Here is a 576,716-nt window from a genome sequence, read left to right on the forward strand (position 1 = left end):
GTTTCGGATTTAAATTGTTTTTATAAAACTGTGAAATTAATAAACGGCTGCTGTGGCCATTTCACATCCAACCTCGGTGTCATGTGTCGTTACTAAATGGGGGTGGGGGATAGTATGGTTTAAGGTTAACACACGACTCTACCTAGGCAGGTCAAGGAGAAGTATTCAAAGTTTGCATATATTTCTGAAATAGAAAGGGGGGGGGGGAGAGGTCATTACAGGTGGAATACAAATTATATATCTGCATGATTTGGCCTGCTTGATAATTCACAGTGTAATTTAATACAGAGAATATAAGCAAATTGACCATCCATCACAGCATTGTTTCTTGAAAAGTAGTGCTAACCTGTTTTTTCCCCCAGGTGCTGAGAAGGCATGTTCCTGTTTTTTCTATATGCCACATGCTGATGTTATGATTTATATTGACATTTGTTGTGATACTATGTTTGCTGCACTGTATTTTATGGTGCAGGACTTGTGGTCATGTGATCATAGTATGTGATCATACTGTTATCATATCATTTTCTGCAAATAAAAAAAATATACAGTTTTCCTATATACTTTCTGTATTAAATCTTCATGCTTCAAGATTTTCGCTTGCTGTCTGAGAACTTTTATTGTTTACTTCGAGAGGCTGAAAATATGCACAGGTCATGTTATAATCACAGAGGTGCATGGCTCATTATAGGTACAGTTATCAGAGTTCTGCCTTGTAATAAAGATGCAAATTGAATTACAGTTAGAAAAAAATGCATGCAGAACTAATACAGAAAGTATATTGGAAAGTTGCAGAGCTTGTCATTATACAATGAGCAGGCTTTACAGATTCTCAATTTACTAAAACTGCAATTTAACCCATTTAACTATAGTATTGGTGAAGCCAAATTGTGCTTATGTCAGCAATATTTTAAGAATTACTTATATCTAAAACATTCATTAGAACATCTCAGCATTTTTATATACACTATATGGACAAATGTATTTGGACACACCTCTTAATCATTGAATTCAGGTGTTTCATTTAGTCCCATTGCAACAGGTGTATAAAATGAAACACCTAGCCATGCAACCTGCCTTTACAAACATTTGTGAAAGAATGAGTCATTATAAAGAGTTTACTGAATTAGAGCCTGGTACTGTAATAGGATGCCACCATTGTAACAAGTCAGTTCGTGAAATTTCTTTGCTCCTAGATACTCCATGATCAACTGCAAGTGGTATTATTGCAAAGTGGAAGCATTTAGGAGCCACAGAAACTCAGCCATGAAGTGGAAGACCACGTAAAGTTACAGAGTTGAGTCGCGAAATGCTGAGGCACATAGTGTATAAAAATCACCAACGCTCTGCTGACTCAATAACTGCAACGTTCCAAACTTCCTCTGAAATTATCATTCGCACAAGAACTGTGCGCCAGGAGCTTCATGGCATGGGTTTCCATGTATGAACAGTTGAATGCAATCCTTACATCAAGTACAATGTCAAGCATCGGATGCTGTGGTGTAAAGCACGCTGCCACTGGACTTTGAAGCAGTGGAAACAACTTCTGTGGGGTGACTAATCACCCTGCTGGCAATCTGATGAACGAGTCTGGGTTTGACTAATGCAGAAGAACGTAACTTATCTGACTGCATTGGGTCAACTGTAAAATTTGGTGGCGGATGGATAATGTAACGGCGTTGTTTTTCATGGGTTTGGCCTAGGCTCCTTAGTTCCAGTGAAGGAAAATCTTAAAGGGCTATTCCCATCTTGACAAGTAAACCTAAAAAGCTCATCAACTAAAAGTTATGCACTATTGTAAATACCTTTCTTTTTTGAAAAGCTGTTGTTTTGGAGATATCAAGGCTCCATGATGTCACGATCTGTGGGTATGTGGACCCACTGGGCCGTACCACCTCAGCGGGATAGCAGCTGGCCAAACAGGGTACCAGGTGAAGTCTATAGTCCGAGCAAGGGTACCTGTGAAAGTTCTGACAGTAGCGATTGTTAGGCTCGGATGGGACCTTGGCAGCAGGTGGAAACCAGGCGTGGTACAACACAGCAGGCGTAGTATACGGCACAACACAACTCCAACTCTCTATGGCACAGGAACAAGGTAGCACGGGATACAGGATACAGGTAGCAGGTATGGGAACACTGGGAACTGGAAAAAACTATGGGACCATTTACAAAAACTAACACAGGTAAACACAGGGAATGAAAGAAGGGGCAGGGCCCTTCTTATAGTCCAAGGTGATCATGGGCTAATTCAACATACTTTTCAGGTGCACCCTACGGGACACAGTGGAGTGAAGCGGAAGTGAGCGTTGGCGTCTCCGGAGGAGATATGGGCCAGCGCTCACTGATCCATGGCTTCGGCCATCCGGGGGTGAGTAATCCCGACGGTCCCGACGGTCACACATGACATCCGCTCTTTGTATATTGCTCGTTGCCTAGGTATCCGGCCACCGCTGATTTTCCTTAGCAGTGGCCGCGCTGGCGCAATGATTTCTTCACCATTCCTTGTGGAGGTTGGACGGCCATGTCGCATGCGCATTAGGTCCCGGCAGTCTTATCGTGTGCGCGTGCACATGCGCAATAAGTACTAGGTGAGGGCGGCGCATTGAGAGTGAGATAGATTTTGTCCATTTTCTTTTGTAACGATGTATGTAAACTGGTTATTGCGGGAATACGATGTGGAATAGTCTCAACCACCCTTAGGCCTCATGCACACGACCGTAAAAACTCCCGTTATTACGGGTCGTAATTACGACCCGTAATAACGGGCTCATAGACTTCTATTGGCAACGGGTACCTTCCCGTTTTCTTACGGGAAGGTGCCCGTGCTGTTGAAAAAGATAGAACATGTTCTATTTTTTTCTTTTACGGGCCGTGCTACTATACTTTATAATGGGAGCACGGCCCGGAAAAACGGCCGGCTGCCCGTGGCCGGCCGTGCCCGGCCATGCCCGTAATTACGAGTCGTAATTACGGGCACGGTCATGTGCATGGGGCCTTAGTCTGGTTGAGACGATCGTTTAGCCACCTTTACTCCTGATGCTGCTAGTACTACAGTATCTAGCAGCATTGGGAGTGCTTGACATCAAGCGTCTCATGCCCACATTTAGAAAATAGAACAGGCAATAGATGTATTGATTGGCTTATAAAAAAGAATGTTAGAAAATGAATACAAACAAAGTATTTACATCATGAAACTATTAGGGTATGTTCACACGGCCAAATTTCAGACGTATACAAGGCGTATTTTGCCTCGTTTTACGTCTGGAAATACGTCTCAAATACGTCGGCAAACATCTGCCCATTCATTTGAATGGGTTTGCCGACGTACTGTGCAGACGACCTGTTATTTACGCATCGTCGTTTGACAGCTGTCAAACGACGACGCGTAAAAATACAGCCTCGGCAAAAGAAGTGCAGGACACTTCTTTGGACGTTTTTGGAGCTGGTTTCTCATAGACTCCAATGAAAACAGCTCCAAAAACGGACGTAAAAAACGCCACGAAAACGGCGTGAAAACGCTGCGAAAAATGCGAGTTGGTAAAAGTCTGAAAAGCAGGGTCTGTTTTCCCTTGAAAACAGCTCTGGATTTTCAGACGTTTTTGTTGACTACGTGTGAACATACCCTTAATTGCCAGTAAATTTCATATTCATGCAAAAAAGGCTTCATTTGGGAATAACCCTTTAATGCTTTATCATACCAAGACATTTTGGACAATTGTATGCTTCCAATTTTGTGAAAACAGTTTGAAGAGGGTCCTTTTCTGTTTCAGCATGACTGTGCCCCAGTACACAAAGCAAGGTCTATAAAGACATGGTTAGGTGAGTTTGGTCTGGAAGAACTTGACTGGTCTGCACAGAGCTCAACCCCATCGAACACCTTTGGAATGAACTAGAACGGAGATTGCGAGCCGGGCCCTCTGGTCCAACATCAGTGTCTGACCTCACAAATGCTCTTCTGCATGAATGGGCAAAAATTCCCACAGACACACTCCAAAACCTTTTTAAAAACGCTTGCGTAAAAAACTAACGGCTCACTTTCCCATTGACCCAACAGTTTTTTTAAAACACGTGTGTAAAAAGCGCGTTGTATGTACTAGCAGCGCACTTTACCAATTATGTAGATAAAAAGCGTAAGCAAGCGGTTTTTTATGTGGTTTTTGGCACGTAAAATGCGCAAAAAAAAGTGTCAAATACACGCCGTTTGAACCTGTCAACTGAATAGTCATTCACTTCACTTTCATCATTCTAAGGATATGTTCACACGCAAGGTTTTCAGCCATTTTTCGGGCTGTAAACATTCCGAAAAACGGCTGAAAAATCGGAAGCAGAATGCCTACAAACATCTGCCCTCTGGTTTCAATGGGAAATACGGCGTTCTGTTTCGACGGGGCGTTTTTTACGCGGCCGTTTTCCAAAAACGGCACGTAAAAAGACACCCGCCAAAAAGAAGTGCATATCACTTCTTGGGATGTTTTTGGAGCCGTTTTTCATTGACTATACAAAAACAACTCCAAAAACGGCCGTAAAAAACTACGCCAAAGATCCGAGTTTGATTAAAAAGTGGGTGAAAATCAGGAGCTGTTTTCCCTTTGTTTAGTAAGCGTGTGAACATACCCTTAGCCTTTTGGTGTGTCCTATAGCTTCTGCAAGCTGCAGAATCCCACCCAAAATGGCAGCTGGACACTGCTTAGCAATTTGAAGAGACCTTTTCCAGGCTTGTAGGAGGGGGGGGGGGTGAGATTCCATCCCACATTTACAGCAGCTGTGAGTCAGGTTGCTTTGCCTTATTCACCTTGCTGTAATTCTGGGAGGTGCTCCCTCTGGTGGCCAACATAGGAAAACATGTCAAAATTTATTTAATTTTTAATACTTTCCACCATGTGGAAGAAAAAAAAATACAGCAAAAAACTTAATAGAATATAATAGAAATAAGTAACTTACTTTAAAAAAAAGGTTTCATTCTCTGCACATTCCCTTTAACCCCTTAACGACATGCTGGTGACGGCTGTGTATTGCAGCCAACACCTTACTGAAGCGAGCAGAATCAAAGACAACTTTGATTCCACCCGTTTAACCCCTTAGATGCCGTGAACAATCATGGTTGTCCGATGTGGCAACCATTCCGAACTTTGTGAACTATAAAAATTATTTGAATTTGAAATTTACTTTTTCTTTTCACCCTAAACAGATCCCATTTCTGGACCTGTACCTCGAGGGGAACATTGTTACCTCTATGATTTTGTTAACTCAATCATGGGCCAAAATATATTAGACTGAAATTTGTAATGGGTATGTCAATCGATACCCGCCCTCCAGTGATTTATCCAGTTTCCAAATCATAGGTGATCGATATATATATCTCTGAGAGAAAAGATGACACAAGAGACCATGTTTGTATGCTCAAAATTCTTCTCTGCGGTTTATTGCCAAACTCAATTACGATAATATCATTCAGAAGGAGCGTAGGCTTGAAGTTAACCAATCAGAGGCAATGCGATAATATTTCAAATTCAGCCAATTATAGACACACGATACATTCCAGATAAATCATTATAATTCTTCACACATCAGGTTTGCAGGTGGCCTTATCTCTTGGCAAGAAGATTCCTGTGAGATGGGGGAGAAACCCTCACATGCATTTTTGCCCTCCTCCCATCTCACTCCCTGCTCCTTCCTTCCATGCCTCGTATGGGAACCAAGGTCAAAGATAGCACAGCTTAGAAAGATGAAAACCTGTCTTAAAGGAGTAATGACTTTCTTATTCATTACAAAAGAAACAAGATGAAGACTCTAGACAAGATGGCCGCTGCACAAAATTAAATCATTTAAACATTATTTTAATCACTTTCACAGATTTCAACTAGGATTTCAAGTCCTATATGAATGACTTTTCTGGGAATACGGACTTCAACGCTTAGGCTGGGTTCACACGAGCATGTTACGTCCGTATTTACAGACGTAATGTGCTCGTGTGAATCCAGCCTAACTCCTGTCACCCACGACATACCATCAATTTATTCCTGTTGGGGAGCTGACTAGAGAGAGGAATTGTTTAATTGAAAGTGCTTTCCATTTCCAATCTGCCACTCTCTGTGACCACCTGGAATGGAACTTAAAGAGAGGTATGGATATAGTGACACAAGAGCAACACCCTGCATTATTGTCCCCTAAGACGGCTAAAATAGAAAAAGAACCTAAAATATCGTTGTAGGGGACACAGTTTAGCTGTGAATTCAATTAGATCAATAAAATTATTTTCAGATATTTACCGGTCTTATGTCAAGATGTTACATTATTTTAACAAATGGTTGTAGTGTCTAAAATAGCCCCATTGTCATTCATATAGTGATAGGAAACCTATCCCCTGCATATGTACCAAACTGTGGACCACCTGTTCGGAATCACATGTTCTGTTGATTTTATCCTGATTTTCTTGTTTTTACTATTTAAATGTGCTATGTTTGATGTTACATCATATGCTATGAGTAGGGGTTAGTGTAATCTGAAACGCATAAGCTATATACTTAATCCGTCTGTCTGTCTGTCTGTCTGTCTGTAAGCATGTTCTCATCCTGTACGTTTTGGGAATAAAGAAGAGATAGTTAATCCCATAGAGTTTCATTACCTTCCTCTTTTTTACTAGGATATCTTACATGGAATCCCACCCTCCTAGTATGGTTCACCTGTGTGATCTCACTACTCATGGTGCAGGCTGGCAATTGCCTTTTCTTTGTTAAAGCTCCTGCGCCCAATGCAAAATCTGTGACATGGGCCTCCAACTATCAATAGTTAGCATAGAGACTTTTTGAGCCCACACTGGCCTGGGAGCCCACACAGGCCTGGTTTTTGAGCCCACACAGGCCTGAGTGCAATCCTGCTATTTCTGTACACCCTACAGTATCACCCCTGGCCGTCCCTGGACACTTGGATGCTTTTACCCCTCTCCACACACTGATCTGCCGTGTACAACCTCCTTCCCCTCCCTGCTGTCATCTTTAACACTAAGAGAAAGTAGGAGTAGAGCAGACGAACAACCCCGACAGGAGCAGTTTGCAGTCAGATTTATGTCAGAATTTGCAGGACACCAGCTCGGTGAAGGAGTTACACAGACTAGCAGCCAAATGGTAGGAAGTTTTAAATGAAGACTATTTAAAAAGTTGCACATTTTTGCATTTAGTAAGCAAATAAACAATAGAAAAAGATTTAGTGCAAAGGTATACATATTCTTTATTACAAGCACATGAGTACCAAAATGGAATAGTTTTGATATATATTTGAACATAGTATACTTTGCCACACACCTTTAAAAAAATCTACGTCAAAAATACAGTTTGTCTAATACAATAACATTTACTACACATGGAAATGGAGGGTTATGATCAACAGTAAATTTATCTGTAGCAAACAGTGTCAGATTGTTGCTGACAAGGCAAATAAGATCATGGAGTTTAACAAAATGGCAAAAGTACACATGATGAGAGCATAGTTCTTCTCCTAGTTTACAAATCACCAGCCAGACTTTATATAGAATATTGTGTACAATTTTGATCACCAGTGTACAAGAAAGACCTAGTAGAGGTTGAGAAAGTTGAAAGGCGGGCAACTAAAATAATAAATGGTGGATGGCAGTACCCAGAAAAATTATCAAAATTGGGGTTATTTCGTTTAGAGAAAAGACGGAGAGGTGACTGTGTACAAATATGTCAAAGGTAAATACAGAGATCTGCCTTATGGTCTATTTATACCCAGGACTGTAACTATAACGAAGATATTCACTATGAAATGCCGTGGCCAGGCTTTCCTTCACCCAGGGCAAGGGTTCAGTTTGCTGCCCCCAAGGCATAGTGGCTTGTTGGCACCCCCCTTGCACCCAGCACCTGGGACACAGGCCCTGGTAGACCCCCTAGCTACACTCTGCACGAAGTCTAGTGGAGAGAAAGTTTCTACACTAACATAGAAGGGTTTCTTTATTGTAAGAGCTGCGAAACTATGGAATGCTCTGCCAGAGGAAGTTGTCATGGTTGATTCATTGAAAGAGTTCAAAAGGGGCCTAGATGACTTTCTTGAAAGTAACAATTTTACCAGTAAGGGTACGAACACACAAAGCATGTTCAGGGCGGGTCAAGCTGCGCAGTGTATCTGCCCTGAACTCTGCAGGGAATGACGTCCGAAAAATCGCACCGCATTGTGGTGCGTTTTTCCGGATGAATTTCCGCTGCGTAAAGCAGAGCCGCAAAAATAAAAAAAACTGTTCATACTTACCCCCCCCCTTCTCTGCTCGCAGTCCGGCCTCCTGGGATGACGTTGCAGGCCATGTGACCGCTGCAGCCTGTGATTGGCTGTAGCGGTCACATGGGATGAAATGTCATCACAGGAGGCTGGACTGCATAAGAATCAAGGAACTTTGGGTAAGTATAACTTTATTATTATTTTTCTTACTTGCGATTTTTGCGGTGGAATCGCTGTGATTCTGCTGCAAATGTCGCAACACACACCACTTTGTTGAGTGTTTAAGCATCCCATTGAATTCAATGGGAAAACCCGCAACAGAAGAGCTGCGATTACGCAGCATTGATTGAAATGCTGCGGTTGAAGAAACCGCACTACAGGTAAATTTATGTGCGTTTTTTCCGGTAGTATTTTTCCGCTGTGTGGGGACGAGATTAGTTGAACTCTCACCCACACTTCTGCTACTGTAATACACTGCATATTTTCCGCAATTAAACCATTGCGGAAAATCTGCAGTGTTTACACTGTGTGCGTTCGTACCCTAATGGGTAGTAGATTACTGGAGATGGGTCATTGATCCTGGAATTCTGACTTGGATCAACATTGCAGGACAATAGGCTGAACTAAATGTCTTTTTTTTTTAACCTATGTTACTCATACCAGCTAGGGCTCCACATGTTTGTGGTAAGAATACTTCTTTTACTGGTTAATATGGAAATTATATCCGTATTATCTTCCAGCTCATTGCTTTCTGCTGCCTCCTGTAAGCTTTTTAATTTGATGGACTCCTTTATAGTCTGATAATTCTTGTAATCATGAAATGTAAATGTGGCCACATCTGGCTGTGATACTTCCAAAATGAGATCTTTTAGCTTACTTTTACTAAAGCCAATTTTAAATAAAAGTTGTATTTTTTCACTTGCAAGTATCATCTGTGATATTGTCTTTTGCATATGCTTAATTTCTTCAATCATTTGGCTAGCATTATGTACCTCAGCAAATATAGCTTCATGCTTTTGGACAAACTTCTCCAACTCATGCTGCCATTGATTAACTATTCTTGTTTCCTCTTTGGGAAAAGAACATTTGCTGCTGTGGTAAATGGAAGAACCTCTGCCTGGACTATATCTGCCTATACAGTACAATGAATGGGTTTTCATTTCACTCATTAGATGAGCGTACAGTGTTTTTCCTGTTCTAATTCCATGGCAAATATTGCAAAGTCCAACAAACAAATTATCTTCCGAACAATCAATTTGTACAAAAACAGTCGATTTCATAAAGCATGCACTGTTAAATATGTGACCACATATTAGAGTAATAGGCACATCCGCAGTACACTCTGTAGGGCAGGAAGCTCCACATAAACTGCTACAGGAATGGCCACATGAAAAGATTTTGGTGCAAGGCTCTTTGCAATCTGATTTCACTGGAGTCTTAAAACATGGTAAATCTTGAATGTGTCTACAAATAGGAATCTGTTTTGGCACCAACTCCTCACAGTCTCCACAAGGCTCACTACATATTTTCTTACACTTATGACCTTCTCTGCAGGAAATCATGAGACAAGGCTTTTTACATTTAATGATCATATGTTTAGGATCATAAGGGTGGCACCGAAGGGCACAGACATGCCCACAATCTAGTCTATATTCACAAGGTATCATGCAACCACCCTCTGGGACATTATCAAAGTCTTCAGAAGTTGACAAGCAAGTTGTGGTGTTTGGATGATTGACACATTGCACCTGAAGCTCTTTCCCAATTTGTCCATTTTCTTTTAACACTTCATTGATTTTTTTCCAGAGTGGAACTTTTGATAGTATTTGCATGTTTCCTATACAAAATAATCCTTTCTTTGCTCTTGATAATGCAACACAAACCCGGTTTGGTATTTTAAGGAAACCAACATTGCCCGCTAAATTGCTTCTTACTAGTGACAAGATAATAATTTCATTTTCCTCTCCTTGATATTTATCAACCACACAAACCCTGACTCCCTCAAATTGAGCTTTGGGCATCATTTCCTGTAAACAATGAAGCTGTCCAGAATAAGTAGTGAGTATTGTTATCTGTGATGGAGAGTAGCCCTGATGTATGAAATAGAGGCAAAGCGACTTCACAAAAGTGGCCTCATGGACATTCTGATGACTCTTGCCTTCACTGATATGGTCTTCAAGATGGTTATGGTCCACAAAAAACAGATTGTGGCAAACACCCTATGTAAGATAAAAAAAAAAAAAATAGGTAGGAGATAGTTCATTAGCATTTTGGAAAGTTAATTATGCATTTGGAAATTAATTAAACATTATTAAAATGTTCTATGTAGCCATGATGACCTATGTATATTATTGTCTATTTAGCGTGTGTGTAATAAATGTGAATATAATGCAATGCAGTAGTCACACAGGGTGTACAAGGGTGGGGGGTATAATAGAGTTAGAACAAATACCCTCGATAGTACTGGACATCTGGATGCCAGACTGTACAACCCCCAAACCATGACAGTTGTCAAAGAACACACCGTTATACTTGCTGTCTGCAAAGCAGTACATGATTACCCAACGGGTGGTCACCCAATCTTGTCACACTTATCATGAAACATCTACATACCTCCAAACTTTCAAGTATCGCAAAGAGGGACAACTGCGGCGTGGCAAATGTTTTATTTTAAGCCACACCTCTAATCCCGCTCAATCCCCGCCCTTACACCAAGTTTAGCCCACACAGTATCATGCTCCCATATAGTGCCTCCCACACAGTATAATGCCAAATAGCTGCCCCACACAGTATAATGCCCTCTAGCTGCCACCATACAGTATAATTACTCCATAGCTGCCACCATAGAGTATAATGCCCCCATAGCTGCCACATTCAGTATAATGCCTCCATAGCTGCCACCATACAGTATAATGCCCCCATAACTGCCACCATACAGTATAATGCCCCCATAGATGCACCCATACAGTATAAAGCCAACACAAATGCCCCAATACAGTATAATGCCACATAGCTGCCCCCATACAGTCTAATGCCCCCATAGCTGCCCCCATCGGACTGCGATGGTGGGACGCGTCGCTATAACAACGACCTACGCAAGTAAGAGCGGTTTTTACCGCTGCTTTCCTTTGCGGAATTTCATCCGTAAAAACGGTGTGGTTTTCGGACGCAATGAACTGCAGGTTCTAGGTCGGATACACTGCGTGGTTTTTACGCAGCATATCCGTCCCGTGAGATATCATACAGTATATGCATGTTAGGATCAGTACTGTCAGTATTAGTGGCCATTCTAAGGGTATGTTCACACGGCTTATTTTCAGGCATATTTCGGAGCATAAAATGCTTGTATAACGCTCCAAAATACACTTAAAATATGCCTGCAAACAATTAACCATTGATTTCAATGGAAAATATACTGTGTAGAGAGGCGTATTTATATGCTGCGGTTTTAGAAAAACACCTTGTAAAAATATGCCTTGTAAAAAAAAGTGGCATGTCACTTATTTAGGGTATGTGCACACGGTAGCAGGCTTTTACGTCTGAAATGACACTGTTTTCAGGAGAAAACAGCTGCCTCGTTTCAGAAGTAATTGCTCCTCCTCGCATTTTGCTAGGCTTCTCTGACAGCCGTAAATTTTGAGCTGTGCTTCATTGAGTTCAATGAAGAACGGTTCAAATTACGTCTGAAAGAAGTGTCCTGAACTTATTTTGACGAGGCTGTATTTTTTACGCGTCGTCGTTTGACAGCTGTCAAACAACGACGCGTAAATGACAGGTTGTCTGCACAGTACGTCGGCAAACCCATTCAAATGAATGGGCAGATGTTTGCCGACGTATTGTAGCCCTATTTTCAGACGTAAAACGAGGCATAATACGTCTCGTTTACGTCAGAAAATAGGTCGTGTGAACCCAGCCTAAGGCTGGATTCACACGACCATGTAACGTCCGTAATGGACTTAACGTATTTCGGCCGCAAGTCCCGGACCGAACACACTGCAGGGAGCCGGGCTCCTAGCATCATAGTTATGTACGATGCTAGGAGTCCCTGCCTCGCTGCAGGACAACTGTCCCGTACTGTAATCATGTCTTCAGTACGGGACAGTAGTTCCACGGAGAGGCAGGAACTCCTAGCATCGTACATATCTATGATGCTAGGAGCCCGGCTCCCTGCAGTGTGTTCAGTCCGGGACTTGTGGCCGAAATACGTTCCGTCCATTACGGACGTAACATGGTCGTGTGAACCCATCCTTAGGGTTTTTTGGAGCTGATGTTCCATTGACTCTACAAAACACACTTAGAAAAATACGCCTCAAAATACTCTTGCAAACACCAAAAACGCTTTGAAAATCAGCTCCAAAAATGCCTGGATTCAGAGGCTGTTTTCTCTTGAAATCAGCCTGGTATTTTTCTGCCCCAAACATATGCCATGTGAACATACCCTAAGCAATGATGATGCCGTGGCTGATTTGTGGTGGGTGAGGGGGGTTTAGGCGAGCACCACTTCTTAAATGCACTACCATTTTTGCATTTAAATCGCCGTTTTCTATTATATCTGATTTGTATTAGTGATACAAATGAAATCCAATACATATTGCTCAGCATCACCTCACGGTATGCAGTGGCACTAGGATTTGAAAAGGACCTGGGAGCGACGAAGCAGGAAGGAAGCAGGAAGGGGGCAGTAAATAATTGGAGGTGTCGCGGGTCTGAATTTTTGTTTTTCCACTGGTTTGGTGTCTGGATTTCAAGGTCTTGTGTATTAATTCATTTTAGGGTCTGGCCTGAGGTCTTGATTCATTTTGGGTTAATTTTGGTGTTTGGTCTAGGGTCTGTCTAAATTTTTGGGGTCTAGTCTGATGTCTGAATTCATTTTGGGATATGGTCTTTTGGGGTATGATTTGGGGTCTGAATTGAGGTCCCTCCTTGCCACTGTCCTGCATTTTCTACTTAGGTCGCTGATAGTGGTTGGGGCACCATTGTTTGTGGAACTACAGCTTTCAGCATGCTTTGACAATTTGTCAGATCTGCCAGGCACAACTTCTGTGTATACGCCCATAGGTAATCAGTCTGCACCTGAGTCTATGTCTGTGAGACTGACTCCATCTTCCACCACTCAGGATGGCAGGCTTAGGAGCGGGAGAGCCTATCGCAGCCTGGCCAGACGGAGCTAGCTCCCGCCCTCTGTCTATTTATACCTGCCTTTCCTGTTCCTCCTTTGCTTGTGATTCTTCTCGTGTGGTTTCCTGGCCCAGCTACAGCTTCTAACTATTTGATCCTGCTCCATACAGACCCTGGCTTACTGACTACTCTCCTGCTCTGCGTTTGGTACCTCGTTCACTCCTGGTTTGACTCGGCTCGTTCACCACTCTTGTTGCTCACGGTGTTGCCGTGGGCAACTGCCCCATTTCCCTTAGCTTTGTGTACCCTTGTCTGTTTGTCTCGTGCACTTACTGAGCGTAGGGACCGCTGCCCAGTTGTACCCCGTCGCCTAAGGCGGGTCGTTGCAAGTAGGCAGGGACAGAGTGGCGGGTAGATTAGGGCTCAATTGTCCGTTTCCCTACCCCCATCATTACAATGGCAGTGTAATAAGTCTAAAAGTTGCAATTTGCAGTACAAATGGCAACTTTTGGGTGAGAAAACTGGTGTACCATGGTTGATTAACTTGGGGTACCAGCAGGCACAATATCTAAAGCAGGCATAGTATTGTTGGTAGCAGCAGGAAGAAGGGTTTTAAATGCTGTGGACACCATTGGATTAATTGTTTTCTTATTTCACGTATTATGGGGAAGAAAACCTTTATTTAATTAGTTTTAATTAAGATGTTTGAACGGTTTGGCTTCTGAGGCTTGCATGTATTCTAATACAAAACAAACTGCTCAATGCCGTTCACTATCAATTTAGTCAGACCAGCTCCCTCTTGGCTCATCTCTAGCCTCTCTCCATCCTCTCCTGAAAGCTTGAATACACTTTTAAGCTTAGTTCTGATAAAATCTAATTCTATTCCCTGACAGGGAGCTGACGGAATCGATTGTGAACGGCATTGAGCAGCATTCAATGTTATATTGTTGTTTGTATAGTAGTACAGTAATGTGTACACTTGTCCATAACTGAAATAGCAACTGTACGCCTGCCCCTAACAGTGCTATTAGGTGTTTCCGTATTCCACCTTTATTTTCTTTCTATTGTTAGAAGTGTGACTTACATATCTAAGAGAATGGGGAGGGGTATGAGCAAATATAGAAAAATTTGCACAAATTGCAAGCTGTTTTTTTCCAGCACTTCCTAGATTTCAATCCTGGATCACTCCGTGGGTCTGAGCGACACAGAGTTAAACAGGATCTTATAAACTGTAGCTTCCGCTTATTGTTCCCAATAAAAGTAGAGGTAAAGCAGTACCTTTACATTGTCATATTCATGAACAGATTCATGATTCTCCAGTTTTTCATAAATGTGTGGTGTTAGTAGCTTCGCTATCTCTGGCCTCATTCGATGCTAAAAAGAAAAAAAAAGAAAGAGAAACTGTTAAGAGGAACTATTAATAAATATAAAATAGATCCACCTCCAAAAGTAGGATTAAACGGACATAATAACCTTAAAGAACAGCAGAACATATAGATGGAATGGGACTTGAAGGGGCCACGCTGAGAAGCAAATTTGTAAAAGGCAACAAAAGTTTCACTTGTGAGGGCACTATCAGTATTTTTATGAAGTTTCTCAGGGGAAAGCAACTACTAAAAATATAGGCTTACCTAGATAAATTATATTTGGTGGTTCCCACTATGGTTTGAGGGTGCAAAATTACTAGAGGAAATAATTTGAATGTTGAGAGGGATAGTTTGTTGCCCCTATTTTATCTGGCTGTATCTCCTTTTATTCCCTCTGGGACAATTAGGCCAGATTTAGGCAATGCAGTTTTTGATGCATTTACTTTCCGTCAAAACAAGGAGTAAATCTAAAAAAGAAAAAATACCAGTCTTTCCTTCATACTGGTTTTTCCTTTATGATTTTCTCCTGGCTTTGTCTAAAGATAACACATCCAAAAACTGCACTAAACTTCTCTGTGAGAACCTGGTCTAAATCCCATATGAAACAGTCAAGCAGTGGAGAGTGTTTATCTGAGTGAATGAAGGAAGGTTTTTGTATATAGGCTTTATTTACTTTTTTATTTGAGGTTTTTATAAGAATAATTTAACCCCTTAAGAACGTAGCCTATTCTGGGCCTTCAGTAAGCAGCAAGTTTTTTTTATCATTGCATTTCGAGAGCCATAACCTTTTTTTCTCCATCAACATAGCTGTATGAGGGCTTGTTCTTTTGGTGGAACAAGTTGTTTTTTTGCACATGCCCCCTACATGCCACTGGGCTCCACTGGGCTCTGCCTTTGTTCTGTCCTCTGCTCCTAGTTATACACACGGATTAAACAAAAGCAGAGGAGGAAGCTCCGCCCACAGCCCATCCTGCAAGAAGCCTGTGATCCTGTCAGCAAGGAGAGATGGTAAGTGTCTATGTGTCTCTGTGTCTGTGTGTGTATATGTTCCAGTATGTGTGTATATGTGTATATATGTCTTTATGTTAGTGTGTGTGTGTGTGTGTGTGTGTGTGTGTGTGTGTGTATATATGTATGTCTCTGTGTGTGTGTTTATATATGTGTGGGTATAGTTATCAGAGTGTGATATCTGGGGTGTTACATAGGGCTGCAGGTAACATCTACTACATTATCTTTACTCAGATTTATCACTGTGTGTTATCTGTGGTGTAACATAGGACTGTAGGTGATATCTACTACATTATCTGTACTCAGAGAGTTATCACTGTGTTATATGTGATGTTACATAGGACTGCAGGTAACGTCAACTACAGCATCTGTACTCAGAAAGTTATCACTGAGTGTTATCTGTGGTGTTACAGAGGACTGCAGGTAAAAATGACTACATTATCTGTCCTCAGAAACCGAGGTCTGTAGCAAAATTTAAAATGTCCTCAAGTTATATTTTTTTTTTTTATAAATTCTCTTTTATTAAGGATAATAACATAGAAAACAACCATATAAAACAGTCCTTACATCCATCGTAGTAACAATCTTACAATGTAGCAGGTTACAAAAATTTCGAATATCTTTAGAAAGAATTGTCTCTAAGCAAAAGGGATACTTCCCGACATATCTTCATGAAATATAATGTGAAAGAAAAACAGAGACATGCATTACACGTCAAATATCAGTAACCTACTGTGTGCTCACAAAAAACACAAAATTAAAGGAGAGGAAATAATATTACATAAAAGGATAGATACAGTACAAAAACATACAGTCTCCCTGGTGGTGGGAAAGTTATGGAATGTCAGCATCTTGCTGCGTCCCTGGCCTCGTCCGTCAAAATAAATCCAGTATCATGGTATAGAAATTATTCATCCCGTAATCCCCATATATTAATTTACCTAAGCAAAACAGGGCCTCTTGGATTGTTTCTAGGTAAATTTTCTAGATATTGCTTCCATGGTTGCCATGTCTTAAGAAAACTTTCCCTTGTAAAAGTATTCCAGCCTACCAACTCCTCTAGTCTATATAGTTGATGCATTTTAGACCACCAGACCTCTATCGTAGGGGGATCTGTTTTCCTCCAGTATAAGGGAATTAGAAGTTTTGCAGTGGCCACCAGAAAAGTTATCAAATTCTTTTTTGAAGGCGTAAAATCTTTCACTGGTAACCACAACAAAACCAACTCCGGGGTTAACCGGATATTATTTCCTGTTATCTTGCCTATAACTATTTCCACCTCTTTCCAGAAATTCTTAATTTTAGGACAAGACCACCATATGTGTGCAAGCGTCCCTTTCTCCAGGCCACATCTCCAACAAACGTCTGTGCTAACTAGATGTATTCTATAAAGATAAGCAGGTGTCCTATACCATCTTGTCACCAATTTGTACGAATTTTCCTGGTACCTCACACATCTAGAGAACCCGTGAGAGTGAGAGAGTATCAGATCAATCTCCATTTGCGAGAAAATAGAGCCCAGCTCGACTTCCCACTCTCTAATGAAATGTGGTTTAGATGGAGCTCGTTGTAGGAGGAGACCAGAATGTATCTTAGACAGAGGCTTAGTCGGGGTATTGGGTAAGAGAGAATAATTTTCAAGCCACGTAGGGTCTGGATATAAGCTTAGATTAGCTGACAAAAATTTACGACATACTGATTTAAAATTAAGTTGATGTAGAAAGGGGACCTTAACCTTATGAAGAGAAGGATTCGGATCATTTCCCCTAAGTCTTGTCCTAAGAACGTCCAATTCAGGTAGGACTGCTGCATCCAATATCTCCGCTACTTTGTAATTTTTAAGTGTCTGCCACATTGAAGAACTCATACTTTGCGTTTTATTTACATAATGTGGTAGAACCGCCAATGGGGCCAATGAAGAAAGATTTCCACTAGACATAGCCAAAGCACCCGATTTCTGACAAACTTTAAGCATTCCCCTAGTCAGTACACTAACCAATACCTTTGGTGGAGGTAATGGTAATTTCACCCACAACAAATGAGCTAAGTCCTCCGAGAGGAGCGCTCTTTCCATATCCAAATGAAGAGCCCCTACAGACAAATTAGCTAATTGTGACCATCGAGACAACTGGACCGCTTCATAGTGTTTTTAAGTCAGGCAATGCCATCCCTCCCTGCGTTTTTTTAAGAGTAAGTAGCCGATAAGCCAACCTGGGATGCTTCTCCTTCCACAAGAACTTAACAAAAAGACTCCTGAAACTGTTGAAAAAGCTATTTGGCAGCTCAATAGGCAGACTTTGCAGCATATACAGGATCTGTGGGAGCACATAAGTCGCCAATAAATTTTTCCGTCCTATCCAAGAGACATAAGGTATGTTCAATTGGGATATATATCTATGAATCCTGGAGAGAAGGGGTTTAAAATTAAGTATGAAAAGCTGGGATACATCAGCTGAAATCATTATCCCCAAGTATTTAATAGCCTGCGAAGGCCATTTAAAGGGCGACATAGATTTCAGAACCAAGAGCTGACCAATCGGTACATTAATGCCCAAGGCCTCCGACTTATCATAATTAATCTTAAAGTTAGATATCTCTCCAAATTCATTAAAGACGTCTATTATTTTTGGAAAGGCCTCGAGTGGATTTGTAATCATCAATAGCAAATCATCTGCAAAGGCTGCCAGTTTATGAGTATAACTCCCTATCTTCAATCCTTCAATCCCAACGGTCTGTCGTAATTTCGCAAGTAATGTCTCCATCACCATACAGAACAGAGACGGGGACAAGGGGCAACCTTGACGTGTTCCATTCGTAATAGAAAAATAATCTGACAAAGAACCGTTCACTTGAATTCTAGCAGATGGGGAGGTATATAGAGAAAATATGGCATCAATAAACACAGGAGGAAAATTAAATTTAAATAAAGCAGCTCTCATGTACTCCCAACAGACCCTATCAAACGCCTTCTCTGCGTCAGTACCAAGAAGAACCATAGAGTGCCCCCGGAGCCTTATTTGACATATAGCATGCAATACCCTGCTCACATTGTGCCTACCTTCCCGACCCTTCACAAATCCCACCTGTTCTTCATTTATTAGTTTCGGCAATAATGGTTGAATGCGAAGAGACAGAATTTTAGCCCACCACTTCACATCACAATTCAAGAGCGAGATAGGCCTATAGCTCCCACAGCATTCTAGATCCTTCCCCTCTTTAGGAAGAATAGTTATAAAAGCTTCCAATGCTTGCTTAGGTAGTGAAGCACCCTTCATCAGAGAATTACATACTTCCACAAACTTTGGTATTAATTGCTGACTAAATTTTTTATAGTACGACATAGGTAGACCGTCCGGCCCCGGGCTTTTCCCAGACGGTATTGAATGCAACACTTTCTCAACCTCCTCTTTAGTGATAGGCGCCAGGAGCTCTCCACAGTCCAACTCAGAGAGGCCAGGTACCGAGATAGAATCTAAAAAACTCCTTATTTTGCTAGTCTTCTCCTGTGGTGTCAACCCCAAGTTCCCCACCGGGTTTCCCAAATTATACAGTGAAGAATAAAAGGATTGAAAGGTCTTTGCTATAAGCGGAGTAGTAGTCACCCTTGCCCCTTTGTCATCTTTTATGGTCTCAATAAATGTTTTGGACTGTTTTTGTCGGATCAGACGGGTCATCAATTTGGAGCCTTTGTCTCCATGAAGATACATGTGACTTTGAGCGGCCAAAAAAGCCTTAGCCGCTTTTACATTCATATGGTCCTTCAGTTCCTGACGTAACTGACTTAATTCCCTATAATCCTCAGACGAGTTAGAATTTTTATGTGATAATTCTATTTGAGTTATCTTATGGAGTAAGTCTAGAATTTGAGCATTCCTTTGTTTTTTAACACGCGAGGACAGGGCAATAAGTTCTCCCCTCATAAAGGCTTTTTGCGTCTCCCAGAGAATTGGTCTGGAGATTTGCGGAGTGTCATTAAAGCCATAGAATTCCTCTATTTTTAGGGCAAGTGCTTGACTATGCTCTTTGTTTGCAATAATGGTATCGTTCAATCTCCAGGTCCATTCCCTACGAGGTAAATTAAGCAACTCTAAGGAAAGCGATATTGGAGCATGGTCCGAGACCGTAATACTTCCTATATCCGCTTGAAGTAGCGAGGGAACAAGGACCATAGGAATGAATATATAGTCAATTCTATGATAAGTCTCGTGTGGTGTAGAGTAAAAAGTAAAGTCTTTTAAGGACGGATTCTTAACACGCCAGGCATCTACTAACCCTAGTTGTGACAGGATAAGTTTAAGGCGACGCATAGCAGGTATGGAAAACCTCGTACTAGATGAGGTGGAATCCAGAGCAGAGTCCAAAGATACATTAAGATCTCCCCCAAAAACAAGATATCCCTCGCTAAACGTTTTAAGAGAACAAAGAGTTTTGCGCAACCACGTTAATTGTCCAACATTAGGTGCATATACAGCTGCTATCGTAAACTTTGTGTTAGAGATGTGTCCCTTCAAGAAAACAAACCTTCCCATAGGATCCAGCAAAGAAGCTTCTACTTTAAAAGGAGTGTCCTTGTGTATAGCAATAGAAACCCCCCTCGATTTGGAAGAGTAAGTGCTATGAAACCATTGTGTATATGATTGTGTAGATAAGTTTGGAATATGTGTAGGCCGGAAATTAGTTTCTTGCAGCATTAAGACATCCGGAGTATTAAACTTTAAGGAATTAAAAATACGAGATCTCTTTTGAGGAGAGTTCAACCCCTTCACATTGAAGGAGCCAATACGTAGTCTACCCATGATATTTTACGTTTAGAACCATCTTGACTGCAGGTACGTTTGTTAAGTGCCACCACCAGGGAGATAAGACCAAATCAACAATAAAACGAATAACAACCAAATAATAAGGAATGGTATCAAAAGGAAACCTCCGTATCATCCCGGAAATAGGAGATGCTATCATGATGCAACTAAGCATCCAACAGATCCCCTGCCAGAGGGGTGGGGGGGGGAGAAGAAAGTTGCCATTTTGTACAAAACATCGCACCAATTCTTCATAACTCGTAAGACATAAACCGAATACTGATTCACATATTAATACTAAATTGAAACACCGTATGATTATATTGGAGAGTTGAGAGAAATACAGATACATATAGGGAGTATAAGTCATGGCCAACTTTACCCATAATATAACAATCGCTTCCAACCTCCAATAGAACCATGATACACCATCCTCCCCCTTATCACGGTGAATATGCCACAGTGTATTGGGTTTACCTGAGTAAAATATAATGCCCAACATATACAAACAATCCCAACATTTCTGTGATGAAATTTAAACTAATTCACTTTAAGACATCATTCAAGTGTCCTCTGCCATACGCGTCTTCTTGCCTCTCGGAGACTTGGGCTTGGGAGTAGGTTGCCACGGTTCTTGCACTGAAGGCATTCCCAAATCCAGCGACACCGGCATCCAGGACGGAATCTCCATAGGCTCTATCCCCAGCTTTTTCCATGCAATATCCAGATCTCCAGGTGTGCGGATGGTGATCTGCCGGCCATCTTTCATCGTAGCAAGGCCGAATGGATACAGCCAACGAACAGGTAGTTTCTTAGCACGTAGCGCCTCTGTAACCGGCTTCAGAATGCGGCGTTTGGCCAATGTGCTCGCAGCCAGGTCTTGGAAGACTAAGATCTTAGTCCCTTCATACACTACTTCCGGAGCATCTCTTGCAGCTCTTAAAATGGCCGCCGTGTGAACATAGCTCAAAATCCCACAGATGACGTCACGTGGAGGTTCACCAGCCCCAGGCCTGGGACGAAGGGCTCGATGTACCCTTTCTACTGTGATATCCAAAGCCAGCTCGGGACCTACTAATGAGCGAAAAATAGAGTCCACCACAGCAGGTAAGGCATCATGGTCAATTGACTCGGAAATACCCCGGAGGCGAACATTCCTCCGTCTACTACGGTGTTCCTGATCTTCCATGTGAAGATAGAGATTATTCAAGTGCATGTGATGAGCAGAAAGCTCCTGGTGAACTGAAGCACCAAATTTAGCAGTAGAAATGTGAGCTTCCTCCAGCGCCATTACTCTATGGCCAATGTGATGCATATCGGTTTTGATGTCTGATAAGTCTTTCATAACAGGCATAAGCGCCTGGAGCAGTGTTTTCTTTAGATAAGCCCTAGATATCGGTACAGAGTCTGCATCCCCCGCCGAGTCTGAAGGCGCACATGAGCTATCTGAATCCTCTCCCTGTTCACAGCGGGAAGATGACGGCGCCATCTTGGATCTGCTCTCTGCAGGCGGCATCTTTTTGCCGAAGTATTTGTCCATGTCGGACGACTGTTTATGGGATCTGGGGGTACCTGCATGTTCCTTAGACTTGTCCCGACCTGTCTTCACCATTTTAGCCGAAAAAAGTGGGCAATATCCTGAGGAATCGATGGATGTAGTGTGGAGCGCCGGGATTACACGTCCATCACCTTGCTCGGCAAGCTCCGCCCCCCCTCAAGTTATATTTAAAAGCCCCCTTCTCTTTTAAAACTATGGGGAACAGCATTTTCTTGTTTTGCCATAGGCAGTCACTATTTATATGGGTAGTGTATACACTTCTGAGACTCTCATCTCTCTTAGGAAAACGTGGATCCCCTGATGGCTGCTTGGCTTGCCTATCTCCATATCTCCCATTTACTTCAGTGGAGAGGGCCATGCGCATGTGTAACCACCTCTCTTACAGTCAGGCAGGACAGGGGCCCCCTCTCCTACAGTTTGATAAGACAGGGGCTCCCACCAATTTTATTGCCATGGGGTCTCCACAAACCTTAATCTGGCCCTGGTTACACTTTAAAGACTATAAATTAGGTATCATACACCACACCATATTTTCACTCAGGACTTACTTGATAGTTAAGGCGAACGTATGGGATGCCCATTCTGATCAGTCTCTCAAACATTGACACTTCCAAATTAAAATTTTTTGCCAGTTCATACACAGTTGTTGCTGGACGGAGCTGCATAGAAAAAAAAAATACTAATAGAAAGATAATATACATTATATATTCAAACATATCCATATTAGTATGAAAAATATAATAGCTTTCTTAAGCACTTTCCCTATTTGCATATTAAAGTGCACTTCTGCTTTTTAAAAACTTCTGATACGTCATAGAAGTACCGTATATAAGAAGTTTTCTTTCAAGACAGTCTGTGAGCTCAGACCTCCAACAAGTTTCCCAACAAGTGACTCTCCCAGTTTTACTCCTTCTAGGACATATGATGCATGCAGATTAGTAACCAGATGATAAACTTTACATTTATCCACATTAAATCTTATTTGCCAAGTGGATCCCAAACACTCATTGTGTCCAAGTCTGCTTATAATTTATGAACGTAGACTAAACTATACTATATCGCTTGGTGTCATGTGCAAAAACAGAATCTGTGCTATTAATCCCTTCCTCTAGAGCACTAATAAATAAGTTGAATAATAGTGGTCCCAGCACTGAACCCTGGGGTACACCACCTATAACTTGTGGCCATTCAGAGTAGGAATCATTGACCACAACTCTCTGGATACGGTCATTGAGCCAATTTTCAATCCAATAACAAACTATACTTTCTAAACCTATAGAACTTAATTTGCCCTTTAGATGTCTATGAGGGACAGTGTCAAATGCAAAGTCCAAAAACGCTACATCCATGGCTACCCCTCTGTACAAGCTTTTACTCACCACTTAAAAACACCAAATCAAGTTGGTTTGACAACTTCTGTTTTTAGAAAAACCAAGCTGGCTATAACTTATAATACAATTTTTCTGTTACATACTCCTGTGTATAGTCCCATAAGAGCCCCCTATAACGTTGTTCTCCACAAAAGATGTTAAACTTACTAATCTATAATTACTTAGGGAAGACCAAGAGCCCTTTTTGAAAATGGGCACCACATTTGCCCTCCAACAGTCCTTTGGCACTATACCAGTCACTAGAGAATTTCGACATATTGGTGTACAGAAATTACTTTTAGCGACGAACGACGGATTTATCTGTCTCGAGCAGGTGCTAGTTCCCGCGTTGTGACGTATATATTCATCATTCGAATCTCGTGGGTACTGCCTCTGTACCCATGAGATTCAATGGCAGGGGAATAGCTGCTATACACAGCCAGACCCTTGCCACAACTGCCGAAATTGAATAGAACTCTTATTCTGGCAGTTTAACCCCTTAGATGCTGCGGTCAATAGTGACTTCAGCATCTAAGGTGTTTGACAGAGAGAGATCGCTCTCTCGGTCACCCCATCAGAACACCCTCAATGTGATCAAGGGGCACCGATGGTTACCATGGCAACCGGGGGCCTAATAAAGGTGACTGCCTGATTTGAACGATTAAAATAATTATTTTAATCGTTCAAATCAGGCAGTCATTTTTACAATTTAACGGAACGAAAACCTTGGTTATCAGTGAGATAGTAATATATCAATGGGCCTAATAAAGGCTCCAAGGTCTGCCATCAGTAACAGAGCCATGGCCTAATAGGTTACCTGTCAGTTTTACATTGACAGACAGTAGTGCTTTCCAAAGTATTATACAAGCGATTTGTCCCTAGTGGGAGAAATAAAAAGTAAAATGAAGTTTAATAAAGTTTAATAAAAATTAAAAAGTACCCCCAATAAATTAATTAATTAAACCCTTTTTCATTAAAATTATTAGATTTCACTAAAAATTGGTCACTGTAATAAAAACAAAAACATATGTGGTACCACGGCTATCGTAACGGACCATAAACGGACCATAAAACAGATATAACTAATTAGTTGGACCGTGGCATAAAAAAACGGGCAAAAGTCATTGGCGTAGTTGCTGCTTTTTGATTTCCCCCCACCAAAAAAATTATAAAACTTACTCACTAACTTATATGTACACCAAAATGGCATAATTAAAAACTAGAACCCATCCTGCAAAAAACAAACCCTCATACGGCTAAATTGATGGAAACATAAAAAAAGTTATAGATCTTTGAGTGTGGCGAGACAAAAATGACTTTTTTTTCCATAAAACATGTTTTATGGTGCAAAAATACTAAAATGTAAAAAAAACTAAACATATTTAGTATTGCCGCATTCAAACCGACCTGTAGAATAAAGTTAAAATGTTATTTTTACCACATGGGAAACAGAGAAAAAAAGAATGGCAGAATTCCTGTATTTTTATGCGTTCCTTTCCAAAAGAGCAAAATCATTAATTTATATGAACCCCAAAATGGTGCCATTGAAAAATTCAACTTGTCCCGCTAAAGAGATACAGCTACATCGAAGAAAAAAAAAAAAAGTTATGGCTCTTGGAATGTGAGGATGAAAAAATAAAAAAAAATGGTTTGGTCATTAAGGCCCAAATAGGACTAGTTGTTAAGGCGTTAAAGAAGCACTTCCAGTAAAAAATGTTTTAGGCCACCCTGTTTGTAATTGAGGGGACATAAATGATACTGTGGTTAGAACCTTGAGCCTCGATGTGAGTCTTATAGAGAGACCGACCGCTTGCAAACACAAAAGACGTATAAGATTTAGTTATTCAGAGCAGAGGTCATGTGACCTTACGACAGTCCGGACGGAGGTTGAAACTACAAGATAAACCAATAGGTGAGTTTTCTAACCACAATACCATTTATGCGACCTCAATTACAAACCAGAGGCCCACAACATTTTTGCTGGGAGTTCTTTAATTAATTCAGCTATTCTTTTTCTTTTATATATATATATATACAGAGCTAAAGAACCCATTTAGTAGCTTTGCCTACTCTTGACCTCCAGTTAACAACTTCCTATTAACATTATTTAGGGGTCATATATATATTCATATATATATATTTATATTTATTTGTTGGGAATTTTTGTTTTTAGCTTATCTCGTTCTGATTCTTCAGTTAGTTAAATAAAAAATATCTTTATTTGCTATGAGAGAATGAAAAGTGATGTCAATAATTTGTTACAGCATATCGAGAAGAATGATGGCAGATGGTACCAAACTGTAAAGTTAGGGTATGTTCATACATGTTAGCAAAAAACGTCTGAAAATACGGACCTGTTTTCAAGGGAAAACAGCTCCTGATTTTCAGACGTTTTTTTGAGCAACTCGCGTTTTTCACGGTGTCAGGCAGTTGCTGCCAAGGCTTATAGGATCAGGGGGTGCATGAAAACAGCCATAGATACACATGACGAGAAAATTCTTTATAAATCACTAGTCAGACAACACATCGAACATTGTGCATTATTTCTGGTGCACAAGAAATAAATTTTAGAGCTTGAGCGGGTTCAAAGGTGTCCAAACCAATGTAATGAATGTAATGGGTACTGCTGGTAGCCGGGACAATTTTCACACTTCTGACATGTACAAAAGCAACCTTAATTATAAAAAAAAATAATCATATTATACCCCCATCACCATGGATTTTCTGAAAATCGACATCTGTCAAATTGCCAAAATGCCTCCCAGCACTTTCCAGCCACAGATGCCTTCATGCAAATTAGCATCAAAGAAAAATACAAAAAAATTCACATTTCGGTAATTTTGGACGAATCTGCGACAGAGGCCCCTAACGGAGCCTACAAAGCAGATGTGAACAAGGCCTTAGATGCACAACTCCTTACTTCATACTGCCTACATGTGTCCCCCCTCCCACCTTGTGGGAGCGAACGGGAGCCTCCTTGTCAATGGATCATCCTCCTGTTTTAAAGCCAAGATTCTTGATTTGAAAACAAGACCAAAATTGTGGCGACAGCTGCAAGCTTAATCTATTTAGAGGCTTTGACAATCAGGACATATCTCATATGCCCGTGGCTACAGAACCCCACCCCGGCCTGAATATATGGAGTAAATACATGACAGGTAAATGGTTAAACATTAACGTTTTCACTACCCTAGACCACAAGGGATGTCACCATTAATCCCTTTACTGCTTTAGGCCTGCAGTGGTATTTAGGCTTGCAGTGATATTACCATTAACCCTTTTACCATCCTAGATTAAAGTTAACCCTACAATCACCCTGTATTATGTATTGGTTTATGGCAGAATTACTTGGGCAATGAATTGCAATGCTATGCTTTATGGGAGTATTATATGGATATTGCGTATTATTTGGGCACTGTAGGGCAATATTATTTTTGTACTATATGGCAATATTCTGTGAGTGCTGTATGGTGGTATTATATAGGCTGCACATAGCAGTATTATATGGATAATGTATTGGAGAATTATTTATGCATTATTTAGTCGTATTTGGACCATAATTCTCGCACCAATAAGCACTTTCCATTAGTCTAGGGACAGGAGGCTGTACAAAGCAAGTTGAATATAAAGAATTTTTTTAAAATCCTAAATTGCACCCCTCCCCTATTTAAAGTCCTCAATAGCGCTTTAGATGCTTGCCTACCCCACCAATCCATCCTCTTAGCAGAAAGGCACTAAATGTAGACTACATCTGCCATTTTTATGTAGGAGGCTACAATTTTCCTGGAGCCCATGGTTCTGTGGGAACAAAAGGCTCAGTGTGTATATACAGTATATATGAATGAATATATGAACATATTTGGAATCGTACTTGCAGCTCAAATATAAGTCCAAAATGCTCGTAAACTTGATAACATTAACTAAGAAGGGACATTTGTATGGACCTTGCATGTGCTGCAGACCTTCGCTAGGGCGTGATGTAGGAGACTGATGGGAAAAGCGGAGCGGGGAGATGAGTACAACTTTTTTTTTTTATGTCCAATCACAGTTTTATGCCTCTTAATAAAGTGGCGCCTGTTAATAGATATAAAAATAGAAACGATTGCCCAAAAGAGCACAGAAGGACCCCTCACTACCACATTAAATTATAAATGTAATAACATTTATTTATTTAATATATAGTAGATGTGCACTTAGTTGAAAATTAGATCACACTGTGGGCTCTCATCGATATGGGAGCTGCGCTTTATGTAAACATTATTACAATACAGGACAGTATTCCCACGAAGAGGCAGGGACTCCTAGCATTATAGATAACTGACGTTAGGAGCCCGGCTTCCTGAACTGTGTTCGGTCCAGGAAATGCGTGCCACATACGGTACGTATATTACGGACCAAACACAGCCATTTGAATAAGGCCTAATATTAATTAACCCTACCAATTCCCTCGCAAATTAACCCAATGTTGCCCATTATAATTATAGTAAGTGATCCCATCAAGTACCTCGCTCAGTCATAATGGGCAACATTGGGTTAATGTGTGAGGTACATGATGGGGTTAATTGCAATTAATATGAGGCACATGGAGGTTCAAAATTGATAACACCATGTGCCTCATATCAGAAAATGGAAGGACATTTTTGTAGGATTATTATTGTTGGCAAAGTATCGTTTTGGTATCGAGTATCGCAATACTACTCTAAGTAACGCTATCGAAGTCTGAATTCTGGTACCGTGTCAATCCTATTGGGACACAGTGTATGATGCTATTACAATCAGCGACACAGTGTATGGTGCTATTACAATCAGCGACACAGTGTATGGTGCTATTATAAACAGGAACACAGTGTATTGTGCTATTATAATCAGGGACACAGTGTATTGTGCTATTATAATTAGAGGTGCAGTGTATGCACTATTATATTTAGTGGCGTAGTGTGTGGCACCCATTTTATCTTCGTTTATAGGTGCAGAAATGTTTGAAAAGTGAGAAGCTGAAGACATCTAAGCGGCACACTGCAGAAATGGGCTGTGGCCGGGAGTAGTCATCATAGATGTCTGGACCAGATGGAGAAGAAAAGAGAAAAATAACAACTAGAATCTGAAAAGACGTCACCGGTGAGTCACTTCGTGTAAATGTTTATTCTGCCTCTAATCAGTACTGCAGTCACTGTATGATCTGCAGCGAGATGATGGGTGGTATGATGTGTTTTTTTTAAACAGCAACTCCCAGCATATCCTTACCATTGTTCGGGTTATGCTGGGAGCTGTAGTTTTACACCATACAAACCTGTATGGCAGGGGTTGTACTAAATTGAGCTGTATTTGTGCTAGTGTTGTATTTATGTACTAAGCTTGGTTCTGGAGCTGTATATATGTTTTGAGTTTGGTTCTGGTGTTGGATATATGTATGAGCTTGGTTCTGGAGCTGTATATATGTTATGAGCTTGGCTCTGATGCTGTATATATGTATGAGCTTGGTTCTGGGGTTGTATTTATGTACTGAGCTTGGTTCTGGTGCTGTATTTATGCACTGAGCTTGGTTCTGGAGCTGTATATATGTAATGAGCTTAGTTCTGGTGCTGTATTTAAGTACTGAGTTTAGTTCTGGTGTTGTATAAATGTACTAAGCTTTGTTCTAGAGCTGTATATATGTTATGAGCTTGGTTCTGATGCTGTACATGTATATGAGCTTGGTTCTGGTGTTGTATATATTGTAGCAGTGCAGCTACTGGACGGTGCAGAAACTCAGGTTTTAAGCAACCAGGGAGCATGTACAGCAGAGAGGGTTTGCTCTGCTGGTGCTTGGGCTGTCTGATGAGCCTAGTTAGGCTCCACCTGAGACGGCTCTTTATATCAGGTGTGTGCTGTTCACACAGGGCTCTCAGTCTGGGGAAGACAGGCATGCTAGCCTGTGAGAGTCACCACCGTGTGAGGTAAAACTGAAGGTTTTGAGGTGCTGGGCACAAGGCTCAGTGTCACGTAGTGAGGGACACTGAATGTGTTAGTTAGAGGCTGGACGGCCTAGGGTTTATTTTGTATGTTTATTGTTGTACCACTGACTGCTGTTGTGAAGACAATAAAGCTAGCTGCGGCTGGTTTAAACCTTTTTGGAGTGAACTTTCTATGTGTGCCAACCATCTCACCCGGGAGATGGCGATCTCATGAGCTAAGTGGTCCCCAAGTTGTCACAATATGTACTGAGCTTGGTTCTGGGGCTGTATATATGTACTGAGGTTTGCTCTGGTGCTGTATATATGTATTGGGCTTGGTTCTTGAGCCGTATATGTCAGAACTTGGTTCTGATGCTGTAATTATGTAGGATATTTTTATAAATATTGAGGGCAGATGGAATTGTTTTCAATTCATTTTATATTTAATGGGAACTTGTCAGGTAGTTTTAACCCCTTGAACCTTGACCATATTTCTAAAACATTCCCTTGTATGTTTTTTCAGATGCAGCAAAATCTATAAAATCTAATTTTAAAACGGCGCACACTATATGCAAATTACTCATTAAAGGGTCATGGTTCACTATCCTGAAGAGTCACATAGTCCTGCCTCCAAACCCACCTTTCCATGCTTGATTGACATCCCCCCGGCTGTTATATATCACTACCAGTCTGCTCCAACTTTCTCGGATTTGCCATTGCCTTGTACTACTTGGGCACACACCCTGGGCATGCCAGAGGGGTGTCAATCAAAATCTGTGGGGCGCCATTTCAGTTTTCACCTCAGGCAGCAGAAAAGCTAGAATCAGCTCTGTGTAAATGTATGCCAACTATCAAAGAATTTGTTAATCTGGTTGACTAGGCCAAATATACTATATGGGAGTTCATTACCTGTAGGTAGACAGTAGTAGTCTAGATCGCTAGATTCCCCTGTCCTAGGCTATATGTGGGTAAATCCCTCGAAAAGCTTAGAAGACGTATCTTTCGGTATATCAGTAAGATTAAGACAGAATTAAACACCACCATTTTGAGACACGAGATCCCATCATGCCGACAAGCCATATAATATTCCGTTTTGGGAAGTCCCTCAGCTATCTTTAGGACGTGGGAAAGGCAATCTAGAAACTTTTACAAATGGAATTTACAACGGCTTTAATTGCTGAGTGCATCTGGCCTAAATTAACACTTCACCTATACTGTTTTTCTATAAACATAGATTATTTCTCCGTGATATTTATAATATTATATTTTACTGCTACAAAATATCTGTAACTACGTGTCACTTTATGTATTGATAATGACATTATATTCCATGACCACATCTCCTTCCCTGTCAGAAGTCAAGAATGTGGTCTGACCTTAGTTCATATATGAAATTTTTTTGCTTGGTACAGTTATATCTGTCTTAAATACCATTCGGATATATACACATCCAAATATTGACGTTATTTGTCTATATGCATCTTTAAGCAATTATGGCTAATTATGGCTTTAAAGTGGTTTACCCATGAAAGACATTTATGACATACATACAGGATATGTCATAAATGTCAGATAGATGCGGGTCCCTCTGGGACCCGCACCTATCTCTAGAACGGAGCCCCCTAAACCCTGTTCTGCCACTCTGTGTTGCGGCAGGAGCAGGTTAATTCCGTCTATGACTTAGGAAACAGCATAACTCGCTGAGCTATACTGTTTCCGTAAGTCCCATAGAACTGAATGGGAGTTATGCAAACAGTGTAGCTCGCATGCTACGCTGCTTCTGTAACTGCCATTCACTACTATGGGAGTTACGGAAACAGCGTAGCTCAGCGAGTTACAATGTTTTCGTAACTCTCGACCATATAGTCAGGAAGTGACCGGGGAGGCGGAGGGAGCAGAAAAAGGTAGAACGGGGTTTAGGGGGCCCCGTTCTAGAGATAGGTGTGGGTCCCAGAGGTAGGACCCGCATCTATCTGACATTTATGACATATCCTTTGGATATGTCATAAATGTCACTGATGGGAAAACCCCTTTAATATAAGAGCATACAACTTTTCAAATATTAGGCAAATTCATTTAAATTTAGGAACATGCGCAGTCCAACGTTATGGGCTGAATTTATTTAACCCCTTAAGGACACGGCCAATCTTCATTTTTTTTCGTTTTCGTCCTTTACTCCTCTCCTTCCAAAAGCCATACTTTTTATTTTTTCGGCGACATAACCGTATTGTTTTTTCCTGGACATGTTGTAATTTTTCATGCCATTTATTGTACTAGGAGACTGAAATTTTTTTTTTGTGTGCGGTGAAATGGGCAAAAAAACAACGATTACGCCATATTTTGGGGGGTTTTGTTTTTACGGCGTCCATCAGGTGGTAAAAACTCCATGTTTACCTTATTCTACGGGTTGATACGATTACGGCGATACTAAGTTAATGCTTTTTTTATTGTTTTACCACTTTACCACTATTTGCTAAAAAATAATATTTTTGTCGCCATATTCTGAGAGCCATAACTTTTTTAATTTTCTGTCAATTGAGCGATGTGAGGGCTTATTTTTGCGGGGCAAGCTGTAGTTTACATTGATACCATTTTGGCGTACATGCGACTGTTTGATTACTTGTTATTCCATTTTTTTGGAGAGTAAGGCTATGTGCACACGCTCAGCTAAAAACATCTGAAAGTACGGAGCTGTTTTCAAGGCAAAACAGCTCCTGATTTTCAGAAGTTTTTTAAGCAAACTCGCGTTTTTTGCTGCGTTTTTAACGGACGTTTTTGGAGCTGTTTTTCTATAGAGTCAATGAAAAACGTCTCCAAAAACGTCTCAAGAAGTGGCATGCACTTATTGTATGCTGTGTACTAGCATCATAGCAGCTAGTCCCATGCTTCTGCTTCCTTCTCCCCCTCTCCATAGATTTCTATGGGCAGTTGTAACCTGTTCACTCAGTGAAGCAGTGAATCCGTCTACTTTATGCTGGGATTCTATTAGTGAATTCTGATTGCGTAAGGAGTTAAGGAGGCGGGGGAAGGGGGGTCCGATATGTGGGCAAAGAGGCATTTTTCTGTAATAAGATATACTACAAAGTTTCTTATCTTTGCTTGTACTATTGATTTATGGAAGGTTATTTATAGTCAGAGGTACACTTTAGTAATACTGTTGATAAGAGTATGCAGAGGCAAGTGTATATTTTAAAGTTACACTGCTTCTATTTTTTTAATTCTGTGTTTTTTAATTCTATTAATAGAATTATAAAATCTGATAAAATAGAACAACATCATGGCCAGACGTAATCAGGTTCTTGTCAGGCAGCACATGTCAAAAACAGAGAGGAGTAAGCATGACTGAAGAGACTGATTCTACTTTAATAGCATTGCCTTATATAAGGTAGTGTAGTGCTTTAGATGATCAAACAAGAAATTACAGGTAAAACATTCACAGCAGCATATATATAGAATTACATACCTGCTGATGGTCTCCAATTAGGATAAGGTGTTGGCAACAGTGACTTAGCGTTGTTAGAATGTGTGCTTCCAAAACCTCAGCAGCCTCTTCAACAACGACAATTCTTGGCTGAACAACCTGTAGAAGTTTCCTGTATTTTGCTGCACCTATAATAATAATAATAATAATTTAAAAAAAAGAAACAGAAATGACCTTATTGTATTGGTCTAGTCCTCGATCTTTAAAAATTTTGGTGAGGTTATTTGAATTTTAAATTTGGAAACAAAGAATTGGCAGAGATTTGCAAAAATGTCTCAAAAATATATGAGGAGTATGTCCCCTTATGGATCTCATGCTATTTTCTGTTAGCTACAAACTGTTCTCCCTGATATTGCGTACATATAAGGGTATAAACAAGAGGTGGTCAAAACTCTTTTGATACCAAAAAAACCTGGCAAAATACACCCCACACACAGCATGACCCGTAGTGTCAGCCGTAGTTACCACAAAAAGTGTCACAGCTTTAGTACCTCCATGCAGTGTACGAGAATGATAGCAAGTGTCCCCTAACCACAGTGTCCCCAAGAAGAGTTATGCCACAGTGCCCCTATAACAATGGCATGCTAAAAAGTACCACCCATAATGCTCGCCCCATGAGTACGAGCAATAGTAATTCATTCATGAGTGCCAAACACAGTGCCCACAAGGAATATTAGCCACGGTGTCCCATAGCAGTGTCCGTAGCAGGGCTTTGATAGCAATGCTATGCAGAGTTGCAAATCGTCCAAAATTCCTGGACAATCCGTCAACTATGGGACTTTTTACTAGTGTACGTAAAAAATATTTTTTTATGTGTTTGTCATTTTTTTTAAGCTGCATAAACTTGTGCAGGTTATTGTAATTATCATAATTTTATAGTTTACAGTGAATACTACTAATCTATTCATATTAACATCTGAGCAATAGACATATATCCTCTTTTATCTTTATCATTCATTGTGGTTTTCCAATTTGTCCATAAAAATGTTGGCTGCCTGTGATTTTTGGATAAGTTGTGCAGAGAAAAGGAGGAAATCAGGATGTCAACCGTGGTGCTCTTTAACACTGTCCCCATACCAATACCATGCCAAGACTAACCTTCCCCATGAGTGCACCCCCAAAGAGTGTCAGTGACAGTGCTTCATAAGTGCCAGGCACAGTGCCCCATCAGTGCCTGTCACAGTGCACCATCCGTTTCAGCCCCAATCCTTCTATCAATGCCACTCACAGTGGCCCATGAGTAGCAGCCCTAATTACGCTATCAGTGCCAGTCAAAGTGCCTCTATAAGTACCAGTCAGAGTGTCCCTAACAGTACTAGCCACATTACCCCCAAAGAATACCCACAGTAGTCACAGTAATCACTGAACTGCTCCCTGCTTCTGCCCTGCTGATATGCGGAAAGTTACATTTGAGCAGCCAGATAGTGCTCACACTTGTGCCTTTATACTCCTTCACTTATCGCTATAAACAGGGCTGCCATCAGTTGCTGGAACTTTATTCTCTGCTTCTGCTGCACCTTTCTGTAAAAGTGCTGCATGAGTGCTAGTGTCAATTAATTTTGGGGAGCCATTGTAATGCACCCTTCTCCCAGGCAAGGAAGGTAGCTTCGCCCCTGGTGTCTGCCTATCCTGCTTATTCCTTGTCCCAACCAGTGTGTAAACACTTTGCCCTTGAAGTGGCCAGTTTGGATGTTTTGTCATAATGATTTTTTTGTTTGGTTGCCAGCAACAATCTTATAAATTGTGCAGCAAATTATCATCTAAGCACCACTGAATATAAATGCAAAGAACAGTCTACAGTATTTCTACAGGGAGTTGTTGTGTAGCACTAAGTACAAGGGAGAGGGGTTGTGTGGCACTAAGTACAAGAGGGAGGAGGGTTGTGTGGCACTAAGTACAAGGAGAGGGGGTTGTGGGGCACTATGTACAAGGGGGGCAGTGTGGCACTAAGTACAAGGGGGCAGTGTGGCTCGAAGTACAAGCAGGGGTGTGGCACTAAGTACAATGGAAGCACAATATCTACAAAGGGAGGCAGTGTGTGGCACTATCTACAAGAGGGGGCTGTGAGTGGCGCTATCTACAAGAGGGGGCTGTGTGTGGAGCTATTTACAAGGGGGCTGTGTGTGGTGCTATCTACAGGGGGCTGCGTGTAACGCTATCTACAGGGGGCTGTGTGTGGCGCTATCTACACGGGGGGCTGTATGTGGCGCAACCTACAGGGGGGCTGTGTGGCACTATCTACAGGGGAGGCTATGTGTGACGCTATCTACAAGGGGTGTGTTTGGCGTTATATACAAGAGAGGGGCTGTGTGTGGCGCTGTCTACAAGGGGGCTGTGTGTGGCGCTATCTACAAGGGAGGCTGTGTGTGGCACTATCTACAGGGGGTGCTGTGTGTGGTGCTATCTACAAGGTGGCTGTGTGTGGCGCTATCTACAAGGGGGGGCTGTGTGTGACACTATCTACAGGTTGGCTGTGTGTGGCGCTATCTACAAGGGGGCTGTGTGTGGCAGAATCTACAGGGGACTGTGTATGGTGCTATCTACAGGGGGCTGTGTGTGGCGTTATCTACAAGGCGGGAGTGTATGGCACTATCTACAGGCTGGCTGTGTGTGGCGCTATCTACAAGGGGGCTGTGTGTGGCGCTATCTAAAAGGGGGCTGTGTGTGGCAGAATCTACAGGGGGCTGTATGTGGCGCTATCTACAGGGGGCTGTGTGTGGCGCTATCTACAAGGGGGCTGTGTGTGGCGCTACCTACAAGGAGGCTGTATGTGGCGCTATCTACAAGGGGGTTGTGTGGTGTCTCTTTAAATAATTTATTTTCTTTTAACTTATTGTTATGTTAAAATAAATTATAGAACTATACTGCTTGTAAAAGAAAATGTACAAATGGTTTTATGCTCGAGTTACATTAAAAAAAAATTGTGAAAAAAAAATACATCTCATTGCTTGGTAGAGAAAGCAAACATGTGGAGGGGGAAGGAGATGTCGGGAAAGAAGTTGGGGGGGGGGGGCGCAAATCTGAATGTTTGCCCCAGGTGCTGGAGAACCTAGCTACACCTCTGATTATATATATATCAGTGTGTGTGGTGCAACTTTCTAAATACTTTTTATTATAAATAATTGTAACTTTTTGAGATACAGCTGCTTTATATCCTGTATACAGAGCAGCTGTATCGTGCGCTAAGACCTGAATCCGTCAGGTCAGCTACACTGACGGGTTTAGTGATAGCGGGTCATGCATGTTTTTGACCCGCAGGATCCACCAGATGTGATCAGTAACAGCTCGATCCGGCATGCCCGCTGTCACTAAACCTGCAAGTCTTGCTGACCTGACGGATACAGTGTTCAGCACTAGATACAGTTGCTCTGTATACAGGATGCAAAGCAGCTGAATCTCAAAAAGTAAAAATTATTTTTAATAATAAGATATACAGTACATAACCTTTAAAGGGTTTTTCCCATGAGAGACGTTTATGACATATCCAGTGGCGTAACTACCGCCGTAGCAGCAGTAGCGGCTGCTACGGGGCCCGTGGCATGAGGGGGCCCGTGTCACCCGCCGGCACGGGCCCCCACCATGGCCGCAGGCTCCGCTAGCAGCCGCTATGGCTGCTACAGCGGGACGCCACTGAACAGTACGGCAGAGCAGGGAGGTATCTCCCCGCTCTGCCATTAAACAAAAGACATGTATCCCCTATCCACAGGATAGGGGATACATGTGTGATCGCTGGCAGCGATAGGGAGAACGGGGGACTGAAAGTCCCCTGAAGTTCTCCATCACAAACCTCGGACTTCCGGGGTCTGTGTCGGCAGCTCCGGAGAAATGAATGGAGCGCCGGTCACGCTTGTGCGCATGCGTGACCAGCGCTCCTTTCACTTTTATTGAGCTGCCAACACAGACGCCGGAAGTCAGAGGTTAGTCATGGAGAACTTCAGGGGACTTTCAGTCCCCCGTTCTCCCTATCAATGCCAGCGATCACACATGTATCCCCTATCCTGTGGATAGGGGATACATGTCTTTTATTAGGTCTGTAAAGTCTTTATCACACTGTAGGTCGCATTTTTTGGGGAGGGGGGACGCTGTATGGCGTTCCCTACAGGGGGGGGCTGTATAGCGTTCCCTACAGGGGGGGCTGTATGGCGTTCCCTACAGGGGGGGCTGTATGGCGTTCCCTACAGGGGGGGGACGCTGTATGGCGTTCCCTACAGGGGGGGGGGACGCTGTATGGCGTTCCCTACAGGGGGGGGGACACCTATGGCGTTCCCTACAGGGGGGGACGCTGTATGGCGTTCCCTACAGGGGGGGGGCTGTATGGCGTTCCCTACAGGGGGGGCTGTATGGCATTCCCTTCAGACCCCCCCTGTAGGGAACACCATACAGACTCCCTGTAGGTAACGCCATACAGTCCCCCCTGTAGATAACGCCAGACAGCCCCCCTCTAGATAACGCCATACAGCCCCCTCTGTAGATAGCGCCATAAAGTCCCCACTGTAGATAGCGCCATACAGTCCCCCCTGTAGATAGCGCCATACAGTCCCCCCTGTAGATAGCGCCATACAGTCCCCCCTGTAGATAGCGCCATACAGCCCCCCCTGTAGGGAACACCATACAGTCCCCCCTGTAGGGAACGCCATACAGTCCCCCCTGTAGGGAACGCCATACACTCCCCCCTGTAGGGAACGCCATACAGTCCCCCCATAGATAACGCCATATTGCCCCCCGTAGATAACGCCATACAGCCCCCTCTGTAGATAGCGCCATACAGCCCCCTCTGTAGATATCTACAAAGGGGGCTGTATGGCGTTATCTACAGGGGGGCTGTATGGCGTTATCAAAAGGGGGGGTTTGTAAAAAAGGCACTATCTACAAGGGGGGGGGGTTGTGTGACACCCGGGGGAGGGGGGCCCCCAGTCAAAAGTTTGCTATGGGGCCCAGTCTTTCCTAGTTACGCCCCTGGACATATCCACAGTATATGTCATAAATGTCAGACAGATGCGGGTCCCACCTCTGGGGCCCACACCTTTCTCTAGAACTGGGCCCAATAAAGACCGTTCTACCCATGTCTGCTCTCGCCCCCTCCCGGCCACTTCCTGGATATGTGGTTGGGAGTTACGAAAACATTGTTTCCGTAACTCCCATAGTAGTCTTGTTACTCTGTCTCCGGTCTCACAAAGTCTATCTGGTTTACCACCTCAATATTCTTCTTATGCCGATGTCTTCAGTAAGAAAAAAGAAAAAAACAAGACCCTGCCACCCCACCGACCATACGACTGGCCGGTTGAAGTGATTCCTGCGTCTTCTCCTCATGGACGGGTATATCCATTGTCTCTGCCTGAAACTCAAGCCATGTCAGAGTACGTTAAGGAGAACCTCGAGAGAGGTTTTATCCGAAAGTCTACTTCGCCTGCCAGAGCTGGCTTCTTCTTTGTGCAACAGAAAGACGGCTCCCCCGTGCTTGTACTGATTATCGTGGACTTAATAAGATCACCATAAAGTACAAGTATTCCCTGCCTTTAATTTCTTAACTTTTTGATAGAATCCATGGAGCCAAGGTCTTCTCCAAACTAGACCTGCATGGAGCCTAAAATTTGTCCGCATCTGAAAAGGCGATGAGAGTAAGACGGCTTTTAACACTCGAAACGGGCACTATGAGTACCTTGTTCGGTCTCTGTAATACTCTTGCAGTCTTTTAAGAATTTGTGAACTACATCTTCCGTGATCTGCTGTATATTTGCGTGGGGGTTTACTTAGATGACATCTTGGTTTATTCACCTGATCTGACATCACATAGAAAGCATGTTCGTCAATTTCTGTTGCGGCTGAAAGAGAATAGTCTTTATGCCAAGCTGGAAAAATGTGTCTTTGAGAGATCCTCCTTGCCATTCCTTGGGCATATTCGCTCCGATCAAAGTCTACAGATGGATCCTAAAAAGTTGACTGCCATTCTCGACTGGCCTCGTCCTCAGGGCCTGCGTCCTATTCAAAGGTTCCTGGGGTTCACTAATTGTTACAGGCAATTCATTCCTGGTTTCTCCACTGCCCCAATATCTGCTCTGACCAAAAAAGCGGTGAACGCGGCATGCTGAATTTGCCTTCACAGCTCTGAAAAAAGCCTTTGCCTCAGCTCCGGTGCTGCATCATACTGACTTCTCCAAACAATTCCTTCTGGAGGTCAATGCCTCTTCCATTGGTGGAGGAGCTGTCCAGTTCCAGAGGAGCAACAGTGGAAAGCCTGTAAATTGTGGCTACTACTCCAAGCTGTTCTCTTCCGCTGAGAAAAACTACACTATAGAATACCAAGAGTTACTGGCTACTAGGTTAGCCCTGGAGGAGTTGAGATATCTTCTTGAGGGGGCCAAACATCCTGTCATAATCTTCACAGACCACAAGAATCTGACTTATTTGCAATCTGCCCAACGTCTGAATCCTTGTCAAGCCAGATGGACACTCTTCTTTGAATGTTTAAATTTTCTGTTCCACTACCGGTCGGCGGACAAGAACATCAAGGCTGATGCCTTATCCTGCTCTTTTGATTCCTCAGACCTAGTGGAAGAAACATAACACATCATAGATCCATCCCGTATAATCTCTGTGGCACCAGTTGTTGTGAAGGATGTCCCTCCTGGAAGAACCTTTGTTCCACAGGCCAAAAGAAAGCGGATCTTTTCTTGGGGCCATAACTCAAAACTTGCAGGTCATCCCCCAGGTTCCGAAAGATACTAGAGCTGGTATCCCGGCAATTCTGGGGGCCTTCTCTCTCTAAAGATGTTCGAGAGTATGTGTCTATCTGTACCACCTGTGTCCGGAACAAATCCTCTAGATCCAAATCTGCAGGTCTCTTGTTCCCTTTACCTGTTCCTGATGCTCCCTGGCAACATATAGCTATGGACCTTGTCACTGATCTGCCACCCTCCGCCGGCTGTACCACTATCTGGGTGGTGGTGGATAGTTTCTCTAAAATGGCCCACTTCGTCCCTTTGCCCGGACATCCCTCTGCTACCTACCTGGCCAGCTTCTTTGTGGAGCATGGACTTCCGCAGCATCTTGTCTCTGACTGTGGTGTGCAGTTTACTTCAAAATTCTGGTCTATTAGACGTCAAGTTGGACTTTTCCTCTGCATATCACCCACAGTCCAATGATCAAGTGGAACGAGTTAACCAGATTCTCGAGAATAATTTTTGCCATTTTATTTCTTCACTGCAGAACGAATGTGTACATCTTCTTTCCTACAATAACCATTCGTGCTAATCTACCGCTCCTATTCATTTTTTATTGTTTTCGGTCAACACCCTCAGGTGCCTCTCCCAGTACCTGTTGCCAATGCCACATTTGAGAATTTTCTTCAGATCTTGCAACAAACCAAAACAGCAATTGTTCAAGCTTCTGCTCGCATGAAGATATATGCTGGCAGAAGACGGAGTGTTCCTCTTCAGTTTTCTCCTGGAGATAAGGTCTGGTTGTCTTCCAGAAATATTCGTTCTTATAAATTTGCTCCTCGGTTCCTTGGTCCGTATGGTGTTTTGAAGCAAATCAATCCAGTGTCCTACAAGCTTTGTCTGCCTCCTTCCCTGCGGATCCCCAATTCTTTTCATGTGTCGCTGCTCAAGCCTATGATTCTCAACAGATTTTCCAGGTCCCCCTTGACTTCCTCTCTCCCTGCTTCTGTTGGTCCTGAAGATCAATATGAAGTTAAACATATTCTTGATTGCAAGAAGGAGGATCTTCTAGCCTGTGCACAGTAAGGGCTTTGGCCCAGAAGAAAGATTTTGGGAACCTGCTGAAAATATTTGTGCACCTGCACTTCTTAAGAAATGTTTGCTTTGCTCTGGACTCAAGAAGAGGGGGCGTAAGGAGAGGGTACTGTAATGCCGCCTGGCCAACGGCACCCTCTCTCTGCCCGTTCCACTGTTCTCTCAAGCCGTCGGCACTGTGCCCAAATGGTGCGTGCGCTGGCCCTATAAGAAACTAAAACTCTGCTGTTTACAGCAACTCCCATGCATCTGAGGGCTATCTAAGGCAGCTTCCCCCACAGGAAGTTGCCTGAGCAAAGGTTCCTAGCTCTGTCTGGTCCTGCTGTATGTTGTCCTGTCTGCTGCTGACTCCTCTTGTATTTGACCCCAACTTGTACCCTCAACTTCGTCTCTGCCTGCTGACCCTATCCGATTACCCATTGCTCAACCTGGATTAGCTCTGACCACCTGCCTGACCTTGGACTCTGCATGGACTCTGCATGAACTCTGCCTGCCTAATAACCTTGGCCTGTACTCCCACCCTCCGTTAGCCTGAACCCTTGGTGACTTGCATTATTAACTCTGTTCCTGTCTGACAAGCTATCTCACAGCTGCAGTTCCGCTACACTTGCATCATTGACTCTGTCCTGCCTGGCCAGACGTCTCCTACTCCTGTTTGGAGATACAGTGAGTTCACATCTGCAGTTACGTTACAGCAAGCCAGACCTTTTTGTCCATTATAAGTGCTTGATCTCTCAAACGCTCTTTTAGCTGAATGAGCTTTTCCCACAGACACACTCCAAAATCTTGTAGAAAGCCTTACGAAAAAAGTGGTGGCTTTTACAGCCACAAAAGCGTCGCCAAATTCATATTAATGTCCATGGTTTTGGAAAGGAATGTCCAACAAGCTCATATAGGTGGGATGTTCAGGTGTCCACGTACTTTTGGCCATATAGTGAATAATCTTTATTAGAATAAACTTCTGGAAACAGAGAAGTCCCAAAACAGAGGAGCAAACATACACACACTAAATTATTTTGATTGACAAATATATCATATAAGAGGAAGGAAAATAAAGGATGATATAAGTGGGAGACATAATTAACAATATAGCTTTAGATCACCTGTTGTAGTCATTCCTATGATGTCAGCCTGTCGCAGTATAAAACAATCCTGCTGATTTCTTTGTTCATCTAATCTGTTTACCAGTATTTGGTAGTCATTTTCCAGTCCAAAGATCTCTAAGCGAACTGCTTCGATAACTTTGTGTCTCCACATTCTAAGGGAAGCATGAAATATATGTGATGGAACTGAACTTAAATAGGATGGATATATGACAAGGGTATCTACAAATAGCCTAGAAAGAAAAATGATTGCCAGAACCGTATGGGGTATGGAGGGACTGTTACGGTCTGTAGCAGATTCAAAGTCCAGTGGCCGAAATGATCTAACAGGAGGGTGGTAATAGCAAGAGTAGTCAAGCAACAGTCCAGGTTTGGCAAACAGATAAGCGGCAAAAGGTTGTAGCATGAGGCAGAGACATGGTCAGTAAACAGTCCAAGTTCGGTACACAAATGAGTAGCAGCAATTTGTAAAGAGGCAACAAGGAACTAGTCTACAGGCAGGTAGCTCAATAGTCTAGCAAGGAGGAAGTGCAAGGGCCAGGCTTATATAGTAAGCCAAAAGAAAGCTGTAGCTGTCCAGTATTTTAGAAGGCTCAATGAGAAGAGCTACGCCATGGGAGAGAGCAACAAAGGAGTGGCGGACAGCTGACCTCACAGCAGCTGGCAGTGACAGAAGTGAGAAAATCTCACAGGAGGTAGAATGAAGACCATAGCTGAATCACTTACATTTCCTAACCTTGTTAGTGGTTATTGTGGAACAGAGCCCCATACAAGTTTTTGGGGGATTTTTTTTGTTAAGCTCTGTTCACAATTGTATTTGGGTTTACTGTTGTTCTGTTCCATCATAAGAGCAGATCAACGACAAAACTGAGCCATCGGATCTGTCACATGATGAAAATCAACTGCACCCAAAAGAACCCATTGACTTCAATGGGTTCCGTCGGGTTTCCATCATGGTATTCGTCGTTTTGATGGACACAATTTTGTCTGGCAAGAACTATGGAATCTGTGAGATCCTTAACAGAGAATCCAACACAGGTGTGAACAGAGCTACTTGGTTTCTGGTGAGCAATATACACTGCAGATATTTACATTTGTAAGACTGTCCCAAGCAAAGTTTAATAACTTATTAGGATGTAATACTAAAAAAGAACTTAATTAGTGGTGGTGTGACCAATACCCTTTATACCTTTAACAGTTAGAGATATTTGTAAATCGAGCTTGGATATGTAATCTGCATTAGGCATATGCAGATCTGTGAATAATGTATTTTGTACGCTTTATGCCAATATACTTTCATGCAACTCCTTTTAGAACTAAACGGACCAAACCTGTAAATTTCCCAACGCTTCTGAATTGGAACATCCCAAATATCTAAGATCTGTGTATATTCCTTTTCATTTATGTATTGTTTTTTTAGCAACTCATATTTCATCCGTTGTATCAGTCTCTTTCTTTGTTGTTCACTTATCTGAAAGAGAAAGGTAAATTTATTTCAGTGAAATATTATAAATTAGAACATGTTACAAAAAGTTCACAGCGGTAAAAAAAAGAACAAGTAAACAAACAAAAGTAAGGGCCCATTCACACGAACGTGAATAACGTCCGTGTGCTGCGCATGGAAATCACGCGCAGCACGTGGAACCATTGATTTTAATGGGACGGTTCACACATTCGTGAGTTTTCAAAAAAGACAAAAGTATAATAGGTATGATACCTTTATTGGCTAACCATAAAAGTTCTATATGCAAGCTTTCAGAGCACAGAGGCTCCTTCTTCAGGCAGTTTACAAATGAATGACTTAGAAAAAAGCACAACATTTAGATGTTACACAGAGACAATTAGTACATGAAGTGATATATCATTAAGATAAGCCCGGGCAATAAAACTGAGGTTATAGGGGTGATGACTTAGGAGTTAAGGGATCTGGAGTCAGTCTGATGGGGGATGTGACGTGTGTCCATGTAGTGGCTCATAAATCCTGGTGTTAGATTGAGGCCTTGTTTCAATGACTGGAATTTTATCATCATCTTGAATACCCAAATTTTTCTTTCTCTGTTGTTTTTAAAATGACCCTTCAGAATGAGTACCTTTAAATCTGCCAAACTGTGATCAGGTCCAGAGAAGTGTTTTCCCACGGGTGTATCCACCTCCTGTTTTATTGTATATCTGTGAAGATTCATCCTGGTTTGTAGTTTTTGTATTGTTTCTCCAATGTAGATTCCTTTATTGATGCACCTTGTACACAGGATCATGTACACTACATTGGAGGATTTTTTTCTATATTTTCTATATTTTCTGTCTGACAATACTACACCCTGCTTAATGAAGGCCCCACCAAACAATACACAGTAGAACTTGTCCATATCATCAATAATTTCAACGCTGTATCAGACAGTTTAATGGACCTTATACCGGACAATCCCAGAATGGGAACATTCTACATGTTACCTAAAATACATAAAGAAGGCAATCCAGGGAGACCAATCATTTCAGGTGTTGGGACTTTAACTGAGAATATTTCTGGCTGGGTGTAAAATCTTCTAAAGCCCTTGGTGAGGTGCACACCCAGTTATGTCCAGGACACCACAGACGTACTCTGCAAATTCTCAGCCCTAGGTCCACTACCAAAGGGAACATTATTGGCAACTATGGATGTGGAATCTTTATATTCTAACATCCCCCATGAGGATGGCATAGCCGCATGCCAACACTTTCTTCAAAAGAACAATCTAGCGACAGAGCCAGCCCTACAACTCATCAGATTCGTACTCCATCACAATTATTTTTTATTTGACAAAGACATATATCTGCAATGTAAGGGAAGCGCTATGGGTAGCAAAATGTCACCACAATATGCTAACCTGTTCATGGCCGAACTAGAGGAAGAGTTTTTATCAACCTGCGCAACTAAACCTCTAGCATATTTCCGGTACATTGATGACCTGCTGATAATCTGGACAGGCTCTGAACATGAACTGCTTTCTTTCCATAAAAACTTCAACAAGTTCCATCCTACCATCAAACTCACTCTCAACTACTCTACATCTCAAATACATTTTCTGGACATGACCATATACATGAGAGACAATACCATACAAACAACAATCTACCATAAACCTACAGGCCGTCCAGCATATCTGAGATGGAACAGCTTCCATCCGAGACACATAAAGAAATCCATCATCTACAGCCAGGCTCTGCGATACATACGGATCTGTTCAGACTGTGAAGACACAAAACAACACCTGATATCACTGAGGAATACATTCTTACAACAGGGATACCATCCAAGGATTATAGATGATCAGATCTACAGAGCAACAAGAATTCCAAGGAGCAATCTTCTGGAGTACAAAAAGAAGGAAGACAACAGCAGGGTTCCCCTAGTGGTCATATACAACCCCAAATGAACATCTTGAGGAAAATTGCTGCTGATCTCCAACCTGTATTTAACAAAGACAATAAACTGAAGGAAATATTCCCAGATTTACCACTCCTTGCCTACAAACAGCCACCAAACCTAAGGAATCTCCTGGTCAGAAGTGCCCTCTCACCACCATCAGAGACTGGCACTTTTCCTTGCAACAGTAGAAAATGCAAGACCTGTACCAACATCTGTTCATCAAACACCATCCAGATACCAAACACGCAGCAGGGCTATAAAATCACTGGCATGTTCTCCTGTACATCCTCCAATGTAGTGTACATGATCCTGTGTACAAGGTGCATCAATAAAGGAATCTACATTGGAGAAACAATACAAAAACTACAAACCAGGATGAATCTTCACAGACATACAATAAAACAGGAGGTGGATACACCCATGGGAAAACATTTCTCTGGACCTGATCACAGTTTGGCAGATTTAAAGGTACTCATTCTGAAGGGTCATTTTAAAAACAACAGAGAAAGAAAAATTTGGGAATTCAAGATGATGATAAAATTCCAGTCATTGACACAAGGCCTCAATCTAACACCTGGATTTATGAGCCACTACATGGACACATGTCACATCCCCCATCAGACTGACTCCAGATGCCTTAACTCCTAAGTCATCACCCCTATAACCTCAGTTTTATTGCCCCGGCTTATCTTAATGATATATCACCTCATGTACTAATTGTCTTTGTGTAACATCTAAGGGTATGTTCACACGGCCTATTTACGGACGTAAATCGGGCGTTTTTGCCCCGAATTACGCCCGAAAATAGCGCCTCAATAGCGCTGACAAACATCTGCCCATTGAAAGCAATGGGCAGACGTTTGTCTGTTCACACGAGGCGTATATTTACGCGCCGCTGTCAAATGACGGCGCGTAAATAGACGCCCGCGTAGAAGAAGTGACCTGTCACTTCTTTGGCCGTAATTGGAGCCGCTATTCATTGACTCCAATGAATAGCAGCGCTAATTACGGCCGTAATTGACGCGGCGTTCAAGCGCCTGCACATGCCGGTACGGCTGAAATTACGGGGATGTTTTCAGGGTGAAACATCCCCGTAATTTCAGCCGTTACGGACCCCCGCCGTGTGAACATACCCTAAATGTTGTGCTTTTTTCGAAGTCATTCATTTGTAAACTGCCTGAAGAAGGGGCCTCTGTGCTCTGAAAGCCGCATATAGAACTTTTATGGTTAGCCAATAAAGGTATCATACCTACTATACTTTTGTCTTTTTTGACACAAAAGTATTTAACATTTCATATTGTCTCTGGCTAACACGGCACTACACTATTTTTTACTGTACTTCGTGAGTTTTCAAAAAATAGATGTGCTTTGCAAGTGTGTGAATAACGCATGCCACTCACAAAGCACACTAATGCATAACGCAACACACACGGACCAGATTCATGCGCCTTTTTCACGCGCGTTAATCTGATACGCTTGTGTGAATGTAGACTAACTGCAAAAAAACTACATTTACATGTTAAACTTAGATAGTTTTTCCTACATGCTATTACTATACAGTTATAAATCTACAAATATAGCCTCCATCCAACAATATATTGTTCTATAAGATACTGTCTTGCAAGATACACAAAACAGTGCTATATTAAAGGTATTATGTCATTAAGACCTCACCTGTCCAAAGGCTCTATTTGGGCATATGGATGTCCCCCCTCTAAGAGCCAGAACAAAGCTATTCCCACGTAGAGTAAATGCTGCAGAATTTCCGGAATGCAATTTTGCGCAGAAATTCTGCAGCATTTACAGTATCAGCAAAGTGAATGAGATTTAGCAGATCTCAGCCACACGCTCCGGGAAAAAAAACACAGAAAAGGAATGCGGAAAGTTTTTTGTGGTGCGACTTTAAATTCCGCAGTATGTCAATTTGCTGACACATCGCTTACATCAAAGCAAAAGTCTATGTCTACACTGGGGCCAGACCTAGACTTTTGTCTTGTAGTGAGTGATAAATTGCTGCCCATGCATTAGGCTAGGGCTATTTATCTCACTACAAACATCGTTGTGATATTGCTGCGAACGATTTATCGCTCACTATAAAACAAAAGTCTAGGTCTAGCTCCGTATTGTTGAGCTGATTGGCGGGCTGGCTTCCTTTAGAAAGTGGTCTTCATGAGTCAACAGAGTCAACCTCTTAACCTAAGTAACCTAAGTGTAAATTTATATACTTTTTTTTTATACAAATATAACAAACTATCTTTATTAATGCACATCAACAATCAAATTGCTGATAAGATATTTCAACATCCTAAATAGACCCACCACTAAAAACATGTGAAAGCGACACGAGGCATTTGTTTTCCACACCCCAATATTATTTCCATCAATCAATTCGAACACAAGAATATAAAAGTCTTATTTAGCCAACAGATAATGGTGAAATCACGATCACTATTTAGGGCATGACCACACATGGCGGAATTCCTCCGCAACTGTCCGCATCAATGCCGCACAGAATCTGCGTTGCAGATTCTGCAGCGGATCTGCACAAAATGTGCAGAAAATTGATGCGGACTGGCCGCTGCGGACTGCAGGAAAAGTGCTTCTCTTCTCCCTATTCAGTGCAGGATAGAGAGAAGGGACAGCACTTTCCCTAGTGAAAGTCAAAGAAATTCATACTTACCGCCCGTTGTCTTGGTGACGCGTCCCTCTTTCGGCATCCGGCCCGACCTCCCTGGATGACGCTCCAGTCCATGTGACCGCTGCAGCCTGTGCTTGGCCTGTGATTGGCTGCAGCCGTCACTTACACTGAAACGTCATCCTGGGAGGCCGGACTGTAGACAGACGCAGGGAGTTCTCGGTAAGTATGAACTTATATTTTTTTTTACAGATACATGTATATTGAGATCGGTAGTCACTGTCCCGGGTGCAGAAACAGTTACTGCCGATCGCGTAACTCTTTCAGCACCCTGGACAGTGACTATTTACAGACGTCTCCTAGCAACGCTCCCGTCATTACGGGAGCCCCATTGACTTCCTCAGTCTGGCTGTAGACCTAGAAATACATAGGTCCAGCCAGAATGAAGAAATGTCATGGTAGTAAAAACAATACGCTCCGCAGCACACATAAGATCTGCGGACTTCATTGCGGAATTTTGACTCTCCATTGAAGTCAATGGAGAAATTCCGCCATGAGTCCGCAACCAGTCCGCCACTGCTCCGCAACAGACAGAGCATGCTGCGGACACCAAATTCCGCTCCGCAGCCTATGCTCCGCAGCGGAATTGTACGCATCGTGTAAACGAACAGTGCTAAATTAAAGTGAAAGTCAATGGAGAAACGGCTCCGCTGCGGATTAACGCTGCGGAGTGTCCGCAGCGGAATTTAAGTGAAATTCCGCTATGTGTGAACCCGCCCTTATAAGTACATCAATCAAGAGAGTATCATCAAAAGAGTAAGCATCATGTCTAGATAAAGGGTTGACCAGTGTTTAAAAAAAAAAACAAAAAAAAAAAACACATTCGGGAGATGACAGAATACAAAACATTGAAAAAGATTCATACGGTAAAAATCATGTGTCTGCTTAAAGGCTATGTAAACCTTTTGAATGGCTTTTTTTTATTTTTATAAAAAGGTCAGTCGGTCATTGGTGCAACTTTATAAATAGTTTTTATAAAAAAAAAACATTTTACTTTTTGAGATACAGCTTCTTTGTATTCTGTATATAGAGCAGCTGAATCTGCCAGGTTATAAACTTAGATGTGATGGATAACAGGAGGGTCCTGCGGGTGAGAGACACACAGGACCGGCTTTCACTGAACCCGTCAGTCCCGTAGACCTGACGGGAGCAGGAATTAGCAAACAATAGAGCTGTTCTGTATAAAGAATACAAAGCAGCTGTATCACAAAAAGTAAAAATAATTTTTTTCGATAGTAAATATTTATAAAATTTCACCAATCACACTGAAAGACCTTTTTATTAAAAAAAAAAAATGCCATTCAAAGGTTTACATAGCCGCGGACTGTGCAGAACTTACCTCCCAGTCACTATCATTATCATGGTACTCAGGAGTATAGTTGGCTGTAGTAGATTCAGAAGTCAGGTCTTTATTTTTGCTTGCTCTTATTTGTGCTAATTCATCACGTATATCATCACCATCAATTTGGCGCTCAAGTAATGCAGTTTCAGGTTCTTTAATAATATCAATGTTTTCTTCTTTTTTTTCGGAAACAGCCTTGTTGTCTGTAGATTTCACCAATTGTTCTAAATTTTAATGGGGTGAAAAAATGTTTTCTGTTTTTTTGCATTTTTTTTAATAGTTAAATAGACCATAAAAATAAAAATATAAGGAAGACTATGTCAGAAATGTTAAACTTTTTATAATAACCAAGTGTGTCTTTCGCTGCGGATAAATTCAAGCACTGATAATATCTGCACTTCGCAAGAGTAAACAACCAATCAGAAATTATATTTGGCAGGAGGTTTTTTTTAAATCTGCACCGTGTTGTATCGATCATGGAATTGTTCTGGATTTTCCTCCGGATTTCATCCATTCCGATGAACTGGGGGAAATCCACAGCAAAATGTAGCTCATGTATTTTATTATGGAGTTCAGGCATTTTCTGCCACATTTAGGCTATTCACACGGCATATGTCCAGGCTGAAAAATACGAGGCTGATTTCAAGAGAAAACAATTTCTGTATTACTACCATTTCTGGAGCTGAATGTCAAAGCGTTTTTGGATTTTTGCAAGTGTTTTTTAAGCGTATTTTGATGTGTGTTTTTTAATCGTTTTTTGAAATGTCAATGGGAAATGGAAAAAATAAGTTTGTAAAATGCTTCAACAAGTGACGTTACTACTTTTTTACAAAGCGTATTGTAACGAGTTATTTAATTCAGCAGTGTAAACATACACCTTGTACACAGCATATTTCCCATTAAAAGCAATGAAAAGCTGTTTACAGGTGTATTTCAAATGTATTTCGGAGCGTAATACAAGCATTTTATGCTCCAAAACAGACAGGGAAAATAAGCTGTGTGAACATGCCATAGTGTTCAATGATCAAATGAAGGTTTAATTAAAAAGTTAATAATTTATTAAATTCAAAACTAAATCAAATATGGAATTTTATGCAATATTATGCCCATTTTTTTTAAATGTTTCTATGTTTTAATATGTTTCTATGTTAAGTTTTGTAGAATCCCATCTCAAGGAGTGATGTTCAACCAGATGCTTCAACCAAGTAAAGGCTTTATTGCAGCCGAGAACAACAGGAAATTATAGACAAATACAAGCAACAAAGCTATACAAAGGACTGCAGCATTCCCAGGACTTCTTAGGCTATTTTTACACTCAGCGTTTCAAAGTGTTTTTGGTGTCGTTTTGTCAAAAGTGCTGGGTCCAGATATTAGTGTAAAGTGTATAGTGAAAGATGAAAATGCCTACATACACAGTGTTTAAGTTTTTGTTGTTTTTGTAGCATTCTGGTAAAGAAAAACTTCAGTATGCTTTAAAAAAAACCAACATGGCGTTTTTCCTGGCAGTTTTCTCCATGGGCTTCTTTAGGCTGAATTTACATACAGCGTTTTGTTACGTTTTTGTGCGTTTTCCTGGCATTTTTAATGGCGTTTTTTATGCGTTTTTTCATGCAGTTTTAAGTGCGGCCAGATGTTACATTAAAGTCTATAGTAAAAGATGAAATGTTCTACAAACAACTGCATTTTGGTTTGTGGTGTTTTTGAGGCAATTTTGTGGTCAGTGGCGTCTTTTTCCAAATGCAGTATGCTCTGGGTTTGACTTTTTTTTCAGGCGTATTTGCCATAGGCTTCACTATAGGACTTCAAAAAGGCCCATAAAAGAAAATGTATAAAATGATACCATTTAAAAAAACACCACCCAAAACGCTATTATAAACACCTTAAAAAACGCATGTTACATTTGAAAACTGATAGCGTTTGTAGAAGCATTTTTTGATGCAGTTTAAACCACCAGAAATTTTCTGTGTGTGAAGGAGGCCTAACACAACTTCAAAAATGCCAGGGAAAACAGATGTACAAAAGGACACAACTTAAAAAAAAAGAATGACATAAAAAAACAAACATGTTACATTTATTAAAAACGATGCAGTTTTTACATGCTTTTTTTCATGCAGTTTAAAGTGCAAACTGTGTGATAGAGTCCTAAGGTTTTTTTTCTGCGTTGTAACCCCATAAGGATGCGGTCTATTTTTGGCTTCGGGGCGGGGCAATATTTTTAGTTTTTTCTTTCCCATTTTTTGAGAGGCATAACTTTTTTATTTTTCTGTTGACGTATCCGTATAAGGGCTTGATTTTGTAGGACAACTTTGGGGTACATATAATGTATTGAAAAAACATTTTGGGGTACACACAACTTTTGATGCACTTTTTAAAAAAACTGAGCCAAAAACTGCCACAAAAATGGCATCAAAATTATCTGTGTGATCCTGGCCTTATGGGGTTAAAATACAAAAAATAGTGTGTATAAGGCCAGTTTTTGGTTTTGCTTTTGAGCCAAACACACGAGTGGACAAAAGGAAAAAAAAAGTATCAGTCTTTTCTTTATACCCTTCCCTTAGATCCATTTCTGACATTGGTTCGGAGTGTCAAAAACTGCGTCAAAACCCTATGTAGGATCCTGGTCTAAATAAGGCCCTTAGGCTGCCATCACAGTTTGCATTTTAAACTACATGAAAAAACGCATGCAAAAACTACAGTGGATTTTAAATGTAACATGCTTTTTTTTCTGCCATTTTTTATCTAGTGTCCTTTTGAACATGCGTTTTTCCTGGCATTTTTGAAGTTCTATAGAGAACCCTATGGAGAAAACTGCTGCATTTTGTAAAAACCCCACTACCACCAAACTGCTACAAAATGTAAGCAATAAATTATATATACCCCAAAATGGTGGAATAAAATAAATCTTCACATTGCTAAATCAACTAGAAAACAAAAAAGTCATGGCTCTTGGGATGCAAGATAAAAAACTAAAATAAATCGTTGCGTCCTGAAGGCCTAAAGTAGGTTTCGTCCTTAAAGGGAAACTGTCACCAGCATTTCACCTATTGAACTTTACTTATCCCTCACTGGCCGCTGTTATCAAAAGTTCATTGCCGTTATCCCCTCTCCTAAACTCCTTCTCCGAATGTAAATAACGGCCTGCAAACATTTTGCGCCTTTTATCGTAATAATCCGGTGTCCCTTTGTGCGCACACACCAGAAGAGGACATCAATGCACAAGCGCAGGATTTTGTGTGCTGGGGTAAGGCAAAGAGCTGTCAATCAAAAGTAAGGAGGCGGGGTAAACTCGGAAAGACTTGAGGAATGAAGATATGACTCTTTTCAAATGAAGATCTGACTCTTTTCAAATGAAGATCTGACTCTTTTCTGCTCATTAGCATACGGTGTGGGAACACTAAAAAACTGAATACTAAAGCTACAGAGCTGACTTAGGCCTCATTCACACGGCAGGGTTTCCCGGCCGGGTGCCGGCCGTTCATAAATCGGCCGGCACCCGGCTGCATTAGGAATGATAGACCCCTAATGGGGCTATTCACACGACCGATTTTTTGACGGCCGGGAAATCCGGCCGTCAAAAAATAGGACATGCTCTATCTTTGCCCGGGCACCCGGCCGCCCGGCTCCCATAGAAGTCTATGGGGCCGGGTATTACACGGCCATCACCGGAATGTGTCCCGAGTGATGGCCGGGTTTCCCGGCGCTTGCGCTCTATCTCCTCCTCCTCACAGCGCAGAGTGCATGTGAGGAGGAGGAGTTGATGCCATTCTGACGAATGGCATCGCTGTACACTGTGTGGCAGGGTCGGGGTGTACAGCAGGTGGAGGGAGCGCTGCGCTGGCTCCCTTCCCCTGCTTGTTAAAAGCACCCTGGCTCGGCGACACCTTCGATGGCGCCGCTAGTAGCAGCAGCTGCTGCGGCTGCTACTACTGTAGCGACGCCACTATAGCAGAGCAGGGAGGTATCTCCCCGCTCTGCTATGTGCTAGCCGCACTTTAGCTCCTTGAAGGAGCGGAATCCCCGTGTTTTCGGGGATTCCGCTCCTGGACAGAGCGCTTGATGTCTCTGTCCATATCTGGGCAGTGACATCAGGGGAAACTCCTGAAGCGGAATCCCCGAACACATGGGGATTCCCCTTCAGGAGCTGCCGCTGATGTCACTGTCCGGATCTGTCCGGCCCGGCACGGATGCATAACTTTATGCAAACCGGCCGGGCAAAATGGCCGATTTTACCGGCCGACACTCGGGCTCGGGAACGACCCGGTCGTGTGAATCCCGCCTAAGAAGACAGTTATAGTTTATATAGGAATGATTTTTCACCCACTACCACCAGGTAGTGCTGGTTTAATAGGTGAAATGCTGGTGACAGGTTCCCTTTAAAGTGTAGCTGAACGTTCAACAAACTTCTGATATGTCATAGTGACATGTCAGAAGTTTTGATTGGTGGGGGTACGAGCACTGAGACCCCCATCAATCGCTAAAATGAAGGGGCAGGAGCGCTCGTGTGAGCGCTTAGACCCTTTGTTTCTGTTCGGCCTTTTCCGGAAATCAATGTAGCGGAGTACAGGCACAATAGAAAGTCTATGAGCCCGAACTCCACTACATCGGCTTTCCGGAAAAAGCCGAACAGAAACGAAGCAGCTAAGCACTCACATGAGCGCTTCTGCCGCTTTGTTTTAGCGTTTGGTGGGGGTCTCAGTGAAAAAGGGATTCTTAGCACCATAGTTGCCTGTGATGCCAGGAGTCCCTGCCTCCCCACGGGAATACTGTCTCGTACTGTAATCATGTTTTCCGTACGGGACAGTTTTCCCGCAGCGAGGCAGGGGCTCCTAGCAACATTGATAACCATGATGCTAGAAGCTCGGTTCCCTGAACTGTGTTCGGTCCGTAAAATAAGGCTGACATACGGTCCGTATATCACGGACTGAACACGCTCGTGTGAGTCCAACCTAAGGCCACTTTCACACAACAGTATTTTGGTCAGTATTTTATATCAGTATTTGGAAGCAAAAACCAGGAGTGGAACATACCAGAGAATACTTATAATGGAAAGATTTGCACCTCTGCCGTGTTTTGCACTCACTCCTGGTTTTGACCTATTAATACTGATGCAAAATACTGTTATGTGAAAGAGACATAAACCATTTTCATACAGTACAGATTTGGTGATGATTTTGCTTCTGTTTTGTAAAGTCAAAACCAGGAGTGGCACCTAAAAGCTACGTAAACTTTTGAAAGTAATTTTTTCTAAATCAATGTTTTTTTTTTAATTTGAACAAAAATAATAATGACAATTTTTATTAATAAAAACAATTAAAAAGTTGTTCAAAATAAAACATTGTATTATTTAAAAAAAATAATCAAAAGTGATACAGAAAAAGTATCATAAGAACATTTTTTGATGCGCTCCAGGTTTTGGCTTAAAAATACGGATGGAAAATACTGACAATAACTGTACTGTGTGGACATTTAAATAAAGACACATTATTTGGAATGTTTTTTAGTCTATTGCAAACAATTTATTCAACAAAATATAAATGTTACTACTACAACTTTAGATACACAGCATAAGAACATTACCTTTTTCTTTGCAATGCTTTTCTTTTTTTCCACGGTTTGTGTGGCGCAGTGGTGCTAAACCTAGCCAGTCATAGAGGACATGGTTTATACACGTAATTCCATTTTTCACCTCAGACTGCTCCTATACAGTGTACATTTATTAAAGATTGATTAATAATTACAGCATTATTACGAGGTGCTTATGTTTTTAAACATATTTAGAAACATTTAAAAGAAGATGCATATATTTATAGGCTGTAAGTTGTGTTTTATGGTTGGAAAGCCTAAGGGTAAGGACACACAGGGCGGATACACTGCGTATAAGTACACAGCGTATCTGTTTTGGAATCCGAAGAGAATCCTGCCCGAAAAATTATACCAAACTGTGGTGCAGTTTTTTGGTTGGAATCTATGCTGTGGAAATACTACAGGAAAAAATAAATTTATACTTACCACCTGGGCATCGTCATTGCAACACATCTCTCTGCTTGGTCTCATGGGATGACGCTGTAGTCTATGTGACCGCTATAGCCTTTGAGTGGCTGCACGTTTTACCTGGAATGAAACGTCATCCCAGGAGGCCGGGCTGCACTCACAGCAGAGGATCGCGTCGCTATGACAGTGGCCGGGGGTAAGTATGAATCTTTTTATAATTTTTTAACCCAAAAAATTCTTTATTTTTCTTTTGATATGTGATTTTTGCAGCGGAATCGCAGTTTTTCCGCCACAAAGATCGCAACATTTGCTTATTTGTTGTGGGTTTACATCCCCATTAAATTCAATGGGGGAAAACCCGCAACAGAAGAGCAGCGATTACGCAGAATGAATTGACATGCTGTGGATTAAAAAAACGCACCGCAGGTCAATTTATGAACGCTTTATCAGCTGATTTTTTTTCTGCGTCTACTGTACTACGCTGATGATTTTCTATCTATCTATCTATCTATCTATCTATCTATCTATCTATCTATCTATCTATCTCATATCTATCTATCTATCTATCTATCTATCTATCTATCTATCTATCTATCTATCTATCTATCTATCTATCTATCTATCTATCTCATATCTATCTATCTATCTATCTATCTATCTATCTATCTATCTATCTATCTATCTATCTATCTATCTATCTATCTATCTATCTATCTATCTATCTAAGGCCTCATTTACACGAGCGTAATATACGCGCGTGCGACGCGCGTGCTTTTCACGCGTGTCGTACGCACCTATATTACTCTATGGGGCAGTGCAGACAATGCGTGAATTTTGCGCAGCGCGAGTGCGTTGCGTAAAACTCACGACATGTTCTATAATCGTGCGTTTTTCACGCATCACGCACCCATTGAAGTCAATGGGTGTGTGAAAACCACGAAGGTCGCACGGAAGCACTTCCGTGCGAACTGCGTGATTCGCGCAAGAGCTGTCAAAAGGATGAATGTAAACAGAAAAGCACCATGTGCTTTTCTGTTTACAAACATCCAAACGGAGTGTCTTTGAGATGAGCGAAACCGGACATCCGAACCGAAATTTCCGGTACGCGATGTCAGGAGATAGTCACTGTCCAGGGTGCTGAAAAAGTTAAACTGTTTCTGCACCCTGGACAGTGACTTCCGATCCCAATATACACGAACCTGTAAAAAAAAAAGAAGTTTGACTTACCGATAACTCCCGGCTTCTTCCTCCAGTCTGACCTCCCGGGATGACAATTCAGTCCAAGTGACAGCTGCAGCCAATCACAGGCCAAGCACAGGCTGCAGCGGTCACATGGACTGCCACGTCATCCAGGGAGGTGGGGCCAGATGTCAAGAGAGGCGCGTCACCAAGGACGCGTCACCAAGGACGCGTCACCAAGGCAACGGCCGGGAAGTTCTCGGTAAGTACGAACTTCTTTTTTTTTTTAACAGGTTGCTCGATATGGTGATCGGAATTCACTGTCGAGGGTGCTGAAAGAGTTACTGCCGATCAGTTAACTCTTTCAGCACCCTGGACAGTGACTGACGTCGACTAGCCTCATCTCTATGATGGCGGCTGCGTGAAAATCACGCAGCCGCGCATCATACACGGATGACACACGGAGCTGTCAAGTGACTTTTGCGCACGCAAAACGCTGCGTTTTTTTGCGTGCGCAAAACGCACACGCTCGTGTAAATGAGGCCGAAGGCAGGGGCTAGTTAACAATACTGGCTGGGGCATCAGCATTGCACCATTTTAAGAGCCCGGGAATATATGATCTTATCTCTATATACATGAGACTGGGATGGGACAGTCTGACATTATTTTGCAATGATTCTATTCTGAACTATGAGATGACAATGCTGCGTCTTTCTCTGGCAGCCTTGGTTATTATGCAGAAATTCATACCAATTAAAGCTAAGATGTAGGAACTTAATTTTCTTATCTACTGTATATGCAGCTAATGCAGTTAATATACCAGTGGTACAATGTAATACCAGATAATCACATATTATTAGAGGACATTGCGATAAATTAGGAGCTCAGCTCTGCTACATACTACTAAAGGCCCTTTTACATGGGCCAATTATCGGGCAAATGATCGTTCATTTGCTGATCGTATAGTTTTAAAAAACTAAAATATTATCATTGTCGGCAGCACATCTCCCTGTGTAAACGTATGGGGACGAACAGTGATCGGAGTAATGATCGCTCGTTCCCATACATAGCTCCTTGTGATTTGAGCAAACGAGCGACGATCAACGAGCTGTGTCGTTGATCAGCGCTCGTTACACTGGCCAAAATTGGCCGATGTAAAAGGACCTTCACTCGGTTTCACTTGTACTGCTACATTCCACTAACTGAACTCTGTTACGCTTGTATTTTAAAGGTAACTGATCAAATATAAAGAAAACTCATTCCAGTTTGAGTTTAATGCATTATGATGCTATTTGCAAATTAATAACTCTGTTATTATTTGCATTAAGCTCATACACAAGTATCATGTACTTAGCTATAGAAAGCATTTCTACGGCCCGGACAAACCACCATAAATATACGGGAAGGTGTCTGGTGGCCGATAGAAATTAATGGGTCAGTAATTTATCCGCAATTACGGATTCGTAATTGCGGATAAAAATTACTTTCGTGTGCATGAGGCCTTAGGCCACGACTACCTTGTGTTTAAATGCGAAGTCACATACAATTTTAGTTTATAGGAATACAGGACATTGCATGTGTACATACAATGTCATGCGTCTGCGATTTTGCAATCACAAGAAAATCCAGTGTTATTAATGGCCCTCAATCCGACTTCCTGTAGGTATTATATCGCATGGAAAGCCAGCCTTAAACATAAAACACAACTTGAATGGTTGAGTGATTCACTTTCAGACGTGGAGGAATTGCTGTTAAATTCCGCTGCAGACAGCCCGCAGTAGAAATAAGCAGCAGTCTTTTTTTCCATTACTTTCTATGCCTTTTTAGGTAACTAAAAAGTAGTTGCGGAAAATAGGCTGCGGTGCAGAATTTTCATTCCGCAGCATGCAACGGAGAAGCAGCGGATTTTCACTATGGATATAAGCCTGTGTAAAGGCTGAAATCTGTGGCAAGTCCGCAACGTATTACCTGTCAAATATGCAACTGTTGCTGCAGATGCGTTGCGTAATTGCCACGAATTTTCAGCAAAATCTGCAGTGGAAAATTTCTGCCACATCTGAACATGCCCGCAAAGGGGAAGCATAATGAAGTTGAGTACCAAAAGTGTCTAGAATGGTCATTAACCCCTTCCCGCTGCAGTCACTTTTGACCTTCCTGACAGAGCCTCATTTGTCCAAACTGACATTTTTGTGTCGACAAAGCTGTGTCAGGGCTTTTTTTATTTGCGGGATGGGCTGTCGTTTTTATTGGTACTATTTTGGGGTGACTTTTTGATCACTTTTTATTCCTTTTTTTGGTGCAAGATGTAACCTAAAAATAGCGATTCCGGTGTAGTTTTTCATATTTTTTCTTACAGTGTTCATCGTGCGGGATACATTACATAATAGTTTTATAGTTTGGGTCACAACGGATGTGGCGATACCAATTATGTATATATATATATATTTTTTTTTTCCTCATTTTTTCCAATAATAAAAGATTATGGAAAAAAAAGCACTGTGCTGCTTTCTTTCTGATCGACTTTCTTTGGAAAGCTGAGCGAGCAGTGTACGGACTCATAGACTTTCTATTGAGCACATAGACTGCTCCGAGTGCAGCCAATCAAAAACAAAGTGGCACATCACTTCTGCCACTTCGTTTTAGCAATCGGTGGGGGTCTCAGTGCTGGAACTCCTACCGATCAAAACTTCTCACATGTCACTATGATAAGTCAAAAGTTTTTTAAATGTTTACTTACACTTTAATTCTAATGTCCACCTAATTTATAACCATGTCATTGAAGGTCTAATATTCTGTGATCATTAATCCTTTTATATATCTTTATAGTGGTTGGATCTTTATCAGAGCTCCAAATCCACCGTAATTGAGTTAAATGATAACATTCTGGCAGCCTAGAGTACCCACTAGAGGGAGCTTATGAGTTTACTACATACTGTGTTATTATTGATTTCAATGTATATGCTGTAAGCTCTTTAGCTTCCCCTCATTTAAATGTATGTCTATGCGTGAGATTTGCAGCAGAAAAATTGTGCTACACCAACAGATGTAGCCAACTTTATATTGACTATGATAACTTTCTGCAGCGTGATATCACACAACAAAGGCCATTGAAAAAGTAAACTTAAAGTTTCTTGACACTGTGTATTTAATGCGTTAAAAGTCAAGGTAAAGATGGCTACATCTGTATAATGATAAACAATAAAATTAATCAGCACAGAATTATGGACCTTTTAAAAAAATAAAAATGTGAACAAGGGTGGATATTCACTTCAAAGGGGTATTCCTATCACAGACAATTGTGGCATATCCACAGACAAGGAGAATACACTAGTTCTGAGGTGGGAGCTGCATCTATCAGAGCCACATCTTGTGGATGTGCCATAACAATATTCTTTATTTATATAGCGCCAACATATTGTGCAGTGACTAAACAAATTAATAATTCAAACAGAAGTGAGGACCTTGCTAGCAAGAGCTTACAATCAATGCCATAATTGTCTGTGATGAGAATACCACTTTAAGACCATCATTTAAAAAAATCAGATGTCTAGAAACAAAATGAATTAATGAACACAACAGTACCTTGCTAAAGATGAGATTTTGCCACATAACATCATCAATATACTGCTTCATGAGGTATTCTGATAGAACCTCACTATCGGCACTGTCAAGGATCTCTCTTCTGGACAAAATTTTACGCTTTATTGTCTCTGCTTCTTCTTTTAACTATGAAATGTCAAGACAAAGTTAAATAGCTGGTACGACACAATCAGTATTCTTAGTTGTTAAAATTTAAAAATGTTTCCTTAAAGGGCAGGGATAACCATGTTCACAAACTTTGTGCCATTTAGTCCTGCCTATTAACAATGTATTTTCAATAACTATGTTCTGGTATAAGGGTATATTTACAGATGGCAGAGCTGCAGAAACAACATTTCAAACATCTAAATGGGGTTGTTCTGTAAGCCCCATTAAGATGTATTGGACAGTGAAAACCACATGTAAATTTACTCTAAAGGACAGACAAAACTTGGAAAAGACAATCCTCTGATTTCTTTTATGGCTGAATGAGCAAAGGAGAGGTTAATGAAACCTGTTTTGTCCTGTCTTTGAATAGAAAAAGAGATCAGGTTTGTATAAGCAACTTTGCCAACATTGCCGTTAAAAAAGTAATTACCTGCACCGGCCTCCTAAGGGGAAAACCGGCTGGGCCTGTGGTATACTGGCCAGGTGGCAATCATTAATGGAATTGAAGATAATGTTTTTGTGTCAAGTGTTTCTTAAACAATTTTTTAGTTCACTGATACTTGTTACCCATAGTACTGAGAGTACTGAGTACCCATCGATCACTAAAAGAAAGCAGCAGGAGCGCTTGGGTGAGCACTGTGCTTCGTTTCTGATCGGCTTTCCTTGGAAAGCTGAGCGAGCGGTGTATGGACTCATAGAATTTCTATTTACCCCGAACACTGATTTGAGGAAAGCCGATCAGAAACTAAGCGACACAGCGCTCACCTGAGAGCTTCTGCTGCTTCATTTTTGCAATCGATGGGGGTCTTAGTGCTCAGACCCCCACCGATCAAAACTTCTGACATGTCACTGTGACATACACTACCGATAGAAGAGACTTGAGTCTATAAGTCTTTTTGTAAATAAAATATTGAATTTTATTAGATCAAATTCTAAAAAATACCATTCAATATATAAAAAATGTATCTACACAGATGGAAAGGAATACCAAATATGAGAATCACATCAATGGTAATTATTATAATATAATATGCATGACAGCAAAGGCATGGTACCAAAGTGCATAATGCAAGTACATTCAGTAGGTGGTGTACTCTGAAGATAAAGTATTGTGACAGAGCATATAAGTAAAGCCCGCAGTATCTATCACAAGCCCACAGTATATCTTACACAGTATTGAGTATCGGTATTTCAGCTCTATATAACAGACCCACAGAGTAAAGTGCTTAGGGCAAAATAAATCCAATATGTGAGAACAAACCACTGACCTGTCATGCTGGATCATTAAAGTGTAGCTAAACGTTCAACAAACTTCTGACATGTCATAGTGACATGTAAGAAGTTTGTATTGGTGGGGGTCTGAGCACGGAGACCCCCACCAATAGCTAGAAGGAAGTAGCTGAAGCGTTCGTGTGAGCGCTCAGCCGCTTCGTGTCTGTTCGGCTATTTCCGGAAATAAATGTATCGCTGTATGGACTCAATAGACAGTCTATGAGCCTGTACTCCGATACATTTATTTCCGGAAAAAGCCGAACAGAAACGAAGCAGCTGAGTGCTCACACGAACGCTTCAGCTGCTTCGTTCTAGCAATTGGTTTGGGTCTCTGTGCTCAGACCCCCACCAATCCAAACTTCTGACATGTCACTATGACATGTCAGAAGTTTGTCGAACATTTAGCTACACTTTAAGTTAGCGTCCTGCCTTGACACGCGTTTCGGCTTCCGCCTTCATTTGGGGGTGGCGCTTAAAGTTTCGAACTCTCTATTTATATGGTGACCATTTGGAAAGTGACCTACTCCATGTGGAAGAATAAATTAAAACAAATACCTTGGTTCATTGGCGGCGCCGTGTTTCGTTTAACCATGGCATCACAACAAATGTGAGGCGTACACACGCTTATCTCATCACGTCGTGTCGCCTCACATGATACATGACGCCAACAACATGTGTTGTGATGCCATGGATAAATAGATAAAAAGGGAGTTTGGAACTTTAAGCGCCACCCCAGATGAAGGCGGAAGCCGAAATGCACGTCGGGGCAGGAAGCTAACTTAGGGATCCAGCATGACAGGTCAGTGGTTTGCTCTCACATATTGGATTTATTTTACACTAAGCACTTTACTCTGTGGGTCTGTTATATAGAGCTGAAATACCGATACTCAATACTGTGTAAGATATACTGTGGGCTTGTGATAGATACTGCGGGCTTTACTTATATGCTCTGTCACAATACTTTATCTTCAGAGTACACCTCCTACTAAATGTACTTGCATTATGCACTTTTGTACCATGCCTTTGCTGTCATGCATATTATATTATAATAATTACCATTGATGTGATTACCATATGTTGGTACTCCTTTCCATCTGTGTAGATACATTTTTTATATATTGAATGGTATTTTTAGAATTTGATCTAATAAAACTTTATATTTTATTTACTAAAAGACTTATAGACTCAAGTCTCTTCTATCGGTAGAATATATTTAAAGAGTACAGTCATGTTACTTTAGGGGACCTATAATGTAAAATGGTGTGTATGTATGACTTGTGGATAGGTTGTGTCACTATGACATGTCAAAAGTTTTTTAAAGTTAAGTTACACATTAAAGAGACGATACGCTGCACATGAACTGGACTAGAAAGGATAAAGGTATAGGAATAGGTAGATTTAATGTTAATTCCCTTTCTTTAATTTGTGAGCATATTTTCCCATTTTTAGTGAGATTGCAATAGTATAACTATTATAATAAGTGCTATGACTGTGCTTCTTTATTGTGTGATACCATTTTCATTTCTCTTGAGAATTGTGTGATATACCATGCAAATGATTAAACATCATCTTCAGCTCCTCACATACACTTTGTCCTATGTCACCGGGGTCCTTCTACCCAAGCATCACATATTATATAGTCCATGGATCGGGACTACTTGCAAGGCACCTACCCATCTTGTAAACTGTGAGTGCTGCTGCTTTCTGCTTGTCTATATATATATATATATATATATATATATATATATATATATATATATGAACTTGGATGTATCTTATCATCAGGTGTGTCCTATATTCCAATAAATATGGTATATATTGAGATCAATTCAACATACAAGCTAAATCCCAAAGGAGCACTATCTCTCATATGCCATATTTTATACTGTTTATCTAATGTTGGTTTTTGCAAAGGTTCAAAGCAATTCAATACATAAATGATTGTGTGTGCCAGAAAGTGTCTTTATGTAATACAATGAATGAGTATATTTCTTGTATAAGCATGCAGATATATAATGTAACATTAAAGAAAATATCAAGATTCAACATACTGTTTCATATATGTCTATTAAATCTTCATCCCAGTCTTCAATCCAGTGATCCCAGGCGGGGCCCCTACCATCTCTTTCAAATTGTTTCCTCAGTGCAGTCAAGTTACATCTCTGCATAAGAAAACTGTTGCTCCTTGATCCCACTCTAACAATATTGCAGTGTTTGAATTTATATATCCCTGAAAACAAACATCATGTGATAGTGGAAATCTAAATACAGCACATATACATAAACTTTTTTTTTTGGAAACCCCAATTTTTCTCCTGTGAAATCATTATCTGACGTCTTTGTACAACTCTTTTGAAATTTTAATAGTAGTGAACCACTAAACAAGGTCGTTTTTACTTTGTAGAGCCCTGCTTTTCTTGTTCTTCGTATTGGTGCATAGTATATATTTTGTATACTCTTAAAATAGCAGTAAGAATAAGAAAAATAGGAAAAAATATTAACACTTAAAATGAATCCAAAACATACAACATAAACGTGTTCTAGGAGGCATACATATTTACTCATACTTTGGGCTCCTCCTATGCTAGTGAATGTGAAATAGTACAGTAGGGAAAAGGGGTTAAAAGGGTTGTCCAGGCATGGACAACTGATGACCTATCCACAGGATCAGCTGTCTCAGGCCGCTGGATGTTATGCAGGGTACGCAGTGTTCGGAGCCGGAAGAAGATGGCTCCATACACTGCATAGCGGCCACACTACAGAACAGAAACTCTGCTCCTATTCACTTGAATGAGAACAGACCTGCAGTACTGCAGGTCGGCCGCTATTCAGTGATCAGAACCATCTGCTTCCGGCATGGACATCCAGTACCCGGAGCAGCTTATATGATAGGTGGATGTCGGACCCCCACCCATCATATACTGATGACCTATCCTGTGTATAGGTCATCAGTTGTCCGTGTCTGGACAACCCCTTTAAGCTGGCCATACTGTACATCAGTGATTTCAGATGCTTGTTTTTTTCTAAACGACTTGTCATACACCGTTGATCTTTAAAGGTTGTCGTTTTGTACATCAACTCCATAAGTTAAAATAACAAAACACTGATCGATCCCTGCCTTGATCTGTGGCCTGGTCTAGGCTTTTATTAATGGGATGCAGATCTGTCATTTGGCATGAACAATTTTGCACCCAACAACAATCCAACACATCCAGAAATATCTGTCTTCGGTTGTTGTCTATCACGTGCGTATCACAAAAAGGCTACGACAGATGGCAAAAAATTGTCCAAATCAGCCTTTTCGACTGTTGAAAATCTTTAGTGTATGGCCAGGTTTAAGCTAAGGCTGATCTGTCTCTGGCTGCGAGAAACCTATGCTCACTCTACTGTCTGGATACCAGACAAGCTAATCTCACCCCTTTTCTTTAAGCCCCTTCTCCATATGTTTTCCACAAGAGATGCAGGAGACCAGGAGGAGATTGGACTACATGTGCAAAATTTGTTTAAGACTGTTTTATTTAAAAGCAGAAAGTCTTGTAGACGAACAGATAGGTGTTTTACTTCTCATTACATTTTAGGTCTAGTGTCCAGGGTACGAAAAAATTTTTGGGGTACAAATGTTATATTTATAGCGGTTGGTTCAATCACTATATGTTAACTAATCATACCTGCTAGTGTTGTCATAAATAGCAGATGTAAAATGATAAGCTTGTAACTGCTCGTAAAAGGAACAAAGGCTCAATTCTAGAATGATTAGACATTTACATGATCAATCATCCCCAACCACTAGAACTAAACTAAAACAATAAAGGGTGAGTTAGCTATTTATTTTAAGAAAGCAAGATCTCTTGTAAGTAAAGGGATTTATCATTACTATGCTCCACCTATATACTTGATAAAAAATCAAAACCTCAGATTAATTTCAGAAATGCGCTCAAAGATTGTAGCCTCATTTCCATTTCAGCCACTTTTAGAATATAGAAGATTATTTACTCTTTTTACTGTTTCCTTTTTCATTATTTTATGTAGACAGTTCACTGACAAATCTGAACTGTTGAGCTACAAAATTTGGAGTTAATTCTGACCTAGCCCATTCCTGGTGATGTAGTCATTGATGTCATAAGAATATATAAACATAAATCATTATACCTTCCAGAAATTGGTCAAGGGCATGGTTGGTGTAGCAAACAATTAGTATTGGCCTGTGTCCTTGCCTCCAAATGTGTCCATTATTCAGAAGAGTATGAACAATTTTCAGTCCAACATAAGTCTTTCCTGTAGGCAAATACATTGTTTTGTTATACATTAAATAAATACTAGATTAAAATACAAGAGAATATAAACAAATCAGAGACTTAATGATTAAGATTGCAAATATATACTAGAGCAGAGCATGTGAAAACTTAGTCATAGTCATTAGCCCCACTGGAAGAAAAGATATTCAGCCACACTGACAGGATCTAGACCGAGAATACACAACCTGATGATCCAGCTGTCGTGGTCCATGTCGGTACCAACGACAGAATAAATGGTAGGTGGAGGAGCCTTAAGAATAATTTTAAAGAACTAGGATACAAGCTGAAGGGAAGGACCTCCAAAGTAGTATTCTCAGGAATACTGCCTGTGCCATGCGCATCACAGGAAAGACAGCGAGAGCTCAGGGAGTTAAATGCATGGCTGAAGTCTTGGTGTAGAGGAGAAGGATTTGGGTTCCTAGAGCACTGGGCTGACTTTTCATTGGGGTACAAACTGTATTCTGCAGATGATTTGCACCTAAATGGAAGGGGGTCTGCTGTGCTGGGGGAGAGAATTCTAGCTGGGGTGGCGGAGTATTTAAACTAGGGCTGAGGAGGGAGGTCAATGTAGAAAAAAAAGGGGTAGCCAGGTTAGAGAGGGGTCAGACTATATTGGTGGGGGGAGAAACAGAATGTGGGGAGAGGACTAGACAACAAGATAAGGAGATCCTTTTGTTACAAAACATCAGTGTAAATAAAAAGGCCCGATTAATGTCAAATCACATTTCTGATAATAAAAGTGAAAAACTGACAGGATTCACTGGTGTGATATATGAGTAAAATATAACATTTATTTATAACTCTCTAAAAACAGGGGTACAATCACCACTGTGAAAAAGCCCCACCGCTGACATCTATGCGAGCATGCTTCCGTGGAGTACAGCAGAATACCTGCTGCTGAACTAAATATCGCTGGCATCCCTGGCCAGAGTGACCAAGCTACAGACCCCTGATGATGAGTATTGAAACGCGTTGGGTCGGTTGTGAATAGGAATTTTTTAGCATTGGGAACACTAGCATTGTTTGTATACCTCAACACTAGGAGCTTCCGGTGCGGTTATCACGGACTCTAGTGTGAATTAGGGTCAAGACTATTGTTATGCCCATTTTTCAAATGCTGATTCCGTATTGATATTCTTGTTGAACACTGAGCTATAGTAGGTTCACAATTGAATTAGAACTCAGAGTTTATTATTTAATACGTTTTTATACACACGGTGGGGCTTTTTCACAGTGGTGATTGTACTCCTGTTTTTAGAGAGTTATAAATAAATGTTATATTTTACTCATATATCACACCAGTGAATCCTTTAAAATTGTTATGTTGTGGGAGCACAATTGAATGTATCTTTGAAATACAGTGAATTCATGAAAAACTGACAGGCAAGTTAAAGTGTATGTTCACAAATGCCAGAAGTCTAGCAAGCAAAATGGGGGAGCTGGAGGCCTTGATACTGGAAGAAAATATAGATATAGTTGGTGTTGCTGAAACATGGCCAGACTCTTCACATGACTGGGCTGTAAATCTACAGGGTTTTACACTTTTTCGGAAAGACAGGACAAATAGGAAAGATGGTGGTGTATGTCTGTATGTGAGAAATGATATGAAGGCGAGTGTGAAAGAGACAATAGTGGGTGAATACTGTGAGGAGGTTGAAACCTTGTGGGTGGAACTAGAAAGGGAGGTAAACACTGAAAAAATTACTTTTGGTGTAATCTATAGACCCCCCAATATAACTGAGGAGATGGATGTTCAGCTATATAAACAGATGGAGCGGGCTGCACAGGCGGGTACTGTAGTGATAATGGGAGATTTTAATTTCCGGGATATTAATTGGTGTCATGGTTCGGCTTCAACTGCAAAGGGGAGACATTTCCTCAACCTGTTGCAGGAAAATTTTATGGGCCAGTTTGTGGAAGACCCGACTAGAGGTGAAGCTCTGTTGGATCTGGTCATTTCTAATAATGCAGATCTTGTTGGGAATGTCAATGTTCGTGAAAACCTCGGTAACAGTGATCATAATATAGTTACATTTTACCTATACTGTAAAAAACAAACGCAGGCTGGGAGGGCAAAAACATTTAATTTTAAGAAAGCCAATTTCCCCAGGATGAGGGCTGCAATTCAGGATATGGACTGGGAAAAACTAATGTCAAATAATGGGACAAATGATAAATGGGAGATTTTCAAATCTACTTTGAGTTATTATAGTGCAAAATTTATTCCTATAGGTAACAAGTATAAACGACTCAAATTAAACCCCACATGGCTTACACCTTCTGTGAAAGGGGCAATACATGACAAAAAAAGGGCATTTAAAAAATACAAATCTGAGGGTACAGCTGTAGCCTTTGTAAAATATAAAGAGCTTAATAAAATCTGTAAAAAGGTAATAAAATCAGCAAAAATACAAAATGAAAGGCAAGTGGCCAAGGATAGTAAAACAAATCCCCAAAAATTCTTCAAGTATATAAATGCTAAAAAGCCAAGGTCTGAACATGTAGGACCCCTAGATAATGGTAATGGGGAGTTGATCACAGGGGATCAAGAGAAGGCAGAGTTACTAAATGGGTTCTTTAGCTCTGTATATACAACTGAAGAAAGAGCAGCTGATGTAGCCGGTGCCAGTGCTGTTAATATATCAGTTGATATACTGAATTGGATGAATGTAGAGATGGTCCAAGCTAAATTAAATAAAATAAATGTGCACAAGGCCCCGGGACCAGATGGGTTACACCCTAGAGTTCTTAAAGAGCGTAGTTCAGTTATTTCTGTCCCCCTTTTCATAATATTCAGAGAATCTCTAGTGACTGGTATAGTGCCAAGGGACTGGCGCAGCGCAAATGTGGTGCCTATTTTCAAAAAGGGCTCTAGGTCTTCCCCAGGTAATTATAGACCAGTAAGCTTAACATCCATCGTGGGGAAAATGTTTGAGGGGCTATTGAGGGACTATATACAGGATTATGTGACAATAAATAGCATTATAAGTGACAGCCAGCACGGTTTTACTAAGGACAGAAGTTGTCAAACTAACCTAATCTGTTTTTATGAAGAGGTGAGCAGAAGTCTAGACAGAGGGGCCGCTGTGGATTTAGTGTTTTTGGACTTTGCAAAGGCATTTGACACTGTCCCCCATAGACGCCTAATGGGTAAATTAAGGACTATAGGTTTAGAAAATATAGTTTGTAATTGGATTGAGAATTGGCTCAAGGACCGTATCCAGAGAGTTGTGGTCAATGATTACTTCTCTGAATGGTCACCGGTTATAAGTGGTGTACCCCAGGGTTCAGTGCTGGGACCACTATTATTCAACTTATTTATTAATGATATAGAGGATGGGATTAATAGCACTATTTCTATTTTTGCAGATGACACCAAGCTATGTAATATAGTTCAGTCTATGGAAGATGTTCATGAATTGCAGGAAGATTTAAACAAACTAAGTATTTGGGCGTCCACTTGGCAGATGAAGTTTAATGTAGATAAATGTAAAGTTATGCATCTGGGTACCAACAACCTGCATGCATCATATGTCCTAGGGGGAGCTACACTGGCGGATTCACTTGTTGAGAAGGATCTGGGTGTACTTGTAAATCATAAACTCAATAACAGCATTCAGTGTCAATCAGCTGCTTCAAAGGCCAGCAGGATATTGTCGTGTATTAAAAGAGGCATGGACTCGCGGGACAGGGATGTAATATTACCACTTTACAAAGCATTAGTGAGGCCTCATCTAGAATATGCAGTTCAGTTCTGGGCTCCAGTTCATAGAAAGGATGCCCTGGAGTTGGAAAAAATACAAAGAAGAGCAACGAAGCTAATTAGGGGCATGGAGAATTTAAGTTATGAGGAAAGATTGAAAGAATTAAACCTATTTAGCCTTGAAAAAAGACGACTAAGGGGGGACATGATTAACTTATATAAATATATTAATGGCACATACAAAAAATATGGTGAAATCCTGTTCCTTGTAAAACCCCCTCAAAAAACAAGGGGGCACTCCCTCCGTCTGGAGAAAAAAAGGTTCAAGCTTCAGGGGCGACAAGCCTTCTTTACAGTGAGAACTGTGAATCTATGGAATAGCCTACCGCAGGAGCTGGTCACAGCAGGGACAGTAGATGGCTTTAAAAAAGGGTTAGATAATTTCCTAGAACAAAAAAATATTAGCTCCTATGTGTAGAAATTTTTCCTTCCCTTTTCCCTTCCCTTGGTTGAACTTGATGGACATGTGTCTTTTTTCAGCCGTACTAACTATGTAACTATGTAACCTTGTGTTGGTCTAAGGACCAACGTGTCAGAATTTTTCTATTTCTAGGGGATTCAATAAATCCAGGCACAGCTGATCATACAGACTAACAATGAAGGGGACTGGAGGTCAAACCCACCACAGATCAATTATTAATAACCTGTCCCAAGGATATGCAAACAATATTAAAGTCTTAAAATCCCCTTTAAGCTTAAAAGACTCGCTATAGTGGCCCAAGAATGGCAGAAGGAGCATAATGTGTATGTCGCCTATTATCTCTTAATGCTTAACTTTCATAGGGTTTCCAATAAACGACACTCACCTGTTTTTAAGCAGATAGTTATGTAATTTATTAGTAACATATCTGTTTAAATATATGCGCATATACAGTTAGGTCCAGAATTATTTGGACAGTGAAACAAGTTTTGGCATATTAGCTGTTTACCAAAACATATTAAATATACAGTTATATAATCAATATGGGCTTAAAGTGCAGACTCTCAGCTTTAATTTGAGGGTATTCACATCCTACTTTGAGGAAGGGTTTAGGAATTACAGCTCTTTAATATATAGCTGCCACTTTTTCAAGGGACCAAAGGTTATTGGACAGTTATTTCAAAAGCTATTTCATGGGCTGCATGGGCTATGGGCTTAAAGTGCAGACTCTCTGTAATGACGGGGGTAAGGAAAAAGACAAGTGAGCCCTAATCTACCCGCCACTCAGTCCCTGCCTACTTGCAACGACCCGCCCTACGCGACGGGGTACAACTGGGCGACAGTCCCTACGCTCAATAAGTGCACGACAGACAAACAGACAAGGGTATACAGAAGCAAGGGAAAAGGGGCAGTTGCCCACGGCAACACCGAGAGCAACAAGAGTGGTGAACGAGCCGAGTCAAACCAGGAGTGTACGAGGTACCAAATGCAGAGCAGGAGAGTAGTGAACAAGCCGAGTCAAACCAGGAGTGTACGAGGTACCAAACGCAGAGCAGGAGAGTAGTCAGTAAGCCAGGGTCAATATGAAGCAGGGTCAAATAGATCAAGAAGCTGCAGCAGGGCCAGGAAACCAAATGAGAAGAATCACAAGCAAGGAGGAACAGGAAAGGCAGGTATAAATAGACAGAGGGCGGGAGCTAGCTCCGTCTGGCCAGGCTATGATAGGCTCTCCCACTCCTAAGCCTGCCATCCTGAGTGGTGGAAGATGGAGTCAGTCTCCCAGACATAGAAGCAGGTGCAGACTGATTACCTATGGGCGTGGATACAGAAGCTGTGCCTGGCAGATCCTTAACAGTACCTCCCCTTTTATGAGGGGCCATCGGACCCTTTCTAGATGGACCTGGTTTATTGGGGAAACGAATGTGGAACCTCCTGACCAATACCCCAGCGTGAACATCCCGGGCGGGTACCCAAGTCCTCTCCTCAGGCCCGTATCCTCTCCAATGGACCAGGTACTGGAGGGAGCCTTGGACCATCTTACTGTCCACAATCTTGGCCACCTCGAATTCTACCCCCTCAGGGGTGAGAACGGGGACAGGAGGTTTCCTCGAGGGAGCCAAGGACGGAGAGCAGCATTTAAGGAGGGAGGCATGAAACACGTCGTGTACTCGAAAAGATGGGGGCAACTCTAGTCGGAAGGAGACAGGATTGAGGACTTCAATGACCTTGTACGGCCCTATAAACCGGGGAGCAAACTTCTTGGACGGGACTTTAAGGCGCAAGTTCTTTGACGATAGCCACACCAGATCCCCGACCATAAACAAGGGGTTAGAAGAACATCTTCTATCTGCCTGAGTTTTTTGTATGCTCTGGGACGCCTCTAGGTTCTTCTGAACCTGGGCCCAGACTGTGCACAGTTCCCGATGAACGACCTCTACCTCGGGATTGTTGGAACTACCAGGTGAAATGGAGGAGATCCGTGGATTAAACCCAAAATTACAGAAAAAGGGGGAGACCCCTGACGAGTTACTGACACGGTTATTAAAGGAAAATTTGGCGAGGGGGATGAATGAGACCCAATCATATTGACAGTCAGAGATAAAACACCTTAAATATTGTTCTAGAGACTGATTAGTCCTCTCAGTTTGGCCATTAGTTTCAGGATGGAAGGCAGAGGAGAAGGACAGATCAATCTCCAACTTTTTACAGTAGGCTCTCCAAAACAAAGAAACAAATTGTACCCCTCTGTCAGAAACAATATTGACAGTGACCCCATGGAGACGCAGGATATGTTTGACAAACAAGGTGGCTAACGTCTTAGCATTGGGTCGTTTTTTGAGGGGCACAACATCTTACTGAAGCGGTCTACTACAACCCACACCACCGACTTGCCTTGAGATGGAGGCAAATCGGTGATAAAATCCATGGAGATATGGGTCCAAGGTCTCTGGGGAATGGGCAAAGAACGTAGTAAGCCCGCTGGTCGGGACCTGGGAGTCTTGGACCTAGCACAAACCTCACAAGCGGCGACGTAGGCCTTAACGTCCTTAGGCAACCCAGGCCACCAATAGTTTCTGGCAATGAGGTGCTTGGTACCCAGGATGCCTGGATGACCAGATAGAGCGGAGTCATGATTTTCCCTAAGTACCCTTAGCCGGAATTGCAGGGGAACAAACAGCTTGTTCTCAGGAAAGTTCCCGGGAGCTGAACCTTGATCAGCAGCAATTTCAGAAACTAAATCAGAATCAATAGAGGAAATGATTATACCTGGAGGCAAAATACAAGCAGGATCTTCCTCCAAAGGAGGGCTGGCCATGAAGCTACGCGACAGTGCATCAGCCTTAATATTTTTAGACCCAGCCCTATAGGTAACCAAAAAGTTGACTCTGGTAAAAAATAACGCCCATCGAGCTTGTCTCGGGTTTAGCCTCCGGGCAGATTCTAGGAAAACCAGATTCTTGTGGTCGGTAAGGACCGTTACCTGGTGCCTAGCCCCCTCCAGGAAGTGGTGCCACTCTTCAAATGCCCATTTAATGGCTAAGAGTTCGCGGTTGCCAATATCATAGTTACTCTCAGTGGGCGAAAACTTCCTGGAGAAGTAGGCACAGGGACGGAGATGGGTGAGGGACCTGGTACCCTGGGACAAGACAGCCCCCACTCCCACCTCGGACGCGTCAACCTCCACGATAAATGGCTCTATTTGGTTGGGCTGAAACAACACCGGGGCCGAGATAAAGCACTTCTTAAGGACCTCAAAAGCCTGGACAGCCTCAGGAGGCCAGCGGAGGAGATCAGCACCCTTGCGAGTGAGATCCGTAAGAGGCTTAGCGATGACCGAGAAGTTAGCAATAAATCTCCTGTAATAATTAGTGAACCCCAAGAAGCACTGTAACGCCTTCAGGGAGGCAGGTTGGACCCATTCCGCTACAGCCTGGACCTTGGCGGGGTCCATGCGGAATTCATGAGGAGTGAGGATTTGACCCAAAAATGGTATCTCCTGCACCCCAAACACACATTTTTCGGTCTTCGCAAACAGTTTGTTTTCCCGAAGGACCTGGAGCACCTTCCTGACATGCTCAATGTGGGAGGACCAGTCCTTGGAAAACCCAAGTATGTCATCAAGGTACACTACAAGAAATACCCCCAGGTAATCTCTTAAAATCTCATTTATGAAATTCTGGAAGACCGCGGGTGCATTACACAACCCAAAGGGCATGACGAGGTATTCGAAATGACCTTCGGGTGTGTTAAACGCAGTCTTCCACTCATCCCCCTCTTTGATGCGGATAAGGTTATACGCCCCCCGTAGATCAAACTTAGAGAACCATTGGGCCCCCTGAACCTGATTAAAGAGATCAGGAATCAAAGGAAGGGGATACTGGTTCCTTATTCAAGTTACGGTAGTCAATGCATGGCCTAAGACCACCATCTTTCTTCCCTACGAAGAAGAAGCCAGCACCTACCGGAGAAGTAGAGGGGCGAATGTAACCCTTGGCCAGGCATTCCTGGATATACTCTCTCATGGCTTCACGTTCGGGACAAGAGAGATTAAATATCCTACCCTTAGGGAGCTTAGCTCCTGGTACCAATTCGATAGCGCAATCGTATTGTCTATGAGGAGGTAACACTTCGGAGGCCTCCTTAGAGAAAACATCAGCGAAGTCCTGAACAAACTCAGGTAGCGTGTTCACCTCCTCAGGGGGAGAAATAGAATTAACAGAAAAACACGACGTCAAGCATTCATTACCCCATTTGGTAAGATCCCCAGTATTCCAGTCAAACGTGGGATTATGCAACTGCAACCAGGGAAGGCCTAAAACCAAATCGGACGATAATCCCTGCATCAACAGTACAGAGCACTGCTCCAAATGCATGGAGCCAACAAGGAGTTCAAAAACAGAGGTATGCTGTGTAAAATAACCATTAGCAAGAGGAGTGGAGTCGATACCCACTACCGGGACAGGTTTAGGCAAATCAATCAAAGGCATAGCTAGAGACATAGCAAATTCCATAGACATGATATTAGCAGATGACCCTGAATCCACGAAGGCACTGCCGGTAGCAGACCTACCACCAAAAGAGACCTGAAAGGGAAGCAAGATTTTATTACGTTTCATACTTACGGGAAATACCTGTGCCTCCCCGATGATCACTTAGGCGCGTAAGTTTTCCGGCTGCTTATTCTTACGCCTAGGACAGGTGTTCACTTGATGCTTGTCATCCCCACAATAGAAGCAGAGACCATTCTTCCTGCGGAACTCTCTACGTTGTTGGGGGGACACGGAGGCTCCGAGTTGCATAGGTACCTCCGAGTCTTCCGTGGAAGAACGAAGCAACGGAACCTCGGGAGGCATCATGGGGGAGTCAAAGGAGAAAACACAAAAACGTTCACGTTGTCGTTCCCTGAGACGTCGGTCAAGTCGTACCGCTAAAGCCATAACCTGGTCTAGGGAGTCAGAAGAGGGATAGCTAACTAGCAGGTCTTTCAGGGCGTTCGACAGACCCAACCTAAACTGGCACCTTAAGGCAGGGTCATTCCACCGAGAAGCTACGCACCACTTCCTAAAGTCAGAGCAATACTCCTCAACAGGTCTCTTACCCTGACGTAAGGTCACCAGCTGACTCTCGGCAAAGGCAGTCCTGTCAGTCTCGTCATAAATGAGTCCGAGAGCGGAAAAGAAAAGATCAACGGAGGAATGTTCAGGGGCGTCAGGAGCCAAGGAGAAGGCCCATTCTTGGGGCCCTTCCTGGAGCCGGGACATAATTATACCCACCCGCTGGCTCTCAGAACCTGAGGAGTGGGGCTTTAAGCGAAAATAGAGCTTAGAACTCTCCCGAAAGGAGAGAAAAGTCTTCCGGTCCCCTGAGAACCGGTCAGGCAACTTGAGGTGGGGTTCAAGAGGTGAGGTGAGTGGCACTACCATGGTAGCATCAGGCTGGTTGACCCTCTGAGCCAAGGCCCGGACCTGTAAGGAGAGACCCTGCATTTGCTGAGCCAGGGTCTCAAGGGGGTCCATAGTAGTGTGAGGGACCAGGGTAGACTAGGTATATGGCTTGTGATTACGTAATGACGGGGGTAATGAAACAGACAAGTGAGCCCTAATCTACCCGCCACTCAGTCCCTGCCTACTTGCAAAGACCCGCCCTAGGCGACGGGGTACAACTGGGCGACAGTCCCTACGCTCAATAAGTGCACGACAGACAAACAGACAAGGGTACACAGAAGCAAGGGAAAAGGGGTAGTTGCCCACGGCAACACCTAGAGCAACAAGAGTTGTGAACGAGATGAGTCAAACCAGGAGTGTACGAGGTACCAAACGCAGAGCAGAAGAGTAGTGAACAAGTCAAGTCAAACCAGGAGAGTACGAGGTACCAAATGCAGAGCAGGAGAGTAGTCAGTAAGCCAGGGTCAATATGAAGCAGGGTCAAATAGATCAAGAAGCTGCAGCAGGGCCAGGAAACCAAACGAGAAGAATCACAAGCAAGGAGGAACAGGAAAGGCAGGTATAAATAGACAGAGGGCGGGAGCTAGCTCCGTCTGGCCAGGCTATGATAGGCTCTCCCACTCCTAAGCCTGCCATCCTGAGTGGTGGAAGATGGAGTCAGTCTCCCAGACATAGAAGCAGGTGCAGACTGATTACCTATGGGCGTGTATACAGAAGCTGTGCCTGGCAGATCCTTAACACTCTCAGCTTTAATTTGAGGGTATTCACATCCTACTTTGAGGAAGGGTTTAGGAATTACAGCTCTTTAATATATAGCTGCCACTTTTTCAAGGGACCAAAGGTTATTGGACAGTTATCTCAAAAGCTATTTAATGGGCTGCATGGGCTATTCCCTCGTTAATCCATCATCAATTAAGCAGGTAAAAGGTCTGGAGTTGATTCCAGGTGTGGCATTTGCATTTGGAAGCTGCTGCTGTGAACCCACAACATGAGGTCAAAGGAGCTCTCAATGCAAGCGAAACAGACCATGGTTAGTCTGAAAAAAATGAAGAAATACATCAGAGAGGGAGCACAAATGTTAGGAGTGGCCAAATCAACAGTTTGGTATATTCCTGAAAAAAACTCCAAAAGGCCTGGACATCCACAGAAGACAACAGTGGTGGATGAATGCAGAATCCTTTCCATGGTGAAAAAAAACCCCTTCACAACATCTACCCAAGTGAAGAACACTCCTGCAAGGAGGTGTATCAGTATCTACGTCTGCCATAAAAACAGAAAGGCCAGATTAGACTTTGCCAAACAACATCTAAAGAAGCAAGCCCGGTTATGGAACAGCATTTTTTGGACAGATGAAACTAAGATCAACCAGTACCAGAATGATGAGACGAATAAAGTATAGAGAAGGCTTGGAACGGCTCATGATCCAAAGCACACCACATCCTCTGTAAAACATGGTGGAGACAGTGTGATGGCATGGGCATGCATGGCTGCCAAAGGCACTGGGTCACTAGTGTTTATTGATGATGTGACTGAAGACAGAAGCAGCCGGATTAATTCTGAAGTGTTCAGGGATATACTTTCTGCTCAGATTCAACCAAATGCAGCAAGGTCGATTGGACGTCGCTTTACAGTAAGATGGAAAATGACCCAAATCATACTGCGAAAGCAACCCTGGAGTTTTTTAAGACAAAAAAGTGGAATATTCTGCAATGGCCACGTCAATCACCAGATCTCCACCTGATCGAGCATGCATTTCACTTCCTTTAGACAAAACTTAAGGCAGAAAGACCCACAAACAAGCAACAACTGAAGACAGCCGCAGTAAAGGCCTGGCAAAGCATCACAAAGGAGGAAGCCCAGCGTTTGGTGATGTCCATGGGTTCCAGACTTCAGGCAGTCATTGCCTGCAAAGGATTCTCTACAAAGTATTAATAAAAAACATTTTATTTATGGTAATGTTAAATTGTCCAATTACTTTTGAGCCCCTGAAATGAGGAGACTGTGCAGAAAAATGGTTGCAATTCCTAAACGTTTCACAGGATATTTTTGTACAACCCCTTGAATTAAGCCTGAAAGCCTACACTCAATTGCATCTCAGTTGTTTCATTTCAAATCCAATGTGGTGGCATGCAGTGCCCAAATTATGAAGACTGTGCCACTGTCCAATTATGGACCTAACGGTACATCCTTTTCTGTGTGAGCATACATACCGATAGCTGTCAATGACTGAATAGTAACGGTCACTGGACTCATAAGCCTAAAATGAGTAGGCATTCCCCCGTTATACTGAATCTTTTCCCACAGAACGACACCTCAATCTGCTCAGCTCCTCCTGCTCTATAATATGCTGCTCGTAGATACAACAGAATATGCAACATTACAGTCTTGCCTTAGGGCTGAGGCTACACCTGAAACAGCTCTGATACCAACTGTGCAGGTGAAGTCCATAGGAAAACATTGTATAAAAGTTGTGCACAAGTCATGTGCAAGGCGTACAAAAGTCCCTTAACAGTTGCCCTGGCAAAACTCTGTGTGTGGTACCAGTCAGTATGTTAACATTTATTTATGCTTTTACACAAAATATAATAATAACAGCAAATTGTTAGATGATTATACTTTTGTATAGTGACAATAAAATAAATTACCTGTGCCTGGAGGACCTTGTATAATGGACAGCTCACTTGTTAGGCTTTTCTGGAATGCTTCAAATTGAGAATCATCAAATTCAAGCTCATCTTTCGAGGGCCAAGTGTTAAAGTCAAGTATATTAAACTCCTGAGACATTGGTTTCTTTTGGGCAATGTTGCAGTAAGTTTCTTCATCTGAAGAATCTGTTTCTGAAAATGTATGGTTTTTGATCTCTTTTAAGGTGAATGAAAAGTTATTATCTAACAAATAAGCAGGAGGAGACATAGTTGTTTCACAATGTACAATGTAATTCTGTAATGGAACATCATATTCTTGCATCTCTTTGAGCCCGTCCAGGGTATGGCGATAGGCTTCAAAATATGCAGTTGTTTCAGCCATCACAAACAGACGATTAGCATCTGCATTCAATGCTAGCGCTTCACGGCTTTCTTCAATGAACTTCAAAGTTATAATTCCGTGCTTGACTTTATCAACATTTCTGTCTGCCACAGTAGCAAATAACATATTATTAAAATTGTCATTTGATAGACAGACAAGGGAACCATAGAGCAGACGTTGTGACTGATCCCAGATAATATGACCCAGATGACGGGTTGAGAATTTAACATTATGAACTATCCCAGATTGGACGCACACAGAGTCCAAAATTAATACGTTAAAGTATAATCTTATATCATCAACATCCTCTTTGCTCTGTGCTCTTAAATATTGAGAAATTCCATCTCTTAGTGGACGAATAAAGTCTTCTCTCAATAAAGAAAAGTGAGTGTTGAGGTAAGATGTAACATCAGGATAAGATCCATCTATGATGTTTGAGGGCAACTGTGGATTATTTTGCACATAAATATCATCATGTGTTGGAAACACTGAGACTCCACGAAAGTCGTCGCCTAGAACAAGGCCCTTTTTTCCAACTATATAGATATAATTATCAGATTTGAGCGTCCCCCCTTGCTTTTTGTCTTGTAGATGCTGCAGAAAAAGATTTAATGTTGCCACATTTTGTTTTGTTTTCTCCGGAATGGTTATACCATTTGTTTCCACCTGTCCCAGAACATTTTCAAGGACAGTTTTGATTATTATTACATCTGCAAAAGAACTAGATGGAAATATACTTATAATCTCAGTCAGCACGATAAGGGAGTGATCCACAATAGAACATATTTCTTCATTCTGTAGACTAATGCTGCACTGCAATATATGGGTTGAGAGGGTTTGCTTTAAAAAAAGTGAATTAGTGACATGTCTTAGGATATGTATTAAATTTTGGCGACTTGACATACACCCAGTAGTTTTGCTTAAAACTTGAAGAAGTTTTATCACCAACACAGAATCCATGCTTGGTTCATTTAGTAGTTCCTTGAGACCACTTCCAGGAGCAGCAAGTTTCATTATGATCTCAGAAGGTTCAAGCGTTTCCATTTTTCTGAGTTCCAGAATATCCAACTTTTTTGTCTTGTATTCCTTGATAAGATATTCCTTTTGTTCATCCCAGTTTACAGTAGTATGACTTTTAGTAACCAAATATTTTTTAGATTGATTGTTATAATTTCCTATAGAATAAAGAAGACAAGATAAAATATCTGCTTTACTAAACAATGCATGTTAGTATAGTACATGTATACATTTAGAAGCGTTCTGCTACAGAATTAATAATGTATTATTTTGTGATTTTGGCATCTTTAGTATATATGTAGAAAATGACTACGTTGTTTCATGTTGCTCATTTTATTAAAATATTAAGATGAAAATAACAATTTAAAATAGATCTGTGAGGTTTCCTATGCTAACCATATTCAGGCCAACATAGAATGGAGTGGGAGACATTGAGCGTGGCGATATGTAGTTTTCACTGAATGATGCACCCTTTAAACCCCTTCTTTGGTTGACACCTCTGCCAAATTACGTGCCAATGCAAGACACCATAAAAATAAATGCATATGGTCTATATTTTTACATAAAATATCGGAGTCCCAGCATGTCATAAAAATCTGCAGTCTATGGTCATGATAAGATGGAATTTTTTAATTTCACAGCCGGAGGGCCACGAGTTGCAAACCACTGATTCAAATACAGTATACAAATTTAACGAATAGACACTTAAATACATACTATGTTTAAGAAAAATGTATGTGAGCATTAAAAAAAACATTTGAATAATATATAGACATACATTTATAGCTCCCCATTATTATTGCAGAGCAGGGGGAGGGAGATGAATGTGATGAGCACATCGTATTCAGCTTCCTGTCAGAGGCTGCATAGTCATTGCTGGAGTCTTAAAGAGGTGAGTATCCTACTACACATCAGGTGTTAATTAATAATTTACCATTTTACTTCTGTAAGACACCAGGGATGCTAGTATTAACCCCTTCACTACTTCAGACACCTGAGATGTTAACATTCCCTCTCATAGACCACCCAGGATCTCTAAGCCACCCCATACCAGCAGGGATATTGCTATTAATCAATAAACCATTTCATACTACAAACACTGTTCTGTATTAGTCCTTAAATCACCATCAGCTGCCAGTTATTAAACCCTAAGATTAGTTGTTTGAGAGGGTGTCTAAGTACTTAGGTGACATGGTGATGTTGAAGAAATTACTGCAGCTCGCATGTTTACTCTCCTCTCCTAGATATATGCACTGAGGAAAGGACATTCATGAATGCACTCCAAATTGCATAAGCGAGCCCAAAATCTTTTCTTCAAAAAAGTTGCCTGCCGGCAAAAGGAAGCCCTGTTTTCCAACTATCATTCAAAAATAACAAAGTCTTTATTATATTTGCAACAAGGACAGACTACATAAAGTTTAAAAGTTAAAGTCCATTTCTGACAGCAGTCAGCGTAGTGCTAGTTATGAGAGTTCTGTCTTGGAAGGGTTAAGAACCACGACTACAGAACACTACACTCAATTAGTTCATAGTTAAATTCTAGAGAGTCAGTAGGACAAATATTAAAATAAAGGTAGAAGCCCCCCGACATGTTTCGCTACGATGTAGCGTCTTCAGGGGTATCGGGGCTAATGACAGCGAGCGGCGGAGTTAGCCTGATTATATATGCACTGCAAGTGGCTACGCATGTCTCTACAATCAGTCAATAGCCAATCCACAGAGGAATCGAGGGCCGAGCCCCTTCTCCTGTTGATAGACGGACGGTGCCACAAATCACAAGCTTAGCAGATGCCACCAATGAATATACGGTTCGGCGCGCAAGCGCAGTGGGGTAATTGAGGGTAATGTAGATAATCACTGTGCACAGCACAGCAATGTTGCTATGACCCAAGAAGAACTACCAATAAGCTTGTAGATAGGCGCGCAAGCGCACTGGGGCAAACCAGGGTAATGGAAAAAATCATAGCAGATGCCAACAATGAGTATCCGATTCAGCGCTCAGGCGCAGTAAAGAATCATAGAGCGTCAATGTGCTCAATACATTAGCGCATGCTTGCGGCAAAAGAATTAGGCGTACATAAAGATTACTGTATACGCCGGGCACCGATATCCGTCATATAGAAGGTAATAGAGAGATATGTATAGATAAATAGAGGGGCATAAGATACTCTACTAATCAGGCTCGATAGGGACCAAATAGACAGAGTCGGTCCCCATAGAGATGGCACTCTTAGAAACAGAAAGTAAAGGTACAGTGACTTTAAATTGGTCAGAGTGATAGCAAAGCCGCTGCGTCGCTTACCAAACGGTAGCCTGGGGGACACTACTTCAGACACCTGAGATGTTAACATTCCCTCTCATAGACCACCCAGGATCTCTAAGCCACCCCATACAACCAGGGATATTGCTATTAATCAATAAACCATTTCATACTACAAACACTGTTCTGTATTAGTCCTTAAAGAGGCTCTGTCACCAGTTTTTGCAGCCCCTATCTGCTATTGCAGCAGATAGGCGCTGCAATGTAGATTACAGTAACGTTTTTATTTTTAAAAAACGAGCATTTTTGGCCAAGTTATGACCATTTTCGTATTTATGCAAATGAGGCTTGCAAAAGTACAACTGGGCGTGTTGAAAAGTAAAAGTACAACTGGGCGTGTATTATGTGCGTACATCGGGGCGTGTTTACTACTATTACTAGCTGGGCGTTGTGTATAGAAGTGTCATCCACTTCTCTTCACAACGCCCAGCTTCTGGCAGTGCAGCACTGTGACGTCACTCACAGGTCCTGCATCGTGTCGGCACCAGAGGCTACAGTTGATTCTGCAGCAGCATCAGCGTTTGCAGGTAAGTAGCTACATCGACTTACCTGCAAACGCCGATGCTGCTGCAGAATCATCTGTAGCCTCTGGTGCCGACACGATGCAGGACCTGTGAGTGACGTCACAGTGCTGCACTGCCAGAAGCTGGGCGTTGTGAAGAGAAGTGGATGACACTTCTATACACAACGCACAGCTAGTAAAAGTAGTAAACACGCCCCGATGTACGCACATAATACACGCCCAGTTGTACTTTTACTTTAAACACGCCCAGTTGTACTTTAGAAAGCCTCATTTGCATAAATATAAAAATGGTCATAACTTGGCCAAAAATGCTCGTTTTTTAAAAAAAAAACGTTACTGTAATCTACATTGCAGCGCCTATCTGCTGCAATAGCAGATAGGGGTTGCAAAATCTGGTGACAGAGCCTCTTTAAATCACCATCAGCTGCCAGTTATTAAACCCTAAGATTAGTTGTTTGAGAGGGTGTCTAAGTACTTAGGTGACATGGTGATGTTGAAGAAATTACTGCAGCTCGCATGTTTACTCTCCTCTCCTAGATATATGCACTGAGGAAAGGACATTCATGAATGCACTCCAAATTGCATAAGCGAGCCCAAAATCTTTTCTTGACAGAAGACCCAAAAATTATTTGGAGAAGTACTGCCCATGGACTACCCTTCAGTTAGTGCTAAGATGACAACACTGACATCACGGAAATTAATGGAATGTGCCACATCCTGTGGCGTAGCTATAGGGGTCGCAGCGGTCGCATTTGCGACCGGGCCCCTAAGCCTGGGGGGCCCACGGGCCCCCGTTGCCATACATCAGGCTTGTTAAATTAATTTTCTGTGCCGTGAAGCCGGCCATTCCTGGTTACGGTCACATGGTACACTTAGTGTACCATGTGACCGTGTTGTCACGTGACACTTCTTCCAGTCAGTGCAGTGGAAGAGCCGATGCCGAGGACTCCATGTAAGCTGTACTGTATTGTTTTTTTTTTTCAAATATATTTTTATTCAAAACCAGAACAGTTACAAGTATGCAATGTGTATCACACATACAATAATATATACACCAAATAACAATGTGTTCCAGCTTCAAAATTATTTTTCATTTTACTTGTCATCATTAAGTTGCAAGGTATGCAGTAAAACAAAACACAACCAACAATTCCCTTCCCTCCCCCCAACTCTCCCCCATCTCGGTGAACATTTTCTTAACTGGCCACCAGCATGCCTAGCGTGCCCTGGATACTCTGTGAACTATACCATGATGTGTGTCGAAATGTGCGCATGAATATCCCTATCTCTGCTATGGGATAATGTTGCTCTATGAATTTACGCCAAGTTTTAAAAAATTGTTCTGTAGACCTTTCTTTGTGTTTTTCTAGGTCCGTCTTATCATACCCCAATAAAGTCTTGAGAGTAATCACGACCTCCGCAATTTCCGGGACCGATGCCTGTAACCAGTGACGCAAGATGCACTTTTTGATAGCCAATAAAGCCATATGCACTCCTTTCCGGGCCACTAGAGGTGGTCCCTCACCCCCTGGATTCAGAGGAATATAGTGAAATAACACTGCCTGTGGGCTTGCGTGCACCTCCTCCCCCCAGGTATCTTTAATAAATTGTAAAGCCCGATCCCAAAACGTGCAAATTTGTGGGCACAACCACATCCCATGAAGTAAATTGGCTTTATGTAAGTCGCATTTTGGACAATTACGCAGATAGTGTGCTGGAGCGTCCCTGTAGGATAAATTAAAGGCGTATGTCGCTCTGTGCATTAGCCTGAAGTGCATCTCATGCCACTGTTCATTCACCATGACCTTCCTCACCCTCTCCCATCCATCTCGTATCTTGCTGGAGATGTCTGGATCCTCCAGCTCCAACTCCCACGTTCTAAAGCAGGAAGTACTAAAGGAATCAAGATGAGCATTCCGAAGTTTACCATATAAACTTGCAAGACTTCTCCCCGCACCACCCTGCGGCACCATCCCATCAAATGCTCCCCGTATCTCTACTCCATCAATATTGCGGACTTTGTTTTTACATAACCCTGTTATTTGAGCATATTGCAAATATTGATTTTCCCTCAAATTGTATTTGCTAGAGACCTCCTGCCACGTAAGCCATCTCCCCTCCTCAACATTCATGAGTTGGCCCAGGACCTTGATCCCTTCATCTTTCCACTGCGAAAACAATTTATTCTGACTCCCCTGTGGAAACATAGGGTTATCCCACAACGGCCAGAATTTAGAAAGACCATACGGAAGACCAAAAAGCTTCCGCACCGCCTTCCAGGCGCCGATTGTATCTTTCAGCAACAGACTTGCCTTAACGTTATTAGGCAGTTGAGCATATGACATGTGTAGCAGGGCCTGCAGCGGATACTGTATTGTAATGTGTTGTGTTGTAATGTAATGTGTTGTATTGTGTTTTCTTGTAATGTATTGTGTTGTATTGTGCTGTTTGCGGTGGAGAGGGTGAGGGGGCCGTTAAATGACAGCCCCCACTCCTCTCTCCACCGCAAACTGCACAATACATTACACACTGTGTAAACTCATGTATTCCTTATTATTAGGGCTTGCCCTTCCTTAATTCCCTGATCCCATTCACTTTTTCCCTCCCTTCTGAGATATACTCATATTAACTAAACATTTGTCCGTCTACCTTAAAAGCTAATATTTTTCCTGGAACACATTGAATCAGCAGCCCGAGCTGGGCACTTTATTACTGCTGCTGCAACGAGTTTCGCCTGTCTAACGCTATTAACTACAGGGTACGCTTCCCCGCGGTTACGGCCTCGGTCATGCGCAGTTCGTAGCGGCATGCTGAAGTAGCCATTATCAGTTAGGAGATGCTGTTGAAAATTGCGCCATAAACAGGAACGCGGCATAAAACACGTAAGTCCTTCACAACTTTCTATTGGCCCCTTACCTCTTTAAAAAGCAGCCCATCCCCACTTTAACCACGCGTCTTGATAAAGCACACGTGAAAGACGGAGATAACCTCCAAACTGTCAAATGTAAGTAAGTGCATTCTAACTGATTCAGTTGGCTTATTCTATCGTTCGTCTGGATGCTTTACTACTGTTACTGGCGTGGCTACTACTTGTGATTTTTATTTGAATGTTATAGTAGCAGTTTATATACAGCCAAATGGAAATATATCCTATTATATGTAATTTGTGACGCTCTTTTTCCAGGTTTTCCATCAATTGTTATTGTGTATATGGTATTTTTAATCCATGTGAAATAACATTTATATTTTGAATGGGAAATTACTCCTACTCATTCTTCATAGGTGATATAAAATCTAGTAATTGTATCATTGTAAAACTATTTGTACAGAAACATTCCAAAAACAAGGGTTTGATGTCAAGTGCGCTTTAGACTTTTCCCAAATGTGAATGTATATGTAAGTACTCAAGATCACATCAGTGTTTTACCCTTTCAGCAGTGGCGTTGCTATAGGGGTCGCAGCAGTCGCAGTTGCGACCGGGCCCCTTAGCCTGGGGGGCCCACGGGCCACCCTTGCCATACAGCAGGCTTGTTACATACATTTTCTGTGCCGTGAAGCCGGCACTTCCTGGTTATGGTCACATGGTACACTTAGTGTACCATGTGACCGTGTTGTCATGTGACACGTCTTCCAGCCAGTGCAGTGGAAGAGCCGGTGCGGAGGACTCCAGGTGAGCTGCACAGTCTGTAATGTAATGTATTGTAATGTATTGTGTTGCCTTGTAATGTATTGTGCTGTTTGTGGAGGAGAGGGGGGCCCCGTTAAATTACAGCCCCCCCTCTCTCTCCACTGCAAACTGCACAATACATTGTACAGATGACGTCTCCTTGATCCAGCATTCACTGTGCCCTGAGCGTCTCGACACAGGCTGGTGGGATGTAGTGACATCATCGCGCCTGTCTGCGCCAAGTCACTCATAGCACACACCGGAGGAGGCGAAGGAACGGGGATAGGTAAGTAATTATGCTATTTTCCTATTATACACATATGGGGGCATTATACTGCATGGGGTCTGATATGGGGGAATTATACTATATGGAGGGGCATTATACTGCATGGGGGCTGATAAGATGGGGGGGCATTATACTGCATGGGGCTGATATGGGGGACTCATATGGGGGACGTTATACTGTATGGGGAGCTCATATGGGGGGCATTGTACTGTATGGGGAGCTGATATGGGGGGCATTTTACTGTATGGGCAGCTGATATGGGGGGCATTTTACTGTATGGGGAGCTGATATGGGGGGCATTATACTGTATGAGGAGCTGATATGGGGGCATTATACTGTATGGGGAGCTGATATGGGGGGCATTTTACTGTATGGGGAGCTGATATGGGGGGCATTATACTGTATGGGGAGCTGATATGGGGGGCATACTGTATGGGGGACTGATATGGGTGTCATTTTACTGTATGGGCAGCTGATATGGGGGGCATTATACTGTATGGGGGCTGATATGTGGGGCACTATACTGTATGGGGGCAGCTATGTGGAGCATTATACTGTGGGTTCTGATATGGGGAACATTATATGGTATGGGGCTGTTATGGGGGCATTATACTTTATGGAGCAGTATACTGTGTGGGGGCATTATACTATGGAGGCTGTTGGGCAAGGTGTCTGGGCATAGGCGCGCGCAGGGGTCTGATGATGGTGGTGTTGGGGAGGGGTAGGAGGGCCCAAGCTGAATTCTTGCACCCGGGCCCATGAGCCTTTAGCTACACCCCTGGCCACATCCATGTGTAACCTGCAGTCACGACAAGAAGAAACTACAGGAGAAGGCACTGTAATTAGAGATGAAGTTTCCGGGGGAAGGAGATTCAGCCTGAACAGGAAGTGAGTATGAGAAGTGTTTCCAGTTAGTACATGTGTCAGGGGAACTGTTCTGGAGGTGGCCAGTGTGAGCTGTGTGCAGAGAAGCAGGCCAGTGACTACACTGGGTGAAAATAGAGCCGGAGCTGAGGAGACAAGGTGGCCATACACCACAAATCTGAGCAGAGATCAGCGCCTGAGTGACGTTTCCAGCAAAACAGCGGCTGCATCGCAGAACGGCAGAAAGTGATCATCTGTACAGAAAATGGCACCTGTTATCTGGAAAGAATAACACAAAAGCAGCAACCACCCAGCCTATGTTGTGATACCTGACTTGTCAAGTTGGAGTCATTTGATATTATCTTCAGTTTAATTAAAAGAGACTGTTCTGATACAAAGAGAGACTTCCTAAAGTATTGCAGAATCCAGGTTGCCACTGTTGCTATAAGTAACGGACTGACTATATATTTATTTATTTAAGCTGTTGATTCTGCACTGTTAGCGTTTGTTTGATGAATTCACATGGCAACAACTGTCTAGTCATTTGTCGCCTGTCTGCCTGCACTTTATAACTTGGTGCTAGTCAGCATGATGGATGTAAATACGTCAACTGAAGTAGCAACATCATCCTCCAGCCCAGCACATCCGTGTGAAAGCTCTGTTGAATCGTCTAATGAAGTTCAATGGATCCAATTTGTTGTTAGAGGACCTCCCCTTGATAATGAGATAACTATTCTGACCCCATCTACACAGCACAGCCAACAAGTAGAATGTAGAAAACAGAACATGTCAGTTTATTGTGTGTGCTCTAGTAGTTAGTGTGAAAACTAGAATAACTCAGGATTTTTTGGGATAGCCACATAAAAAAAAAAAAAAAAACACCAGTAAAATATAAAAAAATGTTTATAATAAATACGTGATTTAAATAATATCTAATTTTCTGATTATACCATTTTTACCTAATTGAAATACATTTTGCAAGACTTATCTAGAGAACATTCACCAAACTGCAACTGGTGGTAAGAAAATATTAAACAGTAATATGATTCATAATAATACAAAGTGACTATCAATAATAAACAGTATTAAAGTACCTCTAAAAAATCTGCTATTGAAACCAGCTTGTGATGAAAATCGTGCTCCTTTGCGTTGTCTTGTGAAATCATACCTTGGTTTTTCAGTTTGTTCAGACTCTTCATTGTGTTGATCTTCTGGAAAAAAAGTTTTACTGGTTTACAAGGTTTACACTTTCTAAGAACCCTATCAACCATACCTCTACAACTCAGAAAAATTGGGGTGGAAAATTACAAATGGTCCATAATAATATTCACAGACATCTATTAGGGCATACCTAAGAAGCATTATAATAGGACAGGCCTGGAGGCCTTGTATAAAAAGTTTTCTCCATGCCAGCCATTACAGCAGGAATGCAGGATGTTGTATGCGCACTATATGTGTAAGACAATGAGCCGTTAGGCCCACCCAGCCATGCTGTAGATGTGCAGCAAATCGTGGGAAGGTGTCAGCATAAGTTAGCGGGGAAGACACTGAGCTTGAGGATATATAGTTTTGGTTCAGTATTCTTGTGTAAAAAGCTGTACACATGTTGCCAGGAGAAAGCCTGTGAGTCCTGCTTCTCCTGCCCACACAGAGTGTATGACAGCTCTCCCTATATAAAAACACATATCCTGGGATATTAAATATTAACCCGTATCCATCATAGACCACCACAGATGTTACCTGTAACTCTTTCTTAAACCTAGATAACCAGCGATATTAGGTATTAACCCCTCTAAACCACTGTGGACTTATATAGACAAGATGGTAAATAATGCATGTGAGACTTAAAAACACACATGAAATTAATTTTTTTTTTATAACCTTTACTACTGCTGAGCAAGAAGAGGAAGCTGAATGACTTAAGCAGGAGCAGATTAAAGGGGTTGTCCACGCACGGACAACTGATGACCTATCGACCCTGTAGTCATTGGAACTCCCTTATATAGACAGTGACGTCAGTGAATCCCCAGCCACAGCATTGGCCACACTCTGGCAGGGGATTCCGCTCCAGGAGGAGCCCGTGACTTCACTGTCCATATATGGACAGTGACTTCAAGGATTCCCACTATGAGCGGAATCCCCGGCTACAGCGTCGGAAACTCTCTGGCAGGGGATTCCGCTCCAGGAGGAGCTACTGACGTCTGATGACTACTGATGTCAAGAGCTTCCCCTAGCTCAGCGCTTAAAGTAGCGACGTTCTCTGCTTCAGCATTGGGTTCAACTGTATCTGCGTCCTCAGGATGCAAATACAGTTGACACCGGGAGTCTGGGACATACCACCGGCTGCCTGGGACAGTGAAACACTGCCCGAAATCCAGGACTGTCCCTCTGAATCCGGGATGGTTGGGAGATATGCTGATGTGATGAACCCACTTTGCTTTACTACCACTGGGCCATCTTCTCTACCCTATTCAGCACACGCACTTCATTCTCTAATTGTTATTTTAGATTGGTATCGTCTCTTCACCATACAAGCATCATTGTAACGACGGGGGTAGGGAAACGAACAAGTGAGCCCTAATCTACCCGCCACTCTGTCCCTGCCTACTTGCAACGACCCGCCCTAGGCGACGGGGTACAACTGGGCAGCGGTCCCTACGCTCAGTAAGTGCACGAGACAAACATACAAGGGAATACAAAGCAAAGGGAAAGGGGCAGTTGCCCACGGCAACACTGTGAGCAACCAGAGTGGTGAACGAGCCAAGTCAAACCAGGAGAGCACGAGGTACCAAACGCAGAGCAGGAGAGTAGTCAGTAAGCCAGGGTCAGTATGGAGCAGGATCAAATAGTTAGGAGCTGTAGCTGGGCCAGGAAACCACACGAGAAGAATCACAAGCAAAGGAGGAACAGGAAAGGCAGGTATAAATAGACAGAGGGCGGGAGCTAGCTCCGTCTGGCCAGGCTGCGATAGGCTCTCCCACTCCTAAGCCCGCCATCCTTAGTGGTGGAAGATGGAGTCAGTCTCAGAGACGTAGATTCAGGTGCAGACTGATTACCTATGGGAGTTAACCCCGAAGCTGTGCCTGGCAGATCCTTTACAGTACCCCCCCTTTTATGAGGGGCCACCGGACCCTTTCTAAGTGGACCTGGTTTACTGGGGAAACGAAGGTGGAACTTCCTGACCAATACCCCAGCGTGAACATCCCGGGCGGGTACCCAAGTCCTCTCCTCAGGCCCGTATCCTCTCCAATGGACCAGGTACTGGAGGGAGCCTTGGACCATCTTGCTGTCCACAATCTTGGCCACCTCGAATTCCACCCCCACAGGGGTGAGAACGGGAACAGGAGGTTTCCTCGAGGGAGCCAAGGACGGGGAGCAGCGTTTAAGGAGGGAGGCATGAAACACGTCGTGTATTCGAAAAGATGGGGGCAACTCCAGTCGGAAGGAGACAGGATTGAGGACTTCAATGACCTTATATGGCCCAATAAACCGGGGAGCAAACTTCTTGGACGGGACCTTAAGACGTAAGTTCCTAGACGATAACCACACCAGATCCCCGACCATAAACAAGGGGTTAGCAGAATGTTTTCTATCAGCCTGAGTTTTTTGTACGCTCTGGGACGCCTCTAGGTTCTTCTGAACCTGGGCCCAGACTGTGCACAGTTCCCGATGAACGACCTCTACCTCGGGGTTGTTGGAACTACCAGGTGAAACGGAGGAGAACCGTGGATTAAACCCAAAATTACAGAAAAAGGGGGAGACCCCTGACGAGTTACTGACCCGGTTATTAAGGGAAAATTCGGCGAGGGGAATGAATGAGACCCAATCATATTGACAGAGATAAAACACCTTAAATATTGTTCTAGAGATTGATTAGTCCTCTCAGTTTGGCCATTGGTTTCAGGATGGAAGGCAGAGGAGAAGGACAGATCAATCTCCAACTTTTTACAGAAGGCTCTCCAAAACAAAGAAACAAATTGTACCCCTCTGTCCGAAACAATATTGACAGGGACCCCATGGAGACGCAGGATGTGTTTGACAAACAAGGTAGCTAACGTCTTGGCGTTGGGTAGTTTCTTGAGGGGCACAAAGTGGCACATCTTACTGAATCGGTCTACTACCACCCACACCACCGACTTGCCTTGGGATGGAGGCAAATCGGTGATAAAATCCATGGAGATATGTGTCCAAGGTCTCTGGGGAATGGGCAACGAACGTAGTAAGCCCGCTGGCCGGGACCTGGGAGTCTTGGACCTAGCACAAACCTCACAAGCGGCGACGTAGGCCTTAACGTCTTTAGGCAACCCAGGCCACCAATAGTTTCTGGCAATGAGGTGTTTGGTACCCAGGATGCCTGGATGACCAGATAGTGCGGAGTCATGATTTTCCCTAAGTACCCTTAGCCGGTATTGCAGGGGCACAAACAGCTTGTCCTCAGGAAGGTTTCCGGGAGCTGAACCTTGATCAGCCGCAATTTCAGAGACTAAATCAGAATCAATAGAAGAAATTATTATACCGGGAGGCAAAATACGAGCAGGATCTTCCTCCGAAGGAGGGCTGGCCATGAAGCCACACGAGAAGTATCACAAGCAAAGGAGGAACAGGAAAGGCAGGTATAAATAGACAGAGGGCGGGAGCTAGCTCCGTCTGGCCAGGCTGCGATAGGCTCTCCCACTCCTAAGCCCGCCATCCTGAGTGGTGGAAGATGGAGTCAGTCTCAGAGACGTAGATTCAGGTGCAGACTGATTACCTATGGGAGTTAACTCCGAAGCTGTGCCTGGCAGATGCTTTACAATCATACTATAGAGGACCCTCTCACCCCTCCCCCTCCCCACACAAAACATGGGACCCTTTCACCTCTTTTTCATATACAACAGACCGGACCGTTTCACAAGTCAAACATAAGATACTTTCACCCCTTTTCCACACGCAAGAACCTATAGCCCCTCCCCCACTCACAAGACACAGGAACCTCTCATGCTTTCCCTTTTCCCCACACTAATATAATGACTCTCTCGCTCCTCCCACCACACAATACAAAGGACTCTGTCCTACCCTTCTCTACAGTTCATAGGTCCTTCTCTAATCAGAATAAACGGCTTCCCCTTATCCCTCCTGCACAGCGCACACAGACGCTCCTTCTCCTTAATGGTGTGGCACAGGGCACATCAGCTGCCCCTGCTGAGGGGGATTAGCGCGCCATGGATGGTTTGGCACTTGAGGCTAGCATTAACCAAGAATCTTGATAATTGCCTAGCAGTTTTATTTAGACACTTTAAAGTACTGTTATTATATTACTTTAAATATGGAGCTTTTATTTGGTCACTGTATGTTGGTATTATTGGAGAACTGTATGATATGATTTACTTATCATAGAGTGGCATTACTAATAAGGCACTGTACCATAAATTATTGTTGCAGTGTACAGTGGTGGTGGCACTGTATATCATTGGTATTTAGACAAGACTATTGAAGTGTTATTTCATCAATGTATGACACTGTTATTTGGGCATCATCCTGTAAGACACTTATAATTAGGCACTGTACGTTATGGTAATTTGTATACTATATGACCATACACTATATGGTTGGCATCAAAAAAAGGTACTACATAGGGCACCATCCACTGTAAGTATGGTTCTGTTCAGAGGCAGAAAATACAGTAGCAACAACCACTCAGTGAGCAACCCACTATCCACTGAGGATTCTCTGCTGCTTCTTCAGATTACATGTAAGGAAAAAAGAAGGTTGGGTGCTTATGTAAACCCTGCCACCTCTTCTTCATTTTCTCCCGATCCCTCATTCAGTATCCAGCGAGAACTGACTTCTATAAGGATGCCTGCAGCCTGCCATATGAATGTTAGGTATCTGTACTGTGGAGGTGTGGCCCTTTCTAGAGCAAGGTGGGGTCAATAGGACATCTGTCATTAAATCCCCAACTCTCTAATGATATTGAGATTAGTCTACTGACCCCTTCTAAAAGGATGCTTTCAATAAATGTCTGATTTAAATAATCTACTTTTTTATGAAACAATCCCTTTAATAAATCCCACCTAATAGGGAAAGATTTTGCAAGTCTAGTAAACATGTATCTTACAGACTGATTGGTGACAAGAAAATACCAGTATTAAAGTACCTCTAGTTCTCCAGCTGCTATTGAAACCAGATTGTGATGAAAATCTTGCTCCTTTGCGGTGCATTGTAAAATCATACCTTGGTCTTTCAGTTTGTTCAGAATCTTCATTATGTTGATCCTCTGGAAATAATGTTAAAGTTTTACATATTTGCTCTATGCGTCTTACATGTGTAATAGATATTTTAAGAACTTTTTCAACCAAATTTCTATAACTAAAAATGGGGATTGTGCATAATATTATTCACAGATATCTGTTAAAGAGGATCTGTCACTAGTTTAGTAATGCCCTATCTCCTAGCTAATCTAATAGGTGCTGTCACACAGAAAATGCTAGTTAAAATTGCATCCCAAACATTTATTTTAAAAGTTATGAGCTTTTTCTAAATATGCAAATGAGGCTATACTAGCCAAGTGGGCGTCAACACCAGCGATTCTCCTGAGGTGGAGCCACCTCACAGCCTCTGAAGCTGTCCTATCAGCACGAAGCTGCTTCATACACAGTATGAGAGACTGAGGCTGGAGGGGAGGGGAATCACTTAAAATAGCCTTATCTCGAGCTGTCGACAACCTAGAACAGCGGTTCTGGAGACATATGAAAGATGAGATTCTAATCTTTCATATGCCACCAGCATCGCAACCAGAATGGTATGAAACAACCAGAGATATTACCAGTTGAAAACGCAGTCAGGAATGGAAGCTGTATACTATATACATGTACAGTTCCCATTCTCGACTGTCTTTAACTGGTGATACCTCTGGTTGTTTCACAGCTAGATCTGGTGGCATATGAAAGATTAGAGTCATACCGAGATATGGCTATTTAAAGTGATCCCCCTTCCCTCCAGCTTCAGTCTCTCACACTGTGTGCAGCAGCTTCATGCTGATAGGACAGCATCAGTAGCTGTGAGATAGCTACACCTCAGGAGAATCGCTGGTGTTGACACTCACTTGGCAAGTATAGCCTCATATGCATATCTCGAAAAAAGCGCATAACATTCAAATTAATAAACGTTTTGGGACAGAATTTTCACTAGCATTATCAGTGTGACAGCGCCTATTAGATTAGCTAGGAGATTGGACATTACTTAACTAGTGACAGATCCTCTTTAAGGCAAAGCTAAGAGGCAGGCCTGGTGCCCTTAGTTAAAGAGTTTTCTCTATGCCAGACATTGCAGCGGGAGTGTGGATGTGCACTACATGTGCAAGACACTGAGTTTTAAGCCCTCCACGCTATTGATATAATAAAGGGTTAACAGATGAAAATATTTTATTTACCTTTTGCTCTCCAGTTGTTACTAAGATCTCCTCTTGTAGCTTGATGTATTGTTTCTGTTTCTGCATTGCAGTCATCCCCTGCAATATATATACTATAAAGTAGAGCAATGGATGCGGCTTGACTGGGGTACAAGTAGGGAGGCTGAGAAAGGCACTTCAGGGGTTACGTTTACATACAGTTCCAACAATGCACAGCAGATGGCGTGTGCATGTACTGCCGTTTAGGCATTATTTACACGAACGTGTTAAACGTCCGTGGGACGGCCGTTGAAACAGCAGCCGTCCCACGGACCTATGTAATTCAATGTGGCCATTCACACAGCCGTTGTTTCAACGGACCGTGTTAAGGGTCCGTGCGAAAATAGGACATGTCCGTTCTTTTTGCGCATCACGCATTCCTCCATAGACTCTCAACTATGGGGGATGCGTGACATCGCGTCCCACAGCGCTGAGCACGGATGCACTTCGGACGTGAAAAACTGCAGTTTTTCACGTCCGAGATGCGCAACGTTTGTGTAAATAAGGCCTTAAGGTTATAGTGAGTTCAGCAGGGGGAGGGTTTTAAGTTTGGCGCCCAGAAGTAGAGCAGTTCCCATGCACCCGCCCTAATTTATAATGTAAGGGTTATGATGTTGTTTGTCATGTTGGCTTTTGTGATGGATTGCGTGGTGAAGGGGTCCTTGGAGGCATAACATTTATGATGCACGAAAATGGGTCGTGCATCGGAATTTATTGCAAATATACAACAAGTATAGTTCCTGGGGGGAGATGGACTCCCCAGGAGCAGTTGGAGATGTTGTATTCGGTGCCCTTAGGTCAGGTTTGGACGGTTAGGCCCTTTTCACATAGAGTTTTTTGCAGGCGGAAAAATCTGCCTCAAAATTCATAATGGAATTGTGAGGCAGATTTTGACCTGCCTGCACTCTGTTTGCCACGTTTTTTGCTGGCGTTTTTCGCAGTGTTTTTCACCTAAGGCCATTAAGCGCCACGGGCACAAAATGCAGCGAATACCGCTTTCTCTCACTCTCATTGATGTCAATGGGAAGTCAGAGACAGAAGCGTTTTCGACAGTTTTTTTGGCGCAAATTTTGACGCGGTTTCCGCATCCCAAAACATGCCAAAAGACTACATGTGAACAGGGCCTTAAGGGTAAGGAGATTTACACCACTTGAAAAGTGGGGGTGAGAATGGAGACTGCCTTCAAGGATCGTTTTTCTCCATAACTTACTAGGTTAAAATGTTAAAGAATGTTTGCGAGGATTTTCATTCTGTTATTTATGTTATTTATACTTCATATTATTCAAATTGTATATTAAAATATTTGTACTGTTTAATAAATGTGGCTGCTATAGCCTTTCACCACAACAATAGATTGAGTCTTTATTCTGGGAGGCGATGGTGTAGGTCATATATAAGCCGACTGTTAATCTTCTATCCTTTAAAGTATCCATGTAATATAATATGAAGGGACAGAGATTATGCAGGGTAGGGAAAGAGGAAGGCTGGGATGAAAGGGAAGTTAGTAAAGACAATTGTGCGTATAATTGTTTTAATACAATGGCCATTTCTGCTGCGCAACACAACATTGGTGTTTTTGGGTATATTTGTGGGTTCTCTAGTAACATGTTATTGCATTTGGATATTGGATGTTTATTTGTTGTGAAAATCCAATAGTAACACCATTGCCACATAGCTGTTGCCTAGGGCCTAGGCTCTCAAATTGTGGTATATGTACTCCATGGGGTTTACACCATGGGGAAGATTAAAACCTCACAACTTTCAGGTATTGAGTTGCAGCAAATGTTTTTTGTCAAGCCACGTCTCTAACCCCGCCCAATCCCTGCTCATACACACCCGGTTCAGGCCACACAGTATCATGCCCCCATAGTGCCTCCCCACAGTATAATGCGCCTATAGTACCCCCTACACAGTATAATGCCCCTATAGCTGCCCCCACACAGTATAATGCCTAATAGCTGATCCCACACAGTATAATGCCCCCATAGCTGCCCCCATACAGTATAATGCCCCCATAGGTGCACCCATACAGTATAATGACCACACAAATTACCCTATACAGTATAATTCCCTGTAGCTGCCTCATACAGCATAATGCCACCATAGCTGCCCTTATACAGTATAATGCCTCCATAGCTGTAACAGTATAATGCCCACAAAGATGCCCCCATACAGTATAATGCCATATAGCTGCCCTGATACAGTATAATGCCCACACAGATGCCCCTATGGGGTATAATGCCCCCATAGCTGCCCCCATAAAGTATAATGCCCAATAGCTGCCCCCATACAGTATAATGCCCCCACAGCTGCCCCATATAGTATAATGTCCCTTATCTGCCTCCATACAGTATAATGTTCCCTTAGCTGCCCCCATACAGTATAAATGCCCCTTAGCTGCCCCATATAGTATAATGTCCCTTAGCTGCCTCCATACAGTATAATGTTCCCTTAGCTGCCCCCATATAGTATAAATCCCCCTTAGCTGCTACCATACAGTATAATGCCCCATAGTGCATAATAAAAAAATACTTACCTAGCCCCATTCCCACAATGAGTGGGTACTGACAATTTATATGTGGGCACTATCTACAGTGAGCACTGTTGTACTATTTTGGCACTGTGGTACTGTTTATGTGGGCACTGTGGTACTATTTGGGCACTAGCTACATTTGGCACTGTGGCACTATCTAAAGTTGGCACTGTGGCACTATCTACAGTGGGCACTATCTACAGTGGGCTCTGTGGCACTATGTGGCCACTGTTGCTCTATCTATGTGTACTCGTGACACTTTGTGTGCACTAGTTAAAGTGGGAAATGTTGCACTATTTACAGTGGGCACTGTGGCACCTTTTATATGGGCAATGGCACTATCTATGTGGGCACTATCTACAGTGGGTGATGTGACACTATGTGGGCACAATCCACAGTGGGAACTGTGGCACTATGTGGGCACTATGGCACTATCTATGTGGGCACTATCAACTGTGGGCATTGTGGCACTATCTATATGGGCACTGTGGTGTTTTCAGGGGGTCAGGACCAAAAAAACATTGACAAATAAAATGAATTCTCTTTTTTTTTTTTTTTAACGGCCCGGAAATGGATGAAATTTTAGAGACCCACTGATGCAAAACAGCCATGAAAAACTGACAGTTGATCCGTTATTAACGATTTGTGTGAATGTAGCCTACAACTAACAAATGTTATCCTAATAATCATAAATGTGCTCTGTTAAGAATTAAAAATGATAGCACACAAAAACAATACACAGAGTCTCATCTCCATATATTTTTTATGAGGAGAATCAGATTCATTAATCATGCATTTGAAACATGGTGGATAGATACAAACATCTTTAATGATAACATACCTTTACTTCTCCAGTTACTACTTCTGTCGGCCACATTATCTTTCAAATTATCCACATCCGTTTTGCCTCGCGTTTCCTGGTATCTCTCATTTTCTGATGTTCCTAAAGATATATTGCTGGGAAGCTCTGGAAGAGTATAATATTTTTTTGAGTAAAGGATTTCAAACATTATATAAATTTGAGATCAATTGACTGTTTCAATTCACCAGGACATGTTGAGGTAAAGAATACTAAAATGTTTTTATTTAAGGGGTTATCCCGTTTAGAGAACCCATTTTCATATACTCTATTAAGGAATTCTGAGATAATAAGCGGGGTCCACTATTGCGGAACCTCATCTCTTGGCCAGAATGGAACACATTTACAAAGAGTGTTTCTTGCTCTGGAGCAGTGATCCCTAACTACCGGGCCGCAGACCAATACCGGGCCACGGATCATTTGGTACTGGGCCGCGGTATCTGGTATCCGCCCCGGTGGCCTCAGAGAATTTTGGGCGAAAAACCGCACCAAGCTGTGGTGCAGTTTTCCGCCCGGAATATCCGCTGTAGAAAACTGCTGAGCAGGCCTCCTGGGTGATGTTTCATCCCGGACCCCGCTGCCTGTGATTGGCTATAGCGGCGGTCACATAGGATGAAACGTCATCCCAGTAGGCCAGCACTATAGCACCATCCAGGCCGGCCTCCTGGGAAGATGTTTCATCCCATGTGACCGCCGCTGGTTCCAGTTCCAACTGTTTCTGCATCCTTAGGATGCAGATACAGTTGAATTGAATGCTGAAGCAAGGAGTGACGTCTCCTTGCCCGAGCATTCACTCTGCCATGAGCGGCTCGGCGCAGGCAGGTGCGACGTTGTGACGTCATCGCGCCTGTCTGTGCCGAGTCGCTCATAGCACAGACCGGAAAAGGATCCTCCACCCATATAGGTAAGTAATTATGTTATTATTTTTTATGAGGCACATATGGGGGCATTATACTGGGTATGGGAAGGAGGGGGGCTGATATCGTGGCAGCTATGGGAGCATTTTACTGTATCGGGCAGCTAAGGGGGGCCTTATACTGTATGGGGGGCATTATACTGTGAGGGGGCAGCTATGGGGGCATTATACTGTGAGGGGGAAGTTATGGGGGCATTATACTTTTGGGGCATTATACTGTGTGGGGGAAGCTATGGGGAGCATTATGTTGTATGGGGCAGCTATGGGGACCATTATACTATGGGGGCATTATACTGTATGCAGGGCATTATACTTAGTGGGGGAAGCTATGGAGAACATTATACTGTGTGGGGGCATAATACTGTGGAGGCAGCTATGGGGGGATTATACTGTGAGGGGGCAGCTATGGGGAGCATTATACTATGGGGGCATTATACTGTATGGGGGAAGCTATGGGGAGCATTATACTATGGGAAGCATTATACTGTGTGGGGGCAGCTATGGGGAGCATTATACTATGGGGCATTATACTGTGAAGGAGGCAGCTATGGGGAGCATTAACCTATGGGGGAATTATACTGTGTGGGACTACTGTCCCGTACTGAAAACATGATTACAGTACAGGACAGTTGTCCCGCAGCGAGGTAGGGACTCCTAGCATCGTACATAACTATGATGCTAGGAGCCCGGCTCCCTGCAGTGTGTTTGGTCCGGGACTTGCGGCCGAAATACGTTCCGTTCTTTACGGACCGAACATTCTCGTGTGAATCCAGCCGGACAGTGATTTCAAGAACAAATTGGCTGCAACTCTCTATAGAGTGCGGAACTCGTAGTGCCCTGAGAATTCAGTTACTGGATGTTTTCTGACACAACATTCTTTTCTTTTCAAATATCTTTTTATTTATTTTAGAAGAAACATACAAAGATAAACAAAGATCTCCTTGATCAGAGAAATAATGTAACGTTTTGCAAACAGCTTGAAAACACCTTGCAGGGTGTATAATGAGGAATTAGGGTGTATTCACACTGTGCGTTTTTACCACGCCACGGTATCTGTGCTAACTTGAAAACCCCGGCAAATCGCTGTAAAAACACATGCATTTTTTCAGTGCAGTTTTCGGCCACGCAGCAAAAAAGCAGCAAAACCGCATTGTGTGACTACACCCTTACGGTATATTCACACGCTGCCATTGAAGTGCGATTTTTACTTTGATTTTATATGTTATTCGATGCAATTTCAGTAAAGAAAAACAACCACTTTGGCTTAGCGGATAAATAATAGAATTTTCACGTATATAAATCAAGCTAATGTTCATCATAAAATCGGCAAAAGTTAACTTAGAAATCAGTAACAGAGAATACGGGGGTTGGAGGTGATTGTGGGGACTGGGAGGGGAGAGCCATGTACCAGATTTAAAGGGGAGATAACAATTTAAGTAAGAATATGTGATGTCAGATGTATTGTGTAATTCTTTTACTTAGGACTCCTACATATTGACTGAATGATTCAGAATATTGTTTCCCCTTTGTTAGGCCCCATGCACACGAACGTAAAAACGCCCATAATTACGGGCCCGTAGACTTCTATTGGCCATGGGTACCTCCCCGTATGCTTACGGGAAGGTGCCCGTGTCGTTGAAAAATATAGAACATGTCCTATTTCAGGACATAATTACGGCATGGGCAGGCCCATAGAAGTCTATGGGGCTCCCGTAATTACGGGTGACTACGTGTGTGCACCCGTAATTACGGGAGCGTTGCTAGGCGACGTCAGGGGATAGTCACTGTCCAGGGTGCTGAAAGAGTTAAACGATCGACAGTAACTCTTTCAGCACCCTGGACAGTGACTTCCGATCACAATATAGATCAACGTAAAAAAAATAGAAGTTCATACTTACCCAGAACTCCCTGCTTCTTCCTCCAGTCCAACCTCCCGGGATGACGTTTCAGCCCATGTGACTACTGCAGCCAATCACAGGCCAATCACAGGCTGCAGCGGTCACATGGACTGCTGCGTCATCCAGGGAGGTCGGGCTGGATGTCGAAAGAGGGACGCATCACCAAGACAACGTTCCGGGTAAGTATGAATTTCTTTTACTTTTACTACGGAAAGGGCTGCCCCTTCTCTTTATCCTGCACTGATAGAGAGAATGGGCTGCCGATTAGTGCAGTTCAATTTTGCAGTGAAAACGTGCCCGTAAATACAGGTGGAATACTGGTGACACCGGACCCGTATTTATGGGCACGGGTCCGTAAATACTGGTGCAATACGGGTCGAATACGTGTGACCAAGGACCCGTATTTACGCCAGTATTTACCGGAGGACAAAAACAAGTTTGTGTGCATGGGGCCTTAGGCCTGCTATTCCTCGGAGACGAGATTTATTGATAGACAAGGAGTCCCATATTTGTGAATATTTGTGATGAGTTCCGAGTTCCCAATGAGATGTTGTTCAAGTCTAGAAATTTTTTCTACTTTAATTATGCAGTGTTAGATACAAGGTAATTTCGTTGATTTCCAAAGCCCCATTTATTTGAATGACTGTGCGTTTTCAATGTTGCGTCAGAGATTTCTAGTCAGGATTGGGTTTATCGCACTATAAGATGCCAGAAAATCACTTTTAGGAGAATTTCCCCTTTAACAAATTATATGGTTATAAGGTTATGTTGAAATGGTAATGTGTCCTTCCTAGTCTAACCAAAACTTTCCCTTGGGTGTCTCTTTAGAGTGTTAGCGACTGTTGAGTGAGATATAATGAGGGTATAATGTGTCATATCCGTGGCTGCGGGCTGTCAGCTCCAATATCCCCCTGACAGCCAGAGCCACGAGTCGGCAAGCGCTGGCCCCAGCCGCCTCCTCAGGAGGCGCCAGCGCTCGCTTCCACTCACCTCACCGGACTTTGATGACCTTTGAACCCGTGAGTCCCTGAACTATAAGAAGGGTTCAGGCCCTTGCTTATATGCCTGAGTGTTGTTGTTGTTTTCTAAGTTTGTCTATGTGACAGCCTCCTAGTGTGTTCCTATTCCATGCATTCCGTACTATCCTGGTCGAGTACTATGCTGAGCCAAAGTCATGCCGTGCTGTACACCATGCCTGACCTTCTTCACCACGCCTGACGTCTGCCTGCTGCCTAGTTCCAGCCGAGCCTGCCTTGCTACTGTCCGAGCTGCCACAGGTACCCTATACGAACTATAGACTTAGACCTGCTCCCTGTTGGCCAGCTGCCATACTGCCAAGGTGGTACGGCCCAGTGGGTCCACAAACCCAACGTGACATAATGATTCCTATGATGTTGAATTTTCATATTTCTATTCATGTTAGTCCTTCATTAAAGGGGTTTTCCACCTTCTGACAACTGATGACCTATCCATCGGATAGGTCATCAGTACATGATCTGTAGGGGTCCGACACCCGGACCCTGCACAGATGAGCTAGTCTGGTGCCTCCGTGCACTGGATATACATGCCGGAAGCAGTTGACGCCGGCCACGTAATAGCAGCCGAGCTGCAGTACTGCAGCTCTGCTCCTATCCAAGTAAATAGCAGCAGAGCTGCAGCACGGCCGCTATGATGTGTACGGAGCCAACTGCTTCTGGTTCCGTACATCGCATAATGGGCTATAACATCCGGTGCCCACAGGACACCGAAGCGGCTTAACGGTGTGTCAGACCCGCACTGATGATATAATGGTGACCTATCCAGTGGATAGGTCATCAGTTGTCAGAAGGTGGACAACTCCTTTAACACAGTAAGGGCTCTTGCACATGACAGTATTACAGCTCTGTACAACTTCCAAAGAGATGTATGGGGCCCTACTGTACCCCTGTACGCCTCTGATTTTGTTGATAAGAAATATGTGTGTGTGGTGTTACTTTCCTGTTTCTCTTCCTTTTCTCTTCATTGCTTTGTCTCATACACATAAATTCGCAGAATGGGCTCTGGGTGATGTGCCATTTCTGATACTTATTGAGAAACTGCTACAGAAAATAATTTTGTTTCTTGTGTTTCATTGATGTACCCAAACATACTAGAAATCAGAAACCATATCATGTATGTACAATGATATTTTTCACGTATTTTAAGCTGCCCACAAAAACTGTGTTCTCATAACAATTATAAAAACTATTGAAATCGCGAATATGTAATTTTCACTTAAATTAAACTTTACCACACTGATTATCTTCTTCCTCTTCCATGATTCTTCTGTTGACGTTCAAAGCTACAAAGGACACACAATAGATGGATGTTAGATTTTAGATTTAATACAATTGCATATTTTAAAGTGTGTTAGTTGTTTGCAAGTCTCACATATTTTTGCTTCTTTCTCCATTTGTATGATAAATGGTAAAGATTCATGGTCAATGAAAATAATATCCACTACATTGCATATTGTGATTGAAGGAGATAGATTCTTTTATTTTTGCTGAAAATTAGTTAAGTTTGTTTGAAAAGACAAAATGGATTATATGAGGGTGGATTGTGTTCAGAAAGGGGCTATTATATATAGAACCAGGGGCGTAGCTTAATGTTCATGGACCCTTGTGGAAGAATACAGCTTGGGCCCCCCTACCCCTCCCCAACACCACTAGACCCCTGCGCACCACTATGCCCAGCCGCCTTGCCCGACAGACACCATGAATGTCTCCACAGTATAATGCCCCATAGCTGCCCACACACAGTATAATGCCCCCAAAGCTTCCCACACACAGTATAATGCCCCCATAACTGCCCCCACAGTATAATACCCCCATCGCAGCCCAACACACTATAATGCCCCCCATAACTACCCCCCACAGTATATTGTCACCCATAGCTGCCCCATACAGTATAATGCCCCCCATACAGTATAATTCCCCCATACAATATAATGCCTACGAAAGCTGCTACATACAGTATAATGCCCCCCATAGCTGCCACATACAGTATAATGCCCTCCACAGCTGCTCCATATAGTATAATGCCCCCATACAGTATAATGCCCCCCATAGCTGTCCCATACAGTATAATGTCCCCATAGCTGCCATATACAGTATAATGCACCCCATACAATATAATGCCCCCATACAATATAATGCCCCCATACAATATAATGCACCTCATACAGTATAATCCCCCCATAGCTGTCACATACAGTATAATGCCCCCCATAGCTGCCTCATACAGTATAATTCCTCCCACTTACAGTATAATGGCCCCATAGCTGTCTGATACAGTTTAATGCCCCCCATACAGTATAATTCCCTCCATAGATGCCACATACAGTATAATGCCCCCCATAGCTGCCTCATACAGTATAATTCCTCCCACTTACAGTATAATGGCCCCATAGCTGTCTGATACAGTATAATGCCACCTAGCTGTCCCATACAGTATAATGCCCCCCATACAGTATAATGCCCCCCATAGCTGCCCCATACAGTATAATGCCCCCCATACAGTATAATTCCCTCCATAGATGCCACATACAGTATAATGCCCCCGATAGCTGCCTCATACAGTATAATTCCTCCCACTTACAGTATAATGGCCCCATAGCTATCTGATACAGTATAATGCCACCTAGCTGTCCCATACAGTATAATGCCCCCCATACAGTATAATTCCCTCCATAGATGCCACATACAGTATAATGCCCCACACAGTATAATGCCCCCCATAGCTGCCCCATACAGTATAATGCCCCCATACAGTATAATGCCCCCTATAGCTGTCCCATACAGTATAATGCCCCCTTAGCTGTACTATACAGTATAATGCCCTCCATATTGTATAATGCTCCCTCAGCAGATATGAGCCCCCCTCCCATACCTGGTATAATGCCCCCATATGCACATACCTAATAGAGAAAAAATAACATATTCGCTTACCTATGCCCGTTCCCACGATGGGTGGAGGGGATTCTTCTCCTCCTGTGCACCGTGCTGTGTGACAGACAGGAGCGATATCGTCACTACATCGCACTTGCTTGCGTCGAGCCGCTCGCGGCACAGTGAATGCTGGAGCAAGGCTCCAGTATTGAACTGAACTGTATCTGCGTCCTAAGGACGCAAATACAGTTGGAAGTGCAACTAGCGGGCCCCCCAGGAAGTGCGACCGTTGCGACCCCTGTAGCTACGCCACTGTATAGAATAGAAAATAATTTAAAATGTGGTCTAGATCAGAGGTGGTCTTCTCAAGGAGGTGGTCTCTTCGAGAGGTTTCACTGTATTAATAATTAATTGTATTTTAATCTCTACTTCTCAAATTGGGATGTGTGTGTTCATCTTTGAATGATAAGCTTTATATTTTAGACAATGAAATCATAACTTTGTACACATAGAAATAATCTGTACTGCTAGTGTTAGATGTTTTCAAAAAACGTATAAATGCACCAACAGCGATGTTTCCTTACTGATTATTCAAAACTTCTAGTGGCACGTTTCCAAGTTTACTAAAAATTCACGTTGATCACTGACACAATATGCAGTACCATTATAAAAAGGTACATATTTTAAATGACAGTACCAAATAGCTGTCTTCATAACATGCATTGTAAAAATTTCGAGGGGTAAGGAATTATTTTATTAATAACAAAGGCAGATATCTTGCATTGTGTGGGTCGGGCGAAGTCAAAGATTTCCCAAAACAAACTGAATACATTATTAAATAGATCTCTTAGACCTGATGAAGCTAATGTACTTTCTTGTCCTGGACTTACAAAATGCTAATTTTAATATCAGGTAGGAAAGCTTTGAAAAAGCCATTCTTACACAGATTTTCAAAGTAAGTACATCAGTTTTAATAGGTCCAAGCTATCTATTTAATAATGTATGCAGTTTTTATTGTGGAATCCGGGCACAGATTCCTCTTTAAAGAGGACCTGTCACTAGGTCATATAAGTTGAAGAGCTCTGGAATCAGAGGAGCAGCACTATTTAGGTCACTAAGCCAGTTTAACTTATATGACCTAGTGTCAGGTTCTCTTTAAATCACAATCTCTTCTCATATTTCTGACAATAATATTTGCTTAACCCCCTCCTGACATTTGACATATGGCTATGTCATAGCCGGCTTGGGAAGCTCCATACAATGCGGGTGTTGGCTGTATGTTACAGCCAACACTTTACAGTAACGATCGGGATCGTGCTCGAGTGCCATCCCACTCGTTTAACCCATTAAATGCCCCGCTCAATAGCAGCCGCAGCATTTAAATCATTATAAAGAGGGGGCTACCCCCTCCAACAGCTCATCATACCCCCCCCTCGCGATGCAATCGTGGGGTGTGGATTGTTGCTATGACAGCCTGGGGGCCTAATGAAGACCCCCAGGTCTGCCATCTTCGTGCTCCCATTAAGTCCTACCTCTGGCAGCGCTTAATAGAAGCCTGTCAGAAAGACGATATACTGCAATACATTAGTATTGCAGTATATAGTGAAAGCGATTCAACGATCGCTGGATCAAGTCCCCTAGGGGGACTAATAAAGAAAATGTAAAAATCAGTTAAATAACGTTTTTTTTATGTACAAAAAAAATGTCAATATTAAAAGTTAAAAAAACGCTTTTCCCATTTTTCTCCTGAAGCATTGTAAACAAATAAATAAATAAATAAACATAATTGGTATTGCCGCATCTGTAAAAATCTGAACTATTACAATATATCATTATTTAACCCACTCGGTGTGTGCCGTTAAAAAAATAAATATAAATTTAAACGCCAGAATCTCTATTTTTTGGTCACCTCATCTCCCACAAAAAAATGGAATAAAAAGTGATAAAAACCTCGCATGTACCCCAAAATTGTAGCATTAAAAACTACAGCTTATCCCGCAAAAAAATAAGCCCTCATACTGCTTAATCGAAGGAAAAATAAAAAAGTTATGGCTCAGAAATTGGCGACACAAAATAAATTTTATTTTTCACAGTTCATTTTTTCCTTGTAAAAGTAGTAAAATATAGAAGAAACCATATGAATTTGGTATCGCCGTAATCATATTGACCTACAGAATAAAGTTATCATGTCGTTTTAATTGCAAGGTGAATTCCGTAAAAATGACATGCACAAAACTATGGAGGAATCGCTCAAATCAAGCCCTCATAGGACTATATAGACGGAAAAAATAAAAAGTTATGACTTTTGGAAGGTGGGGAGTAAAATCTTTTATTGAAAATCTAAAAAATGGCTGCGGCGGGAAGAGGTTAAACCAATTAATTTAATGTGATTTATTCATGCAAGTGAGTTTGCTCTTTAAAATGTAACTGTATGTGCCTCTACTGGCATTAGTTATATACAATGTCAGTAATTATGTGGCCAGTTTGGATGGCAGTATACAAATACTTATGCTGGCACTGCAGGGCTACAAGGGGACCAGGTATTGGTGACGTATACGGATGCCAGATTACATATCTTTGCTTTAGAGAGACTGTGAATAAGTGAATACAATATATATCTGGACATTAAGTGACTGCAAAACAAACATTAAAGTGTTATTATGATTATTTTGTTATTTGGATTATTCATATATATATTTGTAAAATGTTTGCTGATAGTAGATATGAAGGCTTTGGGATTAAATAAGAAAAATAGAAATTCAACTATATGCAGAATTATGTTTTGTTTATTTTGATTATTTTGACTAATACAAAGAGGGAAGTGAGCAGATTAGAATAATAGCCTAAAATCATATGCTATTCCAGATCCTATCCCAGTATTTTAACAATAAAATGGGTTATGTGACACATACCTTAGTGATAGTCAGCCTTTCGTTGCAGAATACTAAGTGCTCAGTGCTGACTTCAGCCTCTACAATACACTGGGTGGTTCCCTTGTGCTTTTGTTTCGTTTCCTAATGTCTAATACAGTTTCGGTTTGTGTGCAGTAGATTATGTTTTTGACAGATGACTTGCTGTTTCAAAAAATAAACATGAAGCCTTTTTACCATCTGTATTGTTCTAAAAAGGTCTTGAAATTATTTTGCACTTTTAATCACCATGATAATTTATAATATAGTACATGAGCATGCTAGTACAGTGCTGCTTTAAGGGCACGTTCAGACGTGGCAGAATTTTTCCGCTGCAAATGTTGGTGCAGATTTGGGGCAATTACGCAACAAATCTGCACCAACATTTGCATTTTTGACAGGTAATTCAGACGTTGCAGAAAACACAGCGGACTTGCCACAGATTTCAGTTTTTGCATTGCAAAGGCTGAAATCTGCAGTGAAATTCCGTTTCTTCTCCGCAATGGAAAGTGCATGCTGCGGAGGGAAAAATCTGCACCGCAGCCTAATTTCCGCAAAGTAATTTTCTGCAACGTCTGAACTAACTTTCCTAAAAATGGACTGTCCGCAGCGGAATTCCACAACAATTGCGCCACGTCTGAATGTGCCCTAAAAGAGGTTGTTAGAAGCATCCCTTAAAAATAAGGTCACAGGGTATCCCGCTACTGGAAAACCCAGCGATCACCTGCCAATTCTAGGGACCGGTCAGAAAGTGTTGAATTTCCTGCACTGCCACCTCAGGGAAATAAAGAATTGCAGTTTCCTTTCTCTCTGGGCGGTGTAATGTTTTCTGTATGACGCTGTCCAATCAGTGTCATGCAGTTCTCCTCTTTCCGGTCCAGCAACACAGCGTGATCATATAGTATACAGCTTCCATTCCCGACTGTGTTTTTAACTGTTGATACCTCCCTTTGTTTCATATGCCACCAGAACCACTGTTCTAGATGGTCCACAGCTCGAGATATGGCTATTTGAAGTGATCCCCGGCCCCAATCAGCACCTTTCAACGTTGTTGCCTTGCCCTGTCATTCAACGACGCAAACGGTGCGATTACGTCATCACGTCGCTTGCATCGTTAAAAGGTGCTGTTTGTCAGGGAAAGTCATTCTGCCCAGCACCTTTCAACGTTGCGTTGTTGAAAGGCGCTGATTGGCATCCTGCCTTGCCCTGTCAATGAACGACGCAAGTGGCGCGATGAAGACATCGCGATGCTTACGTCATTGAATGGCGCTGAATAACGGGGCACGTTCTGTGCCCCTCCATTCAGAGCTTATACATGCAATTGTATCTGTGTCCTCTAGACGCTGGTACAATTAAAGTGCAGGAGGGGGTGGCGGCAGCTGGTTTCAGTGGCGTCGCCGCCCCCTCAGAGAGGCAGCAGGCCGCTGCCTGAGGCGAGATGCCCATCTTGCCTCATGGGCGGTGCAGCCCTGGTTAGGCAGGACTCAAATGCTCCCCACGTATACGTTAAATATAGGCTGTGACAGATGCCTAACAGTGGCATCCGTCACGACTATTATGGTATCCATTTAATGGATACGTCATGAACTCTCATGACCTTTTAAGACACCATAATAGTCTATGGGTGATGGATGCCAACCATCCCAGAAATCCGTGACTCATAGGTTATTATGGCATCTTGATACGTCATTAAAAGCTATTGAAAAGCTCATGACGTATTCATTTAAAGGATGCCTTTGATATATGCCATGCAGTGGCATACGTCATCCATAGACTGCCATATCCAAAAAAGTATACAGTATACTTTTTTTGAGGTATCCCATTGGACAGAATAGAGTAGTATACTACACTATTCCAAACCTTAAAAAAAAGTATGCCAACATATGCCAGCCCAATGGAGGTCAAAAGGGCCCCCTTTGGCCTCCGTTGGGCTAATGGAGCCCTATGGATGCATCTAGCGTATACACCGATAGCGTCACTAGAATATACTAAGCAATAAGCATACAACGCACATGTGATGTGAACAGGAGCTGACATTGCCATAAGGTGCCAAAATAACACTGTCAAATGCCACAGCAGTTTTGTATTGTGTAATGCATACTTTTTTTTTATATATTATTAAAGGTTTTATCCCATAATGTAATGGTATGGCATCTTGCTAGAATATGACACAAGATTATGATTTAAGGGCCTTTCCACCCCTGGGACTCCCACTGGCCAGAAGCATCACTGTGCATCGAAAATCAGTGAAGAACCTGATGTGCTACGTTTTACGGATCAGTGGGGTCCCAGCAGTCAGAACCCCATCGAACAGTAAGGCCTCATGCACACGGCCGTGCCCATAATCACGGCCCAAGATTGCGGGCACGGCCAGCTGCTGACGCCCGCGGGCCACATTTTTGTACCGTGCTCTTGTACAAAGTATGGGAGCACGAACTGTAAAAAACTAAAAGTAGGACATGCTCCATAATTCCCGGCACGGTTCTACAGCACGGACACCCTTCCTTAGCGATACAGAAAGGTATCCGTGTCCAGTAGAACAGGGCAGGTCCGTAATTGCGGACCATATTGCGGTCCGCAATTACGGAGATTTTTCACGGTCGTGTGCATGGGGCCTAATTGATCTGATGTGTGTTTTGTATTATGATGACATATTTCCATTTATTTTATCAGTGTAAACAACTTGATTTTTGAGTTTTTCTTTTTGGTTTCATTTCCAGTGACATGAAACTTGGTAAGCTGCATGGTAAACCGATACAGAGTTGAGAGCAATACAAAGAACATGAAAACAAATACCATGACAAAGGGAAATGGGCAGGAAGTTGAAACTAGGTTGAAACTAGGATCTTTAAAACATTGACATGAGAGCAGGTCCTATTATAGGAAATAATTTACAAAAAATACAAAAAATTAAATAAAAGACATACTGCGCAAATTAAATTGAGCAAAAATAAGTAATAACTCTCTCAAAAAAAAAAAGCATTTGGGATGATTCTAACTCTAATTTCCCAGATAACACTGCTTATTATGTTTTAAGAGAAAATTCTGAGAAAAAGTAAGTTTCATGTTACATGTTACATGTTAGGGTATGTTCACACGACCTCTTTTCAGACGTAATGGAGGCGTTTTACGCCTCGAATTACGCCTGAAAAGACAGCTCCAATACGTCGGCAAACATCTGCCCATTGCTTGCAATGGTTCTTACGATGTTCTGTGCAGACGAGCTGTCATTTTACGTGTCGCTGTCAAAATACGGCGCGTAAAATGAAGGTGTCGTCAAAAGAAGTGCAGGACACTTCTTGGGACGTTTTTGGAGCCGTTTTCTCATAGACTCTATTGAAAACAGCTCCAAAAACGGCCGTAAAAAACGCTGCGAAGAACACAAGTTGCTCAAAAAACGTCTGAAAATCAGGAGCTGTTTCCTCTTGAAAACAGCTCTGTATTTTCAGACGGATTTTGTTAATCGTGTGAACATACCCTTACAAGTTACATGTGCAAAATGTAAGACACTGCATGCGTCTGGGTTTACGTCTTTTATTCTGCGTGACATTGATTTAAAGAGTAATCATTTGTAAAATAATAATTTACTTATTTGGGAGTGTTGTGTGACCACTGAGTGCTGGTGAGTACGCCATTTGACATGATGTGTTGTGATATCATCAGAGCCAGACTTAGGATACATGGCGCCCTGTGCGAAATTTTCATTCGGCGCCTCACCCCATCATTAAAAAAAGTGCCCCATAAAATAGTATAATGTCCCCACACAGTATAATGCCTCTTTAATGCCCCCATACAGCATAATGCCCCCCATAGCTGCCCCCACAGTATAATGCCCCCTTTAGTGCCCCACACACAGTATAATGCCACCTTTACTGCTTCCGCAGTATAATACCCCCTTATGCCCTCACATACAGTATAATGCCCCCTTTAGTGCCCCCCACACAGTATATTGCCCTCTTTAGTCCCCACCATGCAGTATAATGCCCCCTTTAATGTCCTCACACAGTATAATGCCCCTTTATTTCCCCCCCACAGTTTAATGCCCCCATAGCTGCCCCATACAGTATAATGTCCCCATAGCTGCCCCCCAGTAACAGGCCCCCTTTAATGCCTTCAAACACTATATAATGCCCCTTATTGCCCTCCTCCACAGTATAATGTCCCCTTTAGTGCCCCCCACACAGTACAATGTCCCCTAAGTGTCACCACAAAGTATAAATAATGCCTTCTCTGCTTCGGCCCGGCGCTGCAGAGTCTGACGTTCATTGCATTGTAAAGAAGAACGACCCGGGCTGGAGGGCAGCTGCAGAGTCGCCAAGCCTGGACGCCAGGGCCGGTTTTAGACATAGTGTGGACCTGGGCAAAGTTAAATGTGGGGCCCCAAATGCTGAATTATTGTATCAATAATGCAATCAATTCAGGAGGCGGTGTACAGAGGACTGCATCCCTTATGTCTACCACGTTTAGGAGTAATGCAAGCCCCAAAGCATATGTCCCCCCGCTCACAAAAAAATTATCTATATACGTATACAGTTATTAATCATACCACTATACCAGATTATATTACCTGCATACTGTTAATAACACAACTCACTATTACTATAATACCACCACACCATAACCACATATTACCACCACATAGTGACTGAATAATACCCCCATACAGTTACTGAATAATACCTCCACACCATAACCACATAGTAACTGAAAAATACCCCCATACTTTTACTGAATAATACCGCCACACCTTAACCACATAGTGACTGAATAATACCTCCATACTGCTACTAAATAATACTGCCACACCATAACCACGTAGTGACTGAACAATACCTCCATATTGATACTGAATAATACCGCCACACCATAACCACATAGTGACTGAATAATACCCCCATACTGTTACTGAATAATACCGCCACACCATAACCACATAGTGACTGAATAATACCCCAATACTGTTACTGAATAATACCGCCACACCATAACCCAATAGTGAATGAATATAACCCCCATACTGTTACTAAATAATACCGCCACACCATAACCACATAAGCTGAATAATACCCCCATATTGTTACTGAATAATACCGCCACTCCATAACCACATAGTTACTGAATAATACCCCAATAATGATACTGAATAAAAACCTCTATACAAAGACCAATATTACCACCCTATAGTGACCATATAGCGGTAAATGCCAGTTATACACATGATCTCTGCAGACCATCTAAGTGATTACAGCACATTTATATCCAGTGACTCACAGGTGATGTTTTCTCTGATTAGAGTTGTTCACTTTCCCTCTTTTCTTCATCCGGCCCAGACCACTGTGTGATGACTTATTCCAGCCACGACTCGTCTCTGACACACAGTCATGTTGGTTTCTCGCTGTAACGTCTATGGCCCCGGTCCGTCGTTCTGACTTACCCCTCGACGGCCGCGGCCATGGGTATATGAGTTCCCTGCAGCGTCGTCCTCCTGTGAGGCGCCGACACTCACTTCCTGGAACCGAGACTGTCTCCGGAGGGCCCGCGCACACGCGTGTGCACGGTCCTAAAGGGCCAGTGCTCGCATAATTGCAGGAAGCCTGCATCAAGCCCAGAATGCTACTGGACTATAAAAAGGGCTTCTGTGCCCGAGCATTGTTCATTACCCAAAGTTTGTCTTGCAAATGGTCTCCTAGTGTCTTCCAGTTCCCAAGTGTATTCTGTATCCTGTATCCCGTATCCTGTATCCTGTATCCTGTGCTGTCCTGGTCAAGTGCCGTGCTGAAGCTGTTGTCGTGTTCTGCTACTCCACGCCTGACGTCTACCTGCTGCCTGGTCCCAGCCGAGCCTGCCTTGCTACTGTTCGAGTTGCCACAAGTACCCTTTCTGGACTATAGACTCTGTACTATACCTGTTTGGCCAGCTGCCATCCCGCTACACGGTATGGCCCAGTGGGTCCACACCCATTGTGGCAGTACTCTCAGGCCATGGATCCCGCTGGTCAATTCAAGGGCATGTGACCCTTCCAAGCCATGCAGGCGGACCTGCAGAATCTCCAAGCAAGACAGGATCAACTTCTTGTGGCAGTGGACTCCATTGCACAGCAGCTAGGGACGCTGGCTGCATCCCTTCCGGCTCCTATGCAAGCTCCTTCGTTCGACCCTCCTGCTACACCTCCTGACAGTTCCGGTTCGGATCCTTGGAGCTGCAATTACCTTCTCGCTTCCATGGAGACGCAAGTATGTGCAGAGGGTTTCTGAACCAATGCCATATCCATTTTAACCTGCACGCCCAAGCATTTCCATTGGACGAAGCCAAGATCGCCTTCATCGTGTCTCTACTTGCCGGCAAGGCGCTAGCATGGGCGAACCCAATCTGGGAACATCAGGGACCCGAGACTTCCAGGGGTTCGTTCGGTTGTTCCGTACTGTTTTCGAGGAGCCAGGACGAGTCTCGTCGGCAGCCACTGCTATCTTTAACCTTCGCCAGGGGGACACCTCCGTGGGCGAATACACCATCCAATTCCGGACCCTGACAGGAGAGCTGTCCTGGAACAATGAGGCCTTGGTAGCATCCTTCTGGCATGGCCTATCACCCGAGATCAAGGACGAACTTGCTGCTCGAGATCTACCACCTGCCTTGGACGACCTGATTCTACTTGCCACTCGAATGGACATAAGGCTCAAAGAAAGATCTCAAGAGGTTCGACAAGAGAGACGGCTTCCTAGACTGGCGCCCAACTTCCAGCAACCCCTCTTGCCGCCTCCTACTGCTTTGCCCGAGTTTCCGATGCAGGTGGATCGGCTAAAATTGTCCGTTCTGGACTCTGTTTATATTGCGGCCTCGCTGGCCATGTCGTGCGGCTGTGTCCTCAGAAGACAAAAAACCTCAACGCCTAGGTTTGGTTGGAGAGACAACCCTGGACGGCGCTACTGCATTTAATAGAGAACTCTCCTCCAAACTGTTCATTCCCGTGGCCATCATTGCTGGCGAGAGGCTCCATCCAGTCTCTGCCTACCTGGACTCTGGTTCTGCAGCCAATTTCATCTGCCAAGACCATGTGGATCTTCTTCAGTTGCCCACTGTCGTGCTGGAAAAGGCCACTGATCGTTGGCTCGGTAGATGGACTGCCTTTGCCTGACCCAGTTTTGTCTGTGACCAAGCCATTGAGACTTCAAATGGGAGCTCTTCACTCTGAGCTCATCTCGCTGTTTGTCCCGCCCAAGGCCGTCAACCCCGTGCTGCTGGGTTTGCCTTGGCTCAGTTTGCGTGCCCCAGTCCTGGATTGGAACTCTGGAGAAGTGCTCCAGTGGGGTCCCAAGTGTCTCGACCGCTGTCTGGGTGTAACGTCCGTGGTCGCTGACCACGAACACCTTCCATCCAGTCGACGCCCTTCTCTCAAGAGATGTCTGCACATACGGCCGTCCTGCTCCACAGTGACCAGCAAGGTGCGCTCACATGCTCAGTCCAGACTTAAGAAGCCAGAGCGCACGCATGTTGGTGATTTAGCTAATTGCTCCAGAGCACCCTGGGCTATAAGAAGGTCCCAGCCCCATCCTCCCATGCCTGAGCTTTGTTGTTGTATTCCAAGTCTGTCTTGCAAATGGTCCCCTAGTGTTTCCTGCTCCCAGTGTTCCCTGTTCCTGTATCCTGTAACCTGTATCCTGATCTAGTGCCGTGCTTAGCTGTAGCCGTGCTATGCTGTATACCACGCCTGTCCTGCTTCTCCACGCCTGACAGTCCTGAAATGGCCATGCCCCCAAGGCTTAAGGGCCATACAACGCTTAATGGGATTCGCCAACTTCTACCGGCTGTTCATTCCCAACTTCTCGTCTTTGACAGCTCCCATCTCTACCCTCACTAAAAAGGGCATGAATGCCAAGGTGTGGACTCCGGAGGCAGAAGCCACATGTAATGGCAGGAAGGAGGTGAAGGGAAAGTGAGCCCTAATCTACCCACCGCCCTGTCCCTGCCTACTTGCAACGACCCGCCCTAGGCGACGAGGTACAACTGGGCGGCGGTCCCTACGCTGTCTAAGTGCACAGGAAAACAAACAGGGAACACGCAAGGGAAGGGGCAGTAGCCACGGAACGCCACGAGGAAACGGAGCGGCGAACGAACAGTCAGGACCAGGACGAAGTGAGTACACCCGAGCGGGCACGGAGACAGAAGCAAGCCAGGGGCAAAGCAAAGCAGGTCAAGCAGAACTGCAGCAAGGCAGAAGCACGGCAGAAGCAGGCTGGAGCAAGCAGCAGTGGGGCCAGGAATCCAAAAGAATTACAAGCACTGAGGGAGAGAACAGGGCAGGTAATAAAGGACAGGGGGCGGAGCTAACTCCGACAGACCAGGCCGCGATAGGCTCTCCCACTCCTGAGCCTGCCACCCTGGTTGGTGGGAGATGGTGTCAGTCGAACAGGTCTGGCCTCAGGTGTGGATTGATTAATCCCAGGAGTATACCTAGATGAAGTACCTGGCAGATCCCTAACAGTACTCCCCCTTTTATGAGGGGCCACCGGACCCTTACTAAGGGGACCCGGTTTAGTGGGGAAGAGAAGGTGGAACCTCCTGATCAATACCCCAGTGTGAACATCACGGGCAGGTACCCAAGTCCTCTCCTCCGGCCCGTATCCTCTCCAATGGACCAGGTACTGGAGGGAGCCCTGGACCATCCTACTGTCCATAATCTTGGCCACCTCGAATTCCACCCCCTCAGGGGTGAGAACGGGAACAGGAGGTATCCTCGAGGGGGACCAGGACGGGGAGCAGCGTTTAAGGAGGGAGGCATGGAAGACGTCATGTATGCGAAAGGATGGGGGGAGCTCCAGACGGAAGGATACAGGGTTGAGGACTTCAATGATCTTATAAGGTCCAATAAATCGGGGAGCAAACTTCCTGGACGGGACCTTAAGGCGCAAGTTCCTGGACGACAACCAGACCAAATCCCCGACGACAAACCGGGGGTTAGCAGAACGTCTACTATCCGCCTGAATCTTTTGTGCGCTCTGGGACGCCTCTAGGTTCTTCTGAACCTGGGCCCAGACAGTGCACAGTTCCCGATGAACATCCTCTACCTCAGGATTATTGGAACAACCAGGGGAGACGGAGGAGAACCTTGGGTTAAACCCGAAATTACAGAAAAACGGGGAGACCCCTGACGAGTTACTGACCCGGTTATTCAGGGAAAATTCAGCAAGGGGAAGGAATGAGACCCAATCGAATTGACAGTCAGAGATGAAACACCTTAAATATTGTTCCAGGGATTGGTTGGTCCTTTCCGTTTGGCCATTAGTTTCGGGATGGAAGGCGGAGGAGAAGGACAGATCAATCTCCAACTTTTTACAAAAAACTCTCCAAAATAAGGAAACAAATTGTACCCCTCTGTCAGAAACTATATTGACTGGGGCCCCATGGAGACGCAGGATGTGTTTCACAAACAAAGAAGCTAACGTCTTGGCGTTAGGTAGCTTCTTAAGGGGCACAAAGTGGCACATCTTGCTGAAGCGGTCGACTACCACCCACACCACCGACTTGCCCTGAGATGGAGGCAAATCGGTGACAAAATCCATGGAGATATGGGTCCAAGGTCTCTGGGGAATGGGCAAGGAACGTAGTAGGCCCGCAGGTCGGGACCTAGGGGTTTTGGACCTAGCGCAAACCTCACAAGCGGCGACGTAAGCCCTAACGTCTTTAGGCAACCCAGGCCACCAATAGTTTCTGGTAATGAGGTGTTTGGTGCCCAAGATGCCAGGATGACCAGATAGAGCGGAGTCATGGTTTTCCCTGAGTACCCTCAGCCGGTATTGCAGGGGAACAAACAGTTTGTCTCCAGGGACGTTACCGGGAGCTGCACCCTGATCAGCCGCGATATCAGAAGCTAAATCAGAATCCGTGGCAGAGACGATTATACCAGGGGGTAAAATACAAGCAGGATCCTTCTCGGAAGGAGGATTGGCCATGAAACTACGTGACAGAGCATCAGCCTTAATATTCTTGGACCCAGCCCTATAGGTAACCAAGAAATTAAATCTGGTAAAGAATAGTGCCCACCGAGCTTGTCTAGGATTAAGCCTCCGGGCCGATTCTAGGAAAACCAGATTCTTGTGATCCGTAAGGACCGTTACCTGGTGTCTGGCCCCCTCCAGGAAGTGCCGCCACTCCTCAAAAGCCCATTTAATGGCTAGAAGTTCGCGGTTGCCAATATCATAGTTACTCTCCGTGGGCGAAAACTTCCTAGAGAAGTAAGCACAGGGGCGGAGATGGGTGAGGGAGCTGGTACCCTGGGACAAGACGGCCCCCACTCCCACCTCGGAAGCGTCAACCTCCACAATAAATGGCTCCTCTTGGTTGGGCTGAATCAGCACGGGGGCCGAGATAAAGCACTTCTTGAGAGTCTCAAAGGCCTGGACGGCCTCAGGGGGCCAATGGAGGACATCAGCACCCTTGCGGGTAAGGTCCGTAAGAGGCTTAGCGACGACCGAGAAGTTGGTAATAAATCTCCTGTAATAGTTGGCGAACCCTAAAAAACACTGTAACGCCTTAAGGGAGGCAGGTTGGACCCATTCCGCCACAGCCTGAACCTTGGCAGGGTCCATGCGGAATTCATGAGGAGTGAGGATTTGCCCTAAAAATGGTATCTCCTGTACCCCAAAGACACATTTTTCAGTCTTAGCAAACAGATTATTCTCCCGAAGGACCTGGAGCACCTTCCTGACATGCTCCACGTGGGAGGACCAGTCCTTGGAAAACACCAGTATGTCATCAAGGTACACAACAAGAAAATTACCCAGGTACTCTCTCAGGATTTCATTAATAAAATTCTGGAAGACAGCAGGGGCATTACACAACCCAAAGGGCATGACCAGGTATTCGAAATGACCCTCGGGTGTGTTGAACGCAGTTTTCCACTCATCCCCCTCTTTGATGCGGATAAGGTTATATGCCCCCCGTAGATCGAACTTAGAAAACCATTGGGCTCCCTGAACCTGATTAAAAAGATCCGGAATCAAAGGAAGTGGGTACTGGTTCCTTACGGTGACCTTATTCAGGTTACGATAATCAATGCACGGCCTAAGACCACCATCCTTCTTCCCCACGAACAAGAAGCCAGCACCTACAGGAGAAGTCGAGGGGCGAATTAAACCCTTGGCCAGGCATTCTTGGATATACACCCTCATAGCTTCACGTTCAGGACATGAAAGATTAAATATCCTACCCTTAGGAAGCTTGGCACCAGGCACCAAATCGATAGCGCAATCGTAATCTCTATGGGGGGGCAACACCTCGGAGGCCTCCTTAGAAAACACATCGGCGAAGTCCTGAACAAACTCAGGAAGCGTGTTTACCTCCTCCCGGGGAGAAATAGAGTTAACAGAAAGACATGACATAAGACATTCATTACCCCATTTGGTGAGATCCCCAGTATTCCAATCAAACGTGGGATTATGCAACTGCAACCAGGGAAGGCCTAAAACCAGATCAGACGATAATCCCTGCATCACCAGTACAGAGCACTGCTCCAAATGCATGGAGCCAACCAGGAGTTCAAAAACAGGAGTATGCTGAGTAAAATAACCATTAGCAAGGGGAGTTGAGTCGATTCCTACTACAGGGATAGGATAAGGTAAATCAATACAAGGCATCTTTAGAGACATAGCAAATTCCACAGACATGATATTAGCAGATGAGCCAGAATCCACGAAGGCACTGCCCGTGGCAGACCGGCCAGCAAACGAGACCTGAAAGGGAAGCAAAATTTTATTGCGTTTCACATTAACGGGAAATACCTGTGCGCCCAAGTGACCTCCCCGATGATCACTTAGGCGCGGAAGTTTTCTGGCTTCTTATTATTGCGCCTGGGACAGGTGTTCAGTAGATGCTTGTCGTCCCCACAGTAGAAGCAGAGACCATTCATTCTGCGAAACTCCCTACGTTGTCGAGGGGACATGGAGGCCCCGAGTTGCATAGGTACCTCCGAGTCCTCCGTGGAGGGGCGAGGAGACGGGACCTCGGGGGGGATCGCAGAAACGTCAGAGGGGAGCACACTGAAGCGTTCTAGCTGACGTTCCCTGAGACGTCGGTCAAGTCGTACTGCTAGGGCCATAACCTGGTCAAGGGAGTCAGACGAGGGGTAGCTAACCAGCAGATCCTTCAGGGCGTCAGATAATCCTAACCTAAACTGGCACCTTAGGGCCGGATCGTTCCACTGAGAAGCTACGCACCACTTCCTAAAATCAGAACAGTATTCCTCAACCGGTCTCCTACCCTGACGTAAGGTCACCAGCTGATTCTCGGCTAAAGCAGTCCTGTCAGTCTCGTCGTAAATGAGTCCGAGGGCAGAGAAAAAACGATCAACAGAGGAAAGTTCAGGGGCGTCAGGAGCCAAGGAGAAGGCCCACTCTTGGGGCCCTTCCTGGAGTCGGGATATGATGATACCCACCCGCTGGTTCTCGGAACCTGAGGAGTGGGGCTTTAGGCGGAAATACAGTCTGCAACTCTCCCGGAAGGAGAGAAACGTCCTACGGTCCCCTGAGAACCGGTCAGGTAACTTGAGGTCGGGTTCTAGAGGTGAGGTGAGGGGTACTACTAAAGCAGCGTCACCCTGATTGACCCTTTGGGCCAGGGCCTGGACCTGTAGGGAGAGGCCCTGCATCTGCTGGGTCAGGGTCTCAAGGGGGTCCATGATAGCGTCAGCGTAGGAGAAATGGTAGACTAGGTAAGGGCTTGTAATTATGTAATGGCAGGAAGGAGGTGAAGGGAAAGTGAGCCCTAATCTACCCACCGCCCTGTCCCTGCCTACTTGCAACGACCCGCCCTAGGCGACGAGGTACAACTGGGCGGCGGTCCCTACGCTGTCTAAGTGCACAGGAAAACAAACAGGGAACACGCAAGGGAAGGGGCAGTAGCCACGGAACGCCACGAGGAAACGGAGCGGCGAACGAACAGTCAGGACCAGGACGAAGTGAGTACACCCGAGCGGGCACGGAGACAGAAGCAAGCCAGGGGCAAAGCAAAGCAGGTCAAGCAGATCTGCAGCAAGGCAGAAGCACGGCAGAAGCAGGCTGGAGCAAGCAGCAGTGGGGCCAGGAATCCAAAAGAATTACAAGCACTGAGGGAGAGAACAGGGCAGGTAATAAAGGACAGGGGGCGGAGCTAACTCCGACAGACCAGGCCGCGATAGGCTCTCCCACTCCTGAGCCTGCCACCCTGGTTGGTGGGAGATGGTGTCAGTCGAACAGGTCTGGCCTCAGGTGTGGATTGATTAATCCCAGGAGTATACCTAGATGAAGTACCTGGCAGATCCCTAACACCACATTTGAATCCTTAAAAAAATCCTTCACGTCAGCCTCTATTCTTCACCACCTTGATGTGTCCCTACAGTTTTCATTAGAGGTGGACGCTTCCTCCGTTGGTGCGGGTGCACTGTTGTTCCAGAGAGGTTCTAAAGGCATGACTGTGGTATGTGGCTACTGTTCCAATCTGTTTTCTTCCGCAGAGCGCAACTACTCGATTGGGGATCAGGAGTTACTGGCAATCAAGCTGGCCCTGCAGGAGTGGAGACACATACTGGAAGGCACAGTCAATCCTATCCTGGTCTTCACGGATCAAAAGAATATGACCTATCTACAGACGGCTCAATGGTTGAATCCTCGTCAAGCCAGGTAGTCGTTGTTCTTTGCTCGGATCCGGTTCAAACTCCACTACCAACCTGCCGACAAGAATGTGAGGTCCGATGCCTTGTCTAGGTCATTTGAGACAGAGGACACTGTGGAGTCTCCACAGAATATTATTGATCCTTCATGCATCTTCTCTGTGATCCCTCTGCAGGTTAGAGACATTTCTCCAGGAAGAACTTTTGTACGTCTGTCAGACAGAGGAAGAATCCTTCGCTGGGGTCACAGTTCCAAGCTGGCAGGTCACGCGGGTACTCGTAAGACCCAAGACCTAATCACCCGTCAGTTCTGGTGGCCCACGCTGCCCAAAGACGTCATGAACTTTGTCTCCTCATGCACGGTATGCGCAGCAAATAAAGTTGCCCACTCCACACCAGCTGGTCTGCTCCAACCACTGCCTGCTCCCTGGCAGCATGTTGCAATGGACTTTGTCACGGATCTCCCTCTCTCTGTGGGTTGCAGTGTGATCTGGGTGGTGGTGGATCGATTCTCTAAAATGGCTCATTTTGTTCCTCTGACTGGCCTGCCTTCTGCTGCTCGACTGGCTGACCTCTTCATACAACACATCTTCCGTCTGCACGGCTTGCCTCTGCATATTGTCTCGGATCGAGGGGTCTAGTTTACCTTGAAGTTTTGGAGAGCACTCTGCGGCCTCCTCGGTGTAAAGTTGGACTTCTCTTCGGCCTATCATCCCCAGTCCAATGGGCAAGTCGAGAGGATTAACCAAATTATGGAGAACTATCTACGTCACTTTGTTTCCAGACAACATAATGACTGGGTGCAGCTGCTCCCGTGGGCAGAATTCTCCTATAATAACCATACTAGTGAGTCCACCACCTCCAGCCCGTTCTTCATAGTCTACGGCCAACATCCTCGAATACCTCTTCCTGTCTCTACTATGTCCCAGGTGCCTGCAGCTGAATCGACCTTCAGGGACTTTCTGCAAATATGGCAATAGACCCAATCTTCTATTCTGCTGGCAGTTGACCGCATAAAGAAAAAAGCAGATACTAGAAGACGGGATCCTCCTCAGTTTCTTCCAGGTACGAAGGTCTGGTTGTCCTCAAAGAACATCCGGCTGAGGGTGCCGTCCTGCAAATTTGCTCCCAGGTTCCTCGGACCCTTCGAGATCCTGCTACAAATTAACTCGGTGTCTTACAAACTGCGGCTGCCTCCTACCCTCAAGATCCCTAACTCCCTCCATGTCTCCTTGCTGAAACCCGTGGTCCTGAACTGCTACTCTAGGACTCCAAGTTCCACAGTGGCTCCTGGCGGCTCGTGAGGGACTTTCAAGGTAAGGGAGATTCTAGCCACCAAGAAGGTGGAAGGAAGGATGTTTTATTTGGTGGATTGGAGGGGATTCGGTCCAGAAGAGAGGTCCTGGGATCCAGAGGAGAATATCGATGCCCCTGTCCTCATGAGGAAGTTTCTCTCCCGCTCTGGCCCCAAGAAGAGGGGGCGTAAGAGGGGGGATACTGTAAACGTCCATGGCCGCTGTCCATCGTTCTAGCTTACCCCTTGATGACCGCGACCACGGATATCCTGCTGCTGTGCTGCGTCGTCCCCCTGTGAGGCGCCGCCACTCACTTCGGAAATATCAAAACTGTCTCCCAGAGGGTGCGCGCGTGCTCGTGCTCGCTCTTAAAGGGCCAGCGCGCTCACATGAAATCATCATCATTAACTCACATGATTTCCTGGAATATAAGAAGGCTACCGCCCTTCTGATCCTCGCCTGTGCGTTGTTGTTGTTTCCCAAAGTTTGTCTTGCAAATGATCTCCTAAATGTCTTCCAGTTCCCAGTGTTCCCCGTACCTGTATCCTGTATACCGTGCTATGCAGTACTATCCTGGTCTACTGCCGTGCTGAGCTGTTGTCGTGTTGTGCTGCATTCCACACCTGTTCTGCTACTCCACGCCTGATGTCTACCTACCGCCTGGTCCCAGCTGAGCCTGCCTTGCTACTGTCTACATTGCCTCAGGTACCCTTTCTGGACTATAGACTCTGTACCATACCTGTTTGGCCAGCTGTAACCCCGCTATGCGGTATGGCCCAGTGGGTCCACACTCCGCATCGTGACAGTTGCCTCCTACCCTCAAGATCCCTAAATCCTTCCATGTCTCCTTGCTGAAGCCCGTGGTCCTGAACCGCTACTCCAGGACTCCTAGTTCAGCAGTGGTCCCTGGTGGATCGTCAGGGACTATCGAAGTAAGGGAGATTCTGGCCACCAAGAAGGTTTTATTTGGTGGATTGGAAGGGATTTGGTCCAGAAGAGAGGTCTTGGGAGCCAGAGGAGAACATCGAAGCCCCTGCCCTCGTGACGAAGTTTCTCTCCTGCTCTGATCCCAAGAAGAGGGGGCGAAAGAGAGGGGATACTGTAACGTCTATGGCCGCGGTTGGTCATTCTGACTTACCCCTCGACGGCCACGGCCATGGACATATGAGTTCACTGCAGCGTCATCCTCCTGTGAGGCGCCGGCACTCACTTCCTGGAATTGAGACTGTCTCCGGAGGGCGCGCGAACCTGCGTGTGCACGGTCTTAAAGGGTCAGTGCTCGCATAATTGCAGGAAGCCTGCATCAAGCCCAGAATGCTACTAAACTATAAAAAGGGCTCTGCCCTCTTGTTCTTTTCCTGAGCATTGTTCGTTACCCAAAGTTTGTCTTGCAAATGGTCTGCTAGTGTCTTCCAGTTCCCAAGTGTTTCCTGCATCCTGTATCCCGTATCCTGTATCCTGTGTTGTCCTGGTCAAGTGCCGTGCTGAAGCTGTTGTCGTGTTCTGCTACTCCACACCTGACGTCTACCTGCTGCCTGGTCCCAGCCGAGCCTGCCTTGCTAATGTCCGAGTTGCCACAGGTACCCTTTTTGGACTATAGACTCTGTACTACACCATGTTCCAAATTATTATGCACATTGGATTTAAGTGTCATAAACATTTAATGATTAGTTTTTAAATTAAACTCATAGATGGTATTGTGTCTTAGGGCTCTTTGGATCATTGTAATCAATCTCAGACACCTGTGATAATTTGTTTGCCAGATGTGCCCAATCAAAGGAAAACTACTTAAGAAGGACATTCCACATTATTAAGCAGGCCACAGGTTTCAAGCAATATGGGAAAGAAAAAGGATCTCTCTGCTGCCGAAAAGCGTGAAATAGTACATTGGATGTTTCAAGAAAACTTAGGCGTGATCGTCGTACTGTGAAAAGATTTGTGGCTGATTCAGAGCACATACAGGTTAGTTCAGATAAAGGCATAATGAGGAAGGTTTCTGCCAGACAAATTAATAGGATTAGGAGAGCAGCTGCTAAAATGCCATTGCAAAGCAGCAAACAGGTATTTGAAGCCGCTGGTGCCTCTGGAGTCCCGCGAACCTCAATGTGTAGGATCCTTCAGAGGTTTGCAAGTGTGCATAAAGCTATTATTCGGCCACCCCTAAACAATGCTCACAAGCAGAAACGGTTGCAGTGGGCTCAGAAATACATGAAGACTAATTTTCAAACCGTGTTGTTTACTGATGAGTGTCGTGCAACCCTGGATGGTCCAGATGGATGGAGTAGTGGATGGTTGGTGAATCGACACCATGTCCCAACAAGGCTGCGACGTCAGCAAGGAGGTGGCGGAGTAATGTTTTGGGCTGAAATCATGGGGAGAGAGCTGGTAGGCCCCTTTAGGGTCCCTGAAGGTGTGAAAATAACCTCTGCAAAGTACGTAGAGTTTATGACTGACCACTTTCTTCCGTGGTACAAAAACAAGAACCGTGCCTTCCGTAGCAAAATTATCTTCATGCATGACAATGCACCATCTCATGCAGCAAAGAATACCTCTGTGTCATTGGCTGCTATGGGCATAAAAGGAGAGAAACTCATTGTGTGGCCCCCATGTTCCCCTGACCTCAACCCTATTGAGAACCTTTGGAGCATCCTCAATCAAAATATCTCTGAGGGTGGGAGGCTGTTCACATCAAAACAGAAGCTCTGTGAGGCTATTCTGACATCCTGCAAAGATATTCAAGCAGAAACTGTCCAAATACTCACAAATTCAATGGATGCAAGAATTGTGAAGGTGATATCAAAGAAGGGGTCCTATGTTAACATGTAACTAGGCCTGCTAAGTTTTTTTGGATTGAAAGAGCTTTTGATTTCTGTAAATATGACCTCCTGATGCTGCAAATTCAACAAATTACCATTTTAGTTCTCTTTACAACCTTTAAAATGTTTTGATCTCTGTTGTGCATAATAATTTGAAACAGTGCATTTTGAGTTTTTTACTTCTAAAAAAAAATCTGTTATCATTAGATTTGTTCAATAAAATTTGCATTATACTCCAACGGTTGATGGCTTGAAGATTATACTGACTGTCATTTGCATAGACTATTTAGGAAAATCAGCGAAAAATAACATTTGCATAATAATTTGGAACGCGGTGTATACCTGTTTGGTCAGCTGCCATCCCGCTATGCGGTACGGCCCAGTGGGTCCACACCCTGCATCGTGACACTCGCTTTTCCAACACTCTCCATACCAATACCCCATCCTCTAAACAAATTCGTAATCAACAGTGTCCCAGATGGTAATAATGACCCTCAGTGCTCGACACAATAAAAGTGCACCATCAGTAACTGTGCCCCCTTTGTGTCCCCACTTTAACAATGCCCCCTTTGTGCCCACTGTCGATAGTGCCACTGCATCCCCTGTAGATAGCGCCACACATGCACCCCCCTGTAGATAGAGCCATACACAGCCCCCCTCTCGTAGATAGTGACACACAGCCCTCCCCTTTGTATTTAGTGCCACACAGCCCCCTTGTAGATAGTGTCACACACACACCCCCTTGTAGATAGTGCCACACCCCCTCCCATTGTAGATAGTGCCACACCACCCTAGATTGTGCCAAACAGCCCTCCCCCTGTAGTGCCATAAAGACCGCCCCCTGTAAAGTGGCACCAAGCCCTCTCCCCTGTATAGTGCCACACAGCCTCCCCTAGTAGATAGTGACACACATCCCTCCTCCCTGTATAGTTCCACACAGCCCTCCTCCCTGTATAGTGCTACACAGCCTCCCCTAGTAGATAGTGCCACAAGGCCCTCCCCCTGTATAGTACCACATAGCCCTCCACCCTGTATAGTGCCACACAGCCCTCCCCCGCTGTATAGTGCAACCCCCTGTAGATAGTGTGACACACCCCCCTTGTAGATAGTACCACCCCCCCCTTTTAGATAGCGCTATACAACCCCCCTAGATAGTGCCAAACAGCCATCCCCCTGTAGTGCCATAAAACCCTCCCCCTGTAAAGTGCCACACAGCCCTCATCCCTGTATAGTGCCACACAGCCTCCCCTAGTAGATAGTGCCACACAGCCCTCCTCCCTGTATAGTTCCACACAGCCCTCTTCCCTGTATAGTGATACACAGCCTCCCCTAGTAGATAGTGCCACACTGCCCTCCCCCCTGTATGGTGCCACACAGCCCTCCACCCTGTATAGTGCCACACAGCCCTCCCCCGCTGTATAGTACCACACACCCCTTGTAGATAATGCCACACAGCCCTCCTCCCTGTATAGTGCCACACCCCCCAGTTTTTGATACACAGCCCCCCTTGTAGATAGTGCCACACAGCAATCCCCCCATTTTAGATACACAGCCCTACCTTGTAGATAGTGCCACACAGCAATCCCCCCCCCCCCCCGTTTTAGATACACAGCCCCCCCAAAAAAAATATTACTTACCCAGCCCCATTCCCGGGGCATTCCACGGCCTCCAGACAGGACACATGTGTAGACCAGCGTGATGCAGTGAAGTCATCACGCCGTCCTGCGCAGGGACTCTGTCCCAGCGTCTAACAGACCTAACGTGGCCTGCAGCCTATACTATTCAATTTTCTCTGCGTCCTCAGGATGCAGATGCAAGCAATTGTGGCAGTTGCAGCACTGGGGGTTACCCCGATGCTAGCAACGCTACCGGGCATGAAGTGGCTCGTGCTGCCTGGCCCATAAATGTTATGTGCAGCCGCTGCGGGGCCTGCGGTACTGCCAGGCGCTCCAGGAAAGCAAGGGGAGTGGAGCCAGCGTCTTGCTGGGGTGATGCGCCCTGTGAGATTGCACAGGTCGCACACCCCAAAGGCTGGCCCTGGATATCATAATGTGTAACCTTAAAAATTAGATTAAAGGGGTTTTCCAGTTTCTGAAAGTTAAAAAGTAATACAATATTCTAATACACTTTCTGTATTCATTTTTCATGCTTCAAGATTTCTGCTTGCTGTCAGGAAACCTTCAGGCTGTCAAGGACATGAAATGATCACACAGGTGCACAGCTCATTACAGGTACAATTATCAGAGTTCTCCCTTGTAATAATAGTTCCCATTGAATTAAAGCAAGAAGAGATCGAGAACAGGGTTCCCAAGCACTGCCCCCTCTTCACTTAGTCCCCACCTGGAAAAAGCGGCCAACAGCCACCATATCAGGCAGGATGGGGATGACCCGCATTCTCGTTATAGGTGCAGGTCCCACAGCTGGGACCTGCATATATCAGACATTTATGGCATATCCTGTCAACTGCAGCACAAAGAAAGATGATCAAAATTAGGGTTATTTAGCTTAGAAAAAAAGATAGCTGAGGGGTGACTTAATGACTATGTATAAATATATCAAAGGTCAATACAGAGATCTCTCTCATGATCTATTTATATTATCGACTGTAACTATAAAAGGGGGCATCCTCTATGTCTAAAAGAGAGAAGGTCTCTACACCGACATAGAAGGGGATTCTTTTTGTTAGAGCAGTGAGACTATGGAACTCTCTGCCAGAAAAAGTTGTCAAAGAGTTCAAAAAGGGCCTGAATGCCTTTCTAGAGTGTAATATTAGTACATATTTTGTTTACTAGAGTACTGGAGATGGGGCGTTAACCCAGGGATTTATTCTGATTGCCATATTGGAGTCGGGAAAGGATTTTTTTTCACTAAAATGAGGAGAGTTGGCTTCTGCCTCATCAGGGGTTTTGCCTTCCTCTGAATTAACATTAAAGAATTATAGGCTGAAATTGGATGGACTTATGTTTTTTTTAATCTTAAAAACTAAGGTACTATGTTATCATACTGCCACCTAGCGGCTACTGGTTTCTGACAAATTGACCTAGTGAATAATTTTATTCAGTGTTGCGGAGGCGTAACTTGAAGCTCCTGAGCCTAAATTCTAAATCTGTAACAGGGCCCCAGCTATTTTTTATTTTTTATAAATAATATTTATAGTATAAGAAGTTGTGGAATTCACCAGGTTCTGCATCGGACTTGGTATACTGTTTCTATATTTATAAAATTCATTTCAACTTTATAGTTCAGAAACTTATTTTTCTCTCATACTTCTCTTTCATTTCTTTCTTTCTCGCAAAGTTTATTATTTTATTATCTCCACAGATATAATACAGCTCATATCTACCCAAAGTACTTTGTTTCCTCAGTTAAGCTAAATTTGCCTACTTCTTTCTGCTGTCTTTCTATTGACATTTTCATTCAATATACGTTTTTATAATGGCAGTTAAAGGAAGCGGGCGGGTTGCTGAAAAGCAGTAACAGTCAGGTAGAGCCTCTACCAAAGAATCAGCATGGAGGAGCGCCACCTAATCGCCGATATTATCACTGATAATATCGGCAATTCGGCGGCGCGGCGCTCCTTTGTGCTGATTGTATGGTAGAGTCTCTCTACCTGACAGTCTCCTCCGAGTCCTGGCACGCACATTGTGTCTTCCTGATGCTGTCATCGCCATGACGTGGTGTACGCTGGACAGCATCAGGACACAGTAAACTGGCGCCTAGAGGGAGTATAGCAGGCAGGAGCGGAGGAGGTAGATTTACAAGTGGGCAGCACACTGCCATAGAATATTATCTCCAGGGTCTGATTTATTTATTTTATTTTGTGGTCATTCATACACATATAATACCTTTATCATACACACATATTATATGTACCTCCTTCATGCTGATGTGAACAAGGCCTTAACCCCTTCCCGCAAAATCACGTACAGTTACGTGATGGAAACTGGTGTTTTAACGCATTTCCACGTAACTGTATGTGAACAGCTCACACCCTGAGGTATCGGCCAGGATCGGAGCTAGCCTCCGATCCAACCGATTAACCCCTCACATGCTGCGTTCAATAGAGATCGTAGCATGTGAGAAGTTTTTAGCCACCGGCACCCCGTGCCGTGACCGCTGGGTTGCCGGTGGCTGCAAAGGTGGTCGGAGGCCTAATACTTACCTCCCGGTCAGCCAGCAACGAAAGCCTCCTATGCCCCGCTCGTCGGCAGGGCCTAAAAGGCTTCCGGTACTATCGGCAAGATGGCGCCGGCTCAGCTTCCGGCTCAGAAGCTGAGCCAGCATCATCAGCAGTGGGTGTCCACTGTATGTTACAGTGGACACCCCGCTGTATCGGCAGGAACCGGAGCTAGCTCCGATTCCTGCCATTGACCCCTTCGATGTAGCGATCCAATGCGATCGCTGCATCTTAGTGGTATGTAGCAAATTGGCAGCCTGCGATGGCAAGGCTGGCGACTGCTACTATGGCAACAGGAGGCCTAACAATGGCTTCCTGTCTGCAATAACGGAAGCCGTTTAGGCCCCGCCCGGAGGCGGAGCCTGATCGGCTTGCTGTCTGTGAACAACTGACAGTTCTAATACATTGCACTACATAGGTTGTGCAATGTATTAGAACATCAAACAAACAGTTGGAGCTTCAAGTCCCCTAGTGGGACTAAAGAAAAGTGTAAAAAAAAAAAAGTGTAAAAAAAGTAAAAATAAAAGTTGTAAAAAATACAATCAAAGTTTCAAGTAATAACATAAAACACTATAAGGGTATGTTCACACGCTAGCTGGCTTTTACGGCTGAAATGACAGCCTGTTTTCAGAAGAAAACAGCTGCGTCGTTTCAGCCGTAAATGCTCCTCCTCGTAATATACGAGGTGTCTGTGACGCTTGTATATCTTGAGCTGCTCTTCATTGAGTTCAATGAAGAACGGCTCAAATTACGTTGCAAAGAAGTGCCCTGCACTTCTTTGCCGAGACAGTCAATTTAGGCGTCGTCGTTTGACAGCTGTCAAACGACGACGCGTAAATTACAGGTCGTCTGCACAATACGTCGGCAAACCCATTCAAATGAATGGGCAGATGTTTGCCGACGTATTGTAGCCCTATTTTCAGACGTAAAACGAGGCATAATACGCCTCGTTTACGTCTGAAAATAGGTCGTGTGAACCCAGCCTAACCCTTTTTCCCTTATCAAGTCATTTATTATTGTAAAAAAATAATAAAACCATACATATTTGGTATCGCCGCGTCCGTAACGACCTGAACTATAAAAATTTTATGTTATTTATCCCACACAGTGAACGCCGGAAAAAACCCCTAAAAAAACCCCTAAAAAATACTGCCAGCCCCCCTGTAGATAACGCCATACAGCCCCCCTGTAGATAATGCCATATAGCCCCCCTGTAGAGAACGCCATACAGCCCCCTGTAGAGAACGCCATACAGCCCCCCTGTAGATAACGCCATACAGCACCCCCTGTAGATAACGCCATACAGCCCCCCTGTAGATAACGCCATACAGCCCCCTCTGTAGATAACGCCATACAGCCCCCCCTGTAGATAACGCCATACAGCCCCCACTGTAGAGAACGCCATACAGCCCCCTTTGTAGATAACGCCATACAGCCCCCTCTGTAGATATCTACAAAGGGGGCTGTATGCCATTATCTACAGGGGGGCTGTATGGCGTTATCTACAGGGGGAAGCATGGCGTTATCTACAGGGGGGGCTGTATGGCGTTATCTACAGAGGGGGCTGTATGGCGTTATCTACAGGGGGATGTATGGCGTTATCTACGGGGGGATGTATGACACAGTCTACAGGGGGGATGTATGGCACAGTCTACAGGGGGGATGTATGGCGTTATCTAGGCCCCCTGGTGCCATGGAAACCCGTCGGTGGTCGGCGATTGCATTCGCCGGCCGCCGATCGGTGACAGATGGAGCTCCCTCCCTCTGTCAAACAACTTCAGTGTCGCGGTCGCTATTAACCGTGGCATTTAAAGAGACTCTGTCAGCACATTATAAGTGCCCTGTCTCCTACATAAGGAGATGGGCGCTGTAATGTAGGTGACAGTAATGCTTTTAATTAAAAAAAACTATCTTTTTTCACAAAGTTAGGAGCGATTTAAGTTTATGCTAATGAGCTTTCTTAATGCCCAAGTGGGCGTACTTTTACTTTCTGACTCTTTTTTCTGAGATTCCAGCAACGGATACGAAATCTCGCGAGATCTCGGAGCTAAACGAGATTTGGTTTCACTTGCCGGAATCTCACAAAAAAAGATTCAGAAGTGTCAGGATTCTGAGTACACATGACGTCCAGGCTGGATTTCATGTGTATTCATTATCAAGACACTAGTAATGTTAGGGCTTGTGTATGAGGCTGCACATAGCGATATATCTATATCGCTAGTGCAGTGTAAATGAATGGAGAGGAGTGCATGATGCTGATTGGTCAGCGTCATGCACTCCTCTGTACAACGCCCACTTGGTCGAAAGTAAAAGTACGCCCACTTGGGCATTAAGAAAGCTCATTAGCATAAACTTAAATCGCTCCTAACGTTGTGAAAATAGATCGGTTTTTTTAATAAAAAGCATTACTGTCACCTACATTACAGCGCCCATCTCCTTATGTAGGAGATAGTGCACTTATAATGTGGTGACAGAGTCTCTTTAAGGTGTTAAACGGCCAGGATTGGAGGTTTCTCCAATCCTAGCTGTTGCAGCGGGAACCTGGCTATCAGTCACAGCCGAGCTCCCGCGGCGATCGTGCCGGCATAGCTTCTATGCCCGCACGATCTCCTTCACGTACATGCACGGCAGAATGCGCTAACGGCTGGATTCTATGCCGTGCATGTACGTGATTCTGCGGCAAGGGGTTAAAGGGTTTGTCCTATCCACGGGATATGTCATCAGTATATGATCTGTGTGAGTCTGACACCTGGACCCTGCACCGATCAGCTGCTCTGACTGCCTCCGGGCACAGCAGATGGCTCCGGACACAGAATAGCAGCCGAGCTGGAACAGTTGATCAGTGTGGGGTCTGGGTATTGGATCCCTACGATCATATACTCATGACCTATCCTGTGTATAGGTCATTAGTTGCCCTTGCCAGAACAACCCCTTTAAGTACTATATGGCCTCGCTGCAGCAGTTGTCTGGTCTGGGGTCTTTTGTTTTTACAAAAAAATTAAAAAGTTTGTGTTATTGTGACATATATTATCTATATGAATATATATTGCTGCAATAATAATATGCAGCCAGAGTAAAGTAATGGAAAAGAAGAGGTTGGTGTTCTGTAGACCAGTGAGTCTGAATAGGGGACATGATTAACCCCTTACCTTCACAACCATTTTTCAGATTTTCACTTTTGTTTTTTCCTCCACACCTTCCAAAAGCTATAACTTTTTTTATTTTTCCATCGATATAGCCGTATGAGGGTTGTTTTTTGCGGGACGAGTTGCTGATTTTCATGGCACCATTTATTGTACCATATAATGTACTGGCAAACTATGAAAAAAATTCTTTATAGGGTGGAATGTGAAAAAAAACAGAGATTACTACATTTTTGGGGTGTATTTGTTTTTACGCCGTTCACTGTGCGGTTAAAATGACATGTTAACTTTATTCTGTGGGTCAATACGGTTACAGCGATACCAAATTTATATTTGTTTTCATTTACCGAATTGACTGAATATAACTATGTTGTTGGTACATTATTTTAAATTTGGGGGCCCCTCTTGTAAACGGGCGCCGATCAAAGAGGCAGCTGGTTGATTGGCGCTCGTTTGCTCCGTTCTCAATTAGCTATGTATGGGGACGAACGCTTGTTACTACGATTTTGTTTATATGAGGACATTTTGAGTACATTTTTGGGCCCCCCTATGCCAATTTGCCCACACTTTGCCTAAAACCGGCCCTGAAAGCACCAACAGCTTTCGCTACTTTCAGTTTATCGCAGTAGAACTTGTATAATTTTAGTGAATAGAAGTAGGGGTTTGGTCATACTGAAGGCAACTGAGGCTTTGTTTTAGACATCAGTGGTGGTATTATACCATAAACACCAACCAACGCAATTTACTGAAATGTTTCTTTGACATGTCAGAAGATTGTGAAAACTGGTGGGTCACTTCAAGTTCTTCTCATACACTAAGTGTCCACTTACACGGACCGACGTGGGCCATGTAAACGAGCGCTGATCAAAGAGACAGCTGGTTGATCGGCGCTCGTTTGCTCCTTTCATAAGGAGATATGTATGGCGATGAGCGCTTGTTACTACGATTTTGTTTATATGAGGATATTTTGTATCCTAGCCAGGCAGTTAAAATAGTGCTTATCCCCCTTACGAACTTTATTTTATTAGCTTGCGCTACGTCATACTTGTCCTGCATAATGCCAAAAAGGTCTATATAATGGCAACATGCTGGGCCAACTACTTGGCACATCAAAACATCAAACACGTAATCTGTAACATTGTCAAATCTGTCAGCCAATTTCTCTATATTATGAGCATTCTTTACTGCTAAACCTACTAATGTTAGCAATAATCCAAACTTGTCCTGTCAATGCACATGTATTGGTCATAATTGTCGCACTGTCACTTATTGTCCCAATGGGACTTTTACCACTGCAGATATAACAGGGCATGGGCAGCATCTTTCTAAAACCTAAAAACACCCAGGTAACATAACCTCAGGGCTCTCATTGCTGCCATGTACTTCTTACTTATGAGTGACAACACCCAGTGACCTTCATCTCATAACTCCACATAAAACACCTCAGATTGTAATTCACAGTACCGTGGCATTTTTACATACATTGTAATTATAAACCTCAGACAATATAAACAAAAGGGCCTCAACTAATAAAATAATGCTATCACCAATCTCAGTACTTCTCCCTTAGGTTTGGGTCCCATCCGTTCATTGTCAAGTCATCATCCTCTTTTTCTTTTGTCTTCTGCTTTTCACTGATTGTCACCCTTAAGGCCCTTTTACACCGGCCAATAATTGTCCGGTACAGCGAGCGCCAATCAACGAGACATCGTTGATCAGTACTCATTTTCTCCTGTCACACAGAGCTATGGATGGGGACGAGCGGTCGTTACTCCGATCGCTCGTCCCCATACATTATTATCATGTCGGCAGCGCGTCTCCCTGTTTACACAGAAAGATTTGCTGCTGACAACGATAATATTTTACTTTTATAAAATGATACGACCAAGAGATCATAGTTTTCTCATTCATCTGCTGATCGCTGCCCTGTTTACACAAGGCAATTATCGGCAAAAAGCATTTTATGAACGCTTGTCTGCCCAGTGTAAAACCCCCCTTAGGGATCAAACTGTACGGTGGTGTCCAGTGGGGGATTTATTATTACCCACTGCCCTTGTAATGCCCTTTGGCCTGTGTAATGATGCAGATGTGTTCAAAGAATTTGTAAATTACCTTTTCCGTGATCTTCTGTATGTCCGTGTAGTGGTTTATTCACCGGATTTAATCACACATCGGAGGCACATTCACCAAGTTCTGTCGCAGTTAAGGGAGAACACCATATACGCCAAAATTGAGAAATGTGTGTTTGAGAGAAACTGTCTGCCCTTCCTGGGCTACATCAAGTCCGACCGTGGCCTCAAGATGGACCCAGAGAAGGTGAGATCCGTCTTAGAGTGGCCACATCCACAGGTCCTTCGGCCCATAAAAAGATTTCTGGGATTCACAAACTTCTATCGGCAATTTATCCCAAACTTCTCATCTCTGACTGCCCCAATCTCGGCCCTCAACAAGAAGGGGGTGAACGCCAAGGTTTGGCCTCCAGAGGCCGAATCTGCATTTACTAAGCTCAAGAGAGCTTTGACCTCAGCATCTGTTCTTCATCACCCTGATATTTCGTGGCAGTTCCTTCTGGAAGTGGACGCATCTTCCATTGGTGCTGGAGCCCTACTAGGTCAAAAGAACTCTAAGGGCAAGATGGTGGCTTGTGGCTTCTTCTCGAAATTGTTCTCTCCGGCAGAGCGCAACTATTCCCTCGGGGACGGGAGTTGCTGGCCGTCAAGTTCGCATTAGAGGAATCGAGACACTTGCTGGAAGGCACAGCCTACCCTATTATCATTTATACGGATCACAAGAACCTTACGTACTTACAGTCAGCACAACAACTAGATCCTCGCCAAGTCAGGTGGTCGTTGTTCTTATGCTAGATTTCAATTCCTGCTTCACTTTCGCCCTGCTGATAAGAATGTGAAGGCTGACGCCCTGTCTCGATCATTTGAGATTAATGACTCTCAAGAGATTTCCCAATATATTATAGACCCGTCTAGGATTATTGTCGCTAGCCTGTTGCAAGTTAGAGACATTCCTCCTGGAAAGACTTTTGTCTGCCTTACTGACAGGAAAATAACTCTCCGCTGGGGAAGCAGCTCTAAACTGGCGGGACACTCTGGTGTTCGAAAGACTCAGCACTTCATAGCCCGTCAGTATTGGTGACCCACGCTGCCTTAGAATGTTGTGGACTATGACTCTTCATGTACGAACTGTGCGTCGAACAAGTCTTCCCGCTCCAAACCTGCCGGTCTGCTCCTTCCCCTGCCCGTTCCTGATGTCCCTTGGCAGCATATAGCTATGGACTTTATCACTGACCTACCACCCCCCCCCCCTCGGCTGGATGTACTACAATCTGGGTAGTAGTGGATCGTTTCTCCAAGATGGCACATTTTATTCCACTGACTGGCCTTCCGTCTGCTCCTCACCTGGCAAGCCTGTTTATTTCGCACATCTTCCGGCTACACGGACACCCTCTACATATTGTCTCAGACCGGTGTGTACAGTTTACATCCAAGTTCTGGAGAGCCCTATGCAACCTGCTGGACGTTAAACTTGACTTATTTTCTGCCTATCACCCTCAGTAAAATAGTCAAGTGGAGAGGATTATCTTCGCCACTTTGTTTCCGCCCAACACGACAATTGGGAGCAACTTCTGCCTTGGGCGGAATTCTCATACAACAACCACACAAGTGAGTCTACCGCCTCGTCTCCCTTCTACATTGTGTACAGCCAGCATCCTCGAGTTTCTCTTCCTATGCCAGCCATGACTCAACTGGCAGCTATCTCTTCATTTGACTGTTTTGTTCACATCTGGCAGCAAACTAAGTGGCCGTTCACATATGTCCGGCGTCCACTTCTGTTTACCTCCGGCGTGTTGAAGAAAAGCCAAAGGCAAACTGATGCTAGAACGGATCCCATAGTTTTTTATGGGATCTGTTCTGGCACGGAAGACATCAGTTATGGCGCCGTATGGTGCCGGACCTCCCTGGGAGTCTGATCTAAAAACGAAAGCTGCAGCATTTTTGGTTCCGGCTCCCAGGGAGGTCTGGCGCCATATCCTATCTATTTTAATGCTGCCGCATCCATCTTCCGGCAGCACCCGGCGGGAAGGTGGATGTGAGCTAGGAGCGGAATCCCCGGTCATAGTATTGCTGGGGATTCCACTCCAGGCGGAGACCCTGACGACTACCCTCCCATCCAGAGCCGGCCTTAGGGGTGTGCGACCTGTGCCATTGCACGTGGCGCATCACCCCAGCAGGTGGAAGGGGACGCTGCGCTGGCTCCCTTCCTCTGCTTATTTCAGAAGCGCTCGGGCCCGGCGACTCAGCAGTCGCCTTTCCGCCCAGCCGCTTCTTCACTCAGTGGCGTCGCTGCCGCTGTAGCAGCTATAGCTGCTGCATTTGGTGACACCGGGCATGAGAGCGCTCGTCAGAAAGGGGGACGGGACCCACCATGGCCGGCGGTACCGCTAGCGGCCGCCGCGGCTGCTACAGCGGTAGCGATGACACTATAGCAGAGCAGGGAGGTATCTCCCTGCTCTGCTATCTACTAGCATCACTGTAGCTCCCTGAAGGAGCGGAATCTCCGTGTGGCCGGGCATTCCGCTCTTGGACGGAGCGCTTGATGTCTCTGTCCATATATGGACAGTGACATCAGGGGCAACTCCTGAAGCGGAATCCTCGTACACAGCGTTGCCGAGTCTGTGACCGGGGATTCCACTCCAAGATAAGCCAGTGACGTCACTCTCCATAAATGGACACAGACGACAGGGACTTCTCCTAGATTGGAATCCCCGGTCACAGCGTCGGCAACGCTGTGTACGGGGATTCCGCTTCAGGAGTTGCCCCTGATGTCACCATCCATATATGGACAGAGACATGAAAGGGAGAACTCCAGGAGCGGAATCCCGGGCCAAAGGGGGATTTCACTCCTTCAAGGAGCTACAGTTGTGCTATATACAGGAAGGTGGAGGGGAATGCTATCTACATGGGGGCTGTGGGCTATGTGGCACTACCTTCAAGGGGACTGTGGGCTGTGTGGCACTACCTTCAAGGGGGCTGTGTGGCACTACCTACAAGGGGGCTGTGTGGCGCTACCTACAAGGGGTCTGTGGGCTATGTGGTGCTACCTACAAGGGGGCTGTGTGGCGCTACCTACAAGGGGGCTGTGGGCTGTGTGGTGCTACCTACAAGGGGGCTATGGGCTGTGTGGCACTACCTACTAGGGGGCTGTGTGGCGCTACCGACAAGGGGGCTGTGTGGTGCTACCTACAAGGGGGCTTCGCAGCGCGACCTACAAGAGGGCTGTGTGGCACTACCTACAAGAGGGCTGCGGGCTGTGTGGCGCTGCCTACAAAGGGGCCTGTGTGGCTCTACCTACAAGGGGGCTGTGTGACACTACCTACAAGGGGGCTGTGTGGTGATACCTACAAGCGGGCTGTGGGCTGTGTGGCGATATCTACAAGGGGGCTGTGTGGCGCTACCTATAAGGGGGCTGTGGGCTGTGTGGCGCTACCTACAAGGAGGCGATGGGCTGTGTGGCACTACCTACTAGGGGGCTGTGTGGCGCTACCGACAAGGGGGCTGTGTGGCGCTACCTACAAGGGGGCTGTGCAGCGCGACCTACAAGAGTGCTGTGTGGCGTTACCTACAAGAGGGCTGTGGCCTGTGTGGCGCTACCTACGAGGGGGTTGTGTGGCGCTACCTGCAAGGGGGCTGTGTGGCGCTACCTACAAGGTGGCTGTGTGGCGCTACCTACAAAGGGGCTGTGTGACGCTATCTACAGCGGGGCTGTGTGACATTATCTACAGAGCGTACTGTGGCATTATTTACAGAGGGCTCTGCGGCATTATCTACAGTGGCACTATATACAAGGGGGTGTGGCACTATCTAAAGAGGGCACTGCAGTATTATCTACAGGGGGTGTGTGCCACTATATACAGCGGGGTGGCACTGTCAACAGAGGGCACTGCGGTATTATCTACAGGGGGTGTGGAACTATCTACAGAGGGAACTTTGGAATTATCTACAGGGGGGTGTGGCACTGTATACAGAGGGCACTGCGGCATTATCTACTGAGGGCACGGTTTTCATTATCTACACATGAAATTCATCTGTTTTTAAGAATTTGTAAAAACGAAAAACACGGAACGGGTACAAAACGGATGCAAAACAGTTGTCAAAAACAGACCTAGATAGCTGTTTTTAACAGCCGACACCCGAACCCTGTTGTTTGAGTCCCTGCGTGGTGTGGGGTGGGTAGGAAATGCAGGGTGGTATTGGGTAGCTGTAAAGGCGCCAAAAACAATCTACTCCCTGAAGTTATGGCTAGTGTTTGGCGTCTTTTCAGGCTCCCATGGTTGCTTCGAAGATCTGATCTGAGGTCAGTGGACAGCAGCTGCCTTCTTGGCTCTCTCTCTTGGCGTCTGCACTGAATATGACACACATGACATTACAATGTGTGTGTCAGACTTCAGTGTAGCGCCAAGGCTGGAGCAGAGGAGAGCCCTGACATGGAACACAACAAGTATTTAATCTATCATGTATCCAATCTATCACAAACTATACACCACTTATAAAATTGGCACATTTTCAGACCCTAGATTACCTTTTTGGTGGACCTTTGAGGTAAAAACTGATGTTAAAAACAGATGGTAAAAACTGATGACAACTAACGACAACTGATGACAACTGATGGTTTTGTAGTAAAAATCGTGAAAAACAGATGACAACTGATACATTTTTGCATCAGTTTTTGCATCAATTGTAATCACTTGAGAGACAAAAAAACTGATGCTGATACAACTGACATATGCGAATGCACCCTCAGGGCCTGTTCACATCACCGTTCGCTTTCCGTTCCGGGGTTCCGTCTTAGGTTTCCGTCAGGTGAACCCCGCAACGGAAAGTGAAAGTGAAACCACAGCTTCTGTTTCAGTCACCATTGATAGCAAAGGTGATGGAAACATCGCTAATGGTTTCCGTTCGTCACCATTCCGGCAGGTTTCCGGTTTTCCGACAGAATCAATAGCGTAGTCGACTGCGCTATTGATTCAGTCGGAAAAACGGAAATCTTCTGCAATGGTGATGAACGGAAACCATTAGCGATGTTTCCGTCACCATTGATATCAGTGGTGACTGAAACGGAAGCTGTGGTTTGACTTTCACTTTGCGTTGCAGGGGTTCACCTGACGGAAACCTCGGACGGAACCCCGGAACAGAAAGCGAACAGTGATGTGAACAGGCCCTAATAAATATTGAAAAAAAAATTTTTTTATGAAAAATAAAAATACAAATAAAAACACAAAAATCACCTTTTTCCAATTAGAACTGCAATATTATGGGAAAAAACTGAAAAAAACCCTGAAAAATTGTCACCGCATCGTACTATGCGGGATAAATAACGTCAGTACAGCAGGATATGCGATAAATGTCTGATGGATGCGGGACCCAGCTCAGGGACTTGCGTCTATATTGAGAATGGGAGTCACTCAACCCCCGTCCCCCCTGCACTGCTGCTTGGCTGTTTTCCGCAATCCCATAGAATAGAGCTAAGAAAGCCACACAAAAAAACAAGGCCTCATGCTCAATGATCTAAAATTAGAAAAGTTATGAAAAATGGCAAGAGGTAAAAGACTAAAAAATTATTTTGGTACTTAACCACTTCCCACTGTGGCCAGTTTTGATGTTCCTGACAGAGCCTTATTTTTCAAATCTCACGTGTCAGTTTATGTTGTAATAGCTTTGGAATGGCTTTTACCTATTCAAGCGATTCTGAGACTGTTTTCTCGTGACACATTGGACTTTATGTTAGTGGTAAAATTTGGTAGATACATTTGTATTTAATTGTGAAAAACACCAAAATGTAGCGAAAATTGCAAAAAATTTTATTTTCTTAAACTTAAATGCATCTGTTTGTAAGACAGATAGTAATACCACACAAAATAGTTGTTAATTAACATTTCCCATATGTCTACTTTAGATTGACATCATTTTTTAAACATCCCTTTATTTTTCTAGGATGTTACAAGGATTAGAACTTTAGCAGAAATTTCTCAGATTTTCATGAAAATGTCAAAAGCCTATTTTTTTCAGGGCACAGTTCAGTTCTGAAATGGCTTTGAGGGGCCCATACTTTGCAAACCCCCATAAATCACACCATTTAAAAAACTGCACCTATAAAAGTATTCAAAACAGCATTTAGAAAGTTTCTAAACCCTTTAGGTGTTTCACAGGAATTAAAGCAAAGTAAAAAAAAGTTTTACCAGAGAAATACAACAACAAAATAATTACCCAGATTCTGCAGTTTTTAGAAGTATCCCACATGTGGCTCTAGTGCACTAATGGACTGAAGCACCGGCCTTAGAATCAAAGGAGCACTTAGTGGATTAAGGGGCCATCTTTATATTAGATTATATTTCGGGCACCATGTCAAGTTTGAAGAGGTCTTGTGGTACCAAAACAAAGGAAACACCCCCCAAAATACCCAATTTTGGAAACTACATCCCACAAGGAAATTATCTAGGTGTGTAGTGAGCATTTGACCCTACAGGTGTTTCATAGATTTTATTTTTTTGCAATAAAACTGAGAATTTTTGTCATTTCCACGAGTACTAAAGGAGAAAAAGCATCCCTACATTTGTAAAACAATTTCTCCCGATTACAGCAATACCCCATATGTGGTCATAAACGGCTGTTTGGACGCAGAGCTCAGAAAGGAAGGAGTGCCATTTGACTTTTGGAGATCAAATTTAGCTGGAATGGTTTACAGAGACCATGACGCATTTGCAAAGCCCCTGAGGGGTCAAAACACTGGGAACTCCCCACAAGTGAACCCATTTGGGAAACTACACACCTTAATGAAATTATCTAGGGTATAGTGAGAATTTTGACCCCACAGGTTTTTTGGCAGAAATTATTGGAAGTAGGCCGTGAAAGTAAAAATATAATTTTTTTTCCAATAAAATGTAGGTTTTACTATTTTTTTATTTCCACAAGAACTAAAGGAGAAAAAGCAACCTAACATTTGTAAAACAATTTCTCCTGAGTACAATAATACCCCATATGTAGTCATAAACTGCTGTTTGAACACATGGTAGGGCTCAGAAAGAAACGAGCGCTATTTGGTTTTTGGAATGGTCTCTGGGCACCATATCGCATTTGCTGAGCCCCTGTAGTACTAGTACAGTGAGAACACCCCAAGAGTGACTCCATTTGGTAAACAGCACCCCTTGAGAAATCATCTGGGGCAGGAGTGGAAGCTGCTTTTCTTTGCCTGTAGAAAAGTCATCTTTTCTGTCTGCCTTTGTCTAACCTTAGAGGACCCTGTAATGAAAACATGAACATGGATTTTTTTCCCTCTCATGCGGCTGTGCTCCCTCTTGGACAATAATGTTTGAAGGATAAATATATTATCTGTCTCACAGACAGTGAGGGAAGGGAGGCAGAGGCCATGTACGGATCAGTTTAGTGGATGCTGGAGGGAAGGGATTTTTTTAACAAACATTATATTAACCCCTTAACATGCTACGTACATTTACGTGGCAGCCGTTAAGGGGAAGTATGGAGCGGGCTCACATGCTAAGCTCTCTCCATACTCAGCGGGTGTCAGCTGTGACACCTCACTGCAACAAGCAGAACCAAAGATCACTTTGACTTTGCCTGTTCAACCCCTTAGATGCCGCGGTAAATCACGACCGCGGCAACTAAAGTTTTAGTATGAGGAGGTGGCCCCTTCTGACGTGCCATCGCCCCCCCCCCCCCGCGACGCGATCGTGGGGTGCTGATTGTCGTCATGGCAGCATGGGAGCTTAAAGAGGCTCTGTCACCACATTATAAGTGGCCTATCTTGTACATAATGTGATCGGCGCTGTAATGTAGATTACAGCAGTGTTTTTTATTTAGAAAAACGATCATTTTTGACCCCCGCCCCCTTTCCAAATGCCACAACTTTTTTATTTTTCCGTAGCCATATGAAGGTTTGCTTTTTGGGGGGAGGAGTTGTAGTTTTTCACTGCACCTCTCCTTGTGCAATATAATGTACTGGTAAACTGAAAAAAAAATATTTTTGTGGGTTGGAATGGCAGAAAAATTGTGATTCCTCCATTGTTTTTTGGTTATCGTTCTCTGTGCAGTTAAAACAACATATTAACTTTATTCTGAGGCTCAATGCAGTTACAGAGATATTAAATATGTGTAGTGCATTTATGTTTTACTACTTTTACAAGGAAAGAAATAATAGTTAAAAATATTTTTTTTTTCTCTCACAACATTCTGGGAGCCATAACTTTATTATCGATTGAGCAGTGTAAGGGCTTGTTTTTTACAGGGCAAGCTGTAATTATTATTGGTACCATTTTGGGTTACATAGAACTTTTTGATCACTTTTTATTCAATTTTTTGTGGGAGATGAGGTGACCAAAAATCAGTGGTTCTGTTGTTTAAAAATGTGCGTTAAATGCGGGACATAATGTTGTATTATAATTGCTTGGACTTTTACGGACACGGCGATAGTTACGTAAAAAACTAAATTTTTTTACATTGATTTTGGGGGAAATGGGGGGGGGGGAATTCACGTTTCATTTTTTCTTTGTATATAAGAAAAAATGTTTTATTTAACTTTTTTTTAATAAAGCCCCCTAGGGCGCTTGAACCAGCGATTGCTGTATCGCTTGCACGATATACTGCAATACTAATACTAGGGGTTAAAGGGGTTGACCAGGCAGGATAGGTCATCACCTTATATGACACTCGGACCCCACACTGATCAGCTGCTCTGGCTGCCTCCGGGCGCCGGATTTTTATGAAGCGGTCGGTGCCGGAAGCAGATGGCTCTGTACACAGCATAGCGGCCGTGCTGCAGAACTGCAGCTCTGCTCCTATTCACTTGCATTCACACCTATTCACATCTATTCTGTGACCAGAGCCATCTGCTTGCAGCATGGACATCCGGTGCCCGGAGGCAGCTGGAGCATCTGATCGGTGCAGGGTCCGGGTGTCGGACCCCACCGATCATATACTGGTGATGACCTATCCTGTGGATAAGTCATCAGTTGTCCGTGCCCGGACATTCCCTTTAATGCCCAAAATAGGTCACGTTCCTAAGAGGTTATGAATTTAATCTCCACTCACAAATTTCACAGAAGATGTCTATAATCGCTTCCATTAATAACATTCTCCCTGGAATCTCTTTGTTCTTCCTCTGTCCCACATGTTCTCCACAATGTACCCTTTATTTAAATCAATCGTGCTTGAAATGAGGCTCATTTTTCTCTTGATACAGAGGTTCTGCAGCAAGTGATATGTGCATAGCAGATCTAGCTTTACTTGGCAATCTTACTGAGTTGCCTTAACTAGAAACAGTGAAATAAGGCTTCGTTATTATCTGCGCCAGGGTCCTGTTCCAACGTTTCATCGGAACGGGAACCTGACTGACACAAACGGAAATCATGGGTTTCCGTTTCCATCACCATTTCGATGGTGACGGATCCGGTGCCAATGGTTTCCGTTTGTCTCTGTTGTGCAAGGGTCCCGTCGTTTTGACGGAATCAATATTGACGGAAATCTGCGTTGGAACGTCGGAACGGAGCCCTGATGCAGATGTGAATGTAGCCTTACATTGATTTCTCATATCTGGCACATGTAAACACGCCCCTAGCTGCTGCAAAACCTCTTTAAAAGTAGAAGAAAGAGCTTTATGTCATTCAATAATTTTGAGTCAAATACTGATATGTAGAAATAAGTGCTGTAGTTAGTGGAGACTCTTTTTTGATGTTTCTTCTTCCATAGGTAATACTTTGACCTTAGGAAGAGGGAATATCAATAGGAGCTATATAATAATCAATAGGCTGCACAGAGTAAGGATCCTAGAATAGAACTAGAAATGGAATATTGAATACAGGGACTAGCAGACAGTGCATGATCTGTCTTGTTTTATTTTATAGACAGCATGCATCATAGAAAAGAGGAAGTATTGCACTCAGTGTATAATGTTTCAGCAGCAGTATGTTGGAAGAACCAGTAGAGGGCATTACACGCCAACAGCAGAAACATTATACTGTAACACTTTGTATAAAAATTATATGTGTGATGAATGTGTGCATTACCCTCAACCACCTCTTACAAGCACCAAATAGCAATAAATCAAGACATAATACACATGACAAAAGGAATCAGAAGGAGACTTTCTGGAACAATATTGTGAATATATTAAAGCAAACTAGTGCTAATCTTTTAGAAAGGGACGTTAAAATCGACGTTACATTTTGAGTTGTTTTTTTTAATAAATAGATCAGCGTAACTTCATTTGCTTTGATAAAACATTTGTTTTACTTTTTAAGATACAGCTGTTCTGTATTCTCTTTGCAGAACAGCTGTATCTAGCGCTAAATCCTGTTCCTGTCAGGTCCGCGGACCTGATGGGTTCAGTGACAGTGGATTCTGCGTATCTCTGACATGCAGGATCCACCTGTAAACGATCACATCTATAAGTTCATAACTCAATCCTCAGTCAGTCAAACACAAAAAAACATGTGAATACTTCCCAGAATAGATTTGCCATTTTAAATGGCACAAAAATTATGTGTGACAAGGACCCCGTATGTTGGGGGCTCTGTATGCCCTCCCTGAAATCTAGCCAGAACAGGTGCCTATTCATATTTCTTTACAGAATAAGGGGGGATTCACACGAACGTGTATTGGGTCCGTGCGGGCCGCGTGGTTTTCACGCGCCACGCACAGACCAATACAAGTCTATGGGGCAGTACAGACAGTCTGTGCTTTTTGCGTAGCGTTTGTCCGCTGCGCAAAAAGCGCGACATGGTCAATATCTCCGCGTATTTCGCGCATCACGCACCCATTGAAGTCAATGGGTGCGTGAAAACCACGCAGGTCGCACGGAAGTACTTCTGTGCGAACTGCCTGTTTCGCGCACCAGCTGCCAAAAGGATGAATGTAAACAGAAAAGCACCACGTGCTTTTCTGTTTATAAACATCCAAACGGAGTGTCTTTGAGATGAGCGAACCTGGACAACCGAACCGAACTTCACCGGGTTCGGCCGAACTCGTTTTGGCCGAACCCGGCAAAAAAAATTCCGGTACGCGACGTCAGGAGATAGTCACTGTCCAGGGTGCTGAAAGAGTTAAACTGTTTCAGCACCCTGGACAGTGACTTCCGATCCCAATATACATGAACGTGTAAAAAAAAAAAGAAGTTCTGACTTACCGATAACTCCCGGCTTCTTCCTCCAGTCTGACCTCCCGGGATGACAATTCAGTCCAAGTGACAGCTCCAGCCAATCACAGGCCAAGCACAGGCTGCAGCGGTCACATGGACTGCGGCGTCATCCAGGGAGGTGGGGCCCGATGTCGAGAGGCGCGTCACCAAGGACGCGTCACCAAGGAAGCGTCACCAAGGCAACGGCCGGGAGGGAAGTTCTCGGTAAGTACGAACTTTTTCTTTTTTTTTAACAGGTTTCTCGATATTGTGATCGGCATTCACTGTCGAGGGTGCTGAAAGAGTTAACTGCCGATCAGTTAACTCTTTCAGCACCCTGGACAGTGACTGACGTCGACTACACTCATCTCTATGATGGCGGCTGCGCGAAAATCACACAGCCGCGCATCATACACGGATGACACACGGAGCTGTCAAGTGGTTTTTGCGCGCGCAAAACGCAGCGTTTTTTGAGCGCGCAAAAACGCAACGTTCGTCTGAATAAGCCCTAAGTGTGTGTGGGGGGGGGGGGATTTAAGGTAAAAGTCTCTTTATTGGAGCTAAAAAAAAAACTTCAGTATTGTTAAAAACAACCCAAAACTTTTATGTTCTACATAAAATGCATCCTATTTAATATAAACGATATAAAATAAAATGACTTGACATACTTGGTATCCCCATTAAAATACCAACATGTACGTACTACTGTATAAGTATATAAACTTTTTTTAGGTCATCATTGAACTGTGGTATTGAACTGTGGAGTATTTTTTTTTTTTTGCATTCCTCACACAAAATGATGTTTATAAAAAAATAATCTTAACCCCTTCAGGACAAAGCCATTTATTGATTTTTCATTTTCGTTTTTCACTCTCCGCTTTCCAAGAGCCATAACTTTTTTATTTTTCAGTCAATAGAGCTGTGTGAGGGCTATTTTTTTGCGGGAGGAATTGTAGTTTATATTGGTAGCATTTAAAGTACCATATAATGTACTGGGAATCTGAAAAAAAAATATTTGCGGGCTGAAATTGGAAAAATCAATGATTCCTCAATAGTTTTTGGGTTTAGTTTTTATGGCTTTCACCGTGCGGTTAAAACAACAACATAACTTTATTCTGTGGCTCAATACAATTATGGTGATACCAAATTTATTTAGTATTCTTTATATTTTACTACTTTTAAAGAAAAAAAAACTTTTTGTTAAAAAAAATTCGATTTGTGTCGCCACATTAACTTTTTATTTTTTCATCTATTTTTTGCAGGACGAGCTGTAGTTTTTATCGGTATAATTTTTTTGTACATATAATTTTTTTATCACTATTACTTTTTTTGGAAGCTAAGTTTACCAAAAAACACAGATTTTGGTGTTTTAAATGTTTTATTTTTTTACGGCGTTCACCATGCGCATTAAATAATGCTATATTTGAATAGTTCAGACTTTATTGGATGCAGCGATACAAATTTTGTTCACTTTTTTTATTTTTTTTACATTACTTTAGAGGAAAAATGGGGATTTTTTTTAACTGAATTTTATTTAAAAAATTTTCACTACTAAAAACTTTATTTCACTTTATTTTACACATTTCAATAGTCCCTCTAGGGGACTTGAACCAGCGATTGTTAGATACTAATATATTGCATTAAATTATAATTTCTACAGACTTGTTAAGCACTGCCACGGACAAGGAAAAATGGCTCCAAAAACGGCTGAAGAAGGGACATGTACTTTTTTACGGGGCGTTTTTTTTTACGCGTCGGTTTTACAAACGGTCGCGTTTAAAAACGCCCCGTGGGAACGAAATGCTGTTTTTCCCAATTAAAATCAATGGGCAGATATTTGGAGGCATTCAGCCCCTGTATTTTCAGCTGTTTTTTGGGGAGTTTACGGCCCGAAGTGTGGCTGAAAATAGGCCGTGTGAACATACCCTATGGAACTTGAAAATGTGATTGTATGATCGGTGGTACAATACACGGCAACAGTCTTCGTTTAAGCCCTCTGGCAGGGCTGAATAGCAGCAGTAACATGACAAACCGGAGCCTTCGCTGGGCTGCTAGGACAACCTACAGGCAACCCATTATTGAATAGCGGGGGGTGGGGGACAATGGGGGCCCCCTTTGCCTAATGGCTTAGATGCCGCTGCCACTATTTTTTGGTGCACGGCACTTTTCTGAATTGGTCCCTGCAAGCACGGCGTGGCCAGGGGACTTTTTGGCGATGATGTCCTATTGTCTAATAGCAGTCTCTGTTCCCGTATTTGCCATTGAAATACTAATTTTTTTAGAAAAGGGTGCTGGGTTTTGCCTTGATGGCACATGGGAGCCCCTGTTGTTCTGCAGGTTTCTTAATATGTTTTTGTGCATAAACCTGGGTTGCAGTTCTTAGCACATGTGGACCGCAAACTCCTTTCCCATTTTTCATGTTTTTTAAATGTGCTTTGGGGCATTCTGGCTTGCCAGAGAGAGAGTTTGGGATGCATTCCTTTCAAATTGTTGCAGCTATGGAAGCGAGCCAGTTAGGATGGCAGGATGATGAGCACGGATTGGGCACTGGCGTTCGGATTGCTTTGCTGGCTATGTTCGTCCAGATCTCTTTAACAGATACGTTTCCTTCTGTATGGTATGCGAACACAGGGCTGTAGTACGTCCACGTGGTCGTTCCCTCGGATTTGATGGAGCTTATATCCATTGGTGTGGTCTCTGACCTGTCATGTTCGGTTGGTATAATTGATTGGTTTGATTCAATCAGGACTTTAATGTGCTTTTTTTTTTTTCACCAGGTTGTTTTAGTTTGGCCTGAAATCATTCACAGGACCATGTGACATGGGGTAAGGGATGGTGCTGCTATTTCGCTTTTAAATATTAGGGTGTCCCATTTTTTTCCACTCTCGGGGATTAAAAAGAGTAGTGGTTTGTCATCACCAGTTATAAGGAGACGATAGGCGTCTGCTGCTTAATGTTGTTGTCCATCTCACTGACATTGGGATGGACATTTTCCTTTTTGGCATTCAGGATTGGGTGGAGGGGGCATTGTTTTTGTTGGCTGGAGGATCGTATATTTTATTGTGTACACAACCTCCTTAGTGGCAGTTGTCATCTATGTCTAGTTTAACTGGTTGCCGACACAGGACGAGTATGCTCGTCCTGAGCGGCGAGCACTTCGCGCATTAGGACGAGCATACTCGTCCTGTGTGACAGCCGTCTGTGCGCGCGATTGAGAGAGGGGCAACGGCTGTAATACACAGCCACGGCCCCGCTCTGACAGCGGAGATGAGAGAAACATCTTCTCTCCGCTGTTAACCCTTTGAACGCCGCGATGACAGCTGATCACGGCGTTCAAAGAGGGGGGACTGCACATTGATCGCGTCACCAGGGGCGTAGCTAAAGGCTCATGAGCCCCGATGCAAAAAATTCTTACTGGGCCCCCCCCCCCCGCAAACTTCTCATGGCTGACGGTCCGCAGCTTTCAGCTGCATCGCTGGGTCTCCTAAGTGACCCAACAATGCAGCACTAGCAGCCGGGGCGTCACTAAGGCTGGGTTCACACACCCTATTTACGGACGTAATTCGGGCGTTTTAGCATTGAATTACGTCCGAAAATGCGGCTCAAAAGCGTTGGCAAACATCTGCCCATTCATTTGAATGGGTCTTACAATGTTCTGTGCCGACGGTCATTACGCGGCGCGTAAAAAAGACGCCCGCATCAAAGAAGTGCCTGTCACTTCTTCAGACGTAAATGGAGCCGTTTTCCATGGACTCCATAGAAAAACAGCTCCAATTACGTCCGTAATGGACGCAGCGAAAGACGCCTGCACTTGCCATTACGGCTGAAATTACGGTGCTGTTTTCTCCTGAAAACAGCACCGTAATTTCAGCCGTAACAGACGTTGCCGTGTGAACATACCCTCAGGGCTTAAAATGTCTGGGGAAATAGCCCCAATACATATGTGTCCGCCCAAAAAAAAGTGTGTATATGAGACAGCATATCTATAGCACTACGACCCTATAAACTATGGATAGGATTAGATACATTGGCTCAGCAGACAGTATCACACATGATAGGATTAGATACAGTGGCTCAGAAGGCAGTATCGCACATGATAGGATTAGATACAGTGGCCCAGCAGACAGTATCACACATGATAGGATTAGATACAGTGGCTCAGCAGACAGTACCACACGATAGGATTAGATACAGTGGCTCAGCAGACAGTATCACACATGATAGGATTAGATACAGTGGCTCAGAAGGCAGTATCACACATGATAGGATTAGATACAGTGGCTCAGCAGACAGTATCACACATGACCGGATTAGATATAGGGCCCAGCAGACAGTATCACACAAGATACAATTAGATACAGGGCCCAGCAGACAGTATCACACATGATTGGATTAGATACACAGCTCAGCAGACAGTATCACACATGATTGGATTAGATACAGGGCTCAGCAGACAGTATCACACATGATTGGATTAGATACAGGGCCCAGCTCGCTGACATTGCGGCTCCAGCGCTGGACCCAGGATAGGTAAGAATAATAATTTTGCTTCTTTGTGTTACTGATTTTTTTTGGGTGTTTGTGTTTTTTTTACAGGTTCGGTTGTTGGACTTCGGATTCAAGGACTTCAATGACGGCGTTTTTTTTATTCTCAATAAAATGGTTAATGAGGGTTGTGTTTTTTTATTTCAATGAAATATTTTTTCTATGTGCTTGTATCTTTTTAAACTTTATTATCACCGCCTTAGTAATGGCCGCTGGCTGATTGACAACCTCCATTACTAAGGCGGGGCTTAATATTAGCAGGTGCAGAGGCCAACACTAACCCCCATTATTACCCCGGTACTCACCGCCACCAGGGATACTGGGAAGAGCCGAACCAGTACCCGACTATCTGTAGTGACGGGCAGGCACCGGGGTGGCCGCAGGCTGGTAGTATCAGGCTGGGGAAGGCCAAAAACAGTGGCCCTTCCCACCCTGGTAATGCTGCCTGCTGCTGCTGTGTTGTATCTGGCTGGTTATGAAAATTGGGGGGGACCCCACATCGTTCTTTCCAATTTTTTATTTTTTTTTTTATTTTTTTTAAATGACGTGGGGTCCCCCCCATTTTTCATAACCAGCCAGATACAATAAAGCAGCAGCAGCCTAGCATCACCAGGGTAGGAAGGGCCACTGTTTTTGGCCTTTCCCCTCCTGATAATACCAGCCCAGTGGCCGACCATCACTACAGATGGTCAGGTACTGGATCGTACCCGGCTCTTCCCAGCACCCCTGGTGGCGGTGGGTACCGGGGTAATAATGGGGGTTAGTGTTAGCCTCTGCTCCGGCTAACACTAAGCCCCGCCTTAGCAATGGATGCTGTCAATCAGCCGGCGGCCATTACTAAGGCGGTAGTAATATAGTTTAAAAAAAAATGCAAAGACATAGAAAAAATATTTTATTGAAATAAAAAAAAAACCCACACAACCCTCATTAACCATTTTATTGATAATAAAAAAAAAGCCGTCATCGAAGTAGTCCTGGAATCCGCCGTAGTCCAACGACAGAACCTGTAAGAAAACACACAAAAAATGATTAGTAACACGTGTGTTAGGCTTAGATACAGGGCCCATGTGTGATACTGTCTGTGGGACCCTGTATCTAAGCCTACCACAACGTAGGCTTAGATACAGGGTCCAGCAGACTGTAATCTTATACAGTATAAGATTACTGTGTGCTGGGGCCCTGTATCTAAACCTACAGTGTGGTAGGCTTATATACAGGGCTCATCAGACAGGATCACACATGGGCCATGTATCTAAGCCTACCATGTGATTGGCTTAGATACAGGGCCCAGCAGACAGGATCACGCTTGGGCCATGTATCTAAGCCTACCATGTTATTGGCTTAGATACAGGGCCCAGCAGACAGGATCACGCATGGGCCATGTATCTAAGCCTACCATGTGATTGGCTTAGATACAGGGCCCAGCAGAGAGGATCACACAATCTGTGATCCTGTCTCATGGGCCCCCTAAGCCTGCTACATCGTAGGCTTAGGGGTTGTGCAGTCCCTATACATTGATGGCCTATCCTCAGGATAGGCCATCAATAGCTGATGTGTCTCTCGGGACCCGCAAATCAGCTGTTTTGAAGGGGCCGCAGTACTCGTACGAGAGCTGCTTCCCCTTCATTTCACTACTCGCTCACACTGTGAATCGCCGACACGGATTCACAGTGTGACCGGAATGAAGTGACAGGAATGAAGGGGAGCAGCTCTTGTACGAGTGCTGCGGCCCCTTCAAAACAGCTGATTGGCGGGTCCCGGGAGTCGGACCCCGCCAGTCAGGGCTAACCTTACCTTCCTCTTCGGCCGCGGCGGGAGTTCTGTCGTCTCGATGCTGTGCGCGGCGCATAGCGCTGTGACGTCATGCGCTGCGCACAGCGCTTGACGTCAGGACCTCCGCTGCCATCCGGAACCAGGAAGGTAAGTAAAGTATGTTACTATAGTAACAGGGGCCCACGGCCCGAGTTACTATAGTAACTTTTTATTGATGTGGTGCGGGGGGCCATGGGCCCCCCTGGCTTCGGGGCCCGGTCGCAATTGCGACCGCTGCGACCCCTATAGCTATGCCAGTGCGCGTCACAGAAAATAACTGTGACACTATCAAAGCCCATAACTCATATGGCCAGACAGCCCAGGGTCCATTGAAGGATTCCAGGGCTGTCTGAACATATTTCCTGTTGTTAGGGCATACTGAGGTATGCCCTAACAACTGCCTGTGTACAATCAGTGCACAGGCTAATGTACTGGCATATAGATCTATGCCAGTACATTACAGTTACAAAATCAAAATCAAAATGATAAATCCCTTTATGGGATTAAAAAAAAAAGTTAAATAAATGTAAAAAAAATTCATGATAAATAAATAAATAAATAAAAAGTAAAAAAAATACACAGAAACACAAATTTTTTATAATAAATAAATTTTTTAAAATATAAGTCCTGAAGCATGAAATAATACAGACATATTTGGTATCGCCACGACCGTAACAACCTGTACAACAAATGTATAACATTATTTATGATGATCGGTGTATTTTAATATTAAAACTGCAGCGGAACTGCTTTTTTTCTGCATTTTCGCCAAAATAAACATTTATAGAAATTAAACGATAATGTATCTGTACCAAAAAATGGTACCTACATAAAGTACAACTCGTCCCGCAAAAAACAAAGTCTCATACAACTACGTCGTACAAAAAATAAAAGAGTTATGAGCGTCGGGATGCAAAGAGGGGAAATGTAAAAAAATTGCTCAGTCCTCAAGGGGTTAAAATAAAGTCGACATGCCTTATTATCCAGAAACCAACATTTGGGTCTTTAAAACTCAAAAAATGATATCTTACGTTCTGGAAAAGATACCGTTTTTTTCAACATTAATTTGTCCATAAAGTCATGGCCGACCCTCAGGTCTACCCAAATATTATGTCTTTTGTTTATAAATCGGCTGATACTTCTCTTATTCAGTTATAACACAGTTTTTTCACTTAGGCTTGTAACTAAGAGCCTGTTAACATCAGTGTTGGCCTTCCATTGGGCTTTCTGTTCATCTGTTCCGGAAAGCCAAATGGAAGGCCAAACGGAAAGTATTTGTAACGACGGGGGTAGGGAAACGAACAAGTGAGCCCTAATCTACCCGCCACTCTGTCCCTGCCTACTTGCAACGACCCGCCCTAGGCGACGGGGTACAACTGGGCGGCGGTCCCTACGCTCAGTAAGTGCACGAGACAAACATACAAGGGAATACAAAGCAAAGGGGCAGTTGCCCACGGAAACACCGTGAGCAACCAGAGTGGTGAACGAGCCAAGTCAAACCAGGAGAGCACGAGGTACCAAACGCAGAGAAGGAGAGTAGTCAGTAAGCCAGGGTCAGTATGGAGCAGGATCAAATAGTTAGGAGCTGTAGCTGGGCCAGGAAACCACACGAAAAGAATCACAAGCAAAGGAGGAACAGGAAAGGCAGGTATAAATAGACAGAGGGCGGGAGCTAGCTCCGTCTGGCCAGGCTGCGATAGGCTCTCCCACTCCTAAGCCTGCCATCCTGAGTGGTGGAAGATGGAGTCAGTCTCAGAGACGTAGATTCAGGTGCAGACTGATTACCTATGGGAGTTAACCCCGAAGCTGTGCCTGGCAGATCCTTTACAGTACCCCCCCTTTTATGAGGGGCCACCGGACCCTTTCTAAGAGGACCTGGTTTACTGGGGAAACGAAGGTGGAACTTCCTGACCAATACCCCAGCGTGAACATCCCGGGAGGGTACCCAAGTCCTCTCCTCAGGCCCGTATCCTCTCCAATGGACCAGTTACTGGAGGGAGCCTTGGACCATCAAGTTAAAATTGACAACATCCGGCATGATATTATCTCCCAGTCCCCTAGTAACATCGATCCCCTTCCCTCCCGCACTCCCTCTTCTTCACTCTCAGCATTTGACCCAATAACTGAAGAAGAAGTCTCGAGGCTCCTCTCTTCTTCTCGTCCTACTACCTGCCCTAGTGATCCTGTCCCCTCACACCTCCTTCACTCCCTCTCCCCAGCTGTCACTAGTCACCTGACTAAAATATTTAACCTCTCTCTTTCCTCTGGTATCTTTCCCTCCGCTTTTAAACATGCCATTATAAACCCATTACTGAAAAAAACAACTCTTGACCCATCCAGCGCTGCCAACTACCGACTATAGTCTCTAATCTGCCCTTCATCTCCAAACTCCTGGAACGCTTGGTCTACTCTCGCCTTATCTATCTCTCTGCTAACTCCATTCTTGACCCCTTACAATCTGGTTTCCGCACTCTACACTCCACAGAAACTGCCCTTACTAAAGTCTCAAATGATCTCTTGGTGGCTAAATCGGACGGTAAATCCTCTCTCCTTATTCTTTTGGATCTCTCTGCAGCCTTTGACACTGTAGACCACAAACTCCTACTTAACATGCTCCACTCTATTGGCCTCAAGGACGCGGCTCTCTCTTGGTTTTTCTCCTAGCTCTCTGACCGCTCATTCAGTGTGTCATTTGCTGGTTCCACTTCTTCTCCTCTTCCCCTTGCTATCGGGGTTCCTCAGGGATCAGTCCTAGGTCTGCTGCTCTTTTCTCTCTACACAGCTCCTATTGGACAAACCATCAGCAGATTTGGCTTCCAGTACCATCTCTACGCTGATGACACCCAATTATATACCTCTTCCCGTGACATCACCCCTGCTCTAATACAGAACACCAGTGATTGTCTGTCCGCTGTCTCTAACATCATGTCCTCTCTCTATCTGAAACTGAATCTTTCTAAAACTGAGCTCCTTGTGTTCCCACCATCTACTAACCTCCCAAAACCTGATGTCTCCATCTCAGTGTGTGGCACTATCATCACTCCTAAGCAGCACGCCCACTGTCTCGGGGTTATTTTTGACTCAGATCTTTCCTTTACTCCTCACATACAATCACTTTCACGCTCCTGTCATTTTCACCTCAAAAACATTTCCATAATCCGCTCTTTTCTTACGGAGGAAACCGCCAAAACTCTCATTGTTGCTCTGATTCACTCTCGTCTTGACTACTGTAACTCATTACTAGTCGGTCTTCCCCTCACTAAACTCTCCCCGCTCCAATCTATCCTCAATGTAGCAGCCAGGCTCATCTTTATGACCAACCGCTACACCAACGCCTCTAATCTGTGCCAGTCACTGCACTGGTTGCCCATCCCCTTCCGAATAAAATTCAAACTTATTACTCTCACCCACAAAGCTTTCCACAGTGCTGCACCTCCTTACATCTCCTCCCTCATCTCTGTCTACCACCCTACTCGGGCTCTACGTTCTGCCAACGACCTTAGATTAAAATCCTCCATAATCCGAACCTCCCACTCCCGTCTCCAGGATTTCTCTCGTGCTGCACCCGTCCTCTGGAATGTGCTACCCCAGACAATCCGATTAATTCCCAATATCCACAGTTTTAAACGTGCCCTGAAAACACATCTATTTAGACAGGCCTATAACATTCCCTAATCTGACTCCTTTCCATGGCCCTCCTTTTAGATTAGTCATCAGGATAAGATTCCCTCACACTCCTTCTCTTCATGTCTGTCATACATGGATACTGGCTGGTGACCGGCTCATGCAGCTTTATGTCACCACCGCATGTGTATAAAAATGGCCGGACCATTGTACAGAACAAACACTATTACACTTTGTGTCTCCCTTATGTCCTCATAGATTGTAAGCTCTTGCGAGCAGGGTCCTCACTCCCAGGTTTGAATTGTAAACGAACTTTGTCCCTATGTAATGTCTGATATTGTTTGTTTCATGTCCCCTCTAAATTGTAAAGTGCTGCGTAATATGTTGGCGCTATATAAATAAAGATTATTATTATTATTATTATTATTATTATCTTGCTGTCCACAATCTTGGCCACCTCGAATTCCACCCCCTCAGGGGTGAGAACGGGAACAGGAGGTTTCCTCGAGGGAGCCAAGGACGTGGAGCAGCGTTTAAGGAGGGAAGCATGAAACACGTCGTGTATACGAAAAGATGGGGGTAACTCCAGCCGGAAGGAGACAGGATTGAGGACTTCAATGACCTTATACGGCCCAATAAACCGGGGAGCAAACTTCTTGGACGGGACCTTAAAGGAACAGTGTCATCACAAATTATTTTTTTATATGTTAAAGATGTTAGTGCTTTATTAAAAACGTTTATATTCATTTGTGTGTTTGTGTTTTACTTTTTATTATTTTTACACTTTTTCTTCCCTATGGGGGCTGCCATTTTTTTTCCATTTCTGTCTGTGTCGATTAACGACACATACAGACATGGAATACGGCAGCCACAGTCCCATAGGGACTGCGAACGGCTCCCGTCCCATTGACTTCCGTGTACGGCGTCTGTGTGGGAACTGCGCATGCGCCGCTCCCACACAGTCCAATTCGAAATTGGCGCCGTCCGGCGCCATTTTCCTGTGGACCGGAAGTCGCGTCCGGACAGTAATATTACTACTTCCGGTCGCGGCTTCCGGATTTGTGCACTTGGACCAGCGGCAGCAAACGGAGCGGACGGGCCGGAGGGAGCCGCGGCGGCAGGAGCAGGTAAGAGATTTCAATGTATGTTCGTGTTTGTGTGTGTTTACTACTGTATGTAAACCTACTACACTGTGTGTTAGCTCAAAAAATGGCAACACACAGTGTAGGAGGTTACACCGTTCAAACCCCTCGTTTATCCCGGCACTAGCCAGGATAAAGGAGGGGGGGATGCTGAGAGCTCACTAGAGCGAGGGCTTTTAACCCTATGTTGCACTGCTGCAATTTTGGGAATAGCTCCATCTAGTGACCAAAAATGGGTAGTATTATAAATTTAGAATTAATTTATAATATTTCCTGACTCGTGAAAAAAATAAAAAAAATTTGAACAATGTTTAATCACCCACACACTAAATGTTTAATTTTTTTTAAAAAAACATGTTTTTCTGGCAACACATTCCCTTTAAGACGCAAGTTCCTAGACGATAACCACACCAGATCTCCGACCATAAACAAGGGGTTAGCAGAACGTTTTCTATCAGCCTGAGTTTTTTGTACGCTCTGCGACGCCTCTAGGTTCTTCTGAACCTGGGCCCAGACTGTGCACAGTTCCCGATGAACGACCTCTACCTCGGGATTGTTAGAACTACCAGGTGAAACGGAGGAGAAACGTGGATTAAACCCAAAATTACAGAAAAAGGGGGAGACCCCTGACGAGTTACTGACCCGGTTATTAAGGGAAAATTCGGCGAGGGGAATGAATGAGACCCAATCATATTGACAGTCAGAGATAAAACACCTTAAATATTGTTCTAGAGATTGATTAGTCCTTTCAGTTTGGCCATTGGTTTCAGGATGGAAGGCAGAGGAGAAGAACAGATCAATCTCCAACTTTTTACAGAAAGCTCTCCAAAACAAAGAAACAAATTGTACCCCTCTGTCCGAAACAATATTGACAGGGACCCCATGGAGACGCAGGATGTGTTTGACAAACAAGGTAGCTAACGTCTTGGCGTTGGGTAGTTTCTTGAGGGGTACAAAGTGGCACATCTTACTGAAGCGGTCTACTACCACCCACACCACCGACTTGCCTTGGGATGGAGGCAAATCGGTGATAAAATCCATGGAGATATGTGTCCAAGGTCTCTGAGGAATGGGCAACGAACGTAGTAAGCCCGCTGGTCGGGACCTGGGAGTCTTGGACCTAGCACAAACCTCACAAGCGGCGACGTAGGCATTAACGTCTTTAGGCAACCCAGGCCACCAATAGTTTCTGGCAATGAGGTGTTTGGTACCCAGGATGCCTGCATGACCAGATAGTGCGGAGTCATGATTTTCCCTAAGTACCCTTAGCCGGTATTGCAGGGGAACAAACAGCTTGTCCTCAGGAAGGTTCCCGGGAGCTGAACCTTGATCAGCCGCAATTTCAGAGACTAAATCAGAATCAATAGAAGAAATGATTATACCGGGAGGCAAAATACAAGCAGGATCTTCCTCCGAAGGAGGGCTGGCCATGAAGCTACGTGACAGTGCATCGGCCTTAATATTTTTAGACCCAGCCCTATAGGTAACCAAAAAGTTGAATCTGGTAAAAAATAGCGCCCATCGAGCTTGTCTCGGGTTTAGCCTCCGGGCAGATTCTAGGAAAACCAGATTCTTGTGGTCGGTAAGGACCGTTACCTGGTGCCTAGCCCCCTCCAGGAAGTGGCGCCACTCTTCAAATGCCCATTTAATGGCTAAGACTTCGCGGTTGCCAATATCATTTTTACTCTCAGTGGGCGAAAACTTCCTGGAGAAGTAGGCACAGGGGCAGAGATGGGTGAGGGACCTGGTACCCTGGGACAAGACAGCCCCCACTCCCACCTCGGATGCGTCAACTTCCACGATAAATGGCTCCATTTGGTTGGGCTGAACCAGCACCGGGGCCAAGATAAAGCACTTCTTAAGGACCTCAAAAGCCTGGACAGCCTCAGGAGGCCAGTGGAGGAGATCAGCACCTTTGCGAGTGAGGTCCGTAAGAGGCTTAGCGATGACCGAGAAGTTAGCAATAAATCTCCTGTAATAATTAGCGAACCCCAAAAAACACTGTAACGCCTTCAGGGAGGCAGGTTGGACCCATTCCGCCACAGCCTGAACCTTGGCGGGGTCCATGCGGAATTCATGAGGAGTGAGGATTTGACCCAAAAATGGTATCTCCTGTACCCCAAACACACATTTTTCAGTTTTTGCAAACAGTTTGTTTTCCTGAAGGACCTGGAGCACCTTCCTGACATGCTCAATGTGGGAGGACCAGTCCTTGGAAAACACCAGTATGTCATCAAGGTACACTACAAGAAATATCCCCAGGTAATCTCTCAAAATCTCATTTATGAAATTCTGGAAGACCGCCGGAGCATTACACAACCCAAAGGGCATGACGAGGTATTCGAAATGACCTTCGGGCGTGTTAAACGCAGTCTTCCACTCATCCCCCTCTTTGATGCGGATAAGTTTATACGCCCCCCGTAGATCAAACTTAGAGAACCATTGGGCCCCCTGAACCTGATTAAAGAGATCAGGAATCAAAGGAAGGGGATACTGGTTCCTTACAGTGACCTTATTCAGGTTACGGTAGTCAATGCATGGCCTAAGACCACCATCCTTCTTCCCTACGAAGAAGAAGCCAGCACCTACCGGAGAAGTAGAGGGGCGAATGTAACCCTTGGCCAGGCATTCCTGGATATACTCTCTCATGGCTTCACGTTCGGGACAAGAAAGATTAAATATCCTACCCTTAGGAAGCTTAGCTCCTGGTACCAATTCGATAGCGCAATCATATTCTCTATGAGGAGGTAACACTTCGGAGGCCTCCTTAGAGAAAACATCAGCGAAGTCCTGAACAAACTCAGGTAGCGTGTTCACCTCCTCAGGGGGAGAAATATAATTAACAGAAAAACATGACGTCAAACATTCATTACCCCATTTGGTCAGCTCCCCAGTATTCCAGTCAAACGTGGGATTATGCAACTGCAACCAGGGAAGGCCTAAAACCAAATCGGACAATAATCCCTGCATCAACAGTACAGAGCACTGCTCCAAATGCATGGAGCTAACAAGGAGTTCAAAAACAGGGGTATGCTGTGTAAAATAACCATTAGCAAGAGGAGTGGAATCGATACCCACTACCGGGACAGGTTTAGGCAAATCAATCAAAGGCATAGCAAGAGACATAGCAAATTCCACAGACATGATATTAGCAGAGGACCCTGAATCCACGAAGGCACTGCCGGTAGCCGACCTACCACCAAAAGAGACCTGAAAGGGAAGCAAGATCTTGTTACGTTTCATATTTACGGGAAATACCTGTGCGCCCAAGTGACTTCCCCGATGATCACTTAGGCGCGGAAGTTCTCCGGCTGCATTCTTACGCTTAGGACAGTTGTTCACTTGATGCTTGTCATCCCCACAGTAGAAGCAGAGACCATTCTTCCTGCGGAAATCTCTACGTTGTTGGGGGGACATGGAGGCCCCTAGTTGCATAGGTACCTCTGAGTCTTCCAGGGAGGAACGAAGCAACGGAACCTCGGGAGGCATCATGGGGGAGTCGGAGGAGAAAACACATAAACGTTCACGTTGTCGTTCCCTGAGACGTCGGTCAAGTCGTACCGCTAAAGCCATAACCTGGTCTAGGGAGTCAGAAGAGGTATAGCTAACTAGCAGGTCTTTCAGGGCATTCGACAGACCCAACCTAAACTGGCACCTTAAGGCAGGGTCATTCCACCGAGAAGCTACGCACCACTTCCTAAAGTCAGAACAATACTCCTCAACAGGTCTCTTACCCTGACGTAAGGTCACCAGCTGACTCTCGGCAAAGGCAGTCCTGTCAGTCTCGTCATAAATGAGTCTGAGAGCAGAAAAGAAACGATCAACGGATGAAAGTTCAGGGGCGTCAGGAGCCAAGGAGAAGGCCCACTCTTGGGGCCCTTCCTGGAGCCGGGACATAATTATACCCACCCGCTGGTTCTCAGAACCCCGAGGAATGAGGCTTTAGCGAAAGTAAAGCCTACAACTCTCCTGAAAGGAGTGAAAAGCCCTCCGGTCCCCTGAGAACCGGTCGGGCAACTTGAGGTGGAATTCAGGAGGTGAGGTGAGGGGAACTACCAAGGTAGCATCAGGCTGGTTGACCCTCTGAGCCAGGGCCTGGACCTGTAGGGAGAGACCCTGCATTTGCTGAGCCAGGGTCTCAAGGGGGTCCATAGTGGTGTCAGGGACCAGGGTAGACTAGGTATGGGCTTGTGATTATGTAACGACGGGGGTAGGGAAACGAACAAGTGAGCCCTAATCTACCCGCCACTCTGTCCCTGCCTACTTGCAACGACCCGCCCTAGGCGACGGGGTACAACTGGGCGGCGGTCCCTACCCTCAGTAAGTGCACGAGACAAACATACAAGGGAAACCAGAAAAAGAAACAAGTCACGACCAGGTGTTTGAAAAAATACAAATAATCTTTATTAAAGTCAATTAGACACATGGAGACAACGTATAATACTTAGACATAATAAAATGCCATGGACCCTCGAACACAAACGGAATCCGAACGTAAAAGCAGAGTAGCCCCCCAGATGTAAAAATGGTCTGACACAACCTATATATGGCTAAAGTGCACCAGCGAAACGCGCGTTGGGTTAAGCAGAGGTCCCCCTCCTGGTCCTGATCTCCTATTTATCTTCTTATACGCAGGTGTAGGTATACTACTTTGCATGTTGTTTTTACTTAGATTGTACTTTATATATATTCTCTATACTTATTTATGTGTTCATCTGTGCAAAGCGTACCATGCCTAGTACCTGCTCATTAATATGTATCTATGCACTTTAGCCATATATAGGTTGTGTCAGACCATTTTTACATCTGGGGGGCTACTCTGCTTTTACGTTCGGATTCCGTTTGTGTTCGAGGGTCCATGGCATTTTATTATGTCTAAGTATTATACGTTGTCTCCATGTGTCTAATTGACTTTAATAAAGATTATTTGTATTTTTTCAAACACCTGGTCGTGACTTGTTTCTTTTTCTGGTTCAGCTTAAATTAGTCACTAGGACCACTAGTATCATTCGGGGTATTGTTCGGTTTGCTAAACATACAAGGGAATACAAAGCAAAGGGAAAAGGGCAGTTGCCCACGGAAACACCGTGAGCAACCAGAGTGGTGAACGAGCCAAGTCAAACCAGGAGAGCACGAGGTACCAAACGCAGAGAAGGAGAGTAGTCAGTAAGCCAGGGTCAGTATGGAGCAGGATCTAATAGTTAGGAGCTGTAGCTGGGCCAGGAAACCACACGAAAAGAATCACAAGCAAAGGAGGAACAGGAAAGGCAGGTATAAATAGACAGAGGGCGGGAGCTAGCTCCGTCTGGCCAGGCTGCGATAGGCTCTCCCACTCCTAAGCCTGCCATCCTGAGTGGTGGAAGATGGAGTCAGTCTCAGAGACGTAGATTCAGGTGCAGACTGATTACCTATGGGAGTTAACACCGAAGCTGTGCCTGGCAGATCCTTTACAGTATTGTTTCCGATTGCAATACCATTGATTTCAATGGTATTTTTTGGCTTCAGTTTGTTTCAGTTTGCCTTCGTTCCACTAGGTTTCCAGTTTTGTTTTGTTTTTCACGGAAACAACTACTAAAAAAACAAAAAAAGATAAAATTGCTATCTAGCCTCCTGAAAAACTGAATAAAAACCAGCCCCAATAAACTTCAAGTCATCCTGTAAAAACAAGCCATAATACAGCTCTGTTGATGGAAAAATATTATGGGTCTTTGAGGGCGGCAAAACAAAATAAAATTATTTTGTAAAAAAAAAGGGGGGTTTTATTGTGCAAAAGTAGAAAAATCCATATAAACAAACAATATGAATTTGGTATCGCTGTAACCGTAATGACCCACAGAATAAAGTTATCAACTGAAGCCTCTGGTGCCGATGTGTCCGACACGATGCAGGACCTATGAGTGACGTCACAGATCTGCACTGCCAGAAGCTGGGCGTTGTGAAGAGAAGTGGATGATACTTCTCATCAGAACGGCCAGCTAGTAAAAGTATTAAAAACGCCCCGATGTACGCACATAATACACGCCCACTTGGACTTTTACTTTTAAACACAGCCACTTGGACTTTTGCAAGCCTCATTTGCATAACTACAAAAATGGTCATAACTTGGCCAAAAATGCTCGTTTTTAAAAAATAAAAACGTTACTGTAATCTACATTGCAGCGCCTATCTGCTGCAATAGCAGATAACGGCTGCAAAATCTGGTGACAGAGCCTCTTTAAGCCAGAGAGCGTGTCCTTAAAGAGGATCTGTCACTAGTTTATTTATTCCCCATCTCCTAACTAATCTAATAGGCACTATGATGCTGATAACTACAGTGTAATTTTTTTTCCAAAAACGTTTATTATTTGCAAAGTTATGTGCATTTTTCTAAATATGCTAATTTGGTTACACTTGCCAAATGGGAGGTTACACTTTCCTTTCACTCTGAGTGGTGTAATGTTTTCTGTATGACGTTGTCCAATCAGCGTCATACAGTTCTCCTCTTCCCGGCCCAGCAACACAGTATATAGCATACAGCTTCCATTCCCAACTGAACTGTGTATTCAACTGGTGATACCTCCAGTTGTTTCACATGTAGAACTGCAATCCTGGTGACATATGAAATATTCGAATCTCATCTTTTATATGGCACCAGAATATGGCTGTTGTAGGTGGTCCACAGCCGGAGATATGGCTATTTGAAGTGATCCCCCCCTCCCTCCAGTCTCAGTCTCTCACACTGTGTGCAGCAGCTTCATGCTGATAGGACAGCCTCAGAGGCATGTGAGGTGGCTCCACCTCAGTAGAATCGCTGGTGTTGACACACACTTGTCTAGTATTGCCTCATTTACATTTTTAGAAAAAAAGCTCATAACTTTTAGAATAATAAACTTTTTGGGACACAATATTCACTAGAATTATCAGTGTGACAGCGCCTATCAGATTATCTAGGTGATTGGGCATTACTCTTTATGGGGTAAAGCAGTAACCATAAATAGATAGTGTTCTGAGCTATTTAGAAAAAAAAATATTATTTTTAGGGTATCTTCACATTTTGCCACTGATGTAATGTTCCACTGTGTCTGTATAGTGAGTTGGATTTTTATAAAATCACATTCACAAAATGCAGTTGAAAACAATACTGTTTTAAAGGGAACGTGTCATCAGAAATGAACCTATTGTTTTTTCCATCAAAAGAGTTTTATTGAATATTTTCAAATTTCAAACAATAAAACCTTTACATAAATCCCATCCCTCCACCCGGTCTCCCCATTCATGAGAAGCTGCACAGCAGCTCAGAGTGTCCATCTTGTAGTGTACTACTTCGAAAAATCCTACATAGAGCTCCTTGAGGACAGAGTTGCAACATGAGTCACTTCATTTCCACAGATCATACAGAGTATAGATAGATGGCACACATATATCACATACATATTTTACGCAGCGTGTCGATGAGATTTGTTAAACCTCATCTACTATGCTGCTACTGTATTCTGCTGCGTTTTTCCGTCCGAAATTCTGGCGGGAAAAAAATGCGGCAATTCCACAGCGTGTGGACGAGCCATAAAAATGAATGTTGCAAGATTAAAGCTGAGTGCACATTTTACAACATACTGTATTTTTGCGTATTTTTGTGATGTGGTAGTGATGTTGTGGAAAATCACACCATTACCAATACATGTAAATGCAGCAGAAATATATGCGATCTTTAGACATTATTAAGACTCCCTTCACACAGGGTTTGATTTTTTTTATTTTAAAAAATGCATGTAAAAAGTGCTTGCCGTTTAAAGTGTAACTAAGCCTTCAACAAACTTCTGACGTGATAGTGACATGTCAGAAGTTTTGATCAGTGGGGGTCCCAGCACTGAGACCCCCACCGATCGCTAGAACGAAGCGGCAGAAGTGCTCGGGTAAGCGCTGAGCCGCTTAGTTTCTGATCTGATCTGCTTTTTTCAGAAAATTTATGTAAATCTGTACGAGCCCATGGACTTTCTATTGAGTCTGTACACCACTACATCAGCTTTCCGAGAAAAGCTGATCAGAAACCAAGCGGCTCATCTCTCACCCGAGCACTTCTGCCGCATAGTTTTAGCGATCGATGGGGTCACAGTGCTCAGACCCACTGATCAAAACTTCTGACATATCACTATGACATGTCAGAAGTTTGTTGAAGGTTTAGTTACCCTTATTTTTCTGGTGTTTTTTACATATGTTTTATTGGAATTTGCCACTGAAGGAATGGAGGAAAAAAAAATGGCACATGCAGATCATGCTGAGCATCATAGAGCATCTCCTTATAAAGTTCCAGTTTTTTCATATTTAATACTGGCTTTTTCATTGGCTTTCTTAAACCTATGACACTCAGCAGGGCCGGCATCAGCACTCGGTGAACCGGGCAAGTTGCGGGGGCCCACTCGGCCACCAGGTGCTGACACTGCCATCATGGCTCCTCCAGGAGTGGATTCCCCAACCAGAGCATTGCCGACGCTCCTGTTTGGTATTCTGCTTCTAGAGGGAGCCCCTGTCTAGGAGGAGGCGTAACTGCTGCTGTAGCAGCCATGGCAGCCGCTATGGGCATGAGTGGTATGAGGGGGCCCATGCCGCTCACCGTCACGGGCCACCCCCCATGCCCCGTGGTGCAGCTAGCAGCTGTTATGGCTGCTACAGCAGTAGCGACGCCATATTCAATAGTATCTGCGTCCTAAGGACGCAGATACTATTGAACACTATGGCAGAGCAGGGAGGTATCTCCCTAGGCTTTATTTACTAGGCTACAGGCCACGTTCAGCCTGCAGCCGATCCTGTCCCTGCGTAGGCCGGCGTGATGATGTCACTGGATCACGCCGGCCTACGCAAGGATCCCGTTGCCGTTGATTCGCACCGTTCTTTGCGGGAACAGGGCCTAGGTGATTATGACGTTTTTTTTTGTTTTTTTTTGGGGGTCGCTATATGGCGCTATCTACAGGAGGGGAGTCGTTATATCGCGCTATCTACAGTAAGGGGGGTTGCTATATAGCGCTATCTACAGAAGGGGGTCGCTACATGCCGTTATCTACAGGACCGGGCGCTATATTGGGCTATCAACAGGAGGGGGCTGTATGGTCCTATCTACAAGGGGCTGTATGACGCTATTTACAAGGGTACTGTATGGCGCTATCTACAGGGGGGCTGTATGGCGCTATCTACAGGGGAGGCCATATGGCGCTATCTAAAGGGGGACTGTATGGCGCTATCTACAGGGGGCTGTATGGCGCTATCTACAGGAGGGCTGTATGGCACTATCTATAGGGGGGCTGTATGGCACTATCTACAGGGGGGCTGTATGGCGCCATCTACAGGGGGCTGTATGGCGCTATTTACAGGGGAGCTGTATGGCGCAATCTACAGGGGGCTGTATGGTACTATCTACAAAGAGGGCTGTGTGGCACTACCTGGCAGGGGGGCTGTGTGGCACTACCTGGGTTGGGGAGCTGTGTGGCACTACCTGGGAGGGGGGCTATGTGGCACCACCTGGGAGGGGTGCTGCGTGGCACTACCTGGGAGGGGGGCTGTGTGGCACTAGCTGGGAGAGGGCTATGTGGCACTATCTACAGAGGGCACTAAATTTATGGGGGTACAAACTGGGGGCCTAACTTCTATATGGGGGCATAAACATGGCCTAACTTCTATAGGGGGCACAAAGTAACGTTTTCTGCCTCCATGAGTTCCCCTGCAAAGGGGCCCACTAAGTCTGTGTCGCCCAAGGGCCCACATAAACCTGGAGCCGGCCCTGACACCCAGCATTACCTAATTATGAATTAATCTCCTTACAGACGTTTGGTTGAGGATCATCAATATGAAATTACAGCTTGAGAGTTGCTGTTAATGTTACACGGAAAGCCAGGACAACAATGCTAATTGTGAAATATATTTCTTGCTATATGAGAGGACATGACAAGTGACACAATGTTTCAGGGTAGAAATAAGTGTGTGAACTGAATTATAATTAGTGGGTGGAATTACAAACCCTTCTCCCCTAACTATATGAAACATATTTCTTTCTGCATATACTAGTACTTCTCAATGAATTAGAATATCATCAAAAAGTTAATTTATTTCAGTAATTCAATTCAAAAAGTGAAACTCATGTATATAGATTCATTACACACAGAGTGATCTATTTCCAGCATTTTTTTCTTTTAACCCCTTCCCGACATCCACCGTATATATACGGCGCATGCTGGGTGTGGGAATATGGAGCAGGCTCACGGGTTGAGACTGCTCCATAGATCGAGTGTGTCGGCTGTGTGTTACAGCCGACACTTCTGGGTAACGAGCGGGATCCCGTTCGAGCGTGATCCCGCTTGTTTAACCCGTTAAATGGCGCGTTCAATTGCGATCGCGGCATTTAAATGACTAAAAACAGGGGGCTGACCCCCTGTAACGTCCCAACGGCCCCCCCCGCGGCGAGATCGGGGGGAGCTGTTGGTTGGCCTAACGAAATCCCCCAGGTCCGCCATCTTTGTACTCCTATGAAGCCCTGCCTCCGGCATAGGAGACTGTCAGAATCGCGATATACTGCAATACATTAGTATTGCAGTATATCGTGCAAGCGATCTAACGATCGCTGGTTAAAGTCCCCTAGGGGGACAAGTAAAAAAAAGTAAAAACAGTCAAATAAAGTTTTTTTAACAAATAAAAAATTAAAATTAAAAGCTCAAAAACCCCCCTTTTCCCATTTTCCCTCAAGCACAATATAAAAAAAAAAAAAAGCTAACATAACTGGTATCGACGCGTCCGTAAAAGTCTGAACTATTACAATATATCCTTATTTAGTCCACACGGTGAACGCCGTAAAAAATAAAAAATTTAAAACATCAGAATTGCTGTTTTTTGGTCCCCTTCTTCTCTCACAAAAAATAAAATAAAAAGTGATCAAAAAGTCTCACGTACCCCAAAATTGTGCCAATATAAACTGCAGCTCGCCCCGCAAAGCATAAGCCCTCCCATGGCTAAATCGACAGAAAAATAAAAACGTTATGGCTCTCAGAATGTGGCGACAAAACTCAAATTGAATTTTTAACAATCAGTTTTTTACTTATTAAAGTAGTAAAAGATAAAGAAAACTATATAAATTTGGTATCACGGTAATCCTATTGACCCGCAGAATAAAGTTAACATGCCGTTTTTACCGTACTGTGAATGCCGTAAAAACAAAAGCACCCAAAAGGTTGAGGAATCGCTGTTTTTTTCCTATACCACCCCACATATATTTTTGTTCTAGTTTCCCACTACATTATATGGTACAAAAAATGGTGCTGTGAAAATCTACAACTCATCCCGCAAAAAACAACCCCTATACGGCAATATTGATTGAAAAATAAAAGAGTTATGGCTTTTGGAGGGTGGGGAGGAAAAAACAAAACTGAAAATTCGGAAAATGGCTGCGGAGGGAAAGGGTTAATGTTGATGATTATGGCGAACAGTTAATGAAAACCCCAAATTCTGTGTCTCAGAAAATTACAATGTTATATAAGCCCAATTTCAAAAATGATTTTTGAAAAAAAAATGTAGGCCTACTGAAAAGTATGTGCAGTATACAGTATGTACTCAATACTTGGTCGGGGCTCCTTTTGCAAAAATTACTGCATCAATGCAGTGTGGCATGGAGGCGATCAGTCCGTGGCACTGCTGAGGTGTTATGGAAGCCCAGTATGCTTTGATAATCAGCTTGTCTGCATTGTTGGGTCTGGTGTCTTCCTCTTGACAATACCCCATAAATTCTCCATGGGGTTTAGGTCAGGCGAGTTTGCTGGCCAATCAAACACAGTGATACTGTGGTTATTAAACCAGGTATTGGTACTTTTGGCAGTGCGGGCAGGTGCCAAGTCCTGCTGGAAAATGAAATCAGCATCTCCATAAAGCTTGTCAGCAGAGGGAAGCATGAAGTGCTCGAAAATTCCCTGGGAGACGTCTATGTTGACTCTGGACTTGATATAACACAGTGGACCAACACCAGCAGATGACATGGCTCCCCAAACCATCACTGACTCTGAAAGCTTCACACTGGACCGCAAGTAACTTGGATTGATGCCTCTCCACTCTTCCTTCAGACTCTGGGGCCTTGATTTCCAAATGAAATGCAAAATTTACTTTCATCTGAAAACAGGACTTTGGCCCACTGAGCAAGATATCAGTCTTTTTTCTCCTTAGCCCAGGTAAGCCGCTTCTGACGTTGTCTCAAGGAATGCGACAGTTGTAGCCCATGTCCTGGATACGTCTCTGTGTGGTGGCTCTTGAAGCACTGACTCCAGCCGCTGTCCACTCCTTGTGAATCTCCCAAGATTCTTGAATGGCCTTTTCTTGACAATCCTTTCAAGGCTGCGGTTATCCCTGTTGCTTGTGCACCTTTTTATATCACACTTTTTCCTTCCCCTCAACTTTCCATTAATATGCTTGGATACAGTACTCTGTGAACAGCCAGCTTCTTTTGCAATGTCCTTTTGTGGCTTACCCTCCTTGTGGAGGGTGTCAATGACTATCTTCTGGACAACTGTCAAGTCAGCAGTCTTCCCCATGTTCCCCGTGTAGCCTACTGAACCCGACTGTTGGAACATTTAAAGGCTTAGGAAACCGTTGCAGGTTTTTCGTGTGTTGATTAGCTGATTAAAGTGTCACACCATGAGTCTACAATCTTCAACTTTTACCCAATATTCAAATTTTCTGAGAGACTACATTTTGGGTTTTCATTAACTGTTAGCTATAATCATCAACATTAAAAGAAAAAAATTGCTGGAAATAGATCACTCTGTATGTAATGAATCTATATAATATATGAGCTTCACTTTTTGAATTGAATTACTGAAATAAATAAACTTTTTGATGATATTCTAATTCATTAAGAAGGACTAGTAATGAGAATAGTGTAAGATCAATGTAAACTTTTCAAATTTTATATAATAATTTGTTGCGTGACTATTTTTAGGCTGAGTTTACATATATCCGTTGTGTCTGGCCAGTTACTTTACGACTGAGCCAGACACAACTGATGACAAAGTTGTTCACCAATCCAACATCAATAGCCAGTCACAGAAACACTGCATAAATGCATGTATTTGTCACCTTTTGTTTTTAATATACAAATACTGTTTTAACTCTTTAATGACCAGCCTATTTTGGGCCTTAATTACCGAGTGATTTTTTTTCAGTTATTTCAATGTTGCATTTCAAAGGCCATCATTTTCTTATTTTCGGTAGCCATAACCATGTGAGAGCTTGTTTTTGCGGGAAGAGTTGTATTTTTTTAATGGCACCATTTGGCGGTACACATAATTTATGCATTAAATGGGTTATCTGGGTTATTACAAAATTGACAGCATGGAAGGGGATTGAGTTACATAGTAAACTGATACTCACCTCCTGAAGTGCCCCTCTCTCGAGTGCTGAGGTCCCGTTCTTCAACTCTCCGGTCCCTGAAGATCCTGCAGTTGTCACGAGCTGTCCATTGTTCACGTGCCACTACACCCAATCGCTGGCCTCAGCGGTCACTTGCTGTTCATGGCAGCATCACCACTGAAGCCAGCAATTGGTTGCAGCAGCACTAGACCGATGAGTGGCATGTGACCGCTGCAGGATCTTCCGGGAACGGAGCGGTGGAGAGCGGGACCTCAGAGCAGGAGCAGGGGGCACTTCGGGGGCTGAGTATCTGTTAGTGTATTATGTAATTCCATCCCCTTTGCACCTTAAATATGCACTGTTTACCATATGGATTTAAATAACATAATAACTTTATTCTGCAGATCATTGCGATTGTATTGATACCAAATTTACATAGTTTTTTTAATATTTTGAACACAATACAAGCATTTTATTTTATTTTTTAAATATTAGTTCCTGAGTGACCATATTCTAAGAGCCATAACATTTTATTTTTCCGCCGAAGTAGCTGTATAAGGGCTTATATTTTGCAGCACCACTTGTAGTATTTGTTGGTACCAATTATTGTGTTTTTGTGAAAGGTGGGTTGATCAGAAAACAGCAATTCTAGAATTGTTTTTAATTTTATTTTTTACGATGTTCACCGTGCGGGTGGTTACGTACGTGGCGGTAACAATTATGTGTAGATATTTTATTTTTTATTATGATGAAGCATTCAGTGAGGGGGAAAATGTTTATTTATTTTTAAAAAAATTTAACTTGAGATTTATTGATCTATTTTTCTATTGCATTAGTGCAGAATGGCCATTCCATACCCGACCATTCAGCGCCTTAAAATGACGCTGATTGGCTAGCGGCGCAATGACTTAATCGCGCCGCTTCCGTGCTTGAAAGGCGCTGATTGACGGATCATTCTGCCCCGCCAATCAGCGTCATTGGACGACGCTCGTTCAGCTCCAGCAGACCTGCTCAGAAGAGAGCATGTCTGCATTGCCAGTGGACAGCGTAGGAACGGGATCATGTGAGTATGTAACATTTTTTGTTTTTTTCTCATAAAACCGTGAGTGGCATTATCTATAGTGGGGGCTCTATCTACAGGGGGGTCGTCTATATGTGGGCAACTATATACAGGGGGGGTCTATATGTGGGGATGTGGGGCACTAGCTACAGTGGTGGTCTGTATGTGGGGATGTGGGGATGTGGGCCACTATATACAGGGGGGTCTATATGTGGGTATGTGGGCCACTATATACATGGGGGTCTATATTTGGGCCACTATATACAGGGGTGGTCTATATGTGGGCCACTATATACAGGGGGGTCTATATGTGGGGATGTGGGCCACTATATACAGGGGGGTCTATATGTGGGCCTCTATCTACAGGGGGCGGTCTATATGTGGGGATGTGGGCACTATCTACAGAGAAGTCTATATGTGGGGCACTATATACAGGGGGAGCTATATGTGAGACACTATACAGGGGTGGGCTATATGTAGAGCACTATCTATAGGGGAGCTATTTTTTAGGGCACTTTCTATAGGGTGGGCTATATGTGGGACACTATATACAGATGTGGGTTACCTGTGGGGCACTAGCTACAGGGTGGCTATATGTAGCGCACTGTCTACAGGGGTGGGCTATATGTGGGACACTATATACAGGGGGAGATATATGTGAGACTATCTACAGAGGTGGGCTACACGTAGAACACTGTCTATAGGGGAAGCTATATGTAGGGCAGCACGGTGGCTCAGTGGTTAGCACTATTGCCTTGCAGCTTTGGAGTCCATATAGACTTTGGAGGCACTATAGACAGACACTACCTACGGGGGCTTCTATGTAAGTCACTATCTACAGAGGCTCTATGGGGATCACTATCAACAGGGGGCTATGGGGGCACTATCTACAGGGGACACGGTGTGTGTGTGTGTGTGTGTGTGTGTGTGTGTGCGCGCGTGCTAGTGTATGGTACTATTATAATCAGGGACACAGTTTATGGTGCTATTATAGTTAGAGGTGCAGTGTATGGTGCTTTATTATATTTAGAGGTATTGAGAATTTTAACTTCGTTTATAGGTGCAGAAATGTTTTAAAAGTGAGAAGCTGAAGACATCTGAACGGAAAACTGCAGAAATGGGTCATGGCCGGGAGAAATCCATCATAGATGTCTGGACCAGAGGGGGAAGAACAGAACTAGAAACTGAGACGTCACCAATGAGTCACTTAATGAAAATGTTTATTCTGCCTCTAATCAGTAATGTAGTCACTGTATGATCTGCAGCGAGATGATGGGTGGTATGATTTTTTTTTGTGAAGCAGCATCTCCCAGCATATCCTAACCATTGTTCGGGCCATGCTTGGAGCTGTAGTTTTACGCCGTACAAACCTATACGGCAGGGGTTGCACTAAATTGAGCTGTATTTGTTCTGGTGTTGTATATATGTATTGATCTTGGTTCTGATGCTGTATGTAAGTACTGATCTTTGTTCTGGTGCTGTATATACGTATGAGATTGTTTTTGGTGCTGTATATATGTAATGAGTTCTGTTCTGGTGCTGTATATATGTACTGAGCTTGGTTCTGGGGATGTATTTATGTACTGAGCTTGGTTCTAGTGCTGTATTTATGTACTGAGGTTGGTTCTGGTGCTGTATTTATGTACTGAGCTTGGGTCTTGTAAAGGATTTGCCAGACACAGCTTCTGTGTCGACGCCCGTGGTTAATCAGTCTGCATCTGCTCCTAGGTCTGATAGAGTGACTCGATCTGCTACCACTCAGGCTGGTAGGCTGAGAAGTGGGAGAACCTATCACAGCCTGGCCAGACGGTTCTAGCTCCCGCCCTTGGTCTATTTATGCCTTCATTTGCTGCTTGTCCTTTGCCTGTGATTCTTGTGTTTCCTGGCACTGCTGTTCCTGCTATTACCATTGACCTCAGCTTCATATTGACCCTGGCTTGACTGACTATTCTCCTGTTCTGCGTTTGCTACCGCGTACTCTCCTGGTTTGACTCGGCTTGTTCACTACTCTGTTGCTCATGGTGTTTCCGTGGGCAACTGCCCCTCTTCCCTTGCTTCTGTGTTCCCTTGTCTCGTTTTGTTTGTCGTGCACATAGTGAGCGTAGGGACCGTCGCCCAGTTGGACGCCGTCGCCTAGGACGGACTGTGCAAGTAGGCAGGGACTGAGTGGCGGGTAGATTAGGGCTCACCTGTCCGTCTCCCTACCCCGACGTTACAGGTCTAGTGCTGTATATATGTACTGAGCTTGGTTCTGGTGCTGTATATATATCAGAGCTTGGTTCTAGTGCTGTATTTATGTACTAATCTTTGTTGTGGTACTGTATTTATGTACTGAGCTTGGTTGTGGTACTGTATATATGTCAGAGCTTGGTTCTGGATCTGTAATTATATAGGATATATTTCTAATAACAAAATAGCAGGGCAGATGGAATTGTTATCAATTCATTGTATATTTTATGGGAATCTGTCAGGTAGTTTTAACCCCTTGAACCGCCACCATGCGGTAATACATGACCTGACAATATTTCCAAACATTCCCTTGTATGTTTTTTTCAGATGCAGCAAAATCCTTAAAGTCCACTTTTAAAACGGCGCACACTATATGCTAATTACTCATTAGAGGGTCATGGGGCGATGCCTCTATCCTGAAGAGTCACATAGTCCTGCCTCCAAACCCACCTTTCCATGTTTAAGTGACATCTCCCCGGCTGATACAACTTTCTCGGATGCGCCATTGCCTTGTGGCACTATACACAAGGGGGGGCTGTGTGGCACTATACACAAAGGAGGATTCCTTTGTGTATAGTGCCACACAGCCCCCCCTTGTGTATAGTGCCACAAGGCAATGGCGCATCCGAGAAAGTTGTATCAGCCGTGTGGCACTATACACAAGGGGGAGCTGTGTGGCACTATACACAAGGGGGAGCTGTGTGGCACTATACACATGGGGGAACTGTATGGAACTATTTACAAGAGGGAGGGCTGTGGCTCCATCTACAAGGGTCTGTGTGTGGCACTTTCTACTAAGGGGGGCTGTGCGGCACTATATACAAGGGAGGGGGGCTGTGTGGCACTATATACAGTGGGAGCTGTATAGCGCTATATACAGTGGGGGCTTACTATGGATACTTACCATGGTGACGCTTCCCACCTACATCCTGCAGCCCTGGGATGATGTTTTATCCCATGTGACCACTGCATCCTGCGATTGTCTGCAGCGGTCACATGGGATGAAATGTCGTCCCAGGAGGCCGGCCCGGAAAAAGAAACAGAATTCTAGATAAGTATAAGATTAAAATTTTTCATGAGTTCCGTTTTTTTGCAGCGGAATCGCTGGATTTCCACCTCAAAAAAACACAACATCTGCTATTTGTTGCGAGTTTTACCTCCCCATTGAATTTAATAGGGAAAACCCAAAACAAATAAGCAGCATTTATGCAAATACAATTAACATGCTGCGGATTAAAAAAAACGGACCGCAGGTCAATTACTGAGCCTATTTGCCGCTCATCGTGTGGGTGAGATTTGTTCAAATCTCATCCACTCTGTTGCTACTGCATTAGGGCTTTTCCACACGTAACGGAATTGCTGTGTATTTTCCATCCGGAATTGCGGACGGAAAATACACAGCAAAATACAGTAGCAGCAAAGTGAGTGATACTTATCAAATCCCATCCACACGCTGCGTAAAATTTCTGACAAGAAATTGACCTGCGGTACGTATTTTTCGTACTGCAGCATGTCAATACCCTAATGGAAAGTGTACTGACTTGCTGCGTTTTTCAGAGCTGTCACCATCCCCCAGCATTGTGAAAAATGCAGCAAAATCCGCACCATTTTATGCAGCAAAAAACGCAAGAAATGGTGCTGTTTTTCCACAGCAGAATTTCTGCTAGTTGCTGCAGAAATTTTCTGTAGCAATTCCAATACGTGTGGAGAAGCCCTTATGCGGCGGATTTAGGGTTTGTCCACACACACAACAGAATTGCTGCAGAAAATTTCTGCAGCAATTCCGTTGAAAGTCATAGGCACACATGAACACGTACACATCACACACTATATATACACACACATGAACACATCACATACACTATATATACACACATGAACACATCACGCACTATATATACACATGAACACATCACACACTATATATACACATACGAACACATCACACACTATATATACACACATGAACACATCACACACTATATATACACATGTACACATCACATACACTATATATACACACACATGAACACATCACACACTATATACACATGTACACATCACATACACTGTATATACACACATGAACACATCACACACTATATATGCACACACATGAACACATCACACACTATATATACACATGTACACATCACATACACTATATATACACATGAACACACATCACACACTATATATATACACATATGTGGCATGGTGGCTCAGGGCAGCACGGTGGCTCAGTAGTTAGCACTGATGCCTTAGCAGCACTGGGGTCCTGAGTTCAAATCCAACCAAGGACAACATCTGCATAGAGTTTCTATGTTCTCCCTGTGTTTGTGTGGGTTTCCTCCCACACCCCAAAAACATACCAATAGGGAATTTAGACTGTGAGCCCCAATGGGGACATCAAAAAATAAAAGAGGACCTCTGTACAGCGCTGCGTAATATGTTGGCGCTATATAAGTAACTGAAAGAAACATGTACACATCACATATACTATATATACACACACATGTACACACTATATATACACACATCATCATATACAGACACACAAATATGTACATTACATGCACACATTATACACATATAAAGTACACATTGTAAACACACATGCACTTACCTTTTATGTAGGATAATTGTGAAGGGAGTTCTGCAGCTTGATGGCCCGACACAGTGCCGCAGAAAGTCTCCCCTTCCCCTCTCTCAAGTCCCGACTGATAGCAGCAGCCTGCCCGAGGAGAGGTGTAATGAGTAGGGAGGGTGGCTGGAGGGGGAGATTTGTTAGCAGCACAGACTACAGCTGCTGTTACAGTCAGGCGGCAGTTCTTAGCTGCTGTACCCTGCGCCTGAGGCCAGAAGCTCACCTAGAAGGCAGGCCGCCGACACTGATCGTTGGCACCCCCTCTAAGTTGCGCCCGGGGCACATGCCCCACCTGCTCCCTAGCCACCCCCCAGAGCGGGGCTATATAGCACTGTCTACAGGGGGGGCTGCATGGCACATTCTGCAGGGGGCACTATTTATAAGGGGGGGCTGCTTGTGGGCCCCGGTTAAGAGTTTGCTATGGGGCCCAGTCTTTCCTAGTTACGGGGGGGAGAGATATTGTATGTTTCAATCACCAGTACATTTAAAAAAAAACAACAACATTTTACATTACATTTGGATGTGTGTCTGCTGTATGCTAATGTTAGTAAAAAAAATCAAATACCTAACTCTTTCAGTACTTATGACAGGGATATATAAGAATGGACGCTAGATGGCGCTCAAAATCCTGCTGCAAAGACCGTCTCCTTCTTCTCTCCACATGTGGAGCCTGTTCTTGTCATTCACTTTCATGCTCGCCACCTGAATCGTAAGGAAGTGAGAGAAAGTCGTAAGAACATAAAGGGGACGCTGTCACCAGTGATCCTGCACCATTGTGGCATAACATGCCAATGACATAGCCCATACACTGCACTGAAGTTACAAGGTACCCAGTGGTGGTGAGTACAGCCTGCAGTCTTGGACCTGGCATTACAGACAATCAATCAGCCCTGGATGTATCTCATCATTTCATAGGATTGGGACAAGTGTCACTGACAGGGGTGAGTTCTGTGCTTTTTACACGTGTGCTGACTGGCATGCAGCAAACTTCCAGTCTCTTCATAAAGTTGTCTTGTGTTAGATGCTCTGTGCAACTTTTACATGTTTATCAGTTACTTGTCATGTTTAATGTATTACTTTACTATAGCATGCACTTTCCATTAGTTATGTCATTTCACACCTCAAAAACTTAGCCCTTCCAATCCCATCAAGAGAAAGTGGTGCAGGTGATTTTTACATTTATATATTATGTTATTATAATGTAATAATAATATTTTGGTTATGCACTTGAAAATGAAACCTAGATCGATCTATCTATCTATCTATCTATCTATCTATCTATCTATCTATCTATCTATCTATCTATCTATCTATCTATCTCATATCTATCTATCTATCTATCTATCTATCTATCTATCTATCTATCTATCTATCTATCTATCTATCTATCTATCTATCTATCTCATATCTATCTATCTATCTATCTATCTATCTATCTATCTATCTATCTATCTATCTATCTATCTATCTATCTATCTATCTATCTATCTATCTATCTATCTATCCTAATCTAATCTATCCATCTATGTATCTATCTCATATCTATCATCCAAAGGTGATTGCTAACCACTCATTGTCTATTTAAGTTTGTGTATATTATGTGGTTGTTTTTTTCTTACAAAGTAATATATAGAAAAATGTATCAGAGGTAATACCAGGCTGTGGGCACTTTTATTGGCGTGCTTTGATTGTTGTCAGAGCCATCTCTTTGAAGTATGTGTTTTGGGAGCCTCTTGTGGGATGCAGTGACACAGTAAATGTCCTGTCAGAGAGCATCACTTTCTGATGGCTCACCATGTAGTTGTGTCACTGTCAGGGCTTATATTTTAATCACAAAACTACTCTGTGAGATATTTCGTTACACTCCCACTGCCTCAGTCTACATGTGTCTTTAAATGCACCTGTTGCTTTTTCTTATCTTGTTTCAGGTTATACCACTATGATTCCGCCAGGAGAATGCATGTATGCGGGGAGAAAAAGAAGAAAACCCATACAAAAACAGTTAAGCATTCACATTACATTCATTTACATGCATGTCTGTATGAAGCATTGCTCTGTGTGAATCGAAAATTCGTATTGTAGAACATATAATAAAACAAAATAGAAATAACTTGTTAGAACTTTTATATTTTTTACAATACGTATGAAGTCCATAGTAAGTTCCAACAATAGTGACATTACAGACAAATTATATATTTAACTACTGCCTTTTCGACATATACAGGATTATATAGAAGAAGACTATATAGACAGGATTATATAGAAGCAGACAATAAAGACAGAATTATATAGAAACAGACCATAAAGAAGGATTATATAGAAGCAGACCATAAAGACAGGATTATATAGAAACAGACTATATAGACAGGATTATATAGAAGCAGACAATAAAGACAGGATTATATAGAAACAGACCATAAAGAAGGATTATATAGAAGCAGACCATAAAGACAGGATTATATAGAAACAGACTATATAGACAGGATTATATAGAAGCAGACAATAAAGACAGGATTATATAGAAGCAGATAATTTGGACAGGATTATTTAGAAGCAGACCATAAAGAAGAATTATAAAGAAGCAGACCATATAGACAGGATTATATATAAACAGATCTTTTAGACAGGATTATATAGAAGCAGACTATATAGACAGGATTATATAGAAGCAGATAATTTAGACAGGATTATTTAGAAGCAGACCCTAAAGAAAGATTATAAAGAGACAGACCATATAGACAGGATTATATAGACGCAGATAATTTAGACAGGATTATTTAGAAGCAGACCATAAAGAAGGATTATAAAGAAGCAGACTATATAGACAGGATTATATAGAGGCAGACCTTAAAGAAGGATTATAAAGAAGCAAACCACATAGACAGGATTATTTAGAAGCAGACCATAAAGAAGGATTATAAAGAAGCAGGACATATAGACAGGATTATATAGAAACAGACTATATAGACAGGATTATATAGAAGCAGACAATAAAGACAGAATTATATAGAAACAGACCATAAAGAAGGATTATATAGAAGCAGACCATAAAGACAGGATTATATAGAAACAGACTATATAGACAGGATTATATAGAAGCAGACAATAAAGACAGGATTATATAGAAACAGACCATAAAGAAGGATTATATAGAAGCAGACCATAAAGACAGGATTATATAGAAACAGACTATATAGACAGGATTATATAGAAGCAGACAATAAAGACAGGATTATATAGAAGCAGATAATTTGGACAGGATTATTTAGAAGCAGACCATAAAGAAGAATTATAAAGAAGCAGACCATATAGACAGGATTATATATAAACAGATCTTTTAGACAGGATTATATAGAAGCAGACTATATAGACAGGATTATATAGAAGCAGATAATTTAGACAGGATTATTTAGAAGCAGACCCTAAAGAAAGATTATAAAGAGACAGACCATATAGACAGGATTATATAGACGCAGATAATTTAGACAGGATTATTTAGAAGCAGACCATAAAGAAGGATTATAAAGAAGCAGACTATATAGACAGGATTATATAGAGGCAGACCTTAAAGAAGGATTATAAAGAAGCAAACCACATAGACAGGATTATTTAGAAGCAGACCATAAAGAAGGATTATAAAGAAGCAGGACATATAGACAGGATTATATAGAAACAGACTATATAGACAGGATTATATAGAAGCAGACAATAAAGACAGAATTATATAGAAACAGACCATAAAGAAGGATTATATAGAAGCAGACCATAAAGACAGGATTATATAGAAACAGACTATATAGACAGGATTATATAGAAGCAGACAATAAAGACAGGATTATATAGAAACAGACCATAAAGAAGGATTATATAGAAGCAGACCATAAAGACAGGATTATATAGAAACAGACTATATAGACAGGATTATATAGAAGCAGACAATAAAGACAGGATTATATAGAAGCAGATAATTTGGACAGGATTATTTAGAAGCAGACCATAAAGAAGAATTATAAAGAAGCAGACCATATAGACAGGATTATATATAAACAGATCTTTAAGGGCGGGTTCACACATGGCGGAATTCCACTTAAATTCCGCTGCGGACACTCCGCAGCGTTAATCCGCAGCGGAGCCGTTTCTCCATTGACTTTCACTTTAATTTAGCAGTGTTCGTTTACACGATGCGTACAATTCCGCTGCGGAGCATAGGCTGCGGAGCGGAATTTGGTGTCCGCAGCATGCTCTGTCTGTTGCGGAGCAGTGGCGGACTCATGGCGGAATTTCTCCATTGACTTCAATGGAGATTCTAAGTTCCGCAATGAAGTCCGCAGCTGTCATGCACATGTCATGTGTGCTGCGGATGCGTCTTGCTTTTTTAACTTGACATTTCTTCATTCTGGCTGGACCTAGGTATTTCTAGGTCTACAGCCAGACTGAGGAAGTCAATGGGGCTCCCGTAATGACGGGAGCGTTGCTAGGAGACGTCTGTAAATAGTCACTGTCCAGGGTGCTGAAAGAGTTAAGCGATCGGCAGTAACTGTTTCTGCACCCGGGACAGTGACTACCGATCCCAATATACATGTATCTGTAAAAAAACATATAAGTTCATACTTACCGAGAACTCCCTGCGTCTGTCTCCAGTCCGGCCTCCCAGGATGACGTTTCAGTGTAAGTGACGGCTGCAGCCAATCACAGGCCAAGCACAGGCTGCAGCGGTCACATGGACTGGCGCGTCATCCAGGGAGGTCGGGCTGGATGCCGAAAGAGGGACGCGTCACCAAGACAACGGCCGGTAAGTATGAAAATCGTTTACTTTCACTAGGGAAAGTGCTGTCCCTTCTCTCTATCCTGCACTGATAGGGAGAAGGGAAGCACTTTTCCCGCAGTCTGCAGCAGCTAGTCCGCATCAATGTACTGCACATTTTGTGCAGATCCGCTGCAGAATCTGCAACGCAGATTCTGTGCGGCATCGATGCGGACAGTTGCGGAGGAATTCCGCCATGTGTGGTCATGCCCTTAGACAGGATTATATAGAAGCAGACTATATAGACAGGATTATATAGAAGCAGATAATTTAGACAGGATTATTTAGAAGCAGACCCTAAAGAAAGATTATAAAGAGACAGACCATATAGACAGGATTATATAGACCCAGATAATTTAGACAGGATTATTTAGAAGCAGACCATAAAGAAGGATTATAAAGAAGCAGACTATATAGACAGGATTATATAGAGGCAGACCTTAAAGAAGGATTATAAGGGCGGGTTCACACGTGGCGGAATTTCACTTAAATTCCGCTGCGGACACTCCGCAGCGTTAATCCGCAGCGGTGCCGTTTGTCCATTGATTTACACTTTAATTTAGCAGTGTTCGTTTAGACGAGGCGTAAAATTCCGCTGCGGAGCATAGGCTGCGGAGCGGAATTTGGTGTCCGCAGCATGCTCTGTCTGTTGCGGACCAGTGGCGGACTCATGGCGGAATTTCTCCATTGACTTCAATGGAGAGTCAAAATTCCGCAATGAAGTCCGCAGATCTTATGTGTGCTGCGGAGCGTATTGTTTTTACTACCATGACATTTCTTCATTCTGGCTGGACCTATGTATTTCTAGGTCTACAGCCAGACTGAGGAAGTCAATGGGGCTCCCGTAATGACGGGAGCGTTGCTAGGAGACGTCTGTAAATAGTCACTGTCCAGGGTGCTGAAAGAGTTAAGCGATCGGAAGTAACTGTTTCTGCACCCGGGACAGTGACTACCGATCTCAATATACATGTATCTGTAAAAAACATATAAGTTCATACTTACCGAGAACTCCCTGCTTCTGTCTCCAGTCCAGCCTCCCAGGATGACGTTTCAGTCTAAGTGACGGCTGCAGCCAATCACAGGCCAAGCACAGGCTGCAGCGGTCACATGGACTGGTGCGTCATCCAGGGAGGTCGGGCTGGATGCCGAAAGAGGGACGCGTCACCAAGACAACGGCCGGTAAGTATGAAATTCTTTTACTTTCCCTAGGGAAAGTGCTGTCCCTTCTCTCTATCCTGCACTGATAGGGAGAAGGGAAGCACTTTTCCCGCAGTCCGCAGCAGCTAGTCCGCATCAATTTTCTGCACATTTTGTGCAGATCCGCAGCAGAATCTGCAACGCAGATTCTGTGCGGCATTGATGCGGACAGTTGCGGAGGAATTCCGCCACGTCTGGCCGTGCCCTAAAGAAGCAAACCACATAGACAGGATTATTTAGAAGCAGACCATAAAGAAGGATTATAAAGAAGCAGGCCATATAGACAGGATTATATAGAAGTAGACAAGATTATATAGAAGCATATAATTTAGACAAGATTATTTAGAAGCAAAACCTAAAGAAGGATTATAAAGAAACAGACCATAAAGACAAGATTATAAAGAAGCAGATCATTTGGACATGATTATTTAGAAAGCAGACCATAAAGACAGGATAATATAGAAGCAGACTTTTTGGAACACGTCATATATTTTATTTTGTATGAATATTGTAAAGAATTTTAATGACTATTCCTTACATGATTGAGGTATAACAGTTCAATTCAGTCCAGTAGGCGTTTACAGTCACATAAATTTAACTAGCAAATAACGTATTTTTAATAGATTCTGACGATCAAATCATTATTCTACTCCAAAACAAAGCATGTAAATATTATATAAATGTATACAAGGATGAGATTGCACCAGCGCTACTTATTAGTTTAAATAAACATAAATATTATATATATATTAGTGGTTTGGACTACATCAATTGTTCCAATTCTTACTTCGGTTCTGCAGTTCATCATCCATCTACCAAAAAAAAAAAGATTTTATTACCAGGGCTAGTACAGTAAGCAGCATCGGAGTAAAGAGATTCTATCAACAGGTGGGAAATGTGCCTATACTGCATACACCCAAACACAACAATATACTTGATGTTAAATGTATGCATAGGGCAGTCGTGACTTTATCAGTAATATGTGCAGTTGTATAAATACAGTATTCCAGCACATGTGTCGTTACATTTAGTTTTTTTTGTGTATCTATAGTGGATTTATAAGACATTCAAAGCAACACACGCCTACCGATCCATCAAAATGTAACCTTTAAATATACAAGGATCTAAACGGTCCGAGTCATTTTAGGCAACATTTAATGAGAAAAGCTATAGTAAAGCTTTAAATATGTTTTGTGGCGTCCATTAAGGTATGGCTCAATGCTGGATGTGATATAAGCATCTGACATTGCAGAAAGTAAGGGTCATTATCACCCAAATAAAAGAAATGTGTTCCAGATGTTTTCGGTGTTCAGAAATGTTGGTAACTGAATTTGTTATTTCTATGATATACCGTATACACACACACACACACACATACATATATATATATATATATATATATATATATATATATATATATATATATATATGAACGTGCTATTGTTAGATGTGTTATTTATTGAATGCATTTAATAATATATATTTATATATATTAAAGTAATATTATTAAATTCATTCAATACATAAATCAAAGTTTTGGATTTGTTTGGATTACAAATTCAGCATTTTTGTTTTAAGTTAAGTCCTATAAATAACTAGCATATGTTAAAAAATGGATGTAAAGTTTTATATAAGGACCATTTAAAGATCTCTTCAGAGATTCCAGTTAGACATCTTGTCTAGAAGAATGTACACTGTAACAGGGAAAAAGTGCGGGTTCTCAGAAATTGAGGAAAGGTTTTGTTTTTTCCGTTTTAACAGTTTACCACATACTACATAGTTTTCTTATACACTCCAGGAAAATGTGTGCATTTTGTATAACTTCTTGCTGTGCTGTATTCAATGCTCCCGTTTTTTTTGTTTTTTTTTGTAAATCCACAATTCTTATAAATTAACTATAAAGTCAACTAACAATATCTCAATTATAAATTTTCAAGATTGTGGTAATCCAAGATGAAATATGTTACGTAATTGTCAACTGATCATAACGGGACAATTTTACGTTTTAAACCTTTGCCTCTGGAAATATCTGTTCCTAGAAATGCCCTTATTTTTTTAACTGACAATTTGCAGCATTACATTTTAATATTTACTTTTTTTTTGCTCAGTATTTCTTGCTTATTAGCAGTTTAGGTGGCAGTAATATGCACAAATACGACTAACTGCATTAGTTCAGCAGCAAAGTTTCCCTAAAACTTCTTTAAAACAGTAGCAGCTATGTATATGAGCGTATGTGTAAAATATTTCAGCATTTTATTCTGACGAACGGTAATAGAAGTGTCTCTGCTTTGCTTATTGTGGCTGACATAATGATGCTCTAAAAGAGTGAATAGTAGTACATGAACTAATCCAAAGAAATTCTGTAATCATTTAACTTTTTTATGAGTTATTAAATCGTTGAGCAAAAATAACGGCACTGAAGTATTTTATTGCGCTATGTTGCAGCCGTTCTTGTCCCTAAAAAAATGAATAGACAAATAGGTAGACAGTTTGAATTCTCCATGTCACACGTAGCAGGGCTGGATCAAGGTTAGTAAATGCATTTGGACAAAAAAAGAATTGGAAGATGCCCCTTTCTCAGTTAGATTTTAACATGCCCTTAGTGCCTGGAAGCTGCCCATCCCCCTCTACCTTCGGTAATAAACATGAATGCCCAGCCACAAAGTTGCTACTAGTGAGCTATGCAGACCTAAAACTTTTATATTGTTGGGCACTTAAAACTTTTCAGATTGCAAATTCTTGCTCCCGGGGAGCATCTGGATGTGGAAGCCACAAGATGGTGGAGGCCTCTTGGCAATTGTCCTTCCTATAATCCAATCCTTGCAAGTAGTAATTCAAGTGGTTCCATATTTTAGGTTTAATCTAAAAAAGAACACTAGAACTACTCTAACCTGCATACAGTATAGTGAGGACTAGAGCTGCGGGAGGGGGGAGATGTTTGTTTCGATATGAATCTTCCGTATATACGTGGCAATACGTGATCCCTGTTTGTATCCCATGAATGAAGCATATGATAAGAAATATTCCCCTTTATATAACATTACAAAGTCGTAGCATGTCTGGCGGTCTAAATGTTAGTCCTATTTAGCCTGTACAACATGGATTCGTAATATCGTCATGTGCATGAGTCCTTAGGATGGATCAGGTGACAAAACCTATATAGGAATAACTGGGGGGAGGGGAGTGGGAAGGTGGGAAAATAGTCCATACAAGGGGGGGAATATTTCCTGTTCAAGATCAAGGGTCTTGTCTTTTCCGTTTGTTTTTTTTTGTGTGTGTTTCCTTTGTTCAATGTAATATGCAGGTACTGTTTTACTGTATGGTTGTAGCTCTGAGGGTCCGCGTAACCTTATGTTTGGTTTTATTGTCGGTTTTCTTTTTATTGTTTTTTACTAATTTTGTATAATCACATTTTGTACTGAAAAAAATTTGAAACGGTTATATAAGAATTAAGAAAAATACGTTTTTTATGTAAAAAAATAAAAAAGAATATATAACTACATAACTAAGTACCCTGGACCCTGGTGAAGCAATGTTGGTGCTCACTAAGCTTTCACAGAAACAGCAAAGGAATGGCTTATTATTTGATTGAATTATTATTATAATTTTTAATAATATAATAGCACATCACAATCACTTATATTTACTGGTGATTATAAGATAATAAAAGAAAATGTTCTTTAGATTTGCTAATACATCCCAATTTAGCAATGTAGCATTATAAAATGTTTACTGAATTCAACCCAAAGTTACCTGTAGAATAAAGTACCACTGAAACTTTATAACACATATATCCTTTAGTTTCAGAATGAATATGCAAATCATGTAGTCATTTTAGAATCAAGACTTAGCACAGCTTTCCAACATTGCAGATTTTTAATATTTCACATTGTTGTAAGTGGTTAAAAAGTAATCTCTTGTTTCATATAGACAGTCTGACATACCACGTACATGTATGTGGCAGCAGTTAACGCGAAGTATGGATATCCAGACTCAGCTGGTGTCGGCTGTGTAATATACCCGACACCTAACTACAATTGGTGGAATCAAAGATTAATTTAATTCCACCCGTTTAACCCCTTAGATGCCGCTGTAAATTGCAACCACGCCATCTAAGGCATCGGAATTAGGGGGCGGTCCCTTCTGACATGACATTGCCCCCCCCCTTTGCCAATGGTCATCATGTCAGCCTGGGTGCCTAATGAAGGCCCTGAGGTCTGCCATTTTTTGTGCACCTTTAGGCCTCATTTACACGAGCGTGTGCGTTTTGCGCGCGCAAAAAAACGCTGCGTTTTGCGTGCGCAAAAGGCAATTGACAGCTCCGTGTGTCATCCGTGTATGATGCGCGGCTGCGTGATTTTCGCGCAGCCGCCATCATAGAGATGAGGCTAGTCGACGCCCGTCACTGTCCAAGGTGCTGAAAGAGCTAACTGATCGGCAGTAACTCTTTCAGCACCCTCGACAGTGAATGCCGATCACAATATACACCAACCTGTGAATAAAAAAAGACGTTCACACTTACCATGAACTGCCTGCTTCCTCCAGTCCGGTCTCCCGGCCGTTGCCTTGGTGACGCGTCCCTCTCTTGTCATCCGGCCCCACCTCCCAGGATGACGCGGCAGGCCATGAGACCGCTGCAGCCTGTGATTGGCTGCAGCCTGTGCTTGGCCTGTGATTGGCTGCAGCTGTCACTTGGCCTGAATTGTCATCCTGGGAGGTCGGACTGGAGGAAGGAGCCGGGACTTATCGGTAAGTCAGAACTTCTGTTTTTTTTTACACGTATATGTATATTGTGATCGAAAGTCACTGTCCATGGTGCTGAAACAGTTTAAGTCTTTCAGCACCGTGGGCAGTGACTGTCTCCTGACGTCGCGTACCCGAACATTTTTTGCCGGGTTCGGTTAAAACGAGTTCGGCCGAACCCGGTGAAGTTCGGTGCGCTCATCTCTAATTTGACACTCCGTTTGGATGTTTGTAACCAGAAAAGCACGTGGTGCTTTTCTGTTTACATTCATCCTTTTGACAGCTCTTGCGTGATTTTCGCGCATGCAACGCAGGACCGTCAGTGTGGCATGCGTTGTTTTCACGCACCCATTGAAGTCAATTGGTGCGTGTTGCGTGAAAAACGCAAGAATATAGAACATGTCGTGAGTTTTACGCAACGCACTCACGCAGCGCAAAATTCACGCATCGTCTAAACAGCCCCATAGACTATTATAGGTGCGTACGACACGCGTGAAAAGCACGCGCGTCGCACGCGCGTATAATACGCTCGTGTAAATGAGGCCTAAAGCCTGCCTCTGGCAGGGTTTAATAAAACCCTGTCAAAATCACTATATACTGCAGTGAGTAATGCAGTATAAAGTGCAAGCGATCCAACTGCTGGTTCAAGTCACCTAGGGGGACCTCTAAAAAAAGTTAACAGAACTGCTGTCGCCGCATCCGTAAATGTCCAAACTATTACAATATAAAAAAAATGAATGCGCTTGCTGAATGCAGTAAATAAAAAAAAAATGAAAACGCCCAAATTACTGTTTTTTTGGTCACCTAAGCTCCCCAAAAAAATGCAATAAAAAGTGATCAAAAAGTCACATGTACCCCAAAAAAATATAAGCCGTCACTCCGCTTAATTGACAGAAAAATAAAAAAGTTATGGCTCTCAGAATATAGTGCCAAAAAAACAATATTTATTTTAAAGAAATATTTTTTTTTTACGGTGGTAAAACATTAAGAAAAATATCAATTTTGTATCGTCGTAATCGTATCAACCTAGTTTTTGCCAAATGATGACCGCCGTATAAACTAAACCTCCAAAAAAATGGCACAATTGCTGTTTTTTTCCTTTTCAACCCCACAAATAATATTTTATTTCAGATTCCCTGTACATTACATGGAACATTAAATAGTGCCATTAAAAAAACTACAACTTGTCCTGCAAAAAACAAGGCCTTAATACAGCTATGTCCAAAAAACGAAAAAAAAATAAAAAAATGTTGGCTTTTGGAATATCGGGGAGGAAAAAAACAAAAATTAAAAAACGAAAATTGTCTGTGTCATTCGTCTTTAATGCCTCTCCATTGTTTCCTTCTACAATTGTTCCCTTCTAAAAACATTATGATAGTTTATTAGGCCTCTGATCTTAATAAGATGGCTGTGTTACAACTTTGTATGGGAGCACTCTATTTAGCTACAAAAACTGGAGTGGATATGTGCAGCAGAATGCAGGAAAGCTTTCCCCAAAAGCATTGGAAAAGGTTTTACTGCATTACGTTAACAGGATACGGTCCTATTTTTGGAGCTAAATTGAGTGTTCCCATATGGAGCTGTAAAAAGGCAATCTGAATGATGGTGAAGGCTTGTGTGAGCACCCAAGACAGAAGGTGAATGACAAAAACAGAGTTTAACCCAGATTCTTATCTTTCCCCTCACCTCCACTGACCTTTATCCTCCAGTGGCTTCATTTAGGAGATATATCACCAGTAGAGTTCCAGTGGAGAAAGTGACTTGCATTGTACAATATTTTGTTTCAGTATAAATAACAGGTAATTGTCACGATCCAGGGGTATGTGGACCCACAAGGCTGCTCCGCCATAGCAGAGAGGCAGCTGACAACTCACAGTCTACACACAAAGTCTTTGGTAGAAATGTTACACATGGGTACCTGGGATAGTCCGTATGGCGACAAGGTCTCTGGCACGGATGGGGCTGGAGGTGGTAGTTTGCGCCAGACGTATCGGATGGTATCCGGGATAACATGCGTCAGCAGACGTGGTGTATTCCACAGGCGGGACAAGGCACGGCTCAGGTACTATACAGGCTCAGAACAAGGCACAGCACGGGATACAGGATATAGGAGGCCGGACAAGGGAACACTGGCAGAAGGAATACACTAAAGGACCATTTGCAATACAGACATGGGAAAACTACAACAACCCTCAGGCAAGGAGTGGAAGGAGGAGCCCTTCTTATAGTCCAGGATGGGCAGGGATTGATTAGGGACCTTTAAACATGTGCGCACGCTGGCCCTTTAAGACTGAGCCCGCGCGCACACCTTACCAGTGAGAGCAGGACCAGCCGGTCGCGATTGCTGGCGTCTCCTAGGAGGGAGAAGCCAGCAGGAAGACAACGAACTGTAGTCGTGGGTGTCGCCATGTAAGGAACGGCGGCGGTCCGTGACCACGGCCGTGACAGTAATAAGTTAAAAAATAGTGTGTCAAGATGATGGGGTAATGAGAGAAGTGACTTGACAAAGTGACTAAGGGTATGTTCAAACACACTAATTACGGACGTAAATCGGGCGTATTAACCCCCGAATTACGTCCGAAATTACGGCTTGAATGCGTTGACAAACATCTGCCCATTGAAAGCAATGGGCTGACGTTTGTCTGTTCACACGAGGCATATATTTACGCGCCGCTGTCAAATGATGGCGCGTAAATAGACGCCCGCGTCAAAGAAGGGACCTGTCACTTCTTGGGGCGTAATTGGAGCCGTTATTCATTGACTCCAATGAAAAGCAGCGCCAATTACGTCCGTAATGGACGCTGTGTTCAAGCGCCTGCACATGCCGTTACGGCTGAAATTACGGGGATGTTTTCACCTGAAAACATCCCCGTAATTTCAGCTGTTACGGACGCTGTCGTGTGAACATACCCTAAGGGGAGATTCACACGAACGTTGCGTTTTTGCGCGCGCAAACAACGCAGCGTTTTGCGAGCGCAAAAACCATTTGACAGCTGCGTGTGTCATGCGTGTCTGATGCGCGGCTGCGTGATTTTCGCGCAGTCGGCATCATAGAGATGAGGCTTGTCAACGCCCGTCACTGTCCAAGGTGCTGAAAGAGCTAAATCTTTCAGCACCCTCGACAGTGAATGCCGAACACAACAGCGAAAAACCTGTAAAAAAAAAAGATAAAGTTCCTACTTACCGAGAACTTCCCGGCCGTTGCCTTGGTGACGCGTCCTTGGTGACGCGTCCTTGGTGACGCGCCTCTCTTGACATCGGGCCCCACCTCCCTGGATGACGCAGCAGTCCAAGTGACCGCTGCAGCCTGTGATTGGCTGCAGCCTGTGCTTGGCCTGTGATTGGCTGGAGCTGTCACTTGAACTGAAGTGTCATCCCGGGAGGTCGGACTGCAGGAAGGAGACAGGAGTAATCGGTAAGTTAGAACTTCGTTTTTTTTTTACAGGTTAATGTATTTTGGGATCGCAAGTCACTGTCCATGGTGCTGAAACAGTTTAACTCTTTCAGCACCATGGACAGTGACTATCTCCTGACGTCGCGTACCGATAATTTTTTTGCCGGGATCGGCCAAAACGAGTTTGGCCGAACCCGGTGAAGTTCGGTACGCTTGTCCGGCTTCGCTCATCGCAAAGACACTCCGTTTGGATGTTCGGAAACAGAAAAGCACGTGGTGCTTTTCGGTTTTCATTCATCCTTTTCACTGCTGTTGCGCGAATCACGCTCGTCCCACGGAAGTGCTTCCGTGTGGTGCGCGTGATTTTCACGCACCCATTGACTTCAATGGGTGCGTGATGCGCGAAATACGCAGAGTTATTGAACCTGTCGCGCATTTTGCGCAGCAGACAAACGCTGCGCAAAAAGCACGGACTGTCTGTACTGCCCCATAGACTTGTATTGGTCCATGCGTGCCCCGTGAAAACCACGCGGCCCGCACGGACCGAATACACGCTCGTGTGAATCCCCCCTTAGGGTATGTTCACACGGCCTATTTACGGACGTAAATCGGGCGTTTTTGCCCCGAATTACGCCCGAAAATAGCGCCTCAATAGCGCTGACAAACATCTGCCCATTGAAAGCAATGGGCAGACGTTTGTCTGTTCACACGAGGCGTATATTTACGCGCCGCTGTCAAATGACGGCGCGTAAATAGACGCCCGCGTCAAAGAAGTGACCTGTCACTTCTTTGGCCGTAATTGGAGCCGCTATTCATTGACTCCAATGAATAGCAGCGCTAATTACGGCCGTAATTGACGCGGCGTTCAAGCGCCTGCACATGCCGGTACGGCTGAATTTACGGGGATGTTTTCAGGCTGAAACATCCCCGTAATTTCAGCCGTTACGGACCCCCGCCGTGTGAACATACCCTTATAGTTGCAAAGCATCCAGCCAGGGTTTCAAATAAATAATAGGTATAAGATTTCAGGATCTCTCCTCCTTCATCATTCTTTCCTGCACAGCATGGTGACGGAAACTTTGCTAATGGTTTCCGTTTGTCATCGTTGTGACAGAGTTCCGTTGTTTTTGACTGAATCAATAGCGCAACGGAACCCTGTCACAACGATGACAAACGGAAACCATTAGCAAAGTTTCCGTTACCATTGAGATCAATGGTGATGCAAACGGAAGCTAAGGTTTCCATATGCCTTTCCGTTGAGGGGTTCCCCCGATGGAAACCTCAGACAGAACCTCTTAACTGAAAGACAATGCTGATGTGAACACAGCCTTAAACATCAAAGTAAAGACACTGTAAAAAAAGACTTAATTTTACTCCTTTGAAAGTGTTTAGTGCTGTGTTCACTGGAATTTAGTATCAGTGTCCTTTCATCAGGTACCATATGCTTAAAGGGGTTTTCCCATCAGAGACATTTATGACATATCCACGGGATGTTGTGGCTGAAGCGTGTGTTTCTCAACCATGAATTACGGAAAAAGCTTAGCTCGCTGAGCTACGCTGTTTCTGTAATTCCCATAGAAGTGAATGGTAGTTACGGAAACAGCGTAGCTCGTATGCTACGCTGCTTCCGTAACTGTCATTCACTACAAATGGACTTACGGAAACAGCGTAGCCCGCATCTCTCTGGCATTCATGACATATCTTGTGGATATGTCATAAATGTCTCTGATGGGAAAAGCCCTTTAACCAATTCCACTCTGCTAAATGCGAAGTATATCTTTTACATGGCTTTATAAACCATTCGATACAAATAATCACTTTCCTAACCCGGTATCTCTCACTGCTTACAGTATAGAAATCACTCTCTTTGAAAGAATGCTAAAGTTTACAGCAGAGGAGATTATTTGAAGAGACAATTTGGGATGTAAATTCTGTTTCTTTCAGACTTTAAATTTAATAGGTATTAATATTTATGTTTGCAATATTTAAAAAAAAAAAAAAATGTTGGACCACCATAAGGTTTCACAGTACTAATAGAACAATGTTTTCGGACATACCTGCCTGAACATCATATTGACTGTGAAGCATGGCAATGGACAGGGATTTTGTGGGATTTCTCATCTACCTTAGGTTCTAGCCAATTTACAATTATTGAGGTATAAATGGAATTCAAATTGTCATCAGAACATTATGACAACTTTCTGCTATAAAATGCAAAGATAACTATTGGTGCAACATGATACTGATCCAAAGCATATCAGAATGGCTTAAATAGATTTACAGTATTTTCATCTGGAATAATCTTTGCTAAAGTTTTTTGTTTAGAAAAAATAAACAAAGAATAGACAAGAAACTGCTCACCAATAAATGACCAGATTACAATAATAAAAATATATTTCCATATAAATATATTTTCATAAAGCTCTTCAGCATTCTGTAAGTAGAGGTATATTGTGGGAACATTTGCGGAAGAAAAGGGCAGAAGAAGAAATGTATAGAGAGAGAAGGTAAATAAGTAAAAAATTACAGTATACAGTAGTATTGGCCTGTGTATCTAAAAGAACTTTGGCTCATGTAACGGGAGTCCTTAGAATGGGTCATCAATGTTTGATTGATAGAGGGCCAACCTCTGGGAACCCCTCTGCCAATCACCACAATAAAAGGGTTGGAAATAAAAAATGACAACCCCCCTGAAAATAAGCTACCGGTATGTATATTTGTAAAAGTAAAGGAAAAAAGTCATCCAGTATTAATGTATTGATGTATGCTGTACATCTGTACAATAGAGAATATAAAGATAACAGGATTTATTCTACTAGTTATATGCTGTTCATTATCCTGACGGCATGTTTTTCATTTTGTGCATATATTCTAGATTACCCGATGCTTTCATAGTTCAGGAAATGCAACGCAAATAAATATGTCATCACACATAGAAAATCACTAAACACTATGAAGTATTTTCCAGTTATTGTCTTAATTTGGAATCATTTTCAAAATGATTCTATGCTGTAAAATAAACTATACAGAGCTTTGTGGGAAATGATGTGAAACTCATTTGTCACTCTCATAATAAAGCGTTTATAACGTCAACCTCAATGTTAGTCCATTAAGCTTGCCAGATTTGCAGGAAACCCAAACCTCAAAATCAAAATCATAACATTTAAAGATTTTTTTATCATAAATTTTTACTCATCTTGTGGTTACTATCAGAATCTTTTACTGAAAATCAAAAAGAAATTTGCATAGGAAGGTTATGTCGTGGAACTTAGATATAGAACACTCTTGGTTGAAGGTGTTGTCTACTTTAGAAAGCCCATTTTCATTTAACCTTTTAGATGGGGGGTACTCTGTTCAGGATCCTCATCTTTTGGCGAGATTGGGGAGATTGGAGAGCAGTTACAAAAAAGCGTCTCTAGCCCTGGAGGATATGTCTGGGATTACGCAGACAACCCATTGATTTGAATGGGCACTGTGTAATGCTTGATTTCCTCTGTGGTGGCACTGCAGGGAAATTGTACATTTACTGCAAAGTTTCCCCACAGATAATAGTGGATTTCTGAGGGTCCTGGAAGGCGGACACTTTTTGAGCAGCCAATTGTCAAGAAACCCTTCTAACAAGTAGAGATTGTCCAAGCTGGATAACCACTTCAAACTAAAGCTTTACGGCCCGTTAAAACAAGACAGATTATTTATGAGACTATGCATTGCGCACATAAAACAAAATAGGAAAAACATAATAAATGGTCAAATTGCAGTACAGATGTGGGCTCCCTTTAATTCGACATACCCGAGATGTAAGGCCCACGATGTTAAATAAACATGCGAAAAAAATGTATACCTTCGATGGATGCCTACAATGGATTCCATCCGTCAGCCATCCATCACCCATTGACTTTCATGTTAATAAAATGTTTATGTCACAGACATCCTGTGAAAAAATATATTCGTTAAACGTAAACTTTTTTTTAACATGGAAGTGTGTGAGCGACGGATGGCATCCATCAGAGGCATCAGAGGCCATCCATCGCCAATAGACTGCCATGTTAAAAAGTGTACCTTTAACACATACATTTTTTTACTGGGTGGCCCGAGTATGGATTAAATTAATATTATGACAAATTGTATAACGTAATGCAATTCAAGAAAAGGTAAGGGTGGGCGCATCTGTATGTAACTTTTTGTTTTAAATGATGAGTATTGGAGGAACTTTTATCTACTAGACCTGTGAATACTGTATGTCCTGGAGTCACCTCAGACAAGTGTAAAGTGAAGAGTCATTTAATCATAAACTATGTAATGATAGGTATCGTATAGCTAAAGGTATATACATTCTTATTATAAGAATTTAACAATCAGTACAAGAAAGATATAAAAATGTTGTTTTATGCAAAAATTTTAGACTTTTCCAATTTTACGCCGCTCACGTTACTTTTTTTTTTAAAAATGGCGTCAATTATATCGGAAATCTACACCGGCTTGTAGATGGCTTAGATTTTCCTCTGTAGTGTACCGCACGGACAGCCAAAGATGCGGCACATTAATTAAGAGGTGATTCCAACCTTTTTTGCTTTTAGACTGGCATATAAATTATGGGAACTGTAGTCTGTTACATGGTAATCCCACCAACAGAAATCTTGGATTACCCCTTTAAACCCCTTAAAAGAACTTATCACTTCTTGGTAAATGTCATAAAGAAATTAGGCCATAGTAGAAAACATTTCTCAAATTAAAAAATGTCCTCTCTAGTTTAGTGATAAAAGCTCTGGCCCATTAAGAGCTGAGTCTACTACAGCTGAAGTCAACTCTCCAAATGCAGTCCTTGACTGCTCTGAGAGGCTTTGGGTTAATTTAGGTGGTGCGGTCAAATAGTGGTTTATTAAAGCAATTACTGCGAAATCCTGGCAAAGTGCAACGGTTTTGCAAAAAAACTTGGTGTTTTGCGGCAATCACGTGTTAGGGATCTGCCAGGTACTACGTCTAGGTATACTCCTGGGATTAATCAATCCACACCTGAGGCCAGACCTGTTCGACTGACACCATCTCCCACCAACCAGGGTGGCAGGCTCAGGAGTGGGAGAGCCTATCGCGGCCTGGTCAGTCGGATTTAGCTCCGCCCCCTGTCCTTTATTACCTGCCTTGTTCTCCTCCTCAGTGCTTGTAATTCTTCTGGATTCCTGGCCCCACTGCTGCTTGCTCCAGCCTGCTTCTGCCGTGCTTCTGCCTTGCTGCAGTTCCGCTTAACCTGCTTTGCTTTGCCTCTGGCTTGCTTCCTCCTCCGTGCTCACTTGGGTATACTCCACTTCATCCTGGTCCGGACTACTCATTCACCGCTCCGTTTCCTCGCGGCGTTCCGTGGGCTACTGCCCCTTCCCTTGCGTGTTCCCTGTTTGTTCTCCCGTGCACTTAGACAGCGTAGGGACCGCCGCCCAGTTGTACCCCGTCGCCTAGGGCGGGTCGTTGCAAGTAGGCAGGGACAGGGCGGTGGGTAGATTAGGGCTCACTTTCCCTTCACCTCCTTCCGGCCATTACATAACGGTAATTAACTGTGATTTGACTGCAGCGTCTCAATATACCCCTCAGCTTCTAAGAATGGATAGTCCACTGTGAGGGGAGCATTGTAAGTGTGCAGCATCTGTACAGGGGAGATCTCTGCTGCTATATAACAACCTGCTGGGTGTTATATTAGTACCAATATAAGATGGATTCCTGTGTATTATGGAAAAGGAGGAGGAGGCCAGAAGAAGCAGCAGCCGAGGTAAATCCTGTCACATCTTTCTCCTCAGTGTATGACTGTTGCTTAGCACTGTGTGTATGTATTGAGAGACTCCGGTCTTCCCTTTACAAAAAGCTGTATCCTCCTCCTCTAGCAGATTAACCCTTTTCAAGCAGCTGTCTCCTTCTGTTCCTGTAGCAGTGATTAACCATTTTTAAGCAGCAGTTTCCTTCTCCTGTAATAGATTCTTACTTTACAAGCAGTTGCATCCTCCTCCTCTAGCTGGTCTAGATAGTACACAGGAATTTTATTACATGGCTCATAAAATAACAATATTCTTTATAAAGTAGAATTCGGACTCCTGGCTAATGGGGAGAAAGTTTTTTTGCCCCGAATTGCATTTTTAGCCAATTTGCCTCATTTATCACACAAACTGGATGTATTGTCAAATTAATTTATTAGGATTGAGATTTGCTTTTGTAGAAATTCATGAGAAAAATAGTTGTAGAGAGTTTTTCTCAGAATTTATAGGTTCTCTTTTACATCATGAAATCATAGACAAATGTGTTTTATGTCCCCCAAATTGACTAAATATAGCTTAAAGTGTATAATCAATGTTTATAAAAAGTAATTGGGAAGAATTTATCAATGGCTGTACACCAGTATTATGGCATTAAAAAGGTGTATATTATGGCGCACAGCAAATTTGGGACTTTTGCCGTTTTACGCCGCCTCTGACACTTTTTTAAAAAGTGAGCAGGGCTTAGCGTAAATTGAGTCACCCGCGACCAGGCAGACACTGCAGTAAGTTAAAGTGGAAATCTACGCCAGCCCTGGGTTTGAAACTGGTAATCCAGAAGGCAACTTGACTACCTGGAATTGTGCGTCTCCTCTTTTTTTTCCTTGGTTTTTGGCACGTTGGTTGCTGTTTGGCCTGTAGCTTGCTGTTTGGCCTGTAGCTTTATGTCAGACAGCTGGGGTCTCAAATAGTGACTATTCTGTCCATGTAATATAAATAAAAGCTATTGCCATGTAACAACCAAATAAAATGTTGTATGTATTTATGTTGTTTGATTTAGTGTTTGGTTTATTTCCTTGGGAGTGGGAGGTCTTCTGTTTATGATACTCCATATTATTAACATGCTTTTATGATTCTGTATATCAGCACCGCATTGCGTTTCTTTACGTGGCTTCCAAAATGTAATAGCTCCTAACATCTGATTTTGCTTCCATGTCTTGGTTTAATTTGTTCAGGCCTGAATTTCGGTAAATTCAAAAATTACAAAACTATTGTCATGTCGTTCTTTGTAAACAAGGAGTTAATTCTGTATGTTTCTAAGGATGTGTGAGTCAACTGCGTCCAGAAAAGTAGACATTTAATAGTGAAGGTTTTATCTCCCTGTCTTTCTTGGTTCTTACTAGGAACAGGTGCACCATGAAGTGAACGTGGGCTGCAGTTTTAAGAGTTCTCTTTACTGCTGCTGTAGTTACACACACTGCTGTGGTAAATAATACCATGGTAAAAGCTTCTCACATTTTGCCAAGATGTTTATTTAACTTACTTTAAATGGGCACTGGAAATGAAATGCACTAAGGCAGCAGTCCAGATAAGCTCTATTTCATTGTGGAAGAACAATCCACTGACATCTGAGAAAGAAGTGAGATCCTGCCTAGAAACATATGAATACTATAGATAAGTTAACGTGGGTGGGACATCTTGCTTAGCTCAGACTACTAGATAGTGTCCAATTATCACGTGGAGTTTAAATGAGAATTTTTTTAAATCAAATGACAAACTTTACTTCCAGGCAAAATGTGCACTTTGTTTTTTTCTGAGGCTATTTGCAAGTATACAACACGTCCACAATCTATCCAGAGTGCCTATCGATACAGCGCTTCCACAAATTATAGGGGGTTTATGAGTGGGGAGAGGGGGGGGACTTTGCACTGGGTAAAACTTGTAACATTATGGGGAATTTCAAAGAGAATCTAAAGGCAGAACAACTTTTTATACCTGTATTCCTGTGATGCTGGACTGTCAACTGCTGCTGAGGGTTTCAAACCCTGATGAGAGAAAAAAATCCAATATCAAAAAGTGCATCATTCATTTGCATAACTAGCATTCAGAAAAAATTACAAGATGAAAACAAGTTTAATTTCAGATCTGTGATCACCAGGACAATTCCTGGACAGTTCATAAAAATAGGGTTGTTTTTTTTCCAGTGTCCATAAAAATAAATTGATGCATCTGTGAATTTTATTCAGCATGTGCAGGTTACTGTGATTCAGTAGGAACATTCATTGTTTACTTCCAGTGAATACAATTCTATCCATAGGCATGTGATGGACGCACAGGTGCTGGGATTGTTAGAGGTCACAGCTCTGATACAGATACTGTAACTGTAACGATCCCTGCACTTGTGTGTCCATCACATGACCATGGACAGAATTTTATCCACTGGAAGTAAACAATAAATATTCCTACTGAATAACAACAAGCAGAGATCTTCAAAACCATAAGGAATTAATACAAATAGTATATTGGAAAACTGTATAACTGTAAATTATACAAATAATAACATTAAAGGGGTATTCCGGAACTAAAAAATTACATTTATTTAAATAAAACAATGAAAAAGATATAACTTTCCAATGTACTTACGTTTCATCAGATGGCTGTAGCGTCGTATATCCTCCTCCGTCGCCGTCCCCTTAGCAATGCAAAATCTGCACTTCCTGTGCAGACCCGTCCATTTGGTCTTCTGCCTTGCTTCCGGTTTCCGGCTTTCACACTGTACGGTTACGTCAAAAATGACGTAACCGTACCACGTGCTTCTTTATTGAATTAGAGCATGCGTGGTGAACACACTCCACCGCGCATGCTCTGTGAAATTATGTGGCTGCGTCTTCAGCGGCCGTGTATATTACACTGCGCATGCGCAAGGTTGAAGGTGTGTAGCGGTGTGTATACGAAGTTGCAGGAATAACGGCCGTTTCGGCCGTCTTCCCGACAGGTGCAGGAGCTGTGACAGCTGCTGTCTCGTACAGCAGCTGCCGCAGCTCCTACAGCGGGGACCGATCGCTGTGTCCCCACTGTCTAACCCCTTAAAAGCCGCGTTCTATAGAGATCGCGGGTTTTTAGGGGTTAAGTTACCATCGCCTGCCTGCTACACGATAGCGGCCGGCGATGGTTACTATGGCAACCGGACACCAAACAAAGGCGTCCGGCTATGCCATCGACGGAAGCCTAGTGGGTCCTGACAAAGTCAGGACCCACTATGCTTGCTGTCAGTGAATAGCTGACAGTTCTAATACACTGCACTACGGATGTAGTGCAGTGTATTAGAATAGCGATCAGGGCCTCCTGCCCTCAAGTCCCCTAGTGGGACAAAGTAATAAAGTAAAAAAAAAAGTTAAAAAAGATGTGTAAAAATAAGAAATTAAAAGTTAAAAAAATCCCCCTTTTTTTCCCTTATCAGTCCTTTTTTATTAATAAAAATATATAAATAAACGATACATAATTGGTATCGCCGCGTCCGTAACGGCCTGAACTACAAAATTATTTCGTTATTTATCCCGCGCGGTGAACGCCGTAAAAGAAAATAATAATATACCGTACCAAAATCACAATTGTTTGGTCACTTCACCTCCCAAAAAATGTATTAAAAATAGATCAAAAAGTTGCATTTACCGAAAAATGGTCCTGATCGAAACTACAGTTCGTTACGCAAAAAATAAGTCCTCGCACGGCTTTATTGATGGAAAAATTATAAAGTTCTGGCTCTTAGAATAAGGTAACAAAAAGTGAATGATCTTTTACAAAACGTATTTTATTGTGCAAACGCCATAAGACATAAAAAAACTATAAACATCTGGTGTCACCGTAAGGCCGAGTTTACACGAGCGTGTGCGTTTTGTGCAAGCAAAAAGCGCGGCGTTTTGCGTGCGCAAAAAGCACTTAACAGCTCCGTGTGTCAGCCCTTTATGATGCGCGGCTGGGTGCTTTTCGCGCAGCCGCCATCATTATGACACTCCGTTTGGATGTTTGTAAACAGAAAAGAACGTGGTGCTTTTCTGTTTTCATTCATCCTTTTCACAGCTGTTGCGTGAATCACGCGCGTCCCACGGAATTGCTTCCGTGCGACATGCGTGGTTTTCACACACCCATTGACTTCAATGGGTGCGTGATGCGCGAACAGCGCACAAATATAGGACGTCGTGCGTTTCACGCAGCGGACATACGCTGCGTGAAAATCACGTACCTGTCTGCACGGCCCCATAGAGTAACATAGGTCCCTGCGACGCGCGTTGCAAAAACGTATAATACGCTCGTGTAAATGAGCCCTAATCGTATCGCCCCATAGAATAAAGTGAATATGTCATTTATAGCGCACGGTGAACGCTGTAACAAAAATAGAATTAAAAAACAATAGAATTGCTGTTTTTTAGTCACCACGCCACTTAAAAATAGAATAAAAACTGATCAAAAAGCTGCATGCACCCCAAGAAAACTACAATGTATTCCTCAAGTGGTCTAGTTTCCAAAATGGGATCACCTTTTGGGGGTTTCCACTATTTTGGTACCACAAGACCTATTCAAACCGGACATGGTGCCTAATAAAAAGGCGGCCTCAAAATCCACTAGGTGCGCCTTTGCTTCTGAGGCCGGTGCTTCAGTCCATTACCGCCCGAGGGCCACATGTGGGATATTTCTACTGCAGAATCTGGACAATAAGTATTGAGTTGCGTTTCTCTGGTAAAACATTTTGTGCATAAACTTTCTAAATGCTGTTGTGAATACTTTGAGGGGTCTAGTTTCTAAAATGTCGTGTTTCATAGGGGTGTCTAATATATAGGCCCCTCAAAGCCACTTCAGAACTGAACTGGAAGCCCAAAAAAAATAATTAGGCAATACTTCGCTTCTATACGAACTAGTTAGCGATTCACAGTGTGATGAAGTAAGGGGAAGCAGCGCTTATACGAGTGGTGCACCCCCTTCAAACAGCCGATGACTTTTCAGTTCACAGGTAGCAGAGTTACATGATGGGGAATTTGTTTTCCTGTTGTGTAACTCTGCTACCTGTCAATGGAAAAATCAGCTGCCAGAGTGAAAAATGTTTCCACACAGAGGAGTACCGCAAAGAAACACCTGGGAATCAGACATGATGGACTAACATTTTTCCCTGTGGTGGATGACTTTTCAGTTGACAGGTAGCAGAGTTACATGAAGGGGAATTATTTTTCATCGATGGCTAGTTAGGAGCGCTGCTTCCCTTTAGTTTTTTCTTGCTCACTGTGAATCTCCGACACAGGATGCAGCGGCGATCCACAGGTATTGCTCCTTTTATCCCAATTCACATGTTAGAATTCAATTTTTTTTATTTTATATATATATATATATATATATATATATATATATATATATATATATATATATATATATATATATATATATAAAATACAGTATTTAAAACTAAGACTGTATAAACAGTTAATATACATTTAGAAAACTTATAATTATAAAGACCAAACTTTACGTATCATCATATAGGGTCAGTGTTGTTTAAAAACGCAGATATCCAGTGATTTCAGCTTGTGCTAGCAGTAATAGAATGAGAGCACCAAAATGAAGACTGGGATTGCAGAAGTTAGTAGAGCTGGGTGTAGTAGGCGGAGCAAGTGCACTGCTGCATGCACATTGCATGCTGGGACTAGAGCAGTGCATGCAGGGAGGAGAAACACAGGAAGAGAAGAGGAATGAATTTACTGAGCAAAACAAACCTCTCCAGGTAAACAATAGGGAGTAATGTTACTAAAACCATTTATTATCAAGAAAAAGCTAGACAGAGTGCACTAATATCTTAATAGAGGAACATTGCATTGATTTAAAAAATAAAAAAAAGTATTGGAAAACCCCTTTAATTTGCTGAAATCAGGCAACCCCTTTAAGATGCCCATACATATTAAATGAAAATTGCACGAACCCACCCAAATCAGCAATACTGGCTGACCATCTAATGTGTAAAGGTTGTCCAGATTCTGCCCCGATGGCAGATATCATGGTAAAGAAGGATCGGGCACGTAGGATTTCAACTTGCCCAAGTTTTTGTTCTCATGGGAGATAAGCCGTTGCAAAAGGTGTTTGAAAGGGTTTTTTTTCCCCTCTCACTTTAGGGTATTATAATAATAATAATAATAATCTTTATTTATATAGCGCCAACATGCACGCTATTCATGCACGCTAAGGCCACCTTAACTCTGACTTAATTTCTATCTATTTTGAATTGTATTACCTTTCCTTCCTAATATCATAAACTATTTCTATGTATTTTGCTTCAATATCAATACAAATCAAGCTCCTACTATTTCATTCTTCAAATCTGTAAAAAATGTTGTAATAATTAATAGTTTTCCTGTCATTTTTTATTATATGTATGCAAAATGACCTTTGATACATTGCAAAAATGCTAAATAATATACATCAATGGGTGGGTGGTCCATTCATACATATGTAAATATTCATTAAAGATAATGTAGTTACATAGTATGGTTAAAAAGATGTCCATCAAGTTCTACTAGTTCTCAGATCTAGCTTTTTGATCCAGAGGAAGGTAAAATAAAAATCCCTGAGTGATTGTAGCCACTTTATCATTCCTGACCCCATAAGGGCATTTTGATAACTTTTCAGGACCAATCTAACATCAGCCTCAATTTTTGTTAAATTATTACTATACCATTATTTGTGAGGTAAATGTCTTGCCCTATACATTGAGCAGACATATTTCAATGTATTGTTATTGTTTTAACCTTCAGAGAGCCGAAAATATAGCATAAACAAAAAGGTTAAAATCTGCTGCTATATAGATGATGTCTTTTCAATGGGACTTTTACATATAGGCATGTTTGCAAATAATGTGAGCCTAACCAGGACTAGATATCACACATATGATGAAAGCCACAATACATGCAACTAATAGATGTTTCGGCCATCTGTGTTTCTCTGGAACTCTAATGAAGGGTTAAAGATTAATCTCTCCAAGTTGCGGGATTCCCAAGTTAGATTAGCATCTATCCATTTGCTATAGATAGAGACACATTTGACTAAAAGCCACCGAACTTCCCAAAACCCTAAACCAATAAAACACACAAAATAATAAAAAAAATATATATTATTTTGAAAATATGACTTTTAATACAAATGTAACAGCCCTGTTTGGTAAATTCCTTTTGAGTATTGTACATCTATGCTAGAGAAGTAATTAACTGAGTTTCTAATCTGTAAAGGTCAGAGTTCTCATTCAGTTAAGTGTCTTATTCATTTTTTTCATGTCTGTGTTCTGTCAGTTGGAGAACACAATGCAGTAATTCATTAGGAAATGCTATGGAGAGGAATAGTATGTTAAAGTGTGCCTAACATCTGTTTTTAAAATGCTGTTTGATGATAAGATGCTGAACCAGCATTTATCTAATTGTATTGTACAATCTTTAATGCATTGAGAACCATTGAGATGCATTTTTATTATTTTAGATCTTTCAATGAAATTTTGTGAGTAACTGTGCTTTAAAGGCTGTGTACACCTTCGAAAAAGTTTTGTGTTTTTTTTTTTTTTTTTTAAACAAAGATGTGTATCAATGTGTTTGGTGCAAATTTCTAATTACAATTTATTAAAAATGTGTTTACCTTTTTTAGATAAAGCTGCTTTGTATCCTGTGTACAGAGCAGATGTATGTTGCGCTGAGATCTGAATCCGTCAGGTCAGCGACTGACTGATTCAGTGTCAGTAGGTCCTGCATGTCTCTGACACGCAGGATCCACGTGTTATTGATCACATCTAAGTTATGAACTTAGGTATGATCAGGGCCATTTTTAGCTTTTCTGCTGCCTGAGGTGAAAATTTAAATGGCGCCCCCCAGATCTTCATTGACACCCCCCTGGCTGTTCTACATCACTAGAAGCCTCACACAAAAAAATAATCATACCACCCATTATCTCACTGCAGATTATACAGTGACTACAGTACTGACTAGAGGCAGAATAAACATTTACATTAAGTGACTCACAGGTGCCGTCTCCATCCGGTCAAGACCTCTATGATGACTTCTCCCAGCCATGGCCCATTTCTGCAGTTTTCCGCTCAGATTTCTTCAGGTACTCACATTTCAAACATTTCTGCACCAATAAATGAAAATAAAATTCTCAGGGTGCCCCTGAATATAATAGCACCATGCACTGCACCTCTAATTCTAATACAACCATTCACTGTGTCCCTTATTATAATAGCACCATACACTTTGTCCCTGATTATAATAGCACCATACACTTTGTCCCACACACACACACACACACACGGTGCCCCCTGTAGATAGTGCCCCACAGACCCCCCTGTATATTGTGCCCACTGTAGACAGTGCCCCACATATAGCTCCCTGTAGACAGTGCCACACATAGGGCCCCTTGTAGCTACTGCCCCCCATAGAGCCCCTGTAGATAGTGCCCCCCCCATAGATAGTACGCTACATAGATCCCCCTGTAGATAGTAACCCCTGTAGATAGTGCCCCACATACAACCCCCTGTAGATAGTGCCCCACATATGGCCCCCCTGTAGATAGTGCTCCACATATAGCCCCCACCCCCTGTAGAGAGTGCTCTACATATAGCCTCCACATACAGCCCCCCTGTAGATAGTGTTCCACATATAGTCCCCACATACAGCCCCCTCTGTAGATAGTGCTCCACATATAGTCACCTGTAGATAATGCACCACATAAAGCCCCCACATACGGCCTACCTGGAGATAATGCTCCACATATATCCCCCCAAAAGTAGTGCTCCACATATAGCCCCTACATACAGCCTCCCCTGTGGGCAGTGCTCCACATATAGCCCCTCACTCTTTTAACAGATAAAAAACAACTTTACATAATTCACATAAACCCGTGCCGTACTCCTGCAATGCAGGCCTGCTCTCTTCTGAGCAGGTCTACTGTGACTGAACAATGCTAGGGGCGCTGAGTGGCAGGGCAAATCATTCTGCCAGGCCAATCAGCGCCTTCCAACAGTTCTCCGTGGGAAGGCACTGTTTAGCAGGCTGCCTTGCCCTGGCAATCAACGACCTAAGCTGAGCATTGACAACATCGCACCGCTTATGTCATTGAAAGGCGCTGAATGGCGTGCCCCGCCATTCAGCCCTTATGCATGTAATTGTATCTGCATCCTATAGACGCAGGTAAAATTATAGTGCAGGAGGGGGTGGCGGCGGCTGGTTTCAGTGGCGCCACCGCCGACCCCTCAGAGAGGCAGAAGCCGCTGCCTGAGGCGAGATGCTCATCTCGCCTCATGGATGGTGCGGCCCTGGGTGTGATCGATAACAGCTCTATACTGGGTGTCAAAGACACACAGGCTCTGCTGTCACTGAACGAGTCGGTAATGCTGACCTGACAGATACAGGATACAAAGCAGCTGTATCTTAAAAAAGTAAAAATAATTCTTAATAACATGTAATTAGAAAGTTGCACCAAACACACTGATACACCAAAGGTTTTTAAAGGTGTACATAGCCTTTAACTAACAAAAGGACTTTGGAACCCCTATGGCCGAATGCTGAAATGCTCAGTCTGCCCTTGGATTGTAGTATCAGTATTAAAGCATATTTCTAGACATTAAAACATAACAAGGGTATGTGTTTTATAATTGTTGTATCCCTTTAAATCTCATACATTTTGATGCAGATGTGTTACATATTGCTGCTCCCTCACTGATGTCACCATGGAACTATACTTCCCAGAATCAATTGTTTTTCACTGTTTAAATGCCAGTACATGTTTCACTCTATACATGCATCCTACAGATTTAATTTTAAGAATGAGAATTAGAGAAGAAGTTTTTTTCTTTGTAACAACCAGGGAGAGCTTAGAGAAAGAATTACATCCTCTGGGTGACCAGAGAAAGTAGCTCAACAGTGGGGTTAATATGGCTGACAGGAAGTAATTTTTAGATCACTACTTTATGTCTGAAAAACTGAAGGCAGTAAAGGTCTGGAGCTAAATCAGATGGGTTTGAGTAGCACATAAGGGTTTTGCAGCACGGTCAATGTTTCAGTTTTGTCTGGGGGAATGATTTAAGTTCTATATAAAGTTGAATTTTTGTAATCTTTTATAGGAGACCATCATCAGGGAGTGAAAAATCAAACCCTTCCAAAAGACACAGAGATCGACTAAATGCAGAATTAGATCGACTGGCCAGTCTGCTACCGTTCCCTCCAGAAATAATTACAAAGCTGGATAAACTTTCCATACTTCGGCTAAGTGTCAGCTACTTACGTGTAAAAAGCTTCTTCCAAGGTAGGTTATAGTTTTAGATAAACCTTTTCAACGCTACAAGTTTTGCTTTTGTTGATCTCACATTTACAATTCGTTTTTTGGTCTCAGTCGTCTTTACCTCTGTACTGTGGTAGATAACAGTGATTTTCATTTGTGATCTGTAGATGTTATCTGTGAAGTCTTAGAGTGATGTGAAACTGTTTTCTAGTGGTGTCTTGCTATCCAAAATTTGCTGTAAAAAATATGAAGACATTGGCGTGATGCAGCATCCGAGAAAACAGTTGACTTGACTTGTACATTTGTTTTATACACATGCTGGGCTTCTGCGGTGTGTGGAGGTAATAAAGAACACAAAAACAAAATGTGTATGTGTGTACAAAATGAAGATAGTCGTACCTCAACATATCATCACTTCATTTTATTCAGGCAAGGAATTCAAAACCAGACACATTTCGGCTTATGCATAAGCATTTTCCAAGCCTTACCTTTCTATGTAAGCAGAAACGTTGCTGGTTTTGTATTGCTTGCCTGAATAAAAGTGATGGTATGCTGAGGTCAAATGATATATTTTTTGGGCAATTACAAGATAGACGACGAGTGATCCATTAAGATGTACTCTTGCATCCATCGTCACTATCCTATATGGGACTTTAGTGCTGCTTTCACATTTTTGATTTTTCCACAAGGCTGTTTGTACAGTTGATTGGCTGGATGTAACTCAGCTGCTGATTGGTGCTTTAAATCATGCTTTTACTTCCTGCTTGGAGAGGGAGATAGTGAGCTGTGCCATTCAGTGTTTGGAGAATGACCTCTTTACATGGCCAAAGGAGAGACCACGTAAATTAAAATATTGTAAATTAAAATATTGTATATTTTGCACAAGCAGTTTTTGACAGGACAGGCTTTAGAAATGCTTCCCAGTTACTTCTTGAAATGACACAGTGTCCGTAATGGAAGGCTTAGGCCTTTCTGAAGAACTGACTTTTAGAAGTGCTTTGGGTTATGTCTTAGCACACTTTATCTACTATGTTCTGCATGGAGCACACAATGATCCTGCAATAGAAAAATACAGTGTTGTAGTACTAGTGAATATTTGATTACCTATGCAGTGCACTTAGTGAAATGGAAAACTCAGTATTTGTCATTGTATTGCACCAAGATTCTAAGGGGAAAATTACATGGTTTGTTATCTTTTCTTCTATGCAAGTCGGATTTAATAACGGTTGTAAAAAAATGTATGCAGGTTTTTTGTACTTAAATAATATACTGTACACTATTTTAGAGCAGGAAAGGGTTAAAGGGGTTGTCCAGTCCCAAACAATTATGGCCTATCAGTGACAGTTCACAGTATTACCGCCTTCTCCCATTCACTTCAATGGGAGAAGGTACAATGCATGCGGAATGGGCTTTTAAACTCTGTCCACGCTTATCTGAAAGAAAAAAAAAGTCAAATCAGCCGCATGCTCATTGTTTTGCAGAAATATTGCACCTCATCACAGCGGATCTCAGACTTTGCAATACATAGTGAGTTCCGCTGTATATTCACCCCAAAATCCGTGGGCAAAATTAACATGAAACATATGCGGATTTTACAGCGGATTTCCTGTCTATTCTGCGGCAACAAAAAATGAGCTGCGTGTTGGCTTACCCTTAACATACCCTAGAGTACAGAAGAGGTTGAATATCTAAATATTGTTAAGGATAGTGTTTTAAAGAAGACATTCAGTGGAAACACAACTTCCATGTCTGCATTCCCCACCTGACTGTATATCACACTCTACACTTTTATGTATTCTGTACTTACTTTTTGAACTGCTGCCTTGTCTGTGCTTTAAAAGAGCCTCCATCTTAATTCTTAGATTTCCCCAACTTCCTCTTCCTCTTTGCTTTGCTATCAATCCCATGATGCTTCAGCACAGCATCACATGACCAGCTAAAGACCATACCATTTCAACAAAAAAAGGAATACGGTTTTTCTACAATATGCTCTTAGACTCCAATAACCTACAGTCTAGATCACATATTGATAAGTGGTCTAGATATACCAACGTTATTAGAAATGACGAAAATAATTAACACAAACTACAAATATGAATACATGATTGCTAGAAACAAACAAACAGTACATAAATTCAAAAATAATTGGGATATTTGCATTGACTCAGGTTTAGCAGACCCATTATAGAAAGTGGTATTGATTAAAAGCACTAAAGAAAATTCTTAACTCAATATATAATATAATGTATTGCATAAATGAGAAACAACCTGTTCAATTTCTGTATTGTAATTTGTATATTTGTTCAATTTACTCTCGAGACAATAGAATTTACATGCCCTTTGGAAAAGGAAAACAAACCTATCTATATTCTAAACTAACATTACAACCGTATGACATGCGTATATAATTTCCGTGGATGATGACTTTTACCTAGCTCTTTATATTAATATATGAACTGAATTGTTGGAACAGATATGTGAAAATGTTTCTTTCTTGTTTATTGTATCCGCATGACATGTAAATCTATGTACAATCGGATCAATTTTTGTAACAACGATCTGTTATGTCAACTTTTCTTTCTTTCAATAAAATTGTAAAAATATTGTTAAAAAAAAAAGACCATACCATTTCTGCATCCTGCGGACACTGTGATTATCATTCTCTCTATATTATTCTAAAAAAGCTGAGAAACCATAAGTATAGAGACGGGGAGGCTGTACTATATTCTTTTACATTATACCTGTGCGACAGGAACCTGTCTAGGTATCAGTGGTAGCTGATGATAGAAGTTTCTGCCACACCCCTGTGTAAAACTACGGTTTCCGTTTGTGTCTGTCAGCGGTCCGTTCCGACGGAAAGCTCAGACGGAAGGTCGGAACGGAGCCCACGCAGATGTGAACGAAGCATTAGTATTGCAGTATGATGTGCACGGGATTCAACAATCACTTGTTCATGTCACCTAGGGGGACTAATAAAAGGTAAACACAGTTAAAGTTTTTTTTTACATAACTGGTATTGCCGCGTCTGTAAAAGTCCAAACTATTACAATATAAAATTATTAACCCGCACAGTGACTGCCGGATTCGCTGTTTTTTGGTCACCTCATTCCACACAAAAAAATAAATAAAAAGTGATCAAAAACTCTCATATAGTCCAAAATGATACCAATAGTAATTACAGCTCACCCCGCAAAAAATAAGCCCGCTCACCGCTCAATCGATAGAAAATAAATAAATAAATTATAGCTCTCAGAATATGGCGACACAAAACAAATTTAAATTTTTAACAATTTGTTTTTTCATTGTAAAAAAAGGTAAAACATAAAGAAAACTATAGAAATTTTGTATCGGCGTAATCGTATTGACCCACAGAATAAAGTTAACATGTCGTTTTTACTGCATGGTGAATGTCGTAAAAAGGAATCCAAAAAAAACTATGGAGAGGAATTGCTGTTTTTTTCCCATTTCACCCTACAAAGAATTTTTTTCCAGTTTCCCAGTACATTTTATGGTACAATAAATGGTGCCATGAAAAACTACAACTCGTCCCACAAAAAACAACAACTCATATGGCTATATCGATGGGAAAAATAAAAATAATTATGGCTTTTGGACAGTGGGGAGGAAAAAGCAAAAATAAAAATCTGAAAAATGGCTGCGGGAAGGGGGTTAACAATTTAGAAAATTAAACCTTAAAACAAATAAAAGCTCAGACCTTGTTCTCACAGTGCAGATTTGTTTTGAGGTGTTTTTTGTTTGTTTTGTTTTTTTTATGCCAAAGCCAGTCCTTCCTTTACACTTTTCTTATGTTCCTCTCCTGTTTTTATAAAAACTGCACTAGAACTACACTGTGTGAACAAAGATCTAATTTAATATACTGCTATTTACATGTAGAGACATGTAAAATGCCAATTCCTGCTGTTTAGTGCGGCTACATTCACCTTTCTCAGTTTTAAATAACAGCCCAGATTCACACGGGCCGGATACAGTCCATAAAACCATGCAGCACATTCCGTCCGAAAAACCTCACCACATTGTAGTGCTGGTTTATGGGCGGAATTTCCGCTGCGGAAAGCAGCGATAGAAAAAAACCCTAAACCTTTTATACTAACCCCGTCCGTAACCATGGCATCACGTCCCTGTGGTGTCCTGCAGCCTGGCTTCCTGGAATGACATTTCATCCCATGTGACCGCTGCATTCTGTGATTGGCTGCAGCAGTCACATGGGATAAAACGTCATCACTGTAGGCCGGGCTGGACGCAGGAGCAGAGAGTTCTGTGTAAGTATGAGATTTTGTTGCAAGTTTTGCAGCAGGATCACAGCTTTTCCGCTTGAAAAATTGAAAACATCTACTATTTGATTCGGGTTTTACTTCACCATTGAATTCAATGGAGAAAACCTGCAACAGGAAAGCAGCGATTCCCTAACATAAATTGGCATGCTGCGGTTTAAAAGACTGTATCGTAAGTCAATTTATGAACTGTTTTTCGGCAGGTTTTTTAACGCAGCATGTGAATGAGAGTTGTTCAAATCTCATCCACTTTGCTGCTACTGTAATACGCTGCAGATTTTCCACAATGAAATCCGTTGCAGAAAATCTGCACTGTTTATGCTATGTGTGAATCCGGCCACATGGGGACAAATTGACAATTCTACATGCTGTTCCTAAAAAGCAGCCCTAAACACCCAGTGAATGTAATGCGGTCGATTCAAACGTTCCTCTGATACTAGCGGAAACTGAAAAATAGATTTGACTTTGACTATTTGCAAATAGCTTGAGTCATGAAAAACTTGACAGCTGCTTTATAAAGACCAGTCATCTGAAAAAGATAAGACTATATGATAACCAGTAAATATTTTACCAAACAAAAACTATAGAAAGATAATAATAGTGCGAGGTATATTTGTACTGTAGTAAAAAGAAAAAAAATTAATAAGAAGAAATAATAGGTAAAAAATGACCCGGGTAAAAATGTCTCAGCACGTACAACTTCTAGTACACAACTTGACACTGATATTATTATATGAAGCAGACCTTGATGTTTTTGTTTTTTTTACATGAAACAAGGTAAAATAAAATACCATTTTTTTATTTTTTGGATTCTGTGGATACCATCAACAAGCACATTACCACAATACTAAGCAATGGAGGACATGTTGGGACAAGTGGTATGTGCCACCCACCTGAGCATAGCTGTTTTCTAATGAAGCAAAGCTACATAGTAGGCAACACTGAAGAATAAATTGCAAGTTTATATTAATACGTTTTTAAAACAATGATGAAACATTTGCCAACATTACATCCCAGAGTTTGAGTGTTTTCTATCCACTGTGGATTTTCGTTAAAAATAAAAAAACGCAAGATAATTATTTTTTAGAAATCCCATTCACGAGTCATTTTTTTTTTCATGGTTTATGTCACATAAACCACAATAATGTAGTGTGCTTGGAATTTTTATGGGCTACTTCAATGCAGTTCACCTAGAACCACTTCTAGGAAATGCTCCAAAAAGATATGTGTCAATACCGCATGGAGTAACAAATAGTTTTCCCCTTTTTTTTTTTTTTTTTTTTAAACTTCGTTTTGTTTCACACCTGCGTTGTGCCATTCCATTGTTCTGCTCCATCATGTGCACCGCGGGTTGCCGACGGAACCCATTGACTTTAATAGGTTCGATAGGCTTTCCGTCGAGGTGTCTGTGATTTTACCAGACACAATAGCGCAGCATGTGGTAATCTCCGGTAATCCCTGCCAGATCTGAGACAGAGGCCCCTAAAGGAGAAACTTTACCTTGGCTTTTTCAATGACTTTTCAATGTTTTTTTGTTGAGTGATACCACGCTGCAGCAAAATTATCAGAGTCCAGATAAACTTGGCATACTTCTGTACATGTGGTAGGTAGTAGGGAAGCGCCCAGCCATACCATTAGGTGACATTAGCCACTGGGTAATCCAAAAATCATTTTGGCATTGTTATATCTTGTACTCCACCCTAATATATGTCTTTTTGTATTTCTGTGAGTGATATAAACTTTTGCCCCTTAAGTGTATGTTCACAAATACTGCAGATTTTCTGCAGTGGATTTCGTTGTGGAAAATCCACAGCATAATTTGAACAAATCTCATCCACACACTGCGTAAATGATAAGCAGAATAAAACGCTCAGAAATTAACCTGCGGTGCGGTCTTTTAATCCGCAGCATGTCAATTTTATTTGCGGAAACATTGCTTTTGTGTTGTGGGTTTTCCCCATTGAATTTAATGGGGAGGTGAAACCCACAACAAATAGCAGATGTTTCAACACAACTCAAAAAAACAAAAATACATCTTCTACTTATATAGAATTCTGTGCTTCTGCATCCAGGCCAGCCTCCTGGAATGACGATTCATCCCATATGACCGCTGCAACCAATCACGGCTGCAGTGGTCACATGGGATAAAACGTCATCCCAGAGGCCGGTCTGCAGGACATCAGAGGGTAAGTATGTGGTTTATTTTCCTTTTAAACATGCAGTTATCCGCAGCGGACATTCCGGACAAAAAACTGCACCACAATTTAGTGCTGTTTTTCGGCCGAAATTCCCTGCAGCCGCCAGGGTGAATACGATGTGTGCCTTTACGCAGCATATCTGCCCCCTGTGAACATAGCATTAGAGTACACAGATAGAAGAGCACCATAACCAGCCTTAGGGGAGTGCGACCTGTGCAGTCATAGAAGGCGTATCAGCGACCCCTACTGAAAGGTTCAGCACCAGAGTTCCTTACTTGGAGGCATCTCTTTCTAGAGTCATCATACCTCTCTAAACTTTTAGCTGTATTTAAAATACGCCACTCATACACAATTACTATGAGAAAATACACACCAAACCACACAACAAAATTGTTATGAAATGATTCAGCAAAAAAAGACATTTAAAGTGGATCTAAAGCTAAATATTTGGTTAATAATACTGGTTATGATATACTAACACGGGACTGGAAAAAGGATTTTCCATGTGAAGATGAGGCTTCTGGCATGTTGAACTTCAGTAGTGAGCATGGTAATAGCTAATTTTATATCTAAATCTAATTTTGTAAGCTTAAAACTAATGAAAAAATGACTAAGTACGATGCGTATGTAACGGGGGTTGCCCTTTTTATGTATAAGTAAAGATGTAAATGATCGCAATAGATTAAGCAGTTGCAGTTGAACAATAATCTTTATTTGCTGCACAACAGTGCGGTTCTTTACATGAATAGGTTCTCCTGTGGTTGTGCAATTAATAGTGAACAGATGGTGTTAAAAACTTAAACCTAATAGTAGTGGATAGTGAACTGATCCACCAAGGTTGGGTTATGCCCTGACTTTCAGCGGCTGCCCTTTCTATGGATCACAGAAAGGTTCCTCCCTACCACAGCCTACCCCAACTTCCCATAAAATGCAGGGTTGAACTGGTCGCTTAGTTTGGATGTAGCCTGAGTCTGCGTGGGTCCTTGTGATTGCTATGCCACTACTTTTTAAAGAATAGCCCAACCACCCATGGGTGGGAACGTGAAACATACACGACTTACAACACTCAGCACAACAAGAGTGTTAAAGAGTATGGTCCCAGACTACAAGGTGATGTACAGTTTTCTCTCTCGCCACTCATGGCTTCTCTCCCAGCGAAAAACCCAAGCTCCTAAGTACATCACCCATCACGGACTTCAAGGCTTTGCTGCGGATCACCAACAGTTTTACAGGGGCTCCTCAGATCCACTCTGCACCTCTCCTCTTCGCTTCCCTTCGCTACATGTCACTGGTCACCGCCAGCTGAAGTCAAGGCCCAACTGCACGCACAGTGGTTGCAGGGTCCCACGGTACATGGCCCAGCTACAAGCTTTCAGCAGACACAGCAGCTTACAGCACTACACGTGGTCCTGCCGCACTCTCTCTCCAAGTTGTGCCAACTTTTACCTTATACAGTATTTCCTCTCCATCTCCTGCTGACACCTCCTAACAAAGATCTAGGTGCACAGCACAGTATCACAATGTTCGCCCCCACGTCAGTGCCAGGCTCAGCACTGACATCCGGCACCTCCTCCTGCAGTGATGGCAAAGACTGGCAGCGCAGCCACGTATGATAGTCTGCCATTCATTCATCGCCCATATCCAACAAGGTGTACGACAAACACCAAGCCAATGGGCATAGTACAACACACTAATGAAGACATGACAATATATACATAACATAGCAATGTGAAATACTTAAAGATACAGATTTAAAAGCATATAGACACAATTTTACGTAAAGGGAGGGAACATGCAAGTTAAAGTATTGCACACAAAAGAGGGACCCCGCTGGATGCCACCAGCTGTCATACTTTAGGACTAGGTATCCCAGTGCTTGTTTTCTCCTCAAGTCTTCCAAGACAAAATGGCTCTCAAACTAGTTTTCCTCTCTTCTTTGCCAACAGTTTGGTACTGTCTTATACGTGCATAGGTTTAACCTTACCTGGCCCACCCCCTTCATTTTTAAAAACCTAATAGTAGCTGCATGGTCTGCCTTTATGGTAAGTACGCTCTCGGAATTAACACTTACTATGTCTAAATACCATCTTAATACTTAGTAAAATATCTATCTATTCTCTGTAGAGATCAAGTACATCCTCCTTGTTGCAGAACAATGTCGAAATGCTGTACCATGTAACAAACTGTGACACATTTTTGTAGCAGCCACTTACATTACCGCATTACCATCTCTCTTAACAATCTATGCCAGCCACAGATGCCCCCTTAAATGCCCCAGGTGTGTCTCTGTACAACCTGTATAACATAAGCAGTACCAGGGATTCTAGTAGTAAAGACCAAAAGAATTTGATACTTTACTACATCAATCGGTATACAAGAGGGGGGGGGGGGTCAGCTGCAATCTCTATACAGTTATGTATACCTACACAGTTAAAAATGGCTGCATTTTTTTTATTTTTTAGTTAAAAAGAGAAATACAACATACAGATAATGTTACACAGGTCAGGGATTCCTTTTTTATGAATCCCTGGACTATACTGTAAGAAAACATAGCTACTGTAGACCTAAGGCGTAATATATTGTTAAGAAAAACATTTAAATTCATTACAAGACAGAACCGCAAAACTTCCGTTCACATTTCAAGGTGCTAGTTTTAAACCATATTTCCTTTCTGAACTATTTTAGCCACAGCATATATTTGCACATCTGCTATGTTGTATTTTTTTTTATACAACTTTATATTTAGATTTTTGTTTACAAAATGTCGCTGGCTTTTGGAATTAATTTTGTGATGAAAATGACCAAATAAAAATTGTTTAAGAAAAAAAAAACACGCATTTCCTGTACACTGGTGCAGTGACTCATATCCCTTGAAAAGAGCACAGGAAAGATAGTAGCACCAGAGAAATGTTTTGAAAAACCTGTCTCGTTGCTATGGTAGTATCTCAGCTTTTATGTCAGGCCATTTGCGAAACTTGCAGATTCATATGGAAACTGCTACTGAACTCTTAAATTAATATTTTATAGATGACTTGGTTTAAAGTCTAGTCATCTACCTGGAGTTACCTGCAATTATTTGTTTCTATGACTTGCACTTTTCTGATTTATCTCCCTAGTGTAACAAATATAAAGTAAAAAAAATGAATACAAAAATTTTAAAGGGGTATTCCCATCTCGGACATTTATGGCATATCCGTCCGGGATGTGAATAGCCCTTTGAAGCAGATTCAAGGTGAAAAATAGCTGTGATGAGAACCCCTCTCTTACTGTGTACTGTGTTTTTTGTCAGTCGTTCTTCCGACTTGTCTTCTGACCTAGATACTTGTCATTTTAGCATCTACAGTATAAAGCTATAGACATAGGATTAATAGAAATGCTGTGTATGCATTCTTACCCTTCATCCATACCTTTTTTTATTCCACTTGCTAGGTTTTACACTGATTTCAATAGTGTCTGAACTATGGTAACTAGAAAATAAGGGAATACGCTCATTTTGAGGGCATGGCTTATTTTGTTACAAGCATTCCCCATATTTTCAAGGCACATTTAACATTTCCAATGCCAAACTGTTGGCACAGTACAAAATTTACATCTCAGGAGCCTGTAGGCACTGATTTTATGCTGCCTTAGGCCGGATTCACACGACCGTGTTCAGTTCGTGATATACAGTCCATACGTCAGTTGCATTTCCCGGACCAAACACACTGCAGGGAGCCGGGCTCCTAGCATCATAGTTTGCTATGATGCTAGGTGTCCCTGCCTCTCCGCTACTTATTTTCATGGCTAGAGTTTTTTACGCGATGCAGATAAATATCTGCACTGAAATTTTACGCAGCATGTGAAGGGGATTGTGGATTGTTGTTGGATTTCTTGACATTGAAGTGTTCAACAGAACATGGATGGTAAATAGGAAGCGCTACCTACCTCCACAATATAAAAGGCTCTAAATCACTCCAGGGTGAGAAAACTCAATTTCGAAGTCACGCTTCCTCAGAGGCCCCAAAGAATCGTGACATCACATGAAACGGTCGTAGGCCAAGGAATCACTGCCCTCCTGTGTAGTACGCTGGCATGAATTGAATAAAGCCGTTTTAAAAGGATTGGTGAGTGCCGCTTATATTCATCTTTACATTCATGTTTTGTGGGACTATATTTAATTGGCGTGCACCACCAAAAAGAGCTGTATGGTTATATGAGTTAACCCTCTGTTGTGGGTGGAAAACTGCTGGAGTGGTGGGGTGCCTGTGCAGTGTTTCTTTGGAGTAGAAGTTAATGTCAGAATACCTGGTGGTCTTGGACAGTGAATAGTTTAAATCCAGTATTCCTGGTTGTCTACGGCAAGGAAGGGGTTAATGCCAGGATCCCTGGTGGTATCAGTAGTGAAATGGTTAATTTAAAAATCCCTGATGGAAAACAGCGAAGAGTTTATAATTGTTTTCTTGGTGTCCAGTGGTTACTCACATCTCCAGGCTCCATGGTTTGTCCTTGCTGTAATAGGGGACTGAACACTGATCGTTCAACTTCCTGTTTCCTCCCTCCAGTGATCATAGAGATGAGTTCAGGAAGGAGATAGAGAGGACAAAGCAGCTGCACAGTTCTGTCGAAGATCGGGCACAGCGATTCCGGAGAGCTCCACCCAATCATTAAGAGGGGAGCTCTAGTGCTCTGCGTGGGTGGAGACTTTCCCTGTGCGGCGAATAACTTCTGAGCTGCGCAGTCACGCTGCCATGCATAATAGAGGTTGCAGTGCTATAAGGGCCATTTTTATGTTTATTTCTTAGATTTTTTTCTTTATTGTTTTTCAAGGTTTAGTGTCCATTTTACAAGATGTACATACAGTGCTCAGTGTATTCCTATGTAAATTTTCCCTTCAGCAAGGGCCCTTTGCCCAGGGCTTCCATTTAAATCCGGACCTGCTTGGGAAGCCTATGCTAGCATAGAATATTCTAGTCCGGTTTAGACAGGGTGTTATTATCTGATATAATGATATACTGGGTGCTTTTTTTACACTTTATGGTAGAACATAAATAAAAAAATATACTAGTGATTTTTTTTTTAATGTGATAGTTGATGCACTTTGGAACCACACTTAAAATCCCTGTCTGAATCCAGCCTTACGTAAGAATTTATGCAGATACAATGTACCAAGCTATATCTGATTATATCTGGTAATGTTTATCTGTAACCTATAACAATGCATTAATCACTGATGGATTCTTTAAGAACATTGATGTTGGAAGCTAATCTTCTCCAGTTCCCATCTGTTATTTTCAAAAGGCTAAGAAATCAAATAAAAATCCTATAGCAACATAAAAATGTTACAATGTAGCTCTGTTGTATAATCAGTTGCCATAAGTACAACATTTCCTCAAATGTGGTTTCTTTAATTGTATCACTAAAAACAAAGACCCATCATCTTCTGTAAGATGTCCCTATTAGAGTACAATAATAATGTTTGTTTTGACTTGTGACGTGCAAATAATGATCCAATGAACACATCTGTGCCCTTTTAATACAGTGACAGCAGATGAAGTGAAAGCCATATGTTATCCATCATAACATGTTAAAAAGTCAAATCAAAGTTTATAAAACCTTTTCCGTTTAGATTTAGCATAACTTTCCTAATATAGATCTGATAATTATTACTGTATGCAATGTTTCTTATTGAATAACACTTGTAGTAAATGTTATATTTTACCATTGCGAGATATTACGCGGTGACAAGAAAAATACTCATTTGTGATGTCACAGACATGTAATTTAGACTAAGTTGGGCCAAATGTTGTGCAACATTTAAAAAAAAGAATGTTGCAGACACAACAAGTTTCATCAATATCTAAAAAAAACTCGCAACACAAGGGGCACTGTTGATACATGAGCCTCGATCTATCAGTATTCATCGGTGACATTGTGCTATCTGATCTATAGATTTCTTCTTCTTTGTGCTGTAGCATTATGGTCAGGGCAAATAACTGGATAAAGAATGGCGACATTATAGGCATTAACAGCACTCATTGAATTCTATGGAACCAATTATACAGGGCACTATACTGCAAACAGTATTGACAGGAGGAGCACCATGCATTGTCTGTACACACAGCATTGCCATGTGCATGAGCTCACATGCGAACAGTGCAAAATAAAAAATTGTCGAGTTTGATGATGCTATGACATAACCAAATCAGTTGAGGTATGTCATGGAGATCACTAAAAGATTTATTGTAATGTGATCCATATGTACTAAGAGGATCAATAATGGGCAGAGCCCATTCCTCTGAAAGGAAGAGAAAGGTTATGAAGTACATGGAAATATTAACGTAAATACTAAGTGGTGCTCTATATTATTTAACTTACAATTGGTGGTAAATTTAGTGATTTTATTTTCCGGGATGGAGTTACTATAAATACTAAGTAGGCCTGCAGCTGCCTATCAGCAGGCACCGCCACCAGAGGTGACATGCTGAATCTCCATACTCCATATGCTTGTGAAACAGCATGGCCCCGTTCTGGGGTAAAGCGTATTAGTGACACACCATTTTTGGCCCCCTTAAAAATGGAGTTCACTTTTAAATATGTTCCAAGAATATTTTCTTCCTGCACAAAGAGCATTTTGTAGATTTAGAATACAAGCTCTAGAACTCACAACTGTATACGTTATTCATACAAACCAGTATTTATGAGTAAATAAGACGGGGAAAAGATAATGGACAATGATTTAATGTGCTCCAACGAAGAGAAACAAGTCTCTTGAAATGCTGAATTATTACACTCTTATGTTTTGGTTCCCTGTTGCACTTATGATGTAATATACAGTCCTGAAATGTTGATACATTTCTGTGGTTGGACTTTGAGACTCTGTGAGGAGTAAGATTCTTTTTCTGCTAAGCGTTGGTGGCCACCTAGGAATTTTAAAGTGAGCATGCATTGAAATTCGGATATGCCTTTCTTTTCTTAACATATGATCACACAATGTAGTGACTGGAGAAGAAAAAAAATCACAAAAGAACAGCGTAAGTTGGTCACTTATATTTTGTATAGTTGTGCTAGCGGGCGCGACAACCAATGGGTTTAAAAGTACTCCGGCAGCTGGGAACCCTCCAGCGTTCACTTGCTGTGGACCAGCTTTTAATTGTGGGAGTTGATGTTGAAAACAGTCTCTTCTCCAGCCCTGGAGTATTAAGAAGGAGTAGTCTCAAGGATTTTATTAGTGCAGAGATTCAATGTGTTTCAGACCTGCACTTGGTCTTTCAGCAGGAAAAGTCATCTATAACAACAGAGTCATGGGCTCTCAAGGCTGATTGATGTGCATCGAGAGCAAAGGCTTGCCCTTCTGGTCTAATCCCACAGAAGAGCTACTGTAGCATAAATTGCTGAAAAAGTTAATGCTGGCTATGATATAAAGGTGTCACAACATTCAAGTTCATCACATAGCTGCAGATTGGCCATAGTGCCTATGCTGACCTCTGTTCCCTCCTGAAAGTATTTACCTAGAGCAATGGAAGAAGGTAGCTTGGTGTAAAAAAAATTATACTTTTACAAGACGTGGACACCAAGAGCGGTCCGTTGCTTACCTGGGGAAGAGATGCCACCAGGATGCTCTATTTGAGGAACACAAGACGGCGGAGGCAGTGTGATGCTTGGAAAACTTGAGTCATATCATTCATGTGGATATTACTTTGACACCTACCCCATTTCTAAATATCATTGTAAACCAAGTACACCCTTTCATGGCAAATGTAATTCCTAATGGCTGTGGCTTCCTTCAGCAGAATAATGTGTCCTGCCGCACTGCAAACATTGTTCAAGAATGGCTTAAGGAACATGACAAAGAGTTCTAGGTGTTGACTTGGCCTGCTAAGTCCCCTGATTTCATTCCGATCGAACACCTGTGGGATATGCTGGAAAAACAAGTCCCATCCATGGAGACCTCACCTCGCAACTTACAGGACTTAAAGGCTTGCTTACATGCTTACATCTTGGTGTCAGATACCACAGGACACCTTCAGAGGTCTTGCAGAGTCCTTTTCTTGGTAGGTCAGAGCTGTTTTTTGGCAGCACGAGGGGGATCTAAACAATATTAAGCAGGTGGTTTTAATGTTATGGCTGATCCACACCTTTTTCTGTAGATATGATATAATGTGATATAACGGAGCAGAGTAGATAAATACACAAGCACAATATACAGCCATAGATATGCAGAATATAACTTAGTAGTGACTGATAAAGTAGGAGAGAGCGTTGCCCAAATAAGCATACAGTCTATGGGAATTGGGGATAGGGACAGGAGGCTGCTTAGAAGAGCAGTGAGGTGGCATTCAAGCTAACACTATGGTAGAGTATATATAGTCTATAGAAATTGTTGGATGAATGATCGTTCAGCAGACAACAATCTCTCCCCACCCTCCCATACACATGCTTGCACAACTCGGCCGAACATGCATGCATTCTCGATGTGGAGAGGAAAATAAGCCGCTGCCAGGCACCTTTGGCGGTGGCTTATGTCCCGTGAGAACAAGGGATCAGGCAAGTTGAAATCCAACATGCCAATCCTTCTTCTCCTAGACATCTGGCGTCGAGGGAGAGTTGGGAAACCCCCATACACTTTAGATGGTCGGTGGGTCCTGGCGAAATCTGTGGGTTCGGCTGACATTCATCTAATGTGTATGGGCACTTTAAATTACAGCATGCAGAGTTGAACTCCAAGAAGACATAATCTTACTTTACCATAATTTCTATAAATAGAGAATGTGTCATGATCATAAAGACAGGCCTGAATCCCGGGTAATGAATACTTGCCATTTACTGGGACACACAAATCTATAATAATGTATAAGAATTATTATTTTTTTTAAGTTTTTATTTTTGGTATTTGCAAAAAGAAAAAACAATGAGAAGAAAAAAAACATGAAAGCAGAGCCATTCAAATCTGCATCAAATAAGGAACCAAATACAAGAGCATTATACATGTACATGAAAGCAGATATACAGAACGGCATATAAAACACAGTTTACACAAGGCATATTACATAGTCCCTTACAGATGCTCATTCACTCCACATTCATTTCCGGCTTATGCAAGAGAAAGACTAAGGCTACAGCACAATGGCTGTTTGTGCATTAATCCATGGGTCCCATATTTGGAAGAACTGGTCTGGGGTCCCTCTAGGGGCATAGGTTATTTTATACATAGATAAATTGGCATTAATACGTTTTACCCAATAGAATTTAGTCGGTTTCTTAGGAGGCTTCCAATTAAGAAGGATAGATTTCCTAGCATAGAACATTAAGAGTCTATAAAGGATTCTTCCATATTTTGTAGGGAGAAGTTCCCGTACAAGACCCAAAAGTATATTCTCCCTGGAGAGCACAGCATTTCCAGATCATATGAATTAAGGTACCCCTAATCCCATAACATCTAGTACAAGTATCACTAGGAAGCCTTCGCATCCAGACTAATTTTACGGTGTCAAATTAACTCTATGGAGACACTTAGCATGCATGTATAAGAAATATAAGATATATTGGTCTCTTCTGCAAAAATAAAATAACTATGTGATGAAAAATGTTCCACTGTAGACACTAGCAGCATTTTGATCTTTATATTTGTATGTATAATGCTAAATAAAGGCAGTACAAATATTTAGAAGATGTAGTTGTTAAAGTAAACTGTCAATTTTGTGTACAAAATGTACAGAGAAAACAATACTTTTATGTTCTGGGGCATGTTTGCTTACAGACTGTAAAGCTCACAAACATTAATGTATTCAGTATATAGTAGAATGATGTCCAATACTGTCAGCCAGCGTACAAGTAGGCAACGTGCTATAATTAAACAGCCTAAGAACATCTCTGCCCTGTTAGGGCATGTGCCCCCCTCTCTAAAGTGACTGTTGGAGAAATAGTTTGATAACCACTATGGTTTCTATTCCGCTGACCCTCTACTAGGGAGACTCACACTCTAGTAGAACAGTTCAATGTAATATTGCAGAGACTGTACTTATTTGTGGTGCAGATCATATAGGCTTAAAACAATTCTGGATGGTTAGAACATACGTTAGAAAAAGTGTTTTGCGGCTAGATTATAAAGAGAAACTGAAATGTGTTGCATATCTGTTGCATATTTAGTGGTACAAGATATTATACCAAAGGATAACATATATGTTAAAAAAGAGACAGGTGTTACCCTGGTTACTATATATGTTATTGTCACAATGCCATGCAAGTGGCCTATAAATCAAAGGTTAGCTATAAACTATATAGTGCTATATAAGTGAGGAAGATAGGAATGCATGTGCTTGTATTGTCTATTACCTGGAGTTATGACATCCGCAGAGGAAAACATTATTGCAGGACAGAAATTCAGCAGTGATAATATTGTGTATTGGCTATGCTATTTTGTTTGTTGGTGCCAATAGATTACTTTTAAGTGAAGTTTAGTTACCTACAACAAAGAATAATATGGTAAATATTTACAATAGTTTCGTATGTTAAAATATCTTATGGTACCTTGAGTTTTTTTTTTATTACTTTCTCACAAAACAATGGTCTTTCCATCGTAGTGCTAAAAATAATCAAATCTATTACACTACAAATTAAAAACAAGTAATGTACAAATAGAGTTTAAGGTGTGTTTACATCAGCGTCACCCTTTCCGCTAGACCTTTCCGTCGGAGGAACCCATGAACGGAAAGGCAAACAGAAACCATAGCTTCCATTTGCATTACCATTGATTTCAATGTTAATGCTCCCATTGCAAATGGTTTCCGTTAGTTTCTGTTCCGTAAAGTTTCCTTTTTTTTTGCAGAAACAATAGCGCAGTCAACTACTCTATTGTTTATGAAAAACAAAAACCTCACGGAACGGAGACAAACGGAAACCATTAGCAACGGAAGCATTGAAATCAATGGTAATGCAAATGGAAGCTATGGTTTCGTTTTCATTTCCGTTCATGGGTTCCTCCGACGGAAAGGTCTAGCGGAACCCATGAACGGAAGGGTGACGCTGATATGAGCAGGCCCTTTCTGTCCCTGAGATGTTAATTATGTAGTGAAGCCAGAAGTGTGCTGTACAAATAATGGTTCGCTGCCAGTACTACGCCATGTTCACACTGGCATCTTTTTCTTAGACATGTTTCCTTATAAACCTATGTATAGAAGGTACTGGACAATTCAGGATTTTTTTTGCACCTGTGGTCCAATATGAAAACACAGGTACTAGGAGATTTCTCTTCAAAATAAATTTTATCCTTACTGCTTTTGACATTGTATAAAGTGGTGTATGGATTGGACAACTGATGCAATCCACACATAAAAACATATATTCAAACGTCTAATAAAAGACACAAGCATTAGCACGCCTTTACTCTATAGTCTTTATTGGTAGGCTAGATATATGCATTCATGAACTTTACACTATTGAGACTTTCTAGGTGGGTAAGTTAAGTTTTCCCATCATTTAAATATCTCTGCATTCAATGACAATCTTTAGCGGAAAAAACTAAGAGAATCTGTTTCTACGACCTGTGCTGTATGCATGTAGATAATACAGTATTCTTTTCATACACTTATGATTGCGTGCCAGCAAGAGATAAGAAACCGTCACCTCCATCTGGAGTGATATACATTATACTACAAGTGATCAATACATGTTACTTCCGTAACTGAACCTGAATTTATATGCAATATTTTCTCTTTCCTTGCTTGCACTCTATGGACTGGTTTATACACACCACCTAACGTTTTGGATGGTCAAAGAGGCATACCTCCCAACTTTGAAGTATTGCAAAGAGGGACAAAAGATGCGGCCCGTGTAGGATTTTTTTTCCCTGTTAAGCCACACCTCTAACCCTGCTGAATCCTCGCTCATACACACCCAGTTCGGCCCACACAGTACCATGCTCCCATAGTGCCTCCCCACAATATAATGACCCCATAGCTGACCCCACATGGTATAATGACCCATAATGCCCCCATAGTGCCTTCCACACAGTATAATTCTCACACAGATGCCCCCATGCAGTATAATGTCCCCACACATTATAATGCCCCTATAGCTGACCCATACAGTATAATGCCCCATAGCTGCCTTTATACAGTACAATGCCCCCACAGCTGCACCATACAGTTAATGCCCACTTAGCTGTCCCTATACACTCTAATGCCCACACAGATGCCCCCATATAGTATAATGCCCCCTTAGCTTCCCCCATACTGTATGTGGCCCCACAGCTGTCCCATGAAGTTTAATGCCCCACTAGCTGCCACATACAGTATATAGCCCCATAGCTGCCCCATTAAGTATATGGCCCAATAACTTCCCTCATACAGTATAATGCTCCCACAACTGCCCCCATATAGTATAATGCACCCTTAGCTTCCCCCATACTGTATGTGGCCCCACAGCTGTCCCATGAAGTTTAATGCCCCACTAGCTGCCACATACAGTATATAGCCCCATAGCTGCCCCATACAGTATAGTGCCCCCACAGCTGTTCCCATACAGTATAATGCCCCCTTAGCTGCCCCATACAGTATATGGCCCCATAGCTGCCCCCATACAGTATAGTGCCCCCACAGCTGTTCCCATACAGTATAATGCCCCCACAGCTGCCCCATACAATATATCACCCCACAGCTGTCCACATACAGTATAATCCCCCAATAGTCCCTTAAAAAAAAAAAATTCTCACCTAGCCCCGTTCCCACGGCGAGTAGAGGAGATGAGTGGCTCGGCGCAGACAGACGCGACGACAGCACTCTATCGTGCCTGTCTGCCAAGCCGCTCACGGCCGGCGCTACACAGTAAATAGTGAAGCAGGGAGCTTCCTGCTTTACCATTGGATTCAACTGCATCTGCATCCTGAGGACACAGATACAGTTGAAGACGGGACATACCACCGACCGCCCGGGACAGCGGGACTCTGCCCGGAATCCGGGACTGTCCCACTGAATCCGGGATGGTTGAGAGGTATGAAAGAGGTACACTTATGACTCATTGTGTGAAAGATTGATTTCTCATACATATCTATACACTTACATACTTTATATACAAATTAGCACAAAATACATCTGAATATAGACATTTTTTGAATCCACATTGCAGGAAATCAAAAGAATAACCAAGCTGAGGTTTAATATACAGTTAGGAACCAGACAGACACTTTTGTGGCCGTGATGAATTTCAGGTCGGTTTTAAAATGCACTACAGCTAAAAGGGGCTTGATTCTTAATGGACGCGCGGTATTGCAGCTAATACCCCATAATACTGAACAGCCATTTACATGAGCGTGTGTCAAATCAGCCGTGAAAAATGCCCTTTTTCATCTGTGCAAGACCCGTTTTCATGGAGCCCTCATAGATTTGAGTCTATGAGGGAAAACAGACAAATATAGGACATGTCCTATTATTTCACAGACCATTCACACGGTCCGTTAAAACTACGGCCGTGTGAATAGCCCCATAGAAATACAAATACATGCAGCCATTAAAAAATGGCCCTCACATGAACGATTTCAACGTTCGTCTGAATAAGCCCCAATTCTGATACAGCCAAATTTAAAAAAATCAAATCATTAAGTTAAAATACATTCACACTACAAGCCACCAAAGCTATAATTCAGACTACTACTGTTTTCACATTTAATTGAGAGATAATTTGGCATTTCACCAAACAAATTGCAAGAAAGATATTGTAATTCAATGAAAAGAGGATGTAATAAGGTTAAGCAAGGATTCAGAAATGGGGCAATGTTTTGTCATAAAGAATTGTCTGGTGAAATTTTTAAAAAGTTTAAAAACGTAACAACTTAATGCTATCAAAGCTTTTCTATAGTTTTTGCACAAAATCTATACCTTGTATTGAAACCTCGTTGATTGTTTTATTCTTGTTTCTATGGGCAACGTCCTGTATGCTCTTCAGAAAGTCTTCATTTAACCTAGACCAAAGCATAGGGAGAGATTTGAAAATGTATTCTGCAACAGGAATACCCCTTTAAGTACAACATGACTAAGCTTAAGGCCCCATGCACACGAACCTGCTTTTGCGGCCGCAATTCCCTCGAAAATCAAAGGGAGAATTGCGGCCCCATTCATTCCTATGGGGCCATGCACATGACCGTGGTTTCCACGGTCAGTGCATGGCCCGAGAGCATGGACCGCAGAAAGAACCTCATTGAAAATAATGGCCGCGGCCATGTGCATGGCCCGCGATTTGCCGGCGGCTCGCGGCTGACAGTCCGCTGCCGACCCGTCACATAACTACGGTCGTGTGCATGAGGCCTAATACAAAAATAAGGGCTGTGTTTTTTCAACTATTCCAAGATGTTTGCATTATTATATTTTCCATACTTTAGTTTAACTACCCAAAGCATCACATACCAATATAATTCTGAAATGTGATTTATATTAAAGAAGTAAAACTTGTAACTGAAAAAGGAAAAAGAAATCAAAGCTAACAAGCACGCGGCCTTAGGGCTATGTGGTGCTTCGTTCTGCCTTGTGTCTGTATAACAATGATTCATTGAAAATATAAAAAGACTGTTCCTTGTGGTTACATCCTTTGGAGCTGCACATGCACATTGCTATACTTCCTCTTGCTGCTCCTGATGTCATTGTCATCAGAGCTGTTTACAACTAAAATATGACATACAGTATATAATATATTAACCAGACACAATTCAGCAGAAGGAAGCCACGCTGCGTAAATAAATTAATGGAGCACCTCTCCCTGAGTTGAATAAGGCTCAAGTATCCATATAAAGTGACACTGGCCATACACAAAATAAAAGTCAGCCAAACCTGTTGATTTAAGCTGGAATGGCTGATGATATTATGTGTATGACGCTTTCTATGTTCTCTATGTTCTAATGTATACTGTTTATGGAGTAGCACTTATTCACTTTTTCATTATATAATTGTCATTTAGTGATGCATATATTACCCTTTATAAATATGCTTTTGGTTAATGAATGATTATGTATAGCTTGTTACCAATGCCCTATATATACCTCCACATGTACTTGTGAACACTTGCTTGAGAAAGGCTCTAGGCTATTGAGCCGAAACGTTGCATTTGGCCTAATAAAGCTCTACTTTTTCTACACTTAGGGTATGTTCACACAGTTTATTTTCGACCGTTTTTTGGGCTGTAAACGGCCGAACAACTGGGAGCAGAAAGCCTCCAAACATCGATTGATTTCAATGGGAAATATGGCGTTCTGCCTTTGACGGGGCGTTTTTTTACGCTGCCTTTTTGAAAAATGGCCGCGTAAAAAAACAGCTGCAAAAAAGAAGTGAGCCATTTTTGGAGCCGTTTTTCATTGACTCTAGAAAAACAGCTCCAAAAACGGCCCTAAAAAAACGCCGCGAAGAATGCTAGTTGCTTAAAAAACGGCTGAAAATCAGAAGCTGTTTTCCCTTGAAAACAGCTCCGTATTTTCAGACGTTTTTTGCTAAGCGTGGGAACATACCCATACAATTGGATGTGCTGCCTGTTTTGTTTAGATAGATAGATAGATAGATAGATAGATAGATAGATAGATAGATAGATAGATAGATAGATAGATAGATAGATAGATAGATAGATAGATAGATAGATAGATAGATAGATAGATAGATAGATAGATAGATGGATGGATGGATAGATAGATAGATAGATAGATAGATAGATAGATAGATAGATAGATAGATAGATAGATAGATAGATAGATAGATAGATAGATAGATAGATAGATACATGATATTAAAATAGTGCTATAGAAAATACATGTGGTATCATAATATACACATCCATAGATCACGATCTATAAATAACATACTGACAGTCAGTGTATAACCGTGATTGTACACAATTGGGGTATTGATGACACCTATGAATAAATCGAAAAAACATATGGAGACACTCACCATGATGATATCGGCCATTGAAATTCAAAACAACGGCACTACTCACGGTGTCCCCTGTGCGATCTTGCGCATGCCAAGGGGACCGGATATGTCAGAGGTGATCGTTCAACAGTGCATGTCCGCGCATGCGCCAACACAAATAGTGTGTCGAAATCGCCATATTGAATAAGGGCAAGCTAAAACCGGCTATTAGTATCGCTCCATGCCGATTGCTACAGGAGTATGTAAAGAAAACGCAGGGAAGATGCGGTGCAGACTGTAATCATAAGATATACAGTGCAAGGACCAGAATACAATCCGGAAAAGCCACAAAATAGGACCAAACTACGCACCTTTTAACCCATACTTTACCCCATATATACATATGTAACTATATTATGTAGGAAGGCAACTTGATCTATAGACGTATGTGCACGCAACCAGATGTATATACACTACCGTTCAAAAGTTTAGGGTCACTTAGAAATTTCCTTATTTTTTTTCAATGAAGATAACATTAAATTAATCAGAAATACACTCTATACGTTGTTAATGTGCTAAATGACTATTCTAGCGGCAAATGTCTGCTTTTTAATGCAATATCTACATAGGTGTATAGAGGCCCATTTCCAGCAACCATCACTCCAGTGTTCTAATGGTACATTGTGTTTGCTAACTGTGTTAGAAGGCTAATCGATGATTAGAAAACACTTGAAAACCCTTGTGCAATTATGTTAGCACCGCTGTAAACAGTTTTGCTGTTTAGAGGAGCTATAAAACTGACCTTCCTTTGAGCTAGTTGAGAATCTGGAGCATTACATTTGTGGGATCGATTAAACTCTCAAAATGGCTAGAAAAAGAGAGCTTTCATGTGAAACTCGACAGTCTATTCTTGTTCTTAGAAATGAAGGCTATTCCATGCGAGAAATTGCCAAGAAACTGAAGATTTCCTACAACGGTGTGTACTACTCCCTTCAGAGGACAGCACACACAGGCTCTAACCTAGAGTAGAAAGAGAAGTGGGAGGCCCCGCTGCAAAACTGAGCAACAAGACAAGTACATTAGAGTCTCTAGTTTGAGAAATAGACGCCTCACAGGTCCTTAACTGGCAGCTTCATTAAATAGTACCCGCAAAACGCCAGTGTCAACGTCTAAAGTGAAGAGGCGACTCCGGGATGCTGGCCTTCAGGGCAGAGTGGCAAAGAAAAAGCCATATCTGAGACTGGCTAATAAAAGGAAAAGATTAATATGGGCAAAAGCACACAGACATTGGACAGAGGAAGATTGGAAAAAAGTGTTATGGACAGACAAATCGAAGTTTGAAGTGTTTGGATCACACAGAAGAACATTTGTGAGACGCAGAACAACTGAAAAGATGCTGGAAGAGTGCCTGACACCATCTGTCAAGCATGGTGGAGGTAATCTGATGGTCTGAGGTTGCTTTGGTGCTGGTAAAGTGGGAGATTTGTACAAGGTAATAGGGAATTTGAATAAGGAAGGCTATCACTCCATTTTGCAACGCCATGCCATACCCTGTGGACAGCGCTTGATTGGAGCCAATTTCATCCTACAACAGGACAATGACCCAAAGCACACCTCCAAATTATGCAAGAACTATTTAGGGAAGAAGCAGGCAGCTGGTATTCTATCTGTAATGGAGTGGCCAGCGCAGTCACCAGATCTCAACCCCATAGAGCTGTTGTGGGAGCAGCTTGACCGTATGGTACGCAAGAAGTGCCCATCAAGCCAATACAACTTGTGGGAGGGCCTTCTGGAAGCATGGGGTGAAATTTCTCCCGATTACCTCAGCAAATTAACAGCTAGAATGCCAAGGGTCTGCAATGCTGTAATTGCTGCAAATGGAGCATTCTTTGACGAAAGCAAAGTTTGAAGGAGAAAATTATTATTTCAAATAAAAATCATTATTTCTAACCTTGTCAATGTCTTGACTATATTTTCTAGTCATTTTGCAACTCATTTGATAAATATAAGTGTGAGTTTTCATGGAAAACACAAAATTGTCTGGGTGACCCCAAACTTTTGAACGGTAGTGTATATTTATATAGACACCCACAAGAGGAAAAAAGTCAAAAGATGCACGGGTGTGAAAAACGCACATCACCCACATATATAATGTGGATAGGTGCTTATAGACCCACCCACTCAATCCTGTATAGGGCATCTGTTTAAAGACTATAAGATTAGTCACATAGATAAGGCTATTCCAAACTCATGGTTGCTATTAAAGAAGGATATAGTTGCCACTCTACATTTAGAAAAATACAGACAGACCTCAATCTAAAAGGGAATATAAAGGGCAAGATACCATCTTGCTTAATCCTTACTCAACCTGCCCATATGAAAGATAACGGACACAGTAGTTCCAAAATCCAATGTATACACCACTGACATATATAGTAAACAGTATAATATATGAAATGTGATTTTTATTGAAAAAATGCAGTACAGTCATTATTAGCCGGTTACACTTCTGGTGAGTTCATTCATTGTTCCAAAATATCATGATCTGTGAATAAACAAAGAAATGAAATTTAAATAATTTAAAAACAAGATTACACTGAGGCTGACTATGGCACGGTCTAAAAGGGATGTGTGTAGACTATCAGATAGCATTACCTAAAGGGAAATCAACGTTTAACCCATAAGGTCTCAAAGTCCTGAGTCTATAGATCCACTGTAATTCTCTTGTCTGGAGTAGTTTAATTCGATTACCTCCGCGCCTAAGTAGTTGAGAGGAGGCTGGTTGAATCAGAATATTCGACTGAGAGTAGCATATTATTACTATCATTATTGAAAGTTATATTGACCAACAATTATTTCTTGTTCCGCGACCAATTTTACGTCCAATGACAAGGGACCACAATGGGCCCCAATATAGCACCTGTGTATGCTAATATCTATATGCGTTCTCTCGAGGAGGACCCTATCTATGTATCCCACCATTTTCGGCATGTGCTCAGATGGTGGCGGTACATAGATGACGTCTTCCTCGTCTGGACGAGGGGATCATCAGAGCTGACTGAATTTCAAAATTTTCTTAATACTAGATCAGACTGTTATATTCACTTTGGCTAGTTCAAAAACAACACTGCAATTCCTGGTGGAGTTAGAGGGTACAACATTTACAACAGATCTTTTTGTTAAACCGACTGACAGGAATAATCTATTACGGCATGAGAGCTCCCATCCAAGAGGTTTAATCAAATCTCTACCGGTCAGTCAATTATTGCGTACTAAAAGGATTATAGACAAACCTGACAGACTTGTACCTGGCCTTGAGATGATGATTGATAAGTTTAAAACTAGGGGTTATCCCAGTCGATTATTAGATCGGCATAAACAAAGAGTTGATTCAATCCCTAGAACAGAATTGCTAAAAAATAGGGACCATAAACCCCATGATAAACGTATTCCCTTTATTTCTACGTTTTCACAGATGAGTTGTCAGATTAATGACATTGTTCATAGACACTGGGCTATGTTAGGCAGGTGCCTCCAAACGGTGGTTGAATTTCAGCGAATGCCTATGTTCTCTTATCAGAGACCGATGAACCTTAAGGATAGGTTAGTCAAGTCGGATATGGGTCCCAGCAGAGCTGGGCAGCAATCATATTTATGCCCCCCCAGGAAGGGTTGTTTTCCGAGTCTTAGTTGCATGAACTGTGCATTAATGATGAAAGGAAACTGTTTTAAACACCCAGGTACAGTTCAGCAATACCCTATTAAACATTTTCTCACATGTGATACCGTTTTTGTTATATACATATGCCAATGTCCATGCAACCTACTGTATGTGGGTGAAACATCACTTGATGTTAAGACCAGATTAAACCAGCATAGGTCTACAATACGAAAAAAGACGCTGGATCTTCCGGTATCGAAGCACTTCACTGATCTAAGACATAACGAGCGGGACCTTAAATTCTGCATTATTGATCATATTCCCCCACTTAGGCGCGGAGGCAATCAAATTAAACTACTCAAGACAAGAGAATTACAGTGGATCTATAAACTCAAGACTTTGAGACCTTATTGGTTAAACGTTGATTTCCCTTTAGGTAATGCTATCTGATTGTCTCCACACATCCCTTTTAGACCGTGCCATTGTCAGCCTCAGTGTAATCTTGTTTTTAAATTATTTTAATTTTCACTTTTGTTTATTCACAGATCATGATATTTGAGAACAATGGATGAACTCACCAGAAGTGTAACCGGCTAATAATGACTGTACTGTATTTTTTCAATAAAAATCACATTTCATATATTATACTGTTTACTACACAGTATATGTCAGTGGTGTATACATTGGATTTTGGAACTACTGTGTCCATTTTCATTCATATGGGCAGGTTGAGTAAGGATTAAGCAGGATGGTATCTTGCCCTTTATATTCCATTTTAGATTGAGGTCTGTCTGTATTTTTCTAAATGTAGAGTGGCAACTATATCTGTAAAGGATCTGCCAGACACAGCTTCTGTGTCGACGCCCGTGGGTAATCAGTCTGCACCTGCTCCTAAGTCTGAGAGAGTGACACGATCTTCTACCAGTCAGGTTGGGAGGCTGAGGAGTGGGAGAGCCTATCACAGCCTGGCCAGACGGAGCTAGCTCCCACCTTCTGTCTATTTATACCTGCATTTCCTGCTCCTCCTTTGCCTGTGATTCTTTTCTGTTTCCTGGCTCTGCTGCTCCTGCTATGATTATTGACCTTGCTTCATTTTTGACCCTGGCTTTACTGACTACGCTCCTGCTCTGCGATTTGTACCTCGTGCACTCCTGGTTTGACTCGGCTCGTTCACTACTCTTGTTGCTCACTGTGTTGCCGTGGGCAACTGCCCCATTTCCCTTAGCTTCTGTGTACCCTTGTCTGTTTGTCTGTCGTGCACTTATTGAGCGTAGGGACCGTCGCCCAGTTGTACGCCGTCGCCTAGGACGGGCCTTGGCAAGTAGGCAGGGACTGAGTGGCGGGTAGATTAGGGCTCACCTGTCTGTCTCCCTACCCAGTCATTACAATATCCTTCTTTAATAGAAACCATGAGTTTGGAATAGCCTTATCTATGTGACTAATCCTATAGTCTTTAAACAGATGCCCTATACAGGATTGAGTGGGTGGGTCTATAAGCACCTATCCACATTATATATGTGGGTGATGTGCGTTTTTCACACCCGTGCATCTTTTGACTTTTTTTCCTCTTAATTGAGGGGTAAGGCTATGGTGCGCTCCTGTGGGTGTCTATATAAATATATATACATCTGGTTGCGTGCACATATGTCTATAGATCAAGTTGCCTTCCTACATAATATAGTTACATATGTATATATGGGGAAAAAGTATGGGTTAAAAGGTTCGTCGTTTGGTCCTATTTTGTGGCTTTTCCAGATTGTATTCTGGTCCTTGCACTGTATATCTTATGATTACAGTCTGCACTGCATCTTCCCTGCGTTTTCCTTACATACTCCTGTAGCAATCGGCATGGAGCGATACTAATAGCCGGTTTTAGCTTGCCCTTATTCAATATGACGATTTCGATACACTATTTCTGTTGGCGCATGCACCTCTGACATATCTGGCAATAGCACACAGGGGACGCCGTGAGTAGCGTGGTTGTTTTGAATTTCAATGGCCGGTATCATGGTGAGTGTCTCCATATGTTTTTTGTATTTATTCACAGGTGTCATCAATACCCAATTGTGTACAATCACGGTTATAGACTGACTGTCAGTATGTTATCTATAGATCGTGATCTATGGATGTGTATATTATGATACCACATGTATTTTCTATAGCACTATTTTAATATCATGTATCGACTGTATGCCATATTCACTATTTATGGTTGATTGTTATCTGATGCAAACACTTTCCTCTTGATTGAGGTTCTTCTATATATACGCTGCTAAAACATGTATTCACTAGCTTGAGAAAGGCTCTATGGTAGAGCTGAAACGTTGATGTTTTTGATTGATGGAATAAAGCACATTTTCTATTTCCTGCTCTTGCTTGTGCTCTCAGTTGGCCACTGGGGGCGCATGGCAAGGTGAGCTCATTCCATCTGTTCACATGTTGTGGTGCTGTATGGTGGTGTCTGTTGCTGTAGTGCTGCACTTGTGGGGGGATGTGGCCCAGAGCCAAGGAGGTTTGGCACGGTCTGAAGGCATGGGTGCTTTTGGGCCCCTGGGTTGCTCCCTCTGCAGGAGCGGTGCTGCGGTGGCGGTAGCCGCCATGCGGTGCTGCAACCGCTAGAGTAGGGACCCACTTTAGAGAGGTCGCCGTGAAGTGGCAAGTGGGCTTATTACAGTTTGATCAAAATGTTTACAAAGAACCTCATGTTCATGTTTCTAAATTATGCCTAGCGGCTCAGATCAACGTATATACTGTGGATTGTGCGGTCCATGTCTAGTTTCTCACAATGCTGATTTTCTATTTTTGCTACATCTCTGGAGTGCTGCCTGATTCTTGGAATATATATTTTTGGTGACCTTGGTCGTGTCCCTGGCGGGCCTGCACCCTCATCTTTATGAACTGACTGTGCGGTTAACATTTTCTTGTTTAGATAGATAGATAGATAGATAGATAGATAGATAGATAGATAGATAGATAGATAGATAGATAGATGATAGACGGACGGACGGACGGACAGACAGATAGATGTGCTAAATAAAAGAAATGAACACTACAACTGTATCAAAGATGAGACATATCTATTTTATAGTATAAAGCATTAGAAGTTGACAAGTTCTTGTGTCTCTTTGCTGATAATGTATTACTAAGAATATTCCATCTGTACATATTTTAATGTAATGATGTGATACCTTGCTGTTAACTATATGATTGCTTGTCGATACTGTCTGGCACATGAGAACATATTTCAGTTTGAAAGCTCATTTTTTTTCTTAGAAATAATTAGTTTCCTGTTTCTCATGAGTTACTCATGTATTTATAAAATGCTGAATGGGCTAGCTGTCATCGCTTTGATTTTATCCATAATACTTCTGACCCCACTGTGCTTCTTTCTCTGTCTGCAACTCATCATGGAATTAGTGTTTGCCTTCACCAGTTAAATTTTATAAACGACAAAAGTCACAAATCATTATTTTTTACTTTTACATATTAAATCACCCCTTTTTTTTTCTTTGAAACTCATAAACTCAGTGCTTACTCTCCTGGATTGTCCAAAAGTATTCCAAAATAAGACCTCCAGATCAGGGACTTGTATAACTGGGTTTCTGGAAACAGTCAGTCAGCAGAATTTTTTTTTCCCCCAGAAAACGCAACTTCACGTCAAGGCAGAATTTAAACTAAACTGGAGGGAAGGAGGGACAAAAAGGGTACTCTTTTTTTTAAATTTCTTTAGATTGATGATTTCTGCGGGATCCACTGACAATCTTTTATATATATATATATATATATATATATATATATATATATATATATATATGTGTATGGGGGCAGCGCAACTGTTCCCCAATTGCAGACGTCAGGCAAACAATTTCGAAGTGCCAGATCCCTTATCTCCCCAGGAGATAAGCATGCCTGGGCAGTTAGGGTGTGATCACATGCGGCAGATTTTTTTTCAGAAATTTCGAAAATCAGTTCCATCCATCTGAATGGAACTTGGAGAAATCCACGTGCTTGCTGCAGAAACAACCCCATTCAGATGAATGGAACTGATTTTCAGTCACAGAAATTTCTGCAACCAAATCTGCCACATGTAAATCCACCCTTAAGGCTAGTTCACACACTGAGTTTTTTGGCTCTGTTTTTGACGTGGAAACCGCGTCGGAAATAGCGGCAAAAAACGGCCGAAGTCACCTCCCATTGATTTCAAATGGAGGTAGAGGCGTTTTTTTCCTGCGAGCAGATAAAAACGCTTGCGGGAAAAAAACGTCATGCTCTTTCTTCCCGCGTTTCTGTCTCTGACCTCCCATTGGCATCAATGGGAAGTAGAGAAAGCATTTTTTGCTGCATTTTTTGCCTGCGACGCTCAAAGTCCATGACCGAAAAACGTTGCAAAAAATGGGGCAAGAAACTGCAGGCAGGTCAAAATCGGTCTCAAAATTCCAGAAGGAATTTTGAGACCAACTTTTTCTGCCTGCAAAAACTCCATGTGAACACATGCAGGCAGAAAAATCTGCTTTAAAATTCCTTCAGGAATTTTGAGGCAGATTTTCACCTGCCTGCACTTTCTTTGCTGCCATTAAGGGCCGCGGGCAAAAAAAGGAGCAAAAACAACCCTGCTTTCTCTGTCGTTCATTAATTTCAATGGGGGGGTCAGAGATGGAACCGCGGGAAGAAAGAGCATTTCGCTTTTTTTCCCCGTGAGCGTTTTTTTCCACTCGCGGGAGAAAAACGCCTCTGTCTCCAACTGAAATAAATGGGATGCGATTTTGGAAGTTTTTTTGGTGCGGTTTCCGATGCAGTTTCCGTGTCAAAAACAGTGCCAAAAAACTCAATGTGAACTAGCCCTAAGGCTGGGTTCACACAACCTATTTTCAGACGTAAACGAGGCGTTTTACGCCTCGATTTACGTCTGAAAATACGACTCCACTACGTCGGCAAACATCTGGCCATTCATTTGAATGGGTTTGCCGATGTACTGTGCCGACGACCTGTAATTTTACGCGTTGCTGTCAAAAGACGGCGCGTAAAATAATAGCCTCGGCAAAGAAGTGCAGGACACTTCTTGGGACGTAAATTTGGGCCATTTTTCATTGACTTCAATGAAGAACAGCTCCAAATTACGGCCGTAATTGACGCCTCGCAAAACGCTCCGTAATTTCAGACGTAATGGTTGTTATCGTGTGCACATACCCTTAGAGTGCATTTTGTTGCGCAGGTTGGGGGAGAAAGTTGCATGATGAACAGGCATTGGCCAACAGCTCTATATTTTTGCATAAATAAATTTGAGTGAAGTATCTTTTAACTACCTGATTGTTTCCCAGAGAGACTTGTGATGTAACCTTGAAATAACTATATCAATATACAAATAAAGTTATTACCAGAGGGTATTCATAGTATTCAATAGCACATAAGACCTCAAGAACACATCCGTGGCCCTTTATACGGCCGCAAATCACAGATCCGCAAAACACGGACCGCACACGGATGGCTTCCGTAGTTTCAACGGACCAATGAATAGAATGGCCGACACTGATCCGCAAAAACTGATAGGAATAGGACCTGTTCTACAAAGTGCGGAACAGACAAACGGATCCGCAAAAAAACAAAAACGGAAGTGTGCATGGCCCCATAGAAATGAATTGTTTAGTGTGCTATACGTTAAAAAAAAGGGATAGCACACTAAAGAATATCACTGAAGTGTGCTTGAGGCCTGACAGCCATAAATATATTAATTCGGGCCCCTATAACTTATCCTGTAAGAGAAAAATCATTATTTTTTTTAAGGATTTGGCCAATTTTGGCCTTGAGGACCAGAACTACTTTTTTATTTTTCTTCTTTACATTCCGTCAGTCATAACCTTTTTGTTTTTATTCGACGTAGATGTATAAGATTTGTTCTTTGCAGGACGACTTGTTCTTTAGGTGCCCTTTTTTGGCAAAAATGCTGAAAAAAAGCAATTCCGCAGCTGTTTTGTTTTTTACCCGACATACATCAATCATCTCGAATGATGCAATAAATGTATTGTACAGGTTGTAACAGTTGTGACAATAGCAAATATGTGTATATTATTATATGTGTTGGAACTTATATTTAATAAAATGTATTTGTATCTCACAACTTTATTGTTCTACATTGTCTTGTCACAATAAACATACAAATTTTGTTAGGCCTCATAGATGTTGCTTCCAAACTGTTATAGAAATAAATAAACCTGTAGACCCAAATTTATGATTATCCGCATATGGCAAAATACCGGTCTTTGATGCAGTGAGATTTGACACATATGCTTGAATGATCCATCTGGATTATATAGACTTTCCACTAATTAAATATAATGTACTGAAACAGACAACCTAATGGACACCTAGCGTCATCTGTTGTATGCTGACAGGTTATATATTAGCGCCATATTTGGATGGCTTAACAAAAAAAGAACAATCTAGAAAGGTAGCTTTATGACAGCAAATAATGATTCAAATCTCCCAAAGTATATGATTATGTACCTATAGACCTCAATGTCCAAACATATGCCATAAGGGTGTCCTTTTGAGATTTGTTTTGCTTGTTTAAATCCTGGCAGTCCAAACAGTATTGAAAAGCATAGTTGACTATGCTTTTCAATACAACTGTATACATTAAAAAAAACGCATACGGTGTGCTTTTTTTTTTGTCAATGGCAGATGTAAAGGGATACAGTTGCGTAGTCTGGGCATACGTTAGGTGGGACCGGAAGTGTGGAGATGATGGATTCTAAATACTGTATGACCCATACCAACAAAAAGTGATTTGGCCAACGTAGCAATATCTCTCAATCAAAATCCCAATGGATCAACAATTTGTGAGGTTTCCCATTGGACTAGACTAATATGCTAAACTAATACATGGTAGCCCTTCATTGAGGCTTTTAAAGTCCGCTGTGGAGCTTTTGCCTGGTTGTAAGAGCCCAACAATAAAAGTGACAAGATTAGTGGTTTGCTACAAATAAATAATTTTCGTTTTTAATTCCCATCATAGGCCGTTTAAAGCTACAAAGCCATCATTGTTTCATGGAAAAAAATAAAAATTAAATGATTGTCTCTTTACCTTTTCTAGGGAACATGTCCCTTCCGTAGGGGAACTTGTATGGAGATACTTTGACGTTTTGGGCTGCCTCAGAACATGATGGGTTAATAAACATAAGGAAATAATTGGGTTACAGGACTGTAGGAAGGGCAGACAAAATATTTATAAATACCACAATAAAAGCCATTGCAAAAGCTGGGTTGCGTGACTCTTTGTTTAAAAGTCTAATTTAGGAAATAAAAGCCCTTGGGGCATCATTTGTAATGCAGAAGAAAGGAAGATAGATTCCATTGTGGTCACATGTTTATTATCATAAATAGCAATATTAAGTAATAGCAATGAAAAACATTCCATCACTGAAAACACACGGCCCATGTAGCCGTCCTAATTCAAAGCACAAATGGGGGATTCCAGCATTCAGTCTCAATGTGATTTGTAAACTGGATGGATGGTTGTAAACATTGGCAGACTTGCTTATTTTTCAAGTAATCCTGTAGTGCTTCCAAAAAAATCAGTAATTCTACTAAGACAATAAGGTCTGGTTTACACAATGCAGTTTTGATGCAGTTTTGGGTGCAGTTGTTTATAACCGAATCCAGAATTGGATACAAAAATAAAATATTTTACTTTGTAGTTCTCTTTTTTAAAAAGCGGCTTCTGGTTTGAGCTAAACAAAAATGCATTAAAAAAATGACACCAAACTGTGTTGTGTCAACCTGGCCTAAAGAATATATTTATACGTGGCAGATTTGTGGCAAAAAATGTCCTATTCATCTGAATGCCGCTTGCAGAAATCCATGAACATGCTGCAGAAACAACCCCATTCGTGAACATACCATTAGGGCACATTCAGACGTGGCTGAATTGCTATTGAATTCTGCGGTGGACAGTCCGCAGTGGAATTCTGCAGCACCCGTTTTTTACATTTGTTTCTATACATTTTTAGGAAACTTAGTTCAGACGTTGCGGAAAATAACTGTGCGGAAATTAGGTTGCGGTGCAGAATTTTCCCTCCGCAGCATGCTCATGACGATGCGGAGAAGCAGCGGAATTTCACTGCAGATTTCAGCCTTTGCAATGCAAAAACTGAAATCTGTGGCAAGTCCGCTGTGATATCTGCAACCTCTGAATTACCTGTCAAATATGCAAATGTTGCTGCAGATTCATTCCGTAATTGCCCCAAATCTGCACCAACATTTGCAGCGGAAAAATTCCACCACGTCTGAACATGCCCTTAAATATTGTAGTAAAATGTTGTATACACATATTTACATGTGATTTTTCTTCTATTTTCTGGCAATAAATCATCGTATAATATGATATATGGCATGGTCTAATATACTAGTATATTTAAAGTGATCTTATAGAAATATGGTTCCAACTTCCGCGAGAGAAAGGCTCCAAAGATATTAAGGCCCGATTTACACGAGCGTGTGCGTTTTGCACGCGCAAAAAACGCAGCGTTTTGCTCTCGCAAAAGGTACTTAACAGCTCCGTGTGTCATCACCATATGATGCGCGGCTGCGTGATTTGTGCGCAGCCGCCATCATTATGAAACTCTGTATGTTTGTAAACAGAAAAGTACGTGGTGCTTTTCTGTTTTCATTCATACTTTTTACTGCTGTTGCGCGAATCACGCACGTCACACGGAAGTGCTTCCGTGTGCTGCCCGTGATTTTCACACACCCATTGCCTTCGAGAAACACACAAATATAGGACATGTCGTGAGTTTTACGCAGCGGACACACGCTGCGCAAAAATCACTGACTGTCTGAACGGCCTCATAGACTAACATAGGTCCGTGCGAGGCGTGTAAAAACCACGTGCGTTGCACGGACGTATATCACATTCGTCTAAATAAGCCCTAAGAGTTAGGGTATGTTCACACGGCTTATTTTCTGCCGAAAAACGCGAGTTGCTTAAAAAACGGCTGAAAATCAGGAGCTGTTTTCACCAGTATTCTAGTGGTTTCCAGGCTTTTCTATTGGAAAAACGTGCATTATTCACTACCTCATTGATGGTTTCTAAGCGCAACTGTAACAATATTGCATCATGGGAAGGTAATTAGACAAGCAGTCTCACAGGACAAATACGTGTCTAGGTGGGAGACAAATCTCAACCACCCATATAAATAATTAGAGATAAGGACTCTAATAATACATGATAAACAAGAGAAAAACAGAGTCCATACATATCAACATATGAAGGAATAAAACATCTTTATTGATACCATAAAAATACACTAAATGACAAAGACAGAGAATCCAAAATAAATCCTAGTACGGATCACAGATGTGTACATTGATAGCAGTATATACAATAAATTGAATGGTATGCACAGTTATTATAGCTCAATGTAGCTCCAACACAGGGTGCATCAGATAAGGGTAATTTAAGGTGCAAACAGTGCAAGGATGGACAAAAATGCCTAATTCAAAAAGGTCTGTAACTAATCTAAGTGACTAGTGCCTTGGAAGAATAACATAAAGCCAAGTTAGGTCCGAGAGATGCACTTACCCATGTATGGGAGGTTGAGTGTGACCCAAAAGTATAGAAGAGCGCCCCGACGCGCGTTTCGCCTGAAGCTTTCTCAAGGGAAAGGTAGTGTACTGAAATTACCAAATTGAAATGTTAATAGTTACAACTCTTCTTGTTGACCTCGTATTGCACAACACATTGCTTGCTATCATTTTAAAAACCACGCAGTGTATACGACCTGGAACCCGCTACATTCCGTCCAAAAAACGCACCGCAGTGTGTTGTTTCGGACGGAATTTCCGCTGCGGAAAGCAGCGGTAAAAAACGCTCAAACTTACGTAGGTCATTGTTATGGCAACGCGTCCCTCCTTCACAGTCCAGTCCGACCTCCCTGGATGATGCTGCAGCCCATGTGACTGCTGCAGCCTGTGATTGGCTGCAGCGATCACATGGGATGAAACGTCATCCCAGGAGGCCCGACTGCAGGAAGGAGGGTGTTTGGGTAAGTATGATTTTTTTTTATTCTCCGAAGTTGTGATATTTGCGGCGTAATCGCTGTGAATACGCCACAAAAGTCACATCACTGGGCTTTCTGTTGCGGGTTTTGCATCCCCATTGAATTCAATAGGGAAAACCTGCAACAGAAAATAAAAAAAAACACAGCATAAATTGACATGCTGCGGAATTAAATTCTACACTGCAGGTCAATTTATTAACGTTTACGCTGCATTTTTTCCCGCAGCGTGGGCATGAAATGTTCTGAATCTCATCCGCTTTACTGCTACTGTAAATTCTGCAAACCTAAGGCCTGATTCACATGAACGTTGAAACAGCGGCCGTCCCACGGACCTATGTAATTCAATGTGGCCGTTCACACAGCCGTTGTTTGAAAGGACCGTGTGAAGGGTCCGTGAGAAAATAGGACATGTCCTATCTTTTCACGCATCACTCCATAGACTCTCATCTATGGGGGATGCATGACATCGCGTCCCGCATCACTGAGCACGGATGCACCTCGGACGTGAAAAACTGCCGTTTTTCACGTCCGAGATGCGCAGCTCTCGTGTGAATCAGGCCTAAGGGTGATTTTACATGTGAAGATAAATTCGTAAAAACGAGAACTGATCGACAATATAGTGAGTCATTAAAGTTTATTGGATCCATATATAACAATACTTGTATGTTTTTCGAAGCTTCGGTTGATTTCGAGATATAACGCCAAAATATACTTTTTAGGCCATCATAAAATATTTGATCGACGACAATTGAGCTATTTCTTTTTGATCGTGCAAGCACTGTACATGTGTAAACTACCCAATGATTGCAAACTTTTACCCGATCTTACAATATTTTACACGATAATCCGCCCATGTAAACGGCCCCCGAGGCTGCCAAGCCCACCTTCTGAAAGCACAGCAATGACTTTTATGTTTTTTTAAGATATTGCTGCATAAATGACTACTATTGACTCTACAAATCCAAAGTGTTCATATTTTATCCTTATAATATAAATAGTTTTATCCTGCAATCTAGTTTCAACAATATCATGTTCATTACAACTTCTGTTTATACATAAAGGAGTTGTCAAATATAGATAAAGAAGTGTTTTAGGGGTGGTATAGCTCGCTCGAGACCCCCCCTCTATGAGCCAGAACGGAGATCCGCTCTGTTTCATTGTGTGCATTTCTGTGTTTGCATTATAGCAAAAGCCACTCCTAGGAGGAAATGGATATGACACATTGGTGTTTACCTTCGGAGTGGCTTGAAGGGAACCTGTCAACAGCATTTCACCTATTGAACTCTACTCACCCCTCGCTGGCCGCTGCTGTCAAAAGTTCTTCGCCATTATCCCATATCCTAAATTCCACACCCGACCATAAATAACGGTCTGCAGACATTATCCGCTTTTTATGGTAATAATCCGGCAGTGTCGTTCGTTCGTTCGTTCGTTCGTTCGTTCCTCTTCTTATGCCCGCCCACCGCCAAAAACTGGCCCATCCTGAATGCTGTCAATCAAAACTAAGCTGTCAATCAAAAGTAAGGAGGCGGGGGTTAACGGTTAACTCGGAAAGGCTTGAGGCGTGACTCTTTTCAAATGAAGATATGACTCTTTTTTGCTCATTATCATACGGCGTGGGAACACTAAAAAACGGAATACTAAAGGTACAGAGCCGACTTAGAAGACAATTATAGGTTACATATGCATGATTTTTCACCCACAACCACCAGGTATTGCTGGTTTAATAGGTGAAATGCTGGTGACAGGTTCCCTTTAATTGCCTATATGGAAAAAAGGAGGAGGTTATATTATACTTCAGGTTATAAGTCCAGTGCACCCAGAATTGATCGTTGCATTCCATTTGTCCTGTACTTAGTCTATCCAGTATACTATCCAGGGCAGGCTACTGAATGTAAACAATTAATCATATGGGAGTTATGAAAATAGCCGTATTTCAGCTCTTGTAGTAATTACCTTAGACTTCAATGGAGAAAGCCACATGCAACAAGGCACCTCTCCTTTGATTTTAATGGGAAACGCTCCATTGATGGGTAGTTTGAGTCTGTGAATGGGGGTCGCAGGAGGGTCTACAGAGGGGGGCTCACACCGATCAGGCATTTATGGTTTATCCTGTGGATATGCTATAATTGGACCAAGATGGAGCCCTTTAAAGACGTTGGAAACTTGTAAGCTCATTTCATTCTCTAATTACATTGGATAATGTATTAATTGTAATCCGAAACATTGTGTATTTTAATTGCTTGCAATCTTTTTAGGTTGTACAGTTAGGTGTCTCAGGGAAAGAATTTTGGAAGATTGAATTATGTGAATAATTGGATTGTAAATCTTTCCACAGTTGCTAGACATTTGTTGACTGTAAGTGTCAGTATTTAGATTGGATTGGGACATCATCAATGTGTTCTTACATGTGATTGAGTTGTCTTTGAAACCATCGACATTCTGGAAACCATTTGAGAATATTCTACAATATGACAAAGATACATGCATACTAACAAGTCCCTTAGGTTTCCCAAAAACAGATGTAACTAAAAAAAAAAGGCTGAATATAACTCAACAACTTTGCAGAAGTTTACAATTTACAGATTTATATTTACTGGTGATTTTAATTTTATTTTTAACCGGTTAAGGACACGGCCAATTTTGGCCTTGAGGACCGAACAATTTTTTTTTATATTTCCCTCTTTGCATCCCGGCGCTTTCAACTTTTTCATTCTTTGTCCGACGTAGCTGTGTGGGATGAGCTGTACTTTATGTAGGTACCATTTTTTTGGTACATTTAAATTATCGTTTAATTTCTATACATTTTTATTTTGGCAAAAGCGTAGAAAAAAAAAGCAGTTCCACTGCAGATTTCTTTATTTTTTTTTACACCATACACCGATCATCATAAATAACGTTATACATTTACTGTACAGGTTGTTCCGGACGTGGCGAGACTCCCTTCTCACTTTAGATTAGATTGGGTTAACGGTGGCGAGAAGAGGTTTCTCTTCTCTCCGCCAATAGAGCGGGGCTGCGGCTGTGTACTACAGCCGTTACATTCGTTGCCCCACTCATCGTGGCGCGCGGACACTTACTGTAACACAGGATGAGGATACTCTTCCTAATGCGCTGAGTACCCGCTGCTTAGGACGAGTATTCTCGTCCTGTGTCGGCAACCAGTTAAAGGGGTTGACTAAAACCCCACCTATGTGCAGAATGGAGAGCCACTCCTAGAACGTTCTGGTGGTCCACTTAAATGCATTACATTCGAATGGCCAGTATGTAAAGCTACATGTGTAACTGTCCAGGTTAAGATTCGTTCACATCTGCGTTGGGCAGTGGCGGATTAAGTGTACCAAGGGTCCTGGGCTGTTGACACAACTTGGGCCCCCTCCTTCCCCCTCACACGCAATTCAACACCCCCAACCCGCTGACACTGTACCTGTCAGTGCCACTGACCTGACGGATACAGGTTTTAGCACTAGTAGAGCTGCTCTGTATTCAGGATATAAAGCAGCTGTATCTCAAAAAGCAAAAATAATTTTTAATAAGTATTTAGAAAGGTTGCACCAAACACCATACACTATTGTATTTAAAAAAAAAAAACTTTTTGAAAGGTTTACATAGCCTTTAACACATCAAATAAAAACAAATTGTAACACCTCTTTTTAAATGGTAAGTAAATGTTCAACAAAATTCTGGCATGTCATAGTGACATGTCAGAACTTTTGATGGGTGGGGGTCCAGGTGCTGAGACCCCCACCGATCGCTAAAACTAAGAGGCAGAAGCACTCATGCGAGCGCTGAGCCACTTCGTTTCTGCTCTGCTTTTTCCGGAAAGCCAAAGTAGCGGTGTACGGCTCATTGACTTTCTATGAGCCCATGCACAAACTGGTCCGCTTTCCGGAAACAGAAACCAAGCGGCTCAGCGCTCACATGAGTGCTTCTGCCACCTAGTTTTAGTGATCAGTGGGAGTCTGCGAGCGACACTGCTTCCATAACTATCATTCCGTTTTATGGGACTTACGGAAACAGCGTAGCTCAGCAAGCTACGCTGTTTTCGTAATTCCCGACCATGTAATCAGGATGTGGCCAGGATGCAGCGAGATCAAAAACAGGTGGATATGTCATACATTTCACTTGTGGGAAAACTGAGGGCTGTATGGGGGGATTATATTGCAAGGGGGGGGGGGTGAGGTTGTCTCACTGACTGCTGGGGGCTCTATAGGGAGGTCTGAGTGTCTGATTCTGACATCTCTGTGGGGGGGATAGCCCAAATAGCCCGCCGCTCAGACCTCCCTATAGAGTCCTCAGAAGTTAGTCGCTCAGACCCCTTATAGAGCCCCCAGCAGTGAGACAATTTGACTTCCCCTTGCAATATATTAGTAACTAGTGAGGGCTCTATGGGAAGGGGGGGGATTATACTGAATGGGGGGGGGGGTCTAACCATCTAAGTGACTCCAGAGGACTCTATGAAGGGGGAATAATCCCCCCATCCCCCATAGAGCCATCAGGATTTCAGTATTTATTATACAGCAGGGGTGGTTGAGCGTGTAACTGACTGCTGAGTGTCTATGGGGGGAAATTATTACCCCCCTATAGAGTCCTCTGCAGTGAGTTAGATTGAAATCTCTCCCCCCTGCTGTATAATTAGTCCCCCCTTAGCGTCTGCCGATTATTGCTTGGGGCAGGAGGCGAACAGCAGACTAACCTTCTTCCTCACCGCTTGACCACCGCCCTTCCCTTCTGTTCCTCACTGGCCTTACGTGCAGCGTCAACGAGGGGCGTATTCTACCACCTAGCAGATACACGTCTGCTAGTCCTATCCAGCCCCTGCTATTACTATCCCTCCCCCTCCTCCCCATCAGTACTGCGCTGGCAGCTCTATTCCGTTCCACTTCGCCCCTCCCTCTCTCTCACCAGCGGCCATTAGCGGCGCTAGCACGGAGTCTCTTAAGTGATTTTTAAAATGATGTGCGGTTCGGGCCCATATGATAATCCGCCACTGGCGTTGGGTCTCCGTTCATGGGTTCCGTCGGAGCTTTCCGTCAGGGGAAACAAAACGGAATCCAAACTGAAACAAATGGAAACCATAGGTTTTCGTTTCCATCACAATTGATTTCAATGGTGACGGGTCCGGTGCAGTTTCCATTTGTTACCGTTGTTTAAGGGTTCTGTCGCTTTGACATAATCAATACTGTAGTTGACTGTGCTATTCATTCTGCCAAAACTACGGAACCCTTAGACAATGGTGACTAACGGAAACCATTTGCAGCAGATGTGTCACCATTGAAATCAATGGTGATGCAAACGGAAACCTATGGATTTCGTTGATGGGTTCCCTCTGATTCGATGGAACCCATGATCAGAGCCCCTGCGCAGATGTGAACGAAGCCTTAGAGAAGCCGGATCTATGGCGATCAGATGACTTCGTTTAAAATAGTGGTTGTCTGCATGAGACAACCCCTTCAACTTTAGGAGGGAATGTCTGTAAACTGCTATTGTTATTGTGTTCCGCCAGACATAGAAAGTGCATGGCGTGCATGAGGAAAGGGAAACTGATATACATATGCAAAACTTTTTTTTGCATATTTAGAAATGTAAGTTTTTTCTTCAATGTTTTAGTATTAAATTAAAAAAAATGTTGCATCCAGAAGGTGGGATAGGAACATGTACATGATAGAAGGCAGTGTACTACTCTCCAAGCACTACTGCATATTCAGGTGATTAGCTTGTTTTCCATGCAGATTTTTTGTCTACAGCGCACCTTTTGTTTAATGGATGCCAGGTATTTCTATAGTGACAGACAACAGATGTGTTTCCAATGTGCCAAATTTCTGTAGAATTGGAGAGCCGCTCATGGAAGATCACAGTGACACTTAATCATGTCTGATGACATCAGGTTTTCACAGCAGGTGAGCACTGGGTGAGTTATTTCACCCTATGGACACATTCTGGATACATTTACAAGGGCCAAGTAGTGTAAACAATGTGTTATTAATGTAAGAGTAGTTACAGTGGTTAGGGGTGACGACTGCTTTACATAGTCTGTCACTTTTCATTTGCAAATTACACAAATACATCATATTTTTCCCTGCCAAACAGCTCTAGTAGTTGAGCTATTTCTTTGATGTCATGCACCCAGTACTTACAGATTAAATTAACTCTTTAGTAGCTGTCACAGAACTGCAAATATGGCTCAATGTCTGCTTTTGATAGAATAATAAAAACCTTGGCTTACTTCAATCCTTACGTACTTAGCTCATTCACACCATGTTTCTGGTGTACTTATGGCATATACGCCGATGTACCCATAGACTTTACTGGGCAAACGTATACCAAAATGATGTCCTTCCATATGCTAGACTGGGTTGCAATGCAATTGTAGGATGCCGATGGTAGCCAGAGGCAGGGCTTATTAGGAGCCTGTCAAAATTGCGATATGCGATATACTTCAATACATTAGTATTGCAGTATATAGTGCAAGCGATCAAACAATCGCTGGTTCAAGTCCCCTAGGGGGACTTATAAAAAACAATTAAAGAAAGGTTTTTGTTTTTTTATGTACAAAGAAAATATAAAAAAAAGTAATGTTAACCCCTTACCGACATTCATCGTATATATACAGCGCACAATGGGTGGGGGTGTATGGAGCGGGCTCATGGGCTGAGCCCGCTCCATAGTACGAGAATGTCGGCTGTGTGTTACAGCCGGCATTTCCGGGTAACGAGCGGGATCCCGCTTGTTCAACCCGTTAAATGCCGAGGTCAATAGCGACCGCGGCATTTAAATGACTAAAAACAGGGGGGCGATCCCCTGTAACGTTCCAACGTCCCCCCGCAGCAAGATCGGGGGAGCTGTTGGTTGGCATGGCAGCCTGGGGGCCTGATGAAGTCTTTGTAGTCCTATGAAGCCCATGCCTGTCAGTATCACAATACACTGCAATACATTAGTATTGCAGTATATCGTGCAAGCGATCGAGCGATCACTGGTTCAAGTCCCCTAGGGGGATAAGTAAAAGACAGTAAAATAAAGTTTTTTTACTACATAAAAAACATTATTAAAAGTTAAAAAAAACATCCATAGGGGGCCACGACTCATAAAGTCGTAGCATATGCGGACGACTTATTGTTTTTCCTCTCACGGTCCCGTATTTCGGTGCCGAACCTGATGGCCGAATTCCGGTCATTTGCAGTGCTAACTAACTTTAATATAAATTTTCAAAAATCTGAGGCTCTGAATGTCTCCCTCCCACCCCAGGAGGTGGCAACCTTGGCGGATTCCTTCCCCTTTAAGTGGGCGACTAGTTCCATTAAATATCTTGGTATTCGGCTCACAAGTCGACCCTCACACCTGTATACCTGTAACTACCCGCACATATTACGGACACTCCAGGGAGACCTTGAGAGATGGTCAAAAGGGACCTTAACTTGGTTCGGCCGTGGCGCCATATTCAAGATGAATGTGTTGCCACGGCTGTTGTACATCTTTCAGGCTCTCCCAATCTACATACCACGTCTTTTCTTTACCTCACTCACTTCTATAATGCTTAAGTTTATCTGGTCGAACAAACCCGCACGCATTGCACGAGCGATTCTGACCCGCACGAGATCTGACGGTGGTCTGGGCTTGCCGGATATCCACCGCTATTACCAGGCGGCACATTTGACGCGTATTTTAGACTGGTGTAGACATGCCGAGTCCAAACCATGGGTCAAGTTGGAACAATCCTTCATATCCCTTCCTCTCGCGGCGGCACCGTGGTTACTGGATCAGATCCCAACTTCGGCAAAATCGCACTCGCTTATAGGCCCCACCTTGCGTGTTGCGGCACAGGCGTTCAAACATTCACGGATCTCCCCGTTACCATCTCCGCTATACCCAGTACTGGACAATCCCGCTTTTCAGCCGGGGTGTGAATCCGGGCTGTTCTCCCGCAAACGCTTAGCGGGGGAGACACAGGTCCGCCATTATATCACTGATGGCAGTTGGCAGACGGCAGCTCAATTAGTGGACAGGGCAGATCCGGGACACCTTCCGCCTTGGCAGGCCTCCCAGCTTCGTCACTTTCTTCTATCCCTTGCTCCGGCGGCTGATTTCTCGCATGCTCTTACACCATTTGAAATGCAATGCACAATGTCGGGCACGGTCAGTCACGCCCTTTCGGCAAACTACAGTCTCATAAATTCCCCAACTGCAGACTCACACCCCTCATACTTGGCTAAGTGGGAGACAGATCTTGGCAGGAGTTTTACCGAGGGGGATCGTACCCGACTATATATCATGACCCATCAGTCCTCGATATCAAGTAGAATTCAGGAGGCGGGATACAAGATTCTGACAAGGTGGTATAGGGTCCCTTCCAGGCTTAATAAATTTTACCCGGAGGTGTTTCCTATGTGTTGGAGATGCGGGGTTGGGGTCGGGGATCTCTTACACACGTTCTGGTGGTGTCAGCATTTAAAAGCGTTCTGGGAGATGGTTTGGACTGTAATATCTCGGTTTACGGACTACACGCTGCCCAGATCTCCGGGCTTCTTCCTGCTTCATTTGTGTGACATCCCGATCTCCACATACAAGAAGTCCATAGTACGACATCTGATCAACACGGCACGTGCGTGCATTCCGGCTATGTGGAAACAGGTGGAGGCTCCCTCGATACGCCTTTGGTTTCAGAAGATCCAAGAAGTGAAACGGATGGAGGAGCTTACGGCTTCCCTACGGGACACTCATGATAAGTTTATGCGAGTATGGTCTACGTGGGTAAGCTTTGAGAATTCTTCGGAGTATCTTGATCTAATATCCTAATAGTGCGTCACTGGATTTTCGTGTTCCTCGTCTGGGACGTCTGTCCATGGGATGGACCCGGAGGATAAGTTCCCCCTTACCACCCTTTCCCTCCCCTCTTTCCCTCACCTCTCCGGTCCCCTTTCTTTCTTTCGTGTTTTCTATGACTGTATAATTTACATGGGTGCTCACATGTCATATCTATGTTTTACAGAATTGTGCAATGTGTAATTTCGCTGTCATGCACCTATGATAAATAAATAAAAACAGAATTGAAAAAAACAAAAAAAACCATCCATAAAAGTCTGAACTATTACAATACATCATTATTTAGTCCGCACGGTGAACGGCGTAAAAAAATTAAAACCGTCAGGATTGCTGTTTTGTGGTCACTTCATCTCCCACATAAAATGAAATAAAAAGTGATCACAAAGTCTGATATACCTAGAAATCATACCAATAGAAACTACAGATCACTCCGAACAAAATAAGCCCTCACACCGCTAAATCAACGAAAAAATAAAATGCTATGGCTCTCAGAATATGGTGACAAAACGCTAATTTTATTTTTAACAATCAGTTTTTCCTTGTAAAAGTAGTCAAACTTGGGTGCAGGCTCATGGGCAGTATATAGAGTAGCCCAGCGTAGACTAAGTTCATCCCCCTAAACCCCCACAAGGAGGTATGAACTTTGCCAGCATCAAGTCCAGAAAATGGTATCAGGAGGCAAGGTCAGACTTAGGCCAGTAGTCGGTACACGGATTAACAGATCAAACGAATGTAGCACACAGGAAATCACAATGAAACAGGCAAAATACCAGGTAACTCACCACCCAGGTTGAGAAATAAGCAAGGAATTCCAGAAGTGGTTTCCATTAAAGGCCTTTAGTCCACCAACACCATTTCAGTTAGTGACACACTCGCTATTCCTATTAGCGTTTCATATTCAGTCTATACTTTAATGTGACACTAGAGTAATCGGATGGTCTGATGCAGATCCTCGACTAGAAACATTTACCTTTCAAGATTGTCTTACACTTTACACGGGCCTTGTTGATCGGAAATTGTGTTAACGGGCCATATCGAGCAGTGTAATAGGACCTTAAGCCAAGAAATCAATAAAAGAAGTGCATTCACTTCAGAGCGTGCAGAGTTTTGTATATACTGTAATGAATGGCATTGTCTTAGAGAATGACAGTCTAAAGCTGCCCGTACATTTTAGATAGCTGTGGGTCGATAGGGGGAATAATTATTGCAGGAAGAAAGGATCAGCCAAGTTAAAATCCAACATGTTTTATCCTACTTTACCCCGACATCTGTTGTCGGGGGAGAGTTAAGACACCCCCATACACATTAGATAGTTGGCCTGTCCCGTAGAAATCAGCAATTTCGGCTGATTTCTATTTCATTTGTATGTGCACCCTTTGTTCATAGATCTGTTGTTCAGAATCCCTTATGTTGACCAGCTTTGCATGGATCCGGGAAGCAAAGGTCTTAACTGCTGTTTTCTATTTATGTCTATTTCTATAGTGCTTCTTAAAGTATGAGGCAACCTCCACTTGTTGGGGAGGTGTAGCTGGGGGAGCAGTTTCGGCAGAAATTATTATGTGCTGTAAAAGGCTTTCTATGGTTCCACCGATCCCTGATTTAGTGACATAACTGACTCCTTTGGTGCTTATTTTAATGTTATACTAGGTTCAGGAAATAAACTTTGAGATAAATTGAGGTAATTTCTAAAAATATTGGCATAGACTATGACCGATGGTGAGGCCCAGGCATCACCATGTTCTGGCTGGTGTCCCAGTAGAAAAAGATGTAGAAGCCCTGTTCTATACTGTACATTGTATACAACACATACATATAGATAGAGAAGATATAAATATATATATATATATATATATATATATATATATATATATATATATATTATTGTATGCAAATACATTTTAAAATGAACATTGTGTTTAATTATGTTCCTAAGAGTTGACTTAATAGGATTACATGTACTTTTCTGCTTCCATTATAGTAATTACTGTTTGGATGTAAAGGAAAATACACAAAAACTACTTTGGTCACAAAACCTCAAAATATCCATGACAAAGAAAGCATTTACGACTTTGTTCTTTTAATTCATTGTCTACAACATCAGGATAGCATATGTTATACAGTACAGTTAAGACTTAAACCAGTATAACAAAACAAAGATCTTAAAGGGGAAATCCCGAAACAATGATCTTTTGATTTGTTAGATACATGTGAGAAGATCACAATGGTAAGGGTATGTTCACACGGCGGGGGTCCGTAACGGCTGAAATTACGGGGATGTTTCAGCCTGAAAACATCCCCGTAATTTCAGCCGTACCGGCATGTGCAGGCGCTTGAACGCTGCGTCAATTACGGCCGTAATTAGCGCTGCTATTCATTGGAGTCAATGAATAGCGGCTCCAATTACGGCCAAAGAAGTGACAGGTCACTTCTTCTACGCGGGCGTCTATTTACGCGCCGTCATTTGACAGCGGCGCGTAAATACACGCCTCGTGTGAACAGACAAACGTCTGCCCATTGCTTTCAATGGGCAGATGTTTGTCAGCGCTATTGAGGCGCTATTTTCAGACGTAATTCGGGGCAAAAACGCCCGAATTACGTCCGTAAATAGGCCGTGTGAACATACCCTAAAGCCTATGATCTCAGACCACCACAGATTACCAGAATGAAAGGGCTCTATAGAAAGATCAAGCCCTTTGGCACTGCTCAGAGATTTCTGTTACTGGAAAGTCAACAGAAAGTTAAAAAATGGTCCTTTGCTTAAAATGTTGAGTCCGATTTTCAGTATCAGATATCTCTGAGCAGTGTAAAAGGGGTTTGATCTCTCTATAGAACCCTTTTATTCTGGAAGTCTGTTGTGTTTCTAGATCACAGACTTCACCAGCGTAATCTCCTCACATATATCTATGACAAATCAGAAGATCATATTGGATGGATTTTACCCTTTAAATTCTAGAAGAATACAGGACACATGTCAGGAATTCTGTACTACAAGATTTATCCTACTTTACAAATTTTTCCTTTGACACTTTTTTCACAGTTTTTCCAAAAGATTGAGATTTTTAGCAAAAAGTACAAAACCCAATTGTTTTTTGTGTATCAATGTATGCTAGAGATAAAAGCATTGGCCATTTTCCCTTTATGCAGATATGTCACACTCAAATATAAACAAGCTCTGGTTTATATAAGGAGTAAACATGTGCGAGATTTAAAATGTGGTAAAGCAAAGGGGGATTTACGGTCTATTGCAAAAGGTTAAATAGGTTATTCCCATAAATATATATTACATTTACTCCCCCGCTCAATCTGACATCTGGCGGAGAGAGCCGCAACTGAACGCTGGCCAGTAAACTTGCCAATCAACCGTACAATGCTCACTAAGTATCGAGCACGGGTCCAATTAATTAGAATTGGACCCATGCATAATACTCACTAGGTGTTGTACGGTTGACTTGCGGCTCTCCAAACCCGCCGTCAGATTGAACAGGGGAGTTACATGGGAGGGACAATGTAAGCTGCATGCAGATTTAAAAAAGTAACTATATTCCATTTTGATTTTATCACTAAGACTAGATATTGAGAGCGTAGGTACAGTTTTAGCGTCCACTATCTTATATCATTGCGTGAATGTTCCTCTGATAAATCTTGTGTCAACCACTAAATTACCATTTTCTGAATTCTGATGTATAAGCAGAAATAAATAAATTTTTCTCAAACTGATTTTTTGTTTACAGCTGTGCCAGGAAAACAGAACAGCATTTTAGATTTAAGCCATGGATCTCATATGCCCAAAAATCTCTCCATGTTTATAACAAAAGTGAAAGAACACACCCTCATAATACCATTGTACTGACTACACCCAATGCTGTATTGGTGTATTACTCTTTTTGAGCAGGGAAAATCCTGAATTTTCATGGAGGAGGTTTAATAAAAAAATGGAAATAATAAAAAAAAAATATTACTCTACGATAATATTGGAAATTTGCAATTAAAAGAATCGTATGATTGAAATAGCATATACTTGTCAAGTAAAATACTTTGATTGGCTTTGATTGGCTCCAGTATATGTAACGCCCTAGGACATTAGGATCGCAGCCTTTGTGTCCTGAATGTCATAGTTAACTTTTTTATACAGGTGCGGACTTTCTGGTTTCTTTGCATAGTGATGCTGAACCTTTCTCTGCATAGTGATCTGTACTGATCATACAGATCAGTGCTGGAGACATAGAAGATTGTGTAGCTGTGATTTGACAGAGGGCTCTGCCTGACTACTGAAACTGACAGTGGAGCAGAATATTCTCTCTCACGGTCAGGTTATGACTGGGGGTCTCATCTTTGCAGGCCTAGTTGGCCACCACCTAACACCCACCCTTGTATTTCACCCCCTAACAGCTACACATGTATTATTGTCAATGCGTGCATGTGTGTTTGCATATGTGTATGGCTTAGGGTGTTTAACCCCTTAGTGACCAGCCAATTTTAGGCCCTAATGACCAAGCTATTTTATTTGTTTTTCTATAGTCGCATTCAAAGAGCTATAACTTTTTTATTTTTTCGTCTACATAGCTGTATGAGGACTTGTTTTTTACAGGATTAGTTGTACTTTTTAATAGCACCATTTTAGGGTACATATAATTTTTTTATTAACTTTTATTAACTTTTTTTGGGGGGGGTTATAAAAAAAACCTGAAATTCCACCATTGTTCTATGCATGTTTAAATTGACGTCGTTCACTGTGCGGCGTAAATAACATGTTACCTTTATTCTATGGGTCGGTACGATTACGACGATACCACATATGTAGAGGTTTTTTATGTTTTACGACTTTTGCACAACAAAAACACTTTTGAACTAAAATGATTTGTTTTCGCATCGTTGCGTTCCCAGAGCCGTAATTTTTTTATTTTTCCATCAATGTAGTGATTTTTTGGGCTTATTTTTTGCGGGACGAGACGTAGTTTTGACTGGTACTGTTTTGAGGTGCATGGGATTTATTGATTCATTTTTATTATGACTTTTTGGGGGGGCAATGAAAAAAATTGCAATTTCGCCAGGGTTTTTTGCGGTTTATTTTTACGGTGTTCATCTTGCGGTTTCAATCACATATTAACTTTATTAATTGAGCCATTACGGTCTCGGCGATACCATATATGTGTACTTTTATTTATTTTTTACACTTTTACTAAATAATACCACTTTTTATTGTACTGTAATTTTTATTAATAATCTTTATTTCACATTAATTACTTATTTTTTTAGTCCCACTTGGGGACTTTACTGTGCGATCTTCAGATCGCTGCTATACCAGAGCATTATTGCCTGTCAGTGTAAATCTGACAGGCAATCTATTAGGACGTGTCTCCGACGCGTCCTAATAGGCATATGTCCAGGGCAGACCTGGGGGCTTTTATCAGGCCCCCGGCTTCCATGACACCCCATCGGAGAACCGCGATTGCATTTATGGGCCGCCGATGGGTGATAGAGGGAGCTCCCTCCTTCTGTAAACAAGTTAAATGCCGCGGTCGCTGTGGACGGCAGCATTAAACTTCGATCGCGGGTGTTGGAGCAGGAGCCCAGCTGTCATCAGACAGCAGAGCCCTGGCTCCAGCCTGCATGGGACACCAGTGCAGGACTTAGACTGGGCCGTGAAAAGGCAGCAGCCTAGCCTAAGGCCCCTTAGTGACCGACGTGAAAAGGCTTATTAATGGTCACTTAGGGGTTAAGTGTGTGTGCCAGCAACTTTGTGTATTTGTGGGTAGCAGTGTGTGTGTGAAGCCAGATAAATGGTGGATTCACAGTAGGACAGAGCATGAAGAAAAGGGGACAGGCCCAGTAGATGGCCACAGAAAAAACGTACACTCTGGTGACTTATTCAGAAAAGGTATCTTGTGAAATACCATCAACGTGAAATGGATATGACTGGAAAACCCGCAGCATGTTGCCACCTTTTTCACCAAAAAATACAGACCAGGCTTTACAAGGGTCAAAGGGGTGTGTGGTTTTGCGGGTGTAGCTTTTCGCAGCGGTCTGGCCATTATTCATTGTTTGTCAATCATTTTTATAATTTTAATAAAGGAATAATCTCCACTTTATAATGAGACAGATCACTCAGGAGACTGAATCTACTCTCTCGCCACCCTTAGAAAAAAATTAATATCTAAACACTACCTAACAAAAAAACAAATATATGCGACAGTTAAAAAAAACAGTAATTAGACCAAGTGTGAATGAGGCCAAACAGATGTATATGCACAGCACAAATGTTACTGTAGGAGCCGGTGACATATGTAGTAACATAGAGCCAGCAATATGTTCCACTACTTTAACCACAGGAGTGCCCATAGCTATTCCATGTCTACATCCTGCTTTGTGTATACACCTTTTGTATAAATGTACAAACTAGTAAGGATTGTGACTAGTGGTGATAGGACTACTAGGAGGGTGATGAGAATAAACAGTAACCACCCCCCTAGATAAAGATGAGTGTGGCCTATAGTACCATGGCAACTCAAGGTACCGAGGACTCCATACCTAGTAGAAGTGTGTACTAGGGTGACATGACTATTACAGGGTCTGTGGTCTCTTTAGTATTCCCTGTGCCACTGAGGAGTATGGTGCGCATTGACATGACTACTGAAGGGGCTGAAGACATCTCGGTATCCCATGGCCTGTAGTGACATAATTACTGGAAGGACTCCTAGTTTTTCCAGGACCAGTGAGCAGTATGGCCTTTATTACGACATGGCTATGATATTGCGCTAAGGTTTTCCTAGTTTCCCTTGTCCATTGATGCCCTTATTGCTCATGGCTGTCTGGATCCACTCACCATGTCTTCAATTCCCCCTGGTCTCTCTTTCTCTGACTGGTATGAAACTTCCGGTAGTGTGGGTAGATCTTGTGAGATTCCAAGCCCTTTCACATCCGCCTTCTGAAATCAGTCCCTTTGATGTTGCACAGCAATTTTGTGGATGGCATTGGGAGGAGATTTCATGACCTGGCTACATTATCCCAATGCACAAAGCAACAGACAGCAAGGGGATAACGGAGAAGCAACGTCGTTCATAGAAGTAAAAGGCCATGTCAAGGTGGCAGCTGCCATGAGCAGGCAATTATTAGTGGGAAAGTGTCAACCTGGCACCTTGGCACTGCTGTCACTTTGTTTTCGTTAATCATAACCCGATGCCCCCGACTACATGTACACTGCCAGGCGCTGCTTCATAGACACTGACCAGCAGACAGTCCATGTTCAACTCTAATTTGGGGTCACACAAGACAAGCAATGTTCCCATGTCATAGTAGATGATCAGCTAACGGCAGGTGAGGCTGTGATTCTCACAGTGCAGTACACTCTCAAGAATAGAGGGTGAAGCTGGGAAGTGCAGGGAAGCATCGAATAACTGTGTCCACATTTCCTGATATTACTTGATTACATGTACGAAGCCATCATGGTAGCATCGCTAGGCTGCTTAAGCATACCTCTAATGTCAATTGAAGCCGCGCTCCAGTCCCACGCTGACGCCTAAGTCCAAGTATATATAAAGCAGTAGTTTTGGTTGCACACGGCGACCGCGGCTAAAATATTAGTAGCATCTGGAGCCCTATATTACTACTGTCGTTTTGGCATGTACACATAATGTGTACATGCAAAATACTTGCAATTAGTATTGATAGTGCACGAAAAAAACCAACACTGGCTTCCTGACGTCAGCATCTGCTGGGCAGATGGATTACCAGCTGGGTGGCAATTCTAGAACCGCTGGTCAATTTATTAATACATTTCTAGAAGGAATAACAGAGGAATGGCACAAGGCAGAGTTCTAATAAAATATGTTCCAGAATTGTTATTTAATGGGAAATACAAGCATTTACTAAAACAGACATGTTAGGAGAGGTGATAGGTCTTCTTAAACAGAGACTCTGAGTGTAAGGCCACACGGAGCGGCCCTGACACAGTCGCAAAGCGGCCAACAATCGCGCCGGCACCATGTTCGGCGCGGCTGTCAAATACCCTGTTAATGGCCGCACGTTATTGCGGGCAAAACGTCCCTTTACCTGCAAAATCGTATAGCCATAAAGGGTGTATTAATTAATGGGCGCACGATTTTGCAAGTAAAGGGACGTTTTACCCACAATAACGCGCGCCCATTAACACGGTATTTGACAGCCGCGCCGAACATGGTGCCAGCAAGTTGTTGGCTGCGTTGCGGCCGTGTTAGGGCTGCTCCGTGTGTCCTTACCCTCATGGATAAAAATTTATGAAACCAAATTATGTACTCATAGCCAACAGCTATTTATTTCATATATTATAAAAAATACACTGCAATTCCTGTAACCCAACATCCAACAATCTAGATGTCTGATAATTCAGTGCTTGTTTTTAGCACAGAACTGCAATATCATGTAGAATTTCACAAGTCCACAAGTAAAATGCTAAGCAGAGAGAGCCAATTAGGATTTTTTTTTTAATTACAGGTGACGTTTGCATACTTTACTATGACCATCCTATAATCCGGAATATTTTTTAAACTAGTACCAAAATATTAAGCAAATGAATTGCATTAGCTTCCAAAAATGGGTGAAAACTGAGCAAGAGGTGTGTCAAGGAAAATACTTTATTTTAAACTGATCGTTCCAGGGCTGTTTCCAAATTTAGAAACTTCACATCCTGAGGAACCACAAAAATATGTCTTTGTAAACAGTTACAGTCAGAATGCCTTAATAATTTACATGTGTGTGGAGGGAACAAGAGAGTGGAGTTTGTGACGCTTAGAAAACAGATGGTAGTTTCCTTTATGACCTTTGATTCTTCGTAAACTTAAGGTCAACTTCATTCATTTCTATATTTCTATGGTTTTAGAACTGGACTTGCTTTTTATTTTGCAGTTCATTTCAAAATGTACTTTTTTTTTTTACCATTCACTCATAGAGATTGTTGCATCCTGCTTTTATGTATCATGTTTTTCTAAGTTACGTAAGAATTTGCTAAATTATCTGGAAATAATTTTCGCATATAGTTATATCTGTTTCATATATCCTGCAAATTTCTGTGTTCACTTTAGTTGACTTGAACTATTTTAAACCTTGAAGAAAGGGAGAGAACCTCCAGCTCACCAGTGTGCGTCTCCAAACAGCGTCAGTCGGATCCCCGCGACGGCCCGCGGTGTAAGGCAATGAATGTAGAGAAGAATTGATCCAGCGCTGATGATAAGTTAAAAGGGAAAACGGAGTCCCATGTTTATTGGAGAAAAAAGCATAAAACAGAAGGGAGACGCAGTCCCAAGGTGTGAGTAGTCAGGGCTTGAACCTGAGCCTACGCGTTTCGATCGCAGTCTGCGATCTTAGTCATGGAAAATGAGTAGAAGACCGTGTGTCTGAGATATCCTTATATGCTAATCAATCAGCAGGAAAGGCCAATATGCAAATGCTGGTAATTGGTAGATACCAAGAATTAAGGAGTGGCTAGTAGTATGAGTAAATACGAACCAAAGCTAGATGAAAGCCTAGCCCTCATATGTATATTAACAATGTCATATTGGTATAATATAATAGGAAGAATAATAAAAGTAACGGGTATAAGTGTAACAATATCGTTAATGATAGTAGATGGTAAACCCGTATATCTTAAATGAGTGCATATAAAAGAGACTGAGACACACGGCCTTATCAGTACTTATACATAAAAAGCAAACATGACATGTTGACAAATTGAAACATTGAAAAATGTGAGAAAATATAAAGAGATTAAAAACAGAAATGAAGAAGGATCAAAATACTGTAGTATTATAGAATGTAAATGGTCTATGGTAATTCAATTCACTTGTGTCAATAATTGTTCGAGACAACTGTCAGTCTAAAATAAATGCACATTATGTTAGGTAAATTGATTAATATAGAATGGAAACGAATGGCTCAAAAATATAAACCCAAAAATACATCATATAACCTGTCGGATCACAGAGAAAAAACCCCTGTGGCCGAGCGAACCGCAACGGATAAAGAGCTGATGAAAAAGAAAAAAGCTGATGAAAAAAATGCGCGTTAACAAAACTCAATGAGTGTGAATATGGACTTATATAGTATGCAAAGCAAGCTGTGTTTGCTGATAGAAAAAGCATCAAGTAAGATCAGTTAAAGTCCGCTGATAGTTGATAATGGTAATAGACAAAACAACAGAGTTGGAGAATGAAAGGATGTGAGTATTCACAGAAAGGGACATTCAACGAGTTACGATGGTGTACCTTGATTATGTTTTATAACTCATCAATACAAGTCACATTGTCATAAAAATAGTGTAATAATAAATATTGTTGATTGTATACCTAAAAACCTAACGAATGAATTAAACACTAGTTATATATATAACCATAGGAAAAGTCATATGCAAATGGTATTGTTGTGCATAGACTGATGTAGGAAAATAAGTTCAAAATGTATAGAACCATGTACAAATGGTATATATATGTATAGACTGATGTTAGAAAATAAATTCGAAATGAATAAAACCAACTAGTGGCTGGTAATAATATCATGAGTGTACAAAAACGTAGGCGAATATCAGAAACTGTAAATCTGGAATCCCAAGGAGTAGGCTATAAATTCCTTTACAAAATATACTGCGCGATCCTATGATACCATTGAATGTATAATGAGCTGATTCAAATTTGCTTGATAATTTGTGATGCTGAAAAATTAATTAACTAAGCATTGAATAGTCATAATAAGTGTGACAATAATTCAGTAAAGAGTATGTATGTGATCTTAGTCGTCATGAAAAAACATACAATCAATACAGTAGCATAGGTACTTAATGATGATGACCCAAAGTGGCCCATTAATATGTAGCTATAATGGATTGATCTAGGTACATATGGCAAAATGTAAGTATGTATTTACCTTGTGTATGGAAACTTGATGTAAAATGGCACTAAGAAAACAAGACTGCAATAAATGCCATACTGGAAAGATTTATTGAGGTGTGTGTACCTGCCGGCACAAGCAATCAGGGTAGGAGTCTATAGTCTAGTTCATATAAATTGCGATGTTTCAATAATGAAACATGAGATCCTTCCTAAGGTTGAGTCCTTTGGGGAAGCGAGTCTCCAAACTATAAATCCAAAAAGCCTCCCTGGTGAGTAAACGCTGTTTTAAATCACCCCCTCTTTTAGTACCCCTTACTTTTTCAATAGCATATGTGGAAAAAGAGCTGACATTTCTATTGTGGCAAGTCACAAAATGCCTGGCTGCATTAGAAATATTAACGATGGATGCATTGCGTATATAACTAAGGTGTTCTAATATGCAAATTTTAAATTTCCTGGTAGTACAGCCGACGTATTTGAGATTGCATATTGTGCATTCGATAATATACACTACATGGTCGCTGTTACAGTTCATATATGTTTTAATAGCAAAGGTGGTGGTTTCTGAAGAGTTGGAGTATTGTTTGTTAATTTTAGCAAAAGTGCAAACTTTGCAGGGATTAGTCCCACACCTATAAAATCCTTTATAAGTTAGCCATGAAGGTTTAGGGTTATTAGTTGGCAGTAATGATGGAGACAATATGTTGCCCAAGGTTTGTGCCCTGCGAGATACTATTCTGCATCCATTTTTTAAAAGGTTTTCTAGTGTTGGATCGTCGTATAGTAAGGGGATGTATTTCAACACCATGTTTTTGATGGTGTTGAACTGCTTACTGTATTGCAAAACTAGAGTTGGAATATTTTGACTCTGGGTTGAAATAGTTTGAGTATTATCCATTGATATAAGGGAATCTCTATTTTTGGTAGCGACTATGTTTTTGGCCCTTGATAGGGTCCAGTTCTTGTAGCCTCTTGCTTTTAACCTGTTGCAGATGATAGACTCTTCTTTGATATAGCTCATATGGCAACTACAATTACGTTTGGCGCGTGTGAGTTCACCGATGGGAATGGCAGAAACCGTGTGTGTGGGATGACAGCTTGATGCATGCAGTATTGTATTTCCTGATATAGATTTGCGGTAGATGTTAGACTGAATTATGTCACCAATTTTGCACGAAAAACTTAGGTCTAGAAAATTGATGTATGAAGAATTAAATTGAAAAGTAAATTTGAGATTAGATCCATTGGTGTTAATAAAGGACATAAACAGTGGTATGGCAGATACATCTCCCTCCCATATAAGTAGGAGGTCATCAATGTATCTGCCATACCAGTGTATGTGATCAAGAAAAGGGTTAGTTGGAGAATAAATGTAATGTTCCTCCCACCATGCCATGGTGAGATTGGCAATGGAGGGGGAGAATTTGGCCCCCATGGAAACACCACATTTTTGTAGATAAAATTGGTTTGTGAAGCTGAAGTAGTTATGCGTCATGAGATACTGAGTAATTTGTATTAGAAATAATTGCATGTTAGGGTCATATCCACTATATTTGTGAAGGTGATACCTGAGGGCCTCTAGAGCAACATCTCGAGGGATGCTGGTGTAGAGGGCAACAACGTCACAAGAAAGCCAGGTGAAATCACATTGCCAAATTTTCTTATGGAATGCCTGTAGGACATCCTTGGTATCCTTGAGATATCCCGGAATTCTGGTGACTAAAGGCTGGAGAAAAGTATCCAACCATTCGGAAATCTTTTCTGTAAGAGAGCCTATACCCGAAACAATGGGTCGCATGGGAGGGGGATTCAAACCCTTGTGTGTTTTAGGAAGTGCATGGAGAATGGGAACTATCGGATGTTCCACTGACAGGTATTTGTGTTCTCTAGTTGTAAAAATACCCAGATTTAAGCCTTTATCTAATATCTGTTGTAAGGCGTTGTGGAACATGTCAGTTGGATTATCTTGTAGCTTAATGTACGTATCTGTGTCATTTAACAATAACATGATTTGGTTGATGTACACATCCTTGTCTAACACGGTGACACTACCCCCCTTATCAGCCATGCGAATGACTATGTCATGGTTATCATGTAAGGATTTAATAGCCTGTTTATCAAGTGATGTAAGATTATGTGAGGAGGTGTCATATTTAGCTGCTTCTTGAATTTTAAACAGCTCACGTTCTACAATTTGCTGGAAAGTGTCCATAGACTCTGTGCGAGAATGAATCGGGTAGAATCCTGGGTTCTTGGTTTCAAATTTGGATGCAGAGAGAGGAGATGGGTTGATGTAATGTCCAGCTAAATCCTCCAGATGTAAGAGTGTTGTTACATGGGAGGGAGATGTATCTGCCATACCACTGTTTATGTCCTTTATTAACACCAATGGATCTAATCTCAAATTTACTTTTCAATTTAATTCTTCATACATCAATTTTCTAGACCTAAGTTTTTCGTGCAAAATTGGTGACATAATTCAGTCTAACATCTACCGCAAATCTATATCAGGAAATACAATACTGCATGCATCAAGCTGTCATCCCACACACACGGTTTCTGCCATTCCCATCGGTGAACTCACACGCGCCAAACGTAATTGTAGTTCCCATATGAGCTATATCAAAGAAGAGTCTATCATCTGCAACAGGTTAAAAGCAAGAGGCTACAAGAACTGGACCCTATCAAGGGCCAAAAACATAGTCGCTACCAAAAATAGAGATTCCCTTATATCAATGGATAATACTCAAACTATTTCAACCCAGAGTCAAAATATTCCAACTCTAGTTTTGCAATACAGTAAGCAGTTCAACACCATCAAAAACATGGTGTTGAAATACATCCCCTTACTGTACGACGATCCAACACTAGAAAACCTTTTAAAAAATGGATGCAGAATAGTATCTCGCAGGGCACAAACCTTGGGCAACATATTGTCTCCATCATTACTGCCAACTAATAACCCTAAACCTTCATGGCTAACTTATAAAGGATTTTATAGGTGTGGGACTAATCCCTGCAAAGTTTGCACTTTTGCTAAAATTAACAAACAATACTCCAACTCTTCAGAAACCACCACCTTTGCTATTAAAACATATATGAACTGTAACAGCGACCATGTAGTGTATATTATCGAATGCACAATATGCAATCTCAAATACGTCGGCTGTACTACCAGGAAATTTAAAATTCGCATATTAGAACACCTTAGTTATATACGCAATGCATCCATCGTTAATATTTCTAATGCAGCCAGGCATTTTGTGACTTGCCACAATAGAAATGTCAGCTCTTTTTCCACATATGCTATTGAAAAAGTAAGGGGTACTAAAAGAGGGGGTGATTTAAAACAGCGTTTACTCACCAGGGAGGCTTTTTGGATTTATAGTTTGGAGACTCGCTTCCCCAAAGGACTCAACCTTAGGAAGGATCTTATGTTTCATTATTGAAACATCGCAATTTATATGAACTAGACTATAGACTCCTACCCTGATTGCTTGTGTCGGCAGGTACACACACCTCAATAAATCTTTCCAGTATGGCATTTATTGCAGTCTTGTTTTCTTAGTGCCATTTTACATCAAGTTTCCATACACAAGGTAAATACATACTTACATTTTGCCATATGTACCTAGATCAATCCATTATAGCTACATATTAATGGGCCACTTTGGGTCATCATCATTAAGTACCTATGCTACTGTATTGATTGTATGTTTTTTCATGACGACTAAGATCACATACATACTCTTTACTGAATTATTGTCACACTTATTATGACTATTCAATGCTTAGTTAATTAATTTTTCAGCATCACAAATTATCAAGCAAATTTGAATCAGCTCATTATACATTCAATGGTATCATAGGATCGCGCAGTATATTTTGTAAAGGAATTTATAGCCTACTCCTTGGGATTCCAGATTTACAGTTTCTGATATTCGCCTACGTTTTTGTACACTCATGATATTATTACCAGCCACTAGTTGGTTTTATTCATTTCGAATTTATTTTCTAACATCAGTCTATACATATATATACCATTTGTACATGGTTCTATACATTTTGAACTTATTTTCCTACATCAGTCTATGCACAACAATACCATTTGCATATGACTTTTCCTATGGTTATATATATAACTAGTGTTTAATTCATTCGTTAGGTTTTTAGGTATACAATCAACAATATTTATTATTACACTATTTTTATGACAATGTGACTTGTATTGATGAGTTATAAAACATAATCAAGGTACACCATCGTAACTCGTTGAATGTCCCTTTCTGTGAATACTCACATCCTTTCATTCTCCAACTCTGTTGTTTTGTCTATTACCATTATCAACTATCAGCGGACTTTAACTGATCTTACTTGATGCTTTTTCTATCAGCAAACACAGCTTGCTTTGCATACTATATAAGTCCATATTCACACTCATTGAGTTTTGTTAACGCGCATTTTTTTCATCAGCTTTTTTCTTTTTCATCAGCTCTTTATCCGTTGCGGTTCGCTCGGCCACAGGGGTTTTTTCTCTGTGATCCGACAGGTTATATGATGTATTTTTGGGTTTATATTTTTGAGCCATTCGTTTCCATTCTATATTAATCAATTTACCTAACATAATGTGCATTTATTTTAGACTGACAGTTGTCTCGAACAATTATTGACACAAGTGAATTGAATTACCATAGACCATTTACATTCTATAATACTACAGTATTTTGATCCTTCTTCATTTCTGTTTTTAATCTCTTTATATTTTCTCACATTTTTCAATGTTTCAATTTGTCAACATGTCATGTTTGCTTTTTATGTATAAGTACTGATAAGGCCGTGTGTCTCAGTCTCTTTTATATGCACTCATTTAAGATATACGGGTTTACCATCTACTATCATTAACGATATTGTTACACTTATACCCGTTACTTTTATTATTCTTCCTATTATATTATACCAATATGACATTGTTAATATACATATGAGGGCTAGGCTTTCATCTAGCTTTGGTTCGTATTTACTCATACTACTAGCCACTCCTTAATTCTTGGTATCTACCAATTACCAGCATTTGCATATTGGCCTTTCCTGCTGATTGATTAGCATATAAGGATATCTCAGACACACGGTCTTCTACTCATTTGCCATGACTAAGATCGCAGACTGCGATCGAAACGCGTAGGCTCAGGTTCAAGCCCTGACTACTCACACCTTGGGACTGCGTCTCCCTTCTGTTTTATGCTTTTTTCTCCAATAAACATGGGACTCCGTTTTCCCTTTTAACTTATCATCAGCGCTGGATCAATTCTTCTCTACATTCATTATTTTAAACCTTAATGTTAATAAAAGTTATTTAATACATTATATGAATCACAAAAATGCTGTCATTAAAAAATATAATTAGAAAAAAAAAAAAATAGCTTCACCCTTAAGGCCCAAACTAAGCTGCGTCTTACTGGGTTAGAGAAAGAAAACAGATTAGGCAAAAAGATGCTGCAATTGTATGTCTTCTGCATACATTTGCACACTTTTTTGGCAATATACAGTATTTTTTTATTTTTTGATAAAAAAAATCTGAAAAGTGGTATGAACCTAGTCTTCTATTTTCCTCAGAGCCTGGTGACATCTGCCAACACGTATCTATTGAAATATCCAGCAGAAGTTTGCCACACATTATATGACACTGTTACTGGGAAGGGGGTCCCACCAAATTTTTCGCCTTGGGGGCCCTTGCAAGCTTAATCTGTCCCTGATAAAAATAATCAAAACAATAAGTCACCAAACATCTACATCCCAAATGGCTTGAATATTGTCCGTTTTGTTCATTTATGTGGGGGCATTGATGTATTAGGTAAGTTTAATACATAGAAGGTCTCCATGCAAGGACTGCACCTGAAAGAAATCCAACTGGGATATATTGTCATTAGAGGCTAGCAGTAGAGCAAAATCAGGCTTTGGGCCTATACTGCTAACTGGTTTTCACATATTAATGTACTTTAAGGGAGCTTTTATTCATTTCTTCTATTTGAGAATTTATAATTTATGGCAAATGAAAAACTAGCACAGAAAATATGTCAAGGCCTTCAGTTGGACAATACTTTTGTGCATCATGTTCTGATACTTTCCTCTGTCCTTTGTATTAATATTGTAGAAGTTGTAGGTTATTGCGTCCAATAAAAGCAAAAATACATGCCTTTAAAAGTACCTGGTAATATGGAAACTGAATGTGCTGCAAGCTACAGAAATATGGATCTCTTACCTTTTTGCAGCTTTGTGTAAATATTACATCATTTCTTACAAGTTATATTACAAAAACAGTACAAGTACGCTGCAGGCAGAAATCCCTCACTTGTTCCAATGTATTCTGCAGGGAATTGAAGCAAGGTAATATCTCGATTAGATCTTTTTTGTGAACAAAACATACACCTAGGTTATGGCCTGCTTACTCAAGAAATATTGATTTTGACGGTAAGTTACAAAGTGAAATAGACAGCAGAGAAAAATGGTTACAAGGTGAAGAGTACATCCTGCTCTCTTTTAAAACATTCCATCTCAGTCTGGCTATAGACCTCGAAATACATAGGTCAAGCGAGAATGTTGAAATATCCTGTTCGTGAAAGCAATCCGCAACGCAACACACATAACATCTGCGGATTTCAATGCGTAATTTTGCAACTCCATTAAAGTCAATGGAGAAATTCCACCACAAGTACACATCAAGTCCGCAACAGCCAGTGTATGCTGCGGACACCAGATTCAGCACCGCAGCCTATGGTCCGCAGCAGAGTTTTCCGCAATGTCTGCACAAAAATAACTAAAAAGGTGTGGAAACCAATGGACAGATTATCTGCTGCGGATTTCCAGTGCGGACTGTCCGCAGCGGAATTCCACAGCAATTCCGCCACGTCTGAACATGCCCTTAGAGTGTCCAAATCAGCTTGCAATTTACAAACATCTTCTATAGACTGAACATTACTACATAGATTGGTGTCATCTGCAAAAACAGAAATAGTGCTATTAATCCCATCCTCTATATCATTAATAAATAAATTGAATAATAGTAGTCCCGGCACGGAACCCTGGGGTACACCACTTATAACCGGGGACCATTCAGAGTAGGAATCATTGACCACAACTCTCTGGATACGGTCCTTGAGCCAATTCTCAATCCAATTACAAACTATACTTTCTAAACCTATAGGCCTTAATTTACCCATTAGACGTCTATGAGGGATAGTGTTAAATGCCTTTGCAAAGTCCAAAAACACTATATCCACAGCCGCGCCTCTGTCTAGGCTTCTGCTCACCTCTTCAAAAAAACAAATCAGGTTAGTTTGACAACTTCTGTCCTTAATTAAAACCGTGCTGGCTGTCACATGTAATACTATTTTTTGTCAAATAATCCTGTATATAGTCCCTCAATAGCCCCTCAAACATTTTTCCCACGATTGATGTTAAGCTAACTGGTCTATAATTACCCGGGGGAAGACCCAGAGCCCTATTTGAAAATAGGCACCACATTTGCCCTGCGCCAGTCCTTTGGCACTATACCAGTCACTAGAGAATCTCTAAATATTATGAAGAGGTGGACAGAAATAACTGAACTAAGCTCTTTAAGAACTCTTGGGTGTAACCTATCTGGTCCCGGGGTCTTGTGCACATTTATTTTATTTAACTTAGCTTGGACTATATCTACATTTAGTCAATTTAGTATATCAACTGATATATTAACAGCACTGGCACCGGCTACATCAGCTGCTCTTTCTTCTGCTGTATATAGAGAGCTAAAGAACCCATATAGAAACTCTGCCTTCTCTTGATCCAGTCAATAACTCCCCATTACCAATATTTAGGGTTTCTACATGTTCAGTCCTTGGTTTCTTCGCATTTACATACTTGAATAATTTTTGGGGATTTGTTTTACTATCCTTGGCCAACTGTTTTTCATTTTGTATCTTTGCTAATTTTATTACTTTTTTTTACAGATTTTATTAAGCTATTTATAATTTACAAAGGCTACAGCTGTACACTCAGATTTGTATTTTTCAAATTCCCATTTTTCGTCATATATTGCCCTTTTTAAGGAAGGTGTAAGCCATGAAGGGTTTAATTCTAGTTGTTTATACTTGTTACCTATAGGAATAGATTTTTTACTATAATTATACAAAGTAGATTTTAAGATCTCCCATTTATCATTTGTACCATTATTTAACATTAGTTCTTCACAGTCTATATCTTGAATTGCAGCCCTCATCCTGGGGAAATTGACCTTCTTAAAATTAAGTGTTTTTGCCCTCCCAGCCTGTGTTTGTTTTTTACAGTATAGGTAAAATATAACAATATTGTGATCACTGTTACCGAGGTTTTCACGAATATTGACATTCCCAACAAGCTCTGCATTATTAGAAATGACCAGATCCAACAGAGCTTCACCTCTAGTCGGGTCTCCCACAAACTGGGCCATACAATTTTCCTGTAACAGGTTCAGGAAATTTCTCCCCTTTGCAGTTGAAGCCGAACCATGACACCAATTAATATTACAGTAATGAAAATCTCCCATTATCTCCACAGTACCCCCCTGTGCGGCCCGCTCCATCTGATTATATATTTGACCTTCAAACTCCTCAGTTATGTTGGGGCATCTATAAATTACACCATTACTAATTTTTTCAGTGTTTAACTCCCTTTGTAATTCCACCCACAAGGTTTCAACCTCCTCACAATCTTCACCCACTAATGTCTCTTTCACACTCACCTTCATATCACTTCTCACATACAGACATACACCACCAACTTTCCTATTTGTCCTGTCTTTCCGAAACAGTGTAAAACCCTGTAGATTTACAGCCCAGTCATGTGAAGAGTCTGGCCATGTTTCAGCAACACCAACTATATCTATGTTTTCCTCCAGTACCAAGGCATCAAGCTCCCCCATTTTGCTTGCTAGACTTCTGGCATTTGTGAACATACACTTTAACTTGCATTTCAAATTCCCACGTTTGGTATCAGAAATGTGATTATTTTACATTATTTGGCCATTTTTATTTTCATTTCTGTTTTGTAAAAAAAGGATCTCCTTATCCTGTTGTCTAGTCCTCTCCCCACAGTTTATTTCTCTCCCCACCAATATAGTCTGACCCCTCTCTAACCCAACTACCCCTTTATTTTCTGAATTTCTCTAGCCCTAGTTTAAATTCTTCGCCACCCCAGCTAGATTTCTCTCCCACAGCACAGCGGACCCCCTTCCATTTAGGTGCAAATCATCTGCAGAATACAGTTTGTACCCCAATGAAAAGTTAGCCCAGTGCTCTAGGAACCCAAAGCCTTATCCTCTACACCAAGACTTAAGCCATGAATTTAACTCCCTGAGCTCCCGCTGTCTTTCCTGTGATGCGCATGGCACAGGCAGTATTTCAGAGAATACTACCTTAGAAGTCCTTCCCTTTAGCTTGTAGCTTAGTTCTTTAAAATTATTCTTAAGTCTCCTCCATCTACCATTTATTCTGTCGTTGGTTCCCACATGGACCACAACAGCTGGATCATCACCAGCCCCTCCCAGCAATTTGTCCACCCGTTCCACCACATGCCGAACCCTGGCACCAGGGAGACAGCTGACCATTCGGTTGAGGTGGTCTAGGCGACAAATTATTCTATCCGCCTTCCTGATTATAGAATCCCCTATAACTACTAATTGTCTTACCTTAACTGCATTACAATCCCACCGACTACTAGCTGGGCTGTTCTCTCGGCTGTTAGGGAGATCAGTATCCACTAGGGCTGATATTTCTGAGACCGACACCCTCGCATCATCACCCAACTTGGCAATTTTGCTTGGAATAACAGAAACAGGATTGGCTTCCTTTTCTTGGACCCCTTTCTACTGCCCCTAACTACACTAACCCAGCTACTTGCCTGGTCCTGCTGACCCATGTCTTCACCCTCCAGGTCTACCCCACTAACCGCGTGTTCCGTGAGTGGGGTGTCTAAGAAGCACTGCTAGATGTAAAGCAGAATCTGTTCATTTCAGTTGTATAAGCTTTCAGAATGGCACTTGACCTATGCACACCAAAAGTAAGAGGAACTACTTCAAATATGTTTCATACGGGATGGTGGGTTCAGATCAATTCTCATTTACCTCCTTTTCTTTGTATATAGTTCTAGTGTATATCTCTAATACTGTATATGGTATATCTGTTTCTGGGAAAGGTTCGCTTACAACCAATATGTCCACCATTATTATTATTATAACTATTATTATTTATTTCAAAGGTCCCTTGAAAGGGTATTCTATTCTACGTCTGGGACCCCCACCTGTCCACAGGACAGGGCCCCCTGAACCTTTAATACCTTATCCTGCTGTCGGTGCTCTCCAGCCACTGATTTACCAGGTGGCTTGGAGTACGGAAACCGCTGAACTACGATGTTTCCGTAACTCTAATTAAAGTGAATGGGAGTCAGGAAAACAGCGTAGCACAGCAAACTACACTGTTTCCGGAACTCAGTAGCCACGAAAGTAAAGTAGCTCACTGTGCTACACTGTTTCTGTAACTCCTATTAACTTCTATGGGGATCAGGGGGCCCCGTTCTAGAGATAAGTCTATCGGATATTTATGGTATATCCTGTGCCTTCAATTCAGCTTAACTGACGGAATCGGCTTTGACAGAACAGGATAAATAGAAGCTGTATCTTGAAAAGTAAAAAAAAAAATTAACAAAATGCTTAAAATACATTCATTTAATTAAAAAAAACTAATTTGTTAACCTGTCCATAGCCTTTACACATGCCTGGGTTAAACATATATCTATCCTAAAATAAAAATGAAATAATGTAAGGGCAGACAATATGGACCATGTGGTATTTTTCTGCTGTTAACTTTCTATGTTTCTACCACCCAGCTTTCCTATGATCCTGATCAACAAACCTGCCTATACTGTATATGCAGTGATACAGGAGAAATTTGCTATTCCACACTCCTAGAGAGCTGGCTGACAACCGCTCTGGGAGCTGTAATGGGGCTATGTTGGTTGTCACTCACTCACATAGATCATTTTTAAAGAGGTATTCGTACCTGAGAATGCTATGGCATATCGCTAGAATATACCATGACATTCTGATTGAGTGGGTCCGAACTTCAGCATACCCACGGATCCCAAAAATTAACAGATGTTCCTTGGGCATTTCTTCTGCATGGCGGTGTTCGCGGCTACTCACTGAATGAGCTGTGTTGTAGCTCAATGCATAGCAACGTTCCCGGCCGCCTGCTTAACTAGCACAGTGGCCCTTTCATTCTTTGGATAATGGAGGTCCTGCAAATCAGACCCCCGATAAAAAGGAAGTGATGGCATATACTAGCCTTATGCCATCACTTCCTATAGTGGGAAAACCCCTTTAACAACTCAAAAATGTATGCTTATTTATGGAATTCTTTAAGAGAGAAACACATTTTAATTATTTATTGTCGTCATAGATGCAAATGAAGCCTGTTATAGAGCCATTTCTGTAAATTTGCACATTTCTAGTGCTAGTAATATAATGTTATCTAGATTAATAAATCCAGAATTATTTTTCCTAGTAATAAAAAATAATCTGAAAATGCTTTATTTGGAGTTTACATAATTGAAGTATAATAGAGGGAGAAGCATAAGAAATAATTTAAAGGGGATGTCCACCTTTAAGTAGCATTTTACAGTTTATACTGTATATGTAACTTTATGCAAACATTACATGACTTATCTTGCCCTGATACTAAATTACAGCATGTATTATAGTCCAGAGCTGTATTCACAGTTCTGCTGATTGTCATTTGACAAGCTCCTCATCAGAAACATACTTAACAGTTAAAGGGGTTTACCCATGAGAGACATTTATGACATATCCACACAATATGTCATAAATGTCAGATAGATGCGGGTCCCACTTCTGGGACCCGCACCTATCTCCAGAATGGGGCCCCTAAACCCCATTCAGCCGCTCTGTGTTGCGGCTGTATTAGGTGAATTCCGACCATGAAAAAGGTTATATGGTTGTGAGTTACGAATACAGCGTAGCTCGCTGAGCTACGCTGTTTCCGTAAGTCCCATAGAACAGAATGGTAGTTACGGAAACAGCGTAGCTCGAATGCTATGCTGCTTCCTTAACTGCCGTTTACTACTATGAGAGTTACAGAAACAGCGTAGCTCAGCGAGCTACGCTGTTTTCGTAACTCTCGACCAGATAACCAGGAAGTGGCCAGGAGTCAGCGAGATCAGACAAAGCTAGCACGGGGTTTAGGGGGGCCCGTTCTAGAGATGGGTGCAGGTCACAGAGGTGGGACACACATCTATCTGACATTTATGACATATCCTGTGGATGTCATAAATGTCTCTCATGGGAAACCCCCTTTAATCTTTAATGCTGTACAGTGTGTTGGGTAAAGACTACATTTCCCAGAATACAAATCACTAGAGCCAGTTCTGTGCTGATACATTTATGAAGTCAACAGCATTGTGAATGCAGCTCTGGACAGTACAAGATTAGCAATGTAATGGATTTACAGTTACTCCAACTTTTATGTACATTCATTCTTCACGTAAACTGTAAAACCTTGTTCAAATGTGGGCATATGTTTTAAGCAGCTTGCAAATGAATTATGAATATAAATAGTTAATATATGGACATTCCTACAGAATTTTTTCTGTGGACGATCTATTTATTTTCTAGTAACGTTGGGTCAATGCTTCTTTAAGACCTTTTGACAGTCTTGTTACATTATCTCCTTTAAAAGCGTGGTAGGCAGAGGATTGCGTGACTGTGAAGGCTTAGCTGCCAGACTACAGAAGGGTAGTTATGAAAACGATCTCTTCATCAGAGTTGCATCACTCACCTGATTGGTGAAGTAGAAAAACCATTAATGAGCCAACTCCCCATAGTATTCCGTCAGTACACCAGGCTCTGATTCTACAACTCAGAAGCGTTCTGCCTAAGCAGCGGGCACATGATAAGCTATAGGCATGTCGACTGCTGATAGAAATAGCATGTTACTTGTAAGTTACCACATAAAGCTATTACCTTTAATATGAAATTTTCAATGTAAGAATTTTTGCTTAGCAATATTTGCATAATTAGGGCCGAGTTCATATTAGCGTTTGTCCGTATAACACGGATTTTGTGATATCTAAAAAGCGCAGCATTGGCTCAGTTTATACTGGAATTGTTGTATCAGTTTACACTTTTCACCAGTTTAAGGACTTATGGACATGGCCGTTTTATGGGTCCTGTTTGTAAATCTGTAATAGGGCACGCATTGCCTGACATGGGCCCATACTGTACCTCTGACTTTACAGGTACACACAGAGTTTTTTTTTGCCTTGTATTCATGCGTAATTCATGAGAAAATAAATGGTGGCATCCTCCTTCACATGCCTTATTACAGAGGTATTCTCCCCTAGAAGCAATGTTCCTAGGGGAGAACATGGTGCCTCACACAGATTCCTCCCGCACTGTGCCGTACATGTATAACAAAGATAGGTCACAGTGATGGGGATGGCGCAGTCATAGTGCTGACGAATGACTTCGATCTCAGCCGTTTAACCCCTCATAGTCTTTGCTTAATAACGACCCTGGCACGTGTCAACAATGAGAGAGTGCCTCTTTTGTCAATCCATCTGTGACGTCATCTTGGCATGGTGCCAATAAATTTCTATGGCAGCCAAAGGCATAACAGACTCTCAGGGATGCCATCAGAAAATCCTTATTAGAGCCTGTGAAAGTCCCATAATGGGACAAAAATAAAAAAAAATTACGTTTAATAAAGCTTTGAGGGCAAAAAGCTAAACGAAACTCTTTTTTACTAAATAAAAATGATCACAATAATAAAAAAAAACAACTCGAATAACGTTGTTGTTTTCTTAATCCCTCCATGGTTTGCATATGCTGCGTAAAAGTATCCGACCTAGAACCCGCAGGGAATTCCGCACAAAAAAACGCACCATATTGTGGTGCAGGTTTTTGGGTGGAATCTCCGCTGGAAAAAGCAGGGGTTGAAAACCCCCTCAAAAAACTAATACTTCCCCCGGCCTTTGTCATAGCAATGCGTCCCCTCAGTCTCCGTGCAGCCCAGCCTTCTGGGATGATGCTGCAGCCCATTTGACCGCTGAAGCCTGTGATTGGCTACAGCAGTCACATGGGATGAAACGTCATCCCAGGAGGCAGTCTGGACGGGGAACCGAAGAATGCGTTTTTATGACAACGGCCATGGGTAATTATTATTTTTTTTAAATTAATTTTAAACAAAAAAGAGGTGGTTCTTTCTGATTTGCAGGTTTTTCACAGATTCAGTCGCAACATTTGCTATTTGCTGCGGATTTTAAATCCCCATTGAATTCAATGCAACAAAAGAGCAACGGATACAAAGTATAAATGGATATGCTGCAGATGTAAAATCTGCACCGCAAGTCAATTTATGAACATATTCGCTGCACATTTTTTCTACAGCTTGTGGCTTTGTTCAAATCTCATTCACTGCTATATTAATTCTGCGGAATTTCTGCACAAAATTCCGTTGTTGAGATTCTGCAGCGTTTACGCTACGTGAGAACCCAGTCTAAAGAGGACCTGGCAGCTCTCCTGACATCTGTTGCAGTAAATACTTGCATTCCCCATAATGTAACAATCATGACATCAGCATTTTGAGGACATCTTGTGCCATATCCCTCAAACATCTTTCAGGGAATATGGAGCACATTAATGTTAGCTTGTACCTGATCCTGTTCATAGCTACCTTCTGGTGTGGAGAGAGCTTTCTTAAGAGCGCGTTTTTTGACAAATTTTTGGCGTGCACACTGTTCACAATGAGTTTTTTTGCAGACAGAATAATCTGCCTCAAAATGCCTTCAGGAATGAATTTTGAGGCAGATTTTGAACTACCTGCAAATTCTTGCCACGGTTTTTGCTGCGTTTTTCGCTAAAGGCGCTTTTCGGTGAAATCAATGGGAGGCGGTTTCGACTGTTTTTTTGGCACTGATTCCAACACGGTTTCCGCGTGAACTGACCCTAATGTTGACTATGGGTGAATTCCTGTCCAGAAACACAAACCCGGAGTAATAAAGTGCATCATGTATGTAAATTGTTTCCATTAGATGCCCCATGCAAAAAGTTTTTGTCAGCGGGACATATTCCCCACAAAGCCAGTTTCACACACAACGTTTAGTCAAGTTTTTATTCCCGCTATTTTTTTTTTGTCGGGTGAAAACGCTGCAGCCAGATGTAAGTTGAAAGTCTACAGTAAAATATAAAAATGTCTACGTAAACAGCATTTTAGTCTGTGGCATTTTTGGCATCAGTGACATTTTTATCAAAACACAGTTTGATAAAGATATGGCATTTTTTCAGGAAATTTTCACCCTACAGTTTTTAATATACAGTAACCTCATAAACCACTACTACAAAATGTCACTATTTAAAAAATGCTATAGAAAACACTTCATTACAAAATAAAAACCGCGTGTGAATGGGTTCTGTAACAATATATTTTACTAGGCTACATATAATATCAGTGTAGGTCAAAGACATGAACAGCTGAACAACAGTACTTTTATATATATATATATATATATATATATATATTAATATATATATATATATATATACACACACACACACACACACACACACACACACACAAAAGGGTATACATATAAAAAAATATTTTTTTATATGTATATATAGTATAAACACGCACATACACTGTATGTATATATATATATATATATATATAGTAGAACCTATCCATAGGGTATATACATGCATCATTTTACATAATCATTTCCCCACGTAACACGACTGTGCTCCTTATAAATATTATACCAAAAAAGAGTACATGGAGTCTTTAAGTCAAGAGATAAAACATATACTTTATTTAGCAAGATCTAAAAAGTTAATACATAAACTATTTAAAAATGAAACACCACAGATGACAGACAAAAAGACCGCCAAACAATGAGGCATTTATCATAAGAGTTCACATAACCATTATATATCCACATATGCATTGGTATACAGTATCATAAAGAAAGTGCATAGTGCGACATGATTACTTTGACCATTTGTATATCTATTTCTAAGGGTATGGGAAATATACTGTTACCAGCCTCAATATAAGAGCCAATAGGGACCCCCCTATCACTATTCCATTTAGTAAAGTGCTAAGTGCAAACAATAAACGACCTGGAAAAAGGTGGACTACTGACCCATGATGCTGTCTCTCAAGGAATGGCGACATGCCCCGACGCGCGTTTCGGCTTCCGCCTTCGTCTGGTCTATGTATATGTGTGTGTGAGTGTATATATATATATATATATATATATAATTTTTTTTAATTATTTTTTTATTTGTATACCCTTTTGTGGAGCATAATACAACTCGAAAACTTAAATATATCTTTAAAAGATGCACTCTTGAATGTTTGAAATTGTTGAATATTTTATGATATATTGTTTGCCGTCATTGACAGTGTAAATTCTGCCTATTAAAACGTGTGGTAGAAATTTACTTAGACATTTATATTTGATTATTAAGTGCAACTTTAAATTAAAAGTTATGTGTAGGCTTTTCATGTAGTTCTGTGCTCGGTTTAGAGTAGCCGGTTCTATATTTCACACTCCGGGGTTAACTACAGTACATTTTTTTGGCTTGTAGTGTTTTATGTACCTGTGTATATTGGAGGGGATTTCAAGAGGGTCAAAGACATAAAATGAAAGGAACATTTAATTTATTGACTGCTGTACTGCAAGCACTGAATAAGAACCCCATGTACACAAGGCATGTGTTCAGGCTGAAAAATAAAAGGTTGATCTTAAGAGAAAACAGCCTATGAAATCCAGCCGTTTTTGAAGAGTTTTTTGAAGCGGTTTTAAAGCATTAATGGGAAAGCTTATAAAACGCTTCAAGTAGTAACATGTCACTTCTGTTTTACAAAGAGTATTTCTACAAGGCGTTTTTTAAATTCAGCAGCGAAAAAATATGCCTCGTTGGAGCTACACTACGTATTGTCCATTGGAAACAATTGGACACTCGTATCAAGTGTATTTCAGACTGTAAAATGTGAGGTTTTTTTGTCTGAAAATATGCCATATGAACATGGCCTAAAACTGTGTAAGGACCGCTGCATACGCTGCAGATTCTGTTGCAGAAATTTCTGCGAATTAAAACCAGTTCAATGCATCTGAATGAGTTGTTTCTGCAGCATGCGCACAAGCTGCAACAAAATCTGACAGGTATGCAGGAGGCCTAAGACCCTTTTAACACACTTCCCCTTGCTTTAAAATGTGCACAATCGCATTTTTTAATGGAGTTAAGTTAGCAACATCCTGGGCTTTAGAAGCAGAGTATCCGATTCGGGGGAAACAACTTCTGAAGTGCCGCTGTGAAAAGGCGGAGGTTCAGAAGAACTACCCTGGTAGCCGCACTGGCACCAAAATCGTGTGGCCATACAGGGTGTACTTCTTATTGGCTGCACGTTTTTGAAAGTAAAGGGCCATTTTATCTGAAACAACGCACAGCCATTAATAGGCAATTTGACAGCCACGCTGGGTCAGTGCCGCTGTGTGTGGCCTTACACTTAGGCCGGATTCACACGAGCGTGTGCCTTTTGCGCACTCAAAAAACGCGGCATTTTGCCTGCGCAAAAGGCACTTGACAGCTCCGTGTGGCAGCCCTGTATGATGCGCGGCTCCATTTGGATGTTTGTAAACAGAAAAGCACGTGGTGCTTTTCTGTTTTCATTCATCCTTTTGACTGCTGTTGCGCAAATCACGCTTGTCCCACGGAAGTGCTTCCGTGTGCATTGCGTGGTTTTCACGCACCCATTGACTTCAATGGGTGCATGATGCGCGAAAAACGCAGAAATATAGGACCTGTCGTGAGTTTTACGCAGTCTGCACTGACCCATAGACTAGCATAGGTCCGTGCGACGCGCGTGAAAAGCATGCGCGTTGCACGGACGTGTTACACGTTCGTGTAAATCCGCCCTTAAGGAAAGCCCCTAGTCCCCCCCCCAAAGCCATGATGCCAGTGTTAACAAAACCTGACAATGCTGTGCAAATGTAAAATGCCACACTTATCCACTGAGAATCCTATTTACAATACACAAGTGGATTTATGCCATTATAGTAGGATATAAAAAATTTTTTTTAAAATAAAAGACTTTTCATTGGCCTGAATACATATTTCTGAGGCTCGTTTACTTAGTGTTGATAACTACTATACTTTATTTTTACATATATCCACATCTGACGCATATTGTTATATTGCCGATACAATTACCATAATGAATAAATGAGGTAGGTAATGTTCATTATAACATTCAGGGGACAACAACACAAATAAAATGATACCTTTATGTGATGTTCACATCTGCACTAAGAATTCAGTTTTTCTGTTCTGTCACAGGAGCAGAAGAACGGAAAACATGACGGGAAACATCAGTGCTCAACGGACATCATTGACTTATAATGAGTTCCGTCACGGAGTCCATGATTTTATTGGAAAAAATAGCGCCGTTTGCTGCACTATTTTTTGTGGAAAATTTGATGGAATTTGTGACTGAAACTCCAACTCAGATGTGAACAGAGCCTTAGTCTTGCAGAAATTAAATACAATAAATTAATCAGAATTAATAATTAATTGTTCCCATATGTGAATATAAAAATATTTGGATCCATTTTCCTTGCCAAGAAATCTACAATGGTATTTGCTATTTTGGAACATCTATTAGCTAATGTGCATATTGTGGGTTGTTTACAAGTATATATACAAATTAGTTCACAATCGTAGTTCGTGGCAACTATTAGGCTGGGTTCACACGACCTATTTTCAGACGTAAACGAGGCGTATTATGCCTCGTTTTACGTCTGAAAATAGGGCTACAATACGTTGGCAAACATCTGCCCATTCATTTGAATGGGTTTGCCGACGTATTGTGCAGACGACCTGTAATTTACGCGTCGTCGTTTGACAGCTGTCAAATGACGACGCGTAAAATGACTGCCTCGTCAAAGAAGTGCAGGACACTTCTTTGGACGTTTTTGGAGCCGTTTTCTCATAGACTCCAATGAAAACAGCTCCAAAAACAGACGTAAAAAACGCTGCGAAAAACGCCGCGAAAAACGCGAGTTGCTCAAAAAAACGTCTGAAAATCAGCGGCTGTTTTCCCTTGAAAACAGCTCTGTATTTTCAGACGTTTTTGGTCACTACATGTGCACATACCCTAAGGGTATGTTCACACGACAGTGTCCGTAACGGCTGAAATTACGGGGATGTTTCCGCCTGAAAACATCCCCGTAATTTCAGCCGTAACGGCATGTGCAGGCGCTTGAACGCCGCGTCCATTACGGACGTAATTGGCGCTGCTATTCATTGGAGTCAATGAATAACGGCTCCAATTACGGCCAAAGAAGTGACAGGTCACTTCTTTGACGCGGGCGTCTATTTACGCGCCGTCATTTGACAGCGGCGCGTAAATATACGCCTCGTGTGAACAGACAAACATCTGCCCATTGCTTTCAATGGGCAGATGTTTGTCAACGCTATTGAGGCGCTATTTTCGGACGTAATTCGGGGCAAAAACGCCCGAATTACGTCCGTAATTAGTGCATGTGAACATACCCTAAGCTTTATTATTCTAGGAATTAATTAAATAAGAGTTTAATTTTCAAAACCCTACATTATGAACTAGTGTTTTTACTACTATAATTTTCATTATTATAACGTCCGTACTATTAGCATCTGAGCAGGATTAAAATTTATTTATTGGGTTGCCTTTTCTGAAATTAAAGTTTTAATCTCTGATTGTAAAGAGTTAACACATTTGATGGAATCACTCAAGACAAGATAATTTGATTTTTGTATCCATTTTTATTATAAATTGATTTAAAATTATTATCATCTTCTCCGCAAAACAAAATGAGTATGCTGTGCATTTGAAAAGCATATTCTGCTTTCATTGCAGAATTTTTCCTCTACATGTGGATGGGTTTTGAAAACCCCATCGACTTGTACTATATTGTAAATTGCTGCAGATTTGCGATGCTGAATCTGCACCACAAATCAGCCACATCTGAACGTGCCCTTAGGGTCTCTGCCTCTTTTTTTTCTGAAAGGCTGGTTTAACACGAGCACATTAACGTCCGTAATGGACGGACGTATTTCGGCCGGAAGTCCCGGACCGAACTCAGTGCAGGGAGCCGGGCTCCTAGCATCATAGTTATGTACGACGCTAGGAGTCCCTGCCTCTCCGTGGAACTACTGTCCCGTACTGAAAACATGATTACAGTACGGGACAGTTGTCCTGTAGAGAGGCAGGGACTCCTAGCATCGTACATAACTATGATGCTAGGAGCCCGGCTCCCTGCAGTGTGTTCGGTCCGGGACTTCCGGCCGAAATACGTCCGTCCATTACGGACGTTAATGTGCTCGTGTGAATCCAGCCTAAGGGTATGTTCACACGCAGTGAGCAAAAACGTCTGAAAATACAGAGCTGTTTTCAGGCAAAAACAGCTCCTGATTTTCAGACGTTTTTTTAAAAACTCGTGTTTTTCGCTGCGTTTTTTACAGAGCTGTTTTACAATGGAGTCAATGGAAAACGCCTCCAAAAACGTCCTGCGCTTCTTTTGACGATCCGTCATTTTACACGCCGTATTTTGACAGCGACACGTAAAATAAAGGTTCGTGGGAACAGAACATCGAAATTCCCATTGAAAGCAATGGGCAGATGTTTGTAGGCGTATTAGGGGCATTTTTTCAGGCGTAAAACACCCGAATTACATCCGAAACCACTGCGTGTGAACATACACTTATGGTTATAGTTCATTTTGCTTTGTTTTGCTCCAGTTTTTGGGGCACCGCTTGTGCCCCTGATTCTCATTCCCAAATATCTCCTGGCACACATGTGGAGGCAAGCATCTTATGGTTGATTGGTTCGTTTGTGATACGCTATAACTGGCATTGAATTTCTGCCGGTTGCTTATAAGGGTATGTTCACACGCACTGTTTTCAGATGTAATTCGAGCGGTTTACGCCTTGAATTACGCCTGAAAAAACGCCCCTAATACGCCTACAAACATCTGCCCATTACTTTCAATGGGAATTACGATTTTCTGTTCCCACGAGCCTTTATTTTACACGTCTCTGTCAAAATACGGCGAGTAAAATAACGGCTCATTAAACGAAGTGCAGGACACTTCTTGGGACGTTTTTAGAGGCGTTTTTCATTGACTCCATTGAAAAACAGCTCCAAAAACGGCCGTAAAAAACGCAGCGGAAAACACGAGGTGTTAAAAAAACGTCTGAAAATCAGGAGCTGTTTTTTGAAAACAGCTCCGTATTTTCAGACGTTTCTGCTCACTGCGTGTGAACATACCCTTAGACTGCTGCCATTTTATGATACCTTCCCTTTCTTGTATGCTATTTACTAATTTCAAAAAGTTATTATTTTTGTCTTATTAACCAATTGTTATTGGTAACTGCAGCTAGTAAGAGATGCAGTAGCACTTCTTAGGGTATGTTCACACGCTTAGCAAAAAACGTCTGAAAAATACGGTGCTGTTTTCAAGGGAAAACCGCTCCCGATTTTCATCCGTTTTTTTTAGCAACTCACGTTTTTTGCAGCGTTTTTTACGGCCCTTTTTGGAGCTGTTTTTCTATAGAGTCAATGAAAAACGGTTCCAAAAACGTCTCAAGAAGTGACATGCACAGAACACCGTTTTTCCCATTGGAATCAATGGGCAGATGTTTGGAGGCGTACTGCTTCCGATTTTTTAGCCATTTTTCAGGACGTTTACGGCCCGAAAAACATCTGAAAACACTCCGTGTGAACATACCCTAAGGGCACGGCCAGACGTGGCGGAGTTTTTCCGCTGAACATGTTGGTGCAGATTTGGGGCATTTATGCAACGAATCTGCACCAACATTTACATATTTGACAGGTAATTCAGACGTTACAGAAAACATAGCGGACTTGCCACAGATTTCAGTTTTTGCATTGCAAAGTCTGAAATCCGCAGTGAAATTCCGCTTCTTCTCCGCAACAGTCAGTGCATGCTGCGGAGGGAAAATTCCACACTGCAGCCTATGGTCCGCAGCGGAGTTTTCCACAACGTCTGAACTAACTTTCCTAAAAATTTATTGAAACAACTGTAAAAAACGGCCGCTGGAGAATTCCACTGTGGACTGTCCGCAGCGGAATTCCACAGCAATTCCGCCACGTGTGAACATACCCTTACTGTTAACATGGCGATCATGACTGCATGCTTTACATTATCATTGATATTAGTAATGGTTTCCTTGTCTTTCTTTCACAGAGAAAGCAAATTAAATGAGATTGAATGAATCTCCCCAGGTGACTCTGTAGCACTTTGATAGTGCTATATTTGCTAAACCTTATGAAGTCCAAAGACTTTCTCTTCTAATGGAGGTCATAAAATTGAATTTGCTCCTTTCCTTTTCATTTTATCATACATTATACATTCTCAGTCCCAAGATGACTGAGAAAAGATAGAATGCCAAAGTATAAAAAAAAAATCTATCTAATCGGAATAAATGCTTATTTTTATTTTGCCAAATTGAATTGTCCAGCTGTCTGTCTTATGTGATCGTATTTTTTCTATGGCTGTGATCAGTATTATTTTGGATGGTGTTTTTGGCTTCTAGTAGATTTCCTTGATATTTAATGGGTGTCCATTAAACACATATCAGACCTTCTGGCTTATTAACTGTCAGGTCTGGCACAATGTTTCGTTACTAGAGAACACATGCACCTCTTTATATGGTTGGGAGACTTCCAAGAATGTTCTGATTCAAAATTCTTTAAGAATACCTAACCAAATGATGTCAAGACCGTGCTTCAGATGTCTTCTAAAACAATTTTATGACTTCTTGAAGTTTAAACAAGTGGCAAGTTTCCATTATTTGCAAATGTGTTGACAAGGATTGTTATTCCATTTAATTCCTCAGAATAACAAGTGTAGATCACCTGTCATTAGTGAATTTTAGGTCATATTATCTAGCTAAATGACTTGAGTTAAAGCCCATCATTTTTAAGCCTCCACGGTCTGTTGTGCCATGATAGTCTCTCCAAGCCTTTCTCTAGGATGAAGCACTGTACATGGAAATAGTCATCTAGTCTGAGTCTATGAGCTGTACATTATTGCTGTGCAGCAGGAAATTAACAATTTCATGTAATATTTGGATAGAAATGTAATGTCTGGGCAAGGAGCTTTCAGACATTTAGGCCTGATTGACATGTTGTGATCACATTTTGCAAGCACTTTGCAGCTGTTCTAAAAAAAAATATAGTTTCCCAATTACAAGACAATAATAAAGCACCCTCACTATAAAGCTATACAAAGCTGCTCTACCCTAATTGTTTCTCCAGCAGAAGACGCCAAGTTAAAGGTCTGTAGTATTGTAGTAGAAATCCTACAATTATGGATTGAACTTCATTTATTTGCTGTATCTTAGATGCCCGTTGAGTCCATAGCCACAACTTTACATAAGCCAACAAACTGTAAATTATGCCCCATAGCACCAGTGAAAATCCAAAATTGTCACCTTCTTGAAGACTAAACTGGCAGGACAAAAAATATATATATAAAAAAAAAGGGGAAAAATGTGTTCATAGAGGCAGCAGAAACTGACATGATGGCACTTATTAGTAATGCTCCCCAAATGTTAAATGGTAACACTTTAGTTAGCAACAACCAAATTTAATTTCCACAGACAGTTGAGGTAATTGTTTAAAGGAGTTGGGTATTTGGACAACCTATTTTCAAATTGTCGACTCCCCAGGAGCCCAAATATTCAGTTGCTGTCATTGGAGGAACCACAGGGTAAATGCTCATTAGGGTCATACAACCATCTAAAAATTTGGTAAAGACACTATAAATAGCACAAGCCAAACATACATAAGAAAGAAAACGTAACCTCTTCCCGCCCTGGGCCATAAATGTATGACATTTTAAAGGGATAGCCCGAAGGGCTGTCCTGAGACAATACCCGTTAGGGCATATCTAGCAGCTGCCTTTGCATTTTACATGCGAGGCAGGAATAAATTGGAATACATAAAAGTCCCATTGTATGAAAGAAAAAAAATGAAAAATAATCAGTAAAAAACAGACATAGGAAAAGGAGATTAATGCATAACAAAAAACAAAAAGAAAATCATAAATCATAACAATATAATACAATGCAAAAACAAATAAGGCATTCCTTAATTGCTAAAACCCACGGAAAAAAAATGTGAGTAAAAAAAACTGTAATTTAGAGTGTGCGGAAAACAATGTTAAAAAAATGAAACAAAAATGACAGATTAGAATATTTTTTGCATTCCGTTAAAGAAAAATCATATAAATCGAACACTATTTTATAGGTACCAAATAATGCAAATAAAAATATATAAATAAATAAAAATACACCCAGAATACAAAGAACATTCCTCACACAGCAACGTCAGGAAAAAAAAAAGCTATAGCTCTCAGAATGCTTAAACAGTAAATTATGCTTCATCCTGATGGTAGAAATTATCCGCGTCCTTGAGGGGTTAATACATCATTGAATATATGTCTGTATTACAATGGAATCATTCTTACCATGAAACTATTAATAATTGTAAAATGTCATATAATCTGTTTATTGCATCTTTTTTTCTGCTCTCTGCCCCTATAATTCAGCAGGTGTATCTTTGTGTATGCGGCACAACAATAGAGTACTGAAAGCAACAAACGTTAACCCAAACATGTTGAAGAACAAAGAATGAGGGCGCAAGGGTGTGCAGCATTTTATACACCAAATATATGACGAAAAAAGGCAGAAAGTTTTTTGTTTTTTTAAAAAATCCTATTGAATTTTAGTTTATTTTACTAAGCAAGACTGTATACGGTGTGGATATTCATATATCTAACCTATATTGATAACGAGTCAGCACTCTTATCTAGGTGATTATGTTGTTACCTTATTATCTACATCTCCTTTGTCCGTGCCTAGTGTGGGGGTAGGAGAACACCCTGAGAGGATAACCTGTACCTGGTACATTTCAGCCTTGTACCAATTTCACTAAGTAACATTAGCAAGAACAAAATGTCACTGCTTACTTGCATTCATTATTATTATAACGTGGTTTGTTGCTTACTAATAAAATGGAAAATCTTTTTATTTAATAGATAGAATGCATTATCATTTTCCATTGGTTGGATACATGAATATAAATCAGTTGAGCAAACATTTTGACTCCTATTATGAGTACTCATTATTTCATCCATATAAAAGTTTTGTATGGAACCGTAATACAGTGCCTATAGAAGTATATAGGGCCATACTGTGCATCCCTATGATACTGATCTTACACAGTGTTTTCTACAGATTTTGAGAGAAAATAAAATGTGGCATGCTCTATCAGATGCTTTGCTACTAGGGGAGAATATCTACATTGGGCCTCCTTTACTCAAATTTTTTTTTCTTGCTTTTTATGCTAAAGAAAAAATGCCACACTAAAAAAAGTATTTTAAGGGCATGTTCACACTTGGCGGAATTGCTGTGGAATTCCGCTGCGGACAGTCCGCACTGGAAATCCGCAGCAGACAGTCTGTCCATTGGTTTCCACACCTTTTTAGTTATCTTCGTGCAGACGTTGTGGACAACTCCGCTGCGGACCATAGGCTGCGGTGCGGAATTTGTTGTCCGCAGCATACACTGGCTGTTGCGGACTTGATGTGTACTTGTGGCAGAATTTCTCCATTGACTTCAATGGAGTTGCAAAATTACGCAATGAAGTCCGCAGCTGTTATGTGTGTTGCGTTGCGGATTGCTTTTGCGAACAGGATATTTCATCATTCTGGCTGGACCTATGTGCTTCGAGGTCTATAGCCAGACTGAGATGTAATGTTTTAAAAGACAGCAGGATGTACTCTTCACCTGAATCCGCAACGACGAATCCGCAGCATTTTACTGCACGTTTTAGGCAAAGGCGCAAAGGAATCTACAACGCAGATTATGTGGGGCATTGATGCGGACAGTGTCTGCAGAAATACGCCACGTGTGAACATGCCCTAAGTAAAATAATACATGCATTTTTTTCTATGCATTTTTTGCTGATGTTTTTTGTTAATAGTGTGTTTTACCACCTGCGTTTTTTTGGTGCCATTTTTCACATAGCAAATCATTCGGTACGAAGATCATGTGATACAAATATTCCTCTTTTTTAAAAAAAATGACACTAATAATGCCATAAAAATCACACAATGACACTTGCGGTTTTTTTTAGAGAGCAAAAAAATATATATGGAGGTCTATGGGACAAAAAATGCTAAAGTCAGGCTTGATGCAATTTTGGGAAAAAAAGTTAAAATGCAAAAAATGGCACATAAAAAAAACGCCAATTTTGTAGGCCATTTTATATTTCCCCATTTTTTTCCACTAAAAACACGGCATATATTGTAGATTTGCCTCGAATTTGTGGCAAAATAGGCAGCGGAAAAAGTCCACCACATCTGAACGTTCCCTGATCTAAAAGGTGCATTTTGCAAATACATAAACACACTGCAAATGCCTTTAGTTCGGTTTTTTATTCACACCTTTTTAAGTAAATATTACCTAAAAGTTGAGCTTCTCAGAACTTGCTCCATTACCCTTCTTTGGCAAACACCAGTCTGTACAAGTGATAGATTAAATAAAAGGTATATGCACCTTTAGTTACATAAGCTCAAAGCATCAATGACCTTCGAAATGTAACCACAGTTGACTAATCCCCGTTGACATTTGTATAAAACCACATTGCAGCGGTGGCCAGCATTTAGCAGATGTGTAAACCACCCAATACATATCACAGTTCCACTTACATGGCTAATGGAGTATGATCAGAGCCAGATTTAAGCCAGGTTAGGCACTGCTGCCAGTGAGTGTACACTACTTGGACAGGAGCATAATGTGTGGGAAGCAAGTAAGTGCTGTGGAGCAAATGTAGTTGCTGAGGCATGCAAGGAATATGGCTTGGAAATATATTTCATCTTTTTACTTATGAGCATTGCTGCAGATATCTGATTGGTTGCTGAATTTACTTATTTTTGAAAAGTTATCACATTTTAATGTCTTAAAAGATAATCTTCTTTGCCTTCTAACTTTCTTTACGTTTATGTCTATCTTGGTTAATCCCTTCTCACACAGCGGGTCCCCCTGCATGCAGCTCATTGTAGGGAGTCTTGTGCCCTATGGTCTGCTTTTATGGGGGGGGGGGGGGGTGGAGCTGCAGTTTAAATGCTCACACAGAATTGAAAGTCTACCAGAACTGGAGATAGTTTTTTGCCTTAGGCTTCATTCACATCTGCGTCGGGTTTCTGTTCATGGGTTCCGTCAGACCTTTCCGTCAGGGGATCCCATGAACAGAGACCATTGCTTTCCATTTGCATTACTATTGATTTCAATGGTAATGCTTCCAATGCAAATGGTTTCCGTTTTTCTCCATTCCTTAAGGTTGTTTTTTTGGGGCGGAATCAATAGCGCAGTCGACTACGCTATTGATTCCGCCCAAAAAAATGAAAACCTAATGGAAAGAGACAAACGGAAACCATTTGCATTGAAGTCAATGGTAATGTAAACGGAAAGCTATGGATTCCGTTCAAGGGTTCCCCTGATGGATATGTCTGACCAACCCATGAACGGAACCCCGACCCAGATGTGAACAAAACCTGAGATAACTAAACATATTAAGAAAATAATCTTAATTATCTCCACATTTCCAACATAAAGGGAGGAATTTCTTAAAAGATTTAATTGGTTTTAGGCCCCATGCACATGACCGTAAAAACACCCGTAATTACGGCCCGTAGACTTCTGTTGGCCATGTGTACCTTCCTGTTTGCATACCGGAAGGTGCCCGGACCATTGAAAAATATAGAACATGTCCTATTTCAGGCCATAATTACGGCATGGGCAGGCCCATAGGAGTCTATGGGGCTCCCGTAATTACGGGTGGCTATGTGTGTAATTACAGGAGCGTTGCTAGGCGACGTCAGGGGATTTTAATTTTTTAATAAAGAGAAGCAGAGAAAATGGTGTCTGTGCAATCATGTGACAATTTCCAACCCCCTTTTTTTACGGGTCCGTAAATACAGTTGGAATACGGATGACAATGAACCCGTATTTACAGGCACAGGTCTGTAAATACGGGTTAAATATGGGTTAAAAACGTGTGACAAGTATTTACGGGAGGGAAAAATACGGTCGTGTGCATGGGGCCTTGAAAAAAAAAAATTGCAATTTATGGCTCTTTACCGATTTCCACCGACCTCGACCTTTTTTAAAAGAAAGTAGGCAAGGCTTAGCAGAAGGGGCAGGGCCACCCACAGCCTAAAAACTCACTATAATATAAATCAGAAATTTTTGTGAATTCTAGTGAAAATCTACTTCAGCTACGAGCTGGTTTCTGGTGCGACAAATTTATTATGAGGTGTGGCCTATTAATAAGTCAGCCGCAACTTGCTCCTGTGGGCTTCATATTAAGACTGGCGTATAAAACACCAATCTTAGTAAATCTGCCGTAAAGTCTGTTGTTAATAATTAATAACTGTCAGAATGTTTGTATGAGAGAACAGAATGTGAATATATGCTACAACCCTGGTATACAGCTGTCCCCTATGTACCAGAGATGAAAAGAAAGGTATATTTACACTAGACACGATACATGTGGGTAAAGACATTAAGTAAAGGAGTGCTTATAGTTTTTCTGTAATTTTTGCATTATGAAGCCGAAGAACACAGTGCCATCTGGTGATCTTGTATGGCAAACATCAAAGTTACACATCATTTATAACACTTTGATCTATTTTTAAAATATAATAACAGTGTGATCCAGTCTTGCCTTTTTATTTGTGTTTCCAGTGATTTGAACAAAAACTGGTCAGGGTATGTGTCATAAAACAATGTTTCTTAATGTTGTTAAGCCAAGTACCCCCTAGTCCAGGGGTAGGCAACATTTTTTTGTATGGCATGCTGACAAAAAAATAAATAAATCAAAGATGAAGTATATAAAAGTCATATAAGATAAACTGTTACCATGTATGTGACATAAACCAATTAATCAGTTAAAGGGGTTGTCCACTACCAGACAACTGATGACCTATCCACAGGAAAGGTCATCAGTGTATGATCTGTGGAGATCCGACACCCGGACCCCGTCCCAAACATCCGGACGTCCATGCCGGAAACAGATGGCTCCGGTCACAGAATAGCGGCCGTCCTGCAGTACTGCAGCTCTGTTCCTGTTCAAGTGAATAGGACCTGAGCTGCAGTTCTGCAGCACGGCCGCTATGCAATGTATGGTGACAACTGCTTCCGGCTCTCTACTTTGCATACTGTGCGATGACATCCGGTGGCCGCAGGCAGAAGGAACAGCTGATTGGTAAGGGGTCCAGGTGTCGGACCCCCACAGATCTTATACTGATTACCTATCCGGCGGATAGGTCATCAGTTGTCCGGTAGTAGGCAACTTTTTTAATTAAACATTTTGGTGTAACCCTTGTCCCTGACTTTCTTTGCAAACATGATCCATCTGTGAACCACTCATCAGATGGATCATCGTATGTACCATATGAGATTACAAAACACCAGCTAGGGGGCGCTGCACACAGGAGAGAGAGCGACTACTAACACCAGCTTGGTGGGGTGCACATAGGAGAGACTAATTTTCCCTCCGCACCATGCACTGACTGTTGCTGAGAAGAAGCGGAATTTCACGGCGGATTTCAGCCTTTGCAATGCACAAACTGAAATCTGTGGCAAGTCCGCTGTCTTTTCTGCAACGTCTGAATTACCTGTCAAATATGCAAATGTTGGTGCAGATTGGTTGCGTAATTGCCCCAAATCTGCACCAAGATTTGCAGCGGAAAAACACCGCCACGTCTGAACGTGCCCTTCGGGCACACTCAGACGTGGCGGAATTGCTGTTGAATTCCGCTGTGGACAGTACGCAGTGGAATTCTGCAGCAGCCGTTTTTTACATTGGTTGGTATACATTTTTAGGAAACTTAGTTCAGACGTTGCGGAAAATAACTGTGCGGAAATTAGGCTGAAGTGCAGAATTTTCCCTCCGCAGCATACTCATGACGTTGCGGAGAAGAAGCGGAATTTCACTGCAGATTTCAGCATTTGCAATGCAAAAACTGAAATCTGTGGCAAGTCTGCTGTGATATCTGCAACGTCTGAATTACCTGTCAAATATGCAAATGTTGCTGCAGATTCGTTCCGTAATTGCCCCAAATCTGCACCAACATTTGCAGCGGAAAAGTTCTGCCACGTCTGAACGTGCCCTTACAGTAAGTCCTAGCTCTAGATAAATGATAGCAGCTGTATGCCAACTATTATTATTCATTGATTTGCATTTCCCCCAATTTTCCTCTTGCTAGTATTGATGCTGGTGCTATTCTTGGCTTGATTCTATGTAAGGTAAATAAAATAAACTGGTTATTCGGATCAAGTTTAACAAACTGTAATGATGGTGATAAATAAATGAATGTCTATAAATGTACATAATGCATTATTTGAATTCTGCCTTTAAATTTCCTTATTGTACATATCCCCATCAAGTTGACATTTTCATGCTTGGTAATCTCTATTTAAAAGCCAAATAAGATTAAAAGTTGTCCATTGCGTGACTGCTGCCATATGTTACGAGCCTATATTACCTACGGCAAACAAACACGTATAGTATTCTCTACATACTGTAAGTCGAGAACACGGGATACAAGTTCGTTATCTTAATAGTCTAAACATATAGTCTACATTGTTTAAACTTTAAAGCAACGCTAGACAATAAATGTGTGGAGAAGACTATGTTAAAGGGCCCATTTTAATGGTGGTAGCTCATGAGGTATTGTGATGTAAGTCAATGTTTTAAAAGATTCACTTTTGAATATTTAAAATATTTACTGTTTTTAGGATTCAAAAATTTACAGAAAACGCACGCACCCTCAGGGCCATTGATTTTATGCGTGAAGCACCAAGGTGATCATGCATACAAAATAATACAGAATAAAATGCTTGGAGTCTGATTGGTTGCCGTGGTTAACACCACTTTTCTTGATTTATTTCAATAACACTTGGCAATATAAAAAGTATTATTTGTATTGCCAATAGAAAGTAATGCTATTATCATTTTTGAGAATTAAAGTGTAGGATCATCTTTCATAATCGCTCCCTTTATGAATAGGAATGATATGGTCAGTCATAACTAGGTTTTTCTTCACCTGAGGCAAATATTATGTTTGCAGACATAGCCCTGTATCTAAATACCCTGGCAAGGCAGTGGGGATTGTTGGCACAGTACCTTGTCCCCCTTGCCCCCTGCAATCTAGCCCCGGGGCAGATATGGAAATATAGTTCTGTATTAGGAAATTAATCAGTTGGTGAAACTTCATTGAAGCACATTTTCATAGATTTGCTTAGCCCAAAGGGCCAGGTTCACATATACTACAGTTTTGGTGTAGTTTGTCCTTAGTTCATCATAAAGGACATATATGGAGGAAAGAATTATAGAGTAGAAGGAGCTAAGGAGATTAATATATGGTTTTGTTGGGAAATATTCAGTATAACTTGTAATTTATTCATTTAAACCTCTGCTCATTCTGGGCTTAGGAGTCCAGTGGGCGGTCTTACTCTATGATTGATAGCCTTACCAATATGATTGATCGCTGGCAATCTCTGATTATAACCGCCCACTGGACTCCTAAGCCCAGAGAGAAACAGGATTTAGATCTATACCTTTCAAGTTACTGTTTTTTCCAACAAAAAATATAAATCAATCTGCTCAGCTCCTCATGCTCTATAACATGCTGCCTGCAGATAGGACTGCATTTTCAATGTGACGTGTTAGGGTATGTTCACACGGTTTATATTTGGCAGTTTTTCGGGCCGTAAACTAAAAATGTCTGAAAAATCGGAAGCAGAACGCCTCCGAATATCTGCCCAATGGGAAAAACGGAGTTATTTTCCAACGTTTTGAAAAATGGCCGCGTAGAGAAACAGCCCCAAAACGGACATAAAAAACGCAGCGAAACGCGAGTTAATTAAAAAAAACGTCTGAAAATCAGGAGCTCTTTTCCCTTGAAAACAGCTCCGTATTTTCAGACGTTTTTGATTTTGTGTGTGCACATACCCTTACCTTTAAAGAAGCCCGTGAGCTCTCTTGACATGTCTCTTTTAGTAAATACTTGAATTAAATATGAAATCACAGTTCAGGAGCACCATTTTTTTCTTTTTTTAACTCTGCGTTGTGCTGTTTCTCTGTTATTCCTCCTAGAAATCTGTGAATAAATTGACAACTGAGTGTTACCCTTGTCAGTAGGTTGTATTCCTACAGTCTCAATCTGACAGCACTGATTGGATATTGTCAGACAATGTAGGGACACCCCCCCCCCTCCAACTGGTAACACCCTGTTGTCAATTTATTCATACATTTCTAGGAGGAATAACAGAGGAATAGCACAACACAAAGTTCTAAGAAAAGATGCTCCAGCATTTTTATATTATGAGGAATGCACTATTAGGGTATGATCACACGCTCAACAAAAAACGTCTGAAAATACGGATCTTTTTCACAGCGTTTTTTACGGCAGTTTTTGGAGCCGTTTTCAATAGAGTCTATGAAAAACAGCTCCAAAAAACATCCCAAGAAGTGTCCTGCACTTCTTTTGACGAGCCGTCATTTTACACGCCGTATTTTGACAGCGACGCATAAGATAAAGGCTCGTAGGAACAGAACATCGTAATTTCCATTAAAGGCAATGGGCAGATGTTTGTAGGCGTATTAGGGGCATTTTTTCAGGCGTAATTCGAGGCGTAAAATGCCCGAATTACGTCTGAAAACACTGCGTGCGAACTTACCCTTAGGGGAGATACAGACGGACGTTGCGTTTTTGCTCGCGCAAACAACGCAGCGTTTTGCGCACGCAAAAACCATTTGACAGCTGCGTGTGTCATCCGTGTATGATGCGCGGCTGCGTGATTTTCGCTCAGCCGCCATTATAGAGATGAGGCTAGTCGACGCCCGTCACTGTCCAAGGTGCTGAAAGAGCTAACTCTTTCAGCACCCTCGACAGTGAATGCCGAACACAATATCGAAAAACCTGTTGAAAAAAAAGAAAAAGTTCGTACTTACCGAGAACTTCCCGGCCGTTGCCTTTGTGACGCGTCCTTGGTGACGCGCCTCTCGACATCGGGCCCCACCTCCCTGGATGACGCGCCAGTCCATGTGACCACTGCAGCCTGTGCTTGGCCTGTGATTGGCTGGAGCTGTCACTTGGACTGAATTGTCATCCCGGGAGGTCAGACTGGAGGAAGAAGCCGGGAGTTATCGGTAAGTCAGAACTTCGTTTTTTTTTCTACAGGTTCATGTATATTGGGATCGGAAGTCACTGTCCATGGTGCTGAAACAGTTTAACTCTTTCAGCACCATGGACAGTGACTATCTCCTGACGTCGCGTACCGATAATTTTTTTGCCGGGTTCGGCCAAAACGAGTTCGGCCGAACCCGGTGAAGTTCGGTTCGCTTGTCCGGCTTCGCTCATCGCAAAGACACTCCGTTTGGATGTTTGGAAACAGAAAAGCACGTGGTGCTTTTCTGTTTACATTCATCCTTTTGACAGCTGGTGCGCTGTTTCAGTCAGTTCGCACGGAAGTGCTTCCGTGCAACCTGCGTGGTTTTCACGCACCCATTGACTTCAATGGGTACGTGATGCGCGAAATACGCAGAGTTATTGAACCTGTCGCGCTTTTTGCGCAGCAGACAAACGCCGCGCAAAAAGCACGGACTGTCTGTACTGCCCCATAGACTTGTATTGGTCCATGCGTGCCGCGTGAAAACCAAGCGGCCCGCACGGACCGAATACACGCTCGTGTGAATCCCCCCTTACAGATATGCCAGGTAAACTGACAGGTCCTCTTTAAGGATCCACTCCCGGATTTGGGTAACTGCTCCAAACGCCTTTTGTGAACTTGAGAGTATACTATATATGGATTATATATTGGGTTTATAGCACTTGGACATGAACTTCATTTTGGAGAGATCTCAAGCTTGAACAGAAATTTGTCATTTGTAGCAATTGGGAGATTCAGTGATCTGACAGATTTGTGGTTATTTAGGAAATAGTCATGTTTATCAAAATATTATTACGTGTAGAACCACAATTCATTGCACACTGACATTTATAACTACTGATTTTTTTCCTTTTATAGACACACATTTTTTGCTGTAAACACAGAAACTAAAGCTGCCCACATACATAAAATTTTCAGTCTCCCACAAGTGCAGCAAAAAATGCAAGTCAAATATAAACTGTTTGCATTTCTCTGGTGAGCTAATGATTACTAATGCTCTAGTATGGAGTTGTACCCTAAGGGCACGGCCAGACGTGGCAGTGATTTTCCGCTGCAAATGTTGGTGCAGATTTGGGGCAATTACGCAACGAATCTGCAGCAACATTTGCATATTTGACAGGTAATTCAGACGTTGCAGATATCACAGCGGATTTGCCACAGATTTCAGTTTTTGCATTGCAAAGGTTGAAATCTGCAGTTAAATTCCGCTTCTTCTCCGCAACGTCATGTGCATGCTGCGGAGGGAAAATTCTGCACCGCAGCCCAATTTCCGCACAGTTATTTTCTGCAACATCTGAACTAACTTTACTAAAAATATATAGAAAGAAATGAAAAAACCGGCTGCTGCAGATTTCCACTGCATACTATCCGCAGCGGAATTCAACAGCAATTCCGCCACGTGTGAATGTGCCCTTAGGCCTCATGCACACGATCGTATATTTGCGGCCGCAATTTATACACATTTTTGTGGATGAATTGAGGACCCATTCTTTTCTATGGCTCCATGCACACGAGAGTGATTTACACGGATCGGTGCGGGGTCCGCAAATCCGGACCGCAGAAACTCAGGACTGGTGAATTATTTTGGATCCGTGAGTCCGGATGGCACACAGATGCACAACAAGGGTTTTCTTTGCAGTACAACGTACTGCAACAGACCCGTGGTTTTGCGGACCGCACAATACATACGGTCGTGTGCATGAGGTCATAGATTTCTACTTGGCCCTACCGTACTGATTTCATATAGAGCCATACAGAGGTTTTTTTAAAAAAAAAATGGTGCCATGCTTTATGAAAAAATACATATTACACAGGCACACTCCCCATTAAAGGCATTGTTTCTGGGGGAGTATGTAACCACATGGATCACCATAGAGCGACACATGGAGTGCCAATGCCTGCGCAAAACATCTAAATTAGTCTTAGATTTCAGGTTTTCTGGACTTGTTAGGCCTTGTTCACACAGTGGAAAAATTTGATGTGTATTCTGCCGATGTTCCGTGGCAGAAATCTGAGGCTGCCCCTCCGATTTCTGCCACGATTTGGCAGTTTACAGCCATGTTTTCCGCACGCAGATTATCCCCATTCAATGGGGATAATCTGCTTGTGGCTTCTGATGCTGTTTTCGCGGAAGAATACACAGAGGAAACCGAGTTAAGACATGTCACTTCATTTTTTTTAGTGAGGTGGTTTGCTATTCCGCCTGCTGAATACTCCACCCTGTATGAACAACCAGGGTGGTTTCCAATTGACATAAAAAAGAGCCTTGTTACCGATGAAATTCATGCCGATTCCAGCAGGGAAAACGAGTGGGAATTAGCATGAAAATTCTGTCACGTGAACAAGGAATAAATACAGTAAATTGTTACAGGGCTCCTATTGATTACATTTTACATGTGATTTATATGTAATAATTGTTATAAAATTATACTATAAATAACACCAAGAATGAATAACGTGGCCCTGTGAGAACATAGGGGCAGATTTAGGGTATGTTCACACGACAGCGTCCGTAATGGCTGAAATTACAGGGATGTTTTCAGGAGAAAACATCCCCGTAATTTCAGCCGTAACGGCATGTGCAGGCGTTTGAACGCCGCGTCCATTACGGACATAATTGGCGCTGCTTTTTATTGGAGTCAATGAATAACGGCTCCAATTACGCCCCAAGAAGTGACAGGTCACTTCTTTGACGCGGGCGTCTATTTACGCGCCGTCATTTGACAGCGGCGCGTAAATATACGCCTCGTGTGAACAGACAAACGTCAGCCCATTGATGTTTGTCAACGCTTTCAAGCCGCATTTTTCGGACGTAATTCGGGGAAAAAACGCCCGAATTACGTCCGTAATTAGTGTGTGTGAACATACCCTAATTGAGACTAATTTTTAATACTTTTCATATAATTTACTAAATTAATTAAGAGTAATAATGAGCAGGCATAGATTTGTGCTATAGTTTACTACAATTTCTGGTGAGAATTATATTAAATGTGTCGTACCGACAGCCTGTCCCACCTTACCCCACTCCCTTTTTTGCTAAGTATCCCATTCTAGGGTAGGAACACACACAACGTATTCAGTGCGGATACACTGCGTTAAGCTGCGCAGCGTATCCGCCCTGAACACCGCAGGGAATGCCGTCCGGAAAATGGCACCACATTGTGATGTGTTTTTATGGCGAATTTCCGCTGCGAAGCGGCGACAGAAAAAAACTTACCCCCTCCCACTTCCCGGCGTGTAGTCCGGCCTCCTGGGATGACATTGCAGGCCATGTGATGCTACAGCCTTTGATTGGTTGCAGTGGTCACATGGCCTGCAACGTCATCCAGGGAGGCCAGACTGGAAAAGAAGCAGGGAACTCTGGGTAAGTATAACTTTTTTTTTTTTTTCTTACTTGTGATTTTTGCTGCGCTTTGCTGTGATTCCGCCGCAAATATCACAACACACACTGCTTTGTTGCGGGTTTAAGCAGCCCATTGAATTCAATGGGTAAGCCCGCAACAGAAGAGTTGCATATCCGCAAAATTAAGGGTATGTTCACACGAGGGCGTCCGTAACGGCTGAAATTACGGGGATGCTTCAGCCTGAAAACATCCCCGTAATTTCAGCCGTAACGGCAGGTGCAAGCACTTGAACGCTGCGTCAATTACGGGCGTAATTGGCGCTGCTATTCATTGGAGTCAATGAATAACGGCTCCAATTACGGCCAAAGAAGTGACAGGTCACTTCTTTGACGCGGGCGTCTATTTACGCGCCGTCATTTGACAGCGGCGCGTAAATTACGCCTCGTGTGAACAGACAAACGTCTGCCCATTGCTTTCAATGGGCAGATGTTTGTCAGCGCTATTGAGGCGCTATTTTCGGACGTAATTCGGGGCAAAAACGACATGCTGCGGTTGAAGTAACCGCACCGCAGGTCAATTTATGTGCGTTTTTTCTGTGGAAATTTACCACAGTGTGGGGACGAGATTTGTTGAACTCTCACCCACACTGCTGCTACTGTAATACGCTGCAGATTTTTCGCAATTAATCAGTTGCGGAAAATCTGCAGTGTTTACACTGTGTGTGTTCCTACCCTTAGTGCAAATATGGTATGTGCCAAAATGTAATAATTTTAGTAAGTTTCCCCTAATGTCTAGGATTTTACCACTACCCTTTACGTCAAAGTGCAATGAAAACAAGCGGAAAACTTACGCTTAACATTTTCTTAAGCGTTGAATTAGTCTGTCTTCAGGGTTATTGGCTCTAAAACTTTCTGCTACTGTGCATACTTGGCAACATACATATCATATGACTATTTTTTTTTTTTGCCATACCCCTGTTAAATTTAGTTTACTTCCAGGACAATTTAAATTTAGTTACTAAGCAATCTGAATTGCATGACTTTAACCCATTATAAAATATTCCACTGTTTTCTTCATACATCGAGCCTCAACTTGTGACAATCAAATGTGTAATAAATAGAAGCAGCACCACCCAAACTTCCTTAAATATAAACTAGAAATGGACTCACATCTCGAAAAAGTAACGATGTAAAGAACCAGTGTAGCACGGAATATTTATTTATTAAAGAGGTTTTCTCATTAGATAAAGTGATGGCATATCTCTAAGATATACCATTACTTCATGACCAGTGGTGGTCTGACTACTGGGACCCCCACTATTCATAAAGAGGTGGCATTATGCCAAACCCTTTAACCCATTCAATGATTTGGTTACATACGGCCTTTATTGATTTCCGATAGAATTCTGTTTGTGAACCTTGATCTCAAGAAGCATGACTGTTGGGGAAGGGGGAAGTGTCTCTTTGCATAGTGTTGTTGGATTTACCTATTTAGCCTGTCTCTAAGGATAGCGTTGGCCATAGATGTAAAAATGTGGCCATGGTACGACAAGCATTCCAATATTTTGTAAAGAATTTGTTTGAAATATTGTGCATTTACTCAACCGTAGCATTTACCACCAATGACCAAGGACAATTTTGAAGCATGAACGATAAGTGCGCCGACTAATGGAGCACATTTCTATCGTTCAGTACCATAGACAAAGTGATTATTGTTAACCACCATAAGTAAACAGTGCTGCCTCAGTCCACAGTAAGGGTATGTTCACACGGCCTATTTACGGACGTAATTCGGGCGTTTTTGCCCCGAATTACGTCCGAAAATAGCGCCTCAATAGCGCTGACAAACATCTGCCCATTGAAAGCAATGGGCAGACGTTTGTCTGTTCACACGAGGCGTATATTTACGCGCCGCTGTCAAATGACGGCGCGTAAATAGACGCCCGCGTCAAAGAAGTGACCTGTCACTTCTTTGGCCGTAATTGGAGCCGTTATTCATTGACTCCAATGAATAGCAGCGCTAATTACGGCCGTAATGGACGCGGCGTTCAAGCGCCTGCACATGCCGGTACGGCTGAAATTACGGGGATGTTTTCAGGCTGAAACATCCCCGTAATTTCAGCCGTAACGGACGCCCTCGTGTGAACATACCCTAACAATACTGAGGTATTTAGAAATTACAGCAGGTCTATCATTTCAGCTATGTTAATATATTCTTGGCAAACCCCTTATTGTAATTATTATGTGTTTTGACATGTATATTGCAGCATTAATTTAAGAAATGCTGGGTTTACGCTGGGCATTATATGTCGCTTTTACTAATATAATTAGGGTATGTTCACATGCAGTGACCAAAAACGTCTGAAAATACGGAGCTGTTTTCAGGCGAAAACAGCTCCTGATTTTCAGACGTTTTTATAGCGTATTTTACGGCCGTTATTGGAGCTGTTTTTCAATGGAGTCAATGAAAAAAGCTCCAAAAACGTCCCAAGAAGTGTCCTGCACTTCTTTTTCGTGGGCGTCTTTTTACATGCCGTATTTTGACAGCGACGCGTAAAATTACACCTCGTGGGAGCAGAACACGTAAAACCCATTGAAAGCAATGGGCAGATGTTTGTAGGCATAATGGTGCCATTTTTTCAGGCGTAATTTGAGGCGTAAAACACCCCGAATTATGTCTGAAAACACTGCGTGTGACCATACCATTAATCTCTCATCAACTATTTTTTATGTCCAGAGGCTAAAAACTTCTACAAACCTGTTACTGCAAGTTTTCTACAATTACATTTAATCTATATTATAAGGATACTTTCACACACAGCGTAATTACTGCATTTTACATCCATTTTTTTTTTTTTTTTAAAAGTCCTCCACCTGCTGCAGAAGATGTCCATGGAGAAATTCACCTGCGGTGCAGATTTTTTCTGCGGAATAGTTACATATTAGTTGCGGACTTTCTCCTATGTGTTCAATAGGGAAATGTATAGATTTTTGCTGTGGAACAGCTGTGAATTTTCAGCAAAAATCACAAGTATACTTTAATTAAAAAAATGTCCATACTCCCCTCCTCTGGCGTTACCATAGTGACACTTCACTCCTCCTCCATTTGGTCTCAGTACCTCCGGCTTTCTGAAATTATGTTTCATCCCATGTGACCACTGTAGCCAATCACAGGCTGCAATGGTCGCATAGGAGAAAAATTCATCCCCGGAGACGCCTGTACTGAGACCAGCCCTGGAAGGAGTGACGTGTCACTATGAGAGACCAGGGGCAAATCAGTATGGACTTTTTTTTAAATCTCCTCATCTGTTGTCCACAGCGGCAATTTCAGCATAAAGTTTGCACTAAATCAAACACGATATGAGGACTTTTGGACAGAATTTCCTGTGGTATCTGGAACAGATTTGCTGCAAAGTTTTCCGCAGCAAATCCAACCTGTGTGAGCATACCCTAATGCTATTGAACAATGTACAATGTATCAGTGGATGGTCGAGTGGATACAATTGTAGTAAACTTTCATTATTAGGACTGTATGGGTTTTCAGGCTTTGGATATAAACAGTAATGTTCCTATTCACTTATAGAATGCAGATAGAAGAAAACTGCCTCTCCTGTGCGACTTTTTAGGCATTTGCGACTTTTCTACGGCAGAAAACTGGCATAGAAAGATTCATAAATTCCCCCTATGAGTCTATTTTTTTTATCCATTTCCAGTTTTGGCGACAAAAACTGCATTCAATAACCGCATCCAAATACAAAGTGTTAGGGCGTGTTCACATCAGCATTGCCCTTCCATTTCCGGTATTTTTGGCTGGATTTATGATGGTGGCCACTAACAGAGTCTCCAACGCTAATGTGAACAAGCACTAAGGCTACATGCACACGTTGCATAATTTGATGCAGAAAATTTGCATCAAAACCGCAGGTAAACGCAGGTTTTCACCGCAGACTGCTTGAGGTCTCATTTACTTTGCTGGTTTTGTGTTATGCTGCGGATTGTCCCAATGAAAATACGCGCGGCAAATCCGCGGTACACATCATGTGCATTTGGCCTAAGGCCACTTTCCCACGGCAGTATTTTTCTTCAGTATTTAACCCCTTAACGACCGCCCACCGTCTTTTGACGGCAGGTGGTGCAAGTGCTTTGTCTACAGCAAAGTATTTTGTATGAATAAATGTCTCACAGGAGCAAGTAAGTGGTTAGGTACTGATCAGCACATGTGTACAAAGTACCCCCAAACTATTAGATCAAGGAGTAGCAGGACTCTACTATATCGTACGAAAAAATTGGAGAACCACGAGTCGCAAGGCTACATATAATGTAAAAAAGTAAAATTTTATTGCATATAAATACATCAACATATAACATATAACATGTATAATGATAAAAACACAACGAGGTATCTAAAAGAAGACAGGTAGTATCTGGATCACGTAGCAAAGGTGGTCAAATCGCAGGAATGATGTACATATTGCACCTTATCAAAAATAACGGGATATATATTCCACCTATACACGGGGACATGTATGTGGTAGACACTAGGAAATTGGTAGAGGAGACCTCCAATTTTAATTTTTCTTAGATGTTAAATTTAATTATCCCTCCATGCTCAGGTGTACACCACCTACTGAATCATAGAAATTATAGGTATGGGGAGAGAAGGAAAAGAGAGAGCATGGTGGATAATAAGTGGTAATGTAATTTATAACATGCAAAACGACCATAAACAGTCTATTACAGTAAGGCTGCCAATAATACTCATGTTAATTGTATTAGTCATCAGTCATACCGAGATTTCCACTAGGACGTGAGTATACATTACCACTTATTACTTAGTGTTCATCACTTTTTCACTTTTAATGGAATCGTTTCATTTACATGTTATTTCCTCACAACTTTGCATTGTATTTACTATATTCTATCTATAATTGATGGTTTCTGTGTCGATACATGCAATCTTATTTGGGTATTGTTCCCAGCACTTATCTTCACATACAGTATAAGGGGCATATACTGTTTATATTCCTACAGTGATATAGCATTAGACATTAGCAGAGAGAGAGATATACATATCTACTATGTACTCACGATACTCTGGGGGAGCGCGTGCTGTAGGGTTCGTCGGGTCTGTCCCTCGTTCTCCTCTCGTCTATACGCCGTCTATGCGCTGGCGTTGTCTCCATGGAGACATGTCTCCGGAGACACGCGTGCGCATTAGCGGTGTGACGACAGGCGACTGAGGCAACATGACCTTTGACATTACCCTGCGCATGCGCCGTTGACCAATGAGGAGCGAGTTCACACGGAACGTTCGAGTCAGTATAATGAGGGACAATATATAAGGTGCACAGGATATAGTTGAGATTATACCCCCTGAGGAAGCTAGAACAGCGAAACGCGCGTTGGGGTGCTATTATCATTTTTTGTTACGTGGATCACGTGGATCGCAGGTGCAACATTGCATATATGGGTAAGTCTTGATCCATGGGCTCCCTCTGGTATTTGCCGGACGGGCCCTTTTGCTCACTATTGGATACATATACGGTATATTCCCCTTGTGATATACGATATAGGGGGTCCCCCCCCCCCTTTTTTGGGAATACCCCTTTATAAGTTACTAAGGGGGACGCTCATTATATGTGGGGATATGTTTAGTGCTATTGCTGTATCATGCTAGTTAGTAGACTTTATGTAACTTACACCTTTGCAATGTACGTATTGACTGCATGGTTTTCCATTCATTACTAGTGTCTACCACATACATGTCCCCGTGTATAGGTGGAATATATATCCCGTTATTTTTGATAAGGTGCAATATGTACATCATTCCTGCGATTTGACCACCTTTGCTACGTGATCCAGATACTACCTGTCTTCTTTTAGATACCTCGTTGTGTTTTTATCATTATACATGTTATATGTTGATGTATTTATATGCAATAAAATTGTACTTTTTTACATTATATGTAGCCTTGCGACTCGTGGTTCTCCAATTTTTTCGAGCAAAGTATTTTGGTGTCACTGTAGAAGAGGCTGATGAGCGCTCCTGCAAACGCTCATCTTCATATCAAGAGCTGTAACTAACAGCTCCTGAACTTAGAGCAGTCTGCTGAACACAGCTGGGATTGGAAAACATTCCGATCCCAGTCAGTGACCGCGGCATGATCAAAGGGAGCTCCCCTCTTTGATCGCGTCACTGGAAACATGGCCATTCGATCAAAGACCGGGGAATCCCTCTGCAGTCAGCTCTGGGGACCTAGAAAGGACCCCAGGGCTGTATGCTCAGTGTGTCTGCTGTTAGGGCATAGGCCCTAACAGAAGCCTGTGCCATAGTAACACAGTGTAATATATCAGGGTATGTTCACACAGGCTATTTTCGGAAGTTTTTTGGGCCGTAAACGGCTGAAAAATCGGAAGCAGAACACCTCCAAACATTTGCCCATTGATTGCAATGGGAAAAATGGCATTCTGTTCCGACGGGCTGTTTTTTTACCTGCCCGTTTTTATAAACGGCCGCGTTAAAAAAACGGCCGCGAAAAAGAAGTGCATGTCACTTCTAGAGACGTTTTTGGAGCAGTTTTTCATTGACCCTATAGAATAACAGCTCCAAAAACGTCCGTAAAAAACGCAGCAAAATACGCGAGTATGATTAAAAAAACAGCTGAAAATCAGGGGCTGTTTTCCCTTGAAAACAGCTCCGTATTTTCAGACATTTTTGAGTTTGCGTGTGAACATACCCTAAGCATACCGGAAAATGCTAATACATTATAAGTAAAAAATAGCGTTATAAAGTTATCCCTTCATGGGATTAAAAAAATTTTTTTTTAACAAAAACAAATAAATAAAAGAATGTAACAAAAAAGTCATTATTTTGAATAAAATATATTTTATTGCCCAAACATTACATAAAAATACAAAAACCCTACACATATTAGGTATTAACACGACCGTTATAACCTAAAGAATTCATTTAATAGGTTATTTAGTGTGAAACGTGAACAGGATAAAACATAAACAAAACAAAGACAATGCAGAGAATCACTTTTTTCTATAGTCTTACCATAATAAGAAATGATATAACTTAGGCCTTATTTACACGAACGTGTTATACGTCCGTGCTACGCGGCACGTGATTTTGACGCGCGTCGCACGAACCTATGTTAATGAATGGGGCCGTTCAGACAGTCAGTGAATTTCACGTATGTGCGCGGCGTGAAACTCATGACATGTATATTTGCCCGTGTTTCGCGCTGCACGCACCCATTGAAGTCAATGGGTGCGTGCAAATCGTGCTCGGCACACGGAAACACTTCTGGGTGCCGCGCGTGATTCGCGCAACAGTAGTAAAATAAATGAATGAAAACAGAAAAGCACCACTTGCTTTTCTGTTTGTAAACATAAAACCAGAGTGTCATCATGCCGGCTGCGTGAAAAGCACGCAGCCACGCACCATATGCTGATGACACAAGGACCTTTTGCGCGCGCAAAACGCAGCGTTTTTTGGACACGCAAAATGGACACCTCCGTGTGGATAAGGCCTTACACAGTGAATTTCTTTTATTCCTAAACCACGCAAAAACAAAATACAATTTCTCCAGCATAAAACAAGGCCTTATACAGCCACGTCAATGAAAAAATTAAAAAGTTATGACTGCTAAAAAAGCAGAGAGGCAAAAATGGTAAAATGTAGCTGGTCATTAAGGGGATAAAAGCCAAAATACAGGAGTGAAACATACACAAAGAAAAGTATAATGGACATTTTTTTACCCCTTTTCTGCATTTTGGACCCACTCCTGATTTTGGATGCAAAATACTGCAGTGTGAAAGAGGCCTAAATCCACACGGGATGGAAATGCTGTGGATCTTCCGTTTAGATTTGCAGATGGAAAATCTGCAGCGAAATACAGTAGCAGGAAAATATCCACATGCTGCAAAAAATTTAGCACGGAAAGCCTTTCTGGATGCAGACTGCATGTAGTTACACTACACAGTGGTAGGCCGGATTCACACGAGCGTGTTCAGTCCGTGATATATGGTCCGCAGGTCGGCTGCATTTCCTGGACTGAGCACACTGCAGGGAGCCGGGCTCCTAGTATCTATGACGCTAGGAGTCGCTGCCTCGCTGCGGGAAAGCTGTCCACATGTGTGGGGTTAATGGGTGTGGTCCCGGATAAATCAAATCTGCAGCAGCCGTTTTTTAAATTTGTTTCTATACATTTTTAGGAAACTTAGTTCAGACGTTGCGGAAAATACTGTGCGGCAATTAGGCTGCGGTGCAGCATTTCCCCTTCACAGCATGCACATTATGTTGCGGAGAAGCAGCGGAATTTCACTGCGGATTTCAGGCTTTGCAATGCAAAAACTGAAATCTGTGGCAAATTCGCTGTGATATCTGCAATGTCTGATGAATTACCTGTCAAATATGCAAATGTTGCTGCAGATTTAGTGCGTAATTGCCCAGAATCTGCACCAACATTTGCAGCGGAAAAATTCTGCCACATCTGAACGTGGCCTAAGGATACCTGAACGCTCTGCGTAATGGTGCGGCAGAGAGCTACATCATTCCTGCAGCATGGAAAGCGTGGCAAAAAAACGCAGCTTTTTTACTGAGTAGGTTCCAGGAAAATATATTATTAGCACAGTCTCTATGAATAACCATATCACAGTACCACATGTAAGAAGAGGTTTGTAAGGGCATGACCACACGTAGCGGAATTGCTGCATATTTGCGTAAAAATTCCGAGCAGAAATTGACCTGTGGTGGGTATTTTTCGGGCCGCAGCATGTCAATTCCTGCTTGAGAAAGTGGACTGAATTGCCGCGTTTTTCAGAGATGTCACCATCTCCTACCATTGTGAAAATCGCTGCAAAATACGCACCATTTTCTGCAGTGAAAAACGCAGGAAATTGTGCATTTTTGCTGCAGTGGAAAATCTGCTACTTTCAACGCAATTGCTGCAGAAATTTTCTGCAGCAATTCTGTTACGTGTGGACAAGCTCTAACAACTCCATACGACTTTGAAGCCACACTACCTTTTTTTACGTTCTGAAGTAACGAAAAAATGGTGCGGGGCTTAATAAATATGGCATTCGGCCTCAGCGCCATTCTTTTCAATGCAATTGTGTCAGAAAACCACCACAGTTGTATTGATAAACGTGCCTTGTGTGTTTTAACTTGATTGTTTACATTTATTTTTATTGCTGGCTTGGTCTTTATTCTGTAAAAATTGCAATTTTCAAAAATTATATAAAAATAGACATTGCTGCCATTCCACTGCTGTTTTTACCACAACTCTACCGTAAAACTGAGACCCCCATCCTCACGAGCAGTGATACAGCTTCTGTGAGAGACACAGTCAGTAGTGGAGGAAAGATGTGCATGAGGCAAGCTGCGAGCAGCTGAGGAAATACTACTAGAAAGCGCTGCAGACACTGAAGGCCGGAATCTGGGCAAACCGGTTCTTTTTCATTGTCTATAACTCTACAGCATGCAGGACTTTTTTGTTCTGCCTAGTTTCATTTATCCGGGACCACACCCATTAACCCCTTCACTTCTTAGTCCTGCTTTTTTTTTTTCATTGCTTTTGATTTTAGTTTTTTGAACCGAGATGCTTAAAAAAAAGCAAGTTCCGGAGAGCTGATACAATATATAATGAGGAATTAGATTCCATTACACGCGGGCTTAACCTTCACCAAGTGCATTCAGCGCTTGCCAGGAGTCATCAATATTTAACAGCTGTTGTTATTATGAAATTCCTCGCCGGGTAATGTGGCTTCATTGCTTGCACGCAATGGTTTGAACCAGTGCCAGAGCTCTGTCAGGCAGAAGACGAGATTGACAGAGGGCTGGGTTTGCGTGACAGCAAGGGTTTGGTCAGCCAGCGGTCTGTTCTCCCTCTGGTGTTTCTCTCTAAATGGGATTCCACTGTTAGGAAAGAAGGCAGTGTGTGAAAAAAAAAAGAAAGAAAAAAAAAAAAGTAGAGGCTAGATTATAGCAGTGCTGGGATGGCTGTGTGCCAGTTCCCGCCCACATGTAGAGAAGATAGCTGTGCTCACATCACGCGAACATGGCAGGGAGGAGGGGGAGAGGGGGAAGATGCACTGTACATCGCCTGGAGCAGAAGTGTTGATGTGAATGAGATGGTAACCCTCTGTGATGCCCTGTTATGTATGGAAAACACATTAACCGTCCACTCCAAGGAAGGAAATGTGATCCTTTACTTAACCCTCTCGCTGCCAGCAGAGGTTCTGTGGCTAACAAGAACAAAAGACATCAGTGCACAAGAATTTAGTCATTTTATAATTTAAGCATGTGGACAGATTAACTCCTTCATTGAAGCAGCCTGTAAAGCGCTGACTGTATCATGTACGTTATTTTTATTTTTTTAAGCCAACCGAAAAGGCGCAATAGTAGAGAACATTGCTGTTGGTAAATTCTTCTTTCATGTTCCTTCATTATTGCTATAATTGCCTTGTAAACAGCTACCACAGAGAAGACCCCCTTATGTGGGAACGCAAAGTTTTAAGCTGCTCGTATTTATTCGATTTTTGTTGGCAGATAAGGGCAATATCAGCAGGATCCATTAAGTCTAGACAAACATCTATGGTGACTACTATGGGCATAAATATTGAGTGGACAGGTTGTATTTTAGGCTCCGTTCACATCTGTGCTCACTTTTCCATCTTTTCTGTTCAGTCGTAGGAACAGAGATAGGAAAAAAAAAATGGAAACACCAGACCTGTCGCATGACGGAAACCAATGGCACCCAGTGGAACCAATTTACCTTAATTAGTTCCGTCTGGTTTCTGTCATGGTTTTCATAACTTCATTGGACAAAATAGCTCGGTATGCTGCGCTATACTGCCTGACAATAAACAGAGCCTAATGGGTCTTTTACACCGGCCGACAATAGGCCAGTGCAGCGAGCGCCGATCAACGAGACATTGTTCGTTGGCGCTCGTTTGCTCCTGTCACACGGAGCTATGGATGGGGGCGAGCGGTCGTTACCCCGATCGCTCGTCCCAATACATTATTATCATGTCGGCAGCGTGTCTCCCTGTTTACATACCAAGATGTGCTGCCGACAGCGATAACTTTTTTAAAACTATACAATCAGCAGATGATTGAGCGTTTGCTCGTTCATCTGCTGATCGCAGATACAGATACATAGGGCAATTATCAGGAACGAACGTTCTATGAACGCTCGTCTACACGATAATCGCCCAGTATAAAAAACCCTTAACTTTCTCAATTGTAGAGATAACTGAAGATAAATGATGTCAAATATGTCTGGCAGCTGCTCATACCCCTTGCTCTATGTTATAGCAACAGCTACGTAGCTAATAGATATGGCAACCATTTATTTTGTTACAGGTGTTGCGTTACTGCTGTCACGTTGGGTACGTGGAGCCACTGGGCCGTACCGCCTTGACGGTATGGCAGCTGGCCAACAGGACTCAGGTCACAGTCTATAGTTCGTATAGGTGTACCTGTGGTAGCTCAGACAGTAGCAAGACAGGCTCAGCTGGGACGTAGGCAGCAGGCAGGCACCAGGCGAGGTGTAACAGGACAGGCGTAGTACTCAGCACAGCATGACTCCAACTCAATACGGCACTTGACTAGGATAGCACGGGATACAGGTTACAGGTAGCAGGAACGGGAAACACTGGAAACTAGAAAACACTTAGTAGACCATTTTCATAGACTGTCTAGGGTAACGACTACAAAGCTCAGCCAAGGCAGGAAGGGCCTGGGCCCTTATAGTCCAGGGTGCTCTTGGAGCAAATAGCTCAGTCTCCCACCTGTGTGCGCTTTGGCTCCTTAAGACTGGACTGAGCTCGCGAGCGCACTCTGGTGGTCACTGTGGAACAGGACGGCCGCATGTGCAGACATCTCTGGAGAGAAGGGCGTTGACCGGATGGAAGGAGTTCGTGGTCAGCGACCACGGACGTTACAGTATCCCCCCTCTTACGCCGCCTCCTCTTGGGACCAGAATGAGAGAGAAACTTCTTAATGAAGGTAAGAGCATTGAGATTCTCTTCTGGCTCCCAGGATCTCTCCTCTGGATCAAACCTCTTCCAATCTACTAAATAAAAGTTTCTTCCTCTTACTTTTTTGGTGTCCAGGATCTCCTTAACCTCAAATATCTCGGCAGAACCGCTGAAGGCAACTGCAGGGCTAAGAGTCTTAGAGTACCGGTTCAGGTCCACAGGTTTCAAGAGAGAAACGTGAAAGGAGTTGGGGATCCGGAGGGTTGGAGGCAGCTGAAGCTTGTAGAAGACCAGGTTAATCTGTTGCAAGATCTCAAAGGGTCTGAGGAACCTGGGAGCAAACTTGTAGGATGGCACCCTCATCCAGATATTTCTGGAGGACAGCCAGACCTTGGTACCTGGAGAAAACTGGGGAGGTTCTCTTCTCCTTGTGTCTGCCTTACGTTTCATGCGGTCCACTGCCAGCAGAATGGAGGATCGGATCTGCTGCCAGATCCGCAGGAAGTCCCTAAAAGCAGAATCAGCTGCCGGTACTTCGGACAAAACGGACACCGGGAGAGGGAGTCGTGGGTGTTGGCCGTAAACTATGAAGAGCGGTGTATTTCTTGTGGACTCGCTAGTATGATTATTATACGAGAACTCGGCCCAAGGAAGAAGCTGCACCCAGCCATCATGCTTCTTTGAGATGAAATGTCGTAGGTAGTTCTGTATGATTTGGTTGATCCTCTGGTTGGACTGAGGATGGTAGGCTGACGAAAAGTTTAACTTTACATTGAGGAGTTTACAAAGGGCTCACCAGAACTTGGAGGTGAACTGAACCCCCCGATCAGACACAATATGCCTAAGCAAGCCGTGCAGGCGGAAGATGTGATGGATGAAGAGGGCGGCCAGTCAAGAAACAGAAGGTAGACCGGTCATCGGAACGAAGTGAGCTATCTCCGAAAATCGGTCCACCACCACCCAGACCGCACTGTATCCCGCAGACGGAGGCAGGTCCTTAACAAAGTCCATAGCAATATGTTGCCAGGGAGCATCGGGCACAGGCAGTGGCTTGAGCAGGCCAGTCGGTTTGGAGTGGGCAACTTTATTTGCTGCGCACACTGTGCAGGAGGAGACAAAGTCTGTGCTGTCTTTGGGCAGCGTGGGCCACCAGAACTGATGAGCAATCAGGTCCCGGGTCTTACGGGCACCCGTGCGACCTGCCAGTTTGGAACCGTGTCCCCAGCGGAGGATTCTTCTTCTGTCTGCCAGACGCACAAAAGTCCTCCCCGGTGGATTGTCTCTAACTTGCAGGGGGTTGACTAGAATGATTCATGATGGATCGATGATATTCTGTGGAGACACCATAGTATCCTCTGTCTCGAATGACCTGGACAAGGCATCGGCCCTCACATTCTTGTCGGGCGGACGGTAGTGGAGCTCAAACTGTAACCGGACAAAGAACAGAGACCACCCAGTCTGACGAGGGTTCAGTCTTTGGGCCGTTTGGAGATAGGTGAGGTTCTTGTGGTCCGTGAATATCAAGATGGGATGAACTGCTCCCTCTGGTACATGTCTCCACTCCTCCAGAGCCAATTTGATGGCCAGTAACTCCTGATCCCCAATCGAGTAGTTGTGTTCTGCAGAATAGAAGAGTTTGGAGTAATAGCCACATACCATTGTCTTGTCCTTGGAACCTCTCTGGAACAGGAGTGCACCAGCACCGACAGAGGAGGCGTCCACCTCCAATGAGAACTGTCGAGATACATCTGGATGATGGAGGATAAACGTGAAGGCACTCTTCAGGCTATTAAATGCGGATTCCGTCTCAGGAGTCCAGACCTTGGCGTTCATGCCTCTCTTAGTGAGGGTAGAGATAGGAGATGTCAGTGAGGAGAAGTTTGGAATGAACTGTCTGTAGAAATTAGCAAATCCCAGAAAATGCTGTATGGACCTCAAGCCTTGAGGGCGTGGCCATTTCAGGACGGCCTTTAACGTCTCAGGGTCCATCTTGAGGTCTTGATCCGAGATGATGTAGCCCAGAAAGGGTAGAGCATTCTTCTCAAACACGCACTTCTCCAACTTGGCGTAAAGGCGATTCTCCCTTAACCACTGCAAAACCTGACGGACATGTCTCTGATGAGTCATAGGATCTGGAGAAAAAAATCAAGATGTCATCAAGATAGACCACAACACAAACATAGAGGAGGTCACGGAAGATGTCATTAACGAACTCTTGGAAGACCGCGGGAGCATTACAAATGCCGAAGGGCATTACTAGATATTTATAGTGTCCGTCACGGGTGTTAAATGCCGTCTTCCATTCGTCACCCCGGCGAATCCGCATTAGGTTGTAAGCCTCACCCAGGTCTAGCTTCGAAAAAATCTTGGCTCCTCGTATGCGATCAAACAGTTCAGAAATCAATGGCAACGAATATCTATTTTTTTACCGTGATCTGGTTGAGACTCCGGTAGTCGATGCATGGACGCAGAGAACCATCCTTTTTCTTGACGAAGAAGAACCCGGCTCCTGCCGGGGAGGAAAACTTCCGTATGAAGCCCCTCTCCAAGTTCTCCTTAACATAGGCGGACATGGACAGAGTCTCTGGCACGGAGAGAGGATGTACCCTACCACGGGGAAGGGATACACCAGGAACCAGCTCGATAGGACAGTCATACGCCCGGTGTGGGGGCAGCATCTCCACCTCTTTTTGCTGAAGACATCCGAGAATGCAGAATAAGGACAAGGCAATCCGGCTAAGGACCGAGGCAGAGGAGGCTGAGCCGAACGAATCTGTACCAGGCAGCGGTTGAGACACTTGGAACCCCACTGGAGAACCTCTCCTGAATTCCAGTCCAGGACTGGGGCATGTAGTCGGAGCCAGGGCAGGCCCAGCAGCACATGGTTGACGGCTTTAGCCAGGACAAAGAACGAGATGAGCTTGGAATAGAGGGCTCCCACTTGGAGCCTCCGTGGCTTGGTCACAGCTGCAACCGGGTCTGGCAGAGGTAGCCAATTCACAGATGTAACCATCAAAGGCCTCTCCAGGGGGGTTGTGGGCAATTGGAGAAGATCTACTAGGTCTCTTTGAATGAAATTAGCAGTGGATCCAGAGTCCAGATAAGCAGAGACCCGGTGCATTTTTTCGCCGGACACTATGGTCACGGGAATGGTCAATTTAGACAAAAGTCCTTCTTTGCCCAGGGTTGTCTCTCCCACCAACCCCAGGTTCTGGGGCTTTTGGGGGCACAAACGCACAAGATGGCCTCCGAGGCCGCAATATAGACAGAGTCCTGAGGTGCGTCTGCGTTGTCTCTCCTGGGTAGACAGCTTAAACTGGTCCGTCCTCACAGACTCCTTTGGAGGATCAGCATCTGAGGACAGCAGGGGTTGCTGCAAAGTAGGCACCGGGCTACGGAGTCGTCCCTCCCGACGAGCTTCTTGGAACCGTTCTCGGATCCTTCTATCAATCCGGGCGGCCAGAAGGATGAGGTCATCCAGGGTAGACGGTAGATCTCGGGCGACAAGCTCGTCCTTAATCTCAGGAGACAGTCCCTGCCAGAATGTAGCCACCAGGGCCTCATTGTTGCACAACAGTTCTCCCGCCAGGGTGCGGAAGTGGATGGCGTACTCGCCCACGGAGGTGTCCCCATGGCGTAGGTTCAGCAAGGAGGTGGCTGAAGACGAGACTCATCCAGGCTCCTCAAACACCATGTGAAATGTCCGTAGGGACCCCTGGAAGTCACGGGTCTCTGGTCCTCGTCTCTCCCAGATAGGGTTCACAAGGGCCCTGCCAGTGAGGAGAGAGAAGATAAAAGCGACCCTTGCGCCATCAGATGAAAATGCCCTTGCATACAGGCTAAAGTGGATCTGGCACTGGTTAAAAAATCCCCTACAGGTCTTCGTGTCTCCATCATAGCGGTCAGGAAGCGGCAAAGGGAATCGGGAATCAGCACTGCCAGGAGGTGTAGTCGGAGGATCTTTACCGCCAGGAGGTGTAGTAGGAGGAACGGCAGCTTGCACATCCAGCCGATGTGCAACAATGTTCAATGCCTGGAGGAGTTGGTCCTGTTGAGACTGGCGGTCTAGCATATCCACCCGCATCTCTTGTGACATCATCGTGGTCTTGGATTGACTAGCTGGGTCCATGGCCGGAGCTTACTGTCACGTTCGGTACGCAGACCCACTGGGCCATACTGCCTTGACGGTATGGCAGCTGGCCAACAGGTCACAGGCTATAGTTCGTATAGGTGTACCTGTGGTAGCTCAGACAGTAGCAAGACGGGCTCGGCTGGGACTTAGGCAGCAGGCAGGTACCAGGCGAGGTGTAGCACGACAGGCGTAGCATTCAGCACAGCACGACTCCAACTCAATATGGCACTTGACCAGGATAGCACGGGATACAGGTAGCAGGAATGGGAAACACTGGGAACTGGAAAACACTTAGGAGACCATTTGCATAGACAGACTAGGGTAACGACAACAAAGCTCAGGCAAGGCAGGAAGGGGCTGGGCCCTTCTTATAGTCCAGGGTGCTCTGGGGGCAATCAGCTCATTCTCCTACCTGTGTGAGGTTTGGCTCCTTAAGACTGGACTGAGCTCGCGAGCGCACCCTGGTGATCACTGTGGAGCAGGACGGCAGCATGTGCAGACATCTCTGGAGAGAACGGTGTCGAGGTCAGTGACCACGGACGTTACAACTGCTTTCTGAGATCCAAGACTATTTTTTGTATAACGCTGCTGTGTGAGGTCTTTTTTTTTGTGTTTCAGTGTGTATTTGTTTATAATACATTTTTGCTACATTAACCTCTACACGCGCTGCGCCGCAACTGTACGTCCTGCAGAGGGCTTGCTTCCCACACCAGGACGTACAGTTACGGAGTGGTTCCCTGCGCACACTGTCCTAACGGACAGTGTCTGGGGACCGGGAGGTCAGCTGTCTCCAACAGCTGACACTCCAGTCTTGCCGGTCAGCGGACCATCGCCACTGATTTCGGCAATTAACCGAATAAACGCGGCGGGCGACCCCATTTAAGGGGTTTGAAGCACATCGGCATCCCCCACGAAGTGTTTGTGGGGGCGGCCGATGCTTGTCGTGGCAATTGGAGGCCAGACAATGACCTTCGGGTTGCCATGTACGGAAGCCTCGGAGGAGCAGCCTCAGGCTGGTCCTCCGAGGCTTCCTGTCAGAGTTAGGATATGTTTACACGAAGTAGCAAAATACGTCTGAAATTACGGAGCTGTTTTCGCCTGAAAACAGCTCCTGATTTTCAGAAGTTTTTGTAACTACTCACGTTTTTCGCTGCGTTTTTTACGGACGTTATTGGAGCTGTTTTTCAATGGAGTCAATGAAAAACGGCTCCAAAAACGTCCCAAGAAGTCACATGCACTACTTTGATGCGGGCGTCTTTTTACGCGCTGTCTTTTGACAGCGACGCGTAAAATTACACCTCGTGGGAACAGAACATCGTAAAACCCATTAAAAAGCAATGGGCAGATGTTTGAAGGAGTAATGGAGCCGTTTTTTCAGACGTAATTCGAGGCGTAAAACGCCTGAAAATAGGCCCTGACTGTCACATCACAATGACCGTTAGAATATATTACACTACATAGGTAGTGTAATGTACTCTAGCAGCGATCAAGGCTGCAAGTCTAAGGCGGGATTCACACGACCGGGTCGCGTCCGAGCCCGAGTGCCGGCCGGTAAAATCGGCCATTCTGCCCGGCCGGTTTGCATAAAGTTATGCATCCGTGCCGGGCCGGACAGTGACATCAGCGGCAACTCCTGAAGGGGAATCCCCATGTGTTCGGGGATTCCGCTTCAGGAGTTTCCCCTGATGTCACTGCCCAGATATGGACAGAGACATCAAGCGCTCTGTCCAGGAGCGGAATCCCCGAACACACGGGGATTCCGCTCCTTCAAGGAGCTAAAGTGCGGCTAGCACATAGCAGAGCGGGGAGATACCTCCCTGCTCTGCTATAGTGGCATCGCTACAGTAGTAGCAGCCGCAGCAGCAGCTGCTAGCGGCGCCATCAAAGGTATCGCCGGGCCAGGGTGCTTTTAAAACCAGCAGGGGAAGGGAGCCAGCGCAGCGCTCCCTTCCACCTGCTGTACACCCCGGCCCTGCCACACCATGTACAGCGATGCCATTCGTCAGAATGGCATCAACTCCTCCTCCTCACATGCACTCTGCGCTGTGAGGAGGAGGAGATAGAGCGCAAGAGCCGGAAAACCCGGCCGTCACTCGGGACACATCCCGGTGATGGCTGGGTATTACCCGGCCCCATAGACTTCTATGGGAGCCGGGCGGCCGGGTACCCGGGCAAAAATAGAGCATGTCCTATTTTTTGACGGGCGGTTTTCCCGGCCGTCAAAAAATCGGTCGTGTGAATAGCCCCATTAGGGGTCTATTATTCCTAATGCAGCCGGGTGCCGGCCGATTTATGAACGGCCGGCACCCGGCCGGGAAACCCTGCCGTGTGAATGAGGCCTAAATGTCCCCTAGTGGGACAAGTAAAAAAAGTAATAAAAATGTTTTTAAAAAAGTGTAAAAATAAAAGTTATAAGTTATATAAACAAAAATGCTTTTCTTCCTATAATAAGACTTTCATTATAGGAAAAAAATGAACATGTTAAAAAAAGTACACATATTTGGTATCACCGCGACCCAACGTAACGACCGAAACTATAAAACCATATTGTTATTTTTCGCGCACGATGAACACACCAAAAAAAAATCAATAAAAAACTACACTATGATCGCTATTTTTTGGTCACCACCCCTCCCAAAATAGAGAATAAAAAGTGATAAAAAGTCACACGAAAATAGTACCGATAAAAACTACAACCCGTCCCGCAAAAAACAAGCCCTTACACAGCCTTTTTGACTGGAAAATAAAAAAGTTATGGCTCTCAGAATATGGTGACACAGAAAATAAATTATTTTATAAAAAAGTGATTTTATTGCGCAAACGATGCAAAACTTAAAAAAAACTATATACATATGGTATCGCTATAATCGTACCGACTCTGCGCTGTGAGGAGGAGGAGATAGAGCGCAAGGGCCGGAAAACCCGGCCATCACTCGGGACACATCCCGGTGATGGCCGTGTATTACCCGGCCCCATAGACTTCTATGGGAGCCGGGCGGCCGGGTACCCGGCCGAAGATAGAGCATGTCCTATTTTTTGACGGACGGTTTTCGTGTGAATAGCCCCATTAGGGGTCTATTATTCCTAATGCAGCCGGGTGACGGCCGATTTATGAACGGCCGGCACCCGGCCGGGAAACCCTGTCGTGGGAATGAGGCCTTACCATGCAAACTCTGTGCTCCAAAAGCAAAATGGTGTCCCTCCCTTCTGAGCTCTGCAGCGTTCCCAAACACAGAGAGAACCCGCTTAGCTTTTTATGAGGTGTTTTTCTTCAGTGGCACAAACTGGGCACAACATATTATGCACTAAAAGGGCATATCAGTGGAAAATTGCAATATTAACACCATCCGCTGTGCATTAACCCCTTTGCGCACTATGACTTAATAGCTTGTCATGGTGCTGGGGGTGATGTATGAGCCCGCTCCATACGCTGCGTGCGTCAGCTGTGTATTACAGCTGACACACAGGACTAACGGACAGGAACAGCGATCGTGCGGTTAAAGAAGCCTGTAAAAATAACAATATACTGCAATACATTAGTATTGCAGTATATTGTACCAGCGATACAATGATCGCTGCTTCAAGTCCCCTAAGGGGACTAATAAAGTGTGTAGAAGAATTAAAGTTATTAGTAGTGAGAAAGAAAAAAGTTTAAAGTAAAAAAAAACACTTTTCCCATTTTTCTTCTAAAGTAATGTAAAAAAATTAACTAAATCGGTATCGCTACGTACGTAAAAAGGCTGAACTTTTACAATATACCATTATTTAACTCGCCCGGTGAACACCGTAAAAAACTTAAATAATTGAAACCGCCAAAATCGCAGGTTTTTTTTTGTCATCTTAGCTCTCAAAAAAAAAATGTAATACAACTTTTTTATCACTTTTTATGTACCAAAAAATTGTACCAATTTAAACTACAGCTCGTCCCACAGAAAATAAGACCTCCCACCGCTCAATCAACCGAAAAATAAAAAAGTTACGGCTCTCAGAATGTGGTGAAACAAAACAATTTTTATTTTAACAAATAGATTTTTCTTTGTAAAAGTAGTATAATATAAAAAAAACCTATATAAATTTGGTATTACCGTAATTGTATGGAGCCTCAGAATAAAGTAAAGTTTTCGTTTTTACCGCACGGTGAAAGCTGTAAAAGCAAAAACACCAAAAAATGTAATCAGATTTTTTTCCTATATTAGCCTGCGAAGATTTTTTTTTCAGTTTCCCAGTACATTTTATGGCACTTTAAATGGTGTCAATAGAAACTACAGCTCCTTCCGCAAGAAATAAGCCCTCACACCACTCTATTGACGGAAAAACAAAAAAGTTATGGCTCTTGGAAGGCGGAGAGTGAAAAACAAAAATAAGAAAGCAAAAAAGGGATCAGTCTTGAAAGGGTTAATTCATTCCTAATGAAAAAAATGTATGACCACATGTGGGGTATTTCCGTACTCTGGAGAAATTGCTTTACAAAAATTGTTAGTTTTTTTTTCTCCTTTATCCCTTGTGAAAATGAGAAAATGCAACATTTTAGTGGAAAAAAAATTGTGATATTCATTTTCGTGGCCTAATTCTAATAAATTCTGCAAAAGACCCATGGGGTCTAAATGCTCACTATACACCTAAAAAAATTCCTTGAGGGTTGTTTCCAAAATGGGGTAACTTGGGGGGTTTCCACTGTTTTGGTCCCTCCAAGGCGTTGCAAACGCGACATGGCACCGAAAACCAATCCAGCAAAATCCGTGCTCCAAAATCCAAATTGCGCTCCTTCCCTTCTGAGCGTTGCCATGGGTCTAATCAGCAGTTTATTACCACATATGGGGTATTGCCAAAATCAGGAGAAAATGCCTTACAAATTCTGTGATTCTTTTTTTCCTTTATTCCTTGTAAAAATTAAAAATTTCTATGCTTTTTCAGAAAAAAAGTAGATTTTCATTTTCACGGCCTAATTCCACTAAATTCTGCAAAAAACCTGTGTGGTGAAAATGCTAACTAAACCTCTAGATAAATTCCTTGAGAGGTGTAGTTTCCAAAATGGGGTCACTTTTGGGGTGTTTCCACTGTTTTGTTCCCTCCAGGGTGTTGCAAATGCGACATGGCACTGAAAACCATTCCAGCAAAATCTGTGCTCCAAAATCCAAATGGCGCTCCATCCCTTCTGAGCTCTGCTGTGGGTCCAATCAGCAGTTTATTACCACATATGGGGTATTGCCGTAATCGTAAGAGACATTGCTTTAAAAATGTTGGGTTGCATTTTCTTTGTTATTCCTTGTAAATATTAAAAACTTCTATGTTTTTTCCAAAAAACAGTAGATTTTCATTTTTACAGACTAATTCCAATATATTTAGCGAAAAACCTGTGTGGTCACAATGCTAACTATACCCCTAGATAAATTCCTTGAGAGGTGTAGTTTCCAAAATGGGGTCACTTTTGGGGGGTTTCCCCTGTTTTGGTCCCTCCAGGACATTGCAAATGCGACATGGCACTGAAAAGCATTCCAGCAAAATCTGTGCTCCAAAATCCAAATGGCGCTCCTTCCCTTCTGAGCCCTTCTGTGGGTCCAATCAGCAGTTTATTACCACATATGGGGTATTGCCGTAATCGGGAGACATTGCTTTACAAATTTTGGGGTGCATTTTCTTCATTATTCTTTGTAAATATTAAAAACTTCAATGTTTTTTTAGAAAAACAGTAGATTTTAATTTTTACAGACTAATTCCAATATATTTAGTGAAAAACCTGTGTGGTCACAATGCTAACTATACCCCTAGATAAATTCCTTGAGAGGTGTACTTTACAAAATGGGGTCACTCTTGGGGGGGTTTCACCTGTTTTGTTCCCTTCAGGGCGTTGCAAACGCGACATGGCACCGACAACCAATTCAGCAAAATCCGTGCTCCAAAATCCAAATGGCGCTCCTTCCCTTCTGAGCCCTGCTGTGGATACAATCAGCAGGTTATTTCCACATATGGGGTATTGCCATAATCGGGAGAGATTGCTTTACAAATGTTGGGGTGCATTTTCTTCATTATTCCTTGTAAATATTAAACATTTCTATGTTTTTTCAGAAAAAAAGTAGATTTTAATTTTTACAGACTAATTCCAATATATTTAGCGAAAAATCTGTGTGGTCAAAATGCTAACTATACCCCTAGATAAATTCCTTGAGGGGTTTAGTTTCCAAAATGTGGTGACTTTTGGGGTGTTTCCACTGTTTTGGCACCACAAGACCTCTTCAAACCTGACAAGGTGCCTAAAATATATTCTAAAAAAAAAGGAGGCCCAAAATCCACTGGGTGCTCCTTTGCTTCTGAGGCCGGTGCTTCAGTCCACTATCACACTAGGGCCACATGTGGGAGATTTCTAAAAACTGCAGAATCTGGGCAATAAAATATTGAGTTGCATTTCTTGGGTAAAGCTTCTGTGTTACAATTTTTTTTTTATTAGAAATGAATTTCAGCAAAAAAAAAAATAATTAGTAAGTTTCACCTCTACATTGCTTTAATTCCTTTGAAACGCCTAAAGGGTTAAAACACTTTGTGAGTGCTGATTCGAATATCTTGAGGGGTGCAGTTTTCAAAATGGGGTGACTTCTGGGGATTTTCTAATATATAAGGACCTCAAAGCCACTTCAGAACTGAACTGGTCCCTGAACAAATTGCCTTTTGAAATTTTCTTTAAAATATGAGAAATCGCTGCTAAAGTTCTAAGCCTTGTAACATCCTAGAAAAATAAAAGGACGTTCAAAAACGATGCAATTATAAAGTAGATATATGGGAAATGTTAACTAGTAACTATTTTGCGTGATATTACTATCTGTTTTACAAGAAGATACGTTTAAATTTAGAAAAATGCTCATTTTTGCAAATTTTTTATAAATTGTGGTGTTTTTCAGAAATAAATACCAAAGTTATCGACCAAATTTTTTCACTGACCTAAAGTACAATATGTCACAAGAAAACAATCTCAGAATCGGTTGGATAGGTAAAAGCATTCCGATGTTATTACCACATAAAGTAACACATGTCCGATTTGAAAAAATCGGCTGTGTCCTGAAGGCCAAAACAGGCTGGGCCCTGAAGGGGTTAAATTTAGTGTTTCATTCAGATTTCTTTTTTCAAGCAAAATGTGCAAAAATATTACATTTCATCATTGTTGTTTTTTTTTAAAACTTATATTATGTTCTAAATTTATTATACGGGTTGTAACGGTGAAGGGAGTATACAGTATAATGTATTTGTTAGGTTTTATAACATTTATTTAACCACTTCTTGACTGCTTACTGTCTTGTGCCTTCTGTAGAAATAGCGCTACAGTGAAAACGCATGCTTTAAGCAGGAATTGTTACTAACATCTCCTGTACTTAGATCAGCCTCCTGAATATGGCTGGGATTGGAGGAACCTCTGATCCCGGCCATTTAACCCTTTGATCACAGAATGAAGAAACTCATTTTTCAATCGCATCATCGGAAACCCAGTGATGCGATCAGAGACTGGTAAAACCCTCTGCAGTTAGTCCTGGGGACCTAGAAAGGATCCAAGGGCTGTCTGTTCTCTAAGCCTGCTGTTATGGCACACTATGTGTTGCCCTAATATCAGCCTGTGCCATAGTGACACAGGAGTATGCTAATACGTTATACAGTAAAGTCCAGAATTATTTGGACAGTGACACAAGTTTTTCCATTATAGCTGTTTATATTCAATATGTTTTGGTACAGTTATATAATCAATATGGGCTAAAAGTGTAGAATCTCAGCTTTAATTTGAGGGCATTTACATCCTAATTTGAGGAAGAGTTTAGGAATTATAGCTCATTAATATGTAGCTGCCTCTTTTTCAAGGGACCAAAGGTAATTGGACAATTATCTCAAAAGCTATTTAATGGGCGGCATCGGCTATTCCCTCGTTAATCCATCATCAATTAAGCAGGTAAAAGGTCTGGAACTGATTCCAGGTGTGGTATTTGCATTGGGAAGCTGTTGCTGTGAACCCACAATATGAGGTCAGAGGAGCTCTCAATGCAAGTGACACAGACCATCGTTAGGCTGAAAAAAATGAATAAATCCATCAGAGAGATAGCACAAATGTTAGGAGTGGCCAAATCAACAGTTTGGTACATTCTTGAAAAAAAAGAGCGTACTGGTAATCTCGTAAACTCCAAAAGGCCTGGACTTCCACGGAAGACAACAGTGGTGGATGATCGCAAAATCCTTTGCATCAAGAAAAACCCCTTCACAACATCTACCCAAGTGATGAACACTCTCCTGGAAGTAGGTGTATCAGTATCTAAGTCTACCATAAAAAGAAGACATAATGAGAGCAAATACAAAGGGTTCACCACAAGGTGCAAACCATTAATTAGCCTCAAAAATAGAAAGGCCAGATTAGACTTTGCCAAACAACATGTAAAGAAGCCAGCCCAGTTCTGGAACAGCATTCTTTGGACAGATGAAACTAAGATGAACCTGTACCAATGATGAGAGGAAGAAAGTATGGAGAAGGCTTGAACGGCTCATGATCCAAAGTACACCACATCCTCTGTAAAACATGGTGGAGTCACTGTGATGGCATGGGCATGCATGGCTGCCAAAGGTACTGGGTCACTAGTGTTTATTGATGTGACTGAAGAAAGAAGCAGCCGGATGAATTCTGAAGTGTTCATGGACATGCTTTCTGCTCAGATTCAACCAAATGCAGCAAGGTTGATTGGACGTCGCTTCACATTACAGATCGACAATGACCCAAAACATACTGCAAAAGCAACCCTTGGTTTTTTAAGGCAAAGAAGTGAAATATTCTGCAATGGCTGAGTCAATCACCAGATCTCAACCCGATCGAGCATGCATTTCACTTGCTTAACATGTAATGTTAAATACTTTTGTGTCAAAAAAGACAAAAGTATAGTATCTATGATACCTTTATTGGCTAACCATAAAAGTTCTATATGCAAGCTTTCAGAGCAAATGCTTAAGACAAAACTTAAGGCAGAAAGACCCACAAACAAGCAACAACTGAAGACAGCTGCAGTAAAGGCCTGGCAAAGCATCACAAAGCAGGAAACCCAGCGTTTGGTGATGTCCATGGGTTCCAGACTTCAGGCAGTCATTGCCTGCAAAGGATTCTCTATAAAGTATAAAAAAAAAACAAAAACATTTTATTTATGGTAATGTTAATTTGCCCAATTACTTTTGAGCCCCTGAAATGAGGAGGCTGTGTAGAAAAATGGTTGCAATTCCTAAACGTTTTACAGGATGTTTTTGTTCAACCCCTTGACTTAAACCTGAAAGTCTACACTTCAATTGCATCTCAGTTGTTTCATTTCAAATGCAATGTGGTGGCATGCAGAGCCCAGATCATGAAGATTGTGTCACTTTCCAAATAATTCTGGACCTAACTGTAGGTATAAAATAAAGTTGTAAATAAAGTTATCCTTCATGGGATTAAAAAAAAAAAACTTAACAAAATAAATAATAAAGACATTTTCACAAAAATGTAATTATTTAATATAAAATATATTTTATTGCTTATACATTACATAAAAACAAAAAAACGTACAGCTATTAGGTATCCACATGACCATAATAACCTGATGAATACATTTAACAGCTTATTTAGCGTGAAATGTGAACGGTATGAAAAATAAACTGAAAAAATAATGCTGAAAATCTATGTTATATATATTTACACCACAAAAATAAATCGCATAAATTACACAGTAATTAATTTGTTCCCCCAATACTGAATAGGAAAAGAATACAATTTCTCCTGCATAAAACAAGGTTCATACAGCCATGTCAAATAAAAAGTTATGACTGCTAAAAGGAAGAGAGGCAAAAGCAACAACTTTAGAGTTATTAAAAACAGTTTTTATTAAAAATAATCGCATTGATTCTTATTTTTCATGTACGCGTTTTTTGTTTTTTTTAAAAACAACAAATTATGTTATTGAACTTAATTAACTTTTATACATGGGGGCCTTTGTTAGATCCATGGCTGTCCCTTAAAACCGAGACTGATAGTTAGCTAAAAGAGCGATCCCCCCTCTTTTGTGATACCATAATTGCTATTTATTTCTGCATCTTAAGGACAACTTCACACGACGGATTTTGCATTGCGGGTTCCGCTGCAAAATCCGCCGAGGAAATATTCCTTCCTACCTGTGATATCAGATTCCTCCCTCCCATTGATATCAACAGGAGGTTCAGTCAGGATCCGCCCAAAGAACGAACAGGACACTTATGAAATAATCAGCTAGCGGTAAAAAGAATCGTCCGACTCCCATTGAAATGAATGGGGGGCGAAATTTTGTGGCGGATTCAGCCTGCAAAATTCCTCCGTGTGACCATACCCCAAGGGTTAAAACAGCCTGAAATTTTTCTGTCAATCACAACTGCCTCCTGTCTGGTTATGGGACTTCAACAGACCCTCTTCTTTATTTCCCCAGGTAATAAGAGGCTATAGGGGGTTTTTACACTGGGCGATTATCGGGCAAACAAGCGTTCATAGAACGCTCGTTGCTGATAATTGCCCTGTGTAAACAAGGCAGCGATCAGCAGATGAACGAGCAAACGCTCAATCATCTGCTGATCGTAACGTTTTAAAAAAGTAAAATATTATCGTCTATAGCTCTGTGTGACAGGGGCAAACGAGCGCCGATCAGCAATGTCTCGTAGATCGACACTCGCTGCACCGGCCGATTATAAAATAAGGGCCTTATTATAAGATAAGATAACTTTATTAATCCCCGAAGGGTAATTCCAGCATCACAACAGCTCCTATGTTAGCACAGACAAAAACAGAACAACAACAGTTAAACATCAATACACATATAAACATATTCACAATCATAAATAAACAAAACAATAACACAACGCATACATAGAATACATTATTGCAGTAAATATAAATGTACAGCAGGTTTCAAGTTATGGAAACAGCAGTTGGCTGAATGCTCATTTTACTGACATTTTATGTGTATGCCCATAACACATACACATATGACTGCTGAAAAATGATCTCTACAGAACAGGAAGTATCAGTCTATTGTGATGCTCAGTGGCCAGATTGAAAACTACAAGATTTTAGGATTGTTTTTAAATACTGATATTGACATAGAAACTTTTTTAAAAATTACCCAAAAGTCATAGAAAATATGTTTAACACAAAATCTTGAATTAAACAATAGCTCATTTTCGGATTACACATTCCTTTAAATTTAGCATCTTTGGATACTAAAAATGGTTGCGTGTGTATGCTTTTGTTAATGATGCTGATAAACTGTGAGAAATGGCATCTCATGGTTCATCCAGATGTAGTTTACAGTATAAATCCTGTCAGGGTGAATTAAAGTCAGAGGTTCTCCCTTTTCTATAACAAAAACAAGATTTCATGGCCAAAGATTATATAGATAAATCTGATTCATGGGGTGGAATAGTACATTCATATGGGTTTGCCCAAACAGGGGTGGAGGCAAACAGACTTTGGTTTATACTTAGCATGGGATGCTTTAAATGTGCAATAGAAAACATATGTAATGAATTCAGTGATCCCATATTTACATTTCTTAGGCTTCGTTCACATCTGCGCCAGGGTCCCGTTCCCACGTTCTATCGGAGCTTTCCGTCGGAACGGGATCTTTACTGGCACAAACGGAAACCAAAGGTCTCCGTTTCCATCACCATTGATTTTAATGGTGACGGATCTGGTGCTAATGGTTTCCATTTGTCCCAGTTGTGCAAGGCTTCCGTAGTTTTGACGGAATCAATAGCGTAGTCGATACATATATATATATGTGTGTATACTGCCAACTATTTGGCCAAACGCGGTGTGAATGGATCCTAACATACGCTTTTTTTTCCTTGTGGTGAATGCAAACTTTTTGGATCTAAACCTTCGAGAGAATTATTTCCTTTTTAATGTGTATCCTAAAATAACAGTATTAATTAAGTATCTGTGTTTAAATCACTTCTGTTCTCAGATGCAGGATGCATTCATTCTGCCGATGAAGGGAGCAAAATTATAAATAAAAGAAATTCTTGGAAACTGTGTGTTTGGTAAGGCCCTGTTCACACAGAGTTTTTTTAGTGCTGATTTTGATGTGGAAACCGCGTCAGAATCAGCACCAAAAAATAGTCGAAATTGCCTTCCTGAAGGAATTCTGAGGAAGATTTTTTTTTCCTGCATGTTAGAACAATGGTTTCATTAAAAATATTAATTTCAAATTGCAAATTAAAGAAGAGCTCCAGTGGAAACACAACTTTCCATGTCTGCATTCCCCACCTGACTGTATACCACACGCTACACTTCTTTTATGTATACTGTACTTACTTTTTGAACTTCTGCCTTCTCTGTGCTTTAAAAAATATTTCCCCAGCTTTCTCTTCCTCTCTGCTTTGCTATTAATCCCATGATGCTTCAGCACAGCATCACATGACCAGCTAATGACCATACTGTTTCAGCATGCTGGGGGACACTGTGATTAACATTCTATCTACAGTCTTCTAAATAAGCTGAGAAACCATAAGTATAGAGACGGGGAGGCTGTACTATATTCTTCTACATTATACCTGTGTGACAGGAACCTGTCTAAGTATCAGTGGTAGCTGATGATAGAAGTTTCTGTCGTCCCCCCCCCCCCGTGCAAAACTAATGTGGTAGGGGAACTGCTGAAGCCTGTGATGGGTGACACATAGATCTCCATAGACTCAAGTAGAGAAAGCGTGTCACCGAGCCTGATTCACACTGCTGCTAAGCAACTATCCCAGTCTGATATATAGAGATAGAAGCAGCAAAAAAATAACAGGTGAGAGACTGACGCATGGAATACCATAAGGGTAATTGCACACAACCTATTTTCACCCGTTTTTCGGGCCATAAACGCCACGAAAAACAGCTAAAAATGCGGGGGCTGAATGCCTCCAAACATCTGCCCATTGATTTCAATGGGAAAAACGGTGTTCCGTTACTACAAGGCGTTTTTTACACGGCCGTTTTTTTAAAACAGACGGAAAAAACGCCTCATAAAGAGAAGCGCATGTCACTTCTTGAGCTGTTTTTGGAGCCATTTTTCATTGACTCAATAGAAAAACAGTTCCAAAAATACAAAAATGGCCGCAAAAAACGCAAGTTGCTTAAAAAATGACTGAAAATCAAGAGCTGTTTACCCTTGAAAACAGCTCTTTATTTTCAGCAGTTTTTTGTTAACCCGTTAGTGACCGGCCCATAGTGTTTCTGCGTCGGTCACTAACTGGCCTTATTCCGATGCCATAGACTTTTTACTTCGCAGCATCGGAATAAGTAAACAGAGCAGGGAGCTGTCAAATCTCCCTGCTCTCAGCTACCAGAGGTAGCTGAGGGCTGGGGGCGTCCCTGCTCGACCGGGTGAGATCGATATTAGTATCGATCTCACCCGTTTAACCCCTCAGATGCGGTGCTGAATAGCGTGCACCGCATCTGAGTGGTTTTGGAGAGAGGGAGGGAGCTCCCTCTGATCCAACTGACACCCGGCGATAAGATCGCTGAGTGTCTGTTTCTCCGATGGCAGCCAGGGGCCTAATAAAGGCCCTCAGGTCTGCCTGTGGTGAATGCCTGCTAGGTCATGCAGGAGGCATGACCTAGCAGATGCCTGTTCGTTTTACACGGACAGGCATAATACACTGAAATACAGAAGTATTGCAGTGTATTATAAATGCGATCGGATTATCGCATAGTGAAGTCCCCTAGTGGGACTAGAAAAAAAGTTAACATTTTTTTTAAATAAAAAGTGAAAAAAAAAAAGTGAAAAAAAAATGAAAACCCACTTTTTCCCCCTTACAAACTGCTTTATTATTAACAAACAAAATAAAGTAAAAAAGTTACACATATTTGGTATTGCCGCGTCCATAACGACCCCAACTATAAACTTATTACATCATTCAACCCGCACGGTGAATGTCGTAAAAAATAAAATAAAAAAACATGCAAAAATTGCTGCTTTCTTTGAATCCAGCCTTAAAAAAAATGTGATAAAAGGTGATCAAAAAGTCACATCTACTCCAAAATGGTACCGATCAAAAGTCGTCCCGCAAAAAAAAGCCCTCCTACAATTGAATCGGCGAAAAAATAAAAACGTTACGGCTCTTCAAATATGGAGACACAAAAACAAATAATTTTGAAAAAAAAGTGTTTTCACTGTGTAAAAGTAGTAAAACATACAAAAACTATACAAATTTGGTATCGTTGCAATCGCAACAACCCGCTGAATAAAGTTATTGTGTTATTTATACCACACAGTAAACGGCGTAAATTTAGGACGCAAAAAAGTGTGGCGAAATTGCTGTTTTTTTCTATTCCCCACCAAAAAAAGTTAATAAAAGTTAATCAATAAATTCTATGTACCTCAAAATAGTGCTATTAAAAATTACAACTTGTCCCGCAAAAAACAAGACCTTATACAGCTATGTCGACGCAAAAATAAAAAGCATATAGCTCTTTGAATGAGACAATGGAAAAACGTAAAAAATGGCTTGGTCATTAACGTCTAAAATAGGCTGGTCATTAAGGGGTTAAACGTGTGAACATAGCCACATGGTACACATGGGAAAGTTTTGTTTTGGCTGGAGTGTCCCTTTAATTATTTTTAAAGTTGGGTTAATATCATCATGACAAAAAGATTTGTTCTATCCAAACTACAATTACAGATACAGTTTGTATTAGAATTCCTTCTTACAGTATATTTATACGTAACAATTGTGTAATCAAACAAGTAACCATTGCCGCCCCCTGAAATCATTATGAGTATTAAAAGGGATTTCCTATCATAGAACGTTATGGAATATCCTAGTGACATCAATTACAACTATCATACGTCTTTGGAACAATTTTTACTCATGTTCAGTCATAGCAAAAATAAAGTATTGTAGAGACACATAGGAGGACGACCCTTTACATGTTTCCATCAGACAAACAATATTTTTTATGTGCGAGCAGCCCATTTTAACCAACAATAAATAATACCTATACGTTGACATTTGACCATTTTTTTTTTTTGTTTTCGAGAATTTTTGGGTATTTTTTATCTTGTGGTGGATCTGTATTGTACAAACGTATACCCATACATATGGATATATATGCAATTGACTTTCATTATAACCACCTTGTACTTGACTGCCAATGTGGCTAAAAGACACCTTAATTTTCTCATGGCAAGAGCTTTAAATCAGCACCCCACTGTCAAAGGGGTCTGTCTGGTGATACTGGATGAAGGCAGGAGTGAGATTAAAATTAAACATGTAAGTAACAAAAGCCTTAAATGAACCCTTAAACTTCTACTTTTAGAACTAACAACTAAACCACAATGTCACACTGCCTCTACTGACACTTCCTTAACATGCTATATACAGTAAAAGTGGCACCCTTCTTGCTCTTAAAACTGTTTGCCTTGTGTCTAAAATAAAAGCGCTTAAAGGGGTTTTCCCATCTTAGACATTTATGGCATATCTGCACCTACATCAAGAAACAGACGCTTGCTCGTCTGTTTCCTGGGACTCCCATTAAACAAAGTGAAGAGAGCCGCACGCAACCCTCTCCCTACTGCTCCCAGTCTCTATTCAGCGGGCAGCCGCAGCAGGTGAAACCGGGGTCCAGAGACCCCCGTTCTCGATATAGGTGTGGGTCCCAGAGCTAGGACCTGCATCTATCAGACATTTACGGCATATCCTATGGATATGCCATAAATGTCTACATTGGGAAAAAAAGACGTTCTTTAAAAAGTGCTCCACCATGAAATATAGTCAGAACATGTAAAATTTAGCATCTTAAGTGTACTTCCAGTTATATAAAAAAATGATTATAGTGCAGTACTTTGCAAAGTAATAGTTTTTCTATATACTTTCATTAGCCTATACAGCTGCGGGCTGCTCATAACTGCAGCAGGAGACAGAGCATCTGTCTCCTAGGCTTCCGTCTCCGGACAGGGGCTTGTCCAAACTGTTTTTAGAAGCTGTATAGGCTAATGAAAATATATATTTAACCCCTTAAGGACGCAGCCTAGTTTGGGCCTTAAGGCTCAGAGCCCATTTTTCAAATCTGACATATTTCACTTTATGTGGTAATAACGTCGGAATGCTTAAACCTATCCAAGCGATTCTGAGATTGTTTTCTCGTGACACTTTGGGCTTCATGTTCGTGGTAAAATTTGGTCGATATATTCAGTCTTTATTTGTGAAAAATTGCAAAATTTAGAGAAAATTTACAAAAAATAGCATTTTTCAGAATTTAAATGCATCTGCTTGAAAAACAGACGGTTATACCACCCAAAATAGTTACTAGTTCACATTTCCCATATGTCTACTTTTGATTGGCATCGTTTTTTGAACATTCTTTTATTTTTCTTGGACGTTACAAGGCTTAGAACATAAACAGCAATTTCTCATATTCTTAAGAAAATTTCAAAAGCCTTTTTTTGAAGGTGCCAGTTCAGTTCTGAAGTGGATTTGAGGGGACTATGTGTTAGAAACCCCCATAAAACACCCCATTTTAAAAACTAGACCCCTCAAAGTATTCAAAACAGCATATAGAAAGTTTTTTAACCCTTCAGGCATTTCACAGGAATTAAAGCAAAGTGGAAATTAAATTTGCAAATTTCATTTTTTCTGCTGAATTTCAATTTTATTCAATTTTTTTTTAGTAACAGAGAAGGTTTTACCAGAGAAACACTACTAAATATGTATTGTCCAGATTCTGCAGTTTTTAGAAATGTCCCACATGTGGCCCTACTGCGCTCGTGGACTAAAACACAAGCCCTAGATGCAGTCTGGTTTGGGGGTGGCCTTTCCTTCATATATCCTAAATCTGTAGGTATACCCTGATGCACTCTCGCAGCTTATACATCTTCACGCCATACCTTGCCCTCTTACCTGGCAGGTACTGGCGGAATTGAACCCTCCCTTTAAAATGTACCAGGGACTCATCAATAGAAAAACACTTCTCGGGGGTGTATGCTTGGGAAAACCGGGCACTGGAACGGTCTAATAGGGGTCTCCGTTTATACAAACGGTCAAAACTGGGGTCATCTCGGAGTGGGCACGGCTCATTATCAGTATAATGTAAGAAGCGAAGTATTGCCTCATTTATTTATTTTTTTAGGTTCCAGTTCATTTCTGAAGTTGCTTTGAGGGGCCCATATATTAGAAACCCCTATCAAACACCCCATTTTAGAAACTAGACCCCTCAAAGTATTCACAACAGCATTTAGAAAGTTTATGAACCCTTTAGGTGTTTCACAGAAATTTAGAGCAAAGTAGAGGTGACATTTACTCTTTTTATACCATTTTTTCTATAACACAAAAGGATTTATCAGAGAAACGCAACTCAATACTTATTGCCCAGATTCTGCAGTTTAGAGAAATATCCCACATGTGGCCCTCGGGCGGTAATGGACTGAAGCACCGGCCTCCGAAGCAAAGGAGCACCTAGCGGATTTTGAGCCCTCTTTTTTATTAGGCACCATGTCCGGTTTGAAGAGGTCTTGTGGTGCCAAAACATTGGAAACCCCCCAAAAGTGACCCCAATTTGGAAACTAGACCCCTTGAGGAATCCATTGTAGTTTTCATGGGGTGCATGCGGCTTTTTGATCAGTTTTTATTCCATTTTTAGGTGGCGTGGTGACTAATAAACAGCAATTCTACTATTGTTTTTGTATACTTTTTTTTTACAGCGTTCACCGTGCGCTATAAATGATATATTAACTTTATTCTGCGGGGCGATACGATCACGGCGATACCAGATGTTTATAGTTTTTTTTTATGTCTTATGGCGTTTGCACAATAAAATACGTTTTGTAAACAATCATTCACTTTTTGTGTTACCTTATTCTAAGAGCCATAACGTTTTTATTTTTCAATCAATAAAGCCGTGCGAGGACTTTTTTTTTGCGTAACGAACTGTATTTTCCATCAGTACCATTTTTAGGTACATGCGACTTTTTGATCTCTTTTTATTCCATTTTTTGGGAGGTGAAGTGACCAAACAATTGTGATTGTGGTACGGTTTATTAATATTTTTTTTTACGGCGTTCACCGTGCGGGATAAATAACAAAATAATTTTGTAGTTCAGGCCGTTACGGACGCGGCAATACCAATTATGTATAGTTTATTTGTTTGTTTATATATTTTTATTAATAATAAAGGCCTGATAAGGGAAAAAGTGGGACTTTTACTTTTATTACTTTTAAAACTTTTATTTTCTTATTTTTACACATCTTTTTTTAACTTTTTTTTTACTTTATTACTTTGTCCCACTAGGGGACATGAGGGCAGGAGGCCCTGATCGCTATTCTAATACACTGCACTACATGCGTAGTGCAGTGTATTAGAACTGTCAGCTACTCACTGACAGCAAGCATAGTGGGTCCTGACGTTGTCAGGACCCACTAGGCTTCCGTCTATGGCATAGCCGGACGCCATTGTTTGGTGTCCGGTTGCCATAGTCACCATCGCCGGCCGCTATCGCGTAGCAGGCCGGCGATGGCAGCTTAACCCCTAAAAAGCCGCGATCTCTATAGAACGCTGCTTTTAAGGGGTTAATCAGCGGGGACACAGCGATCGGTCCCCGCTGTAGGAGCTGTGACAGCTGCTGAACAAGACAGCAGCGTCACAGCTCCTGTATGTGTCGGGAGGACGGCCGAAACGGCCGTTACTCCCGAGACGTACTATTACGGCATGGAGCGCGAACGATACAGCTGCCATGACGTAATAGTACGTCAAGGAGCGGGAAGGGGTTAAAAAAAACCTATTACCTTGCATCATAATTGTTTTTGATAAATACCTGGACACACGATTTTTTTTTCTGTTTGCACATATTTTCACTTTCTTTTCTTTTCAAATATTGTAGACAAAATTCTCTACCTACCTGGCTGCTGCTACCTACCTGATGTAGAAAGATCTTATTAGGGCTTTATTTTTATTCTAATTATGGCGACACTGATTACCATATTAAAACCTAATACATTAGATATTTAGGTGTTAATGATTGGGGCTGCCTGGGTATTACACCATTCGTCAGCCAAAGGATTCATTAGAAACATTCATGAATATTACATGCTGATTTTACTTGCTGATGGAGTCCCAGTGTGCTTCGCTTTGGTGATTTAAAGGGATTGGGAAACCAAAGTAAAGCTCTAGTTTGGAGTTATGGTGAATAATATATTGTAAACGCACAAATCCCATAAATAGCAATTACAGTGGCCTGTATTTGATAAATGGTCTAAAGGACAAAGCGTGAGGAGATGGAAATTCTTGGAAGCCATGAACGGCCCATCATCTGAAATTTATGGACCCCGTACGGGAAACCATGTTGGGGACCAGGTTTGCAGATAATTTCCTAATACATAGGGCCTTTTCATTTTATAAGTAAAACTGTGTAGCTCCCATGCAACGACTGCTGGAAAGTGGGTGGATAGCAGCCCACAGGAGATTTGGGCCCCTTATTTGCCTTACCTGGGCCCCTGATAGAAGTACCACCCTGCCACTGTTTTCAGATGGCCATTATAGTTCTGCTGAGTCAAAATTAGATCACAATAAGCTATGAGTGAAAAGGAAATAAGATAATTTTTATTCAAAATGTGTTAAAAATATGTATTGTTGCATGACCTTAGTATTCAGTGGGAGCTCCAGCATGTTTTGTGGTGTAATATATTTTACATTTTGGGGCCTATATAGGCTGTGACCTTATCTCATCGTGGACGGCCGCAGAGTGACATTGATGAGCCCATACCGCAATTGCGGCCCGTATAATGACATGTCCTATTTTTTTGCTGACCGTGCTCCCGGCCAATGCCCGAACCGAGTAACCAACGGTCGTGTGCAAGGACCTATAGAAATGAATGGGTCCCTACTTCATCCACATTTTTGCAGATGAATTGCGGATGCAAAAACACGGTCGTGTGCATGAGGCTTTATATAGAATTCAGAACAGATGTTGAAATAATCATTTTGTTTGGTTAAAATCTATCTATAAAATAATTGAAATGTAGTGAAAATAGGGTAGTGGTTGATACTTTATAGAAATAAATACCAATAAGTGCAGTTTACATTTTAGGTTTATATTTGGTGAATTTACACTTATACATAAGGGAATTACATAAACAGCAATGCCTTAACTTACATTTACTACTGGAAGCCCACCCATAATAGGCAGGGCAGTAGTCTTGCAAGTCCATCAGCAGAATGCAGGAATAACATAGTAACTATCATATAAAAATGTAAATCTTTCAAGCCCCTGAGATTTCTTATCTGTCATGCGAAACAAGGCCATAGATTTTGGGAAATCGGTGTTGCCCAGTAACTAATACAATTCCTTTTCCTTTAACTACACATGGTGGAATTCGGTCAGCGCTCCAGTCCGCAGTGTAGATCTTAGATGGGATGCTTCACCTGGAAATGTAACTGCAAATTGGTACAATTGGTACAATACACTGGCACAAGATTGGTTGTCTATATAGTATACAATTCGGGCAACAGAATATCCCCCACCACATTGATTTCCTTCTGTCAAGCAGAAAAGAATGTTATTAATATATTATTCTTTTGTGTACTTGAATCGTGTATTTAGTTATAGAAAATCTGAAAATAATTTATACAAACTTTACAAAAAGGTAAAAAAAAATTGGAAATTATGTTGTTTTTTTTTTAAATCTATGCATGTTACAATACATATATTAGAAGGTAGTGTTCTGTACGTTGCCATTATTCATTGTCGATAAGAGTTGTTGTTAACAGAAATGGTAAAAAAAAAAAATCTCATTTGGAAAAATAATGGAAAATGTTACAATTGTTCCATTTTATTGTTGACAATGTCTTTTTGTAATTTAATCTTTATAGACAATAATGAAAACTGTTCATTAATTTAATTGATATATAAACAGTTGTTGGATGATATTCTCCCCTTGCAATAATATACATGCTATCTATTTGTCGCAAGAAACCTGTTTGAATATCTGATTAACCGATATTTCAAAATAACTCCAAATAATAGAAACATATGGAACCACTTGTATATACAGTTATGTGGAAATATTAAGATGGCCACAGATGGCTGTTGCTAGATTTTAAAATACACAGTGACTGGTTTCTGTAATGTAATAAAAATAGTAATACATGTAATATTAGACACAAGAGAAAATTGAGTAATATGTAACGTAATATGATTTTACTATTATAACCAAACAATTGTAATATGTTTTGTTTATCAAATCTAAACCTATATCTTCAATTACCATCAGAGTAAAGTAGTTACAAATTTCTGCACGAACATTAATCAAAGGACATCACAGAAAAGATAAAAATAAAACTTAATAAAAAGTTTATATCAAGTCTCATGCACACATCAGAGCTTGTACGAAGGCACAGGATCCAGAGTCATAGGCATCAAATGGCGCCTTCATATGGAGATATTCTTCTCTAGAAGCAATGCACCTGTGGGAGGATAGTTCTGTAATACGGCATCTGGGGGAGCAGACAAATCGTTTTTAATGAACCTGACAGAAAAAAGCTCTGTATGCCTTTCTATACAATTGGTAAAATAGGGCCCCGTAGAAATCTATTAGTACAAATCTATATTGGGCCATCAAGAGTATTAGTAACCATTATCTCACCAGTGCAGTGTAAATGCCTTTGCTGCAATTGTGGGACTGCATGCATATTTGATGTGTGGGCAGCATTAGTTTCTGTGTTCACAATATATGGGATCCAACAGGAAAAATCTTTGTATGCCACTGTATGACATTAAAGGAATATGGAGGTACAGTTGGGGGGCATAGACTAGTATATTGCCTTGTTACAGCTCTTCACAAGTTCTAGATTGTATGTAGCCGTCATACATGAGTGCGTAATCCCTGAGTTACAACAAGTGAAGACATATCATAAGTGCAGCCAGTGCAAGGGGCGCCTCCATCCTATTTCCCGTTACATTGCATGAAAAGGACTGCACCAATTATTCCTATGGCCTACAGTACTTATGTCAGGGCCCCCCATGCAAGTAGCTTGGGGGACACATGGTATCACAGCCCCACACAGATTTTAATTTAAGTTAAAAGAGGTTGTTTGGTTTCTTCCTTCCTCCCCTTGTTATTATTTACAGTTGGTACTTACCTGCTGGGGTCAACTGTCGGTCAGCTGTATGGAACATACGAGCAGGTGCTGGAATCTTCCAGCTGGAACTGGTAAAGCCCGCGCTTTCTCCTGATTGGTTATTGAGTGAAAATGGCGGGAAGATTTCCCCTTTATATTACAGTGTACAGTGACGGTTGGGGCCATTTGAAGAAGATTTTGAAGGAAATCGCCGAGTGTCTGTGTCTCCAATGGCAGCCGGGGGCCTAATAAAGGCCGCCAGGTCTGCCTGGAGCGAATGCCTGCTAGATCATGCCGGAGGCATTACCTAGCAGATGCCTGTCCGTTTTAAACGGACAGGCAGTAATACACTGCAATACAAAAATATTGCAGTGTATTATAATAGCGTTCGGATGATCGCATATTAAAGTCCCCTAGTGGGACTAGTAAAAAAGTAATAATAAAGTTAACTTTAAAAAAAATGTGAAAAAAAATGAAAAACCCAGCTTTTCCCCTTACAAAATGCATTACTATTAAAAAACCAAAATAAAGTAAAAAAGTTACACATATTTGGTATCGCCGCGTCCGTAACGACCCCAACTATAAATCTATACGGTGAACGCCATAAAAAATGTCATAAAAAACTATGGAAAAATTGCTGTTTTCTGTGAATCCTGACTTAAAAAAAATTTGATAAAAAGTGATCAAAAAGTCGCATCTACTCCAAAACGGTACCAATAAAAACGACAAGTCTTCCTGCAAAAAAAAAGCCCTCATACAACTGCATCGGTGAAAAAATAAAAACGTTACGGCTCTTCAAATATGGAGACACAAAACAAATAATTTTGAAAAAAAAGCGTTTTTACTGTGTAAAAGTAGTAAAACATACAAAAACGATACAAATTTGGTATCGTTGCAATCGTGACAACCCGCTGAATAAAGTTATTGTGTTATTTATATCACACGGTAAACGGCGTAGATTTAAGACGTGAAAAAGAGTGGCAAAATTTCAGGTTTTTTTCTATTCCCCCCAAAAAAAAGTTAATAAAAGTTAATCAATAAATAATATGTTCCCCAAAATGGTGCTATTAAAAAATACAACTTGTCCCGCAAAAAACAAGACCTTATACAGCTATGTCGACGCAAAAATAAAAAGGTTATAGCTCTTGGAATGCATGATGGAAAAACGTAAAAAATGGCTTGGTGATTAAGGTTTAAAATAGGCTGGTCATTAACGGGTTAATAAACATCGCGGCCTATATTTTCCAAAGTGAAAGTGGTATGTGTTTTTATTTATGTTATGTTGTTTTTGTGTTGGGGTTTGTGTTACCATGGTTTGCAGTCCACCACAAAAATTGATAAAGGTTTAACTTAACTTGGAACTGTGATGAATCTTTCTAGGGCTGGCCATACTGATAAAATTACTCCAAGAACACTGACAATTTAGCAAGTCACAAAAATAATCACAGTACAACACACTGCAAACAACCGCAGGCCTATGTAGCCTACTGAAGGAGGCTTGAAACCTGTGCTGTACCAAAAAATTCAGAAAATAATTTCTGATCATCTGTGCATGACATGCAGCTAAAATGTAACCGAGAAACGCTGCAATACCCAAAGCATAAAAGGAAGTCTAATTCCAGATGGCTGAAAGAAATAAAATTAAAGTCAGTCACATCAGATTATAAATTTGGTAGCAACTATTAATGCTAAAGATGGAGCAACTAGATAAAATAAAAGGGCATATTCAGACGCTTTGGAAATTTTCCGCCGCAGATTGTGCTGCAAATTTGTGGGAATTACACAATGAATTTCGTGCAAAATATGTGGATTTCGCAGCTGACTTGCCGCAGGTTTCAGCCAGTGAAAGCTTCTCCGCAGCAGACTGAGCATCAGATTCTAAGTTTGGTGGCTGTGGGATGTAAATTTCGCAGAGCTGGCTATTTTCCGCACCATTGTTTTCTGCAATGTCTGCACTAAGTAAACTAAAAAGCTATAGAAACCAAATAAAGAAAAGTTTGTTGTGGGTTTCCGCTGTGGCCTGACCGAAGCGGAATTCTGCTGCAAATCCGCCACATCTGAACATGCCCTAAGGCAGCAGTTTCACATGGGTGATATAAGTGTTGGATAATTTTTTTTCATTAAATAAGTACCTTAAAATCTGTACTAAGTGTTCCCTCAGGGTCGTTATTTTTCACAGCCTTACATATAGTTGTGTCCTCCCTTAACTTATCTCTAAAACCAACTTTTATAACTTTTATTCTGCCGCGTGCCATATGCTAATTAGTTTGGAGAGTCCACCAAACCAGGAAGTGTCCAGCATCTAGAGCCCTAACCACTCCCCTCCCCTCTGCTGTTGATTGACAACTTTGCTTATATGACTGAATTTTAACGTATACGTTTTTCACTGGATGGTGCGAGATTGTATTAGTATTATGACAAATTGTATAACTTGACGCAATTCAAGAAAAGTTAAGGGTGAACACATATGTATGCTCTATGAACATCTAACTTTTCATGGATTTATTATTTTATAAGTGGTTGTGGATTGATGTAAGTATTTTTAGAGATTTGGACAACTAGATCCCTTTCTTCTGTTGTATGTGTACTCCATTTACTACCGCATACTGTTCCCTGGCCATAACCATTTTTATCTATACTACACTTCTTGAGTTGAGCTCTTTCCCTAGTAGTGGATCATGTGAGATATAGACATGGAATTCGATCAGTTATGCTAATAAAAAGGCCATAGAAGTTGGATTTTCCAAATGGGTGTATGTTTTTAAGGTACTTACCATAAGATCCTCAATCTTTATCATTACTATAAATATTAGCTACTTTTAAAAGTCCTTTTACATGGGCATATATTCTGCCCGTTAAATCAGTGCCGATAGACAATACAGCATGTCGATTACCGCTTCATTTATATGGAGCAATGATCACAAGTATAGGGACAAACAATGGTTTAAAACGATTATTCGTCCCCACTAATTTTTCATCTTGTCGGCAGCACATTCCCTGTTTACACAGAGAGTTGTTCTGCCGGCAAGCAACCATATTTCTGGGCACATAAAAGATGCGATTACCTGATGAATGAACATTTGATTGTTCACAGGGCAATGATTGGGAACAAGCATTCGTACAACCGCTTGTTTGCCAGATCATTGGTCTGTGTAAAACGGCCTGAAGTTTTGAAAATTTTACACATTTGCTTTTCCTTAAAGTAATTTTGCTTATTTAGAAATAAGTTAGATAACAAAGATTTAATATTATTCTGTCACATGACCAGCCATACAACATGTGCTATATATACTTTTCTTATTTCTTAAGGTGTGAGATGGAAAACCAGATGTATGAAAAGGTTCAGAGAAAGAATGAAAGCTATTATAGTGTCCTACAAACTCTCTATGCTATGTAGATTTCCATTTTTATACCAATAAGCACTGTGCCCAAGCTACTTCCTGAAGGAACCAGTGCACCAGTCCTTATATGAATATTGGTATAGCTATGGGGGGGGGGGGTACAGTGGTATAGGTATATGTTTTTATATAAAATAATTATAGAAAGTATAACTATATATATATATATATATATATATATATATATGTGTGTATATATATATATATATATATATAAGTTATACTTTCTATAATTATTTTACTGTATATAGAATTATAAATGGCAATGACTGACATAACAAAAATTTTGGGAGCTTCAGTTCAAATGCACAGCATGATAATTCTGTTAAAGTCTTGAGGATTTGCCAAATCATAAAAAGCATTGAGCTTCATGTTGTCAGATATGAAAATTGCATGCTGCTCTTTCTATGACCTGTGACTGTAACACTTCACTGAGTCTCTCACACTGATGAGTTCTGTTTCTTATAATTTTTTTTTACTCACCTTGTTTAACAGCAATTGAGGAACAGCACTCCAAGAAGCAACCATGCCAGCCGGTCGGTCACGCAATAAAAGGAGACAACCCATCCAGAGGGACTGCCATGCCAGAAGGAGAGTTGTTACTAGAGGTGGGTGATAAAAAGCTATCATTTCCTTAACGGCAATCTATTAATAATTCATAGCCTTCCCTTACTGTACAGTAGATCTCTCTACTATTACACTTGGCTTGGCAAATTGCTCGTGCCACTGAAAGTGTACGTCTGTTGCTGTTTAGGAAGATAAGACATGCAATGTTTTCCAACACCATGCTTGTTGTTGTTTTTCAAAGAAAAGAGAAAGAGATTAGCAAACATCTAAAAGTAACTTATTCCTTAAAAAGTCTACATGAAAAATGGCACACTTTCAGCTTCTTTGATGGCTATACAAACTCAAAGGATATTAAATCCCTAAAGTAAAAATATAATGTTTGGGTGAATATGAGGAAAACAATAATTTAAAAAAATGCATGCTCTTCCGAGCCTCAGTTTTTATGGCCAAGGGAACCTGTAAATTGAGCAAAATTTAGAAAACATTTCTGTATGTCATACTATCTGTTTCTGATAACAGAGGCGGAGCTGTGACAACCTGGGGGTAAACAATAGAAATGGTGCAGAGCTCTGTGGATCTCATAAACTCCCAACTAACAACAAGAATAAACTAAAACAGAAGTAAAGGATTTTTGTATTTTGGGGGGAGTTAATTTTTTATATAATTGCCTTTGAGACACTGCTACACCTGTGAATTCAACAATTAAGATAAAACACAATGAGTAATGTCAAAAATCGAATTTACACTTAGGGCTTCCTGCATTAGGCTAGGGCTACACAGTTACGCAACATCAGGTCGCATTTAGGATGCAACTGGCTTGCAAGTCGCTGACATGTCGCAAAGGAGTCAGTCACATGCGACTTACATTAAAATCTATGCAGGCAAAGTCAATTACGACTTCCAATTTGCGCCGAAAAATCCAGCAGGTTCAGATTTTTTGTGACTGTTATGTCCCAGTCGCATTAAGACTAATTTTACAACGCAACAAGATTCACAATGATTATTTGTGATGTCGCATTGTGATATTGCTATCTCCATGTCGCGTGACTAAAGTCGCCATGTTGCCCTGGCCTTATTGTTCGCATATTCATCTTATCTATATGATTGTCATATCATGCAGCTCATGGTAACTAAATGTAGGAAAAACAAAAACTATTGAAGAAATATGTTGCAGCTTTATTATAGTCTGTACAATGAACCTTAGGACACATAGGTGATTCTTATCATTGAGACCAAATGTAGAACTTTTCCCCCATCTGGGACAAATAAGTTGTAAGGCATGCAAAAAATGAAAGAATGAAAAAGAGACCTGTAGGAAGGGTTTGTGTTTTATATATATACCACATCCTGAGAACTAAGGTGTGCCAAGGGAGGTGTACAATGCCTCTCACCACTTGAGACTCCACAAAATAATCTCTGCGAAAGGAAAGTATGGAATTGATTACTATCGTACCAGATAACTGGAGAGTGTCTCATAAAAAGATTTACGAGCTGCCAGATTTGGTGGAGTGGCTGAATATTTCTATGGAATTTTGGCTTCCCTGTTTTTTTCTGATGACCTATGATTTAGAGGAAAGCTGTGTAGATGGTTTTCTGCCCAAAATACTTTTGGAAGCTTTATCTTGAAAGTCACTTGAGATTTAAGCCTGAACATTTCTCAGAAGGCATTTCTAAAATAACGCAATGCCCAATGTAAACTGCTTCTGTTACAGTCACCAAATAAATAGACATGAACAATCCCAATACAGCCATAAATCCGGCATTGGAGGAGGATTAGAGATTATAGTCCAATTATAATGACTGTTTACGTATATGTATTCTTATCTCTGGTGAATTGTGAACAGAGAGAATGCGGTTAAAGATACTCTGTCACTAGTTTATAACTGCCCTATCCCCAACCTAATTTAATAGGCGCTTTAATGTAGCTAACTACTATTATTTATTTATTTTTTAAAACGTTTCTTTTTTACCAAGTTATGAAGATTTTAAGATTTATGCAAATTTGTTCTTAATGCCCGACTGGGCGTTTTTTTACATTTGACCAAATGGGCGTTGTAAAAAAAAGTGTATGACGCTGAGAAATCAGCGTCATACACTTCTCTTCATTCATGCCCAGCTTGATCCACAGCACAGCGTGATCTTGCGAGATCACACTGTGACGTACTTCATCCCACGAGTCCTTCACCGGAGTGATGGAAGACTGAACAGACATCGCCTCCAGCCATTGCAGATTCAGATAAACGTCCTGGCATGGCTAGAGGCGATGTCTCTTCACTCTTCCGTTGCTCCGGTGAAGGACCTGCGGGAGAAAGTGACGTCACAGCGTGATCTCGCAAGTTCACGCTGTGCTGTGGATCAAGCTGGGCTTGAATGAAGAGAAGTGTATGACGTTGATGTGACATTTTGCTCTCTTCTTGCAATACTTCCAAAACATTCAAATTCCATCTATTAAAGAGGATATCCAGTTTTACATAAATAATGCTTAATCACTATATACATAAAAAGATATGCAACTTTCTAATATACTTTGTGGTTGAATTCCTCACCATTTTCAAGATATTAGGTTCTGTCAAGCGCAGTGTCAGATTCGGTGCACAACGTTCACCAGCGGCACCGAACAGAGCCCATTAACTTACAATGGGGTTAGTTGGGTTCCGCCCAGATAGCCATCGTTATGAAGAGAAAAACAGCTCTGCATGCAGGACTATATTTCCATTATATTTGACAGAATCTGCCATGGAGGCCACCGAACAGAGCCTCCGACACAGATGTGTACTTAGCCTTAGTTTGCTGTCAGTGAATGAGAACACTCTTGTGTGCATGCAAAGACTGCAAACCTGTATATAGTAAAGTGTAGCTAAACGTTTGACAACATTCTGATATGTCGTAGTGACATGTCAGAAGTTTGTATTGGTGGGGTTCCGAGCACTGAGACCCCCACCAATCGCTAGAACGAAGCAGCTGAAGTGCCCATGTGAGCGCTCACTCACTTCGTGTCTGTTCGCCTGTTTCCAGAAATAAATGTATCGTGTACGGACTCAATAGAAAGTCTATGAGCCCGCACTCCGATACATCGGCTTTCCGGAAAAAGCAGAACAGACACGAAGCGGCTGAGCGTTCACACAAGAGCTTCAGCTGCTTCGTTCTAGCGATTGGTGGGGGTCTCAGTGCTCGGACCCCCACCAATACAAACTTCTGACATGTCACTATTACATGTCAGAAGTTTGTCAAACGTTTGGCTACACTTTAAGACCTGTTTTTAGCTAAGAAGTGAATACAATTGTATCCAGTCTAGGCAATGCTCTGTGAGCTAAACAGCCTGGACTTCAGGCTGATACATTGTAGCGAACTATCAGACAGATTTGTGCAGCTGCTGCTGATATAATGCTCACAGACTGGATATGCTTGTATTCATTCTCAACTGAGAGCAGGACTTCCGGTTTGCTGCGTCTGAATGTAAATAAGTGTTCCAATTTACTGACAGCAAGCAATTTTTTTTAAGATGTTGAGCAGTTCGAATGAATGTTAAAATGAATGCTTATCTCAGGCCCCTCTTCTCTTCTCAGGCTCCCTCAGCGTGAAGCGCTAGTCTTAGTAAATCTGCCCCAAAGTATAATAGAAAGTTGTATAACTTTTCATTTATATAGTGATTGAGAATTATTTACCTAAAACGTACATTTTTATACCCTACTGTAAAATCTGACACATGCATTGGACATTGCACACGAGCTCATAATTCTGAAGTGACTTCTTATTTAGATATAATCCTTCCAGTAAGGTATACAGCGATCTTTATATGATGTAAGTTTCCGTTTTAACCATTTCTGAGACATGATACTCATTCCTGAATGGGCTTGACTTTCAAATTATTTATGATATTATGAAACACTTTCAAATTTAGTCATGTACAAAATCACAGCTAGCATTTTTTTTTTTTAAATGACTACTACTATCAGTCTGCAAGAATGATGGGATTCCTTTGATTTTCTACATAAATATGTTAACAGCAATAGGGTAAAAAACAAAATTAACCAAAACTCATTTTAAAGATGACATAGCAGGATCCATATACTGTATAATAGAACAGCTTTGAACATCTCACTTCCATCGCATATCCAAAAATCTATTATTTTATGTGTGTGGCCAACTATGTATCTAAAACTACTACTGGTATATAGCACAGACATAGCCTTTAAAGGCTATGTACAACTTTGAATATTGTTTGTGTTTTTTTAATAAAAATGTGTATCATTGTTTGGTGCCACTTTCTAATTACATTTTATTAAAGATTATTTTTACCTTTTGAGATACAATCAGTTAAGTCAGCGGCACTGAGGGGTTCAGTGTCAGTGGGATCGAGCTGTTACCGGTCACATCTAAGTTCATAACTTAGATGTGGTCGATTACAGGTGGATCCTGCGTGTCACAGACACACAGCAGCACCTGTCACTGAACCCGTCAGTGCCGCTGATTCAGGCCTCAGCGCAAGATACAGCTGCTCCATATACAAGATCCAATCAGCTGTATCTCAAAAAGTCAAAATAATTTTTAATAAAAAGTAATTAGAAAGTTGCACCAAACACACTGATAGACAATTTTATTTAAAAAAAAAAAAAAAAAAACTTTTTCAAGGGTTTACATAGCCTTTTATTACAAAGCCATTTATTCCAACTTGTAAACAGCTGTTGTAGGTCTATTGGCTTTCATCAGTGCAAGATGTGGAAACCATGTATTCAGTGGTGTAGGGGTTGAAAACTACTTCCATAGGGTGAGCTTGAAAGTTAGGGTGACTAGGACCAACAGGAAAACTAATAAACCATAGTTTATGCAACTTGAGAACAAACAATCTGTACTTTGAATCCATTTTTTTTTAAAATTGAATTGCTTGTATTTTTTTAAATAAACTTTTGACTTCTGCAGTGAAGGTGTCCATAGCCATTAAGGCAGATATTAAATTGTGGTATTACAATGTGTGTAAGGCTGGGTTCACACGACCTATTTTCAGGCGTAATGGAGGCGTATTACGCCTCGCATTACGCCTGAAAACACGGCTCCAATACGTCGGCAAACATCTGCCCATTCATTTCAATGGGTTTGCCGATGTACTGTGCCGACGACCTGTAATTTTACGCTGTCAAAAGACGGCGCGTAAAATAACAGCCTCGTCAAAGAAGTGCAGGACACCTCTTGGGACGTAATTGGAGCCGTTTTTCATTGAATCCAATGAAGAACAGCTCCAAATTACGGTCGTAATTGACGCCTCGCAAAACTCGAGTACGAGCAATTACGTATGAAATTCAGGAGCTGTTTTCTCCTGAAAACAGCTCCGTAATTTCAGACGTATTTGCAGTTATCGTGTGCACATACCCTTACAGTCTTGGATAACCAAAATCTGCCTCCAGTCAAATCAGAATCTCAGGATGCTGCGATGTTCTTCCCCATGCTTTACACTGCAGCTCTATTTGTGTATAAGCACAAGCTCAGAAGAAAGCCAGTCTATGTAGTACTGATTTTAATTATATCATTTACAAATCAAGTTCTGTAATTGCCAAATATATAACATATTTGTAGGCCCAATACAAAGATTTCAGGAGTGGGTCCACCTCCTGAACATTGTTAATTGTCATTGACTCAAAAAATCGGCTGAAAATCAGAGGCTGTTTTCCCTTGAAAACAGGTCCGTATTTACAGCCGTTTTTTGGTAAGCGTGTGAACATACCCTTATAATACAATATCACAACTTGGATCCACCCCAATCACTTGCTTATTATATACTGATCTTAACAAGTAAAGAAAATCTGTATTAAAATTTATGATCACTTTGTTTTATTTTACTTGAATACTGTCAACTGAAGGCAGCAAGCGGGGTAGAGACACCGGGAATGGGTGTAACTTGTATTATTAATTCTGGATATCCGTATCATATTCCATATAAACAAGTGTGAAATATGCATATGCAAATTTAAAGGGGTTGTCTGGTTTCAGCAAAGTAACGTTATTTTTGTGTAATTAAAATTTATACAATTTTCCAAAGTGCTTTCTGTTTAAATCCCTCACAGTTTTGAAGATCTCTGCTTGTTGTTATTCAGTAGGAACATTTATTGTTCACCTCAAGTGGATAAAATTCTGTCCGTAGTCATGTGATAATCACACAGGTGCACGGCTCATTAAGGTATGTGTCCGTCACATGACTATGGACAGAATTTTATCCACTAAAAGTAAACAATGCAAATTGACTTTTGGGCCATTTTGTGACTTTTCCATGCCAGAAAACTGGTGTAGAAAGGTTGATAAATTCCCCCATAATTGTTTTTCTTAGTACATTGTCTTTCTCTTCAAAGGATATGCCCATTATAAGAGTTTTGATTGATATTTTATAATTTCAATATAAACAAAAACAACAAAAAAATTAACCAAATATGAATCATTTTCCATTCCGGTCATAAGTTTTGTTGGTTTCTTTAAAATTGAAAGTTAAGCAACAGCTAGGGAGAGGTTGTGGGATGACTTATTACTGAACAATATTAGTATAGCCTTGGGCTACACACAGACTATTTGTTGCAATAGAAATTGTTGCCTAACAATCACAGTCCATCATGTGACAGTTACATGTTCCATTACAACTAACTTTGTTTCTAGACGCAGGGATTTAATATAGTTGCAACTTTTTCCCCCCATGGGTGAGCTTTGTGTTGCGTGATTTGCATTGACAACCTCTCATCAATGAATATAAAAAAGGAGGGTAAAGTAGGTGTTACAGCAGTAAAGATTTCTGAACCGGTGAAAGCTCGATCAATATTTCAAGCAGCTGAACAGAATTAAAATATTTGAAAAAAAAATTGTGTAATATACACGTTAAAATAAAAGTTTTGGAGTCGCTGACAGCTTCACTCGACAACTTTCACTAGAACACTTATAGCAGAAACAGAATATTTCCAATTGCATGGTGAATGCACATATTTCTTTAAAAGGATCACATCACAGCTCATATACTGTTCTCCAAAAACTTATATGCTCACACTTCTAATCAGGTTTCGCTAAAAGTTGTTTTTTTTTGGTTATTCATCTTGATACCTAGCACTTATAGTGACAATGTATCCACAAATCAGACAAACAACATGAAAAGGGCATGACATTAGGTAAATTACGTATTACATCCCAGTGATGCGTTATGTGGTATGTAACATTGCAAGAAGTTTTTATGAGCCAGATATTCAGTCTATGAGAGTGAATGAAAATAAAATATGTAATGACACTCCAGTTCCTATGGTAACTGGAAATTTACCAAGGCGTTAAAGGGGTTGTCCGGTTTATGCAAATAATTACTGTTTTTTATATAAATAAAATAATTTTCCAATATACTTTCGCGCGAAAGAACATGCTATTACGTGCTGATGCGGGGTGAGAAGTATGGAGCGCTGCCTTCACTCTGCCTCTGTTAAGCCCTACCTGTGGCAGGGCTTAACGGAAGCCTGTAAAAATGACAAAATGTCATGACAACAGTTTAAAAATGTTTTTATTGTGCAAAAGTAGTAAAACATAAACCTATACAATTTTGGTATCGCCGCAATCGTATCAACCCATAGAATAAAGGCAACATGTTGTTTACCTCGCATAGTGAGCGGCATACATTTAAACCTCGAACAACCATACGGCTACAGCTGTTTTTTTCTATTCACTCCCACTAAAATGTTAATCAATATATCATACGTACCTACAAATGGCCATTGAAAAATTCAACTCGTTCCACAAAAAACAAGCCCTAATATGGCTTTGTTGACAGAAAAATAAAAACGTTATGACTCTTGTAATGCGACAATGAAAAAACGAAAAATAATTCTTGGTCTTTAAAGGGTAACTAAACGTTCAACAAACTTTTGACAAGTCATAGTGACATGTCAGAAGTTTTGATCAGTGGGGTCCGAGCACTGAGACCCCCACCAATCGCTAAAACAAAGCGTCAGAACCGCTCGTGTGAGCGCTGTGCCGCTTCATTTCTGTTGGGTTTTTCTCGAAAAGCCAATGTAGCGGTGTACACAGTGACATTCAGTGTCAGCGGGTTCTGCGTGTCTCTTACACGCAGGATCCACTTGTAATCTATCACATCTAAGCTAAGAACTTAGATGTGATCGATAGCAGCTCGATCTGACATGAAGCTCCCGCTGACACTGAACCCGTCAGTCCCACTGACCTGACGGATTCAGGTCTCAGCGCACGATACAGCTGCTCTGTATACAGAATACAAAGCAGCTGCTTCTCAAAAAGTAAAAATAATTTTCAATAAAAAGTAATTGGAAAGTTGCACCAAACACACTGATTTATCTTTTTTATTATATGTAATGTCGGGGTAGGGAGACAGACAAGTGAGCCCTAATCTACCCGCCACTCAGTCCCTGCCTACTTGCAACGACCCACCCTAGGCGACGGGGTACAACTGGGCGACGATCCCTACACTCAATAGGTGCACGACAGACAAACAGACAAGGGTACAAAGAAGCCAGGGAAATGGGGAAGTTGCCCACGGGGACACCGTGAGCAACAAGCGAAGTGAACGAGCCGAGTCAAACCAGGAGATGAGCGAGGTACAAAAACGCAGAGCAGAAGAGTGGTCAGTAAGCCAGGGTCAATCACAAGCAGAGGATCAGTAGTTCAAGAAGCTGCAGCAGGGCCAGGAAACCAACAGAGAAGAATCACAAGCAAAGGAGGAACAGGAAAAGTAGGTATAAATAGACAGAGGGCGGGAGCTAGGCCAGGCTGTGATAGGCTCTCCCACTCCTAAGCCTGCCATTCTGAGTGGTGGAAGATGGAGTCAGTCTCACAGACATAGAAGCAGGTGCAGACTGATTACCTATGGGCGTCGACACAGAAGTTGTGCCTGGCAGATCCTTAACCCCTTAACGACCAAGGACGAAAATGAACGTCATGGTCGACTGCTAGTTCCCGCACCATGACGTTCATTTTCGTCCGCATTTCAAACTGTCACTCTGTGTAAACACAGAGTGACAGACCCGCGCTGACAGTTGTCCCCGACAGCTGAGACATCAGTCTCGCCGGACAGCGGACCATCGCCGCTGATTTCGGCAGTTAACCCCTTAAGTGCGGCGACGGATTGCCGTCGCCGCATTTAAGTGGTTTGAAGCACATCAGCAGCCCCCACAAAGTGATCGTAGGGGCTACCGATGCTTGTCACGGCAATCGGAGGTCAGATAATGACCTCCGGGTTGCCATGCACGGAAGCCTCGGAGGAACAGCCTCCGGCCGTTCCTCCTCTGCTTCCTGTCAGTGTGACAGTCACGTCACAATGACAGTTAGAGTACATTACACTACGTGTGTAGTGTAATGTACTCTAGCAGCGATCAAAGCTGCAAGACTAAGTGTCCCCTAGTGGGACAAGTTAAAAAAGTAAAAAAAAGTAATAAAAATGTTTTAAAAAAAGTGTAAAAATAAAAGTTATAAGTTCTATAAACACTAAATGCTTTTTTTCCTATAATAAGACTTTTATTATAGAAAAAAAATGAACACGTTAAAAAAGTACACATATTTGGTATCACCACGTTCGTAACGAACCCAACTATAAAACTATAATGTTATTTTTCCCGCACGATGAACACCCCAAAAAAAATCAATAAAAAACTACGACAGAATCGCAATTTTTTGGGTCACCACCGCTCCCTAAATAAAGAATAAAAAGTGATCAAAAAGTCGCATGTACCCGAAAATAGTACCAATAAAAACTTCTATCCGTCCCGCAAAAAACAAGCCCTTACACAGCTTTTTTGACTAAAAAATTAAAAAATTATGGCTCTCAGAATATGGTGACACAGAATTTTTTTTTTTTATAAATAAGTCATTTTATTGCGCAAACGCTAAAAAAAAGGACCAAACCTATATACATATGGTATCGCCGTAATCGTACCGACCCGCAGAATAAAGTAAAAATGTCATTTATAGCGTACGGTGAGCGCCGCAAAAAGAAAACCTGAATTCCTGTTTTTTGCTCAGGATTGCAAAAAAATTTAATAAAAAGTGATCAAAAAAAATCGCATGTACCCCAAAATGGTACCAATGAAAACTACAGATTGTCCCGCAACAAATAAGCCTTCACACCACTCTATTGATGGAAAAATAAAAAAGTTATGGCTCTTGGAAAGCGGGGAGTGAAAATCTAAAATATGAAAGCAAAAAATGGATCAGTCCTGAAAGGGTTAATTCATTTCTAATGAAAAAACGTATGACAACATGTTGGGTATTTCCGTACTCGGTAGAAATTGCTTTATAAAAAAATGGTTGTTTTTTTCCTCCTTTATCCCTTGTGAAAATGAGAAAATGCAACATTTTAGTGGAAAAAATGTTGATATTAATTTTCGCGCCCTAATTCTAATAAACTCTGCAAAAGACCCGTGGGGTCTAAATGCTCACTATACCCCTAGAAAAATTCCTTGAAGGTTTTTCCAAAATGGGGTCACTTTTGGTGGGTTTCCACTGTTTTGGTCCCTCCAGTGCATTGCAAATGCGACATGGCACCGAAAACCATTCCAGCAAAATCATAAATCCAAATGGCGCTCCTTCCCTTCTGTGCCCTGCTGTGGGTCCAAACAGCAGTTTATTACCACATATGGGGTATTGTCGTAATCGGGAGACATTGCTTTACAAATATTGGGGTGCATTTTCTTCGTTATTCCTTGTAAATAATAAAAATTTCTATGTTGTTTCAGAAAAAAAGTACATTTTAATTCTTACAGACTAATTTCAATATATTTAGCGAAAAACCTGTGTGGTCAAAATGCTAACTATACCCCTAGATAAATAGCTTAAGGGGTCTAGTTTTCGAAATGGGGTCGTTTATGGGGAGTTTCTATCATTCTGGCAGCTCAAAGCTTCTCCAAATGTACATTGGGGCCTAAAACATTTTCAAGCAAAATATGAGTCCTGAAAGCCTCCGGGTGTTCCCTTCCTTTGGGGCCCTGCCGTGTGTCCAAACAACGCATTAGGGCCACAATGTGGGTATTTTTGAAAACAGGAGAAAGAGGGTGATAGATTTTGGGGTGTGTTTCTTCATTTTCATGGTCGCTTTACAAAGAAATCAGTCTTCAAACAAATACTTTTATGAAAAAAGTGAAATTATTATTTTTTTCACCTGATATGCATTAAATTTAGCAAAGAACTGTGGGGTCAAAATAATTACTATACCCCTAAATAAATACCTTATGGGGTCTAGTTTTCTAAATGGGGTCGTTTATGGGCAGTTTCTATCGTTCTGGCAGCTCAAAGCCTCTGCAAATGTACAGTGGGGCCTAAAACATTTTCAAGCAAAATATGAGTCCTGAAAGCCTCCGGGTGGTCTCTTCCTTTTGGGTCCTGCCGTGTGTCCAGGCAGCGCATTAGGGCCACAATGTTGGTATCTTTGAAAACAGGAGAAACAGGGTGATAGATTTTGTGGTGTGTTTCTTCATTCTCATGGTCGCTTTACAAAGAAATTGGTCTTCAAACTGATACTTTTATGAAAAAAAGTGAAATTTTTTTTTTTTTCACCTGCTATGTATTAAATTTAGCAAAAAACTGTGGGGTCAAAATACTTACTATAACCTTAGGTAAATACCTTAAGGGGTCTAGTTTTCTAAATGGGGTCATTTGTGGGCGTTTCCACCATTCTGACACCTATGAGCCTCTGAAAACCTGGCTTGGTGCAGGAAAACAAAATGTACTTCAAAATTTATAAAATTATTATTCAATTTGTAAGTCCTCTAAATTGCTGAAAATTTATTTTATTTTTTCAAAAGTGGTGCCAAAATGGAGTAAAGAGATAGAAATATATATTTAATTAAAAAAATTGTACAGTATGTGTGTACATATGTGACATATTGCAGTTAAAAATAGGGGAAAATGGTAATTTTTACAAAATTTCTTCCATTTTTCTATTTTTTAATTAATTTCCGCAAATCGTATCAGTCTACTTTTACCACTAAAATAAAGTACAACATGTGACGAAAAAACAATGTCAGAATTACTTGGATATTCAAAACTTTCACAGAGTTAGGCCTAATTTACACGAGCATGTGCGTTTTGCGCGCGCAAAAAACGCAGCGTTTTGCGTGCGCAAAAGGCACTTGATGCGCGGCTGCGTGATTTTCGCGCAGCCGCCATCATAGAGATGAGGCTAGTCGACGCCCGTCACTGTCCAAGGTGCTGAAAGAGCTAACTGATCGGCAGTAACTCTTTCAGCACCCTCGACAGTGAATGCCGATCACAATATACACCAACCTGTGAATAAAGAAAGACGTTCAAACTTACCATGAACTGCCTGCTTCCTCCAGTCCGGTCTCCCGGCCGTTGCCTTGGTGACGCGTCCCTCTCTTGTCGTCCGGCCCCACCTCCCAGGATGACGCGGCAGTCCATGAGACCGCTGCAGCCTGTGATTGGCTGCAGCCTGTGCTTGGCCTGTGATTGGCTGGAGCTGTCACTTGGACTGAACTGTCATCCCGGGAGGTCGGACTGGAGGAAGGAGCCGGGACTTATCGGTAAGTCCGAACCTCTGTTTTTTTTTACACGTATATGTATATTGTGATCGAAAGTCACTGTCCATGGTGCTGAAACAGTTTAAGTCTTTCAGCACCGTGGGCAGTGACTGTCTCCTGACGTCGCGTACCCTAACATTTTTTGCCGGGTTCGGTCAAAACGAGTTCGGCCGAACCCGGTGAAGTTCGGTGCGCTCATCTCTAATTTGACACTCCATTTGGATGTTTGTAAACAGAAAAGCACGTGGTGCTTTTCTGTTTACATTCATCCTTTTGACAGCTCTTGCGCGAATCACGCAGTTCGCACGGAAGTGCTTCCGTGCGGCATGCGTGGTTTTCACGCACCCATTGACTTCAATGGGTGCGTGGATGCGCGAAAAACGCACGATTATAGAACATGTCGTGAGTTTTACGCAACGCACTCACGCTGCGCAAAATTCACGCATCGTCTAAACTGCCCCATAGAGTAATATAGGTGCGTACGACACGCGTGAAAAGCACGCGCGTCGCACGCGCGTATATTACGCTCGTGTAAATGAGGCCTTATTCTCTGATAAAGTCAGACATACCAGATTTGACAAATCTGGCTTGGTCATTAAGGTACAAACATGCCCGGTCATTAAGGGGTTAACATTATAATTACCTTTAGGCCTGGTTTACACGTAAACAGAAAAGCACGTGGTGCTTTTCTGTTTCCATTCAGAGTTTGACAGCTGTTGCGCGAATCACGCTGTTCGCACGGAAGTGCTTCCGTGTGACCTGTGTGATTTTCACGCACCCATTGACTTCAATGGGTGCGTGATGCGCGTACAGCACACAAATATAGTACATGTTGTGAGTTTTTTTCAGCGGACTCACGCTGAGCAAAACTCACGGACTGTCTGCACTGCCCCATAGACTTACATAGGTCCATACGACACGCGTGAAAAGCACGCGCGTCGCACGGACGTGTATCACGCTCGTGTAATCGAGGCCTTATCTGCACTATTCCCTATCCTAACTCCAGATAGAAGTATATAGACCCTTTTTAGAAGATGACAGAGGGATTGTAGAAGACTTTTGAAGTGCACCATAATGCGACATTGCGTTTTAGGGCCAGGACCAGCTCCAGGTTTATGTGAGCCCTTAGATAAAAGAGACACAGTGGGCCCCACTACGCCTAAACTTCTTTCATCCATCCAGTATACCATATACCAATAATGCCGCCAGGGGCACTAACAATCTGTTCATGTATAGCTTCTTTTGTGTGCGACTTTAATTTTTAAAAATCACATGAATGTTTTTTCCTGTCATTTTTACTAAGGAACGCCAAAAAATGCACTGGAAACACCACATGTGAGTGTGCCCTAATGTAAGGATTTGCTGTAGGAATTTCAGCAAATTAAATTCTATTTCATACATCTGAATGGGGCTATTTCTGCAAAACCCATACAGATGAATAGGTTGAAGAATTTATGCAACAATGTCTCACATATGAATATACCCTAAGGGCACATTCACACGTGGCGGAATTGCTGTTGAATTCCGTTGCGGACAGTCCGCAGTGGAATTCTGCAGCAGGCGTTTTTTACATTTGTTTCTATATATTTTTAGGAAACTTAGTTCAGACGTTGCGGAAAATAACTGTGCGGAAATCAGGCTGCGGTGCAGAATTTTCCCTCCGCAGCATGCACATGACATTGCGGAGAAGAAACGGAATTTCACTGCGGATTTCAGCCTTTGCAATGCAAAAACTGAAATCTGTGGTAAGTTCGCTGTGATATCTGCAACGTCTGAATTACCTGTCAAATATGCAAATGTTGGTGCAGATTCGATGTGTAATTGCCCCAAATCTGCACCAACATTTGCAGCGGAAAAAATCTGCCACATCTGAACATGCCCTATGACTACATGCACACGTTGCGTAATTTGGTGCAGAAATTCTGTATCAAAACTGCAGGTAATTCCACAGGTAAAATCCGCACCTAAGTGTGTTTTTTAATGCGTTTTTAGGTGCAGGTTATACATTTTGATGCGGAAATAGGTGCGATTTTATGCTGCGGATTTTGGTGTGTTTTTTTATAAACTAGTCAGATACAATTCGCAGGTGGAAACAAATTATAAATTAACATTCTGCGGATTTTTAAATATGCACCGCAGGTCAATTTACTTGCAGAAAAAATCTGCAACGTGTAAAATGAGATTACTTGAAATCTCATTTACTTTGCTGGTACTGTATTACTCTGCAGATTTGTTTCAGAAAAAAATGCACATAATACGCATCGTGTGCATTTGACCTAAAGGTGTATTTATAACTTGGTTTTTGTTACGGTTTTTGCAATTTCGGCATAAAAATTTTGGGAAATTTATGCCAAAAAAAAAAGATTAATGTAAACACACCCTAGGAAGAAGAGGCAGTCATTTTACCGTTCCACTATTGCATATTTGAGGTTCAGGTGGCAGAAATATTTTTTTCTTTGGCCTTCCCACATTTCAACAGCATAATATTTATACTGTACATTTATGTCGACTTCAGGTCTTGTTTTTGCGAGATGATTAGTAGATTTTAAATGCCATTTTGCGATACATATAAGTAAATGTTTAATTTGTATTAACTTTTAATATAAGGGGAATGGAGAAAAAAAATTATTTCGACTTTTTTTCTCACCATAAATAATGTGTTTGCCATATTGTACAGGCTGTTACGATTATGGGTATACCAAATACGACTTGTTATTTACTGTGACGTGATATTTATTTAATAAAGTGTATTCCAAAAAAAATGCACCCATACTTATTGGGTGCCGTTATTTATTTAGTAATGTAAATATTACCGGAATTGAAGGACTTTTTTTTTCCTCCTACCTGTAATGTACTAGCAAATCTATCTATCATCTATCTATCTATCTGTCTGTCTGTCTGTCTGTCTATCCATCCATCCATCCATCCATCCATCTATCTAATCTATCTATCTATCTAATCTATCTATCTATCTATCTATCTATCTATCTATCTATCTATCTATCTATCTATCTATCTATCTATCTATCTATCTATCTATCTATCTATCTATCTAATCTATCAATCTAATCCATCTATCTATCTATCTATCTATCTAATCTATCAATCTAATCCATCTATCTAATCTATCTATCTAATCTATCTATCTATCTATCTATCTATCTAATCTATCTATCTAATCTATCTAATCTATCTATCTAATCTATCTAATCTATCTAATCTATCTAATCTATCTATCTATCTATCTATCTATCTAATCTATTTATCTAATCTATCTATCTAATCTATCTATCTATCTAATCTATCTATCTAATCTATCATACTGTTGAGGTATTTAGGTCGAGAAAATCCTCTCATAGATAACAGTGCAGCCTGTGGCTTGCTTCTAGTGTATCTGCCTGCCGGTCTAGGGCTTGAAACCCAGCACAGACAAATTACAAGGAGAAGATGAGAAATAGTGAAATAAATAGAGCTGTCCTAACAGCACCTTCAGCAAAGTATCTGGAGGACGCCTTCTTCAATGTCGGAGAAGTGTTGAGAGAATCAGGACATAAGAACACTTCTCTCCTGTGTAGTTTCTACTGTATAGAGCAAAAATTTCAAAGGATGTACAGTATATGCAGTGCAGACAGAAGTGGGCACAAGCAGTAAACCAAAAGTCAATCTCCGAAATGGCAGAATAGAATATTTAAAGATTTCACACAAAAAGAGAACGCAGGGACTTAAGTTTCCACATATTTTTAATTTAGAGGGAGATGCTCATCGATTGAAGTTAACATGCCGAATGATTGGAGATTTATCTTAATTTGGTTGCTGATGTCTTATTGTGGGAAAAAAACAATAAAACCAGGCAAATTCAACATGTCATTGTTTGGATGTCTGTAATGTTTGTTGTTTACTTTCTTGACTTACAAAATTAAAGTATGTGCCAAACCCAGTGCATGATACGTAGCCTTAAAATTAAAGCTGGAAGAAGCTTCACTAAAGAGTCCAGTGACCCTGAAAGTGTCGTAGCTTATGTTTTGTGTGATCTGAATGACTTACACGGCTGTTCACATCAAGGCCTGCTTGTTGGTTTCCGCTTTTAAACAGCAGTAACCATAGCAGCCCGTCTCCAGGGAAAGAACAGACGACTAGTTTTCCATCATTCCAAAACTAATAAGCCAAATATCTTTTGGGATTATTTTTTTTTGGAATTGGACATGGTTCTGTGTAAAGTCTTTTTGAAGTTATTACTGCTCTATTCTAATGTTGTGGGAATTGGGATATTATTAAGCTATAAGAGAAAAACAGGAAACCTCTTTGCCTAGACGAAACAATTTTTGGAGTAAAACATATATTATATATAATTTTATTTTGATACAAGTAAATTTTCTTATTCCAGCATTATTCTAGCTACCAATTGTGCATAAAAGAACATTTGGAGCACACCAGAAATTTTATAGTTAGGTTATGATCACAAGGGGCATTTCTGACGCAGATTTTCGGCACATTTTGTCTACATTTTTGGTAAAATTGTTACAAAAAAAAATACCAACAGAGAAAAAAGCATGACAAAAAGCTCCAAAAAATTTATAAATATTACCTTAGATCATTACTTTGTGTTAATTAGATTTTTTAAGGGATGGAAACATTATGCCCTGATGTCCCACATCCTTAATGAATGACTGCATTCACGCTCATTCACATACTTAAAGGAGTTTTCCCATGGGAGACATTTATGACATATCCAAAGGATATGTCATAAATGTCAGATAGATGCAGGTCCCACCTCAAGAACCTTCACCTATCTCTAGAACGGGGACCCCTAAACTCCGTTCTGCTGCTCTGTGTTGCGGCAGAAGCAGGTGAATTCCGACCATGACTTAGGAATGTTTCCGTAAACCCCATAGAACTGAATGGTAGTTACGGAAGCAGCGTTGCTCACATGCTACACTGTGTCCATAACTGCCATTCACTACTATGGGGGTTATGGAAACAGCGTAGCTCAGCGAGCTATGCTGTTTTTGTAACTCCCGACCATATAGTCTGGAAGTGGCCGGGGAGGCAGAGGGAGCAGAAAAAGGTATAACAGGGTTTAAGGGGCCCCATTCTAGAGATAGGTGCGGGTCCCAGAGGTGGAACCCGCATCTATCTGACATTTATGACATATCACGTGGATATGTCATAAATGTCTCTGATAGGAAAACCCCTTTAAAGGAGGGGGGGGGGATTTCCTAGTACCTGCTGCAAGTGTGGGTTAAGCTTAGCTGGTTCTCCATGCTGTAGTAGAGACCTGTGTAGTCACCCACTACATTGTACAAGCACATGTGGTACATATTGATGGCAACCAACAAGCACTTCTCTGAAGGTGACCACTGGTCCCCCAACAAAAAAAAGATTATTCATTTTTTTAATTGTGAGGTTTACATGGGAGCTAAGCTCACTGTTAAGCTATTCTAGTTAACAAGGAAAGATTACCAGGTACCAAGGGAGCTACGTGTACATGCTGTAGATAGTACACTTAACTGTGTTGAGCATAAGGAGCAGGTGCAGGTCTTCGTGACTATTCATAATTGGATATACATATTAAATGCAAATGTAATCCAAGACTTAAAAGCCAAGCCTTTGTTCCTATTTGCAAAATCAAAAGTTAAAAATGTTGTTTAACATGACACCTGTTAACCCTTTCATGACCCGTGGTGTTTTGGGCCTTCATGACCAGAGTAAAGTTTCACCTTTTGGAATGCTGCATTGAAAACTTTTTTCGGTTGTTTTTTTAGTCTACCCTAAAACATTTTGGTTTATTTCTTGAGGGACACATAGGGCTTTCTTATAATTGAAAACTGGAGCCGATAGCAATTCATTTTACAGGTCTTTTTTTTATGTAAAATTGGTCAGAAACAGGAAAAAAATAAAGTTTTTCGTAATTTTTGGCAGGCTATTTTTTAAGGTAGATGGTTAAATGAATAATATTTCATATTAAAATTAATCCTGTAATTCTCCTTCACTTATCTGTACATGGATGTGCAGACATTTTTTAGTAAAGGTGCAAAAGCAAATCTGGTAGAACAGACTAAGATTGGTGTCGCATAATTATTTTTTTTTTGGCATGACATACTTTTTGCCTGACAGGAACATATTAATGCCTGGTCACCAGACATCCATGCAAATGCATTTGTGTCGCGCAAAATGTCTAAAATCAGTGTGTGTGGGTTTGGAGAGAAGTGCACTTTTTTTGGAGGTTTTCTTTCTTCCTCATTTTATTTTTATTTATTCATGAAATTTTTTTTTTAGATTTGACAGTATTAATGTATTAATTGAAATTATCTCTGCGTTCACTGGTATCCTCATATACAGATCACTGATAACAGTAATCTAATGGTAAGATTACGGTTATCAGTGATCTGTATGGCCAGACATGCAGATCACATCTTCTCTGCATTCCTTCTGAACAGGGAAACCCTGTGATGTCATTACTCACTGGGTTCCCTAGCAACCCACTGAAAGCGAGTTCGGGAACACAGCGCTCAAAATGAGCACTGTGTTTAGGGTTTTTTGTGACAGGGAACTAATTATTTCAGTTCCTTGTCACAGTACAGGATCAGGTTGTCAGTGTGGCAGCCCGATCCTGCCGATGGCACTGTGTGCAGGAGCATGCAGTGCCTTCAAAGTCAGCACATAAATAACAGGCTGCAGCCACCAGTCCCTTCGCCCATTGATTTACATGGTGTGGACAAAAAAGAAAGAAAAAAAGAAAACTTAGCTTAAGGGAATATTCTTATTTAGGCACATTTGTTAGGACTACATAATCCAGTCACTTCTGTCTGTCTGATGAAAATTATTATGTAATTAAATAATTTTAATAGTTATATTTTCATCTTAACAAAATGGTGTTCTCTTTAAATGAATATAAGGAATGTTGGGTTAAATGACTGTTTTGGGTAAGCTCTCTGTACAGACCCAACACAAACTATGTCAGGTTTTATTTTAGAAATCTTGAAATGTGCTAGAGATAAAAGGGGGAAGCATTGAACAGATGTAGGAGTTCCATAGACCACAGACCGAATAACAGTAAAGTTAATCGTAAAACTAAATAGTAATAGGAAACTAGCAAAAAGCAAGGTTAAAAAATAAACCTAACCGGCACTATAAAATATCTTTATTCCGACAGCTAGTGGTCCAGCAATCTTAAAGCAGTTGTCCAGGCATGGAGCAGTTTTTCACACTGATAGGTTTTTCCACAGGATAGGTCATCAGTATATGATCGGTTGGGCTCCAACACCCGGATCCCGCACCCATCAGCAGTTCTGGCTGCTTCCGGCACCGCAAGTTATGCAGTGGTCTGTGCCAGAAGCAGATGGCTCCGACCACTGTATAGCAACCGTGCTCCAACACTGCAGCTCTGCTCCTATTCAAGTATCACTATGAAAAACCGCCCCATGCCCAGACAACCCCTTTAATTGTCCAATAGTTCCAATAATGCAGAATTGTGTGGTTGTCTTGCATTTTGAAAATCCATTGACAGAAGTCGTCCAAATTTAAGAGGATGGATTTGGCATGCATATGTTGAATAGATTTTATTGATTTTATTTAATTAAAAGAATACTCCTGGCAAAACGGATACACCAGTGTTACATCTAATACAGGGGATGGGTGGGGGGGTGGTTTGCTCCTCTCTTTGGTGTTCTTTGAGTTACTGTGTCATGCACCACCTTCTCAGGTCCTGCACTAGGCAGAACACAGTGTTTTAGTGCTCCTTTAAAATAAAAACGTATTTCTTTATTTATTATTCATGTATTATCTATTTGATCATTTACAATTTGGACTGTCTTTGGTCCCACAGGTAGTGTATTATCTGAATTTTTTTTCTCAACAAAAAACTTTTTGGGCTACAGATGCCTTGGGTTACACTATTGGTATCTAGAAGTTTTCAAAAGATATAACTGCAGTCTGTCTGTATCTGCAAAAAGGTGTAGATAAAAAAAAAAGTGTAATGTTCGTTCAAGAAAATCATGAAGTAATCAATCCACTTCCCAAGATGAAGGCAATATAGCCAGCACTCTAAGGTCAGGACGTCAATGAGCATAGACAAACCATCAGAGTCATGGGTCGTGATGGAGCCTACACGTAACCTGACCTGGTCACAGATTTCTCCGCTCTATATATCATATCACGTCAATAATATTACTTATTTAATGAGTACATTTTGTTATAATGTATTCCATGTAGAATTTATTTCCGAGCTACAAGACACTGTCTGCTGGTTCATCTGACCTGCAACTATAAAATTTTTAGAATGTGTTTTTCCAAGTATTTCAGTTACTATACAAAATAAGGATTAAGTTTGGAAAAGGAAAAGCTTTCAGAGAAGTTCTTTAATCTCCCATCATTCTTATGATACTGTATCACACCTTTTATTGTGCCATTTTGGTCTGTACTTTGAATCTTAGCTTTGCATTAATGTTTTCAGTCTTCATTAGAGCAGTGATTATAATCCCTTTCATATTTATTTTCACTGCTCATTAGATCATGAGACATCCCTAATGGAAACATTATTTACATTCCATTGACATACACCATTCATTGTATGAGCTCATAATTCTGTTTTGTCTAGAATACCACAAGATATGGTTTTGATTCCAGTCTTCCAATTTACGGCATTAAAACTAAAACCTACAACCATATACAATATCACAAATACTAGTAAAAGTGAATCTGGATATAAATCTCAATTCTGTTTTAATAGTTGTTATAAGTCAATTATTCATTTGCGGAATACTGTCATAAGAAAGATATGCAGAGTGATTGGCTGGAAGTAATGAGTTAATGAATTGTGCATGTTTCCACATCTTTGCCACATTTTCTTGACGTGTTCTTTTATGAAAGATAAATGGAACGTGTTTGTTTAATTTCTAGCAATAATGGCGGAAATGAAAGAAGTAATTTCTTATACATTTCTTGCTGCTTAGTATGGATAGTGTAATAATGATCTGTAAGTAAAAAAAATTATTTATTGTTTTCATAATTGGAGAGTACTAATAGACAAAATTAATCTTTAGAAGCTGCTGGCACAGAGGCAGATACTAACAGTATAGGGCCCCTGTGCAAGATGTATTTGTGGGCACCCCTCAAGGAAAAAGGAATGACATATTCTTAATATACAGAAATAGAAAAGAATAGTGAATACGCGCAACTCGCAAAATAGACACATGCTGCACATGCAAAACTCACACTTAGGACACATCTGCCACTCAAATATAAGACAAAGGTGTTACTTACATATAGAATACATAAATTTCCAGTTAGTCTATAGCAACTAGTGAATTTGTATATACAAATAGCATTTTGGTTTGCAGGTTTTATGGGGGGGCGGCCTTTTTCTAGTTAGTGGCATTTTGTTTTTGTTTTTCAAAATGCAGCATGCTCTAGGTCAGGGGTCTCAAACATGCTGGCCGCTGAGGTTGTCATCTGTGGCCCACGGGGCACCGAAGCTCCTTCCGGAGAAGAGAGTAGGCCAAAGGAGGAGCGCGCCGGCGCTCCTTCATTACGTCATGAAGGAGCGCAATGCCTTTCCCGAGCTGCTGGATCGATGGTGGTAGGTGAGCAATGGCCACATAGCCCTCTGTAGATAGAGCAACCCCCCTGTAGATAGCACCCCACACCCCCCCCCCACCCTGTTAACACCACAACATCCTCCCTCACTGTGATTAGCTCCATTGGGGCTCGCTCTAGGAGTGGAATTCCCAGCCAGAGCGTTTCCAACACTTTGGCCGGGGAATCCGGTCGAAGAGGATCCCGTGGAAGAGCATCGGCAACGCTCTGGCTGGGGATTCCACTCCTAGAGGGAGCCCCAATGGAGCTATATATAGGGGGTGTGGCACTATCTATAGGGGTTTGTGTGTGGCAATATCTATAGGGGATGTGTGGCACATATCTACATGTGGGGGGGTGTGGCACTATACATGTGGGTGTGTGTGGCACTATCCATGTGTGGGTGGCACTATCTACATGTGGGTGTGTGTGGCACTATCTACAGACGGCATTGTGGCACTATGTACAGAGGGCACTGTGGCACTATGTACAGAGGGCACTGTGGCACTATGTACAGAGGGCACTGTGGCACTATGTACAGAGGGCACTGTGGCACTATGTACAGAGGGCACTGTGGCACTATGTACAGAGGGCACTGTGGCACTATGTACAGAGGGCACTGTGGCACTATCTACAGAGGGCACTGTGGCACTATATACAGAAGGCACTGTGGCATTATCTACAGAGACCACTGTGGCATTATTTACGGGGGGTATAGAGGACACTGTGGCATTATCTATGGGGGTGTGTGGCACTATCTACAGAGGACTCTGTGGCAATATCTACATAGGGCACTGTGGCATTATCTACAAAGCGCTCTGTGGCACTATCTAAAAAGGGGCTGTCCAATCTTGACATTTGTGTGTCTGCAAAACACTGACAAATGAGCAGCCAGACTGCATTTAGAGAAACTTAAATGGGAAAACTGGATTGTTAAAATAAACATGTGGAGTGAACTCGCAAATTTCCTGTAAGTAATGTTGTATTGTTATAGTTGTTCAAATAACAAATTGATTAACAGTAATTTTGTATTGTATCAAATTTGAAAGTAATGCGGCCTGTCAACTTCAAATTTTTCTATGTGCGACCCATTTACCCGGCCGAGTTTGAGACACATGCTCTAGATATAGCTTTTTTAATATGCCTTAAAACACATGAAAAAAACGCTCCTAAATATGCTGAAACTATTTTTTAGAGAACAAGTACGGAAACGTACTCCTTTCAGTATCAATTGTGTTGCCAAAATATTACACATTTATTACAGTTTATTGCATTACACTCAGATATTGTTCTTCAAAAATGTTGCATTATCCTCATGCATTCTACGTACTCTACAGTGACTATCATATTTAAGTTTGTGTGTTGGGTATTTTCTCTACTCTTGGCCATTGCTAATATCTGATTCATGACATTTTTCTTGGATACATGTGTCATATATATTTTTGGTGAGATTACAATTGTCCAGATTCCTTGCACTTTCAGGGATATAAACCACATATGACTCAGCTCAAATAATTAGAAAACATGTTCTAAAATGCATTTTTAGTATTTGTTTCCACTATAAAAAAAAAGAACTTAAAATATGAACAATCGTGGTTTGGTGATTCACGTTATCATGTGAATCATCTCATAGTCTCAAACGCTGGAAACAGTTATTAATGAATGAAAAACAGATTTTTCAAGCAGGAATCTCTATTTGTCTGTAGGTGCCCTATTGGTATGGCATTATAAAGTCTGTAATGAAACATTACATTAGATAATCATGTAGGTTCTAAAATACTGTCCCATTAGAGATACTACTAGTTTGCTATTTCTCACCTAGAATGGGCAAATATATGTTAAAGAGGCTCTGTCACCAGATTCTCAAATCCCTATCTCCTATTGCATGGGATCGGCGCTGCAATGTACAGTAGATAACAGTAAAGTTTTTTGTTTTTTTTTAAAACGTTCATTTTTGGCCAAGTTATGAGCTATTTTATATATATGCAAATAAGGTTTGAAATGGACAACTGGGCGTTTTTTTTTCGTTATGTCCAACTGGGCGTGTATTGTGTTTGTAACTGGGCGTGTTTACGTGTATGACACTGACCAATCAGTGACCAGTCAGCATCATACACTCCTATACATTCATTTACACAGCAGCGATGTGCAGCCACATAAACAGAGATTAACGTTAATCAAGTGTCCTGATAATGAATACACATGATCATCCAGCCTGGACGTCATATGTATTCAGAATCCTGACACTTCTGAATCTTTTCTGTGAGATTTCCAGCAAGGGAAACGAAATCTCGTTTTCCTCCGTAATCTGACGAGATTTCGTTTCCCTTGCTAGAAATCTCAAAGAAAAGAGTCAGAAGTGTCAGGATTCTGAATACACATGACGTCCAGGCTGGATGATCATGTGTATTCATTATCAGGACACTGCAGTAACGTTAATCTCTGTTTATGTGGCTGCACATCGCTGCTGTGTAAATCAATGGAGAGGAGTGTATGATGCTGACTGCTCACTGATTGGTCAGTGTCATACACGTAAACACGCCCAGTTAAAAACACAATACACGCCCAGTTGGACATAACGAAAAAAAAACGCCCAGTTGTCCATTTCAAAGCTCATTTGCATATATATAAAATAGCTCATAACTTGGCCAAAAATGAACGTTTTAAAAAAACAAAAACGTTACTGTTCTCTACATTGCAGCGCCGATCACATGCAATAGGAGATAGGGATTTGAGAATCTGGTGACAGAGCCTCTTTAAGCAATCCTATATAGTGTATTTGTGTATGTTTCAAGATCTTATATGTATAAGTGTATGATGAACCTCCAATGTAGGCAGAGGGACATCAGAATAAGAGGATGCCCACCTATGTGTGAAATCCTGTGTATAATGGAATGAAAAACATCATTTACCTTGAATAAAAATCAATAAAGTTCAGGAGAACAAAGGACATTGCGATGTTTCAAAGTACCTAAAGAATTCTTCATATGAATTCCTCATATGTGTTTGTGGGAACAAACAGACGCTGGGATCTTGTCTCTGCCGTTCACAGGAAATCTATTGGTACCGTGAAGTAGACATGGCTATATACTGTTACTGTCTTATAGAGACTCACAGTACTGCTGTATACCGGATAGTATGCAATGAGCACTGTGAAAGGATATTAGTATGCCACAATAGTTTCACATTGAGGATCATTTTACTAATCAGTAGGTAAAGAAAAAGTTAATTAAAGATGCAAAAAAATATTTCATGTGAAGACATCAGTTTATTGGTTCATGGATGTATATGTCAAAATCCATGGATTAATTGTCACAGCTTGTAATAGTGGATTAATGTTAATCGCAGTGTAAGAGACTTTAGTCGGGTTTTGGTTTTTTTAATATGCCGTTTTATGTTTAGTGGAAATTTTTGGGTTAATAGTAGTGGACAATTTCTCTGCTGGCTCCTTTGTTATTGAATGTCTTCCAGATGTGATTTATTGAAGCAGTGTTCTGTCAGTTCAAGAGACTGTACTTAAAAGTGTCTCTTCTTGATCTTCCAGAAGCCATAAATTCCACTTCTAGAATAATTCTTAGCAGGCTGAATGTTGTCAATTAAATGTGGAGAAATAACACTTCTTTACTCACTATTAATTAACCTATGTTCCCCTCGTTTGTTCCTTAGTCACTGAACGGATTTGCTCTTGTTGTGAGTACAGAAGGGATGATATTCTACGTGTCTTCGACTATACTAGACTACCTAGGCTTCCACCAAGTAAGTGCAATTATCAAATTGTTGAATAAATTTATTGAGAATTTTGCAATTAGCCTGGAATCCAGAGTGCGTCCAATGATGTTGCTACTGGAAATAATATTTATTGGTGGTTTCACGCTTTGATTAAAAACATTGTTCAGTTTTTTTGAATTTTGATAATGTAATGCAGCTGGACAAGTGACTTGTTTTCCCTAAAAATAAATAAAAAGAACTTAAACTTTGGTTAACAATAAGGATCTGTCTGATTTGCCAAGATTATATCTGACCAGACATGTCCCTCATTGAGCTATCCATGCAAAGTACAAAGTTTACATTACTGCATGTATGTAAGTATACACATGAAGGTTTTGCATGCAAATGGTACACATTTCCAATGTGCAAATTAAATATTTAGCACATATATTATTTATGTTAAACAACCAAGAGGATCATTATCAGAGGTGCACAACCTTTTTTGATCCAAAATCTCCACTACTTAAAGGGGCCACAACAACTATATGAACAGACTGAAATACATAAATGTGCATTTTCTTTTGCCCACATTAATTTAGACAAGTTTAATATTGATTTGCACCAAAAACAACAGATGTTATTGCCTTATTAGACTTTTTAAAAGTCTCTAGGAAAAAAGGTGTGGTTTTTCAGAAAATAGTCATCACTCAAAATGCGCCTCCACGCAGTAAGGCCCCATGCACACGACCGTAAAAAACCTCAGTTTTTGCGGACCGCAATTACGGTCCACAAAAATGGACCCATTCACTTTCATTGAACGCGGACACCTTTCTGTAGCACTACGGAAGGGTGTCCGTGCCGTGGAAATGTTCCGAAAATTATGGAACATGTCCGTTCTTTTGCATTTTGCGGGCCGTGCTCCCATACTTTGTATGGGAGCACGGCCCGAAAATGCGGCTGTCAGTCGGCGGCCGGCCGTGCCCGCAATCGCGGGCCGTGATTGCGGGCACGTTCATGTGCATGGTGCCTTAAACTGTGCCAAAATTTTGGCAAAAAACTGGCATAAACTAAGCCAACCAAGAGGTGGTATAAGAAAGAGAAAAGTGTCTAGCAAGATGAGCCAAAGTTATCATACAGCCTGCGCAACTTTGATAAATTAGGCGCCTTCTGACTGCCTGGTCTATGTTTATGCTGTCTAAATTTTAGAGAACAGTCTAAACTTTCCCCAGTGTGTATTAATTTAATAGGTATTTCAAACTTGGAGCACATTTAGGTCTTAGTAAATTAGCTTTATTTATACTGGAGTTGTGACTAAGCTACATAGGATGGGAGGTCTTCACACAATGTCCCCAAATTCTGTTGTTGTAGTATTGGGACACACCTCTTAATCATTGAATTCAGGTGTTTCATTCAGTACCGTTGTCACAGGTGCACCTAGTCATGCAGTCGGCCTTTACAAATGGGTCATTCTAAGGAGCTCAATGAATTTGAGTGCGGTACTGTAATAGGATGCCACCGTTGCAAAAAGTCAGTTCGTGGAATTTCTTCCCTCCTTGATATTCCATGATCAACTGTGAGTGATATTATTGCAAAGAAGAAGCGTTTTGGAACCACAGCAACTCAGCCGCGAAGTTACAGTTACTGGGGGTCGCTAAGTGCTGAGGCACGTAGTGCCTTAAAGTTGCCAGCACTCTGCTGACTCAATAACTGCAGAGTTACAAACCTCCTCTGGCATTAACATCCACACAAAAAATGTGCGCCCGGAGATTCATGACATGGGTTTCAGTGGCCGAGCTGCAAACATTGCATCTCCAAGCACATTGGCAAGCGCCAGATGGAGTGGTATAAAGCACGCCGCCACTGGACTCTGGAGAAGTGGAAACGTGTTATGTGGAGGGGAAAATCACGCTTTTCTAGGGTTTGGCAAATACCAGTAGAACATTACCTGCCTGACTACAATGTGCCAACTGTAAAGTTTGTTGGAGGAGGGATGTTTTTTAGGTGTTGGCCTAGCATGAGTATGTCCCGCTGCTGAGGTACCACCACATGCTGTAAAGCCTAAATGCTACTGGAATGTGCACCTGTTTCTGACTCTCTACTGGGTATCTCCCCTTTTGACAGAGGTCATGCAAATCAGAGCAATTATATTGTTCAACTGGCAGTTTGTGTGGTTAAATGTAAAAGAAATAATGCACAATAGGATTCATCTATCAAAAATGGAGTAAGGGATGACCGCACTAGAAATGCTATAGAGACTTTCCTCCAGTTCAACTAATTTATGAACAGTCCTAGAACATGTTCATGGGTTGCAATTTTAATGGCATCAGTATTAACCCCTTAGTGACCACTAATACGCCTTTTTACGTCGGTCACTAATGGGCTTTAGGCTAGGCTGACGCCTTTTCACGTCAGCCTAGTCTAAGTCCTGCACGGGTCTCCCGTGCAGGCTGGAGCCGGGGCTCTGCTGTCTGATGACAGCTGAGCTCCTGCTCCAACGCCCGCGATCGAAGTTTACTTCGATCGCGGCCGTTTAACCCGTTAAATGCCGCCGTCAATAGCGACCGCGGCATTTAACTTTGTTTACAGAGGGAGTGCGCTCCCTCTGTCACCCATCGGCGGCCCGCGAATGAAATCGCGGGTCTCCGATGGGGTGTCATGCAGCCGGGGGCCTGATAAAAGCCCCCAGGTCTGCCTTGGACATATGCCTGTTAGGACGCGCCGGAGGCACGTCCTAACAGATTGCCTGTCAGATTTACACTGACAGGCAATAATGCTCTGGTATACGAAGTATACCAGAGCATTATAGCAGCGATCGGAACATCGCACAGTAAAGTCCCCTAGTGGGACTAATAAAATCAGTCATCAAAGTGAAATAAAGATGATTAATAAAAAGTACAGTAAAAAAATAAATAAAACCATTTTTTTCCATAAAAAGTGGTTTTATTTAGTAAAAGTGTAAAAAAAAAAAAAAAAAGTACACATATGTGGTATCGCCGCGACCGTAATGACTCCATTAATAAAGTTAATATGTAATTTAAACCGCAAAGTGAACACCGTAAAAAAAAAAACGCAAAAAACCATGGCGAAATTGCATTTTTTTTCCATTGCCCCCCAAAAAAGTCATAATAAAAATGAATCAATAAGTCCCATGCACCCCAAAACAGTACCATTCAAAACTACGTCTTGTCCCGCAGAAAACAAGCCCAAAAAATCACTACATTGATGGAAAAATAAAAAAATTACGGCTCTTGGAAAGCGACGATGCAAAAGCAAATAATTTTAGTTCAAAAGTGTTTTTATTGTGCAAAAGTCGTAAAACATAAAAAAACCTCTACATATGTGGTATCGCCGTAATCGTACCGACCCATAGAATAAAGGTAACATGTTATTTACGTCGCATAGTGAACGGCGTCAATTTAAAAACGCATAGAACAATGGCGGAATTTCAGTTTTTTTTTATAATCCCCCCCCAAAAGGGTTAATAAAAGTTAATATAAAAATTATATGTACCCAAAAATGGTGCTATTAAAAAGCTCAACTAATCCCGCAAAAAACAAGTCCTCATACAGCTATGTAGACGAAAAAATAAAAACGTTATAGCTCTTTGAATGCGACTATAGAAAAACGAATAAAATAGCTTGGTCATTAAGGCCTAAAATGGGCTGGTCACTAAGGGGTTAAAAGTAAAGCGTCATACACCCGGCACTACTGGTACTTAATCCCTATTGTGCCCATACTGTGCTGTCTCTGAATGCTTACCTTTAAGTGGTCACACATACACGGGACATAGACTTTAAGAAAATAATTCTACGCATTATTATTATTTATTTTAAAGCTACATTATCTGCAAGGGCACTGTACACATGAAATACAGAGGAGGTTAAATATATCACATGAATAAACGATAAAAACAAGTAACTGCAATAAACATGAGTTTACTGAGTGACAGACTGGTAAAGATGGAGATGGAGGCCTGCCTGCGAGGGTTTCAATCTATGAGCAAAAGCAGAAAGCAGAGTTTTAACTGACAATAAAGCCGACACATGTTTTTACGAGGAAATGTCATCCTCCTTACTCAACAGAGTGTTTTGTGTTTTTCCTTTTTTGAAATTTTAGCAAATAACTTTTTTTTCTGAATTCAATAAACATTTGAAATTACAATGTACAAACTATGGAAAATTTTGAGCCCAGGCCCATATTTCTTTATTAACATGTCATAACATTAATTTGACTAGAGATCGGGTTGTCAACCCAAAACTCTAAAAAATCTTCAAGATGAACTGATATTATATCTTACCAGTTAAAAAGGGGTTTTGTCTTGGCAAAAACACACTGTACACATACCCCGTGAAGTCCCGTGCCTAGGAGTTTCTGAAAATCCTGGGAAACAGCAATATGCCTTTGGCAACCTGCATATACTCAATAATTGCAATACGACATACTTGTGTGTTGGCTTATTTTGTAATTTTCTAATAAAAATACATATTTCCCCAGAGATAATTTTACATTTTTGTGGAAAAAAAAATACAATCTTGATAAACCTTGGAAGTGACTACAGCCAGTGGTGTAGGAAAGAAAGCAAACCAAGCTATCACAATGGTTTAAGGAAATTGATCTTATTTGGTCTGTAGAAAAACTCAGATGGAATACACTATATAAAAATATGAATGCCATCCCGAACATTAATGATAAATGCTGATAGACGAAGCAGTCGAAATAAGCTGAAACATTCTATATCATCCGTTTCGGACAACTTTTATTTGCGCGTATGGTGACCTGTATTTACTTAAATCAGTTCTCTTGGAACCCATAGGATAGACCATCAGTGTTTGATGGGTTTGGATCCAACCGATGATCAGCACAAAATAGGGGTCACCTTAAATGTGTACACAGGCACAGCTGCTCGTCCGTATGGGTGGCTGTGCCTGGAACTGCAGCTAATCTCATTCAGCCCCATTCAATGTTTAAGACCCCTTTAAGAACACCTAATTCTGTCATAGAAGGACACTAGAATATCCATTCTCAAAAACTGGACTTAAAGGGATTGTCCACCTTCTGACAACTAATGACCTATCCTGTGGATAAGACATCAGTATATCATCGGTGCGGGTTCGGCACCCGGACCCTGCACTGATAAGCCAGCCGGCACCAGATGTTATGGCACATAATGCTATGTACGGAGCACAGAAGCACTTGACTCCGTACATAGCATAGTGGCCATACTGCAGGTCCACTCCCATTCACTTGAATAGGAGCAGAGCTGCAGTCCTGCAGCTCGGCCGCTATTACGTGGCCGGAGTGAAGTGCTTCTGACATGTACCTCCGGTGCACGGAGGCACCGAACCAGCTGATCTGTGCCGGGTCCGAGTGTCGGACCTGCACAGATCATGTACTGATGACCTATCCGGTGAATGGGTCATCAGTTGTCAAAAGGTGGAAAACCCCTTTAATAAATTATAAATGTAAGAACTACTGATAATTAAGTGCATAATTTCCCATAAACAATGCAACTAGGCAACAATAAGCAAGATTATTTAAGGCATAATGTATAATGTAGACAAATATAGAAAACAGGACCTGAGTGAAGAATGGAAGGCAGTCATAGCAACCAAGAACAGGATCTCAGAGAAAGCAAGTAGTAGAGGTTATAATTGCAAAAGAAAACCTTACAATTCACTTACCTTTAAAGCCTCACAAAGGAATAAAATCTATAGTAAATGAGCAGGACAGGTACTGTATACCTTCAACAACAACAACAACAACAGAACGTGGAGATGATCACCATTAGATTAAATAGTGGTGGTTGCCATTTTACAAATTACTTGCAAAAAGACTGCGAAGTGAACAGCCAAGTGACACACATGTACATTGGGGACAAAGAAGGAAAAACAGCAGCAAGAGCAGAAGATATGACCGTCCTTGAGCCGAGCAGTTTCAGTTTCCCAATATGTATGTCAATGAGAGGATCTTTTTGGAGACCAAATCTAGTGCAATGCAGATCATAAAACCTACAATATATCCTCTCACATACCAGGGCGCCTCCACAAGCGGATAGACCAAGAAGAAAAGCACAGGGGATCAAAAAATGCCCAAAGCAATATATTAAAAATAAATCCAAATTTGATTAGATCACATATATAGTATGTACAAAATAGACAATCCAAGTGGAGAAGAGCAAAAGATGGTATGGCCCATCCACTACAATGGTATGGACAACAAAACCATGATGCCTAACCAAGCCGTTCACAAACACTCATGTATGGGATGTAACAACTTAATATCCTACTATCTGACTACACAGAATATAGAAAAATATCTGACTATATATTGTGTACAAAACACTTGTGTATTATGAGGGAACAAAATAACCCAGCAATAGGTGTTTACCCCAATACATAACACGGGGTCTCTGTATACAATTAGATATAGTACACATAATATGCACAAAGAATATCAGCACTCAGCAGTATAAATAGATGTGTACCCCGATGTATAACAAGGGGCCCCTCTAGAGAGTTAGTCCAAATGCTATATACATAAATTATGGTAATGGTGTCCTATGCCAATGCACAATATAACAATATGCAGGGATAATAAATATGGACAGCACCAAATTCTACAAATTGCTATCTGTGAAACTCAGTCACTCACCCCTTAATATGGTAACAGGGTAGGTGCGACAAAGGGAATAGCACACCTTGACGTGTGTTTTGCTACACACTAGCTTTGACAGGAGGCAAGCAAGATTAAAAACTAGGGGGTAGAAATATACTGAGGAAATGATGAGCTCACCAAAAACAGGACCAGGAACAAGTTACAAATATTATAGAAGGGGGGGGGGGGTATAGTACACTACACTGTGTAGGTAAACATTAAAGTGAACAGACCCTGCTGACCCGCACCGATATTACAATTTGCCTCAGGACAGTATATTTTTGTAAAAGGTTTACGCCAGTTTCGCATCGTTAAAAAAAAGTTGCAAATGTTTTCATACTCCACAGTTGCGCATACATTTGTGTATTTTTACTTTACCCAACACTTTCCGAAAGTGGAGAGAAAAGGAGGTGGGGTTTAGCATAAGGGGATAGGGCAACCACCAAAACAACAAGTTTATCACAATTTAAGCCAGGAACTGGCGTAAGTTATGCCACAAATCTACACCTTTTCATAGCAGGTATAGATTTGCATTTCTGTTAAACAGGCAGCCAAAGATGCGCCAAATGTATTAAGAGGTGTGCACCTCTAAATAAATTTGACGCATTTTCTGCTGATGTAAATTAGTTTTAAGACTGAAGTTTGTACCGCCAGTCTTAATATATTTCCCCTATTAAGTTCTGCCCCATTTTATGTCATTATGAAGCGTCGCCCCGTTATCCACATCTCCTTCCCGGGCAGCCCCTCCATTCTCATCCTAAAAATGGCCGCTGATGAAGGCCCACTTAAAGCGCCTCCGCCAATCAGCGTCTCTTATTCTAATGCACTGCACCTGCGTTAGTTTCCTGGTGCGCAAGCGCAGATGAAAGCTTCGTATATCACTATCATCTGCACTCGCGGACCAGGAAATGAGTGTAGATGCATTGCATTACAATAGGAGATGCTGATGGATGCGGTAACACCATGTGTCCCTCCATTAGTGGCCATTTTCTGGATGAGAGTAGAGGGGCTGCTCGGGGAGTATACCTGGGGGGTGACAGTTCAAGATTAAATAAAACGGGGCAGAACTTTTAGACACAGTATATTAGTAAGTGCTATATATGCCCCTTATCCACTGTATACAAATCATTACATCTGACGGCCAATTCAACCAAATCAAATCCGAAACATATTTCAGGAAAGTCGTTAATCTCAAGTAAGAGCTGAAGAACAAAAAGCAATCTGGGGAAAGAGATCTGAGGTATATTTCAGTACTGTATAAATAAATTGGAAAGTGCTAAGTATATAATTTGCAGATATAAGTATATGGATGTATATATTATACCAGAAATAAGTGAAAAACATACAATTCATACGATGCAAAAATATATTTAAAAAAAAAAGTGACAAGAAAAGAAGCAAAAGAATAAATAAATAAAAATATGTGAAACAAACAAGTGTAAAATATCATATGTTGAAGGAGATTTTTTTCTCATACATTACACATAAAAGTAACCTGTACATTCAGATATGGGTATAAATTGATAACAATCTATTGTATAATTATACAAAAAAATAGCGGCATCAAATAATACACATTAAAGGGTAAGGGCCTCCCACTAAAATTAATTCTTCTCTAGTAATCACTGTTGTCATCCACCGGTCCAAATTCTAGATCTTTTCATATTAGGAAACAGCACAGAGGTGAAGGTCGCACAAGATCTACACTATAGACAGAAAAGAATAAATTAGTAAATCATAAACAATAAAAAAAATATATAAATCCCTTAGTGAAAAAATAAAATATTGCCACATTTTATTAAAGACAGGACTTGAAGCTAACGGCTTTATTCCATTCTAAAGGTGAAACGCAGACCCGGTCAATACCATGTATTTTAAAGCCCTTCGGATTACAGTCATGGATGGCTAGAAACAGCTAGGAATTGCTTTTAGTTTTTCAACATTTGTTTCTTTGTCTGCTCCTCAAGAGCACGCACCCTCAACCATTTTGTGGTCATCTCTACATAAATTAATTCACACGGGTATATTGCAAAATATATAACTGCCCTTGTCCTACACGTGATGTGGTAAACCATTTTTAAACTCTTTATCATTTGTTGAATCATGGAAAGTGGAGGAGTGTATCCTATACCTATACGCCAAACAGTCTCCACATGAGAATGAACCCCATCTGTAGACCAGATCTACTGCAATACAGCTCAAGCTGCCTGATTTCACTCCACATGGAGAACATAAATGGCAGTTCCATCACCTGAGGTAGTATGGAGGTATTCTCTCCTAAAAGCATTGTTCTAGGGGACAATATAGTGCCGTCCAGAGACTCACTGGTCCGCAGTACGAAACTGTACAGGCTTAATGCACCTGGCTGTGTGCATGAGGCCTTACCTTAGACTCTTTCACACCATGTTTAGGGACAATTTTATTTTTTATTTTTTTCAAAGTATACTGCAAAAAAAAAAAAAGGCTGTAAACATATACCCACTGTTTGATTGTTAAAAATCAAACGGTATACTGCAAAATAGGATGCTACAGTGTGCCAACTGTATCGTTTTTTGATTGATGCTTTTTCCAGTTTTTTTCTGCTTTATTTCTTCAGACTGATCTAAATGTAAACTTTTTAAACCCATGCATACCCGTCTGACATTAACTTCCATTATTAAAATGTAAACTATACATTTCTAGCAGCTCTGAAAAGCTTAGTCAACCATGCTTTGTAATGTAAAATTAATGTATCTGTCGAATGTGTACTATAAGGGCACACTTTTTACATACGTCCGCACACAAGAAAACTATGGGTATGTTGCAATACATGTCTTGATAGGTAAAAAAAAAAAGTGGGTGAACTTCACCCCCGTATTCACAAAAATATTATTGGTGTAATACTGTATAACTGGGTTTTGTAATAATTAAAAAATAGAAATATATTGAATAAACCGATTACCACATAAAAAGCATGGGTGTTCTTGCATAGGTACTTTTAGTACCGGGTTATAGGCCTCATGCACACGACCGTAAAAACACCCGTTATTGCGGGTCGTAATTACGACCCGCAATAACGGCACATAGACTTCTATTAGTCACGGGTACCTTCCCGTTTTCTCACGGGAAGGTGCCCTTGCCGTTAAAAAAATAGAACATGTTCTATTTTTTTCATTTTATGGGCCGTGCTGCTATGCTTTATAATGGGAGCACGGCTAGAAAAAGCGGCCGGCTGCCCGTGGCCGGCCGTGCCCGGCCGTGCTCGTAATTACGAACCCTAGGGATCAGCTGCAATCTGTGGGTTTCCATTTTTCTTTTACGAGTCAGAATAGCACAGCAGAATACTCTGTTCTGCCCGTCAGAATGGAACCATGGCACCAGTGTGAACAGAACACAATGCCCGTAAACTATCATAAACTCCATGGCTGATCACTGACATTTTATGTTTGTTTTCTCTTTGTCAATGTGATAAATTGTCTCTTTGCATGGTTAAATGACTAAATATTTCTGCATCTGTCTACAATTAATATTATTATTAGGGTAACCATGTTCTTTTTAAGAACAGGGCCAAAGGCTAATGTGCTTATTTTCCTGCACTTTCATGCCTTCCAGCGATTTGCTTTGATATTAATATTTCAGCACAAACTTCCTTCCACTACACCCTGCCTTTACTACGTACGCACACACTTTTCCTCTTGCCCATCTACACAAGCACACATTTGCTGCATTGTCGTGCATGTCAGCATGTATTGTTTTTTATAGTTCAAAAGACATTTTATTCAGACATTATTGCACCATTATTCAATCATTTCCACTGGTTTACTTGTTTGGATTAAAGGAACTTTCCGCCGCTTTTTTATTTGTGGCCTTTGAAAAGTTCCAAAAATATTAGTGCCTTAAATGAGGCATAATCTCCTCCGCAAACAATCCAATGCTACTTGTCTGTAGTCAGAGTCACTGATGGAAGACAGACTTGCCGTCTCCGCTCATGTGGAACCATCTCCAGTCATGTCATTTTTACAGGGATCTATACTTAGACTTATGACCGCTGCACTCCAAAAGTACAGGACACAAATTAACATTCACATGTAAGGTCTGATGTGGTGCCAGTCTGGCCATAGTTATGGCCAAACATTCTTTTGAAGTCTCTTACATAATACGAAGCTGCAATTTCATTGTACAGGGGTCTGTTGAGTTGCAATATTAATTTTTTTTCGGGAAGACTATTGTAAATTGAAAATATTGTAACTTGACCATAACTATATGGAAAACTAGTAATTGGTTCTGTAGCCCTGCAAAACGTCAACCTAAAACAAGAACATAATTAAGATGAAAAAAATAAGTGTACAATTCTAACCTTATTTTTGTAGTTTAAATTATACATGGTAAAAATATACAATCGTAATTCATTATATCATCATGACTAATGTGAGCATTTTCTTTCTAAAACTGTGGAGTATGAAAATTCTCTTCACCATGTTAGGCCTCATTCGCATCTTCATTGGAGGCTCCATTCGGGGCTTCCGTCGCAGATCTGGCCAAAAAATACCGGAAACATTAGCACAGCATGCTTTGCTATTGTTTCTTGTAAAAAGACAAACACTCCGACGGAAACCCGTTGGGAACCCTTTAAAGTCAATAGGTCACGTCGGCCACCAGTGGTGCCCGTCGTGCAATGGTACCGGTGCTCTGGTATTTCCGTAGTTTTGCTCCTCTGACAGAGCAGAACAATGGAAAACCGAACGCAGGTGTGAACCCAGCCTAATATTGTCACTTAGGCTCAACTAATGTTTTGCTTATATGGGAAGCCTGTGTAAACTCCATAAAAGTTTAAAATGGTTAGTGATACTCATATCCATGGAAGGCTTTGTTCACATCTGCGTTGGGTCCCGTTCTGACGTTCCATTGGAGGTTTCCATCAGAAAGGGAGCCTGAGCAGACACAAACTGACACATGGTGACGGAGCTGGTGACCGTGGTTTCCGTTTGTGTCTGTTGTGCACCGGACCAGTCATTTTGCCGGAAGCAATAGAGAAGCAATAGCGTAGTCGACTACGCTATTGGTTCCGGCAAAACGACGGATCCGGTTCACAACAGAGACAAACGGAAATCAGCGGCACCGGCTCCGTCACCATTGAAATCGATGGTGATGGAAACGGAGGTGTCAGTTTGTGTCTGCTCAGGGTCCCGTTCTGGCGGAAACGTCAGAACGGGACCCCAACGCAGATGTGAACAAAGTCTTCCATGGATATGAGTATCACTAACCATTTTAAACTTTTATGGAGTTTACACAGGCTTCCCATATAAGCAAAACATTAGTTGAACATTTTTCTCTTTTTAGACATTGACATGAAGCTTATGTGTTTGTGCAGTTGAATCTTTGCAGTTAAAAATAATAAATGTTTTAGTTCTTGAATTGTACATTTTTTTTTAGCAACTTTTGAAAAATAATATATTAAGGAAGTACATAAAAAGCATTTTTCTGATATATAGTTATTATTTGCAACCCCTTCAAAAGTACAATTCCGATAATAAAATGTAACATTTTCTCTGCTTTGGCTCAGCAGACGGTAGAATGGGGTTTCCATTTACATCAACTTGTCTTTTTTTAATGATCCCCTAACTCAGACTGTTGTAATTTGACCGTCCCATGCAGCCATGCTGCTAAGGCTAAGTTCACACTACCGCTAAGCTCCGTCTATCTCTCTTCTGTCAGAGGAAGAGAGGAACGAGGGTCCAAACAGAAGGCAACAGTTCTTTTAGAATTACCATAGATTTCAATGGTAATTCTTTTGTTTTAGATGCTTTCAGGTTGCCGCCGTTCGCTAGGTTTCCGTTTTTTCGATGGAAGCAAAAGTGCAGTCTGCAACACTTTTGCTTCCGTGAAAAACAAAAACCTAGTGAACGGAGGCAGATGGAAAGCATCTGAAACAAAAGAATTACCATTGAAATCCATGGTAATTCTAAAAGAAGCGATGATTTCCGTTTGGACTCTTGTTCATCTCTTCCTCTGACGGAAGAGAGATAGACAGAGCTTAATAGTAATGTGAAAGATCTCTTAGTGAATATTCCTGAGAATCCAGAAATTCCTTTGAATTCAATCGCCACATATAATCTTTTATTGAACTATTTGTACTGTATTGCATTATAGTCAAGTGGAATAACTTTCTTAATATCATAATACTAATAAGGGATTCATCAATTATTTGTAATAGTCGGGTAATTTGGGTTTCTGATAAAAAAAAATTCTCTGGACATTACTTATTTTTTATTATATGAATTGAAACCAAAATTTGTCTTATACCCCAAGGTATTAAAGTGTTTAATATGTATATTACTTAAATGTTAGTCAGCTTAAATGGGTCATATATCATTTTTTAACATGTGCACTCATAACTGAGTGACATTTGAATGAAGCATATCACCTTACATGTTGTTTCCAAGAACTCTACTGTATTAAAATCTAAGTCAAATAACCTCAAGGTATAACTTACATAATGAACATAAGATAGTATAATAAGTGGACAAGGGATAACAGAGAGGCAGACATACTGTATGGGCTTGTCCACACGTAACGGAATTGCTGCAGAAAATTTCTGCAGCATTTCCGTTAAAACTAGCAGACATTCCGCTGCGGAAAAATCTGCATTTTTTACTACAAAAAATGGTGCGGACTTTGCTGCGTTTTTTTTCAATGCTGGGAGATGATGATATCTAACCTGAAAAACGCAGAAATTCATTCCACTTTCCACAGCAGGAATTGACATACGAAAAATACGCACCACAGGTGAATTTCTGCACGGAAATTTTACGCATCGCGTGGATGAGATTTGCTAATTCTGGATGGAAAATACGCAGCACGTCACGTATGGACAAGCCCTATAGCTAATGTTAAGAATAGTTTGTGTAAAGCCGTGCTCGGCCCATAGTTCATGACATTTTCATTTATACTCTACTCACAAGGTCATCACTCACACTTAAATATTATAATAGCATAGAGAAAGAATTAAAGGCAAATGAATAAAAATGGAGACCATATGAGATATTCCCCTGTGATCCTGAAGCCAGGGGCAGGAATAATGAGCAGAAAAGTGTGTAGGCTCCTTGCTTCCCAGCAGCTGATATGTAAACAGCAAAAACTGTTTCTCTCTTGGGCCTCTCGGAAATATTTCATTGGTTTGATACAGAGCTGTGAAATAACGGCAGTTTCCCCCCTTTAATTATAGGAAAACCTCTGTAAATGCTTACAGTGGTTTTCCAAGAGTTAAAAAAATGGCTGCAGAAAATGTGATGAAATAATAAAACAAAACATTACTCACCTGTTAAATTCCCCACGTCAATGCTCTGGTGGACTCCAGCCGGTCTTTGTTTACATTCCAGCGACGATGACATGATCACTGCAGCCAATCACTGGTCTCAGCGGTCACAAGCCGTACTTACTGGTCAGCGGTCACAAGCCGTACTTACTGGTCAGCGGTTATAAGCCGTACTTACTGGCATCATTACTGCAGCTGCATTCTGTCTGCCTGTAGCCACCAGTGGGGGGAAGCTTACATATACAGATTTAAACAGTTCCCATAGAATTCAATAATAAATCAGAATGCTGTCAGCTCCCCCTAATGGCAGGCAGCTGCAGACAGAATTCTATCATTTAACAGCATAGCTGTGTGAAGGGAAGCAAAAATGTTCTCCAAAAAAAAAAAAAAAACAGAGCTCGGACCGATTATAAAGATATATTATGATCAGAGCAGCCAGAATTTTGGTAACATTTTGGTTAAATAAAATTAAATAATACTTAAAAGTGCACAGGGCCTCATCTTCCTGGAAAAGTCCTATAAACAGTTCAGTAGAAAGCAATGATATAAATGAAATAACGCTGTTACTGCATACTACTTTATAATAGAATTTAATGAGAGCTGCATCAATCCACGTGCAGTGAGCTCCCTCTAGTGGCAGCTGCACGCAGACAGAATACTTGTATTCCCTGTGAAATAACAATTCTGGAGCATATTTTCTCAGAGCTCTGCGTTGTGCCGTTCTTCTGTTATTCCTTCTAGAAGTTTATGAATAAATTGACAACAAGGTGTTACGATTAACCTTGTCAAAGGGGCGTGTCCCTACACAGTCTCACGCTGTCAGCACTGATTGGACAGTCTCAGCCTGTGTAGGGTAACACCCAGTTGTCAATTTATTCATAAATTTGACAGAGGAATAGCAAAGGAAAGGTACGATGCAGACTTCTAAGAACAGATGCTCCAGAATTATTTCATGGGGAATACAATTGTTTACTAAAACAGACATGTCAGGAGAGGTGACAGGTTAGCATTGTATGAAAGAAAGCAAAACATTTGGAGTCTCTATGAGAAATTCAGAGCCTGACCCTATAAAGAATTCTGAACCTATTTAATTATGGGTACACTTTCCTGCCCTAGACTGTCGCCAGTAACCCCATTACCGTGCTAAACTTTACAATAATATACTATATAATTATATTACTATAATAATATTAAGTGTTAACCACTAAATCACCCTTGACCTCCAGGGATATTATATAATAACCCATACCTAACCAGGACCACTAGAGGCATTAGGTATTAACCACTAAACTGCTTTTGACCTCTAGGAATATTAGAGGAAAACTATCACTAACCCCTAAATGACTCTATGGAAAAATGCATGAAGTAGTACATGTAAAAGGTTAGCAAGGTAGGAATAATTTGGTGGGGGATAGGAGGAAGAAACGTAGTGTTACCATGTCATCTGTCATGGGTGCAAATAATTAGTCAAGTCAAGGGACAATGTTATATAAGTCTTTATTAGATAGCAAAATTGTTTTATAAAACACACATACTGTAAAAAGAAGACAAATGACCCACAAAAAAGTTGGCGGTGTGAGTTCAGTAGAACAAGCCCCCCCCCCCCCTTAAAAAAAATCCTGTCTGAAGCTCATGTGTTGAGAATATTAAGCAAATGAGTATGATTATTCTTCAGTGTAGTAGGTAGTATTAGAATTGTATTACTTAAAAGAGTTACAGTAATTTATTATTGATTTAACATGTGTTGTTATAGTGTATTCATTTTTAAATCAGCCACCAAAAAGAATCATATTTAGATTGGGAAGGGAAAAAAATGGTAAAAAGCGATTCAAAAATATACTTTTAATAAAATATCCTGAAATATTCAATAGAACATAATTAAAACATAGGCATGGGTAATTATTTGATTTTTACCCTAGGGACCAATAGGCTGGATGTCCCCAATATATTTAACCAGCCTAACTACTTGAACTCTTCATTTATTTCATGAATATACAGTAATTGATTAAGTTAGTTGCTTTTTGTCACTTAATTTTTTCTTAGGTATCATCCAAACTAGATCTCAATATAGAATGGGCTTGTTGAATGTTTATTTTTATTGCATTGAGCTATTTGGTATTATAATAGTGCATGGCGTGTATTTTGCACGCCGCAAAAGAGACCGCTGTGTCGGTGTTCCGCGTGACCAATAATACAATTCTCTGCGGCAAGTGAACACGCGAAATACTCACCACTGCAGCTTCCTTATTTGTTCAGTGTCGTGTTTCTTACACGCCGTGTAAGGGTCTGCTGCAGTAGCTTGTGAACAGTTCTCAGGGACAGATATTGATATCAGTGATCCGGCGTTAGAGATACAATGTATTTACTTTTATTTCCTTACTTATTTTTATTGTCATTATATATTGAAGGCTTCTTGCTAACATGAAATGTAGGTTCTTAACATTTGGTCTTGATTTTTATTGCACATCACGTTTCTAAGCTATTATTAAAGGCTAAGTACACCATTGAAATTGTGTTTTTTTTAAATAAAAATGTCTATCAGTTTAGTGCAAGTTTCTAAACACTTTTTATTAAAAATAATTTTTCGTTTTCGAGATACAGCTGCTTTGTATCCTGTATATAGAACAGTTGTATCTTGCGCTGAAACCTGTATCCATCAGGTCAGCAGCACGGACGGGTTCAGTGTCAGCAGGTCCTGTCTGTCTCTGACATGCAGGATCGATCTGTTGCCGATCACATCTAAGTTCATAACACCCTGTCACGGAACCCGTCTGTGTCGCTGACCTGACGGATTCAGGTCTCAGCAAAAATTATTTTTAAGTAAAAATAATTTTTAATAAAAAGTATTTCGAAAGTTGCACCGAACACACTTATTGAAATTGTGTTTTTTGTTTTTTATTTATAAAAATGTATAAGGTGTACATAGCATTTAAGTTAGAATTTCTAATTTATAAATTAAGTGATGCAATGATTTATCAGTTTAAATAGGAGAAGTAAAGTTATATTAAAAAAAACCCATTCTGCTATAAGCAGAAATTCTCTTATTAAATCTACTAAATATTCTTTATATGTTTTTAGCCTTTAGTTTTTTCCTTTTAAGATGTTTAGATGTTATATTATTTCATACAGGGCAATATGATATAGTTCTCTCGTTTTGGAGGTTAATTGGATTATAGAGAGGATTCTTGGCTCTTTAGTGTAGTACCCAGTATATACCGTATATGTATTCTGCAGGTTTGCTTTACCTCAGCCAGAATCCAAACCTGAATTTATGATTCACAGCTTGGGTGGAGATACTGACTCAACTCTGGAATCTGTTTCATATAAAGCTAATATCTACATTTTGGGGATTTTTATCTATACTTTCTTACATTGCCACATATTTTTACTAGAAAGGATAGCTGATATTATTTGCACATAAAACCCTTGGTAAACTTGTATTAACAAAATATGAAACACAAGCAATGTACATGTAATGCTCTATTTTCAAGATTTCTGAATTAGGTGTGATGTATATAAACTAGTGTGTTTTCATTCATGTTCTTTAACCCCTTCAGGACACAGCCTGTTTTGGCCTTCAGGACGCAGCCAATTTTTTCAAATCTGATATGTTTCACTTTATGTGGTAATAACTTCGGAATGCTTTTACCTATCCAAGCGATTCTGAGATTGTTTTCTCGTGAGACATTGGACTTTATGTTACTGGCAAAATTTGCTCGATACATTAAGTATTTAATTGTGAAAAACACCAAAATTTAGCGAAAAATTGCAAAAATTAGCATTTTTCTAAATTTATATGTATCTGCTTGTAAGACAGATGGTAATACCACACAAAATTGTTGCTAATTAACATCCCCCATATGTCTACTTTAGATTGGCATTGTTTTTTGAACATCCTTTTATTTTTCTATGACATCACAAGGCTTAGAACTTTAGCAGCAATTTCTCACATTTTCAAGAAAATTTCAAAAGGCTATTTTTACAGGGGCCAGTTCAGTTGTGAAGTGGATTTTAGGGCCTTATATATTAGAAACCCTCGATAAGTCACCCCATTTTAAAAACTTCACCCCTCAAACTATTCAAAACAGCATTTAGAAAGTTTCTTAACACTTTAGATGTTTCACAGGAATTAAGGCAAAGTAGATGTGAAATGTTCAAATTTCTTTTTTTTTTTGCAGAAATAAATTTTTCATCTATTCTTTTTGTAACACAGAAAGTTTTACCAGAGAAACACAAATCAATATCTATTGCCCAGATTCTGCAGTTTTTAGAAATACCCCACATGTGGCCCTAGTGCACTTATTGACTGAAGCACAGGCCTCAGAAGCAAAGGAGCACCTAGAGGATTTTGGGGCCTCCTTTTTTATTAGAAAATATTTTAGGCACCATGTCGGGTCTGAAAGGCTCTTGCGGCGCCAAAACAGTGGAAATCCCCCAAAAGTGACCCCATTTCGGAAACTATACCCTTTGAGTAAATTATCTAGGGGTATAGTGAGCATTTTGACCCCGCAGGTTTTTTGGAGAAATTATTGGAAGTAGGCCGTGAAAATGAAAATCTACATTCTTTCAAAGAAAATGTAGGTTTAGCTAATTTTTTCTAATTTCCACAAGGGCTAAAAGGAGAAAATGCACCACTACATCTGTAAAGCAATTTCTCCCGAGTAAAACAGTACCCCACATGTGGTAATAAACGGTTGTTTGGACACACGGCAGGGCTTAGAAGGGAAAGAGCGACATTTGGTTTTTGCAGCTCAAATTTAGCAGGAATGGTTTGCGGAGACCACGTCGCATTTGCAAAGCCCCTAAGGGACCAAAACAGTGAAAACACCAAAAAAGTGACTCCATTTAGGAAACTACACCCCTTGAAGAATCCATCTAGGGGTGTAGTGAGCATTTTGAACCCACAGGGGTTTCATAGATTTTATTAGAATTGGGCAGTGAAGATAAAAAAAAATACTTTTTTTCCAATAAGACGTAGCTTTAGCTCAAAATTTTTCATTTTCTCAACAAATAAAGGAATAAAAAAAAAAAACATTTGTAAAGCAACTTCTCTGGAGTACGGCAATACCCCATTTGTGGTCATAAACTGCTGTTTGGGCACACGGCAAGGATCTGAAGAGAAGGAGCGCCATTTGGCTTTTGGAGCACAGATTTTGCTGGATTGGTTTCTTGACAGCATGTCACTATTGCAAAGCTCCTAAGGTGTCAGTACAGTGGAAACTCCCCAAAAGTGATTCCATTCACAAAACTACACCCCTTGAGGAATTCATCTAGGGGTGTAGTGAGCATTTTGACCCCACAGGTGTTTCATAGATTTTATTAGAATTGGGCAGTGAAAATCCTTTTTCTTCAATAAGACGTAGTTTTAGCTGAAAATGTTTCATTTTCTCAACAAATAAATGAAAAAAAGCACCACAACACTTGTAAAGCAAATTCTCCTGTGTACGGCATTACCACATATGTGGTCATAAACTGCTGTTTGGGCACACAGTAGGGCTCAGAAGGGAAGGAGCGCCATTTGTTTTTTGGAGTACAGATTTTGCTGGATTGGTTTCTGGGCGCTATGTCGCATTTGCAAAGTCCCTGTGGGACCAAAACAGTGGATCCCCCCCCCCCAGAAGTGACCCCATTTTGGAAACTACACCCCTCAAGGTATTCACTTAGGGGTGTAGTGAGCATATTAACACCACAGGTGATTGGCAGAAATTGGTGTGCACTCGATGTTGCAGAGTGAAAATTGGATTTTTTTCTATAGATATGCCAATATGTGGCGCCCAGCTTGTGCCACTGGAGACACACACCCCAAAAATTGTTAAAAGGGTTCTCCCGGGTATGGCGATGCCATATATGTGGAAGTAAACTGCTGTTTGGGCACACTGTAGGGTTCAGAAGGGAGGTAGCGCCATTTGGCTTTTGGAGTGTGGATTTTGCTTGTAGTAGTCTTGTATTGAGTCTTACTGGTGTTTTCGTTTATAATGTGGGGGTACATGTAAGCCGGGCGGAGTATATAAGGGGCATAGTCAGGTGGTATAATAATGGGGTAAACAAAAACAATAAAATAATCCATAGATGTGTGTTACGCTGTGACACAACCCTTTCTGCACAGGCCGGTGTCGCACTGATAAACTGTGTCCTTTCTTATCCCCCTTTTGGTCCACACTCCGCACCTTTGCAGTTTGAGGAATTTTGCTGAGAAGTGTTGTCCTGGTATAATACCGGCACCCTCGCTTCCAGCAGATATGTTTGGGCCCTCCCCTTCCTGGTTCCCTAATTTTAGGGGCCTTAATAATTCGCCACTTGAAACAGAAGAAACGTTCCCCTCGGGCCGGCACAACTGCATATTTTTATTTCCTGGCTTATTGGAGCCTTAACTAATTTTATTTTTTCATAGACGTAGTGGTATGAGGGCTGTTTTTTTTGCGGGACGAGCTGTAGTTATTATTGGTACCATTTTGGGGTACATGCGACTTTTTGATCACTTGTTATCCTTTTTTTTTTGGGAGGCAAGGTGACCAAAAAACAGCAATTCTGACATTATTTTTTTAATTCTTGTTATACAGCGTTCACCACGCGTTATAAATGACATGTTACCTTTATTCTGCAGGTCAGTCCAATTCCGACGATACATAATTTATAGAACTTTTTTATGTTCTACAACTTTTTGCACAATAAAATAACCTTTGGAAAGAGAATGGATTTTTTCTTTCGCCTTGTTGTGAGAGCCATAACGGTTTTAATTTTTTCGTTGAAGGAGCTGTATGAGGGCTTATTTTTAGCGAGACGAGTTATAGTTTTTATAGGTACCATTTTTGGGTACATGCGACTTTTTGATCACTTTTTATTTCAATTTTTGGAAGACAAAGTGACCAAAAAATAGCAATTATGTCAGTATTTTTTAGTTTTTTTTTACGGCGTTCACTGTGCGGAATAAATAACATAATATTTTTATAGTTACGGTCGCAGCGATACCAAATATGTATGGCTTTATTATTTTTTTCAATAATAAATGACTTGATAAAGGAAAAAGGGCGATTGTGTTTTGTGTTATTATTTGAAACTTTTATTGTATTTTTACAACTTTTATTTTTACTTTTTTTACACTTTTTTTTTACACTTTTCTTTAGTCCCACTAGGGGACTTGAAGGTCCAACTGTTTGTATGATGTTCTAATACATTGCACTACCCATGTAGTGCAATGTATTAGAACTGTCAGTTGTTCACTGACAGCAAGCCGATCAGGCTCCGCCTCCGGGCGGGGCCTAATCGGCTAACGTAATGGCAGATAGGAAGCCTTTGTTAGGCTTCCATTTGCCATAGCAATCACCCCCCCGCAACAATCGGCCCCCGCAATCGCGTAGCGGGGTGCCGATGTTGCTATAAGAACTTAAATATAGGTGATTAAACATTGTTCTAATTTATTTTATTTTTTTCACGAGTCAGGAAATATTATAAATTGGATTCAATTGGATTCTAATTTATAATATTTCCCATTGCTGGTCACTAGGTGGAGCCATTCCCAAAATTGCAGCATTGCATGTGGTAAAGCAACCACATTGCTTTATGCTGCAAAATTGGGTAAAAAGCCCTCGCTCTAGTGAGCTCTCAGCATCCCCCCCTCCTTTATCCTGGCTAGTGCCGGGATAAACGAGGGGATTGAACGGTCTAACCTCCTACACTGTGTGTCGCCATTTTTTGAGCTAACACTCAGTGTAGTAGGTTTACATACAGTAGTAAACACACACAAACACGAACATACATAGAAATCTCTTACCTGCTCCTGCCGCCGCGGCTCCCTCCGGCCCGTCCGCTCCGTCTGCTGCCGCTGGTCCAAGTGCACAAGTCCGGAAGCCGCGACCGGAAGTAGTAATCTTACTGTCCGGCCGCGACTTCCGGTCCACAGGAAAATGGCGCCGGACGGCGCGCATTTCAAATTGGACTGTGTGGGAGCGGCGCATGCGCCGTTCCCACACAGACGGCGTACATTGAAGTGGATGGAACGGGCCCCGTTCGCAGTCCCTATGGGACTGGAGCTGCCGTATTCCATGTCTGTATGTGTCGTTAATCGACACATACAGAAATGGAAAAAAAAATGGCAGCCCCCATAGGGAAGAAAAAGTGTAAAAATAAGAAAAAGTAACACACAAACACACAAATTAATCCAAACGTTTTTAATAAAACACTAACATCTTTAACATATTAAAAAAAAATTTGTGGTAGTTGTCATAGATCGGCCACCACCCAGATTTCTATCTTGTCAAAGTAAGCCATATATATGGAAACATACCATTGATGAAAAGAACACCTTGTACATGGTAACACACTAGCTACAGTCATTTAGTTATGAATTGTCATGAGATACAATCCCATGAGACTCCACTGACAAATTTGTACAGTTGTAGATGGCATGGGGTCACAAACCTTAATAAGTTTCTGTCCCTCTGTGTAACACTACACATTCCTGTTGTAGTATGAGTACGGATTTGTTGTCAATTTTCCCTATTGACTTCAATAGAAAAGTAAAAATTAAAATAGCCAATTAAATCACATTGTTGCGGATTTTGCTGCGAATTATCTGCGGATCCAAAGTAAGATCCACAGGTATGGATTTAGTTTAAAATTATAAAAAGCAGTATACTCACTTTACGAATTCCCTGCCACTCTCAGGAAATCCCGCTGGTCTCTTGTCGTCTTAACACGTGAACACTAAAGCCAATCATAGGTTGCAGCGGTCACATATGTTGACACATCATCGCTGGAGCCAGGTGAACAGAGACCGGTGAAGGACCAGAGAAGTGTCACATTGGGTGTACCAGGGGATTGGCAAGGCCCCATACAGATCACGTTTCGGCCTTTCTTCGGAGGTGTACATCGGGAAGATTCCCGACGTACACCTCCAACAATAGCCCAAAGCTCTTCTGGGGACTGGCCCTGGGAAAACTCCTGAAGTCACTAAGCATATATTGACAGTGATGTCACTGGCTTTCCCATGGCCGGAGTCCCGGGGCAGAGCATCTACTTGTACTCGGCCCACGGACTCTGGCGCTCTGAAAGCTCCTGACCTCACTGTCGACTTCAGAAGGTTTGAAAAGTTGGAGTCCCCTGTCTGAGTGCCGGAAAAGCTCAGGCCGGGGATTCTGGCTCTGGAGAATCTCCTGACGTCACTGTCCATATATGGATAGTGATGTCAGGAGTTTATCGAGATATACATTTAACGTATAGCTGTGATAGATGTCATACAGTAGCATCAGTTACCCATAGGCTCCCATGTTGAAATATGTATACCGTGCGGTATCCATTTTTTTCGTGGGATCCCTCAGGATGAAATAGCGTACTCTACTACATTATTCCATCCTTAAAAAAATATATATATATATATATATATACCAGTCCGACACAGATCAAAAGAATTCTCTTGTTTATCGTGTATATCGTGAGCTTTCCCGACATACACAATAAATTGTAGGCCAATAATGCAATGTGAAGGGGGCCTAAACGAAGTATGCTTTTTTATTTTCCACAAATGGAAATCCGCAAGCAAAAAGCTGTACGACTTGTTGCAGATTAGTCGCTGCAGATTTCCTGCGGATTCTAGTTAGATTTGCTAAAGAATTATATTAAAAAAACAGCAGTGCTAACCCACTAACAATAAGGCTGGGTTCACACGACCTATTTTCAGGCGTAATGGAGACGTTTTATGCCTCGAATTACGCCTGAAAAGACGGCTCCAATACGTCGGCAAACATCTGCCCATTCATTTCAATGGGTTTGCCGATGTACTGTGCCGACGACCTGTAATTTTACGCGTCGCTGTCAAAAGACGACGCGTAAAATAACAGCCTCGTCAAAGAAGTGCAGGACACTTCTTGGGACCTAATTGGAGCCGTTTTTCATTGAATCCAATGAAGAACAGCTCCAAATTACGTCCGTAAAAGACGCCCCGCAAAACGCAAGTACGAGCAATTACGTCTGAAATGCAGGGGCTGTTTTCTCCTGATTTCAGCTCCATAATTTCAGCCGTAATTGACGTTATCGTGGGCACATACCCTAACAGACACAGTGGTGTAAATGCAGATGTAAAAGAAGTCTATAATCATCAGGAGATTGCCACTTGAAGGATTTTTGAAATGCCGAGCTCAGAGATAAAAAAAAAAATCATGCTGCTCAGTTTCTGATGGTGCAATGTGGCGCTGCACTTTAAATAAGGAAGGACTAAAAAGTAGCCGATTTAGCATGTCTTAATAGCTGCATTTACTTGTTTCAAGTTTCTCTCGTGTAAGGATTAGCTTTGGGGCATCTCTGTATAATATACATGCTTTTACTCTGATCATATTAAGTAGATATAAAAGAAACCACACTAAATGACATACTGATCCTAAAAGAGTGACCTATAAAAAAAAAAGGATAAAATTTTTTTAAAAAATTGTCATCAAATTGATGTAAATGAGAAAATAAAAACAGACTAATGACGTTCAAGTGTCACCTGATACAACAGATGATGAAAAACGAGTTTTGAAGTGGTACCGTCTGTGCTATGTGTTTTGTCCCTGAGTTTGTTTTACAAGGGCATGTGTTCAGGCCCTTTGCGTGCCTAAGATCTGGAAAATATGGGAAGGTTAAATGTTTAAAAAGGCATCTGTCATTCAGCACAAAAAGCACAGACCAGGACTGGAAAAATGTGAGGTCTAGATTGCGGATTTTGTATTTAGATTTGAACCAGAAATACTTTTTATTTCTTGCACGCAACAAACATTGTATTGTTTTCTGTTAGTATACATGAATGGAAAAATGCCTTGTTCCCATAACTACCCAAACAACTAAAAGAGAACTCAAGAATTACTTGTAAATTCTACATGGTCTGTTAAATGCTCATTTATTATGTAAACTATGAGCTGTAATGATTGTAGAAAAGCCAATCCTTAAAGGGGTTTTCCGAAGAGGGACATTTATGACATATCTACAGGATATGTCATAAATGTCAGATAGATGTAGGGCCCACATCTGGGACCCTCACCTATCTCTAAAACGGGTCCACCAAAACCTCATTCTAGCTTTTTATGCTCACGCTGCCGCCTGGCCAGTTTCTGAATGAATGGTCGAGACATGGTCGGGAGTTACGGAAACAATGTAACTCGCTGCGCTTTGCTGTTTCCATAACTCCCATAGTTTACGTAACTACTATTCAGTTCTACGGGAGTTACAGACACATTGTAGCTCAGCAAGTTACGCTGTTTCCGTAATTCCCAACCATGTAATCAGGAAGTGGCCATGAGGCAGCGTGAGCACAAAAGCTAGAACGAGGTTTAGGAGGTTTAGGAGGCCTCGTTCTGGAGATAGGTGCGGGTCCCAGAAGTGGGACCAGCATCTATCTGATGTGGATATGTCATAAATGTCCCTCATGGTAAAACCCCTTTAATTAAAATAATGGTACTTATTCCATGTAAAGTATTATCTTTGTCATGTTTAAGTCTTTTGGTGCCCTGGAAAGTTGTGAGAACTTCCCAGTCAATTGTGAGTGGGCGCGGTCCCTGAAGTCCTACAGATTTAAACCCTTCCCTTCACAGCCATTTTTTTTATTTTCATTTTTTTTTTTTCTTCCCCACCTTCCGAAAGCAATTCTTTTATTTATTTTTTTCCACCGATATAGCCATATGAGAACTTGTTTTTTGCGGGACAAGTAATAGTTTTTCACAACATCATTTATTCTAACATCTAATGTACTGGGAAACTGTAAAAAAAAATATTGTGTAGTGGAATTGAAAAAAACTGTGATTTCTCCATTTTTTGGGGGTTTCGTTTTTGGACTTTTACGGCAATACCGGTTATGTTAATTTTTTTTACATTGTTTTTGGGGGGAAATGGGGAAAGGTTTTTTTTTTACTTTTGATTTATTTATTTTTTATTCATATATTAAAAAAAACTTTATTTAACTGTATTTAACTTTTTTATTATTCGCCCTAGGAGACGTAAACCAGCGATCGATGGATCTCTTGCACGATATACTGCAATATTAATGTGTTGCACTACATCGCGACTCTGACAGACTGCAGAAAATCTGCAACATTACCGTCCTGTGTAGTAGCCTTACTATTCGGATCATCCTTTATCCATATAGTTATTATAATTCTAAACCCATGGGATGCCCCTATCAAAACCCTGGAGACTGCTTTTCCTGACTTTTTTTTTAAATTCTTTACGAATAAAGAGTACAGCAAAAATAGGTGACCTATGGATGGAAATGATCTTTACAAGTCTGTCAGTACTAAGATAGCAGACCTGGCAGTCCCCAGGCTGCCCAGGAAGACCATTATCAACGCATAATCGCATTGCGGGGGACTGATGGAACAACAGAGGGGGCCAAACCCCCTGTTTCTAACTAGTTAGATGCCGCGGTGGCTATTGTCAGCGGCATCTAAGGGGCTGACAAACTCATCCTATGGAGTGGGTGCAGCCTGTGAGCCCGCTCCCTACACCCCCACCCTACCTCCGCCATATATATACATAGTCTATAAGGGACACTCCAACAACGAAAAACAAGTTTCTCATTGTAGTCATAATGAACCATTGAACTGCCGCTGTTTGCTAAGCAGTGGACTAAAACATTTTGGGCCATTGTTTAGTAATAGTAGCCCGAGTTAACGGGTACTTTTTAACTAGAAGAAAAAAAGAGAACACAGCGCCTCATAGAAATCCCTTCAACAGTAGTGAATTAGTAGGAGAAAGTAGGTAATATGCTCCCCTGTATAGGTTGCGCTAAACACATGCACAAAACTGTTTGCAGGCACACAAGTTATGTACCGTATTTTTCAGAGTATAAGACGCACCTGACTATAAGACGCACCCAGGTTTTAGACAATAGAAAATAGGAAAACATTTCATATTGTACTTCTCTTACAAAGAAAAAACTATTGGTTCAAAAAAATTATTTGTTCAGTTTCACCACATTCTGAGAGCCATATCATATATATTTCCATCGTTTGAGTGGTGTGAGTGCTTATTTTTTGCGGGAGGAGCTGTAATTTTTATTAGCACCATTTTCTGGTACATACAATTTTTTTATCACTTTCTATTTCATTATTTTTAGTGCTATGGTGACCAAAAGACAACGATTCTGGGGTTTTAAAATTATTTTTTTATTCCTTTCACTGTGTGAGTCAAATAATGCTATATTGTAATAGTTTCGGACTTTTATGGACGCAGCGATATCAATTTTTTTATTATTTTTTTAGTTTTACAATGTGCTTGGGGAAAAATGTGTTGTTTTTTTTTTAACTTTTAAAAAAAAAATACAGTCCTGAAAATGTATCTAACTTTTTTTTTTTTACACATTTTATTAATTCCCCTAGGGGACTTGAACCAGCGATCATTAGATCACTGGTATAATACACTGCAATACATGGATGAGTTACGGAAACAGTGTAGCTCGCTGAGCTACGCTGTTTCCGTAACTCCCATAGTAGTGAATGGCAGCTACAGAAACAGCGTAGCATGCTATGCTGTTTCCGTAACTACTATTCAGTTCTATGGGAGTTACGGAAACCGTGTTTTACGCTGTGTTACGCTGTTTTCGTAACTCGAACATGTAACCAGGAAGTGGCCGGAAGACAGCAGAGCCGGGTAAGATAGAACGGGGTTTAGGGGGCCCCGTTCTAGAGATAGGACCCGCGGTGGTAGAGGTGGAACCCGCATCTATCTGACATTTATGACATATCCTGTGGATATGTCATAAATGTCCTTCATGGGAAAAGCACTATAAATGCCTAAATAGATATTGACCGCGGTATTTAACAAGTTAAACGGCCAGGAACAGCGCCATCGCTGTTCTTGGCCGTTAGTGCAGCGTGTCAGCTGTAAAACACAGCTGACATCTGCAGTGTATGGAGCAGGCTCAGCGCGTGAGCCCGCTCCATACATCATCCCCTCCCCGCTCCATGATGCCGGCACATGACAGGTCGGGAAGGGGTTAAGTAAGGAGCGGTCACGGGGCCTGGCGCTGCTGTGTCCCTTGACTGCCGACTATAAGATGCAGGGACTTTTTAGCAAGATTTGTTCTTGCTAAAAACTGCATCTTATAGTCTGAAAAATACGGTATATCACTTTGAAGCTGCTTCCAAACCGGAGGGTATGCAGAACGCCACCGTATAATATTTAGTACAGGTAAAGAAATTTGAAGACAAAAAGTGCTACTGATCATCACTAACAAGTTACATATATAACTTTAACCCCTTAAAGAGGCTCTGTCACCACATTTTTAGTGCCCTATCTCCTACATAATGTGATCGGCGCTGTAATGTAGATCACAGCAGTGGTTTTTATTTAGAAAAACTATTAATTTTGACGGAGTTATGACCTATTTTCGATTTATGCTAATGACTTTCTTAATAGACAACTGGGCGTGTTTTAACTTTTTGACCAGGTAGGCGTTGTAAAGAGAAGTGTATGACGCTGACCAATCAGCGTCATACACTTCTCTCCATTCATGTACTCAGACATCGTGATCTTGAGAGATCATGATGAGCTTTCACTTACTCACACATTAACGTTACTGAAGTGTCTTGAGAGTGAATAGACATCGTTTCCAGCCAGGACGCGATGTCTATTCACAATCCCGACACTTCGGTAACGTTTGTGTCAGACTTAATGACAGCAAGCGTGATCTCGCGAGATCATGCTGTAAATGACAGCACAGTGTGATCTCAATGTGCTGTGCTGTAAGTACCACACAAACAAACATTACCGAAGTGTCGGGATTGTGAATAGACATCGACATAAGTTGAATGAATACATACAGTAAGTATGTATCACAGTTCCATTGAATTTCATGTTGATGGAGTATATATGCTCCTAAAATGTTTAAACTCAAAGCCGCAGACATAGGGCCCTTCTTTTTTTTAGAATCAGTGGGGGTACTAGCTCAATTCTACCGTCTAACACATCTATATGACTAGGGCAGCATTTTAATTAAAAATGAAGTCTTGAAATTTATATTTCAGCATAGAGGCCTCCAATGCCAATTACCCATATCTAGGGCCGGTTTTAGACAAAGTATGGCCCTGGGCAAAGTTAAAAGTGTGGCCCTAAATGATTACTGTATAAATAATGCAGTAATTTCTAGCTCGTCCAGGAGTGTTGCAAGCCCCATAGAAAATGTCCCCCCTCTCACAAAAAAAAATTATCTATATACATATACAGTTACACCATAACCACATACTGTTACTGAATAATACCCCCATACTGTTACTGAATAATACCACCACACCATAACCACATAGTGACTGAATAATACCCCATACAGTGACTGAATAATACCGCCACACCATAACCACATAGTGACTCAATAATACCCCCATACTGTTACTGAATAATACCCCCACACCATAACCACATAGTGACTGAATAATACCCTCATACTGTTACTGAATAATACCTCCACATGATAACCAAATAATGACTGAATAATACCCCCATACTGTTACTGAATAATACCACCACACCATAACCACATAGTGACTGAATAATACCCCATACTGTTACTGAATAATACCACCACACCATAACCACATAGTGACTAAATAATACCCGCATACAGTGACTGAATAAAAACCACTATACAAAGATCAATATTACCACCATGAAGTGAGCATATAGTGGTAGACACCAGTTATACACAGGAGCTCTGCAGACGATATAAGTGATTACAGAACATTTATATCCAGTGACTTACAGGTGATGTTTTCTCTGATAAGAGTCGTTCACTTTCCCTTTTTTTCTTCTTTTGGCCCAGACCACTGTGATGACTTATTCCAGGCACGACTTGTCTCTTCAGAATTTGACACACAGACATGTTGGTTTCTTGCTTTTCCAGTATCCTCCACACCTATACCCCATCCTCTAAACAAACTCGTAATCCATAGTGCCCCAGATGGTAATAATGATCCCTCAGTGTTCGACACAATAAAAGTGCCTCATCAGTATCCGTGCCCCAACAGTTTTATAACCCACTTTGTGCCCCCTGTTAGATGGTGCCACACACAGACCACTGTAGATAGCACCACACACAGCCCTCTGTAGTTAGCACCACACACAGCCCCTGTAGATAGCGCCACACACAGCCCCTGTAGATAGTGCAACACAGCCCTCCCCCTTGCATATAGTGCCATACAGCCCCGCTAGTAAATAGTGCCACACAGCCCCCCCCTTAGTAGATAGTGCCACACAGCCCCCCTTGTATATAGTGCCACACAGCCCCTCTTGTATATAGTGCCACAGAGCCCCCCTCCCTTGTATATAGTGCCACACACTCCAACTTGTAGATGCTGCTACGCAGCCCCTCTTGTATATAGTGCCACACAGCTCCCCTGTCAAGTAGGGTTCGCGGACCCACTGGGCCGTACCGCCTTGGCGGTATGGCAGCTGGCGAACAGGGTGCAGGTTAAAGTCTATAGTTCGATTAGGGTACCTATGGCAGCTCGGACAGTAGCAAGGCAGGCTCGGCTGGGACTACTCACCAGGAGCATCTGGAAGACGCTAGCATTACGCTCGTCCACATTATATGCAGCGATTGTGAGAAAGGCCTTGGTTGGGCCGAAACGTTGAAAAATTGTATATTGCTTGCTTAAAAAAATTTCACTCTATGTCACTAATTTTGAAATAAAAAATATTTTCTTGAAAATAAAAAATTCAAGTGTTCCTGAAGTGCTTTTGATTCAGGTTTACATATATATATATATATAGTGTGGGTACTCCAACCCGAACCTGAGCAGCACGAAAAACTAGGAGTGCATCCTTACAATATTGATATAGGGACTAGGCAGCAGGCAGACATCAGGCGTGGTGAAGCAGGATAGGCGTGGTATACAGCACAGCACAACTCTGGCTCAGCACGGCACACGACCAGGATAGCACGGATACAGGTAACAGGAACAGCAACAGGAACACACTAGGAGACCATCGCGTAGACAAACTTAGGGTACGACAACAACGCTAAAACATAAAAGCAAGGGGCTGAACCTCTCTTATAGTCCAGGGCACTCATAGGCTAATAGTTCATCAAAGTCCGATGGGATCCGGCCAAGGTGAGTGGAAGTGAGCGCTGGCATCTCCTGAGGAGGAGACTGGGGCCAGCGCTCGCCGACCCATGCCTGCGGCCGTCAGGGGGAGAGTGAACCTGACGGCCCGCAGACACGGACATGACATCCCCCCTCCCCTTGTACATAGTGTCACAAAGCCCCCCTTGTATATAGTGCCACACCGCCCCTCCCTTGTAAATAGTGCCACACAGATATATAGTTATATAGTGCCACAGAGCCCCCCAACCTTGTATATAGTGCCACACAGCTCCCTCCACTTGTATATAGTGCCATAAATAATATATAGTCCCAAAAATGAAAAATAAAAATTGTACTTACTTAGCCCTGTTCCAGTGGCAGACCGAGCACTTCACAGCCCCTCCCCTTGTATATGCAGCTACACAGCCCCTCCCCTCATATATAGTGCCACACAGCTCCCCCTCCCCTTGTATATAGTGCCACACAGCTCCCCCTTTCCTTGTATAAACTGCCACACAGCCCTCTCCGTTGTATATAATGCCACACAGCCCCCCTTGCATATAGTGCTACTCACCTGAGGACGCCGATACAATTGAATGTGGCAGTCGCTAGCACTGGTGCTAGCGACGGTGCTAGCCATGCCACCGATTCTGAGGGGGCCCGTGTCGCACGGCCCATAAATGTTATGTGTCGGGCGGCGGGGGCCCCCTCATGCATTGGGCCCCATAGCAGCCGCTATTGCTGCTATAGTGGGCAGGGGGCCCAAAGAGGATGGGGGCCCTGGGCCATTGCCCAGTTTGCCCCCCCCCCCCTAATGCCGGCCCCGCCCATATCTTAACCCACATATGGGTACTAAAAGAAAGCTTGTGCATTAAAAAAATCTGATTACATTAAAAGAACACTCTGGGCAAAACACTGGGTAATGTCTAGTGTAGGGTCTAAAGAGTTAGTGCATCACAAAGGCCTTTGCATCTTTGGTGTCCTTTGAATCCCTGTGCTTTGATTGTAATTTGCCTTTAAGAATTGACAGATAATCTTTTGTAGCAGCCATGTCTTTTAGCACTCTCTTCTCGGTGAGACTGATCATTTGCATAGAAAGTGTAAAATCACTTCCCTCTTCCTCACCAACGTACTAAGGCTAGTTTGCATTTTTTTTTTTATCCATGAAAATGACAACGTTTATGACACGTTTTGACATTTACAAAAATGATGGGTCTTTTTTAACCACATACTTATAGAGCAAAGTGTTTTTCGACAAGATGGAAACCACCTATTCGTATCTCTTGCCTGTTCTTAAAGGCTATGGACACCTTTGAGGGCATTTGTTTTTCTTTAATAAATAGATTAATCCGTGTGTTTACTGTAACTTTGTAATTCGTCATTATTAAAAAAAATCTTTTACGTTTGGAGATACATCTGTTCTGTATTCTCTATACAGAACAGCTGTATCGCTCATTTTACACTGATAGGTTCAATGTCGGCGGGTCCTGCATGTCTCTGACTCACAGGATCCACCTGTAATTGATTACATCTAAGTTATGATCACAGACATGCAGGACCCACCGACACTGAACCTGTCAGGTCCGTGGGACTGACGGATTGAGTCTTAAACTAACAATACAACGTTCTGTATAGAGAATACTGAACAGCTGTAAAATATATATTTTTTTTAATAAAGACTACCGTATTTTTCGGACCATAAGACGCAGTTTTTATCTTAGAATCTGTGTTCTAATCTTCTGCTGCATCTTATACCCTGAAGGTAAACAGATGCCAGGAGCAGGAGACTGAGCTCTGAGCTTCAAAGGTCCTTGCAGTGCAGTGTAATGGAAGCAGCATGTCCTGTGCTGTGTGTAAAAGATTTCTGCGCTATCTGCTCACTGAACAGTCACGTCTTACTCACAGAATTCTGTCAAATCTCATTGTTCGGTGAGCAAATATCACAGACATTAGTACACACAGCACAGTAATTCTGCACAGGTACTGATCTACAAGGACCTTCTAGCCACGCCCCCTCCTATGTACAGAGCCGCAAGAAAAGCAGATTCATTGGGGCACAGTGGCTGGCATTGTTATTGGGCACTGTGGCTGGCATTGTATTGGATACTGTGGCTGGCATTGTATTGGGGTATTGTGGCTGGCATTGTATTGGGGGCACTGTGGCTGGCATTGTATTGGGGGCACTGTGTTACCCTATTGTCTCAATATTACCCAAGAAATGTATAGTTAAAGGCAAGACCTTTTTTTCTCTTTTATGCTATCATTTATGCGTGCCTCTAATGGTCCGAAAAATACGGTAATTACAAAATTACACTAAACACACTGATTAATCTATTTATTTAAAAAAATGCCCTCAAAGGTGTACATAGCCTTTAATTCAGTCAATCAAAGAAATTCACTATGTGGCACACAATTACTAATTTAATGCACTTTATTAATACATTTCTATTTTTACCATTGGCATATAAGTTCAAGTTTTTAGAGCAGGTTATTAAATTTGGATTCAAAGTCTAACTATAGCTGTAAAACTGGTCATACACATTAGCGTCCAAACCCTCCAATATCGGTAGGATTGCCCAACAATCTAATGTGAATGGGGGCCTCACAACTGCCTGTCATGACAATGTTGGGGGATAGAATCATCTGTCATGTTGTATTTGCCCAATTCTTTCTTCCTGTCATAGGGGTCTAGCAGCAGCTTATTCCTCTCTGCCGTGCCGAGCGTGCATTATAATGGAGTCGTGTGAGATAAGGGAAGATTGAGCTCCTGGCAGGCAGCCATCTCATGTATATTGCCAGCTAAACTCCAGGCAAAAGTTTGTTCCCGCATTTTTCCAATAGAGCATATGTTATGATTGATACCTCTGGAAAAATAAATCCATAGAAGATTGATCAGATTTCTGTGAGTGCCGGTATTTCTTCTATCCAATAGAGCATAACGCCCTCAGCAACTGCATGGAGTGATGCCATTTTAATGCCCTACCCCTCCTTACAGATGCTATGGGTAACAGTAAGGGAGTAACCTCGGATATATCATAATTGTGGTGGTGGAGGGGTTGGGTAAGATGGTGGAAATACCCCGCAGGGATGTCGCAAAGAAAGATTAAACAAATCAGGAGTAGGGGTGCCGAACTTGCAAACTTTACTTGAACTTTCAAATATATACAATTTTACCAGCCGCTTATGGTACATATGGTTATACATAGTATTTACAGTTCTTCCCACTCTAGGAGACACAACCTAGATATAGTATTTATAATTCTTCTTACTGCTGTGAGGAACAGACTTTGTTACGGCTCAGGCTGCTAAGATGGCTAGCTTTTCCTGGTGACTGGCAGACAGGACCAAGGGCACCCCCTTGATAAAAGGGCTATCTTCTTGGACCCAGTAGGCCTTAAGATGGTGGCTGATACTTCGTACTTTGAGCCTAGTATCCCCTGAGCTGGTGACTGCTGGTTGCTTTGTAAACAGGCCCTAAAAAGCCTCCATGGACTGACACTCCCCTTAGTCTTACAATACTGCTGACCACTACCAGTACACCATCCTCTGACTGTCTTGGGTCACGTCTCTTCTACGTACACTTCACCGCCCAGCAATCGATACGGTGGGGACTCCCACGCGACCCCTGCTCACTCTTCAGGAACTGTCACTATCACAGGCCCAACGATGGATACTAGCTAGGTTGGTCTTCTCCAGTCCAACTCAGGCTCCTCAGTTCCAGCTCTACAGCAGTCGGTCTTTCTTTCTTCCCCAACTCCACAGGAGCTTTTACAATTTCAACTTACTCCCAGCACTGAACACTACTTGGTGGGCTTAATCCTGCTTTTTTTTCTAAGCGTCGCCTCCAAGCGTAATGACACAAGATTATGTGTCTGCCATTACTCTGGTACAGAAAGGTAAATGCAGCCAATAAAATGGCGTCTGAGCCGTACATTCCGGTGCCTAAATCGTAGATGTGAACAAGCAAAAGACCTTGCCTTACCCTTTAAAAAAACAGTCAATAAATACAAGATGAAATATGTAGACAATGATTTCGGTGGCTGGACCAACTGCCCTCTTCTCCAATGTAGAATATCGTTGCATATGTACTCCCTTACAGTTCCAGACAGTGGCCGACTTCACCACTGCTCAAGTGCCACCTAGTGGAGGGGTAAAGTTGACAGCAATAACAACACAGCACTGATGATGCATCTACATTGCCACGAGGGACCCAAAATATAATGATCACAATTAATGCACAGTTTGCCTTTTAATTATGGTTACACATGATTTGGGGGTTTTCAGTTATTTCCCTAAAGGCTATGTACACCTTTGAAATATTTTTATTTTTTTTAATAAAAATGGCTCAGTGTGTTTGGTGCAACTTTCCAATTACTTTTTATTAAAAACCCGTCAGTGCCGCTTACCTGACAGATTCAGGTCTCAGCGCAAGATACAAAGCAGCTGTATCACAAAAAGTTAAAATAGTTTTTAATAAAAAGTATTTAGACAGTTGCACCAAACACACATTTTTATTGAAAAAATAAATAAAAAAAACAACAACAATGATTTTAAGGTGAACATAGCCTTTAAGTCCTGGCTCTAATGTCTTTATGTGTAGTTTTAGTAAGGGATAGTGAAAGTTGTGTTGCTCTAGAAGCTTTTTTTTTTTTAAACAATTAAGCATATGATTTATTTTGGCTAAACAAATTTGTTTATTCCTGTTGTTGAACGTGTGCATTTAGAAGAAACATTTATTGTGACTTTGACCATGAACTCTTCGAACGTTCAGACGTTTCAGTGTTTCTTGTCTAATAAATAATAAAGTTGTTTTTACGTGGAATCTGTCAATATTGCAGATGGCATGTTTATAAAATGTGGGAAATTACCCAGTAGGTGGTAACACTTTATGAGAGCAGGAGTCCCTCTGCTTTTTATTTATTTATTTTTTCGCATGTCTGAATGCGACCTGGGAATATCCTGGCTGCTCCTTAATTTATCTGTTACTTGTGTGGCTGAAATGACTTCTCTAGACATGTCTTAGAAATATATTCACATCACCAAGACTTATATCGCTAGAATTCTAGATAATTCAGTGTTCAAAATGCTATAAAACGTCATTTTACAGTTTAATATATAAAACCTACATAAAAAGTTGACTAACTTCGTAATCTCCTATCTAACTAATCGTAACTCACAGACCCAATCTAATTCAGAACTACATTCAGAATTCTACAAGCTCATGATCTCATCTCAGCAACATCCACTGGTTCAGTGCCTATACTGAGAATTCCCTGGTAATTGTTACTCTGGGGGGTAGTATATATATATATATATATATATATATATATATATATATATATATATATATATATATATACATATATATATATATGTATGTGTGTATATATATATATATATATATATATTGTGAGACAGTGACAGGTAAAGTCATTGAGGGAAGGTACATTTCCCCCAGAATCCTGTCATATGTATCCTAGGCTCCAGGGAATGAGTAGTTTTTGCAATAGAAAGCTCTAGCTTTCCAATCTCGGCTTAAGGAATAGCCGGAAAAAGGGCCTGGAGTTGGATTGGGGAAGAGCAGGGTGGGTTCCCCAATCCCTAGTCCCTCTCTGTTTGTAGGACAAGGCTGCTGCTCAATTAGCTGCACCTGCAGCCTGTTTATAAAAAGGTGCAGACACAGTGTGTGTCAGTCTCACCCCTGACTCAGACTGGAGACTACTAAGTCTGGAGTAGCCTGTATTCTATGTGAGTAAAGACCTGTGTTACTTGGTGTCCAGTGCCTGGTAGGAAGGCACTTGGTATAGTTAGATAATATCTTGTTTAGTTAGTGCTCAGACGAGCAGGATTTATTTTGTATTTTGCCTTGTTGTACAAGAGGCTGTTTCTTTGACAAGAATAAAACACAGGCAAAAGCCCTGTTATGAACTTTAATGCACGGTGTCCCTGTCTCTGGCTACTAAGAAACCGCTGTACCAACCTCTCCTGATGCTAAACCCTCACAATATATATATATATATATATATATATATATATATGTATATATAGTAAATCCTTTCAAAATACGAGACAGCACACCTTGATAGTGAAAAAAGTGGATTTATTCACCACATGCAACGTTTCAGCCCTACTCCATGGGGCCTTTCTCAAGCAATATATATATATTACAGTGCCCACCAAAAGTTCCGGAACACCCTCATAACTTTTGAAAGGCTTGAGAGGCTTGAGGTAGAGGTTTGAAATTTGGTGGGATTTAATGGGGGTCATAAAATCTACTAGTTAACGCAAAAAAAAAACACCCACACCCCCTTGGGCGTTGCGGGGTAGGCAGGGGCAGCAAAATCCTAAATGGCACGGGGGGTCGAGTGGAATCTCATTTGAAAGCTCTTTTCAATACAAAAACAATGCTGCAAACTATTTTGAGATAGGATTTTTTTCTGCTGATATATTTAACTTTAAAGTTAGTTATCATCTTCATTATCGGCTACCGCAGGTGTTAGCATTACCCAAAATGTACCGCGTGGGTAAAATCCTAAATGTGTGTGTGCATGTGTGTGTGAGCTTGGGAATGTCACATCAAGGTGACTTTAAATGACGTATTATTGCAATCAGCCTCGGCGATACAAAATGAACCTTGTCTACGATTGTAACATGATTTCATGTGTACACATTTCGGTAGCAGAGGGAAGCATGAAGTCCTCTAAAATTTGCTGGTAGACGGCTGCGCTTACTCTGGACTTGATATAACACAGTGGACCAACACCAGCAGATGACATGGCTCCCCAAACCATCACTGACTGTGGAAACTTCACACTGGACCGCAAGCAACTTGGATTGATGCCTCTCCACTCTTCCTCCAGACTCTGGGACCGAGATTTCCAAATAAAATATATATCAGTTTAATACAGTTTATCTATTTTAAAGACTATGTAAAAAAACTGTCATAAAACTGTATTAAAACAAAACTTTTGTTCCTATTTGTGCCTCAAGCAGTCGTCACATGCTGATTACGGAAAGTGATAATCTCAGTCATATAGAAGGACCATATTGCAATACAGTGGAAGTCATCGTCGTAGTAGTAGTTTTATTTGCAGATTTTCTACAGACCTTCCAATTTGTCAATTCACACATATTTCTTTTTTTGTCTAGAAATATTTCTAGCCTACTTCATGCGCATTTCCATTGGCTTTTTGCATTCATGGTCTGGTAGCAAATGGTCTCCTGCTGCTTCAAGTTGACACTACAACAGGTCCTGCAGTTACTGAACTAGAAAATGACATTTTATTTAAAGCTGTCTCGAGGGGAATAACTTAGACTGAAATGATTTAGCTCTAAACTGAGCCTTTCTCAAGTGCTCAGGAATGGCTCTATTTATATTATAGTCCAAATGCTGCAAAACTTATACATATAGTTCACTTTTACTCATATATAGTTCACATATACTTTTTAAGCCCATAACTAGCCATCAAATTCAATGTCATAATTTATGCAGGCATTCTAAACAGGTGCCATGTACAGCTGATAAAAAGTATACAGACTCTAAAGTCTATAATTCACAATATATTGCAATAAAATGAATCCACATAGGTCTCTATTAATTAAAAATTACATCATAACAAGTAGCTCTCAATGAGGAAATATGATGAATCTATTCATTGTTAGATTCTTTATAGTAATAATAATAATAATAATAATAATAATAATAATAACAATAATAGTGTTTTCATTATCTGTATGTTTTGACTTTATTGTTTTGTTTTTTTGTCTGCATATTTTTCCATCACCATATAAATGTGTTATATCACTTACAGATGCTTTTCCATTATGCATAGATGGTTCTGCTACTTTCAGTTGTCACCTAATACTGTTACGTTAGCTCAATAATATAGAGAGGGTGATAGCTGCATTTCAATTTCCGCATTCATATGTTCCAGTACAAAGCAGGGGATGTGTTTCAGATACCAGGCGGTGGAAATATGCCATAAACAATAAGTCCTCAGTGATATAGTGTAACCGTTTTGTAGGAATTGGATTTTAAGTAATGATTTCCAAATGTTTGGAACTTAAAGCTGTAGAGACGTTGAATCCACAAGCTAAGTTCTAACTCATGTCAGTAACACTTTCATCATCCAGGGCCCATGACTTTTATCCTGATAATGATTGCAACGATAATTAAATCATTTCATATGCATTCCAGCTCATGTATTCCCTGGTGTTTTATTGCTCCTAGAATTGTACCAATAATGAGATAATTTATATATATATCACTATGTTGGTTTGGTATGTGCTGCAGGATAAAGACAGTTTGTCTTACCAGTTGCAAACTAAATATACTAATTTATTACAGTGGGATTTTTATTACGCCTTTTAACGCTTTCCTAGTCCCTGCAGAGGTCAGCTATGTAATTGAAAAACACAACACAGACCAGCACAAGACTTCTGTTTGATGGACATGTTTCTTACTAAAAGCCAGAAGCGTTTATTACTCCTGCTACATCGAAAATGAATGATGAGGTTATACTGCAATTAACATAATCTACAAGTAACCTTAGTCATTTCAAAAAGAATACTGTCCCACTTGTGATCAATGATTTTATGATAGGACGTTGTTTGAAATGTCTCTCCCAACGTATTCATGTGAACTAATCAACATAAAGTACATATGTATTATTGTTTGATATACACATTAGTAATTCATAGGCTAAATAGCACAAAATATACATTAATATTGTTCCATGTGAATTCTGCCCTTCGGGGTCACTGTTCTTTCTAGAATCTTTTGACATGCCATATAGACATGTAAGACGTTATGACTAGTAATGGTCCAGGCACTTAGACCCCCGTCCAAAGTGATATGTATTAAACAGGCTGCTATGAAGCGTCTGAAGTGTAGGAGTTCATCCCTGCTTGGCTTCATCCGTTATTATAATGAGTGGTGAGAACTGTTGTAAGTTTCCCCTCTCCGAAGGCCCTACAACATTGACAAACAAGGAGAATCAACCTATAGATCATGGAAAGAAGATGTGAGGGCAAATAAGCACAAATTCCTCCTGTCCCAGATGGTTAGAGGCCTGCTGGTTTCTAATTTGTGCTTTTGGGTCCCTTCAGCTCCATACCTCCACAGCTCCACCAAGAACTAGAATAATATGCACTGTGTCCTGTTGAGCATTGTGCCCCTTTGACCCTCATCTCCTTGGAGAGTTAAGTATGGGCAATAGACAGTATACTGCCAGTATTCAGCTCTCTGAATCGGAGAGAAGCAGACCGGAAGGGCATGCCACTCAGCAGAGCATCGCAGCTCTTTCATTCTGCCTAGACCCCGACCAACCGCAACTTCTGCCATGTTTAAATTTTTTTAAAACTAAAGCGACCCAATAACGATAATGCAGGGAAAATGTAATTTATTTTTTTTTATAATATGTGAGCCACTCAGTGTGTCCTTGATGAAAAGTAGAAATTGCTGACACATACTATAGGACAGATGCAAGTTGTCAATATGAAGACATTTCTAGTGTGGCAGCATAGTTTATTACATAAATATTATTGTCCATTGTTTTTTTTTTTGCTAATGGTTATGTTTCCTTTATAAATAAATGTTCCATTGTCTCGTTATTTGTATAACATTTAAAAAAATAATAATTTATATATATATATATATATATATATATATATATATATATATATATATATATATATTAATATTTATATAGGTTTTAATCAGTTGGCTCATCAAAAAATTCCTTTATCTGATTCATTATGTATTTTCTGGTATTTCAGACTGACGTCATGCATCAAAATGTCTATGATTACATCCATGTGGATGATCGGCAAGAATTCTGCAGGCAACTTCACTGGGCTATGAATCCTCAACAGATAATGCTTGCACAGGAGTCTCAAACAGAAACAGGTTGGTTTATTACACAGTAGAAAGCGTTATAGGAGGGATATGTGTAATACTTAGAAAATATTTTTTTATCACAGTTTTTTAAATATTATTTATTTTTAAGATTGTTTTGCTGCTATTATTGCTGTTCTAACTTATCTGATCATCCTGCCCAGGATCTATCAGTGAAGTCTTTAGCAGAATCTCTAGAAGTGGATGCAAAGGGCCTATCTAGCACCATGGTAAGTATTAGCAGGCCACACCTGGAGACTGACTATAGCAGAAAGAGGGAGCGCTGTTTACAATCCAGGTATACAACTATGAGTCAGATAGCAGCGACGAGATGCACAAACTACAAAAACTCAGCAACCTGCAATGGTCCAATGTCTTAAGCCCCCTAGCGTGATTATTGAGTGAGAGTTTGCTAGAACAAGGCATAGGTGAGGTAAAAAACACAGAAAGATTTAAACAGACAGAAGCTCCAAATAAAAGAGAATTCCAGAAGCTGAAAGGCAGTAGAAACAACTCTGGACTCGGTGGAATTTATTTAAATTGTATTTTTATTAATTGCTTTAATTAATTGCTTTTAACATCTAATATTAATTAAAAATAATTATATTACAGCATTTTATTTACTGCGGACATTTTTCTAGCTTGTCACAAATCTTAGGGTATGTTCACACGGCCTATTTACGGACGTAATTCGGGCGTTTTTGCCCCGAATTACGTCCGAAAATAGCGCCTCAATAGCGCTGACAAACATCTGCCCATTGAAAGCAATGGGCAGACGTTTGTCTGTTCACACGAGGCGTAATTTACGTGCCGCTGTCAAAAGACGGCGCGTAAATAGACGCCCGCGTCAAAGAAGTGACCTGTCACTTCTTTGGCCGTAATTGGAGCCGTTATTCATTGACTCCAATGAATAGCAGCGCCAATTACGCCCGTAATTGACGCGGCGTTCAAGCGCCTGCACATGCCGTTACGGCTGATATTACGGGGATGTTTTCAGGCTGAGGATATGTTCACACGAGGGCGTCCGTAACGGCTGAAATTACGGGGATGTTTCAGCCTGAAAACATCCCCGTAATTTCAGCCGTACCGGCATGTGCAGGCGCTTGAACGCCGCATCAATTACGGACGTAATTGGCGCTGCTATTCATTGGAGTCAATGAATAACGGCTCCAATTACGGCCAAAGAAGTGACAGGTCACTTCTTTGACGCGGGCGTCTATTTACGTGCCGTCATTTGACAGCGGCGCGTAAATTACGCCTCGTGTGAACAGACAAACGTCTGCCCATTGCTTTCAATGGGCAGATGTTTGTCAGCGCTATTGAGGCGCTATTTTCGGACGTAATTCGGGCAAAAACGCCCGAATTACGTCCGTAAATAGGCCGTGTGAACATACCCTTAAACATCCCCGTAATTTCAGCCGTTACGGACGCCCTCGTGTGAACATACCCTAATTATAATAATATTTGGAGTAAACAGAATAGGGCAAATTTACTACTGTTGTCTGGGTCTAGAATGTGTAAAAAAAAATTAAGCACATTTTGGTGCAAGTTGTCGCAATTTGGCACATTTTAAAGTCTGCACCCCACTAGACACTTTGTAAAAGTAAATTGAAAAGGGGGCATGGCTTAGCGGGAAAGAGACGAGATACTTTCACTTATGTGTTCCTATTTAGAACATTAAAAATTGAATTGGGATTCTTTTTTATTTCATTTTCTTGAGCTTCCTTTATTTTATTTGAATCAGGGAAATAAGCTTCAATTCCTCAATTAAGTTTTTAAGAGAAATTAGGTAAAAAAAAATATTCAACTATCAGTTCTAATATAGAAAACAAAATCTTATTATGTACAGCAAAATCTGAGAAATAAAATCGCTGTGGTACGTAAAAGAGTTTCATCATAAGGACCAAGACACTTGTACGGCAGATTGGCATGTCCCAACAGAATGTTGGAATTATAAGGCTAGGTCATATTTTTCCTGTCTTCAATAATGCAGTGTTGATGAATGTCTGGCTACTGTACCCACAATGCCTGCTTTAATATTTCTTCTGAACCCGGACTTAGCTCACCATAGGATCCTATGGGGATCTACTGTAAGTCTGTTATGTAAAGGGTGCTCCCCTTTAAGACCACAGACAATAAGTTGCAATTGAACAGATAATTTCCAGTGTTGTGAAGGAATTAAAAGTTATCATGAAATTTGTCTTCACAGTGCAGACAATTCGCTTAAAGGGGTTTTCCAATTTTAATTAATTATGTGGGCACTGATTGTAAACTCTCCCCCACATAAAAGTTCTAATTAACTTACAATTTCGAAAGTGCCTCCATTTTCAGCTCTCTTCGCTCGTCACGTGACCTGTGATGTTCCATTTTATACATAATCCAGTGACGTGCCGTATACCAATCCAATGGACTAGGAGCCAATAGTCACTAGTGACGTTTCTTTTTAGGGGCGTCTACTTTCCCCGCTGTTTTCTCTATGTAACACGGTATGTCAGGCAGTGACAAGACGGTGTGGAGAATAAGACAGGAACAAGAGGGATGACCCTAGAGCGTGCAAGGCATGTACGAAAATGTAGTGTCAGCAGAAAGCTGAGTAAACAAACACACACCATAACCCATGTCAGCAAACAGCGCACAACGTGAATGTGCGGAACAGTTAGTAGCAATTAATGGGGAGGAATAATGTGAGCGTGTTGTATACAGTTTAGGAAATGTATTTTGTTTGTGGGTGGGGGATCTCGGAAAAGCGCTTTTATGATACTCTCTTTATACTGGTCCTTACACCAGGGCCGAAGACCGTGAGATACTCCAATTGGCCCACCAGAATCGGGTTGCACCAAAGTGACTGTCAGCTTTCATCTGTCTAACAGTGCTATAATGGGTCTTTGAGAGGCTACCTTCTACCACAGCCTTTCCCACCTAGATGGCGTTGCAACAGTATAGTAACAGTATAGTAGTGCTATAGTATATGGTCCCAGATGACAGTGTCCAAGTTCTTGTTAGAGAGGGGTACCAACTCTTTAAGGGCCACTTGACCTGACTTGTAACAACAACAATAATAGCAGCAATGTCACAGGTAAAGTGCTTTGCATAAAAAAAGTGCCAGACTTGAACTTAACTTTTACACGAGAGGAGGGAGTATACTCTAGAACTTGTCTTATCTTCCGAGAACTTTTGCGGGCTTAACACTATCCCTCCATCCTCCACCAGTCCACTCACTTAATAGGAATTAAATGAACAGGCCCATCCTTAGACCTCAGGCAAGCTAATCTCTCACCAACTGCTGGGCTTTAACTCAAAGCTCATGCTTTCACAGCCCATCCGGACCCAGCTGTGGCTCCCAACTCAGAGAAGTCTCTATCTCACCACTCACCGGCTTTCCTCCTAGCGATAACCTTGAGTCTACAGGTGTAGCACCACTTCAGGAACCTCTGGTCCCTCCCTTGGCAATCTCACTGTGGCTTTACAGATTATGGTTCACCTCTCCACCTCGCCATCGCTGTGTCCACAGCCCACCGACTGACTACATGGTTCCTAAACTAGAGCCTAAGTGCACTAACACATTACAAGCAGACCCATCGTCACCTCACACGGTACAACAGCACTCTTCTGCTGGTGCTAAACTCTGCCTCTCTTCCTGGTGGCACATCTATCTGGTGACCACTATATTCTTAGGACTAGTCTTAACTCAGGCCAGGAGCGGGCTCCCATGGCACCACATGTGGCTTCTATACCACACACTACTTCCTGAGGCCTTCCATCCCCCCTTTTATAATCTATCAGGATCTTCCCCTAACACAGCGTTGCTCAATGGAGTGCCACTGCATTTACTCTCCTCCCCTTTCTAAACTTCTCTTCCGGCTCAGTGTGTAGTAGTGCTGCCATGATGGTCGTATTGGGCTGTAATACTGATGCTAAAATGTGCCCATATACAGCCAAATGAAACTGGCCCTAAAAGTCTTTGCAATTTTTGCAGTCATATGTCAGTGTTTATCAACTGTTAGTATTTCATAAAGTTAATGATTTTCTCAGGGGCGTAACTAGGAAAGCCTGGGCCCCATAGCAAACTTTTGACAGGGCCCCCCCTCCCCTGGGTATCACACAACCCCCCCTTGTAGATAGTGCCTTTTTTACAGCCCCCCCTGTAGATAACGCCATACAGCCCCCCCTCTGTAGATAGCGCCATACATCCCCCTGTAGAGAACGCCATACAGCCCCCCTGTAGATAATGCCATACAGCCCCCCTGTAGATAACGCCATACAGCCCCCTGCAGAGAACGCCATACAGCCCCCCCCTGTAGAGAACACCATACAGCCCCCCCTGTAGGGAACGCCATACAGCCCCCCCCTGTAGAGAACGCCATACAGCCCCCCCTGTAGGGAACGCCATACAGCTCCCCCCCTGTAGGGAACGCCATACAGCCACCCCCCCTGTAGGGAACGCCATACAGCGTCCCCCCCGTAGGGAACGCCATACAGCGTCCCCCCTCCCAAAAAAATGCGACCTACAGTGTGTCCTACAAAATACATGTATCCCCTCTCCACAGGATCTCCACAGGATAGGGGATACATGTGTGATCACTGGCAGCGATAGGGAGAACGGGGGACTGAAAGTCCCCTGAACTTCTCCATGACAAACCTCTGACTTCCGGCGTCTGCGCAGCTCAATAAAAATGAAAGGAGCGCTGGTCACGCATGCGCACAAGAGCGACCGGCGTTCCATTCATTTCTATGGAGCTGCCGACACAGACCCCGGAAGTCCGATGTTTGTGATGGAGAACTTCAGGGGACTTTCAGTCCCCCGTTCTCCCTATCGCTGCCAGCGATCACACATGTATCCCCTCTCCTGTGGATATCCTGTGGAGAGGGGATACATGTCCTGTGGAGAGGGGGATACATGTCCTGTGGAGATCCTGTGGAGAGGGGATACATGTCCTGTGGAGAGGGGATACATGTCCTGTGGAGAGGGGATACATGTCCTGTGGAGAGGGGATACATGTCCTGTGGAGAGGGGATACATGTCCTGTGGAGAGGGGATACATGTCCTGTGGAGAGGGGATACATGTCCTGTGGAGAGGGGGATACATGTCCTGTGGAGATCCTGTGGAGAGGGGATACATGTCCTGTGGAGAGGGGATACATGTCCTGTGGAGAGGGGATACATGTCCTGTGGAGAGGGGATACATGTCCTGTGGAGAGGGGATACATGTCCTGTGGAGAGGGGATACATGTCCTGTGTATATCCTGTGGAGAGGGGATACATGTCCTGTGGAGAGGGGATATATGTCCTGTGGAGAGGGGATACGTGTCCTGTGGAGAGGGGGATACATGTCCTGTGGAGATCCTGTGGAGAGGGGGGGGGGATACATGTATTTTGCTCTATTTTGCGCCTTCAGGACCAGACACCGTTTAGCCATTTTTAGCACGTGTTAAATGGCTATAACTTTTTTATTTGTTGGGCTAACGACGTGATTTTTGCGACGTTTTTTCCGTAGACAATGCAGGTTTCATTTTTTATCGTTTTTATACACACCTTTTTTGCTATTTTAGAAATTTTATTCATAAAATTTGAAAATAATATTAAAAAAATAAGCTTTTTTACATTTCAGCTATTTTTTTTTTTTGGTAATAACATAGTTTTACCCTAAAATAGACCTTTTATTTGTGATCGTCATTGTCTACCGTAAATTTTTATATATTACATGTCTATATTAGGGTAATTGGGTCGGCACTAGCGTTACAACAATGATTGGTGGGGGGGGATGTTTTTTTTTTGGGGTGGGTATTTTATGTGTATTTATTATTTAAATTTTTTTTGCACTTGACTTTATTATTTTTTTATTACTATGGTCTGTCCCCCAAAGGTCAAAGAAGACCTTTGGGGAACTTTATATATTTTTTTTCTTTCTTTTACACCATGTTTTTCCACTGTAACTGGAGCTGCACAGCAGCCCCAGTTACAGGGGAAATCAGCCCTCTCATAGTGACGATTGTCACTAATAGGGCTGTGCTGGGTCTAGTAAGACCCAGCAGCAGTCTGCCACTAACGGCACCCGGCGATCATGTGACCAGTCACATGATCACCGGGAGGAATAGAGACAGCGCCGCTGCTGCTGTCTCTATTCCTGTACACAGCGCGCATTCAGCGCTGTGTACAAGTCATCAGAGAAGACAGAAGCAGCGAAAGCTGCTTCTATCCTCTCCTCAGGGTCCCCGGCAGTCACTGACAGCCGGAGACCGACATTCAGCTGCCCGATCGCGCGGGCAGCAAGTTAAAACCCGAGCCGTAGAAAGTCTATGGCTCGGGTTTTAAGGACCCTGACCGCTGGCCGTAAAAATACAGCCAGCGGTCGGGAACCAGTTAATGGCAGAGCGGGGAGATACCTCCCTGCTCTGCCGTAGTGTTCAGTGGCGTCCCGCTGTAGCAGCCATAGCGGCTGCTAGCGGAGCCTCCGGCCATGGTGGGGGCCCGTGCCGGCGGGCGACACGGGCCCCCTCATGCCGCGGGCCCCGTGGCAGCCGCTACTGCTGCTACGGCGGTAGTTACGCCACTGGATTTTCTCTTACACCATTTTTTATACTTAACATTTTAAATTCTCAAACCAGCAAGTTTGGGACCTAATAATCTTACATTTTGATGATAACATGCATGCTAACTAAACCCTGAACTAGCTTGATCTATTCTACAACCCACCAACATACATGTGACTATCTGTTAATATATTTTTGCACCTTACCCTGAACTATAAAATGTGAATAGATGTGAATGCAGAATCAAACACCTGAACACAGCAATTTCTCTTTTTGAGGGGACTAAAATTCCTTATCCATGGGGAAAAAAACTGCTACACGCGTTCCTGTCAGTATAGGAAAGAATAAAACTATGCCAACTCTCCTTATTAAATTTATGTACATGTCCTCCTGCATGAGTGCACTTTGTCAATGCATTATATTAGGAAAAAGGAAATCAAATAACAAAAGCTATATGATGGTCTGCACTAAAAATAATAGAGGGAGAACCTCTCACTAATGTACAGTGACCTCTTAAAAGATAAACATGTTGTAAAGCACGATAGGTACCTCATACCTTATATATCATCATATATGTTATATAAATCTCAGACGTCATTGGAAGGGGAAGCTGCCCTATAAGCTCATGTATTTATATGGGTTTGCACGTAAATAAACAGATTTGCACGTAAGTTTAGGTAATTATAGTATGTTTCGAAATGAACATTTATTTTGTGGTTTCAGCTATGGCATGAAATACAAGAACAAGAAAAAAGTCTTTACCTCAAGACTTACCTGGCACAGTGCCATCGTATTGTGAAAGCCTTATTAATTGTTTGTGGTAAAAATATAGGCAACCACTGCAGTAACAACGAAAGGTGTACTGAAACTCAAAGTTAGTTATATTCACTTACTCTTCTTAGAGGAAATGGCATGGTGTGGCATTTCATGGCCCACTTAATTGTTCTCTCTAGAGGATTAGTCACAGATTGAGACCTACACATTTCATGTTCACTTTTTTTTTAAGCAGAAGTAGAAAATAGTAAGACAATCAAGTGCCAATGGCCTTTAACTTTTCATGTGATGGATTGGTCTTCCAGGCATTGTAAACCATTTGAGTGGATCATTTGTGGCAAAGACTCAGTAACAGTTATATACACAGTTGTTGCCAGTGTCCGGATAATTAAGCTTATTGATCCGATACTGGCAGGTACTGGCTAATAAAATGATTCCAGTGCTAATCAGGTCATGTCTTTTTGGATTCAGAAATATATATTTTTCCCAATGGACACATTTTTGTTCATAAACCAACCACTGACATAAAATGCAAAGAAATGTTTTACAATAATGATGTGAGACAGTCAGAGTTCTACTCATATAATTCTCTTTCGCTGTGTTTTCAAAAGGAGGTAAAGAACAAATGTTTTCTGCCAATAGAAAGTGTACGGTTGATGCTCAAATAAAATAATAATTATTACTAATGGCAACAATGAGAAGATAACAAGACTACTGCATGAACACTAGTCAAACTTATTATATTGGTTAAAATGGACACCTCAGTACTAAAATTATTTTTATTGTTAATTTGCTTCCTAAATGCAAAATCTGTGTACTCCTGTACACAGCTGTCTGTGCTGCAAATGCTGACGTAAATCAGCCAGAAAACTGCTCCTGTTAGGGAGGTGATGTCATCTTCTCTCCCCCTTCTCTGGGGCCTCTTGCACATGGCCGCAGCTGTGTTCATGGTCCGTCCGTCATTACGGTACGGACGTGATGCGGTGTGTCATCTGCTGGCCGTCCGCAATCACGGACCATGCGCACACAAGATGTGTGTTCATTTCAATGAGCCCGGACCGCAATTGCGGACCGTATAATGACATGTCTTAATTTTTTGGTGGTCCAGGCTCTGGGCAATGCAGGGACCATGGAAACCACAGTTGAGTGCATTGGCCCATAGGTTAGGATGTGTTTTATACTGCGGATAGTATATGGCCACAAAACTATGGTCGTGTGCGTGACGCCTCAGTACTAGAGATATCAGCAGGAGGAAGGTTGTATATGGCAGATCAGAGTGTGAAGAGGGGGGTAGGCATCCAAGTATTCAGGGGCGACAGATCACAACTGTATCAGACTGTAGATACAGAGAAGAGCACACACACACACACACACAGCATTTTGCAGGGAGGAGGCCATGTATGAGTGTGGAGAGAAAATAGAGCACCCACGGCAGACTGTGCAGGGGGAGGTAGGGGGAAATTACACAATCATCAGCAGCCCTTTCTGTCAGGACAAGGGTGAACAGATCCGTCATGTACTGATACATGAGAGGTGCAGTAGTGTAGGCGGCAGCATCTTGGAGTCACAGAATTTACATCCAGCATGTATTACTGAGGGGGACATCAGCACAGCAAAAAAGTTTAAAACTTGGAGAATTTTGTAAACTGTATATCAGGGGTCTGAAAATGTATGAAGAAATGGAGATTGCAGCCTGAAACTCCCAGTAACCACTAACACATGTAAAAATATATTTTTTCAATGCCATATGTGTCCATAACCTTTAAAGACAATAATGCTATTATCACATTATAAATCTGTTATCCTTTAGATTTACCTAAAATATTTAAACTACAAAATCATTATTTTATTGTAATTTTCCTTTCATTTTCCTTTTACCTTATGTGTGTGTATATATACAGTGTTTGTGTTTGTTTATATATATATATATATATATATATATATATATGTGTGTGTATATATATACACTACCGTTCAAAAGTTTGGGGTCACCCAGACAATTTTATGTTTTCTATGAAAACTCACACTTATATTTATCAAATGAGTTGCAAAATGACTAGAAAATATAGTCAAGACATTGACAAGGTTAGAAATAATTATTTTTATTTGAAATAATAATTTTCTCCTTCAAACTTTGCTTTCGTCAAAGAATGCTCCATTTGCAGCAATTACAGCATTGCAGACCTTTGGCATTCTGACTGTTAATTTGCTGAGGTAATCGGGAGAAATTTCACCCCATGCTTCCAGAAGCCCCTCCCACAAGTTGGATTGGCTTGATGGGCACTTCTTGCGTACCATACGGTCAAGCTGCTCCCACAACAGCTCTATGGGGTTGAGATCTGGTGACTGCGCTGGCCACTCCATTATAGATAGAATACCAGCTGCCTGCTTCTTCCATAAATAGTTCTTGCATAATTTGGAGGTGTGCTTTGGGTCATTGTCCTGTTGTAGGATGAAATTGGCTCCAATCAAGCGCTGTCCACAGGGTATAGCATGGCATTGCAAAATGGAGTGATAGCCTTCCTTATTCAAAATCCCTTTTACCTTGTACAAATCTCCCACTTTACCAGCACCAAAGCAACCCCAGACCATCACATTACCTCCACCATGCTTGACAGATGGTGTCAGGCACTCTTCCAGCATCTTTTCAGTTGTTCTGCGTCTCACAAATGTTCTTCTGTGTGATCCAAACACCTCAAACTTCGATTTGTCTGTCCATAACACTTTTTTCCAATCTTCCTCTGTCCAATGTCTGTGTGCTTTTGGCCATATTAATATTTTCCTTTTATTAGCCAGTCTCAGATATGGCTTTTTCTTTGCCACTCTGCCCTGAAGGCCAGCATCCCGGAGTCGCCTCTTCACTGTAGACGTTGACACTGCCGTTTTGCGGGTACTATTTAATGAAGCTGCCAGTTGAGGACCTGTGAGGCCTCTATTTCTCAAACTAGAGACTCTAATGTACTTGTCTTGTTGCTCAGTTGTGCAGCGGGGGCCTCCCACTTCTCTTTCTACTCTGGTTAGAGCCTGTTTGTGCTGTCCTCTGAAGGGAGTAGTACACACCGTTGTAGGAAATCTTCAGTTTCTTGGCAATTTCTCGCATGGAATAGCCTTCATTTCTAAGAACAAGAATAGACTGTCGAGTTTCACATGAAAGCTCTCTTTTTCTAGCCATTTTGAGAGTTTAATCGAACCCACAAATGTAATGCTCCAGATTCTCAACTAGCTCAAAGGAAGGTCAGTTGTATAGCTCCTCTAAACAGCAAAACTGTTTACAGCGGTGCTAACATAATTGCACAAGGGTTTTCAAGGGTTTTCTAATCATTCATTAGCCTTCTAACACAGTTAGCAAACATAATGTACCATTAGAACACTGGAGTGGTAGTTGCTGGAAATGGGCCTCTATACACCTATGTAGATATTGCATTAAAAACCAGACGTTTGCAGCTAGAATAGTCATTTAGCACATTAACAATGTATAGAGTGTATTTTTGATTAATTTAATGTTATCTTCATTGAAAAAAACTGTGCTTTTCTTTCAAAAATAAGGAAATGTCTAAGTGACCCTAAACTTTTGAACGGTAGTGTATATATAGTGTGTATGTATATATATATATATATATATATATATATTGTGTGTGTATAAATACAGTATATACTCATCGTCTATAAGAATTCTTAAAACCCAATTTTTATTCACCAGCTTTTCACTCTGCGCTTAGCAGATAATTGGAAATGGAGTTATTCCTTGGCTGTAAAAGTTTGGTGTATGTGATTTATTTAAAGTAATGGTTTATTTATATGAGAATCTACTTTAACAGATGTAAGGACCCTTTGCTGCTTATAAATAATATTTCTATAATTCATCCAGAGAACAATCATCAGGGCATCTGACGCCTAAATTATATGCCCTTATAAAATTATAAGTGTTGAAAAATCGGACTCCTCTTAAGAGTAATTTGTACCTAAGTAATCCCCACCCTTGAAACATTTGCTACTATTGCAGGATTTTCACATTTTTATATTAGTCTGTTCATGTCCCACAGGGGAGAGTTTTAGAAATATCTGGATTTAGAAAATACCTTGAAACTAGGGGTTGATTTGGCAGACACAAATGTTGAACACCCCACATACACTATACAAAACAGTCCTTGGGATCAGTGCCCAGGTAGCATGAACACATCTGGTAATAAGGTGTATAGGACATAAAATATGGCAGTGGGACAGCCAGCCATACAGCAACGCTGGACACAGTCATCTGACACCAGCAAAACACATGCAGTGTGAAGTGTTTGTATTACTGTCTAAGAAAGGGTCTGGATCAACCTCACGGAGCGGAAAGGATGCCGGAATCTATCAAACTGAAACCTTCTGGGCATTTTTCCCAGAGCATCACAGAGCTGAATGTTAGATGATTTTACTTCATCTCTACCATATAGAGGTTCTTCTCAAACAATTTAAGAATTATGATATTCATGGAACTAAAGTTAATGTTTTGTTAATCTCAGGAGTTGGAGGGTAGTCAGATGTGGACAGGATAACATTCACTTGACTCATTGCGTTAGTCTTTATATTTGTTATTTAGCTGTTATATGTTCATTGTGGTTGTGTTCTGCCAATTGTATTAAGCTACTGTGCTAGACCCATGTGGATTTGTTATTAGGCCAACAGATCCTTATTTGTGTCTATTCCTAAACTATTAATTTCTATATAGCAATTGTGGCTACCCAATGTGCTAGGACATACTTCAAATTCCCAAAGACATTAGCAGATTTTTCAATGGATTTAGAATGGTTTTCTGGAGTAAATACATTGAAAAATATGGTGTTTGGGTCGAATTCCATATTTATGAAGTCGCTGCACCACTTTTTTTTGACACATAAGACTGTGCCTGTAATAAATTGTAGAAAACAATACCAGGTCCGACTTGATAGTGTCTTTATCTCATGACACATTCATTACTAGGGCATATGCCCTGTTGATGAATGTGGTGCTCGCTGCATGGGGAAAGAAACTCATGCCCCAATCACATAATGCGCCAGTATTAATAGATCTCCCCCATTGTTCCCAACAGATTCCTTCGTTTTTTTAATGGAGTCTGCTGAAAATTTAATGTCTATTAGCAATGTCACATACCCGTGGGTGTCAGCTATCATGGTTAAAATAGGTGGAGCACTGTTAAATGGTGCCAGAGGTATTTGGCAGTCTTTCACCTTTTACCACCCACTGTATTTGGCATATTCAGTATATAATGCACACACAAACATATTCCAAAAAGAGAACAAGTATGAAACTTAGCCTTAGTCTACAGTGATGTATAACTAATAATTTATGTATGATAAAATATTTATTGAATGGTCACCCTCACCAATTTCACGTATATAAGGCAAAAGAAAGTTGAAAAGAATGTGTGATGATTGATGAAACTATTACATTTTCTTATTGTCTAAAAATACTTCTAAATAAGTTGTCGATTTTTTTTCCTGTGTTCTGTGAATGACTGAAGAATTTCTCATTTCAGCAGCTACTTAGCTTCACAGAATGTTTCAGTCAACACTGAAGTATGACTTTTGTTAACTTGCTGATTCATCTCCCATTAGTCTATGCTAGAACACAACTTACGTCTGTAAGAAATTAGTAAAACGGCTATTTAAAATAGAGTTCTTTAGATCTCTCAAATATGAGCGGATCAATCAGTTCTTACCTCTTTTGCTTAAAGCTGAAGCCACCAAGCAAATGTAGAAGTATACTGTCAGAAATAATGGGAGAGCCAGACCCCAAATTACAAAGGCTTTCTCCATCTCTGACTTTCAGTAACATTGCGGCCAGTGCTTCCATGGTGACAGCTCAGCTTTAGGCCTTGGACAACCCACTGTTTATACTGTATATACAGTGCACAGCTGTGAATGGATTTAACATATACTTGAACAGAAAACAGATGTTAAATGTGGTGTTTGCTACAGATGTATACTTTTTCTTATATTTACATTATTTGAGTTAAGCGAGGGGAGCCATCTTCTGGATAGCATCTAGTATGATTGCTCTTGATGGGTAGAGTTGAATCAACCATCAATTAAATGACCACCCAGTCATGTATGGAATATGAATGAAGTATGGTACCCAACGGAGGACACATTGCTCACTGATATTACATCTCAACCACTCAAAATAGGTCATAATACATCTCTAATGTTTTTATAATGCAGGAGAAGAAGTTTTCCTTAAAAAGTTGTACAAAGCACAAGAGTCAAACTCCAGCAACTCAGAGTACTCTACGTTCCTCAACCGATGTTTTATCTGCCGTGTCCGATGCCTTTTGGATAGCACTTCAGGATTTCTGGTGAGCATCCGACCCTTACTGGCAAATAACGTGTTAGAAGCATCTTGTAATTTTGAGAAAATAACTCACATATAGTATTCACAACACATGTAATATTGTATTTTTAGGGATATATTTTGGCTTATGGTAAAATATCTGCTTCAGTACCTATACAGAGACCACTATATATTTTATATGAAAATATTCATAAATGTTTAGTATATACTATTTTTTTCACTTTTTTTCTCTCCTTAGATGTTAACTTAAATGCAAAACAAATATTAGTAATACTTAGTAATGTAAAAGAAATTATCCTTGAAATGTTGCTATGGACACCTTAAACACACAAGGTTTACTAAAGTCAGAAATCAGTGACTCTATTCATGCCCCTGACGGTTCACACCTTGCTTGGATTCGACCACACAATGCTATCTGCTTAATATTGTTATCCCTTTTACATTTCACAAATACAGGGGTATACTCCAGAACAATACACCAGCTACTGTAGGATAATCTTCTTAATGCCTCATTTACAGAGGAGGGATCATGCTGTCAGTACATGATGGAGTTTTTATGTTGTTGAACCTATTATTAAAGAGGCTCTGTCACCAGATTTTGCAACCCCTATCTGCTATTGCAGCAGATAGGCGCTGCAATGTAGATTACAGTAACGTTTTTATTTTTAAAAAACGAGCATTTTTGGCCAAGTTATGACCATTTTTGTAATTATGCAAATGAGGCTTGCAAAAGTCCAAGTGGGTGTGTTTAAAAGTACAAGTCCAAGTGGGTGTGTATTATGTGCGTACATCAGGGCGTTTTTAATACTTTCACTAGCTGGGCGCTCTGATGAGAAGTAACATCCTCTTCTCTTCAGAACGCCCAGCTTGTGACAGTGCAGATCTGTGACGTCACTCACAGGTCCTGCATCGTGACGGCCACATCGGCACCAGAGGCTACAGTTGATTCTGCAGCAGCATCAGCGTTTGCAGGTAAGTCGATCTTACCTGCAAACGCTGATGCTGCTGCAGAATCAACTGTAGCCTCTGCTGCCGATGTGGCCGTCACGATGCAGGACCTGTGAGTGACGTCACAGATCTGCACTGTCACAAGCTGGGCGTTCTGAAGAGAAGAGGATGTTACTTCTCATCAGAGCGCCCAGCTAGTGAAAGTATTAAAAACGCCCCGATGTACGCACATAATACACACCCACTTGGACTTGTACTTTTAAACACACCCACTTGGACTTTTGCAAGCCTCATTTGCATAACTACAAAAATGGTCATAACTTGGCCAAAAATGCTCGTTTTTTTAAAATAAAAACGTTACTGTAATCTACATTGCAGCGCCTATCTGCTGCAATAGCAGATAGGGGTTGCAAAATCTGGTGACAGAGCCTCTTTAAAGGCTTTTACAAATTTGCTAATAAATGAAATCTGCACAGTAAGCATTAAAGGAAAAGTATATTTACTATTGGTCTAGCTAAATGACAATTTGTCAGTGACCCACCAGGATGAATTTTACCATGTCAGCTGTGTCATCTTTATTAACCACTAATAGAACTTACCGACTTATACATGCCATTACCTAATAAAAAGTTAGCTAGATCTGGACATTTTATATTTTTATAGAGATTCTTCAGCCCACACACATTGTGCTATATTCTATTTGCAAACATCCAGGAGGTTGTCACAGACCAATCTTTGTTATAAATTGTGGAGTAATATAACAATGATTAAAGCCATGAGCTATGATATAAATATAGTCAAAGAATATTATTAGGCCATTATTCGCCATGACGTATTTTGGTGAAGGGACCCTACCGGACCATGACATAATGTGTCTCCAAAAGAAGGTAGTAGACAACATCCAATCAGGTAAAGAAGACTTACATTTTTATTGGTACGTTCAACGCGGTATTGCTACGTCTCTGGGTCTGACAGGTTTCCATTGGGTTTCTATTTCTTTACAACAAAGAATAATACTGGAAAACTATGTTTGCTTTCACAAAGCAATGGAAACCTGACAGAACGGAGGCAACGGTAGTGCGATTTTTAAAAGTGATTATTTTTGGTGAGACCAAAACTAGATGTATGACTGACACTGAGGTTTACCATAAATTTTACTAACTATTCCATATTTTGTGTAGTTTTTCCCATTTAAACTTTCAAATTGCTATAAGGGCATGTTCAGACTGCCAGGACTTTGACCCATTGTATTTCTTGATAATTATTGATACCCTGTACCCAATTTAATTTACTTGTAAATAGTTTTTTTTTTACTAAATTTCTCTTGTAGCAGTTTAGAAAGAATAGATAATCTTTTGCCCCCGGAGTTTGTTTCAGTCAGGTTTTTAAAAAAATACCAAAGGTTAGGGATACTAGTCAATTCATCTGTGTCCCTCATTTTCTATATGGCATGTTTAACTTGTAGGTAAAAGAAAATATCAGCTTGTGGCAGATTATATGGGTTCTTTCATTTGACCCATGATTTAATTTTCTTCAACTACTTCTCTTATGTATCGAATACACCTTTGATTTCATTTACTAGCAAACTCCAAATTTACAAATTTAAGAAAGGTTACAATAATTCCATAAGGAGCTAAACGCAAAAAAAAAGCTTTTATTCTTTAAACTTTTTAATCAATTCCAGCTTCCAAGTAGCAAACCACATGTTGGCAGCTTGGAAAATTAGTCATTGCTCAATTGCCCTGATTCGAGCACCTGCGATATATTTCCCATTTTACCTGCTCCTTTTTGTACTAGATATGTAAGAAAACAAGAGTTTTCACTATATAATCATGCAAGGTAATTGGGATGCTAGGTAGTACCTACTCCACTTTTTGTTGAATAGCGCAAATATCGCTGTTTAATTCTCACTCTCATTCTTCCACAAATTAATGCATTAAGCAGCGATTCTACAATCCTAAAAAACTGTTCCTCAAACCACCCCGATGCTGAGTTGAACAAAAAAATAAATTGAGGGACTATAACCATTTTGATTATTGCAATTCTGCCAGCTGCTGAAATAGATAATTCCGTCCAAATCCTAATTTGCGAACAGTCCTCCGACCTGTCAGATATTCTGGTTCTCAAATACTTAAAATGTTCACATTAAGCAAGGATTTTTAGGCATGGTACACAATATGTAAGATATTACTGTATACATTTCTAATGTTTCAGAGCATTAACAGTGGAATCTCCCAATTGCAATATGTAGACATCCAGTCAACTGTAAAAGTGCCCTAGTACTTGTGAAATGAAGAATGTCACTGTTTCCCACAGAAATAAAATGGGCTGATGAATCCTAACCCCAGAAAAAAAAATTGGAAACCGACGTGACTGCAGTTACATAACTTTCCCTCTAATGTCACATTCCCTTAGGTCAAGGAAGCTGAGATATGACAAGTTATTTGGTTGGGTGCTGTCCCCATGCCTTCATCACTAATAATTTTTCTGAACCATTTGTTCTACATGGTAAAACATTAAAAAAAAAAACGTTTTGACTCCTAGAACTTGCAGAGCCACTGTTATGTTAGTCAAGTAAAGAAAATGACTGGTGAGTACAGAGTTTTCTCCATATCACTGATGGGACCTCACCAAATAACTGTTTATCTCAGCGTCCTGACCCTTATGAGTGTGACACGGTGGGACAAAGGATATTGGGTTTGACAGCATTGACACCTGAATTTTCAAGTTTTGAATGAAGCTACTGTAAGGGGGTACTGTACTAGGGGGTTAATATCTAGGTCTTGGTTTTACATACTGAATCTACACTATGGGTGATATCATTTGCAGATGCAGTGAGAATTTTCTATGATCACAGAGTATATATATATAAACCTCCCTAACATATCATCTGAAAGCATTATAACAGCCCCTAATAATGATCGAGGCAAGATAACACCGGTATGGTTACCTCACAAGTGAGCAGTGCCTCTTTTTTTGACTCTTGCAGTGTAGTGACACAGAAAAGTTTGTTTTTTTATTTCCGGGTTTCCAAGTTAACCTGACACTTTTACAAGCATTTTGTACCCTACTAGCTATAATTCGTGGTATATTATATTTAGCTGCGAATTATCCATGAAAAATGTCTTAGCATACAGATTTTACAGCAAATTCTGACTGGATGTTGTTTTTGCTAAGCATTGTGCTACATTCTGCTAGGCCTTTTCCCTGACATATTATTTCTATCATCACTGGATTTTCTAGGCGATCAGTACTGTCATGCAGTGGCGTAATGATCGTGGTTACAGGGGGTCCCCCGGCTGACCTCATTCTGCCACATAATGCAGTCTGTGCCATGCCGCATATGAAGTCCACGTCGAGCAGCGTTATGACGATATATGTGATGCAGCATACAACATCCTGACGCTGGACATTGTGTACTGCGTCACATATGATGTTCTTACGCTGCTCGGCATCAGGACTTTATATGCGCCACGATACAAACCAGGCCTGATGTGGCAGCCTGATGGGATCCGGGGCAGGCCCGCTGCAGCCAATAAAATATGGAGGAGCGGTGAGTAAATATATATATGCCTGATCTGGGGGGGGGCCTGATCTGGGGGAAGGCACTCCATGGTTACTCCCCTGTTGTCATGTAGTTCTTGTGGATTCACTATCTAGATCAATATTTACATACTGCTTTGAATAGTAGAAGTTATGTATATGTGTATATGTGTAAAAACTACCCATCTACAGAAATCTGCCACCTATAACTTGTAATATTATTACACTCAAGAATGACACCCAGGCTCATTTTGAAGTCAGATGGGCAGATGTTTGCCGACGTATTGTAGCCCTATTTTCAGGCGTAAATCGAGGCATAATACGCCTCGTTTACGCCTGAAAATAGGTTGTGTGAACCCAGCCTTATTTGTCACTCCACAGAACACATTTCCCCTGCTCGAGAGACAAGTGGTGGCGTGCTTTATACCACTCTATCCGACGCTTGGCATTGTGCTTAAAGAGGCTCTATCACCGGTTTATAAGTGCCCTATATCCTACATAATCTGATAGGTGCTGTAATGTAGATAACAGTGGTTTTTATTTTGAAAAACGATCATTTTTGAGCAAGTTATGAGCAATTTTAGATTTATGCTAATTCGTTTTTTAATGACCAACTGGGCCTTTTTTTTACTTTTTACCAAGAGGGCATTGTAAACAGAAGTGTATGACGCTGACCAATCAGCGTCATAAACTTCTCTTCATTCCAGCCCAGCTTGTTTCACTGCACAGCGTGATCTCGCGAGATCACGCTGTGACGGGACTTCCTCCCACATGTCCTTCGGAGCAATGGAAGAGTCAACAGACCGCCTCCAGCCATGCCAGAAAATTTATCTGAATCTGCTGCGGCTGGAGGCGATGTCTGTTCAGTCTTCCATGGCTCCGATGAAGAACATGTGGGAGGAAGTCCCGTCACAGCATGATCTCAAGATCACGCTGTGCAGTGAAACAAGCTGGGCATGAATTAAGAGAAGTGTATGACGCTGATTGGTCAGCGTCATACACTTCTCTTTACAACGCCCACTTGGTAAAAAGATACAAAAAATTTGCATAAATCTAAAATTGTTCATAACTTGCTTAAAAATTATCGTTATTCAAAATAAAAACCACTGTTGTTATCTACATTACAGCGCCTATCAGATTAGGTAGGATATATACTTATAATCTGGTGACAGAGCCTCTTTAATCATTAGTAAGTCTTGCATACAGCTTCTCATGGAAACCCATGCAATAAAGCTCCCGGCACACAGATTTTAATGCTGATGTTAATGCCATTGCAGGTTTGGAACTCTGCAGTTAAAGAGGCTCTGTCACCACATTATAAGTGCCCTATCTCCTACATAATGTGATCGGCGGTGTAATGTAGATTACAGCAGTGTTTTTTATTTAGAAAAACTATCATTTTTGACGGAGTTATGACCTATTTTAGCTTTATGCTAATGACTTTCTTAACCCCTTCGCGCCATTTTACGTACAGTTACGTGATGGGAGATGGTCTTTTCGCGCATCTCCACGTAACTGTACGTGATTGAGATGAAGCTGGCTCAGGAGCTGAGCCAGCGACATCACCGCCGGGTGACAGCTGTATGTTACAGCTGGCACCCTGAGGTATCGGCCAGGATCGGAGCTAGCCTCCGATCCGACCGATTAACCCCTCACATGCTGCGTTCAATAGAGATCGCAGCATGTGAGGAGTTTATAGCCACCGGCACCCCAGCAACGTGATCGCTGGGTTGCCGGTGGCTGCAAAGGCGATCGGAGGGGTAATACTTACCTCCCGGTCTCCAGTAACGGAATCCTCCTATGTCCCGTCGTCGGCGGGGCTCAGGAGGCTTTCCGGTACCATCGGCAAGATGGCGCCGGCTCAGCTTCCGGCTCAGAAGCTGAGCCGGCGTCATCAGCAGTAGGTGTTCACTGTATGTTACAGCGGACACCCCGATCTATCGGCAGGAACCGGAGCTAGCTCCGATTCCTGCCATTAACCCCTTCAATGCAGCAATTCAATGCAATCGCTGCATCAAAGTGGTTTGTATGCAATCAGCAGCCTTGCCATGCGATGGCAAGGCTGGCGACTGCTACTATGGCAACAGGATGCCTAACAATGGCTTCCTATCTGCCATTACGTTAGCCGATTAGGCCCCGCCTGGAGGCGGAGCCTGATCGGCTTGCTGTCAGTGAACAACTGACAGTTATAATACATTGCACTACATAGGTAGTGCAATTTATTAGAACATCAAACAAACAGTTGGACCTTCAAGTCCTCTAGTGGGACTAAAGAAAAGTGTAAAAAAAGTAAAAATAAAAGTTGTAAAAAATACAATAAAAGTTTAAAATAATAACACAAAACACAATCGGCCTTTTTCCCTTATCAAGTCATTTATTATTGAAAAAAATAATAAAGCCATACATATTAGGTATCGCTGCGACCGTAACGACCTTAACTATAAAAATATTATGTTATTAATTCTGCACAGTGAACGCCGTAAAAAAAAAACTAAAATATACTGACATAATTGCTATTTTTTGGTCACTTTGTCTTCCAAAAATTGAAATAAAATGTGATCAAAAAGTCGCATCTACCTAAAAATGGTACCCATAAAAACTATAACTCGTCTCGCTAAAAACAAGCCCTCATACAGCTCCGTCGACGAAAAATGTAAAACCGTTATGGCTCTCACAACTTGGCGACAGAAAAAATCCATTCTCTTTACAAAAGTTATTTTACTGTGCAAAAAGTTGTAAAACATAAAAAGTGCTATAAATTAGGTATTACCGGAATCGGACTGACCCGCAGAATAAAGGTAACATGTAATTTATAATGCGTGGTGAACGCTGTATAAAAAAAACTAAAAAAAATATGCCAGAATTGCTGTTTTTTGGTCACCTTGCCTCCCAAAAAAAAAAGGATAACAAGTGATCAAAAAGTCGCATGTACCCCAAAATGGTACCAATAAAAACTACAGCTCGTCCCACAGCAAACCAGCCCTCATACCACTACGTCTATGAAAAAATAAAATTAGTCAAGGCACCAATAAGCCAGGAAATAAAAATATGCAGTTGTGCCGGCCCGAGGGGAACGTTTCTTCTGTTTCAAGTGGCGAATTATCAAGGCCTCTAAAATTAGGGAACCAGGAAGGGGAGGGCACAAACATATCTTCTGGAAGTGAGGGCGCCCGTATTATACCAGGACAACACTTTCCCAGCAAAATTCCCCAAACTTCAAAGGTGCCGAGTGTGGACCAAAAGGGGAATAAGTAAAGACCATTTATTAGTGCGACACCGGCCTGTGCAGAAAGGATTGTGTCACAGCATAACACACATCTATGGATTATTTTATTGTTTTTTTTTACCCCACTATACCACCTGACTATGCCCCTTATATACGCCGCCCGCCTTACATGTACCCCCACATTATAAACGGAAACACCAGTAAGACTCAAAACAAAACTACTACAAGCAAAATCCACGCTCCAAAAGCCAAATGGCGCTACCTCCCTTCTGAACCCTACAGTGTGCCCAAACAGCAGTTTACGTCCACATATATGGCATCGCCATACCCGGGAGAACCCTTTTAAAAAATTTTGGGGTGTGTGTCTCCAGTGGCACAAGCTGGGCGCCACATATTGGCATATCTATTGAAAAACCATTTTCACTCTGCAACATCGAGTGCACACCAATTTCTGCCAATCACCTGTGGGGTTAATATGCTCACTACACCCCTAGGTGAATACCTTGAGGGGTGTAGTTTCCAAAATGGGGTCACTTCTGGAGGGTTTCCACTGTTTTGGTCCCACAGGGACTTTGCAAATGCGACATAGCGACCAGAAACCAATCCAGCAAAATCTGTACTCCAAAAGCCAAATGGCGCTCCTTCCCTTCTGAGCCCTACTCTGTGCCCAAACAGCAGTTTATGACCACATATGTGGTATTGGCGTACACAGGAGAAGTTGCTTTACAAGTGTTGGGGTGCTTTTTTTTCATTTATTTGTTGAGAATATGAAACATTTTCAGCTAAAACTACGTCTTATTGAAGAAAAAGGATTTTTTTTATTTTCACTGCCCAATTCTAATAAAATCTATGAAACACCTGTGGGGTCAAAATGCTCACTACACCCCTAGATGAATTCCTCAAGGGGTGTAGTTTCGTGAATCGAGTCACTTTTGGGGAGTTTCCACAGTACTGGTACCTTAGGAGCTTTGCAAAAGTGACATGGTGTCAAGAAACCAATCCAGCAAAATCTGTGCTCCAAAAGCCAAATGGCACTCCTTCTCTTCTAATCCTTGCCGTGTGCCCAAACAGCAGTTTATGACCACAAATGGGGTATTTCCGTACTCCAGAGAAGTTGCTTTACAAATGTTGGGGTTCTTTTATTCTTTTATTTGTTGAGAAAATGAAAAATTTTGAGCTAAAGCTAAGTCTTATTGGGAAAAAAAGGATTTTTTTTATCTTCACTGCCCAATTCTAATAAAATCTATGAAACCCCTGTGGGTTCAAAATGCTCACTACACCCCTAGATGGATTCTTCAAGGGGTGTAGTTTGCTAAATGGAGTCACTTTTTTGGTGTTTTCACGGTTTTGGTCCCTTAGGGGCTTTGCAAATGCGACATGGTCTCCGCAAACCATTCCTGCTAAATTTGAGCTCCAAAAGCCAAATGGCGCTCTTTCCCTTCTAAGCTCCGCCGTGTGTCCAAACAGCCGTTTATGACCACATGCGGGGTATTGTTTTACTCGGGAGAAATTGCTTTACAAAAGTAGTGGTGCATTTACTCATTTTAGTCTTTGTGGAAATTAGAAAAAATTAGCTAAACCTACATTTTCTTTGAAAGAATGTAGATTTTCATTTTCACGGCCTACTTCCAATAATTTCTGCAAAAAACCTGCGGGGTCAAAATGCTCACTATACCCCTAGATAATTTCCTCAAGGGGTATAGTTTCCAAAATGGGGTCACTTTTGGGGATTTCAACTGTTTTGGTGCCGCAAGAGTCTTTCAAACCCGACATGGAGCCTAAAATATTTTCTAATAAAAAGGAGGCCCCAAAATCCTCTAGATGCTCCTTTGCTTCTGAGGCCTGTGCTTCAGTCAATAAGTGCACTAGGGCCACATGTGGGGTATTTATAAAAACTGCAGAATCTGGGCAATAGATATTGAATTGCGTTTCTCTGGTAAAAACTTCTGTGTTACCAAAAAAATAGATGAAAAATGAATTTCTGCAACAAAAAAAAAAGAAATGTGAACATTTCACATCTACTTTGCCTTAATTCCTGTGAAACATCTAAAGGGTTAAGAAACTTTCTAAATGCTGTTTTGAATACTTTGAGGGGTGAAGTTTTTAAAATGGGGTGACTTATCGAGGGTTTCTAATATATAAGGCCCTAAAATCCACTTCACAACTGAACTGGCCCCTGTAAAAATAGCCTTTTGAAATTTTCTTGAAAATGTGAGAAATTGCTGCTAAAGTTCTAAGCCTTGTGATGTCATAGAAAAATAAAAGGATGTTCAAAAAACGATGCCAATCTAAAGTAGACATATGGGTGATGTTAATTAGCAACAATTTTGTGTGGTATTACTATCTGTCTTACAAGCAGATACATATAAATTTAGAAAAATGCTAATTTTTGCAATTTTTCGCAAAATTTTGGTGTTTTTCACAATTAAATACTTCATGTATCGAGCAAATTTTGCCAGTAACATAAAGTCCAATGTGTCACGAGAAAACAATCTCAGAATCGCTTGGATAGGTAAAAGCATTCCGGAGTTATTACCAGATAAAGTGACACATGTCAGATTTGAAAAAATAGGCTGTGTCCTTAAGGCCAAAACAGGCTCAGTCCTTAAGGGGTTAATGGACAACTGGGCGTGTTTTACTTTTTGACCAAGTGGGTGTTGGGGAGAGAAGTGTATGACGCTGACCAACCAGCGTCATACACTTCTCCCCATTAATTTACACAGCACATAGTGTTCTTACTAGATCACTATGTGCAGCCACATAAACACACTATAACGTTACCGCAGTGTCCTAACAGTGAATATACATTACCTCCAGCCAGGACGTGATGTCTATTCAGAATCCTGACACTTCTGTAGCGTCTGTGTGAGATTTACAGCAAGGCAAACGTAATCTCGTTTTAAATGACAGGTTACATCGTAATCTTGCGAGATTACGCTTGCCTTGCTGTAAATCTCAAACAAATGCTACAGAAGTGTCAGGATTCTGAATAGACCTCACATCCTGTCTGCATGCGCACTGTATGCACCTGAGGAAGGGACCTGTCCGGTCCTGAAACGCGTAGTATCAATTACAAATAAAGCCTACTATAACATAATCCATTTTGAATATCTACCTGTCAGGCGCTGTGTCCCGAATACTGCATTTTTTTCCTCTTCACATCCTGTGTTCTTTAAGACAATACACACTCTAGCTCAAAACACTCTCGCAAGCTCCCACACTCACTTTTTCAGTTCACTTTTTACACCGTTTTTACCCGCTTTACCACAGTAGATCCTACAAGTGATTCCTTTCGTTGCAAAGGGCCTTAGTTAAATCAATGTTTTATAACATTCTTCTGCTTGGTCTTCTTTAAGAAGATGAAACACGTTTTTATTAAAGGCTCTGTGCACTTTTGCAACCAATGCTTTTATTGCTTCAAAGTATCTAAAATTAAGAAAAATTAAGCAAGTTTGAGTAAAAGTATCCTATTGTATACAGCTATTATGCAGACCCATGTTTCTCCATTATTACAGACTACAAACAAACCCTGTGTGTAGTCTTATCTTGCAGTGATGTCACAGTGTTGTCATGAGACAACAGAAAGAGTAACACATGACTAGAGGATTAGACAACAGACACGGATTGTAGTCTGTAACCATGGAGATACATAAGTCTTCATAGGTGCTGTATATTCATAATAATTATGATATTTTCAACCGAGACTATTTGCAAAATTGCTTAATTTTTTGGGGTTTATTGGAGTGATAAAAAACTATTGCAAAAGTGTGCCTATTCTTTAAACACTTAGATGTGCCTCTCATATATCAATAAGTCCCTTAAACCTGTAAAGCAATTTTAACATATATTCTAAATCACACGTGACATTATTTTTTCCTTATAACAGTTAAGGATAACATAGTTTTGCATAGCACTTTCAACTATATTCGCAATTCCAGACAACCACCCACTAAAAACACAACACCAATAATCCAAATTTTGTTCTGTATCAGCAGTATATGTTAAACTAAGTAAAGCAATAGGTTTAATTGTAAGAGGAGCAATAGGTAAATACTTTCCATGTATCTTCATGAGAAACAAAAAAACATACTTTCCATGTGAATAATAACAACTTTCTCGCTTCTGACATGGATCTTACTCCATAATAAACAATCATTTCATGTGGTTAAGCAAAGTAAACATTGTGCCTCACTAAAGTTTGTCATAAAAAGCCAGCCAGGCAGAATTACAGAGGATTACAATGGGGAGGGTGAATGTAGTGAATGGGGAGTGCCGTGGATTTTTTCTACTTTTTACTATTATACCTTCGCTTGTCTAATCACACTACTGAGCACCACCTGTTATGGATTCAATTGAAACCGTTTAGACCTATGTGGTCGTCTGATTATTGAGACTTGTAGTGCTCCAAGAGCCAAAGCAGTGCCGATCTTTTTCTGACTTTGAACATTTGCGTATTTAATTCTATCCTTTTGCATCGGGCCCATAAAAAAAATTGCTAATGGGCCCCGATGCAACTAATTTTAGCCTTATAGGCTCTGTAAACCTTTGAATTTGATTTTTTTTTTAATTAAAAATGTCAGTCAGTGTTTTTGGTGCAACTTTCAAATTCATTTTTATTGAAAATTATTTTTACTTTTTGAGATACAGCTCCTCTGTATCCTGTATACCGAGCAGCTGTATCTTTCGCTAAGACCTGAATCTGTCCCGGCGGACCTGACGGGTTTAGTGTCAGCGGGTCCAGTGTGTCTCTGACACGCAGGATCCACCTGTAATCTATCACATCTATGGTAAATTATGAACTTAGATGTGATGGATAACAGGTGGATCCCACGTGTCAGAGACACGCAGGACCCGCTGACACTGAACCCATCAGTCCCGCGGAACTGACGGGTACAGGATTCAGAGAATGATACAGCTGCTCTGTATACAGGATGTTCATGCATCATGTGTAATGCTTCATTTCACCTGTCATGTCGCTGCAGGGAAACTGAACATTTGCTGACAAATTTATTGACAACAGTTATCTGTCAGTATTTTTTTTAGCCATATATGAGCTGTACTTTCTCATATTGTACATATACAAATACAGATCAAAAATGGATGAAAATACAGTTATAAATACGGCACAAGATACTGCATAACACAGAACTAATATGGACATGAGTATGGAGGAGGCTTTAGCGGTAGGATCAAAATGATTTCCCACAGCTGCTGGAGGGATGTTAGTTTTCATATGATTGGTCATAGACATAGGATACATCTATAGTGATCTGCAAACATATCACATCCATATTGATGATCTAGTTGCATGTAAATGCATTTCAGCCATGTACAGTAGATGTGGTCCACAAGATCAAAGGGGCTTTCCAGCCATCGATAGCTGGTCGGTCGGGGTCATACTCCCAGGAACCCCGCCGATCAGCTGTCTTGAGGGGGGTGCAGCACTTGTACGAGCGCTGCTTCCCCTCCATTTCATCTTGCTCACTGTGAATCGTCGATGCGCCTGTAGCGGCGATTCACAGGTATTGCAGCCTTTTCCCCCATTCACTTCAATGAGGGAATAAGGCTGCAATACCTGTAAATCACTTCTACATGTGTGTCGACGATATACAGTGAGCAAGTAGAAATGAAGGGGAAGCAGCCCTTGTAGGAGCGCTGCACCCCCTTCAAAATAGCTGATCGGCGAGGGTCCCAGGAGTCGGACCCCGACCGATCAGCTATTGATATCCTGAGGATAGGTCATCAATTTTTACTGGATGGAAAACCCCTTTAAAGCTCAGGGCCAACATTTTACAAAAGATGTATTAGGAATTTAAAGCATCACACCTGTTCAATAAATTTGCCATTATTCATCTAAAACTATATAAATCATTTAATGTGACATATTGTACATTTACAAGGCATACATAAAGCAAACACACAAACAAACAACCAAACAAACGATAAAGCATACAAATGGTGTAGCAATACTAATGTGATGTAGAGACATCAGAAAACAGAGCTATGCATATAAAAACTTACACTGTACAATCCTATAATCTTTGCTTCTTTATTTCTGTCTCAAACCCTTGCAGCTTCTTTCATATGTGTGAAGCACAGGTATACTTTTCATATACAGTGAAGGAAATAAGTATTTGATCCCTTGCTGATTTTGTAAGTTTTCCCACTGTCAAAGACATGAACAGTCTAGAATTTTTAGGCTAGGTTAATTTTACCAGTGAGAGATAGATTATATAAAAAAAAAAAAAAAGAAAATCACATTGTCAAAATTATATATATTTATTTGCATTGTGCACAGAGAAATAAGTATTTGATCCCTTTGGCAAACAAGACTTAATACTTGGTGGCAAAACCCTTGTTGGCAAGCACAGCAGTCAGACGTTTTTTGTAGTTGATGATGAGGTTTGCACACATGTTAGATGCAATTTTGGCCCACTCCTCTTTGCAGATCATCTGTAAATCATTAAGATTTCGAGGCTGTCGCTTGGCAACTCGGATCTTCAGCTCCCTCCATAAGTTTTCGATGGGATTAAGGTCTGGAGACTGGCTAGGCCACTCCATGACCTTAATGTGCTTCTTTTTGAGCCACTCCTTTGTTGCCTTGGCTGTATGTTTCGGGTCATTGTCGTGCTGGAAGACCCAGCCACGAGCCATTTTTAATGTCCTGGTGGAGGGAAGGAGGTTGTCACTCAGGATTTGACGGTACATGGCTCCATCCATTCTCCCATTGATGCGGTGAAGTAGTCCTGTGCCCTTAGCAGAGAAACACCCCCAAAACATGATGTTTCCACCTCCATGCACATTTTTTTTTTATATAATCTATCTTTCACTGGTAAAATTAACCTAGCCTAAAAATTCTAGACTGTTCATGTCTTTGACAGTGGGCAAACTTACAAAATCAGCAAGGGATCAAATACTTATATCCTTCACTGTATATATATATATATATATATATATATATATACACACATACACAGAGAACTAGTGGATCCTCCGGTGGGCCCAGGTTCTGACACAATAATGGACCATAAAGGTCCATATATATATATCTGTATGTACACCAGGCATGGAACATTGTATTATGCTATAAATATACTTTTCCAAGATGCATAGCGTAACTGCTTTATTAAATTTCTAAATAACATTTATAGGAACACAAAATATTCTGAATCTCAATGGATAGGGGAGAATTATACAACATCCCCATCTACTGGTGGTAATTATTTATATATCATATATCTAGAACTGTGCAATTTAATACATGTATGTAGCAATGTTAAAGATGCATAACTTTGCACGGAGGAGCAGAAAGTGAGGTGTTTTTTTTATTAAGATCCACATCCTTTTGTTAATACCCTCTTCCATGGTTATATCTTTTATGTGGTGCAGACGATGCAGTTTGAAGGTAAGCTGAAGTTCCTCTTTGGCCAGAAGAAGAAAGCATCTCCAGGATCCAGTGTCTCGCCACAGATGGCATTGTTCTGCATAGCCGTGCCACTTCTGCTTCCACCTATCACTGAAATGAAAATGAAGAGCGTGCTTGTGAAGACACAGAAAAAACCTGGTGCGCCTTCCAACACGGAAAACATGTAAATCACATTTTTATTCAATTCTTTGCTTTGTGCTTGCCATTTTAGGAAACATTTAACATAACTGAATTAAATTAACCAATGATTTTAAATGTACAGTGAGAAACACAAAAATATGGGGAAGATTTTGGCGTATTCTGTCGCATTCACCTTTGCTCTCTACCGTTTAAAAAAAAATGTCTAGAAAAAGAACATGGATCATTTATAGACGTGCACCATTTTTTGGGCAAAAATTATTGGTGTGCATGTTCTCCAGCAATGAGTTACAGAGATGTATAACATGCTTAGTGAGTTCTGCAAAATATCCTGACCTGGGCACCATTTTGATAAACTTGGAGCAATTTTTATAGTCTTGCAAATGTATACTTCCTATGACAGCATTAATAAAGCTCCCCAAAAACTTTTTCTTGACCGGTATTAATTCCCCCTTCCCGATATCGGCCGTATATATACAGCGCACGTCGTGTGGGGGAGTATGGAGCAGGCTCACGGGCTGAGCCCGTTCCATAGAGCGAGTGTGTCGGCTGTGTGTTACAGCCTACACTTCAGGGTAACGAGTGGGATCCCACTCGAGCGCGATCCTGCTAGTTTAACCCGTTAAATGCCGCTGTCAATAGCGACCGTGGCATTTAAATGACTAGAAACAGGGGGACAGCCCCCTGTAATGTTCCAACGGCCCCCCGCTACACGATCGGGGGAGCGCCATTGGTTGGCATGGCAGCCTGGGGGCCCGATGAAGGTCCCCAAGTCCGCTATCTTTGTACTCCTATCAGGGCTTCATAGGAGACTGTCAGTATTACGATATACTGCAATACATTAGTATTTCAGTATATCGTGCCAACTATCGCTGGTTCATGTCCCCTAGGGGGGGAGAAGTAAAAAAATAAAAAAACAGTAAAATAAAGTTTTTTTAATAAATAAAAAAAAGAAAAAAATTAAAAGATAAAAAAAAAAACCTTTTCCCATTTTCCCTCAAGCACAAAGTAAAAAAAAATTAAACATAACTGGTATCGACTGTTCCATAAAAGTCGGAACTATTACAATATATCATTATTTAGTCCGCATGGTGAACGCTGTAAAAACAAAACCCATTAAAAACGCCAGAATCGCTGTTTTTTGGTGACTTCATCTCCCACAAAAAATGATCAAAAAGTCTCATGTAGCCCAAAATGGTACCAATAGAAACTACAGCTTACCCTGCAAAAAATAAGCCCACATATCGCTCAATCGACGGAAAAATAAAACGTTATGGGTCTCAGAATATGGCGACAAAACTTAAATCTTATTTTTAACAATAAGTTTTTTCCTTGTAAAAGTAGTAAAACAGAAAAAAACGATATAAATTTGGTATCGCTGTAATCGTATTGACCCACACAATAAAGTTAACATGCAGTTTTTATCGCATCGTGAACACCGTAAAAACAAACCTCCCCAAATGATTAAGGAATCGTTTTTTTCCTATTCCACCCCACAAATATTTTTTCCCAGTTTCCCACTACATTATATGGTACAATAAATGAGGTTGCAAAAAACAAGCCCTTAAGTGGCAAAAATTAAAAAGCTATTTGGAATGTGGGGAGAAAATAACGAAAGTGAAAATCCGAAAAATGGCTGACTTTTATGAAAAAATGATTTTACTTTTTAAGATACAGTTCCTATGTTTGCTTTATACATAGAAGCTGTATTGTTCTGTCAAAGGCAATTCCGTCGTAAACTAACGGCTCAGATGAAAGGATCCCACAGGATCCAGCTAATAACAATCACAAGTTGATGAACTAAGGGTAGGGCCACACAGAGCGGCCCTGTCACGGTCGCAAAGCGGCTAACAACTGCGCCGGCACCATGTTCGGTGCGGCTGTCAAACAGCCTGTTAGTGGCCGCATGTTAACGCGGGTAAACCATCCCTCTGCAAAATTGGCTATCTCCGGCGCTCCCATAGAGAATGAATGGAGCGGTAGTGCGCATGCGGATGTAACCGGAATACCCCTGAACCTGGTATTTGACAGCCGCTCCTACATAGTGCCAGCGCGGTTGTTGGCCACGTTGCAACCGTGTCAGGGCCGCTCCGTGTGGCCGTACCCTTAGATGTCATCATTATTAGCTGGATCCTGTGTGTGAGAAACACGCAGGACCAGCTTTCAGCCGAGCCATCCATTTACCTGAACTAACGGACGCAGCTCAGACAGAACCATACAGCTTGTATGTATAAAGGACACAGAAGCTGCAATAAAAGACAATTTAAAAGTTGTTTAATAACCCATAAAAAACATTGATTTATTAAAAAAATCTTTGTATACCTTTTAAAGGTATTATTTTACTATGCATGTTCAGGTTAATTGAAAGGGAGGAAAAGATCTACAGTTCTTAGACCTTTCTTCCCGCATATAATGAAAAAGTGGGTATTTGGACAGCAGGTTGGGGGAAACTAAAATACATTTCATGCAACAAATTTCATGTGACTCTTAATTATAGCAACATGTAGAAAGAGAGTATTATAAAATACTTAGGAGGGGAGCCTATTTGATGACCCGTTTCTTTTTAATTGTAATGTAATGCCCCTGCCCTATTAAATGATTTTATTTTTCCATACAGAGAAAAAGCGTTCCCCAGTATTGAAGTGGAAAACAATGGAAGAAATGACCACCAGGGGGCATGCTTCTCAAATATGTTACATAATACAGAGAACCAAATTAAATGTATGTATCAACGCTTAGGCTCTTAAAGATCTAAAAACCCAATTAAGATTTTTGTGATACAATAAAAAATTACATACTGAAAGACTAACACAATGCTGTCTAAAGGGTTATTCCATCACTTTCTGATCCTGTGATTGAAGGGGTCGTATCGCTGCTTTAGCATACATCCCAACTTTCAAGTATAGCATATATTTTCTCCCTTTTAAGCCACGCCTCTAATCCCACCCATACACACCCAGTTCAGCCCACACAGTATCATGCTCCAATAGTGCCTCCAACACAGTATAATGCCCTCTAGCTGCCCCCAGACTGTAAAATACCCTCTAGCTGCCACTATACTGTATAATGCCCCCATAGCTGCTACCATACAGTATAATGTCCCCCATAGATGCACCCATACAGTATAAAGCCAACACAGATGCCCCGTACAGTATAATGCCCACACAGATGCTCCCATGCAGTATAATGCCCACACAGATGCCTCCATGCAATATAATGCCCAAATTCCTCCATACAGCATAATGCCCCATAGCTGCTCCATACAACATAATGCCCTCTAGCTGCCCCCATAGCTGCCCAAAGCTGTCCCCATACAGCATAATGCCCCATAGCTGCCCCTATACAGAATAATGCCCCATAACTGCCCCATACAGTATAATGCCCCCATAGCTGCCCCTATACAGAATAATGCCCCATAACTGCCCCATACAGCATAATTCTCTCATAGCTGCCCCATACAGTATAATGCCCACATAGCTGCCCTTATACAGTATAATGCCCCCTAGCTTCCCCCATACAGTATAATGCCTAATGGCTGCCCCATACAGTATAATGCCGCCTTAGCTGCCCTTATACAGTATAATGCCCCCTTAACTGCCCCTAGTGCCAGTGCCCACATATAAAGTGCCAGTGCCCATGTAGATAATGCCACAGTACCCATGTATATAGTGCCACACACAGTGCCTATGTAGATAGTGCCAGTGTCCCCTGTAGATAGTGCCCCTATATACTGCCTCAGTGCCCATGTAGATATTGCCACACCCCCTTGAAGATAGAGCCACCCCCCTGTACATAGCACTACCCCCCTGTCGATAGCGCCATTGGCGCTCCCTCTAGGAGCGGAATCCCCAGCCAGAGCATTGGCCATGCTGTGGATGGGGCTTTTGCTCCAGAGTAGCACCTGACGTCACTGTCCATATATGGACAGTGACATCAGGGGATCCCTCTAGGAGCGGAATCCCCAGCCAGAGCGTCGGCAACACTTTGGCAGGGGATTCCGCTCCTGGAAGAGTCACTGACATCACTGTCCATATATGGACAGTAACGTCAGGGGGCTTCCCCGGGCTCAACACTTAAAGTAGCACAGTGACTGGGGAATCCTCGAGGGGTGGAGGAGCTCCCTCTGCTCCTCTGTCTGTACTAATGCTGACTGGGTTCAACTGTATCTGCGTCCTGAGGAAGAAGATACAGTTGACACCAGGACATACCACCAGCTGCCCGGGACAGCGGGGCACCGCCCAGAATCTGGGACTGTCCCGCAGAATTCGAGACACTTTAGCCCTGCTCAGTGGTGCTCCCGGCCACCCACTTCATTGGGAACTGCAGCACAGATCCATTGAAATGAATAGGGCTTTGCTGCAGTTCCCTGCACAGTCGGTGGCAAGAATCGCTTCTATTCAGGTGGTGGGTGTCCATCAGTCCTACTTTCTGTGATGGTAATAACCCTTTAAGAGCTGATTTATAAAGGTTTGTACTTTTTGTAATTTTTTTTTTTTTTAAATATCCATTTTTTAAAGCAATGCATATAGTACAAAGATATACACAATCCATTCTCATTTCTAATTTCATAAATTACATATGGTTATGGGAGGATATGATAAATTACTTTACATTACTTTAACCCAGGGAGTTTAATGCATGGCTTAAGTCTTGGTGTAGAGGATAAAGCTTTGGGTTCCGAGAGCACTGGGCTGACTTTTAATTGGGGTACAAACTGTATTCTGCAGATGATTTACACCTAAATGGAATGGGGTCCGCTGTGCTGGGGAGAGAATTCTAGCTGGGGTGGCGGAGTATTTAAACTAGGAATGAGGAGGGAGGTCAATGTAGAAATTAAGGGGTAGTCAGGTTAGAGAGGGGTCAGACTATATTGGTGTGGGGAGAAATAGACTGTGGGGAGAGGACTAGACAACAGGATAGGGAGATCCTTTTGTTACAAAACAGCAATGAAAATAAAAATGCCCAAATAATGTCAAATAATCACATTTCTGAAACTCAAAGTGAAAAAATTAAAGGCAAGTTAAAGTTTATGTTCACAAATACCAGAAGTCTAGCAAGCAAAATGGGGGAGCTTGAGGCCTTGGTACTGGAGGAAGATATAGATATAGTTGGTGTTGCTGAAACATGGCTAGACTCTTCACATGACTGGGCTGTAAATCTACAGGGTTTTACACTGGTTTGGAAAGACAGGGCATATAGGAAAGGCGGTGGTGTATGTCTGTATGTGAGAAGTGAGTGTGAAAGAGACATTAGTGGGTGAAGATTGTGAGGAGATTGAAACCTTGTGGGTGGAATTACAAAGGGAGGTAAACACTGAAAAAATTACTTTTGGTGTAATCTATAGACACCCTAATAGACACCCTAATATAACTGAAGAGATAGAAGGTCAAATATATAAACAAATGGAGCGAGCTGCACAGGCTGGTACAGTAGTGATAATGGGAGATTTTAATTACTGGGATATTAATTGGTGTCATGGTTTGGCTTCAACTGCAAAGGGGAGAAATTTCCTTAACCTGTTGCAGGAAAATTTTATGGGCCATTTTGTGGAAGACCTGACTAGAGGTGAAGCTCTGTTGGATCTGGTCATTTCTAATAATGCAGAGCTTGTTGGGAACGTCAATGTTCGTGAAAACCTTGGTAACAGTGATCACAACATAGTTATATTTTACCTATACTGTAAAAAATAAACACAGGCTGGGAGGGCAAAAACACTTAATTTTAAGAAGGCGGATTTCCCCAGGATGAGGGCTGCAATTCAGGATATAGACTGGGAACAACTAATGTCAAATAATGGTACAAATGATAAATGGGAAATTTTCAAATCTACTTTGGGTAATAATAGTGCAAAATGTATTCCTATAGGTAACAAGTATAAACGACTAAAATTAAACCCCACATGGCTTACACCTTCTGTAAAAAGGGCAATACATGACAAAAAAAAGGCATTTGAAAAATACAAATTTGAGGGTACAGCTGTAGCCTTTGTAAATTATAAAGAGCTTAATAAAATCTGTAAAAAGGTAATAAAATCAGCAAAAATACAAAATGAAAGGCAGATGGCCAAGGATAGTAAAACAAATCCCAAAAAATCCTTCAAGTATATAAATGCAAAAAAGCGGTCATGTCCATGGCCGCGGACCGTCAGGTTCATTCCCCTCCTGATGGCCGCAGCCATGGGTCTGCGAGCGCTGGCCCCAGTCTCCTCCTCAGGAGACGCCAGAGCTCACTTACGCTTACCTTGGCCGGGTACCGTAGGGTGCGCACGCACGCTCGTGCTCGCTCTTAATGGGCCAGCGCGCTCACCGGAGTTTACTGTCTAAATTAGCCCATGAGTACACTGGACTATAAGAAGGGCCCAGCCCTTTCCTCCCATGCCCTAGCGTTGTTGTTGTACCCTACGCTTCTCTAGCAAATCGTCTCCGAATGTTTCCCAGTTCCCAGTGTTTCACATTCCTGTACCTGTATCCTGTATTCCGAGCTACCTGGTCAAGTGCCGTGCTGAGCTGTAGGCGTGCTGTGCTGTATTCCACGCCTGTCCTACTACACCACGCCTGACGTCTGCCTGCTACCGAAGTCCCAGCCGAGCCTGTCATTGCTACTGTCCGAGCTGCCACAGGTGCACTATACGAACTATAGACTGTGACCTGCGTCCTGTTGGCTAGCTGCCATACCATCAAGGCGGTACGGCCCAGTGGGTCCACGCACAGTACGCTCAGGCCATGTACACCGTTGGTCGATACAAGACCAAGATGTCACAAGAGATGCGGACGGATATGCTGGACCTCTGGTCTCGACAGGACCAACTCCTCCAGGCCTTGAACATTCTCGCACGTCGGCAGGAGGCACAAGCTGTCGTTCCCCCTACTACACCTCCTGGCAGTGTGGATTATCGATTTTCTTTGACACTTCCTGACCGCTATGATGGAGACGCGGGGACCTGTTGTGGATTTTTGAACCAGTACCAGATCCATTTCAGCCTGTATGCAAGGGCATTTTCATCTGATGGCGCAAGGGTCGCTTTCATCATCTCTCTCCTCACTGGCAGGACCCTTGCATGGGCGAATCCTATCTGGGAGAGACAAGGACCAGAGACCCGTGACTTCCAGGGGTTCCTCCGGACATTTTGCACGGTGTTTGAGGAGCCTGGACGAGTCTCGTCTGCAGCAGCCTCCTTTCTGAAGCTACGCCAAGGAGACACCTCCGTACGCGAGTATGCCATCCACTTCCGCCCTCTTTCTAGGGAATTGGTGTGGAACAATGAGGCCCTGGTGGCTACATTCTGGCAGGGACTGTCTCCTAAGATTAAGGACGAGCTTGCCGCTTGAGATCTCCCGTCTACCCTGGCTGACCTGATCTTCCGTCTACCCTGGATGACCTCATCCTTCTGGCCGCCCGGATTGACATAAGGATCCGAGAACAGCTCCAAGAGGCTCATCGGGAGGAAGACCTTCCTAGTCCGCTTCCTACTTTGCAGCAACCCCTGTTGTCTTCAGATGCCGATCCTCCCTTGGAGTCTGTGAGGATGGACCAGTTTGGGCTATCTACCCAGGAGAGAGAACGCAGACACACTTCGGCACTCTGTCTATATTGCGGCCTCGGTCTTGAGAGTCTGTGTCCCCAAAAGCCCCAAAGCCTAGGGTTGGTAGGTGAGACAACCTTGGGTAAAGAAGGACTTCTGTCTAAATTGTCCATATCCGTGACCAGAGTTTCCGGCGAGAAAACGCATTGAGTCTCTGCGTATCTGGACTCTAGATCTGCTGCTAATTTCATTCGTAGAGACCTGGTGGATATTCTCCAATTGCCCATAACCCCTCTGGAGAGGATGGTTGCATCAGTAAATGGAGTACCTTTGCCAGACCCAGTTATAGCTGTGACCAAGCCGCTGAGGCTCCAAGTGGGAGTTCTCCACTCTGAGCTTCTATTGTTCTTCGTCTTGTCCAAGGCCGTTAACCCCGTGCTGCTGGGCCTGCCTTGGCTCCGACTACATGCCCCAGTCCTGGACTGGAACTCTGGAGAGGTTCCCCAGTGGGGCCCTGATTGTCACAACCGTTGTCTGCTACGGATTCGTTCTCCTCCCCGGCAGGAGCCGGGTTCTTCTTAGTCAAGAAAAAGGATAGTTCCCTGCGTCTTTGTATTGACTACCGGGGTCTCAACCAGATCACGGTGAAAAATAAGTATCCGTTGCCGATGATCTCAAAACTGTTTGATCGTATACGTGGTGCCAAGATTTTTTCCAAACTAGACCTGCGTGGGGCTTACAACCTAATCCGGATTCGCCGGGGTGACGAATGGAAGACTGCATTTAACAACCGAATTGGACACTATGAATATCTAGTAATGCCCTTCGGCCTGTGTAATCCTCACGCGGTCTTCCAGGAGTTCGTTAATGACATCTTCCGTGACCTCCTCTATGTTTGTGTTGTGGTCTATCTTGATGACATCTTGATTTTTTCTCCAGATCCTATGACTCATCAGAGACATGTCCGTCAAGTTTTGCTGCGGTTAAGGGAGAATCGTCTGTACGCCAAGTTGGAGAAGTGCGTGTTTGTGAAAGATGCTCTACCCTTCCTGGGCTACATCGTCTCGAATATAGGTCTCAGGATGGATCCTGAAAAGGTAAAATCCGTCCTGGAATGGCCACGCCCTCAAGGCTTGAGGGCCATACAGCGCTTTCTGGGATTCGCTAATTTTTACAGACAGTTCATTCCAAATTTCTCCTCACTGACATCTCCTATCTCTAACCTCACCAAGAAGGGCATGAACGCCAAGGTGTGGACTCCTGAGGCAGAGTCCGCATTCAATAGCCTGAAGAGTGCCTTAACGTCAGCCTCTATCCTCCATCATCCAGATGTTTTTCGACAGTTCTCATCCGTCAGTGCTGGTGCACTCCTGTTCCAGAGAGGTTCCAAGGGCAAGTCAATGGTATGTGGATATTTCTCTAAGCTCTTCTCTTCCGCAGAAAGAAACTACTCGATTGGGGATCGGGAGTTACTGGCCATCAAATTGGCCCTGGAGGAGTGGAGACATCTACTAGAGGGTGTAGCTCACCCCATCTTGATCTCACCTATCTCCAGGAGGCCCAACGGCTGAACCCTCGTCAGGCCAGGTGGTCGTTGCTCTTTACTGGTTCCAGTTTGAGCTCCATTATTGCCTGGCTGATAAGAATGTGAGGGCCGATGCCTTGTGCAGGTCATTCGAGACAGAGGACACCATGGAGATTCCACAAAATATTATTGATCCGTCTTGCATTGTCTCTGTCAACCCCTTGCAAGTTAAAGACATCCCTCCGGGGAGGACACTTGTGCGCCTGGCTGACAGATGGAGAATCCTCTGCTGGGGACACTGCTCTAGACTGGCAGGTCACACGGGTACCCGTAAGACCCGAGACCTGATTGCCCGTCATTTCTTGTGGCCCACGCTGCCCAAAGACATTATGGACTTTGTTTCTTCCTGCTCAGTGTGTGCAGCTAACAAGGTTGCTCACTCTAGACCTGCTGGTCTGCTCCAGCCGCTGCCCGATGCTCCATGGCAGCATATAGCTATGGACTTCATTACTGACCTGCCTCCCTCTGCAGGATGCAGTACTGTCTGGGTGGTGGTGGATCAATTTTCGAAAATGGCCCACTTCGTTCCTCTAACCGGCCTTCCTTCTGCTCCTCAACTGGCCAAGCTTTTCATCCAACACATCTTCCGCCTGCATGGCTTGCCGTGGCATACTGTGTCTGATCGGGGGGTTCAGTTCACCTCGAAGTTCTGGAGAGCCCACTGCGGACACCTCGGTGTGAAGTTTGACTTTTCCTCAGCCTACCATCCTCAGTCTAATGGCCAGGTCGAGAGGATCAATCAGATCTTGGAGAACTACCTATGCCACTTCATCACCAAGCAACATGATGACTGGGTGCAGCTGCTTCCGTGGGCTGAATTCTCAGATAATAATCACACCAGTGAGTCCACAAGGAATACACCGTTCTTCATTGTCTATGGCCAACACCCACAAATTCCTCTCCCGCTACCTGATACGTCCGAGGTACCAGCAGCTGACACTGCTTTTAAGGAGTTCCTGCAGATCTGGCAGCAGACTCGATCCTCCATCCTACTGGCAGTCAACCGCATGAAACGTAAGGCAGACACAAGGAGAAGAGAACCTCCTCAATTTCTCCCTGGCACGAAGGTCTGGCTGTCCTCTAGGAATATCCGACTGAGGGTGCCATCATACAAATTTTCTCCCAGGTTCCTCGGACCCTTCGAGATCCTACAGCAGATCAACCCTGTCGCCTACAAGCTTCGGCTGCCTCCTACCCTCAAGATCCCCAACTCCTTCCATGTCTCCCTTCTGAAGCCGGTGGTTCTGAACCGCTATACCAAGACTCCTAGCCCTGTGGTTGCCTCCAGTAGTCCTTCAGACACCTTTGAGGTTAAGGAGATCTTGGACACCAAGAGGGTAAGAGGAAGAACCTTTTATTTGGTGGATTGGAAGTCGTTTGATCCTGAAGAAAGGTCCTGGGAACCAGAGGAGAACCTCAATGCTCCTAGCTTTCTGAAGAAGTTTCTCTCCCGCTCTGGATACTGTCATGTCCATGGCCACGGGCTGTCAGGTTCACTCACCTCCTGACGGCCGCAGCCATGGGTCTGCTTACCTTGGCTGAGTCCCATAGGGTGCGCGCGCAAGCTCGTGCCAGCTCTTAAAGGGCCAGCGCACACATCGGAGTTTAACCCCTTCCCACCTCAGCCCATTTTCAGATTTTCATTTTCGTTTTTTCCTCCCCACCTTCCAAAAGCCATAACTGCTTTATTTTCCCTTTGATATAGTCCTATGAGGGCTTGATTTTTGCGGGAAGAGTTGTAGTTTTTTGTAACACCATTTATTGTGCCATATATTGTACTAGAAAACGTGAAAAAAATTATTTGTGGGGTAGAAAATGAAAAAAACTGCGATTCCTCCATTGTTTATTTATTATGTGTCGCCAAATTCCGAGAGCCATAACTTTTTAACTTTTCCGTCTGTTAAGTGGTATGAGAGCTTTTTTTTTTGCAGACAAAGCAGTAGTTTTTAATAATACCATTTTGGTGTATATTCAACGTTTTGATCACTTTTTATTTAATTTTTTGTAGGAGATGAGGTGACCAAAAAAATAGAGATTCTGGCGTTTTTTTTACGGCGTTCACCGTGCGGGTTAATTAATGATATATTGTAATAGTTCAGACTTTTACGGACGCGGCGATACCAATTATGTTTATTTATTTCTTTTCTTACTATGCTCTAGGGGGAAAATGGGAAAAGGGGGGTTTTTTTAACTTTATTTTTTTTTTTTTTTACATAAACAAAAAAACTTTATTTAACTCATTTTTACTTTTTTTATCAGTCCCCCTAGGGGACTTCAACCAGCGATCGTTAGATCGCTTGCACAATATACTGCAATACTATTGTATTGCCTCAGGGCTTAGTGGAAGCCTGTCAGAATCACGATATACTGCAATACAATAGTATTGCAGTATATCGTGATTCTGACAGGCTTCCACTAAGCCCTGAGGCAGGGCTTAATAGGAGCACAAAGATGGCGGACCTGGGGGCCTTCATTAGGCCCCCGGGCAGCCATAGCAACCATCGCCCCCCCCCCCCCATTGCATTGCGGGAGGGCGCGGTGAGCTGTTAGAGGTGGTAGCCCCCCTCTTTCTAACAATTTACTGACCGCAGCATTTAACGAGTTAAATTAGCGGGATCGCACTCGAGCGCGATGCCGCTCATTACTCTGAAGTGTCGGCTGTAACATACAGCGGATACCGGCATCGTATGGAGTGGGTTCACTCCGTGAGCCCGTTCCATACTTCCCCTACCTTGACTTTGGCGTATGGATAAGTCAAATGTCGGGAAGGGGTTAATGTCTAAATTAGCCCATGAGTACCCTGGACTATAAGAAGGGCCCAGCCCCTTCCTCCCATGCCTGAGCGTTGTTGTCGTACACTAAGTTTGTCTAGCAAATGGTCTCCTAGTGTTTACCAGATCCCAGTGTTCCCCGTTCCTGTACCTGTATCCTGTATCCCGTGTTACCTGGTCAAGTGCCGTGCTGAGCTGTAGTCATGCTGTGCTGTATTCCACGCCTGTCCTGCTACACCACGCCTGACGTCTGCCTGCGGCCTAAGTCCCAGCCGAGCCTGTCATTGCTACTGTCCGAGCTGCCACAGGTACACTATACGAACTATAGACTGTGACCTGCGTCCTGTTGGCCAGCTGCCATACCGTCAAGGCGGTACGGCCCAGTGGGTCCACGCACCCAACATGACAAAAGCCAAGGTCTGAACATGTAGGACCCTTAGATAGTGGTAATGGGGAGTTGGTCACAGGGGATCAAGAGAAGGCAGAGTTACTAAATGGGTTCTTTAGCTCTGTATATACAACAGAAGAAAGAGCAGCTGATGTAGACGGTGCCAGTGCTGTTACTATATCAGTTGATCTACTCAATTGGATGAATGTAGATATGGTCCAAGCTAAATTAAATAAAATAAATGTACACAAGGCCCTGGGACCCGATGGGTTACACCCTAGAGTTATTAAAGAGCTTAGTTCAGTTATTTCTGTCCCCCTCTTCATAATATTTAGAGATTCTCTAGTGACTGGTATAGTGCCAAGGGACTGGCGCAGGGCAAATGTGGTGCCTATTTTCAAAAAGGGCTCTAGGTCTTCTCCGGGTAATTATAGACCAGTAAGCGTAACATCCATCGTGGGGAAAATGTTTGAGGGGCTATTGAGGGACAACAGGATTATGTGACAAAAAATAGTATTAGAAGTGACAGCCAGCACGGTTTTACTAAGGACAGAAGTTGTCAAACTAACCAGATTTGTTTTTATGAAGAGGTGAGCAGAAGCCTAGATAGAGGGACCGCTGTGGATATAGTGTTTTTGGACTTTGCAAAGGCATTTGACACAGTCCCTCATAGACGTCTAATGTTGTAAATTAAGGACTATAGGTTTAAAAAGTATAGTTTGTAATTGGATTGAGAATTGGCCCAAGAACCGTATCCAGAGAGTTGTGGTAAATGATTCTTACTCTGAATGGTCCCCGGTTATAAGTGTTAAGTTCTGGGCCCACTATTATTCAAGTTAGTTATTAATGATATAGAGGATGGGATTAATAGCACTATTTGTATTTTTGCAGATGACACCAAGCTATGTAGTAATGTTCAGTATATGGAAGATGTTCGTGAATTGCAAGCGGATATAAACAAACTACGTGTTTGGGCGTCCACTTGGCAAATTAAGTTTAATGTAGATAAATGTAAAGTTATGCATCTGGATACCAACAACCTGCATGCATCATATGTCCTAGGGGGAGCTACACTGGAGGAGTCACTTGTTGAGAAGGATCTGGGTGTACTTGTAAATCATAAACTAAATAACAGCATGCAATGTCAATCAGCTGCTTCAAAGGCCAGCAAGATATTGTCGTGTATTAAAAGAGGCATGGACTCACGGGACAGGGATGTAATATTACCACTTTACAAAGCATTAGTGAGGCCTCATCTAGAATATGCAGTTCAGTTATGGGCTCCAGTTCATAGAAAGGATGTCCTGGAGTTGGAATAAATAAAAAGAAGAGCAACGAAGTTAATAAGGGGCATGGAAAATCTAAGTTATGAGGAAAGATTAAAAGAATTAAACCAATTTAGCCTTGAAAAAAGACGACTAAGGGGGACATGATTAACTTATAGAAATATATGAATAGCACATACAAAAAATATGGTGAAATCCTGTCCCATGTAAAACCCCCTCAAAAACAAGGGGACACTCCCTTCGTCTGGAGAAAAAAAGGTTCAACCTGCAGAGGCGACAAGCCTTCTTTACTGTGGGAACTGTGAATCTATGGAATAGTCTACCGTGGGAGCTGGTCACAGTAGCTACAGTAGATGACTTTAAAAAAGGCTTACATAATTCCCTAGAGTATAAATTTTTCCCTTCCCTTTTCCAATCCCTTGGTTGAACTTCATGGACATGTGTCTTTTTCAACCGTACTAACTATGTAACCATTGTTGGTCTGAGGAGCGGTGCTGTGCCCAATTATCAACCATTCACTCGACCCCTTAGTAACATGAGCATTTTTAAAGCCATGAAATTCCTATAACTGCGTTACATTGTTGATAAGTAAGTAGACTATGCAGTGTCCTATAGAAGAAGTATGTTAATATTTTCTATTCATATTTTATAACGTTACAACTTTTATAACTTTACAGTTTATATTTCATAACTTTACCAGATATATAACTATTTATGACATTGATCTAAAGAAACAGCATTAAAAGGGATACTCCGGTAAAAAAAAAAAAAGTAGTTTCCAATGTTTCTCACTTGTAATAATGATATCTGATGACACAGCTGTCTCTTGTAGGTCTCTAAATAATATAATATCATGAAGAATGTGCATGGACTATTGCATAGCAACAATCCAGTAAACTGGAGTAAGAGTGACAGCTACAGTTAGGTCCAGAATTATTTGGACAGTGACACAATCTTCATGATTTGGGCTCTGCTGCCACCACATTGGATTTGAAATGAAACAACTGAGATGTAATTGAAGTGTAGACTTTCAGGTTTAATTCAAGGGGTTGAACAAAAATATCCTGTGAAACGTTTAGGAATTGCAACCATTTTTCTACACAACCTCCTCATTTCAGGGTCTCAAGAGTAATTGGACAAATTAACATTACCATAAATAAAATGTTGTTTTTTTAATACTTTGTAGAGAATCCTTTGCAGGCAATGACTGCCTGAAGTCTGGAACCCATGGACATCACCAAACGCTGGGTTTTCTCCTTTGTGATGCTTTGCCAGGCCTTTACTGCAGCTGTCTTCAGTTGTTGCTTGTTTGTGGGTCTTTCTGCCTTAAGTTTTGTCTTAAGCAAGTGAAATGCATGCTCGATCTGGTTGAGATCTGGTGATTGACTTGGCCATTGCAGAATATTCCACTTATTTGCCTTAAAAAAAACTCCTGGGTGTCTTTCGCAGTATGTTTAGGGTCATTGTCCATCTGTACTGTAAAGCGACGTCCAATCAACCTTGCTGCATTTGGTTGAATCTGAGCAGAAAGTATATCCCTGAACACTTCAGAATTCATCCGAATGCTTCTATCTTCAGTCACATCATCAATAAACACTAGTGACCCAGTGCCTTTGGCAGCCATGCATTCCCATGTGATCACACTGCCCCCACCATGTTTTACAGAGGATGTGGTAGGTTTGGATCATGAGCCGTTCCAAGCCTTTTCCATATTTTCTTCCTCCCATCATTCTGGTACAGGTTCATCTTAGTTTCATCTGTCCAGAGAATGCTGTTCCAGAACTGGGCTGCTTCTTTAGATGTTGTTTGGCAAGGTCTAATCTGGCCTTTCTAATTTTGAGGCTGATTAATGGTTTGCATCCTGTGGTGAACCCTCTATATTTGCTCTCATGAAGTCTTCTCTTTATGGTAGACTTAGATACTGATACGCCTACTTCCAGGAGAGTGTTCTTCACTTGTGAATGGGTTTTTCTTCACCATGGAAAGGATTCTGCGATCATCCACCACTGTTGTCTTCCGTGGACGTCAAAGGCCTTTTGAAGTTCACAAGATCACCAAGCGCTCTTTTTTTTCAAGAATTTACCAAACTGTTGATTTGGCCACTCCTAACATTTGTGCTATCTCTCTGATGGATTTCTTCATTTCACGTGCATTGAGAGCTGCTTTGACCTCATGTTGTGGGTTCACAGCATCAGCTTCCCAATGCAAATACCACACCTGGAATCAACTCCAGACCTTTTACCTGATTAATTGATGATGGATTAACGAGAGAATAGCCCATGCAGCCATTAAATAGCTTTTGAGATAATTGTCCAATTACCTTTGGTCCCTTGAAAAAGAGTCAGCTACATATTAAAGAGCTGTAAATCCTAAACCCTTCCTCAAATTAAAGCTGAGGGTCTGTACTTTAAGCCCATATTCATTATATAACTGTATATTCAATATGTTTTGGTAAACAGCTAAAATGCCAAAACTTGTGTCATTGTCCAAATAATTCTGGACTTAACTGTATAAATTTGCTTAGTCCTGTGTATTTTGCTGTTGCCACTGAATATATATAAGGCTATTATAAACCAATTATCTCTGCTCCTCCCTGCTAGGCTGGAGTTTACATACTGCATGGGACATGCATGCTCCTTCACAGGCACAGTTGCAGCCTCTCCTGTAAATCTTCCTATACCTTAGACCTGCATCGTAGGCTCTCCTATATCAGCTAACAATTTGAAATGCTTTATGTAACTATAGCTTCTGCTACATATACTCTTGCCACACCTTCCTATGTGATACAAGGCATCATGGGACATGTTATTATCAGAGCTCCTGCCCTGCAGACATTGATTTTTTTTATAGATTTTGACAGCATATTTGTATTATTCTCTACTAAAAACCAAATTAGAGGTGGCCTGGGAGACAATAGAACACTGTTATATGTGGGCTAGTTGAAGGACTGTGGGTATGATGCCATGCGTCTGCTGACGTTTCTCTACTGGTGTTGACAAAACATATATATCGCAGTTCATTATATTCAGGTTGCATTACTTGATGTCTTTCTCTAGAGTATTTCTAGCCTACTGAAGTAATAAGATCACATTTCACTAAGAAAAAATCACCTTGAAAGGATACATGAGTGCAATGTCACTATAATTTGTTGACGCATATTGAATTCTTGTTACAGCATTATGTTTTTGTGATATATTTTTCTACATTTGCTACAGCTTAGTCATCTAAAAGCCTTAAGGCAGTTTTCCGTTTTTCTGCTGAGGAAAAAGACAAGTCATTCATTGTGTGCAGACCGTGAATATTTGGTGAATGAATTTGATGTCTTTTACTAATTAAACTGGGGCACATATAAGGACAGAGCGGTTTAGGTTCACACTTCATTGACAACTGGGCAGTGGGACCGCCTAGTTTTTAATTTTTATTATAAAATAGCAGATCAGCCTCGGTTCCCCCTGCATTCAATCTGTTTATGTCGGCAGATGATCTACTAATTTATAATAAAAACTAAAAACTAGCCGGTCTCACTGCCCAGTTGTCAATGAGGCGTCAGAGAGGCTTAGGTTCATGCCCCGTTAACGCTGGGTGGTGTAGATCACCCAGTTGTCAATTTATTAATAAATTAGAGTACCATCCGCTTACCTGAGCGGGCGGAATGCAAGGGGAACGAAGGCGGATTGCAGAAGAACTGAGGCACCTATAAACATGAAATAAACGGTGCAGGAATTGGGGGGGGGGAGCAATGCAGGTATGACAACAGACTAACATCTCCGGGGACATGATGGGTCCTCTTTAAATGGTTAAATGCAAACTATTGTTTTCCTTTTCCAATAGTAATGAATGCTGGTGACAGTGGAGTTTCATTAGTGAAAGTCAGGACAAATGAAGACCAGTGGGTGTGGGTTGAGGCAAACGCTCCAATACTCTACAGAAATGGATGCTCAGACTATGCAGTTGTCCCACAACAAGCTCAGAGGTAAGAAATCCCACAGCTAATATAAAATAAAATACATGGTTTGAATTGCACCTAAAGCTTAATTATTATATAATGGAAAGTTCTGTAACTTTATAATGTACTTTGATTTACAATTTCGCCATTTTTAAAATGTTTGCTGTCACTAGATGTAAAATGACAGACACCAGGATGGAAACCAGACAAAACCCATTAAAGTCAATGGGCTCCACCGGGCACCATTGATTCCCGTCATGCGATGGATCCGGCACGTCCAAAAATAAAACACAATTACATAGTTGCCAACATTTGATTTTTTTTTCCAGGGACACTTAGGGTGTGGCGTCTTTGGTGGGTGTGTCTTATGGGGCGTAGTTTATCTGATGGGTGTGGCTAATGGAGTGTGGCTTTCCAGCATTTCTGCATACAAAAAAACTAACAAAATTTCTGCACTAGTTATGCTGACAACTACTATGGTGGCCGGTACATATCTTTTTATCTGGTTGTTTACAGGCAGATGATGTCTCACTTCATCACTAGTGCTAGATCATATGTGATGTTCTGGTAGTGTAAAAACCAGCGTAGTTAGTGCCACACTCAGTGCCCTTTGTAGATCGTGCTCCATACTGTCCCCTGTTGATATTGCCACACATGGCCCCCTGTAGATATTGCCACACACTGCCCCCTGTATATGGCCAAACACTGTTCCCCGTAGATATTGCCACACACTGCTCCCTGTAGATATTGCCACACACTGCTCTCTGTAGATATTGCCATACACTGCTCCCTGGGTATGATGCCATAGTGCCCCCTCTAGATAGTTCCACATGGCCCCCCTGTAGATAGTGCCACAGTGCCCTCTGCAGATAATACAATGCCCTCTGTATATAGTGCCATACAGTCCCCCTCTAGATGATGCCACACCCCCCTTTAAATGATTCCACACACCCCCTGTAGATGTTGCCACACACCTCCATAGATGATGCCACATACCCCCTTGTAGATGATGCCACACACACACCCTGTAGATGATGCCACACCCCCCCTGTGGATGATGCAACACACAGCCCTCCTGTAGATTATTCCACACACAGCCCCCCTGTAGATAGTGCCACTCACCTCCCTGTAGATAGTGCCACAAACTCCCCTATATATAGTGCCACAAACTCCCCTTTATATAGTGCCACATACTCCTGCTCTATATAGTGCCACATAGACCCCCTCCCTGTCCCTGTAGATAGAGCCATTGTGGCTCCCTCTATGAGCGGAATCCCTGGCCAGGCATCGGCAATACTCTGGCCGGGGATTCCGCTGCAGGAGGTGCCCCTGAAGTCAATGCACATATATGAACAGTGAAGTCATGGGCTCGATCTATGAGCGGAATCCTCGGCGATGCGTCTGCAACGTTTTGGCCGAGGATTCCGGCACTCCAGGAGGAGCCCCTGACTTCATTGTCCATATATGGACAGTGACGTAGTCAGTGGCTCGCTCTTTGAGCGGAATCCCCGGCCAGGCATTGACAATACTCTGGCCCTTTATTCCGATGCAGGAGGTTCCCCTGACGTCACTGCCCTAACATGGACAGTGAAGTAATGGGCTACTCCTGGAGCGCCGAAATCCCCGGCCAAAACGTTGCTGACGCCCAGGCTGGGAATTCCGCTCATAGAGAGAGCCCTGACTTCACTGTCCATATAAGGGCGGTGACGTCAGTGGCACCTTCTGCAGCGGAATCCCCGGCTAGCGCGTTGGCAACGCTTTATCTGTGGATTTCATTCCAGGAGGAGTGAATAGTAGAGCAGGAAGCGAAGGTTTTCCTGCACTGCCATAATATTTAATTGTATCTGCGTCCTGAGGACACAGATACAATTGAATGTAGCAGTTGCCGGGACAAGTCCCGGGACAGTATTTGCCATGACTGTCTCTTTAAATTTGGGAAAGTCCCAGCAAACTCGGGACAGTTGGCAAGTATGCAATTATCAAACTGATTATCACTCATTTCTTATTTACTAATATATGGCCACTTTTACGTTTTGTAGTTTCATTTCTAAAAAGATCTCAATGTCAGTTTGCTTTAATCCTAATAGAGAGCTATATGACATATCTTGTGCAGGATTACTTATTCTGCATGCTTTACTCAATAACATACTAAAATATGAGTTAATAATTGTCTTGTAATGTTATACATTTGATTCATTTCAGGGATGAGGAGGCCCAAATAAAAAAACAGACTATGCTTGGTATGAAAGGAAGAGAAGTTCCTCTATGTAATAGTTCAAGTGAATCACCAGCTCTATTGAAGCAGCATCTGCCATGGGGAAAACATGAGATGGAAGATATGAACATTAAGTATCATACAACCAAGACGGACTCTTTTTTGCAGGAGGAAAATTACTTACCTAAGCATTTTCCTAGCATGCAGAATCACTGTAACACCAGCAGTGGATGGACAGTAAAGAATCCTGTTGGGTCTAGGTCAGGACACCAATTGATAAACTCACTCTCAAGTAGATCAGGACGGCCCTTCTACAACATAGACCAAAGCCATCCTGGAGTGCACATGGCGAGTCGTCCACATCGTGGAGTTTTTGGGAATTTCCAGGCATATCATGGTCTGCAGCAGCATTCTGTAGACTCTTACTCTACAGATAATATAAAAATGGAAAATGCTTTTGTAACACCAGATGTCTTATATGACTCAGGTTTGCCTTTGAATATCCCCATTAAAACTGAAAATGACTCTGATTCGGACAGCAGGAATGAACCTTACCCAAAACTACATGGTCATGACTGGGTGAGTGAGATTAATATCCCGAAAAGAAGTTTGATGGACTTCCCCGAAGGGCTTCATCTTAAAACTGAATTGGGCCTCAGCGAGCAAAATGTATGCCTGAAACCAAAGCATCATGTGCATTCTACTCATAGAGGACATTGTTTTGTTCCAGCTGCACATATGAACCATATAAACACAAGTCGGCCTTTTAAAGGTCTGTACAATAAGGATCCAGCTCAATTTTATCCTCAGAAGTGCAACTACCTAGATGGTATACTAAACCAACAGGGGGCAGATTGTAATAGTTCACTTTATGCAACAGATGATAAGAATCAGGGTGACCAATCTTATAAGCTACAATGTCAGTTTAAAGCTCATAATATTGTTCAGAATATCAAGCGTGAGCCTCTTGACTCCCCTCCGTGGGTTGAGAGTGATCAGGAATCGGTACCAGCACTCTACCAAAAAAACACACTGATGGGTTTTTTATCTGGCCAAATGCCACATAATGTAGCTGAATTTGCATACATTCAATAATTTTTGCATTTCTTATTTGAATTTTAGATAAATAATATATTGCACTATTTCAACATAAGGTCTCTTTTTATATGTATAGCTTACACTGTGGTAAAAGTGCTGTTGTTGCTCATAAAGCCTTATGTACTGGGAAGACGTTTTGAAAACTGCTTTTTTCTGAAGAAATGCAACTATTTTTCCCATGTGCTACCACTAATGATAACAAAAAAAGTTATTGCTTCTTTGGAAAAAGGATTTTATGAGATGTTCACACATTTTCTATGTTTTATAACTCATACTATGTGGCATTCCCTTAAAGGGTGTGTTTTTTATTATAAGTCCTTTCTGTTAAATGAAGGATGACAGTATTAACAATTTGAGATACACTGACTTATGCCTTGATAAATATTGGCCTGAATGTATTTGATTGGCACCTTAACAATAAGAAAACTGACAGACATAAGCCACATCAATATTTCTTTTTGACAGCTATACGCTTTGATAATTGCTTCAGCTTTTTTTTTTACAGATTTCTTTTTTATAGAAAATTGTCATTTATTTCCTATATTAAAGTTACAATCATTTCACTTAATCTGAGTTAAAAGTAAGAAATGTGGCCATGAAGAGTAAAACAATAAAATAAATGTTTGCTTTAGATATTTATATTGGTTACTACACAAAAGTGTTGTTTCATTAGAGGCCGCAGTTGTGTGTGTTTGTGTGCACGCGCGCGCGTGTGTGTGTGTGTGTATATATATACACACAGTCTTAAGGCGGCTATACACAATTGATGTATGTTGGCTGAACCCCGTGGGTATGGCCGAATATCTGATGTGTATGGTGGCGTCCCGACTCTCTCCTGATGGCAAATGCCAGGGGAGAGAAGGGTCAGGCATGTTGAATTTCAACATCCCCTATAGTTTTGTTCATCTGGGGATAAGCCACTTTCAAAGGAGTCCAGCAGCAGCTTTCTCACTTGCCAAGCCGAGCGTACATTTTTATGAAGGACCTGTTAGGAGTAGTTGCCGGCCAAACAATCATTCAGCCGATAGCTATCTACAATGTATAACCAGTCTTAGGCCCTTTCACACGACATTATTTTGGTCAGTATTTTATATCACTATTTGTGAGCCAAAACAATGAGGGGGTCCAAAACTCAAGAAGTACAAATCTTTCCACTATACTTTTTCTCTGTGTAGGTTCCTCTCCTGGTTTTAGCCTCCAAATACTGTCCAAATACTGCCATGTGAAAGGGTCGTTATGCAACTTTGGATACACCTTGTGAAATTATATGTACTGTTAATTTCATGAGTGAAAAGATGATAAAAAAAAAACCTGTCCGCAATCCCAAATTGTCTGTTTTAGTAATAACTTGCATTTTTCATAAAATAATTCTAAAATATCTTTTTCTGAAACTGTGTTGTACTGTTCCTCTTTTCATCCTCCTGGAAATGTATGAAATAATTGATACCAGTGTGTTACCATTCCCCTTGTCAATAGTGTGTCCATACACACTCTGACACTGTCCAATCAGCACTGGCAATGTCAGACTGTGTACGCTATTGACAAAGGGAAGAGTAACACCAAGGTGTCAAAAACAGACATGTCCGGAGAGCACCTATACATTCAGTGAAAAGCACAAAAAGTTACAATAGATTAGATTCTAAAAATAGTTTCAAATACATATCCTTAGTAAAACACAATTTCTAATGTCTAGAGTGTATTCAAAATTTCATAAGATTCTCTTCTACTCTTGGAGATATCAACTGTCAGGCGGAGGACCTGATTCTATATAGAATCTGAAAGCAAAGTGAGGTCTTGGTCTCACATCTGGTCAAGTTTAGGGGCGAGAGAATCAATTCGCCTCTTTTTTTTATTTGCTGGTCCATAAAGTACAATAGAAGATTCAATTCCCCTATTTTTCTCAAATTTGCCAAATGTGAATCTCAAACCTGGTGAATTAATTCTTCAATGCATAATAATAGGTAACAAATAAGCTAAAATCAGATGAAACATTTTTCTTACCTCCAGCCAGGAGCCTAAACTTTACATCATACAGAATATTGGTATTTTCTTAGCCATGTAGTAAGATTTCCACGTGTATTATGCAGCCCAGCTAGTGGATGAGGATGCTTGTAAAGGGTTAAAATGTTAGAGGAGGACACAGCTGCTTGCAAAGGATTAATCTGCCAGAGAAGGAGAAAACAGCTGCTTGTAAATGGTTAATATGATAGAGAAGGAGAACAGTGCTGCTTGTAAAGGGTTAAAGGGGTTATGTGGGAACCAAAAATTATTAGCAGTGTACTCACAGCAGTATGTGAGTACACTCGCTAATATACATTCTGATTATGAGATTTTCATAGTTTTTTTTAGCGCTGCAAGGGGGCCGGAAGTCTAGTTGCACAGCCATATATAGAAATAGAAAACTGAACCATATACAGCGCTGCTAACATCAAGGGAAGATCCAAGGAATAGATTATATAATAACAGGTTTATCAGAAATGCATAAGACTACGCGTTTCGACACTGTACCAGCGTCTTCCTCAGGCCATTAGACATACAGAAATAAAAACACACCCTTTATACTCACAAAACATATACAAGTAGTTTCATAAGTATATAAGCTAATTTGTTACCCATTATGATGCATTGGAGAATTAATTCACCAGGTTTGAGATTCACTTTTGGCAAATTTATGAGAGAAATAGTGTACAGTGTCGAAACGCGTAGCCTTCTGCATTTCTGATAAGCCTATTATTATATAAATCTATTCCTTGGATCTTCCCTTTATGTTAGCAGCATTGTATATGGTGCAGTTTTCTATTTCTATATATGCCTTATCGACCGGTTACCGTGTGTGGACCAGTTTGGACCTAGTTGCAGCTACAGCACAATTAATTATTCTGTCTACAGTAGAGTTGTACCTACCTTCGCACAACCTCAATAGGTGAGCTCAATTATTACCACCTTTTTACTCATTATTACCATCCTTGGTGATCTGCACCATGTGGCGCTGTGTTTTTTTTTTCTTAGTTGCACAGCCTTCTTTGATAACGATACGACTCTTCGTCATGTGACTGATCCCGCTGTACTCCATGTACTCACTGTACTACTGCTCCTGCTTGTACATGAAGTACAGCTTGGTCGGTTACATGACGAAGAGCCATATCGTCATCAAAGAAGGCTGTGCAACTAGACTTCCGGTCCCACTGCAGCGCTATAAAAAAAAAAATGAAAATCTCAGAATCATGGCTTATAAGGGACCATTTGCAAAGACTAACACGGGTAAACACAACAACGCTCAGGCAAAGAAGGAAGGGGCAGGGCCCTTCTTATAGTCCAGGGTGATCATGGGAGCAATCAGTCAATGTAAAGCATGTGTGTGCTCTGGCCCATTAAGGCCGGGAATGAGCTCGAGCACGCACCCTAGTGGTCACTGCAGGACAGGACGGCCGCATGTGCTGGCATCTCTGGGGAAGAAGACTTCTGCAGGATGATACGAGTCTGTGGTATGCGACTATGGACGTTACAGTATCCCCCCTCTTACTCCCCCTCTTCTTGGGTCCAAAACGAGAGAGGAAGTTCTTAATGAGGGAAGGAGCCTTGACGTTCTCCTCTGGCTCCCAGGACCTCTCATCTGGACCAAACCCCTTCTAATCCACCAAGTAAAAGTCTTTTCCTCTTGAAGTCCAAGATCTCCTTGACCTCGAATACATCGGCAGAACCGCTGGGTGCAACTTCAGGGCTAAGAGTCTTAGAGTAGCGGTTCAGGACCACAGGCTTCAGAAGAAACACGTGAAAGGAGTTGGGGATTCTGAGGGAGCTTATGATACCAGGTTGATCCGCTGGAGAATCTTAAAGGGTCCGAGGAATCTGGGAGCGAATTTGCACGACGGCACCCTCAGCCGGATATTCCTTGAGGACAGCCAGACCTTGGTACCTGGAAGAAACTAGGGAGGCTCTCTTCTTCTTGTGCCTGCCTTTCGCTTCATGCGGTCGACTGCCAGCAGAATAGAGGATTGGGTTTACTGCCAGATCTGCAGGAAGTCCCTGAATGCAGAGTCAGCTGCAGGCACCTGGGACATAGCGGACACAGGGAGAGTAAGTCATGGATGTTGTGTGTTTATTATAGGAGAACTCGGCCCAAGGAAGAAGCTGCACCCTCATGCTGCCTGGAGATGAAGTGTCATAGATAGTTCTCTATGATTTGGTTGATCCTCTCGACTTGGCCAATTGGATTACGGATGGTAGGCTGAGGGACAAGTCCAACTTTACATCAAGGAGTTTGCAGAGGGCTCTCCAAAATTTAGAGGTGAACTGAACCCCCCGATCAGACACGATATGCAGAGGTAAGCCATGCAGGAGCAAAATGTGTTGGATGAAGAGGTTGGCCAGTCGAGAAGCAGAAGGTAGACCGGTCAGCGTAACGAAATGAGCCATCTTCGAGAATCGGTCCACCACCACCCAGACTGCACTGCATCCAACAGAGGGAGGCAGGTCCGTGACAAAGTCCATTGCTATATGCTGCCAGGGATCATTGGGCACAGGCAGCAGCTGGAGCAGGCCAGTAGGCTTGGAGTGAGCAACCTTGTTAGCCGCGCACACCGTGCAGGATGAGACAAAGTCCATGTTGTCTTTGGGCAGCGTGGGCCACCAGAAATGACGGGCAATCAGGACTCTGGTTTTACTGCCTGTCTGGAGCTGTGTCCCCAGTGAAGGATTCTCCTTCTGTCTGCCAAGCGCACAAAAGTCCTCCCCAGAGGGATGTCTCTTACTTGCAGAGGGTTGACAGAGACAATGCAGGACGGATCAATTATATTTTGTGGAAACTCCATGGTGTCCCGTGTCTCGAACGACCTGGATGAGGCATCGGCCCTCACATTCTTGTCGGCCGGACGGTAGTGGAGCTCAAACTGGAACCGAGCAAAGAACAGCGCCCACCTGGCTTGACGGGGGTTCAGTTGTTGGGCCGTCTGGAGATAGGTGAGGTTCTTGTGGTCAGTAAATATCAGGATGGGATGAACTGCGCCCTCCAGTAGATGTCTCCACTCCTTCAGGGCCAATTTTATGGCCAGCAACTCCCGATCCCCAATCGAGTAGTTGTGCTCTGCGGAAGAGAAAAGTTTAGAGTAATAGCCACATACCACTGCCTTGCCCTTGGGACCCCTCTGGAACAGAAGTGTGCCAGCACCAACAGAGGAGGTGTCCACCTTTAACGAAAACTGTCGAGATACATCAGGATGATGGAAGGTAGATGCTGATGTGAAGGCACTCTTCAGGCTATTAAATGCGGATTCCGCTTCTGGAGTCCACACCTTGGTGTTCATGCCTTTCTTGGTGAGGGTAGCGATGGGAGCTGTCAGTGAGAAGTTTGGGATGAACTGCCGGTAGAAATTGGCGAATCCCAGGAAACGCAGTATGGACCTTAAGCCTTGAGGATGTGGCCAATCCAGGGCGGCCTTTACCTTCTCAGGATCCATCTTGAGGCCTTGATCTGAAATGATGTAGCAGAAGAAGGGTAGAGCATCTCTCTCAAACACGCACTTCTCCAGCTTGGCGTACAGGCGATTCTCCCTTAATCGCAGCAAAACCTGACGGACATGTCTCTGATGAGTCATCGGATCTGGAGAAAAAATCAAGATGTCATCAAGATAGACCACAACACAGACATAGAGGAGGTCACGGAAGACGTCATTAACGAACTCTTGAAAGAGCATTACACAGGCAGCAGGGCATTACCAGGTATTCATAGTGTCCGTCACGGGTGTTAAATGCCGTTTCCCATTCGTCACCCCGGCGAATCCGTATTAGGTTGTAAGCCCCCCACAGGTCTAGCTTAGAAAATTTTTTGGCTCCTCGTATGCGATCAAATAGTTCTGAAATCAATGGCAACACATATCTATTTTTTACCGTGATCTGGTTGAGGCCCCGGTAGTCGATGCAGGGTCACAGAGAACCATCCTATTTCTTGACGAAGAAGAACCCGGCTTCTGTCGGGGAGGAGGACTTCCGTATAAAGCCCCTCTCCAGATTCTCCTTGATATAGGCGGCTATGGACTGAGTCTCCGGCAAGGAGAGGGGATATACCCGACCACGGGGAAGGGATGCATCAGGAACCAGCTCGATAGGACAGTCATGCGCCCGGTGTGGGGGGCAGCGTCTCCGCCTCCTTCTTGCTGAAGACATCCGAGAACATAGAATAATGAGAAGGCAATCCTGTCAAAGACCGCGGCAGAGGAGGCTGAGCCGGATGGATCTGTACCAGGCAGCGGTTGAGGCACTCGGAACCCCACTGGAGAACCTCTCCAGAATTCCAGTCCAGAACTGGGGCATGTAGTTGGAGCCAGGGCAGGCCGAGCAGCACCGGGTTGACGGCCTTGGACAGGACAAAAAACTAGATGAGCTCGGAATGAAGGGCTCCCACTTCAGTGGCTTGGTTACAGCTACAACCGGGTCTGGCAGATGTAGTCCATTCACCAAGGCAACAATCAAAGGCCTCTCCAGAGGGGTTGTGGGCAACTTGAGAAGATCCACCAGGTCTCTCTGAATGAAGTTAGCTATGGATCCGGAGTCCAGATAGGCAGAGACCCGTTGCGCCTTTTCGCCGGACACTATGGTCACGGGGATGGACAATTTAGAAGAAAGTCCTCCTTCACCCAGGGTTGTCTCTCCAACCAACCCTAGGCTCTGGAGCATTTGGGGGCACAGACGCACAAGATAGCCTCCGAGGCCGCAATACAGACAGAGTCCCGAAGTGCGTCTGCATTGTCTCTCCTCGGTAAACAGCTTGAGATGGTCCATCCTCAAAGACTCCTTTGGAGGAACAGCTGATGAGGACAGCAGGGGTTGCTGAAAAGTAGGAGCCGTGCTACGGAGTCCTCCCTCCCGATGGGCCTCTTGGAACTGTTCTCGGATCCTTATGTCAATCGGGGTAGCCAGAAGGATGAGGTCATCCAGGCTAGATGGCAGATCTTGGGCGGCAAGCTCGTCCTTAATCTCAGGAGACAGTCCCTGCCAGATTGTAGCCACCAAGGCCTCATTGTTCCACAACAACTCTCCCGCCAGGGTGCGGAAGTGGATGGCGTACTCGCCCATGGAAGTGTCTCCCTGGTGAAGGAGGCAGCTGCCGACGAGACTCATCCAGGCTCCTCAAACACCATGCGAAATGTCCGTAGGAACTCCTGGAAGTCACGGGTCTCTGGTCCTTGTCTCTCCCAGATAGAGTTCGCCCATGCTAGGGCCCTGCCAGTGAGGAGAGAGACCCTTGCGCCATCAGTAGAAAATGCTCTTGCATACAGACTGAAGTGGATCTGGCACTGGTTCAAAAATCCCCTGCAGATCCTCGCATCTCCATCATAGCGATGAGGCAATGGCAGAGAAAATCGGAGATCAGCACTGTCAGGAGGTGTTGTCGGAGAGTCTGTACTGCCAGGAGGAACCGCAGCTTGCATATCCAGCCGACATGCAATAATGTTCAATGCCTGGAGGAGTTGGTCCTGTCGAGACCGGAGGTGTAGCATATCTTCCCGCATCACTTGTGACGTTGTCATGGTCTCGGATTGACCAGCGGGGTCCATGGTCTGAGGCCTACTGTCAAGGCCTACTGTCACGTTGTGTGCGTGGACCCACTGGGCCGTACCGCCTTGACGGTATAGCAGCTGGCCAATAGGGTACAAGTCAAAGTCAATAGTTCGGATAGGTATACCTGTGGTGACTTCAGACAGTAGCGAAGAGGCTCGGATGGGACATTGGCAGCAGGCAGACACCAGGCAGACACCAGGCATGGTGTAACCAGGAAGGCATAGTACACAGCACAACACGACTCCAACTCTAAACGGCACTTGAACCAAGACTGCACGGGATGCAGGTAGCAGGAACGGGAACACAGCGAACTGGGAAACACTTAAGCGACCATTTACAGAGACGAACATAGGTAAACGACAACAACGCTCAGGCAATGAAGGAAGGGGCATGGCCCTTCTTATAGTCCAGGATGCTCATGGGCTAATTTGGTAACAAATTCAGGTGCGCGCACGCTCGTGCCGTCTTAAAGGGCCAGTGCGGCAACCTACGGGACACAGCAGTGAGAAGCGGAAGTGAGCGCTGGAATCTCCTGAGATGTGGGCCAGCACTCACAGATCCACCGCTGCGGCCGTCAGGAGGTGAGTAATCCTGATGGCCCGCGGCGATTGGTGTTACACATCCAGAGTGGTCTCTCCAACCAACTCTAGGCTCTGGGGCTTTTGGGGGTACAGACGCACAAGATGGCATCTGAGGCCGCAATACAGACAGAGTCCCAAGGTGTGTCTGCGTTGTCTCTCCTGGGTAGACAGCTTGAGATGGTCCATCTTCAAAGACTCATTTGGAGGAATAGCTGATAAGGGCAGCAGGGGTTGCTGCAATGTAGGTGTCGGACTAGGGAGTCCTCCCTCCTGACGAGCCTCTTGGAACCGTTCTCGGATCCTTATATCAACCCGGCGGCCAGAAGGATGAGGTCATCCAGGGTAGATGGCAGATCTTGGGCGAAAGCTCGTCCTTAATCTCAGGGGACAGTCCCTGCCAGAATGTAGCCACCAAGGCCTCTATCACGTCCGTGGGCGAGTATGCCATTTACTTCCGCATCCTAGGGGGAGAGTTGTTATGGAACAATGAGGCCTGTGTGGCTACATTCTGGTAGGGACTGTCCACTGAGATTAAGGAATGTCATGTAACAATAGTTCAAATAAGGGTACCTGTGGCAATACAGACAGTAGCGATGGCAAGCTCGGATGGGACCTTGGCAGCAGGCAGACACCAGGCGCGGTGAAATACAGCAGGCATAGTATACGACACAACACGACTCCAACACCCTACGGCACAGGAACAAGGTAGCACAGGATACAGGTAGCAGGAACGGGAACACTGGGAACTGGAAAACACTAAGGGACCATTTGCAAAGACTAACACGGGTAAACACAACAATGCTCAGGCAATGTAGGAAGGGGCAGGGCCCTTCTTATAGTCCAGGGTGATCATGGGAGCAATCAGTCTGTCTAAAACATGTATGTGTTCTGGCCCATTAAGGACGGGAATGAGCTTGAGCACACACTCTAGTGGCACTGCAGGACAGGACGGTGGCATATGCTGGCATCTCTGGGGAGGAAGACGTCTGCAGGATGATAGGAGTCTTCGGTCTGCGATCGCGGACGTTACACATACAGAGCAGCAGCAGTCACACACTGAGGAGAAACCTGTGACAGGATTTACCTCTGCTGCTGCTTTTCTAGCCTCCTCCTCCTCCTGCTCTATACTACACAGGAATCCATCTTATATGGCTGCTAATATTCACTGATTCATGTCACTGTACACATGCTGCACTGTAAGGGTCAGTTCACACTGAGTTTTTTGGTGCTGATTTTGACGCGGAAACCGAGTCGGATTCAGCGCAAAAGAACGGCCAAAATCGCCCCCCATTGATTTCAATGGGAGGCAGAGGTGTTTTTTTTCCTGGGCGGCTTTTGGCTGCTCGCAGAAAAAAAAAAACAGCATGCCCTTTCTTTCCGCGGTTTCCATCTCTGACCTCCCATTAAAATCAGGGGCAGGAAGAAAAAACCTGCAGCACTCATTTATGAGCGTTTTTTTGCAGCGTTTTTTGCCCGCAGTCCTTGCGTTAGCTTCAAAGGCTCCGGGCAAAAACGCAGAGAAAAAAACGTGGAAAAATATGTGCAAGCAGTTCAAAGTCTGCCTCAAAATTCCTGAAGGAATTCTGAGGCAGATTTCTTTCTGCCTGCAAAAAAACTCTGTGTGAACAGGGCCTTACAGTCCCTCCCATCACAGTGGACTCCCCCAGCTTAGAAGCATGAAGTCTCATAGAACAAGTTAACTGCAGCATGTGTCCGTTCCACTTGTAAAGGGCGAGAGCTATTATCGGTAAATTAGTTTTAATTTTCCTAATAATATAATCCCTTTACTTCATGAGGTTTCCCAGGAATTTCAAATTTTAATGCACCGTTAGGGCTAGTCCACATGTGGCGTAAATACTACAGATTTTCTGCAACCTATTTTGTTGCAGAAAATCCGCAGCATAATACAGTTCCCTAGTGGGACACAAAAAAAGTTAAAACAAGTTAATAAAAATGTTGTAAAAAAGTAAAAAAAAAATAAGTTTCATGTTTAAAAACACTATAACAGCCTTTTTTCCTATAATAAGTCTTTTATTACAGGAAAAAACTAAAAACATAAAAAAAAGTACACATATGTGGTATCCTCGCATCCGTAACGACCCAAACTATAAAAATATCACGCTATTTTACCCGTATGGTGAACACCGTAAAAAAATTAAATAAAAAACTATTCCAGAATCGCTGTTTGTTAGTCACAACCCCTCGCAAAACAGAATAAAAAAAGGGATCTAAAAGTTGCATGTACCCCAAAATTATACCATTAAAAAACGCAGCCCGTCCCGCAAAAAACAAGCCCTCCCGCAGCTTTTTTGACGGAAAAATAAAAAAGTCATGGCTCTCAGAATATGGAGACACAAAAAATTAATTATTTGAAACAAAAGTGATTTTATCGTGCAGACGCTGCAAAACATAAGTAAAACTATATACATATGGTATCGCCGTAATCGTACCGACCCGCAGAATAAAGTAAAATTGTCATTCAAAGCGCATGGCGAACGCCGTAAAAAAAATAAATAATAAAACACATCAGAATTGCAGGTTTTGGTCACCTTACTTGCCAAAAATATGAAATACAAAGTGATCAAAAAATCGCATGTACCCCAAAATGGTACTAATGAAATCTACAGATTGTCCCGCAACAAATAAGCCCTCACCCAGCTCCGGTGGAGAAAAAAGAAAGAAGTTCTGGCTCTCAGAATATGGCGATGCAAAATGTGCAGAGTGTTCCAAAAGCGGATAAGATCGGGCGCCATTTATCAGTGCGACACCGGCCACATATCTGCGGATTATTATTTATTTACCCAATTATTATACCCTCTTATTATGCCCTGATATACTCTGCACAGCTTACATATGCAACCACATAATAAACTGAAATACCAGCAAAACCCCAAACAAAACTACCACTAAGCAAAATCTGCGCTCCAAATGCCAAATGGCGCTACCTCCCTTCTGAGCCCTGCAGCGAGCCCAAACAGCAGTTTATGCCCACATATATGGCATCGCTATACCCGCTTAACAGTTTGAGGTATTTGTCTTCAGTGGCACAAACTGGGCACAAAATATTGTGCACTAAAATGGCACATACGTGTGGAAATTTGCAATTTTCACTTTGCACCATCCACTGAGCGTTCATTTCTAATAGAAAAAAAAACCCTGTGTGGTCAAAATGCTCACTACACCCCTTAATAAAATGCCTTCAGGGGTGCAGTTTCCAAAATGGGGGTCACTACTTGGGGGTTTGTTTTACTATTTGACCCCAGAGCCCTGCCATTGTGGGCTAATGCTGCGAAAATCACCAAAATAGGTCTCACATGCGCCTTTCACTCCTAAGCCTTGTCATATGTCCAGGCAAATTATAACTGCCTTGAGGGGTGTAGTTTACAAAATGGGGTCACTTCTCAGGGTTTTACACTCTACTCTGGTACCTTAGGGAGCTCTGCAAATGCGACATATATGGACAGTGACGTCAGGCGTACCTCCCGCAGCGGAATCCCCGACCAGAGCGTCGGCAACGCTCTGGCTGGGGATTCCTCTCCTAGATGGAACCACAATGGCTCTATCTACAGGAAGGGGGGGTGTGGCGATATCTCCAGGGGGAGTATGTGGCACTATCTACAGGAAGGTGTGTTTGGCACTATCTACAGGGAGGTGTGTTTGGCACTATCTATAGGGGGGCTGTGTGACATCATCTACAGGGGGGCTGTGTGACATCATCTACAGGGGGGCTGTGTGACATCATCTACAGGGAGGTGTGTTTGCCACTATCTACAGGGAGGCTGTGTGACATCATCTACAGGGGGGCTGTGTGACATCATCTACAGGGGGGGCTGTGTGACAACATCTACAGGGGGGCTGTGTGACATCATCTACAGGGGGCTCTGTGGCTCTATCCACAGGGAGCTCTGTGGCTCTATCTACAGGGGTCTGTGTGGTACTACCTACAGGGGGGCTGTGTGGCACTATCTAAAAAGGGGATGTGTGACACTATCTACAGAGGGCACTGTGACACTATCTACAGGGGCCACTGTGGCATTATCTACAGGGGGGCCATGTGGCATTATCTACAGGGGGCTGTGTGAGGCACTATCTACAGGGAGCAGTGTGTGGCACTATTTACTGGGGGCAGTGTGGAGCACATCTACAGGGAGCACTGAGTGTGGTACTATCCAAGCTGGTTTTTAGGGGGGATTCACACGAGCGTGTATTCGGTCCGTGCGGGCCGCGTGGTTTTCACGCGGCACGCATGGACCAATACAAGTCTATGGGGCAGTACAGACAGTCTGTGCTTTTTGCGCAGCGTTCGTCTGCTGCGCAAAAAGCGCGACAGGTTCAATAACTCTGCGTATTTCGCGCATCACGCACCCATTGAAGTCAATGGGTGCGTGAAAACCACGCAGGTTGCACGGAAGCACTTCCGTGCGAACCGACTGAAACAGCGCACCAGCTGTCAAAAGGATGAATGTAAACAGAAAAGCACCACGTGCTTTTCTGTTTCCAACCATCCAAACGGAGTGTCTTTGCGATGAGCAAAGCCGGACAAGCGAACCGAACTTCACCGGGTTCGGCCGAACTCGTTTTGGCCGAACCCGGCAAAAAAATTATCGGTACGCGACGTCAGGAGATAGTCACTGTCCATGGTGCTGAAAGAGTTAACCTGTTTCAGCACCATGGACAGTGACTACCGATCCCAATATACATGAACCTGTAGAAAAAAAAACGAAGTTCTGACTTACCGATAACTCCCGGCTTCTTCCTCCAGTCTGGGCCAGATGTCGAGAGGCGCGTCACCAAGGACGCGTCACCAAGGCAACGGCCGGGAAGTTCTCGGTAAGTACGAACTTTTTCTTTTTTTTCAACAGGTTTTTCAACAGGTTTTTCAACAGGTTTTTCGATATTGTGTTCGGCATTCACTGTCGAGGGTGCTGAAAGAGTTAGCTCTTTCAGCACCTTGGACAGTCACGGCCGTCGACTAGCCTCATCTCTATGATGGTGGCTGCGCGAAAATCACGCAGCCGCGCATCAGACACGGATGACACACGCAGCTGTCAAATGGTTTTTGCGCGCGCAAAACGCTGCGTTGTTTGCGCGCGCAAAAACGCAACGTCCGTCTGTATCTGCCCTTACACTGGTAGTAGTGGTCAGCATATATTGCTTAGCCCTAGTGATAAAGTGAGACATCACCTGCCTATATACAACCAGATAACCAGAGACATACCGGCCACCATAGTAGTTGTCAGCCAAACTAGTGCAGACATTTAGCGTTTTTACAAAGCACTTTTTAAAGTACAGGTGTTTTTTTAAGCATTTTCGGGGTGCGTAATTACGATTCACATTGAGTATGGGAATTAGACATGTTTTCGGTGCCAAGAACTGAACTGACGCTTCTTTTTTTTTACACTACACGTTTTTTAAACACGCGAGCGTAAAAAAACCGCGTCTTATGCATTACAATGCTGTCAATGGGAAGCTTAACAGGTTCCCGACCGCTGGCCGTATTTATACGGCCAGCGGTCAGGGTCTCTGAAGTCCGCCGTATAGACTATTTACGGCGGCACTTCAGAAACTGTGCACGCGCGATCGCGTGCACACAGCTCTGTGCCCTGGCTGTTGCTAACAGCCATGGGCACTGGGCAGAATGTCAGGGGTCAATCTTTTGGCCCCTGAACATGTGATCGCTGTGACAACCAATCACAGCGATCACATGCATTTCTGCAGAGAAAACAGTGTGCACGCGATCGCTTGCACACAGCCCTGTGCCCACGCTGTTACCAACAGCTCTGGGCACTGGGCAGAGCATCAGGGACCAATCTGATGGTCCCTGAACATGTGGTCGCTGTGAAAACCTATCACAGCGACCACATTTGTTTTATTTTGACTTTTCTGGCAGTAAATCTCCTGCCTCTTTTCTTCTCCTCAAACATTGTTTCAGTTTGAGGAGAAGAAGAGACTCGGGAGAATTGCTGCCAGAAGATTACAGTTACAGTTACACAAAAAATACAGTTAGGGTATGTGCACACACACTAATTACGTCCGTAATTTACGGACGTATTTCGGCTGCAAGTACCGGACCGAACACAGTGCAGGGAGCCGGGCTCCTAGCATCATACTTATGTGCGATGCTAGGAGTCCCTGCCTCGCTTCAGGACAACTGTCCCGTACTGAAAACATGATTACAGTACGGGACAGTTGTCCTGCAGCGAGGCAGGGACTCCTAGCATCGTACATAAGTATGATGCTAGGAGCCCGGCTCCCTGCACTGTGTTCGGTCCGGTACTTGCGGCCGAAATACGTCCGTCAATTACGGACGTAATTAGTGTGTGTGCACATACCCTAACACTCTAAAACATTCTCTGTATAGATAGATTTCTATCTATCTATACAATCTATCTATCCATCTATCTTTTTTTCTATATATCTACCTTTCTATCTTTTATTCTATTAGAATAGGCAGGTAGGGAGTATATAATTATATATATATCCACATATATATAATATATATAGCAATAGCGGTTTATTTTTTTGTTAGCGGTAGTGTAGATATATATAGCAGTTAGTTTGTGTGTTTTATTAAAAAAAATTAAAAAAAATTGTTTAGTTAGTGTTAGTGTTAGTTACGTTATGGCTAGGAAGTTGTTTAGCGCCGAGGAGGCATACGCCATGCTGTGGTCTGAGTCGGAGACCGCATCAGAGATGGCGTCCGAGATGGAACCTGTTTTAGGTAGTGACGATGACAGCGTCACTTCAGGTTCATCTTCAGGGGACGTTGTCCCTGATGCAGTTGAAACTGCAGAACTTGAAAGCGCAGGGCCAAGTAGCGCTGTAGCACGGGACAGCCTGGTCCCTTCAGTCCAGGCTCTTGTATGGGCACCTGCCCCATCTTTTGGGCCTAGAATCCACGGATTTACTGCCACTCCTGGCATAACCGTGGACAATACAGATTTTGTCCAAATGGATTACTTCCATTTATTTATGACGGACGACATCCTAAATCAGATTGTCCACGAAACAAATTTATATGCCACTCAATATATAAGGCAGAAACCTTCATCCACCCATGCCAGAGATTGGACGCCCACCAATTTGCTGGAATTAAAAAAAAAATTGGGGCTCACCCTAAATATGGGTATTGTCAAAAAGCCCTCCATTAGGTCTTACTGGTCTACAAGACCCGCCCAAGCCACCCCAGTATATTCTGCAGTAATGCCCAGGTCTCGTTATGAGACAATAATGAGGTTCCTCCACTTCAATGACAACGCACAGGCCCCCCCAAGTACCGATGCAAACCGGGATCGGTTGTTCAAAATAAGACCGCTAATAAATTCCCTGAATAATTTATTTCTGCAACTCTACACCCCTGAGCAGAATGTAAGTGTGGACGAATCCCTCCTCAACTTTCATGGCAGACTTAGCTTTCGCCAATATCTACCTTCAAAAAGGGCAAGATATGGCATTAAGCTCTACAAATTGTGTGAAAGCGGGTAAGGATATACCAACTCCTTCAGGATTTATGAAGGGCGGGACCGCTCAATAAATGTTCCTGGATGCCCCCCTGATCTTTCCACCAGCAGTAAGATCGTGTGTGAGATAATTCAGCCTCTGCTTCACAAGGGGTACCACCTGTACTGTGATAATTTTTATTCGAGTGTGCCCCTGTTTAGGCATTTGCATGCTGCAAGGACTGGGGCATGTGGTACCATGCGCAAAAACAGAATTGGTTTTCCACAGCAATTAGTGGGGAAGCGCATGGTAAAGGGGGACTCCTGTGCTTATGCATCTGAAGAATTGCTGGCGGTCAAGTTCAGGGATCGCAAAGATATGTATGTGCTAAGCACGATTCATACCGCAGGAACAGTGGCAGTGAGGGAAAGGGGGGCAACATCGGACAAGCACAAACCAGTGAGCGTGTCCGAATATAACAAGTACATGGGGGGGGGTGGATTTAAGCGACCAGGTTTTACAGCCCTATTTAGTAAAACGCAAAACTAAAACCTGGTACAAAAAAGTGGCCATTTATTTGTTACAGGTGGCCATCCACAACTCATTTGTGCTCTACAAAAAAAACAGAGGCAGAGACACATACCTGGATTTCCAGGAAAAAATTATTGAAGGCCTCATTTTTGATGTTCAGGACACCCGAGAATGCCCCCAGTCTGAGGATGTCACGCAACTGACTGAAAGACACTTCATCAGTCGGATTCCCTCAACACCAACCAGAAGCAACCCTCAGAAAAAGTGCCGCGTCTGCAGAAAAGACGGGCACAGCAAAGATTCCCGCTATTTCTGTCCCTCATGTCCCTCCCAACCAGGCCTGTGCATTGAGCCATGTTTTAAAAAATACCACACTGTTCTGAATTATTAGATTTTAGTTAATTCGTTGAAAATATATTTGCCCTACATTACGTTTTTATTTTTCCCCTGATTTTACTCCAAGGGTGAGGGAGGGAATGGGTGGGGGGTGGATGTCATGTTTGCATATTCTCTAAAGTTCATCTGCTGGAGAGATCCATTTGCATAAACCTGCAATTTCTTATTTTAGAAAACCCCAAAAAATAAATTCCCATTATACCCCTAGATGAATATTTTGGGATTTCTGCTTCAAGAGCAGATATTTTGGAAGTGTTATAGAAACTCTGTTGAGTTTTGTAAAACCAGCTTTGAAAAAAAGCGATTTGTGAAATAATCTTCTTCTATCGTCCGCCCTCCTACATCTCTATGTGATAATAAGGCACACATATTTGGTATCCCCATGCTCAGGAGAAGTGGAAGAATGTGAAAGGAGATGAATTTTGGCCGGGGGCTCTTTGCCGTGTGTGAAAAATGCTGGTATAAACTGACGCATTTGCTAAAAAATAGCTGATTTTTTTTTGTTCCATCTTATTCAAGAAACTTTCAGAAGAAAACTGGACTTGCTAAAAATATGATAAACCCCTTGAAGGAAACCTTGTGGGGTCTACTTGTGCGAATGAAGTCATTTATGGGGTGATTCTAATGTTTCAGCAGCATTAGGCCCCCCAGAAAACAGTATGCGGCTATAAAATCAAATGCAAAATTCCTGGACCGAAAAGCCTCCTTTTATGCCAAGCCCTGGCACATGCCCGCACAGTGAATAAGGCACACATATTTGGTATCCCGATGCACGGGAGAAGTGGAAGAATGTGAAAGGAGATTAATTTTGGCCGTGGTCTATACCGTGTGTGAAAAAGACTAGCCTAAACTGACGCATTTGCTAAAAAATAGCTGATTTTTTTTTGTTCCATCTTATTCAAGAAACTTTCAGAAGAAAACTGGACTTGCTAAAAATATGATAAACCCCTTGAAGGAAACCTTGTGGGGTCTACTTGTGTGAATGAAGTAATTTATGGGGTGTTTCTAATGTTTCAGCAGCATTACACCCCCAAGAAAACAGTACGCTGCTATAAAATCAAATGCAGAATTCCTGGACCGAAAAGGCCAAAAAGCCTCCTTTTATGCCAAGCCCTGGCACATGCCCGCACAGTGAATAAGGCACACATATTTGGTATCCCATGCACGGGAGAAGTGGAAGAATGTGAAAGGAGATTAATTTTGTCCGTGGTCTATGCCGTGTGTGAAAAATACTAGCCTAAACTGACGCATTTGCTAAAAAATAGCTGATTTTTTTTGTTCCATCTTATTCAAGAAACTTTCAGAAGAAAACTGGACTTGCTAAATATATGATAAACCCCTTGAAGGAAACCTTGTGGGGTCTACTTGTGTGAATGAAGTCATTTATGGGGTGTTTCTAATGTTTCAGCAGCATTACACCCCCAAGAAAACAGTACGCTGCTATAAAATCAAATGCAGAATTCCTGGACCGAAAAGGCCAAAAAGCCTCCTTTTATGCCAAGCCCTGTCACATGCCCGCACAGTGAATAAGGCACACATATTTGGTATCCCCATGCACGGGAGAAGTGGAAGAATGTGAAAGGAGATTAATTTTGTCCGTGGTCCATACCGTGTGTGAAAAATGCTAGCATAAACTGGCGCAATTGCTAAATTCTTGCATTTTTTTCCAATTTTGCCCACTTTAGAGAAAAAAATAAAAATGATATATACTGACAAATGCCACTAAAACAAAGCCCTATCTGTCCTTTAAAAAGAGTGTAAAATTCAAAGATGAACTTTATTCACCTGCTGAGTTATAGTCATCTAAAGAAGCGAATAGCAAAATTGTGAAATTTGCTCTGGTCATTTAGCTGTAAGGGTATGTTCACACGGCCTATTTACGGACGTAATTCGGGCGTTTTTGCCCCGAATTACGTCTGAAAATAGCGCCTCAATAGCGCTGACAAACATCTGCCCATTGAAAGCAATGGGCAGACGTTTGTCTGTTCACACGAGGCGTATATTTACGCGCCGCTGTCAAATGACGGCGCGTAAATAGACGCCCGCGTCAAAGAAGTGACCTGTCACTTCTTTGGCCGTAATTGGAGCCGTTATTCATTGACTCCAATGAATAGCAGCGCTAATTACGCCCGTAATGGACGCGGCGTTCAAGCGCCTGCACATGTCGGTACGGCTGAAATTACGGGGATGTTTTCAGGCTGAAACATCCCCGTAATTTCAGCCGTAACGGACGCCCTCGTGTGAACATACCCTAAGGGTATGTTCACACGTAGTCAACAAAAACGTCTGAAAATCCAGAGCTGTTTTCAAGGGAAAACAGACCCTGCTTTTCAGACGTTTTTTTACCAACTCGCATTTTTCGCGGCGTTTTTCGTGCCGTTTTCGCAGCGTTTTTGGAGCTGTTTTCATTGGAGTCTATGAGAAAACAGCTCCAAAAACGTCCAAAGAAGTGTCCTGCACTTCTTTTGACGAGGCTGTATTTTTACGCGTCGTCGATTGACAGCTGTCAAACGACGACGCGTAAATAACAGGTCGTCTGCACAGTACGTCGGCAAACCCATTCAAATGAATGGGCAGATGTTTGCCGACGTATTGGAGCCGTATTTTCAGACGTAAAACGAGGCATAATACGCCTCGTATACGTCTGAAATTTGGCCGTGTGAACATACCCTTAAACAGCCTAGTCCTTAACCGGTTAAAGGGAATGTGTCGTTAGAAATCATTGTTTATTTTTTTTGTTAAACAATTATTATTTAAGTGATTACACATTGTTTTAATTTTTTTAATTTTTTCACAAGTCAGGAAATATTATAAATTAGATTCTAATTTATAACATTTCCATGTGCTGGTCACTAGAGGGAGCAATTCCCAAAATTGCAGCATGGTCAATGTGGTAAAGCAACCTCATTGCTTTATGCTGCAAATTTGGGGTAGACACACTCGCTCCAGTGTCCTCACACAATCCCCCCTCCCTTATTCTGGCAATTGCCAGGAGAAGGAGGGGGTTGAATGTTCAAACGTCCTACACTTTGTGCCACCATTTTCTGAGCGACTGCACAGTGTAGGAGGATTAGATACAGTGCTCAGCAGACAGTATAACACAAACATACACGGACATAAAACACACATCACATACACGAACATAACTTGCCTGCTCCTGCCGCCTCCGCTCCTACTCCTTGTGCCTTCGCATCCTTGAACATATGGCCGGAAGTCTCGGCCGGAAGACGTCATCTTACTTTCCGGCCGCGGCTTCCGGTCTACATGAAAATGGCACCGGATTTAGCTCTGCGAACGAGTTTAGTTTTGGTCTGTGTGGGAGCGGCGCATTCGCCGTTCCCACACAGACGGCGTACGCTTTAGTGAATGGAACGGCTCCCGTTCGCATTCTCTATTGGGATGTATGTGCCATATTCCATCTCTGTGTGTGTCGTTAATCGACACATACAGAGATGGAAAAAAAATGGCAGCCCCCATAGTGAAGTAAAAGTAAGAAAAAAGTAAAAAGTACAACACAAGAATATAAATAAATTACATTTATGTTATCATATTAAAAGCAATATGATAAAAACAAATTAATTTCATGACACCTTCCCTTTAAAGAATGCGTTTTTGACACGTTTTTCGGATCGTAACAAGGTCAGTGTCCATGGAAATACATTTCAAATGTTGGCAACTATGCAGAGCTTAAAAAATGCCAGCTGTCCATGAATAATAGTTGTCAGTAAAATACGAAACCTGAACTCTAAAGTTATGTAAATAAAAATAACCGCATGTAAAATCACAGTGAAAGCTATTTCTAAGTTGTCAACTACAAGATAGTAAAGCTAGCTCTGTTACTATAAGGCTGGGTTCACACGACCTATTTTCAGACGTAAACGAGCAGTATTACGCCTGAAAATAGGGCTACAATACGTCGGCAAACATCTGCCCATTCATTTGCAGACGACCTGTCATTTACGCGTCGTCGTTTGACAGCTGTCAAACGACGACGTGTAACTTGACTGCCTCGGCAAAGAAGTGCAGGGCAACGTAATTTGAGCCGTTCTTCATTGAACTCAATGAAGAACAGCTCAAGATTTACGAGCGTCTCAGACGCCTCGCATGATGCGAGGAGGAGCTTTTACGGCTGAAACGAGGCAGCTGTTTTCTCCTGAAAACAGTCTGTAATTTCAGCCGTAAAAGCCTGCTAGCGTGTGAACATACCCTTAGGCTGGGTTCACACGACCTATTTTCAGGCGTAAACGAGGCGTATTATGCCTCGTTTTACGCCTGAAAATAGGGCTACAATACGTCGGCAAACATCTGCCCATTCATTTGAATGTGTTTGCCGACGTATTGTGCAGACGACCTGTAATTTACGCATCGTGGTTTGACAGCTGTCAAAAGACGACGCGTAAAATTACAGCCTTGTCAAAAGAAGTGCAGGACACTTCTTGGCAACGTAATTTGAGCCGTTCTTCATTAAACTCAATGAAGAGCAGCTCAAGATTTACGAGCGTCACAGACGCCTCGTATATTACGAGGAGGAGCATTTACGGCTGAAACGACGCAGCTGTTTTCTTCTGAAAACAGTCTGTCATTTCAGCCGTAAATGACAGCTAGCGTGTGAACATACCCTGAGGCTGGGTTCACACGACCTATTTTCAGGCGTAAACTAGGCGTATTATGCCTCGATTTACGCCTGAAAATACAGCTCCAATACGTCGGCAAACATCTGCCCATTCATTTGAATTGGTTTGCCGACGTACTGTGCCGACCACCTGTAATTTACGCGTCGTGGTTTGACAGCTGTCAAAAGACGACGCGTAAAATTACAGCCTCGTCAAAAGAAGTGCAGGGCACTTCTTGGGACGTTTTTGGAGCCGTTTTCTCATAGACTCTATTGAAAACAGCTCCAAAAACGGCCAAAAAAACGGCGCGAAAAACATGAGGGTATGTTCACACGGCCTATTTACGGACGTAATTCGGGCGTTTTTGCCCCGAATTACGTCTTAAAATAGCGCCTCAATAGCGTTGACAAACATCTGCCCATTGAAAGCAATGGGCAGACGTTTGTCTGTTCACACGCGGCGTAATTTACGCACCGCTGTCAAATGACGGCGCGTAAATAGACGCCCGCGTCAAAGAAGTGACCTGTCACTTCTTTGGCCATAATTGGAGCCGTTATTCATTGACTCCAATGAATAGCAGCGCTAATTACGGCCGTAATGGACGCGGCGTTCAAGCGCCTGCACATGCCGTTACGGCTGAAATTACGGGGATGTTTTCAGGCTGAAACATCCCCGTAATTTCAGCCGTAACGGACTCCCTCGTGTGAACATACCCTGAGTTGCTCAAAAAACGTCTGAAAATCAGGTGCTGTTTTCCCTTGAAAACAGCTCCGTATTTTCAGACGTTTTTGGCTCAGCGTGTGAACATACCCTAAACGAGGCGTATTATGCCTAGTTTTACGTCTGAAAATAGGGCTACAATACGTCGGCAAACATCTGCCCATTCATTTGAATGGGTTTGCCGACGTACTGAGGAGACGACCTGTAATTTACGCGTCGTCGTTTGACAGCTGTCAAACGACGACGCGTAAATTGACTGCCTCGGCAAAGAAGTGCAGGGCACTTCTTTGCAACGTAATTTGAGCCGTTCTTCATTGAACTCAGGGTATGTTCACACGGCCTATTTACGGACGTAATTCGGGCGTTTTTGCCCCGAATTACATCCGAAAATAGCGCCTCAATAGCGCTGACAAACATCTGCCCATTGAAAACAATGGGCAGACGTTTGTCTGTTCACACGCGGCGTAATTTACGCGCCGCTGTCAAATGACGGCTCGTAAATAGACGCCCGCGTCAAAGAAGTGACCTGTCACTTCTTTGGCCGTAATTGGAGCCGTTATTCAATGACTCCAATGAATAGCAGCGCCATTTACGTCCGTAATGGACGCGGCATTCAAGCGCCTGCACATGCCGTTACGGCTGAAATTACGGGGATGTTTTCAGGCTGAAACATCCCCGTAATTTCAGCCGTTACGGACGCCCTCGTGTGAACATACCCTCAATGAAGAGCAGCTCAAGATTACAGGCGTCAAAGACGCCTCGCATAATACGAGGAGCTGCTTTTACGGCTGAGACGAGGCAGCTGTATTCTCCTGAAAACAGTCTGTCATTTCAGCCGTAAAAGCCTGCTAGCGTGTGAACGTCCCTGCTACTATTTTCATGAAGTTTCGTGGTTTACTCCCTAGTGATGACACTCCCGTCAGTCAGAACCACGGCCGCATCATGAAACTCCTCTGTGTAATCCCTAAAAAATTCACGGCACGCAGCTGTCAATCATAACAATGCCGCCAATCACAGTAGGTGTGATATGAAGAGGCAGAGTGTGCAATTAAGACGTGCACGGTGATTGGTGAATCTACTGTTCTGTGGGCGGGCCCAGACATCGGGGAAGTGTATTGCTGTGATACCATATCAGCTTCCGGTAGTAGCCGTCACAAGACAGCGCTGCGGTAAAACTGGGTATGATGTGTTTGTGTGTACATTGTGGCGGCTCTCGGTGCCGGGACATGTCCGCTGCTTCTCTTAAAGGAGTCCGTTGCCGTCTGTGTTTGCAGCATTAAATATACGTCCATAGAGTTCTCCTTCAGATAAGAGGTGCATCGCTGTCATAGGTGCACGGTCATTGTAAGACATGACGGAAAATGTCACATTAATGTTTGTTTATGAGGTCAGTGCGAGGCTAGCAGGTCTGTCAGTCATTCGTAGCTGCTTGGTGACATATAGCCGGTGCAGACCCCAAGCAGTGTCTGACTACATGGAAGGGGCAGGGTTTGTTTACATATCTGCATGGACGGAATCTATTTACATATATAGTGTGTACATATAGCACCCTGTATGGACGTGTGTGGCTCCTCTGCAGTCATGATCGCAGTTCAGGGCTGGATTGTAACATCGGGTATATTGTAGGTGCTTTCTATAGTGTATAGCAACTCTCTAAAACTGCTGTTACCTATAGCAACCAATGAAGTCACTGCTTTAAAAGGGTTTTCAGGACATCTAAAACACACACACCCACACACACACACACACACACACACACACACACACACACACACACACACACACTTTCTTTTATCTGGGTTCCCATGGATAACAGAAATTAATTTTTTTTCTGTTATATCCTATTGATTTCTATGGCTCTCAAGCTAATGCCTAGGCACCTTCATCGGTTCTGTTTGTTTTTTTAAAGGATAACTAAACTTTCAAGAAATTTTGACATGTCGTATGTTTTAATCGGTGGGGGTCTGAGCACTGAGACCCCCACCGATCACTAAAACGAAGCAGTAGAACCGCTCATGTGAGAGTTGCGCTGCTTTGTGTAGGATCCGCTTTGGTGTACGGGCTCATAGACTTTCTATTGAGCCCGCACACCACTTGCTCGTCTAGCCGAAAAAAGCTGATCACAAACAAAGCAGCACACCTGAGCGCTTCTGCCGTTTGTTCTAGCGATCAGCGGGGTCTCAGTGCTCAGACCCCCACTGATCAGAACTTCTGACATGTCAAAAGTTTTTTGAAAGTTTAGTTATTTAATGACTTGAAAAAAGAAACTGCTATAAATTTGTCAGTTTTTTTTTTTTTAAATCCGATTAGTTTAGTTGCAGAGCATAAAACGTTGCATGAACAAATGAAAAACAGCATTTATGACAAGATAGGCGCTCTACCCTCTCTATGTGCTCTACCCTCTCTATGTGCTCTACCCTCTCTATGTGCTCTACCCTCTCTATGTGCTCTACCCTCTCTATGTGCTCTACCCTCTCTATGTGCTCTACCCTCTCTATGTGCTCTACCCTCTCTATGTGCCCTGTATAAGGTCCAGGTCATCCACTTGGGACTATCCTCTATTAGCCACATCAGAGGCCTGACTCGCCTGTGCATTACATGGAGGGCCCATTGTTTTCAGTGGATTCTGTGTAATGCTTCACATCCCCTGCAGGACTTACTACTTCCGATGATCGCTCCTTATTGTGGCATCTCCGATGTGAAAAGGGCTCAAACCACATAAAATCTTTAAGATAAGAATGGACGCCCTTTAAGAGGACCCATCACATCTTCTGTTTTATTTAAACATGAAATCACAATACTGGGGCCTCTTTTCTTAGAACCCTGTGCTGTCCCATTCCTCTGTTATTCCTCCAGAAAATGTCTGAATATATTGACAACTGGGTGTTTCCATTCTCCTTAAAAATGAGTTGTGTCCTTACACAGTCTGTGACTATCCAGTCAGTGCTCATAGTGATAGACTGTGTAAACACGCTATTGACCAGGGGAATAGTAACACCAGTTGTCAATTTATACATTTCCAAGAGGAATAACAGAGGAATGGCACAACACAGGGTTCTAAGGAAAGGTGCTTCAGAATTGTTATATTTCTGAGGAATACAAGCATTTACTAAACCAGACCTGTCAGGGGAGCTGATAGATCCTCTTGTGGCTGATCTCACACAAAGCGTTTACTTTCATTTTTCGCAAGGTTTTTTTTTTAAATTTGTGTTTTTTTTTTATTAACTTTTTTTCTCAAAAAAGCTGTGGTCAGATATTACTTTATTGTCTATAGTAAAATATGAGAAAGCTGAAATACACAGCGTCTTTGTTTGTAGTGTCATTGAACTCAGTGGCGTATGTTTTAAAACGCAGTATGTTGTAGTTTTTTTTTACTGGCTTTTCTATGGAACCTCAAAACACCTGTATAAAATGACACAAATAATACAAGGCCTAAATTACAAGATAATTCTCATAGTTTTGTAGCCATGCAAATGATAAGTGCAGAAGATCCATTACACGCTGGTGTAATGCTATGTTTGCACTCCTAGGAAAAACAAAACAAAAAGCAGGCTCACCAAATGCGTCTGCTTGGTACTTGTAGTCCTTCTGTTGAGTGCTTTACAAGGAAAATCCATAGGGAAAAAAGTATAAATTTGGCAACTTGTTTAAAATATGTGGAACAGAGTGCAGGTTAGTTGTGTTGATACTTACGCGTTTGGAACGATCGTGTTCTTACTCATAGCTATAAGTAAGAACATGATCGGTCAAAACGCGTAAGCGTCAACACACCTAACCGTTGCTCTGTTCCATGTATTTTCAAACAAGTTGCCATATAAATTTATGCTTTTTAAGGATAAAACCTTTTTCCATACCTGCAGGACAGACTTGTTGTCTTCTGTTGGGGGTAGAACGCACCCCTGCCACTGTACTGGTCATGTGGGTAGGGTGCTTTATAGTATGTGACGTTATTTTAATATATAATTTTTTTTTAAATTCGTCTGGAACATACTGTATTTATTTGAGAGATTAATTTCTTTCTGTGTGAACTTTTTGTATAAGCTCAGCATGGAGGAGCCAGACAGAGAGGCAGTGGCCACGGCTGTGCAGCGCGTGGCTGGAATGCTACAGAGACCAGATCAGCTGGATAAAGTAGAGCAGTATCGGAGAAGAGAAGCTCGAAAAAAAGCATCTGTGGAGGCCAGGCTAAAGGTAAGCACTCGCCTAATGTGGTTTTACTCCAATTTTTGTATTTTTATTTTTTTTAATCTTTGTTCTGATGTCTTAGCCCTTTCTTCAGTTGGACTTGGGGCTGTTAGCAGAAAAACCACTGGATATAATTACACTTATTATTATTTTACAATTCGGAAGTAACACCATGGGAATGACCGGCCACGTTGTTACTTTTATTTTTTTATACTTCTTGTTTTTTTCCAGGCTGCTATCCAATCACAACTTGACGGTGTGAGAACAGGTTTGAACCAGCTTCACAATGCTCTGAATGACGTGAAAAACATCCAGCAATCGTTGGGAAACCTCAGCAAAGATTGGAGGCAGAGTATAAATACCATTGAAAGCTTGAAGGATGTGAAGGATGCTGTCGTCCAACACAGCCAACTTGCAGCAGCAGTCGAGAACCTCAAGAACATTTTCTCTGGTAATCCGTTTGGAAATATTTCCATTCTATTTCATCTAATCCCCTCCCCCACACAGGAAATGGCATTACTGTCTGACCAGTAGGACCCCCATTGATCTCCACAGCGTAGGGGTCACCCTTCTAGACAAGGAGCAGTCCTTTTGCCATTCACGTCGATGGGAGGTTTGGGCGGAATCCCCCTGAAATCGGGCAGAACGCTTCTTTTTCCAGCAGACAAAGCGTCCCCTCCGTTTAAATGAATGGGAGGCGGAATTCAGATTCTGCCGCAAAAATTTCTTGTGAACATAGCCTTAATGTACTGGGTAAGTGAAAAAAAACAAACATTATTTGTGGGGTGGAATGAGAAAAAAAACGGATTCCTCCATTATTCGGTTTTGTTTTTATGGGATTCACTGAGCGGGAAAAACGGCATGTTTATCCGATTACGGCGATACAAAATTTCCATTGTTTTTTACATAATGTACTACTTTTACAAAGTATAAACTATTTGTTAAGAAAAAATTAGTTTTGTGTCGCCATACTCTCAACTTTTTTAGTTTTTCTCATTGACTGAGCAGAGTGAGGGCTTGTTTTTTGCAGGGCGAGCTGTAGTTTTTATTGGTACCAATTTTGTACACATACGACTTTTTAGTCGCTTTTTATAAAAAAAAAATTCTGGAGCGAAAGTGACCAAAAAATAGCAATTCTGGCAGTGTTTTTTTTTTTTTTACAGTGTTCACCCTGCGGGTTAAATAACCTTATATTAGGGTAGTTTGGACTTTTACGGATGCGGCAATACCACTTATGTTTATTTTTTTTACAACACAGGAAAAATATAATTTTTTTTATTTTTACTTTCAAACGTATAATATTTTGTATTTCTTTTTTATATTACTTTACCTCTGCTCGACATCCGCCGTGTATATGTGTATATATATATATATATATATGGCACACGCCGACACTTCAGTGTAACGAGCGGCATCCCGCTCGTTTAACCCCTTAAATGCCACGGACAATAGCAACTGCAGCATTTAAATGGTTAGAAACAGGGGGCCGCCCGCTGCAACATTGCAACGGCCCCCTCTTTGATGCGATCGTGGGGTGCCGATGATCAACATTGGAATCCTGGGGGCCTGAAGAAGGCTCGTAGGTCTGCCATCTTTGTACTCCTGTGAAGCCCTGCTTTTGATATACTGCAATACATTAGTATTGCAGTATATCATGCAAGCGATCCAACAATCACTGGTTCAAGTTCCCTAGGGGGACAAGAAAAGAAAGTTAAATACAGTAAAATAAAGGTTTTTTTCCATCTATTTTCCCTCCAGCACAATGTAAAAAAATTGTTTTTTGGTCATTTCATCTCACAAAAAATGTAATAAAAAGTCTCATTTACTCCAAAATGTTAACAATAGAAACTACAGCTCGCCCTGCAAAAAAGCCCTCAAACCGCTCAATGGACGGAAATATAAATAAGTAATAGCTCTCAGAATATGGCGACAAAACATAAATTTTATTTTTAACAATTTATTGGTGTAATCGTATTGACCCATAGAATAAAGTTAACATGTCGTTTTTACCGAACGGTGAAAGCCATAAAAACTAACCCCCAAAAGATTGAGAAATCGCTGTTTTTTTTTTTTTTTCCTTTTTTCACCCCACAAATTTTTCCACTGCATTATATGGTAAAATAAATGGTGCCGTGAAAATCTAAAAACAAGATCTCATACGGCTATATTGATGGAAAAATATAAAAGTTATGGCTTTTGAAAGGTGGGCAGGAAAAAACAAAAGTGAAAATGCAAAAAATGGCTGCGTCATGAAGGGGGTTATCTGTTTCTTTTAATTTATTTTTTAGTAGAATACACTACAATAGTTATGTATTGCAGTGTATTGTAATTTTCACCGGCTTCTCCATTTCTAATGGCTTAAATGTCGCAGTCGTTATTGACCACGCCATTTAAGTGGTTTAACGGCTGGGGTTGGCGTTATCTCCGATCCCGGCCATTACAGTGAAGTTCCAATACCTGCTGGGTTTGCAGCCTGCTCAATATTCCACTCTTCCTCTCCCTCCTACCTTGCCGCCATGACGTACAGTTTGTCAAATATCAGGAAGAGGTTAAAAATAACTTCTGATGTTTTGAAGGGGTTTCCTGCTTTGGACAATTCCTACTTCTTGAGAATAAGCTGACCACAAAGTGTCACCCCCAGCATTCAGCTGTAATCTGTGGGGAAACCTGACTGAAAGTGTTCAATTTCCCTACAGCGCCATTACAGGAGAAAAGAAGCATTACACCGTGTTCATGCACATCAATGGGCTTTCTGGCTAACCTGTCCTGTCCTGAATTACAGAGTGCGAGGCACTCGCTAGACAACCTCTTTAAATGCATATTTAGGGGTCACGCAGTTTTGTTTAGGAAGCTTTACCCTATTCTACATCCAAGAACAAAATATAATGAGGCAGACTTACTAATACTATCTGAGTTTTAGAGCGCTTAAACTTAGATAAGGCAGTCAGAAAATGTGCAGAATTTATCACCGTGGCACATGCAGTATGATAAATTTGGCGCATCGTGCTAGACACTTTTCTCTTCCTTATACCACCTATTAGTTGGCTATGCTTACACCAGCTTTTGTGACACAATTTTGGCGCGCAGTGTCACATTTAAACCACTCTCCTTTGGCTAGGTTTCACCTCTTTCCCGCTAAGCCACTCCTCCTTGTCGAGTATGTAAAAAAAATAAATAAAATGTGGCGCGTGGCTTGTACGCTAAATTTCTGTCTAGCGAGAATTGTGGTGCGTTTTGAATAGTAAATCTGCCCCATTGAATTTAAGGAAAATGTATTCTTTCAGAGTACTTGTAAATGCATGGAGCAGTGACATTTTACATATATATTGTTATGATATGGAGCGTTCGCCTGCACTTGTAGCCGAGCGGGCTGCCATGACATTGCAAGACATTTTGATTTGTTTTTGCAGGTGGATAACCCAAAATGTTAGTCATTTCCTGTATTCAGGCTCGTGACAAGTGATTTATGACCAGCCTTGTAGTGTTTATTGCAATTCTGTTCATTAGAGTGGAAGTTAACTATTAAATGTCAGAACCCATAAGGTCACGCCACCACTCTATGGAATCTTTCTGCAGGGCAACTGGATAGTCTGGTAAATCCACGTGCATATTTCTATGTGGATTTTGATAAATATTGAAACCATTTTAACACAATCAAAACTGAGCACGTGGAAGATTTGAAAATCTGTGTAAATTTCCACAAACATCCCACCTTAAAAATTTCCAACAAATTTGCCGTGTGTATGTGTGTGGCCTTAGGCTGGGCACTTGAAGTACAGCTTGGTTTCCAGCCAATCTTAGGCACTGCAATAAAGCGGCTCCTTTGTATGCAACTCCATGGAGCGGCACTCATTATGATCAATCCTAATGGGAAAATGTTTAAGAAGTCGTAAGGTGACAATTGATCAGGATTAGCTGATGATCTAATGTGTACATGGGCCTCCCAACAGTCCCCCGACAGCAAATGTCAGGGGAAAGAAGGATCGGCCATGTTGGATTTCAATATACCCAATCCTTTGTTCCCCTGGGAAATAAGCAGAGGTGTCTGGCAGCTGCTAATTTATGTCTCCGCATTGAAATAGACATGCACGCTCGTTCAAGTGTGCGTGTTTATGGGGAAATAAGGAAATGTAGTGCTCTGTTTGGCCAATATCTACCTCAAATGTACAGCCAGCTTTATGCTATGCTCACACCAAGATTTTTGTGAAAAAATTCTACCAGACATCTGTAAAATATCTGCATTGGAAAATGTGAACTTCCCCTTTAAGGTAAGGTACAATCTGTTATATATATATATGTGTGTGTATATATATATTCGTATATGTGTGTGTGTGTGTGTGTGTGTGTGTGTGTGTGTGTTTTTTATAAGTTGCTTAATATTGTAGATGTGTTATAAAGTCCACACGTGGTTCAGAATAACTTATGCTTAGCAGTATTGGTATAATAGTGTTCTGGCAAATACTAACCGTACAATATAACAACTAGATGGTAAGAATAATATAAAACAAGCTATTCCTTTCCATAATAATGCATATATGAAAAAAAAACATGATAGACAATGATATCTCTATTGCACAGATAAAAAAGGAACAATGCATGTATGTTTAGATTTATAGTAAAAATACTAATCAAACCTTGTTAGGATAACGGTAATTCTCCCCCCCCCCCCCCCCCCAAAAAAAAACCTAAAACACATCTGTTATTTTACAGTGCCAGAAATTGTAAAAGAGACACAAGATCTCATTGAACTAGGGGAACTGTTGGAAGCACATCGCAAATTGATGGACCTAGAATGCTCTCGTGATGACCTGATGTACGAACAATACCGGATGGACAGCAAAAATACCCATGACATGAACTTAATTCAGAATTATTTTGGGGAAGTACAGCATCTATCTGATGAGCTGGCTAAACAGTTGTGGATGGTCATACAGAGATCCATAACTACTGTTCGTAAGGATCCAACCTTGCTTGTCTCAGTCGTCCGCATCATAGAGCGGGAGGAGAAAATAGACCGCCGCATGATGGACCGGAAGAAACAGACTGGTTTCATTCCTCCGGGAAGACCTAAGAAGTGGAAAGAAAAGATGTTTGTGGTTCTGGAAAAAACGATTGGAAGCAGAATTGAGGGCAGTCAGGCAGAAACTAGAGAGTCTGATAAAATGTGGTTGGTCCGTCATTTGGAAATTATCCGCCGATATGTTCTGGATGATCTCACAGTGGTTAAAAACCTTATGGTGCAATGTTTTCCTTCTACCTACAACATCTTCAATAAGATGTTAGAATTGTATCACCAAGCTTTGTCTTCTCGGATCCAGGAATTGGCATCAGAAGATCTTGAAGCAAATGAGATTGTCAGCCTCCTCACTTGGGTTTTAAATACCTATCATAGGTAATGGTATCCTATCTATCTATCTATCTATCTATCTATCTATCTATCTATCTATCTATCTATCTATCTATCTATCTATCTATCTATCTCACAAAAATATATGTGGGGTTAGTGACTGCCTCCATGTTTTGATCTTGCACTCCTCCCATTCTGCCCTGGGTGATTTTAATTAGTTTAATGCTGGTTCCTACCATCCCCAGGTATATATGTAGGCTTAGTCCCAGTCCTGGGTGTATGTGCAGCGTAGGTTCCCACCTCTGGAGGTCGCCTTGTCGTGGCAGGTGGGCAAACACAGTTCGATCAAAATGTGCGCTAAGAATTTGTAAGTAGATCTAGCAGTAATGCATATTTATTTATATTTAGCAGTTTAGATGGCATTAGTGTTCACAGTGTGCTGTCGCCATTTTCTTGTGTGCTTTAGGGCATGCCCCCACGTGGCGGATTTCCTCCGCAACTGTCCGCATCAATGCCGCACCTAATCCGGGTTGCTGATTACGGCTGCGGATCTGCCCAAAATGTGCAGTAAATTGATGCGGACTAGCTGCTGCGGACTGCGGGAAAAGTGCTTCCCTTCTCTCTATTATCAGTGCAGGATAGAGAGAAGGGACAGCACTTTCCCTAGTGAAAGTAAACGACTTTCATACTTACCGGCCGTTGTCTTGGTGACGCGTCCCTCTTTCGGCATCCAGCCCGACCTCCCTGGATGACGCGTCAGTCCATGTGACCGCTGCAGCCTGTGATTGGCTGCAGCCGTCACTTACACTGAAACGTCATCCTGAGAAGCCGGACTGGAGACAGAAGCAGGGAGTTCTCGGTAAGTATGAACTTATATTTTTTTACAGGTTGCTGTATATTGGGATCGGTAGTCACTGTCCAGGGTGCAGAAACAGTTACTGCCGATCGCTTAACTCTTTCAGCACCCTGGACAGTGACTATTTACTGACGTCTCCTAGCAACGCTCCCGTAATTACGGGAGCCCCATTGACTTCCTCAGTCTGGCTGTAGACCTAGAAATACATAGGTCCAGCCAGAATGAAGAAATGTCATGTCCAAAAAGCAAGACGCATCCGCAGCACACATGACATGTGCATGACAGCTGCGGACTTCATTGCGGAATTTAGAATCTCCATTGAAGTCAATGGAGAAATTCCGCCATGAGTCCGCAACCAGTCCGCCACTGCTCCGCAACAGACAGAGCATGCTGCGGACACCAAATTCCGCTCCGCAGCCTATGCTCCGCAGCGGAATTTTACTCATCGTCTAAACGAACACTTCTAAATAGAAGTGGAAGTCAATGGAGAAACGGCTCCGCTGCGGATTAACGCTGCGGAGTGTCCGCAGCGGAATTCAAGTGAAATTCCGCCACGTGTGAACCCAGCCTTATAAATTTGCAGTCACAGCCGTTCTTGTACCTTTTTTTTCTATTTTTGTTTCATTTTGCTGGAATGTGCTGTTCAAACTTTTGTGTTTATTTATCTATATATTTCAGATCTATCTTACATCATTATTTTGTTTTTTGGTCAATTGTCTAATTTCAGGTTTGATTTGAATTAACTCCATGCTCCCGCACTTCTATGCTCTGCCAAGGTCCTGTGGTCTGTTGTCTGAATAAAAATAGTGCAGGGTGAAAATAAATCTGGTTAAAGAAACACTCTGGTCAAAACTGATGCCCTGTGCCCGGTGCAGGACTTGAAGGGTGGTACATTTCTGAGGGATTCAAACCACACCAAATAGCGACTCCCTCTGACATAAACCTACCTTTTAGGCCCTGCAATAAGCATAACACAGTGTTCATAACATCAGCTTTGCCTGGAGTGTTCCTTGTTAGGATAAGACCGCTAAGCCAAAGAAGATCAGAAATAAAATCCACTCCATTGTATGATTGAGGGTATAGTGCAATATTCGGCTTAAAGGGGTGTTCCCCCTTTCTAGTAGACTTTCAATTCTTCACCATTTTCAAGATATGAATTTGCTGACAGTGAATGAGAACACTGATTTACATTCACAGGCTGTAAACCGTACGTTTTTAGTCTCTTTCACGAGAAATTGATATAGTTGTGTCCAGTCTAGGCAATGCTCTGTAAGCTTAAAGAGGTTTTCCCGTCTTGGACACTTATGGTATATTCACAGGATATGCAATAAATGTCCGATGGATGCGGGTCCTACTTCTGGGACCCTCACCTATCTCTGGAACGGGGCCCCCTAAACTCTGTTCTACCTTGCTAGTCTCCCGCTGCCTTCTGGGCACTTCCTGATTCGATGGTCGTGAGTTACAGAAACAGCTGAGATACGCTGTTTCCGTAACTTCCATAGAAGTGAAAGAGAGTTACAGAAACAGTGTAGAACAGCGAGCTACGCTGTTTTCTGAACTCTGAAGCTACGGAAACAGCGTAGTTAGGAGTGCTACGCTGTTTCCATAACTCCCATTCACTTCTATGGAAGTTACGGAAACAGTGTAGTTCAGGGACCTCGGCTGTTTCGGTAACTCCCGACCACCTAATCAGGAAGTGGCCCAGGAGGCAGCGGGAGCCGAGCAAGGTGGAACGGTGTTTAGGAGGCCCCGTTTTAGAGATAGGTGCTGGTCTAAGGTGAGACCTGCATCTATTGGACATTTATGGCATATCCTGTGAATATGCCAGAAAGGTCCATGATGGGAAAACCCCTTTAATACATCAGCAGCAGCTGCACAAATCTATCTGATAGTTCGCTACAATGTATCACTCCGGAGTCCAAGCTGTTTAGCTCACAGAGCATTGCCTAGACTGGATACAATTGTATTCACTTCTTCTGTATGTAAACAAGAGTGTTCTTATTCACTGAGTTGAAACTAGTGTATTTACATTAATCAGGAAAACCACTTTAACTCCAGTCAAACCTGGATTTGGAAGTAGAATTTGTCCTTTTTAATAATATTTTTAATATAATTTTTTTTTTCTTGCCTAAGAAATAAAGATTATTCTTTTGTGTTTCATAGTTCAGAAATGATGGGAAATGCAGATCTGATCCCAGAAGTAGATGTGAAGACCATGAAACCACTTCTATCCCAAGACATTGTGGACCAACTTCTCCATAAGTACATGGCAACTCTCCAAGTAAGCTGTCATTTTCCACCCAATATTGTCTTGCGTTTGCAATACATTGGAGCAGATTTATTAGTCTTAAGCTTAGGCAACTTAAAACTAGTCCAGGCAGTCAGAAGATGTGGCAAATTTATCACAGTGCTGTATGATAATTTGTCGCATCTTGTTAGACACTTCTCTTCTTTACGCCCCTCTTGGTTTGCTCACTTCAGACCAATATTTTGTGGTTCGATTTTTGCACATTTTAATTAACGCCCCTTTTTGCTAAGCCACGGTCTCTTTTCCAGTCACTTTTCAAAAAGTGTCTAAATTACGTAATCTGGCGCAAGACATCGACGTAGTTTTTTTTTTTTCCTACACAAATTGCAAATATTACTAATCTTAATTTGTCTCAAACAGCTTTAGTAGAGTCCTGAGATGAATCCATGCATGATGTATTGATGTAATGCAGTATTATGTGGCCCGTCACTGGAGCAATATGTCCAAACCAAGTGGCGTTGGAAGCAGCAAAGTTTCACGCTTAATTCCATGGGGCTGCAACGGCCAACAATCTGGGATCACCTTCGTAGCTAAGCTACAGAAGAGAACCAGCATGGGAACAATGTTTCTGACTTAGTGCCTTAATAATAATTGGCTCCACTAGATTTAAAGAGTAACTAAACGTTCGATCAACTTTTTATTTTCTAGCAGCATGTGTAATATAAATATATTTTGGAATATACTTTATTAATGAATTTGGGCTCCTTTTTGTGTTGTATGTGTTTTAAATGGCCACTCTTCTGCCACATTTTATTTCTTGTATTTCTCCTGTTGCTAGCAGAAATCCGTACACCGTTTGAATGTATCGATGTACGGATTCTGCTGCCTATGAGCACGGGTGGGTGGTGGCCCCATCCTGACGTCAGATGTGCACGCCCCCATCGTAACGTCAGGAAGGTCTCTCTGCCTCTATACACTACCTGCAGTAGCAGAGCGCATGGAAGAGACTGTGATGAGCTCTGCTGCTGTACGGACTATAGTGTGTGTGAGAGGCGCATCAGTAGCAGAAGCGCAGGTTTGGCCACCCACTGTACTATAACCGGCAGGGAAGAGAATGACCGCTCTGCTACTGTCTGGTGTATGGTATGTGTGAGAGGCGCTTCAGTAGCAGAAGACACACACACACACACACACACACACACACACACACACACACACTTCCCCTCCCTGCGCTCTGCTAATGCCGGTTATAGTACAGTGCACAGGGGGAAGAGGGGACAGTGAGGGGGGGGCCAGACCTGCGCTTCTGCTACTGAAGCGCCACTCACACATACCATAGACCGGACAGTAGCAGAGCTGTCATTCTCCATGCGCTCTGCTACTGCCGGCTACAGTACTGTGGACAGGGGGAAGAGGGGACACCCTCGCCACACTAACGCTGACTGGGCTGTACTAAGGAGGAGGAGGAGCCAGGATAATCACACTGCCGCACTCCACGCTGTGTCAGGCTGCAGTGATGGACTTGCATGCACTCCTGTTTTACTTCCCCCGTCATTAGGATGAATTTTCTGCGCGCACTGGTCTCTGCCTGGTTGATTCTCCCTCCTTCCCTCCGGCAAAGAGTCTCAGGACACTGTAATCTGAGCTGCTAATTACCATCAGATAAGACTAGGACTGCCCCGTCCCGCGATCACCCTGCCGTCCTGTCTTATCTTCCCTGCACTTGCCAGGGAAAGTGAAAAAGAAAAACTCTGATTCCTTTCTTCTGGAGTGTGCAGAGATATTTCCATCTCTATATATAATGTGTTCTGATGTGCATAGCTCAGTGCACGCTCACCGTATAGTAGTTATCACCTCATAGCTCACTGCCCATGAAAGATACATACAAATTGTAACATCACACACAGTAAGACACGCCCCTAGCAACTGCCAAAATCAGGAAGTGTGAGAAAATAGATGTGGACGGTTTCACAAGAAAAAAAGCTGCAAAAAAGGTACTTTGAAGTGAAAAAAATTGCTAGGAGTAATGTATTCACATAGAGGGACATAATAGCAGTTTAAATAGTTTTATTTTTTGTGAAAGTTTAGCTACGCTTTAAGAGTTAAAAAGTGTAATGTAATACATAAAGAGCATTTCAAGAGAGCCTTTCACTACCCTATACATGTGCAGCGGGGTGCACCGTGTTATAGACACTGCTGCACAGACCCTGGGGCACTTTAAACTACCTGTCTAGCCTCCGCTGTTATTATTGGTGCCTGATATGTAAATCAGCCCCCGTACTGTCAGTGGGGCATTCCTGGACATGGAAAGGGCAGGGGGGTGTGATAGTCAGAGCTCTGACACTGTCCAATCCCGTCCGTCCCCCCCCCCCCCCCCGCATGTATTAAGCTAGCATTTCCTTTGATTTTGTTGTTAGTAATATGATATTCTAATACATGACACATATAGCATTAGCTAGTAATATGGCGTACCCTTCCTAACCGTAATCACCAGTGACCGAGGTGTCCTAAATAGTAGAGTTTCAATGTCAAGGGCTTCTTATTTTGTTTCTTTTTTTTTTTCTCTTTCTTTTTTCTGTTATATACAACCCCAGGATTCTTAATTTTTAGGCAACGTGTTAACTACATTGTGAAACATGCCGGATTTATGGGGTTAAATAAATGATTATTTTGAAATCCTAAAATTAATATAGAGATGTTGTTCTAGCAAGGACAATGCTTGCACATTATATAGACGTTTAAAGTGACATGTCAGAAGTTTGGATTGGTGGTGGTCCGAGCAATGAGACCCCCACCAATCGCTAGAACGAAGCAGCTGAAGTGTTCGTGTGAGTGCTCTTCCTTTTCGTGTTTGTTTGGCTTTTTCGGGAAAGCCGATGTATCGGAGTACGGGCTCATAGACTTTCTATTGAGTCCGTACACGATACATTTATTTCCGGAAAGAGCCGAACAGACACGAAGCGGCTCAGTCCTCACACGAACACTTCAGCTGCTTCGTTCTAGCGACTGGTGGGGGTCTCGGGGCTCGGACCCCCAATCCAAACTTCTGACCTGTCACTATGACATGTCAAACGTTTAGCTACACTTTAACACATACCACAATATATATAATCTCCAGATCATGGTTCTTACCAGCAGGTATACTTCGTGACCGATCCATTTCTGTTTTTTTTTCTTTTTGCTTTATTGTTCTCTTTTGAGGTTCAAATCTACAAAGGTGTAATTATTATTTTTGTCTACATTTCTTTAGTCCAATATCATTTCGTGGCTGAGAAAAGCCTTAGAGACAGATAAAAAGGACTGGGATAAAAACACAGAGCCTGAAGCTGATCAAGATGGGTACTACCAGACTACTCTACCAGCTATCGTTTTCCAGGTAATTGATATTAGCTGTATGTTAAAAACTATAACATTGGTTTTAATGCCTTAAGGACAGAAACCATCTACTGATATGAAGTCATGTAAAAAAGTAAGGATGCCCCTTGTAAAGTAACATTTTTGTTAAAGAGGCTCTGTCACCAGATTTTGCAACCCCTATCTGCTATTGCAGCAGATAGGCGCTGCAATGTAGATTACAGTAACGTTTTTATTTATAAAAAACGAGCATTTTTGGCCAAGTTATGACCATTTTTGTAGTTATGCAAATGAGGCTTGCAAAAGTCCAAGTGGGTGTGTTTAAAAGTAAAAGTCCAAGTGGGCGTGTATTATGTGCGTACATCGGGGCGTTTTTAATACTTTTACTAGCTGGGCGCTCTGAAGAGAAGTAACACCCTCTTCTCTTCAGAACGCCCAGCTTCTGACAGTGCAGATCTGTGACGTCACTCACAGGTCCTGCATCGTGACGGCCACATCGGCACCAGAGGCTACAGTTGATTCTGCAGCAGCATCAGCGTTTGCAGGTAAGTCGATCTTACCTGCAAACGCTGATGCTGCTGCAGAATCAACTGTAGCCTCTGGTGCCGATGTGGCCGTCACGATGCAGGACCTGTGAGTGACGTCACAGATCTGCACTGTCAGAAGCTGGGCGTTCTGAAGAGAAGAGGGTGTTACTTCTCTTCAGAGCGCCCAGCTAGTAAAAGTATTAAAAACGCCCCGATGTACGCACATAATACACGCCCACTTGGACTTTTACTTTTAAACACACCCACTTGGACTTTTGCAAGCCTCATTTGCATAACTACAAAAATGGTCATAACTTGGCCAAAAATGCTCGTTTTTTAAAAATAAAAACGTTACTGTAATCTACATTGCAGCGCCTATCTGCTGCAATAGCAGATAGGGGTTGCAAAATCTGGTGACAGAGCCTCTTTAACATTTTTTTAACATGTTGTTCTATTTAGTTTTTTTACAGAAGAAAATTCATATTTGTGATTTTTGTGTTTAATAAATGACTGCAATATTAATTAGTTTGTTCAATTAAATCCCTTTTTTTTCTTTCTTTACCATGGGTGTCCACACTGTGGCTCACTGGCCTGTTTCATGTGGCTCTTGGCTATCCAACCCTATTCCAAGTGTACAGGATTCAGTGAGGCATTCTCTTCAAGGGAGTTTCCCAGCGTCAGAATTTTTTTCTTAGCAGCTGCTTCTGGTACATAATAAGCAATATCCCGATAATCGCCTTGCAAATCTCCCACCATTCCATTGCCAACCCTCTTGTGGTCCCCACCGTTCTCCGTTTACATTGTGGTGATGGCAGTATGTATGGCATGTGGTTACGTGTTGGTATTGCACGTCATCGATGCAGCAAAGTAAACAAGAACAGGTGCGGGAACGTGAGACTGTTAATGCGAGAGTGAAGGGGGATTTAAAAGTTAGAGTATGGACATATTTGTTATTTTGTGCTATAAGCATCGCATCTACTACTAGAATTGTTTTCTGAACCTGGGAAACCCATTTAACTATATCCCACCATCAACATGCTTGGATTGAACTCTTTTAGGCTTCCTGCACACGACCGTGCCGTATTTATGGTCAATAAATACTGCACGGATGGGCCGCGGGCCGTGCTCACATTAAAAAGTATAGGAGCACGGTCCGTAAATGCAAAAAATAGGACATGTCCTATTTTTTTGAGGGTCCTTTCTACGGCCCAGACACATGCCCTGAAATATATGGGAAGGAGTCTGTGGACGATAGAAATAAATGGGTCAGTATTTTATCCCCAATTAAAAACTACGGTTGGGTGCATGAGGCCTTAGTGGACGATGCAGTTCCGAGACACTTAACTCATCATACCATTCTGTGTTACCGATCCATAACTGGAATAATTTTTTTATTTCCGTATACCTTTTATATATACACCACTTTTCCATAATGTGAGGCACATACTCCTTGTTCACATATATATTTTTTATATCTGATCTGCATAACTGGGTTGGCTCTCCAATGTTATTTCTTTTTTTTCTTTTTTTTTTTTCTTTCTTTCTTTGCTTTCTATTATATTCATAAACGTTAAAAAAAAACAAAAAACATTTATTAAATGAAATCAGGAGGCTGGAAAAGAGCTTGACACTTGCCAATATTGTACTTAAAGAGGCTCTGTCACCAGATTTTGCAACCCCTATCTGCTATTGCAGCAGATCGGCGCTGCAATGTAGATTACAGTAACGTTTTTATTTTTAAAAAACGAGCATTTTTGGCCAAGTTATGACCATTTTCGTATTTATGCAAATGAGGCTTGCAAAAGTACAACTGGGCGTGTTGAAAAGTAAAAGTACAACTGGGCGTGTATTATGTGCGTACATCGGGGCGTGTTTACTACTTTTACTAGCTGGGCGTTGTGTATAGAAGTGTCATCCACTTCTCTTCACAACGCCCAGCTTCTGGCAGTGCAGCACTGTGACGTCACTCACAGGTCCTGCATCGTGTCGGCACCAGAGGCTACAGATGATTCTGCAGCAGCATCGGCGTTTGCAGGTAAGTCGATGTAGCTACTTACCTGCAAATGCTGATGCTGCTGCAGAATCAAGTGTAGCCTCTGGTGCCGACACGATGCAGGACCTGTGAGTGACGTCACAGATCTGCACTGCCAGAAGCTGGGCGTTGTGAAGAGAAGTGGATGATACTTCTATACACAACGCCCAGCTAGTAATAGTAGTAAACACGCCCCGATGTACGCACATAATACACGCCCAGTTGTACTTTTACTTTTCAACACGCCCAGTTGTACTTTTGCAAGCCTCATTTGCATAAATACAAAAATGGTCATAACTTGGCCAAAAATGCTCGTTTTTTAAAAATAAAAACGTTACTGTAATCTACATTGCAGCGCCTATCTGCTGCAATAGGAGATAGGGGTTGCAAAATCTGGTGACAGAGCCTCTTTAATGTATGATACTGGTTACTAGTGATTTTATATTTCTTTTTAGATGTTTGAGCAAAATTTACAAGTCGCAGCTCAGATTAGTGAAGAGCTCAAGAAGAAGGTTTTACACGTGTGCCTGCAGCAAATGAATGCATTCCTCAACAGGTATAGAAAAGCTATCCATAAAGTACTACGGCTACATTTTATTCAACTTTTGTATTGTTTTAATTGACATTAGTAGTTTGTCCTCAAATTCACCATTTCACTGAGGCTATGTTCACACGGGGTCTTTTGCCGAGTTTTTTGACGCGGAAACCGCGTCGCAAAACTCGGCAGAAACGGCCCGAGAACGCCTCCCATTGATTTCAATGGGAGGCGTCGGCGTCTTTTTCCCGCGAGCAGTAAAACTGCCTCGCGGGAAAAAGAAGCGACATGCCCTATCTTCGGGCGCTTCCGCGTCCGACCTCCCATTGACTTCAATGGGAGGCAGGAGAAAGCGTGTTTTATGCCCGCGGCGCTCAATGGCCGCGGGCGAAAAACGGCGCGATAATTGCTATTCACACAGAGTATTTTGGGGGAGGAATATCTGCCTCAAAATTCAGTTTGGAGCTTTGAGGCAGATATTCCTCCCCCAAAATACTCCGTGTGAACATAGCCTAAAGTGGCCCTTAAAACAGGCAGTCAGTTATGTTTAACCCCTTCCCGCTTTGGCCACTTTTGACCTTCCTGACAGAGCCTTATTTTTCAAATCTGAAATGTTTCACTTTATGTGGTAATAACTTCGGAATGCTTTCACCTATCCAAGAGATTCTGAGATTGTTTTCTCGTGACACATTGGACTTTATGTTACTGGCAAAATGTGCTCGATACATTCATTATTTAAATGTGAAAAACACCAAAATTTAGTGAAAAATTGCAAAAATTTGCATTTTTCTTAATTTCTATGTATCTGCTTGTAAGACAGGCAGTTATACCACACAAAATTGTTGCTAATTAACATCCCCCATGTGTCTACTTTTAGATTGAGATAATTTTTTAAATATCGTTTTATTTTTCTAGGACTTTACAAGGCTTAGAACTTTAGCTGCAATTTCTCACCTTTTCAAGAAGATTTCAAAAGGCTATTTTTACAGGGGCCAGTTCCGTTGTGAAGTGACTTTGAGGGCCTTATATATTAGAAACCCCTAATAAGTCACCCCATTTTAAAAACGTCACCCCTCAAAGTATTCAAAACAGCATTTAGTATGTTTCTTAACCCTTTAGGCGTTTCACAGGAATTAAAGCAAAGTAGAGGTGACATTTACAAATTTCATTTTTTTTTTTGGGAAGAAATTCATTTTTAATAATTTTTTTTAACACAACAAGTTTTACCAGAGAAACGCAACTCCATATTTATTGCCCAGAGTCTGCAGTTTTTAGAACTGTCCCACATGTGGCCCTAGCGTGCTAATGGACTGAAGCACAGGCCTCAGAAGCAAAGGAGAACCTAGAGGATTTTGGGCCTCCTTTTTATTAGAATATATTTTAGGCACCATGTCAGGTTTGAAGGGCTCTTGCGGTGCCAAAACAGGGGAAATCCCCCAAAAGTGACCCCATTTTGGAAACTAGACCCCTCAAGGAAATTATCTAGGGGTATATTGAGCATTTTGACCCCACAGGTTTATTGCAGAAATTATTGGAAGTAGGCTGTGAATATAGTGGCACACAGCTCCCCCTTAGGTAGTGGCACACAGCCCCCTGCAGGTAGTTCTACAAGCACACCCCCCATAGATGCCACCCCTGCCTACCTGTCTATAGATAGCGCCACTGTTCCAGGAGATTTCCCTGGCTTCACTGTCCATATATGGACACAGTGAAGTCAGGGACTTCTCCTGGAGCGGAATCCCCGGCCACATGGCCCGGGGATTCTGCTTCAGAAGTCGCTGACGTAAAAGACATACCCTCCTCCTCCTCACATGCACTTCGCACTGTGAGGAGAAGGAGAGAGCGAGCGACGGAAGACATGGCCGTCACTTGGAGCAAATTCAAGTGATGGCCGTGTACTACCCGGCCTATAGACTTCTATGGGGGCCGGGAGAACGGCCGAAAATAGGGCATATCCCATTTTTTGGCGGCCGGGTTTCCTGGCCCGTCAAAAAATCGGTCGTGTGAATAACCCTATTAGGGGTCTATTGTTCCTGCTGCAGCCATGTGACGGCCGTTTTTTGAACGGCCGGGATACCCTGTCGTGTGCGTAAGGGCTAAAGCACCAATGATGATCTGTCCCTTTATTAGAAGTAGTTGTTTTTATGTAAGCCAGGAATTTCAGGTGTAATGCTACTATATATTTCCGCCTTTGAGAAGTTTAAGGTTGTTTATCTGATGTATTGCGGTAGATATAGCGAAGGGCAAACAAAGTTTACATTCATTTAGGCATACAAAATATATATTCAAATTATGTTAACAGTGAGTTGATTTGTTTAGAGAAATTAACGAAGGGTGGTTTTCAATTTAACAAGAGTAATGTATCTCTGTTTACAGGTACCGTGAGGAAGCAAAGCTCTATAAAGAAGATCACTTAAAAAATCGGCAACTTCCTGCTTGCTATGTCCAGTATATGATAGCCGTCATTAACAACTGCCAGACCTTTAGGTAAGCATGTGGTGGTTCTATTTATTCAGTTCAAATTGTCTTGAAAAGTAGGATGTTGAAAATACCCGTAACCCCTTATAGAAGCACCCCCAGCAAAAAAGTTTGAGGCCCCTCCTAGTAGTAATTGAGGTGGCATAAATGATTCTGGGGTTATAAAACTGAAGTCTGGCTTTATCTTGTCGTTTCAGCCCCCTCTGTCTGTCTAAATGCTCAGATGCTGCGGTCACCATTAACTGTGGCATCAGGGGTTAAACGGCAGGCATGCGTCAGCTGTATAAAACAGCCGCCACCTTGAGCTTGCGCCATATTGTTAGAGCGCACGTCCACCGTACATGTACGGTGTGTCGGTAAGGGGTTTGATGGGGTTGTCCAATTTAGAAAAGGTCCCTTGACAATAAACTGATCTCAAAGTGTCCCCATGCTGGAATCCCAACAATCACCTGTGGTGAAACCTGGCAGTAAGTGTTCCATTTCTCTGCAGCGCCACCACAGGATAAATTAAGCATTAAACAGTGTTCATTCAAATCAATGAGCTGTCTGTGTAATACAGGGCAGGACAAGATAGGTCCTGGAGAGTGAGAGATGGGGATCTTATGCCACATAATCATTCAATGTTCTGTCAGAATATCTCTTGTAACACTGCAAACTACGGCTTTGTTAGTAACAATAAATACTGATAAAGCGGCCTAAGTACACCTCTTTATGGAAGCCGTATCGTTGGACCTGACCAATGGCTTTGTGACTGTGGCCTAAGGAACTAAAGAGGAATGTATTTTTTACTAATTAGAATGGTTTACTGAAACATTTTTTTTTCTCTAATTTTGTTTTCATTTTCTGATTTGTATATTTTTTTTTTTTATACGATTACCTGTACATGATTATAGAGGCAGCCATGTTGTCTGAGCTGCTGCTCTGAGCGATTAACAGCAGTTCAGAAACTTGCTTTACAGAAGCCACATGGAAATAAGAAACCCTGTCAGAAAATGACCTATAGATTTCAAAGGGAGAGTGTTGTGGGCATGCTCTGTGACCTGTGCAGAGATGAAGGGGAGGGGGAGTAGGTGAGCTATTCTCATCACCTATTATCAGTGGTGGATCCTGTGTTGTTTGCCTCCAACTTAATAATAAAGGTGCTACCTTTATTGTAATCATGACACCGATGCTTGCTGAAAAGTGATCTCTACAAAACGGAGTATCCGCCTATGTAGGGCTCGGGCAATTTTTTTTCTGTTTCCTTTTTTGGATCGGTTCGGCCTAGATAAGTGAGTGTGTTGATGGGTAAGGATAGACATTGGAATTTTATTACAGCTTGTCTTACATATGGTTATAATGCAAGTCTACTCTTTTTGTAAAATAAAAAAAATACACATTTAGTAATAAAATACAACATTCACATATAAAGTTTGCATAAAGTATTGCAGCTATTATGTCCTATTTTCTAGAGAGTCCATTGTAAGCCTGAAAAGAAAATATTTAAAGAGTGAAGAGGATTTTGTGGCATCTGGCTCCACAAATATGAGCTCTATATTGGAGGACATCGCCAATGATGGATGCAGGAGTCTTCTAGATGAAGTATTCATGGACTTAGAGGTGAGGATGAGTTTACCTGGGTTTCTTTTCTATTCCCCAAAGGTTTATTCACTGGGGGTTCCAAACTATCTTGCAACAGGATTTAGCTATTCATAAACCACTGACCCAATCGCTTGTGACTCCTAGAATAAATGGTTTAGTCCGACAATCCTAAGGATAGCTGTTAACAAATGTCTTCTACTCCGATCATTAACTTTTAAAGGGTTTGTCTACTCAGAACATATGTCTTTGTAGGCAAGCATATTGAATTCATAGAGGGTTGTTCCCCGCTTAAGACCCTTCTCATCTGCCAGGGCGACTGGGCTCACACGATGCCTGAGGAAGAGGCCTAAGCTGTTTGGAAGCTTGTTGCATATATCATTTATATATGTAATATCTTATATGTGTACATATAAATAGACATGTAAATGTTATATGTGTACAGATATTCTCTCGTCCTACTATAAACTAAAAAAAAATATATGTATAATTCTATATATAGTCCAATCGCAACTAAAAAAAACAAAAAAAAAGGTTTAAACTCCAAGCACATATATCAAACCTACATTAGCCCTTTAGGGAGTCCTATAAACCATAACCATTAGAAATACATTTTAAAAAAGATAATTTTATTTCATCCTAACAATGGCCTCCGTGTCTGCCTTGTATGGAAGCCTCCAGCGGGTCCTCATACACTTGCTGTCATTGTATGACTAACAGCTCTAATACACTGCACTACGTATGTAGTGCAGTGTATTAGAATAGCGATCAGGGCTTCAGGACTTCAAATCCAATAGTGGGGGAAAAAAAAGTTAATAAAAAAAGTTTCCCGTTAAAACCCCAAATTTCCTTTTTTTCCCATAGTAAGTCTTTTATTGTTGGAAAAAAACGCGTACGTAACGACACAGGCTATAAAACTATTACATCATTTATCCCGCACGGTAAACACCGTGAAAAAGAAAAATGCCAGAATCGCTGTTTTTAGGTCCCGTCTCCTCCCAAAAAATTTTATAAAACGTGATAAAAAAAAGTCACATTTACCCCAAAATAATACCAATAAAAACGACAGCCCGTCCCGCAAAAAAAATCCCTGACACCGATTTGTCCACGCAAAAATAAAAAAGTTATGGGTCTTCGAATAAGGCGACACAGACAACAAATGATTTTTTTTTAAAAGTGATTTTGTTGTGCAAAAGCTGCAATACATGAAAAAAACTATATAAATTTGGTATTGCCGAAATTGTATTGACCCGCAGAATAAAGTTAACATGCAATTTATGGGGCACGGTGAATGGCAAAAACAATTCCAGAGTTGCTTGTTTTTGGTCATTTCCTCTTCAAAAAAATTAAATAAAATGTGATCAAGAAGTTGTATGGGTTGTAGAATGATACCAATAAATTCTACAGCTTGTCTTGCAAAAAAAAATAAGCCCGCACACCGCTCCATCAACCGAAAAATAAGAACGTTATGGCACTAGTAATGTGGTGATGAAAAAACATCCCGATATGCAGGCCGGAGGGGAAGAATCCTTCAGCTTCAGGGCACTAGTATTTAGGAACCAGGAAGGGAAGGGACACAGCACATCTGCTGGAAGCGAGGGATCTCATGTTATACCAGGGCAACACTTTCCCAGCAATATTTCCCAAACTACATAGGAGTAAACGGATACCGTTTATCAGGACGACACTGGCCTGCACATAACTGATTGCTTCACAGCGTACCACACATCTATGGATAAATGTATTATTTACCGCATTATTATTTCCTCTTATTATGTACTGATGTACTCTGCACAGATTACATATGCCCCCACATTATAAACTGAAATACCAGCAAAACCCCAAACAAAACTACTACCGAGCAAAATCCACGCTCCAAATGGTGCTCCTTCCTTTTTAAGCCCTACAGTGTTCCCAAACAGCAGTTTACGTCCACATGTATGGCATTGCCATACCCGGGAGAACCTGCTTAACAATTTATGGGGTAAGATTCTCCAGTGGCACAATATATTGTGCACTGAAATGGCATAACGGTGGAAAAATTGCAATTTTCACTTTGCATCATCCGCTGCGTATTAATTTCTGAAAAACACCTGTGGGGTCTAAATGCTCACTACAGCCCTTGATAAATGCCTATAGGGGTGTAGTTTCTTAAATGGGGTCACTTATTTATTTATTTTTTTGGCACATCAGGGGTTTTGCAAATGCGACATGGCTTCTGCAAACCATTCTAGCAAATCTACGCTCCAAAAGTCAAGTGGCTCTCCTTCCCTTCTAAGCTCTCCCATATGTCTAAACAGCAGTTTCTAACAACACATGCGATAGTGCAATACTCTGGAGACATTGTTTTACAAATGTTGGGGTGCTTTTTCTTTGCGAAAATGAAAAATGTTACATGTTATTGGGGGAAAAAAATATTTTTGGAATCTGCTACATAAGCTCCGTTCGACGCTGATGTGAACAAAGCCAAACAGAAAACTGACTCCCACAGAAACAAATCAGTGTAGCTTTGAATTTTTAAGAGCACTATAGAAATGAATGCTGTGCTGTGAACGGTTGCTAAGGACAACACAGACCGTTTTTCTCTGTTAGACAGTTTTCATAAATATCCCCCACATAGATTTATAGATAAATATTAGTCACTTGCCTTCATCAGGAGGCTGGAAGAACAGGGGGTTGAAATGGCACTGGTTTCTACTTAACCTCTTCCCGCGCTGCGCCGCAATAGTACGTCCTGCAGAGGGGTTAGTTCCCGCATCCAGACGTAATATTGCGGAGTAGTTCCCGGCGCACACTGATCGCCGCTGATTTCGGCAATTAACGACATAAAACACTTCATTTTTTTCCTATAATAAGTCTTTCATTATAGGAAAAAAACGACATCAGAATCGCTATTTTTTGGTCACCACCCCTCCCAAAATAGAGCATAAAAAGTGATCAAAAAGTCGCATGTACCCGAAAATAATACCGATAAAAACTACAACCCGTCCCGCAAAAAACGAGCCCTTACACCGCTTTTTTGACTGAAAAATAAAAAAGTTATGGCTCTCAGAATATGGTGACACAGAAAATAAATAATTTTATAAAAAAGTGATTTTATTGCGGAAACGCTGCAAAACATAAAAAAAACCTATATACATATGGTATCGCCGTAATCGTACCAACCCGCAGAATAAAATATAATGGTCATTTATAGTGCACGGTGAACTCCGCAAAAAATAAACTAAAAAACATTGTCAGAATTGCTTGTTTTTGGTCACCCGGCTTGCAAAAAAATTTAATAAAAAGTGATCAAAAAAAATCGCATGTACCCCAAAATGGTACCAATGAAAATTACAGATTGTCCCGCAACAAATAAGCCCTCACGCAGCTCCGGTGGTGAAAAAAAATAAAGAAGTTCTGGCTCTCAGAATATGGCGATGCAAAATGTGCAGAGCGTTCTAAAAGCGGATAAGATCCGACACCATTTATCAGTGCGACACTGACCACACATCTATGAATTATTTGTTTACCGCATTTTTATACCCTCTTATTATACCCTGATGTTCTCCGCACAGATTATATATGCCCCCACATTATAAACTGAAATACCAGCGAAACCCAAAACAGAAAAACTACCAAGCAAAATCTGCGCTCCAAAGGCAAAATGGCGTCCCTCCCTTCTGAGCCTTGCAGCGTCCCCAAACAGCAGTTTGCGCCCACATATATGGCATCGCCATACCCGGGAGAACCCGCTTAACGTTTTATGAGGTATTTGTCTTCAGCGGCACAAACTGGGCACAACATATTATGCACTAAAATGGCACATCAGTGCAAAATTGTAATATTCACACCATCCGCTGTGCATTAACCCCTTTGAGCACTATGACTTAATAGCACGTCATGGTGCGGGGGTGATGTATGGTGCGGGGGTGATGTATGGAGCGGGCTCACGTGCTGAGCCCGCTCCATACGCTGCGGGCGTCGGCTGTGTATTAGAGCTGACACCCAGGACTAACGGACAGGAACAGCGATCGTGCGGTTACAGAAGCCTGTAAAAATAACAATATACTGCAATACATTAGTATCGCAGTATATTGTACCAGCGATCCAATGATCGCTGGTACAAGTCCCCTAAGGGGACTAATAAAATGTGTAGAAGAATTCAAGTTATTAGTAGTGAGAAAGAAAAAAAAGTTACAAAAAAAACCTTTTCCCATTTTTCTTCAAAAGTAATGTAAAAAAATAAACAGAATTAATATCGCTACGTCCGTAAAAGGCCGAACTATTACAATATGCCATTATTTAACTCGCACGGTGAACACCGTAAATAATTTAAACCGCCAAAATCGCTGTAGTTTTCGTTTTTACCGCACGGCGAAAGCTGTAAAAACGAAAACCCCCAAAAAATGGAATCAGATTTTTTTCCTATATTACTATATTTTCCTATTTTTTTTCAGTTTCCCAGTACTATTTATTTCACTTTAAATGGTATCAATAGAAACTACAATTCCTCCCGCAAGAAATAAGCCCTCACATCACTCTACTGACGGAAAAAGAAAAAAGTTATGGCTCTTGGAAGGCGGGTAGTGGAAAACGAAAATAAGAAAGCAAAATATGGATCAGTCCTGAAAGGGTTAATTCATTTCTAATGAAAAAAATGTATGACCCCGTGTGGGGTATTTCCGTACTCGGGAGAAATTGCTTTATAAAAATTGGTTGTTTATTTCTCCTTTATCCCTTGTGAAAATGAGAAAATTCAACATTTTAGTGGGAAAAAATTGTGATATTAATTTTCTCCGCCTAATTCTAATAAATTATGCAAAAGACCCGTGGAGTCTAAATGCTCACTATAACCCTAGAAAAATTCCTTGAGGGGTGTCTCCAAAATGGGGTAATTTGGGGGGCTTCCACTGTTTTGGTCTCTCCAGGGCGTTGCAAAGGCGGCATGGCACCGAAAAACAATCCAGCAAAATCCGTGCTCCAAAATCCAAATGGCGCTCCTTCCCTTCTGAGCCTTGCTGTGGGTCCAATCAGCAGTTTATTACCACATATGGGGTATTGCCGTAATCAGGAGAAAATGCTTTACAAATGTTGTGGTTCTTTTTTTCCTTTATTCCTTGTAAAAATTTAAAATTTCTATGCTTTTTCAGAAAAAAAGTTGATTTTCATTTTTACAGACTAATTCTAATAAATTTAGCGAAAAACCTGTGCGGTCAAAATGCTAACTATACACCTAGATAAATTCCTTGAGGGGTGTAGTTTCCAAAATGGGGTAACTTCTGGGGTGTTTCTACTGTTTTGGCACCACAAGACCTCTTCAAACCTGACAAGGTGCCTAAAATATATTCTAAAAAAAAGGAGGCCCAAAATCCACTAGGTGCACCTTTGCTTCTGAGGCCGGTGCTTCAGTCCATTACCGCACTAGGGCCACATGTGGGATATTTCTAAAAACTGCAGAATCTGGGCAATAAATATTGAGTTGCATTTCTCTGGTAAAACCTTCTGTGTTACAAAAAAAAAATGTATTAGAAATTAATTTCTGCAAAAAAAATAAAATGTGTAAATTTCACCTCTACTTTGCTTTAATTCCTGTGAAACGCCTAAAGGGTTAAAACACTTTGTGAATGCTGATTCGAATACCTTGAGGGGTGCAGTTTTCAAAATGGGGTGACTTCTGGGGATTTTCTAATATATAAGGCCCTCAAAGCCACCTCAGACTGAACAGGTCCCTGAAAAAATAGCCTTTTGAAATTTTCTTTAAAATATGAGAAATTGCTGCTAAAGTTCTAAGCCTTGTAACGTCCTAGAAAAATAAAAGGACATTCAAAAAACGATGCAAACATAAAGTAGACATATGGGAAATGTTAACTAGTAACTATTTTGTGTGGTATTACGATCTGTTTTACAAGCAGATACGTTTAAATTTAGAAAAATGCTAATTTTTGCTAATTTTTTCTAAATTGTGGCGTTTTTCAGAAATAAATACCAAAATTATCGACCACATTTTTTCACTAACATAAAGTACAACATGTCACGAGAAAACAATCTCAGAATCGCTTGGATAGGTAAAAGCATTCCAACGTTATTACCACATAAAGTAACACAAGTCAGATTTGAAAAAATCGGCTGGGTCCTGAAGGGGTTAAGGAGCATGTGTAGGGTTTCGTACCCTCTAGCTTTTTTTTTTTTTCCATTTGAGCTGCAGGGCTCCTGAGCGGCTTCAGTACACGTCAGCCAGACGCACATAGGGAGCCGCTGCTTACTCTGACTCGCGCCTGGCTGACGTCATTAAGAGCTGCTTATCGTATGGCGGCTCAGTCTGAGAGTTGAATTGGGTACAAAAGGTTTCGAGAAACTCTTATCTACACTTATTTTAACGCAGGTCATTGAGTCACCAGCACTGCCTGCCCCCTCCAAACCTAATCCAGTCTGATGTATATAAATACACATAAAGCGTGCAGGTGCCTTTACTGGGGTCCATGCAGCCTGTATAGGTGTTATTGTCACCACTGTTGCAGATTTCATGTGATATTTATTATATACTGTGACCTCTCTGCTCATTATTTATACATACTGACTTTTATTTTATTCTTTAGCCACATTTGAATGACCTGATGACCAGGAAATGGCTTGCTGGCTCTAATGCCGTAGACACTATTTGTGTCACCATAGAAGACTATTTTAATGACTTTGCAAGGATTAAAACCCATTACAAGCAGGTATGTGTAGCTATGATTTAGTGACCAAATCAGATACCAACTCCTTTTTTTTTTTAATGATCTATTGGTGGACATTTGTGTATGCAGTGTTATATAAAATCATAAAAGCTCCATACTGTAATGTAACTACAGGAAATCTTCTCATGAATAATGCTTTTCTTTCTGTAGAAAATGACCATTAAAGCCCACAGGAAAGTAGTGACAGAATACATCAAAGCTATAATGCAAAGACGAATTTGCTTCAGAAATGCAGAAGAACGCAAGGAGGGTGCCGAGCGCATGATTAAGGAAGCCGAGCAGTTTAAATTTCTATTTAAGCGTCTTACATCTGTAAGTGTCTATTTGTGCTTGCCCGCTTTGTTGTGTTACTACGGTAAGAGAAATAGGCTAAGCTACAGTTCCAGAAAGGATGTGTCTGGTCCATGTATCAATAATGTTCCATAAATGGCTGATATCGGCAAAATTCTTTGAAATGTCTTAATACTGTGCACTACAACGCATGATAAATTTGTCTAATACTGTACACGATACAGAAGTCTATATTTGCTCCACTTTTGTGCTACAACACATTCATACATGTGCTCCGTAAAGCTGAATACTTAGCAGCAGAGCCAGTTTGATCACTAGTTCTAGAAATGTGGAATAGCCTGTATTAGGAGATACTTGCTAAACCTCAGTCTTCTTCTTTAGGGATTTAGTGAAGAGACAGATGGACTCTGTGATACCATTATAGATATTGCGGAGGTTATAAAGCTTACAGACCCTTCACTTCTCTACCTGGAAGTTTCCACTTTGGTGACTAGGTATCCGGATCTCAGGTAATTTTTCAAAATTAACTTGACCATTCCTTTTCCTAGTAAAGTTTCTAAGTATTTTCGTAAGAAATATTATAAAGGCGTTATAGTCTGATGGTTTATTATCTAGGAAATCCGAATACTTAAGTCTAACTTTTTTTTTTTTGTGTCTAACAGGGATGATCATATTGCTGCTCTGCTTGCAATGAGAGGAGATGCCAGCAGGGAGATGAAGCAGACAATAATAGAAACTGTGGATCAAAATCAGAGGCATCAAGGTCCAAACTACACCCCAATATTTAAAGACATAATTGTGCCAAGCCTACCAACACTGAGTGTGCCCAAACTTCTGAAGTAGTGTTGTAATCATGGGTGCCTCTAGGTTTGGTGCTTTATAAATCTGTAGTCTCCGTGTTTCAGTGATGCTTTTTTGATGGTTTCGAACCGATGACACATTTGACATTAATGTAAGCTCGCAAGTTTTCTGTCTTTTTCCTTAGAAAGATGTCTCATAAATGTGTACCCATACATAGCGTGATGTCACAGCTGATAATGGTCTTTTGGTCTAATAAATTATAACACCCCAGCTATCGGATCCCCAAAAAAACACACTAAAACTTTAGTGCAAAATTTGTTTTGGGAAACAAAATTATGTATTTTTTCAAAATGATTTCTCAACTACAACCATGTTCTGCATGTTGCAAAAAAAAAAAAAAAAGCACATTAAGAAAAACCTTACAAAAGCCAGGTATAGAACCTCTTGTTGGCAGGACGTCAGAAACACACCAGCAGGGTGTCAAAAAGGCATAGTGAACTACTGTACTTTGTAAATGGAGATTTCTGGATTCCCATTCATTTTGTATGGAGCGATAATAGGTTCATGAGCCCTCTACTGCGCCTCCGTATGTCTCTGATTTTCTGGCGGATTCTGTACAGGCTTAATGCACATAAGCCCTTTAGGACTCTAGCTTTAGTCATAATTGGGGCTTATTTATTAACTGTCTAAAAATGGCCTTGTTGCCATTAGCAACCAATCAGTCCAATTTTAAGTTTGCCCACAATACTGTTTAAAGAGTATCTGTACTGTACGGTAATGTCCTACTGTGACTCGGAAGTTACTCATGTTCCCACCATGGGTAGTCCGAGATCCATCCCTTTACCTTTTAGTTTATACCTATGACTATTGTTCGGTGAGCACTACCGAGATCTTGATATAAATGTTCATTTACAGGAATTGAAAGTACAGTACGATTCTTTAAAATCTGGTCACAGATAGTCTGGAACTCCAAGTACAGAACTGTCACAAGATAAGTCTAAGACCCGACAGAATGCTACCTTTACAAGTACATTTTATATACTTATGACCAACAATGAGCCCAAAAAACGGAAAATTGATAAAAGGAATGTTATGATTAAATATTATTTTAAAAAAAATACCAGATAGGAAGCTGTATGAAGCAGAAATTGACTGACGGACGGCTTATTTTTGATCAGTCCTAAAATATTAACTGGAGTGATCCCTATTGTTTAGCAGTAGAAGTAAAAAGCTATTAATATTTTGTGGCACCGACAGTAGTTCTGACTTTCCTTCCCTCAAACAGCAGTTGAGAATTTTGAGCGCCATGTTCCCAATATTTGAAAATTTAGTAGATTATTTTTTTAAATTGCTCTTAATACCGTATTTATATAATGGATTATGAATGTACAATTGTTTGGGTGGAAATGGAAACTCTGCTAAATCGAAGACCAACAAAACAGAAAACCTTCTGCGATTGCCGGACCAAGAAGGTTTGGCCATTTCCAGGCGCTGTCTTCAACAGGTGACCGAGGCTTGGAGCTCAGACGTTTCACTCGCCATAGAGCATCTTTATGTGTGCCCCTGCATTCACTAACGAAGATGGCCACGGTCCCGGAGCATGGACTATTAAGGAATTTTTCTTTTAATGGAGTCCTTTATGGAGCGGGAAATTGTGTTGTGCAAATTGTACATTTTGTTATTTTATTTAGTAAACACTTTTAATTGAATGACGGCAGTTTTTTTTTGCGTACAACATGTAATGCGATTAGAGTGCCTGCACTTTTCTCGTGTCAACAGTCCATGCTTTTGTAAAAATAAGACAAAAATTTAGAGAAAGTTAACTGACTAATGGAACTGGTACTGTACATTAGGATTTTCAGTTGAATACTACCACATAGTACTGCTTTTTACAGTAATGTTCTTTAGAATTTGTAACGTGTTCTCTTGTGTTATTTGTATGACACAAGCATGTATATTCCTCAAACTCCCAATAAACTGTTTATATTGATTGACATGTATAAACATGCAGTAGGAATACAAAGCTTTGCTGTTTTCTTTCTATTGGAGAAGATTCCTCTTACAGAAACACGTAAAATACCTTTTAAAGGCTATGTACACCTTTTGAAAATGTTATTTTTTTAATGAACTTAGATGTGATGGGTTGAGTGACAGCGGGTCCTGCGTGATCGAGCTGTTACCGATCACATCTAAGTTCATAACTTAGATGTGATCGATTAACAGGTGGACTCGCTGACACTGAAACAGTCAGGGGCGCTGACCTAATGGATTCAGGCTTCAACGCTAGATACAGCTGCTCTGTATACAGGATACAAAGCAGCTGTATCTAAAAAAGAAAAAATATTTTTAAATAAAAATGACACATTAAAAAAAAAAAAACACTTTTCAAAAGATGTACATAGCCTTTATAGAGGACCTGTAAGCTCTCCTGGCATGTCTGTTTTAGTAAATACTTACATTCCCCATAATATAAAAATTCTGGAACATATTTACTTAGAACTATGTGTTGTGCCTTGTTCCTTCCCAGAAATGTATGAATAAATTGACAACTGGGTGTTACCAGTTGGGAGTGTGCCACTGCACAGTCTACAACTATCTAATCGGTGCTGACAGCATCAGACTGAGTAAGGATATTCCTCTATAGGAGAATGGTAACATCCAGTTACTATTAATTCATAAATTTCCAGTAGGAATAAAAGAGGGCCGTCTAAACAGAGTTGTTCGAAAAGGTGCTTCAGAATGGTTATATCTTGAGGAATACAAGAGAGCGAAATAGGAGAGCTGACAAGTCCTCTTTAACCCCTTGCCGACATTTGTCCATGAATTGAGGCCGCACCATGAGCCACGGGTGACACATCGCTGAAACGGCCAGGACCAGAGCTAGCTGCAGAATCTAATTGTTTTGTAGCCTATCAGCAATGGACCCTGGGTCTGCTAGAGCCTAATAGGCTGTCTTGCAGTGGAAAACTAACAGTTGTAATAAATTGCACTACATACGAGGTGCAAATTGTTATAATGGCCATCAGAGGTACAGGCCTTCAAGTCCCCAAGTGGGACTGAAAAAAAAAAAATAAAAAAAAAATGTTTTTTCGAAAAATAAACAACCTAAAAGTAATAAAATTGAAAATCACCTTTTTTCCCTTATAAAGTTATTTTATCATCGGTACAAATTGAATAAACCATACATAATTGGTATGGTTGCATCTGTAATGGTCTAAACGATACAAATGTTATTTATCCCCTGCAGTGAACGCCATACATAAAAACAATGGCAGAATTGCTATTCTTTGGTCCACTTGCCTCCCAAAAAATAGAATAACAAGTGATCAATAAGTTGCATGTACCCCAAAATTGTACCAATAAGGACTACAGCTTGTCCCGCAAAAAACACTCGCACAGCTCCGTGGATGGAGAAACTAAAGCATTGTTTTTTGTGTCGCCATGAGTTTTTTTAAAACAAGGTTTTGTTATGCAAAAGTAGTAAAATATTAAAAAGAAACTATATAAATTTAGTATTGCTATAATGGTACTGATCTGCAGAATGAAGTTGTCAACGCCGCATTAAAAAAAAAACAATGCAGGAATTGCTGTTTATTTATTACCGTGTCTCCCACAAAAATAAATAAGTAATCAAAAAGTCACATGTACCCCAAAATTGTACCAGTAAAAACTACAGCTTGTCCTGCAAAAAATATCCCTCATACCACTTCGTCTTTGAAAATATGAAAAAAAGTTATTGCTCCAGTAGTTCGGGGATGAAAAATCATCCGGATGTTCCGCTCTGGCCTGTACATTTCTTATGTTTCAAGAGCGGATCATCAAGTATTTGGGAACGAGGAAGGGCAGGACTCAAACATATCTGGTGGAAGCGAGGGCGCCCTTATTATATCTGGACAACTCTTTCCTGGCAAAATTCCCCAAACTGCAAAGGTGCAGAGTGTGGACCAAAAGGGGAATAAAAAAGGAGACCATTTATCGGTGTGACACCGGCCTGGGCATAAAGGATTACTTCACAGTGTAACACACATCTATGGATCATTTTATTATTTACCTCATTATTATACCACCTTATATGTCGCCGAGACCATGAATGCCGAACAGTGTGTTGTCTGCCGGGTGCTCGTGTTCGGCATATTGCGGATCGAATAGACAGGTTGCTGGGTGGGGCTGGGGAAGACCCGGCAGTCATGGTACACATCGGTACCAATGACAAAGGCAGTGGGAGATGGAAAAAAATCTTAAAAATGAGTTTGGGGAACCAGGAGTGAAGTTAAAGTCCAGGGCCTCCAAGGCAGTGGTTTCAGAAATATTACCAGTGCCATGAGCGTCACTAGAAAGACAGCGGGACATTAGGGGGTTAAATATGTGGCTTAGAAATTGGTGCAGGAAGAAAGGGTTTGGGTTAATGGAGAACTGGGCTGACTTCTCTTATGGTAGGGACGGGCTGCATCTAAATGGGGAGGGTGCAGCTGTACTGTGGAAAAGAATGGTTAGACGGCTGGAGGAGCTTTTAAACTAGGATCTGGGGGAGAGGGGGTGGGGAAACTCAAGCGGGGTTAGATAGAGTACATAGGGAGTGGGATACAGAAGGGGTTAATGGGGATTTTGTGGGGACTGGGGATAGCAAGCCGAGTAGGCAGGTGAACAGGAATAAATCTAGACCTAAGAATAATAAACGTGTCATTAAGATTAAATGTATGCTGGTCGAATGCAAGAAGTCTTGCAAATATAAAATGGACGAGTTGGAGATTCCAATGACCAGCGTGGATTATGATGTAGTGGGCATAAGAGAAATCTGGCTGCATGAGAGCCGTGACTGGGTAACAAATTTCGTTGGGGGGCTACGCCGTATTCAGAAGGGATAGAAAAGATAAAAAAGGTGGAGTTTGTCTGTTTGTAAAATCCAGCCTAAGACCACTCCTGAATGAAGAAATTGGGGGAGACTGTGAATGTGTGGAGGCCTTATGTGTAAATATTCAAGGAGTGGGCAATAACTTTAAACTACTGATTGGAGTTTGTTATAGGCCACAGAACATAGCGGAACAGGCTGAGGATGAAATGCTGCAACAAAGAGAAAAGGCAGCAGATAATCGGGTCCTTATTATGGGGGATTCTAACTATCCTGACGTTAATTGGGACATAGAGGCCGCTGGATGTGCTAAAAGCTGGTAGTTTTTATACACAATTCATGAGAAGTGTTTCGCTCAGTTGGTTGATAAACCAACCAGAGGGGATAATGTGCTGGATCTGGTCTTCTCTAATAGACCAGACACAATATCAGACGTGACGCTCCGGGAGCACTTGGGCAATAGTGACCACAATATGGTAAGTTTTAATATAATAGTCAATAAAACAGTACGAAGGGGAGCAACAAAAACCTAAAATTTTAGGAAAGCAAAAATTAATCGACCTAGGGAAACACTTAGGCCTCATGCACACATCCATCACCGTTTTCACGGCCGTTTTTCACGGATCCGTGTGTCCGTGATTGTAACAGTGTGCTTCCTGTGTACACTTCCGTGTTTCAGTTTCCGAGAGGAAACTGAAACCCGTTCACACCATGTACACGATATTGTGAGTGCCGCACATGCTATTCCCTGTCCAGCGGTACTCACTGTCCAGGGTGCTGAAAGACTTACTGCCGATAAGTGAAGCCCTTTAACTCTTTCAGCACCCTGGACAGAGACTACCGCTGGACAGTGAGTACCATGCCCGGCGCTCACAATATAGATTTATGGTTAATTTAAAAAAACCTGCAACAAAAAAAAAAGTTACTACTTACCCAGAACTCCCTGCTTGCCTGCTTCTTCCTCAAGTCTGGCCTCCTGAGATGACGTTTCAGACCATGTGACCATTGCAGCCAATCATAGATTGCAGCGGTCACATGGACTGCCGTGTCATCCAGGAAGGTCGGATTGGATGTCAGAAGGGGGACGCGTCACCAAGACAACGGCCGGGGTACGTATGAACTTATTTTTCTTAATATCGCTGCGTTCCAGCACTGATCAGCAGCCTCTTCTCTCTATCAGTGCTGACAGAGAGAAGGGGCTGCCAATCGGTGCAGTGCAGTATCTGACTGTATGTATACCTCAGCCCGCCCGGCCGTTGCTAGGCAACGGCTCCGTCACACACGGATGGGACACTGATGCCTTCCGTGTGCCTTCAGTTTTTTTGACGGCCCCATTGACTTGCATGGGCCTCATGGTCACGGAATCTCGGACCAAAGTAGGACATGCTCTACTTTTGTCGGAACGGAGCAACGGGACGATCAAAAAAACTGAAGTGTGCATGGCCCCATTGAAATGGATGGGTCAGGGTGGTAGCCGTCTGAAAAACGGCTAGCACCCTGAAGAAAAAGACTGAAGTGGGCATGAAGCCTTAGTCTTGTTGACTGGGATCATGTAATAGTAAATAGGGATACTGAAGATAAATAGGGAGTTTTTAAAGATCTATTACATGAATCGTGTAGTAAGTTTATACCCACTGGTAGCAAAATGTCTAGGAATAAAAGGAGACCAATATGGATGAATAGGGAATTACTGAATATAATAAGACAAAAACAAAAAGCATTGAAGGCTGAGGGCTTAGAAGCATTCCAGACTTAGGCCCCATGCACACGACCGTGCCCGCAATCACGGCCCGCGATTGCGGGCACGGCCGGCAGCCGACTGACAGACGCATTTTCGGGCCGTGCTCCCATACAAAGTATGGGAGCACGGGCCGCAAAAGAACGGACATGCTCCATAATTTTCGGAACATTTCCATGGCACGGACACCCTTCCGTAGCGCTACGGAAAGGTGTCCGCGTTCAATGAAAGTGAATGGGTCAGTTTTTGCGGACCGCACTTGCGGTCCGCAAAAACTGAGTTTTTTTACGGTCGTGTGCATGGGGCCTCATACAGATCTCAACAGGAAATGTAAAAATTATATCAAGTTAGCAAAGTTATCTACAGAAAAACAAATTAATAACGACATTAAAATTAATCCCATAATTTTTATAAATATATTAAGGCCAAAATGAAAAAATCTGATAATATTGCCCTCCTAAAGATGACCATGGGAATATAATTGTAGAGGACAATGGGAGGGCTGAAATATTAACCTGTTCGTGACCGCCCATAGGTGTTTTTACGGCGGCCACTACCGGGCTTTATTCCAATGCAGTAGCCCTTTTACGGCGCTGCATCGGAATAAACAAACACTGCCGGGAGCAGGAAAATCTCCCTGCTCTCAGCTACTGGAGGTAGCTAAGGGCTGGGAACAGACCTGCTCGAGCGGCCGGGATCGATATCCATATCGATCCCACTCGTTTAACACCTCAGATGCGGCACTCAATAGCGAGCACCAAATCTGAGCAGTTTTAGAGGGAGGGGGCGATCACAGGGTTCCGGTGGCTTCTATGGCAGCTGGGGGCCTAACAAAGGCCCCCGGGTCTGACTCTAGTTGATGCCTGTTAGGCCAAGCCAGAGGCATCTGATTTATACTGACAGGCAGTAATGCACTGCAATACAGAAGTTTTGCAGTGTATTATAAAAGCGATCAGGTGATCACACAGTAAAGTCCACTAGTGGGGCTAAAAAAAAAAGTTAAAATAAAGTTTATAATAAAAATCCCAAGTAAAAATTAAAAACCCACTTTTTCCCATTACAAAATGTTGTTTATTTTTTTTTCAGAATAAAGTTTCAAAAAATTACACATATTTGGTATCACCGTGTCCGTAACGACCCCTGCAATGCTGATGCTGCTGCAGAATCAACTGTAGCCTCTGGTGCCGATGTGGCCGACACGATGCAGGACCTGTGAGTGACGTCACAGATCTGCACTGTCAGAAGCTGGGCGTTCTGAAGAGAAGTGGATGATACTTCTCATCAGAACGCCCAGCTAGTAAAAGTAGTAAACACGCCCCGATGTACGCACATAATACACGCCCAATTGGACTTTTACTTTTAAACACACCCACTTGGACTTTTGCAAGCCTCATTTGCATAAATACAAAAATGGTCATAACTTGGCCAAAAATGCTCGTTTTTTAAAAATAAAAACGTTACTGTAATCTACATTGCAGCGCCTATCTGCTGCAATAGCAGATAGGGGTTGCAAAATCTGGTGACAGAGCCTCTTTAAGTTTGACATTTGTGGTATGTAAAGTATTTGTGGGTATTCTAAGAGATGCAAAAGTCTATAGCGGAGAAAAGTCTAATAACTGATAACCAGCATGGATTCATGAAAAACAGGTCGTGCCTAACTTAGGCTCTGTTCACGTCTGCATCGGGGTCCCGTTCTGACGTTCCGTCGGAGCTTTCCATCAGAACGGGACCCTGAACAGACACAAACGAAAGCCAGAGGTTTCCGTTTCCATCACCATTGATTTCAATGGTGACAGATCCTGTGCCCGTGGTTTCCGTTTGTCTCTGTTGTGCGCCCGACCCGTCGTTTTGCCAGAAGCAATAGCATAGTCGACTCAATGGTAAAGGAAACGGAAACCTCTGGTTTCCGTCTGTGTCTGTTCAGGGTCGCGTTCTGACGGAAAGCTCAGACGGAACGGGGCCCCAATGCAGATGTGAACAGAGCCTAATATGCTTGATTTATATGGTGGATGTGATATGCACAGTTGAGTTACATTATTACTAAAGTCACAACTTTCGACGTCAATAGCGCGTAGCCCATGAAGGAAGCGATGTATTGTGGGTATATAAGGTGTGCGATAGGCTGTCTGAGCACGTCACTCGTTGCCTTGGGTAAAAGGGATGATTATTGGCATTCGGGCCAACGGTGGCAGTATTTCTCAAACAGCGCAGTTTGTGAACTGTTCGCGTGCTGCTGTGGTGAAAGTGTATATCGTGAGTGGACAAATGGCACCATTGGGAGTAACCGATGTGGAAACTGCAGAGCACCACGTGCCATTGATGTGAACGTCGGCTACGAAGATGTGCGAGGGCCGAATGACACGGTACAGTGGAGCAGCATACCGTTAAAATGAACAAGGGGGCTACCAGATGTGTCTAAAACAATAGCTCCGCAAACTCTACTGCGTATGGGGCTCTGGAGCAGACGGATGGTCACTGCTATGCTAACAAAGGTGCGTCTGAAAAAAAGGCTTCAATTTGCACGGTAGTATCGGAATTGGACCACCGATAATTGGCAAAAGGTTGCCTTCTCCGACGAGTCAGATTTTCTGCTTCATCGAACGGATGGAAGTTGACGTGTCAAGCGAGAAACATCAGAGAACAAACACCCAGCAACCATTGCTGGAAGAGCACAATGCTGGTGGCAGCAGCGTTATGGTCTGGGGAATGTTTTCATTGTATTCTCTTTGCCCACTCACCCATGTGGAAATGAACTGATTTGGGTATTAATTAATCGTTGCAGGTCACATCCACCCATACGTGCGGTTTGTCTTCCCTGGGCAGATGGAATCGTCCAGCAAGACAATACGACATGTCACACGGCTAGAAATGTTGGACAGTAGTTGGAAGAACATGACCAAGACTTCCAAGTACTATACTGGCCCCCTAATTCGCCAGACTTGAATCCAATTTAGCATCTGTGGGACCACCTCGATCGTCTTGTTCGCTTTATAGATCCTCCTCCACGCACCCTCCAGCAAATGTGGAAATCATTGCAGTCAGCATAGCTCCAGATACTAGAGACAACCTACCAGCACCTTATTGAGTCACTCCCAGGCCGTCTAGCTGCTGTCCATGCTGCACACGACGGTTACTCTGGATATTAGCTGGTGGTCATAATAATGTGGCTCGACTGTGTATTTGGATTTTACAAAAGCATTTGATACTGTTCCACGCAACAGTCTCATTCTGAAGCTACAGACGCATAGACTGGAGGACCATGTATGTACGTGGGTAAAGAATTGGTTAAGGGACAGAAAATATAGTCGTTATAAATGGTACTTACTAAAAAATGGGCTGAAGTCAGCAGCAGGGTACCACATGGATCGGTGTTAGGCCCAATTCTTTTTAATCTCTTTATTAATGACCTTGTGAATGGGATTGATAGCAGGGTGTCCGTTTATGCTGACGATACAAAACTTTGTATGATACTTAAGACTCAGCTTGACTATAAAATATTACAGAAAGACCTAGATAAGCTGGCAGCATGGGCAAAAACATGGCAGATGAAACTTAATGCCGATAAATGTAAAGTAATGCACCTGGGACGCAATAATAGTATTAATGCATATACATTAAATGGAATAAAACTGGGGATAATGGAAGAAGAGAAAGACCTGGGTATTCTGGTTACAAATAAGCTAGGCAGCACCACTCCATGTCAGGCAGCAGCTGCAAAAGCAAATAGGATTTTAGGGTGTATAAAATGAGAGATAAAATCCTGTGATCCAAATGTCATGTTAGCCCCGTATAAATCCCTTGTAAAGCCACATCTTGAATATGGAATTCAGTTTTGGGCTCCACATTGCAAAAAGGATATAGAAGAACTGGGGAGGGATCAAAAGCGGGCGACTAGATTATTACATGGGATGGGGGGCTGTCGCTTACAATGAAAGGCTTAGAGAAATTGGGCTTGTTCAACTTGGGAAAAAAGACGTCTTGGAGGTGATCTTATTAATATGTATAAGTATATGTGTGGTCAATACAGAGAACTAGCACATGATCTGTTCCTTCCAAGGAATCTACAAAGGACATGGGGACATTCAAGGCGTATGGAAGAAATACGTTTCAGACATCAATATAGGAAAGGGTTCTTTACAGTTAGAGTAGTCAAACTATGGAATACCCTACCGCAAGAGGTAGTAATGGCAGATATGTCAACATTTAAAAAAAGGCTAGGTGATTATTTACTGATGAATGGCATTGAGAGTTATAATTAATCAAGCAATGAATGACGTGTAATTTATTAAGAAAGGTTGAACTTGATGGACCTGTTTCTTTTTTCAACCTATGTAACTACGTAAAAAAAAAAATGTTTTAAAAATACGACCTCGTTTCCATAAAAAGTGGTTTTATTTAGAAAATTTAAAACAAAAATACACAAATACACATATATGGTATCGCAATGATCGTAACAACTCGAACAATGAAGTTAACACATTGATTTAACTGCCAGGTGAACGGCATGCAAAAAAAATGCAAAAAAACAACAGCAAAATTCCTTTTTTTTTTCTTCTATTCCTTCCCAAAAACAAAACAAATACAAGTTAATAAGTAGAACATATCCCAAAATAGTACCAATGAAGACCACAACTTGTCCTGCAAAAAACAAGCTCACATATGGCCATGACAGACGTTTTTTGTGTGCAAACGTAGTAAAACATAAAACAACTATACATATTTCGTATCGCCACAATTGTACCGACCCATAGATTAATGATAAAATGTTACTTACGCCGCATATTGAATGGCGTAAATTTAAACGCCAAAAACAATGCTGGAATAGCTGGGTTTTTTTTCTCAATTCCCTCCCAAAAAACAGTTGTCAAAAGTTTATCAATAGACTATGTGCACCCAAAAAAGGTCTCTTAGAAACGGGACGGTAAAAAACTAAAAATTGTTCTTGGTCATTAATACACAAAAAGGCCTGGTTATTAACCCCTTCCCGACATTTGACGTATCCAGACGCCAAAGTCGGGTAGGGGAAGTATGGAGCGGGCTCACAGAGTTTGTTACAGCCGACACCTCAGAGTAACTAGCGGCATCGCGCGATCCCGCTAGTTTAACTCGTTAAATGCCGCGGTTAACTGAGACCGCAGCATTTAAATCGTTAGAAAGAGGGGGGCGACCCCCTCTAACAGCTCGCGCCCCCCACAACGCAATTGCGGGGGGGGGGGGCGATGGTTGCTATGGCTGCCTGGGGGCCTAATTAAGACCCCCAGGTCCGCCATTTTTGCACACCTGCCTCCGGCAGGGCTTAAGGAGGCTCTGTCACCACATTATAAGTGCCCTATCTCCTACATAAGGAGATCGGCGCTATAATGTAGATGCTTTTTATTTTAAAAAATTATCTATTTTTACCACTTTATTATGTATGCTAATGAGTTGCTTAATGCCCAAGTGGGCGTGTTTTTACTTTAGACCAAGTGGGCGTTGTACAGGGGAGTGTATGACGCTGACCAATCAGCCTCATGCACTCCTCTCCATTCATTTACTCAGCGCATAGGGATCCTGCTAGATCCTTATGTGCTGTCATAGGCCTCATTTAAACGCAGCGTTTTGCGTTCACAAAAGGCACTTGACAGCTCCGTGTGTCATCAGTGTATGATGCGCGGCTGCGTGATTTTCGCGCAGCCGCCATCAAAGAGATGAGGCTAGTCGACGTCAGTCACTGTCCAGGGTGCTGAAAGAGTTAACTGATCGGCAGTAACTCTTTCAGCACCCTCGACAGTGAATTCCGATCACCATATCGAGTAACCGGTTTAAAAAAAAAAGAGGTTCGTACTTACCGAGAACTTCCCAGCCGTTACCTTGGTGACGCGCCTCTCTTGACATCTGGCCCCACCTCCCTGGATGACGCGGCAGTCCATGTGACCGCTGCAGCCTCTGCTTGGCTTGTGATTGGCTGCAGCTGTCACTTGGACTGAATTGTCATCCCGGGAGGTCAGACTGGAGGAAGAAGCCGGGAGTTATCGGTAAGTCAGAACTTTTTTTTTTTACACGTTCACGTATATTGGGATCGGAAGTCACTGTCTAGGGTGCTGAAACAGTTTAACTCTTTCAGCACCCTGGACAGTGACTGTCTCCTGCCGGGTTCGGTCAAAACGAGTTCGGCCAAACCCGGTGAAGTTCGGTTCGCTCATCTCTAAGACACTCCTTTCGGATGTTTGTAAACAGAAAAGCACGTGGTGCTTTTCTGTTTACATTCAGTTTGACAGCTCTTGCGCGAATCACGCAGTTCGCACGGAAGTGCTTCCGTGCGACCTTCGTGGTTTTCACGCACCCATTGACTTCAATGGGTGCGTGATGCGCGAAAAACGCAGATTTTTAGAACATGTCGTGAGTTTTTTTCAGAGCACTCACGCTGAGCAAAACTCATGGACTGTCTGCATGCCCCCATAGACTTGTATAGGTCCGTGCGACCCGCGTGAAAAGCACGCGAGTCGCACGGACGTATATCACGTTCGTGTAAATGAGGCCTTATACTAACACATTAACAATACTGAAGTGTTTAGACAGTGAATAGACATTCCACGGGATGTCTATTCACAATCTCTGCACTTCGTTACTGTTTCTTGGTAGTTACAGCAGACGAAGCCTGATCTCGTTGTAACCTGTCATCTAGGCTGGGTTCACATGAGCACATTACGTCCGTAATGGACGGACGTATTTCGGCCGCAAGTCCCGGACCGAACACACTGCAGGGAGCCGGGCTCCTAGCATCATAGTTATGTACGACGCTAGGAGTCCCTGCCTCGCTGCCGGACAACTGTCCCGTACTGTAATCATGTTTTCAGTACAGGACAGTAGTTCCACGGAGAGGCAGGGACTCCTAACATCGTACATAACTATGATGCTAGGAGCCCGGCTCCCTGCAGTGTGTTCGGTCCGTGACTTGCGGCTGAAATACGTCCGTCCATTACGGACGTAATGTGCTCGTGTGAACCCAGCCTTACAGCGAGATCTCGCGAGATCATGCTTCCTATGCTGTAACTACCACAGACAGAGTAACAAAGTGCAGAGGTTGTGAATAGACATCCCGTGGAATGTCTATTCACTGTAATGTGTTAGTATAGGACAGCACATAAGGATCTAGCAGGATCCCTATGTGCTGAGTAAATGAATGGAGAGGAGTGCATGAGGCTGATTGGTCAGCGTCATACACTCCTCTGTACAATGCCCACTTGGTCTAAAGTAAAAATATGCCCACTTGGGCATTAAGACACTCATTAGCATAAATCTAAAATCGCTAATAAAGTAGTGAAAATAGATCTTTTTTTTAAATAAAAAGCACTGCTGTCACATAACATTATAGCGCAGATCTCCTTATCTAGGAGATAGGGCACTTGTAATGTGGTGACAGAGCCTCTTTAATAGTTGCCTGTCAGAATCACGATATACTGCAATACATTAGTATTGCAGTATATAGTGCAAGCGATCTAACAATCGCTGGTTGAAGTCCCCTAGGGGGACTAATAAAAAAAAGTAAAAATGAGTTAAATAAAGTATTTTTTTTGTTTAAAAAAAATAAAAAATATTAAAAGTTAAAAAAAAAAACTTTTCCCCCTAGAGCACAGTAAACAAATAATAAAATAAATATAATTTGGTATCGCCGCGTCCGTAAAAGTCTGAACTATTACTATATATCATTATTTAACCCGCACGGTGAACGCCGTAAAAAAAAAAATTGTAAACGCCAGAATCTATTTTTTGGTCACCTCATCTCCCACAAAAAATGAAATAAAAAGTGATCAAACCGTCGCATTTACACCAAAATGGTATTATTAAAAACTACAGCTTATCCCGCAAAAAATAAGCCCTCATACCACAAAAAACGAAAATGAAAATCTGAAAAAGAGCTGCGGCGGGAAGGGGTTAAGGTGTTCAAGGGGTATTACAGTTTCAGTAAATAAAACGTATTCATTGTATAATATAAAGGTTATAAAACATTCCAATATTCCAGTTTCAGTACCACATGATTTTCATCTTTGCTGGTTTATTAGGAACCTTAAAGGGAATGAGTCGCTAAAATATTTTTTTCTAGTTAAACAATTATTATTTAAGTGATTACACATTGTTTTAATTTTTTCACAAGTCAGGAAATATTATAAATTTGATTCTAATTTATAACATTTCCATGTGCTGGTCACTAGAGGGAGCAGTTCCCAAAATTGCAGCATGGTCAATGTGGTAAAGCAACCTCATTGCTTTATGCTGCAAATTTGGGGTAGACACACTTGCTCTAGTGTCCTCACACAATCCCCCCTCCCTTCTTCTGTCTAGTGCCAGGAGGAGGGGGTTGAATCTTCAAACCTCCTACACTGTGTGCCGCCATTTTCTGAGCGAATGCACATTGTAGGAGGATTAGATACAGTGCTAAGCAGACAGTATAACACGAACATAATACACACATCACATACACGAACATAAATTACCTGCTCCTGCCGCCTCCGCTCCTATGCCTTGCGCCTTCGCTTCCTTGAACATATGGCCGGAAGCCGCGGCCGGAAGTCGTCATCTTACTGTCCGGCCGCGGCTTCCGGTCCACATGAAAATGGTGCCGGATTTCGCTCTGCTAACGAGCTTCGTTTTGGTCTGTGTGGGAGCGGCACATGCACCGTTCCCACACAGACGGTGTATGCTGCCGAAAATGGAACGGCTCCCGTTCGCATTCTCTATGGGGATGTATGTGCCGTATTCCATCTCCGTATGTGTCGTTAATCGACACATACAGAAATGAAAAAAAAATGGCAGCCCCCATAGAGAAGTAAAAGTAAGAAAAGAAAACTAAGTAGAACACAAATAAAATTTATTTTAATATCATACTAAAAGCATAAAAAAATAAATAAAATTCATGACACCTTCCCTTTAACTGTTTACTTCCAGTGGATAAAACTCTGTCCTGGTCATGTGATCACACAGGCGGCTTGGCTAACACGGAGCAGTTATCAGAGCTGTGTCTTATAACAAGCTGTGTACATGATCGGGACAGATTTTTATCCCCTGGAAGTAAACAATACCACCCTACTGAATGATAGCAAGCAAAGACTCTGAAAACCGTAAAGAATTTGCTGAAACTGTTAGGGCAGATTCAGACGAACGTTGCGTTTTTGCGCGCGCAAACAACGCGGAGTTTTGCGCGCGCAAAAACCACTTGACAGCTGCGTGTCATCCGTGTATGATGCGCGGCTGCGTGATTTTCGCGCAGCCGCCATCATAGAGATGAGGCTAGTCGAAGTTTGTACTTACCGAGAACTTCCCTCCCGGCCGTTGCCTTGGTGACGCGTCCTTGGTGACGCGCCTCTCTTGACATCGGGCCCCACCTCCCTGGATGACGCGGCAGTCCATGTGACCGCTGCAGCCTGTGCTTGGCCTGTGATTGGCTGGAGCTGTCACTTGGACTGAATTGTCATCCCGGGAGGTCAGACTGGAGGAAGAAGCCGGGAGTTATCGGTAAGTGAGAACTTAGTTTTTTTTTTACAGGTTGATGTATATTGGGATCGGAAGTCACTGTCCATGGTGCTGAAACAGTTTAACTATTTCAGCACCCTGGACAGTGACTATCTCCTGACGTCGCGTACCGGAAATTTTTTTGCCGGGTTCGGCCAAAACGAGTTCGGCCGAACCCGGTGAAGTTTGGTTCGGTTGTCCGGGTTCGCTCATCTAAAAAGACACTCCGTTTGGAAACAGAAAAGCACGTGGTACTTTTCTGTTTACATTCATCCTTTTGACAGCTGGTGCGCTGTTTCAGTCGGTTCGCACGGAAGTGCTTCCGTGCGACCTGCGTGGTTTTCACGCACCCATTGACTTCAATGGGTGCGTGATGCGCGAAATACGCGGAGATATTGAACATGTCGCGTTTTTTGCGCAGCTGACAAACGCTGCGCAAAAAGCACGGACTGTCTGTACTGCCCCATAGACTTGTATTGGTCTGTGCGTGGCGCGTGAAAACCACGCGGCCCGCACGGACCGAATACACGTTCGTGTGAATCCCCCCTTAAACCCATTTAAATCCGTTGTAGAAGGGTGGCTTTGATGCGCCTGTACATGGGTGTACTTTGTTAATATAGAATTGCAGTGCGCATCCACTGTCATCCGTAGGAATATTCAAAATGTTTTAGTACGCTTGTTGCGTGGCTTCTTTGATTTTCCAGTCGTAAAATATTTTCAGGCTATGACAAAAAGTTTTAAAAATGAACACACCACAAATAAGGTTAAAGGGGTTTTCTGACTTATTCAAAAAAGTGGCCAAGGTAGGAGGGGTGCATTAAAAAAAATAAAAAAAGAGCCATTACTCACCTCACAGATCCCTGGCGTTCCAGTGCCGCCGCTCCAGTCCTCCTCGCCTGTTTATTGACATGGCTGCAGCGATGATGTGCCCGTATACCCATGTGATCGCTGCATATATAAGCACATCATCCTATATAAGCACATCATCGCTGCAGCCATGTCAATAAACAGCAGTGGGGAGGACCGGAATGCCTCCCTCCTACCTTGGCCACATAGCTCTACCCGCTCCACCTCTGGGGAGTCTGCATTGGTTTGTAATTTTTGCCCATGCGCTGTTGAAAACTAGAGCTAGAGGAAGGCAATGAACGTGATGTCAATAATGGTGACACGTGACGATGAAAATCAACAAACACCGATCACTTGTAAATAAAGGGCACGTGATCCTGAGACACTGCGGAAGTGAACTGACAGCGTTACGTGACGTGGGTTGGAATATTGAGATTGGTAAGTAGTTTTAATAACATGTCATTTAACAAAATATACATCATTAGAATAATAGACAATTGAGAAATAAAAATGTTTTTTTTCCTCCAGAGACATTTATGCCAGGTGACACAGACACCGCATTCTGCTAATCTCATTTAAATCTGTAATACTGGGTTCCCATGTACCGTAAACCCTGCATAATTTCCGCAACAGAATTCTGTGCGGAAATTCCGCAGCATTTACAGTAGCAGCAAAGTGGATGAGATTTACTAAATCTAATGCCCACGCTGTGGAAGAAAAGTATAGCGAAAGCGTTCTGCGGTGCAACTTACAATTTATGCTGCGGGTTCTGTGCAGATTTTCTGTGCAAAATTGTGTAAAAATAAATTATCTGTCCCCCTACATACCTCTCCAGCCAATCCCTAACCAACCACCATCGTTTCTAGTAAATCCCTCCATTAACACTACAAACATTATTCTCTCCGTCAAAGCAACGGACATCACGCCGAGACCAGTCGTATGACGGATCCAGCACCGCTGTCATGCTTTCCATTATAACGGAAACTATGAAGTTAGTGTGAACAGAGCCTAAGACATCAGCAAGCATAGAAGGACATAGCGTTTATTGTCCACCAAACCAAGTATAGTTGCTACATACAGCACCATATAGGTTTTAGATTTAGCTCCCCACCACATCCATAGGTCAATCCTAGTGAGATATCAGCCGTATCATTGTTGGTATTGTCTAAGTGCAGAAGTAAAGCAGTCACTTATTAACCACATTCTTCAGAGAAAAATGCCCCAATAAAGCGTAAACAGCAGCAGAATGCGGGAGTGTGGCCTAGACAACTGACACCAGTGTTACTGTAGTTTATGTTTTCTAATGTCTTCTCCACGGACTTTGTAGTTGACAATGATTTGGGCGAGAACATAACTATTTACAATGAGGAAGGCCAGCCCAGCCAGCCAAACGAGTATGAATGTGTTTAGTCCTTCAAATTCCAGAAAGTAGGCTGGAGCTAGCCACATTGCCTGCAAGACCAAAGAAATCAGTATGTTAGTTTCCAGCGGACAAATTGTGTTAAAAGCAAACTTCTCGTCAAATATAATGCGATAGAATGCAACTTATTGTATTTACATGTACAAGATCTTATTGTGGATGGACAGCATGCCTGCCATCCAGCACAGGGGAAAAAGAGAAAACTTCCCAAATGGAAAAATAAATTAGGGAATGCTTCCCTTCCTCCCTGTGCTGTGACCCGTTCTCATTTTTGGTGAATAAAGAGGAGAACTCCATGGTGACTACCGTCTAAGTTCGGACGTGGCAGATTTTCAGTGCAGATTCTGTTACAGATACTGTACATGTGAGCAAGGTTTTCAAAACCCCATCCACATGTAGCAGAAAATATATGTGGGGATTTCAGGGTATGCGGCTGATTTCAAAATTCTATATTTTTTTTATGACACGTTTGTATTTGGCCTAATAGAGGCTAAACACTAATAGATGGATTACATGTTTAGAACATGTGCCAATCTGATTACATGTGCCAAGCTGATCATGCTCTTTTAGGCCCTGTTTACATGGCGTGTGTTCGAAGCGTTTTTTTGGCGTGTTTTACGCACCAAAAAATAAGTCAAAAACGCATGAATTAAGCTTCCCATTGACATCAAAGGGAAAGCGTACCATTAGCCATACAACACATTTCGTGCGTAAAATGCGCCTAATTCCCAGTCAATGGAAGTCCTAATTATGCGCCGAAAGCACGCACAATACGTGTCAAAAACGCCTGTGTTTTTTTGAGTGCTTTGTGAACAAGGAAATAAAAAGAAGGATCATGTAACCATATGAAGATTTCCAACATATTGGAAAATGCCCTTGTTTGATATTTAGTATATCTGATTGTAAGAAACATTCGTTAAAGGGATTCTAAACAAATGTTGGGTTACATGTATGGAAAACAGCATTTCATGGTATAAAGGGGTGTTATGTATAAGGTTAATTTTAGCTTCATGTTATAGCCACATGTCAAAACCTTTTTAATAATATAAATTTCCTTTAAATTAAAACATTTTAACCAGATGGAAATCGGCCTCATTAATACACAAATACGTCAAAACTGGGTTACCTGTCCACCAAACCATAAAAGAAGAAGAAATGTGCTCCGTTGCCATGAGATCTTCAGGCCAGGCATAACCAGCGGCAGAAGGCAAAGGTACCACAGGAAATACTTAAGGAAAAAAAACAAAAACATATTGTTAATGATATCCAACATCTGACTAAAAATTTTACTGAAATGTTCTATAAAATGTAAAACTTTAGAGTACACAATACTAGACAAGGATGCCATCCAAAGCTGAAAAACACAAGACATACATTCCTTAACATTGATGCCAATTATAGAAAATGTTTCTTTTTTTTTTTGTGCTGTTTTTTTCTTTCTTTTTTTTTTTGTGGCTATCCATTTTGATTCCAATTCTAGTTTTCACAATGACCACTAGAGCAGACACAATAGGCTGACGCTTCCTGTTTTCTGCCCCTTGTAGAGTCATCACTTAGGGCTTATTCACACGAACGTTGTATCCGTCCGTGTGACGGCCGTTAAAACAATGGCCGTCACATGTATTTCAATGGGGCCGTTCACGCAGCCGTTGTTTTAACGGGCCGTGTGATAGACTCAAGTCTCTGAGGGATCCGTAAAAACGGGTCCCGCTTGAGTTTTTCACGTCCGAGTTTACACTCGGTCGTGTGAATCTAGCCTTACTTGAAAACTGTAATAATCTATGACATTTCGCTGACAATTGACCAATTCATTTCAGCTGCCATAAAGCACACTCACCTTGTTGCACTCCCTATACAGACAAAACAGACAGTGTGTATTTCCAATATGGCCACCCCCCAGGGAAGGTTTTATAAAGAAAGAATAAATAACTACAACATGTGAAAAATAGAACAAACACATGATTTCTCTACTACAGACTGATCTATTCGAATCAATGAAACTAAAATCAAATGCATGAAACCTTCCCATTAACTATGAGTATTAGAATAAGATGTCTCCAGATAGAAAAGTAAGCAATATAACCTTCAAAGATAACATCTAGAGATGGTAAGGGCAATAATAATTCACTTGGCGAGCCATATTACATTAGAATTTGGTTCAGCCATGATTCCAGCTTACCTGAGATGTGCACACTTTATTGAAGCTCACAAAGATGGCGGTGTGGAGGAAGCAGCAGAAGGCTAGGTCTTTATAGTAGGCAATGGATACAATAGTTAGCAGCAATATCTGAGGTAGAAATGCAACAAGGCCAAGTAAAAAGCTCCAGTCACTCTCTGCCGTTAAGTAAAGCATGTAGAAGTATGGCGAGAAATTGTGTCGAATATCTCTCCTGGTCAAGTGATAGAGGTAAGTGTGCTCAAGGAAATCCCAGCCATAGCTGCAGAAAAAAAACAGGTATAAAGTAAGGTTGAGCCTGTGTAGAAGAATTTTTGCAGTGCTCTACCAAAGCTCAGGCCACACGGTGAACTCCACAGCTTATTTCCAACTACAAAAAATGGATCAGATAACGCATAGGTTTCAAACAAAACTAGCAATAACTGCAACACAAGTAGGCAGCAGGCCCAATATTGATATATGTAAGTCCCAGAACATCCCAATGTCGAATAGTGGTCCTCTCAAAATCAAGAGGGTCATTGGGAAAATACACTGGTCTATTATACTGCGTTTCGATATTAGCATTGGTCAATTTGACCAGTAATACTCGGTCCGAAACGTTGGCCATGTGATCACGATTGAAACAGTGATAAATACGGTGTAATTAGCATCATGCTTTCATACTTCTAGAATATTGTGAAAAGAAAAGCAAATGTTTAAATGGTTGGGAAATACACTCCGCCATCGAGTACCGCACTCCTCATTCAGAGACTACAGTTGCTGTAAATGGAGTCTCTATTCTGTTGAGGCGCTCAAACTCCTCACACTCCTAAAGAGAACGATTCAGGTAATAAGCGTCTATTAGGGAATGGATAATCAACCTAAAAAATAGAAAAAAACTTACCTACTGTAGAAGACAAAACTTAGTGTGAATAAGGTTAAACTAGATACAATCCCAAAGGTTAGAGTGTCCCAATTGAGGAGCCTCGGGAAGAGCCCCCAGGATTTTGTAAAGCGTTTCAGAACTGATCCAACGTGTGACCGGTTTCCCTCAGTTCTTGGTGTTTGTAGTGACAATGCAATGGGCAGAAGATAAGTCACAGGATAGATCTTCAGGTGCACAGAGAGACCATAGAGAAGTGCGGCCTTTACAAGGTGACGTTTCTTCACATAATACAGAGCCGATAAGACAAGAACAGCCAAAACCGATTCTGCATTTCCCCTGCTGGACACGGCCATAGGCAATGGGTTAAAGAGCCAGAAAGCACAGTACTTGCTAGCAGTGTGATATTCCAAGCCTTGGAGGGTGAGGATTCTGTGGATTAGGAACGCTGCAATTAAATCACAGCACACAAACAATAACTTCCCATAAACTTCTGTGAGGTAGATGTTTGGTGTTAACATCCAGGCGAGTAATGGAGTGTAACGATATGTTGCTCTCTCATAAGGAGAAGATCCCTGAAATGAGAAAGAGGAAATGGTTATTCAGTAGTAATGCCCAATACATAGCTTGTAAAAAACACCATCAATTTTTCCATGTTTTTTTTACATACGTCGTTTCAGGCGTTTCCCTACAGGATTCTTTATAGGGAAAAAAAGCCACCAAACAAACCCCATGCTATGATTTCAAAGAAAACACCACTGACCCAAAAAAGGCTAGACAAAATAAAAACGCTACCAAAAAGAATGTGCTGCTTGTGGTGCATTTCATTAATGACTATTGACTTGAAGTAAACATCAGGGCTGAACTAAGTTGCGACAGGATACTGCAGTGGGGGGGGGATGTATACCAAAGCTCCAACGAGCTTCAACATATATATTAGTAGTGAAGCAGCGGCACTGGAGCTGAGGCAATATGGGATGTGGTCAGGGACACACTCGGGCAGCATAGGTGACAGGAGTGAGGGTGTCAGGATCCCGTCACTGCTCTGACAGGACTGTGTAAAGGATGGGCACTGTCGTTGCAGTGGGAGCAGCAGCCGGAAGATCAAAGTTTGTCCCGGACAGAACAGCTCTCCAGCACTTGTGTGAATGAGCTGCTGCTGAAACCTCTCTCTGCTCTGACTGGGGACTCTGTTCCACGCCTCACAGATGCTCTAGTGACGTAACTGTCCATATATGGACAGTTACTGGAGATTCCCCAGGGATGTTACGTCTGACAGAGGCCTGTGACTTGGATGGCAAATGTTTTGGTCACATCAGCATTCAGTTTCTGTTGATGGTTTCCGTCAGGGGAACCCATCAACGGAAAGGCAAACAGAAACAATAGCTTCACTATTGATTTCAGCTTCCTGCTGCTACTCCCAACACAACGACAGTGCCCATCCTTTACTCAGTCCGGTCAGAGCAGTGACGGGATCCTGACACCCTCACTCCTGTAATCCAATGCTGCCCAAGGGGGACCCCCAACCACATCCCCGATTGCGTCAGCTCCAGTGCCGCTGCTTCACTACTCATATACATGATTGACAGGTGTTTCAGCACGTGGAGCACTGAGGAAGCTGGGGATGTGGCCAGGGTTCCAGAACTTTGTATAGTATATTGCACGTAAGACATCCCAGCTTCTTTGTGCCTCCCCTCTCTGATTCCCAGATGTCAGAGGGGGTTGCTGGGAGCCCAACACAGGACCACACCATCCATGAGGGGAGATGAGCCACCTCCTCCTGCACTATAATTGTACCTGCGTCTATAGGATGCAGATACAATTACATGCCTAAGAGCTGAATGGCGGGGCACATTCCGTGACACACTATTCAGCGCCTTTCAATGACGTAAATAGTGCGATGAATGACAGGGCAAGTCATTCTGCCCTGTTAATCAGTGCCTTTCAATGACGCAAGAGGCGTGATGACGTCATCGCGCCGATTGTGTCTTTCAAAGGTGATGATTGACAGGGCAGAATGACTTGTCCTGCCACTCAGGGCCTTTGCATTACCAAAGGACAACGTGGGAACGGGCTTAGGTGAGTATGTAAAGTGTTTTTTTCTGTTAAAAGTGTCAGGGGCAATATGTGGAGCACTATCTACAGGCGGGGGCTATATGTGAAGCACTAACTACAGGGGGGCTATATGTGGAACCCTATCTACAGGGGGGCTATATGTGGTGCACTATCTACAGGGGGGGGCTATATGTGGAGTACTTTCTACAGTCGGGCTATATGTGAAGCACTAACTACAGGGGGGCTATATGTGGAGCACTACAGCGGGGCTATATGTGGGGCACTATCTACAGGGGGGCTATATGTAGAGCACTATCTACAGGGGGGCTATATGTGGGGCACTATCTACAGGCGGGCTATATGTGGGGCACTACCTACAGGCGGGCTATATGTGGGGCACTACCTACAGGGGGGGCCATATGTGGGGCACTATCTAGAGGGGGCTATATGTAGGGCACTATCTACAGGGGGCTGTATGTGGGGCACTATCTACGGGGGCTACTATCTACAGGGGACTCTATGGGGGCCACTAGCTACAGGGGGATCTATGTAGGGCACGAACTAAGGGGGGCACTATCTACAGGGGCCTCTATAGGGGGCACTATGCAAGTGGGGCACTGTCTACAGAGAGCTCTATGTGGGGGACTCTACAGGGGGCTCTATGGGGGGCACTATCTTCATGGGGCATTGTGTGTGTGTGTGTGTGTGTGTGTGGGGGGGGCACACAGTATTTGGTGCTATTACAATCAGGGACACAGTGTATGGTTCTATTATAATTAGATGGCGCTGTTATATTTAGGGGCGTAGTGTGTGGCACCATGAGAATTTTATCTTCGTTTATAGGTGTAGAAATGTTTGAAAAGTGAGAAGCTGGAGACATCTGAGCGGAAAACTGCAGAAATTGCATGGGAACTTAGTGGAAATGCTGCAGACATTTTCTGCAGCAATTCCGTAACGTGTGGACAATCCCTTAGGCCGGGTTCCCACGCAGCGTAAATGCTGCAGAATTTCCGCAACGGAATTCTGTGCGGAAATTCTGCAGCATTTACAGTAGCAGCAAAGTGGATGAGATTTAGTTAACCGCAGCGTAAACGTTAATAAACTGACCTGTGGTGCGGAATTTAAATCCGCAGCATTTCAATTTATGCTGCGTTTTAGTTGATTTCCTGTTGCGGTTTTTCCCCATTGAATGCAATGGGGATGCAAGACCCGCAACAGAAGGCCAAGTGTTGTGACTTTTGCAGCGTATTCGCAGCGATTACGCCACAAAAATTGCATCTATGGAAAAATAAAAAAACATACTTACCCAGAAGTTTGTGTTTGTTCGTCCGGTCCAGTCTCCTGGTGTGACGTTGCATCCCATGTGACCACTGCAGCCAATCACAGGCTGTAGCGGCGGTCACATGGGATGAAACAGCATCATAGGGCTGGCCTCCTGGGATGATGTTACATCCCATGTGACTGCCGCTCCAGCCAATCACAGGCTGCAGCGGTCACATGGGCTGCAGCATCATCCAGGGAGGTCGGACCGGACTGCACAGGTGGGACGCGTCTCCATAACAATGGCCTAGGTAAGTATGAGCGTTTTTTTCCGCAGTGGACAATCCGTCTGACAGAACGCACCATTTTTCGGACGGAATGCATTGCGGTTTCCAGGTCGGATACGCTGTGCAGCTTTTACACAGCGTATCCGACACATGGGAACCCAGCCGAAAACTAACCAACATTCCACTGGAGAAAAACGGCACCATTTCCTGCAGAAAATGGTGCGGATTTTGCTGTGTTTTTCCCAAGCAATTTAGTACACTTTCCGCAGCAGGAATTGACATGCTGCGGAATGAAAAAAACACACCACAGGTGAAATTTCGGGACGGAAATTTTATGCAGCGTGGAAGAAATTTGTTAAATCTCGCCCACTTTGCTACTACTGTATTTCGCTATGTATTTTCCGTCCGCAATTCCGGATGGAAAATACGCAGCAATTCAGTTACGTGTGGACAAACCCTAAAGAATGACCTGCATAAAAAAAAAAAAACTGCATCAAAAACTGAATGTGTAAGGGCTTGTCTACACATAGCGGATTTGCTGCAGAAAATTTCCACTGAATTTACGAATCAACTAGCAGACAATCCGCACCATTTCATGCGCTTTTTTAAATAGTGCAGATTTTTGCTGCGTTTTTTTCAAGGGATGTGTGATGGTGATATTTATTCTTCCTGTGTTTGTCATTTCCACCCTCGGTAAGAAATTCTGCAGCGTTTCTGCAGCAAATTACGCAGTACATCAGAAAAGTGCAGGAAATCAGTCCACTTCCTGCAACAATAATTGACATGCTGCGGAAATAAAATTACTCACCGCAGGTGAATTTCTGGACTGAATTTTTCCGCAGCGTGTGGATGGCATTTGTTAAATCATACCCACTTTGCAGCTACTGTATTCCGCTGTGTATTTTCCGTTCGCAATTCCGGATGGAAAATATGCAGCAATTCCATTACGTGTGGACATGATTCCTTCCTAAAGAAATGCTTTGGGCGTGTTATATTCCGTGATGCATTACATACATGGGAAATGCACTTGTGTACTGCACACCTTAATTATTAGATTACATGCTGCAGTATTGTTTCCGGTAATTCCTGCTGGATCTGCCACGGAGGCCCCAAACGGAGCCTCTAATGCAGATGTGAACAGGGCCTTCGGGTCAGTTCGAAAATTGCGTAAATACTGCAGTTTTTCCCACAACGGAATTTGTTGTGGAAAATCCGCAGCAAATACAGCAGCAGCAAAGTGGATGAGATAAAACAAATCTCATCCACATGCTGCGTAAATACTGAGCGGAAATAACACTCAGAAATTGACCTGCAGTGCGGAATCATATTCCGCATCATGTCATATGTATTTGCGTAAATGCTGCTTACTTGTTACAGGTTTTCTCCATTGAATTCAATGGGGAGGTAAATCCTGCAACAAATAGCAGTTGATGCGTTTTTTTGTGGTGGGTTCGCAGCAATTCCGCCGCAAAAAAAACGCAACTCAGGGGAAAAAAAACCTCATACTTTCCCAGAAGTCTGTGTTCCTCAATCCAGTGTGGCCTCCTAGGATGACATTTCATCCCATATGACCGCTGCAGCAAATCACAGGATGTAGCAGTCTCCTGGCATGAAACATCAGGCCGGCAAGTGCTGCAGTGTTCCGCAGCGGACATTCCGGGTGAAAAACGTCACCGCAGTTTTTCGCCCTGAATTCCCTGCGGCGCACAGGGTGGATACGCAGCGGGTATTATTCTGCGTATTCGCCCCGTGTGAACACAGCCTTATTCTGAAAATTCACTTGGAATAATAGCTAAACTCTGTTTCTTCTATGCATGTGAAAAACCAAGCGAGTCAATAAATAAAACAGACAACATGCTAGTGGCTTTCATGGCAGCCAGTTAGGGGGAATGAAGTGTTACATGTACTGACGTGCACTTTATTACTCACCTAGATCAGTGTCATCCATGGTACAGACTTGGCATGTAACGTATGTATATACGCCAAAATAGGGTAAACTCCTAAAATACCAGATAGTGGCAAGTGCCCGTGTTCTGGATACCTCAATACACATCATGATGATTAAGTGTGCTGGGCTCATCGGCTTCTACACTGTAGTGAGACAGACATTTCCTATGTTTTCATTAGGAGGACTCTCATTTGAGAATAAATGGTTTTGACCTTGGTTGTAGTAGATTCCAGTGCTGTACTGGCGGCAGGTATTACCTGTGTTATATACCGAGCAGCATCCGTGAAGACGTGGTAATCGATATCGGTGTATTTCACCAACATTGTGCGGTCTTGGTAAACGCCATATATTAAAAGGACCATCCTTGCCAGAAATGCAATTGAAAACATAAAAGGAAGTGTTAATAAACCATTCCGATGTCCTTTCCATGACGCTGCTTTCCTTTCCATTGCTATATTTTTGTTAGCCATGTCAAGACATGAATCCGCAAGTGGACTATGTGAGTCTATGACGCTTAAAGTGGAAATTGCACATGGCAAGTAATAATAGTCATCACGCTGTATGAGGAGGTTACTGGGACCATTCTTGACAGATGGAGTTGCTTGCTATTAAAAAGTTCTGTTTCTAAAATAAAATAAAAATAGTTATTGTTATTTATGAAGTGCTGTAAAACATTGCTATAAAATAAGGGATCATGCACTCTGGCACATAACATATACAACGTGTTTAGGCCGGTTTCACACGGGCATATATGGTCTGTAAAATACGGTGTGTATGTCGCCAGTATTTCCCGGACTGAACACACTGCAGGGAACCGGGCTCCTAGCATCATAGTTATCTATGACGCTGGGAGTCCCTGCCTCCCCGCGGGAAAACTGTCCCGTACTGTAATAGTGTTTTCAGTACGGGGCAGTTTTCCCACGGGGAGGCAGGGACTCCTAGCATCATAGATAATTATGATGCTAGGAGCCCGGTTCCCTGCAGTGTGTTCAGTCCGAGAAATACTGCCAACATACAGTCCGTATTTTACGGACTGAACACGCCCGTTTTTTTAACGGACCGCGTGAACGGCCCATAAAGAAGTAGGACGGATGCAAATCAGTCATGTAAAACTAGTTTTTCAAGGCCGATTTGACACCGTTCGTGTAAGTAAGCCATTAGGTTGGAGTACTCACAAATTAAAATGTCCCTGCCAAGGTGATCTCCTGCCAGATCCAACATCGGGTGTGGACAAACACTACCGCACGCTGGGTGGTACAGTTGCCATGGCAAACGTATGGTGCCTGGGGAGTATCGTGCACAGGTCCTTTTCCAATTAATAAGACCTGTGCACAATACTCTCAGGCTGTCGTACGGCTGCAATGGCAACTGTGCCACCCGGCGTGCAGTAGCATCTCTCCGTGCCCGATGTCAGATTGGATGAAAGATCACAATCACGTACACTATCACCTACAACAATAAAGATCTGCTAAGAAAGAGCAGGGTGCGCTCTGCTGGACTCAGCTCAGTCATCTATTACAGGGTCGCACATTCATTGAAATCGGGACGATAGGTGGCGCTGAGAGGGTGAAACTATGGCGCGTTAATCAACAAACACTAGGGCAATTGTATTGCGCTAAAAAACTGGTGTACATGCCGTGTGCCCGATTTGTTAAGTGTTTAAGATACTTTTTATGCCTCACTAGACACTTTCTTGAGTGTCTAGAAAAAGTTATGTGGCTTAGTGACATGCGCCACAATTTTGCAGCAAAATACCGGTCAACCAAGAGGTGTTATAAGTTAGAGAAAAATATTTAACATGTTTATCAGATGCACCAAATCTATCAATTTGTTGCGTCTTCCACTTGTCTCCTCTAAGTTTATGCAGTCTTTATTTTAGACAATATTAATAAATCTGTCCCACTGTGACGATTTGTTTTCACAATAATCCTCCCATCTATGGTCAGCGCGTGTTCATGTAGATCCCGGGGACTGTGAGTGACGAGGCGGCAGTCAGTACAATGCGGGAGATTGATCAAAACCGGCGCAAAGGGAAAGTGCCCATAATAGCAGCCAATCAGAGTCCAGCTCATATTTTTAAGACGCTCCTTCGAAAATGAAAGCAGCAACATAATTGGTTGCTAAGGGAAAGTCGTCCACTTTTCCCCGGCAGTTTTGATACATTTCCTCCATGAATTCACCACTTGAACAGCTTTATTTGTACGACCTTCACTGTCATTCCGTACTTACCCCTCATAACGAGTCAAATGCGGCAAGGACAGTGACTGGACGTATAGGGGACTCAAAGCGCACGGAGGGGGATGGAGGCGGGATCGACGCGTGTGCGGAAGGGGGAGTCCGGGTACGGGAGTGGCGGTGACACCTTCCGGGTTGGCTGAGGCGGCTACAGCCGGGTCGGGGCTGACTGTGATCGTTGGTGTAGGAGTAGAAAGTGCCTGACACGGCGAGCACACGGAGCTGCGGCCATGGCTTATCAGTACCAGTATCGTGTCCCGGACCAGTCCTTTCTCGTGAACGTCTTCCGCAGGTGAGGGGCACAGTCCCGGCGCCAGCTATGTTACACATGTAAGCACAGTGCCGGTCTCTAGTGGATTCTATCAGGAGACGCACGCTTATTTAAGGCAGATTGTAAATATTAATATATAGAAGATGTATTTGTGGATATTCTTAATAGAGGCACGTCCACTGGTGGCACCTCTGCTTTTCCTTTACAAAAGTAACTTTGCCACGGATGCCACCACAGATCAGGTCCACACGCAATTTGCCTCCAAGTAAAGATCGTCCCGCCTGTCTGATGTACATATGGAGGCATTTACAGGCTCTGCTGTTCCATTTTAATGAAAAATCTGTTTATTTTTGGGCAAATTGTTCCAATCAATATCTCTGCCCGCTGTACCAGTGTTGAATAACGATAAGTCGGTATGATCAGTGGGAATTCTGTACGTTTATTCCTACTCTATGGTTGGCTATGGACACTAGACTTTTGACGTTGGGTCCTGGCGATAATCTCATGCCTGCGATGACCAGCGGACTATCCTATGGGGATTGGGCAGGTTGGTTTCCTTCTGTCTGAGCCACGCAAGTTGCGTTTCACTGCCGCTTATCCCTGCTGCCACCATAGAAATTGCTTGTCTTTTCTGTCGAACGACCACATGGTGTAGTCGGGGATGATAGCCGGCAGCCAAAGGACTGTCGCTGGTGTCTGTGTTATGTAAAATATAAAAAGTACATATAACTGGTATCCCTGCAACCTTTTACATCGGCCGACACTCGAACGGGACATCATTGATCGGCGCTCGTTTGCTCCTGTCACACGGAGCTATGGATGGGGACGAGCGGTCGTGACTCTGATCGCTCGTCCCCATACATTAGTATCATGTCGGCAGCGCAGGGAGATTTGCTGCCGACAACGATAATATTTCACTTTTTTTAAAACGAAACAACCAGCAGATGATCGAGCGTTTGATCGTTCATCTGCTGTTCGCCGCCCTTTTTACACACGGAAATTATTGGCAACGAGCGTTATGTGAGCACTAGTCTGCCCGATAATCGTCCTGTGTAAAACCCCCTTTAGCGTCCCGTACTATAAAATGAATGTGTTGCTTATCCCCACAGTGAACGCCATAAAAATTCCTGAATTCCTAAAAATGGAATAAAGAACGATCAAAAAGTCGTATTCACCGCAAAATAGTACCAATGAAAAATACAGCTCGTCCCGCAAAAACAAGCCCTCATACATCTATGTCCATGGAAAAATAAAAATGTTATGACGCAAAACCAAATTCTTTTCTAAGAAAAACTTTTATTGTGCTAAAGTAGTAAAACAAGAAAATGTATAAAAAAAATTTTGCACTGACCCGCAGAATAAACACAGTCCGCAGTGGAAATCTGTAGCAGCCATTTTTTTTAAATTGGTTTCTATAAATTTTTAGGAAACTTAGTTCAGAAGTTGCAGAAAATAACAGTGTGGATTCTAGGCTGGGGTGCAGAATTTTCCCTCCGCAGCATGCTCATTACATTGCAGAGAAATACCGGAACTTCACTGAAACTGAAATCTGCGGCAAGTCCGCTGTGATATCCGTAACGTCTGAATTACCTGTCAAATCCGAAATTGTTGCTACAAATTCGCAACGAATCTGCACCAACATTTGCAACGGAAAAATTCTGCCATGTCTGAACATGCCCTTATACTGCACGGTCAACGGTTATATTATAAATATGTACCTTTAGAATTATGGCGATACAATATAAAACTTTTACTGCAAAAAAACAAGATCTCCTACGGCTATGTCGACACAAACATGGAAATGGTATAGCTCTCGAAACGCAGTGATGCAAAAAACGAAAATAATTGCTGTATCAAGGCCCGAAATAGCTGCATCCTCAAGGGGTTAAAGGACCGCTAAATGTCCCCAGTGTGTGGTGTTGCCTGTATTGTGTGTAAACAGAACATCGCTGTAGTTACCGTAGAATGCTAAGCTCTGCCCTGACTCATACTGACTAATGTCCGTTACTTAGGAGCTCTTCTTGGTGAATGAATCACAAGTATAAAGAAGACTTTGAGAAATTCGAAATACTTTTTGAATGATGTCACTTTTTCCAGGTGTGTGCCGGAACGTACAACGCCATTTGTCCCCCACTGCTGCTCATGACTGCGGGGTTGTAGCTTTGTGGACGGAGCCCTGTAGGAAACACTCCGGCTATTGTTTGTCCAGGGAGCCCACCAGGAATCTTCTACTTCTGTTCCTCAGTACCAGTTCTGGTTCTTCTTCCTAATCTATTTGCTTAGGTTGTTGTATTAAACTAGGACTTTTATTTGTCTATTCCTTATTGGTCGTATATACTGGGTGGGCAGATCAGGTTACCAGAATAGCTGTAATAATCTCTCTGAAGTATTCTTTAGGGACTACTTTCTATATGATGGAGTATGTATAATGATATAGTTGTTCCTCTAGCTCTGAACACCTAGTAGGATGGACGATATCCTCGTTATTTATTATTACTTCTCACATGATATCTGTCCTGTCCAATTATATAAGTCAGGTCGCTAAAGTCAAAGGTAATTTTTTTTTATGTTTTTTTTTTAGACTAGGGGTATATTATATAATATTCAGATCACAGCTGTCTACGGTACTACGGATCCATATATCCTCCGTACAGGCTCAGTTCACAGGGCTCTGCCGTATTGATGAACCCTGACAGTCATTCATGTGATAAAAGGCCACGAGCGCTATGCATGACCCAATGCCAGCAGCAGTCATTAGATATAAGATGTTTCCTCTAGATTGCTAGGAAAGCTCTTCTTTCTTTTTCAGAGATTTGTCTTCCCTGTCTGTTCCCAGAATGCTCTTCTTCCTTATTCTCGTACACGCATATGCAGTTCAACTAGGGCAGGGAGTTTATCAAATGAATTCGCCCTCAAGGCCTCTGACTGTTTTTTTTTGTTTTTTTTTAACAGAATCTTTAAGTTGATTCTTTAGTGGTGCCGTGCTGCAGGAGGAAGCTCCACCCTGCAACGCCTCGTCACCCGCCTGGTCTGCCCCATCTGACCAGCTGCGCCACGGTCTGTCTCTGCTTCCCAACGGAACTGCTTTTCTGTACGAAACAAAGGGCTACGGTACAAAACAGCAGTTCCGCGGGGAAGCAGGGACTCCTAGTATATTGCCACACCACCCTGTAGATATCACCCCTCTTGTAGATAGCGCCACCATCCCGCTGTAGATAGCAACCCCAGTCCCCTTTCAGAGATCGCACCGCCACCCCTTTAGAGCGTCGACAACCCCTGGTCTGGGATTCAGCTCCTAGTGGCATCTACAGTGGCGCTATCTACAAGAAGGATGGGGCAGGTGCTGTGATATGCCAGGGGGGGTGGGGGTGCGATCTACTATGGGGGGGGGGGGTTGGAAATGCTATCTGCAAGGGTGTGTGGCACTATATGGGGGGGGGGGTGTGGCACTATGTCACTATATGTGGGCACTATTTCACTCTGTGAACTGTGGCACTATCTACAGGGACATTGCGGCACTATCTACATGGGCACTGTGGTGTTTTCAGGGGTTTGGGACCAAAAAAAAAAAACCTGACCAAGGAAATCCTTTTGGAGACACTGATTCAATATGGACATGAAAAACTGACAATTGATCAGTTTTTAATGGCTATTTTTTTTTCACTGTCATGTGACTGCGTTCTATATGACTATCATGCCAGGAGTCCCGTTCACGTGTACCGTGGCCGGGGGGGAAATCCGGCTGATACATGACAGTTTTTCACGGTCCATTCAAGATTGTGTGAATCGGGCCTTAATGTCATTTATTTAACACCCCTTTGTGGGGCCGCTCCTGCACAGTGCTCAGACTTCAGACGCTATAATATAATCCCGCCCCAGAGTGCCCGCTTGGCACTATCTGCCTGACCCTGCTGCAATTTACACTGCTCTCGTCTAATGTCGGAGACCGTCTGAGGTGGTGACGGGCAGAGAGGGATGTTAGTGCACGCAGTGCAAAATTGATTATAGATTCTGTTAACCTGTTAGTTCGTTATAATCAATTAGATAGACATCTTTCAATTTGTATTTATGATTAAAAAAAAAAATATTTGCAGAGGATAAAAGTTGTGAAGTTACGTACGATTATAGCAATATGTTAACATTTTATTCATGTAAAGAAAATAATTTATTAAATTATCTCTTGGTATTACTGCGAAATAAACAAAAAAAAATAAGAAAATCGAGATTCAAATCAAATCGACCAAAGTGTTGAAAAAAAATCTAGATTAATTTTTTTTACAAAATCGCCCAGCCCTAAGTGCAACCAATTGTATGTTCCTTGCTGTGTCCTGTCATATTCTCCAGTGCAGTATTTGCTGCTGACGTGTGGCACGAGGGTCACTTAACTGAACAATACCAAACTTCTGTGGTCATACGAAAGAGGAGAAAATATTTCCATAGGTTATCTAGTGTATACATTCTAATTTATCTGACCTTGTTAAAGGTTTTTTTTCTGGTTTTGACAGTCCCTTTTAACCCCTTCCCTCTTTGGCCACTTTTGACCTTCCTGACAGAGCCTCATTTTTCAAATCTGACGTGTCACTTTATGTGGTAATAACTTTGGAATGCTTTTCTCTATCCACGCGATTCTGAGACGGTTTTCTCGTGACACATTGGACTTTGTTACTAGCAAAATTTGCTCGATACATTCAGTATTTAATTGTGAAAAACACCAAAATTTTGCGAAAACTTGTGAAAATTTACATTTAAAGTTAGAAAAATGTATCTGCTTGTAAGACGGGCAGTTATACCACACAAAATAGTCGCTAATTAACATCCCCCATATGGCTACTTTTCAACATCCTTTTATTTTTCTAGGACGTTACAAGGCTTAGAACTTTAGCAGTAATTTCTCACATTTTTCAAGAAAACTTCGACTTTTAGGGCCTTAAATATTAGAAACCCCCAATAAGTCACCCCATTTTAAAAACTTCACCCCCTCAAAGTATTCAAAACAGCATTTAGAAAGTTTCTTAACCCTTTAGACGTTTCACAGGAATTAAAGCAAAGTAGAGGTGAAATTTATGAATTTCATGTTTTTTGTTTTTTTTTTGTTTTGTTTTTTTGCAACCCCGAAAGTTTTACAAGAGAAATGCAATTAAATATTTATTGCCCAGGTTCTGCAGATTTAGGAAATATCCCACATGTGGCTCTAGCGTGCTAATGGACTGAACCACATGCCTCAGAAGCAAAGGAGCACCTAGAGGATTTTGGGGCCTTCTTTCTATTAGAATTTATTTTAGGCACCATGTCAGGTTTGAAGGGCTCTTGCGGTGCCAAAACAGTGGAAAACCCCCATAAGTGACCCCATTTGGGAAACTACACCCCTCAAGGAAATTATCTAGGGGTGTAGTGAGCATTTTAAAGCCACATGCTTATTGCAGAAATTGTTGGAAATGGGCCATAAAAATGAAAATCTAAATTTTTTTCAAAGGAGGTGTAGGTTTAGCAATTTTTTTTTTCTCATTTCCACAAGGACTAAAGGGGAGTAAAACCGTACCCCACGTGGTCATAAACGGCTGTTTGGACACACGGCAGGGCTGAGAAGGGAAAGAGCGCTATTTGACTTTTGGAGCTCATTTAGCAGGAATGGTTTGCGGAGGCCATGTCACATTTGCAAAGCCCCTGAGGGGACAAAACAGTGGAAACCCCCAACAAGTGACCCCATTTTGGAAACTACACCCCTTGAGGAATTAATCTAGGGCTGCAGTGAGCATTTTGACCCCACAGTTGTTTCATAGAATTTATTAGAATTGGGCAGTGAAAATAAAAACAATCCCCCTTCTTCCATAAGACGTAGATTTCGCTCAAAATTGTTCATTTTCTCAATAAATAAAGGAAAAAAAGAACCCCACCATTTGTAAAGCAATTTCTCCAGAGTACGGCAATACCCCATATGTGGTCATAAACTGCGGTTTGGGCACACAGTAGAGCTCAGAGGGCAGGAGCAGCATTTGGCTTTTGGAGTCCAGATTTTGCTGCATTTGGTTTCTGGTCGCTATGTCGCTTTTGCAAAGCCCTTGTGGGACCAAAACAGTGGAAACCCCCCCCCCCCAGAAGTGACCCCATTTTGGAAACTACACCCCTCAAGGTATTCGCCTAGGGGGTGTAGTGAGCATGTTAACCCAGCAGGTGTTTTGCAGAAATTAGTGTGTACTCGATGTTGCAGAGTGAAAATGGGATTTCTTCCATAGATATGCCAATATGTGGTGCCCAGCTTGTGCCACCATAACAAGACAGCTCTCTAATTATTATGCTGGGTTTCCTGGTTTTAGAAACACCCTACATGTGACCCTAATCTTTTGCCTGGACATTCGACAGGGCTCAGGAGTGAAAGAGTACCTTGTAAAATTGAGGCCTAATTTGGTGATTTACACAGTATTGGTTCACAACTGCAGAGACTCAGATGTGAAATAATAAAAGAAACCCCTGAGAAGTGACCCCATTTTGGAAACCACCCCTTAAGGCATTAAGGGGTGTAGTGAGCATTTTCACCCCACATGTCTTTTCCATGAATCATTGAGCTGCGGATGGTGCTAAAGTAAAAATTTCAATTTTTCCCTATATATGCTATTTCAGTGGCAAATATGTAGTGCCCAGCTTATGCCACTGGAGACACACACCCCAAAAATTGTTAAAAGGGTTCTCCTGGGTATGGTGGTGCCATATATGTGGAACTGCTGTTTCGGTACGCTGTATAGGGTTCAGAGGGGAGGGAGCACCATATGGCTTTTGTATCGTGTATTTTGCTTGTAGTAGTTTTGTTTGATTATTATTTCCTTTTATAATGTGGGGGTACATGTAAGTTGGGCAGAGTACATCAGGGGCATAGTCAGGTGGTATAATAATGGGATAAAATAATCCATCGGTGTGTGTTACGCTGTAAAGCACACCTTTCAGCACAGGCCAGTGTCGCACTGATAAATGTCCTTTCTTCTCCCCCTTTCGGTCCACACTCGGCACCTTTGCAGTTTCAGGAATTTCGCTGCGAAGTGTTGTCCTGAACGGCATCCGTACTAGGCAGACCGGGAGGCCAGTATTAGCCCTCAGGTTGCCACTGCAGCCACCGTAACCCCTGAAAAATAGGTGCAGAAGGAATTCTGAGGCAGATTTTTTTTTTTTCTGCCTGCATAGAACTGTGTGATCAGCACCTAAGAGATCCATCCTTATTTTTAATGGTTGATAAAATGCTTATCATGATCTTAGGCTCCATGCACACGATCGTGCCCGTAATTACGGCTGCGGGCAGCTGGCCGTTTTTTTTTTTTTAAATATCCTTTTTATTATCAGTTTTCACATTTTCTTACAAACATTTCACGTAAGAGTTACATCATGAGTGCGCAGCACTCAACTGTCATGGGATTAACTTTTAAATTAAATTCAACATAACATATAAACACACCAACATAGAAACATGGCATAATTGTCGATCTTCAGATGGACCAAACAAACATGACTCCCCCAACTCCAACACCACCTAGATCATCAATGGGTTTCCACTCATCCTTTCTCCCCCAGCTGGTTCACAGTTGCATCCTCCCTAAAACGCCTGCCAAGAGCTGCGTGCAGTACCACTTTGTGTACTGGAAAGGCCTAACAATTTCGGCTGTTGTACATTGCGTTTCTATAAATACTTGCCACTTATCAAATAGCTTCTTGGTTCCCGTTTCAGCTGGCCGTTTTTACGGGCCGCGCTCCCATTATAAAGTATAGGAGCACGGTCCGTAAGAAAATAGGACGTCCTATTTTTTTCGGCCGGTTTCTGCGGCACAGACACCCTCCCGTAGACATATGGGAAGGTGTCCGTCGGCCATAGAAATGAATGGACCCGTAATTACGGGTGATTTTACGGTCATGTGCATGGGGCCTAAATAACTTAGTTTCATAGTTGATAAAAAGACACAGCTCCATCAAGTCCAACATATAATCCTACCGTGTTGATCCAGAGGAAGGCAAAGCCCCCGTGAGGTTGATGCCAATTTCCTCATTAGGGGGAAAATTCCTCCATGACTCGTGTTGACGTAATTATATATTAGACAAAAATTTTGTAAGGGGTATGTCAACCGATACCCGCCCTCCAGTGATTTTATCCAGGCTCAAATCATGTTTTATCGAGAGATGAATAACACACAGACGCTGCTGGTATGCTTCTGAGACTTATTACAAAACTCAATTACAATATTCAAAAGGGGTGTAGGCTTGAGGGTAACCAATCTGAGGCAATGTGACAATAACTGATTAAAGAGGCTCTGTCACCAGATTATAAGTGCCCTATCTCCTACATAATCTGATCGGCTCTGTAATGTAGATAACAGCAGTGGTTTTTATTTTGAAAAACGATCATTTTTGATCAAGTTATGCACAATTTTAGATTTATGCTAATTAGTTTCTTAATAGACAACTGGGCATGTTTTTACTTTTTACCAACTGGGCGTTGTACAGAGGAGTGTATGACGCTGACCAATCAGTGACTAATCCGTGTCATACTCTTCTCATTGTTCCAGCCCGTTGTTAGTGTGATTGTGCAGTGAAGGAAGCTGGGCGGAAACAGTGAGAAGTGTATGAAGCTGATTGGTCAGCGTCATACACTCCTCTGTACAACGCCCACTTGGTCTAAAGTAAAAACACGCCCAGTTGGGCATGAAGAAACTAACATAAAGCTAAAATCGCTCCTAAGGTGGTAAAAATAGTTTTCCTAAACAAAAAGCACTGCTGTCACCTAAATTACAGCGCCCATCTCCTTATGTAGGAGATAGGGCACTTATAATGTGGTGACAGAGCCTCTTTAAAGAGGCTCTGTCACAAGATTTTGCAACCCCTATCTGCTATTGCAGCAGATCGGCGCTGCAATGTAGATAACAGTAACGTTTTTATTTTTTTTAAAACGAGCATTTTTGGCCAAGTTATGGCCATTTTTGTATTTATGCAAATGAGGCTTGCAAAAGTACAACTGGGCGTGTTGAAAAGTAAAAGTACAAGTGGGCGTGTATTATGTGCGTACATCGGGGCGTGTTTACTACTTTTACTAGCTGGGCGTTCTGATAAGTATCATCCACTTCTCTTCAGAACGCCCAGCTTCTAGAAGGCAGTGCAGATCTGTGACGTCACTCACAGGTCCTGCATCGTGTCGGCCACATCGGCACCAGAGGCTACAGTTGATTCTGCAGCAGCATCAGCATTTGCAGGTAAGTAGCTACATCGATTTACCTGCAAACGCCGATGCTGCTTCAGAATCATCTGTAGCCTCTGGTGCCGATGTGTCCTCGCTCGTCTGACACGATGCAGGACCTGTGAGTGACGTCACAGCGTGATCTCTCGAGAACACGGCTGTGTCTGCACTGCCAAAAGCTGGGCGTTCTGAAGAGAAGTGGATGCTACTTCTCGTCAAAGCCCAGCTAGTAAAAGTAGTAAACACGCCCCGATGTACGCACATAATACACGCCCAGTTGTACTTTTACTTTTCAACACGCCCAGTTGTACTTTTGCAAGCCTCATTTGCATAAATACAAAAATGGTCATAACTTGGCCAAAAATGCTCGTTTTAAAAAAATAAAAACGTTACTGTAATCTACATTGCAGCGCCTATCTGCTGCAATAGCAGATAGGGGTTGCAAAATCTGGTGACAGAGCCTCTTTAAGTTATCTTTGGCCTTGGTTCTCATGTGACGCTTGTGGAAAGAAGGAAAGGGGAGGGGTGAGATAAGAAGGGGACACACACTTGCATATGTATGTGAGTAAATCTACACCATCTTAGTAGTACAATCTATTATATCCTTGCCAAGAGAAATAAGCCAATGTATGATGCTGACCAATCAGCGTCATACACTTCTCATTGTTCCAGCCCATTGTGTACAGTGTGATTGTGCAGTGAAAGAAACTGCGCTGGAACATCACAACGTCCTGTGGCATCGTGATCCAAATACTCACTGCTCTTACAGTAAAGAATTTCTGTCTGTGATGATGATTAAACCTTATTTCCTTTAGATCAGGGGTAGGCAACCTTAGCAAAGTTGGTGGGGGCAGGAGTAGGTAGCAGGAAATACATCCTGCACAGTGTGATGTGCTCACTCTGGCAAGATAATAATAGGGCGAGGAGGGGACTGGTGCAGAGAGATACAAAAAACACAGTGGGGAGAGTACTGTTTTCACGAGTGCCGTAGACTTGGAATAGAGCAGCAGGGCGCATACTCAACCACCGCTCTATTTAAAGAGGCTCTGTCACCAGATTATAAGTGCCCTATCTCCTACGTAGTCTGATTGGCGCTGTAATGTAGATACAATTTTATTTTTTTTGTTATTTTGAAAAATGATCAATTCTGAGCAAGTTATGAGCAATTTTAGATTTATGCTAATTCGTTTCTTAATAGACAACTGGGCGTGTTTTTATTTTACCAACTGGGCGTTGTAAAGAGAAGTTTATGACGCTGACCAATCAGTGATCAATCAGCGTCATACACTTCTCTCCATTAATTTTTATCAGTACTCGCAACACAGCGTGATCTCGCAAGATCACGCTGTGCTGTCACATACTCTCACATTAACTTTACCGAAGTGTCTTGAGAGCGAATAGACATCGCTTTCAGCCAGGTTGCGATGTCTATTCACAGTCCCGACACTGTGGTAAAGTTTCTGTGAATGACAGCACAGTGTGATCTCGCGAGATTACGCTGTGCTGTGTAAGTCCCCAAGAAACTTTACCGAAGTGTCGGCAGTGTGTATAGCCCTGGCTGGAGGTGATGTCTATTCACTCTCAAGACACTTCAGTAAAGTTAATGTGGGAGTATGTGACAGCACAGTGTGATCAGCATCATAAACTTTTCTCTTTACAACGCCCAGTTGGTAAAAAAGTAAAAACACGCCCAGGTGGGGCGTGGCTTAGTTATGGAGCCGTGAGCACGCGTTCTGGGGGAGCTCCGCACCAGCAGCTGAATACCAGCCATCTATCCCGGGTAAACCCGGCAGGCGATTCCAGGAAAACGTAGGGGAACCTGCCCTGGAACTTCCCGGTCCTTACCTCGCTCCTCTGGCCGCTGTAAAAGCATGAAGCGCTTCCTCTCCTCCTCGCAAACGGCCGCAGACCCGCGAGCAGTAATGGCGGACGCATTGCCGCCACATCCGGCCACAGACACTTTGGCTCCCTCTCCTCCTGCTCCCCTGGTACAGTCCGCCTATGTGGTCACGACTGCCGACACGATTCCTCCCTGCTACAGCACCCAAGATGCGGTAAGCTCTGTCTCTCCCCGCAACATGTCCTTAGCGGGAGATCTGCCCGCCATTATACCACACACATATGCCCCTGAAGTTCAGGCTGGGCCATCTGGCTTACACGCTGACCTACAACTACTGAGGGAGATGATACAAGCCCTCCCCACCCGGCAGGATCTTGACTCTCTGGTGTCCAGGGTTGAGCAGGCACATCAGCAAGATATAGCTGACCTGCGTCAGGATGTGATCAGAATAGACTCTAGGGCTCTTACATCTGAAAATACTGTGTCTGCCATTGACTCCAGAGTAACTGCTTTGGAAAGAGCTGCCACGGACACTAGATCACATTTACAATCTTTGGTGCTTCAGTTGGATGATCAGGAGAACAGAGGACGCAGAAACAATGTACGTCTGAAGGGCCTTCCAGACCTTGGCCCACGAGATGAGCTGGCGACCAGAGTTTCTATTATATTCAACAAGCTCACTAATCGACCGCCAGAAGCAACTTTTCTTCTAGATCGAATTCAGAGTTTCGCGCCCAGGCCCGCTCGAGCCATCTTCTCCTCGCGACGTACTATGTCGCCTTCACTATTATACCGACAAAGATGCAATTATACGGGGGGCATGGTCACATGGTCCGGTATCAGTTGAAGGAAGTACGGTGACTATATACCCTGATGTCTCCCCACGGACACTTTATATGAGACGGCTCCTACATCCTCTGCTTGAAAAGATCAAGTCCGCAGGCGCCACTTATAGATGGGGACACCCGTTCCATGTTGTCGTGAAGAACAACTCTGGCTTCTACCTCTTGCGCCATTCCTCGGATCTTGAGGGCCTTCTAGGAGTCGGCCTTCGGGCCTCTTTCTTGTGTATCGTCTCATTCTCTTTCTTTTTTTATCCTTACCTGTCCTCTTTTTGTCCTCCCCTTCGCCTTCCCCTCCCCCTGAAGGGCAAACATATACAGGTGGCGTTCCTCCAAGAGACGCACCTATGCCAGCAAAAACCTTTCAAACTCTCTAACGCATGGTTCCCCAATGCATATCATAGTTTTTCTCCTGACACGAAATCCAGGGGGACAAGCATTTTGATCTCCAGATCTCTCCCTTGGGAATTCAAGGGGCCTTGTGGGCTTTCTGAATGCTCTGGAGGAGTTTGGGGAGGGTACCATTGTTCTGGGAGGGGACTTCAACGTAGCGCTAGATCCCACACTAGACACTTCCGTAGGTTCTTCATCATTCTCGAGGGCACATCTGCGCCGCATTATGAAATCATTTCACGAACACCAATTAGTGGACACGTGGTGTCTCTTACACCCAGCAGATAGGGACTTTTCCTTTTACTCCGCAGTACACGACAAATACTCCAGAATTGATCTTTTTTTTCGTCAAACATCACTCGCTACACTCTATACGCTCTGCCGATATTGACTCGATTTCCTTTTCAGACCATGCTTTAGTCACCTTGACCCTCTCGCTACATTCCCCTCTATACCGCCAATCTCAGTGGAAACTGAACCCAACGCTTCTCTCGGATTCAGTTGTTACTGCAGACATTCAACGCAATATAGCGGACTACTTCGCAACTAATGCCACTGAGACCATCAATCCTCGCATTATCTGGGAGGCTCATAAATGTGTGATCAGGGGTATATTTATCAAACATGGAGCCCGCCTGAAGAGAGAACGGGCGGTGGCCATGGTCCTTTTGCTATCCGAAATTGAGATCTCACACAAACATTCCCATGACCCGGAATGTAGGATCGCCCTCCTCCGCAAAAGAGAGGAACTGCGTACCTTATTGATGGCCCGAGCCAAGGCTACGCTTTTTAAATGTAAACGTCACTACTATGAATATGGCAACAAAAGTAGTAGGTCTCTGGCTAGAGCCTTGCGGACTCAACAAGCCCAGAATTATATACCCTCAATAGTATCCCCCTTACAAACACGGCTTCGTTTGCCGTTGGACATAGCCTCCGCATTCCGGGATTTCTACGCTGCCCTCTATAATACGGACTCCACTAATCCGTCTGTGACATCCCGTGAATTTAGGTCTAACATCTCTAAATATATCGCAGATTCTGGTCTACCCGCCCTATCGGAAGACAACATTACTAGCCTGGAAGAACCACTTACTACACAAGAACTCTCACACGCTTTAAAACACTCCCGAACAGGCAAGGCACCTGGCCCAGGTGGATTCACAATCCAATATTATAAAAAGTTTCTGACGGCTCTAGGACCACATTTCCTAGCCTCCTTTAATTCCTACTCGGCCTCCTCCCCCATCCCTCCCGATGCCCTTAGGGCTCATATCGCGGTGATCCCCAAGCCTGGGAAAGACCCTACACAATGTGCCAGCTACAGACCTATATCCCTCCTCAATACAGATATCAAATTATTTTCCAAGATTCTGGCGGATCGTCTTGCACCATTGATTGGAGGAGTTGTGCATACAGACCAGGCAGGGTTCATGGCAGGTAGAGAGGCACGTGACAATACAACTAGAGCCATCAATCTTATCCACAAGGCCAAAATCTCCAATATACCCCTTATGCTTTTATCTACGGACGCGGAAAAAGCGTTTGATAGAGTCAACTCGACCTTTATGGAAGAAACCCTATCACATCTGGGCTTTGGATCCCATATGATGGGCTGGATAATGTCACTATACTGATGCCCATCTGCTCGAGTTCGAGTAAATGGACTTCTCTCAGAGGAATTTGCTATACACAACGGCACCAGACAGGGCTGCCCCCTCTCACCCTTGATCTTTGTACTGACACTAGAGCCCTTTTTACGCCATATACGTGCGAACCCGGATGTGAAGGGACTAGAAACGAATACCGCAACTAACAAGGTGGCTGCTTATGCAGATGATCTGCTTTTTTTTCTGACCAATCCAACTGTCTCTCTTCCTAATCTCATGCGGGAATTCCAACGCTTTTCAAGTTTATCCAATTTTAAAATTAATTTCTCTAAGTCCGAGGCCCTGAACATTTCTCTCTCACCCCAGCTTTACGCGGCCCTGAAACAATCTTTCAGTTTTAAATGGACTCCGACTGCTCTGAAGTACCTTGGGGTTCGCTTATCAGCAGACCTGAGAGATCTTTCAATTAAATTTTCCCCCACTCCTTGCTGAACTTAAGGCAGATTGAACCAGATGGTCCAAAGGCACCTTTACATGGATGGGCCGCTGTACCATCTTCAAAATGAACGCACTTCCTAGGCTACTATATTTATTTCAAACCCTTCCCATAGCCATCCCAACACAGTTCTTTAAAACGGTCAATTCTCTTCAGATTACGTTTGTTTGAAATGGTAAGACTCCGCGTCTCTCCCGCACGTTATTGTGTCGATCTAGGGTATCGGAGGGCTGGCACTCCCTGACGTCCGCACCTACTACATTGCATCCCATCTTGCTCGGGTAGTGGATTGGTGCAGACATGCGACCTTTAAGTCTTGGGTGTCTTTGGAGCAGAGTTTCTACTCTATTCCATTATCGGCTCTTCCATGGCTACAACGTAGCCAACTCAGACATCTCCAACATCACCCTACTATAGGCCCAACACTAGTGTGCTGCTCTCTCCCCTCGGTAAGGACATCTTGCTTGCCACTCCCTTCCTCTATGTTTCCGATACTGGGCAATCCATCCTTTCCCATTAGCTTGACGGACCAATTTTCCGTGTATGGCAATCCTCGGGATGGTATCGTGCAGATCGGTTCTTGACAGACGGTGAATGGCTTTCTGTTGCAGACCTGGCCCAGATTCCTGATCTCCCTCCGTTGGGACACTGGCGTTCTCTGCAATTACGACACTTTTTAACCTCTATCTCAGCTCCTATGTCCTACCAAGTGGTAAAGACTCCACTAGAGTCCCTCTGTAGAGGCTCTGACTTGGTTAGACATACATTGTCCACAATTTACAAATTTCTCATGGACCCCCCAGATATGCCCACCCCTGCATACATTTCAAAATGGGAAGATGATCTGGAGATATCCTTCTCTCCCGCACAAGGGCAGCGTATACTCCTTATGGCTCAGAAAACTTCCATCTGTTCACGATACCAAGAGGCAAGCTTCAAAATACTCTCGCGCTGGTATAGGACCCCAGCCCGCCTACACAACATCTTCCCCACAGCGTCCCCTATGTGTTGGAGATGTGGACAAGACATTGGTACCCTCCTTCATACCTTCTGGTCATGTCCCCTCCTTACCCCATTTTGGGAAGGCATAAAATGGGTGATAATTGAAGTCACAGATACAAGTGTAACTCTGGATGCGGCCTTCTTCCTTCTTCATCACTGCGACATTCCAGCGAACAAGTATAAGCGTTCTCTGCTTCACTTTTTAGTGATGGCAGCACGTCATTGCATCCCGCTACGGTGGAAGGATCCATCTCCCCACACTATCCCTCTGGGTTTCACAGGTTAACGACATCATGCATATGGAGGACTTGACATCCGTTATTCACGACTCAAGCTCCAGGTTTTGCCAAACTTGCACCCAATGGATAGTTTTTCAGGATTCGGACTCCTATAAAGACATCATCTGAGAGCCGCATTCCTTTAGGCAGCCGGAATAGCACCTTTTGCCTATGGGATGCTGTGGAGGGTCGTCCCCCCCCCCCTTTTTTCCTTTCCGCTTTCAACTCCTTTCTTCATTCTTTTGATTGGGAACTCGGCTCCAGCCTCACTTTGGAGATTTGTGATCCCCTGTCATTATCTCCTCTCTTTCAATCAGTACACTAATGTATAACAATGTATTTATTCTTTTTGTACAATTGCTGTTGGATTATGTATTCTAAATGTACGTTGCCTTGTTTTATGTACCCTTTTATGTTACAAAATGGACCTCTTGGGTCAACAAAATAAAGAATTTTTTAAAAAAAACACGCCCAGTTGGTCATTAAGAAACTAATTAGCATAAATCTAAAATTGTGCATAAATTGCTCAAAATTGATAGTTTTATCAAAATAAAAACCACTGCTGTTATCTACATTACAGAGCCGATCAGATTATGTAGGAGATAGGGCATTTATAATCTGGTGACAGAGCCTCTGTCATGCGGCTGGTTGTGTTCCCAGAGGTTTGACCTACAGCTGTTTGGAATTTATCACCAATCCAGTGGATGGGTAAATGCTTAACACTGTGCTTGGCACACCTGTAACAACTGAGACAAACGGAAACAATTGGCACCGGATCCGTCACCATTAAAATCAATGGTGATGGAAACGGAACCCTCTGGTTTCAGTTTGTGTCAGTCAGGGCTCTGTTCCGTCAGAATGGAGCCCTGACGCAGGTGTGAACGAAGCCTAATCATTTAGGCATTAAGCTATCTTATTTGTATTTTTAGAGGTGAGCCCCCTGAGTAATACGTCTTCTTTATTATCCCCTGCAGAGTGGACACAGACAACAGTGGCATTATATCGGACAGTGAACTGCAGCAAGCTTTATCGAACGGTGAGGAAACTTATGCCTTGTGTATGTTTACATCATGTTTTAAATAAGCTGGTATAACCCACCCTGGAATCTTCATAGAAGTGGACATAGAGCTAGGTGAAGGCCGACATAATGTACATTTTATTTTTATTTATTTTTAAGCCTGCTGTGAAAACGGATATACGTTGAAATCCAAGTAATGTTTTATTTAAAAAATAGAAAATTCTGTTCCATTTTTTTTTTTTTCATTTGTACAAGAAAAAAATCTAGTGTAGGAAAATGAAACCACAGACAACATGTTTTCTCTGCAGTACGAGGTAAGCAGCTCACTTTCTAACCTTCTCAGCAGTACTGAGCTGTGCAGTGTTTGGACCTACGGCTAAGCAACCTGGGTTTGGTGTCCTGTTGGTTTGAGAAAATAAGACCGTGCCCTAGTTTACACAGTGGAGCACTGTCTGGGAGGAAAACACCTTGGAAATAGCTGTGCTAGTTTCCGAATAAGAAGGAGACATTTATATTTTCTATTACACTGAGCATTTAGTATAAGTTCTAGAAGGAAATCTTCCATAGTTTAGTAACACTGGCACATATGTAAACTGATTTGGATCTTGTCTTTTCTAGAACTTCTTGTAAGGTAATGACCCTGCTCATACTTAGATTCTCAGCGCTCATGTACAGACTTGTAACCGCTTCATGCAGAACAGTAAAGGTATTCTATTAAGACTTAAAAAAAATTACGTCGGTGCAGAATGCGGCAAACATATTAAGTGGTGCACAATATATTTGGCTCGTCTTTTGCTGTCCGTGCGACAGAAATGCAAATCTGCTGCTGCTATGAGCAGTTGTAGATTTGCGCCATAACTTACGCCAGTTTCTGCTGTAAATTTAAGATAGATTTGTCCTTTTACCAAAAGCCAGAACGTGGAGAGAAAAATAAAAAGTTGGAAATTTTAGCCACAACTATGGCGTGCGACAAAATGTACGGCTTTGTTACTCCACAAATGAATGTGTGTGTGTGTGTGTAGAGATATCTACACACTTCAATGGATTAATTTATCTCATATCTATCACTAGATAGACCGTAACGCCATGAGGAGTTAATTTACTCAGGTTAGGCTTCATTCACATCTGCGCTAGGGCTACGTTCTGTCGGAACGGAGCCCTGACCGTCACAAACGGAAACTATAGGTTTCCATTACCATTGACTTCAATGGTGATGGATCCGGTGCCAATAACGTACGGTATTCCGTCAAAACGACGGAACCCTTGCACAACGGAGACAAACTGAAACCATTGGCACCGGATCCCTCACCATTGAAATGGTGATGGCAACGGAAACCTATGGTTTCCGTTTGTGTCTGTCAGGGCTCCATTCCAACGGAAAGCTCCGTCGGAACGGAGCCCTAGCACAGATGTGAACGAAGCCTTATTTAAAAATAGTTTCTCCCACATAAATCAAGGCCTCATGCGTCATTGAATAAATAAAGCTATGGCTGCTGAAAGGCAGAGGGGCAAAAACAAAAAGAAATTAGCTGGTCGTTAAGGCCTTTTCAGGGTTGGTCATTAGGGGTTAAATAAATCAAACTGTTATTTGCGCATAAACTTACAGATAAACAAAAGTGCAGGGAGAAATTTAAATGGATTATAAAATAATGTGAATTTAGATATGTAAAATGTCTAATGACCCACATGACCATATCTGGCTGAATTTAGACTTATAGCAAATTGCACAAAATTTCGTATTAAAAGGATATTTTCAGCAAGCAGTTATTTTTTATTTTTTTCCCTCAAAGTGGGTTGACCACCCTGAATATGGACTTCAAAGAGCTATTTATAAAAATAAATAGATGGTCGGCTGGGCATTAAATACTGAGAGCCACAAGTCCCTGGCACACGTCTTCTATGACCACTTCTATGTATAGGAGCCTATTCTGTAGTAAATGATTTAAAATTGTATTTCAGACTCTGACCACAGGGTGTTCTTGTTGATTCTTCATGTGACACCATTTAAGATGGACATACAATGTAGGGTTGCACAATGCAATGAAATTCTCCCCTAGTGATAATCCGTATCGCTATGATTGTAGCGTGTAACGGGTATCGCCAAAGATCGGGTACGGACAGGATAGGGGCAGTTTAAAATGAACAAGCTTTATTGATATTTGTGTGTGGTGCAACTTATTTGATGCTGCGATCCGGACGTTGTTAAACGTCCGGGTTGTGGAGCCAGTAAACTGCCTATTTAGGTGCAGAGGGGTAATCTGATGAGCTACTGCTCATCTTCTCACTCCTTTTCTGAAAAACAAATGACCCTTCCCCATAAAAGGGAAAGTATGAAGAAAAGTTAATGTTACCTCTCCCCTTGGGGTCATCTACAGTCATACAGGGACAGGAGGAGGATCACTCCTCTCCCTGCACACTGCCAGCACCCCTCTCCTCCTCAACATAGGCTGAAATGGGAGCTGTAAATATATATATAATATGTTCTTGGCAGGAAAAGGGTTAGATCTCCTCTATGATAAAAATCCATTACATTTGAAGAAATAACGACCAGGAAAATGTCGCTGGTCTCACTGCATTTAGCATTTTCTAAAAAAAAAAAAAAGTTGCTGGAAACAGAAACAAGCAGTTAAAGTGTAGATACAATATTAGGTCTGCCTGTCTTGTAAACGAAATGATGAAGTGTTAAAACCATAGCCTGGTCTAGTGGTTCGCAATGGCTTGGCAACACTAAATGGATATATAAACCACTACTATATCCATCATTTACTATATTTATTTACTTCTACATCAAGTACTGTATGAATAATAAACTCTTGCTTCTCATTTCAGGTACATGGACGCCGTTTAACCCTGTCACTGTCGGTGCAATTATCTGTAAGTTGACGTTTACAAATCCATTATATTCTTACCATCATCCTCTTTTCTCCAATATAGACTTCCCAGCAATCGGGAGGAGCAGACGGATCAATTAATAGTAATACATTCCCATGGTTAACATAACACAATCAGGTTTTTCAGGCTCTTGAGTCAACTGTTCTTAAGCCAAGAAACCATCAAGATTCCGATAATTTCTAATATAAAAGGGTGGTGTAACTCCGGTTTGGAAAGGTGTCATTAAATGAAATGGTAATTTGGAGGTTTTCAATCCTGTAAAGGAAAATTATACTTTGTCTGCCAATACAAGAAGGAGTATGTTCTAGTTCTTGCGTTGGTACTATAGGGGGAATTTCTGGAAAGGTTTACACCACTTTAGTTGCAGAAAAGCGTTGAAAATCTTGGCGCACACCTGTTTTGCGCAATGGCTTAGCGAAAGGGGGTGGGACCATCCAATTTTTTTTACTATTGTTAGTCAGAAATTGGCAGAAATCGACGCCAGCTTGTTGCTGTCGTAGATTTTACTTTGTAGCGCGCAGTCATCCCAAGATGTGACTAATTTTACGCAGCTTACTCTAGTATGAAACGCCAGTCTTAGTGAATCTGGGCCATAGTGTTTGCGAACTTTGTGTCAACCCATATAGACTGTAGGGTCCCCCGCAAGTTCTATAAAAGTGAATTAAAATCTCATAATCGGCACAACAGGGGACCGGAATGTATATTAGCAGTGTACTCACGTACTGCTAATACTTTTCACTCCCCACGTAACCCCTTAAATGGTGCGAAATTGAAAAAGGTTCTGTTCACATCTCCGTTAGCTCTTTTCCGTCAGGCTTCCGTTGCTTTTTGATGGTCAGAATAGTGTAGCATGCTGCAGTATTGTATCCAGCAAAAAAACAAAACATGACTGATCCATTAGTCAATGGAGATTAAAATGGATCCTTCATAACTGATGATGACCTATACGTCATGGCTCCTGTAAAAATGGAAATGATGATGCTAATGTGAACAGAGCCATACAAGGATTATTTGAATGCTGCAGAATGTTCTATTATTCAATGATAAAAATCTATTTTCAAAAACCGGAAAACCTCTATGTACCATCTGCAATTTGTAAGCGTATTGGATGATGGCTCTTGGGATTTTCCCCAGTCCTAATTTATATCCTCCACATTGTGATATTGTGTACATTATATGCTAATGTCCTTTCCTTGTATGTTCCAGCTATGTTTGACAGGGAATCCAAAGGCGGTGTGAACTTTGCCGAGTTTACTGGGGTATGGAAGTATATCACTGATTGGCAGAATATATTTCGAACCTATGACCGAGATAATTCTGGGCTGATTGACAAGAATGAATTAAAGCAAGCCTTAACAGGTTTTGGTAAGTTTTATCTTTTATAGAGTCATTTTTGTTTTAACAAACTTTCCATAAATCAATGGTATAAGGCCCCATGCACACGACCGTAAAATCGCCCGTAATTACAGACCCATTAATTTCTATGGCCGACTGACTCTTTCCCGTATATATACGGGATGGTGTCCGTGCCGTAGAAACTTACCGAAAAAGAAATAGGACCTGTCCTATTTTTTTTATTTTACAGACCGTGCTCCCATACTTTATAATGGGAGCACGGTCCGCAAATACGGACGGATGTCCGCGGCAGTCGCCAGCCATGCCTGTAATTACGGGCACAGTCGTGTGCATGGGGCCTAAGCAAAAACAAGAAACTTAAAATATCTTATTACAGAAAAATGCCTTTCTCCATTTTATCAGCCCCCCCCCCCCCATGTCATGCTTTGATCAGTCACTCTTCATTCACTGCTAAAATTTGTCTTAAGTTGAAACTGATTTTCAGCTTCACTGAGCGATCAGGTTACAACTCATGCCAATAGAAGTCTATGGAGAGGGCAGGAGTAGGCAATAGAAGTCTATGGAGAGGGGATTAGGAGGGAGGAGCTGCTGCAGAAAGACAGAGATTCACACACAGACCCTGCTGCTTCTAGTAAGTGTTCTGTCTCACCCCAGTGCAGTAACATTGCTCACTACAGCTATATAATGTGTGTGTGTGCGTGTGTTTGTGCGCACGCGCGCAACGCCTTCTATGTGTGCTGTGTATGGGCAACATCATAGCAGCTAGTCTCGTCCCCTTGCAGAGCTGAGTTCAGGGAAAACTGCAAATTAGATATGGACTAGTGATAAATGCAGGATACAAATCATATAATGGTTGGGTACATTACAACATTAAAGGCTCACATACATAGCAAAACTGCTTTGCTGCTGGCGCAGATCCAGTACGGCAACACATAGATTGGCTGCAAGTCCGTATTATGGACCCCTAGACACGGGGTGTCTCTGTAAGGCACAGTTCTCACATTTTTTTTTCTTTTTATGATGTATTCACATGGAGTTATTTAGAAAAAAAAATGTGTGCACCTCCCAGTAAAATTGGAGGCAAATACTACCACGTGCATGAGCCCTAAAAGTGGAACTCTTTGGGTACCCACACATGGTGGATTTCTTTTTTTTTCTCAAAAAAATGCACTTATTACGTGCAGATTTTAGTGTGGATTCATCGCAGATTTCACCTCTTCTATGTTGAAAAGGGTGAAATCCGCTGTGAATTTGTAACAAATTGAGCATCATGCTAAATTTTAAGTCCACAGCATGTTCTGATTTCCGTGCGGAAAATGTTCGCAGCATATTAAGATTTGTTCAAATCTCATCAACATGGCTGGAACTGTAATTTGCTGTGGACCCGCACAGGAAATCCGTAGGATTTCTGTCCCGTGTGCAGAATGCCTTATATTTTTTCCAGTGCAGGAGCCTCACATTATCCTGCAACCACTGGGAGATATGGCTAATGCGGGTAGTATCTAACATACATGCTATTTGTAATGCTGGTTATAGAAGGTATTATGGCTCTGGAAGAACTACATGACTTCTATTTTATTTTAATGCAGTGCAAAAATATGCGCATTGCTTATTAATTTCCAAAGTATACCAGTGTTCTGCATGTGTATGGCTCACTGTATTATGTAAGTGTACATATACATGTAGGTCTGACATGTAGGTTTTTTTTTTCTACTTAAATTTTATTACATGAACATCCCTGTACGGTGAGTTGTTTATAGCAGAAATAATACTTTGTCAATAGGGGAGATTTATTAAACTAAGTTTGCTTTATCCTGGCTCAATTTGTGCAAAAAAAACTGGCGTAAATGGGTCCTGCCATATTTAATTTGTGTAACTGTCAGGCTTTTCATATGCTCCAAGATGGGCAGGCACTACCAGTTATGATCTCCCACGCTCCGGATCACTGCACCCTGTCCCCCAGCCCATAGTTCTATTCCTTATACTAATAAACTGAGGGTCCTGGATATGCTCCCCATATTATGCCAGGCTCAATACTGTCCTCAATCATCTGCTCCTACATGCAGCCTGTCTACCCCCTGCCCTACACACGGCAGCAGCAGAGCGCTTGGGGCATTAGAGCTAACATTTTACATTGAAACGGTGCGCATGCCGTCAACAGTGGGTGCCATCTGTGCTATACAACTGACATGCCGCTGCAATGGCCAGGGTCGGGGATAACTCTGATCTCGAAGTTTAACCCCTTAAATACAGCCTAATGGATTGCCTGTCCGTTTTACACTTACCAGCAATAATGCTCTGGTATACGGACTATACCAAAGCAGTATAGAAGCGATCAGAAGATTGCAATGTGACGTCAGCTTGGGGGACTGAAAAAATAATTATGTGCAGTTTAAAAAAGTTAATCAAAAAATAAGTGTTCACAATAAAAATAAACTAAAACCATTTTTTTACATTAAAATTGGATTTATTTTGCAAAAGTGTTAAAATAAAAGATACACATACAGTAAAACCACTCCAGAAGAACAACTCTTTGAAAAGACCATCCCTTTATTTAATTCAGCAATATATAAACTATTTTTTTTCCATGAAATTTGTTATTACTGTGCAAAAGTAGTAAAACATAGAAAAAAACTATATACAGCGCATTGCGGAAGTGTTCACCGACCCTGGCGGTTTTCCTGTTTTGTAGCATTACAGCATCGAATAAAATTCGATTTTGGGAGGTTTGTACCATTTGATTTACACAACGTGTCTGCCATTCTGAAGGTTCAAAATATTTACTGTGACATACAAAAATTAAGGCGAAAACCAGAAAACTTTATTATGCATGACTATTCACCCCTGAAAGTCAATACTGTGTGGAGCCACCTTTTGCTGCAATTACAGATATAAGTCTTTTGGGGTATGTCTCTATTAGCTTACCACATCTAGACACTGGGATTTATGCCCATCATTCCAGACAAAACTGCTGATACTCCTTCCAGTTAGATGTGTTGCGTTGGTGTACAGCAGTCTTCAGGTCATGCCTCAGATTCTCAATTGGATTGGGGTCTGAGCTTTGACTAGGCCATTCCAATACATTTAAGTTTTTCCCCTTAAACCCCTCCAGTGTAGCTTTAGCAGTATGTTTGGGGTCTTATTTTTTTCCTGCTGGAATCTCCGTCCCAGTCTCCAATCTCTAGCAGACTGAAACCGGTTTTCCTCAAGAATTGCCCCGTATTTATTGCCATCCATCTTTCCTTCATTTCTGACCAGTCTCTAGCCCTGACATTGTAAGGGTCAGTTCAGTTTTTTGGCGTTGATTCAGCACCAAAAAGCGGTCAAAATCGCTGATTTCAATGGGAGGCAGAAACCTTTTTTTTTTTTTTTTCTACCCGGGCGGCTTTAGGCCGTTTGCAGAAAAAAAAAAAAGCGGCATGTTTTTTCTTGTCACGGTTTCCGCCTTTGACCTAGGCTTAGGCAGAAAATGTGAGGCAGGTGCTGGTTCCTGAATAATTTTCGCCTGCTGTCCTTGCACTTGATTTAATGGCCGTGGATAAAAAAATGCCACAAAAAACACTGGAAAAAGAGCGCAATCCGTACAAAATCTGACTCCAAATTCCTGCCTGCAAAAAACTCCCATGTGAACAGGGCCAAAAACATCCCCACAGCATGATGCTGCCCCCACCATGCTTCACTGTGGGAATGGTGTTCTTGGGTTGATGGGTAGCGTTTCCCATGATGACCAAAAAGTTACATTTCATCTTACAAGAGAACCTTCTTCCATGAGTTTGGGGAATCTTCCACATGCTGTTTGGTGAACTCTGTGTTTTCTTATGTTTTTCATTGTCACATTTTGCAAACCATAGGGTTTGTTTTTTTTTGTTCGTTTTTCAGTCCATGTAACTGTATGAAGGCTTGCTTTTTGTGGGACGAGTAATATATATAATTTTTTTTTTATTAGAACCATTTATGGGGTACATATTGATTCATTTTTATTCGCTTTTTTTTGTGGGGGCGATGGGGGGAAAAATTCCACGGCGTTTTTAATTTGACGCTGTTCACTGTGCAGCATAAATAAGATGTTACCTTTTTTTATTCTGTGGATCGGTACGATTACAGTGATACCAAATACATCTATAGGTATGTTTTACTTTTTTTGCACAATAATAGCAAATTTCATGAAAGAAAAAATTTGTGTCCCTGCATTCCAAGAGCCATAACTTTCTTTTATTTTTTTGTCGATGTGGCTGTGTCAGGGCCTGTTTTTTTTTTTTTGTTTTTTTGAAGGACGAGTCATATATTTTTTTAATAGAACCATTTTGGGGTACATATAGATTATTGATTAACTTTAATTATTTTTTGGGGAGATGAAGAATGGGGGAAAAAAGCAATTCCACAGTCTTTTTATTTTATGTTATTCAAAGTGTGGTTAAAATAACATGTTAAGTTTGTTTTAATGGGTCATTTATGATCACAGCGATACCATATATATGTATTTTCTTTAACCTATCAAAAATAAAACCAATTATTCTGAATTAACTTTTCTAAATTGTATTTTTGAAAATACCCACTAGGGGACTTCACAATGGGATCTTTTGATCGCTTCTATAAAGCTTTGGTATACTTCGTATACCAGAGCATTATTGCATGTCGGTATAATGCTGTCTCTATTTCTAATAGGCATAGAGACATGGCAGGCCTGGAGACCTTTGTTAGGCACCCTGCGATTGTGCACCGTGCGACGGGGAAACAAAGGAAGGGACCTCTTCCCTCTTATAAATAGCTTTTAGATTCCAAGGTTGCAATTTCCTGCGGCATCTAAGGGTTTAAGCGGCCGGATCCGTTATCTCCGATCCAAGTCGTTGCAACAGGATGTCTGCTGCATAGTATAGCAGTCACCCGCTTCGGTGCCCATGCCATCACTGAGACGTTTCTGTACATTGAGATGCGGGAAGTCAGACCTCCCCATGACGTACTATGTCCTATGGACAGATACTTCCATCTCCGCTCTGGATCTTAGGAGCTCCTTTTAGTGTTATGGTTGTATCTTTGTTGAATCGATGATTAATTCCCTCCTTGCCTGGTCAGTGTGTTTTAGTGTGTGGCCTTCTCATCAGATCATGTGACACTTTCATGTCGCATGGGGACTTATTCAATTAATGTGACTTCTGAGGTAAATTGGTTTGACCAGACTTTATTTAGGGGTTTCATATCGAAGGGGGTAAATATGTATGCATTCACAAAAACACCAAGGGGGGCTGAATACTTACACAAGAAACTGTGTATATTTGGTATCGCCGTAAGCATAACGACTTACAGATTAAGTGGAATCTATTATTTCTGGTATTCCATTCCCTTTCCAGAAAATGGTTCTAAAGAAAAAAATTGTTCCACAAAAAAACAAGCCCTTACACAGTTACAGCGATGAAATATAAAAAGTTATGACTCTCGGAATGTCACAAAGTGACAGTAGAATAAATAGTACAATTTATATAATTAAACATTATTTTAAATATCATTATCAAAACTGTAGATTACTACATACACCCAGAGACTGCAGCAGACACTGAGGAGAAAGCTGTGACAGGATTTACTTTGCTACCACTTCTCCTAGCCTCTACCTCTACCTCTGTAATACATAGGTATCCATCTAAGGCCTCAAGCACACTTCAGTGAAATGCTTCAGTGTTCTATCTGTTTGTTTAGCGGATAGCACACTGACCTGTTCATTTCTATGGGGCCATGCACAGTTCTACTTTTCTCGAAATGGACGCTCGGAACTGTTAAAACAATGGAGCAGGTCTTACTCCTGTCCGTTTTTCGCGGCTCAGTCTCGGCCTTTATATTCATTTGGTCCGTTATCCGTGATTTACGGCCGTACAAATAGCAACGGATGTGTGCTTGAGGCCTTATACTGCTGCTAATATAACATCCGGCATGAAGATGGCAGCAGAGATCTTTATTGTACATACTCAGTCTCCCCCAGCTTAGTAGCAGGAAGTCTGTCCCCATGCGCACGACCGTAGAATTCACCCGTAATTACGGACCCATTTATTTCTATTGCCCATGGACACCTTTCCGTATATATATATATATTTTTTTTTTTTTTAATGATCCGTACACTTTTTGAAAGTATTTCGTAGCACACCTGCATCTGAAACCTAAAAATTGAGTGGAATTTATTGAACACTCTCTGCCACCTCTGCCAATTTTTTGTGGGTGGCGCGGGGCCACCAGCGGCTCAACAAGCTTACTATGATTTTATGTCATACCCAAGAGATGAGCAGTTTCTATTTTATTTTCTAGCGCGCAGTCTGCCAGAGATGTGCCTTATTTATTAAGAAACATGCACCTCTTAATAAATGTGGCGCATCTTACTCGTGTGTTTCAGATTAAGACTGATGTATAAAAAACGCCGGTCTTAACCTAAATAAGGGGGAATTTATTAACTGGTGCTAAGCCCAATATCCCACCTGTGTGTAGTCCGATCAGAATCTTTAAGGCAGATGTGCACTTCTCACTATAGCTTACCTGCTATTTTGCGTCGTTATTTTCTGTTGTGCGTCTGAGATTGTTTTATACCTTCCTCCTATCTAAGGAAAGTCTATGGCGCTGCCCCCTCCCATGCTTTTACACTGCAGCTGTTTTTGTTTAGATTTATTCCAAACTTATTACAGACCTCCATTTAGTTTGTCTCCTCTTTCGTTATTTTTTGAGCAGGTTATCGTTTAACGGAACAGTTTTATGATATCCTCATTAGAAAATTCGACAGGCAGAGAAGAGGACAAGTTGCATTTGATGACTTCATTCACTGCTGTATTGTTTTGCAGGTGAGTTAAAGAACACTTATATTCTACAATTTATCGCGGGATCAAGCTGTGCAGGGAAGGGGAGAAGCTGTATGACTCTTATAGGACAGCAACAAAAGAGGGATTCAGGCAGCACATCCAACAGTGGAACTTTTATTCACCCATGCAACGTTTCAGCCCCTCCGATCCTTCCTCGAGCATTTTCTGAGGGGGCTGAAACGTTGCATACTTGAGAAAGGCTCTGAGGGGCTGAAACATCGCATGGGTGAATAAAAGTTCCACTGTTGGATGTGCTGCTTGCATCCCTCTTTTGTTGGACGGTTGGATCCAGTCCTATTGTGCTTTGCACTCAATTTTTTGCTCATTATTCTAGAGCTGTAGCTTTCCTGTTGCTTATAGGACAGTGTCTTACAAACAATACAGACACCGCCCCCAGTGAATCCTCAGCGTTACCGCCCCTTTGGCTAGTATAGCCTAATTAGAATAATCAAAAAATGGCTCATAACTCTGAAAGCAAAAAAAACTAATTTGAAATACAAATTACACTGACCGCAACAGCGTGACCGCCCCTATGACATGAGGTAGGAAATTCGGGTTTAGCGAACTGGTGACCGATCCTCTTTACATCTGTGTAAGAGGTGGCGTTTACTCCACTGTGGTGCTACTCCTATTTTAGATACCACTTTTTCAGGGCAACAATACCATATTTAGGCCTTATTCACACGACAGTGAAAAAAAATGTCCATTTAAAACTGATCAACTGTCAGTTTTTCATGGCCATTTTGCATCAGTTTGTCTCTAAATTTTCATCCATTTCAAGTCCATCTGTCCGTTTTTAATGGCCGTTTGACATCCATTTTGCATCAGTTTTTCATGGCCGTTAAAAAAACTGATGAATTTCATTGGTCAGGCTTTTTTTGTCCCAACCCCCTGAAAACAACCAAAGGAAGGTCACATGTTCACCTAGACACTATTTACAGCCTCCCTGTATATGATGCCACACAGCCCCCCTGTATATGATGCCACACACCTCCCTGTATATGATGCCACACACCTCCCTGTATATGATGCCAGACGCCTCCCTGTAGATGATGCCACACGCCTCCCTGTAGATGATGCCACACGCCTCCCTGTAGATGATGCCACACGCCTCCCTGTAGATGATGCCACACGCCCCCTGTAGATGATGCCACACGCCCCCTGTAGATGATGCCACACGCCCCCTGTAGATGATGCCACACGCCCCCTGTAGATGATGCCACACGCCCCCTGTAGATGATGCCACACGCCCCCTGTAGATGATGCCACACGCCTCCCTGTAGATGCCACACGCCTCCCTGTAGATGCCACACGCCTCCCTGTAGATGCCACACGCCTCCCTGTAGATGCCACACGCCTCCCTGTAGATGCCACACGCCTCCCTGTAGATGCCACACGCCTCCCTGTAGATGCCACACGCCTCCCTGTAGATGCCACACGCCTCCCTGTAGATGCCACACGCCTCCCTGTAGATGCCACACGCCTCCCTGTAGATGCCACACGCCTCCCTGTAGATGATGCCACACGCCTCCCTGTAGATGATGCCACACGCCTCCCTGTAGATGATGCCACACGCCTCCCTGTAGATGATGCCACACGCCTCCCTGTAGATGATGCCACACGCCTCCCTGTAGATGATGCCACACGCCTCCCTGTAGATGATGCCACACGCCTCCCTGTAGATGATGCCACACGCCTCCCTGTAGATGATGCCACACGCCTCCCTGTAGATGATGCCACACGCCTCCCTGTAGATGATGCCACACGCCTCCCTGTAGATGATGCCACACGCCTCCCTGTAGATGATGCCACACGCCTCCCTGTAGATGATGCCACACGCCTCCCTGTAGATGATGCCACACGCCTCCCTGTAGATGATGCCACACGCCTCCCTGTAGATGATGCCACACGCCTCCCTGTAGATGATGCCACACGCCTCCCTGTAGATGATGCCACACGCCTCCCTGTAGATGATGCCACACGCCTCCCTGTAGATGATGCCACACGCCTCCCTGTAGATGATGCCACACGCCTCCCTGTAGATGATGCCACACGCCTCCCTGTAGATGATGCCACACGCCTCCCTGTAGATGATGCCACACGCCTCCCTGTAGATGATGCCACACGCCTCCCTGTAGATGATGCCACACGCCTCCCTGTAGATGATGCCACACGCCTCCCTGTAGATGATGCCACACGCCTCCCTGTAGATGATGCCACACGCCTCCCTGTAGATGATGCCACACGCCTCCCTGTAGATGATGCCACACGCCTCCCTGTAGATGATGCCACACGCCTCCCTGTAGATGATGCCACACGCCTCCCTGTAGATGATGCCACACGCCTCCCTGTAGATGATGCCACACGCCTCCCTGTAGATGATGCCACACGCCTCCCTGTAGATGATGCCACACGCCTCCCTGTAGATGATGCCACACGCCTCCCTGTAGATGATGCCACACGCCTCCCTGTAGATGATGCCACACGCCTCCCTGTAGATGATGCCACACGCCTCCCTGTAGATGATGCCACACGCCTCCCTGTAGATGATGCCACACGCCTCCCTGTAGATGATGCCACACGCCTCCCTGTAGATGATGCCACACGCCTCCCTGTAGATGATGCCACACGCCTCCCTGTAGATGATGCCACACGCCTCCCTGTAGATGATGCCACACGCCTCCCTGTAGATGATGCCACACGCCTCCCTGTAGATGATGCCACACGCCTCCCTGTAGATGATGCCACACGCCTCCCTGTAGATGATGCCACACGCCTCCCTGTAGATGATGCCACACGCCTCCCTGTAGATGATGCCACACGCCTCCCTGTAGATGATGCCACACGCCTCCCTGTAGATGATGCCACACGCCTCCCTGTAGATGATGCCACACGCCTCCCTGTAGATGATGCCACACGCCTCCCTGTAGATGATGCCACACGCCTCCCTGTAGATGATGCCACACGCCTCCCTGTAGATGATGCCACACGCCTCCCTGTAGATGATGCCACACGCCTCCCTGTAGATGATGCCACACGCCTCCCTGTAGATGATGCCACACGCCTCCCTGTAGATGATGCCACACGCCTCCCTGTAGATGATGCCACACGCCTCCCTGTAGATGATGCCACACGCCTCCCTGTAGATGATGCCACACGCCTCCCTGTAGATGATGCCACACGCCTCCCTGTAGATGATGCCACACGCCTCCCTGTAGATGATGCCACACGCCTCCCTGTAGATGATGCCACACGCCTCCCTGTAGATGATGCCACACGCCTCCCTGTAGATGATGCCACACGCCTCCCTGTAGATGATGCCACACGCCTCCCTGTAGATGATGCCACACGCCTCCCTGTAGATGATGCCACACGCCTCCCTGTAGATGATGCCACACGCCTCCCTGTAGATGATGCCACACGCCTCCCTGTAGATGATGCCACACGCCTCCCTGTAGATGATGCCACACGCCTCCCTGTAGATGATGCCACACGCCTCCCTGTAGATGATGCCACACGCCTCCCTGTAGATGATGCCACACGCCTCCCTGTAGATGATGCCACACGCCTCCCTGTAGATGATGCCACACGCCTCCCTGTAGATGATGCCACACGCCTCCCTGTAGATGATGCCACACGCCTCCCTGTAGATGATGCCACACGCCTCCCTGTAGATGATGCCACACGCCTCCCTGTAGATGATGCCACACGCCTCCCTGTAGATGATGCCACACGCCTCCCTGTAGATGATGCCACACGCCTCCCTGTAGATGATGCCACACGCCTCCCTGTAGATGATGCCACACGCCTCCCTGTAGATGATGCCACACGCCTCCCTGTAGATGATGCCACACGCCTCCCTGTAGATGATGCCACACGCCTCCCTGTAGATGATGCCACACGCCTCCCTGTAGATGATGCCACACGCCTCCCTGTAGATGATGCCACACGCCTCCCTGTAGATGATGCCACACGCCTCCCTGTAGATGATGCCACACGCCTCCCTGTAGATGATGCCACACGCCTCCCTGTAGATGATGCCACACGCCTCCCTGTAGATGATGCCACACGCCTCCCTGTAGATGATGCCACACGCCTCCCTGTAGATGATGCCACACGCCTCCCTGTAGATGATGCCACACGCCTCCCTGTAGATGATGCCACACGCCTCCCTGTAGATGATGCCACACGCCTCCCTGTAGATGATGCCACACGCCTCCCTGTAGATGATGCCACACGCCTCCCTGTAGATGATGCCACACGCCTCCCTGTAGATGATGCCACACGCCTCCCTGTAGATGATGCCACACGCCTCCCTGTAGATGATGCCACACGCCTCCCTGTAGATGATGCCACACGCCTCCCTGTAGATGATGCCACACGCCTCCCTGTAGATGATGCCACACGCCTCCCTGTAGATGATGCCACACGCCTCCCTGTAGATGATGCCACACGCCTCCCTGTAGATGATGCCACACGCCTCCCTGTAGATGATGCCACACGCCTCCCTGTAGATGATGCCACACGCCTCCCTGTAGATGATGCCACACGCCTCCCTGTAGATGATGCCACACGCCTCCCTGTAGATGATGCCACACGCCTCCCTGTAGATGATGCCACACGCCTCCCTGTAGATGATGCCACACGCCTCCCTGTAGATGATGCCACACGCCTCCCTGTAGATGATGCCACACGCCTCCTGTAGATGCCACACGCCCCCTGTAGATGCCACACGCCCCCTGTAGATGCCACACGCCCCCTGTAGATGCCACACGCCCCCTGTAGATGCCACACGCCCCCTGTAGATGCCACACGCCCCCTGTAGATGCCACACGCCCCCTGTAGATGCCACACGCCCCCTGTAGATGCCACACGCCCCCTGTAGATGCCACACGCCCCCTGTAGATGCCACACGCCCCCTGTAGATGCCACACGCCCCCTGTAGATGCCACACGCCCCCTGTAGATGCCACACGCCCCCTGTAGATGCCACACGCCCCCTGTAGATGCCACACGCCCCCTGTAGATGCCACACGCCCCCTGTAGATGCCACACGCCCCCTGTAGATGCCACACGCCCCCCTGTAGATGCCACACGCCCCCCTGTAGATGCCACACGCGCCTCCCTGTAGATGCCGCCACACGCGCCTCCCTGTAGATGCCGCCACACGCGCCTCCCTGTAGATGGTGCCACACCAGCCTCCCTGTAGATGGTGCCACACCAGCCTCCCTGTAGATGGTGCCACACCAGCCTCCCTGTAGATGGTGCCACACCAGCCTCCCTGTAGATGGTGCCACACCAGCCTCCCTGTAGATGGTGCCACACCAGCCTCCCTGTAGATGGTGCCACACCAGCCTCCCTGTAGATGGTGCCACACCAGCCTCCCTGTAGATGGTGCCACACCAGCCTCCCTGTAGATGGTGCCACACCAGCCTCCCTGTAGATGGTGCCACACCAGCCTCCCTGTAGATGGTGCCACACCAGCCTCCCTGTAGATGGTGCCACACCAGCCTCCCTGTAGATGGTGCCACACCAGCCTCCCTGTAGATGGTGCCACACCAGCCTCCCTGTAGATGGTGCCACACCAGCCTCCCTGTAGATGGTGCCACACCAGCCTCCCTGTAGATGGTGCCACACCAGCCTCCCTGTAGATGGTGCCACACCAGCCTCCCTGTAGATGGTGCCACACCAGCCTCCCTGTAGATGGTGCCACACCAGCCTCCCTGTAGATGGTGCCACATACTCACGAGAGCAGCGCCGTCTCTCCTCTTCTTCACTTGTGGTCACTCTTCTGCACAGGATCTGGCAAGGCAGCGCGACGGGGCGGTGACGTCATCGAGGCGCCTTCAAACCCGAGTGACCACACCTGAAGAAGCGCCGCAAACGTGAGTATGCCAACGATAGCCAGCAAGGGAACTAGTAGTTCCCTTGCCAATGCCCATGTAACAGATCCGTTTTTAACGGTTGTTACATGCATTGACAGCCGTTAAAAACGGATCCATTGACTTCTATGGGGGCTGTCAGGCCGTTAAAACGGCCAAAAATAGGACATGTCCTATTTTTTGACGGCCATTATTCACGGGCCGTTAAAAAACGGCCGTGTGAATGCACCCATAGAACATCATTGTTCTGAAAACGGCCATGTGAAAGCTGTTAAAAGGACGGCCATCACATGGCCGTTTTTCACTGTCGTGTGAAAGAGGCCTTACCATACCATGTATAATCTAGGGCTCTATATCAGGCAGCTAAAAATGTTCAAGGGGTTTTCTGACCCCCTAAAAATGAATGCCCATTGTGCCTGAAACTTGTAAAAATATGCAAATTTTATTGAGATTATGCCGTTGCCATTATGAGAACCTTGAGACTCAAACCTGTTTGGACTAGTTGTAAAGGATTATTTAGCATTCTGCTTCTTTTTCGCCCCCAGAAATTGACTGATGTTTTCCGGCGCCATGACACAGACCAAGACGGCTGGATACAAGTATCATATGAACAGTATCTTTCTATGGTCTTCGGTGTAATATAATTCCAAAAGGAACACTGATCCAGATCCGTACAGAGACTGAATTGCCAAATCTTTAGTTTCTTAATTTGCCGGAATGTGGCACGAGTAAGGTGCTATGTGTTCAGCCTCTACATTTTTCTAACATCTTCTACAAATTCTAAGTTGTATATAAAAAGAGCTTATTTTTACTGTTTGTTAGTAATAATAGTAATCTAGCCATATTTTTATTTGCACCGAAGGTTACGGATAACACAATGTCTTAAAATGACTCCTAGTTTGTTTTTTTTATATATAGAATTTTGCATGTAGCTTTTGTTTCATTATGTTAACTACACTGTGCCATGAAATACTTTTATTAAGGGGTTATCCAGGATTTCAAAATTGATGGCTTATCCTTCGGATTGGCCATCAGTACTAGATTGGTGGGGATCAGACCCTTGATCCTCTTCATGATCAGCTGTTTGAAGTGGCCGCGGGGCAGCCTCTTCATTGTTTACGTCAAGTTCCAAGCTGTTCGTACCTGTAGAGGCCGTGCAAGGTATTGCAGCGCTGTCTCCTTCAAGTGAATGGAACAGCGCTGCAATGCCTAGCGCAGCCGCTAGGAACAGGAAATAAACCTATGTAAACAATGAAGAGGCGGCAGCGCTAAGGACAGGTCGTCAATTTTAAAATCTCGGATAACTCCTCTATGCCAAACAAGTGCGTGCTTGAATTCATGGTTACTAACTACAGATTCAGAGTGCAATGCTGTCTGTAAATGTCTTAGGCCAAACTTTCACATATAAATGTGTGGCTTAAAATAGGTTTTCCACATTAAATACAGTACCCAGCGTTTAGAACTAAAGGATGTCTAATAAAATGTAACCTGTAAAGATTTCATAGTAGTAATCTGCATAAAATGTTGAGTCATTTTGTAAGTACTGATTTTGAGCGACATGTTTTCTTCTCCGTTCAGGTCTAAAGCTAAATTCAGAATTACATGTGCTTCTTTGTTACTACAGAGCAATGCTTGATGCCCATAGCAAAATTCACATTTTGGAATTCTGCATTCTGGAGCTGATTTTTATTTTTTAGTCTACCCAAATATTTTTTTAAACTTTTTTTTGTAGGACACATGGGCCTTTCTTTTTTTATTTTTATCACAAATTGGAGCTAATATTTTTTATTTTGTAGGACTTGTATAGGGAAAGTCAGAAATAGAAAAAAAAAAATCTATATATTTTTTTTAATCCGTTGTAATTTAGTTTTAGATAGTATTTACCCCAGAAATGAATCCTAATTCTTCTGTGCAAAGTAATGCCAAATATGTGTACGCTGTCTTAACTTTAAGGGCTTATTCAGACGAACGTATAATACTTCCGTGCAACGCGACTCGCATGGACCTATGTTAGTCAATGGGGCCGTTCAGACAGTCCGTGATTTTCACGCAGCGTGTCCGCTGCGTAAAACTCACGACATGTCCTATATTTGTGCGGTTTTCGCGCTTTACACACCCATTGAAGTCAATAGGTGCGTGAAAATCACGCACAGCACACGGAAGCACATCCGTGTGACGCGCGTGATTTGCGCAACAGCAGTAAAAACTATGAATGAAAACAGAAATGCACCACGTGCTTTTCTGTTTACAAAGATAGTGTCATAATGATGGCGGCTGCGCATCATACGCGGCTGACACGGAGCTGTTATGTACCTTTTGCGCTCATGTGAATCAGGCCTAAGACTGTCTATATTTAGCGCTATAGTCTCGTCGTATGTAAGACAAGATAAAACTAGACCAGACAGGCAAGAGCTGTGTGAAATTTAGCACAATGGCGCACCCTGTATGACTAGCAAAATGCGCCAAATTTGACATTTTTCTCTTCCTTTCACCACCTTGTGGCTAGCGTACTTTACATCAATGTTTTTTACAAAAAATGGTTTAAGCCATTAACAAATCTTACAACTCTTAGCAATAAGGAGCAAAAAGTGTCTAAAACACAATAAATTTCATACAAGCCACATGTGCTCCACATTTTTTTGCTGCAATTTGCCAGAAGTCAGCCATATTTTGCTTCGTAAATCTCCCCCGTTGTTGTCCAGCACCATTTTTTGCTGTATGTATATTGTACATATATGTACAATAGCCATGAAGGTGTGTAAGAGAATCCTGTGTAGTATGCTGTGTAGGCAAATTAAACCCTCTCTCCCTTTGTAAAGTGTCGTTTTACTATACTTGATTGATTTTCACAATTGCAAGTAAGTGAACCCTGTGGAATTCCCTGGATTCTGCATTGATTACTAATAAAATGGGGTCTTATTGTGTTTAGTTAGATCATTATCGAAGTCCCGATTCTAGACCGACTAATAACACACAAACCGTTGTGCTGTTTGTCTTTATGGAGCACATTGAGTAAACCTCCACCGTTCAGGAAGAAAAAAAGTTTGTTGCTAAAGGCTGATCTAGAGGTTATTAAATTCAAGGGTTCACAATCGCCTCCACTAAATGTTTTGTATAGCTGCAAATAAGATTTGTACAACGTTGAGAAGGAATTTTGGACCAGTCCTTTCTACAAACGCGTTTTAGTTCATCAGTATTTCTGGAATGCCTTGTGTGCACAGCCGTCTTCAGGTCTTGCCACAGCATCTTGATAGGGTTAAGATCAGGACTATGCACTGCTGCTCTTATATTCTCCTGTAAAATGTTTTAATACGACTTTGAATGTTTCCTCAATGATCGCAACGTGTCCAGGCTCTGAGACCGCAAAGCAGCCCCAAACTGTGATGCTCTCTTGACCATTCTTCACAGTTGGCATGAGGTTTTCGTGTAGGTATGCAGTGTTGTTTTTCCTCTAATCATAGTGTT

General features: G+C 42.2%; 5 protein-coding genes and 1 long non-coding RNA gene across 12 annotated transcripts; 3 read left to right on the plus strand and 3 right to left on the minus strand.

The window, feature by feature from the left end:
* Window positions 1-6,879: 6,879 nt before the first annotated feature.
* Window positions 6,880-107,504, minus strand: LOC142651760 (NFX1-type zinc finger-containing protein 1-like). Of its 2 annotated transcripts, none has more exons than XM_075826820.1 (18): window positions 107,432-107,504; window positions 102,881-102,931; window positions 97,780-97,905; window positions 94,388-94,465; window positions 93,113-93,232; window positions 88,071-88,184; window positions 77,918-79,474; window positions 65,499-65,624; window positions 63,401-63,579; window positions 59,913-60,056; window positions 54,738-54,858; window positions 49,158-49,384; window positions 43,049-43,188; window positions 41,718-41,872; window positions 32,843-32,988; window positions 22,625-22,735; window positions 14,623-14,718; window positions 6,880-10,445 (listed from the first exon to the last, which is right to left on the minus strand). In XM_075826820.1, exons 2-18 carry the CDS (start codon window positions 102,906-102,908, stop codon window positions 8,877-8,879), a joined length of 5,037 nt encoding a protein of 1,678 aa, XP_075682935.1. In that variant the 5' UTR covers window positions 102,909-102,931; window positions 107,432-107,504; the 3' UTR covers window positions 6,880-8,876. The 2 variants fall into 2 exon arrangements, with proteins under 2 accessions (XP_075682935.1, XP_075682934.1); XM_075826819.1 differs by having other exon boundaries at window positions 88,071-88,187.
* A 70,554-nt stretch (window positions 107,505-178,058) lies between these two features.
* Window positions 178,059-457,862, plus strand: AHRR (aryl hydrocarbon receptor repressor). The gene is made up of 12 exons (XM_075828497.1): window positions 178,059-178,117; window positions 206,131-206,312; window positions 264,838-264,884; window positions 295,714-295,747; window positions 340,985-341,004; window positions 366,718-366,807; window positions 407,530-407,659; window positions 421,156-421,289; window positions 436,392-436,591; window positions 439,184-439,287; window positions 453,950-454,091; window positions 456,267-457,862. The coding sequence occupies exons 1-12, from the start codon at window positions 178,077-178,079 to the stop codon at window positions 457,372-457,374; spliced, it is 2,232 nt and encodes a 743-aa protein (XP_075684612.1). The 5' UTR covers window positions 178,059-178,076; the 3' UTR covers window positions 457,375-457,862.
* LOC142652817 (uncharacterized) lies at window positions 436,129-459,533 on the minus strand. Its single transcript, XR_012847938.1, has 3 exons — window positions 459,379-459,533; window positions 456,464-456,706; window positions 436,129-436,518 (listed from the first exon to the last, which is right to left on the minus strand). It is a non-coding gene; the product is annotated as an uncharacterized LOC142652817 (long non-coding RNA).
* A 20,794-nt stretch (window positions 459,534-480,327) lies between these two features.
* On the plus strand, window positions 480,328-511,875 carry EXOC3 (exocyst complex component 3). 4 transcript variants are annotated; one of them, XM_075826823.1, is made up of 13 exons: window positions 480,328-480,394; window positions 483,257-483,406; window positions 483,632-483,851; window positions 488,111-488,792; window positions 491,767-491,884; window positions 495,102-495,227; window positions 498,220-498,320; window positions 500,676-500,786; window positions 502,229-502,376; window positions 508,934-509,056; window positions 509,225-509,386; window positions 509,747-509,874; window positions 510,028-511,875. In XM_075826823.1, the coding sequence occupies exons 2-13, from the start codon at window positions 483,263-483,265 to the stop codon at window positions 510,206-510,208; spliced, it is 2,244 nt and encodes a 747-aa protein (XP_075682938.1). In that variant the 5' UTR covers window positions 480,328-480,394; window positions 483,257-483,262; the 3' UTR covers window positions 510,209-511,875. The 4 variants fall into 4 exon arrangements, with proteins under 4 accessions (XP_075682938.1, XP_075682940.1, XP_075682939.1 ...); XM_075826825.1 differs by having other exon boundaries at window positions 480,339-480,394; window positions 483,262-483,406; XM_075826824.1 differs by lacking the exon at window positions 480,328-480,394 and adding an exon at window positions 480,430-480,529.
* A 16,464-nt stretch (window positions 511,876-528,339) lies between these two features.
* On the minus strand, window positions 528,340-539,528 carry PIGM (phosphatidylinositol glycan anchor biosynthesis class M). 2 transcript variants are annotated; one of them, XM_075826826.1, is made up of 6 exons: window positions 539,326-539,528; window positions 537,354-537,720; window positions 531,568-532,121; window positions 530,688-530,946; window positions 529,635-529,736; window positions 528,340-528,540 (listed from the first exon to the last, which is right to left on the minus strand). In XM_075826826.1, the coding sequence occupies exons 2-6, from the start codon at window positions 537,564-537,566 to the stop codon at window positions 528,370-528,372; spliced, it is 1,299 nt and encodes a 432-aa protein (XP_075682941.1). In that variant the 5' UTR covers window positions 537,567-537,720; window positions 539,326-539,528; the 3' UTR covers window positions 528,340-528,369. The 2 variants fall into 2 exon arrangements, with proteins under 2 accessions (XP_075682941.1, XP_075682942.1); XM_075826827.1 differs by lacking the exon at window positions 539,326-539,528 and adding an exon at window positions 539,000-539,086.
* A 4-nt stretch (window positions 539,529-539,532) lies between these two features.
* Window positions 539,533-574,742, plus strand: PDCD6 (programmed cell death 6). Of its 2 annotated transcripts, none has more exons than XM_075826828.1 (6): window positions 539,533-539,623; window positions 556,246-556,307; window positions 559,119-559,163; window positions 560,388-560,546; window positions 567,240-567,352; window positions 573,797-574,742. In XM_075826828.1, the coding sequence occupies exons 1-6, from the start codon at window positions 539,562-539,564 to the stop codon at window positions 573,893-573,895; spliced, it is 540 nt and encodes a 179-aa protein (XP_075682943.1). In that variant the 5' UTR covers window positions 539,533-539,561; the 3' UTR covers window positions 573,896-574,742. The 2 variants fall into 2 exon arrangements, with proteins under 2 accessions (XP_075682943.1, XP_075682944.1); XM_075826829.1 differs by having other exon boundaries at window positions 567,243-567,352.
* Window positions 574,743-576,716: the final 1,974 nt, after the last annotated feature.

The sequence above is a fragment of the Rhinoderma darwinii genome, chromosome 5, assembly GCF_050947455.1.
Source record: "Rhinoderma darwinii isolate aRhiDar2 chromosome 5, aRhiDar2.hap1, whole genome shotgun sequence".
Taxonomy (NCBI): domain Eukaryota; kingdom Metazoa; phylum Chordata; class Amphibia; order Anura; family Rhinodermatidae; genus Rhinoderma; species Rhinoderma darwinii.

Bases quoted from the DNA above. Each gene is read 5' to 3' on its own strand.
- LOC142651760 (XM_075826819.1), bottom strand. From the start codon at position 102,908: ATGGAAGAGGAAGAAGATAATCAGTGTG. The intron at 54,859-59,912 runs GTACTGTTGTGT...TACACTGTATAG, and splicing joins AAAATCTCATCTTTAGCAAG to GAGCAGTCTGAGGTGAAAAA. The intron at 14,719-22,624 runs GTAAGTCCTGAG...TTTTCTTTTTAG, and splicing joins ACGTTCGCCTTAACTATCAA to CATCGAATGAGGCCAGAGAT.
- AHRR (XM_075828497.1), top strand. From the start codon at position 178,077: ATGTATGCGGGGAGAAAAAGAAGAAAACCCATACAAAAACA. The intron at 295,748-340,984 runs GTGGTTTTCACG...CTGCCATGCCAG, and splicing joins AGTGCTTCCGTGCAACCTGC to AAGGAGAGTTGTTACTAGAG. The intron at 341,005-366,717 runs GTGGGTGATAAA...TTTGTTCCTTAG, and splicing joins AAGGAGAGTTGTTACTAGAG to TCACTGAACGGATTTGCTCT.
- EXOC3 (XM_075826821.1), top strand. The intron at 483,852-488,110 runs GTAATCCGTTTG...GTTATTTTACAG, and splicing joins CCTCAAGAACATTTTCTCTG to TGCCAGAAATTGTAAAAGAG. The intron at 491,885-495,101 runs GTAAGCTGTCAT...ACATTTCTTTAG, and splicing joins AGTACATGGCAACTCTCCAA to TCCAATATCATTTCGTGGCT.
- PIGM (XM_075826826.1), bottom strand. From the start codon at position 537,566: ATGGCTAACAAAAATATAGCAATGGAAAGGAAAGCAGCGTCATGGAAA. The intron at 530,947-531,567 runs GTAAGTTTTTTT...TTTTTTCTGCAG, and splicing joins AGTTTTGTCTTCTACAGTAG to CTATGGCTGGGATTTCCTTG. The intron at 529,737-530,687 runs GTAAGCTGGAAT...TTTTTCCTTAAG, and splicing joins ATAAAGTGTGCACATCTCAG to TATTTCCTGTGGTACCTTTG.
- PDCD6 (XM_075826828.1), top strand. From the start codon at position 539,562: ATGGCTTATCAGTACCAGTATCGTGTCCCGGACCAGTCCTTTCTCGTG. The intron at 539,624-556,245 runs GTGAGGGGCACA...TATCCCCTGCAG, and splicing joins CTCGTGAACGTCTTCCGCAG to AGTGGACACAGACAACAGTG. The intron at 556,308-559,118 runs GTGAGGAAACTT...TTCTCATTTCAG, and splicing joins GCAGCAAGCTTTATCGAACG to GTACATGGACGCCGTTTAAC.